The sequence below is a fragment of the Acinonyx jubatus genome, chromosome E4, assembly GCF_027475565.1.
Source record: "Acinonyx jubatus isolate Ajub_Pintada_27869175 chromosome E4, VMU_Ajub_asm_v1.0, whole genome shotgun sequence".
Taxonomy (NCBI): domain Eukaryota; kingdom Metazoa; phylum Chordata; class Mammalia; order Carnivora; family Felidae; genus Acinonyx; species Acinonyx jubatus.
In genome coordinates, this window is record NC_069395.1 from 58,959,448 (window position 1) to 59,452,353 (window position 492,906).

The following is a 492,906-nucleotide window of genomic DNA, read 5'->3' on the forward strand; positions in this document are numbered from 1 at the left end:
TGTGTGGGGAGACTCGATACCCCAGGTTAGCCAGGAAATTTAGGATTTGGACTCTATCTTGTTGGTGTGGTCGAAAGAGGTTCCACATAATAGAAGGTCATCTACGTACTGTAGTAGAGTACAGTGACTGGACAGTGGGGCTTTGAGGAGATCCCTGGCCAAGGCCTGCCCAAAGAGATGGGGACTATCACGAAATCCTTGGGGAAGTACCATCCATGTGAGTTGGCAGGCCAGAGAAGTGACTGGATCTTGCCATGTGAAGGCAAAGAGGAATTGGGACTCAGGATGTAAGGGAATGGTGAAAAAGGCATCTTTGAGATCAAGCACTGTAAAATGGGTCGTGGATGGGGGGATTTGGGAGAGGAGGGTATATGGGTTGGGCACTACTGGATGGATGGGAATTACAGCTTCATTGATTATTCGGAGGTCTTGAACTAGTCTATATGAGCCATTTGGCTTTTTTACAGGCAACATTGGGGTGTTGCAGGGGGAATGACATGGGATTAGGAGGCCCTCCTGGAGTAGGCAATCGATGATGGGCTTCAGGCCTAGTCGGTGGGTGTGGGAGAGTGAGTATTGGGGTCTAGACGGGAATTGTGATGGATTTTTGAGTCTAATGAGGACAGGTTGGTGACGGGTGGCGATTGTTGGGGTGGATGTATCCCATACGATTGGGTCTGTTGGGAGGTCTGGGTGTGGGTTAAGGCTGTGGTCTGTGTCGTCCGTGATAACAGCCAGTAGGAGATGAGTGGGGGAGGGAGAGGAGCAAATAGCTGGTAAATGTATAGAGGCTCCTAATTTACTGAGGATGTCTCGGCCCAACAGGGGGATGGGGCAGGAGGGGATGACTAGGAAGGAGTGGGAGAAGTGGAGGCCATCCAGGCAGCGGGTGAGTACCGGTGTGCATGGGGGAATGGAGGGGGTGCCATTTATGCCCGTGACCGAAACGGAGGATGGCGTAGTGGGGCCGGAATAGCTCGGCAGGACAGAATAGGTAGCCCCTGTGCCCAACAGAAAGGAGATGGACTTACCCGCTACCTGGAGTTTTACCTGGAGTTTTACCCTGGGCTCAGCGTGGGTCACCGGAGTTACTGAGTCTGGGGCTCGTCAGTTGTCATCCTCCATCTCCAGCAGTTGGAAGGCAGAGTCCCATCCGGGTGAAGCCTCGCCACGTGGAGGCGTTGCGAGTCTGTCATCCCTTGGGTTAGGACAAACGGATTTCCAGTGGCCCATTTGCTGCCACAATGGGCATGGACTGGTAGGCTTTTTGGGACGGGGAGACTGACGAGACCAGTGGCCTTCTTGGCCACGTTGAAAACAAAGCCCCGGAGGGGCCGTGGTCCAGACGGCTTTACTGCGGCTGGCCTCAGGGCAGCTACCAAGGCTTGGGTTTGTAATTGTACCTTTTGTTGGAGACGGGCCTGTCACTGTTGTCCTTGAGCTTCCTCTCACCATTAAAAACTTTAAAAGCCATCTTTACCAGGTCGGCCATAGGGGTTTGAGGGCCGTCTTCGGCCCTTTTTAGTTTTTTTCGAATATCGGGGGCTGACTGGGAAATAAAATAGGTGGCCAATACCGTGGCCCTGGCGGGGGTGGTAGGGTCTAATCTGGTATGTTGGGTAAGTGCCTCTGTGAGCCGGCTAAGGAAGGCTGCGGGGTTTTCATGGGGGTCTTGTATTATTTCTTAGAGTTTGTTAAAATTGACTGATTTGTTTGAGGTTGCCCTCATGCCTGCTAGTAGGCATTGGATCATCTGGTCCCGGCGCCAGTGACCATTGCCTGCATGTTGGTAGTTCCAATCGGGATCGGCCGCCGGGACAGCATCGGCTCCTACGGGCATAGTGGGGTCGGTCAAGTGGGTTTGGTCTGCGTGCTCTCTGGCTGCGGCCTGGATGCGCTCCCACCCTCAGGGGTGAGGGTAGAGGTGAGGATCACATGAATGTCATGCCATGTGAGACTGTAGGCTTGGGCGAGGTATTGGAATTCCTTAATGTATTGGGTGGGGTCTGCTGAGAATGACCCTAGTCGCTTTTCGATGGCGGGCAAGTCTTGGAGAGGAAGGGGACGAGAACACGAACCAGGCCTTCAGGCCCTGCCACCTCATGGAGAGGTAAGATGGCCTCTGGGGTCTGTTCGCTGGGAGAGGCCTGAGCGTGAGTTTGGGATGATATGGGAGGCGAGGGTGGGACGGCTGGAAGTTTGGGGTATGGAGGGGGGCGGGGGCCGGTGGGTGGCATGGCCAGATCCTCTAACGGGTCGGAGATCGGGGAAGTTGGTGAGGTGGGGTCGTCGGGGGGGGGGGGGTTGTGGGTGGGCAAGGAGCACACATGCAGAGAGGCAGGAGGAACATAGGTGGGGGCGAGACCTGAGGTCCCAAAAGGCCGTAACATAGGGTATTTCTCCCCATTTTCCCAGCCGATGGCAGAAATTGTCCAGATCGGTTAAGATTTGGTATTGTAAAGACCCCTCAGGTGGCCATTGAGAATCATTATCTAATTTGTACTGAGGCCAGACTACAGTGCAAAGGCGGACAAGTCGGTTACGACGAAGTTCACCTTGTAAGCCTAGGAGCCGGAAGCTTTTTAACAGACATTGGAAGGGGATAAGAGATCGAGGCAGTTTAGACTCGTTACTCACCATTGCCGTGGCAAGGCGAGGAGTCCCTTGCGTTGCGATAAGGGGCCTTTCGGCGTGCGGGCCTTACAGCGTGCGGAGGAGAGGAGACGTTCTCTCGTGGGTGTCAGCCGTAGTTGGAAGGGGGGAAGGAGGGGTCTGTCCTACTTACTGGCTCCTGTAGGCTCTTGAGAGTAGGGTGGTTGGCATCTGGCTTGGTGAGGAGGGGGGAGTTCAGCTGAGAGAGGCAAGCTACCCCCTCCCTCCCGGGTTTCGGCACCAAATGTTAGTGTCAGGCGTTGTGCGGCGTAAAGATAGGAGTTAGAGTCAAAAAGAATTTTTGCAGTTTAAGGCTTTATTGGGAACTAAGGTTCCGGGCGAGGTTCCGTCACTCAAGGAGGGAGTCAGGGAAGTCGCGCCCGGGTATGGTGGGGTAGGGATTTTAAGCTGTAGCAGTTACGGGTTTAGGCTCGGGTGGGTCTTTCTCTCGTGCCATGTCGTGCTGTTGCTCGGTAATTGGTTGACCTTCAGTTCCTTCTGGAGAGCCGCTCGGGGCTCTCCGTTGGGTTGTGCTGGCGCTCGGTGATTGGTTGCCCTTCAGTTTCTTCTGGCGCCCTGGCGATGTTTCTTCCGGCGCGCTGGCCAGAGGGCTGTCCCCTTCCAGGGACATCCTAACAAATACAATTTGAATTCTGGAATTGCCATACATCCCACTTTGATTTTCTCTTTTAAGAGTGCTTTGGCTCTTTGTGGTCTCTTATGGTTCCACAGAAATTTTATGATTGTCTGTTCTAGTTCTGTGAAAAACGGTAGGGATTGCATTAAATATTGCCCTGGGTACTGTAGACCTTTCAAACATATTTGTTCTTCTGATCCATGAGCTCAAATGTCTTTCTATCTCTTTGTGCCATCTTGGAGCACCTGGGTGGCTCAGTTGGTTAAACGTCCAAATTTGGCTCAGGTCATGATCTCACAGTTCCTGGGTTCGAGCCCCGCTTTGGGCTCCGGGCTGATAGCTCAGAGCCAGGAACTTGCTGGGGATTCTGTGTCTCCCTCTCTCTCTGCCCCTCCCCCGGTCATGCTCTATCTTTCTCTGTCTCAAAAATAAATAAAACATTAAAAAATATCTCTTTGTGCCATCTTGAATTTCTTTCATCAGTGTTTTATAGTTTTTAGGGTACGATCTTTCTTCCGTTTGGTTATTTATTCTTGGTATGTTATTATTTTGAGCACAACTGTAAATGGGATTATTTTCTTAATTTCTCTTTCTTTGGCTTCATTACTAGTCTATGAAAATGCAACAAATTTCTGTACTTTGATATTGGATCCTGAGGCTTCACTGAATTCACTTATCAGTCCTAGCCATTTTTATTGTGGAGTCTTTAGGGTTTAGTATATATATTTCCTGTCAATAGTGAGAGATTTACTTCTTCCACACTGATTTGTATTTCTTTTATTTCTTTTTGTTGTCTGATTGCTTTGGCTATGTCTTTCATTAGTATGTTCGGTGAATGTGGTGAGAGTGGACATCCTTGTTTTGTTCCTGACTTATGGGAAAGCCCATAGTATTTTCTTATTGAGGAGGATGCTAGCTATGTTTTTCATAGATGGCCTTTATTATGTTGAGTTATGCTCCCTCTAAACCTACTTTGCTGAATTTTTTTTTTATTTACATGAATTGATGGTGTATATTGCCAAATGCTTTTTCTGCATCTATTGAAATGATCTTATGGTTCTTAAACTTTCTCTTATTGATGCAATGTATCACAATGATTGGCTTGCCCATATTGAACCACACTTGTGACCCAGGAATGAATCCCAGTTGATCCTGATGAATGATATTTTCAATGCATTGTGAATGATGTTTGCTATTCTTGTATTGAGAGTTTTTGCATGTATGTTCATTAGGGATATTGGCCTGCACTTTTCTTTTTAGTGGTGTCTTTACCTGGTTTTGGCATCAGGGTGATGCTGGCCCCATAGAATAAATTCAGGCTTTTCCTTCCTTTTCTATTTTTGGGAATAGTTTAAGAATAGGTATTAAATCTTCTTTAAGGGTTTGGCAGAATCTGCCTGTGAAGCCATCTGGTCCTGCCTGGATACTGCTTATTGGAACTTTATCATTACTGACTTTATTTCCTTACTGGGTATCAGTCTGCTCAAAATTTCTATTTCCCCCTGTTTCAATTTTGGTCTTTTGTATGTTTCTAGGAATTTAATCATTTCTTCTAGGTTGGTAATTTGCTGGCATGTATTTTTTCATAATATTCCCTTATGAGATTGTATTTCTGTAGTGTTGGTTGTTATTTCTCCTTTCTCATTTGTGATTTTATGTATGTTAGTGTTTTCTTTTTTTCCTGTGGTAAGTCTGGCAAGAGGTTTATCAACTTTATTGATTATTTTCAAAGAGCCAGCTTTTCCTTTAATTGATCCCTTCTATTGTTTCCTTCCTTCCTTTCTTTCTTTCTTTCTTTCTTTCTTTCTTTCTTTCTTTCTCTTTCTCTTTCGTAGGTTTTTGTAAGAAACCTGGCTTCTTTGGATGCAAGAGTAGGTTGCTTACTTGATAGTTCACTTGCACCTTGAAGTAGACCTATATTGCTATGATTTCTATCTTAGAATTGGTTTTGCTCCATCCAGCAGTTTTGGACAATTATGCTTTCATTCTAATTTTTGTCCATGCACTTTTAAAAAATTTAAATTCAAGCTAGTTAACATATAGTAAAATAATGATTTCAGGAATAGAATTTAGTGATTCATCACTTACATATAACTCTCAGGGCTTATCCCAACTAGTGTCCCCCCCCTTAATGCCCATCACCCATTTAGCACATCCCGCACCCAAACCCCACTAACAACCCTCAGTTTGTTTTCAGTATTTAAGAGTCTCTTATGGTGTGTCTCCCTCTCTGTTTTTATCTTATTTTTGCTTCCCTTCCCCTAATTTCATCTGTTATGTTTCTTAATTGCCATGAGTGAAACGATGCGATATTTGTCTTTCTATGAATGATTTATTTCATTTAGCATAATACAGTCTAATTCCATCCATGTTGTTGCAAATGGCAAGATTTCATTCTTTTTCATCGCTGAGTAACATTCCATGTTACATACATACCACATCTTCTCTATCCATTCATCAGTCGATGGACATTCGGGTCTTTCCAGATGTTAGCTATTGTCGATGATGTTGCCATAAACGTTGGGGTGCATGTGCCCCTTCAAATCACCACTCCTATATCATTTGGATTAATTACTTGTAGTGCAATTGCTGAGTCATAAGGTGGTTTCATTTATAATTTTTTGCGGAACGTCCATACCATTTTCCAGAGTGGCTGCACCAGTATGCCCTCCTACCAGCAGTGCCAAAGGGTTCCTCTTTCTCTGCATGCTCGCCAACATCTGTGGTTGCCCAAGTTGTTAATTTTAGCCATTCTGACATGGTGGTATGCCATTGAGGTTTTGGTTTGTATTTCCCTGATGACGAGTGACGTAAAGCATCTTTTCCTGTGTCTGTTACCATGTGAATGTCTTTGGAAAACTGGGTATGTGTGTCTTTTGCCCATTTCTTCACTGGATTATTTGTTTTGGGGTGTTGAGTTTGACAAGTTCTTTATAGTTTTAGATCTTTCCATGCAGTTTTAAACTTTCTCCTCTTCCTCCTCCTCCTTCTTCTCCTCCTCCTCCTTCTCCTCCTTCTCCTTTCTCTCCTTCCTCCTCCCCTCCTCATCCCCCTTCCTCCTCCTCCTCTTTCCCCTCCTTCTCCTCCTTCTCCTGGCTGATACATTCATTACATAGTAGCATGGTATTTAACCTCCATGTATCTATGGTCTCTGCAGATGTTTTCTTGTGGTTGACTTTTAGTTTCATGGTGCTGTTGTCAGAAAAGTTGCATGGAATGACTTTAGTGTTTTTGTATTTGTGGAGATCCATTTTGTGACCTAACATGGTATGTGTTCTGAGAATGTCTCATGTGCACTTGTACAGAATGTGTTTTTTGCTGTTTTAGGTTGGAATGATTTCAATATATCTGTTAAGTCCGTCTGGGCCAGTAGGTCGTCCAAAAGCCATGTTTCCTTGTTTATTTTCTGTTTAGATGGTCTGTCCATTGCTGTAAGTGGGGTGTTAAACTCCCCTGCTAGTATTGTATCATTATCAATGAGTTCCTTCATTCGTTATTAAGTGTTTAATGTATTTGGGTGGTCCCAAGTTGGGTCAATATATATTTACAAGTGTTGTATCATCTTGTTGCATAGTCCCCTTTATTATGATATAGTGTCCTTTTTGTCTGTTGTTACAGACTTGGTTTTAAAATCCATTTTGACTGATATAAGATAACTACTCCAGCCTTCTTTGGACAACCATTTTCATGACAAATGCTATTCCATCCTCTCACTTTCAATCTTCAGGTGTCTTTAGGTCTAAAATGGGTCTCTTGTAGGCAGCATGTGGGTGGGTCTTGTCTTGTAATCCATTCTGCCTCCCTATGGTTTTAATGGGATCATTTATCCCACTTACATTCAAAGTAATTATTGGTGGATACCATTTTATTACTTTGTGATTTTTTTTGGAATATTTTTTCTGATCCTTTTCTTCACATTCTCTCTTTCATGTTTTGCTGATTTTCTTTAGTGATATGCTTGGATTCCTTTATCTTAATTCCTTGTGTATTTATTAGTGGTTTTCAATATTTGGTAACCTTTAGGTTTGTATATGACCTCTACTGTATATAGCTGTCTACATTAAGCGGATCATAATTTGATTGAACCCCTTGTTTTCTCCTTTCCTTCACACGTTTGAGGTGTACGGTATTACATTTTATATCCTTTTCTATGAGTTCTTTGACTGGTTTATGTACAGAAAAATTCATTTAACTGCATTGTGTTTTCTATCTCTATACTGACACTTTTCATCTGTCCATTCCACCTAAAGAGTTCCCTTTAATATTTCTTGAAGATCTGGTTTTGTCATCATGAACTATTTAGTTTTTGGTAGTCTGAGAAACTCTCTTCATATTCTGAATGATACCCATGCTAGATAGAGTATTCTTGACTACAGAACCTGACCCTAATGCTGACGCACTAACATTCAGGCTTGGAAAGAGCCAGAGCCATGGCTAAAGTTAGCTTTAGCACCAGGAGATGGTATTGGCCTGTACAGCAATAGTGTGTGGCACTCCTCAATGGTCTGAGAGGAGGGCAAGTGTTAGGGTGAGGTTCAGGTTTATGGGTAATGTTCAGTGCTAGGGTGATGGTGTGGGTTATTGTTAGGTGTTAGTACACAATCCTACATTTGAGCTCTCTCAACTGAGCCTTCCAAGTAGGCCTTTACCATTTTCCATGCACTAACCCTAAGCCAAACCATGGCTCTGACCCTAATAGGGCTTGAATGGTAGTCCTGAGGAAACAATTTGGGGCACATGACTGATGCAAGATGACGCGGCCAGGGACAAAAAAGCTACTGGTGCCATATGCAGTGACCGAGATGCAGCCACAGAGTGGGATTCTGGGTAAAATCCTAAGCCTGGACCACACAATCAACCTAGCCCTTGCACCTGGAACCAAAGCCTGTCACAAATCCTGACTTTTGCCCTCAACTCAGCACTCTGTGAGGGGTTCTACACTGCAGGCAGATGGACCATTACCATCTTCCAGGCGGTATGCCTAGCCCTAAATATGACTGTTCCTGCCAAGGCCCGGATCCCAGGTCTGACCAAACAAGGAATTTGGGAAACGTGACTAACTCAAGATAACTCAGAGAGGAATGGAAAAGGAGGTTCTGCTGTTTGCAATGACTGGGATGGAGCTTGAATGTAGGATTGTGGGCCAACACCTTACACTAACCCACACCATCACACTATGCAACTTCTAGTCACAATGACTAGACCAGAATCCTCAGTTGAAGACCCAGGATATGACTGTAAGACAATCACATGGAGTGGATCCCAGGAAGGACTCAGAGTTAAAATGGAGGAAAGGGGTAAACATGGCTGGAGGGAGGGTCAGAGTTCAGCATCAGGGATAAAGATGTGACATGACTAGCACAGTCTTCGCCAGCTCGTTGATTGACTCAAGAAGGGCAAATACCTGTGGGCTTTGGTAAACAGTGCTGTCCATAAGTTCCACCTGAAAGCCCTGTCAGCAAGAAGCCTGCCCAGATTCTTCTTTCAGAAACATAGGGAAAGACTTGTCTCTGGGTATGTGTCCTGCCCTTGCCATCAGTATATAGGGGCAGCAATGATACAGCTGCAGCAGGGATGTGCTCCTGGCTGTTGGGCAAGTGTTTGGAAGTAGGTCTTGGTGCAGGATTCCAGCCAAATGTACTTTATGTGCTGATCAGATCCTGGAACAACCTCCCTACATGAAAACCTTCCTTTAGTCAACATGAAGGATCTCCATTAGTGAGAGGTGAGAGTCCAACTGGATACCCATGCACATGCATACCCTAGCCAGCTAAGCAACACCATGTGCTCCGGGAAAGAACAGCCAGGTTTCCTCTAGGATATTAAACCCATATACCTTCAATTTCCTCAGGAACTGACTGGGAAACTGGCACCATTCATACAGCCATGGCTCCTGGACATGAATGGAGAGCTAGCTAGAAAAGCAGCAATGTGATGTGCATGAGTACAAGCAGTATTAAAGTGTTGCAACTCCAAAGGGAATGGCATCCATAAGCAAAAAAGATATCTTTCTTAACCAACTCTCAATCCAGAAAGGAAGCCAGCTCCATTCCTAAAACTTCTGGCTTAGCCTACACACAAGCATTCTCCACTGGGCACCTGCAGATGATCTAGGCCTGGTGATGTCCACAAATTCTGAAACCCAAACTTCAGGGCCCCTTTGGCCAAACCTATCGCACACTAACCAGGATTGTACCTGACTCCAGCATAATAGGAAAGAATATGACTTTGAGACAAGGGCTCTAAAACAATTCCAGGGAGAACCTTGTCTCCAAAGAAGAGAAGTTATTTACTCTTACTATAATAGACTACTAAAAAACAAGTGCTCAGTGACATGAGCATCAATTGCCCTGTGGAATGTCAGACACTTGGAACCATGCCTTGGCTCAGGAACTGTCTGGAAACTCACTTCCCATCCTTGTAGCATCTTTGGGTATGGGACAGTCGCATAGACTCAGCGTGTAAATTGTGACCACATTAGAAAATCAAAAATGGAGGGGGAAGGACTACAAGAGGAGTCAAAGTTGTGCCTTCAAATAGGCATGGGGGAAAGCGAGGGAAGATGACCCCACATTCCCTTCCCCATGTCCCACACAGGAGGTGGTATCCACTCCCAAACTCAGGCTTATCCAACCTACAAGCATTCTCCCTGGGTACTTCACACATCCTGAATTTTGGGAGAACCACATCATTCTGAAACCAAATTGAGAAGGGCCCGATATAATACTTCTATCACCATCACAAGCACACCACCAAACCCTAAAGTAAAACAAGAAGATATTACTCTGAGACACTGTCCAGTAATAGTGTCCATGCAAACTGTTCTTCAACAATAGGGCTCAGGGGTGGCAAGAGAGGCACACACTGCCAGAGATCTTCAACACACAGGAGACTTGGAGAAAGTTGAGAATGAAGTACCCAGCACAGTCTCCTATCAACCAAGTTGTATCTGGAATAAGAATGGACTGTGGGCTTAGGCCAAGGGGGCCCTCGGAAGGGCTACAACTGGGATCACTGTCAGCAAGAAGCCTGCCTTCATTCTTTCAGAGTCAGTGATTTCTGGCTTGGTCTATCCCTGCTACGTTTCCCATCAGTTGAGTGAGGCAGTATGTGTTTGAGTTGTAGCTATTAGGTTCTGAGGGCTCTTTTTCAGGAATCTGCAACAAATACTAGGTTCCCTAATTCCAGGAAAGGGCCATTTCAATGCTCACCACCTCCTGGTTCACAGTGCCCATGTACAAACTTCTTCTCAGAATGAAGGTAACTCCATCATCCAGGTCAGTGAGGCAATCTGGCTCTCCTTCACCTTCCATAGCACAGCAGGCCAAGCACCAAGCACCCAGGGACTGAAGGTCTTCTTTCTGTTGGTAGCAGAGTCTGACAGCTCTCACTGAGCACAGGAGCAGAGTGGGAGATTGTGGCCTAGCCAGGGATGCCAGCTGAGTGAGTGATGGCTCCATGTCTCCTGAGGGAGAAAAGAATAAATTGTCAGAAATACAGCAAGGGGAAGGAAATGGGCATCAGGTGGGCCAAAGCTCGACATTTCCAGTGGAATGGATATCCACTTGACAGAAGATGTCTTGCTTCATTTGCCCTCAGCTCAGAAGGAGGCCAGTTCCCTGCCCAAATCTCTGGCCTAGCATACACACCAAACATCCTCTGCTGGGCCCCTTCAAATATCCTGGACATGGAATGGTCACATAGTTCTGAAGCCCATGAATTAATAAAGAAGGAGTCCTGTGGCAAAATCTCTTCCCCAGTCACAAGGGCTGGATCAGACTCACAGGTGGACAGCAGAGGATAGGACTCTTGAGACACGGATTCTGAACGAATTGTGGGGAAAACTTTGTTTCTATAAGAGAGCAAGGATGTGTCAAGGTGGATGAGGAGGGCCTCAACCCTGCAGAACTTGGAAGGGGACATCAGTGGAGAAGGCAGGGCCCAACACAGCTCCTGGAAACCTGACTATAAGAGGATGAAGAAACACCAGAGGGCTTAGGCAAATGTGCCATCTAGTGTCTCCATCTGGGAGCCCTGTCAGCACCAGGCCTACCGTCTTCCTTCAGAAGGACCTAGAGGGCCCTGGGACTTGGTTGGCTTTTGCTGCTTATGCATCATTGAATGGAATGAGCAGTGAGAGTGCTGTAGCTGGGAGGTGCTGCCAGCTGTGGATCCAAAGTATGGAGAGGGGCATTGGTGCCCTCTTTTTGTAAAGGGCTTTTTACATGCTGAACAACTTTTGGAGACTACTGCTCCTGGGTGAACTGTATGATTTTCAAAAGGCAGTCACCTCATTCAGGCCGAGCAAAGAAGTGAGCTGGCTACACTTCCCCCACTGCCTCCTACAAACAGCCAAACACCAAGCTCAGAGATAGGAGGACTATTCTTGGGGTATCTGATGCTCATGGCTATAATGAGCTACGGACACAGTGAGAACCTGACTCCCATCCCTAGGTGCCTGCTGAGGGAGTGCCAGATCCATGGCTCCTAAGGGAGAATGAAGAGGCGTTCAGGAACACAAGAAGTGAGAGGGGATGGCTGCAGCCAGGACCAAAGGGCATTCAATATTTCCATCCAGTGGGAATGCGATCAGTGTGGAATGGAAGTGTTTATCTTCATTTCCCCTAGGGCCAGCAAGGGGGACAGCTCCCCACTAATATGTCTGGCCCCCCCACTCCTCACACCCAGCTCTCAGCTGGACCCCTTCCGATACCCTAGGTCTCTGTATGTCCATGTAGACCTGAAACCAAAAGGCCAAGGCCACTTTAGATCCACCTGTCCCACAGTCACAAGGGCTGGTCCCCATTGGACATCTGCAAGTCAGAGATAGTACTCTGAAAGACTTAATTTGTATGGACCCCAAGACAAACCTTGAGGGATGATAAAGCAATGTCATGAAAGTGGAAACAACGAGGGCCAGAGTTCTTCATGTTTAGAAGAACCTGACTAGCACAATGTGTTCGCAAGCTGACTTGCTCAGGAAACACAAGCTCCTTTTGTGGGGTTTGGCTCCAGGAGCGCTGCAAAGGATGCCCATTGGAGCTCTCTGAGCAAGAGGCCCACATTCTGCCTTAAGAAATAGGGAGAAATAGGGAAAATTTGGCTTCTAGTGCGTTTCTACCCAGCATATCCATTGAGAGGGTCAGCAGCGGCTCTGAGATATGAAGAATGTGCTTGCATGTGATTACCAAAAGGTGGGAATGAAGCCTTGGTGCACTATTTTTTTCAAAGGGCCTTTTGTATGCTGATCAGGTCATGGAGCCTGCTGCATTTGCACAGACTGTTTGTCCTTTTAATGGAGGTAGCCCCATCCATTAGGGATAAGTATCCCTAATGGTATAGCCCTTGACTATACTATAACTTACCCCAAACTAAGGGCTTAGGGACAGGGGGAATAGCTGCCCTCCAACACATCACACTCTGAGAGCCTTGCATTCAGTCAGGAATAGCTTGGAAACTCACCACTAACCAGGGATCTCAATTGCTGTAGGAGATACACAGGGTCTCTGTTTGTGAACGGACCCCAAGTTAGGAAAGCAGCAGTTAGAGAGGAATGACTCCAGGGTGAGTCAAAGCTGTACATTCAAATGGGCATGGAGGAAATCGAGGAAAGAGATCCTGATTTTCCCTTCCCCTTCACCCACATAGGAGGTGGGATCCACCCCCAACTTCAGGCTCAGCCTACCTGTGAGCATTCTCCCTGGGCACCTTCACACACCCTGGGTTAGGGGAGTACCACATCATTATGAAACCAAATTGAGAAGGGCCCAATGCAATACCTGTATTACCCTCAGAAGCTAACCCCCAAGCCCCCATGCTGAAAGAAGAAATTACTCTGAGACACCGTCCCAGAATTATGTCCATGCAAACCCTCTTTCATCAAAGAGCTCAGGAGTGACAATGGAGACACATACTTCCAGAGTTCTTCACCACACATGAGATTTGGAGAAAGTTCAGAATGAAGTACTCAGCGCAGTATCCTATCAAACAGGTTGTATCCACAAAAATAAAGGCCTGCAGGCTTAGGCAAGAGCTCCCTCTGCAGGACTACAACTGGGAGCCCGGTCAGCAAGAAGCCTGACTTACTTCTTTAGGAACCAGTGATTTCTGGCTTGGTCTATCCCTGCCAATTTTCTAATCAGTTGAGGGAGGCAAAAGTATTGGAGCTGTAGCCATTGGGTTCTGAGGGTTTTTGCTCAGAAATATGCAACGAGGACTTAGTTCCCTAATTCCTGGCAAGGGCTCGTCCAATGCTGACCCCTTCCTCATTCATACCGCCCATATGCAAACTGTCTGCTTCTCAGAATGAAGGCAACTCAGTCATCCAGGGCAGTGAGGCAAGCTGGCTCCCCTTCACCCTCCATAGCACAGCAGGCCAAGCACCAAACACCCATGCTCTCAAGGCCTTCTTTCCTTTGGTAAAGTCTGATAGCTCTCACTGAGAACAGGAACAGAGTGAGAGATTGCGGCCTACCCAGTGGCGGGGCGGGGGTGCCAGGTGACTGAGTGATAGCTCCATGGCACCTAAAGGAGAAAAAATACATTGTCAAAAACACAGTAAGCAGAAGGAAATGGATGACAGGTGGGCCAAAGCCCAAAATTTCAAGTGGGAATGGGCATCCACTTGGAAAGATGTTTTGCTTCATTTGCCCTCTGCCCAGAAGGGGGCCAGCTCCCTGCCCATATCTCTGGCCAAGCCTGCAAACCAAACCTCCTCTGCTGTGTCCCTTCAAAGACCCCTTTAAAAGACACATACTTTTAAAACCCAGTGATTTAATGAAGAAGGGGCCCTGTGGCAAAAAATCTCCCACCATCACAAGGACTGGACTAGACTCTCAGGTAGAGGGAGGGTAGAAGATAGGACTTTGGAGACACTGATTCTGAACACATTGTGGGAAGAAATTGTCTTTACAAGAGAGCAATGATACATCAAGATGGATGAGGAGGGCCACAGCTCTTCACTTCTTGGAAGGCGAATTCTATGGAGAAAGCAGCGCCCAGCATCAGCTCCTGGCAACCTGGCTGTAAGAAACACCAGACAGCTTATTATGCAAAAGCACCATCTAGTGTCTCCATCTGGGATCTCCGTCAGCACCATGCCTGCTTTCTTTGTTCAGAAGGACCTAGAGAGCTCTGGGACTTGGTAGGCTTTTGTTGCTTGTTACACCATTGAATGAAATGAGCAGGGATAATGCTGCACGTGGGAGATGCCCCAGCTGTGGCTGCAAAGTGTGGAGAGGGGCATTGGTGCCCTCTTCCTGAAATCGGCTCTTACTGTGCTGCCCAGTTTCTGGAGCCCACTGTTCCTATGTGAACTCTCCACTTTTCAGAAGGAAGGCATATCAATCAGGCAGAGCAAATAGGCGAACTGACTCCACTCCTCCCACCTGTGCTACAAACAGTCGAACAGGAAGCTCAGGGTATGGAGACCTATTCTCCTTTGGGATGGCTCTCCGATGCTTATGCCTATAACAGCACGGAACAGAGTGGGAACCTGATGCCCATCCCTGGGTGCCTGATGACTGAGGCCAACTATATGGCTCCTAAGGGTGAATGAATAGGCATTCAGAAACACAGGAAGGAAGAGGGAATAACAAGGGCTCTTCAAATGCTGACCCCCTCCTTGTTCATAGTGCCCATGTGCAAATGGTCTGCTTCTCAGAATGAAGGCAACTCAATCATCCAGGTCAGTGAAGAAAGCTGGCTTCCCTTCACCCTCCATAGCAGGCCAAGCACCAAGTCCACAGGTACTAAAGCTCTTCTTTCCTTTGACAGAGCAGAGCCTGATAGCTCTGACTGAGCAAAGGAACAAGGGTGAGTTTGCGGCTTACCCAGGGGTGCCAATTGAGTGATTGATGGCTCTAGGACTCCTGAGGGATAAAACAAGTAATTGTCAGAACACAGAAAGGGAAAGGATATTGGCGCCAGGATGGCCAAACTCGACATTTCCAGTGGGAACAGGGATCCACTTGGAAAGATGTCTCCATTTGCCCTTGACCCAGAAGGAGGCCAGTCCACTGCCCAAATCTCTGGCCCAGACTACATACCAAGCATCCTCTGTTGAGCATCTTCAAATGCCCTGGGCCTCTGAATGGCCTCATACTTCTGAAAGCCAGCAAATTAATGAAGAAACAGCCCTGTGGCAAAAATTTTCCCCCAGTCACAAGGACTGGAACAGAGTCCCAGATGGAAGGCCCAGGACAGGACTCTTGAGACACTGACTCTGAACGATCACGGGAAGAACCTTGTTTCTACAAGAGAGCAGAGATATGTGAAGGTGGATAAGGAAGGCTAGAGCCCTGCAGATCTTAGAAGATGATTTCTATGGTGAAGGGAGTACCCAGCACCAGGTTTTGGCAACTGGGCTGGTATGGGAAGAATAAGAAACAACAGATGACTTAAGCAAAAGCGCCCTCTAGAGTCTCCACCTGGGAGTCCTGTCAGCACCAGGCCTGCCTTCTTCCTTCAGAAGGACCTAGAGGGCCCTGGGGCTTGGTCTGTTTTTCTTGCTTTTTCCACCATTGAAGGGAGTGAGCAGTGACAGTGCTGTAGCTGGGAGGTGTCCCCAGCTGTGGCTCCAAGGTGTGGAGAGGGGCATTGGTTCTCTCTTCCTGTAAATGGCTCTTTTCTGCTGACTAGCTTCTGGAGCTTACTGCACCTGTGTGAACTGTCTGCTTTTCAGAAGGAAGGAACCTCAATCAGGCAGAGTAAGGAGGTGAGCTGGCTCCCCTCCCCACCCCTTGCTACAAACAGCCAAACACCAAGTTCAGGGATAGGAGGGATATCTGATGGGATGGCTGTTACTGAGCACCGGACCAAATGGGAACCCGATGCCCATCCCTGGATGCCTGCTGAGTGAGTGCTAATTCCATGCAGATCCAGTGAGAAACAAAGAAAGGGAGAGGAAATGGCTAGAACCAGGACCAAAGGGCGTTCAATATTTTCCTCTAATAGGAATGTGATCAATGTGGAATGGAGAGGTTTATCTTCATTTCCCTGAGCCAAGCAAGGAAGCCAGCTCCCCCTAATACGTCTCGCCAACCTCGCCACAAAGAGCTCTTGTCTGGACCGATTCTGATGCCCTAGGGTTCTGGATGTCCTCGTATTCCTAAAAAGAAAAGGCCAAAGCCACTTTGGTTCCCCCTGTCCTCTTTGAATATCTGCAAGTGGCAGATAGTACTCTGAAAGACTAATTTCATTGGACCCCAAGATGAACCTTGACAGATGATAAAGCAATGTCACGAAACTGGATACATCGAGCACCACAGTTCTTCATAAAGGATGGGAATTGGATCATGTTTAGAAGAACCTGACTAGCTCAATGTGTTCACAAGCTGGCTTGGTGAGGAATCACAAGATCCTTTTGGTGCCTTTGGCTACAGGAGTACTCAATAGGATGCCTGTTGGAGCCCGGTGAACAAGAGGCCCACATTCTCCCTCAAGAAATAGTGGGGCTTGTTGGCTTCTGGTGTGCTTCTGCCTATCGTATCTGTTGAGCGGGGAAGCAGAATCTCCGAGATATGAAGAATGTGCTTCCATGTGACCATCAAGAGATGGGAACGGGGCCTTGGTGCACTATGTATCAGAAAGCATTTGGTGTGCCAGTCAGGTCTTAGAGTGTGCAGCACATGCACAGACTATTCTTTTGACCGAGGGTAGCTCCATCCATGAGGGGTGAGGGTCCATGTGGCTATCCATTCCCATGGTATGGTAGCCTACCCACCACAAAGGGCTCAGGAAGAGGGAGCATAGCTGTCCTCTGGGATATCAGAATCTGAGAGCCCTTTGTTTTCTCAGGAAGTCTTCGAAACTCACCTCCACATGGGGATCTTGTGTGATGTAGGGGACAGACACAGGTTCTACTTCTGTGAACTGAGACCAAGTTAAGAGGAAGAAATGGGAGAGGAAAGACAACAAGGTGAGTCAAAGCTGTGCATGCAAATGGACATGGGGGAAACTGAGGAAGGAGACCACGACCTTCCCTTCCCTTGTCCCACACAGGAGGTGGGATACACCCCCAACTTCTGGTTTAGCCTACCCACAGCATTCTCCCTAAGCACCTGCACACATTCTGGGTTTAGGGAGGACCACATCATTCTGAAACCAAATTCAGAAGGGTCCTATGCAACACCTCGATCACCATCACAAGGACACCACCCAAACCCCAAGCTGAAACAAGAGGATATTACTCTGAGACACAGTCTTGACATAGTTTCCATGCAAACCCTCTTTCATCAAAAGGACTAAAGGGTGACAATGGAGACACACACCGCAGAATTCTTCATCACACATGAGATTTGGAGAAACCTAAGAATGAAGTACCTAGGGCAGTTTCTTATCAACCAGGTTGTATCCAGAATAAGAAAGGCCTGTGGGCTTAGGCCAAGAGAGCCCTCTGAAGGACTGACTACCCCTGGGAGCCCTGTCAGGAAGAAGTCTGCATTCTATCTTGAGGAGCCAGTGATTTCTGGCTTGGTCTATCCTTGCCACTTTTCCCATAAGTTGAGGGAGGCAGCAGTGCTTGAGCTGGACCTATTGGGTTCTGATGGGTCTTGTTCAGGAATCTGCAACAAGGACTTGGTTTCCTAATTCCTGCCAAGGGCTCTTCCAATTCTGGCCCCCTCCTGGCTCATACTGCCCATGTGCAAACTGCTTCTCAGAATGAAGGCACCTCAATCATCCAGGTCAGAGAGGCAAGCTGGCTCCCCTTCACCCTCCATAATACAGCAGGCCAAGAACCAAGCACCCTTCCCTTTTGTAGAGCAGAGACTGATAGCTCTCAGTGAGCACAGGAGCAGAGTGGGAGTTTGTGTCCTCCCCAGGGGTGCCAGCTGAGTGAGTGATGGCTCCATGTTTCCTAAGGGTGAATGAGGAGACAGTCAGAAACACAGAAACGGAGAAGGAAAAGCTGCAGCCAGGATTAAAGTGCATTCAACATTTCCATCTAATGGGAATGTGACCGATGCGGAAAGAGATGTTTAACTTCATTTCTTCTAGGCCCAGCAAAGAGGCCAAATCCCTTCTTATATGTCTGGCCCAGCCTCCACACAAACAGCTCTTGGCTGGAACACTTCCAGTGCCCTAGTGCCCTTCCAGACCCCTTCCAATGTCCCTGTGGTCCTGAAACCAAAATGCCAGGACCCTTTTGGCTTCACCTGTCCCACAGTCACAAGGGCCGGTCCACATTGGGCATTTTCAATCCAGATGTAGTATCCTGGAGGACTGAGTTCCTATGGGCCACATGACCAACCGTGATGGATAATAAAGCAATGTCATGTATCTTGATTCACTGAGGGCCAAAGTCCAACATGAAGGATGAGATTGGATCATGTTTAGAGGAACCTGACTAACACAATGTAGTCACAGGCTGGCTTGCTCACGAATCACAAGAACCTTTTGTGGGCTTTGGCTATAGGAGTGCTCCAAAGGATGCCCTTTGAGGCCCTGTGGAGCAAAAGACCCACATTGTCCCTTAAGAAATAGAGTGGAACTTTGTCTTCTGGTGTGATTCTGCCCATAGTATCAGTAGACAGGGGGCAGCACTGGTTCTGAGATATGAAGAATATGCTTTCATCGTATAATCAAGAGGTGAGAACGAGGTCCAGGTGCACTGTTTATTCAAAAGGCTTCTTGGAGAGTCTAGTCCAGTCCTTGTGATGGTGGGATACACATCTTATATTTTTGTGATTATTTTTGAAAGAGAGAGAGCGGGAGAGAGAGAGAAGGTGCCTGCAAGTTGGGGGAGTTGTGAAAGGGCAAAGACAGGGGGAGAGAGAATCCCAAGCAGGCTCCCCATTGTCAGCGCAGGGTCTGACGCGGGACTCAATCCCACCAACTGATCACGACTTGGTTTCATATCAACAGTCAGATGCCCACCTGACTGAGCCACCCAGGCACCCCAGGAGCACTTTTTACTTAATGCTTACGAAGCTCATGCAAGCGACGTGAAAAACGGTATTGTGTTAGGCACTTCATCCCATGGCCATTGTCGACTGCTAATATATAGTGCTTCAACAAAGTTCCTCTGAGACAAATGTGAAGGCTAGTCAAGAATGTTTGAAGTACAGTGTAGTCGTAGGCACTTGAACAGAAGGCCCTTCCCTACGGCCGATCTAATGCAGTTTGAGAACATTTCCTTTTCTTCAACGAAGGCTCCCCCAAGGCCACTCTCTGCACTTCCTACCTTCTTTGTGGTGGCTTCTTCTCTCCCCGTAGTTGCAGGCTTGGTTCTGTCAGTTGTCAGGTTGCTTAGGGGGCACGTCGAATGATTTGCTAGTTGTCTATCCACGGTCAAGGGACGAGACTACGTTGCTCCCGTACTAGTTCTCCCACCACACACTAGTCGAGACTATTTCAACAAAGTACCTATGAGATGCGTGTGAAGGGCTACGTGAAAAGACACTCGAACAGTGTCATTTCACATAGTGAACCACAAGGTGTGACTGGCACCTGGTGGGCGTTTGGGGAGTACGCGTGCGGTGTGTATGGTCTACGTTTGGAGTGCTTGTGGCCGAGCGCACGTTCCCGTCCTGTGTGTGCGATGTGCAGGTTGCAACGTGGTTTGTGTCTGTGTGTGGCGTTTGTGTGGTGTGCACGGTTTGTGGAAGACATCTGGGTGATGTGTACGCGGTGCATACGTGGTGAATGGCCGATGTGTTTGTGTGGTATTTGTGTGTGAGGTGCGGTATGTGTTTGTACAACGTGTCGCTGTGAGTTCGGTGTAGGTGGGGTGCAGCGGTGTGGTGTATGTGTCGCGTTTGTGTCTATATGTGTCGCCCGTGTGGTATATGTGTCGTTTATGTGCAGAGGAGGTGGCATCTGCCTTGGGTATGTTTGGCGTGTGTGGTGTGTGCGTGGAGTGCGTTTGTGTGGTATGTGAGTGGTGGTTTGTTTGGTAATTGTGTCCTGTACATGTGCGGAGTTTGGTGACACTGCCGGAGGGGGTATAACTGTTGCACGTCTTGTCGGGTATGTTTGTGGCATGGGCGTGGCAGGCGTGTGGTGCATACGTGGTGTGTGTAATGTATGTATGGTGTGCATCGTGTGTGTGTGACACAAGCGCACAGGTAGCATCAACGTAGCTCACGTGGTGCGCGAGGTGCGCGGTACGTGCAGGGCGTACGTACGTGTGTGTTCTGTGCCTTCGGGGCAATGTACGTGTGGCTGTGTGTGGTGTATTTTTCATAAATGTTTTTGTTTGCGTGCCGTGTGTTTGTGTATTGTGGTGCGTGTGATGCATGTGTGGTGCTTGTGTGTAACTTGTGCGTTGCGTGTGTTGCATGTATTGCGTGCATGTGTTATGTCCGTGTTGTGTATGTGGTGTGTATGTGGTGTTTGATGTCTGAGTGTGGTGTATGTTTGGTGTGTGTTGGTGTAGCTGCGGTGAGTGAGCGTGTGGTGTGCTTTTGCCTATGTACGCGTATAGTGAGTGTGTGGGGTTGTGAAAGTGTACTGTGAGCACGGTGGATGTGTGCAGTGGGTGGGTTTACTGTTCGGTGTGTAAGTGTGTGTGGCATGTGTGGTGTGTATTTGGGCATATACGTGGGGGGTGTGTGTGTGTGTGTGTGTGATGTATTCCTTTGGTTTTAGTTGTGGTGTTTGTGGACGTGTTGTATGCTAGGAGTCTGTTGAGTATCTGTTTTGTGTGCATGGGTGGCATATTTGGGGCACACGGTGTGTGCACATGTGTGCTGTATGGGTAGTGTTACCCAGTGTGTGGGTTCAGGTTGTGTGAGTGACACATGTGGTGTGGGCGTCTTAATAGTTCAAAGTGTGTGTGGTCCACACATGTGACACATGTGTCAAAATAGCTCTAAGTGTGTTTGTGTGTGCATGTGCGTGAACATTGTATGTGTAGTTTGTGTCTTTGGTGTGTGTGCTGCATGGGTGCTGTGAGTGTGAGAGACGAATGTGTCTGCTGTGCATGGGTGTGTGTTATGTGTGTGTGGTGTATATTCGGTATGTGTGTTTGCTTGGTATTTTTGCGATGGGTGTGTGTTTCTGTGGTGTGTGGGTGGGGGTGTGTGTGACGTATGTGTATTTTGTGTGTCGTTGGCGCTTGTGTTTGTGTGGGGGTGGCGTGTGTGCTGAGTGCATTATTTCCATGTGCTGTATGGCTTGTGATGTGTGTGTGTGTGCGTGTATGTAATATAGTCGTGGTGCATGTGTTATGTGTGTGATGTGAGCGTGGATTGAGTGCGGTATGTGTGGTATTTGTGAGATATATGTGCGGTTTCCCTGTCACGTATGTGGAGTGTCTGAGTGGCAAATGTGCGTCATGTACTAGGTATATGCGTGTTGTGTGTGTGGCACACGCACGCTTGTGTGTATGGTGTGTGTGTGACGTGTGTGGTCTTTGTGGTGCACACGAGGTGTGTGCATATTATCTGTGTGTGTGCAGTATGTGTTCGGTGAACAACTCGTCCATAATTCATGCGTGGTATACACATGGGTACAGTGTATGTTCCTCGTGTGTCTTCTCTGTGTTGTGTGTGTTATCAGTGTGGGGTGTCTGGTTGTGGTGGACGTACATTTTGTGTGTCGTGTGAGGTGCGTGTGGATAACATATGCCTGGTGTGTGTGTGGTGTCCGTGTGGCATTTGTGTGGCTATGGGTGGTTTGTAGCTGCAAATATGTGAGCGGGGGGGGGGCTGGTGGGATATGTGTGCTGTGTGTGGTGAGTGGTTTGTATGTCATGTGTGTGGTTTATGTGTGGTGAGTGTATGCAGTATGTGTGGTGTGTGTGGTGAAAGGGTTTTGTGTGTGTGTGTGTGTGTGTGTGTGTGTGTGTGGTGTATACTTGGTTTGTGTGTGCATGGTATATTTGGCTTGTGTGTGCACGGTATATTTGTGTTGTGTGTGTCCTATGTGCAGTGTGAGTGTTGAATGTGGTGCAGGTGGGCATGTTATTGATGTGTGGTGTGGGTGCAGTGTGCGTGGAGTATGTGTGTGTTCTATGGGCAGTGCTATCTGCTTCAGGTTGTGTGACTGACACACGTGGTGTGTGCTCCTTAATAGTTCTAGGTGTTGTGTGTAGTTCGTATGTGCGATACGTGTGTTGTCTACGAATAGTGTAGTCGTGTTGGGTTTGAGGCATGTATCATCTGTGTGTTTTGCATATGTGTGGTGTGTGAGTGGTATTTGCGTGGCGTACGTACATGTGTGGAATATGTGTCGTGTGTCTTTGGTGTGTGTGTGGGGACTGTGTTTTGTGGCCGTCTTTGTGTTTGTATAGTATATATGTTGTCTGCGTGTGGTGTATGTGTAGTGTTGTGTGTGGTAAACCTGTGGCCCGTGTGTGACGTGTGTAGTGTATACCTCTTGTGTGTGTGTTATCTATGTGGAGCACATCTGGCCTATATGTGTTCCGTGTAGTGCGTGTGTGCACACTGAGCATGGCGTGTGCATGATCATCGTGGTTGTCTCCATGGTGTGTATTTGATTTGTGTTTTGTGGGGTTCTTTCTGGTCTTTCTGGTTTGTGTCGGGTGTGTGTGTGTGGTGAGTACATACGGTCTGTGGTTTGTGTGTGGTACATGTTGTGTTTGTGACGTGTGTGTAAGTGGTGTGTGTGCGGTGTGTTTGGCGAGTGTGGGTTGTGTTGCGTGTATTGCTATTTTATGTGTGAGGGTTGTGTAGTGCATTGTCATGTATGTGCTTGGTGTGTGTGTGCATGCTAAGTGTGGTCTGTGAAGGGTATATGGGTGGTGTGTGGGGTATACGGGGGGCGTGTGGGGCATATGGGGGTGTGGCAGTGCTCTATGTGTTGTGTGTTGATTTGCATGTGGCAGATGTGTGTGGTACATTTTTCTCATGGAAGCGTGGTACGTGTAGTTGCATGCGGTGCATGTATCGTGTGTGTGCTTTCTGTGTGGTGTGGGAGTGCATTTGCAGGATATGTTTGGGGAGTGTGCTGTGCGTTTGGTGGGTGTGTAAGTATTTGTGGTGTGTGTCTGATGAGAATGTGGTGTGTGTGTCTTTGACTGGAATGAGGGCTTACGTGTGGTATACATGGGATGTAGATGTGCATATGTGGGATGTATGGGGTGTCTGTGGTATGTATACGGGCTGTGTGTGTGTGGAATAGTGTTGGTGTGCTTGTGGTGTATATGTGGAGTGTCTGTGTCCATTGTGTACGTGTGGCAAGTGTAGTGTATGTCTGTGGATTTATATAAATATGTGGTTATTGTGGTGTGTGTGTGTGTGTGTGTGTGTGTGTGTGTGTGAATGTTGTAACTATCTGGTTATCGTGTGGTGAACGTGTGGTGTATTTGTGGTATCTCCATATGGTGTAAGTCCATTGTGCTTGAGCTGTGTTTGTGTGTGTGTTTGCGTGTGGCATATGTGCTGTACATGTGGTGAAGGTCTGATGTGTGCTATGTGTGCGGTGTATGTGTGGTGTGTTGTAGTACGGACGCAATATGTGTATTTGGTCTATTTGTGGTATGTGTTGTGTGAAAGCAGACCGTGTGGGGTGTGTGTGGTATGTGCATGGTGTAAGAGTGCTTTTTGTGTTGTGTGTATGCGGAACGTGTGTGTAAAATACAGGTGTGGTGTATGTGTGATGTGTGCGATGTGTGGAGGTATATGTGTGGCATGTGGTATGGATTTGGTAGAATTATTGTATGGTTTTATTTGTGGAATGAGTGTTCTCTATGTGTGGTTATTGTGTGACTTACGTGTTGTATGTGTGCGTGTCCTCTCTTGTTTGGTATACGTGTGGTGTGTCGGTGTATTGTTATGGGTGTGGTGTGTGTGGGATCTGTTTAAAATTGTTGTGATTTCGGGGCGCCTGGGTGGCACAGTTGGTTAAGCGTCCGACTTCAGCCAGGTCACGATCTCGCAGTCTGTGAGTTCGAGCCCCGCGTCAGGCTCTGGGCTGATGGCTCGGAGCCCGGAGCCTGTTTCCGATTCTGTGTCTCCCTCTCTCTCTGCCCCTCCCCTGTTCATGCTCTGTCTCTCTCTGTCCCAAAAATAAATAAACGTTGAAAAAAAAATGGTTGTGATTTAAGTGTTTTGTATGTTTTGTACGTATGATATTCCTGGCAGATATACAGCATGTGGTGGTTATGGTATTTGAGTGGTGCGTGTGGAGTGTGTGTGGTGTGGCAGTGCTATAGAGGAGGCTGATGTGTGTTTGTGTGTGCCGTATGTATGGCATATGAGTTGTGATGATGGTATATCTCTGGTGTGTTTGTGCTCCGTGTGCAGTGTGTGCTTATGTGGTATTTGTGTGGCACACATGCTATGTGTGGTGTGTGTGTCGTGTGTGTGTGTGTGTCTTATGTATTGTGTGCGGATATGTGTGGTGTTGATGTTTGTTTTGCAGATTTGCTGGTGTGCATTTGGTGTGTGTATTTGTCATTTGTGAGTTATACGACTTGCGAATGGTTGGCATCCATGTGGTACGTGTAACTGTATATGTGCTATATGTACTATAGTTGTCAGGTATACGTGTCGTGACTGGCGAGTTTGTGGTCTTTTGTGGAGTATGTGTGTGGTCTATATTGGTGTGCTTCTGGTATATGTATGGTGTTCCTGTGTGTTCAGTATGTGTGGTGTCTATCGGTGAGAGTGTGTACTATATGTATGGCGTATATGTGATGGAAGTTTGATATGTGAGAAGGGGTGTGTGGCATGTATGTGGTGTGTGTGGGTGTGTGTGCATGCATGTGCATGTGTGTGGTATATATGTGATGTATGTGAGGTATATATATGGCGTGGGTATGGTGTTTGTGTGTTTCTCTGTGGCACGTATGGTTTGGGCAGTGCACGTAGTGTGTGCGTGTGTGTGTGTGCACGCACATGTGGCACATACGGAGCGTCTGTGGCGTGTGTGTTGTGCATGTGGTATATTTGTGGTGCATGTGTACTGTGGTGTGGTGTATATATCGTGTGCACAGAACTTACATGTGTTGTGTTTCTTGTGCATATACTTTGTGTGTCTAGTATGAGTGATATGACATGCTGCGTATGTGTCTTTTATGTGAGATATGAGTGGTGCAGGTGTTGTGTGTCTGTGGTGTGTGTATAGTTTATGTGCAGTGTGTGGTATATGTGCAATCTTTGTGTGGTGTTTGTGTGTTTTGTGATGGGTGTAATATACACTTGTGGTGGAATGCAGTATCTGCGTGGTGGGATGGTGTGGAAGTAGTGTAGGTGTGGGCTGTGAAGTGCCTTGTGGTACGTGTGGTGTGTATTTAGTGTGTTTGTGATGTGTGTGCTGAGTTTCTATGGGTGGTGTGTTTTTGATGTACCTGTGGGCTTTTACTGTATCTGCCGATTTTTTTGATGTGTGGGCCTTGGTGTGTGTCGCCTACATACGATAGTTGTGTGGTGTGTGTCTGGAGTTTACGTGTGAGATATATGTCCTTTGTATGTGTGGATTAGGTGTGACTTTTGTGCAGTGTGTTGTGGTGTGCACTGGTGAGTGTGGTGACATTGCATGAGTGGGTTAAGTGTGTGTGGTGTATCTTTGTCACGTGCATAGTGTATCTGTGTGCCGTGTGTGGTTTATCCATTGCGCATATGCAGTGTAAATCTGTTTCTGTTACACCTGTATTGTTTGTGTGGTGTGTGTTCGGCATGGTGTGGTGTGTTTGTGGTGCCTGTTTAGTGCATGTGGTGTATTTCTGTGGTGTGTCTTATGTTGGGTGATCTGGTTTATATGTGGTGTGTGTGTGGTGCGTGGGGCATATGAGTGTTTGGTATGTGTGTGGTCGGTGGTGTGATACGTGTATTGTGTGTGGTATATGCAATCCTTGTTTGAAGGGACTGAGTGACATGTGCGTGGCAGTCTGTGTGTTGTGTGTGGTATGTGTGTGGTGAGTGTGTAGTTAGGTGTTTTTGTGTGTTGAGGGAGTGCTGCAGGTGCATAATATACACACGTCTTAGGTGTGGTGTACGTGTGATGTATGTGCAGTGTGTGTGGCGTTTGTGTGACCTATGTTTATTTTGTGTGTTCTTGTGCGTTGTGGTGTGTACGGGGTGCGATGTACGTGAACCGTTTGTGATATATCTGGTTTGTGTGCCACATGTGTGGCGCATGCGTGGTTGTTCTCTGTGATGTATGTGTGCATGTGGGCCTGTGTGGTGTGTCTGTGGTAGAGATTATGGATGTGGTGCGTGTTGGTGGGTGTAGGCCGTGTGTGTGGTATTCTTTGTGGCGTATGTGTAATGTATGTGTTGTGTGTGTGTGGTGTGTGTTTGGCCTGGGTGTAAAGGTTTTTCTTTGCGATGTGTGTGAGTGGTATGTGTGTGGCACAGATGTAGACCATGTCTATTTGCATCCGTAAGGATTTTTTGGTGTGTGTTTGTCATATGTGTGATATTTGTGTGTGTGTAATATATCTGTGGTGTGAACGTGGTGTCTGTATAGTGTGTGAGCGTGGGCCATCCTGGTGGTTATCGTATGATGTGTATACTGTTTGTGTGTGTGGCATATGTATTCTGTGTGTCACGTGGTTGTACATGAATGTTATGGGTACGGTGCTGCTGTTTGTGTAATGTGCATGGCATATGCCTACTGTGTGTGTACATTGTTCCGTGTGTCATAATGTTTGGTGTGTGTGTGTGTTTGTGGTGTATGTGGAATGTGTGTGCTGTGACACTGAATAGGTGTTGTGGTGTGTAAGTTGAGTGTCTCGTGTGTGGTGTCTGTGAAATATGAGTGTGGCAGGTGTGGTGCGTGGGAGGCATGTGTAGTGTGTGTGGTGAAATTGTGATGTGCCTGTTGTGTGTGTGGTGTTGATGTGGTGGTGCTGTGGAGTATATGTGGTGTGTATTACCATGAAAGCATAGTGTACCTGTGGGGTGATCGTGGGATGTATGGTGCAGGTGTTTTCTGTGTGTGTTATATTTATGAGAAATCAGTGGAGTCTGGTATACGTGTATGGAATATGTGTTGTGTGTGGTGTGTGTGTGATGAGCACGTGTGAGATATATGTGAGGTGTATCAGTGGTGAAGGTGTGGTGTGGTGTGTGTGTGTGTGTGTGTCTGAAGTATGTGTTCCCGTGAGTGATATTTGAGTGTGTGTGTGTTGAATAAGGCATGGCATGATGGGTGGGTGGGTGTGAAATATGTGTTCCTTTGAGTGGAATTTGTGTGGTGTATTTGACTGTGTGTATGTGTTAAATATGTGCAGTGTGTCTGGAGTGCAGGTGTAGGGTCTGTGCTTTGTGTGTATCTGTGTGTGTGTGTATGTGTGTGTAAAATATCTGTGGTGTGAGTGCACTATATGCATAGACCTTAGTGAGTATTGGTTATGGTGTGGTGTATGTGAACTGTCTGTGTGTGTGGTATATGTGAGTCGTAAACGTGGTTTATATGTACAGTACACACAGAGTAAGGGTGGTCTGTGCAGTGAGTGTAGGTGTGTGTTATTTATGTGGCTGTGATTGACATATGTATGGTATGTGCGTTTAAACACACATGTTTAAGGTGTGGTGATACTATAGTGTCTTTGTGATGTATATGATGTGGAATTGTGTGTGCAAGGTATGTTAGTGAAATGTATGTCTTCTGCATGTGGTACATATGAGTGCGTGGTGTGTGTGTGTGGAGTAAAATTGGGGTGGATGTGTTGTGTGTCGTGCCTATTTAGCATGGGTGTGGTATATATGGAGTGTTTGGGAGGTATAGCTATGGTGTACATGTGGCATGTGTCTGTGTTGTGTGTGTGTTGTTTAGTGTGTGTGTCATATGTATTCTGTGTCCTATGTATTCATCGGTGTCATATGTATTCTGTGTGTGTAATGTGTATGGTGTGTGCATGATGAATGTTTGGCATGCGTGTTGCACATTTGATGTTGGCTTGGGTGCTTTGTTTCCATGTGTGTGGGATCCGTGTTATGTGAGTGGTGTTTCTGCGGTTATTTGCCTATGGGAACGTATGTTGTGTGATGCGGTGTGCTTTTGCTGTGGAGGTTGTACGTGTGGTCTTTGTGTGTGGGGGGGACTTGTGTGGTTATATTGTGGTATACGTGTCACATGTGCGGTATGTGTTTACCATATGTATGGTGTGTGTGTCCCATGTGAAGTATATATGTTGTAGGCAGGCAGCTTCTGCATATGTGTATGTAGTATATGCATAAAAATTATCGGTGTATGTGTCTTTGTGTGTGGTATTGGCAGTGTGCATGGTGTCTGTGGTGTATGTGTTGTGAGTCTGTGCTTTGTATGTCATGTATAATTGTTTAATATATGTTTTGTTTGTGAGGTGTCTCTGTGGTGTAATTGTGGCGTAGGTGTAGTGTGTGTGTCATATATTTGTGGGGCGTGGGGGCATATGTGTCCTGTGTGAGGGGTATGGCATGCTGCATGTGTTGGTATATGTGTGGGGTGCGTGTGTTGTACATGTGGAGTTTTGCGTGTGGTATCTGTGCAGTGTACGTGCGCTATGTGTGTGCTGTAGGTGTAGCATTTCTGTGTATACCTGGATTGTTTGTGTGTCATATGTATGGTGTGTGCGCTGTGTATGTGTAGCATGGGTGTTGCGGGGGTGGTGTGTGCATAAGGTATATGTGTTGTGTTTCTGTGGTGTGCATAGTGTGTGTGCTGTGAATGTCTGGTGTATGTGTGTGAGTGCGGTGTATGTGTGTATGGGAATGGTATTTGTGTACTGTAAGTGAGGCTGTGTGCGATGTCTAGGTTTTGCGTCTGCGGCGTGTGCAGTGTGTATTTGTGAATTCTGTGTGCGGTACGTGTGAATGTGACAGGCGCACTGAAAATGTCATGTATATGTTGTCTGTGGCACTGATTTGGCATGTAATGGACGGTATATATGTGGGGCGTGTGGGGTGTATCTATGCCGTATGGTGGTGTAAGACAGCTTGATTTCTATGTGTTCTTTGTATAGCGTGTGTGAGGTCAGTGTGTGGTGTGGTGGTATAGGTATGGTGAGAGTGATGTAGAAGTGTGGTGTGTGCATGCTATGTGTGTGTTTGGAATAAGTGTGGTTGGTGGTTGTTCTATATGTGATGTATGTGTGATATTTGTGTAGTACGTGAGTGGTGTTTGTGGGATGTCTGGTTTCAACACACTATCGTTTCACAGAGTTGAGTGTATGGCACCTTCCGTGTAGGCCCTGTGTGGTTTTGAAACAATTCTAACTTAGTGAAACAAGATGTTAGTTGAAAGACGGTTTCCACAAAGTGTTTCACAGAGTTGAGTACATGGAATTTCGGTGTCAGCCTTCCATGGGTTTTCAAACCCTTCTAACCTAGTGAAACGAGATGTTACTTGAAAGATGGTTTCCCCAAAGGGTTGTTTCACAGAGTTGAGTATATAGCACTTTCCGTGTGGGCCCGGTGTGGGTTATCACACACTTCTAACTTAGTGAAACCAGATATGCTTTGAGAGATGGTTTCAGCACACTGTTGTTTCACAGAGTTGAGTATATGGCCCTTCCCTCATAGCTCCCCACATAGGTTTTCAAACACTTCTAACTTAGTGAAAGCAGATGTTAGTTGAAAGACGGTTTCCATAATGTGCTGTTTGACAGAGTTGAGTACATGGCACTTTCCCCAAAGGCCCTGCATGGATTTTCAAACACTTCTAACAGTGAAACAGGTTGTTTGTTTGTTTTTTTAAATATGGATTCCCTATAGTGTCGTATCACAGAGGTAAGGATACGGAAGTTTCCGTATAACCCCTGCACGTATTCAGACACTTCTAACTTAGTGAAACCACGTATTAGTTTAAAGATGGTTTCCACACAGTGTTGTTTCGCAGAGTGGAGTATATGGCACTTTCCTTGTAGGCCCCGAATGGGTTTTGAAACACTTCTAACTTAGTGAAACAAGATGTTAGTTGAAAGATGGTTTCCCCACAGTGCTGTATCACAGAGTTGAGTGTATGGCACTTTCCACATAGGCCCCCAAAAAGTTTCAAACACTTTTAAATTAGTGAACCCAGATTTTAGTTGAAAGATGTGTTCCCTACAGTGTTGTTTCACAATTCACTATATGATACTTTCCGTGTAAGCCTTGCATAGGTTTTCAAACACTTCTAATTTTGTGAAACCAGATATTAGTTTAAAGACGGTTTCCCCAGGAGAAGTAGGCAGATCTGTACTTCCCACGTCTCTCAAACAAAGAAGTGCTGAAGCTAAAGGACTTTGAACCCCAAGAGTCTTGGAGGAAGAGACTGAATCTACCAGGAAGAAAATGAGGCTTGAGAAAAGATAGGACTACTTCAAAGAACAAATCAAAGCACACCTTGTGGAGGGTCCAAAACATCACTACGAGTAGAGAAATAGAATAACCAAAGTCATAACAACAGAGAGCAAGTAACACTTTCCAAAAAACACCTCCTGAAGGGCCAGGCCCTGGAGATTGTATGACTCCCCTTTAATAGAGCAGTGCTCACTGGTAGAGAGCACGTAACAAGCTTTTAAAGCTCATAAGGGACAGAAAACTAGCCAAAATGACAAAACGGAAGAATTCTCTTCAAAAGAAATTCCAGGAAGAAGTGACAGGTAAAGAATTGATCAAAACAGATTTAAGCAACATAACTGAACAAGAATTTAGAGTAATAGTCATAAAATTAATCGCTGAGCTTCAAAAAAGCATAGAAGACAGCAGAGAATCTATTGCTACAGAGATCAAAGGACTTAAAAACAGTCATGATGAATTTTAAAATGCTATAAATGAGGTGCAAAATAAAATGGAGGCAGCCACAGCACGGATTGAAGAGGCAGAGGGGAGAATAGTTGAATTAGAAGATAAAATTATGGAAAAAGAGGAAGCTGAGAAAAAAAGAGATTAAAAAAATCCAGGATCAAGAGGGGAGAATTAGAGAACTAAGTGATGCAATCAAACGGAATAATATCCATATCATAGGAATTCCAAAAGAAGAAGAAGAGAGAGAAAGGGGCTGAAGGTGCACTTGAACAAATCATAGCTGACAACTTCCCTGATCTGGGGAAGGAAACAGACATTGAAATCCAAGAGGCACAGAGAACTCCCTTCAGACGTAACTTGACTTGATCTTCTGCATGACATATCATAGTGAAACTGGCAAAATACAAGGATAAAGAGAGAATTCTGAAGGCAGCCAGGGATAAATGGGCCTTAACATACAAAGGAAGAATCATAAGGGTAGTAACATACCTATCCACTGAAATTTGGCACACCAGAAAGGAATGGCAGGAAATCTTCAATGTGATGAACAGAAAAAACATGCAGCCGAGAATCCTTTATCCAGCAAGCCTGTCATTCAGAATAGAAGGAGAGATAAAGGTCTTCCCAAACAAACAAAAACTGAAGGAATTCATCACCACTAAACCAGCACTACAAGAGATCCTAAGGGGGACTCTGTGAGTGAAATGTTGCAAGCACCACAAAGTACCAGAGACATCGCTACAAGCATGAAACCTACAGATAACACAAAGACTCTAAACCCATATCTTTCAATAATAACACTGAATGTAAATGGACTAAATGCTCCCATCAAAATACATACGGTATCAGAATGGATAAAAAACCAAAAATATTTGCTGTCTACAAGAGACCCATTTTAGACCTGAGGACACCTTCAGACTGAAAGTGAGGGGATGGAGAACTATCTATCATGCTACTGGAAGTCAAAAGAAAGGTGGAGTAGCCATACCTACATCAGACAAACTAGACTTTAAATTAAAGGCTGTAACAAGAGATGAAGAAGGACATTATATAATAATTACAGGGTCTATCCATCAGGAAGAGTTAACAATTATAAATGTCTACACACCGAATTCGGAGCACCCAAATATAGAAAACAATCACAAACATAAGCAATCTCATTGATAAGAATGTGGCAACTGCAGGGGACTTTAATACTCTACTTACAATAATGGACAGATCATCTAGGCAGAGAATCAATAAAAACAAAGTGGACCAGAAAGATACATTGGATCACATGGATTTGACAGATATATTTAGAACTTTACATCCCAAAGCAGCAGAGTATACTTTCTTCTTGAGTGCACATGGAGCATTTTCCAAGACCAGTCACATTCTGGGTCACAAAACAGCCCTCAATAAATATAAAAGAATTGAAATCATACCATGCAAACTTTCAGATCACAATGTTATGAAACTTGAAATCAATCACAGGAAAAAGTCTGGAAAACCTCCAAAAGTAGGGAGGGTAAAGAATATCCTACTAAAGAATGAATGCGTCAACCAGACAATTAGAGAAGAAATTTACAAAATATATGGAAACAAATGAAAATGAAAATACAACAATCCAAATGCATTGGGATGCAGGGAAGGCAGTCCTGAGAGGGAAATACATTTCAATCCAGGCCTATCTCAAGACACAAGAAAAATCCCAAATACAAAATCTAACGGCACACCTAAAGGAACTAGAAGCAGAACAGCAAAGATGCCCCAAGGCCAGCAGCAGAAGAGAAATAATAAAGATTAGAGAAGAAAGAAAGAATATGGAATCTAAAAAAAAACCCCAGAAGCACAGATCAATGAAACCAAGAGTTGGTTTTCTGAAGAAAAAAAAAAATTGATAAACGTCTAGCCAGTCTTCTCAAAAAAAAAGAGAGAGGAGGGGCGCCTGGGTGGCTTGGTTGGTTAAGCGTACGACTTCGGCTCAGGTCATGATCTCACGGTCCGTGAGTTCGAGCCCCGCGTCGGGCTCTGTGCTGACAGCTCAGAGCCTGGAGCCTGTTTCAGATTCTGTATCTCCCTCTCTCTCTGCCCCTCCCCTGTTCATGCTCTGTCTCTCTCTGTCTCAAAAATAAATAAACGTTAAAAAAAAATTTAAAAAAACAAAAAAAAAAAAAAAAGAAAAGAGAGAGGACCCAATTAGATAAAATCAGGAATTAAAATGGACTTATTACAACCAATCCCTCAGAAATACAAGCAATTATCAGAGAGTACTATGAAAAACTATATGCCAACAAACTGGACAACCTGGAAGAAATGAACAAATTCCTAAACACCCACACACTACCAAAAACTCAAATGGGAAGAAATAGAAATTTTGAACAGACCCACAACTAGTGAAGAAATTGAATCAGTTATCAAAAATCTCCCAACAAATAACAGTCCTGAACCAGATGGTTTCCCTGGGGATTTCTACCAGACATTTAAAGCAGAGTTAATACCTATCTTTCTCAAGCTGTTCCAAAAAATAGAAGTGGAAGGAAAACTTCTGGACTCATTTTATGAAGCCACCATTACTTTGAATCCCAAACCAGATGGAAACCCAGCAACAAGAGAGGGAGGGAGGGAGGGAGGGAGGGAGCGAGAGAGAGAGAGAGAGAGAACTACAGGCCAATATCCCTAATGAATATGGTTGGAAAAACTCTCAACAAGATACTAGCAAATTGAATTCAACAGCATATAAAAAGAATTATTCGCCATGATCAAGTGGGATTCATTCCTGGGCTGCAGGGCTGGTTCAATATTTGCAAATCAATCAATATGATACATCACATTAAGAAAAGAAAAGATAAAAACCGTATGTTCCTGTCAATAGATGCAGAAAAAGCGTTTGACAAAATACAACATCATTTCGGACAAAGGGCTAGTATCCAAAATGTATAAAGAGCTCACCAAACTCCACACCCAAAAACCAAATAACCCAGTGAAGAAATGGGCAGAAAACATGAATAGACACTTCTCTAAAGAAGACATCCGGATGGCCAGCAGGCACATGAAAAGATGCTCAACGTCGCACCTCATCAGGGAAATACACATCAAAACCACACTCAGATATCAACTCACGCTAGTCAGAGTGGCCAAAATGAGCAAATCAGGAGACTATAGATGCTGGCGAGGATGTGGAGAAACGGGAACCCTCTTGGACTGTTGGTGGGAATGCAAACTGGTGCAGCCACTCTGGAAAACAGTGTGGAGGTTCCTCAGAAAATTAAAAATAGACCTACCCTATGACCCAGCAATAACACTGCTAGGAATTTACCCAAGGGATACAGGAGTACTGATGCATAGGGGCACTTGTACCCCAATGTTTATAGCAGCACTCTCAACAATAGCCAAATTATGGAAAGAGCCTAAATGTCCATCAACTGATGATTGGATAAAGAAATTGTGGTTTATATACACAATGGAGTACTACGTGGCAATGAGAAAGAACGAAATATGGCCCTTTGTAGCAACGTGGATGGAACTGGAGAGTGTGATGCTAAGTGAAATAAGCCATACAGAGAAAGACAGATACTATATGTTTTCACTCTTATGTGGACCCTGAGAAACTTAACAGAAACCCATGGAGGAGGGGAAGGAAAAAAAAAAAAAGAGGTTAGAGTGGAAGAGAGCCAAAGCATAAGAGACTCTTAAAAACTGAGAACAAACTGAGAGTTGATGGAGGGTGGGAGGGAGGGGAGGGTGGGTGATGGGTATTGAGGAGGGCACCTTTTGGGATGAGCACTGGGTGTTGTATGGAAACCAATTTGACAATAAATTTCATATATTGAAAAAAAATAAATGTAAATATATGAAAAAACAAAAACAAAAAATACAACATCATTTCTTGATGAAAAGCCTCAAGAAAGTCGGGATAGAAGAAACATAATTAAATATCATAGAAGCCGTTTATGAAAAGCCCACAGCTAATGTCATCCTCAATGGGGAAAAACTGAAAGCTTTCCCCCTGAGATCAGGAACACGAAAGGGATGTCCACTCTCACCACTGTTGTTTAACATAGTGTTGGAAGTCCTAACATCAGCAATCAGACAACAAAATGAAATACAAGGCATCAAAATTGGCAAAGAAGAAGTCAAACTTTCACTTTTCACAGATGACATGATACTCTACGTGGAAAACCGGACAGACTTCACCAAAACTCTGCTAGAACTGATGCATGAATTCAGCCAAGTCGCAGGGTACAAAATCAATGTACAGAAATCAGTTGCATTTTTACCCACCAATAGTGAAGCAACAGAAGGAGAAATAAAGAAACTGATCCCATTCACAATTGTACCACGAACCATAAGATACGTAGGAATAAACCTAACCAAAGATGTAAAAGATCTGTATGCTGAAAACTATAGAAAGCTTATGAAGGAAATTGAAGACACAAAGAAATGGAAAAACATTCCATACTCATGGATTAGAAGAATAAATATTGTTTAAAAAGTCAATACTACCCAAAGCAATATACACATTCAATGTAATCCCAATCAAAATTGCACCAGCAGTCTTCTCAAAGCTAGAACAAACATTCTAAAATTTGTATGGAACCACTAAAGACCCTGAATAGCCAAAGTAATACTGAAGAAGAAAACCAAAGCGGGAGGCATCACAATCCCAGACTTCAGCCTCTACTGCAAAGCTGTAATCATCAAGACAGTATGGTATTGGCACAAAAACAGATATGTAGACCAATGGAATAGAATAGAGACTCCAGAATTGGACCCACAAATGTATGGCTAACTAATCTTTGACAAAGCAGGAAAGAGTGTCCAATGGAAAAAAAGACAGTCTCTTTAACAAATGGTGCTGTGAAAACTGGATAGCAACATGCATAAGAATGGAACTAGACCACTTTCTTATGCCATACACAAAAGTAAACTCAAAATGGATGCAGGACTTGAATGTGAGGCAGGAAACCATCAAAAGCCTAGAGGAGAAAGCAGAAAAAAACTCCTTCGACTTCAGCTGCATGAATTTCTTACTCGACACATCTCCAAAGGCAAGGGAATTAAAAGCAAAAACTATTGGGACCTCATCAAGATAAAAAGCTTCTGCCCTGCAAAGGAAACAATCAACAAAACTAAAAGGCAACTGACACAAATATTTGCAAATGACATATCAGATATAGGACTAATATCCAAAACCTATAAAGAACTCACCAAACTCCACACCTGAAAAACAAATAATCCAGTGAAGAAATGTGCAGAAGACATGGATAGACATTTTTCCAAAGAAGACATCCAGATGGCCAACAGGCACATGAAAAGATGCTCAACATCACTCTTCATCAGGGAAATACAAATCAAGCCACAATGAGATACCACATCACACCGGTCAGAGTGGCTAAAATGAACAAATCAGGAGACTAGAGATGCTGGCGAGGACGTGGAGAAATGGGAACCCTCTTGCACTGTTGGTGGGAATGCAAACTGGTGCAGCTGCTCTGGAAAACAGTGTGGAGGTTCCTCAAAAAATCAAAAATAGAACTACCCTATTACCCAGCAATAGCACTGCTAGGAATTTACACAAGGGATTCAGGAGTGCTGATGCATAGGGGAACATGTACCCCAATGTTTATAGCAGCACTTTCAACAATAGCCAAGTGATGGAAAGAGCCTAAATGTCCATCAATGGACGAATGGATAAGGAAGATGTGGTTTTATATATACAATGGAATACTACTTGGTAATGAGAAAGAATGAAATCTGGCTGTTTGCAGCAATGTGGATGGAGCTGGAGGGTATTATGCTAAGTGAAATAAGTCAGAGAAAGATAGATATCATATGTTTTCATTCATAGGTAGATCTTGAGAAACTTAACAGAATACCATGGGGAGGGGAAGGGGGGAAAAACTTACAGAGAGGGAGCGAGGCAAACCATAAGAGACTCTTGGATACTGAGAACAGACTGAGGATTGATGAGGGGTCAGGGAGAGAGGAGAGTGGGTGATGGGCAGGGAGGAGGGCACTTGTTGGGATAAGCACTGGGTGTTGTATGGAAACCAATTTGACAATAAATTATATTAAAAATAAATAAGATAAAAGCAGATAAAATGAAAAAAAGACTAACTTATGAGGAATAGAAATATGAACAGAACTATACTGAGTAGGGAGATTAATCAGTAATTTAAAATATCTCAAAAATGAAAGCCCTGGACCTGATGACTTTACTTGTGATTTCTCTTCTTTTTTTAAAATGTTTTTATTTATTTTTGAGAGAGGGAGAGAGACAGAGAGATAGAGTGTGAGTAGGGGAGGGGCAGAGAGAGAGAGGGGGACATAGAATCTGAAGCAGGCTGCAGGCTCTGAGTTGTCAGCACAGAGCCTGACGTGGGACTTGAACCCATGAACCATGAATTTTTGGTGCTGAGTTATATAAGCTCTTTTTATACTTTAGATATTAAGCCATCACCAGATATATCATTCACAAATGGCTTTTCCCACTCAACAGGTTGTTTTTTAATTTTGTTGGTGGCTATCTTCACTGTACAAAAGTTTCCATTTTGATGTAGTCCCAGTAGTTTATTTTTTGTTTTTTATGTTCTTTGTCTTAGGAGACATATGTGGAAAAATTTTGCTACAGCCAATGTCAGAGAAATTACCATGTTCTCGTCTAAGATTTTTTGATGTTTCAGATCTTACATTTGTATCTTTGATCCATTTTGAGTTTTATCAGAGAATTGCAAATGAAAACCACAATGAGATATCCCCTTAAACCTGTCAAAATGGCTAAAATTAAAAGATAAGAAGTGGCAAGTGTTGGGTGAGGATAGGGAGAAGAAGGAATCCTTGTGCACTATTGGTTGGAATGTAAATTGGTACAGCCATTGTGGAAAACAATATGGAGGTTCCTAAAAATTAAAAAAGAAGTAACATGTGGGGGGAGCCTGGGTGGCTCAGTAGGTTATGCATCCAATTCTTGATTTTGGCTCTTGTGGGTTTGAGCCTGCTTGAGATTCTCTCTCTGTCTCCCTCTCTCTCTGCCCTTCGCAGACTCATATTCTCTCTCTCTCTCTCAAAAACAAACAAACAAACTTAAAAAAAAGAAGTATCATATGATCCAATAATTTTACTACTGGGTAATTACCCAAATAAGATGAAAACACTAATTCAAAAAGTTATAGGCAGACCTATGTTTATTGTATCATTATTTACAGTAGCCAGGATATAAAAGCAACCTAGGTGTCCATAATTAGAAGAATGTACAAAGAAAATGTGGTGTGCAGGGATAGGAAGATGGTGGTAGAGTAGAACCCTAGGCTCACCTTGTCCCACAAACACAACTAGATAACTATTACATATTCCTAAATACCCCCAGAAATAGACCTGGGGACTGACAGAAGAAACTCCAAAACTAAAAGGCCACATAGAAGAAGGTAGGACGTGAAGACTCGGGATTGAGGGGAGAAACCGATTGCAGGTGTTGCAGAAGTGAAGGAGCTATGGTTGTGGAGAAAGGCAAGAGAGAGAAGAGCACACAGGGTAATATACAAGGAGAATGTTTACCCAGGCATTGGCTTAGAAACTGAGAGGGGCTGAATATCATGAGTTCTTGTGACAACTGGGCCTTAAAGCCAGGAATTTAAAGGTCAATGGGATTGGCTGGGATAGAGCCAGGAGAGCATTGCCCTGGTCCTGTAGTTAAGGCAAGTTAACAACCTGGGGGAGAGACAGCATGGTAATAGCAATCTGAAAAGCACCTAGGACACACACTTAGGAGATGATTTGCTGTTATCAGAGCATGTCTCTGAGTGTCAGCCTTCACAGAGACAATTTTTTGGGAACAAAGGGCTGGCTGGCAATGTTTTCCTCCCTAGCACCTCAGGGAGTGAGCACGCATAAATACACGCATAAATACAGAGACACCTGTAGGAAGCAGCACAGTGCTGACACTTGTTGCCTAACTTGCATACGCCAAGCCCCACCCCCCTGAACTTTGGTGGGACTGCACTTTTCAATCAAGCTTACCTCAGTCCCAATGCAGTGGGCCTTTCCCCAGGAGAACAGCACAAAACCTTGCCCACATCATGTCACCCAAGCAGAGAGTTCTGCATGGCTTCAGTGAAAGTAGTCACAGGTCTCATTTCACAAAAAGACCAGGACAGACATAGTTAAAACGCACCACATTCATGCCAGGGAGCAAACACTGCCCACAGCGGGCAAGGGGAACCTCTGCAGATGACTGGCCTGAAGGATAAAGCAGCAAAAACACAGCAGAGCTCATGAAGCACATACCAGAGACACTGTCTGAAGCACCAGGCCCTGGGGACCACACAAACTCTTCCTCATTAAGCCATTATTTTAGGAGCAGGAGACATAACTGGCTTTTCTGACACAAAAAGTGAGCAGAGACAAAATGTAAGATGGAGGAATGAAAGAATAGGATAAGGCTACGGTCAGAGATCTAAGTGAAACAGTCATAAAAAATATTCCTGATGAATAATTTAAAGCAATAATTATAAGGATACTCACCGGACTTGAAAAAAGAAGAGAAGACATCAGTAAGACCGTTACCACAGAGATAAAAGAGTTAAAAACAATCAGAAGTGAAGAATGCAATAAACTAGATTGGAAGCAGGCTTGATGCAATGAACAGCAGGTTGGAGGAAGCTAAAGAATCAATTAGTGACCTAGAAGAGAATCTAATGGAAAGAGAGAAAAAAGAATTATGCAACATGAGACTAGAGTTAGGGAACTCAGTGAAGCTATCAAATGTAATATTCATATTATAAAAGTCCCAGAAGAAGAGAGAAATGGGGACAGAAATTTTATTTAAAGAAATAGTAGCTGAAAACTTCCCTAATCTGAGGAAGGAATGAGATATCCATGTTCAGGAGGCACAGAGAACTCCCAACAAAGTCAATAAAAATAGGCCAACACCAAGACATATTGTAAGTAAATTATCAAACTATAGTGATAAAGAACAAAACCTTAAAAGCGCCAAGGCAAATGAAGTCATTAACTTACAAAGGAAAACCCATAAAGCTAGCTAGAGATTTCTCAGCAGAAATTTGGCAATCCAGAAAAGAGTGGCATGATATTCTCAAAGTGCTGAATGGTAAAAATCTGTACTCAAGAATAACTTATGCAGCAAGGCTGTCATTCAGAATACAAGGAGAAATAAAGATTTTCCAGTCAAATGAAAACTAAAAGAGGTTGTGACCACTAAGCCAGCCCGCAAGAAATATTAAGGAGACATCCAAAGAGACAAAGACAAGAAAAGATCAGAGAAAATCTCTAGAAACAACAAAAGTAATAAAACGGCAATTAACACATAAATATTAATAATTATTTGAATGTAAATGGACTAAATCCTCCAATAGAAACACATATGATATCAGAATGCATTAAAAAAAAAACAAATAACAAGACCATGGTGCTTGGCTGGCTCAGTTATTAGAACATGCAGTCTTGGGGTTGTAAGTTTTTTTTTTTTAAATGAGAAATAGTTTTATTTTTTATATATATATATATATTTTTTTTCAACGTTTATTTTATTTTTGGGACAGAGAGAGACAGAGCATGAATGGGGGAGGAGCAGAGAGAGAGGGAGACACAGAATCGGAAACAGGCTCTAGGCTCCGAGCCATCAGCCCAGAGCCTGACGCGGGGCTTGAACTCACGGACCGCGAGATTGTGACCTGGCTGAAGTCGGACGCTTAACTGACTGCACCACCCAGGCGCCCCTTGGGGTTGTAAGTTTGAGCCCTTCATTGGCCGTAGCGATTACTTAAAAATAAAATATTTAAAAGCAACCAAAAAAACCCAAAACAAAATAACAAGACCATCTATATGCCATCTACAAGAGTCTCCTTTTAGACCAAAGGCACCTGCATATTGAAAGTAAGGGGATGAAGAAACATTTATCATGCAAATGGATGTCAAAAGAAAGCCAAAGTAGCAATAGCTCCATCAGACAAACTAGACTTTAAAACAAAGATTGTAACAAGAGACAGAAGAGGGCACTATATAATCATATATAGGGGAACAATTCAAGAAGCTATAAGAGTTGTAAATATTTGTGCACCTAACATTGAAACACCCAAATACATAAAACGGTTACTAACAAACATAAAGGGACTCATTGATAATAACACAATAATAGTAAGGGACTTTAAAAATCCACTCACATCAATGGACAGATCATCTACACAGAAAATAACAAGGAAACAATGGCTTTGAATGACAAACTGGACCGGATGGACTTAACAGATATGTTCAGTATGTTCTATTCTTAAACAGCAAAATACACATTCTTTTTAAGTGCCCATGGTCATTCTCTAGAATAGGTCACATGTTAGGTCACATGTTAAATAGGCTTTAACGAATAAAAAAAGGCTGAAGACATACCATGCATCTTTTCTGACCACAACTGCATGAAACTAGAGGTCAATCATAAGATAAAAATCTGGAAGGACCATAAAAACAGGGAGGTTAAACAGCATGCTACTAAACAATGGATGGATCAACCAGGAAAGCAAAGAATAAATTAAAAAAAAATATGGAAAATTTTTTAAATGAAAATGAAACAATACAAATTATTTGGGATTCAGCAAAAGAAGTCCTAAGAGAGAGCATATAGTAATACAGGCCTACCTCAGAAAGCAAAAAAAGTATCTCAGATAAACAACCTAACCTTATGCCTAAAGGATCTGGAAGAAGAACGTCAATTGAGTCCAAAAACCAGTCGAAGAAGGTAAATAATAAAGATTAGAGAAGAAATAAATGATATACAAACTAAAAAACCAATTAAGCAAATAAATGAAATCAACAGCTGGTTGATTAACTTACCAATGAATAAAATTGATTAACCTGTAACTGGGCTTATCAAAGAGAGAGAGAAAAAGAGAGAGAAATGACTCATAAATAAAATCACCTATAAGAGAGGGGAAATAACAAACAATACCACATAAATACAATCATAAGAGAATATTATGAAAAACTATATGCCAATAAATTAGACAACCTGAAAGAAATGCATAAACTTCTAGAATCATATAAACTACCAAAACTGAAATAAGAAGAAATAGAAAATTTGAACAGACTGATGATAAGCAAAGAAATGGAATCACTAATCAAAAAGCTCCCTAAAACCAAAGTCTAGGACCCATATGGCTTCACAGTTGAATTCTACCAAACAGTTAAAGAAGAGTCAATACCTGTTTTTGTCAAACTGTTCCAAAATATTAAAAAGGAAAGAAACTTCCAAACTCATTCTATGAGGCCAACATTACCTGATACCAAAACGAGATAAAGGCACCACACACAAAAAAGAGAACTATAGGCCAATATTCCTGATGAACATCAGGAATACAATACTAGCAAACCGAAACCAACAATATATTTTAAAAAGTCATGCACCATGATCCAGTGGGATTTATTCCTGGGTTATAAGTCTGATTCAGTATTCACAGATCAACCAACTTGATACATAACAATATAAGAAAGGATAAGAACCATATTATCATTTCAATAGATGCAGAAAAAGTATTTGATAAAGTACAACATCTGTTCATGATAAAAATCTTCAACAAAGTAGATTTAGAGGGAACATACCTCAACATAATAAAGGCCATCTATGAAAAATCCACAGCTAATATCACCCTCAGTGGGGGAAAAATGAGTCTTTTTTCTATGGCCAGGAGAAAGATGAGGGTGTTCATTCTCATCACTTTATTTAAGATAGAATTGGGGGCATCTGGGTGGCTCAGTTGGTTAAACATCTGACTCTTGGTTTTGGCTCGGGTCATGATCTCACAGTTTGTGATGTTCAAGCCCTGCATCAGGCTCTGTGCTGATAGTGCTGAGCCTGCTTGGGGTGCTCTTTCTGTGTTTCTCTCTGTCTCTCAGAGAGAGAGAGGAGAGAGAGAATTTCAAGCAGGCTATGTGCTGTGAGCACACAGGCCAAAGTGGGGTTCCATCTCATGAACCATGAGACCATGACTTGAGCTGACATCAAAAGTCAGACTCTTAATTGACTGAGACACCCAGACGCCTTACTTCAACAAAGATTTTAAGGCTAGCCTTGGCTAGAAGCTAGAATACATCATTTTGATTAGGGTTTTAAGGTTTGGCAAAAGCCAAAAGCAGGGGCCAAACTCACCGTGGTCAACACATTGTGACATTACTCAGGAGCAGTTTTGATAGCTCTCGAACCAGAAATGTATTTCCATTTTTAAGTTAAGATGATACAATCATGCTGCCTGGCAGTGTTACCCCTTCTAGAAAGTGATAGGGTCTTGTGCCAAACAAATGTGCTGTACCCCTGTCTTAATCCCCTACCCCCACATTAGGGAAAGTCAAGAACCAGCAAAGGTATGGACACTCCCTTCAAGAAAGCACCTCCATCTTCAAGCAAGAGCCTGTTCTACAAAGGCTCTTTGGACCCCCAGCTAAATGTAGAGTTCCCCTACCGATACCAAGAATGAACTGTGCTATCAATAGTCTTCATCATAACTCTGCCTCTGCAAACCAGTGAGACAATGGAAACACCACACTTTCAGGCTTCCACACAAATCATAGGTTCTGTGTATTTATTTAAAAAACACAAACATGGGGCGCCTGGGTGGCTCGGTCGGTTAAGCGTCTGGACTTCGGCTCAGGTCATGATCTCACAGTCCGTGAGTTCGAGCCCCGCGTCGGGCTCTGTGCTGACAGCTCAGAGCCTGGAGCCTGTTTCAGATTCTGTGTCTCCCTCTCTCTGACCCTCCCCCGTTCATGCTCTGTCTCTCTCTGTCTCAAAAATAAATAAACGTTAAAAAAAATTTAAAAAAATAAAAAACACAAACACAAAACAAAACAAAAAACTTAAGCATGGTGTTTTTTTGGATTTCATGTGAGCTTTTGGTTGTGGGGAGTAGAAATGAAACTTGGAAATTATGAACAATTGCCAAGTGGCTTCACTCAGTTATAGAATAAGTTGGACACCAGATTTAGAAATCATTATTTCTTCTCTCTGTGCCATATTTCCCAAGGTTAGGGATTGGTGCATCAAAACAAACTTACCCATGTTGCCAAGGATATGTAGTAGGGCTTATAAACCAGGAATTTGGAGGGAAATATCCCAATCTCCTTTCTTGTTAGGCCAAGATGGAGGGACCAAGGTGCTAGGCTAGAATTGGTACTTGCCCTGATCATACAGGGTATGGAGTTCTCTATCAGAGGTAACCTGGAGCAGGAGTAATAAGAGAATAAAGCCAGATCCTGATGTCAAAGATGAACATAACATAGTGGGGGCTGGGGGTAGGGGTGGGTTGGGTAGATAAGCAGCCAAAGTATCACAAGGCAAGTTGCTAGGTGCTATAATAAAAGATCCAAGATGAAGAAGTGACAAAACTGGATAAGATGGAGGTGGGGATGATTTGGGAAGTCTTCAGATAGAAAGTGTTATTAGAACTGATAGGAAATAATGTAGGAAGTGGCCCTGGAGTGTAGAGATAGAGAAGATCCTTTAGGCAAGGTAAATCAGTAGTACATATGAAATCATTAATATCAACATGTACACATTATATTGAGAGCACAGTGCATATTATAGATAGAGAATAGTGTACTTTATATTCAAGGAAAGGCTCATATTTTGGAATGGAGACAGGAGGTTAGTGGTAGGGAGTAGAAAAAGATAAGTGGAGGAAGATAAGATGATAAGAAAGGTAAGATGGAAAAATAGGGGCTCAGTCGGTTGAGCATCTAACTCTTGATTTTGGCTCAGGTCATGATCTCACTGTTCATGGGTTGAATGCCACGTTGAACTCCTCATTGACACTGTGAAGCCTTTTTAGGATTCTCTCTTTTCCTCTCTCTCTCTCTCTCTCTCTGCCCCTCTCCTGCTCAGGTGCTCGCTCTCTCTCTCTCTCTCAAAACAAATAAACTTTAAAAAGTGGAAATATAATCTCTTGTAAAAGCTTTGAATGACATGCTCAGGAAAATGGCCTGGAAAGTATTGAAAGTTTCTAATCTGAGGACATGATTAATACTTCCACAGAAAGTTTCTGCAACTCACATGCCTACAGGCCAGATGCCAAATGTGGATGAAGACGCCGTTTGATGGTGATGGTGATGGTGATGATGGTGATGGTGATAAACTATGCCCATGTAAAAGGGACTATGCTCCATGGGGATTTTTATCATTTAGGATATAGGCCAATATCCTCAGATCTTTAGATTTTTTGTTAAAATGTATTTGGCACATAACATTGTATAAATTCAAGGTAACAATGTATTACTTTGATACATTTATATATTATGATTGCCACTATAGCAATAATTAGTACTGAATCGTGTTACATAATTATTGTTTGTTTTTAGTGGTTGGAATAATTAAGTTCTAGTCTCTTAGCAAGTTTAATGAATACAATTGAATATTATTGTCCATATTCACTATATATTAGATCAGATCTTTAAATTTTTATTTTTTAAAATATTATTTATTGTCAAACTGGCTAACATACAGTGTGTACAGGGTGCTCTTGGTTTTGGGGGTAGATTCCCATGGTTCATCACTTACATACAACATCCAGTGCTCATCCCAACAAGTGCCCTCCTCAATGCCTATCACCCATTTTCCCCTACCCCCTACCCTACCATCAACCCTCAGTTTGTATTTAAGAGTCTCTTATGGTTTGCCTACCTCCCTCTCTGGAACTATTCCCTTCCCTTTCCCCCATGGTATTCTGTTAAGTTACTCAAATTCCACATATGAGTGAAAACATATGATATTTCTCTTTCTCTGACTGACTTATTTCACTTAGCATAATACTTTCCAGTTCCATCCACGTTGCTGCAAATGGCATGATTTAATTCTTTCTCATCCCATTTACAATTGCACCAAGAACCATAAAATACCCAGGAACAATCCTAACCAAAGATGTAAAATATTTGTATGCTGAAAACTATAGAAATATATGAAAGAAATTGAAGAAGACACAAAGAAATGGAAAAACATTCCATACTCATAGATTGGAAGAATACATATTGTCAAAATGTCAATACTACTCTAAGCAATCTACACATTCAATGCAATCCCGATCAAAATTGTGCCAGCATTCTTCTCAAAGCTACAACAAACGATCCTAAAATTTGTATGGAACCACAAAAGACCCTGAATAGCCAAAGTAATATTGAAGAAGAAAACCAAAGTGGGAGGCATCACAATCCCAGAATTTAGCCTCTACTACAAAGCTGTAATCATCAAGACAGTATGGTATTGACACAAATACCGACACATAGACCAATGGAATAGAATAGAGAACCCAGTATTGGACCCACAAATGTATGGCTGACTAATCTTTGACAAAGCAGGAAAGGGTATCCAATGGAAAAAAGACAGTCTCTTTAGCAAATGGTGCTGGGAGAACTGGACAGCAACGTGCAGAAGAATGAAACTAGACCACCTTCTTATACCATACACAAAAATAAACTCAAAATGGATGAAAGACCTAAATGTGAGACAGGAAACCATCAAAACTCCAGAGGAGAAAGCAGGCAACAACCTCTTTGACCCCAGCTGCAACAATTTCTTGCTCAACACATCTCCAAAGGCAAAGGAATTAAAAGCAAAAATGAACTATTGGGACCTCGTCAAGATAAAAAGCATCTGCACTGCAAAAGAAACAAACAACAGATCTTTAAAAATTTAAAAAGAAGTCAGAAAACCAACTACATAAAACTCCTAATTTTGGAACATTGGCAACTAATTTAAAGCCAAAATTGTCAACAGTTTGTTGGCCAAAAAGTTTGTTGGCACTTTTACAAGCCTGATGTGTCTGGATATGAGGGTGTGTAGAAGTTTACTCAACAGCATACAATGCTGCAAAGTACATAAATTGCATGTATGTATCCATTTTCATGGTTTTATCACATTGAATTTTTTTAAGGGAAGAGACTTTTTAAAGTTTATTTATTTATTTTGATAGAGAAAGAGGGAGGGAGGGAGGGAGAGAGAGACAGAGAACAAGCGGTGGAGGGTCAGAGAAAGGGAGAGAGAGAATTCCAAGGAGGCTTTGTGGACTGTCAGTGCAGAGCCTGAGGCAGGGCTTGATCTCATGAACCATAAGATCATGACCTGAGCCAAAATCAAGAGTTGGAAGCTTTACCATCTGAGCCACCAAGAGCCCTTATCACATTGAATTTTTAAACCAGATTCAAAAACCCAAAGTATTTAAAGGGTCAGTTAATGCCAATGCCGCTCAAGAGACAGGCTGCACATAAAGACCTGAGGTTCAAAGTCTGGCCTTATGATTGAAACTGATTTGTTCAGTGACCTTGAATAAGGTCATTACCCAGGAGTTAGCCTTAGCATCTGGGTTTATAACACAAAGATAGCAACTGCTAAGCTACTGTGAAAACATCTAACCAAAGGGATTTAAAACATGTAGCTCCCTCCAAAAAGTGCTTCAAGAATTCACAATGCTGTCTGTAATTTTAGTTTGCCTCATTTGGACAGTTCCTATGAATGTTGCCAAAATTATAAGCATACTGTGAAGCCTAAAAATGCCAACTAAACACTATTGGCTGGATACAAGATTTGCAGCATTGTAAAAAAACAAAAAACAAACAAACAAAAAACCAGACAGTCCTTTTAAAATTTATAACATATATTTTCCAGGAAAGAATCCTTCCATTTCAGTCAATATTTTCTTTTCAATTCCTTAGGATCTGAAACTACCTTATAAAGCACAGTAGAAAAATGAAAATGTATTGAATATTTTAAGCCTTATAAACAAATAAATTGGTGGAAGGTAATATATACTTTGCTTATACACTCATATCTGTATATGAGCCTTGAGTTGAGGCTATGAAAAATGCACATTTACACTATTCCTTATTAGGAGGATATATTTCATTAACCATAATGGTCTCTTTTTTTATTTTGTTGCTAATATATCCCCGTACTGTATTTTATAAATCTGAATGTGTACTGTACTGGTATGCAAAATAATTATAATTTTGGAAGTTCCAACTCAGATAATAAATTATATAGCCTTCAAAATTGTTACATGCTATGTAATACCATATTTTCCCCTATTTATCAGTATAGAAAAGCTTTTCCTTTTGGATATGGGAATTTTAGTAACTGATCATTAGTAACTCCCTCAATCTCCTCCAACCTGTCAATGGTATTAAAAATAAATCCTTATGTTTCTCATTTGCAAACTTTTATACTTTTTCTTCAGCATTATAAATTAGTTGATTGCTCTTCTCAAACTCCTATAACTCCCTTTTCTAAAGAACATACAACACTGATCTTACAAAATCAATGTGCACACTACGTTTTTTGGGCATCCTTAGTATCCTGACATTTTCCCTACCTCATCTGCATTGTTCACCTCTTGCCTACCTCTTCAGCCACAGATCACCTGCTCCAATAATTCCACCTTTCTTTGATACATTCTTATCTGAGCCTTTTTTTCCAGCATCCTGCAGCTTCACACAGACCTGATTCACTTGGCATCTGTGTGCATTTCTGACCCTCCATCCTCCTACATGAAGCTTGCTTGCTACTCTGCCCAAGCCCATCTTCTGACTGCACACTTTGTTTCCATCACCCACTCCCAAACTCCATCCCTTGTTTTTTCCTGAAATTTATGCTCAGAACTGCCTCCCACGAACATTCATAAACCTCCTTCCTATGCTCCCTCAGACCATTTCCCCAGAAGGGCTGTGTAGTCTGCAAGCTTCCCTGCTTTTATGCGATGTCTCACTCCGAGCTGTTCCCGGCCCACTTATAGCAATTTGCTTTTCTCCCCTGAAATATTTTATATGGAGCCTTAGTTTATTCTTGACACTTTCTTTACAGAAATAATAAGAGAAACTGCAACAGTGTATGTTAAATAAAAGTGCATAATATTTATTTTTAAGTGAATTATGTAAACATAGGGCAGCAGTAATACTGGAACAATGATGGCGGAGCAAAATAGTTTCTCACATGCCTGGGACACTTACGTCTTTGCTGTAGCATTTTAATAACCACTACTATTAGGAATTTTGAACTTTTTAATAAAAGTGCTAGGTTGACCTTCTAAAAGTCTTTTTAAAACTGACTTTATTATAGAGGCACCTGGGTGGCTCAGTCAGTTAAGCGTCTGACCTTGATCTTGGCTCAGTTCATGATCGCACAGTTCTTGAGATCAAGCCCTGCCTAGGGCTCTGTGCTGGTATCACAGAGCCTGCTTGGAATTCTGTCTCCCTCTCTCTGCCCCTCCCCCACTCTCTGTCTCTAAAAAAAAACCCTGACTTTATTATAGACATAAGAACACCTGATTAGAATCCTTGAGTAGTTCTATATAGTATACAAGTTTTGAATGAATTTGTATGCATTTAAATATTTTTGAAAGCAAATGCTGTTATATCTTTTCAACTAGAGCAATTACCAAACAAGTTTTTGGAAGAAATACTTGTCATCTATTTGCTGCAATAGAACTTTAGGCAGTTCCAAAAAATTGGAATTCTGTATGTGTAAATAACCTGTGATCAGTTATAAACTAATACAATAATAATAATAATAATAATAATAATAATAATTACAAGCTTTGGACTCATTGCAAACTAAGGTCATAGGTCAGGCTGCCAAACCACCCTTCAGAATGATAACTAGGAAAACTAAGTAGGAAACTTAGTAGGAAACTTTCCTAACTAGGAAAAATAAGTCTAGGAAAAGATTGACACTAAGTAAATAGTTCACTGCTTTGCCCAAAGTCTCAAAAAGTGCCCTTTGTCCTGAATTGTAAAGTGGTGAAAAAAAACTGGAGGTTCAAAGTCTCCATTTGGTCTCCTCCAAACACTCCATCAAGCACGATCAGCCTTCTCTCTAAACTTCTATTGAGTTCATGCCATACTATTTATTCTGACAGTTAACACATGTGGTCTTTTCTTTCCCATGTGTTTGTCTTCCTGCTGAATGTGGGATTGCTAGAGGCAGGGACCATAGAGTATATTGACTTTGCTTGTCACGTCAGCATTGATGCAATCAATGCCAATTGGACGTACATGAGTTCATTTAGCATATATCTCTGCTTATATAGTAGGTACCAGGCCAGTGAGGGGTCCTAGAGATACGATGATATACAAGACAAAGTCCTGCCCCCCAAAGAACTGAAATCTAGTGGGAGCAAAATAGGGAAGTACCATAAAAGGTGCTAAGTGTGGTGACTAAAGCCAGGATTAGGGGTTATGAGACCATATAGAGACCAGGGATTTTATCTGCTTGTAAAGCGTTCAAGACAAGCTCTCAGATGAAGTGATTTCTATCTTGCAACCCGGAGATTACTAGGACTTAGCACAGTAAAGAAGAGTTGGGGGAAGCAGAGTTTTCCAGTTATTTCTAATCTACTTTATTGTCACATTGGCTTACATACAACACCCAGTACTCATCCAAATAAGTGCCCTCCTCGATGCTCATCACCGGTTTTACCCTCTCCCTCCCCCTGATCAACCCTCAGTTTGTTCTCTGTATTTAAGAATCTCTTATGGTTTCCCTCCCTCCCTCTCTGTTTGTAACTATTTTTCCCCTCCCCCTCCCCCACGGTCTTCTGTTAAGTTTCTTGAGATCCACATATGAGTGAAAATGTATGATATCTGTTTCTCTGACTGACTTATTTCACTTAGCATAAAACCCTCCAGTTCCATCCATGTTGCTGCAAATGGCATGGTTTCATTCTTTCTCATTGCCAAGTAGTATTCCATTGTATATATAAACCACATCTTCATTATCCATTCATCGGTTGGTGGACATTTGGGATCTTTACATAATTTGGCTATTGTTAAATAAAGCGCTGCTATAAACATTGGGGTAAATGTGTCCCTATGCATCAGCATTCCTGTACCCCTTGGGTAAATTCCTAGTAGTGCTATTGCTGGATCACAGGGTAGTTCTATTTGTAATTTTTTGAGGAACCTCCACACTGCTTTCCAGGGTTGCTGCACCAGTTTGCATTCCCACCAATGGTGCAAGAGGGTTCCCGTTTCCCCACATTCTCTCCAGCATCTATCGTTTCTTGATTTGTTCATTTTAGCCACTGTGACCGAGGTGAGGTGGTATCTCAGTGTGGCTTTGATTTGTATTTCCTTGATGATGAGTGACATTGAGCATCTTTTCATGTGTCTGTTGGCCATCTGGATGTCTTCTTTGGGAAAGCATCTATCCATGTCTTCTGCCCATTTTGTCATTGGATTATTTGTTTTTCGGGTGTGGAGTTTGGTGAATTCTGTATAGATTTTGGATACTAGCCCTTTACCTGTCTTATCCCATTCTGTCGGTTGCCTTTTAGTTTTGTTGATTGTTTCCTTTGCAGTGCAGGAGCTTTTTATCTTCATGAACTCCCAACAGTTCGTTTCTGCTTTTAATTCCCTTCTTTTGGAGATGTGTTGAGCAAGAAATTGCTGGGGCTGAGGTCAAAGAGGTTGTTGCCTGCTTTCTCCTCTAGGGTTTTGATGGTTTCCTGTCTCACATTTAGGTCTTTCATCCATTTTGAGTTTATTTTTGTGTATGGTATAAGAAGGTGGTCTAGTTTCATTCTTCTGCATGTTGCTGTCCAGTTCTCCCAGCACCACTTGCTAAAGAGACTGTCTTTTTTCCATTGGATACCCTTTCCTGCTTTGTCAAAGATTAGTCGGCCATACATTTGTGGGTCCAATACTGGGTTCTCTATTCTATTCCATTGGTCTATGTGTCGGTATTTGTGTCAATACCATACTGTCTTGATGATTACAGCTTTGTAGTAGAGGCTAAATTCTGGGATTGTGATGCCTCCCACTTTGGTTTTCTTCTTCAATATTACTTTGGCTATTCAGGGTCTTTTGTGTTTCCATACAAATTTTAGGATTGTTTGTTCTAGCTTTGAGAAGAATGCTGGTACAATTTTGATCGGGATTGCATTGAATGTGTAGATTGCTTAGAGTAGTATTGACATTTTGACAATACGTATTCTTCCAATCTATGAGTATGGAATGTTTTTCCATTTCTGTGTCTTTTTCAATTTCTTTCATAAGTTTTCTGTAGTTTTAAGCATACAGATCTTTTACATCTTTGGTTAGGTTTATTCCTAGTTACTTTATGGTTCTTGGTGCAACTGTAAATGAGATCCTTTTTTTTTTTTATTTCTCTTTTTGTTGCATCATTATTGGTGTATAAAAATGAAACCAATTTCTGTACATTGATTTTGTATCTTGCAACTTTGCTGCTTTCATATATTGGTTCTAGCAGTCTTTTGGTACAGTCTTTCAGGTTTTCCATGTAGTGTATCATGTCGTCTGTGAAAAGTGAAAGTTTGACTTCTTCTTTGCCAATTTTGATACCTTTTATTTCATTTTGTTGTCTGATTGCTGATGCTAGGACTTCCAACACTATGTTAAACAACAGTGGTGAGAGTGGACATCCCTATTCATGTTCCTGATCTCACAGGGAAAGCTGTCAGTTTTTCCCCATTGAGGATGATATTAACTCTGGACTTTTCATATATAGCTTTTATGATGTTTAAGTACTTTCCTTCTATCCCAAATTTCTTGAGAGTTTTTATTAAGAAAGGATGCTGTACTTTGTAAAATGCTTTTTCTGCATCTATTGACAGGATCATGTCTTTTGTTATGTCTTTTATTAATGTGATATATCACGTTGATTGATTTGTAAATACTGAACACATCCTGAAGACCAGGACAGAATCCCACTTGATCATGGTGAATAATTCCTTTATATGCTGTAGAATTCGATTTGCTAGTATCTTGTTGAGAATGTTTGCATCCATGTTCATATATTGGCCTATAATTCTCCCTTTTTTGTGGAGTCTCTGTCTGGTTTAGGAATCAAGGTAATGCTGGTTTCATAGAATGATTCCAGAAGTTTCCTCCATTTCTTTTTTTTTTTTTTTTGGAACAGCTTGAGAAGTATAGGTATTAACTCTGCTTTAAATGTCTGGTAAAATTCCCCAAGGAAGCCATCTGGTCCAGGACTCTTATTTCTTGGGAGATTTTTGATAATGATTCAATGTGTTCACTAGTTAAGGGTCTGTTCAAATTTTCTACTTCTTCATGTTTGAGTTTTGGTCATGTGTGGGTGTTTAGGAATTTGTCCATTTCTTCCCAGTTGTATGGTTTGTTGGCATATAATTTTTCATACTATACTCTGATAATTGCTTGTATTTCTGAGGGATTGGTTGTGATAAATTCGCTTTCATTCGTGGTTTTATCTATTTGGGTCCTCTCTCTTTTCTTTTTGAGAAGCCTGGCTAGAGGTTTATCAATTTTGTTTATTTTTTCAAAAAAACAACTCTTAGTTTCATTGATCTGTCTACTGTTTTTTTTTTTTTTTTGGATTCTATATTGTTTAATTTGCTCTGATATTTATTATTTGTCTTCTGCTTGGTTTGGGGTTTCTTTGTGTTCTGCTTCTACTTCCTTTAGATTGGGTTTTTGGTATTTTTCTTGTTTCTTGAGATAGGCCTGGATTGCAATGTATTTTCCTCTTAGGACTGCCTTTGCTGCACCCCACAGGGTTTGGATTGTTGTATTTTCATTTTCATTTGTTTCCATATACTTTTTAATTTCTTCTTTAATTGCCTGGTTGACCCATTCGTTCTTTAGTAGGATGTTCTTTAACCTCCATGCATTTGGAGGTTTTCCCAACCTTTTCCAGTGGTTGATTTCAAGTTTCATAAAATTGTGACCTGAAAATTTGCCTTATATGATCTGAATTCTTTTGTATGTATTGAGGGTTTTTTTTTTTTTGTGACCCAGTATGTGATCTATCTTGGAGAACGTTCCATGTGCACTCGAGAAGAATATATATTCTGCTGCTTTACAATGAAAAGTTTTAAGTTATATCTGTCAAGTCCATATGATCCAGTGTATCATCCAGGGCCATTGTTTCTTTATTGATTTTCTGTCTACATGATCTGTCCATTGTTGTAAATGGAGTATTAAAGTCCCCTGCAATTACTACATTCTTACCAATAAGTATGCTGAGGTGGGGCACCTGGGTGGCTCAGTTGGTTAAGGGTCTGACTGGCTCAGGTCAAGATCTCATGGTTTGTGACTTCCAGCCCTGCATGACACTCTGTGCTGACAGCTCAGAGCCTGGAGCCTGTTCCGGATTCTCCCTTTCTCTCTGCCCTTTCCCCACTCACAGTCTGTCTCTGTCTCTCTCAAAATAAATGAACATTAAAAAAAAAAGAATGCTGAGGCTTGTGATAAATTGTTTTATATATTTGCATGCTCCCGAATTCAGTGCATAGACATTTATAATTGTTAGCTCTCCTTGATGGATAGACCCCATAATTATTATATAATGACCATCTTCTTCTCTTGTTACAGCCTTTGTAATCTAGTTTGTCTGATATAAATATGGCTACCCCAACTTTCCTTTGACTTCCAGTAGCATGATAGATGGTTCTCCATCCCCTCACTTTCAATCTGAAAGTATCGTTAGGTCTCAAATGGGTCTCCTGTACACAGGAAATAGATGGGCATGTTTTTTTTTAATCCATTCTGATACCCTATGTATTTTAATTGGAGCATTTAGTCCATTTACATTTAGGGTTATTATTGAAAAATATGACTTTGGAGTCATTGTGCTATCTGTAGGTTTCAAGCTTGTAGTGATGTCTCTGGTTCTTTGTGGTCTTTGCAACATTTCACTCACAGAGTCCCCTTAGGATCTCTTGTAGGGCTGGTTTAGTGGTGATGAATTCCTTCAGTTTTTGTTTGTTTGGGAAGACCTTTATCTCTCCTTCTATTCTGAATGACAGGCTTGCTGGATAAAGGATTCTTGGCTGTGTATTTTTTCTGTTCATCACATTGAAGATTTCCTGCCATTCCTTTCTTGTCTGCCAACTTTCAGTAGATAGGTCTGCTACTATCCTTATGTCACTTTCACAATTCTGTCTTTATCCTTGTATTTTGCCAGTTTCACTATGATATGTTGTGCAGAAGATTGACTCAAGTTATGCCTCTGTGCCTCCTGGATTTAAATGTCTGTTTCCTTCCCTCGATTGGAGAAGTTCTCAGTTATGATTTTTTCAAGGACACCTTCAGCCCCGTTTTCTCTGTCTTCTTCTTCTGGAGCTCCTATAATACGGATATTGTTCCATTTTATTGAATCACTTAGTTCTCTAATTCTCCCCCTCATGATCCAGAATTTTTTTTACCTTTTTCTCAGCTTCCTCTTCCATAATATTATCTTCTATTTCACCTATCCTTCCCTCTGCCTCTTCAACCCATGCTGTGACCACCTTTATTTTATTTTGCACCTCATTTACAGCATTTTTAAATTCATCATGACTATTTTTTTAAGTTCCTTGATCTCTGTAGCAATAGATTCTCTGCTGTCACTATGCTTTTTTTTTTCAAAACCATCAATTAATATTATGACTATTATTCTAAATTCTTGTTCAGTTATATTGTTTTTATCTGTTTCGAGCAATTCTTTAGCTGTCATTTCTTCCTGGATTTTCTTTTGAGGACAATTCTTCTGTTTCATCATTTTGGTTAATTTTCTTCCCTTACATGTTTTAAAAGCTTGTTATGTGCCCTGCACCTGCAAGCACTACTATGTTAAAGAGGGGTCATACACTGTCCAGGGCCTGGCCCTTCAGGAGGTGTTTTTTGGAGAGTGTTACTCGCTCTCTGTTGTTGTGATTTTGAATACTTTTTCTCCCTAGTTTAGTATGTTTTGATCCCTCCACTATGTGTGCTTTGATTTGTTTATTGAATTATCTCTGGAAGGGAAAACAAACAGACAAACAGAGAAAAAACAAACAGAAAACAAAAACACTCAAACACACAAACAAAAAACCCCAGAAACACCAGTTACAAGTAAACAACAGGGTGGAGGCATTGCTGATGGAAGAGGCCTTATCCCACACGAAGAGAGAAATGACAGGGGTGGTGAAAAGAAAGAATAAACATTGACCAGAGAAACTATACTGTTTAGTCCAGAGAGGGAGAAAGGAAAATAAAGAAGGGGGTGTAGAACATTTATCAAGAGAATGGATTAAACGTCTGGTTAAACAAACCAGCGACTAGAGTAACCAGACTAGAGGAGGGAAGAGATAAGGAGAAAAGGAAGGAAGAATATGTCTGTATAATAATAATTGCCCAAGAATTAAACCAGACAATACAACAGCACTGGTCTGGAGGAGAGACCGTATGATTCTTCAATGTCAATCCTGCTCCAGTAGATACACAGTTACCAGGCACGGAGGGGTGTGTTTGCATGCAGGCAGGTCCCACCTCCATGTGGGCCCTGCTGTCTGATCCCTGAGGCCCCGCCTTGGTGGTGGTGGGGAGAATAGTGGCGACACCCCAGTCTCTCCTTCACGGACCCGGTGTCCCAATCCTTCTGTTCAAGCCATCCTCACTGTGTCGTGGGCACAAATGAGGTGGTTTGTTCCACTCCACCAACTCCTTGTGCTGTCGCTTGGCTGGGATTCAAACTGGCTCCATGTGCCCAGGTACTGGAAGAGTGCTGCCTCGTGCGCCACCCTATATGTGGTCTCTGACTGGTGGATTCAGGCAGGGTTTGTCTTGTCCCACAGCACTCCAGGGAGGGGATTACTTTCTCCTACTCAGACTGTGCCTCTGACCTAGCCACTGAGCCCGGGGCTGTTCCCCTCTTCCGCAGGTGTGTGATCAGGGCAGCTGGCCCCAGTGCAAAGAAAGCCCCTCAGTTAGAGATTGGATCTTTCTCCATCCTGGTCCAAGGTTTGTCTGTTGTCTATATACAGTCCTGTGCTTCCCCAGCCTCTCTTTCTCTTCCCTTTGTCTCTCCACAGAAGGGGATCCCTCTCCCCTGCAGGAGATCTCTCCATCCATTCGTTTTATTTCTCCCAGTTTGCAATCATGCACGTATGGCCCGTCAGATTGTCCTGGTGGGTAGCTGGAAGTAACTCTGCCCCTTTCCCTCCCAGACTTTTGGGGTTCAAAGTCCTTTGGCTTCAACATTTTTTTGTTTGAGAGATAAGGAAACTTTGGATCCCACTACTTCTCTGTCATGTTGGTCCCTCCTCTCTCCAGACTGTTTAAACTGCATCCCCAGAGGTGAGAAAGAGACAACACATTAAAGGAACAATAAATGCTTCAGTATACTTAAATTTTATAGTTGAGGAGGGATATTGGAGGTGGGATAAAATGGGAAAGAAGGTTCGAAGATGAGCAGAGCCAAAGAGACACAAGAACTTTGGTCTTGCATCTTGAGGATAACGGAGGGTAGGTGAAGCTTCTGAGCAGGTGTGTGACATGATCCTGACTAGGCTTTGGAAAGGTCTTTCTGACTGCACTGTGGAGGTGGTCAGTGGAAGGCTTAGTGTCTGTGGCGGTGATCCAGGTGAGAGAAGGAGGGCCTGCCCTAGGAACGGTGAAGACTGGAGAGAAGGGTTTGCACTCGTTTCTTGCTTGGCACAAAGGGTAAATTGACAAGACGTGGTGGATGATTATTGTGAAGGATGTGAGAGAAGGAGGAGAATTAATACGACACCCATGTTCCCAGTTTAGCCCGCTGAAAGTAGGCTAATAATTGTAAAGCAGCACTTCCCAAGGTGTGCACCAGCAAATTCACATCCCCTGAGGACCTACGAAAGCTAGAAATTCTTCAGCCCCACCCTACACAAAGTGAATGAAAAACTTGGGGGATGGAGACTGGTGACCTGTGTTTTAAGAAGACTTCTAGGGGCGCCTGGGTGGCGCAGTCGGTTCAACATCCGACTTCGGCTCAGGTCACGATCTCACGGTCCGTGGGTTCGAGCCCCGCGTCGGGCTCTGGGCTGACGGCTCGGAGCCTGGAGCCTGCTTCCGATTCTGTGTCTCCCTCCCTCTCTGCCCCTCCCCTCCTCGTGCTCTGTCTCTCTCTGTCACAACAATAAATAAAAACATTAAAAAAAAAATTAAAAAAAAAAAAAGAAGACTTCTTTGGTGCCTGCCTAAGTTGGAAAACCAATGTTCTAGCTTGTGGGTCTTCAAACTATTTTGTTCAGTACCCCAAAAAATATTTTAAAAAATATACCATTCACACATTTTAAATTTGCCATCCAAAAGTTTTCTTTACAAGTATAAGCAGTTGCAAAGAATATAATTTGTAACATAATAAAAAAATATTATATATTTTAAATACATTCAATGGAATCAAAATAGTAATTTGGTACCCACCATCACACTTTGAAAAAATGAGCAAGTTCTTTGTTTAACAGGTAGAAATTTTATACTGTATTTTTATTCCTTGAACATTTATGTCTTTTTAATTTCCCTAACTGAATTTTAGACTACATTATATTAGTCAACCTACCAAACTTATCTGCAACAAATAGATGAATGTAATAAAATACTTCCCTAGATTTAGCTATAATTATTTTAGAAAATAATTAATAAAAACAACATAACAGTTTTTGTAATTTTGACAACTACAAAATGTAAAAAGTCATTTTTTTTTAAGTAGGCTTCTCACCTACTGTCAAGCTTAATGCAGGGCTTGAACTTCCAACCCTGAGATCAAGACCTGAGCTGAGATCAAGAGTCAGAGGCTTAACCAGGTGAGCCAGTCAGGCATCCCAGAAAGTAAATATTTTTGATATATATCTCCTAATGAGATAAAAAGGACATTTTAATTTTAGTTTGTGTATCTGAGGATGAACATTACACCATGTTAATTAAATAAGGCAAATTTCAGAATCCATTCTAGTCATATATTTCATTAATATAAATATTAAAAAAAAATTTTTTTTAACGTTTATTTATTTTTTTTGGGACAGAGAGAGAGCATGAACAGGGGAGGGGCAGAGAGAGAGGGAGACACAGAATCAGAAACAGGCTCCAGGCTCTGAGCCATCAGCCCAGAGCCCGACGCGGGGCTCGAACTCACGGACCGCGAGATCGTGACCTGAGCCGAAGTCGGACGCTCAACCGACTGCGCCACCCAGGCGCCCCGATATAAATATTTTTAAAAAACTAAACACCCTGTTCATATAGTAAGTAGAGGGAATGAAAGGAGTTTATTAATTGTTAATCCTCTTTACTCCCTCTAGGATATATGCTAACATATATAGAATCACCTATCATTGAAAAACTTATCTAGATCCTTTTTACCATTCTGTTGAAAGAAAAAAAAAATAAATTGCACACAAAAGTGAATACATAGCCATTTGTTCTCATCTGGATGTTGTCAGAGTTCTCCAGAGAAACAGAACCGATAGGCTATATAGAGATATATAGAAAGAGATTTATTATGAGAGCTTGGCTCATGCAGTGATGGAAACTAAGTCCCACCATCTGCCGCCAGCAAGCTGGAGGCCCAGGAAAGCTGATGGTGTAGTACTAGTTTAAGCCCCAAAGCTGGAGAACCAGGGGAGACAAGGCATGAGTCCGAGTCCACATTCGAAGGCTGAAAACGAGGAGCAAAGAGATCCAAGCACAGACCATAAATGTTCCAGCTCAAAAGACAGTCAATGAAATTGCCCCTCCTCTGCTTTTTTTTTGTCCTATTAAAAGGTTTGCATGATGTACACCTAAATTGTTGAGGGTGATCTTCTTTACTCAGTCTACTAATTTGAATGGTATTCTCTTCCTGGAAAACCCTTACAGACACCAGAAATAATGTTTCCCAGCTATTTGGGCACACCAGAGCCCAGTCAAGTTGACATATTAACCATCACAGATATTCTTTGTTTATTTCCACATTCATTTTCTCAACACCACCACCCATTTTTAGAATTGTTCTTTATTTGACACGCCAGAGGATTTTATACCCTGGGGGCAAAGCAACACATTAAGACTTAGGTCGAGGAAGAGCTACGCTTTCTTTTGTAAACAGCAAAAGTGGCAATTGTGAAAGAAAGGTGGGGAAAAAGGACAATATCTTGACTTTGAAGTATACTCTTAGACAATTTTAGAAAAGAATACACACGGAAGTTTAAGATCAGGAAAAATATTCCTAAAAATGAGCTTTCCCAGGAAAACTGGAAAGCCTTTAAGTATTCCCAGGGATATGCTTCTATGTTTGAAGACCTGGAATAAAGGTGGATGGCTTTCCTTAAATAAGAGGAGAGAAGAATAGAAAAGAATGGGTATCCATGCAAATAAACGTGTTGGCTTCACAGCAATCATGGTCTTTTCTGCTTGATGTATTTTCCCACTATTTGTACTAGTACCTTTCTCGCAGCAGGCTTCTTACATTCACATCTCAGCTTAAAAGTCACCTCTTCAAAGAAGCTTCCCTGACCACCCCCTTTTAGGTAGCTACCTAGTCCAATATCCTATATTCTCAGCAGTGAGTTTTTCTCTGATATTTCTTCTTTCCCCTCCATCTCCATCTTTCTTTTTCTCTCGTTTTATTATTCACAAGTAGAACGTCTGTTTCTTGCAGAAAACCATTTTACCTGCAAACCTAGGACAGTGCTTAGCCCATAGTTTGATACTCAATATGTATTTGCTGAATTAGCTTTAAAAAAAAAAAAAAAAGAATGTCAAGAAGTTGAGGATATTCCTGTCTGGTAGCTTGCAGTTTCTTTTTGAAGTAAGAGGTTATTTATTGAAAATAAAGGTAGAAATGGTGGGGTGGGCAAGTTGCATAGAGTGAACTTGAAAAGGGTGAGAATGGAAGTGAGTGAGGACAAAGAAGAAAATGAATTGTTGAGCAGCATTTAGGCCCTGGGTCACTAAAGACACAAATTATTGAATCAGTGACAAATAAGAGCATTTGTTTGCTGCTGTTTTGAAATAGATTTTTAATAAATTGAGGTAAGTTTAGTCACATAATATTTATGGTAGACAGAATAATGGCCCCTCAATGATACCCTTATCCTAATCCCTAGAACCTGTGAATATGTTCCTTTATATGACAAAAGGGACTTTTGGAGAAGTGATTAAAGTTTAAGGAAATTGATTATCCAGGATTATGTAGTTATGCCCAATATAATTACAAAAGTTCTTATTAGTGAAAAGGGGAGGCAGAGGAATCAGAGTCAGAGAAGGAGATATGAAGACAGTGGTGGTCAGAGTGATGGAGGAAGGGGCCACAGGCCAAGAAGTGATGCTGGCCTCTAGAACCTGGAAAAGTCAAAGAAATGAATTCTTCCCTAGAGCCTGAAGAAAAACACAGCCCTGTGCACACCTTGATTTGGGACTTCTGACCTCCAGAACTGCAAGATAAGACATTTTTGTTGTTTTAGGCACTAAGTTTGTGGTAATTTATTACAGCAGCAATAAGAAATTAATACTCCTTCAGTTCTGTGTAGACAGTGGTTCTCAAACTGTAATGTACAGCCATCTGGGATCTCGTTAAAATTCAGTCTTTGATTCAGAAGGTCTGGGTTGGTGAGATGTGAGATTCTGCATATCAAAAAATTTCCCAGGTGAGGCTGGTGCTACTGGGCCACAGGCCACACTCTGCGTAGGAAAGATCTAGAAGTCAATGTCAAGACAAAAGAGAGAAAGAGTTATTATAGGCATATCACATGTCTCTTTTTTATTTGTATAGTTTTCCCAAATTTATATAATATGACAGCATGTTATAAATACAAAAATGCTATGAGGCAGATGCTGATACCATTTCATTTTATCGACAAGGAAAATAATATTTGAAAAGGGAAAGCAACTAGCCCAGGCTACATAGCTGGTCTAGTGTTACTCAAGGATGAAATGCACAAAGTGTTATTAAAAGTACCAACAGCTGCTATAAACATTGGGGTGCATGTGCCCCTTCAAGACAGCATACGGAAAGAGCCCGAATGTCCATCGATGGATGAATGGATAAAGAAGATGTGGTATGTATATATACACAATGGAGTATTACTCAGCAATCAAGAAGAATGAAATCTTGTCATTTGCAACTACATGATGGAACTAGAGGGTATTATCCTAAAGGAAATTAGTCAGAAAAAGACAAATATCATATGACTTCCCTCATACCGAGGACTCTAAACCACAGGAAAGATAAATACAAGGGAAGGGAAGGAAAAATAACATAAAAATAGGGAGAGGGACAAAACATAAAAGACTCTTAAATATGGAGAACAAACACAGGGTTACTGGAGGGGTGGTGGGAGGGGGGATGGGCTAAATGGGTAAAGGGCATTAAAGAATCTACTCTTGGATTCATTGTTGCACTATATGCTAACTAACGTGGATGTAAATTAAAAAAAAAAGTACCAACAGCAATTCTATGGAATTTAACTAATATAGCGACAAAATGAGCTGGAGCTATTACCTGATTTTTCCACTTTGAGACGACCAAAATACTAATCATGCTGCAGATGATCTTGGTTACAATTGTACTATGAGGGAAATGGTTTTGATAGAACAATCCCCACAAAGAAAAAAAATGTAAATTTGAGGCATTTTGTCACATTCCGCCATCTCTCTCTGAAATCTGTATAGATTCAGCACTTATTGAGCACCTGCTGTGTGCCAAAATCCCATGCCAGACACTAGAGAATCAAATAGAAATAAGAACATTGTCCTTGTGCTCTGGAATTTTACTATATGACACAAAAAGATAAATAAAAAAAGCCTATATTTTGATTTATACAATTCTAGAAGAAGTTTGAAAGAGTAAAGGAAAATTGATTAACTCTAGAAAAGTAGATATAAAATACAATGGGTTTCATGTTGCTTCAGAAGCAACCGTATACATTCAAAAAAGTCTACTGAGGTTTTTAAATATATATATATATATATATACATACATACATACAATTAAAATCACAGATTCAGAACCCTAGTTCTTCCCAAAGTTTTTAAGTCCATATTACAATATTCTTTTTCTATTTTCAGCAATAATTAATTGTCACTTCTAGGGGGCCTGATGCTAAATCCCCATTTTCCTGGAGAGAAATTAAGAGGGCAGAGAAGTAGGGGGACCTTGGGCTTTCCTTGTCTCTCAAACACAGCTGTATTGAGGTAAGATCACTAGGAACATCCAGGAAATCAATCTTCAGAGTTGCAGAAGGATCTCCACAGTTGGAGGGAGAATGTGGCAGGTATGAGACTTACTTCAACAAACAAGTCAAAGCACACCTAGTTAAAGGCCCAAACTGCAAACAAGGAGGAGCTCTGCGGTGGGAAAGAGCAGCCAAAAGGAAAAGACAAGTGCACACAACATACACCAGAAACACTTCCTGAAGTGCCAGGCCCTGGACAGTGTATGACCTCTTTTTAATATAGCAGTACTCTCAGGTGCAGGAAACATAGCAAGCTTTTAAAACATGCAAAATAACAGAAATTCAAGTCCCAGATGCACAGAAATCTCCAAATAAGCAAAAATAAGCAAAAACAGGTTGGCACCATAACATAATGAAACTTGCAAAATATAAGGATAAAGAAAGAATTCTGAAGCAGCTAGGGACAAAAAGGTAATTAACCTACAAGGGTAGCAACAAACCTGTCCATAGAACCTTGGCAGGCCAGAAGGGAGTGGCAAGAAATAATCAATGTGCTGAAAAATATGCAGCCAAGAATTCTTTATCCAGCAAGCTGTCATTCAGAATAGAAGGAGAGATAAAGATTTTCCCAGACAAATAAAAGCTATAGGAGTTTGTGACCACTAAACAGTCCTGCAAGAAATAAGAATGGGGACTCTCTGACTGAAGGAGAAAAAAAAAAGACCAAAGCAACAAAGACCACAAAGGAATAGAGAACATCAACAGAAACACCAACTCTACAGGTAACACAATGTACTAAATTCATATCTTTCACTAATTATTCTCAATGTAAATGGACCAAATGCTCCGATCAAAAGACATAGGGTATCTGGGTGGATTAATAAACAAGATCCATATACATCCTGCTTACAAGTGACTCATTTTAGACCTAAAGACACCTGCAGATTGAAAGTGAAGGGATAAAGAACCATCTATAATGCTAAAGGATATCAAAAGAAAGCCAGAGTAGCCATACTTATATCACATTAACTGTATTTTATTTTTATTTTTATTTATTAAAAAATTTTTTTAAATGTTTATTTATTTTTGAGAGAAAGAAAGAGAGAGAGACAGAACGTGAAGGGGAAGGGGCAGAGAGAGGGAGACACAGAATCCAAAGCAGGCTCCAGGCTCCAGGCTGTCAGCACAGAGCCTGATGCAGGGCTCGAACTCACAAACTGCGAGATCATGACCTGAGCCGAAATCGGACACTTAACTGACTGAGCCACCCAGCCACCTCACATTAACTAGATTTTAATCCAAAGACTAACAAGAGATGAAAAAGGGCATTATTTCATAATTAAGGGGCCTATCCATCAAGAATATCTAACAATTGTGAACATTTATGTCTCCAACCCAAGTTGGAGCACCCAAATAAATAAATCAATTAATCACAAACAAAAAGAAACTCATGGATAATAATACCATAGTAGTAGGGGACTTTAACACCACATGCACAGCAATGGACAGATTAAGCAGAAAATCAACAAGGAAAAATGGCTTTGAATGACAATGAACTAGATGGATTTAACAGATATATTCAGAACATTTCATCATAAAGCAGCAGAATACACATTCTCTTCAAGTGCACATGGAACATTTTTCAGAATAGATTGCATCCTGGGTCACAAATTAGCCAAACAGGTATAAAAAGGTCAAGATCATACCATGCATACTTTCAGATCACTACACTATGAAAGTTGAAATAAACCATAAGAAAAAATTTGGAAAGCCCTCAAATACATGGAGGCTAAAGAACATTCTACTGAAGAATGAATCGGTTAACCAGTAAATTAAAGAAGAAATTTAAAGTATATGGAAACAAATGAAAATGAAAGCACTACAGTCCAAACCCTTTGGATGCAGAACAGGCAGTCCTAAGCAGAAAGTACCTTGCAATTCAGGCCTGTCTCAAGAAGCAAGAGAGGTCCCCAATACACAATATAACCTTACACCCAAAGGAGTTAGAAAAGGAACAGCCAAAAAGCCTTTAGCCAGGAGAAGGGAAATAATAAAGATTACAGTACAAATAAACACTATAGAAACAAACAAACAAACAAAAAAAGTAAACAGGTCAATGCAACTAAGAGATGGTTATTTGAGAGAATAAACAAAATTGATAACCCCCTAGTCAGAGTTATCAAAAAGAAAAGAGAAAGGACCAAAATACAGAAAATAATGAATGAAAGAGGAGAGATCACAACCAACACCACAAAAATACAAAGAATTATAAGAGAATACTATGAGAAATTATATGTCAACAAATTGGGCAATTTGGAAGAAATGGGGAAATTCCTAGGAACTCACACAATAAAAACTGAAACAGGAAGAAGTAGAAAATTGGAACAGACCTATAACCGTTAAAGAAATTGAATAAGTTATCAAAAATCACCCAACAAATAAGAATTCTGGGACATATGACTTCTCAGGGGAATTCTACCAGACATTTAAAGAAGAGTTAATACCTACTCTTCTCACACTGTTCCAAAATAGAAATTGAAGGAAAGCTTCTAAACTCATTCTATGAAGACAACATTACCTTGATTCCAAAATCAGACCAAGACCCCACGTAAAAGGAGAATTATAGGCCCATATCCCTAATGAACCTGGATGCAAAAATTCTCAACAAGACTGGCAAATCAAATTCAACAGTACATCACCATGATCAACTGTGATTTATTCCTGGGATTCAGGGCTGATTTCATATTTGCAACTCAATCAACATGATACAACATATTAATAAAATAAAGGATAAGAACCACATAATATTCTCAATAGATGTAGAAAAAGCATTTAACAAAATACAGCATCCTTTCTTGATTAAAAAAAAAAAAACCTCAAGAAAGTAGGGATAGAAGGGACACACCTCAAGATCATAAAGGCCTATGTGAAAGACCCATAGCTAATATCCTCCTCGATGGGGAGAAACTGAGAGCTTTCCCCCTAAGGTCAGGAACACGACAGGGATGTACACTCTCATCACTGTTGTTCAACATAGTATTGGAAATCCTAGCCTTAGCAATCAGGCAACAAACGGAAATAATAAAAGGCATACAAATTGGCAAGGAAGAAATCAAACTTTCACTCTTCACATGGCATGATATTATATGTGGAAAACCCAAAAGACCCCATAAAAAAATACCATTAGAACTCACACATGAATTCAGCAAAGTCATAGGATATAAAATTAGCATAGAGAAATTGGTTGCGTTTCTATACACCAATAATAAAGCAACAGGAAGAGAAATCAAGAAATGGATCCCATTTACAATTGACCAAAAACCATAAGATACTTAGGAATAGACCTAACCAAAGAGGTAAAAGATCTGTATGCTGAAAGCTATAGAAATCTTATGAAAGAAGTGAAGAAGACACAAAGAAATGGAAAAACATTCCATGCTTATGGATCAGAAGAACAAATATCATTAAAATGTTAATACTACCCAAAGCAAATGACACTTTCAATGCAATCCCAGTCAAAATTGTACCAGCATTCTTCACAGAGCTAGAGCAAACAATTCTAAAATTTGTGTGGAACCAGAAAAGACCTCGAACAGCCAAAGTAATGTTGAAAAAGAAAACCAAAACGAGGCATCATAATTCTGGACTTTAAGCTGTATAACAAAGCTATAGTCATCAAGACAGTATGGTACTGGCACAAAAACAGACACATAGATCAATGGAACAGAATAGAGAACCCAGAAATGGACCCACAAATATATAGCCAATATTCTTTGCAAAGCATGAAAGAATATCCAATAGAAAAAAGACAGTCTTTTCAGCAAATGCTGTTGGGAAAACTGGACAGCAACATGCAGAAGAATGAACATGGACCACTTTCTGACACCATACCCAAAAATAAATTCAAAATGGATGAAAGACCTAAATGTGAGGCAGGAAACCATCAAAATCCTACAGGAGAAACCAGGCAGCAACCTCTTTGACCTTGGCTAGGTGTGATTGTCTCCAGAGGCAAGGGAAACAAAAGCAAACATGCACTATTGGGACCTCGTCAAGATAAAAAGCTTCTGCAAAGGGAAGGAAACAATCAACAAAACTAAAAGGAAACTGAGGGAATGGGAGAAGATATTTGCAAATGACATATTTAATAAAGGGTTAGTACCCAAAATCTATAAAGAACTTATCAAACTCAACACCCAAGAAGCAAATAATCCAGGGACTACATGGGCAGAAGACATGAATAGATAATTTTCTAAAGAAGACATCCAGATGGCTAACAGACACAGGAAAACACTCATCATCAGGGAAATACAAATCCAAACCACAGTGAGATACCACCTCACACCTGTCAGAATGGCTAAAATTAACAACTCAAGAAACAGCAGATGTTGGCAAGGATGTGGAGAAAAGGGAACCCTTTTGCACTGCTGGTGAGAATGCAAACTGTTGCAGCCACTTCAGAAAACAATATGAAGTTTGTTTGCACTACTAAATATTTACCTAAAGGATAAAAAAAATGCTGATTCAAAGGGTACATGCGCCCCAATGTTTATAGCAGCACTATCAACAATAGCCAAATTATGGAAAGAGCCCAAATGTCCATTCACTGATGATGGATATTTTCTTTTAGCAATACCACACTGTCTTAATTCTCTAATTTATAGTAAGTCTTTTGCCTTTCATACAAACTTTAGAGTTAGATTATCAATATCCACAAAATAGCTTGCTGGGATTTTGATTAGAATTGGTTGAATTTATAGACCTAGTTGGGAAGAATTGATACCTTAATAATATTGAGTCTTTCAATCCATGAACAGAGTATCTATTTACATAAACCTCAATTTAAATGCACTAAATAATGAAAGGAGTTTATTTACTCATAAATGAAAATTGCTAAGATGACATAGCCTTCCTGCATAATTTCATGTAGATGTTCATGATATTATCCTTGGACAAACGGATAGCCCTCTGCCCGGAAGAGGCTAGATCTGCCATTAGTGGGTTTTTCCTTATGTGCTGAATTGACCTCTAGCATTCCAGCCCTCCATCCATCTGCTACCCTGCCCAGACCCTTTGTGCAAGAAATTCTAGCCCTAGTCATATATCCATTTTGATTTGAGCCAGAATAGTTTATGTGCACATTCTCGATATACTATCCTTTTTAAAGTATATTTTTAAATTTCATTTATTTATTTATTTATTTATTTGTTTGTTTGTTTATTTATTTATGTATTATTTTTGAGAGAGTGCAAGTGAACTAGGGGCAGAGAGAGAGAGGGAAAGAGAGAGAAGGTGCCAAGAGAGAGGAAGAGAGAGAGGCAGAGAGAGAGTGTGGAGCCAGGAACAAGGCTCAAGCTCACCCAAATTGGGGCTTGAACTCAATGAACTAGGAGATTATGACCAGAGCTGACGTTGGATATTTAATGGACTGAGCCATCCAGGCAGCTCTTTTTTTTTTTTTTTAAGTTTTAAGAAATTTATATATTTTTGAGAAGGGGGGAGGGGCAGAGAGAGAAGGAGAGAGAGAATTCCGAGCAGGCTTCTTGCTTAGTGTGGAGCGTGATGCAGGGCTGGATCTCACAACCACAAGATCACCACCTGAGTGGTTATCAAGCATGGGATGCTTAACTGACTGAGGCACGCAAGCCTCTTGGTACTATTTATGTGTTAACTCACATATTCCACTCCGGATACTAGATATGGGGCAAATCCAGAAGCCCATGGATTTCCACATGGAAACTGGGTGCTATTCTAAGATGCTAGGAAAGCAATTACATATACAACTATAGCATGAAATTGAAGAGGTAGCAACAGATCATTTACGGTGATGTAAAGTAAATGGATGGGTTTTCCATAGGAATGTTAAGTGATTAGATTTGCATGTTGGAATGCATGGTCCACTTGGAATGGATTGAAGTTTGCATGCCTTGAGGTGGATTACTGAGAAAGCTGTGACAGTGGTCCTAGAAAGAGAAGCTCAAGTCTTTGAGTTGATTGTGGTTGTGGCAGGGAAGAGAGCAGATCTGAAGAATGTTTAGGATTTTAAGAGCACCTTCAAAAAGCACTTAGAGGGGCGCCTGGGTGGCTCAGTCGGTTGGGCGTCCGACTTCAGCTCAGGTCACGATCTCACTGTCAGGGAGTTCGAGCCCCGCGTCGGGCTCTGGGCTGATGGCTCAGAGCCTGGAGCCTGCTTCCGATTCTGTGTCTCCCTCTCTCTCTGCCCCTCCCCCGTTCATGCTCTGTCTCTGTCTCAAAAATAAATAAACGTTAAAAAAAAAAAAAAGCACTTAGAGTGACTTTCTGGTTTCTCTAACTGACAATCTCATTGGTCAGGGAACAAATAATGTTAGAGCATGAGGTTGGGGCAGGGTGGGGTACAGCTGGTGAATTATTTGGAAAATTTTGGATGTGGAATGTCTCCGAGTCAGCCTAGCAGAAATATGAAGTAGGCAAGTGGATTCGGGGACATATGACAGTTAGACTGAGGTCAGAGACAGAGCTCTCACCGTATATAGAGGGTTTAAAACCAAAGACAGCAGTATTCCGGTACGCTAAATTTTTAATACAGCATTGGAGGGGCACCTGGGTCGCTCAGTTGTAAGCGGCCGACTTCTGCTTAGGTCATGATCTCCCAGCTCCTGAGTTCGAGCCCCATGTTAGACTCTGTGCTGACAGCTCAGAGCCTGGATGGAGCCTGCTTCAGATTCTGTGTCTCCTTCTCTCTCTGCCCCTCCCCCACTCATGCTCTGTCTGTCTCTGTCAAATATAAATAAACATTAAAAAAAGAAAAAAAAAAAGAACTGGAAGAGAAATTTAAAGCCTGTGTATTATTTATTCCCTAACTTAATTGTTCAGTAAATTGGTTATGGCTGTTACTCTTTAGTGTTGCTAACTTAGTGTCAATCAACCCTTGTTATAATTTTAATGTTCTAAATTGAAGAGCCATTTTAAGTATGATTTTATATAGATGTTTGAAGCAGCTGTGCTCCAAATTAACAGTTGCAGTCAAGATTCTTCTGCCCAGCACAGGAAGGGAAGATTAGTAGCACCTTTTCTAGTAGTTTCTTTAGAAGGCTTTTTCCTGTATTTATAGAAGTAAAATTTGCTAATGAGTAAGACTTGAAGGCTTGATTTTAAATTCTCCTGAGGATAATCCATGAAACACGGAGATACGCTTTTTTAAAAAATATATATATATTTATTTATTATGTTTATTTTTGAGAGGGGGAGAGATAGCATGCAAGTGGAGGAGAAGCAGAGAGAGAGGGAGACACAGAATCTGAACTGGAATCCAGACTCCAAGCTGTCAGCACAGAGCCCAATGCCGGGGCTTGAACTCACAAATCGTGAGATCATGGCTTGAGCTGGAGTTGGATGCTTAACTGACTGAGTCACCCAGGTGCCCCGGAGATTCACTTTTTTTTTTTTAATTTTTTTTTTTCAACGTTTATTTTTGGGACAGAGAGAGACAGAGCAGGAACGGGCAAGGGGCAGAGAGAGAGAGGGAGACACAGAATCGGAAACAGGCTCCAGGCTCTGAGCCATCAGCCCAGGGCCCGACGCGGGGCTCGAACCCACGGACCGCGAGATCGTGACCTGGCTGAAGTCGGACGCTTAACCGACTGCGCCACCCAGGCGCCCCTGGAGATTCACTTTTTAAACACCTCATTAGTTTTCTAATGCTGCTATAACAAATTACCACAAATTTAGTGTCTTAAAATAACAGCAATATATTCACTTACAGTTCTGGAGTTCAGAAGTCCTAAAACCAATGTGTTAGCAGGAATGTTCCTCCTGGAGGCTCTAGGAAAGACTTAGTGTCCTTGCCCTTGCCACCTTCTAGAATCTTCCTGCATTTCTTGACCCAGACTCCTTCTTCATATTACCTTGGATGATGCTTCTGTCTTCACATCTCTTCCTTTAACATTGACTCTCCTGCCCCCCTCTTTCACTTATAATGACCCTTGTGATTGCATTGGGCCCTCCTAGACAATCCAGGATAATCTGCTTATCTCAAGGACAGCTGATTCTATAAGCTTAATTCCATCTACAGCCATAATTCCCCTTCTCCGTGTAACATATTTTAGGGTTCTGGGAGTTAAAACATGGACACCATTGGAGGCCGTCACGCTGCCTACTATAGTGGGCCTATGTAACCATGACAGACCTTGTGACTCATCCCTTCTGGCCTCAGCTGGTTGGATCAGGATAGATACTTGACATTGGTGGAACAGTCTCTAGTTGTGATGAGTCAAACATCGCTTGGTACTTGAACTGTAAGGTTATATGGAACATGGCCTTGCTCAACCATTTTAGGCCACGTGCATGCTGTTTAGTAAGCAGAAACTAAAGGAAATTATAGACATATGGAGAGAGATAAAAGCAAGAAACATTCCAGGAAGACAGACAGATAAAGTAGCTGTGTGATGACTGTTAAATCTCTGTATATGGCTCAGTGTTCTTTGTCTCCAGTCCTTTGAAGTCCATGCCTTATCCTGTCCTTCAAAGAAAATCCTTTTACTTGGACTGTGGGTAGATGTTGTTTCCTTGCATCTACATGTTCCCTAACTGAAATTGTTCATACACAAATGAAGCAACAATAATTAATCATTATTAAATACTGATTTGAGGATTGGAAAATAAAACTTGGGCTTGAGTTTAGTTTTCCATGCTGCCTAGTCTTCTCCTTCTTATGATCAACATCTCAAATCAATGACAAAGGGCGTTAAATTGATTTAAAAGAGTTTCCTTGCTGGGGACTGAGATGTTCGATGGTCTCTGTCACTTCTGCTGCTGATTAATGCATTTTCAGATCATCTTGTAGCTTAGGACTTTAAAATACATTTTATTCAGAGCGCCTGGGAGGCTCAGTCGGTTGACTGTCCGACTCTTGATTTCAACTCAGGTCATGATCCCAGGGTCATGGGATCAAGCCCCATGTTAGGCTCTGTACTGACTGTGAAGCCTGCTTAAGATTCTCTCTGCCCCTCTCCCCTGCCTGTGCTCTCTTTCTTTTTTCTTTCTTTCTTTCTTTCTTTCTTTCTTTCTTTCTTTCTTTCTTTCTAAAAAATAAGAAAATATTTTTAAAAATTTGCTCACTTATTGCTAAAAAGAAACATTACTGTATTTGGGGACTGGGAATATCAAATTCATACTGTGTATCCCAGCTGACCTGTTATGGTCAATAATATACGACAATCCCAGCTAGAGTTCCCTTCTTTACTTAGTTTATCTAGTGAGAGCCACTCTTCAGCTGCCCTGCCCCCATGACTGGAATATTCATCTCTGGAAGTTACCTTGAGTTCCTTTTGGACCTGAGAAGTGAGTCAAATTTGGGCATCCAGGCCAATAACTGCAGAGCAATGGAACTTAGGCCATTTTGTATAAGGAAATCACTGCCTTGAAGCTGAGGCCCAAAGTGAAAAACATTCACTTTTTAAATTAATTCATTTTATTTTATTTTTTATGTTTATTTTATTTATTTTATTTTTTAATGTTTATTTATTTTTGAGAGAGAGAGAGAGAGAGAGAGAGAGCGCAAGCAGGGGAAGGGCAGAGAGAGAGGGAGACACAGAATACAAAGCGGGTTCCAGGCTCCAAGCTATTAGCACAGAGCCTGACACGGGGCTTGAACCCACAAACTGCGAGATCATGACCTGGGCCAAAGTCAGGCGCTTAACTGACTGAGTCACTCAGGGGCCCCTTTAATGTTTATTTTTGAGAGAGAGACACATGCAGAGAGCATGAGCAGGGGAGGCAGAGAGAGGAGACGCAGAATTCAAAGCAGGCTTCAGACTCCGAGCTGTCAGCACAGAGCCCAACGTGGGCTTGAACTCACAAACTGAGATCATGACCTGAGCTGAAGTTAAACACTTAACTGACTTAGCCACCCAGGTGCCCCTAAATTAATGTTTTAATTAATATTTTGTGAAGGTATAATTTACATATGATAAATCCACCTGTTTTAATTCCATGATATTTTAGTATATTTACAGAATTATATAACCGTCACCATGATTACATTTTGGAACATTCCACCCATACCTCCAAATGGAACCCATGTCAATTTGTAGTCACTTCCCATTCCTGCCTCAGCCACAGGCAACTACTTGTCTACTACCTGTCTCTGTAAAATGTCCTTTTCTGTACATTTCTTATAAGTAAAATCATAAAAGATGTGGTCATTTTTAAAATCTGGCTCTTTCACTTAGTGTCATGTTTTTGAGGTTCATCCATATGCTAACGTGTCTGAGCACTTCCTATCTTTTTATTGCTGAGTAGTATTGCACTGCATGGATATATCACATTGTGTTTATCTACATTCAAAAATATTAATTTTTACTATGAGATCATGAAAATGTATTCTAGCTCAGAAAATGTATTGTGAGGAACCTGCCAGATGTATTCAGACCTAGGGTACCAGGATGGGTTCATGTCTGTCTTTCATTACAGTTAGGGATTCTTGGTTTAACATTCTTTCCCTTGAAGTGGGCTCCAAGTTCAGCTCAGTCTAAATCTTCTGGTTGGGAGGCCTGGGGACACTGACTCAGGGCTCAGTTTCTCTGAACTCGCATCTCCACAGCTATGGTAGGTAGAATCTAGCATGTAGGGGTAGGAAAATTCTAGGCCAATAGAAAACAACTCACCCCTTGGCACTCATCTAAGGGGGGTATAAGTGTAGCATCTTTGTTGGTAGGAAAACAACAGTTCAGAACACCTAGCAACATAACTTGAAAATATCTAGCTTTTCATGAATGGCAGGCTTCCTCAGTCTTGGTGAATTAATAATTCTTCCTTTTCGTGTTTCTAGGATTTCTCCTGTAAGAGGTCTGGAATTATTGGGATTACATAATTGGCTCTTATAGCCTTTGTTCAACAATTATTGAGCAACTATTATGTGCTAGGCCATTTGTATAAATGGTCGATTAAATCCTTGCAGTAATCTTTTTTCAAGTTCTATTTTCTTTTTTTAAAAATTATTTTTATCTTTTATTTATTTATTTATTTATTTATTTATTTATTTTTTATTTATTTATCTTGAGAGAGAGAGAGAGAGAGAGAGAGAGAGAAAGGGACAGAAAACCCCAAGCAGGCTTCATGATGATAGCCCTGACACAGGGCTTGAACCCAGAAATGATGAGATCATGATGTGAGCCGAATCAAGAGTTAGACGCTTAACCGACTGAGCCACTCAGGTACCCCGAATCCTTGCAATACTTTTATAAAGGAGCTACTATTATATTTATTTTACAGATGGAGAAATTGAAGCTAAGAGAGATTGATTTATTTGCCCAAATCACCGAAGCCAAGTCAAGATTTGAACCCACTTGATCTAAGACCCATTCTTCCTATACACAAGCTACTACAGGTAACTTTTAAAAATAGAGGTGGAATTTAATTTATTATGGTAGAATGGTGACAGAGGAAGTAGAAGATTATCAAAACATGTCTTTCCCAGTTGTTTTAGGGATAGAAAACAGACAGCATCTTGATAACTATCAGACTCATGGGGGCAGGGTGGAATCAGGGGAAGAGGTGCCCATTTGTTGAGTTTGAGGGTACTCCCAAAGTGATTCTATTAATCTACATTCCCCCAATCCATACCATTACTTTGTTCATAGCTTAGCTACATAAATAATTGTAAGGATCAGCTAGTTCTTAAAAGATAGTAAATAATACTTCATTCTGTTATGATGAAAATAGGTCATAAGTGGAAATATAAAATATTAAGCATTTTCCCAGGAACTTAGATATTATGAAAGTAGGGTCACAGATTCTGAGGCATAGAATTACCTTGCCAGTTGCTTTTACCAGTACACTACTTGGCTTTTTAACGTTGATTCACACTTTTTCCTCTGCCCAAATACTTTTCTCACACATTTTGCTTGTTTGAAACCTTCTCGGCCTCTATTTCTCATCATGGATGTTAGGCCTTTGGAGAAAATTTCCCTGATCACCCAACTTTAAAACAGGTTAGTCCCATTTTTAAAGCGGCTGTTTTTAATCTCCGCATCACGATCACAGTTTGCAGTTGTATGGTTTATTTATTGACTTCCTCACAGTCTGTCCTACCTCATTCCATTATGCTGTAAATTCCCTGAGGGCAGGGAACAGGCCTATTTTAATCACCACTATAGAACCACCTGCTAGTGTAGTGCTGGGCATTTAAAGAATTTCAATGAAAAAAAATTGTAACTAGATGAGGTGATGGATGGTAACTAAACGTATTGTGGTAATCATTTTGCAATATATGCTGTATACACATTTATGTAGCATTGTGTGTCAATTATATCTCAATAAAACTGAGATGAATTTATTATAAATTAATAATATAATTAAATATATGTTACATATATAACATAATTTATATACATAATTTTTATATAATGTAATTAATCATAATAGAAAATAATATAAATTAATAATATAAAATTCATTTATATTAAAAGTAAAACAAAGTGCTATCACTAGTAAAACAAACAGGTCAGGCTTCAAACTATGCTTTTAAAGCCCACTCTCGGGGCGCCTGGGTGGCTCCGTCGGTTGAGCGTCCGACTTCAGCTCAGGTCACGATCTCGCGGTCCGGGAGTTCGAGCCCCGCGTCGGGCTCTGGGCGGACGGCTCGGAGCCCGGAGCCTGCTTCCGATTCTGTGTCTCCCTCTCTCTCTGCCCCTCCCCCGTTCATGCTCTGTCTCTCCCTGTCTCAAAAATAAATAAATGTTAAAAAAAAATTTAAAGCCTACCCTCAAGCTCCTTAAATATTGAAAGGAGTTTCCACGTTGTGGGAGCTAACACATTTTGTAGGCCAGTAGACCACTTCCAGCTGCACTCAGCCACTTCAGTCTGGCAGTCGAAATTGATCCGTTGGAACCTTTCTAAGTTGTCATCATTACTGAGACCCATAAAGCCGTTGTCTTGATGAAGACAAGTTAGCACACCCTGCACTTTTCTCTCTAGGCACCTCAGATCCAACAACTCAGGAAAATCCACAGAAGGGACCTTGCAAATTGTCGAAATTATTCAACTGCTTAGCAGCTATTGTAATTGTTTTTGCCTTTTTTTTTTTTTTTTTTTTTAGATTTTGCACCTGCATCTGCCTTAAATGAAGTCCCGGGAGTTTTAGGAGGACAGGAAGAAATGCCTAGAAAATGTTGACTCAATGAGCCCTAAAGAGCCAAATAGCTCTGGCAGTCTTTCATAGAGTATCATAGGCAAGGAAAGACAGACTTCAAATCAGTTTTCCTTCCCTGCCTCCCTAATCTCTGAGGAAGTATTTAAAGTGTAGTAGTAATACTGATAAATTGATTTCCAGTAAACATTATAATCATCTTGCCTAGACATTCTGATGATAGATGTTTCTATACTGTTACCAGAAAACCTAGTTACATTGTTGAGAGTAAAATTTTCCCATTCTTCGGCCAGCACCCTGAAGTCACGTTTGTACAGCTGAAGCTCCCACACAGGTGAGTGAAATAAAATCTCCCACAGGCCTTTTCCTGCTCTTCTAAGGAAAATGAAGCTGATGCAAAGTTCTACACTGAAACCACTGCTTTGTGCTGTGAAAAGAAAGGAAAAGGAAAACCCAGCAACCAGCCATTTTCTAGTGAAGTTAAAGTACTTGAGGGCAATTCTCTGAAAAGATCTTCAGTAAGAGATGTGAGTTTTGAACTTCTTTTGGATTCCTTGTGATCAGAACAAGTTCCTCTTAATTTCTGGGTGAAAGTGCAAAGGTCTAAGGCGTTTGTTTCATAAAGAGCAAGCAAGCATTGCCCCTAAACTGAAATATTTATTTTTTTCTCCTCTTTGGGTCTTTTTTGCTCTTTTTCCATTGTTAAAAGGAAAACCACAGGATCAAAATGGAGTCACTTATATTAAGGTTCCATGTCAGCCAAACAAAACTTAATACTAAACTTATTTGAGGCTTGGGTGCCTGGGTGGCTTTGTTGGTTGAGCGTTGACCCTTGGTTTCAGCTCAGGTCATGATTTCACAGTTTGTGGGATCCACCCCTGTGTGGGGCTCCACATTGTCAGTGTGGAACCTCCTTGGGATTCTCTCTCCCTCTCTCTCTGCTTCTCCCCTGCTCACTCTCTCTCTAAATAGATAAACTTAAAAAAAAATAAATTGAGGCTTTAGCTTCTTCTGCAATGTAACCTTTAAACAGATAACCTGAAATTTCCTGGTCAGCACTTGGAGGTAATTCACTGATAGATCTCTTCTTTTTTGCTTTAGGTGACCTTGACTAAAACAACACATTCTTTGCTAATAATTTCCTTTTTTTCTTCTGTTCCCTCTCTTCCTTTAAAAACTTTTCCTTTTCTGCAGTTTGATGGAGCTCCTTTCTATTTGCTAGATGAGATGCTGTCTAATTCATGAGTCATTGAATAAAGTCAATTTAATCTTTAAATTTAATTCAATGAATTTTCTTTAATACCATATTGTAATAATTAGACTGGCTCTTAAATTCGAAGAGAAAATGCTGACACTTAGAATTCAATGTAAAAGCATCTTTAATATATATTAAGGAGCAGTGTGATTAAAACCAATATTAAGATCATCTTCTGAAATATGCATGGACAAACTAATGTCTATTAGGACAAACATAGGTATGCATGCTTCTTGGGGTGTCTTTGTTTAATGAAAACCCATACATTTGGCCTAGTTTTTGTGGACAGGTCTCATTTTATTTATTATCAAATTATTTATTACCAAAGCCAGAGTGCTCTGTGGAATATAGTTTTCTCTCTCGTGTCCGTATTTATACTAGAATCTCTCTCTTTTTTATTTTTTTTAAAGCAATCTCTAGGCCCAATATGAGGCTCAAACTTACAACCCCAAGATCAAGGGCTACATACTTTACCAAGTGAGCCAGCCAGATGCCCCACTTAGAATCTCTTCCCATGCTTGTTCCATGGATTTTTTTTTTATTATATACCTACATGTCATTAAAATGACATAAAAATATATAATACTGTTTTAAAGCTCAATAACACAGTTTGGATTAATGTTTGCAGATTCTAAGAGTTGCTCAAAAAGCTCTGAAAAATCTAAGGTTAAAGCTGTGCTCAGAAAAGAGTGACTATTTGCCATGGATGGCTATGAAGCAATTGACATGTGACTAGTCTGAATGAGATGTTGCCGTTAGTAAAATTCATACTGGGTTTCAAAGACTTAGTATGGAAAAAAGAATGTAATCTATCCCCCTAATAATTTTTTATTGACTTCTTGTTGAAATATTTTGGATATTTTTGGTTACATAATTATTCTTCAAATTATTTTCATCTGTTTCTTTTAGCCCTTTTAATGTGGATACTAGAGTATTTATGTTACCATTGAGGCTTGCATTACATTTCTGTTGGACAGCATTTCTCTCCAGGCCAAGGATCGGCTGTCTCAATCTTAATTCCTTATTGGCTCTGTCTTTAGAATGATTTTTGCGACTTCTTGTCACTGAACAAGGTAAATTATGGACTTAAAGTGGGCTTTCTATAGGCAAATTCCGAATAGTTGTAGTGCATTCTGTATTGCTTGGGCAAAGTAATGTTTGACTTGTTCTCAGTTTTGTAAGCACTTAATTTCCAAGTACTGCATTGGTGATAACATGAAAGAGGATGGTAAAAATTGAAAGCTACATAATTCTTGTTTGTGATCCATATAATGATTTCTGTAAAAGAGGTCTGACCCATATAATGATTTCTGTAAAAGAGCTCTGGGGATTCCATCTTGAAATTTTCTGGTAGGAATAAGGGCTTTTTATAATGTCAGCAAGTATGTGAACAATAGGAATATTTATGTAGACACATTATTTCATAGAATGTGAATGTCTCAGGGAAGAGTTAATTCTCCATTTAAGATACTCCATTTAAGATAATTCTCCATTTAAGATACATTTAATTCTCCATTTAAGATATAGTTAACAGTAGTTAAAGTCTTGTTTGTCCTGTTAGGTTCTCTTTTCAAGTTTTTGATTTGCCTTAACTGAGAAATACTTTTCAAAATAATAATAATTTCCATTCTTTTACTCATTCATTCACATTTATTGACTCCAGCAGTGGCGAGAGGCTTCATGATAAAGCAGGTGCTCAACGACAGCATAATTGGCATTTTGGGTTGAAGGGAGGATGCTGTCCTCTGCATTTTGTTTAGCAGCATCATTGGTGCTAGCAGCATCCCGACCATTATGAAAACCCAAAATGTCTCCAGACGGGGCCAAATGTTCCCTGGGGAGCAAAATTGTCTCCCCATTTGAGAAGCATTGATAATAGCAAGAAAGAACAGATGGGAGTTGGAGGTGGGGGTAGGAGAAAGACAAGGGAAATGGCAGTTGGGATCAAACAGATGAGTGGATGTAAGAGACATAAGGAGGAAGAATAGAGAAATCTCTGGGATTGCTAAACTGTGTGGACTAAGGGAGAGACAGGAATTAGCAACAAGCTGGGTTTGGGCAACTGGAGAGATTGTGGTGCTTTTACTGAACAACAACAACAAAAAACCCAAAACAAAAAACAAACAAACAGGGGTGCCTGGGTGGCTCAGTAGGTTGAATGTCCAACTTCGGCTCAGGTCATGATCTCGCAGTTCGTGAGTTCGAGCCTAGCATCGGGCTCTGTGCTAGCAAACAGCTCAGAGCCCGGAGCCTGCTTCAGATTCTGTGTCTCCCTCTCTCTCTCTCTCCCCCTCCCCTGCTCATGCTCTGTCTCTCAAAAAATAAATAAATGTTAAAAAAAATTAAAAAACAAAAAAACCCCCAAAGAGAATGAATATGCAAGAGCACATGAGTCCCATTTCAGATATGGTGGGTTGGACTGGGGGCATGGCAGTACAACTGTTCTCTAGAAAGTGGGTACAGTAGTCTGTAGTATAGGAGTAAAGTCAGGACTGAGAGGTGGATGGAAGAGGCCAAGTCTTAGTAGTTGATATCAGGACAGAGTTGTCTTTCAGGAAAAGGTCACTCACCTGCTGGAGAAAAGAGTGAGTTGGATAATTAGCATCCAATCTGATTGTTTTGCTAGAGAGTCTCAAACATTCATCAAGGTGAAGTCCCTGCTGGAGAAAAGAGTGAGTTGGATAATTAGCATCCAATCTGATTGTTTTGCTAGAGAGTCTCAAACATTCATCAAGGTGAAGCATAGTGAAAACTAAAGACACATACCAAACATTTCATTATGGAGAGATACTGAATTGAGACAGCAATGAAACAGGAGGAGAGCTAAAAGAAAAGAGAAGAAGAAATGACATATAATTCAGACAAACAGGTAAAAGTGAAGAGAGGAGGACTGATTATTCACTTACTGTTAATTGAGTGCCATAAACCTTTATATGATTTTAATTTCAAAAAAGCTGGGAAATACAACATTCTTGTAACTCTCTTATACCACACTTCAAAATTTCAAACATACAGAAGAGTGGAAATAATTTTACAGCAACAGCATATATCCATCACTTAAATTATACAATTAAAATTTAAATATACCTGCTTTATTACGTTATCTGTCCATATCTCCATCCATTAAAGCATCTTAATTTTTTGATGCATTTTTGAGTAAGTTGCAGAGTTTAGTACATTTATCCCACATTCACATATGCATATTATGAACTGGAGTTCAACAGTTGGAAAATGTTATAGCAACATTTTGGAAATGTTGGAAAATGGGTAGCAACTAATTTCATATACATTTTTGGTGACCTGTTTGGGATGCTAATACTAAAGATTTTTTTTTTTACCAACAATTATTCTAGATTAGATTCTTGAATATACAGGCTAGCCACACCTGGTTTTTGTTTTGTTTTGTTTTGTTTTATTTTGTTTTGTTTTCCTGTGCCCTGGTACCTAGTGTTTGGCCAGGCACAAGGTAGGATCTCTATTTGTTAAATGTGTTTTTTGCAACTAGAGATATGATATCATTTCTTCATCAAATGGAGTTAAGCTTAGGCCATGCCCCAGGCATCTTTGGGACCACTAAATACTGTTCGCCTTCATGATGCTCTTACCAGCCCATGAAATAATAAACTGTGTAGTGTTGTTTTTTATAAAGAATTAGGAACCTAAATCTGTAGGTTCAAGTAATGCCTTTGCTGCTATGGGACCTTAGACAAATCTCAGCCTGAACTTATTCATTAAGTTTAAATTGGATTGAGAGTACCTACCTACATTTGGTGCCCACACTTGTGATTTTCCAACAAGCCTTTGCATGTAGTAGAGCTTTGTCACCTGTGACCTGCACACAGCTGTCATATATTGTTTCACATTCAAAGGATGTGAAAACATCAGCAGTCTTTTCTCTCTTCTGCCCTCCCTCCTTGCCTTCTTCTCTCCTTTCTTTTTTTTTTTTTTTTTATTTCTGGAACTTAAATATATCTCAGAAGTAAATAGTAAAGAAAGTAAAAGTAAACAAAGAAAGTAAAAAGAAACGAAAACCAACAAATAAAAAACTCAAAATAGTTTGGAGTCAAAGATGTCTTGTTAAAGAAAGAGCAAAAATCAAAACCCATAGTACCTCAGTGTTCAAAGAGGCAGCAAATTCTATTAGCCTTAGGCAAACTGTGCCCTCTGAGGAGTCTGCATTCTAGAAAAGAGCAGTTTTGTGAAAGGGGAAACAAAGGGTTTTCAAGTACTCCAGAACCTCTCCAAGACAGGGCTGTTACCCTGGCAGAGTTATTATTAAAGGTGATTTCTCCAAACCATTTACTCTAAAAGGCCACCTAAAATGACTGGCTGCCTGACTTTAAATCATCTGTTTTTAAGAATATAATTTGAAAAAGGCTCCTACTTATTGCAATGGAGTACTTTTATATCGAAGACTCATACGACCATTTTTTTAAACATAAAAATGGTTAAAGAGAGAGGTTTAAAATGTAGTTCACAATATTCAAAGGAGCATTTGCTTGCCGAATTTAAATTGCGTCATTATAACATGTACTTTTTCCTCCTTTGGGCTTACTTGGAATACTAACATGTTGGATAGCTACTACTTATTTTCAAAGTGCTTAAGGATGAATTTGTAACTCAAATTATCATAACATTGTAACATTATTGATTAACGCTGCTTTAATCTTAAAGGTGCGTTAGATACCCAGGATGTTGAAAAATGCTTTAATACGGGTAACTAAATTTCCTAAGTAACAGTGACAACGTTTACAACGGAGGAAATTTTTCTATTAATACAGGAGCCAGAATGTTAAGAAATTCTATTAAACTGTTACAAACTTTTATAGTAAAGGCAAGGACAAAGTTTGCCTTAAAGGGTTTGCTTGGGAAGCGGTGGTTTATAGCATAACATCTGAATTCATGTGTCTGTGCCAAGGGTGTTTCCTTTTTTGTCTTTTTCCTTTTTATATGCAACAACAATAGGAGCATGTTTAATATTGATGAGTCTGACCTCCTGGGAGTTATAGTATATGTACCCTTTTGGAATACAAATGCTATTTGATTTATATGGTAAATACATAGAATTTTGGAGATTAGCATTTTAATCAACTCTAATCTCTTAGGATTTTTTTAAATTCACTTTGCTATTTTGTCATAAAAAATTCGAAAAAATGAACTTTTGAAACGGCAGCTAATCTCTCAAGTAAACAGATGCAAGGTCTGCATCAAACATAAAAGCAGCACTATATGTAGCAACCATTCCTAAACCATATGCTCAAGCACATTTACAGTGTTCAAGACTATCAGTTATTAAAGAACAATCCATTCGCTCCACAAATATTTATTGAAGAGCCATGCTTCTTCAGGCACTTGAAGGGGGGAGTGGATAGTGTATGTGGCCTCGATATTATAGAATCTCTCAATTGGAATTTGGCTTCGGTTTTTTCACCGTTTAAAATTCTTTTTAACTTTTTTTTTTTTTCATGGCAGGTCCCGGAGCTTTGACGTTCCATGTGCATCTTCCAGCTGACGAGCTCTTTCCACGGGGACAATGCATTCGATTCGCACAGCGGAGATGAAAGTCTCCGAGATTGAGCAAACAGTTTTCGCGCCCGGCTTCGGGGAGAAGCCGAGCGAGGGCGGAGGGGGGTGCGGCGGCCATTGGGGGGCCAGGCCCCGGCTGCGTTCTGCGCAGCCATTGGCGGACTCAGAGCGCAGCACTGAGCATGTTCTGGGCTGCCGCCCGCTCGCTCTCGGCTGCAGCCGCAGCCACGGCCGCCGCGGGAGCAAGCGCGCATTGTGCGAAGAGGAGGCAGATGCTAGCAGGGCCAGCCCCGCGCGATTTGGCCTCCTCTCCCAGCGGCTCGCCTGGCCGCCTGACTGTCCCGGGAGCCTCCCCCTGTGCGGGCTGGGGGCCAAGGAGGGCCGGCATGGCCTGAATGCCGGAGGCGCCTCGGCTCAGCAGCGGGATCGCAACATGGGGAACCAGGATGGGAAGCTGAAGAGGAGCGCAGGTGATGCCTTGCACGAAGGCGGAAGCAGCGCCGAGGATGCTGTCGGGCCCAGAGATGTGGAAGCCACAAAGAAGGGGAGCGGGGGCAAGAAGGCGCTGGGCAAGCACGGCAAGGGGGGAGGAGGTGGCGGCGGGGGAGAGCCAGGCAAGAAGAAGAGCAAGTCGGAATCCAGAGCCTCAGTGTTTTCCAACCTGCGGATCAGGAAGAACCTGTCCAAGGGGAAAGGCACCAGCGGCTCCCGCGAGGATGTGCTGGACTCCCAGGCCTTGCAGATCGGGGAGCTGGACAGCGCGCACTCCCTGGTCACCAAGACCCCAGATCTCAGCCTCTCTGCAGATGAGACGGGCCTGTCGGATACCGAGTGTGCTGACCCTTTCGAGGTAACCCGTCCAAGTGGCTCTGGACCCACCGATGTTGGGGTTGGGGGCAGGGTGGTCTTGGGGGATTTGGAAGCTGCTGCAGGGGTGCAGGATGGACAAAGAACCAGTTCCGGCTCGGACACGGACATCTATAGCTTTCACTCGGCCACGGAGCAAGAGGATTTGCTCTCAGACATCCAGCAGGCGATTCGCCAGCAGCAGCACCAGCAGCAGCAGCAGCTGCTGCTCCAGGGCCCTGAGAAGCCTGCAGCAGCCCCCACAGCCGCCTCCCCCCAGCCCGGGGCCTTCTTGGGCCTGGACCAGTACCTGCTGGGCACGAGCAGCGCAGCCGGGGAGGCCCCTTGCAGTCCCGACACGGAGCAGGCTCGGTCTACGCTGTCTGACCTGCCTCGGAGCTTGGTCACCGAGCCCCGGGTGCCCGAGCAGCCTCCACCCCCCGGAGCCTTAGCTGTGCCTGGCCTGCCGGTGGGCCAGCCTGCTGATGCAGACTCGCCCTCCTCCCCGGCCTTCCGGTTCCCCGAGTCCTCACCAGCGGAGGAGGGCTCGGCCAGAAGCCCCGGCCCAGGGGTTGGGGACACTGATGAGGAAGGCGAGGAAGACACTTTTGAGGATGCCCCCCGAGACTCTCCAGGGGAGGCGTGGGGCCTGGAGGCGGGAGAGGACCCCCCGAGGCCGGGGGCAGAGCCCGAGGGGGAGCCCGGCAGGCCCGGCGCCCTGGCAGCCGCCTCCCTGCCAGGCAGTCCTGCGCCCAGTCCACGCTGCTTCAAGCCCTACCCGCTCATCACTCCCTGCTACATCAAGACCACCACCCGGCAACTCAGCTCGCCCAATCACTCTCCGTCTCAGTCTCCCAGCCAGAGCCCCAGGATTAAGAGGCGGCTGGAGTCTTCCCTGAGCCGGGGGCCCAGGGCTGCCCTCGTCTCCGCCGCCGCTCCGCCCAAGAAGCACCGGGCCGACGGCGGCCTCACCTGCGGCCTCAGCCGCTCAGCGGACTGGACAGAGGAGCTAGGCAGCCGCGCGCCCCCGGCCGGGGGCTCTGCGCACCTACCGGAACGCGAGGCTGCCTCAGAGGGGGGCGGTGGGGTGCCCCCCGTACTGGCAGCCAAGGTGTCTGGGGCGCCGGCGGCTGCGGATGGCTTCCAGAACGTGTTCACAGGTGAGCGCGCCCTGCTGCTGGGTCACCTGCCAATCAGGGCCTTCCCCGGTCACTTGCTCTCCTCGCTTCGCGAAGCCTAGACTTGCTTCTGGCAAGTCCTGACTCAGGGAATCCTTTCACGTCCTGCCTTCAAGTTTAGTAAAATTTCTGGGTTTTTATTGTTCTTTTTTTTTTTTTAACAAGGTCTTAAAGGGAACAACTTTGTTATGTCTCCTAAGTCATCGCAAGGAAGGGCTGCTCCAACCATTTGTCCAAAACGTGCTATTCTCTGTGTCCAGGGTCCCGCCAGGCAGATCAACTCTTTTTTTTTTTCCACAGCTAACTGAGCCATCATTGTCTTTCCTTCCTCATCCTCACATCATTAAAAATAAGAAAATTGTGAATGATTTTTTGACAAGGGTCAGCGTGGGAGAAACAAATAATTTATTCCAGTACTATCCAGAGGCGATCTCTGACTGCTCTAATATATATGTGTATGCTTATATATGTAATATGTAGTTTCTGTCAGCAATCTGGGTTGACTACTCAGTGAAGTTAAGGGGATGTACTCCAGTTTGCTGATGCAACCACTCTTAGAAAGTTAATAAGTAATGAAGTAGAATATTAGGGATAATTTTCATTTGGCTTTATGTCCAATCGAAACAGGTATAGCTTGGAGTCGCTGAAGGTGAGAAGACCACAAGGACGTGTAATCCAACTGGTGGGCACCATAAAAGCCCAGCTAAAGGGTCCATTTACTGTGGTAATTAGTTTATCCTTTCTTATAGGTGTGTAGGTCCCAAGGCCTTACCTTAGCTACTCATTGTTTCATGTTCTCTTCCTTCTACTCTTTTTTTTTTTTAATGTTTAAAGTTTATTTTGAGAGAGAGAACAAGTGGGGGAGGAACACACACACACACACACACAGAGAGAGAGAGAGAGAGAGAGAGAGAGAGAGAGAGAGAATCCCAAGCAGGTTCTGCACTGTCAGCACAGAGCCCGATGCAGGGCTCACACTCACGAACCGTGAGATCATGACCTGAGCCAAAATCAAAAGTCCAACGCTTAACGGACTGAGCCACCCAGGTGCCCTCTTCCTTCTACTCTTAATTATTAAAGGAAATAATAAGTGCAAGAATTTATAGAATAGGAAAGAATGAAAATTTATGCAATTACTGGTAGGTTATGATAAATATTTGCATGGTAAAAATTTCAAATGTAATTTGAAAAGCTTAAGTCTTCAATTCTGTTACTGTAATAAATAGGTTATCTATAAAACATTTCTTGGGGCTCCTGGGTGGGTCAGTCAGTTAAGTATCTAGCTCTGGGTTTCAGCTCAGCTCATGATCTCACATTTGGTGGGTTTGAGCCCCACGTAGGACTCTGCTCTGGCAGCATGAAGTCTGCTTGGAATTCTCTCTCTTCCTCTCTCTCTGTCCCTTCCCTGCTCTTTCTGTCTCTCAAAATAAATAAACATTAAAAAACACATTTCTTAAGTGACATTTCTCAATGGGCATAGCTACTTAGTTGGCTAAATGCCAACCTGTATTTACCACATTTTTATTTTCACCTGTATTTTACATATGTTTCACCTTTTGTTTTACATTTATAGATTCTTACACTAAGACTAGTCTTTATTCACTTTATTCATTTATTTATTGCTTGCTCTCTTTCTTTTTATTTTTTTTAACTTCTTCTCCCTTCCCTTTATTGTGTAGGTTAAATGAAAGGGATGCTTATAGTCTAATACCCTTTAGATAAGTTGTAAAATATATGAATAAAAAACAAACAAAAAAAGGCCTTGAAAGATCATTTTTGAGGGAAGAAGATAGGAAAAATCTTGAGTTAATTTTTTTAATTTAATTTTGGTGAGAAATCATGTGTTTCATCTTTATCTAGGTAATCATTCATTTATAAATATATATTTTTAAATGAAAATGTCACCACGATTCAGATTATCATCTATTAATATTAATGGTTGCTCATTCTAATAGCATTAGACTTTGGAGATATATATATATATATATATATATATATATATATATATATTCACTTTAATTTAACATATATATATACATATATACGTATATATATGTATATTCTGGGCAGCCACGTTGTATCAGGCAATATGCTAGTGGCAGGACATACAAAGGTCATTAAATCAGGGTTTTGTTTCTCCAGGGCTCCCTGAGTACGCAGGAGCACATGGAAACATGCAGTATAGTGTTCTGGGAGCATCAAGGGTACAGGGACTGATCTCCTTGGCAGGGGTCAGGGAAGAGGAATTCATTCCTAGGAGGATTGATCAGAGTCCTGAAGATCGTAGGTCCTTAAGAGAAAAACATGGTTCATCCTTGTTCCTTGCATTGCACTTTATTTTGCTAAGTATTTCCAAATTTGAAATTTTGGACAATTCAAGGAGTCCTGTTCAGTGAGTACCTGTTTCTATTTCCCTCTCCAGGGAGAATTTTTCACTGTACAAGGGTGAAATTGCAGAGTGAGTTGTTTTAATATGGACATTACTGATTTTGTCTTTGATGGTTGGGTATATAGTTGGTCTGTGATCAGTAGATATTTGTGTAGCAGTTTCCATATATTTATCTCACCCACTCACTTTCTTTTCAAAAAAAGAAAAATTTGTGGGTTGAACCTAATCTTGTAGCTGGTGGGGAAATGCAGGTAGGTAAAGAGATGAAATAATTTTCTCAAGGTCACACTGTGATTCATTCAGAGGCAGAGCCAGAAATAGAAGCTGAGTCTACTGATTTAAGTCTGAATGTCCTTGCTTATTACTTATTTTTGGATATTTGACACTGTAAGGCAACATGGAGTAAAAGCTGTTTATAAAAAATACAGACTTTATAAGATTTTTCAGTTCCTGTTTCTAATAAGGTCCATCCCTTTAATTGTTGGACATCTGGCCTTCCTTTGGCTGGAAGAAGAGTGATTCTTGGTTAGACTGATCCAGATTTTCTCTAGACAGCTCTCAGGGAAACTGTTCTTGTGGTGGAGTGAATCCAGATTGACACAGGCCCCTGTTTCTCAGTTGCTGTCTGTTTTCTTGTCATCTGGCATCACATTTGGTTCTTTACCATCGTCTACAATTTTATGGGTGTCTTGGATATTATCAGAGGCCTAGGGAACAGTAGTATTCTCCTTAGGGAATCTGTTTTGTTTTCTTTTTTCAGCCTTAATTTTGCATGCATGTCTTTGGATCCATTAATTGCCAGCTGCCTTTGAAGCAGGTGATCATTTATCTATAAACTTCCATAAACATCATTTATTTTTAAACCATAGAATGAGGGTTGTCAGCTCTGCGGAAAGGAGCAGATGTTTTTGCTTTTTTACTGCCTTCCAAATGTAGGGAGAAAATTCAAGTGGAAAGAGATCTTCATGGCACATGTTTGTGTTTGTTTGGTAGATATAAACACATTTTTAGTGATGATGGAGACAAAAACTTTATCTTGTGTTAGCTGTTAAAAGCTGATGATGTTTTAGGCCATTGCACTGAAATATTTCCAGTTAATTTGTTTGAAATACAGTTTTTTTCAGTGCTGAGGAGAAAAAAATGGCTTCTGAAATTTGAGAGGTTCTTTTGTACATTAAGTCTAGCAGAAGCTTGTTCATAGATTTTTGCAGTTAATTAAAGTTTAGACAGGTAAAATGTTAAGTTTGTGATGCTAAATCACTTTTGATAGGAAGCTTTCCAAAGTCAATTATGTGCTTATCTGTCTTTTTTTTAAACACATGGAATCAAAGTTTAATCTGTTTTAAATGGCTTAGTGAAGGCAGGCCATTGTTACGTGCTGTGAAAACACTGGGGATGCCCTCCACAGCTATTGCAGTGTGCAGGCTGGCTCTAGTCCTGAGTTTTTGCATCTTTGTTTCTTGACTCTTTCCTTCCTCTCAGCTATTTATTCATAGAGCTGTCTTTGTCTTCTCTCCACCCACCCCTCATACTTCTAATTTGGTCATTCTGATCAATTTGTTATTGGCTGGCAAAGCCTGTAATTATCATGTAAAGTTATATTTATTGCACTTCTACTAAATGCCAGATACTGTGTGGTGCATTACATAAGTGTCTATAATCCTTACAACAGTTTTAAAGTATAGCTGTTTACCCCCATTTTCCCAATGAGCTAAGCAAGGTTCAGACCCGTGAAGTAACTTGCCTAAGGGCATTAAGCTAGTAAATCCCTCCTCTAAGATATGTACTTAGGTAAGCAAATCTTTTGTTAACATGCCTAGGTGTAAAATCAGGTGTATCAGTGAGCTTTTGAGTTGCTAACTAATTGATAATTGGCTTGGGCATTAGCATTTGGATTGTGTGACTTTCATTTTGGCTTTTCTAAAGGTTATCTTGATTTTTACATCTGTAGAGAAGGACCCACTCTAGGAGTACAAGGTTTTCTTATATAGCTGGTTAAAATTATTAAACTTTGATTTGTGAAGGCCAGTTGCAGTCTTATTTCTCGTATTAGCATCTGACAGAGTAAATATATCCTTCATGTCCCAATATGTGAAGGAAAGTCAGAAATCATCCCAGATGTATATAGAAAATGCATCTTTCTTACTCTAACAGGAAAGGGGGTTATATGAATGCTGTCCTTTCCCCTATTTCTTGACTTACTGGGTTCCATATATCAGAATAGATCATGGTAACAAAAGCTGAGACTAGATTAGTTTGGTTGGAAAAATCATTTCTTATGATTTCTTTAAGACTGTGGTTTGGGTTGAAGTCAAGTACCCCAGTGATGGGCTTTAATGATGACTTTATGAGTTGAGGACTGGCCTAGTTTTAAGTGCATTTAGGTATTTAGATATAAACCATGTGTATTTGAAATTGAACAAGTGCTTTTAGAGCCGTATTTCCTTCTGATTCTATTACAATGTGCTGAACATACACAGTTATGTGATAGTTAAGCAGATAAATTTGTATCCTAGCTTTTTAAAGTGACTCTCAAGTAATTTTTCCTCACATATATGAAGCTGGAGGAGTAATTTCAAATTAATAATGTTAAGATTAAGTGAAATAGTATGTATAAAGCCACTACAAATCTGCCTAGCATGTAGGAGGCATACTGTTTGAGTAGGTGCTGTTTGAGTTCCTATCCTGGTTCATCGCCTTAATAAACTTCATTGCTCAAAGTGATCCAAAACCAAGTTGGTTAAAGCAAAACAAAACAAAACAAAACAACTCTGAGATTGTATACAGAAGCTTGGTAGGATATAATCAGGTGCTAGTTGATAATTAATATACCTAGTCCCTAGTTTTTTCCCAATTGTTTGTTCATCATGTTTTTTTTTCTTTTAGCATTTTCTATGATTGTAAGCCTTTTTGTCACTTTATCATAAATTTTGGTTTCCTTCAGGGTTTGGATAAGCAAAGTATATGATGGGGGTTGTGGCTGTGTGATTGGGTGCAGGTGCTAATTTTTTTTTTTAATTTTTTTTAACGTTTTTTATTTATTTTTGAGACAGGGAGAGACAGAGCATGAACAGGGGAGGGTCAGAGAGAGGGAGACACAGAATCTGAAACATGCTCCAGGCTCTGAGCTGTCAGCCCAGAGCCCGACGCGGGGCTCGAACTCACGGACCGTGAGATCATGACCTGAGCCGAAGTCGGCCGCTTAACCGACTGAGCCACCCAGGCGCCCTTGCAGGTGCTAATTTTTAAAGGAGGAGTGGGGAAGAGGAGGCAGCAGGCAGGCACCCTCAGTATTTATGTTGTGCACAGCCTCTGGGTACGGCACCTGCCTTTGCAGCCTAACCTCCCACAACTTCCTTCATAAGCTCTCAACTTTAGACAAGTTAGTCTGGTTACTGTTCTATGAACATGCATTTTATTTTCCTGACTTTGTGCCTTTGTCTTGAAGTTTTTACCCTCTTGGAACATACTATTGTCACTCTTGATTTAGCATCTGAAAGGGCTGATTAAATTCCCATTTCCATTTTTCGTATGTTTACTAGTTTCACCTAACGGGCAGCCATTTATTTCAATGTCATTGCACGTATTATTGTCTGCGTCATATTCTGTACACTTCTTGGATTTAGGGACTCATCTGGTCTTTTTTCTCACCTGTTTCCTCTTTTCTTTCCTCCTTCCCTACTCACCTGATTCTGTCCGTTATCTAATCTTCTATCAACGCATCCACCAATATCTATTCTGTGCCTGCTGTGTGCCAGTGAATATGATGGACAATGAGCATACTGACCCCTTTAGGAATAATTGTATGCCATTTTTTTTTTTTTAAACAGGCAGGTTGGGTATCTAGGCTTCCTATTGGTAACTTCCCATTGAATTCAAGCTGGAAAATTACTAAAATTTTTGATTAGTCAAAATTAGTTATTTTCACTGAGATGTGATTGAATCTAATGAAAGTAGGATGATACTTTGATAGAACTTGTGTTGAGAGAACATCTCTTCCTATATTTGTTGGTTGATTTTAAAATAGCAAAGATTGTGTAGCAACTCAGAGCTTCTAATTATGAATTTTATTGGTAATGAAAGAAGAGGTAAAGGAAATAGAGAAAATTTTATTACTCTGTTTATTCCTGTTTTCATTATAACTAATAACCTGATGTTAATGAAATTTAGCATGAAGGGACACATTAGAGAGAAACAAGCAAGTACTGTCTATGACTTCATAGTTATTGGCTATAATTTTAGTGGCTGAAAACTTTCCAAGGCTCTTTTTATATTAAAAATATAAATACAGGACAAATATGACTTGTAATCAATTTGAAATGCTATTTAGTAAATTATCACACATTAACATTATATGAACAAATAATGATAGTAATTGGATGCTATAAGAGGACTCTAACCATGCTGAAGAATTATTACTCTTTGACATCTGCTCCTCTATAGATGAGAGAAAGAGAAACATGTATGTCTTCCTCCTTTCCAAGGATGTCCTGGGAGGCATTGATTGGATAGGAAAATAGCTCCCACTCTTCTGTGATCTAGTCAGTTTCCACATATCCTGGACCCACTTGAAGCTGTCTTATCTGTTATATCAAAACCACGATGGGCTGAAGATAGCCTTTTTATTTTCATGGGGAATGCAATTATTTCTTTAAAAAAATTATGCCTGTATGGTGTTTTAAAGTGATGCTTAAATACTACCCGGGGGGGGGGGGGGTTGTTTTTGTACTTCTAGCAGAAGGGTTCTTTGTTGTACTCAGGAATATAGTGGACATCTATGGAAATTAATTGTGTCATTTAAATTGTTGGCTTTGCATACGCAGGAGGGGAAAGAATGATGTTTATCAGTAAGTTTGTAGCACTGCTATGGCACATCTATGGCTGAGAATCTTTCAGTCTGTCTCCCTTTTAAAGTATCCCACTGAATTCGTGGGAGACCCGAGGCAATAATTTCTTATCACTTGGTACCCTGGTTTCCTAGGTATAAAAATGAATGCAGTCTTGCTGGGAAGCTGCTTTGTCCAGGTCTCATCCAACCTTATATTCTATAGAAGGGATGGTTCTGGCAGTTACCTTTTTCCTAACAACGAACCTCTGCACGTTTAATTTTTCTTTACTGTTAGAGCTGAAGAAACTCCGTGTACTGGAGGATCCATTTATACAGTGGGATAAAGATACTTTGGGTATCGGTAATAAGTGGTGGTGAGAGCAGTGATGTTTTGATTTTGCTCGTTTGGGCCAATTTTGGTTGATACTAGAGGAGATTCAGATTGGTTGGGCTGTCACTACCTTGAATTTAGGACCTTGTGTTTTTGAACACTAAGGTAGTGACTGTGTGTAGTGTGTGGTTGACCTGTTTTATGAAACAGCTGTGTATGACACAATGTATGACACAAGGATTTAGAGTATCTGGAGTCTTTCTAATATTAACACCAAATATATTGAGCAAGTTCTTTTTAGATTTATTAGCTCCAATATAAGTCATCTCCCATTCTTGGGTGGATTGTTGGCTTTGCACTTTTTTTTTTTTTTTTAGTTTAAATTGCTCAATAAAAGTCGTACTATTTTCTTACTTCATTGTACTTTAACATACAGTTGACCCTTAAACCACAGGGATTAGGGGCACCAACACCGTTCATACGGTCGAAAATCCACGTAAAACTTTTGACACCCCCAAAAACCTAAATATTAATAGCTTACTGTTTGCCATAAGACTTAACAACAATAAAAAGTCTATTAAAACATATTTTATATATGTATTATTTACTGTATTCTTCCAATATGGTAACCTAGGAAAAAGAAAATGTTATTAAGACAATAAGGAAGATAAAATAAATTTACAGTAGTGTATTGTATTTATTGGAAAAAAAATCCTTGTGTAAGTGGACCCAGGCAGTTCGAACCCATGTTGCTCAAGGTTCAACTATATTGGTTTGTGTATGTTTTCAATTTTCCCTGTGCTATCTGCTTACTCAAAATTGTTATGAATCTATGGTATTCCATTTAGAAGTTGTCATTGACATAAAACTTTCTTAGAGACAAAGAGGCCAAAAGCTTTTGAGAACTCCTAGGATTTTTACTTTTGTTTTGTTTTATTGTCCTTAAAGAAGTGCAGCTTGTTTAAGCCCATTAAGAAGCAAATGGACTACAATGGAACCGGTTCAGGGTCACAAATGAATTCATTTGAACACTCTGGAGAAAGTTACGTAAACAATGAATCTCCTCATTGTTAACATACAAGTCTTATATTTTATTTTTTTTTAAATGTTAACTTCTTTATTTTGAGAGAGAACTTGTGCACTTAAGCGGGGGAGGGGCACAAAAGGAGAGGGAATTCCAAGCAGGATCTGGGCTGTCAGAGCAGAACCCAAAGTGGGGCTTGATCTCACAAACCATGTGCTCACGACCTGAGCTGAAGTCAAGAGTCAGACACTTAACTGACTAAGCCACCCAGGTGCCCCCAAGCCTTATCTTTTAAAAGAGTAATGAAAACAATGGGGTAACAATAGAGATAATCTCTTGCAACTCATTTTTTAACCTAGATACTTTTAGATCATTGGCCTCTCTTCCTCAACCCACCCCCTTTTAAATCTATAGACTAATACTTCCCCTTTGGAGACATAAGGTACGCAAATTCTTTATGGGAGGTGTTACATTTTGCAGCTATCCAAGATGTTCTTCGGGATGATTACATCTTATGTCTCTGCAGTGCTATTTTGGTTAAATGGTTCTGAGGGTGTAAAATGTTTGGAGAGTATCCTGGCAGTTTATTTCAGGATATAGGGTTTGATCTGTCACTTCCGATCTTAGAAAAATCCAAACGTGTATTGACTCTGTTAGATCTAGCATATTGTGGGTGGGCATAAAAGGTTGAATAAGAACTTCAGTGATTTCTGTGGAGAGACATTTGTCTGGGATGACATGCGACATAAGTGAAAAAGTCATCTAGAAGTCTTTTATCTTTGATTTGGATTTTTTCTATAAGGAGCCTCATTTGACTCTAAATTCAAAGATTATTTTCGCTACCATCTGCCTTGGGATAATAAAATTCGAGCATGCAGATTTAGGTAGCTTTAGGCTAACCCCTAAGGTTGAACCATCAATTTCCTTCTGTATGTACCCTCTTGGTTTTATTACCAACTAAAGGTACTTGGTTTTATTACCAACTAAAGATTGGTAACTTTAGCTCCTATCTCTCTCCTGAGCATCAGACACATCCCATTTAGATATCAGGGATTAGAGAGTAAACTATTAACAGTATGAAGATCAGGTGGCCAGTGCAGTTTAAAAACATTTCAGTGATTCTCTATTGCCCTGAGGCCAAAGTTTAAAATCTTCACTGTATTTATATATTAATAAATACATAATAATATTTAATGCTCTGCAGTTTTATCCCATCCTTGTTATTCCGTCTCTGTAGTTCTTCAGGTATCTCCTGTTCTCTCTAGTAGTTTTAAGTATTATTGACACTCTATTCCTGATCCTCAGGAAAGAAAGTTCATTTACTCATATCCCTCAGTGCATGACACCCCCATCATTACTCCATGCAAGACTCTTCATTTTTTCCTTGTAGTTATTCCCTGTATAGGTTTCCTTCATTATCCAAAAGTACAGCATTCCTATGAAAACTTTTGTAAGCCGAAATGGTATAAAGCAAAGAAACAATTACCATTAGTTTATGTGGGGAAAATGTTGAGGGTTCTGAGATTTAAAAAACATAACCTCTCTTAGGCTTTTTCTGACACCTTAGGACACATCTTACGAACAGATGCACAAAATAAATCAAGACAAAGTATAGATGGTCACAGACACTGTTCAAAGCTCTGGTGGCATGATGCTGACTTGCGGAGTGTAGTTCCCGGGGAAAGCGCTGGGTGGCACCACTCGCTGCTTGGGGTGGGCGCTGCTTCAGTCAAGTCAGGGTAGAAAAAAGTACTGAACGCTATTTTCGCTTTTTGCCTTTTTTAAAAAAAATGAAAAAGTCCTCTTTAGATTTCTTTTGGTTCGTGAAAACGAGGGATAACATAGATCTTTTGCATAAGCAAATTGGCATTATGTGACTTTTTAAAAAGCAGGGAATAACTGTAGGTTCATTTCCTAGTCTGCCCTCCCAATAGTCATAGGGAACTGCTTTTACATGTTTGATTGATATAGTCTTGAAATTATACCTGTTTTTGTCAAGTATGTAATATTTATATGTTTAATTTTAGTTTATACAAACACTCTGAGTTGGACTTCTTTCTGTTGCTTTAAAAAGAACCCAGCAGTCCTTTGGAAAAAAAATTACAATTTTTTTCTGGGTGAATGTCTATCAGGTTCATTGCTTCTTACTGCATATTCCAAAAAGTGAGGGTTCTGCCAGGCTGCATGCACCAGGTGGCACTGTTCACTTTTTATTGTACGTCACTCATGTTCCCTAGGGTTGTGCAGTGCGGTTGCTCTGGACATTTTTCATATTTTGTTTAAGCATTTGCACAGCGATGAACATCTGGAGTCCTGTTCTTTGCCACCACAGACAGCACTGCTGACTCTTCCAGTATGGGGCCTTGTGTGAGAATTTCTCTGGGGTATTTATTCAAGAGTGAAGTTGTTGGGTTATAAAATATGTACTTAATTTGTCTGGGTACTACCAGATTATTTTCCAGAATGCTTTCCCCAGTTTTTACTTTATTAATGCAGTAAATTAGCATTTATCTAATTTTTGAATTTTACCAATCCAATCTTGGTCTTGTTTATAAGACCAAACAGTGTCTTGCTTTAACTTTTATTTTATATTTATCTGGTGGCTAATGCCTTTGAGAACACTTTTGTTCATTTTTAGCCATTTGGGTAAACCCTTCTATGAATTGCCTGTTCGTATCCTTTTATCCTTTTGTATAGATTTCCTGATTTTCCTTATTTATTCACAAGGGTTCTTTGTATCTTTGTATATGCTCGATACTATTTTATTGAAAAAGTGAAGGATGTGAAGGATTGTCACTGAGCCTCCTGATTTTCTTTCCTTCTATTAGAGGCTAATGTAAACGCGATGTTTCTCAGAGTCCCTCGTGGGTTTCATTTCAGATGTGGCTTAGGTTTGACGAATTTCCACTAGATTTGGAAGACCTAAATGAGGCCTAGTAGGAACTTCTGTTGTTTGTACTTTACGAGCACAGCTGGGTGAACTATTAGATTCTTCTGGGGCAGTGTTGGCAGAAGGGTAGCGTCCAGGTGCTAGTTTCCTGAGGTCTAGGGTGGTGCACGGTGTATCCCTGCTCCTGGTGTGGCCGGTATAACACAATTCAGGGGCTGGCAGCAAAGGTAACACCCATCCGTGAGCCTTCCAGATTCTGGCAGTGGGAGTGTGCTCTTGGAGCCCAGGACTTTAGATCAGAGAAGAGGCTGCCGCTTCTTGGTGGCCTGGTTCTAAGTTGTGTCTTAGCACGTCTAAAAGGATTCTAGAATCTTTTTCTGCAGCCCTTCCAAAATTCTGTACAATAAAAATTTTCTCTAGTAAGTCTCTTACTACTTAAATTCTTTGGAGTGGATTCAGTTATATGTAATCATTGGAATCTTAACATATAGAATCAGTTTTAGATATTCTATGTATCTTCTTTTAATATGTCTTACCTCCTTTACATTTGTTACATCCATGCTGGAACAGAAATACTTAAATTTTGGTATGATCAATTCTACTTTTCACCCATGTTTTGTGCTATTTTCTTCTCATTTAAGAAATTCTGTCTTCCTCCTAGGTTACATTCTCTTCTCCATAGTCTTCTATTAGCTTTATCATTTCACCTTTTACACTTAAGCCTTTGATCTGTCAACATCCTCTTGAGCGCATGATGTAATGTAAGGATTCAGTTTTATTCTTCTCCATGTGGCAAGCCAGTTTTTCAGCATCACCTCCTAAATAGTTTTTACTCATTGATTTTTTTTGTTACACTACCTTTATGTGATTCCCAGATATAGGTAAGTTTGTTTATGACAATCTATTTCATTTATATTTGATTTTCTGTCTTCAGTCAGTGCTATACCCTTCTTAATGTGTGGCTTTGCAATATGTATAATTATCTGGGAGTGTCCCCTTTTTCAAAGTTGACCTAGCTGTTGGTGGACATGTTATCTTCCATATAAGTAGGAAGTTTCTTAAAAAGTCCTGATGGAGTTTGATTGACATTTTATTAAATTTACAGATTAAATTTAGGATTATTGTCACTTCTGTAATGTCATCCATGACTATGAAAGACCTCTTCGTTTATTTAGATCATTTATGTCATTTTAGTAGAGTTTTAGATTTTTCTCCACAGAAGGTTTGTGTTTTCTTTGTTGATCTAGTTTCTGGATGCTTCATATGTTTTATTGCTAATGGAGATGGTATCTTCCTTTTGTATTATTTCTAGTTATTGTTGGAATAAAGAAATGTTCTCAGTGTCCTTATGTTATAAATGAATATTTTTTAAACCTAAAGATTAGTTAGTATACCCAAGTTTATAGTTAAGTTACAGTTAAGATTCTGATACCAACTCTGATGTGTGTTTTTTTTTTTCCCCTACAGCACTAAGCAATTCTTTATGACACCAGCTAGGTGTTTTATAATTCAACTTAATTTTGACATTATTTACCTGGAGTTAGGTAACCATAGGTTAAGGGTTCAGTCCTACCAGACTTCCCCCTCTTTCAGATGCCAGTCAAAAGTCCGGGTTGCCACCTGGGCTTCTGACTGACCAGCCATAAGTTCCAATAGCTCTCTCCTTGGGTTCAATGAATTTGCTAGAGCAGCTCACCAAGCACAGAGATACATTTTACTTACTAGATTACCACAAAAGGATATAAGTTTTATTACAAAAGTTTATTATGAGAGGATATAACTCAGGAATAGTCAGATGAAAGAGATATATAGGGCAAGGAATGGGGAAGAGCGCGGAACTCTCATGCTCTCTTAGCATGCCACTTTCCCCAAATCTCCATGTGTTTATCAACCTAGAAGTGCTTCCAACCCTGTCCTTTTGGTTTTTAAGGAAGCTTCATTGCATAGGGTCAATTGCTTAAATCTTCAGCTTCAGCCCTTCTCCCCTTCTGGAGGTTAAGAGTGGGACTGAAAGTTCCAGCCCTCTAATTACAGGTTGTTTTCCCTGGCAACCTGCCACCATCGTTAGGTACTTTCCAAAAGTCACCTCATTAACATAAATTCAGCTGTGGTTGAAAGGGGTTTGTTATGAATGTCAAGATACCTTGATTGTTGTTATCACTTAGGAAATTCTGAGGGTTTTAGCGCTGTGATAGAAACTGAGTGAAAACCGATTAATGTATTTCTCCTTATAAATCATAATATCACAGTAGTCGGATGTGCTTTATTTTTTTTACAGCAAAATAATTGAAATATAATCCTAGAATATGACATGCATTCTGTAGATTCTTTTGAAATTATTGTGGTTATTGTGGCTTTCTTTTTGTCATTGTGATTAGTTTTTGTGAACCTATGGCTCTCTTTGCAGAGTCATATTCCTAAAGTCCAGAAACATTACTAACATTTTAATTTAGTAGGTAGTGTCTTACATTCACCATTAGCAAAAATCTCTAATATTTAAAGTGCTTCAAAGACATCATTGTAACAACTATATAATATTTTATCCAATCAGAAAAATACCCATCCGATGGCTTCCATTACATACTTCTTTCTTGGTTTGCCCACTACATTTTGGGCTAACTTTCCTCAACTTCATCTGGTCTTCTTCTTCCACCTTAACATCCACCATCAGGAACCCTTTCAATGCATGTCAAGGACTCCAAACTCAAATTTCTGGTTCAGTTCTCTAATGAATTCTGGTGCAAATTTCCTATTGCCTTAAAAATATCTTCATAGGGGTATGGGAGTAGATCCAAACTGAACTTCTCTTTCTTCTAAACCAAACCTGCTCCCTTATTTATTGCCTGCCCTGGTGGATGGTAATAGCATCTGGCACAGCCAAGTTTCTTAAGCCAAATCTGGGAGATGTGCAACGTAGCCAAGTTTCTAACACTTCCTCTTTATTAAATCCAATCAGTAACTAAATCTTGTTAAAATTCATCTAGGAACATTTTTAAAAAAATTTTTATTTATTTATTATGGGGGTGGGATGGGGAGAGAGAATCCCAACAAGGCTCCATTCTGCCAGCACAGAGCCTGATGAGTTCGGTTCCAGGAATCGTGAGATGATGACCTGAACTGAAATCAAGAGTCAGACACTTAACCGACTGAGCCGCGCAGTTACCCCTATCTCAGAACATAGTTTTAAAGATACTCATCCTGTTCTTTCCAGAGGAATGTTTAATGCTCTTCTCACAATTATTTAATGGCTCTCTAGTGACTTCAGGGACAAATTTTAAACTTCAGGTATATATCCAAAGAAAATTGAATGTGTTCAGAATGGAGGAGCTACATTTGCCAGCAGTTGTATGATTTAACATAAAGGAGGTTGTCCCTTATAGAATGTCCAGCCTTGGAATGGATGATCTTGAAAGGAGTGATTTCACTGTTCAGAAACTGGATGAAGATTTATTGGGGAGCTCCTAACTCTGGAGAGGCTGAACTGATAGCCACTAACAGTCCTTCCAATAAGAGAAGACAACGATGTTGATTTCTAAATAAAGTAAGAGCAGCAGCTGTGGTCTGTATGTCTCATTCCTTTGATTTGGGACTGCTTTAAATATGTAAAAAACTTCAGCTAGAGGTATTTTAGAAGCTGCCATTTATTAGATTCACTTTTATGGATTTAACATAATAGATGAAGTTTTTTTTCTTTTAGAGGCTCCTGGGTGGCTCAATCAGTTGGGTGTCCCAATCTTGATTTCAGCTTAGGTCATGATCCCGGTGTTGTGGGATTGAGACCTGTGTTGGGCTCTGTACTGAGTGTGGAGCCTGCTTAGGATTCGCTCGCTCGCTCTCTCTCTCTCTCTCTCTCTCTCTCTCTAAAAACTAGAAGGCTGTATCTCTCTTTCCCTTCATCCATGTTTCCCAATGCCACCTCTTCCCCCTCTTCTGGTAACCATCAGTTCTCTGTATTTATAGGTTTGATTCTGCTTTTTGTTTGTTTATTCATTTTTTTCTTTTTGGATTCTACTTATGAGTAGAATTTTAAGGTATTTGTCTTTCTCTGTCTGACTTACTTCACTTAGTGATAATACTTTTAGGTTCATCCATGTTGTCACGATGGAATGTTGCCATCATTTTTTTGGCTGTGTAATATTTCATTGTATGAAATACCACATTTTCCTATCAACTCATTTATTAATGAGCACTTAGGTTGCTTCCATATCTTGGCTATTGTAAATAATGCTGCAATAAATATACATGTGCATATATCTTTTCATATTACTGTTTTCATTCTCCTTGAGTAAATACCCAATAGTGGAATTACTGGATCATATGGTATTACTATTTTTGATTTTTTGAGGAACCTCCATACTATTTTCTACAGTGTCTGTACCAATTTAGATTCCCACTAACAGTGCAAGAGGATTCCTTTCTCTCTACATCCTTGACAATACTTGTTATTTCTTGTCACTTTGATTTTAACCATTCTAACAGGTGTGAGGTGATATCTCATTGTGGTTTTGATTTGCATTTCCTTGATTATGAGTGATGTTGAGCATGTTTCATGTGTCTGTTGGCCATCTGTATGACTTCTTTGGAAAAATGTCTATTCGGGTCCTCTTCTCTTTTTTTTCTTGAGGAAGAGAAAGAACATGAGTGGGGGTGGGGAGGGAGAGGAAGAGCAACCAAGAGAGAGAATCTTAAGTAGGATCCACGCCCAGTGCAGAGCCTGAGTTGGGACTTGATCTTACAACCATGAGATCATGACCTGAGCAGAAATCAAGGTTGGACGCTTAACTGACTGAGTCATCCAGATGCCCTCTCTTCTCATTTTTTAATCAGATGTGTGTGTGTGTGTGTGTGTGTTAATTTGTGTAAGTTCCTTATATATTTTGAATATTAACCCATTATTGGATAGAGCGTTTGCAAATATCTTCTCCCATTCCGTAGTTGTCTTTTTAGTTTGTTGATGGTTTCCTTTGCTGTACAAAAGTTTGTTTTGTTTTGTTTTGTTTTTTTTTTATTTTTTTGTGGTTTTTTTTTTCTGTAGTCCCAATAATTTATGCTTTTGTTTTCCTTACCCTAGGAGACATACCTAGAAAAATGTTGCTACGGCAGATGGCAGAGGATTTTTATGATTTCAGATCTCACAATTAGGTCTTTAATCCATTTCAAGTTTATTTTTGTGCATGATGTTAGAAAGTAGCCTGGATTCATTTTTTTAATTTTCATTTTTATTATTTTTATTTTTTTAAGTATAATTTATTGTCAAATTGGTTTCCATACAACACCCAGTGCTCATCCCAAGTGCTCTCCTCCCTTGCCCATCACCCACTTTCCCCTCCCCCTACCCCCCATTTACCCTTAGTTTGTTCTCAGTCTGTTATGCTTTGCCTCCCTCCCTCTCTGTAACTTTAGTTTTTCCCCTTCCCCTCCCCCATGGTCTTCTGTTAAGTTCCTTAAGATCCACATATAGTGCAAACATATGGTATCTGTCTTTCTCTGCCTGGCTTATTTCACTTAGCATAATTCCCTCCAGTTCCATCCACATTGCTGCAAAAGGCCAGATTTCATTCTTTCTCATTGCCAAGTAGTATTCCATTGTATATATAAACCACATCTTCTTTATCCACTTATCAGTTGATGGACATTTAGGCTCTTTCCATAATTTCGCTATTGTTGAGAGTGCTGCTGTAAACATTGGGGTACATGTGCCCCTATGCATCAGCACTCCTGTATCCCTTGGGTTAGTTCCTAGCACTGCTATTGCGGGGTCATAGTGTAATTCTATTTTTAATTTTTTTGGAAAACCTCCACACTGTTTTCCAGAGTGGTGGCACCAGTTTGCATTCTCACCAGCAGTGCAAGAGGGTTCCCATTTCGCCACATCCTCCCCAGCATCTATAGCCTTGTTCATTTTAGTAACTCTGACCACCATGAGGTGATATGTCATTGTAGTTTTGATTTGTATTTCCCTGATAATGAGTGACATTGAGCATCTCTTCATGTGTCTGTTTGCGATCTGGATGTCTTCTTTGGAAAAGTGTCTATTCATGTCTTCTGCCCATTTCTTCACTGGATTATTTGTTTTTTGGGGTGTGGAGTTTGGTGAGTTCTTTATAGATTTTGGATACTAGCCCTTTATCTGATATGTCATTTGGAAATGTCTTATCCCATTCTGTCAGTTGCCTTTTAGTTTTGTTGATTGTTTCCTTTGCAGTGCAGAAGCATTTTATCTTGAGGAGGTCCCAAGAGTTCATTTTTGCTTTTAATTCCCTTGCCTTTGGAGATGTGTTGAGTAAGAAATTGCTGTGACTGAGGTCGGAGAGGCTTTTTTCCTGCCTTCTCCTTTAGGGTTTAGATGGTTTCCTGTCTCACATTCAGGTCTTTCATCCATTTTGAGTTTATTTTTGTGTGTGGTGTAAGAAGGTGGTCTGGTTTCATTCTTTTGCACGTTGCTGTCCAGTTCTCCCAGCACCATTTGTTAAAGAGCCTGTCTTTTTTTCCACTGGATAATCTTTCCTGCTTTGTCAAAGATTAGTCAGCCATACATTTGTGGGTCCAATTCTGGAGTCTCTATTCTATGCCATTGGTCTATGTGTCTGTTTTTGTGCCGATACCATACTGTCTTGATGATTAAGCTTTGTAGTAGAGGCTAACGTCTGAGATTGTGATGCCTCCCATTTTGGTTTAGTTTCTTCAATATTACTTAGGCTATTTGGAATATTTTATGGTTCCATACAAATTTTAGGATTGTTCTAGCTTTGAGAAGAATGCTGGTGCAATTTTTATTTAGATTGCATTGAATATGTAGATTGCTTTGGGCAGTATTGACATTTTAAAAATATTTATTCTTCCAATCCATGAGCATGGGATGTTTTTCCATTTCTTTGTATCTTCAATTTCTTTCATGAGCTTTCTATAGTTTTCAGCATACCGATCTTTTACATCTTTGGTAGGTTTATTCCTAGGTATTTATTTTAGGGTTCTTGGTGCATTTGTGAATGGGATCAGTTTCTTTATTTCTGTTTCTGTTGCTTCATATTTGGTGTGTAAAAATGCAACTGATTTCTGTACATTGATTTTGTACCCTGCGACTTTGCTGATTTCATGTATCAGTTCTAGTAGACTTTTGGTGGAGTCTGTTGGGTTTTCCATGTAGAGTATCATGCAGTCTGTGAAAAGTGAAAGTATCTTTGCCAATTTTGATGCCTTTTATTTCATTTTGTTGTCTGATTGCTGATGTTAGGACTTCCAACACGATGTTAAACAACAGCGGTGAGAGTGGACATCCCTGTCGTGTTCCTGATCTCAGGGGGAAAGCTCTCAGTTTCTCCCCATAGAAGATTATATTAGCTGTGGACTTTTCATAAATGGCTTCTGTGATTAAGAATGTTCCTTCTATCCTGACTTTCTTGAGGATTTCATCAAGAAATGATGCTGTATTTTGCAAATGTTTTTCTGCATCTATTGACAGGACCATATGGTTTTTATCTTTTATTAATGTGATGTATCACCTTGATTGATTTGCAAATATTGAACTAGCTCTGCAGCCCAGGAATGAATCCCACTTGATCATGGTGAATAATACTTTTGATATGTTGTTGAATTCGATTTGCTAGTATCTTGTTGAGAATTTTTGCATCCATATTCATCAGGGATATTGGCCTGTAGTTCTCTTTTTTTGCTGGATCTCTGTCTGGTTTGGAAATCAAAGTAATGCTGGTTTTATAGAATGATTCCACATGTTTCCTTCCATTTCTATTTTTTGGAACAGCTTGAGAAGGATAGGTATTAACTCTGCTTTAAATGTCTCGTAGAATTCCCCAGAAAAGCCATTTGGTCCACGACTCTTATTTGTTGGGAGATTTTTGATAACTGATTCAGTTTCTTCAGTAGTTATGGGTCTGTTCAAAATTTCTATTTCTTACAGGTAGAGTTTTGGTAGTGTGAGTGTGAGTGTGTTTAGGAATTTGTCCATTTCTTCCAGGTTGTCCTGTTTGTTGGCATATAGTTTTTCATATTGGCATATAGTTTTTCATAGTATTTTCTGATAATTGCTTTGTATTTCTGAGGGATTGGTTGTAATAAATCCATTTTCATTTATGATTTTATCTATTTTGAGTCTTCTCTCTTTCCTTTTTGAGAAGCCTAGCTAGAGGTTTATCAATGTTGTTTAATTTTTTCAAGAAACCAAGTCTTGGTTTCATTGATCAGTTTTTCTGGTTTTTTGTTTTGTTTTGTTTTTTGTTTTTGATTCTGTATGTTTATTTCTGCTCTGATCTTTATTATTTCTCTTCTTATGCTGGGTTTGGGGTGTCTTTGCTGTTCTGCTTCTAGTTCCTTTAGGTGTGCTGGCTGTTAGATTTTGTATTTGGGATTTTTCTCGTTTCTTGAAATAGGCCTGAATTGCAATGTATTTCCTCTTAAGACTGCCTTTGCTGCATCCCAGAGGGTTTGGATTGTTGTATTTTCATTTTTCATTTGTTTCCATGTATTTTTTAATTTCTTTTCTAATTGTCTGGTTGACCCATTCATTCTTCAGTAGGATGTACTTTAACCTCCATGCTTTTGGAGGTTTTCCAGACTTTTTCTGTGGTTGATTTCAAGGTTCATAGCATTATGATCTGAAAGTGTGCATGGTATGATCTCAATTCTTTTATATTTACTGAGGGCTGATTTGTGACCCAGTATGTGATCTATCTTGGAGAGTGTTCTATGTGCACTGAGAAGAAAGTATATTCTGCTGCTTTGGGATGTAGAGTTCTAAATATATCTGTCAAGTCCATCTGGTCCAATGTATCATTCAGGGCCATTGTTTCTTTACTGATTCTGTGTCTTGATGATCTGTCCAATGTTGTAAGTGGAGTATTAAAGTCCCCTGCAATTACCACATTTTTATCAATAAGATTGCTATGTTTGTGATTAATTGTTTTATATATTTGGGGGCTCATGTATTCTGCTCATAGACATTTATAATTGTTAGCTCTTCCTGATGGATAGACCCTGTAATTATTACATAATGCCCTTCTTCATCTCTTGTTACAGTCTTTAGTTTAAAGTCTAGTTTGTCTGATGTAAGTATGGCTACTCCAGCTTTCTTTTGACTTCCAGTGTTGTGATAGATAGTTCTCCATCCCCTCAATTTCTTAAAAAATTTTTTAAAATGTTTTTATTTATTTTTGAAAGAGAGAGAGAGAGGGACAGAGCATGAGTGGGGGAGGAACAGAGAGAGAGAGGGGGACACAGAATTCAAAGCAGGCTCCAGGCTCTAAGCTGTCAGCACAGAGCCTGATGTGGGGCTCAAACTCATGAACTGTGAGATCATGGTCTGAGCTGAAGCCAGATGCTTAACCGACTGAGCCATCCAGGCGCCCCCATCCCCTCAATTTCAATCTGAAGGTGCCCTAAGGTTTAAAATGGGCCTCTTGTAGACAGCAAATGGATGGGTCTGGTTTTTTTTTTTTTTAATCCATTCTGATACCCCATGTATTTGATTGGAGCATTTAGTCCATTTACATTCAGTGTTATTATTGAAAGATATGGGTGTAGAGTCATTATGTTTTCTGTAGGTTTCATGCTTGTAGTGATGTCTCTGGTACTTTGTGGTCCTTGCAACATTTCACTCACAGAATCCCCCTTAGGATCCCCCTAAGGGATCAGTAGATAGATCTGTTACTACCCTTATGTGTGTCTACCTTTCTATGTTAAAGCCCGTTTATTCCCAGATGCTTTCAGAATTCTCTCTTTATCCTTGTATTTTGCCAGTTTCACTATGATATGTCATGCAGAAGATCAATTCAAGTTACATCTGAAGGGAGTTCTTTGTGCCTCTTGGATTTCAATGTCTGTTTTCTTCCCCAGATTGGAGAAGTTCTCAGCTATGATTTGTTCGAGTGCACCTTCAGCCCCTTTCTCTGTCTCTTCTTCTGGAACTCCTATGATACTGATATTGTTCCGTTTGATTGAGTCACTTAGTTCTCTAATCCCTCTTCTTGATCCTGGATTTTTTAATCTCTCTTTTTCTCACCTTTTCTTTTTCCATATTTTTATCTTCTAATTCACCTCTTCTCCCCTCTGCCTCTTCAATCCACATTGTGACTGCCTGCATTTTATTTTGCACCTCATTTATAGCATCGTTTAATTCATCATGACTATTTTTAAATTTCTTGATCTCTGCAGTGATAGATTCTCTGCTGTCTTCAATGCCTTTTTCAAGTCCAGCATTAATTTTATGATTATTATTCTAAAGTCTTGTTCAGTTATATTGCTTATATATGTTTTGAGTAATTCTTTAGATGTCACCTCTTCCTAGAATTTCTTTTGAGGGGAATTCTTCCGTTTCATCATTTTGGCTAGTTTTCTGACCCTTAGGAATTTTAAAATCTTGTTATGTGCTCTGCACCTGCACGCACTGCTCTATTTAAGGGGGGGGTCATACACTGTCCGGGGCCTGGCCCTTCAGGAGGTCTTTTTTGGAGAGTGTTACTTGCTCTCTGTTGTTGTGACTTTGGTTATTTTATTTCTCTACTCACAGTGATGTTTTGGACCCTCCACAAGTTGTGCTTTGATTTGTTCCTTGAAGTAGCCTTGAGCTATCATTTCTCATGTTTTCCAGTTTTCTTCCTCGTAGATTCAGTTTCCTTTCCTTCCAGATTCTTGGGGTTCAAAGTCCTTTGGTGTCAGCACTTCTTTGTTTGAGAGATGACTTACATAGGGATCCCCCTACTTCTCCACCATGTTGGCCATGGTTTCATTTTTTTTAAGTGTAGCTGTCCAGTTTTTCTTGCAGCATTTATTGAAACGACTTTCTCTTCTCTGTTGTATATTCTTGCCTCTTTTATCATAGATTAATAGACCATATAATCATGGGTTTATTTCTGGGATCTCTATTCAGTTCCATTGATTTATGTATCTGTTTTTGTGCCAATACCATTCTGTTTTGACCTACAGCTTTGGAATATATCTTGAAGTCTGGGATTGTGATACCTCCAGCTTTGTTTTTCTTTCTCAGGATTTCTTTGGTTATTTGGGGTTTATTTGTGGTTCCATATAAATTTTAGGATTATTTGTTCTAGTGTTGTGAAAAGTGCTGCTAGTATTTTGATGAGGATTGCAGTAAATCTGTAGATTGATTTGGGTAACTAGTATGGAAATTTTAACAATATTAATTTTTCCAATCCATTTGTATGGAATATCTTTCCATTTGTTTGTCATCTTCAATTTCTTTCATCAGTGTATTATATTTTTTCAGAGTACAAGCTGTTCACTTCTTTAGTTAAGTTATTCTTAGTTATTTTATTCTTTCTGGTGTAATTGTAAATGAGATAGTTTCCTTAATATCTCTCTCTGCTGCTTCGTTATTAGTGTATAGAAATAGTACTGATTTTTGGGTATTGATTTTGTATCCTGTCAGTTTAGCGAATTCGTTTATTACTTCTAGTAACTTTTTGATGGAGGCTTTAGAAATTTCTGTGTATAGTATCATGTCTTCTGCAAGTCGTGACAGTCTAATTTCTTCTTTACCAATATGGATGCCGCTGCTGCTGCCTCTTCTTCTTCTTCTTCTTCTTCTTCTTCTTCTTCTTCTTCTCCTCCTCCTCCTCCTCCTCCTCCTCCTCCTCCTCCTCCTCCTCTTCCTCCTCCTCCTTCTTTTCTCTCTCTCTCTCTCTCTCTTTTTGTCTGATTGCTGTGGCTAGGACTTCTACTACTATGTTGAATAAAAGTGGTGAGAAGGGACATCCTTGTCTTGTTCCTTCCCGACCTTAGATTTTCACCATTGAATATTATGTTAGTTGTGGGTTTTTCATAAATGGCCTTTATTATGTGAGGTATGTTTCCTCTAACCCTAGTTTGCTGAGAGTTTTATCACAAATGGATGTTGTACTTTGTTAAATGCTTTTTCTACATCAATTGATCGTATGATTTTTGTTTTTCATTTTGTTGATGTGGTATATGACATCAATTGATTCCAAAGTCACTTTTTTAATGCTCTCAGTGTGACGTTTTATTATAATTGATGTCAAATACATTTATTACTACTCTTTTCCATATTATCAGTGTCAGGTAACAAATTGCATCAAAAATGAGTCTAAGTTCACCACACAGAGCAGTCAACTTCTTCAAAACAATTATAAAGGTACATATTATTGAGGTCTCAGAAAACCAGCACATCTGCAGGCCAATCTGCAAGTGTTTTATAAAGTTTAAATATTGACGTGTTTCTTTCTTGCCTGGAATTTTGAGCTGATGATGTGCTCAGAGGAGGGAGCTTCCTTGAAAAGTGTCTAGTCCATGCTGTCTACAGGTGGAGGGGGTTCTGTCCAGGGAGAACAGAGAGCTTCATTCTCGTTCTGTTCATATCCATTCATGAGCTGAGGTTATCTTCTCTGCAGGTAGGGACTGAGCGTTAGTTATCCTCATTGTCCTATGACTTGTTTTTCCTATGATGTGTTCAGTGATTTGACTATAGATTTGTCTTGCCTCAAAACAACCCTAGGCATTTATGCTAAGGAGGTCTTCCTCTTATTGTAAAGCTTGCAGCATTGGTATCTGAAACTAGACCTGTTAGTTTCTATTTGATCATAATTGGACCGTCATACATGCTTTTTCTTATTTCTCCAGCACAGACCATCAGCACATGATGATACACAATATGTGATATCTCTGTATTCACCAGGATACTAAAGTTAAGCAATTATCTTTAATGTCTAACGCTAAATTTGCTTGCCAACAACTCATTTCCTCTCATTATTTCAGTTGATAGATAATATGGGCTATCAGAAGAAGTTTATTAGGTAGATACAGCTGAGCTAGAAGATCAGGAAAAAACCTAACATAATACGACTTCTGCATAATTCTCTTTTTGTGTAAGATATGGAACTTATGTTGACCCCTTTCAAAATATAGCAGTCATATTCTGTTCTTCTTTCAACCATTAAAAATACACAAAAGGAAAAAAATACCAATGATGTGTTTGTAGGCTCTTAGAGTATAAATTTAAAGCAGGTAATTCTTTTCTTTTATGCTTTAATTTAATTTTTTAATTATTTTTCAATATAATTTATTGTCAAATTTGTTTCCATACAACACCCAGTGGTCATCCCAAGTGCCCTCCTCAATGCCCATCACCCACTTTCCCCTCTCCCCCAACCCCCGTCAACCCTTAGTTTGTTCTCAGTCCTTAAGAGTCTCTTAGGGTTTGCATCCCTCCCCCTCTGTAACTTTTTCCCCCCACTCCGCCCCCCCCATGGCCTTCTGTTAAGTTTCTCAAGATACACATATAGTGAAAACATATGGTATCTGTCTTTCTCTGCCTAGCTTATTTCACTTAGCATAATACCCTCCAGTTCCATCCACGTTGCTGCAAACTGCCAGATTTCATTCTTTCTCATTGCCAAATAGTATTCTACTGTATATATAAACCACATCTTCTTTATCCATTCATCAGTTGATGGACATTTAGGTTCTTTCCATAATTTGGCTATTGTTGAAAGTGCTGCTATAAACATTGGGGTACAAGTGCCCCTATGCATCAGCACTCCTGTACCCCTTAGGTAAATTCCTAGCAGTGCTATTGCTGGGTCATAGTGTAGTTCTATTTTTAATTTTTTGAGGAACGTCCACACTGTTTTCCAGATTTGGCGGCACCAGTTTGCATTCTCACCAGCAGTGCAAGAGGGTTCCCATTTTGCCACGTCCTCACCAGCATCTATAGTCTCCTGATTTGTTCATTTTGGCCACTCTGACTGGCGTGAGGTGATACCTGAGTGTGGTTTTGATTTGTATTTCCCTGATAAGGAGCGACGTTGAACATCTTTTCATGTGCCTGTTGGCCATCCGGATGTCTTCTTTAGAGAAGTGTCTATTCATGTTTTCTGCCCATTTCTTCACTGGGTTATTTGTTTTTCGGGTGTGGAGTTTGGTGAGCTCTTTATAGATTTTGGATACTAGCCCTTTGTCTGATATGTCATTTGCAAATATCTTTTCCCATTCCGTTGGTTGCCTTTTAGTTTTGTTGGTTGTTTCCTTTGCTGTGCAGAAGCTTTTTATCTTCATAAGGTCCCAGTAAGTCACTTTTGCTTTTAATTCCCTTGCCTTTGGAGATGTGTCGAGTAAGAGATTGCTACGGCTGAGGTCAGAGAGGTCTTTTCCTGCTTTCTCCTTTAGGGTTTTGATGGTTTCCTGTCTCACATTCAGGTCCTTTATCCATTTTGAGTTTATTTTTGTGAATGGTGTGAGAAAGTGGTCTAGTTTCAACCTTCTGCATGTTGCTGTCCAGTTTTCCCAGCACCATTTGTTAAAGAGACTGTCTTTTTTCCATTGGATGTTCTTTCCTGCTTTGTCAAAGATGAGTTGGCCATACGTTTGTGGGTCTAGTTCTGGGGTTTCTATTCTATTCCATTGGTCTATGTGTCTGTTTTTGTGCCATCTTATTCCATTCTGATGGTTGCGTTTTAGTTTTGTTGGTTGTTTCCTTTGCTGTGCAGAAGCTTTTTATCTCGATGAGGTCCCAATAGTTCATTTTTTGCTTTTAATTCCCTTGCCTTTGGAGATGTGTCGGGTAAGAAATTGCTGCAGCTGAGGTCAAAGAGGTTTTTTCCTAAAGCAGATAATTCTAAATGAAGGATGTTATGGGACATAAAACACCAAATTCACACTTAGCCTTTACCCATGTGTGACCTCGGATTTATCACTCAAATATTTGAGTACATTGTCATAGCGTATTATTATTAGTAAGGGACAGGGAGCATGTTTTCATCATGATTATTTCTTCTGCTGGATCTGTTTGGCAGATGATAGATTGTAAGTGTTTGGTTGTATCTTGTCTTTGCAGCTCTCTTTCTAAACAAAAACACACACATTTCCACTAAGGATGTTTAATTAAGATAGTATGTTCTAAATAGACTAAATTTAAAGTACTGCATCATGAGCCTTAGTCATTGTAAGTACATCCTTAGCCCCAGCAGGATGCAGACCATGTGGTCTATTTCTTTTATATGTTCATAGAGAATATTGGTTAGAAGCTTTGCCCAGAATTGCTGGCTCACTGAGAAATGGGGGCTCCCTAGAATACAAATTAGGAGAGCAGAGTATGAGTGCCACCCTCCATTCTGTAGGCCGATTCTAGAACCTTTTCATTCCTCAATCGCTTTGAAATCATGATGGTAAACCCTTGATTTGCTTCACATGCTGACTTGATGTAGAAGTGCTCTTTATATTGTATCATTCTGTCCCCAAAACAGGTTTTCTCCTTTTTATAGTGTCACTGCATGCTGCCCAACAGAACTCCAGGGAAGGGGCTCATGATTTCACTTCTTCCTCATGTGTGAGGATCACTGCATTTGGCCCTGTTTCCATGTTTGTCCAGCCCCGTGAGTTTTGCTTAGCAAAGCAAGAGGAGTATTTGAGGGTAGTCTAGGACTATAAAGCTGATACCACATGCTAAAGTGAATACTCTTTACTAATTATGGTGTTTAAGTGTATTTTAGAGGAGGGATAGGGGATCAGTTAAAAAATAATTGGAAAACATTAGTGATTAATAAGTTTTCTGTCATTGGATGAATATTATTTAAAAAAAAATTTTTTTTAACGGTTATTTTTATTTTTGAGACAGAGAGAGCCAGAGCATGAATGGGGGAGGGTCAGAGACAGGGAGACACAGAATCTGAAACAGGCTCCAGGCTCTGAGCTGTCAGCACAGAGCCTAATGCGGGACTCGAACTCACGGACCGCGAGATCATGACCTGAGCGGAAGTCGGCCGCTTAACCGACTGAGACACCCAGGTGGCCCGGAGGAATGTTATTTTTGACATGAATATAACAAATACAGTGAAACAAATAATGCAAGTTAGAAGAAAACAAAACTTAGGAATTCTAGAAAGTAGAGTCTAAATATTACCTAGTTGATGTCATTAAAATCCACTGAATGTAAAACAAAAAATAAAAACAAATGAAAACTTGATGGACAAAGATATTTTAATCTATGATCACCATATATCATAATTTTTCTAATGCTTTTAGATTAGAGGTACATTCTTAGGATTCCATTGATTACTTATCATTTCCTTCCTGTCGGTTGAACCAAATTTTTACTTATCCTAGTTAAGAGTACAGAACCTTTGAAATGAATCTTGATTAAAAAAAAAATAATAGGTCATATTTACTGGGCACTGTGTTAAGTCTGTTAAAAAATTATTTGAACTTAATTCTTACACCAATCATATGAGGTAATGAAGATGAGTATTTCTAGTTATAGATGATGAAACTGAGGCTTAAGAGAAATTGAGTAGCTTCTTTGAAGCTATAGTTTGAACAATGGTAGCATCAGGAAGGGCACCAAGACATTTGGCTTCCATAGCTTAAAGTTATGTTGCTGTACCATGCTTTGTCCCCGGGTGTATTTTGTGAACTCTAGAGGTATGTTGCATGTATTTTCAGTGGAAAAGAATGGGCAGAAAATGAAAGAATTGCTTATGGGTGTACTCGTCTAGATTTCTTCAGGCTATATGTTAGATATGTAATTTATATGATCTGTGAGATGAGTCTACCTTAGATGAAGATAGTGTGCACTTGGGTAAAACTCCTAACGTCCCTGGTCCTACCTTTCCTAATTGATGAAATGACAGAGACTGGGTTTGAAAGATAGAAAGACTGTTCCTCTCACTGGGTCTTTCCTTTGGGTCCAGGGCAGGAGGGAGGTAAAAGGGAGAGCCTGAGAAAATTGACCCTTCTCCTGCCCATGCACCTAGAGTCATAAATCCACCGGAGACTACTTATGTACCTACTAATGTATCTGTGCCAGAGAGAATGATTTTATTGGCCTTTGGGAATTTTCTCAAGTTTTAGTGTTGCTGCAGCTACAAGGAGAGTGTTGCTTAGGCAGTGGGGGAACCTGGGTCTTCATTTACCTGTGCTTCCCATTTGCATTTCCTTGATAAGTAGTCCTGGGCTGCATGCACTCCTGAAGGGTCATCCATGGCTGACTATGTGGCCTTGGCCCTGGAGGGTACTGCCTGCTAGGAGGCGACACCCCCACCAGCCCCTGTCATGCTCACCTGCAGTTTTTCATAACTTGTTCATTAAGCAAATAGCTTTTTGGCAAACTGACTTAGAGATGCTTTGCACCTAGTAAGAGCTCAGTAAATATTGTTGATTAAATAATGAATGAAACTATGAAGTAAAATGAAGCTTTGAATAGCTGAACACTTGAGAAAGTTATACTTATTCATCTTCCAGGACCAATTACTTTCATTTTTTGGTGGGACCAACATGTCTTGGTCTAGTATAGAGGTATTGACCAAGGAGGAATGTGAGGGGATCAGGAGTCACAGGGCACCCTGAATTGTGTGTGGTAGTGGGTGCGGAAGGGAGTGCCAGAGGGAACCTGGGACTCTGTGTCCACCTCCTAGCCAGCCAGTTTGCACAGGGAAGAAGTAAGCTTAAGTTCAGAAGGCTTTATGTCAGTTCAGTCTCCCCAATTTAGATTCAGGGCATCTCATGTAGTAGGCTAGTGTGTCCCAATTAAATCCCTAGTCATCAACTGTGAGAAGATAAACAGAAGTCCATGTCTCTGTCTGCTGCCTGTGCCGCGGTCAAATCACATTCCCTGGTTAGGAAGAGGGTTCAGTACAGTGCGGCTAGAGTGCAGGTTCTAGAAAAAGTAAAAACTTTTCATGTTCCTACAACAATCATTTGACGCTTTAATAAACTGAACTCACATCTCCTGTTTTTGTAGAATAATGAAGACACCTTGTTTAGCTTTGCAATCTTAGAGTCGCATGTTATACTGACTGAGCCAGCCAGGTGCCATTTATTTATTTGTTTATTTTGCTTTGTAATCTTGACTGTTTCACATATTTGTGACACATATTCCATGTCATTAATCTTTGTAATGGCGTAATTTAAGATATTTGTTGTGAAGATTTAATCATATATACTGGCAGAGGTATGATGAGCCCACGTACCCATCACCCAACTTCAATAGTTACCAATGCCATGATGGTTTTATCTGCCTCCCTCAGACTCACTTTCTCATGGGAAAATTTGAAACCAATACCAGGCATCATGTTAGTTTAATTTCAAATACTTCAGGATGTGTCTCAAAAAGGGACTTTTTAATATGCTATAATGCCATTATTATACTGAATGCAAATAGAATTTGTTGCCTAATTTTTCTGGTAGCCAGTCCATTTTCAGAACTCTCTGATACCTTAGATTAAAAGTTATGTCCAATATGACACATGATTCAGTCCTCTTCTCTTTTTGTCCCAGGGGTTGGGAATAGCATGTGTGCTAGATGGGCAATACTGTATACTTTCTAAACCCATGTCAGGAGGTTCACTGTGTCTGCCTGCTTTAATTTTATTGAGGCTGTGAATGATTCATGGGTTTGGGGGTGGCAGCTTGATTCCTTCTTTGCAAATTTTTCACTTTGACTTTTTCTCTAATGGGTTTCCCATCCATTTGCTATTCATTAAGTGACCATTGGGGAATGCAAAAGGACTTAATTAGAGATCGCATCATGGTGGTTTTTTAATTTTGTCACTTTTTTGTCCCTTTTGGCTAGAACTTTTCTATATTGAAAACTTTTCTTTGTTCACTAGATGTCATATTACCTTGAAATACAGTTCATACTGGAAATGTTTCTTTTATTTCCCATTAGTTCTCTGTTATCAGTGATGATTGGTGCCCTAGAATTCTCCAGAGATACCTATTTTTATTTTCTTATTCCTTTTCATATACTCAATATGTTTAAATTCATTGAGTTATTATTTTTTCTATAATAGCATGATTTTAATGGCTACGTATTTAGCCATGTACATAAAGCCATCTTTGTTTTAATGCTGTGGTTTTTTTTTGTCGCACATTTTAATTTCTTTCGTTACTTTTTACTATTAATAATCCATTTATTATTGTAGCAGGAGCTGTGCTAAGCACTTTACATGTATTTTGTCATGTAATCTTCACAGTAATCCTGTGATGTAACACTCTTTGGTTATATCTGAATATTTACCTAGGATTGATTCTCTGCAGTTGAATTTTTGGGTCAAGGAGTGAACTTATTTTAAGGTCATGGACACACATTGCAAAATTGCTCTGCAAAACTTCTCCTGTTAATGATGTTGCTGCTTTCTGGGTTTCAGCTTACCTTGAGTCCAGGTTGAGGAACAAAAAAATTGACAAACTCGTTGCCCATGCCCATGCATACCTGCCTCATGAATTTTTTCCAAGTATGATGTCACTCTGCCATACTCAGTTGATGCAGTGACAAAAAATCTGCCCTGGTTTCAAGGAGAGGAGCATGTATTGGCTGGGTGAGATTACACAGAGCAATAAGAATAAGCATGGAATGAGCCAGGACATGTTGAGTAGAGAAAGCAGTAAAGGGGACTTGAGAGACAGTGGCCAGTGAGATCCAGAAAATAAAGTATGGTATCATAGAATGATAGCAAAGAATTCTAAGAAGTAAGAGTGAGTCAACGATGAAAATTTTCTGAGAGATTAAGAAACTGAGTAAGATGAAGATAAATATTATTGATATGGTGTTGGCTACCAGTTTCTATTGTATGGTGGGGATAGAAGTCAAACTGATGTCTCAAATTAGGGTGGGCTGAGCCAGGAGTGAGGGGCTAGAGGTAGTAAGTGTAGGTAATTTTGGTCAGTAGTTTTGATGTGAAGGGAAATCAAGAAATGGGACAGTAGTGGGGGGTAAGGAGTGATGTGGGCTAAGGGAGATTTTCATTTTAAATTAAGTATGTTTGTATGATCTAGAAATGTCCACTAAAGATGGAAATGTTCCTTATTCAGGAGAGAGAAGGAATAGTGAAAGAAGTGAATTCCAGACCATGCCATAAGGAATTCGATCTAGAACACTGAGGGGAAGAACTTGCTTTTGTTTGGAGCAGGGCCTTCTTCCTTTACGAGGAAGGCAGAGAAGGGTATCAGTGTAGGTGTTTTTGCATATTCACAGTTTCTCTTGGTTTCTTCCATTTTCTCAGTGAATTATTTGAGAAGATCATTATCTCATCATTGAAAGGGCTGGGTTGGGGCACTTGTGTGACTTAGTTGGTCACTTGGTTGAACGTCCAACTTCAGCTCAGGTCATGATCTCGCAGTTTGTGGGTTCAGTCCCCACATCAGGCTCTGTGCTGAGAGCTCAGAGCCTTGAGCCTGCTCAGATTCTGTGTCTCCCTCTCTCTCTGCCCTTCCCCAATCATGCTCTGTCTCTCTGTCACTCAAAAATAAATAAACTTTAAGAAAATTAAAAAAAGAAAAGACTGGATTAAGGGGGGAGAAAATGTATGTGATTGTATTGGAGACTATATGCTTAGATGTGAATGCAGAGCAGTGTTGGGCCTAATTGAGGTTTATAGTCATGATAATAAAGTGAAAGCAGACAACGGGTGCATGTCTTTCCTTCACAGTGACCAGTTGCTCTGGTTCAGGCAAAGAAAAGGTGGATGTCTAGAATGGAACAAATTGGGGTTTGGGAATATTACTGGCTACCATGGGGGAGAGGGACAGGGGAGCTGTAGTGTTTGAATGGTACGATTACAGTGGTGGGACATGGAATTTAAGCAGGTGAGGAAGGGAGTGATGGATTGTGTGACAGTGGCAGGGATGATAGACTCAAGATCCCTGTGAAGGACGGGCCCTCAGAAGGGGTTCTAGAATATGAGTTGAAAGGATAGAAGGCAGTGGCCAAGGATTAGATGTTCCTTCCAGACATTTGTACATATATTGATGAATTTATGATCAAAACATTAATTGAGCGACTACATGTCAGGTCTTTCTTGAGATACTGGGTAAGAGGTGGTAACCAAACAATGGAGTCTGCTAAAATGGAGTTTACTTTCCAGGAGGAAGAGACAGATCACAGACTCACAAAAATTCAAGAGCGGAGATCTCTGAAGAATAAAGAGGGATAAGGTGAAAAAGAGTGACTGACAATGCTATTTGAGAAATGGAGGGTCAGGAAGTTATCTCAGTGGAAAAGACAACTGAGCAGAGGCCTGAATAAGATGAAACAGTGAGTCATTCAAGTATGTTGGAAAGAGTGTTCTAGTACAAAAGTCTCTGAGGTAAGCATGAGCTCTGTGTGCTAAAAAGGAGGAGGCCTGTAGGTCAGAGTGCCCTCAGGGAGAGCAGGAAAAGGTGACAGGAGGGGAAGGGCCTCTTGAGTCATGGTGACAGTTGGGTTTTTGTCTGAGGTTGATAGGAAGCCATGGAGGGCTGGAGTAAAGTTTGAAATTGGTCTTCTGAATGGGTTGCCTGTGTGGGGGAAGAGAAAGCACTGACTAGAGGCAAGGATTCAAGATCTCAGATGAGTTTTCTCCCTGGGTGTTGGTTTGATCTCCATGTGGATGTCAGAATCACTGATAAGAGTAGAGGTGGAAAACAGAGCAGTTGAGTCAGGAGGTAAAGTATTCAGTGAATGGCAGGGAGGGGATCAGGAATGACAAGAAGTCAGTGGATGCAAGAAAGGAGAAGGATGACAGCTGGTCTAGCCAGTGACAGGTCTAGCCATGCTGATGGTTTTGGAGAATAAATCACTTGAAATTACTAATGGGGATCAAGGAAGTCACTCACTCACTTCCTACCCCTAATATATGTGCGATTTGATACAAAATGTGTCCATGTGAGAGGGCTGCTGGAGAAGGACTCACGTGGCAGCCAGGTTACTTTCCATGCAATCAGGTGAGGTTCCCTTCAGAGAGGCTGAGGCAGGGATTCTCAAGCTGGGGTGATTTTGCTGGCTGGGGGACATGTGGCAATGTCTGAAGACGCTTGGCGTCTTACAATGGGAGGTGCAATGGTTATGCTGCATCTATTGAGTAATAGTGAGTGATGCTGCCTACATCCTACAATGCACAGGACAGCACAGGACAGAGAATTATCCATCCCAAGGTGTCCGTGGAGTTGTGGTTGAGAAGCCCTGGACGAAGGCTTGAGGGTTGTGTTTGTTCATCATGGAGCTGAAGTTCCAGGGAGGAACTTCCACATTATTCCATACCCTTTTTGATAATTTTTGGCTTGATACACATACACATTTACTCACTCCCACTTAAATACTCTCATATATGGAAGGTCCTATCTCCCTTACTTTCTGTCATACAAAGTTTCTGAGTTACAGGAAAGAACCACTTCATTTTCTGGCTGTTTTCAGTCATAAGATATGTAAAATGGGAATAGGAAAGAGACATCAAAATTGTATGATTAGTCTCCTGACAGACATTTATACATTTGAAATTTAGTTGTTCTAACAAGTACAGACCTGTGCCTGGTTTTGCATAGCCCTAAGCTAAGAATGCTTTTTACATTTTAAAGCTGTTCAAAATGAAAATGAAGAAGAATATGCAGCAGAGACCTTATGTGGCCCTCAAAGCCTAAAATATTTATTGTTTGATCCTTTATAGAAAGAGTTTGCTGGTCTCTGGTATAGAGGTATTTCCTTCCCAGTTCTGACTATGATAGGAACAAGTGTTTGTCACAGAACCATAGCATTGCATTTATTCAGAAATCCTAAAAATACTTATTAATGCTTCTTATGTGTGAGAGGCCATATTTGCAGGATATATGCTGGCTGTCAGGGAGTTTATTTTAGTGAGAGGTGTAGATGTTAAATAAGTACACACATGATTAAAATAATTAATTACACAAAGAACTAAGAAAGGCGCCAAAAGAGTATGGAAGGGGGTCACTGAAGGCTTTTTTGAATAAGCAATTTTAATCTAAATTTGAAGAATGAATCCGCTAATTACAGGCAGGGGCAGGAGCAGGGCAAGAGCTGAGGGAGCAGTTGTAGCCCTGGGAGGGATGCTGGAAATCTTCTGTGTCTATCGTAGTTGACTAATGCAGGAATCAGCTGAATGAATTTCTAAAGGGTAATAAAGTAGAGAGTGAGTGGTATTAGAAAGGATTAGGGACCTCCAGCCATTGTGTTCTCCCAGATGAGTCTGAGGTATAGCTGGGATTGAGAACCATGGCACCAGGAGGAACCCAGCCCTCTTGGTCCTCGGCCAGTGTCCTGTTCTCGTGCCTGTCTTCTCTGGTCTCTTCTAGGGAAATAAAAGCTGAAGTTTGCACCTGCCATAGAGCTATGGTTCTGAGGATCATATGAAAAAAATTTGTCTGACATATTTGCTGGCTCTTTTCTTGGGGGTTGGGGCCTTTCCCTGCCTCCTGTGTCCTCATTCTCTGCCCTTCTCTATTGCCATGCCAGAGACCATGAATGTCAGTCACTGACATTTCTTAGTCCACTTGGTGGTTGCTAACTGCTCCCTCAGGGAGCCATTAGCAGGGTAAATGAAGAGAGGAAGGAGGGTTACCAATGATAATCCCAAAGGCTGGGCACTTCTTTAGGTGGAAATATACTTCTTCAGGTGGGCCATCATGTGGCGTATCCTCTTTTGGGGCAGGAGATATTTTGGGAGGTGGGAGAGCAAACCAGAGCCACCTTCTCCCATGTGGTATCCCAGTCCTCAGACTATGGAGTTTTCTGTGTGTTTGAGAAGCTGCTGTCTGTGCACTTCAGTGGCCTTGGCAACAGTGATGCTCACTGGTTGTGTTTTTCCAGGCTTCACTCCTCTGGGAGGGTTCCGAGCCAGGTGACATGCCAGTGCTCCTGACTGTATTTCATCTGCAGGGCGAACTCTGTTGGAGAAGCTGTTCAGCCAACAAGAGAACGGGCCTCCAGAAGAAGCAGAGAAGTTTTGCTCCCGGATCATTGCCATGGGTCTTCTACTTCCTTTCAGTGACTGCTTCAGGGAACCATGTGATCAGAACGCCCAATCAAGTTCAGCTCCATTTGATGTAAGTAAGAACATTTACTTCTGTCTGCGAGGCAGATTGGAGTTAAAATAGCAGCTGTGATGTGTGTCTGCCCACTCACCCCACACTTTAAATACCAACATGTGATGCAAGTCATCCTTCCCTCAGCCACTCAGCAGCTCAGCATGTCTATTTAATTTCTACACTTTCCTTCCTCACTTAAGTAATCCTAAGTATATTTGTCAAACCTCCTTTTCTTAACAGATGGTCACTCTTGACAGTTTTCTAACCTGCTTTAATCGGTGATGATTTTCAAGTGGCTCTGAGTCAGGACTGCCTACTTGGCTGTCATGGACATTACTTCACAAGCAGTACCAAAGGGCCAGAGCTTTGTTCCCAGGGGGCTGCAGGTTTCCATGGGTGCCTAGAACACTATTTCAGTGTGTTCACAGCTCATCTATTTACTAACCATTGATATGAAGCAGCATTGTCTGCTTTCTCCCCAGCTCCCATTCACCAAGAGCATTCATACTGTGAAACAGTAATCGAAAAGGCATATTCATAATTCCTAATGAATATCAATCAGCACAGCTGGATTATCATTGTCAAGCCAGGTATTGCTAATGTTTCTCAGGTATGTGGTACATGTGTGACATTGGTAGTTGTATTGAGTTGCGTCTAAAACCCAGATATATAAGAATGCTCCTGTGTGATTTTCTGATAAGAAAATTGAAGGTCTGGTTGGCTCACTTGTGCAGAGCCCAGTATTTGTGAGGCAGAGTAATGGGTTCTCGTCCATATGGGTTCGTTACAGTTGTTTCCTTGCTTCCAACTACACCCTTCTTCTGTGCCTTTAGTATACATGCTATTGACCAGTGAATGAAATAATGGTGACTTTTGAAAGGCAATGAAAATGAGCCCTGATCAAGATGTGACAGTAAATAATAAAATGTCTATATGTCTTGCATTTCTTCTTTCTCTTCTTCATACATTATAAACTATGTTCTTCCTTGATCTCCCTTCAGTATTAGGGAAATAAATCACGTAAAGTATCGTGAGATCTTCTTGACACTTTCCATGTGAAAGAAGGCTTCTCAGGATGTGCTGTGACTTGTGAATCTTGCTTCTTAAGATCTTTATATTTAATTATTTTTAAAAATGGCACTAGCTAATTATTTCTAGGTAGATCTTTTTATTCTATGGGAAGAATTGGATAATTTAAAATTTTCCTTCCTTCTTTTTTCTTTCTTTTTTTTTTTTTTTTGATGAGAGAATTGTGTTATGATAGAAACTGAACACCTGGGGACTGTGTAGCTAAAAGTGTGCAGAGAGCTGTGTTCTAGAAAATACATAAATTTGCACGTTGGGATTAAAATAAATGTGGCACAAAGGCAAACCCTGGCCATGTCTAAAGCTTGCCTTTTGATTGGAACTACCCCCAAAATGACTGCATTATCCTCTTAAAGTTTAGAGGTAAACGGTCTTCTCATTCAATAAATGTGGAATTGGAATAAACTGAAAAGAATAGGATTATTCTATACCTCCTTTTTTTCTTTCTTAATCACTGAACTGGCTGCTGCTTTTTTGTAATGTTTATTTATTTTGAGACAGGGGGAGTGTGCAAGCTCTGTGGAGCCCAATGTGGGGCTTGATTCAGGGCTTGATTGCACAAACTGTGAGACAGTGACCTGAGCTGAAATCAAGAGTCGGTCCCTTAACTGACTGAAACACCCAGGTGCCCCTGAACTGGCTGCTTCTCATCTTCCACCTCCCTCCATTCCTGTGTTAGAGTAGTAACCCCTCTCATGATTGTCTGTCTGGAGGACAGCTGGGTATGGCAAAGAGAGGGAAAAGCAAACAAATAAAATCCCTTAATATGGTAGAAAGTAATTTCCTCAGAATAAGAATTTCTTTCCCTCATCTTTCTGTGATTGTATTTTCTCCTTTATTTGTTGGCTCTGTAGAACATCTCTACTCCCCCTGCCAAACTAAACGCAAAACAAATAAGAATTTAAAGTCACTTTAGTGAGAAATGTTATTCCATATACTTAAACAGAAGTTCAGTCACACAACTGTGCATTTCCTGTATGCACAGTCAAGGATTTTCTTCAAAACTCAACAGAGGTAACAATACAGGGAGTTATGTAGACTGAGGTATTAGTGGGGAAATGGAGAGGAAGGCACTTATCTGTGTGCGGAGAAATTTCTGATAATTAGTTTCTTTGATGATTTCCAGAAAATCGCTCTTGGGAGGATTTCTAACCAACAATTCTCTTGGGGGAAAGTAGCCCTTCGAGACTGATCACCATGTGGGAATAAATTCATAACTGGCACTATTCCTAACCCAACTTTGATCCCTTCCCTAAGACCATCCGATTCCCTCCTTTTCCTCCTCTTGCCATTTATACACATAATTAGAGCAGTAAAGAGTTTTGACTTAGGGATCTCACTGATATGGTTTGTGGATTAGCTTTCTTCATTCAACCTTTTTGATTCTAGCCCCATGTTATATTATACATTTTTTAGGGCCTAACATTTTGCTTTAGAAATGCTATAAATAATATGAAAAGACTTCACATAAGTTTCAAGAACACTAAAAGGTAAAGAGCTTTGAGTGATAATGTTAATTCATTCACAGATGCTTACCAAATACATTCTATATGCCAGGGAGTGCTTTAGTCTCCACAGATACGTCACTGAGGAAGAGAAATAGGATTTCTGTTCTCCTGAAATTTATATCCTCTTCATGGTGGGGAGAGACACATAAAAGACAAAACAAAACAACAAGTAAAAGCATAGGTCATGAATTTACATCAGATTCTAGTAAATGCTATAAAGGAAATAAACCCTAGTAACACGATAGGGTGAATGAGGGTGGGGTAGGGTGAGTGTAGGGGAAGCCTCACTAAGGATTCCTGATGGGAGGTCTGAGGGAAGATCATTCCAGGAAGCTCACCTGATAAGTACAGAGGGTCTAGGGAGAGTATAAGCATGACCTAAGCACACAGCCTGAGCACCTGCATGGGTGAAGTTTAATGAGTTGAGGATAGAAAGGACTCAGGGTCAGAATGTGCAGGGTCCTGAAAGCCATGGAGGGAAAATAGATTTTTATTTAAGTAGGAGCTTTGGGAAGGTTTTATGCAGGGCAAGAACATATTTTACATGAATCATTTATCCTAGTCTTTGGATAATGGAGTATTGGAGGCAGAAGTAGAAGTAGGAAATCCAGGTGGGCTTATTGGAATAGTTGAGTGAGGGATGGTGGTGGTAACTTGGGGTAGGATGGTGGTGAGGGAGAGAAGAGTCCTTGGGTGTGAGATGGATTCTGTAGGTGGAGCTGATGGGACTTCTGGTAAGTTAGACGTGGGGGCAATGGAAAAAGAAAGTCAACTATAACTTCTTAGTTTTTTATTTTAAGTAGCTGGGTGGATGCTTGTGCCATTTATTAAGATGGAGAAGCCAGGTCTGTTTTAGGAGGAAAATGTTGTAAGGACAGAACTAGTGCTCGTTATATACTTTTCTTGAATAAAATTCTGTTTATTTAGAAAACTAATACTTAGCATATAAGCTGACCAACATTAGCTTTTGCTTTTCACTGGTGGAATGATGTTGACTTTATTAGCTAATCAAAATTAGGGCCATGATATAAAGATATTTCAACCATCAGGTTTGTAGCCCTTTGCATAGCCATGTATTCACAAAACAGAAAGAAAGATGGAGATCCTTTATAGGCCTGATAGCATTGTGCATTATCTTTTTCCATTTCCATTACTAACCTGGGGACCCAGAAACTATCAACTTACTTCTTATTCTCTGACATATCCTCACATTTGCCTTTTGCTTTTTTTTTTTTTTTTTTTTTTTTGTTACTGTTGTTGGTTTTGTGTATCCGATAGAATTCTAAGCTAGATCATTTCTGAAGCTAACGAGAGAAAACACATGCATATTACTACTGCTTGGTAGATTGTATTCTTTAATTGTAGATCATGGTATTTTTTTTGTGGTGAGGAAAGACTTTTTTCCTTCTGGAGCCTGTTCTAGTCATTTCTCAAGTGTTAGAAAAAAATCTCTCTCCTGAAATGTTTGCCATAAATCCTTAGAAATAGCAAAAACTTCATTATGTCACATCATATATAGTTGACCCTTGAACAATGTGGGGGTTAGGGGCACACCCCCCACACACAGTCAAAACTACACATACAACTTTTGACTTCCCCCAAATTTAACTACTCAGGGCCTACTGTTGATTGGAAGCCTTACTGATAACAAAACTAGTTGATTAACACATGTTTTGTATGTTATATGTATTACATACTGTATTCTTACAAAAAAGTAAGCTAGGGAGAAGAAAATGTTATTAAAATCATAAGGAAGGAAAATACATTTACTGTACTATAAAAAAGTATATAAGTGAACCCACATAGTTCAAACCCGAGTTGTTCAAGAATCAGGTGTAACTTGCAGTTTTGGGCCACTGCCCTGCTCCCTGTGGACAAAGAATGCTAGTCCTCAGCCTATGGCTGACCACGGGCTCTGGCTCATTGCCTGTTAGTTGTAGATGGAGGTCATTTTGCAAGAATAGGTTCAGTATGTGGTCCCTCAAGATCCCTTTTCCTTTGAATGCTTTTATTTATATTAGATTTTTCTGAGTCATATTCATTAGCGACTGTTTTCCAGCAAACCACAGTTATCTCACATAGGTCTTCTAGGATTTCTTTAATCATCACTGTGTCAGATATCATGTTGCCTCTGCATCACAAAAAATAAAGCGAGTTTACTTGGCCCAAAGATTTTGGCAGGAGTAAATGATTATACTTGCTCCTTTAGAACTGATTTTAAATGTCTTCCTAGTAGAATATTTTTGGATCCCTGGCTTTTTTGGGTTTGGCAGGTTTTGCTAATTTTGCTAACTATGTAGTAATCCCATGCTTACCAGATGGGCAAGAGCTCCTTGCTATGTGTGTAAATGGCTATAAGTTTGAATGAGTTATTAGTGAGGCTATAATTAAAGAGAAGGAAGACATGAAAATTTAGGCTAAAAAGGCATAAAGAAAACATGATCCTGAACGTGTCAGAAAAATAATTCATCAATCAAAACCAATAATGGTCTCTGCTGAAAAACTAATGAAATACACTCTGCTCACCATCACCAGTAGCTGGAATGAAGACTTAAGTGAACAAATAGAAATGATCATTTCTATTTGAATCCAATTTTTTTCAGAGTAGGAAGAATACTTGGATACTTTTTAGTCAAAGCCACACAAATCTTTTTCTGAGAAGAAATAAAAGCCATGACACATCTTTCAGTTCTAAGAAAATGCACACACACACACACACACACACACACACACATACATTACTGTACTTTTGTTTTTGAAACACTGTGTATAGGATTAGGTCTCAGGAAGTTTTTAAGTGTGATATTAAAATTATATTTAATTTTCAGACCATCTTTTTAAATTATTTTAGCTGAACATTTCTTTTCCTTGCAGACTTCCCTCTAATCTCAACGTAGGAGTCAGTAGTAAAACAGAAGATTTCATTTAACAAAATTCATTTTGTAGCCATAGTTTTACATCTGTTCCATTACTCAGGTAATCATTGCCTAAACTCATGAGAAGCAGGGTGACAAGAGTAGATTGAAAATATAATCCTTTCCCTCAGTTTTACTTATTTTAGTCTTTGTTTGTTTAATTTTAAGGACTTAAAAGAGGTCTAAGGTACTACATTCACCTGGTTAAAGAAGAGCTCTGCTCCTGGCCCTGGCCTCTCCCACTCTAGTTCTACCCTTGCCTGGCTCTCCTTGTTCTTGTTTTGATGGTTTTAACTTTGATATTTTAAGTTTGCTGATTTGCCTTTGGGCTGTCACAGATTAGGATTTAGGTATTTCCCAACCTTTCCCCTCCCCATTCCTTCCAGTATAGTTAATACTGGTCTTCTAGTTTCCCTTTGATAATTCTGCCTTGAACCTTAAATAATATGGTTCAGATTATTTTGTCGTTTCATTGACTTCGGATGATGTCTCCTGCTGCCCCACCCACCTCACATAATTAGGCTATCTAGTGTCCCTACTTTCTCCTCCACCTGGTCCCAACCTGAGCTTTCTAGCTTCTACCAAGAACACTTTTATCCTTCAGGTATATTTTTAAGGTTAATTGTTTTAAAAAATGTTTATTCATTTATTTTGAAAGGGAGAGAGAGACAGAGAAAGAGAGAGAGAGAGAGAGAGAGAGAGAGAGAGAGAGAGAGAGAATCTCAAGCAGTCTCCACGCTGTGAGTGCAGAGCTGGATATGGGGCTTGACGTGAGATCATGACCTGAGCTAAGTCAAGAGTCCGATGCTTAACAGACTGAGCCACCTAAGCTCCCCTAAGGTTAATTTTTAATTTTATTTTAAAAGTTGAGAAAATGTTTGGACACCCTGTAACTGTTGCCTTGCAGAGGCGATAGTGTGCTCTGATTTCATTTCCTTTTTAATATCCCAAAATCACAGCCCCCAGGCCACTCAGATGAGGATGTTTCTGGGGTTAAGTTCCAATGGATTCTGTTATTTTAATAAACAGTCACTTGCTCAAAAGTATCCCGTATTTAGTTCAGTTACATTTGATTTATCCCTTTCTGATATAGGGAGCCCTCATCTAGCACAACAAAGTTTTTGATTGCCTTTTATTTTGTTTTCTTTTGGGAGAAGAAACCTGTATCTATCTATCTGTCTGTCTGTCTGTCTGTCTATCTATCTATCTATCTATCTATCATCTATTTATCTATCATCTTTCTTTTTCTTTCTCTTTCTTTCTTTTTCTATCTATATTCTCAATATCTTTGAGTTTGTACCCTATTCTTACCATTTAATGGAGTTCTTTCAATTTTTCTTGAAGACTACTGCTGTGGTCTGAATATTTGTATACAAAATTCATACTTTGGAATCCTTATGCCTGGTGTGATGGTGTTTGGAGGTGGGGCCTTTGGGAGGTGACCAGATCAGGAGGATGGAGCCCTCATGAATGGGGTTAGTGCTCTTTTAAAAGAGATCCTGCCCAGAGATATCTCCTTCCACCATGTCAGGATGCAGTGAGAAGGCACCAACTATGAACCAGAAAGAGGGATCTTACTAGATAAGGAACGCTGTTGTTTCCTTGATCTTGGACTTCCAACCTCCATTGTGAGAAATAAATTCTGTTGTTTATAAGCCATCCAAACTATGATATTTGTTATAGCAGCCTGAATGGATTAAGACATCTAATAGCTTCCTCTTTTAATTTAGATCAGGTTCCTGATATATAATTATGACTTCTATTTTTTTTTTTCCAGCTCCTTTTCTCTTGCCCTGCCCCTGGTTATTAGGCGCACAGAAATTAACGACTCTATTCTCAACTGATTTACAGCCACTTTAAAGAGAAAAGATATGTAAAGAAATTATTGGACTTTAGTGGTTGCGGTGGGCTCTGTAGTCTGATTGTCCTGGATTTGAATCCTGGATTTCCCGCTTACTCTGTAAACATAGGTGAATGGCTTAGTTTCTCAGTTTGTTTCTTGTAAAATGAGCAGTGATGTACTGGTTTCTGAGTAAGAGGAAAGCATGAATACAAATAAAGCATTGTGTAGAGTATAGGGCATACAGTAAGTGTTCAATGTATGTTAACTGTCGCCACAGATCATAATTGCATTTAGAGTTCCAGTGGAGGTATGTACAGTGAAGGGAGCAAAGGAGAGGATTAACTGAGTCTCCTTGGTAGCTCAGGAGATAATCCTTAGGGTGAGACTTGAGGCTGAATTGGAGTTTGCTGTAGGGACCAGCCAGATCAGGATAAGTCTATGTATGAAGCATGCAGATGATTTTGAGTATAAATTGAGAGAATGATAGGTAAAAGGAGGCCAGACATGGAAATATTTATGTCACCTTAGAGATGTTTTTAGTATATATGCTGCTGAAGTGAGCACTCCTTGGGGATGTTTGTAAATAATTTTTGAGTAGTTAAGCTATAACAGATTGCCATTTATAAGAAATCATTCTGGTTGCAGAGTAGAGAATGAAGAAGTTTAAAATTGGTGCTGGGATGATCAGTTAAAATGTCTAAACTGAAACAGGCAGTGTGGAAGGAAAGAGACAGCTATGGGGAATGTTTAGGATTTAGAATTGACAGGACTTGTCATTTTAATTAGATATGGGGAAGTGAAGGAGTAGATGGCTTCTTTGGTTTCGGATTTGCAACTCTAGGTGGATGGTGATACTCTATCTACAAAGAGGCAGAATACTAAGGAGGGAACACGTTTCACGGAAGATGATAAAACTCTCATGGACATCTAGAATAGAATGTATGATTGTTTGGGACATAATGGTGGCAATTCCTAGAGGGAGAAGGAGCTGCTGTTACTAGCATTACCATAGTTGCATTAAAAATAAGCAGATCTAATAAATTATGATAGAGAGTAATAAATCAAGATTAAAGTTCTCTTTTAAATAATTTTATTTAATTTATTTTTAAAGTTTACATCTAAGTTAGTTAGCATACAGTGCAACAATGATTTCAGGAGTAGGTTCCTTAATGCCCCTTACACATTTAGCCCATCCTCCCTCCCACAACCCCTCCAGCAACCCTCAGTTTGTTCTGCATATTTATAAGTCTCTTCTGTTTTGTCCGCCTCCCTGTTTTTATATTATTTTTGTTTCCCTTCCCTTATGTTCACCTGTTTTTTTATCTTAAAGTCCTCATATGAGTGAAGTGAATGAGATACCACCTCACACCAGTCAGAATGGCTAACATTAACAACTCAGGCAACAACAGATGTTGGTGAGGATGCGGAGAAAGAGGATCTCTTTTACACTGCTGGTGGGAATGCAAACTGATGCAGACACTCTGGAAAATAGTATAGAAGTTCCTCAAAAAATTAAAAATAGAGCTACCCTATGACCCAGCAATTGCACTACTAGGTATTTATTTGAGGGATACAGGTATGCTGTTTTGAAGGGGCACGTGCACCCCAATGTTTATAGCAGCACTATCAACAGCGGCCAAAGTATGGAAAGAGCCCAAAAGTCCATCAACGGATGAATGGATAAAGAAGATGTGGTATATATATATACACCAATCAAAAAGAATGGAATCTTGCCATTTGCAACCATGTAGTTGGAACTAGAGGGTATTATGCTAAGCGAAATTAGCCAGAGAAAGACAAATATCATAAGATTAAAATTCTTAAGGACAGTGAGAAATAGGTGTAGTGAAAATGGGTTAATGGGAGGCTTTGGCCAGAAGATACTGGTATTCAAGATTTCAGAGATGAAGCTGTTCTACTGATTCCAAAGTCCAGTCTGTGGAGTGGAATGCCCATTGTCTTTGGAATTGAGGCACTGAGGTTGTTGGCTGGGATTTAGTGTCCCACAGGATTGTGGAGGAGTAGGTGTTGAGATGCGGACATGAGACCATGCCAACAGTCCTGGAGGAGTGTAAGGCTGTGTGGAGGTCAGTTAGTTTCTGCAATAAGGAAATCAGATAATGACATTACTGCTTGATATGGGCTTCAAAGGTGCAGAGGATTCTGCACAGGGTGGGCATGGAATATTCTTTAGATGATTATGGAGGGCTAGATTATGAGGCCATGTTATACAAGAGGAATCAGGAACATCTCCTTTTAGTTCAGTCCTTACTTGCTTGATTTATCACATCAGCCTTTTTAATTACCTTCTTGGGTATGCCTGTTACTAGTCACCAGTCCAATCTCCTTGTGCTTTCCTAGGGCTTCTTGGTTTGGGGCCAAGTTCTCTTCCAGATATAGGTGATGATGTATGCCGACATTTTTGGTTGCTACAACTGGGGAGGGCTGCAGCTGGCATCTTCCCTCCCTAACAAAGGACTTTCCAGTACCAAATGGCAATAGTTGAGAAACCCTTTGCTGTACATCCTGCATAAAGCTTTTAGTGGTTTCTCTGTCAACGAAGTACCAGTTCTTTTGACCTCCATGATCTGTCTCCTGCTTGCAACCCTTTCATACATCTCTAGCTCACGACCCACTTCCTTTCTGTTCCTCCAAACTCTGTCCTTCACTATGTTGAAGTGCCATCAGTTTGACAACGATCTATACTTTTTCTCACCTCTGGGGCTCTGTGAGTCCTACTGCTTCTGTTCATAAATTATTATTTCCCAATGAAATTCTACTTTTTTTTTAATAGAATGGGGTTCAGAGTTCCCTATGAGTTATCTTCTTCAACCATCTAAGTCTGAATTTTCTCTCTTAGTAGACCTGACACATGTATTATAATTGTCTATTTACCCTATAAGGCTCCGGTGCAAATTACATTTTACGTGGAGGTGTCTCTGTGATTCATGCAATGCTTTGTCTCTGTGTTTACCATAGAGACACAGAACTCTGGTAAATATGGGCATCAGGTCTCCCCAGAGTGGTTAAGAGCAGACTCTAGTCCTAAACTGGATTACAATCTCATCTACTCCATTTAAGATGTTAGGACATTTACCCAAGGTCACAGATTAAAATTTTTCATGTGTAGTGCTAGTGCCTACCTCTGGAGTTATTTTGAATCTTAAATGAGATCAATAAAGCATTGCACAATTCCTGGCACATAAGTACCCAGTAAATATTAGCAATTACTATTTTTAATTATTACATTTCAAGTTCCTATCGTAGAACCTGTTGTACCCTTTAATAAATGTGCCTTGATTTCATGAAGAAGGCTGTGTAAGGTAGGAACCAGATAATCCAGTAAGTGAATTGTCTTGAATGATCAAGAGTTACCTATATTTAATAATCTTGTAAACACTTGAAGGGAGAGCAGATGGAGGATGGGATGGAATATGGGTTTGCTTAGAAATTAATTGGCTTGAGAATTGACTCTGTTGGATCTCTCCTTCTGGGCTTATTGCCATTCTTCTTTCTTAATACATTTGCTACTTATGATTTTACTGCTGCAATTACCATATTTCCCGCCCAATCCTCCCTGCCCACACCTTTCTGGATGGAGTGGAATGGAGATGGAGGGAGTAGGAGAAGCTGTGTGTGTGTGTGTGTGTGTGTGTGTGTGTGCAAACTGTGAAGAGGAACCATCATGTCCACTTGGTGCTGTGACCACTTCATATTGACTGCATGATGTCCCTGGTTCTGAGAAACATTACACTCAAATCTTGGCAGATAACTTACATATTTGCTGCATTAGCCCTCAGTGTTTATGTGTGTGAATGTCTGGCATGCTTTACAGATAATGTGGCATGAATGAATGGCTTTCTGTAACACCTCCCCAAAGAATAAGGACCTCTGTTTCACTCAGCATTCCTAGGATAGAGGAGCCAAAAAGGGCCAGAGATTGGTTTGCTACACAGTTACATTGCTCCTCTCTTTCAAAGAACTCTACCACATGGAATAAGTTTGATTTTTTGGGTTGGATAATTTATTGAAATATTTGAAGGGAATAATCAATAAATATTAAACAGGAAAAAATTTACTTACTATTGTTAGTTTTCTCCAAAAGGCATTTTTTCATTTAACTTTATTTAAGGTTATAAAATAGATTTATTTCGGGTCACCTGGGTGGCTCAGTCAGTTAAGCGCCTGACTTGGGCTCAGGTTATGATCTCATGGTTGGTGAGTTTGAGCCCTACCCCAGGCTCTGTGCAGGCTCTGTGCTGACAGCTCGGAGCCTGGAGCCTGCTTAAGATTCTGTGTCTCCCTCTCTCTCTGTCCCCCCGCCTGACTTGCACTCTGTTTCTCTCTCTCTTTCTCTCAACAACAACAACAAAAAATTAAAAAATAGATTTATTTCATAAAGAATATAATAAGTAGATATGTATCAAGAAGTTCCTACTTGATTTCTTTCTTTGCAGTCCGTACATTTGTATGGCTTAAAAAATTTTTCTTTGCGTTACTAGCCTTTCTTTACCATAGGATTGATTATGCGTTGGGTCAAATTACATCTGCCATGCTTGTAGCCCTACAGTTTAGTGTGAACTAAAAGGCTTTTAATATATACTTTAAAAAGTTTTATTTCTCTTGGGGCACTTGGGTGGCTCAGTTGGTTAAGCGTCTGACTCTTGGTTGCAGCTCAGGTCATGATCTCATGGTTTCATGAGTTCAAACCCCACATTGGGTTCTGTGCTGGCAGCATGGAGCCTGCTTGGGATTCTCTCTCTCTCTCTCTCTCTCTCTCTCTCTTGAATGATCAAGAGTTACCCCTTTCTCTCTACCCCTTTCCCACTTGTGCTGTCTCTGTCTCTCTCAAATAAATAAATAAACCTTAAAAAATATATTTAAAAAGTGTTATTTCTCTGGACTCCATTATTAAAAAAATATTCTGTCACATTCTTTTTATCCCTACAATTTATAGTGATTTGTCCCTGGTTGCTGCTCAGTGAATGGTTGTATTCCTGGATCCTGTAATAATCGGTATCCAAGTTTTATACATTTGAATTTAAGTATGTATATTTTGAGATTATTTTAATTTTTTTATCTGATATGTGATTTAGCAAATTTCTAACACGTTTCTTTTGTGTATTTTAAGAAGGTAAAACAAGTTTGCTTAAAAAAATAAAAAGGAGTCATGAGTTTGAGCCTCACATTGGGCATAGAGGTTCCTTAAAAAAATAAATACATAAAAATAAAAAAATAAATGCCACAGATTTTGTGGCTTAAACAACAGAAATTGGGATACCTGGCTGGCTCAGGCAATAGAGCATGGGATTCTTACTCTTGATGTGAGTTCGAGCCCCACATTGGGTGTCGAGATTACTTAAAAAAAAAAAGAAGGTTATACAAGTGATTTCTTCTTCCCCCCAATGCTCCCCCCACCCCCCCACACCAATCAGGGGGAATTCAAGAGTATTGTTACAAAAGTAGTAAAGGTACTAATTGTTATTTCCTTGCCACAAAGTTTTCTGAACTTAGAAATGTTACCAGTACTTTTGTGGATTTTAGATCAATCCCCAATCATAAAGTTAATTGGAGTTTAGAAAAATCAGTTTCTAAAAATACATTATTGGCAGTCACACTTTTTAAGTCAGCGACCTACTTTCTTCTTCATGATTTGTTTTTTCCTCATTTAAGAGTATTATGCTATTAGGGATATCTGTTTTGACTTTCACAACTGGTACTTTTTATCACATATTTGGCAAAAAGTGTTGAGTGACTCAGAATTCATTTGGAATATATACGATGGAGTTTTATTAAAATGAGTGACTTAGGCCAACTTTTCTGTCATGATTTTCTTTTCTAATCCTTCTCCTGGATATGCATTGAATATTAACAAGTTCTATTGATGTGACTCACATTTCTCGAGGCCTTTCTTATCTCAAGAGGCAGGAGAAGTATGGAATTATGAATCTATGGTAAACTAAAGGTAACCTGTACTGAGCAAACCTCACCCAACGAGGAATTTAGAGAGTTATTTTTCTCTTGATTTTCACAGGGCTTTGGATACCTGAAAGAAGATTTTTTCCACTTTTATTACCTTTATTGTTTAGCTGAGGGGTTGGCAAAGTTTTTCAAAGTTGGCCACATAGAAGATATTTTAGGCTTTAGTAAATACTTACAGCCTTTGTCACAAGTACTCAGGTCTGCTGTTGTCACGTGAAAGCAGCCATAGACAATTTATAATGAATACGTTTGGCTGTGTTTCCTAAGAAAACTATTTGCAAAAATGGGCATTTGGCCAAATTTGGCCTGTATAGGCTGTGGTTTGCTGACCCCTGGTCTATACTCAGGTAACATATAAAAAGTGAATCTGTTGTGTGACTTTGATTTTTCTATCTCTAACCATGTAAGGTTACTGGCTAGTTACACAATATTTATTGAATTTTTCCACAAAAAAACGCAGATACTCTCTTGTACTTGTTTTCTTACTGTCAAAAAGATGAAAAGACATAGTGACACAGCTGTTTAAAAGGAGAGGTGGTCGTCAAAGAGTTTTGAGATTTAAGTGGTCAGTATGACTGGAGCACAGAGTCCCAGAGTGAGGAGACAGGGGCAGATGAGGCAACTTAAGATGCTGGATAGTATCTGAGTCATTTATGAAAGCTTCTGGAAGGATGCTTAGGAATTGGAAGTCAATCCTGAGAGCAGTAGGGAGCCACTGGAGTGTTTTAGTTGGAGGAATGTGATGTGATCAGATCCATGTTTCAGAAAGAGCATTCTGGGTGTTTGTGGAGTTTGGACTGAGACGTGTTGGACGGGTATGGTTTAGAGGTTGGAAGATTCTGAAGAGATGTTGCAATATAATTGCCCTCAACCATGTAAGTAGTAGTGGGGATGAAAAAAAGGACAATTCTAATGGTTCTTGGTTCTTAAACTCTAGCAAGCATTGGAATTACCTGGAGGATTTGTTAAATCATAAATTGCTGGGCTCCACCTCTAAAGTGTATGATCGCATGAATCTGAGAATGGGGTTGGAGAATTTTCATTTCTAACAAATTCTCAGGTGATGCTGATACTGCTGGTTTGGAGAGCATACTTAGAGAAGCCAAGGTTGAAATGCTTTAGAAAGTCAAAATGACAAGCCTTGAGAATTTGGTTGATTGTATAAAGGTGAGGGACAGGCAGAAACAAGGAGGATGTACCCAGATTTCTGGCTTGAGCAATAGGGTAGAGGGTGATGATATTTACTGAGTAAAAACACAGGATGAGCAGGTTGGGAGAACAATTTAGGTCTTGCAGAACTTGAGGATATCTACCAAAACACATGCAAAAATAATTGTCATTTGTATCTAGTGGTCAGGCGAAAAAGCTTAGGTGGGAGAGAGATTGAGGAATCTTTAGTGTGTAAATGATATTCAAAGACATTATGCATTGAAAAGTGCCTGTAGAGTGAGAAGTGAGAGGGGCCTGATATATAGATGAACATTTATTCAATGAGAAGAGCAAAAAAAGATGCTGCAGAGAGACAGATAAGGAACAGTCAGAGAGGTAGGATAGAAAAAAGATTTTGGAGTATTAAGTGATATAAAATGTTGCCAAGAAGTCAAGTAAGATTAAGACTGAAAAGTAGTTATTGAATTTACCAGAAGTTATTGTTAATAACCTTGTAGAGAGGAATTTGAGTTGAGTGCTGTGGGTGCTGTTTAGATTTCAGGAGGCTGAGATTTGAATGGAAGGGTAAGAGTAGGTGAGAAGGTGGGAGGTGAGATTGATGGAGGTGTGTGGTTAGCTCCAGAGGTTTTGTGTCAGGGAAAAGAAAAATAGAATGGGTTATCAGTTGGTTATCACTGCCCTTTTTCCTTTCCTTTCCTTTCCTTTCCTTTCCTTTCCTTTCCTTTCCTTTCCTTTCCTTTCTCCTTTCCTTTCCTTTTTCCTTTCCTTTCCTTTCCTTTCCTTTTCCCTTCCCTTCCCTTCCCTTCCCTTCCCTTCCCTTCCCTTCCCTTCCCTTCCCTTCCCTTTCCTTTCCTTTCCTTTCCTTTCCTTTCCTTTCCTTTCCTTTCCTTTCCTTTCCTTTCCTTTCCTTTTCAAAAGACATGGAAGGGTTTAGAGCATGTGTACATGCTGATGGAAGGGCCCAGTAGAGAAGGGCCCATTAAAGCTTATTGGGGGATAAAAAATTGATAGCCTGTGTCATGAGAAAGCCACAAGGGATGGGATGCATAGCATAAGTTGGGGGATTGGCCTGGGACAGGAATAGGAATGTCTGTGTGTGAAAGCAGATGAAGAAAGAAGGGTGTGGAAGCAGGTGAGCTGCTGCTGTAGGTTGATGATGGAGAGTTGAGAGAGTCTCACTGGCTTTGGTGTTTTCTGTTAATTGGGAGGCATTGCCCTTGACATTGGGTGAAGAGGGATGTGTGAAGCCAGATGTTTAAAAAAATAATGGAAAAGTTCATTTGGAAACCACAAAAACGGGACTGATAGCTGAACAGAGGGGTACCTGTGAAGGTCCACCCAAGGTGGAAGGTAATGGGTGTGACAAAGTCAAAACATTGGACTGATCTTAGGTTGACATTTTGCCTTTGGATGGATCCACAGATTAGTAAGGATGGGAGTTGAGGATTTGGGCATGGAAGTGGTGGAAATAGTGGTCTACAACATTAGAAGACCAAACCAGGGGGATCGATGGTAGAAGCCGGGGAGTCAAGATTCTCAAGGTCTGGAGGATGAAGAGGTTCAGATAGGATGTCTACATATATTATTTGACAGGAAAATAGTTTTTAAAGAGAAAAGAAAGAAAGAAGTAAATGCAAGCACAACAAGGGCAAGAATACTTCTGCCTCCCAGCCACATCTGGCCATGCCTTTTACCCGTTTCCCACTAAGGAAGGACTAAGATTAAAATAAGATCACCTACATTTTATGTTGTCATTATTGTATATGTAGTTCACTTTTTCTTTTTTCTTTCCAAATGCATATAGTTCTGGGGTGCCTGGGTGGCTCAGTCAGTTGGGTGTCTGACTTCGGCTCAGGTCATCATCTCGTGTCGTAAGTTTGAGCCCCATGTCAGGCTCTGTGCTGACAGCTCAGAGCCTGGAGCCTGCTTTGAATTCTGTATCTCCCCCTCTCTCTGCCCCTCCCCCACTGTCTCTCCCTCTCTCTCTCGCTCGGTCTCTCAAAAATGAATAAACGTTAAAGAAAAACTAAATGCATATAGTTCATGATATATATGAATTATCATTCTAAACTAATCCATTTGTTATCAATTAATGGATCCCTTCTAGAATTGCTTCCAAAATAAAGTCTATCCTTCATCACAGTGTTGGGTGACACCATTTGCCTTGTGAATGACCCACCCTAAATCTTGATTTCACTTTCACCCTACCTCACGCAGCAGTCCACTCACCTGGCCACACCCTCAACCACTTCATCACCTGAAAAATGAGGAAGAGAGAATGTACTTTAAATGCATTGCAATGAGAACTTAAAAAATAGAATTGTCCCATGATACTCTGTGTGAAAATCCTCATGTCACTGGTTCATTTGGGAGCAGTTGCCTGGGAGGAGGATGGTTTTGATCACAGACAGAAGAGGTAGATCTTGTGTGCAGATCAGAAATGTGTGAGTTTCCTGACGTCTTTGAAGTTGGGAGATAGCTATCCTTGAAACCTGTAGATAGGAGGAGGCTGCTGAGTCATCCTCATTGTTTTCCAAGGCTAAGATTCTCAAGGTACCAGTTAGACTGTATCGAAGATCCTATCATGCTTCCTATTAGAAGCATGCAAATAGGGTATCCTTGAAAAAAAGCATCTGATGGAAAGCCAAAATATAAGTTGAAATTAGAGACCAGCATTAATAGAACTATTTTGAATCTGATAATTGGCCTCATATTGTAGTAAATATTGATTGTATATTGTATTTCTACTTACTATAGTGGATGGGGAAGAGGATTTTTGAGCAAGCAGAGAACAACCCTAGGATTACAGGACACTTTGGAGAAAAATATTTATTTTTAGTATTATATTAAAAACGCAACCATTATTTACTACAACGTGAGGTGATTTTCAGATTCAAAATAGATGGCAGCAAAACCCAAGGCAAGGTCTGAGACAAATCTTATGTTATTTACCTTAGAATGCTATAGCTCTCCGCCCAATACCCTGCAACAAGGGGGTGATCAGGAGACGGGTTCTGAGATCATGCAAGAAGTATCAGAGGTCTTTGAGGTGGCATCTCTTGGTGCTTATAATCCTTCTCCTTCCTAGGTGTGAATTATGATATTGAAAGACAATGGTCTAAGTATGCTATTTTTCAAAGTAACTTAAAAAAGTATATACTGAGGAATATAATGTCTGGTTTGCTATCTAACAAGAAAAAAATGTACTCTTAACATAGGTTGTATTGATTAGATATTTAAGACCTTGCCCCTGAATTAGCATACACAATCTTTATATCAGTATTGTGCCATTTCAGTTGAAGACTCCTATAGGGTGCATCCTTTAAAATGGTATCTTGATCGAGCTGGGAATTCCATACTCATTTTGGAGATAGGCAATGAAATTGCCTAATGGTGAGTGATGTTTTCCTCCATGTAAGCAGGAAAATGGGAGAGGAAGTGATTACACCCCAAGATGAATGCAGATTAGTGAATCCACATGTGTCTATTTGGTTTCCCCAGTCCAGATGGTGGGAATGGTGAAGAGAGTCAGAAAGTTGGAACTTATTTCTTCTTTATGCCATGGTGTTCAGTACTCTAGATGGGCTGTGGTTTTGAGGATCATCACAACAAAACTAATCTTTTTTTCCATACGTAAGTGTTTCTCTTTATGTTTTTTTGGGAAAAAATCATCAACAGTAGTTATGGAAAAATGAAAGTGATCTTGGGTCCCCATACGCATTGTCAGAGAGGAAGTTTTTCTTTTTTTCTCCCTTAAAAACATTGCCTTGCTCAGAGTAGGCCTCCTGAAGTACCTTTTTTTAACACAAAAATGATGAAAAGTGACCAGTGAGGACTTACTAAGGACCAACCACTGCGCTAAGTGTTTAACACGGGTTGCTTCAATTGATTAATTTTAAATAAATCATTTATTTATTTAATCCTATTTCCACTTTCTCTGATGTGGAAACTGAGACTTAGGGTAACTTGCCCAGTCACATAGGTTTGTAAGTGGGGAGATGGAATTCAAACCCAAGAAAGCTGACTCTACATCTGTGCCTTTTCTTCACCTTCCACAGCCAATCTATTCCTAAGTCCTGATGATACAAAGGTATGTCTAGAAGTAGATGAAGCTGCAGACCTAGCTACCTCCTGGCTAGGTCTGAGGCTTCATCTACTTCTCCTCTCTCCCACATTACTGTGCTCCCCAGGAAGCTTCCAAAAATGCTAACGTGGGAGTTCTACTTCAGGAAAGTCCAATGGACTAGGTATAAGGATAGACTCTGTACATAAGTGTTTTTTGACCAGCCAGGTTTGGGAGAGCTTTCCTCTAGAAAATGTGTTCTTTCAGTATTCGTTATAGCTTAGATGTGGAAGCTGCTCTCGGTCTTCTGTAAACTCCAAGGAGGGCCTACCTTGAATTCTCCAGTGTTTTAGCTCAGCTGATGAAACCTGCTATACTAGAACTAAGCTTAATAAGGAACATTTTCCCTGGCTGCTCATTAAGGCTTTGCTTCCCTGTCTGTAATTGAGAAGCTGCTCAGGTGAAAGAGAACAAGAGCAAGTTGGTTTCTAGGTGGTTTGCAGACTCTTCAGTAGAACTAAAGCACCTTTAATTTCTTATGAACTTCCTTGGTTAGACTTTCATTGTTCTTCTTATTTTTTGTAAATATTTTATTTATTTATTTTTAAATTTACACCCAATTCAGTTAGCATATAGTGCAACAATGATTTCAGGAGTAGATTCCAGTGATTCATACTCTATGTATAACACCCAGTGCTCATTCCAACAAGTGTCTTCCTTAATGCCCCTTACCCATTTAGCCCATCCCCCCTCCCACAACCCCTTCATCAACCCTCTGTTTGTTCTCTATATTTAAGAGCCTCTTCTGTTTTGTCCCCTTCCCTGTTTTTATATTTTTGCTTCCCTTCCCTTATGTTTATCTGTTTTGTATCTTAAATTCCTCATATGAGTGAAATCATATGATATTTGTCTTTCTCTGACTAATTTTGCTTAGCAGAATATCCTCTAGTTCCATCCAGGTATTTACAAATGGCAAGATTTCATTCTTTTTGATTCCCAAGTAATACTCCATTGTATATATATATACCACAACTTCTTTATCCATTCATCTGTTGATGGACTTTTGGGCTCTTTCCATACATTGGCCATTGTTGATAGTGCTGCTATAAGCATTGGGGTGCATGTGCCCCTTTGAAACAGCATACCTGTATCCCTTGGATAAATACCTAGTGGTACAATTGCTGGGTTGTAGGGTAGTTCTATTTTTAATTTTTTGAGGAACCTCCGTACTGTTTTCCAGAGTGGCTACACCAGTTCACACTCCCACCAGCAGTTCAAAAGAGATCCTCTTTCTCTGCATCCTCACCAACATCTGTTCTTGCCTGAGTTGCTAATTTTAGCCATTTTGACTGGTGTGAGGTGCTATCTCATTGTAGTTTTAATTTGTATTTCCCTATCGATGAGTGATGTTGAGCATTTTTTCATGTGTCTGTTAGCCATTTGGATATCTTCTTTGAAGAAGTGTCTATTCATGTCTTTTGCCCATTTCTTCAATGGATTATTTGTTTTTGGGGTGTTGAGTTGGATAAGTTCTTTACAGATTTTGGATACTAACCCTTTATCTGATATGTCATTTGCAAATATCTTCTCCCATTCCACCGGTTGCCTTTTAGTTTTGCTGATTGTTTCCTTCACTGAGCAGAAGCTTTTTATTTTGATGAGGTCCCAGTAGTTCATTTTTGCTTTTGTTTCCCTTGCCTCCAGAGATGTGTTGAGTAAGAAACTGCTGCAGCTGAGGTCAGAGAGGTTTTTGCCTGCTTTCTCCTTGAGGATTTTGATGGCTTCCTGTCTTACATTTAGGTCTTTCATCCATTTTGAGTTTTTTCTTGTGTATGTTGTAAGAAAGTGGTGCAGGTTCATTCTTCTGCACGTCGCTGTCCAGTTTTCCCAGCACCGCTTGCTGAAAAGACTGTCTTTATTCCATTGGATATTCTTTCCTGCTTTGTCAAAAATTAGTTGTCCATACGTTTGTGGGTCCATTTCTGGGTTCTCTATTCTGTTCCATTGATCTGAGTGTCTATTCTTGTGCCAGTACCATACTGTCTTGATGATGACAGCTTTGTAGTATAGCTTGAAGTCTGGGATTGTGATGCCTCCTGCTTTGGTTTTCATTTTCAAGATTGCTTTGACTATTCAGGGTCTTTTCTGGTTCCATACAAATTTTAGGATTGTTTGTTCTAGTTCTGTGAAGAATGCTGGTGTTATTTCGATAGGGATTGCTTTGAATATGTAGATTCCTTTGGGTAGTATCGACATTTTAACAATATTTGTTCTTCCTATCCAGGAGCATAGAATCTTTTTCCTTTTTTTTGTGTGTGTGTGTCTTCTTCAATTTCTTTCATAAGCTTTCTATAGTTTTCAATGTATAGATTTTTCACCTCTTTAGTTAGATTTATGTCTAGGTATTTTATGGTTTTTGGTGCAATTGTAAATGGGATCGATTCCTTGATTTCTCTTTCTGTCACTTCATTGTTGGTGTGTAGGAATGCGACCAATTTCTGTCCATTGATTTTATAAACTATGACTTTGCTGAATCCATGGATCAGTTCCAGTAGTTTTTTGGTGGAATCTTTTGGGTTTTCCGTATAGAGTATAATGTCGTCTGTGAAGAGTGAAAGTTTGATCTTCTCCTTGCCGATTTGGATGCCTTTTATTCCTTTGTGTTGTCTGACTGCTGAGGCTAAGACTTCCAATACTGTGTTGAATAACAGTGGTGAGAGTGGACATCCCTGTCATGTTCCTGACCTTAGGGGGAAAGCTCTCAGTTTTTCCCCATTGTGGATAATATTAGCGATGGGCCTTTCATATATGACCTTTATGCTCTTAAGGTACTATCCTTCTAACCCTACTTTCTTGAAGGATTTTATCAAGAAAGTTGCTGTATTTTGTCAAATGCTTTCTCTCCATCTATTGAGAGGATTATGTGGTTCTTGTCCCTTCTTTTACTGATGTGATGTATCACATTGTTTTGTGGATATTGTACCACCCCTGCCCCCCAGGTATAAATCCCACTTGGTCGCGTGAATAATTCTTTCAATGTATTGTTGGATCTGGTTGGCTAGTGTCTTGTTGAGGATTTTGGCATCCATGTTCATTAGGGAAATTGTCTGTAGTTCTCCTGTTTAGTGGAGTCTTTGTCTGGTTTTGGAATCAAGGTAATGATGGCTTCATAGAATGAGTTTGGAAGTTTTCCTTCCATTTCTATTTTTTGGAATGGCTTCAAAAGATTAGGTGTTAACTCTTCTTTAAATGTTTGGTAGAATTCCTCTGGAAAGCCATCTGGCCCTGGACTCTTGTTTTTGGGGAGATTTTTTTATTACTAATTTGATTTCTTTACTGGTTATGGGTCTGTTCAACTTTTCTGCATCTTCTTGTTTCAGTTTTGGTAGTTTATATGTTTCTGGGAATTTCTTGTTTCAATTTTGGTAGTTTATATGTTTCTAAGAATGTGTCAATTTCTTCTAGATTGCCCATTTTATTGGCTCATAATAATTCTCTTATGAGTATAATTGCTCATAATATTCTCTTAGTGTTTGCATTTCTGTTGTGTTGGTTGTGATCTCTCCTCTTTCATTCTTGATTTTATTTATTTGGGTGCTTTCCTTTTTCTTTTTAATCAAATTGGCTAGGGGTTTATCAATTTTGTTATTTCTTTCAAAGAACTAGCTCCTGTTTTCAATGATCTGTTTTGTTTTTTGTTTTGTTTTTAGGTTTCGATAGCATTGATTTCTGCTCTAATCTTTACGATTTCTTGTCTTCTGCTGTTTCTGGGTTTTGCTTGCTGTTCTTTTTCCAACTCGTTAAGGTGTAAGGTTAGGTTGTGTATCTGAGACCTTTCTTCCTTTTTTAATGAAGGCCTGGATTGCTATATACTTCCCTCTTATGACTGCCTTTGCTGTGTCCCATAGGTTAGGGCTGTGGTGTTATCATTTTCATGGCTTCCATGTACTTTTTAATTTCCTCTTTAACTTCTTGGTTAGCCCATTCATTCTTTAGTAGGATGGCCTTTAGTCTCCAAGTATTTGTTTTCTTCCAAATTTTTTCTTGTGGTTGATTCCAAATTATATAGTTTTGTGGTCTGAAAGTATGCACAGTATGATCTCGATCTTTTTGTACTTGTTGAGGGCTGATTTATTTCTCAGTATGTGATCTATTCTGGAGAATGTTCCATGTGCACTTGAGAAGAATGTGTATCCCACTGCTTTAGGATGTAATGTTCTGTATATATCTGTTAAGTCCATCTGGTCCAGTGTGTCATTCAAAGCCATTGTTTCCTTGTTGATTTTCTGTTTAGATTATCTTTCCATTGCTGTAAGTGGGGTGTTGAAGTTTCCTACTATCATTGTTATTATCAATAAGCTTCTTTATGTGTGATTAATTGATTTATATATTTGGGTGCTCTCACATTTGGAGCATAAATGTTTACAATTGTTAGATCTTGGTGGATAGACCCTTTGATTATGATATAATGCCCTTCCTCATCTCTTGTTACCATCTTTATTTTAAAATCTAGATGGTCTGATATAAGTATGGCTACTCTGACTTTCTTTTGGAGACTGTTAACATGATAGATGGTTCTCCATCCCTTTACTTTCAATCTGAAGATGTCTTTAGATCTAAAATGGGTCTCTTTTAAACAGCATGTAAATGGCTCTTGTTTTCTTACCCATTCTATTATCCTTTGTCTTTTGATTGGAGCATTTAGTCCACTGATGTTTAGAGTGAGTACTGGAAGATATGAATTAATTGCCATTGTATTTACTGTAGAGTTAGAGCTTTTGGTGGTGTTCTCTGGTCCTTTCTAGTCTTTGTTTCTTTTGGTCTTTTTTTTTTTTTTTTTAATCTTTTCTCCTCTCAGAGAGTCCCTTTTAAAATTTCTTGCAGGGCTGCTTTAGTGGTCACAAACTCCTTTAGTTTTTGTTTGTCTGGAAATCTTTTAATCTCTCCTTCTATTTCAAATGACGGTCTTGCTGGATAATGAATTCTTGGCTGCATAGTTTTCTGATTCTGCATATTGAATATATCCTGCCACTCCTTTCTGTCCTGCCGAGGTTCTGTGGATAGGTCTGCTGTGAACCTGATCTATCTTCCCTTGTAGGTTAAGAACTTTTTTTTCCCTTGCTGCTTTCATGATTCTTTCCTTGCCTGAGTATTTTGTGAATTTGACTATAATATACCTTGTCGATGGTCAGTTTTTGTTGAATCTAATGGGAGTTCTTTGTGCTTCCTGAGTTTTGATAACTGTGTCTTTCCCCAGGTTAGGAACGTTTACTGCTGTTATTTGTTCACATAAACCTTCTACCCCCTTTTCTCTCTCTTCTTCTTCTGGGACCCCTATGATTCAGATGTTATTCCTTTTTATTGAGGAATAACAATATTCCTTAATATTGTTCAAGAATATTCATTCTCTAATTCTTACATTGTGTGCTCTTTTGCCTTAGTCTCCCTCTTCTTCATTATTCTCCATAAGTTCAGTCTCTGTCGCTGATTCACTGTTGTGCTTCATCCATCCTTGCTACTGTGGCAACCGTTCGAGATTGCAGCTCAGTTATAGCATTTTTAATTTCATCCAGACTAGCTTTTACTTCTTTTATCTCTGCAGAAAGTGATTATAATCTATTTTCAAACCCAGCTAGTATTCTTATTATCGTGATTCTAAATTCTGGTTCAGATATCTTGCTTGTATCTGTGTTAAGTCCCTGGGTGTCATTTCTTCTTGTTCTTTCTTTTGGGGTTTACCCTTCGTTTCATCAATTTGAAGGAAGAAAAGGAATTAATAAAGTAAAAAACAATTAAAAAGTTAAAAACAACACAAAAAAAGATCAAATAAAGGATGCTAGCTCCTACATATGTTTTGGTCTGGTTGTTGAAAGAAGCTTGATAGAGAATAAAGGAGGAAAAAAGAAAAGAAAAAAAGAAAAAAGAAAACGTTTGTAAATTTGAAGAAATGAATACAATAATATAGAATAAAATGAAATGATGAAAGTAAAATAGAATTTAAAAAATTTACAAAAAACTGAAAAATATATTAGAAAAAATAAACAAAAATCTTTTATATAAAAACAAAGTAAAAATAATTTTTTTCTCTTTCTGTGTTAAAGAATAAGAATAGAAAAGAAAAAGGAAAACATTGAATAGATGGGCCAGCGAACAGAATGAAATACGATTGAAATTACACCCAGTTTCCCCTAGTTAAACTATGTTAACATAGTTGAATATAGTTAAACTATGAAGAACTTTATAGTCTGCAAACTAAGCAGGCGGAGAGACTTGTGGTGTTCCTCAAGAGTGTGTTTGGCCCAGTTGGGCAGGGCTTAGTGTAATGGCTCCATTCTTCCCTAGATAGCGCTGATTAGCTTGCTGGGCTGGTTTGTTGTGGTGTGTGTAAGCATGTATGTACATGCATGGGGGGGGGGTGAAAGTGGTGCCACCCAGCTACCCAGTCTCTGGTGTCAGAACTCTGTGCTCTCTCCAACCGACAATGAAGCACCCCTCCTTGGTCTCCAGCTTCTGTCTACTCCCTGCTTCTACACTGTCCACGACCAAGCCATCAGCCTGCCAGCCGACACCTCCTTCCTGAGTTTTATCTTAGGTGGGGCTGTGTTTCCCAACCCCTCACTTCTGTGGGATTGCGACCTTGGCCCGCTCAGACCCTCTGGGGGAGGTTCTTGCTGAGCAATGCTCAGGTGCCAGCCCACCCCCAGGAACATTCATGCTACTCTGCTGCTGCCGATGTCCAGAGACTGTGGCTGGGTGCCAACCCGCCCCAGAAAGTTCACACAATCATGTAGCAGTAGTGTTTCAGGAGCTAGGGCAAATCACAACACACATCTGGCACCAGGCTTCCTCTCCCAATATCCTTGTTCTAACACCAGAAAATGTGGCTGATCTCTGGGGTCTGCTTGGATCCTTGCCTGTGGGGAGGTTGCACTGCCTCTACCAAATGTCCTTCCAACAGGGGAACCACCTCTCCCCATGTGGACCTTGCACTCTGCTCCTGGGGATTCACCCTTCCTATCAGAGCACCACCAAGTATCAAGCTGTGGGGTTTCAGACTCTCCATGCCCCCTGTTTATAGAGTCTTAATGGAATTTAAACCATCTCATTTCTCCTTTCTCCCTTTTTAGTTCAGTCCCTTGCAGCTGTTTCTACTCTTTCCCTTTGTCTCCAGCTGATTTCAGGGTTGGGGGTGTTTCCCCCCATACTGTCTCCCTGTCTGTGTCCTCTCTCTGCAAGCAAAAACAGCTCCCTGTCCTCTGCAGCTTCTCTCTCCCAGTTCCATGCCATGTACCTGCCAAGTTCTGTGGTTCAAGTTGTGCAGATTGTTGTGTTAATCCTCAAATCAGTTTTCTTGGTGTACAAGATAGTTTGGTGTTGATCTGGCTGCATTTCAGGGATAAGAGATGCAAAAAAACTTCCATCTTGTTCTGCCAATTTGACCCCCTCTCATTGTTCTTATTAAAAACAAAAACAAAACCAATTTGAGATGTAAAATGCAGACGTTCAGACCTGGAAATGTAACTGAATAAATTCCTATCTTTAACAAAAAGTATATTAAATTTATTGTTATTCAATATTTACTTTGGCCCCAGACCTAACCCCAGATTTTTCTTCCTTTTACTTCTTCCTTTATAGATGTATAAGTATGTTCTTTTGATTTTTACTTTTGAAGTATTAGAAGTTATGGAACACTGAAGTTAAAGAACACTAACATTAAGAATAAAATAAATGCTTATGACTTTATCAAAGTTTCAAATAAAGTTTCATATCCTAGAGAAAAATTTTAAAACTTCTTCAGTAATCTTGTGTGTGGGGATTCTAGAAGGAACTATTATGTAATACATGTACATATAAAATTATCTTTATAGATTAATCTTTATAGATATTTTTATCTCTACCTTTATCACATATACCAAGTATTTCTGATTTGATTTCTAAGCGATTTAATTGTACCACATGTGTATGCATAAAATGAACAAAGGCACTATTAATTTGCATTATTCCATTTTGTTGTTTTGGTTAATTCCAAGCTTTTCTACACAGTTATTTATTTTATTGCAATGTTGATTTTATTTCCCCCATTTGTACCAAAGAGAATATTATTAAGTTGACATTTCTTCTTGGTATGTCTGTAAGTTCAGCAAATATAGCAATGAAGGTGTTAAATTTCAGTAAAAAATAAAACTCTTCAGCCTCTTTTTGGAATTTTTTTTTTCTCAGTCATGCACAGGGATCCAAGTTTTAAATGTTTAGTTCTGCCATCTGCTGGTCATTTCAAATTATAGAGAGGGAATTGGAATTCTCAGAATAGTGTTAATTTCCTTCCAAGTTTACAGAGTGTCTGGAAGACATTTTAAAATTTCAGCACTGCATGACACCTGGGTGGCTCAGTCAGTTAAGTGTCTGACTTCAGCTTAGGTCATGAGCTCATAGATCATGAATTTAAGCCCTGCATCAGGCTCTGTGCTGACAGCTCTGAGCCTGGAGCCTGCCTCGGACTCTGTGTCTCCCTCTCCTCTGCCCCTCCCCTGCTCGTGCTCTGTCTCGCTCTGTCTCTCAAAAATAAAAACATTATATATTTTTAAAATTTCAGCACTGCAAAATATATTCACTAGAAAATTAATTGTAATTTTTTTATTTTTAAAATTTAAAAATTTTGTTCATGTAGTATTGGAGGGAAATAGAAGTTTCTACTTCTTTCTGTTGCTCAAGAAAATAGTATTTGTGGTTTTCTTCAAGTACAGATGAAAACAAATATGCATGTAGTTAAGGTTACAAAAACATTAGAGGAAAAAAAAGTTCAGTGTTTTAAATGCTGATGTTGATAACGTTGAAGGATTTTTTTGTACTTTACTGACACAGCAGTCACCAAAGCTCTTGCTAACTACCTTAAGTTGAGCTTCAGGTTAAAAGAACATACCTTCTTTTTTAGATAGAACAGATTTTTCTTTAAGTTGAATTTGCTTTGCGATTTTTTCCTTTAGCTAAAGGACTAACTCTTATTGAAATATTTTGTCATTTTTAAGGATTTGCACAAAACTTTGTAAAGGAGTTTATTACAGATGATGGAAGTTTACCAATAGGATGGGCTGCAAAGGCAAACTTGACGTCAGCCATCCATGAGATATAGTCAACACCTAGAATGATGAAAACAAGTTAGTCTCTTCTGTACTGAGCAGTAAAGTGACTACTAATTAAACAAGACATCATTCAATCCCATGTTCCCATTAGCTATGGATGAGAAGCAGTGTCTATGAGCATGAAGAAAGTTTCCACAGGGTAAGATTGAGTACTACACAATTAAGGCACATCCTGCTCAGAACCTTATCAGATCATGGCTTTAATTAAGGTCACACTGACATTTAATAATTTGAGACTAAAATCTGGCTAAAGAATACTGAGCTGGGTGATGAGAATCGCTTTGTTTTTGAGCTGTTAGTAATTGTGCGACCTCGCCGGTAAAATGAAGCACAACTCAGTGACCTCTAGTGGTCTTTTCAATGACAATAGTTATCATTTTTTGGTGACCTTACTTTGCTATGGAATTTACACATGTCATTTGATCCTCAGAACACCCCTGAGAGTTATATTATGTCCGTTTTAGTCAGAGGGAGACTGGACATAATTAGCAGAGAAATGGTTCCCATCTAAGTTTGTTGAGCATTAAATGCTTGCTCTAAACCCTGTGCCTATTCTGCAGGGTCTTTGAATCTATTTTAGAATAATCATTACAGGCTGCAAATACAAATGTGTTAACATCTCACAAGTATGTTCGAAGCAAAGGTGAAACTTCTCACTGGAACCTCTTCTTCATCAGTAACTTTAGTTATTAATAAGATTAAGTTAATAAACCATCTTCCCAATGGGATATACATGGATGTATTGATAAATTTGTTAGTTTTTATGTCCCAATTGTTACATCAGTTTAAGTACTTGTTTTTTAAGAAATAGCTTGCTCCAAGTCTCTAGTTTGTTTAGTTATATTTGAGCTCTGGAGATCAAAGCACTACTTGTGAAGGTATGCCTTGGTTTTAAATGGTGATGATAATAAGTCTAGCCATAATGGCAGTGCATTCTACTACTTTTTGAATCATTTTCCCTTCTAAGCACCCTGTAGGCACGCTTGTCTGTAAATAGCAGAGCTTATTACAGATCTTTATCTCACTTCCAGGCTTCTTCCTCTGCTACATATGGTTGATGGCAAATTTTCAGGCTGAGCCTTTTATTTTAGCTTCTCTTTCTGTGAATAGAAGCTCAACAGGCAGCTTTATATGTGCTACTTCTGCTCAGTATGTGTTTTCCTGAAGCAAATTGTTAAACCTCACCTTCAGCTAACACCTTTGAGAAAATGTTAGCAATGCTGTGTGAAGCCTGGATTCTGAGGGAAAGAAGTCTTACAAAATCAGAAATTTAGTTTCTTGTAATACTTGCTTGAGGTTAAGAAAGTTCCAGCATAGGCATTTAGATAGGCCTTAGTTTGAGATTTGTCTGTATTTAATTATAAGACTGGATTGCTAATGAGCATGAATATACCTGTCACTTAACCAAACTGTGTAGTACCATTAGAGCGACTGATGGATTGTGAATAAGTGACTAGCCCTGGGCCTCAGCAGTCTTCTTATTCCCTGTCATAGGTGGTTACTACCATGGACTGTGATGTTTACAATTTATACATCATCTTATTCAGTTCTAATACTCTCTCCTCTCTAGGCCCAATTTGAACCTAAATGCCCTTCTCTGGGCCCTTTTGATACTCTGAGCTCATTTTAAAAAAGAAAGTATTTTTGCCCCTCCCCCCCTCAAAAAAATTCCTTTTACTGCTTCCTTTGAGTCAACATTGGTTTCTTTTTATCAGACCATAATTTTTTGGAACCCACATCTTTGTTGGCTTTCCCTTTGGATCTTCTTGTCTCATAGTGCCAGGAGGTAAGATGTGTGGCTGTGTTTGTTCTTCCTACCACACTCTTCTTTTCCTGGGCCTGTTCCTGTGTCACTGGGAACTTCAGCACAATGACCCTATTGTTTGTGCCCACTTCCCATGTGAGCTGGAGGGTGAGGCGTGTGTCGCATCCCTAGAAACTGAAATCATGGTGGAATACCGATTTAGGAAATTCTCCTTCTGGAACCCTTGCTGCTCTAGTAAGCAGATTCATGCAGAGATAAACTTGCTGCTGAGCATTTCACAGCCTTTGACCTTCTGGAGTTTCTACCTGCCTATCCACCACCTGCTTTCTTGCTCAGAGCTGTCAGCAGTTACTGGAGAAAGTCACAAAACAGTGGCCATAAAGTCGTCTATGCCTTCCAGAGGCCCAGCCTGAGCTGCCTTGTTTACTTTTCACTGCTGAGTAGACATTTCATTTCCATTTGAAACATGCTTTACCTTCTTCTCAATAACCATGTAGTCCACTGACTCTGGGCTGGGCCTCTCTAATTTTACTGGGAAGTTTGCATTTTTATGTGATCTTTCTCTTTTTCTTATATGAAGTAATTCTTCTTGCAACATTTATGGAAAAGTTACTCATGTGGTTTGAAGTGGTGATGTTCTGAGCAGATGGCCAAGAAAGAATTCTTGAGATGTCTTCAGTGCAATGAGCTGGTTTTATTAAAGCACGGGAATAGGACCCATGGGCAGAAAGAGTTGTTCTTTATGAGGGGTAATTGATTATATACTTGGGAATTGAAGGTAAAGACAAGGGGAAATTTCCAAAAGGACTTTCATATGCTAAAGATGACTCACAGGATCCTGAAGGCCTACCTATTGTCAAGCTAGGGTGGTTTTTCCCTCCAGCAAAGCATTAATATTGAGACAGTTGGGAGCTTCTGGTGAAATGTCATAATCTGCCTGTCTCAAGCACTTGTCAATGGGCTTCAGGTTATAAGGAAATTTAATTTTGTCTGTATTTCTTTCTGCCTTAGTTTACCACATCAGTTACTTCTACGTTTTTACCACTATTTTGTCCTTTATTATCCAATCTCCAGTTCCATCAATATACGTAAGATATTTCTGAAAAGATGTCTGTTCCCTTAGTTTCCTTTACTTGTTTATAATAGGATTTCAGGCAATTTACGAGTACTTCCTGAAAACTCCTCTTCACTCAGCTGGCTGCAAAATGCTATTTTTTTCCTACTTCCTGTTGCTAACATGTGGACGTTTCGCAAAGGACAGCCCTCAAATTTCTCTTCCTACCCCCCTTCTTTGTCTTCACACATACATATGTGCATGCATACTAACTTCCATGCAAATCCCAACTCCAGTCACATTTGCAAGCTGTAATTGTGTGCATCTGCTTGTCTGCTGGAAACCTACATGTTGGTGTTCCACTGGTATCTTAGGGTCAACATATCTGAAATCAGACTCCCTTGCAAAGTGTCATCAAGTCGTCCTACTTTAGTATCTCACCTTTTCTCCCAGGTGCAAATCCTTGACTGCCAGTCTGCACTGATGGCACCGTGGCCTCTTGCCTGTGTCCAGTCAAACTGCTAGGAGGGTCTACCTCTTCAGTCTCAGGGCACCATCTCCCCTCTGCTCCAGGACTCTTCCCTAGATCAGTTCCCCTACTTCCAGTCCTGCTACTCATTCTGACTGATTTTTTAGATAACCACATCTGATTTATTTCACTTTAATTCTCAAATATCACCTTGGGCTCATCAGTCCTCCCTGATGTAGACATGCCCCAACTACATTCAAGCTTTCCATGTGAGTTGGACTCACTGTCCCTGGCACACACCACGATTCTGTGTCCCTGATTTGTTGATAGCCCCTTTCCCAAATGCTCTCCAGTCATCATTTTTGATTTTCAGTACTAATTTTCAATTCTTTTATTTTTCAAATACTTTTTTAAAACCTTTTGGAAAGATTTTCCTGGTAACCTTACCCAGAAGGGATCTTACCATATTTTGATTACCTTAACACAGGTACCTTTCCTATGGTACATATTCTTCTTCTGTGTTTTATAGTATATTTGTAACTTTTATAATAGTCTGTGGGATTTTGACTGAAGTGCTTTGAGTTTAGAGGCACTTGGGTTTGAATCCTAGTTTACCCTGCAGCTGTATGATTTGGGGACAAGTTATTTACTTGAGCCTCAGTTTCTTCATCTAGAAAATAAGGAAAGTAGAAGGAATTTTGGTGAGTATCAAATAAAATATTGGACACTTAGGGAAAGTGAAATAGCTTTATTGAGCCTATGGTTGAATGAATTCCCAGCTGTGTTTGACTCTTGGCTTTGCTTCATACTTACCATGTGGCATTGGTCAGCTCATTTGTCCTCTGTGGGCCTCTGTTCCTAGATGGTAGATGGGGAGGGTAATGGCCACATTGGTTGTAATGGGGATAATGCAATGCCCAGCAGAGAATGGGTGCTCAGTAGGTGCCAGAGCCATTTTACATATTGTTATATTCATGTTATATATAACTTTTCCAGGCAATGTTAATAAATCATTATATTTTATCTTGGTTCTCAAAAAGATCCCTCTCTCCCCATGAGCTGGTTGTCCTACTAATTTATAGACAAGGAAGCCCAAGGTTCCATGGCTGTTTTAGAAAAAGGTGGAACTTTGATCTGTAATTTAAACGCAGAAGTTGCCTGGTTGAAATTTCATGTACTTTTGTTAGACCATGATAAGATAATATGTAGTAGAGGATTCAGTAAATGTTAATATTCATATCCACTTAAGAATACATAGTCCCTGTCTTAGAAAAGCTTATTGTCTAATTGGGATTGAGGAACAGATGGAGAAATCAACTTAAACAGAGAAAATCCTACTACAGAATCTATAAAGTGTCGTAGGAATATAGAAGATGATTCTGTTAACACTACCTGGGAAAGGACAGAGGAAGAATGTCCCCACTTGAGAGAGATGACATTTGAATGTCACCTGGAAGTTAAGTAGAAGATTGCCAGATGGAAAAGCCAAGTTGTCCTTGGGAAAAGAACTAAATTCTATCCCAGAGGCAAGGGACTCTGAAAGATCCTGGTACATTGAGGAAATAGTGAGCAGTCCAAGGTGGCAGAAACAAAGGGTGATGGAGAAGGATGGCAGCAGACAGGAATCGGCCATTGGCCATTTATAAGGTTGGCTTCACATGCCAAAGTAGCAATCTGAATTTTGTCTTAATCTGAATTGACAGCAATCTGAATTGGAGATAGGCAAGCTTTTTATTTATTTATTTATTTTTATTTTTTTTCCAGGGCTTTTTTTTTTCCAATATATGAAATTTATTGTCGAATTGGTTTCCATACAACACCCAGTGCTCATCCCAAAAGGTGCCCTCCTCAATACCCAACACCCAACCTCCCCTCCCTCCCACCCCCCATCAACCCTCAGTTTGTTCTCAGTTTTTAAGAGTCTCTTATCCTTTGGCTCTCTCCCACTCTAACCACTGTTTTATTTTCCTTCCCCTCCCCCATGGGTTTTTGTTAAGTTTCTCAGGATCCACATAAGAGTGAAAACATATGGTATCTGTCTTTCTCTGTATGGCTTATTTCACTTAGCATCACACACTCCAGTTCCATCCACGTTGCTACAAAGGGCCATATTTCCTTCTTTCTCATTGCCATGTAGTACTCCCTTGTGTATATCAACCACAATTTCTTTATCCATTCATCAGTTGATGGACATTTAGGCTCTTTCCATAATTTGGCTATTGTTGAGAGTGCTGCTATAAACATTGGGGTACAAGTGCCCCTATGCATCAGTACTCCTGTATCCCTTGGGTAAATTCCTAGCAGTGCTACTGCTGGGTCATAGGGTAGGTCTATTTTTAATTTTTTGAGGAACCTCCACACTGTTTTCCAGAGTGGCTGCACCAGTTTGCATTCCCACCAACAGTGCAAGAGGGTTCCCATTTCTCCACATCCTCTCCAGCATCTCTAGTCTCCTGATTTGTTCATTTGGCCACTCTGACTGGTGTGAGGTGATATCTGAGTGTGGTTTTGATTTGTATTTCCCTGATGAGGAGCGACATTGAGCATCTTTTCATGTGCCTGTTGGACATCTGGATGTCTTCTTTAGAGAAGTGTCTATTCATGTTTTCTGCTCATTTCTTCACTGGGTTATTTGTTTTTTGGGTGTGGAGTTTGGTGAGCTCTTTATAGATTTTGGATACTAGTCCTTTGTCTGATATGTCATTTGCAAATATCTTTTCCCATTCCGTTGGTTGCCTTTTAGTTTTGTTGGTTGTTTCCTTTGCTGTGCAGAAACTTTTTATCTTCATAAGGTCCCAGTAGTTCATTTTTGCTTTTAATTTCCTTGCCTTTGGGGATGTGTCGAGTAAGAAATTGCTACGGCTGAGGTCAGAGAGGTCTTTTCCTGCTTTCTCTTCTAGGGTTTTGATGGTTTCCTGTCTCACATTCAGGTCCTTTATCCATTTTGAGTTTGTTTTTGTGAATGGTGTGAGAAAATGCTCTAGTTTCAATCTTCTGCATGTTGCTGTCCAGTTCTCCCAGCACCATTTGTTAAAGAGACTGTCTTTTTTCCATTGGATGTTCTTTCCTGCTTTGTCAAAGATTAGTTGGCCATACTTTTGTGGGTCTAGTTCTGGGGTTTCTATTCTATTCCATTGGTCTATGTGTCTGTTTTTGTGCCAATACCATGCTGTCTTGATGATTACAGCTTTGTAGTAGAGGCTAACGTCTGGGATTGTGATGCCTCCTAATTTGGTCTTCTTCTTCAAAAGAACTTTGGCTATTCAGGGCCTTTTGTGGTTCCATATGAATTTTAGGATTGCTTGTTCTAGTTTCGAGAAGAATGCTGGTGCAATTTTGATTGAGATTTCATTGAATGTGTAGATAGCTTTGGGTAGTAATGACATTTTGACAATATTTATTCTTCCAATCCATGAGCACGGAATGTTTTTCCATTTCTTTATATCTTCTTCAATTTCCTTCATAAGCTTTCTATAGATTTCAGCATACAGATCTTTTACATCTTTGGTTAGATTTATTCCTAGGTATTTTATGCTTCTTGGTGCAATTGTGAATGGGATCAGTTTCTTTATTTGTCTTTCTGTTGCTTCATTATTAGTGTATAAGAATGCAACTGATTTGTGTACATTGATTTTGTATCCTGCAACTTTGCTAAATTCATGTATCAGTTCTAGCAGACTTCTGGTGGAGTCTATCGGATTTTCCATGTATAATATCATGTCATCTGCAAAAAGTGAAAGCTTAACTTCATCTTTGCCAATTTTGATGCCTTTGATTTCCTTTTGTTGTCTGATTGTTGGTGCTAGCACTTGCAACACTATGTTAAACAACAGCGGTGAGAGTGGACATTCCTGTCGTGTTCCTGATCTCAGGGAAAAAGCTCTCAGTTTTTCCCCATTGAGGATGATGTTAGCTGTGGGCTTTTCATAAATGGCTTTTATGATGTTTAAGTATGTTCCTTCTATCCCGACCTTCTCGAGGGTTTTTATTAAGAAACGTTGCTGAATTTTGTCAAATGCCTTTTCTGCATCGATTGACAGGATCATATGGTTCTTATCTTTTCTTTTATTAATGTGATGTATCACGTTGATTGATTTGTGAATGTTGACCCTGGCCTGCATCCCAGGAATGAATCCCACTTGATCATGGTGAATAATTCTTTTTATATGCTGTGGAATTCAATTTGCTAGTATGTTATTGAGAATTTTTGCATCCATATTCATCAGGGATATTGGCTTGTAGTTCTCTTTTTTTAGTGGGTCTCTGTCTGGTTTAGGAATCAAAGTAATACTGGCTTCATAGAATGAGTCTGGAAGTTTTCCTTCCCTTTCTATTTTTTGGAATAGCTTGAGAAGGATAGGTACTATCTCTGCTTTAAACGTCTGGTAGAACTCCCCTGGGAAGCCATCTGGTCCTGGACTCTTATTTGTTGGGAGATTTTTGATAACCAATTCAATTTCTTCGCTGGTTATGGGTCTGTTCAAGCTTTCTGTTTGCTCCTGATTGAGTTTTGGAAGCGTGTGGGTGTTTAGGAATTTGTCCATTTCTTCCAGGTTGTCCAGTTTGTTGGCATATAATTTTTCATAGTATTCCCTGATAATTGCTTGTATCTCTGAGGGATTGGTTGTCATAATTCCATTTTCATTCATGATTTTATCTATTTGGGTCATCTCCCTTTTCTTTTTGAGAATCCTGGCTAGAGGCTTAACAATTTTGTTTATTTTTTCAAAAAACCAACTCTTGGTTTTGTTGATCTGCTCTACAGTTTTTTTTAAATTCTATATTGTTTATTTCTGCTCTGATCTTTATTATTTCTCTTCCTCTGCTGGGTTTAGGCTGTCTTTGCTGTTTGCTTCTATTTCCTTTAGGTGTGCTGTTAGATTTTGTATTTGGGATTTTTCTTGTTTCTTGAGATAGGCCTGGATTGCAATGTATTTTCCTCTCAGGACTGCCTTTGCTGTATCCCAAATCGTTTGGATTGTTGTATTTTCATTTTCATTTGTTTCCATAACTTTTTTAATTTCTTCTCTAATTGCCTGGTTGACCCACTCATTCTTTAGTAGGGTGTTCTTTAACCTCCATGCTTTTGGAGGTTTTCCAGGCTTTTTCCTGTGGTTGATTTCAAGCCTCATCGCATTGTGGTCTGAAAGTATGCATGGTATGATTTCAATTCTTGTATACTTATGAAGGGCTGTTTTGTGACCCAGTATGTGATCTATCTTGGAGAATGTTCCATGTGCACTGGAGAAGAAAGTATATTCTGTTGCTTTGGGATGCAGAGTTCTAAATATATCTGTCAAGTCCATCTGATCCAATGTATCATTCAGGGCCCTTGTTTCTTTATTGACTGTGTGTCTAGATTGTCTATCTATTTCTGTAAGTGGAGTGTTAAAGTCCCCTGCAATTACCACATTGTGATCAATAAGGTTGCTTATGTTTGTGAGTAATTGTTTTATATATTTGGGGGCTCCTGTATTCGGCGCATAGACATTTATAATTGTTAGCTCTTCCCGATGGATAGACCCTGTAATTATTATATAATGCCCTTCATCATCTCTTGTTACAGCCTTAAATTTAAAGTCTAGTTTGTCTGATATAAGTATGGCTTCTCCAGCTTTCTTTTGACTTCCAGTGGCATGATAAATAGTTCTCCATCCCCTCACTTTCAATATGAAGGTGTCCTCAGGTCTAAAATGGGTCGGTTGTAGACAGCAAATGGATGGGTCTTGTTTTTTTATCCATTCTGATACCCTATGTCTTTTGGTTGGCACATTTAGTCCATTTACATTCAGTGTTATTATAGAAAGATATGGGTTTAGAGTCATTGTGATGTCTGTAGGTTTCATGCTTGTAGTGATGTCTCTGGTACTTTGCCTCACAGGATCCCCCTTAGGATCTCTTGTAGGGCTGGTTTAGTGGTGACGAATTCATTTAGTTTTTGTTTGTTTGGGAAGACCTTTATCTCTCTTTCTATTCTAAATGACAGACTTGCTGGATAAAGATTCTCGGCTGCATATTTTTTCTGTTCATCACATTTAAGATTTCCTGCCCTTCCTTTTGGCCTGCCAAGTTTCAGTAGAGAGATTGGTTATGAGTCTTATTGGTCTCCCTTTATATGTTAGAGCATGTTTATCCCTAGCTGCTTTCATAATTTTCTCTTTATCCTTGTATTTTGCCAGTTTCACTATGATACGTCGTGCAGAAGATTGATTCAAGTTACGTCTGAAAGGAGTTCTCTTGTGCCTCTTGGATTTCAATGCCTTTTTCCTTCCCCAGATCAGGGAAGTTCTCAGCTATTATTTCTTCAAGTACACCTTCAGCACCTCTCTCTTCCTCCTCTGGAATACCAATTATGCGTAGATTATTTCTCTTTAGTGCATCACTTAGTTCTCTAATTTTCCCCTCATACTCCTGGATTTTTTTATCTCTCTTTTTCTCAGCTTCTTCTTTTTCCATAATTTTATCTTCTAGTTCACCTAATCTCTCCTCCGCCTCTTCAATCCGAGCCGTGGTTGTCTCCATTTTATTTTGCAGCTCGTTGATAGCATTTTTTAGCTTCTCCGGACTATTCCTTAGTCCCTTGATCTCTGTAGCAATAGATTCTCTGCTGTCCTTTATACTGTTTTCAAGCCCAGCGGTTAATTTTATGACTATTATTCTCAATTCACTTTCTGTTATATTGTTTAAATCGTTTTTGATCAGTTCGTTAGCTGTTGTTATTTCCTGGACGTTTTTCTGAGGGGAATTCTTCCGTTTCATCATTTTGGATAGTCCCTGGCATGGTGCAGGACTGTGGGGCACTTCCCCTGTGCTGTCTTGAATAACTTGCGTTGGTGGGCGGGGCTGCAGTCAGACCTGATGTCTGCCCCCAGCCCACCCCTGGGGCCACTGTCAGACTGGTGTGTGCCTTCTCTTTCCCTCTCCTAGGGGCGGGATTCACTGTGGGGTGGCGTGGCCTGCCTGGGCTACTTACACACTGCCAGGCTTGTGGTGCTGGGGATCTGGCACGGTAGCTAGGGTGGATTGGCAAGGTGCACGGGGGCGGGAGGGGCAGGCTCAGCTCGCTTTTCCTTTGGAGATCCACTTCGGGAGGGGCCCTGCGGCACCGGAAGGGAGTCCCGCCGGAGGGATGGATCCGCAGAAGCACAGTGTTCGGTGTTTGCGCGGTGCAAGCAAGTTCCCTGGCAGGAACTGGTTCCCTTTGGGATTTTGGCTGGGGGATGGGCGAGGGAGATGGCGCTGGCCAGCGCCTTTGTTCCCCGCCAAGCTGCGCTCTGTCGTCCGGGGCTCAACAACTCTGCCTCCCCTTCTCTTCCAGCCCTCCCGTTCTCCAAGCAGAGCTGTTAGCTTATAACCCTCCAGATGTTAAGTCCTGCTGGCTGTCAGAACACACTCTGTCTGGCCCCTCCGTCCGCTTTTGCCAGCCAGACTAGGGGGCTCTGCTTTGCTGGCGGGCCGCCCCTCTCCCCCTCCCTCCCTCCCGCCAGTCTGTGGAGCGCGCTCCCCCTCGCCGCCCTTCATAACCTCTTCCGTGGGCCTCTCATGTGCACTTGGCTCCGGAGACTCCGTTCTGCTAATCCTCTGGCGGTTTTCTGGGTTATTTAGGCAGGTGTAGGTGGAATCTGAGTGATCAGCAGGACGCGGTGAGCCCAGCGTCCTCCTATGCCGCCATCTTCCCCAGGTCTCCCTAGGCAAGCTTTTTAGCAGCAAGAAATGAACATGTTCATTTTTGCTTTTGATGAAGACTTACTGCATTGTGAGAGGTGAGCTACAGGGATATGGTGGCTGCATATGAGATTGTTGAAATCTTTTAAACTGGGTCTGAGTGGTTGGAATGAGGAAAGGCTAATTCTAGAGACATATCTAAGATGGAGATCATTGGTTTTGCTGATTATTGGATTTAGGAGGTGCAGAGTTGTCAAAGGTGGAGGTTTCTAGTTTGGGAGACTGGATTGGAGATGCTTTATTGTGTAGTGATTTTTAAGAATGCATACGCTTAAATTTTTTGATTAACAACTTGCAATTTGTTATTCCATAGAAGGACTTCTTAGCTATATCATTAAAAAACAAGCTGACCATCTGGATAGTGGCACAGTAAACCTAATTAGATGCCTTTTTTTTTTTTAGAGTGGCTAAAACTTGGGATTTGTATAAATGTTTGTCACTGAACAGAGTCCCAAACAGAGGGCAACAATCAGCTGGGTTTGAGGCAGATCAAACCATTTGTTTAAATTCCAAACCAGTGACTGCTTATGAAATTTTATTTTTGTATACTTAAATAATATTAATTACCTGCTCAAAACCTGTAAGTCTCTGCAGAGGACTTTCTTTTTAATGCATCTATGTTTCCCATGCTTATTTTCAGAGGAAGGGAGGGAGAGAATGCTGAGTCAGGAAATTGATTACTGTATGGCAGCTGTGAGTCTGAGACAAAGACCCTGAAACTTGCTTCGATGGAGGGATATTTTTTTTTCTTTTTAAAATACTTCCAACAGCTAAAGTAGAGCAGGCTAGAGCTGGTGGTCTGGAGATCCTCGTTGGCCCCAGGATGGTAAGACAAAAAATCCACTTTTGTTGTGGAAAGGCTTCATGCAAAATAGAAAAGGTGTGTCCATAGCTGTGTCCAGAAAAGGTAAAGCAAGTGTTTTGACCAAAAAGATGGAATTTGAACATCTGCAGGTTAGTACGAATCACTGAGGAAGTCATATATGTGTTAGATTACTAGAAACAATTGTTAATCATCTGAGTAATAATACACAGGAAAGACAGGAGGCAAGAAGAAAAATAATGTCTAGAAACATACAAAAAATGATATATTTTGCTGCTTGAGAAGGCTTTTAAAAGTTTTAGAGTGGTGCAACAATAGATTTATGCAATTTTAAGTTCATTTACTCTTTTTTTTTAAAGTTTTATTTATTTAAGTTGGGCTCAAACTCACCACCCTGAGATCAAGAGTTGCATAATCTCCCAACTGAGCTAGTCAAATGCTTCTGCTCCTAAGTTCATTTACTCTTAATCATATTTGCTGAAATCTAAAAAAAATGGAAGTTAAAACTTTTTCTTTTGTGATAGCAGACATGTAACTATCAATTCTATAAACTATATATTTACCTAACAGCTTGCATTGTTTACTATAGCAAATTAATTTCCCCTTACAATGCTGTACTATTAGCTAATATTCTATAGGATGACCATCTTCTGAGGTTTTAGAAGTGTAGATAACTTTATAACATTTCCCAGTGTATCTGGTATAAAGTAGTTGCTCACAATTAATTACTCCTGAGAACTGAAGTAATTGTGTGGTAGTGAGAAATGTGTGGGAGTGTGTGGCTTCATTAAAATGGGTCTTTCTTAGTCATTGTTGTATTAAATGTCAGTTACCAAGAGAAATGATAGCTTTTGTTAAGGCTATGCATTGCTGTGTATTGTATGGTTTATTTCTAGTTTTTCCGGAAGTATTACAATAAAAGTCTTCATGACTGCATTATCTGAAAGAAAAGTAGTAAAAGATTATAATATTAACTGTTATTCCATTTGCAATAACGTGGATGGAACTAGAGTGTATTATGCTAACAGAAATACGTCAGTCAGAGAAAGACAAATACCATTTGATTTCACTCATATGTGGAATTTAAGAAATAAAACATGAATATAGGGGAAGGGAGGAAAAAAGAGAGAGGGAAGAAATCATAAGAGACTCTTTAAAAAATTTTTTAATGGTTTTTTTTTTTTTTTTTTTTGAGACAGAGACAGAACATGAGCAGGGGAGGGGCAGAGACATAGGGAGACACAGAATCTGAAGCAGGCTCCAGGCTCTGAGCTATCAGCACAGAGCCCAACGCGGGGCTCGAACTCACAAACCGCAATATCATGATTTGAACTGAAGTCGGATGCTTAACTGACTGAGCCAGGTGCCCCAAAAGACTCTTAAATACAGAGAACAAACTGAGGGTTGATGGAGGGAGATGGTGGGGGATGGACTAAATTGGTGATGGGCATTAAGGAGGGCACTTGTAATGAGCACTGGGTGTTATATGTGAGTGATGAATCACAGATAAATTCTATACCAATTTTACCATATATGTTAATTAGAATTTAAATAAAAATTGATATCAAAATAAAATAAAATATTAAAAAAGGTATTATGAATAATTGGAGTTGGAACTATTGAATACTTATTAGAGCTTGAAGGACTGTGATTTGCAAAAATTATATCATGATTTCTTCATTTTACAGAGGGAATATTGGGGTCAGGAAGATTAACTAACTTGTTCAAAATTAAGAGTAGGAACCAAGGTTTAAATTGATTTTTTTAAACTCTAAAAGTATCCTAATTGCCACAATATCCTACCTCTTCCTCTTGTTTTTTTATTTCTATCAGCTGGATAATGCTAGAAGCGGTGTTAAATACTTAATTCAGCCAGATGCCAAGTTATATTCAGCTTGGATTAAAAAAAAACATCATTTTGCAAGGAATCAGAATAATATCTGTGTATTACAGGAAAGTTTATATGCTTAGTTGGATGTGGGAAATCTTACTTTCTTCTTATGAATTTGGTATGACCTTGGATAAGTTGACTGACCTCTTGGGTGATATTCACAGCATCATTGACGTTATATACTGCATTCTTATCAATGCTGTAAGCAAGGTTGGTTAGACATGTTTCCTTCCTAATGTTTGATAAAGAAAGACACATTTAGACCTGAATTATTATTTTTTTCTTAATGGTCAACCAACAATTCAGATGTCAAGTTGAAGAGAAATTAACTTCTACATATAGGTCAAATGCTATTTTATTTATTTATTTATTTATTTATTTATTTATTTATTTATTTATTTATTTATGTAAATGCTTTTTAAAAATCCAATAACTGTGTCTCCTTCCTCATGTCTAAATTTGATCCACTTACTAAGAGAATCTCTGCAGGTCCTGACCAGCCCTTCTTGTCAGTGCATTACTGACCGGAGCACCTGTTTGGTATCTGTGCCTGGTTAATTATTAGTGAACTTTCTTCTGAGCCCTTAATGCGTCCTCTGTTTTGTCCACATTCTTTTAAAGTCTCTAGAGGAGAAAATGATAAGCTGAATATTGCTAATTTAAATATTTAAATTCAGATGTAATATCTCTTAAGAATTGAGCTAATTAATACCATAAGTTTATAAGTTTAATATTATTCATTGTTTGGAATCTTAATTCTTACTCTTGTCCTTTTGTGTATCCCCCTATGTTCCCCCTTATGTTCGTGGTGCATGGCAAGGAAAACATGTGATATTTCCTTTTCAACTGATATCTTAAATATTTGGATTAACAGTGGTCATAACATGACCAATCACATCCTCTATAAAGATAATCAGAAATAGGAGTTAAACTATTCCCAGTTCCTATCAGTTTCAGTAGTAGGATTTAGTGATTCATCAATTACATATAACACCCAGCACTCATCATAACAGGTGCCTTCCTTAATACCCATTACCCATTTAACCCATCCCCCTGCCCACCTCCCCTCCAGAAACCCTCAGTTTCTCTATAGTTAAGAGTCTGTTATGCTTTGTTTCTTTTCCCCCACGTATATTCATCTGTTTCATTTCTTAAATTCCAATATGAGTGAAATCATATGATATTTGTCTTTCTCTCCTGACTTATTTCACTTCGCATAATACGCTTTAGCTCTATCCATGTCGTTGCAAATGGCAAGATTTCATCCCTTTTTTGGCTGAGTAATACTCCATTTTATATATTTGTACTACAACTTCTTTATTCATCAACTCTGATGACAATACTAAACAACCATTAGAACTAATATATGAATTTAAGAAGTTTATGAAGCAAAGGTGAACATATGAAAATCGATTGCATTTTCATGTCCTAGTGATGAACTATTGGAATATGAAGTTAAAGAAACAATACCACTTAAACTCTCATAACTGGAATTGAAATAAAAATTTGGAGAAAGAAACAAATTGCATGAAGAACATGAAATATATAGGGATAAATTTAACAAAATATAGGCAAGATCTATATGCTGAAAACTACCTAACATTGCCAAAGTTACTTAAAGAACAAAATAAATGGCAAATCTCCCACCATGAATTAGAAAATTAAATATTAAGAGGTCACTTTACTTCCACATTGATCCAGAGATTCAACAAAATCCCAATAGACATCCCAGCAGGCATTATGTAGATATTGACAGTTTATTCTAAAATATATATTGAGGTACAAAGGAACTTCAAAGATAGTTTCAGAAAAGATGAAGTTGGCAGACTAACAAATACTACCTGGTTTCAAGACTGATAATAAAGCTCCATGTATTAGGACAGTGTGGTATGGGCATGAGAATAGGCTTGTAAACATAGAGATCAACAGAACAGAATAGAGTACCTAGAAATTAGACGCACATAGATGTAGTCATTTTATTTTTCAACATATACATCAAGGCAATTCAAATATTTTACAAAGCTTTTATACTGGGAAATACAGCTTGCATAAAAAAACAGAAGTATAGCTCAGTGATTTATCACAGATAGCATCACCTGTGTAACTGCTGCCCTGGTCAACAAATAAAAACATTGACAGGGTCTCAGAAAATTCCTCTCGTTCCCATTCCTTGCTACCAAAGATAATTGATGTCCTGACTTGTAATCACAGCCTACTTTTACTTATGATTTTACTACCCTAACCCTAGTATCAGTCCTAACACACTGTAGTTTAATTTTCCCTGCTTCAGGAACTTTGAATAAATATTCTACAGTGTGCATTTTTCTGTGTCTACTTTCTTTGCCCACAGTAAGTTTGTAATTTGTGCGAAGCTGTAATTTATTTTCCTTTTTGTAGTTTCTCCATTGTATGAGGATTTCATATTGTATCTAGCTGTTCTGCTGTTTATGACCATAGCTGTTTTCTGTTTTGTTTTTGTTAAATATAATTTATTATCAAATTGGTTTCCATACACACCCAGTGCTCATCCCAACAAGTGCCCTCCTCCCTGCCCATCACCCACTTTCCCCTCTCCCCCACACATCAACCCTCAGTTTGTTCTGTATTTAAGAGTCTCTTATGGTTTGCCTCCCTCTCTCTCTATTTGTAACTTTTTTCTCCCTTCCCCTCCCTCATGGTCTTCTGTTAAGTTTCTCAAGATCCTCATATCAGTGGAAGCATATGTTATCTTTCTCTGACTGACTTATTTCACTTAGCATAATGCCATCCACATTGCTGCAAATGGCCAGATTTCATTCTTTCTCATTGACAAGTAGTATTCCATTGTGTCTATAAACCACATCTTCTTTATCCATTCATCAGTTGATGGACATTTGGGCTCTTTCCAAAATATGGCTATTGTTGAAAGTTCTGCTGGAAACATGGGGTACATGTGCCCCTATGCATCAGCACTCCTGTATTCCTTGGGCAGATTCCTAGCAGTGCCATTGCTGGGTCACAGTGTAGTTCTATTTTAATTTTTTGAGGAACCTCCACACTGTTTTCCAGAGTGGCTGCACCAGTTTGCATTCCCACCAACAGTGCCAGAGGGTTCCCATTTTGCCACATCCTCGCGAGCATCTCTAGTCTCCTGATTTTAGCCACTCTGACGGGTGTGAGGTGATATCTCAGTGTGGCTTTGATGCAGATTTCTGATGAAGAGTGACGTTTAGCATCTTTTCATGTGTCTGTTGGCCATCTGGATGTCTTCTTTGGAAAAGTGTCTATTCATGTCTTTGCCCATTTCTTTTTTTTTTTTAATTAAAAAAAATTTTTTTTTTCAATGTTTATTTATTTTTGGGACAGAGAGAGACAGAGCATGAACAGGGGAGGGGCAGAGAGAGAGGGAGACACAGAATCGGAAACAGGCTCCAGGCTCTGAGCCATCAGCCCAGAGCCTGACGCGGGGCTCGAACTCACGGACCGCGAGATTGTGACCTGGCTGAAGTCGGACGCTTAACCGATTGCCCCTTTGCCCATTTCTTTAATGGATTATTTGTTTTTCGGATGTTGAGTTTGGTGAATTCTTTATAGATTTTGGATACTAGCCCTTTAGCCAATATGTCATTTGTAAATATCTTTTCCCATTCTGTCAGTTGCCTTTTAGTTTTGTTGATTGTTTCCTTTGCAGTGCAGAAGGACTTGATGAGGTCCTAATAGTTTATTTATGCTTTTAATTCCCTTGCCTTTGGAGACATGTTGAGCAAGAAATTGATGCGACTGAAGTCAAAGAGGTTGTTGCCTGCTTTCTCCTCTGGGTTTTGATGGTTTTCTGTCTCACATCTAGGTCTTTCATCCATTTTGAGTTTATTTTTGTGTGTATGGTTTAAGAAGGTGGTCTAGTTTCATTCTTCTGCATGTTGGTGTCCAGTTGTCCCAGCACCATTTGCTAAAGAGACTGTCTTTTTTCCATTGGACACTCTTTCCTGCTTTGTCAAAGATTAGCTGGCCGTACATTTGTGTGTCCAATACTGGGTCCTCTATTCTATTCCATTGGTCTATGTGTCTGTTTTTGTGCCAATGCCATACTGTCTTGATGATTACAGCTTTGTAGTAGAGGCTGAGGTCTGGGATTGTGATGCCTCCTAATTTGGTCTTCTTCAAAATTACTTTGGCTATTCAGGGCCTTTTGTGGTTCCATATAAATTTTAGGATTGCTTATTCTAGCTTCGAGAAGAATGCTAGTGCAATTTTGATTGGGATTGCATTGAATGTGTAGATTGCTTTGGGTAGTATTGACATTTTAACAATATTTATTTTTCCAATCCATGAGCATGGAATGTTTTTCCATTTCTTTGTATCTCCTTCAATTTCCTTCATAAGCTTTCTGTAGTTTTCAGCATACAGATCTTTTACATCTTTGCTTAGGTTTATTCCTAGGTATTTTATACTTCTTGGTGCAATTATGAATGGGATCAGTTTCTTTATTTGTCTTTCTGTTGCTTCATTATTAGTATATAAGAATGCAACTGATTTGTGTACATTGATTTTGTATCGTGTGACTTTGCTGAATTCATGTATCAGTTTTAGCAGACTTTTGGTGGAGTCTATCGGGTTTTCCGTGTATAATATCATGTCATCTGCAAAAAGTGAAAGCTTGATTTCATCATTGTCAGTTTGGATGCCTTTGATTTCCTTTTGTTGTCTGATTGCTGATGCTAGCACTTCCAACATTATGTTAAACAACAGCGGTGAGAGTGGACATCCCTGTCATGTTCCTGATCTCAGGGGGAAAGCTCTCGGTTTTTCCCCATTGAGGATAATATTAGCTGTGGGCTTTTCATAAGTGGCTTTTATGATGTTATGTTCCTTCTATCCCGACTTTCTCGAGGGTTTTTATTAAGAAAGGTTGCTGAGTTTTGTCGAATGCTTTTTCTTCATCGATTGACAGGGTCATATGGTTCTTTTCTTTTATTAATGTGATGTATCACATTGATTTGTGAATGTTGAACCTGCCCTGCATCCCAGGAATGAATCCCACTTGATCATGGTGAATAATTCTTTTTATATGCTGTTGGATTCGATTTGCTAGTATCTTATTGAGAATGTTTGCATCCATATTCGTCATGGATATTGGCCTGTAGTTGTCTTTTTTTACTGGGTGTCTGTCTGGTTTGGGAATAAAGTAATGTTGGCTTCATAAAATGAGTCTGGAAGTTTTCCTTCCCTTTCTATTTTTTGGAATAGCTTGAGAAGGATAGGTATTATCTCTGCTTTAAATGTCTGGTAGAATTCCCCTGGGAAGCCATCTGGTCCTGGACTCTTATTTGTTGGGAGATTTTTGGTAACTGATCTAATTTCTTCGCTGGTTATGGGTCTGTTCAAGTTTTCTATTTCTTTCTGTTTGAGTTTTGGATGTGTGGGTGCTTAGGAATTTGTCCATTTCTTCCAGGTTGTCCAGTTTGTTGGCATATAATTTTTCATAGTATTCCCTGATAATTGCTTGTATCTCTGAGGGATTGGTTGTCATAATTCCATTTTCATTCATGATTTTATCTATTTGGGTCATCTCCCTTTTCTTTTTGAGAATCCTGGCTAGAGGCTTAACAATTTTGTTTATTTTTTCAAAAAACCAACTCTTGGTTTCGTTGATCTGCTCTACAGTTTGTTTAGATTCTATATTGTTTATTTCTGCTCTGATCTTTATTATTTCTCTTCCTCTGCTGGGTTTAGGCTGTGTTTGCTGTTCTGCTTCTATTTCCTTTAGGTGTGCTGTTAGATTTTGTATTTGGGATTTTTCTTGTTTCTTGAGATAGGCCTGGATTGCAATGTATTTTCCTCTCAGGACTGCCTTTGCTGCATCCCAAAGCGTTTGTATTGTTGTATTTTCATTTTCATTTGTTTCCATATATTTTTGTTTTAATTTTTTTAACGTTTATTCATTTTAGAGACAGAGAGAGAGACAGAGCATGAATGGGGGAAGGTCAGAGAGAGAGGAAGACACAGAATCTGAAACAGGCTCCAGGCTCTGAGCTGTCAGCACAGAGCCCGACGCGGGGCTTGAACTCACGGACCACGAGATCATACCTGAGCCGAAGTTGGTCGCCCAACCGAGCCACCCAGGCGCCCCCCCCCCATATATTTTTTAATATCTTCTCTAATTGACTGGTTGACCCATTCATTCTTTAGTAGGGTGTTCTTTAACCTCCATGCTTTTGGAGGTGTTCCTGGCTTTTTCCTGTGGTTGATTTCAAGCTTCATAGCATTGTGGTCCGAATGTATGCATGGTATGATCTCAATTCTTGTATATTTATGAAGGGCTGTTTTGTGACCCAGTATGTGATCTATCTTGGAGGATGTTCCATGTGCACTTGAGAAGAAAGTATATTCTGTTGCTTTGGGATGCAGAGTTCTAAATATATCTGTCAAGTCCATCTGATCCAATGTATCATTCAGGGCCCTTGTTTCTTTATTGACCATGTGTCTCAATGATCTATCCATTGTTGTAAGTGGGGTATTAAAGTCCCCTGCAATTACCACATTCTCGTCGATAAGGTTGCTTATGTTTGTGAGTAATTGTTTTATATATTTGGGGCTCCCGTATTCGGTGCATAGACATTTATAATTGTTAGTTCTTCTTGATGGATAGAGCCTGTAATTATTATATAATGCCCTTCTTTATCTCTTGTTACAGCCTTTAATTTAAAGTCTAGTTTGTCTGATATAAGTATGGCTACTCCAGCTCTCTTTTGACTTCCAGTAGCATGATAGATAGTTCTCCATCCCCTCACTTTCAATCTGAAGGTGTCCTCAGGTCTAAAATGAGTCTCTTGTAGACAGCAAATAGATGGGCCTTGTTTTTTTTATCCATTCTGATACCCTATGTCTTTTGGTTGACACATTTAGTCCATTTACATTCAGTGTTATTATAGAAAGATATGGGTTTAGAGTCATTGTGATGTCTGTAGGTTTCATGCTTGTAGTGATGTCTCTGGTACCTTGTCTCACAGGATCCCCCTTAGGATCTCTTGTAGGGCTGGTTTAGTGGTGATGAATTCCTTCAGTTTTTGTTAGTTTGGGAAAACCTTTATCTGTCCTTCTATTCTGAATGACAAGCTTGCTGGATAAACGTTCTTGGCTGCATATTTTTCATGTTCATCACATTGAAGATTTCTTGCCATTCCTTTCTGGCCTGCCAAATTTCAGTAGGTAGATCTGCCACTAGTCTTGTCAGTCTTCCTTTATATGTTAGAGCATGTTTATCCCTAGCTGCTTTGAGAATTTTCTCTCTATCCTTGTATTTTGCCAGTTTCACTATGATATGTTATGCATATTGGGCCCTGTTTAAAAGTCTTTGCCTACTGTGCAAGCAACAATATATCCTCCTATATTATCTTCCAAAAGCTTTGTTGTTTTGTCCTTTCCATTTTGTTCTATAATCACCTTAGGAAGATCTTTTAGGTGTGTAAGTTAGATGTCCTATTTTATTATCTGTGTATATGTGTGAAACACTGGTATGTGGATCTCTATTCTATTCCATTATGTGTTTGCCCATTCTTGTCCAAATATTACAGGTCTTCTCAACTGCTGCATGGTAATAAGTCTTGATGTCTAGAATAGTAGGTCTTTTCTCTTTGAGTCATTTAAAAATTGTTTTAGGCCGTTTCAATATAAATTTTAGAAACAGTCGTATCCATTAAAACACACATGCATACTTAGGATGTTGATTAGAATTGCATTTAATTTAACTATCATTTTGAGAAAAGTGAAATAACTGAGAGAGTTAAATCCACAAATGTGATAAATCCATTCATATATATTGAAGTCATTTTTATTTTCTGTCATTGTAACTTGATATGTTTCTGCTTAAAGGTCAATCACGTTTTTATTCAATGGCTTCTTAGGTATTTGATATTTTGAATGCTACGTTAAAAGTAAAGTTGTATTGTATTTTAGTTCAGTTTTATTTGACATACAACATTGTTTAAGTTTTTGTGTACAACATGTTGGTTTGATATTTATATTGGAATAAAGTTGCCATGGTAGCATTAGTCAACACTTCTATCTTGTCACACAGTTATAATTTCTTCTATTGTTGAGAACAATTAAAATCTAGTCTCTTAGCAATGTTTGCAATATAGTTTTGTTGTCTGTAATCAGACACTGTACTGTATTAGGTCTCCAGAACTTACTTGTCTTCGGTTGGTTGCAAGTATGTACCCTTAAACAACATCTCTGTCATTTCTCCACCTCAGCCCCTGGTAACCACCATTTTATGGTCTGCTTTTACAATTACATTCCTTTTTCGAATGTTTATTTAAATTATAGTTAGTTAACGTATAGTGTAATGTTGGTTTCAGGAGTAGAATTTAGTGACTCATCACTTACATGTAACAGGTGAGCATCATAACAAGTCCCCTCCTTAATGCCCATCACCCATTTAGCCCATCCCCCACCTCCCTCCCTCCATCAACCCTCAGTTTGTTCTCTAACAGTTTCTTATGGTTTATTTCCCTCTCTCATCTGTTTTGTTTCTTAAATTCCACACATGAGTCAAATCATATGGTATTTGTCTTTCTCTGCCTGAGTTTTTCACATAGCATAATACATTCTGGTTCCATCCATGTTGCAAATGACAAAATTTCATTCTTTTGATGGCTGAGTACTATTCCATTATATATATACATTTCTCTATCCATTCATCAGTTGGTAGACACTTGGGCCCTCTCCATAGCTTGGCTATTGTTGATAATGCTGCTATAAACATTGGGGTGCACGCTCTCCTTTGAATCGATATTTTTGCATCATTTGGGTAAATACCTAGTAGTTCAATTGCTGGGATGTAGGGCAGTTCTATTTTTAACTTTTGAGGAACGTCCATATTGTTTTCCAGAGTGGCTGCACTGGTTTGCATTCCCGCCAACATTGGAAGGGTGTTCCCTTTCTCTGTATCCTTGCCAACATCTGTTGTTTTCTGCATTATTGATTTTAGCCATTCTGAGAAGTGTGAGGTGAAATCTCATTATAGTTTTCGTTTGTATGTCCCTGATGATCAGTGATTTTTGAACATCTTTTCATGTGCCTGTTGGCCATCTATCTGCATGTTATCTTTGGAAAAATGTCTATTCATGTCTTCTGTCTATTTTCTAATTGGATATTTATGATTTGGGTGTTGAGTTTTATAATTCTTTATAGATTTTGGATCCTAACTCTATATTGCATATGTCATTTGCAAATAGCTTCTCTGATTCTGTAGGTTTTGTTGATTGTTTCCTTTGCTGTGCAGAAGTTTTCTTTTTTGATGAAGTCCCAATAGTTTATTTTTGGTTTTGTTTTCCTTGCCTCAGGACACATATCTAGAAGGAAATTGTTAAGGCTGATGTTAAAAAGGCCTGTGTTCTCTACGATTTTTGTATTTTCAGGACTTGGATTAAAGACCTAAATCCATTTTGAATTTATTTTTTTGCTTGGTGTAAGAAAGTGGTTCACTTTCATTCTTTTGCGTGTTGTTGTCCAGTTTGACCATCTTTTTACACAGGACATTCTTTCCTGCTTTGTCAAAGATTAATTGAACATATAATTGTGGGTTCTTTTCTGGTTTCCTATTCTGTTCCATTTATCTATTTTTGTCTATTTTTGTGCCAGTTCCATACTGTTTAGAGCACTACTGCTTTGTAATATAACCTGATGTCTGGACTTGTAATGCCTCTAGGTTTGCTTTTCTTTTTCAAGATTGCTTTGGGGGCACCTGGGTGGTTCAGTCAGTCAAGCTTCTGACTCTTGATTTCAGCTCAAGTCATGATCTCACAGTTCACGGGTTTGAGTCCTGGGTCAGGCTCTGCACTGAGAGGGCACTGACAGTGCAGAGCCTGCTTGGAATTCTCATTTCCCTCTCTCTCTCTGCCCCTCCCCTGCGTGCATGCTCTTTATCTCTCACTTTCTCTCTCTCAAAAAAAAAAAAAAAATTTAAAAGACAGATTGCTTTGGTATTTCAGGGTCTTTTTTGGTTCCATACAAATTTTAGAATTTTTTCCTAGTTCTGTGAAAAATGCTGATGTAATTTTGACATTTTGTTTTGGACATCCTATCTTGTTCCTGACCACAGAGGAAAATGTCTTGGTTTTTCTCCACTGGGCAGTATATTAGCTGTGGGTTCTTCATAGATATCCCTTATTATTTTGGGGTATGTTCCCTTTAAACCTACTTTTTGAGGTTTTTTTTTTATCATGAATAGATGTTGTAATTTGTCAAATTGCATCTATTGAAATGATACCGTTCTTCTCCTGCCTTTCATTAATGTGGTGTGTCACATGATTGAGTTGTGAATATTGAACCACCTTTCCAACACAGGAATAAATTCCACTTGATGTTGGTGAGTGATTTCTGTAATGTATTGTTGGATTTGGTTAGCTAGTATTTTATTGTGAATTTTTGCATCTGTGTTCAACAGAGTTGTTGACCCATAGCTCTCTTTTTTTATGGCATCTTTATCTGGTTTTGATATCAGGGTAATGCTGGCTTCATAGAACGAATTTGGAAGATTTCCTTCCTTTTCTATTTTGTGCAATAGTTTGAGGATAGGCATTAACTCCTTAAATATTTGGTGGATTTCTCCCGTGAAGCCTTCTGGCTCTGGACTTTTGTTTGTTGAGAGTTTTTTGATTATTAATTCAATTTTGTTGCTGGTTACAGCAACGGTTTTTGATTTCTTCCTGTTTCAGTTTTGGGAGTTTATATGTTTCTAAGAATTTATCCACATTTCTAGGTTTTTTTCCTCTAGTTTTGCCAATTTGTTGTCATATAAACTTTTTTAACATTCTCTTATAGTTGTATTTCTGTGGTTTTGGTTATTATTTCTCCTCTTTCCTTTGTGATTTTATTTATTTAGGTTCTTTCTCTTTTTGGTAAGTCTGGCTAGAGGTTTACCAATTTTATTAATTTTTCCAAAGGCCCAGTGCCTGATTTCATTTATTTATTCTATTGTTTTTATTTTTTAATTTTTTCGCTTGTGTATCATTTATTTTTGCTCTAATGTTTAATATTTTCTTTCTTCCACTGGCTGTAGGCTTCATTTGGTTTTTTTTTGTTTGTTTGTTTTGTTTTTTGTTTTTAATCTTTTAGATGTAAGGTTAGGTTGTTTTTCTGTGATTTTTCTTGCTTCTTGAGGTAGGCCTATATTGCTTCCTCCCCTATTTGGACCACTTTTGCTTCATCCCAAAGGTTGTGCACCATTGTTTTTTCATTTTCATTATTATGTTATGTAGCTGCCTAGATTGACAGAATTCTATTCCAGGTAGAATTTATGCTTGTTTTTGCCAGGGACCTGGGGCAATAAAATTCCAAGATCACCCTGAAGTACATTCAGGGATTTACCTGTTTGAAGCTGAATTTCAGCCCAAGAAGACCTATCTCCTTGTAGTTTACCTTTATTCCTAGTGTCTTTTGGATCATAGCCCAAAGTGAGGGGTGCTACTAGGGCCAACATCCTTTTGGGAGTACCATCCTCTAGCCTTTTCTCCTGATAAAGTTCACCCAAATTCTTACAGAATCCCTCAGAGGGGTAAAAAAAAGTAACACATTTACCTAGCCTCTGTAGATGTGTGTCCTTTGAATCCTGGCTTGCCAATTCATTTTTAATTTTATACTCCACTCACCTTTGTCTTTAGGCAGATCGTGTGTGTGTGTGTGTGTGTGTGTGTGTGTGTGTGTGTGTATGTGTGTGTGAATATAAATATTCATTCCACGGTGCACAATTTTTAGTCACTTTCACCTGTCATTATGCTATGAACAAAATTTTACAGGGCATTTGACATTATAGGAATTTAATGGCTCTTGGTTACTTGTACATACTATAATTTTTCATTCATTTTGCTTTTTTACAAGACGACAACCACCAAACAATGTGTCAGCTGCTTTTTTAAAAGAAATTATGCCTACCCCCCATTCATTTTTAAAACATACACAACACTGGAATAAATATATTCTAGTATATGAATGTTTTGCATATTATTGATTTATTTTCCCCTTAGAAGTTTTCTAACTTTTATAAGTAGATTGCTGGTGCCAAATGCATTTTTAAAAAATTTTTTTGATACTCAGTTTCCCTCCAGAAAATTTGCACCAATTTGTAATCTCATTGGTAGCAATGTCAGTGCTTCTATTGAACATAGCTAAGAAAATCCCCCCTTAGGGGCGCCTGGGTGGCGCAGTCGGTTAAGCGTCCGACTTCAGCCAGGTCACGATCTCGCGGTCCGTGAGTTCGAGCCCCGCGTCGGGCTCTGGGCTGATGGCTCAGAGCCTGGAGCCTATTTCCGATTCTGTGTCTCCCTCTCTCTCTGCCCCTCCCCCGTTCATGCTCTGTCTCTCTCTGTCCCAAATATAAATAAACGTTGAAAAAAAAAATTAAAAAAAAAAAGAAAAAAAAAAAGAAAATCCCCCCTTATATTATCCCGAAACATTTTCAGTTACCTCAGCTCTTCTTTAGATTTAGTCTGTTTGATGTTACTCTTTTTTAAAAACTTTTTTAAATGTTTATTTTATTTTTGAGAGAGAGACAGAGCACAAGCAGGGGAGGGGCAGAGAAAGAGGAAGACACAGGATCTGAAGCTGACTCCAGGCTCTGAGCTGTCAGCACAGAGCCTGACTCGGGGCTTGAACTCACAAACCATGAGATCATGACTTTAGCTGAAGTCGGTGCTTAACTGACTGAGCCACCCAGGTGCCCTGATATTATTCTTATTATTCTTTTTTATTTGTCATTTTAATATACTCTTCCAGGTTTATAACTTCTTATTTAAATGCCAACCAGGAATGCTTTGAGTTCTCACATTCACATGTTCTGTTTAGAGTTAAGTGGCTGTAGTATAATTGTAATTGTGTTAAGATTGTGGCAGAAATATAAGTTATGAGTATGATGATGATGCAATCATTTAAAAATCTATAATAACATATTTATAAAAGCATGTGCACTGTGATTACAGCTACAAACAACATGAAAAGATTAGACAGTAATGCACCCAGTGCATGGTGTCATATGTGGTACTGATTACTGTTTTTCTTATCTCCTTACCCCAGAGCAATTCTACAGAGTTGTGCTGTTGGGTTTTTGCAATTAAATTGTCAATGCAAACCAAAATATTGCCAGTACAATTCAGTCTACTATCATGGATCTACCTTTTATTGAGCCAGTCATCTTATAAAAAGTTCAAATGAGCTAAAACAGCTAAATAAATGGGTCTTTCATCATTCTTCTATTACTAATTACGTGTTTATTTTCTCCTTACTACAAAAAATACTTACAGTGATTACTAAGAGAAGATACCATAAAATAATAAAAATTAGCTATCAGTGGAAAGAAAAGACAAAGCAAAACTGAGAGGAACATAGAATGGAGCCAGGAATGAGGCTTCTAAAAAACATATTCTGGAACCCCAAAACATGTGGCAGGTGGGCCATATACTTATTTTAAGTTTTCTAATAGCCAAAAAACAAAAAACAAAAAAACATAAAAACAAATTTAGTTGGCACAGTAGCCCATGAGATGGAAAAAAGTACAATTAAACTCAAGATACCATCCAACTATTTACTTTTTTAGTTTAAGCTATGAAGTTCTAAGATCAGAAATAAAGTTACCTTCAAAACTCTCCCATAGAAGATACTGTGTGATGGCATGAAGCTTTCTTTTTCTAATGGACCTGGCAGTCTCTTTTTCTTAGAGATCACACCCAAGCACGGTTCAGTTGAAGTAATTCTTGAGGCCAATATGACCAGGTGTCGGTAAAGGAGCCCTTGGGTGGACCGATACAGATTTTATCTGTGCATTCTATGGATAAATAGAATATATGTGAAGAAATGGATGAGCTACATGGTTTTTGGCATTGTGTTTACAGTTTTCTTTCTCAAACTTAAAAATATTACTTATGGATAGTTGACAAACATTATATTAGTTTCAGATGCACTACATAGTGATTCAATAATGCTATACATTGTTCACAATAAGCATATTCACCATCTGTCACTATACCATTATTACAGTGTTATTGACTATAATTCCCTTTGCTGTACTTTTCCTGACTTTTCTGTTTTATAACTAGAAATTAGTACCTCTCGAATCCCTTTTGCCTATTTCTCCCATTGTTTCCGGCAACTACCAGTTCCCTGTATTTACGAGCAACTACCAGTTCCCTGTATTTATGAGTCTGTTTCTTTCTTTGTTTATTCATTTTTTTTTCAATTCCACATATTAGTGAAATCATATAGTATTTGTCTTTCTCTGATTAATTTCATTTAGTATAATACATCCTCTATGTCATCTCTGTCACAAGTGACAAGATCTCATTCTTTTTTTTTTAATTTTTTTTACATTTATTTATTTTTGAGAGACAGAGTGAGAAAAAGTGAGAGTGGGGGAGGGGCAGAGAGGGAGGGAGACACAGGATCTGAAGCAGGCTCCAGGCTCTAAGCTGTCAGCACAGAGCCTGACTCGGGGCTTGAACCAACAGACCGTGAGATCATGACCTGAGCTGAAGTCGGATGCTTAACCAACTGAGCCACCCAGGCGCCCCGATCTCATTCTTTTTTATGGCCCAGTAATAATCGTTCTTTTTTATGGCCCTGTGTGTGTGTGTGTGTGTGTGTGTGTGTGTGCATGCACACACGCATGTGTGCACGTGCCACATCTTCTTTATCCATTTATCTATCAATGGACACTTAAGCTGCTTCCATATTTTGGCTATGGTAAATAATGCTGCAATGAACATAGGGACAAAAGACCTGAATAGACATTTTCAAAGAAGACAACAGATTTAAGAAAAGATTCTTAATATCACTTATCAGGGAAATGCACATAAAAACCTCAATGAGATAACACCATATCAGTCAGAATGGCTAGGATAAAAAAGACAAGAAATAACAAGAAATAACAAGTGTTGATGAGGATGTGGAGAAAAGGTTACCCTGTACACTGTGGTGGGAATATAAATTGGTGCAACAACTGTTGAAAACAGTATTGAGTTTCCTCCAAATATTAAAATATTTCCTTCCAAATATTAAAAATAGAATTACCATATGATCCAGGAATTCCACCACTGGGTATTAACTCAAAGAAAAGTCAAACACTGATTTGAAAAGATATATTCACCCTCAGTCAAACTTCTGATATTTGATGGGAGATTGTACTTGGAATATCTGAGTTGCAGTTCTATATTTTAGCAGTCAAATATAGATCTATTAGCCTTGATAGACACTTGAGCTTGGGCAGTGCGGAGAGCTTCTGAGGGAGTGAGGAACCCAAAATAAGATTTATTCCCATATATATGGATATCCCATCTCCATTCACGGATGAGTCATCAGAATTGCCAGAAGGGCAATATTTCCTCTCAAAGAGTAGTTTCTGCTTTAACATACAGATTAATGGACAATGAAATTTTCTTGTATAAAGTACTGTCAGAAAAATGTGAATTGGAGATATTTTAAGGTGATAACCAAACCCTTACCTTGGCTTGAAAAATCTCAGTGAAGCACTTTTAGAATGCCTAATTTTGAGCTTTATATTTTCTAGTGGTTTCTCTAAAATAAACTATGGATTATAGTTCTGAGTTATTTTGGGGATTATTATTTACAACTCAGTTAAAAGATAGGTAAACATCTGCTACCAGTAACGTTTTTTTCTTTTTAGAGATAGTGGGCCTATGGTCTATTTATGTCACTTTTAGTATATGATTTTAAATCTTCCGATCTGCCTATGGTAGAAAATTTATTTTTCTTAAACAGAAAGACATGATCCAGTTCAACTAAAATCAAAACAGAGTTCAAGAATTTAAAAGAATATGGTAGTGCTATGGAAAACATATTTCAGTTTTAACCCAGATATAAAATTATGATTTGATTTGTCAAAAAAAGCCCATTTTTATTGCTCCTAACCTTTCTGGTTCCTAAATACTCATTGTATGTCAGCTATATGTACAGAATAATGTCCTGGGGAAAAGGTGGATATAGGTAGGATATGGTAGCTGGAGTAAGGGGCTTATAACCCTACTTGGGAAAGTAACAAATACATTCCTGACATGTTAAATGGAAATAGAAGAAAGTAAAAGACATTCATGGATGGTCGAGGAGAGACCACATTAATTATAATTGAATTCAAAATTCAGGGACATTCAGCACAAATGCCAAGAAAACTCTGTAGACCAAGGTTTGCTGAAACTAGTTTCTCATCCTAAAGCAAAGATTTAGTGTTGGTTCTGTATCTTGATGTATAGATATGATGATGACTTTGAATTCCTCTGAAAAGGACTTTTTTCAATATAAGAAATGATGTATGATTGTTCTAATCAAACATAGATTTAAAACAATCAAAACAAGTGGTATTCATGGTGTGTTATATTTGAATAACATCATGTCATTTTCATAGTTCTTTCCACATTGGCTTTCATAGCTCTTTCTGCTCCTGCTTCATGCCAGCCCCATAAAAAAGACCAGGTGGGTGTTTTGCCTGATTTACTGATAAGAATATCAAGACTTCAGAAGGTTAAAAGATTTGTCTATGGTAGCACTGATTATATCCCAGGAGCATTGGCTACACATATTTTTCTTTTTTAAATTTAGAATGGTTTCCACATTTTTATTTTTTATATATAATTTATTGTCAAGTTAGCTAACATATAGTGTATACCGTGTGCTCTTGGTTTTGGGGTAGATTCCTGTGATTCATCACTTACATACAACACCCAGGGCTCATCCCAGCAAGTGCCCTTCTCAATGCCCATCACCCATTTCCTGCTCTCCCCCATGTCCCCTCTATCAGCCCTCTGTATTTAAGAGTCTGTTATGATTTGCCTCCCCCTCTGTTTGAAACTAATTTTTAACCTTCCCTTCCCCCATGGTCTTCTGTTAAGTTTCTCAAGTTCTACATATGAGTGAAACCATATGATATCTGTCTTTCTCTGACTGACTTATTTCACTTAGCATAATACCCTCCAGTTCCATCCACATTGCTGCAAATGGCAGGATTTCATTCTTTCTCATTGCCAAGTGGTATTCCATTGTATGTGTAAACCACATCTTCTGTATCTATTCATCAGTTGATGGACACTTGGGCATTTTCCATAACTTGACTATTGTTGAAAGTGCTGCTATAAACATTGGGGTACAAGTGCCCCTATGAATCAACACTCCTGTATCCTTTGGATAAATTCCTAGTGGTGCTTTATTGCTGGGTTGTAGGGTAGTTCTATTTTTAATTTTTTAAGAACGTCCACTCTGTTTTCCAGAGCTGTTGCACCAGTTTGCATTCCCACCAACAGTGCAAGAGGGTCCCCGTTTCTCCACATCCTCACCAACATCTATTGTTTCCTCAGTTGTTCATTTTAGCCACTCTGACTGGTGTGAGGCGGTATCTCATCATGGTTTTGATTTGTATTTCCCTGATGGTGACTGATATTGAGCATCTTTTCATGTGTCTGTTGGCCATCTGGATGTCTTCTTTAGAAAAGTGTCTATTCATGTCTTCTGCCCATTTCTTCACTGGATTATTTGTTTTTTGGGTGTTGAGTTTGGTAAGTTGTTTATAAATTTTGAATACAGACTCTTTATCCGATATGTTATTTGCAAGTGTCTTCTCCCATTCTGTCAGTTGCCTTTTAGTTTTGTTGATTGTCTCTTTTGTGGCACAGAAGCTTTTTATCTTGATGAGGTCCCAATAGTTCATTTGGCTTTTAATTCCCTTGCCTTTGGAGATGTGTTGAGCAAGAAATTACTGTGGCTGAGGTCAAAGAGGTTGTTGCCTGCTTTCTCCTCTAGGGTTTTGATGGTTTCTGTCTCACATTTAGGTCTTTTATCCATTTTGAGTTTATTTTTGTGAATGGTGTAAGAAAGTGGTCTAGTTTCATTCTTCTGCATGTTGCTGTCCAGTTGTCCCAGCACCATTTGCTAAAGAGACTGTCTTTTTTTCCATTGGATACTCTTTCCTGCTTTGTCAAAGGTTAGTCGGCCATACATTTGTGTGTCCAATACTGGGTTCTCTATTCTATTCCTTTGGTCTATGTGTCTGTTTTTGTGCCAATACCATATTGTCTTGATGATTTAAGCTTTATGGTAGAGGCTAAAGTCTGGGATTGTGATGCCTCAAGCTTTGGTTTTCTTATTCAGGATTGCTTTGGCTATTCAGGGTCTTTTGTGGTTCCATACAAATTTTAGGATTGTTTGTCCTATCTTTGACTAGAATGCTGGTGCAAGTTTGATTGGTGTTACATTGAATGTGTAGATCGCTTTGGATAGTATTGAAATTTTAACAATATACATTCTTCCAATCCATGAGCATGGAATGTTTTTCCATTTCTTTGTGTCTTCTTCAATTTCTTTCATAAGCTTACTATAGTTTTCAGCATACAGATATTTTACATTTTTGGTTAAGTTTATTCCTAGGTATTTTATGGTTCTTGGTCCAATTGTAAATGAGACTGATTTCTTGATTCCCCTTTCTGCTGCTTCATTATTGGTGTATAGAAATGCAACCCATTTCTGTGCATTGATTTTGTACCCTGCGACTTTGCTGAATTCATGTATCAGTTCTAGCATCTTTTTGGTGGAGTCTATTGAGTTTTCCATGTAGAATATCATTTCATCTGCAAAAAGTGAAAGCTTGACTTATTCTTTGCCAATTTGGATGCCTTTTATTTCATTTTGTTGTCTGATTGCTGAGGCAAGTACTTCCAACACTATGTTAAACAATGGTGAGAGTGGACATCCCCGTCATGTTCCTGATCTCAGGGGGAAAGTTTTTCTCTACTGAGGATGATATTAGTTGTGGGCTTTTCATATATGGCTTTTATGATGTTAAGCTATGTATGTTCCTTCTTTCCCAACTTGAGGGTTTTAATTAAGAAACGATACTGTATTTTCTCAAATGCCTTTTTCTGCGTCTATTGACAGGATCATATGGTTCTTATCCCTTCTTCTATTAATGTGATGTATAGAATTACCAGCCCTGCAGCCAAGGAGTGAATCCCACTTGATCATGGTGAATAATTCTTTTTATATGCTGTTGAATTCGATTTGCTAGTATCTTCTTGAGAATTTTTGCATCCACATGTGATTCTCCTTTTTATTGGGCTCTCTCTCTAGTTTGGGAATCAGCATAATGTTGGCCTCATAGAATGAGTCCGGAAGCTTTCATTTCATTTATATTTTTTGGAATAGCTTGAGAAGTATAGGTATTAACTCCGCCTTAAATGTCTGATAGAATTCCCCTGGGAAGCCATCTGGTCCAGGACTCTTATTTGTTGGGAGATTTTTGACAACTGATTCAATTTATTTGTTGGTTATGGGTCTGTTCAAATTTTCTATTTCTTCCCATTTGAGTTTTGTTAGTGTGAGGGTGTCTAGGAATTTGTCCATTTTTTTCCAGGTTGTCCAGTTTGTTGGCATGTAATTTGTCATAGTATTCTCTGATAATTGTTTGTATTTCTGCGGTGTTGATGTGATCTGTCCTTTTTCATTTGTGATTTAATCTATTTGGGTCCTCTCTTTTCTTTTTTGAGATGTTTGGCTAGGGGTTTATCAATTTTGTTTATTTTTTCAAAAACCCAGTTCTTACATTCATTGATGTATTCTACCTTTTTTAAAAAATTCTATATTGTTTATTTCTGCTCTAATCTTTATTTCTCTTCTTCTGCTGGCCATGGGGTTTCTTTGTTTCTTTGCTGTTCTGCTTCTAATTCCTTTAGATGAGTCATTAGGTTTTGTATTTGGGATTTTTCTTGTTTCTTGAGATAGGCCTGGATTGCAGTGTATTTTCCTGTTAGGACTGCCTTTGCTGCATCCCAAAGAGTTTGGACTGTTGTGTTTTCATTTTCATTTGCTTCCATATGTTTTTTAAATTTCTTTTTTAATGCCTGGCTGACCCATCCATTGTTTAGTAGGTTGCTCTTTAACCTCCATTCCTTTGGGGTTTTCCAATTTTTTTCTTGTGATTGAAATGATTTCAAACTTGATTTCAAGTGTCATAGCATTGTTATTTGCAAATATGCATGGTGTGATCTCAATTCTTTTATTTTTATTGAGGCCTCTCTCATGATCCAGTATGTGATCTATCTGGGAGAATTTTGCATGTGCACTTGAGAAGAATGTGTATACTGCTTCTTTTGGATGAAAAGTTCTACATGTATCTGTCAAGTCCATCTGGTCCAATGGATCCTTCAAGGCCATTGTTTGTTTTTTTTTTTTATTTTGCCTAGAAGATCTGTCCATTCACTAAGTCCCCTGAAATTACCATATTCTTATTAATAAGATTGCTTATGTTTGTGATTAATTATTTTATATATTTGGGTGAATTCAATTGGGGGCATAAGCATTTATAATTGTTAGCTCTTCTTGATGGATAGACCACGTAAATATGATAAAATGCCCCTCTTCATCTCTTCTTACAGACTTTAGTTTAAATCTAGTTTGTGTGATGTAAGTATGGCTACTCCAGCTTTCTTTTGACTTCCATAGCATGATAGATGGTTCTCCATCCCCTCACTTTCAATCTGAAGTTGTCCTTAGGTCTAAAAATGGTTCTCTTGTAGACAGCATATAGATGGATCTTGTTTTTTAAAAAATTTTTTTAATGTTTGTTTATTTTTGAGAGAGACAGAGACGGAGTGTGAGTGGGGGAGGGGCAGAGAGCGAGGGAGACACAGAATCCGAAGCAGGCTCCAGGTTCTGAGCCTGTCAGCATAGAGCCCGACACAGGGCTTGAACTCACAAACCCTGAGGTCATGACCTGAGCTGAGTCAGACACCTAACTGACTGAGCCACCCAGGCGCTCCTGGATCTTGTTTTTTAATCCATTCTGATACCCTCTGTCTTTTAATCGGAGCATTTAGTCCTTTTACATTCAGCATTATTATTGAAAGATATGGATTTAGTGTCCTTGTGTTATTTGTAGGTTTCATGGTTGTGGTGATGTGTCTGGTCTTTTGTAGTCTTTGCAGCATTCCACTCACAGAGTACCCCTTACGATCTCTTGCAGGGCTGGTTTAGGGGTCATGAACTCCCTTGGTTTTTGTCTGTCTGGGAGAGCCTTTATCCTTCCTTCTATTCTGGATGCAGCCTTGCAGGGTAGAGAATTCTTGGCTGCATATTTTTCCTATTCAGCACATTGAATGTTTCCTGCCACTCCCTTCTGGCCTGCTAAGTTTTGGTGGACAGGTCTGCTACTACCTTTATGTGCCTACCCTTGTAGTTTAAGGTCCATTTGTCCCTAGCTGGTTTCAGAATTCCCTCTTTATCTTTGTATTTTGCCAGTTTCACTATGAGATGCCATGGAGAAGACCTATTCCTGTTAAATCTGAAGGGAGTTTTCTTTGCCTCCTTGAGTTGGATATCTTCTTCCTTCCACAGAATAGGAAAGTTCTAATTTATAATTTATTCAAGTAATCTTTCTGCCCCTTTCTCTCTGTCTTTTTCTGGAACTCCTATGATATGGATATTATTAAGTTTCATTGAATCACTTCGTTCTCTTATTCTCCCCTCATGGTCTAATATTTTCTTGTCTCTCTTCTTCTCGGCTTTATCATTTTCCATAATTTTATCTTCTATTTCATTTATTCTCCACTCTGCTTCTTTCATCTTGTTCTTACTGCAATTAGTTTATTTTGCACCTGCTTTATAGCATTTTTAATTCGTCATGACTATTTTTTAGTTCCTTGATCTCTGCAGCAATAGATTCTCTGCTGTCCTCTGTTTTTTTCAAGCCCAGTGATTAATCTTATGCCTATTATTCTAAATTCTTAGCAGATATCTTGTTTATATCTGTTTTGAGCAATTCTCTGGCCGCCATTCTTCCTGGAGTTTCTTTTGAGGTGAATTCTTCCTTTTCATCATATTGGCTAGTATTCCATCCCTTACTTGTTGTAATAGTTTGTTAATGTGTCCTGTACCTGCGAGCACTACTATATTAAAAAGGGGTTATACACTGTCCAGGGCCTGGCCTTTCAGGAGGTGTTTTCCTAATATGTTACATGCTCTCTGTTGTTGTGACTCTGGTTGCTTTGTCTCCCTACTTTTAATAGTGGTTTGGACCTTCCACCATGAAGTAACCCTGGAAAAACAATTTTAAAAAGAGGGTGGTGGTGGAAGAAGCCTTATCCCATACAAAGAGAGAAATGACAGGGGTGGGCATAAAGAAAAAAAAAAAAAAAAAAAAGAAAATTGACCAGACAGAGTAACCATATGACTTAATCCTGAGAGAGAGAGGAAGATAAATAAGAAAGAGATACAGAAGAGGTGTAAAAATAATAGATTCAATATGTCTGCTTAAAGAAACCAACAACCCGAATAACCAGACTAGAGAACAAAGAAACTAGAGGAAGGAAAGGAAGGAAATAAAAAGGAATATATATACAAAATAAGAATTGACCAAGAATCAAATCAGAAAATGCAAAACCGCTGGGTGCCTTGGAGCCAGTGGCTGTGCTGGTCTGGAGGAAGGGGTTGTCTGGTTAGCCAGTGCCAATCAAACACTGGTAAATTCACAGTGACCAGACTTGGAGGGGTGTGGCTTGGTAGCAGGCAGGTCCTGCCTCCACCGTGGGCCCTTTGTTCCCTAGAGCCTCATCTTGTTGGTGATGGGGATAAAAATGGTGACACCCCAGTCTCTCCTCCCCAGACTGGGTGTCCCAAACACTCTGTTTAAGCCATCTGCACAGTGCTGTGCATGTGGGAGCAGGCTGGGTATGTTCTGCTCCACAGTCTCTTGCACCTCCCAGGTGCTCAGCGGGATTAAAACCCCCATGTATTAAAGGGTCCCACTACATGCCCACGGTTTCAGGGAAGTGCCACTCTGCCCAGCCAGATTACAAAGGGCCTCTGGCTCCTCACAGTGCTGCGTGGGCGGGAACAGGGTGGTTTGTCCCATTCCACCATCTCCTGCACCTCCCTGGCACATGGCTGGGATTCAAACCCCATTGTCTTAAAGGATCTCACTCTGCTCACCCCAGTTCCAGAAAAATGCCACCCCACCCCAGTGATAGAGGGCCTCTGGCTTCCCACAGTGCTGAGCTGGTGCAAATGAGGCCGTCTGTCCCGCTCCACAGTCTCCTTTGCTTCCCTGGTGCTTGGTTGGGATTCAAACCATCAGTCTTAAAGGATCCCACCTGTACATCCTGGTTCTAGGGTAGAGCCCCTCAGCCCAGCCAGCCGACAAAGGGCCTCTGACTGGCGGGTGCAGGCAGGGTCTTTTGTCCTTGGAATGGCTATGTGCCTTCTTCACAGAGCACTCAAGGGAGGGGATTGCTTTCTCTCACTGAGGACTGCACCTCTGTGCTAGTTACCAAGACTGGGACTGGCTCCCCTTCTCCCCAGGCACATGAACAGGGCAGCTGGCCCCAGTCCAGAGAAAGCCAGGCACTTAGAAATTAGATCTTTCTCTTTTTTTTCTGTTGCCCGGTCCATGGGTTTTCTCTGGTCCAAATACAATCCTACACTTCAACAGCCTCTCTTTCTCTTCCTTTTGTCTTTCCAAAGAAAGGGATCCCTCCCTTGTCTTCCTATGCCTCCCATTTTATCTCTCCAAGTTTTCAATCGTGCACCTATGGCCCACCAAGTTGTCCCCATGGGCCCCTGGAGATGTCTCTGTCACTCTGCAGCTCATACTCTTGGAATTCCAAGTTCTCTGACCTCAACACTGCTGTGTTTGAGGGATGGGGGAACTTCGGGTCCCCCTACTTTGCTGCCAGGTTGACCCTGTTCCTATTTTTCTTTATATTGTATAATTGCTGATAGGTTTAGATAAAACAGATAATATAATAGATTTGTTTTCCATGTGGCATCCAGAAAGTACCTTTTTGGTATCTTGTTATGTATTGGAAGAAAATGAGCTACTGCTGCTGTTCATACTGACAAACCATCTTTTTACTTCTTTTTTATCTGCCAATTCTGTTAGTTCAGTTAAGTGGCTTTTATGTAGTCATCCTAGCATTGTCAATTGCTAGGGGAGATTTGTAGGACCTGTGTGCATACTTCATGGGCTGAAGGAGTTTTCAGTCAATTTGAGGAAAGATTAGATGCACTCAGTAAGGTGTTATGCCACCATCCTGGATGGCATACCGTTACTTCTCAAAATGAATGGTGGCAGGGTGCTGTATCAGTGTTCTGATGCATGAGTGGTCCATGTGAGGTGGAACTTCAGCGAGACTTTTACTGAGAGATTACATTCCATAATGAGGAGAACTGGGGAGTTATGGTAATGGAGTGAAGTTTGACTTAGGGAACATGGAGGGATGGATTTGGGTGGGTGGATGAGAGTCATATAGAAAAAATTAAATGCTAGGTTGAAGAGGTGGCATTTGTAGGTGTTAAAAAGCCACAAAAGAAATTTGTGTTTTGCTTATTTTCTGCTAGTAGAGCTCTGCTATGAAGGAAGGGTTTTGAGATTACCATCATAGCATTGTGATATATTACAATACTGGAGCGTAGCTAAAAAACCGGACTGAACCGAATTTGTTGTTGTTGCTGTTTGTTTATATGAAGTTTTATAAAGTGCTTTCAATATACTTTGTGTTTTGGTGAACTGTGCAATCCTAAAGTGAAACCGTTTATCCCCTTAGTTGTTGCTGCCTTTTTCATGTGGCACAAAGTCAGAGGCTGAGTGAGTCTGTTATTAGGATGATAAAGCTCTCTAGGCAAGAGTTGCTTTGTCAGGGAACGTATAGCTTGCTGCCTGGGTAGGTGCTTGACTACACTTTCCATGAAAGGTTTAGGTATTGCAGAAACGAAAGAGGCAGGATTCTGTGCCTAACGTTTGGCAGCAGGCAAGGAGACATTTTCCTAAAGCAGTGGCTGGACGCACCGCTGTCAGAGCATCAAGCCTTGACATCATCCCTCACCCAAGTCTTACTCTGTTCTTTTAAGAATGAGGATATTCTCTGATATTTTTGTCAATCCTTGTAGACGGAATTACTTCAGTTTCACTACTGTGATCTCATTTCCAACATCATGTTAATTAAACAAACTACTAATTTCACTGGCGAAAAGCTATTTCTGACACGCAGTAGGCTGAAAAGCAAAGCCTTTGCTGTCGATCAAGAGAGGAATAGTTGAATGGGGCGCTTGGGTGGCTCAGTCGGGTAAGCGTCTAACTTGGACTCAGGTCACGATCTCACGGTTCATGTGTTTGAGTCCCACGTCTGTGCTGACAGCTCGGAGCCTGGAGCCTGCTTTGGATTCTGTGTCTCCCTCTCTCTCTGCCCCTCCCCCACTTGCACTCTGTCTCTCTCTCAAAAATAAATAAACATTCAAAAAATGTGTATGAACAGTTGAAACAGTATGGAAAGCTGAAATGCTTAGCCAGGTCTTCAATGTGACCCTTATGTAATACTAGCCAAATCCAAGAATCTGAATTCTCAAATAGGGCCAGTGTCTGTAAAGTTAAAGCTTAAACTACAGATATATACACTGTGTCTTACTGTCTATGCTGAACAATAATTTGTGAATTTATTAGATTAATTTGTTAAATGCATTATAGAAATGGCAATGCCTGTCCTGGGTTAACTCCATTTGCTTTATAGTCTCAACACAGTGGTTACAGTACGGTTTTTTGTTGTTGTTGTTTGTTTTGTCTTGTTTTTCATTTGCTCTTCACCTCTACAATACTGTTATTCTCTTTGTTTTACTTTAGGTTGACCATAAGCTATAGGCAAATATACCTACAAGTAAGGAAAATATCATGGAGAGAACCTAGGGCATGTATATTTTGAGTGCATGCATCCTAAAATGGTTAAACATGTTATTCCGAAATCCTAATGAGAAGTTTTCCAAGGTGTTTATAGGCCTCAAAGTGGCCTCCTTTGTGAGATTTCCACTTTGCTTCCTGGCATTAGGTGTAGTTATGAGCCTTCTCATTCTGTCCAGATTCTGTTAGTCTTCAGCTGGGAAGCACTTTCTTTGCCAGAAGATCCCTGTCCAATTTTTTTACTCTTGGCAAGTTCATTTACTTTTTCGTGGTTTTTGTCCCAAACATTTTGAAGCCTGGGCCCATGATAAGTTGGTTTCCTAGGCTTTTTGTTGTTGAAGGCAAGGAAGCTATTATTGTTCTGTGGTGCCCAAGTACAGCCTGTCCTTTGACTTTGCCACAAGTGTTTAAACAGATTTTAAAGGGACATCATATTCAAATGTCTTAAAGATTCTAGTTCAGGGAGTTCTCTGAATGTCTGGATTTTCTGGTCTTATATTTCCTTGCACATGAACATGGAATCTCCACCACAAAAAAAAATTATATTTTTCTATAGAAAATAAATTGAGATGTGCCTGGGTGGCTCAGGCAGTTCAGATTACAACTCTTAGTTTCAGTTCAGGTCATGATCTCATGGTTCATGAGATTGAGTTCTGATTCAGGCTCTGTCCTGACAGCGTGGAGTCTGCTTGGGATTCTCTGTGCTAGCCCCTCCCCCAGGTACTCTCTCTCTCTTTGTCTCAAAATAAATATTAAAAAATAAATAAATTGAAAAAGAAAGAAAAAGTTGAGACAAGTATGGTTATGAAATTGAAATAATTGTGTGAATGAATGTTGCCATTATGAATCTACATTGGATAGTAGGCAATGCTGTTTTAATGTTTGATACACACACACACACACACACACACACACACACCCTGCATATGTATGTATAAGATAAAAATGATGTTGTAATGTAACAATTAAAAAAACTTCATTTTTTCATGATTGAATTAAAATAGCTTTACATTTTATTTTTTTTTATTTTTATTTAAAAAATTTTAAATATAGCAAGATCAACTTTACACCTGGGCTGCAGTCAGCCAACCCACTCACTCACTGGATTACACAGAAGGGCAGTTTCCCCGACGAGTCCCACCTGTTCGGCCACCAGCTACACCTCCTGATGAAGAACACAGGTCTAAGGATGTTGAAACAGGTAGGAGCCCAGAATGTTCTAAAAGTGTGTGATGTAAAGTACTGTGCAGTGCTTACTGGGTACTAAGTCTTAAATTTCTCTTCTGTATTTCTTAGATTATGATCTGCAGCTAACTCAAACAAAATCAGTAGGAGTCTTGTTAAATTGAAAATTCTTATGCTCCACTTTCAAGGCTGCTGAGTTAGAATTCTAGGGGATAGGGCACTGGAATTGTCCAGTTATTATCATGTATATAAAAGTTTGTGAATTACTGCTTCAGGTGGCCAGTGGTAGCCACCACCTGAGGTTGAGGCTCCACATCCTGATTGGGCTGAGAATACCAAAAGGAAATTTCTGTCTATTGCCTTCGAAGATGGTGGCCACCTTACCTCTCCACTCTGACTCTCTTCCTTTATTGCCTTCCTTGTGCTTTTCTTGATCCTTTTCTTAACTTCAGAGATAATGGGGACATAGAGATACAAGTTTCACTAAATCTAAATTTTGAGTAATCTTTTAAAAACTGTACAGTGTTCAAATGTATCTCAAGATTTTTCTTTTTGGTTGTTTTTCTCTTTGCATCTTTTGTTGTCTTTTAAAGTATTTTGTATTATTGGCTGGGAAGATAGAAAGATTAATGTCAGCTTTATATGGAGGCTGAAAGTGGGAAAGCACTTTGTATTTGTCTTAAGAATTAAGAATCACATTTGTGCAGCAATGTTTTATGAAATTTGGTTGTTTAATTCCTTTCTAAAAAGTTTTCAGTTTGGTACAATAAATTTCTGACTTCTCAGTAGACTGATCCATAAGTGGAGAGTAAATTGAAGGGCATCATTACTATTCAGATATCTATCTATCACCAAATTTTCCTAAAATAGTAGCATGAGTGTTAGAGTTAAGAATTTTGATTTTCCCCCACATTGACTTATAGAGAAAAAGTCATTAGAAACTCAATTTGGACTTGTAATAACAGAGTATAGCATGAAATATCATTTACCAGCTTTGTAACCTTGGGCAAATTTCTTAATCCCTGTACTCAGTTTCCTCATCTGTCAAATGTCAGTAAGAATAGCATCTACTACATAGGGCTGTTTTGAGAATTATATGACTTAATGCATGTTAAAGCATAGAATTAGCATCCAGAATGTTGCATTGGGCTTGGTATAAGTGTTTGCTATGGTTATTATAATTATTTTCATTATTTCACATCATTATTTATTACTTCCTCATGAGTTCCCTTTAAAACCAACAATAACCCACAGTGTTAAGGATTTTATTCTAGGCTCTTTTCCAAAGGTCTGCAAAGCAAACTCAGTGTTTATAATCCTGTATTTACCCTAGTCTCTGGAGGGATGCACTTATGTCTTTCTTCCTTCTACTGAAGCCCAGAATGGGGGGCCCACACCCAACCCAGAATGACCCTTTTTTAATGTCAGATGCTTTTGAAACACTGCTTAGTGTTCACTCAATGGACTGTACTCCCTAAAATGAGCAACAAATGAAAGATAGGAGGTAGGAAATGTTGTTCCATGTAGGGCTCTGAATTTCTTATAACACAGTACAGTTGATCAAGGGCCAAGGTAGATTCCTTAATGCAAATATCTTCAGAGATGAAGGGTTCTAACATGATGGCACCTGAGAATAAAGCAATTACATAAAAGTGTATTTCGTTTTAAAAAGAAAAACACAGGGGCGCCTGGGGTGGCTCAGTCGGTTGAGCGACTTTGGCTCAGGTCATGATCTCATGGTTCATGAGTTTGAGCCCTGCATCAGGCTCTGTGCTGACAGCTCAGAACCTGGAGCCTGCTTCAAATTTTGTGTCTCCCTCGCTCTCTGCCCCTCCCCCGCTTGCTCTCTCTCTCAAAAATAAACATTGAAAATTAAAAAAAAAAACCACACAACTAAAAGTATTGATCCTGTTAAGTACACTGTATTATTCATGTTAAAAGTTACATTGATTACTTGGCAGGAAATAGCCAGGTATAGATACAGAAGAACTAAATTACAGTTTCATTGAGAGTTCTCTTAATAGTTGTCCATGTCCTGTGTTTTACATCATGATTAGTGTGGTATTTTCATTTTATTCTTCTCTAGTATGTCTTTCTCCACTTTTCTGAAACATTTATATTCTCTTCTAAAATTTTAAGGTACTTTAAAAATGTTATGAAATATTTTATATTATTGATTTTGTATACTGGAGGAGGACTAGATTGAAAGGTAGTGATAATATACATTTTAGTTTGGTAAAAGATAATAGTTGGAATTGATACTAGGAAATTTGTAACTTAGTTTTTTCTTTGTTGTTTGGTGTAGCTTATAAAATGACAGAGAAAGTAATTTTTAATATAATAACTTGTATCCTTTTAAAATATGCATTCTTGAAGAGGATGATGGGGGTAAGTAGAAAATAATTTCATGTGGTGATTTGTTTTTCTCCAGTTGATCTGTTATAAACCTCAATAGCTATATAGCTTTCTTTTGTTCAAATGATATAATGGTACTTTTCTAAACTTTTCCTGCTGTGACTCCATGGGGTATTCTGATTCTGGGGCCATTTATTAACTATTTGCAGTACACTTAATGACAATTGCTATACATTGTTTTGTAGTGACATCATGGTGAAAGTCAGTATTTGCAACATGTGGCCCCTTTCCATTTTAGTTTAAAAGAGTTCAATGACTTTATTTTCTTTCTGAAGAAGAAAGACTTTCAGTTACATTTTAGAAAATCGAAAACTTGTGGGATAACTGGGTAGCTCAATTAGTTGAGCAGCCTACCCTTGACTTGGCTCAGGTCATGATCTGATGGTTCATGAGAATGAGCCCCTATTGGGCTCTGTGCTGACAGTGTGGAGCCTGCTTGGGATTTTTTCTCTCTCTCCTTCTCTTTGTGTTCCTCCCTCACTTGTTTCTCTCTCTCTCAAAATAAATAAGTAAATACACTTAAAAATTTTTGAAACCTTGTTTCTTGCCTTTTTTTTTTTTTTTTTGGTCTTGGGCTCTTTTTAATATGTATTACTAATTCACATCTCCAGCCAATTCAGATTTCTGTTGCTGCCTCTTCTGCTTTTCTCATGCTTCTGACTTAATTTTTTGTAATCCCTTCTGTGAGGGAGGTTTTTGTCCACCTTTCATATATTGATGAAAGAACCAACTCTCCTAATGTGGATTTGAGTTGCAGAGGTCAAGGTAAGGCCTTGATTTCTCTTCCCACCAGTGATATGGAGAAGGGAATCTTTTGCAGTTGGCATTTTTGTCACAGATCAGCATAAGGTGTGAAAATTGACCTTTTGAAGTCTATAGAATGCCTCCTGGAAAGATAAACCTAGCTGGAAAGGAAATTGGGGAGCATTGTTCTGCAAAATTTGGTGGCAGAAACATTGATAAGAAGAAAACCTTTCCATTTATCTTGTTTTCTCTTTCTTCTATCTCTCTTCATTTTCCTTTACTTACATATATAACACCCTCCCCCCCCTCCATGGTTGTTTGTTCTTCTGGAGTCCCACGACATTTTATTCATATCTCTATCATACAAATTACTTATGCATTTTAATTTATCTGTTTATGTATATTTGTCTTTGTTGAAGACTCCCAACATTTCAAGACCTTTGGGCACACAGTATATGTTTAAATGTTTAAGTCAATAAATTAAGATCTTTCGTTGAAAAAGATCTAAATAACTATCTACTTAGCACATAAATGCAAGCATTTGAGAGAGTTTTGTGTGTGTGCTGAAACAGCCCATGGACCGTTTTCTGGGCTCAATACCAAGTTTCAAAAGCTATTCACTGGATTCACAGAAATCAAAGAGATTATTAACTTTAATTTTCAAGTTTATGCATAATAGAGGCACGATGTCTAGATGTGTGTGGGGACTTATTACGTCTTTGAAACACCAAGCCCCGTATCTTTCTTTGAAAATGTGAAAGGCCAAGTAGAGTAGTATTTAGGAAGGCAGTTTGGGGGACAGAAATCCTGGAGGAAAATATGTAGAAGAAAATCTGGTAGAAACATGGTAGGGACTTTTTATATAGAAATCCTAAAAATCATGTTTACATGTTAGCTGAAAGGACTGCAACCCACCTTTGCTCCAGAATAGATTTGAAGGCGTACAAAAGGAAGACAAAAGAAAATAAATTGAACTGAAAGAAATTTAGGATGGAACAATAAGATGAAGCTGAAGTCAGCTAGTATACAAATATACTTCAGAAGGACTTGTAGTTTTCAAAGATAGTTGGAAATTTTTCTTTAGGTTTAAAGTAGAAAGGGAAATGGGGACAATTCCCTAATGATCCTCTGTGTGCATGAGGTTAAAAGCGACAGTGTCTTTTCTGGACTTTTATATAAAGAAATGGTATTTCTGATGGTTCCTAATAAGAGAGATTCTGTGTGCTATAATGCAAACAGTATCATCAACTCATTTCCAGGAGTAGTCTGAATGCTTTAATACACATTCAGTTGGGAGTAATGCAGAAATTCTATAAATGACCCAGGAAGATTTGATAGTGTTCTATTTCTCAGCTTCCCACTTGATCAAGGGATAAAATGTACCAGAAAAGATTGACCATGTCTCCTATAGATAATTCTTCTGTTATGCCCAGAATTCGTGATCCCCAAAGACCACTAGGGAGCCGAGTCCGATGCAAAAGCAAAGAGCCTTTATTCGAGCTAGCTCGAGCTCAATCCCCTACCTGCACCGACGCAGCGGTGAGATACCAGGGAAAGAGAGCGAGTTTCAAAAGGACAAAGGTTTTATTGGGGCCTGGGGGCAGTTGGTGAGGTAATGGCTATGGCCTCAGCCGATTGGCTGGGGAAGGGTCCTGGGGAAGGGTCGAGTCCTGTTAGGCAGGTGAGGGGGGTGGTTACTCAAGGGGAGGAGGTGTGGTCAAGGTGAAGGACACAGAACAGGATGGAGTCGGCTGGTGTAGGCCCGCCCTTTCACTTCATTTTCAAATTTATTTTTTTGTAGTTTTGGCCTGCATTTCTCTCTTATATATGCAAGCTAAATATTGTGTGTCAATGTTCTTTGTGGGCATTGAGGGGACATATCCATACCATGAGATACTCAAATAAGCGGGACATAAGGTTGTTTCTTTTAGGAAAATTACATGTTTAACTCCATCTCCATTTGTGGAAGGACATAGTATACCAGAATTAAAAGCATCTGGCATATATCAGGCAGCTAGTCATAAATTATATTATTTAAGTTTAATAAGTTCTTTCTCAATTAAATTGACTAGACTTGAATCAAATTGATGTATTAAAGAAACAATATTTTAAGAATTTTACATAAGTGCATTTTATGTATTTTATTTAATGCATTTTATGCATTATAATTATGCTATAAAACTCTTTAGAGACTGTTTAATTCCTTTTTAGAAGTCATACTTTATGTTTTAAAGAGGTGATTTAATTTATTTTCCATTCATGGCAGAAAGGCATATCCTACTCATTTTCTTTCTCTCTACAAATGTCAAACTCATCCAAGTATGTTTTGTTATGCAAGTCTTATGCTTATTTTGTGATGATAAAGAGATTGTTTCTGAAACATATTAGGAATTATGGGGAGCCCAGAATTTTAGATTGTTGATTATTTAGAACACTTAAAGTTTTGTCAGGAATGTTCTTTCTCCTACTTTGCTTCACAGTAATAGTTTTTAAACAGTCTAGTTACTGAATTCTTAAGAAGGGTGAGTGAAAGAGTTGGCAGTTTTAAATGTACCTTTCTTTGAGAGAGCTGTTTCTGGGTTACTCTTTAAAAAGAACCGTCTTGGTTGATGAATATGTAATGGGGACTGTCAGCTCCAGATCTAAGTGGAAGGCAATTCCCGAAAGCCCCGGATGCTGGAAGAGGGGAATATTGGTAACAAGTGTCATGGGATTTTGTAACAGAGGTGATCAATCTAAGAATGTTAGAACTAAGTGGATTTCTTAAATCTACCTGCCCAATGACTTTAGCCTTGAGTAGCTACTCAGAAACCAGCTTACTTATCTATCATTTGCAGCAAACATGCCATTTTGTTTTACTCAACACTTAGTGTCATCTCTCATGCTTCTCTTTATTCTCTCCTAACTATGCCTGCTTTTGTTTTTTCTCTTTCTTATTTGTCTTCTCCTTAACTCTTATTTTTCTTTTCTCTTGGCTCTCTTTGATTTTACCTTTGTTTTGCAATGCAGTTATTCTGTACACATCTTTTTCATCTTAAAATCTTGACATTCTAGAATTCCTATGCCTCATTTTATGATTCTGAGGAGAGTGTTTTTTGCCATAACTTTCCCTTAGATGTTGTAACACACTGATTCAAAGAAATAAGAAGTAGAGTGGAAGGGAGGGGGTGGGAGAATGAATTCAGTCCAGGTGTTATTTATTTATTTATTTATTTATTGACTGACAAGCATAGCTTTACTTTTTAAAAAAAATATATAATTTATTGTCAAATTGGCTAACATACAGTGTGTGCAGTGTGCTCTTGACTTGGGGCAGGATTCCCATGGTTCATTGCTTACATACAACACACATCTCGACAGAAGGAAACTGAAAGTTTGGGAGGAGGAGGATTCAGGAAAATGACTGAGTTGTCTTTCTAGTTCATTGTTCTGGTATGCATTCTTTACCACCAGAACCCAGAAATTTGCTTTTTTGGGCAGGTCACCAGGTCTAGAGCTATAGGGAAAAAGGTAGGAAACACTGTATGTGTTTCTAATGCAAAGAACTGTTGGTGTTCCATTGGGTTCTCCCTGCACTATCAAAATAGGAAGAAGAGAAAGAAAAGCATTTTCCATCAAAACAAAGCCCCAGGATTTTATCTAGAGTTTGTTGAGTTTGGGGATTTGTAGGTAACTAAAAACAAAAGTGTTCCAGCATTTGTATTTGCTTTATATTAACTGCTGATTGGCTTTGTTTTTAGGACCCTTATTCAGAATTGGCTAACTCTGGTGTTAAGTTCAGAGTAGAGATTTGTCAGGATAAGAAAGAAGAATCATTTTTTATTACTTGAAAAAAATACAATACTTGTCTGGGAAAATGCTTGCATTTTAAGGCCACTTGTTAATGTTCTATTGCCGCAGTGACATCTGTCGGTGACTACTTCATGCTCTTCTCAATGATTTTTGTTTTGAAAGATGCACCCCTAGCTGAGGTGCAGGAAGTAGCTAAAGGCAAAGTGATATCTATGTTGCCCCTTTTAAGATTCTTACTCCCCTTTTTCCTTTCCCAGGATACCTCCTTTCATGGTTTAATCATTCTTTTGATCACTTCTTCCATTCACTCCTATAATTACTGGGCAAATACTTTAAGCCCCTACCGTGTGCCAGGCAGTATTCTAGATGCCAGGGACAATAGAGGGAAAATGACAAAAATCCCTGCCTTCACAGAGCTTATATTCTAGTGGAGTAAGAGAGATAATAATCAGGAGGCAAACAAGTGAGTTATGTAGTATATTATGTGATGTTCCATGTTAAAGAAAGTAAGAGACAGAATGAAAAGTGCTACAGTGGATCAGATCACCACTAGGTTGATCACCACTAGATTGCTAGGAAGGCTAGGAAGCCCTAGGGAAAGAGCAAGGCAAGGGGGACATACAGATATCCCACTATAGCAGAGACCCTGTGGAGGGAGTATGGCAGCATGTTAAAGAGCAGCAAGAAGACTGCTGTGGCCACAGGAGCAGGTAGGGAAAGGCAGAAGTGGTCAGAGAGGTCAGGGACTGTGGACAAGTGAAAGAAGGCCAAGAGCCTGTACAGATGCTGTGCTTTAATTTCAGGGAAATGGAAACTTTCAATGTAGTTTAACAACATGTTATAGAATTTAATAACAAGCCCTTTTTTTTATCTTTCTAGAGCATTGTCACATGTATCAACTAGAGTGCTGCTAAATTAGGAATGTCTAAACTCTCCTCAAGAGTGACTGCTCTTTCTTGTCAGGAGTCTGATCTGCACGCTAGCTGTGGTTGGGGAGACATATGACAGGAGAGAAACTCTAGTCTTCCAGCTTCCCACCAATTACTTATATTCTGTGTCTCTGATTTTTCAACTGTAAATTGTCGATAATGGACACAATGAGTTGTTTTCAGACTCTACTCCATGGAGCACTGGGGATTTCTGAAGGCCCTTTTGTTTTTATTTTTTGTTTTACAATGTTCATGCGAGGTTCACTTAGAAGAAATTGTCCCTTAGCTTGAAAAGTAAGCCTGGAATTTGTTTTCCCTTAGGTTTTCCAGCATGAATTTACAGTCTCATAGACTCTTAAATGACAAATAAAGGAACAAAATCCTTTCAGAATCCTTTATTACTCGATGGTAGTACTCATTATCTCTTATTGAAATTAGAAGGTAGGGGGCACCTTTGTGGCCCAGTGGGCTTGAGCGTCCAACTCTTAATTTCAGCTCAGGTCAGGTAATGATCCCAGGGTTGTGGGATTGAACTCCATGTCGGGCTTCGTGCTGAACGTGGAGCCTGCTTAGGATTCTCCCCCCCCCCCCACCCCGTCCCTCTCTCGTGTGCTCTCTCTCTCTCTCTCAAATAAGAAAAAAAAAGAAATTAGAAGGAAAGTTGTCAATAGATAAGACAACTGAATCCCATCCTTCAAGATTGATGAGTTCTATCATTGTACAGACTTGCGCTAAGTAAATAATATAAGTGAATGTTTCAACAGGTATTTCCTAGCACAAAATAGACGCTAGCAGTTGAGAAAAATAATTATGATTGGTGTGTTGAAGAAGGGCATGAGGTTATTCTAATTTAAAAAATAATGACATGAGCATTAGTCATTATCTGTGTTATATATGCTGAAAAGTAGTCATGTCTTTATAATACAGAAGTATAATTGGAAGATAAACTGGATGTTTTTGGTACTTCTGGTTAAAGATATGCTTTAGTTAGTTTTGTCTTCTGATTGAGGAATTGGGAAATTTCTTCTTTAAGATACTGACTCTTTTTCTTTTTCAAACCAGAATCTCAGTCTGCTGTTTTGGAAACTCCAAAAAAATGTTCAGATGCTGTTCAGCAGGTAAGAAGATCTTTTTTTTTTTTTTAAATTTATTCATTTAAATTCAAGTTAGTTAACATATAATGTAGTATTGGTTTCAGGGGTAGAAGCCAGTGCTTCATCACTTACATAAAACACCCACTGCTCATACCCAACAAGTGCCCTCCTTACTACCCATCACCCCTTTAACCTATTCCCCTACCCACCTCCTCTCCAACTATCCTCAGTTTGTTATCTATATTTAAGAGTCTCTTATGGCTTGTCTCACTCTCTGTTTTATCTTACTTTTCTTTCCCTTCCCCTATTTATCTGTTTTGTTTCTTAAATTCCACAAGAGTGGAATGATATGGTACTTGTCTTTCTCTGACTTACTTCACTTAGCATAATACCCTCTATTTCCATCCACGCTGTTGCAAATGCAAGATTTCATTCTTTTTGGATCACTGAGTAATAGTCCATTGTGTGTGTGTGTGTTTGTGTGTGAGAGAGTGTGTGCCACATATTCTTTATCCATTCATCAGTCAATGGACATTTGGGCTTTCTCCATAATTTGGCTATTGCTGAAAGAGCTGCCATAAACATTGGCATGCGTGTGTCCCTTTGAATCAGCATTTTTGTGTCCTTTGGATAAATACCTAGTAGTGCAATTGCTGGGTCATAGGGTAGTTCTATTTTTAATTTTTTGAGGAAACTTCATGTTTTCCAGAGTGGCTGCACCAGTTTGCATTCCAACCAACATTGCAAAAGGATTCTCCTTACATCACATCCTCTCTGACATCTGTTGTTACCTGAGTTGTTAATGTTAGCCATTCTGACAGGTGGTATCTCACTGTGGTTTTGATTTGTATTTCCCTGATGATGAGTGATGTTGAGTATCTTTTCTTTTTTTTTAATATATGAAATTTATTGTCAAATTGGTTTCCATACAACACCCAGTGCTCATCCCAAAAGATGCCCTCTTCAATGCCCATCACCTACACTTCCCTCCCTCCCACCCCCCATCAACCCTCAGTTTGTTCTCAGTTTTTAAGAGTCTCTTATGCTTTCGCTCTCTCCCACTCTAACCTCATTTTTTCCCCTTCCCCTCCCCCATGGGTTTCTGTTAAGTTTCTCAGGATCCACATAAGAGTGAAAACATATGGTATCTGTCTTTTTCTGTATGGCTTATTTCACTTAGCATCGCACTCTCCAGTTCCACCCACGTTGCTACAAAGGGCCATATTTCATTCTTTCTCATTGCCGTGTAGTGCTCCATTGTGTATATAAACCACAATTTCTTTATCCATTCATCAGTTGATGGACATTTAGGCTTTTTCCACAATTTGGCTATTGTTGAGAGTACTGCTATAAACATTGGGGTACAAGTGCCCCTGTGCATCGGCACTCCTGTATCCCTTGGGTAAATTCCTAGCAGTGCTACTGCTGGGTCATAGGGTAGATCTGTTTTTAATTTTTGAGGAACCTCCACACTGTTTTCCAGAGTGGCTGCACCAGTTTGCATTCCCACCAACAGTGCAAGAGGGTTCCCATTTCTCCACATCCTCTCCAGCATCTCTAGTCTCCTGATTTGTTCATTTTGGCCACTCTGACTGGCGTGAGGTGATATCTCAGTGTGGTTTTGATTGGTATTTCCCTGATGAGGAGTGATGTTGAGCATCTTTTCATGTGCCTGTTGGCCATCTGGATGTCTTCTTTAGAGAAGTGTCTATTCATGTTTTCTGCTCATTTCTTCACTGGGTTATTTGTTTTTTGGGTGTGGAGTTTGGTGAGCTCTTTATAGATTTTGGATACTAGTCCTTTGTCTGATATGTCATTTGCAAATATCTTTTCCCATTTTGTTGGTTGCCTTTTAGTTTTGTTGATTGTTTCCTTTGCTGTGCAGAAGCTTTTTACCTTCATGAGGTCCCAATAGTTCATTTTTGCTTTTAATTTCCTTGCCTTTGGGGATGTGTTGAGTAAGAAATTGCTGCGGCTGAGGTCAGAGAGGTCTTTTCCTGCTTTCTCCTTTAGGGTTTTGATGGTTTCCTGTCTCACATTCAGGTCCTTTACACATTTTGAGTTTATTTTTGTGAATGGTGTAAGAAAGTGGTCTAGTTTCAATCTTCTGCATGTTGCTGTCCAGTTCTCCCAGCACCATTTGTTAAAGAGACTGTCTTTTTTCCATTGGATGTTCTTTCCTGCTTTGTCAAAGATTAGTTGGCCATACTTTTGTGGGTCTATTTCTGAGGTTTCTATTCTATTCCATTGGTCTATGTGTCTGTTTTTGTGCCAGGACCATGTTGTTTTGATGATTATAGCTTTGTAGTAGAGGCTAAAGTCTGGGATTGTGATGCCTCCTGCTTTGGTCTTCTTCAAAATAACTTTGGCTATTCAGGGCCTTTTGTGGTTCCATACAAATTTTAGGATTGTTTGTTCTAGCTTCGAGTAGAATGCTGGTGCAATTTTGATTGGGATTGCATTGAATGTGTAAATAGCTTTGGGTAGTATTGACATTTTAACAATATTTATTCTTCCAATCCATGAGCATGGAATGTTTTTCCATTTTTGTATCTTCTTCAATTTCCTTCGTAAGCTTTCTATAGTTTTCAGCATACAGATGTTTTACATCTTTGGTTAGATTTATTCCTAGGTATTTTATGCTTCTTGGTGCAATTGTGAATGGGATCAGTTTCTTTATTTGTCTTTCTGTTGCTTCACTATTAGTGTATAAGTATGCACCTGATTTCTGTACATTGATTTTGTATCCTGCGACTTTGCTGAATTCATGTATCAGTTCTAGCAGACTTTTGGTGGAGTCTACCGGATTTTCCATGTATAATATCATGTCATCTGCAAAAAGTGAAAGCTTGACTTCATCTTTGCCAATTTTGATGCCTTTGATTTCCTTTTGTTGTCCGATTGCTGATGTTAGCACTTCCAACACTATGTTAAACAACAGCGGTGAGAGTGGACATCCCTGTTGTGTTCCTGATCTCAGGGAGAAATCTCTCAGTTTTTCCCCATTGAGGATGATATTAGCTGTGGGTTTTTCATAAGTGGCTTTTATGATGTTAAGTTATGTTCCTTCTATCCCGACTTTCTCAAGGGTTTTTATTAAGAAAGGGTACTGAATTTTGTCAAGTGCTTTTTCTGCATTGATTAACAGGATCATGTGGTTCTTTTCTTTTATTAATGTGATGTATCACGTTGATTGATTTGCGAATGGTGAATCCGCCCTGCATCCCAGGAATCAATCCCACTTGATCATGGTGAATAATTCCTTTTATAAGCTGTCGAATTCGATTTGCTAGTATCTTATTGAGAATGTTTGCATCCATATTCATCAGAGATATTGGCCTGTAGTTCTCTTTTTTTGCTGGGTCTCTGTCTGGTTTAGGAATCAAAGTAATGCTGGCTTCATAGAATGAGTCTGGAAGTTTTCCTTCCCGTTCTATTTTTTGGAACAGCTTGAGAAGGAAAAGTATTACCTTTGCTTTATATGTTTGGTAGAATTCCCCAGGGAAGCCATCTGGTCCTGGACTCTTATTTGTTGGGAGATTTTTGATAAGTGATTCAATTTCATCACTAGTTATGGGTCTGTTCAAATTTTCTATTTCTTCCTGTTTGAGTTTTAGAAGTGTGTGGGTGTTTAGGAATTTGTCCATTTCTTCCAGGTTGTCCAGTTTGTTGGCATATAATTTTTCATAGTATTCCCTGATAATTGCTTGTATCTCTGAGGGATTGGTTGTAATAATTCCATTTTCATTCATGATTTTATCTATTTGGGTCATCTCCCTTTTCTCTTTGAGAAGCCTGGCTAGAGGTTTGTCAATTTTGTTTATTTTTTCAAAAAACCAACTCTTGGTTTTGTTGATCTGCTCTACAGTTTTTTAGATTCTATATTGTTTATTTCTGCTCTGATCTTTATTATTTCTCTTCCTCTGCTGGGTTTAGGCTGTCTTTGCTGTTTGCTTCTATTTCCTTTAGGTGTGCTGTTAGATTTTGTATTTGGTATTTTTCTTGTTTCTTGAGATAGGCCTGGATTGCAATGTATTTTCCTCTCAGGACTGCCTTCGCTGCATCCCAAAGTGTTTGGATTGTTGTATTTTCATTTTTGTTTGTTTCCATATATTTTTTAATTTCTTCTCTAATTGCCTGGTTGACCCATTCATTCTTTAGTAGGGTGTTCTTTAACCTCCATGCTTTTGGAGGTTTTCCAGGCTTTTTCCTGTGGTTGATTTCAAACTTCATGGCATTGTGGTCCAAAAGTATGCATGGTATGATCTCAATTCTTATATACTTATGAAGGGCTGTTTTGTGACCCAGTATGTGATCTATCTTGGAGGATGTTCCATGTGCACTTGAGAAGAAAGTATATTCTGTTGCTTTGGGATGCAGATTTCTAAATATATCTGTCAAGTCCATCTGATCCAATGTATCATTCAGGGCCCTTGTTTTTTTATTGACCATGTGTCTCGATGATCTATCCATTATTGTAAGTAGGGTATTAAAGTCCCCTGCAATTACCACATTCTTGTCGATAAGGTTGCTTATGTTTGTGAGTAATTGTTTTATATATTTGGGGGTTCCCGTATTCGGTGCATAGACATTTATAATTGTTAGTTCTTCTTGATAGATAGAGCCTGTAATTATTGTATAATGCCATTCTTTATCTCTTATTACAGCCTTTAAAGTCTAGTTTGTCTGATATAAGTATGGCTACTCCAGCTCTCTTTTGACTTCCAGTAGCATGATAGATAGTTCTCCATCCCCTCACTTTCAATCTGAAGGTGTCCTCAGGTCTAAAATGAGTCTCTTGTAGACAGCAAATAGATGGGCCTTGTTTTTTTATCCATTCTGATACCCTATGTCTTTTGGTTGACACATTTAGTCCATTTACATTCAGTGTTATTATAGAAAGATATGGGTTTAGAGTCATTGTGATGTCTGTAGGTTTCATGCTTGTAACGATGTCTCTGGTACTTTGTCTCACAGGATCCCCCTTTGGATCTCTTGTAGGGCTGGTTTAGTGGTGCTGAATTCCTTCAGTTTTTGTTTGGGAAGACCTTTATTGTTGAGTATCTTTTCATGTGTCTGTTAGCCACTGGATGTCTTCTTTGGAAAAGTGTCTATTCATGTCTTTTTCCCATTTCTTCACTGGAATATTTGTTTTTTGGGGTGTTGAATTTGATAAATTTTTTATACATATTTGATACTAACCCTTTATTCAATATGTTATTTGCAAATATCTTCTCCCATTCTATTGGCTGCCTTTTCGTTTTGTTGATTGTTTCCTTCGCTGTGCAGAAGAAGCTTTTTATCCTGATGTGGTCCCAGTAGTTCATATTTGCTTTTGTTTCCCATACCTCCAGAGTCACGTCTAGTAAGAAGTTACTGCAGCAAGGTCAAAGAGGTTTTGCCTGTTTTCTCCTGTAGGATTTTGATGGTTTCCTGTCTCACATTTAGGTCTTTCATCCATTTTGAGTTTATTTTTGTGTATGGCATAAGAAACTGTCCAGTTTCATTCTTCTGCATGTTGCTGTCCAGTTATCCCAGCACCATTTATTGAAGAGACTGTTTTTTTCCCATTCGATACTCTTTCCTGCTTTGTCAAAGATTAGTCGGCCATACATTTGTGGGTCCATTTCTGGCTTCTCTATTTTGTTCCATTTATTTATATGGAGTAAGAAGATCTTATTAGGATGTTGAATCCTAATCCCTTTCTTTCTTACTTTCTCTCTTACTTGTCTTCAAATTGTGACAGGTTCTGATTTTCTTTTTCATGTGCCAGCTAGCTGAGGCCATCCTTATTTCTCTGTCTTCAGGGAAATATAATCATGTGGAAGGGGATGTTGTCTTCCATTTAGGCTTTGACAAAAAAATCTACCTTGAAGTGGAAGGGAGTACAAGCTTTTTAGAAGCTGCATCATTCTGTATCTAGCCAAAGAGTTGGGCCTGACAGAAGCTGGGTCCAGCAGGACAGTTTCCATTCCAGACGTCACATGGAGATGTGCCTGGCTGAACTAATAGTTACATGGATGCGAGTTTGAAGAACTCGCCAGAGGTTTTCTAAAGTCAAATCATATTTTTAAGTTACTTTGGTGGATGAAACATTAGTTAGTGCCCGTTTAATTCCCACAGAAACCGTTTTTCTTTTACTAAAGAAGCCAAATTTTGTTTTTGTTTTTTGTTTTTTGAAATCAAAACACTGTTAAAGAAAAAAAGACTGCAAGAAAGGAAACATATAGAATAGTAATTGTAGATAGCAATTGCTCTTTTGGATACAAAACCAGTTTTTAAAAATGTATTTATACTTTCTTCCAACTAGTCTTTTGAAAATAACTGAGTTCTAGATATTATCAGTAAGAAGACTCTATCCTCCAGCACAGCCTAGTGGAAGGTGAGAAGATTCTCATCCAGGTTCAAGGCCCAGTTCTGTTTCTGGTTAGTGTGTAACAGCATACTAGGATTTCTGGGACATGGTGTTTTTCTCTGTCAAATTAAAGAATTTGATGATTTTTGAGAGCTTTTCCAAGTTAAAATTGACATCCCTTTTGAAAAGCAGCGTCCTGAATCATACATGAAGGTTGTGCTCCCTCTGGAGGAGCAATGAGAACATAACAGTGTTCAAGAACTACAATTTACTCATGCTTTAAAAAATACAGCTATGAAGTTACTACAATATTATTGAGACCTACAGTGTACTTTTCATTCCTGTGACTTACTTATTATTATTTATTTTATTTTTACCTCTTAATCCCCTTCACCTATCTTACCTATCTGAAACTAATATGTCAACTATACTTCAACTAAACAAATAGTAATAATTAAAAAATGTAGCTACATTGGCCATTGTTGTAAGACTAAAGATACTCTTTTTTTCTTTTTAAGTTTGTAATGTTATTTATGTTTGAAAGAGAGAGACAGAGTATGAGCTGGGGAGGGGCAGAGAGAGAGGGAGACACAGAATCTGAAGCAGGCTCCAGTCTCTGAGCAGTCAGCACAGAGCCTGACATGGGGCTCAAACTCACAGACCATGAGATGAAGACCTGAGCTGAAGTCAGATGCTTAACTGACTGAGCCACCCAGGTGCTCCAAGACTAATGATACTCTTCAGGATAGTGTCACAAAACATGTTTTTTCAGCTTTTTGTCAGAGCAGAGACCTACACAAGGCCAGGGCTTTTGGAGAGGGATGGTGTTCTGAGCTGATGCTTGTTTAATAAATTGTGTAATGATTAGCCAACAGTGATTGAGATGAAGAAAGATAAAAAGAGGCAGAGAAATAAATTCAAAAATAATTAAGAAAAATAGTGCCCTGAAAATATCCTCTCATTTTCTACAGCTTCTTTTATTTTTTATTTTTTATTTTTTTGAGGCATGACTAAGTTGTAATCTGATAATATGTTAGATTTTTCTAAATTATTATTTCCAGGGCATATACTATTGAATTTTTATTACATATGATAATGCCAAAGAAAGCCTCAACAAAACATAATTTATACTATAAAAATGATAAACATGCAACATTGCTGTGTGTGTTAAGATTCAAGTATCAATTCATGTATGTAAAATTATAGTGATTTTTCTATTTTTCTTGAGCTGTGAACCATGGTAAAATATATTGTAAGAAGCAGGAAACCCAATGCACTGGGTGTTTTACAAATGCCTGATGTTACAGCTTTGGAAATTCAGGGGTGAAATAGATTAACTTAAATTTCATATCTGCTTTCCTTATTGCCAGTGAACTCTCTATAAGCCAGAAAATACAATAAATTAATTGAGAGGAAGCAGTATTTGGAGAAACTGAGGTTAATTCCTCAAAAATGATTGTTTACTTTCTTTGTCATAAGTTTACTTATGGACTGGTTCTTTTCTTAGATAATATGTGTGTATTTCATAAGTGCTTAAAGTAAATGGTCGTCAAAATGATAAAAAAAAACTAGAATTAATTACCAATCTACTATGCATATACACTTTTACTGCATGATCTTATGCAATTCTTAAAATAGTCCTTTAAAGTAACTATTTTAATTCATTTAACTGATAGAGAAAAAAGATGTTTATAGGAGTTAACTTACTTAGAGTCACAAATTGATAAAGGTTTAAGAGCCAGGATTTGAATATATAGGTCTGTTTGATTTTATACCTCATATTTGCTGCACCATGATAAAAATTATACTTTTACATGAGCAATTGCCCTATGGCTATTTAATACCATTTGTGCCAAAATCATGACATTGTTAGATAAGTTTATTTTAAGTTATTCTATTATATTTACAATATATCATTTATAAGAGTCAAATATCAAGATATGTTTCAAAGGCACATATAGAGTCTCCTTAGTTTCCCCATACATTTTTAAGTTTTGGTATAACTTTGGTATGTTAAATTGTGCCACTTTTTTTTTTTTTTTTTTTTTGCTAACTTTAGTATTTCACTACTCTTATTTTTTAATTTTTTTAGAATGTTTATTTATTTTGAGAGAAAGAGCGTGAGCAGAGGAGAGGCAGAGAGAGGGAGAGAGAGAATCCCAAGCAGGCCCTGCACTGTCATCACAGAACATGATGCTGGCCTCAATCTCACAAACCATGACATCATGACCTGAGTCTATATCCAGAGTCAGATGCTCAACTGACTGAGCCACCCAGGCACCCCAGCATTTCACAACTCTTAAAACAACAAAAACAACAACAAAACAAAAAACAAACAAAAAACACAAAAGAGCAACAACAACAACAAAAACCTTACAATTTTATTTTCAAGTAAAGCACTTTGCTTTTTTCTACTTAGTCACTAGATGGCAGTTCTGTATCTCTGTATGTTACCCACTGCTGAAGGAAATGAGAGGTTTTAAGTCCATTTGCTCTGTATGAATGATGATCTGAATAGGCTTTCTGGTCCATCCCAGGCTGCCTGCATTATTCTGTGGTTGTAACGCGAGATCACTAGGACTGCTTAGTCAGAGGCGTGGAGCAGGTTTGGAAAGCACCCTGTAAATTTTTCTTCAGATGTGAGTTCAGGCACCTGTTCTCTCAATCTGAGCACACTGGAATTTATTGAATGAATTTTGACTTTTACTCTCTTCCTATAGTTAATAATTCTGAGAGCTCCATATCCCTGGGAAAAAAACCCCCACATAACTCATAAAGCCTTTTCTCAGCTAAAAGGAGGTGAAGGCTGTGGTGTTGCCCAAGAGTTTGATGCTTAAAGCAAATACAGCTGGTACTCATGTAAAAAAAACAAAACAAAACTATAGCTTTCTCCCTGAGTGCTTTTATTGATGGCCCTATGGAATTAGAGAAAGTTTTCAAATAAAACTACATTCTTTAGGACCTCATTTATTGATATTTATTTTTAAGTGATATGCTCTGAAAATCTGTCTAAAGAATTATTTCATAAAGCTGAAATAAGACTGTCTTTCAATTCTGTTTTATATTCTTTAGTATTTGAAATGCTATTTAAACTATAAACTCTTTTATATTCTAAAACAGATAATTATAATCTCTAAAAAATGTTCCTGTATGAAAGATTAATTTATGATAACAAAACTGGTTACCACCCAATTTTTGACTTATTTTTTCCTTCTGAAATTACAGTCAACCCTTGAACTACATGGGTTTGAATTGTGCAGGCTCATTTATATGTAGATTTGGTTCCCATAAATATAGTACTGTAAATGTATTATCTTTTCTTTATAATTTTCCTAGTAATATTTTTTTCTAGCTTACTTTTATTGTAATAATGTAGTCTGCAAAGCATATAACATACAAAATATGTGTTAATTGACTGTTTATGTTATCACTAAGGCTTCCAGTCAACAGGTTTTGGGGGAGTCAAAGTAATACACGGATTTTTACCGTGTGGGGGTTTGGTGCCTCTAACTCTGGTGCTGTTAAAGGGTCAACTGAACATATAAAATTGTGTTTTGAAACATCTTCCTGAAACTCATCACATCTTTCTAATGCAAATGGGCTAGTTTAAAGGTAAATAGAATACAATTTGATCTCTAAAAATTCTAGCTTTGGGTAATAATTGATAATATCAGGCAACTCAAAGTTAAGTCTCTCTACTCATTAAAATTTTTGTTAATAGTGAATACCATGTCTCTTACCAAGTCCTGGAAAATAAAAAGAAATTAAATAGTATCAGCACTCTCTTACCCTTTATGTTGTATGGTTTATATGCAAACAAATAGTCAAAAGTCAGAAAAATGCTCTGACTTGAGAAAACCAGCAAAATCCTATTTCAGTCCATTTTCAATTCCTTTGAAATTGGCTTAAAACTCTTTTCTTAGGTTCCTGCTCTGATCAGTGTTCCTTGGTCCCCTCAATGCCTAATTTGATTGTAAACTTATTTGAGGAATTAAATATTGTTTTCCATTGGTTCTCCTTAAAGTATCTGTTATAGTGCTCTTCTACAATAACGACTCAGTACAATTTATTATTTCAGAAACATCTTTATTTGGGAACAAATCAAGGAAAAAGATGTGAGTAATGTGAGGTAGCCTAGTTGATGGTTCTTGAGGGATTACTCACATGTGTCTTGGCTAGAAACGTTTAGAGAGTAAAAGAAGCATTGGTCAGATCAAAAGAAAGGTGTGGGTGAATGTGATTCTGAAAGGCTAATGATGGAGACATAAAAACAAGAAGCCACTTGAATTTTGTTGGAATGTATTACACATATCAAAGGGCTGGAAAAATTGTTTAATGTAAGTTCCTTCTAAACTCCAAGGCAAAAAGTAATATGAATTTCTATGGTTATTATCAACCCACAAAATCATGATTTAAAAGACAAGTAAATAACTAAAACATAAAGCAGAGTAAGAAAAATAGGGGTTAAAGGAGAGAGAGAAAGAGGCAGAGGGAGATGGTTGAGAGAGAGAGATGGTTGAGGGGAGAAAACATGGGTCATCTAGTTATCTGATGATAATTCTTGGGTGCTTGACACTTTGACCCAGTGGACCAGGGGAGGGGCAAGGTGGAAGGTGGTTGGGACTGACTGGAAGAGATGCAGGACAGCCTGGGGGTGGAGGCACTGACATTGAAAATGGGTAACATTTGGGCAAGATGTTAAGGGGAAGAAAGGATTTTTCTGGAAAATATATTTTCATTTTGTGGAAACTCCCAACTAGCTCAGAGAAAAATTTAGACATTTTGACTTTAGAAATAAAAACAGAAACTGTTCTATTAATTTTAAGAATGACAAGCAGTTAGCATCTGGAAAATGGTTAAAATTTAAGATGAGAATGTGAGGAATGAATTAGATATCACACTTTGTTTTCGCTTTAGGGCTAGGGCAGTAGGGCTCAGAGGTGAAATGAGGTTGTATCTTTGCTTTGTTGAGTGTTAGATGGTATAAAGCTCGTTTGTTGGACAACATGGTTGATATCCTATGGAGAATGGCAAATAGGTCAAGCAGCTCATCTGAAAGAATAGCTGAGCCCATAAAGTTCTTAGCTTATAAAGGTTGCTTATCCTTTATTGGACATCTGTTGAAGTACTGTGTGCAAGGTATTTGTGGTAGATATTGAAGGAAATGTAAACAGTTATAAGGTCCCAGGCTCTTCCATATACATGAAATGATTTGCAAGATGTAATATGATTCTGCCAAGGTGTTTGGTATATATTGTATTACAGAACTAAAACAATAAAAAGGAATATTTTTGAGGAATTATAATTAAGGACAGCTTCTTAGGAAGGGTGAAACTTAGATCAAGTCCTGAAAGTGATAGTTTTTGAACAGATGGAGGGAAGGAGAGTAAGAATTTCAGATGAGAAAAGAGAATAAAGGCACAAAAGTGAAAGTGAATGTGGCATTTTGTCAGGGGATGGGGTTTGTGGGGCAGGATATGACAGGCACCAGGTGACCAGGTGATGTAAGAGGTGACTCAGTGTATTCCTCAAGCAACCAGCTTTGCTTTTCCACCTCCTGGGCCTCTTTGGCCAGGGGCCTAGTCTTATCTGGATTGTTGTGATAGTCCCCAACAGGGTTCTGTACTTCCACTCTTAATCCTTTCCAATCTTTCCTCCACAAGGCCTTGAGTTATCTTTCTCAAATCCACATTTACTTATATCTGATATCTGCTGACACTCATTCAGTGACTGCTCCTAACATTTGAGAAAAAAAAATCAGACCCTCGAGACTGCAGGACAGGCTTTTCCTTACCATTCTCCGTCTTTGGATTTACCACCCACTATTTCCTACATTTTGTTTGTTCCAGCCTTAAAAATATCCTAGTTTTCTGAAAAATAGTCTAGTTTAGGATCCTTCATATCTGTCTTTTTATGTTTCTTTTATATTCCTAACCTCCCCCGCTTTTAAAATCGACTTAATTTCTATTTATTTGTTCATCTAAACTCATGTTAAACTTTACTTCCACTTAGACACTTTCTGAGACTTCAATCTAGAGAGTCATTTTGGCATCCCTACTCTGGGACCCACATACCTGTCTTCTTTTTCCATAATGGTTGACTTATGCGTGTCTCATAGACAGTTGAGCTCCCTAAAGCTAAGACTGTCCTTATTCTTTGTCTTTCCTCTATCAAACATAGCACCCGACATTTTTTAGGAGCTCAGAAAATATTTGATGAATAGCTAAATAGTAGGAGACCACACTGACTAGAGTGGAGGGTGCTTATTGGCAAATGGTAGAAAATTTGCCTCTGTTCGTACATAGTGGTTGAAGACGTGGGCTTTGGGTCAGTTTCCCTGGGCACAAATACCAGTTATTCTTTTAACTTGCAAACCTAAGCAAAGTATTTTGCTGCGCCTTAGTCTCTGTGCCTTAGTCCCCTCATCTTTAAACTTCTATCTCATAGGGGTTTTGTGACATTTAGATGCATTAATTTAAGTGCATTAACTTCAATGCATTAGTTTATGTGCTCCTGGCACTCAAAATATTAGCTGTTATTTTTTTGTCATTATTGTTGTTATATCTGGTTTTGCAAGTTGCTTTCATAATTGAGTTGACTCTCATTATTCATGGCTTCTATATTTGCGGAATATGTATCTGCAATATCTGTGGCCCTAAAATCAATACTCACAGGGCTTTCACGTTCATTTGTAGACATGCATAAAGTGGTGAACAATTTGAGTTACCCTACATGCACTTGCCCCGCTCGGGTGGAATAAGATGACACTCTGCCTTCTTGTTTCAGCTTGTGCTGCAAACAAGTATCCTTTTTGCAATCTATTTAGTGCCATATTTTTTTTTTTGCCTCATTATGCTTTTTGTTGATATCACTGTTTAAAAAGCACCCCCCTCCCTGAGCATAGTGCTGCACCTCTCTCTAGTGTTCCCAAGCACAAGAAGGCTGTGACATGCCTCTCGGAGCCAAGAAGGAGGACCAGTTATTAAACTCTCAATGTATCCGCATTGTCAGGTCAGGAGAATCTGAACTAAGGTACTTATCTGATAAAAGGAAAAGTAGCAGCCAAAGTTGAAATAATGGATTTGGTAACCATAGGTAGGGTAAAAATTGACTATAGTTCTCAAAGTGTGGTCCCTGGACCAGCAGCATCAGCATTACCTGGGAACTGATTAGAAATGCAAATTCCCAGGCCCTGCTCCAGACCTACTGAATTGGAGACTCTGGGGGTGGGTACTAACAATTTGTGTTTTAATAAATCTTCTATGTGATTCTGGTACACATTATGAGCCAATGACTTAGAAAAATGATTGAGAGATACTACTGTGCCTAGATATTTCTTTGGAAAATAAACCCCTTAAATTTAAGGAAAATGTCAGGTGATCACAAAGCAATGCTAGCTAACCAATCACGATACGGAAGTGAAGTATTGTTGGGAGAGAAAAACTTTGCAATAATCAGTATAGAGATGAAGACTAAAGATATAAAACTCTATGTGCTCTCCTCACATATACAGAGAGGATGGTGGGTTAAGAACAAAGTCTTGGGAGTTACTGTCGGTTTGGTACCCTACTCCCCCCCAAAAAAATCCAAAGGGGGGAACAGAGAAAACAAAATGGAAGGGAGAGAGTATAAAATTATAGGCAATAAGAACAGGAGGGGTTACTGGGAGAGCAGTTTTAGGAGAGCAACAGGGTTGAAACGCCGTTCTGCCACTCTGGCTAATCTTCTTAATCCATCCCATTCAATTTCCTCCAAGCTTTGTTTTCTTAGGAAGTCTTTAATGTTAGAGATTAGTTGGGTTAAAGAAGAAGGTGGTGAGGAGGTGGAAAACTGAGTTGCGCTTTATATCCACAGACCATTAATGAAAATGAAACTATAACAAGAGTGTTTTTCTTCCTTGCACTATTTGGAACTATATTAGATTATGGTCCAGAATGTTGCCACAACGGCAGCTCAAATAACTGGAGAGAAAATTCAGAAGTTGTGGGGGAACCAAAAAAAAAGCAGGTTCTCTTTGCTATTTTTTTCCCTCATTTTTCCTGACCCCCTTTATCAACACATTTATTACTTCTACTTTGGTTATCACTAATGATGTTGACTTTAACCTTCTCATCGATCAAATTCTTAACTACTGCAATGAAGAGATGTTAAAAGGAATACAGCCAATTATGAGTTTTAACAAATCCCTCTCCCCTCTAACTCACATTTCTCATCTAAGCAATAAAAGGATTGGAAGAGATTTGTCATATCCATTCCAGTTCAACAATATTATAATTTCAATAGTTCATCTGTTTCATTGTAAGGATTCCAGAGGTGCCATTTTAGCTTTCTGTGTGTGAAGCTCTTCTTTTCCATGATATGTTCTGCTTTAAGAAGACCTAGGTAAGTTATTTTCTACTTATCATATGTTCTGATATTCCCTCCTTTCTTTAAATTCCTTTTCAAACTTGAAATTGATGGTAATTTATTTTTGTGCATTATCTTATCTCTTTAAAATCTGGATTTCTTTTTCTATAGAATCATGTATAGCATGTATTGGCTTATTGTAAAACTGGAATGCCATTGTTCAAAAACCTTAGAATGTTGTTTAGAATTTAGATCATGAAAGAGAATTTATATGCTTTTGTGAAGAGTAGGATTTATAGTTTATAGATGTCTACAGGTGTTGTAACTTGCCAGTAACATAGCCTTAGAATTTAGCAGAACTTGAAAATCTGAATGATAGAAAATAAATTACATATCTCGTATCAACATTTACAAAATAAATTATCACAGTGTTAACTTACCAATATCTATTTTTATATTCTAGGCTCTCAAAGTATCTTGCTTACATTATAAACATCATAAAGTTTCAAAGACGAAGTGAATTAACTTTTCAGCAAAAGCTTTACTTGAGTGTATCTTGGCTTCCTTTTTGACAGTTTTAGCCTTAATGTTACATTAATGTTTCTTTTTCTGGGAATCATAATCTTGTAATCAGAAAAAAAATTTGGTGAACATTTTATTTTTTAATGGAAGCTTGTATTTTGTGATATGCAAGTGTTCAAACAATTTATAAGAACTAACCATCACCACCCACGTATAAGATTGTACAGGAATGGAAGAATTTTGGCTAATGTATTGTATAAAATTGTTCAGCCAAAGTGGATGGCAGACTTTACCACTTATAATGGTTTAAGGGATTGAAGTAATATTTTTTTTTGAAGTAATACTTTAAAATACAAACTATCTCAACATTGGTAATATATAAGGTATATTACATACTGTGTTGAATAACTAAAATAGATTTGTTATCTTTCTTCCATTTATAAGGATGTACCCATTATTTGGATTCTTTAAAAAATTATAAAGATCACTTTTTTCTATTCTCCTTTAAAAAATTGTTTATTTTAATTTTTAATAGAACAATTAACATTGGGTAAAGGGTCACACAATTACTGGAAATGCTGTTTTTTTTGAAAAGTGTAGAAGTCTAAAGATAATAGAAAGTACATTTTACCATTGTCAAATCCTTTGAGGATCTGATAGGCCTCTATCTAGCTGTACCCTGAAGAGACGGAAGATTAAGTACCAGGCACAAGACACGAGGGAACAAGCTTTCAACTTGAGGACGTTCCATGGACCACAGAGTGCCTGGAAGGCTCTTAGAGAGTAAATCTGAGCTTTGTGGGTGGGCTCTGAAAGGACTTTTGCTTAAATAGCCAGAGAATACACAGCATTTTTTTCTTGATGATAACTATTACTTACCATGTGAATTTCTTTATAAATCTTTTTAAAAAATACAAAATATGACCCAAATAGAAACTAACTCTTACTGCTGACAGGCAACACAGCCTTCTCTAAATAGCTCTACAGAGAATTGGTACTCTCTGAGAGCCCACCAGCCCTTGACTGATAGTCCTGGATAAGGAAGGCCAGATAAGATTCTTTGAAGAATCTTAGCTGAATTCAGAACCAAAAATCTTACATACATTTGGCTACTCTGTAAGTATAGATGGCTGGCCTTATTTTACAGGTTAATCAGTTAAGGTTTGAGATGAGCTTAATTGCTGTTTCCTGGAATGGAATAAGAGGATTGTAACATTGATTTGGGCTGGGATTTTGCAGGTTAAAATAGGGTCATAGAGGGGAATCAGGATTTTAGCAACTTGGTTTTTGGTTCTCTCTACATTGGGAATAATGTAAGAAGCAGACAGTGTCTCTCTACAGCTTTTTTTTTTTCCTGTTCTCCATCTGTAATAATTATCTCTACAGAATAGTTCTCTACACAAATGTCAGCCTTTTGTTTTTGCAGTCTGTTTGCTCTCATCTTCATGAATTCTTTGACTTCACCACCTTCTTGGTACCATAAGCCTAGCATTGCCATATTTACTGTAAAGTCAGTTTGGAGTTTTATTTCCTTGTCTATTTCCTCTGCTGTTTCCCCATTCTAATTCATACTGTGTCTCACATTTGAAAACCTGTGAACCTTATGGAGTGTGCCAGTTCCTCAGTTTCTCATCTTTTTATTATCCAGATGCCCTCAACTACCATTTTGTTTAAAGAATAAGTAGATTACACAACAGAACAATGTACTCTAACAAATTGACTACTTATAGAATTAAGTCCAACCCCAAATCTATCCCCATTTAACACAGACTACCTATTATTATCTACCATGCTTTAGTTTGGGCAATGTCATTTTACCAATGATTTGTAGATATTTTAAGCCACATGATGCAAATACAGTATAAGGTGAAATTGTTGCTCTTATAGAATCCTGTGCTCCCTGACTTCAGGGAAGGAGATAGAGAACCTGAATCATATGAAAAGTGATTGATTAATGAGCACCTGACAGAGTTAGTTAATTTGGTAAGGATGACAACTGACATACATGTTTAAAAAGATTATTTTGCATTATAGAGTATTGTCAGAGGCCACTGGGGAAAATGATGAATTTCTCACACACTGTAAAAAATGAAAATCTTTTCATAAAAGATGTCATCTATCATGGCATCATATACTTTAGTCAGAAAGTTTGTATAGTAGAAAATTAACAGTTGAGTAATTTTAATTCTAATAATTTGTTCATGCTTACAGTTAGGCTAAAAAATAGTTTTAGAGGAGTGCCTGGGTGGCTCAGTAGGTTAAGTGTCGGACCCTTGATTTTGGCTTAAGTCATGATCTCATGGTTCATGACTTCAAGCCCCACGTCAGGCTCTACATCAACAGCATGGTGCCTATTTGGGATTCTTTCTCCTTCTCTCTCTGCCCCTCCGCTGCTCACTCACACCCTCTCTCTCTCTCTCTCAAAGTAAATAAATAAACATTTAAAAAATCATTTTAGAAATAAGAATATTGTTGCTTTATTTTTTACTTCATTTTTTTAGGAAGAGAACCTTTTTTCCACAATTAAAAAAACCTTTTTATTTGCATTTATTTTATGCTGAATTTATTCCTAGTCTATACATTTTTATTTCGTCATTTTCTTCTGGGATTTCTTTCTTTCTTTCCTGCGCAATCTCCTCTTCTGGTTTAGAACCATTTGTTCTTTTCCAGTAAGGATCATTTTAATGTGGCATTAGGAGCTCATGTATTGGTTAATCTGACTGTGAGTTATGTAAATCTGGTAGTCTGTGTTTGGGGGCTTTTGATTATATGGATTGCTCAATGACCCAATAATCTACATCTAAACCCTTAAGTTCAGCATCACTGTCTGCATTTTAATCATGTGCAGCAAAAATTCAGCACTCTTTTTGGGCCACTGACCCTGTGTCCAGACCTACTATTTGGCCTGGGCATACCTACCAACTACACCATTGTAACTATGGAATAGCACCCACTGGTTTTGTAAAGTGATGTCTTTCACATATTTAGTGGATTTTTCCATATGCATACCCTTGATGGTCTGTATGGTTTCACTAGTGTTCTTAAAGTGAACATGAAGATTTGAACCTTTTGATTTGCATGATGTTGTTGGGCATTCTGGGACAAGTGAATAGTGAACCATATTTGGAGATCACCTCAGGCTGCTTACTGGAAGAACCTTTTTTTCCCCTCTGTATTTTATCCTGAAGTATTGGTACATGGTTATATCAGTCAGGCTTTACTGAGGAACCAGAAACCATACGAGATATATTAAACAGAAGGGCTTCCTGTACACAGTTAAGTTTTTCATGGAACGATTAGAAAGTTTGAAAGATCTGCTTCTAGGCTGAAATTTTTCAAAGGAGTCATATATAAATGGTATACCAGGGAAGCTAAAACCTTTGAAGCCACCATTGGAAACTGGAAAGTAGACAGTGGAACATTCTTTCAGAGCAGCTTCCAGTTAGCAGATCTTGATCACTAACAGAACAGTTAAGGACACTTGGAGTTGGCTCCTATCATTCTGCTTTCTAAATCTCTGTGTATCTGCATCTAATTGGATGAACCTAACTGCAAAGGAATCTGTAAATGTAGTTTTTCTTCCCACTTCTGCACGTAGAAGGAGAAGGTGCTGGAGCTTGGGAGAGTCAATCCAAGTAACTGCCAAATTGTCTTGATTCCATTTAAGAAGTCTTTTTCTGCTGCCCGTATAAATAATTAGAAAGGATAAAAATCTCAGGAATCCTTACAGCCACGGGTACTATGATCTTCTATGATCATTGTCTTTGAGTGTTGTGTTGGACTAGTTGGCTTGTAAATGTGAGAGCATAAATCTGTGTAGAAAGAAGTGTAATACTTGCTATCGTGCTAGGCTGTTATGATTTAGGATCAGTTTCTCTTCCTTTTCTTCCTCTTATTTCTCTTCCTTCTCCTTCACATCCTTTACTTTTATATCGCTTTCATTATGTTCCTTCCCCAGGTTAGGGAAGTTTTCAGGTATGATTTCTTCAAATTAATTTTCTGCCCCCCTCCCTTTTCTCTCTTCTTTTGGGACTCTTATAATACAAATGTTATCACATTTGATGGAATCACTGAGTTCCCTGAGTCTATTCTTGTATTCCATAAATCTATCTTTCTTTTGTTCAGCCTCTTTATTTTCCATTTATTTTACCTTCTATATCACTTACTCATTCCTGCGCTGCTTCCATCCTTGTGTTTTTACATCCGGTCTGTTTCAAATCTTGGTTATTGCATTTTTTCATTACTGACTTTTTTTTAACTCTTTTATCTCTGTGGTAAGGGGCTCTTTGAAGTCTCCCATTCTTTTCTCAAGCCCACTGAGTATCTGTATGATTGTTCCTTTTTAAATTCTCCATCAGGCTTATTACTTATATCTGTTTCAATTAGATTTCTGACTGTGACCTCCATTTAGGCATTTTGTTTAACTCTGTCTTCTGTGTGTTAAAAAACCCTGTTATGTTTCTGGCTCCTGAGAATAATGGCTTTATGAAGAAGAGGTCATATCGTGCTTTCATTATAATCAAATCTACAATGAAAAAAAGCTGGCCTTGGTAATAACATTTAAGAATTGAATTTAGAAACCTTTTCCAGAATTTACTTCTTGTGTGCCTTTTATCACCTAACCTTTTTATATGGTCATCATAAAAAAATGGGAAAATGAGAACACTACTAAGTTATCAGGATAACTTAAAAAACATTTACTGATGCTTTAAGGTCACTTTTAAGGTTACACTAGAGAAATGAAAATAATCTATACATTTTACTAATCCAGGTAACACTTTCTGAAATGTCTTTGGTAAAATATTAAAATTAAAGTAAACATGATATAAGTGAAATGACACATATGCATATGGATGTGAAAGCTATTTCACATAATTTTATTGGAGATTCTTTCAGTGGGTTACCTTTAAAAAGGTAGCGATGACTTTTAAAACTGAGGATTTAAAATGTCTTTAGGGAACATCTTAATAGCAAATATTATTTGGGAAGGTATAAGAGGAGCCTGTCTAGGAAATAAACTGGTTTTTCACTCAGAATTTTTTTCCCTATTTTCACTGGTCTACTTGTCTTCAATGACCATTTAAAGATTAGACAAACAATGACCTTTGGACTTTATGGTGATATGTGTAAACCACTTTGAAGTCCAAGCGTGAAAAGGACAAGATACATAGAAATACTAATAGTATCTCTCTGTGAAGGGATCCTTCTGGAATTATTACAACAAACAAATATATTTTACAACTTTTAAAAATTATTTTAGTATTTAAATAGTTTTTGGTCCTTATTATATGTGTGTATATATATATATATTTATTTTTGTATATGTATGTATGTATATATATGCATATATATACATACATATATATGTTTATTTTTAAGAGAGTACAAGTGGGGGAGGGGCAGAGAGAGGGGGACGGAAGAACTGAAGCAGGCTCTGCACTGACAGCAGCGAGCTCGACATGGGGCTTGAACTCATGAACCGTGACATCATGACCTGAGCTGAAGTTGGGCGTTTAACTGACTAAGCCACCCAGGTGCCCCAAGTCCTTATTTTCTATTTAACTATGTCTGTCTTTGTTGTCCCTCAGGAAGCTTTTGACATGAAGTCTGAAGGGCAGGCAACTGTAATTCAGCAGCTGGAACAGACCATTGAGGATCTGAGGACCAAAATAGCTGAACTGGAGAAGGGGTATCCTGCCCTGGACGTGGAGATGGCCAGAGGCCGTCATGGGGCTCAGAATGGAAGCGCGCCCTTAGAAGATGTCTGTCTTGAAGCTCTCAGGTTAGGAGAAAAGGATGTACGTCATCAAAGGATTTTACAGGCAAAGTCAATCCAGACATCCCCGACAGAAGAGGGTGGGATACCAATACTGCCTTCTGTGAATACACTGCCAGAGTGTCCTCACCACCCACCTGGGGCTGAAAGTGGAGACTCACCTGTGCCGTCCTCACCTTCCGGACCTCAGACAAAATTCTGTTCGGAGATTTCTTTGATTGTGTCTCCAAGGCGAATATCAGTACAGCTCGACACACATCAGCCCACGTTGCCTCCACCATCTCCATCCCTCCTGAAGTCTGACAGTCAAAGACAGTCCGGGTCACAGCCTTCCCATCCTTCTCTTCATACTGAGTTTGAAACCAGCCATGAACACTCTGTTTTCTCTTCCTTTGAAAACAGCCATAACATCCAACCCTCACCACCTCTGCCTTGCACAGAGTCTTCCAGTTCCATGCCTGGTGTAGGCATGGCAGCTCCCCCACCTCCCCTTCTCCCTGGCACAACCAGACCTGTTGTTCCCAGTATAGCCATCCCTCCACCTCCTCCTCTGCCTGGTACAGAAATGTTACCGCCCCCTCCTCCACCTTTGCCTGATGAGGGAATACCTCTTCCCCCTCCTCTTCCTGTAGTGGAGATACCTCCTCCCCCTCCTCTGCCAGGTGAGGGAATACCTCCTCCCCCTCCTCTGCCAGGTGAGGGAATACCTCCTCCCCCTCCTCTGCCAGGTGAGGGAATACCTCCTCCCCCTCCTCTGCCAGGTGAGGGAATACCTCCTCCCCCTCCTCTGCCAGGTGTGGGAATACCTCCTCCCCCTCCTCTGCCAGGTGTGGGAATACCTCCTCCCCCTCCTCTGCCAGGTGTGGGAATACCTCCTCCCCCTCCTCTTCCCGGTGTGGGAATACCACCTCCCCCCCCTCTTCCCGGAGTGGGAATACCCCCTCCCCCCCCTCTTCCCGGAGTGGGAATACCCCCTCCCCCTCCTCTTCCCGGTGTGGGAATACCCCCTCCCCCTCCTCTTCCCGGAGTGGGAATACCCCCTCCTCCCCCTCTTCCCGGAGTGGGAATACCTCCTCCCCCGCCTCTTCCCGGAGTGGGAATACCTCCTCCTCCCCCTCTTCCCGGAGTGGGAATACCTCCTCCCCCGCCTCTTCCCGGAGTGGGAATACCTCCTCCCCCGCCTCTTCCTGGAGTGGGAATACCTCCTCCCCCTCTCCTGCCAGGTGAAGGAATACCTCCTCCCCCTCCTCTGCCTGGAGTTGGGGTTCCTCCACCTCCTCCTTTGCCAGGTATGGGGATTCCACCTGTTCCAGCTGCCCTGCCAACTTCTGGAACAGGCATTCCCCCACCCCCTCTGCTTCCTGGATCAGGCCCTCCACTCCCCCCTCAAGTTGGAAGTAGCACTTTATCAGCACCACAAGTGTGTGGTTTTCTTCCTCCTCCATTGCCAGCTGGCTTGTTTGGATTAGGGCTGAACCAAGACAGAGGGAGTAGGAAACAGCCAGTAGAGCCTTGTCGGCCCATGAAGCCTCTGTATTGGACGAGAATTCAACTGCATAGTAAAAGGTAACATGAATTGGAGCTCATCTTTGCACAGTTTGTCAACAGGAGGGAGCATTTACCTTTAAAACTCTTGGGGAAATTACAATTTAGTGTATTTTTAAGTACTGCTCTGAAACTTATCTGTAGGTTTTTATGTTAATATTTACTGAAGCAATCTGTTATTTCAAATTTTAGACTTTTCTCAAAAGTATCAAAGGTATAAAACAAATGATATATGTGTATCAATGTATAAGATGTACAGATGTCTATCTGTATAGTTATTGATCAATCTTATAAAGATGGAAAGATATATTTTTCTTAGCATACATGCTCTATTGCCTCGTTCCAGAACCTCACTCTAGCAAATAGCTTATAAATATAAATCAAATCCTTAAAAGACATACTGACTGTTGAGGATATTTTTTGCATTCTTTTGAAGGCACAGTCTTGTGTTACTGTTCCCTTTTGTTTGCAGTAGTCTTTCTCTTCAAAGATGTGCTATGCAAAAATACACATATCCACACCCATGTGTGAAATAATTTAGTTTTGAGAATTTCCTGACATTTATATAGAGAGTTTGTGACACAATGTGGTCATAAAGTCATACTTGGGAATGATATTTATAAAAGAATACTTCCCACCATGTATGCTGTTGGCATATTACTTATCCATGCATAGTCTATAGTTGACGTCCCTTGATCCCTGGGACAGTGCTATGACACATGGGTGAGGAATGTGCTCGCGGGGGACAAACCATACTCTTTAAACTTTACTGGCCTTCCTTTTTTTCTAACTTTCCATGATCCCTTGAATTTTTTTTTTAATTTTTGTATGATGTGGCATGCATTTAGAATAGGATCTTTCCAGGCCTCGTTCTCATTTGTTATACAATTTTCTCATCACTGAATCACATTAGGGGAGAAGAATCTACATAGTTTGACTACTTCTAAATTTGCAGCTCATTCTTTCTGTAATTTCCATGTTACTTATATATGCTGAGGCATCATGTCAAACTGTGACCCAAGCTCATTTTATCCAGATACATTATAAGAAGTTATTTTGTTGTGTTGTTCCTTTGTTTCAAAAAATAGATCTACCCTTTTTAGGTGGTATGACATGAATCTACAGTCACTAAAGTCAGATAACAGTGGGTGATGGAAGTGGGCGGGAGATGGAGGGTACCACCTTGGATCATAAAATAATTTCTTTTTTAACCCGTGCATAGTTCACAAAGCTGATGAGTCAGGTTTGAATTGTGAGATAGCAAATATTTCTTGCCTTCATAGCTTATACTCAGAGGAGTTTTGCTTCTATGTTTTTATACAGTGACTTGATAACTAAGAATTCCTGGAAAGTATTTTTTTCTAGGCAAAGGTTTCATTCTATATTGATGGCATTTTAACTTTCTTATCAAGTTGATAAAACAAATGTTAGTCTTAAAGAAAAAGTATTCTTTCCTATCACCTTCCTCTTGCCCTCGTTTCCATCTCCTCTTCCCTTCCTTCCAGACTTCCTCTCATGTTTTTTTCTCTTCTGCCCTTCTTTCCTTCTCTTCATTTTTGTTTATATTCACGACAATATCTTGTAGTTTGGTTTGATGACTGTTTCATTGGTCTTTTGCTTAACTTTAGAGACTCCAGTGCTTCACTTATTTGGGAAAAAATTGAAGAGCCATCCATAGATTGTCATGAATTTGAGGAATTGTTTTCTAAAACTGCCATGAAGGAGAGGAAGAAACCTATTTCTGACACTATCACAAAGACCAAGGCTAAACAAGTGAGTATTTGTGTGTTTTCTGAGATTGGGCAGTATTTTGGGCATGAGTATGAAATTTCATTAGAAAAAAAAAAAATGAAACTGTTTTCTGGGCTGTATAACCTCCATAGTCCTTAACCAGATAGAAGTTAGAATTTTAGAACATGTAATTAAGTAAAATTATGCCAAACAGAACAGCAAATAATTGTTTCCACCAAGTGACAATGTCCTGACTATTTTAATTTTAGCCTTGTGATACATACTTCCGAAATTTCAGCTATTGATTATTTCCAGAATTAGTTGTCTAGAAATAAGTTGTTAATTGATTGCAATTCATCTGAGCACTAGTATGGATGGAAACAAAAGTAAAAGTGGGCAAAGAAAAACAAGTAAGCAAGAAGTCTAGTCCTTAGTAATCTATATAATGCATTTTGTGGTATTTTGTGGAATTGACACTCTTTAGAATCAAGTTAAACAATCACACTGTACTTGACATATGGAAGGATGCCTTACATATAGTACCAGCATCTCCATTCTTTGTTAGAGCCTTTGATCTATACTGTGATACCTGGATTGGACAAAGAAAGAATAGTACATTTGGAGAAAAACATTTCAAAGAAATATTTCCCAACTGGTCCACCCAGTGGACTTGATCATGAAATTTCTTGTCATTCAGGAAATCATAGTAAAATTCCACAGTAATAAGCCCCATATAGAAGGTATTGCTAGCTGTCCATGTTTCACCCTAAAATGGGGAAATGGCTACATTTCTTAATTTTTCTGGTTGGGGGGTTGAATGCATGGATGCAAGAGAATGGTGAGCAGCTCAGTCCTGGGAGGCAGTGAGAGAGAGGTGAGACCCCAAGCCCCCAGTGTTCTCCTGGACCATTCTCCCCAGATAAGTAGCAACCAATGGGGTGATTCCTTGAATTTTTGCCCCTGACCTGGAAGTCGTAGCTAAAAGTATGACCCAGAGTTGTAGCTAAAAGTATGATCCATTGATACTTATTTCAGATCAAATAACTCCCACCATATGGATACTGCCAAATCCAGCCAGGGGAGGATAGATTTGAATGGCACAGCTTGACCCCCGGGACCTCTAGCTGAGTGATAAGCAGGCTCACTGCAGGCTTTTCTATTATTCTGAAAATGATGCGTACCTAAACATTATGCAGCTGAGGTTTTCAGAATCATTTATTGCAGTACAAATGGCCTCTGGTGACCTTAGGTCAAGGACTATGGTAAATTGGACAATAGCTGGCATATTGTAGGCACTGAATAAATATTTGCTTAAAAGTAAACCAGCTGACCATGGGAGGAGGACTTCATAATCAGAGACTATGCCTAATAATGATTAAAAAACAGAAAATCATTCATCTTATAGTAATCAGTATGGCCAAGGTGACAGTACTAAGGGGAATAAAGCAAATGGAAAACCACATTTTCTCTGACAGAGGTAAATGTTAAGAAAAACTCTTTTCACAGTACATTTGCATATAGCACACTTAGGCTGAATCATACCTCTTCTGTGGATTCTTATGGACTGTGTCAGAGATGGGAAAACTGGGCAAGGAATATGGGTAGAGAGTGTCTGTGTGTGTGTGTGTGTGTGTGTGTGTGTGTGTATGTGTATATATATATATATATATATACACACACACATATATACGTATATATGTATGTATATATATATATATATATATATATATATATATATATACACATACACACACACACACACACACACGTACACATATGTATCAAGGACAATGAGGCAGCCAGGATTGTCATTTGATGGTGGGCAGATGTGACATGGGATGTTTCTTGTCTAGGGAAGGTATACTCAGAAAGGCAAACAATGTCTTCTCTATCTTTCATCACCACTTTTTTTCCACTGAATGAACATAGATAAGGAAGATACTTCATACATTACCAGAGACTTTAGGATTTCATACTTATTTGACGTAATTCTTCAGTTTTTGGCTAACTGAAATAAGATTTATGTGTAAATCATCAAAAATTCACAAATTCAACTAGTTTGCCTGAGATGCACTGTGCACAACACCAGTTCATCTGCATTGAACATCATCTCAGCATGATCACCTTACTCTGTCATTAAGACATTTCATAAACTATGGGTAAGAGACTTTGCCAATGTCATAATTTGCACTTATTGACTGTGATGCTACTGTTGACTTTAACTCCAAACAGGGTTAATGGAAAAGTCTCCATTATGACTCCTGATAACCTTGCTCAGCATCTCCTTGGTCTAGGTCTTGGTATTGAGCTCTGCACTTCAGGTCTGGTTTTGAAGGGATAAGGTTTTTGTTTTTTCCCTCTCCCTCTCCCTCTCCCTCTCCCTCTCCCTCTCCCTCTCCCTCTCCCTCTCCCTCTCCCTCTCCCTGTCCCTCTCCCTGTCCCTCTCCCTTCCCTTCCCTTCCCTTCCCTTCCCTTCCCTTCCCTTCCCTTCCCTTCCCCTCCCTATGTATGTTGGAGAGAGAAAAATCCTCAATGTGATATATTTCTGAAGAAACCTTGTTTTATTTTACTTTGTTGTATTTGGAAGAAAAATAGATTCATTTCATCTCCTTGAGACAATTAAAATTTTGTTTAAGGAAATATATTTTCAGGATGTATGCAAATAGTTCCCCTTTTTATGGGAAATGTATACTGATTGTATGTGCAGACATTTTGGTACCTCATGATTCATGTCCAGTGTAATGAATAGCCTTTAATGCTCTGGCATATGTTTATGGAGGTATTTCAAGCAATTCTTCTTATATACAATGGAAGCTAGAAGTTCTGTTTTTCTTTAAATATTTAAAAATAGCCAAATAATTTTTCTGTGATCTGTCTTCTTCTTGAAAGCAAGACTGTGGTCAAATGCACTGGTATTTAATGAAGTGCCTGTGCTGTTTTTACTCTTTCAGAGAGACATTTTCAGCGTGAGAGTAGAAGATCCCTTAGCTGGGCTCGTTGCTGTTTGGCATGAGGAGAAAGAGGGCTACTTTCTGGACACCTAGTCTAGTAGTAATGATGAATATCTTGCATTTCTAAAACCTTTTTCCTCCCAGGAACCTAAAACAAAACCTTTCTTTTTTTTTTGTGGAATATATATATATATATATATATATATATATATATATTTCTGTGGTGACTTCTTTATTCTTTATTTTGAAGTATTTAAAACATAAGATTAGCTGAGAAGGTATATGTGAGTTTATCAGACCATGATCTGACATTCTTCTTCAGTGAGTGTGACACGTATACATCACAATTAAATCTCAGTCTGCCAACAGAACAGCAATAACCCTGTTTCCTACGGTATCAGGAGGAAAGTAGAAACAAGTTTTCATGAGGCTTGTGTTTAAATGCTGATACGCATACACACTTGCCCATTTTTTAAGGAATGCTCTAGAACTAGCAAACATTTAGCCCAATCTCCTGTGTATTGCTGGGGTAATCCAAGGAATTTTAATGTTGATAATGATCTTAAGACACCTCAGGATCTTCTATGTTCCACTGAAGATTAAGTTTATCCTGAGTTTAGGAGCAGAAAAGTGAGAATTGACAGTAAGAGCTGCTTCAAAAAAGAGGTTTCTAGTTAATCCTGTGTCAAACAAGGTCATAAACAAATACACTTGGTAAACGTGGTAACAATTGGAGCAACAACAGTAGTAATAATCATAGTGGTAGTTAGGACAACAACAAGAATTCTGGAAGCCACAAGGCACACTGTGCTTTATTTATCATGTGCCAGTCATTGTTTTTAGCATTCTCCTTATATTAATTCATTTAATCCTCCTTGTTCTATGAGGTAGACCTCATTATCACCAGTATATGGTACAGAAAACTGAGGTATAGAGGGCCTAAATAATGTTTCCAGGCTAGTAAGGGGCAGAGCTCAGGTTCAAGCTCCATTAATCTGACTCCAGAGCCTGAGAGCTTAATCACTTGGTAATAAGTATGGGTGTGAAGTAGTTTTTGTAAGTTTCAGTATACTTTTATATGGAAACCAGAATAGATATTTTAGAAAATAGTAATTTGAATGTGTATTGATTTTTCTATATGCTCACTATTAAATGACTAGTTGCATTTATGAAATTGTATGTGAAGATACTTTTAAAGCCTTTTACATATGCTAACAGATTTTGACAAGTACATAAACTACAATGCCACTGAACATGACATTTGCCCAATTAAATAAAAGTTTATCTGAGAGACGAAAACTTTAGACATATAAGCTTCTGTAAACAGTAAAAATGAGGGCATTTGCTTGTGCAGCATTTAAGTACTGGTTGGAAGTCTATAGCCACAGTGGTTAAACGTCACCAAATGTCAAGTGATGATACTTCTGATTCACTCCATGACACAAAAAGGAACCATCTCTGTAAAATATGCCTTAAGTCAATGAAGTCTAATCATACTTAAAAAGTCCGTAAAGGAACATGCTATCCATAATGGAAATTTAAACACAGAAGTTAACAAGAGTGAATAAGAAGAATCTGTGTTATTTTTTAAATACATAGCTGACATTTGTTTAATCATTCAATGCAACACAAACAAATGTCTTTCTGGGTTTCTTCTATTTATCAGATTAAAATGCTCTGCTCAGAGAATGGGAGAGAAAAACAAGTCATGATAGTTAAATATTTGTTGGGCTTTAGCCTCTGGAAGTACGATTAGAAAAATAGTTAAATCTGCTACTTATTATAAGGGGAGGTAGTAACAGGATTTGTTAGAATTCCCATTTAATTACAGATATAAATGGTAAAGAGTTAGACATTTGGTATTCTGTTCAATCTTTCCATTGTGTTTGCTGACCTACCCTCTTTTAAGGCTTTATGTATGTGTGTTATAAAAACCCATAATAACAATGGGAAAAGAAGCATTCATTATTCAGATGTTCTTATATGGGAGTGTATGATGTCATGCTGCTAAGCATTCTTACATGAAACAGTAATGGCTGTTATAAGGCTTCTTTCTACCATGTTGAGGCATTGAGGAAAAGTGTATGCTATACTTCAGATATTGTCTGCTGTAGTAATAGTGATCCACATGAAAAGGGAAAAGGGGGTATGTATTTTACTCCTGAATCTCTAATAATTCCAAATAATGTAAATAATCTCTGTTTATTGCAAATGTTTTATCGTTATTATTGGATATTTCAGTGTAGGCTCAGTGATAATCTGAGTAGTAGAAATTTAGTTTTTTGTATTGGTGTGAATTTTTCCTATTATAGCTGGCAAAGGGTGTGTTTTGGTTGATTTGGACAGTTATATTGGTCATCTAGACTGAAGACCTAAAATAATGTCTGAAACACAAAATATCTTACAATAAAACAATTTAGATTTGTTTTGGGGATACATAGTAAACATTTGGTACTTTGTTACTTGTAACATAACATCTGTTTTTAATAGAATACATTCCTATTGCAAGCCTTAAAATGTATTTACATAGAAAACCACATCAAAATACAGAGCTATAATTAGACAAACATAGGTTTTGTGGAATCTGGATTTGTTTTAGATGTTGAAAGATTTATTATTTTTTGAAGATGTTATTCCCATAACTATTTGTAGAGCATACCCAATCAATTCAAAGAATGCAAAAATAATAACCTCTATTTTTAAATTTTCTTTCAGCCAAAAAATTGTTTTTATAGTTCTAAGTAAATGGCAGACACACACACACACACACACACACACACACACGCACGCACGCACACACACACAAAACAAAACAAAACAAAACACAAAACAACCAGTGGCATACTAAAAAGGAAATATAATTAGGCTAATGGTCCCAACTTTGCTAGATTATGTATTAGGAAAATTATGTTTGATTAATAACAAATTGAACTTGTACAAAATCTAATCATCATACTGTAAGTTAATTCTTTTGGACTTTATTTTGATATACTATGATGATAATAAGTTTCTTTGCACTAGATGTAGAAGAAAGGGGTATTGATATTTAATGGCTGAGATGTCCTGTTTATCAAAATCCATAGGCATTGAAGAAGCAGTTGTTTGGAAAATTCATTTGCAACTCATTACCTTATTATGATTATCTATGAAAACTGAAAAGTCATCCTTGCAAAAGTAAGGAAAGCTTTTTGGTCATTTACAGAGTCTAAATTCTATAATTTGGAGCAGGTGATGGGGGAGCATTTCTCAGTACTGCTAATATAGAGTGGAACAACATTGCAGACAGCCAGGGAAAATTTAGAGAGGAAACACCAGTTACTTTCAGTGCTGCACCACTTTCTTGGCCTGAGGAGAGCAGGGTTTATCCGTTTCAGCAGGGAATGCGGTAAAGAAGAGAGGCTCCCAGGCCAGGGAGTTTCTCTGGTGGGCTCATTTATTACTGTCTCCCTGAGGGACAGTATTAAGTAATTCACGTGACTAAATTTGAATCACTCTTCAAGTTTCATACCGTATACTCTAAAATAGTAAGTACTGTAGGTGATCAGGAGGGCTGAACAGAGCATGCTGGCTGGATTTAGTATGAGGCTGTGTGGAAGAGATGAGACTTGAAGTGGCCCTTGAATTTATTTTGTTTAGATATGTAGAGAGAATTAAGGGATGATTTTTGAAAATAACACTGCAAACAAAGATTTCCTTGAACCTTATTTAAAGCCATCAGTCAGGTGTTTTGGCACTCTTCTATGTGTGGGAACTCCTGTCTGACAGTTTCAGGAATGTGGATGCAGGTTATTGATACTTGTTTCCCTTAGCTCAGTATGTTTCCTTCCCATCCTCCTGGCAAAAGTCTTTAGGCTTGTCTTAGACATAAGAGTGACAATGGAATTTCACAAATTAGACCTGACGTTGATTTTTGCTGTTTTGGTGCTACATCGTGGACTGTATGTCTCTTTACCATGGACAGCAACTGTCCATGCACCTGATTTGACTTACACAGTTACAATTACAATAGCTCCTACCTTTTGTCTGTGGGAAGTGTTGCAGGTGACACAAGTCTGTTCACACTGTACTTTTAGTGTGATCTGAGCTGAAAAATGTTTATGATTATCTGAGGACACAAGTATCAGGCTTAAAGGAAAAAATAAAGTTCTTATTCATATCTCTATTTTGTATTCAAAACTTTTTTGTTGTTGTTTCATCTGGAATATAAATTTGTTTCTTTTTCAAAATCATGTTTATAAGGAAGATTTCTAACACTTCTGCTTTTATTTTGTTACGTTAGTATATGAAATTTTAGAAGTACTGAATTATAACTAGAAATTATCTGAAGTATTACTTTGCAAATTTTATTGGAGGTGGGCCTCCTAGATCAACAGAACAGGGAGTTTGGTGAGTCCTCTTTCCAGAAAAACAGCAATTAACTGTGAAAACTACAACAAAAATATTCATTTAAAGTCTCTGGCAGTTGGTCTAAGGGTACAAAGGAAATAGAGAAACAATCATTCAAGAAAATGTACCAAGACTCAAGAATAGTGAGAGTCTGTGGCTTTTGAGCCATGACCCACTCCATCACCAGCCACCCTAACTCTATGTTATGGAATCTTACCCAAGGCCTATAAAGCTGAGAAGACCAAGGTCTCTCTCCCTTAGGTTATGGTTTTACTTTAGGAGAGCCAGGATTCTGGCATTCCTAATTTGCCCAGTCCCCTGTTGCAGAAGCTCTAGTCCAGGCAACTATGGAGAGCAAAGGAAAGAGGAAGCCCAGAAGGGCCCTCTAGGAATCAAAGTTAACTCTGAGTCAGGAAGGCTGTGCACCTGTGCCAGGCTGTATCTGCTCAGGAGGAGTCAAGCAAGATATGGGATACCATGGAAGCATTCTCTAAACCTCATACAGTGTCAACAAAATCAGTCATTCCTGAAAGTCTGGGAGGTGTGTGCATGCCCAAGGCCACACCCTCTCAGAAGCAGTTAGAGAAAATCCAAGTTACTACCTCCTTCGTGGCTGAATGTGAGAAAAGTTGCATAAACTCTGAACTGTATAGTAGCCTCCAGGGCATGCACCCCACTCCCCCACACAATGGTTAAAGGTAAAACTCTTAAGTGGTTAGGGGACTTCAGCGTAATCTTCGGCAATGGCTCAACCCACCCAGGGATGACTCCTAGGTAAGTCAGGGCAAAAGATAAAATAATGGGGGAAGAATGTGTGCAAGAATATCAGATTGCACACTGTTGCAGATGTAATTCATGGAACCAGTCAAGCCAAAATAAACAAATAAGCAAAAAATAAACAAGCCAACAATAAAAACGAATCCTGGAGCAGGGAATGGGAAATCAATATCCAGAGTTGCTACAGTATATTATCTGAAATGTCCAGTTTTCAACAACTGTATGAGAACCACAAAGATGTCACAAAGTATCACCTATATGCAGGAAAACAAACAGGCAGTAGAAACATTATTCAGAGGCCCAGATAGCACATTTAACATTCATAGACTTCAGTTTTTTTTAATGTTTATGTTATTTTTGAGAGAGACAGAGCACGAGCAGGGGAGAGGCAGAGAGAGGGAGACACAGAATCTGAAGCAGGCTGAAGGCTCTGAGGTGTCAGCACAGAGCCTTCCGTGGGGCTTGAACTCATGAACCGTGACCTGAGCTGAAGTCAGACGCCCAACTGACAGCCACCCAGGTGCCCCTTTTATTTAAAAAAATTTTTTTAAACATACATAAACTTCAGATCATTCATGCTAAATATCTTCAAAGAACTAAGGGAAACTGTTTCTAAGAAGTAAAGGAAGGTATGATGACAATGTTTCATCAATTTGAGAATGACAATAGAGAGACATTATTAAAAAAAATTGAAGTTGAAAAGTATAATAATCAAAATGGAAAAAAAAACCACTGTGTAGTTTAACAAGTGATTTGTGGTAGCAGAAAAACAAAACAGAACAATCAGCAACCTTTAAGGTAAATCAATAGAGACTATGTAGTCTGAAGAACAGAGAAAAAAACAAGTGGGGAAAAAAAAGACAGAACCTCAGAATAATGTGGAACACCTTTAAGTGACCAACATCAATGAAATGTACCAAAAGGAGAGGAGAAAGAGAAAGGTATAGAAAAATATTTGAAGGGGCGCCTGGGTGGCGCAGTCGGTTAAGCGTCCGACTTCAGCCAGGTCCCGATCTCGCGGTCCGGGAGTTCGAGCCCCGCGTCAGGCTCTGGGCTGATGGCTCAGAGTCTGGAGCCTGTTTCTGATTCTGTGTCTCCCTCTCTCTCTGCCCCTCCCCCGTTCATGCTCTGTCTCTCTCTGTCCCAAAAATAAATAAACGTTGGAAAAAAAAAATATTTGAAGATGTGTCCAGAAATTTGATGAAAAGCATTAATAAACACATCCAAGTTCGGTGAATGTCAAGTAGTAAACACCAGGTGATCTACACCCTGACACATCTTATTCAAAACATTGAGAGCCAAAGATAAAGAGAAAAATCTTGAAAGCAGTAAGAGAAAAACAACTCCTCACACACAAGGAAATTTCATTAATAACAGCAGATGAATAGAAACAAAGTTGTATTGGAGTAAGGAAATGATACTAGGTGAAGTCAAAGTTACAGAAAGAAATGAACGATGAAGGCTAAATAGGAAGGTTAATTCATAACGAGTATGAATATATACTTCTCTCCTGTCAGCTTCTTTAAAGGTATAAGATTATATATACTAGTAATTTATAACAATTTGTATCATGTATAAAACACATGTGCACACAGTATATATAACAGTGATAGTGTAAAAGGGTGAGAAGTGAATGGAGCTATAAGAGGAGTAAAGTTTCTATGTTTTGGAATTAGGTCAGTATACATCTAAAGTAGATTCTGATAAATTAAGGATATATTGTAAGCCCTAGAGCAACCACTAAGAAAACTGAAATATCAAATAAATTCACAAAAGAAGTTAGATATCCAATTACTCCATGTAATACAAAAGTAGGTAATAAAAAAAGAATAGAGGAACAAAAAGGACAGATATATATTTAAAAAATGAAAAATGGCAGATGTAAATTCAATCATATTGATAATAACATTAAATGTGAATGAATTAAACAATCCATTAAAAAGGCAGATGTCAGATTGCCTAAAAATAATCCAAGTATGTATTGTGTTACTAGAGGAACACTTTAGATTCAAAGATATAAATAAGTCGAAAGCAAAAAAGATAGAACAACCTTAAACAACCATAAAAAAGCTGGAGTAGCCATACCGATATCAGATAAAATAGACTTAAAAAATTACTTGAGATAAAGAAGGACATTCCTTCTAATAAAAGCTTAATCTATCAGGAAGGTACAATAATTATAAACATACATGCACATAATAGTAATATCCCAAAATACATGAGGAACAAACTGACAATTAAAGGAAGAAATAAATATCATTTGGAGATTTCAATAGCCCACTTTTAATGATGGATAGAAGGTAAGGAGTAGATCAGCAAGGATGGAAAAGACTTCAACAACCACATAAACAAACTAGACTTGACATCTGTGGAACATAAACTCAATAGCAGCAGAAAACACATATTTCTCAAAGTATGTATAGAACATTCTCTGGGATGGACCATACACAAAGTCCACAAAACAAGCCTTCATAAATTTGAGATTGAAGCCTTAACAAATTTTAAACTGTTGAAAAAGTATTTTTCTGGTCGCAGTGGAATTAAATTAGCAATAAGTAACAAAGAAATTTGAGGAAATTTGCATGTATGTCTAGGTTAAACAACATGTTCCCAAATAATAAGTGCTTCAAATAAGGAAACACAAGAAAAATTAGAAAATACTTTGAAATGACTATTAGTGAAATCATAACATACTAAAACTTATTGTTTGCAACTAGAGCAGTGCTCAGAGAAATTTATGGCTGTAAATACCTATCTTGAAAAAACCTAAACCCAATCATCTCAACTTTCACCTTAAGAAACAGAAAGAAGGGAGTAATAAACACTAGGGTGGAAATAATGATTAAAAGAATATGAAAAAATAGAGAAAATCAACAAAGCAGAAGCTGGTTCTGTGAGGTTAAGAGAACCAAAACGCCTTTACTTGATTGACCAAGAAGAAAGACCAGGATGTCCCTTCTCCCCACTTCTGCTTCACAATATCCTGAAGGTTCTAGTTTAGGTAATTAGGTAAGAAAAAGAAACAAATGGCGTTCAGATTGGAATGAAAGAGGTAAAATTCTCTTTACAGATAACATCTCTAATATAAAATATCCAAAAGGAATCCACTAAAAAATGATTAGAACTAACGGGAATTCAGTGAGACTGCACAAGATACAAAATCATTAGAGAAAAACCAATTCTATTTCTAGGCACTAGCAATTTACATTGTGAAAATGTAATTAGGAAAACAATTCCCTTTACAATAGCATCAAAAAAGTAAAATGCTTAGTATAAATTTAACAAAAGGAGTGCAAGACTTCTACACTGAAAACTAGAAAACATTGTGGAAGGGAAGTAAAGAAGATCTTAATAAATGTAACAGCATGCCATGTTCATAGATCGGAGGACTCAGTAGTCACCTGTAGATTCAACACAATGTCTAACAATTTTTTGTTTTTTTGTTTTTCGGAAATTGGCAGGCTGATCTTGAAAATTTATTTGCAAACACCAGGGGCCCAAGATAATCAAAATAATCTAAAAAAATAAAGTTGGAGGACTCACAGTTCCTGATTTCAAAGTTATTACAAAGATATTAATTAAGGTGGTGTGGTACTCTCAGATGGATAGACATGTTGGTCAGTGGAATAGAAGTAAGAGTCCAAAAATAAATCCTAGCATTTAGGGTTTGATTTTTGACAGTGTGGTGCCAAAACATTTCAAGGGCAAAGGAAGTATTTTCAACAAATGGTGCTCAGAGAACCAGATATTCACATGAAAAAAAAAATAAAGTTGAACCTTCACCTGATACCATGAGCAAAAATTAACTCAAAATGTATCATAGGCTTGAATGTAAGACCTAAACTATAAAATTCGGAAGAAAACATAGGAGTCCTTATGACTTCTAAAGTACATGTGACAAAAGAAAAAAATAGATAAATTATACAACATGAAGATGAACAATATTCGTGCTGCAAACAATGCTATCAAGAAAATAAAAAAGGCTCACAAATTAGAAAATATTTGCAAATCATATATCTGATAAGCAAATCATATATCTGTATGTATAACGAACTCTTCCAAAGGATGTGAATAGATCTTTCTGCAAAGATATACCACTGGCCAATATGTGTGTGAAAGGCTGCTCAATGTCATTGGCAATAGGGAAGTGAAAAAGCATCGTGTAACACCACTTTACATGTGTAGTAGGACGGCTAAGAAAGACCATAAAATGTGTGATGAGGAGGTGGAGAAATTGGAGCTCTTACACACTACTGGCAGGAATATAAAAGTGGTGTAGCCATTTGGATTTCAATAACAATTCAAGTCTTAATCCACTAATTCATATATTCACCAGCAAAATTCTATTTTCCGTATATTCACCAGTAAATTCTATTTTTCATAAGAGAGTACATATTTTTTCTGGTACCTCTAGTTACCCATTAAATAATAATAATATCAGATTATAATTTTGTGGCTACATAATATTTTATCAAGGTCAGAAAACTTCTAAGGCAAAACTTTTTCCCCCTAAAATATATTGTCAAAAGTGTAAGCTGTTTTTAACTTTAAGAAAATATAGTTTTACTAGGCAAAAATCGATTAACATCTGAAGAGAAATGTATAGATTTTCTCTTTGCTTTTGATGAAGAGGCTAGAGATATATGGACTGTGATTTTCTCTTCAGGAGTATAGGCCCTGGGAATATAATTAAACCAGTTTTGAAACCTACTGTGCTTCAGTGAATGCTCTTGGACAGAATCACCAGACTCCCCCAGGGGATAGATTTTAGTGTTTCTGATGGTGATGTCTGCTGTTAGTTTAACTTTGACTATAGACTGGTTTATTGCTTGTTTCATGAAAACTTTCAATAACTTTTCTTCCCTCAAGTCCTCATGTATGAAAGAAGATTAAATGCAAAATTTAAGAACCTCTGTGTTTTTAACTTACGTTTTCAACAGACATATGCTGCAGCAGAGATTTGCATTATTGAAGCTAAATTTTTTCAATAATTTTTTAAATTAATTTCTTTTTTATTTTTGAGAGAGAGAGAGAGAGAGAGAGAGAGCGAGCGAGCAGGGAAGGGGCAGAGAGAGAGGAGGACACAAAATCCAAAGCAGGCTGCAGACTCCAAACTGCACAGAGCCTGTCACCGGGCTCAAACTCATGAACCGCGAGATCATGACCGGAGCTGAAGGCAGCCACCCAGGTGCCCCTGAAGCTAAATTTATGTGGGTAAATTAAAATTGGCCCATGCTGGCACTCTTCAGCTTGCTCGCGCTCTCTCTCTCTCTCTCTCTCTCTCTCTCTCTCTCTCGCTCTTGCTCTCTCGTCCTCTCTCTCATATGCAGTGACGTGATATTTGAGGCCAACTTGGGATTCGGCATCTCTTACTTACCCTTTACACACAGGTAGAGAGTAAAACCCAAAAACTATTGATTTCTTGGTGACATAGTTAATGATGCCCCCACAGAACATGAAGGACTTAATTTGCTACTAATTATGGTGCCATTGTAATGTTTATTCATGTTTAGCCATAAAGCAAAAAATGACGTTTGGTGTTTTTATTGAATTGTTTTATATGGAGTTGTGCCAGGGTTAAAAGTGAATGAAATGCCTATCCTTTCATAATTGACAAATTTTAACTAGTGTAGGGAAAGTGACTTACAAATATCAAGTTTTAGAAAACAGGAAACTACTCTATTATAAACCTTGCTACCTAAAACTAATTGGAAAATAAAATGAGAGTAGAAGAACTTGAAATGAGAGCAAGAAAGACACAGGAGAAATACCTGAAGTTAGCTAAGGCTTAGCAGAGCATGTAAGTAGTTTCTTCCCTCATTTTTTCTTTATAGTCATAAAAATCATTATTTTCAGATGAATGTTAATCAGGAATGTAGGCAAGGTTTTTCTTTAATTGATCCATATGGCAATCTTTATGTGTGGTTTCGTGTATTTCTCCACATGGATTCTAATGTCATTAAGCCTTTTCACAAACCATAAACAGGTCATTCTTTATAGTTCTTAGCTCTAATATGCTACAAAATAACTTTTTAAAATTTCATACTTTTCTATGTAATCTCAATGTTTTTACTTGTGGCCGCTTTTACCAAGGTTTTGTGCACTTCAATCAATTACTGTTACAAGTAAAACTTTTCATAATTAGGATGGAATTTCTCCCACTTTTCTCTAGTGCCAAAAAATAAAACCAATGTGTCCTTCAAGCAGCACTAGAAGCTAGAAATTGAGTTGAGATCCATTGGAAACTGCATGCCTTTTAAGTTACCAGCCTTTCTTTTATGGCCTCCATAGGCACAGGGCCCCATAAAAATTGGCTTTCAGATTTTCCTCATCCTTTGAACTGGCAAGGAAAGTCAAAATAATATATTTTTTAATATTTTTATTTTAATTCCAGAGTAGTTCACATACAGTGTTATATTAGTTTCAGGTGGACACCATAGCAACTTGACAATTCCATGCTTCACAACAAGTGCCCTCCTCATTGGAGGAGGGCAAATGGGTAAAACCTCATTTGTTTTACCCATCCTCTAGCCCCTGCTCCCCTCTGGCAACCATCGCTTGTTCTCTACAGTTAAGAATCTGTTTCATGGTTTGTCTCCCCCTCTCTTTTTTTCCTTCGTTTGTTTGGTTTGTTTCTAAATTCCACATATGAGTGAAATCATGGTATTTGTCTTTTTCTGCCTTATTTCACTTAGTGTTACACTGTCTAGCTCTACTATCCATGTTGTTGCAAATGGCAAGAATTTCATTCTTTTTCATGGCTAATATTCCATGATGTAATATATTATATGCTATATATTATACACTACACACACACACACACACACACACACACACACACACACACACATCTTCCTTATCCATCCATCTATTGATGGACACTTCAGCTGCTTCCATAGTTTGGCCATTGTAAATAAAGCTACCATAAACATAGAGATGCATGCATCCTGTTGAATTAGTGTCCTTGTATTTTTTGGTAAATACTCAGTAGTGCAATTTCTGGATCATAGGATAGTTCTATTTTTAACTTCTTAAGGAAATTCCACACTCTTTTCCACAGTGGCTGCACCAGTTTGCATTCCCATCAACAGTGCAAGATAGTTCTTTTCCTCCACATTCTCAGCAACACTTGTTGTTTCTTGTGTTTTTTATTTTACCCACTCTGACAGGTGTGAGGTGATGTCTATTATAATTTTGATTCGCATTTCCCTGATGATAAGTAATATTGAACACCTTTTCATGTGTCTGTTGGCCATCTGGATGTCCTCTCTGGAGAAATGTCTGATCGTGTCTTCTGCCCATTTTAAAATTGGGTTATTTGTTTTTTGGGTGTCAAATTGTAGACGTTCTTTATATAATTAGGATACTAACCCTTTATCAAAGGTGTCATTGCAAATATCTTCTCCCATTCAGTAGGTTGCCTTTTAGTTTTGTTGATGGTTTTCTTTGCTATGCAAAGATGTATTTTGATGTAGTCCCGAGAGTTTATTTTTGGTTTTCTTTCCTTTGCCTCGGGACACCTATATAGAAAAATGTTGCTATAGGCAATATCAGAAAAATTCCTGCTTGTGCTCTCTTCCAGGATTTGTATAGTTTCAGGTCTCACATTTAGGTCTTTAATTCATTTTGATTTCATTTTTGTGTATGGTGAAAGTAAGTGGTCAAGTTTCATTCTTTTTTTTTTTCTTTTTAATTTTTTTTTTAATGTTTATTTATTTTTGAGACAGAGACAGACAGAGCATGAACAGGGGAGGGTCAGAGAGAGAGGGAGACACAGAATCCGAAGCAGGCTCCAGGCTCCGAGCTGTCAGCACAGAGCCCGACGCGGGGCTCGAACTCACGGAGTGTGAGATCGTGACCTGAGCCGAAGTCGGCCACTTAACCGACTGAGCCACCCAGGCGCCCCCAAGTTTCATTCTTTTGCATGTAGCTGTCCAGTTTTCCGAACACCATTAGTTAAAGAGACTGTCTGTCTTTTACTCTTTGTATATTCATTCCTATTCTATCGAAGATTAATAACCATAAAACTCCCCGTTTATTTCTGGGTTTTCTGTTCTGTTACATTGAACTGTATGTCTGTTTTTGCAGCATTACTTTACTGTGTTGATTTCTACAGCTTTGTAATATAACTTAAAGTCTAGAATTGTGATACCTCCAGTTTTGTTTTTCTTTTTAAAAAATTACTTTGGCTATTTGAGGTCTTTTGTAGTTTCATACAAATTTCAGGATTGATCTAGTTCTGTGAAAAATGCTGTTGGTATTTTGATGGGAATTGCAATAAATATGTAAATTGCTTTGTGCAGTGTGGATATTTTAGTATTTTTTCATCCAATCCATGAGCATGGAATGTCTTTCCATTTCTTTGCATTTGTTTCCATATAGTTTTTCATAATATTCTCTTACTATTGTATTTTTGAGGTGTTGGCTGTTATTTCTTCTCTTTCATTTGTGATTTTATTTATTTCAGCTCTCCCCCACTCTCTCTTTTGATGGTTTTGGCTAGAAGTTTATCAATCTTGTTTATTTTTTTCAAGGAACCAGCTCCTAGTTTCATTATCTATTCTATTGTTTTTTTAGTTTGTATATCATTTATTTCTGCTCTAATCTTTATTATTTCCTTCCTTCTTCTGGTTTTGGGTTTTATTTGTTCTTTTTCTAGCTCCTTTAGGTATAAGGTTACGTTGTTTATTTGAGATATTTCTTGTTTCTTGAGGTATGCCTATATTGCTATACACTTTCCTATTAGAACCAAAACCAAAAGTTTTGGACTGTGTGTTTTCATTTTCATTTTCATTTGTTTCCATGTATTTTTAATTTATTCTTTGATTTCTTGGTTGACCCACTCATTGTTTAGTTGCCTGTTATCTAACCCTGTGTGTTTGTGGTTTTTTAAGATTTTGTCTTGTGTTTGATTTTAATTTCATAGTGTTATGGTCAGAAAAGATGCATAGTATGACTTTGATGTTTTTAAATTTGTAGAGACTTGTTTTCTGACCTATTATGTGATCTATTTTGGAGAATGTTTCATGGGCACTTGAAAAGAATGTGTATTCTGCTGTTTTAGGATGAGATGTTCTGAATATATCTGTTAAATTCTGCTCAGTGTGTCATTCAGAGCCACCGTTTTCTTGTTGGTTTTCTGTTTGATGATGTGTCTGTTGATGTATGTGTGATGTTAAAGTCCTCTACTGTAATTGTATTACTGTCAGTTAGTTCCTTTATATTTGTTATTAACTGTTTTATGTGTTTGGGAGCTTCCATGATGGGTGCATCAATATTTACAACTGTTATATCTTCTTGTTGGATTATCCCCTTTATTATTTCATAGTGTCCTATTTGTCTCTTTTCACAGTCTTTGTTTTAATGTCTATCTGTTCTTTTTTTCTTTCTTTCTTTCTTTCTTTTTTCTTTCTTAACTTATTTTTTTAATTTACATCCAAATTAGTTAGCATATAGTACAACAATGATTTCAGGAGTAGATTCCTTAATGCCCCTTACCCATTTAGCCCATCCCTCATCTGCAACCCCTCCAGTAACTCTCTGTTTGTTCTCCATATTTAAGAGTCTCTTCTGTTTTGTCCCCCTCCCTGTTTTTATATTACTTTTGTTTCCCTTCCCTTATGTTCATCTGTTTTGTATCATAAAGTCCTCATATGAGTGAAGTCATATGATATTTGTCTTTCTCTGACTAATTTCGCTTAGCAGAATACCCTCTAGTTCCATCCATGTAGTTGCAAATGGCAAGATTTCATTCTTTTTGATTGCCGAGTAATACTGCATTGTGTGTGTGTGTGTGTGTGTGTGTGTGTGTGTGTGTATGCATACATATATACATACACACCACATCTTATTTATCCATTCATCCACCAATGGACATTTGGGCTCTTTCCATACTTTGGCTATTGTTGATAGTGCTGCTATAAACAATGTCTATATTTTCTGATACAAGTATTGCTACACGAGCTTTCTTTGACAACTATTTACATGATAAATGTTTCTCCACCCCTTTACTTTTAATATGCAGGTATCTTTAGGTCTGAAACGAGTCTCTTGCAGGCAGCATATAGATGGGTCTTGTTTTTTTATCCATGCTGTCACCCCATGTCTTTTGATTGGTGCATTTAGTCCACTGACATTCAAAGTAATTCTTGATAGATATGTATTTTTTGCCATTTTGTTTCTTGTTTATGTAGTTTTTCTCTGATATTTTCTTTTCTTGATGTCTTTCATGGTTTTCTGGTTTTCTTTTGTGATATACTTGGGTTCATTCTTTTTATTCTTTCCATATCTGTTAGTGGTTTTGATTTTTGGTTACCATTTATTTCATATATAACCTCTTCTGTATATAGCAATTTATAAGAAGGTGATGGTTGCTTAAGGTTGAACCCATTCTTTATTCCTCTCCCCATCAGATTTTAGGTATATAGTGTCATACTTAATATCCTCTATGATATGAATCCTTTGACTGATTTTTTATGGAAATAGTTATTTTTACTGCTTTTGTGTTTCCTACTTTTTATACTCTCACGGTCTTTCCTTTCCACTCAAAGAGTCCCTTTTAATATTTTGTGTTGGTCTTGTTTAGTGTCATGAACTCCTTTAATTTTTGTTTGGGAAACTCTTTATCTCTTCTTCTATTCTATATGATAGCCTTGCTGGGTAGAATATTCTTATCTGTAGATTTTTCCCTTTCAGCAACAAAGTAACATTTCTTTTGTTTTGAAAGTTAGGTTGCGGTGTTGCCCTGGCAATATCAGACAGACTTGCTGCTTTTTTGTAAGCAAAGACTTCCATATTAGAGTAATGGCAGCTTCCTTTTGAATATTGCCCCATAGAAAGCAGATAGAGAGGATCTCATATTCGAATAATGAAATAAAAACTCTCATTAGACTTTTTGAATTTTATATTAAGTCTCCCTGAAACCAATCCAAAAAAAAATTTCCTCTTTTAAAAAGATTAAAGGGACACCTGGGTGGCTCAGTCGGTTAAGCGACCGACTTCGGCTCAGGTCATGATCTCACGGTTTAAGCCCCGTGTCAGGCTCAGTGCTGACAGTCCAGAGCCTGAAGCCTGCTTCAGATTCTGTGTCTCCCTCTCTCTCTGCCCCTCCCTGCTCACACTCTGTCTCTCTGAAAAATAAACAAACATTAAAAATTTTTTTTAATTGAGAAAAATAAAAGGATCAGAAGTATTTCCTCCTCTTTATACAGAGTATGGATAAAGCTTGGTGTTATTACAAAATCTAATCATTACACAATGCACATGAAGAAAATAATCAAATGGCAAAATGGATTCAGTTTTTTCTGTATGTTTTGCTGATAACAAAAAATTAAACAGGAAGGGAACTAATTTAGTGTAAAATACACAGATGATAGCTACACCATAGTATAACATACCATAAAGGTATCAAATCACTATGTTGTACACCTGAGACTAACGTAACATTGTCAACTCTACTCCAATTAAAAATGCAAATTATGCAATTGGCTAAATTAGAATACTGTATATAACTAGGAGGAAACACAGAACTTCTTAATAGAGATGTGAAGGCATCAAAGCTTGACACCCTGAACTGTAGAATCTAGAGTGGTCTCTGAAGGGCTTGGAGTGGTTACAGGTAGGGCTTGAAATAATAAGTAGGTTTTGAACGGAGTTGATGGCTTGCGTTTTCAATCTTAAGTAATAGTTCATTGAGAGATTTTCTATCTAAACAATATAAAGTTCTATATGAGATAATTCTCTTTGGTGCCATGTTTTTCAACAGGTAGCTTCAGGAACGAGAAATAGTGGTTAGGAATAAGTCTTGCCAAATTTATCAGATCTTTATTATGCTTCTTAGTTTCTCTTTTTTAAAATGCCCCCCTGTTTTCTAAAGCATTTCTAGGTATTTCTTGAACTCATTTATCTTCATGGCTTGGTTTTCTTCTGGGTAACATGTTCCATATGTTTTCTCCATTTTTCCAAGTATTATTAGCTGTATTCTGTATTTACCATGAGTATCCCAATATTTATGTTACTGACTCTTCCATTTGCTCATTCTTTTACCCAATTTGAATTCATGCAACATTATGGAATTAAAGACCTACTTAAAAAAATCTTTTTCATATACTTATAAACTTATTATTAGCCAGGCCACATCAGCTTCTAATGTTTCCAAGAAGAATGAGTATGGCTATCTTAACTACACTTAAAATTTCGTGTGGTTCAAGAGTCTGTCCTCTTGTATATTTCTTGTTGAGATACCATTACTATTTCATGTATTGCAATCAGTATTGCATGCAAAAGTGTAGAAAGGATATTTAACACATGACTGACACTGAACAGTAATTTGTTGTTTGTTTTTAGTTTGCCCTCTTTTTCTTAATCTCACTTAATAAGTTATGTTTGCCATTCTTGAGGTTACTAATATGGTTTCACAGATTTCATTGTTCTGTGTTAATAACCATACCATTCTTCCTTCATAATAGTCTACCAAATTTTTTTCCCCACTGGGCCACCCAGAACTACAATGAATCTGTCACTGTCATCACTCTCTTTCTTACTCATCTTAATGTAGTCTCGCTGTTTGCTCATATACTTATGTTATCTTTTCTATGTGTTCACCAACACCAATATTGTATTTTAAAAATATAATATGGTGTAGATTTTCAGTAGTTTATGTATTGCCTCCATTTTTTTCAATTGATTCAACTTTCACAAGCATTTAATAAAATCAAACTATTAGAAAACTACTGAGTGTGGGTCTGTTTTCTCCTTTTCAGTTGAAGTGTATTTGACATGCATTATTACATTAATTTCAGGTATACAACATGTGATTCAACATTTATATAAGTTAATAAATGGTCATCATGATAAAAGACAGCTGCCATCTGTTACCATACAAATTATTACAATATTATTAACTCCACTCCCTATGTTATACATTGCATAGGAAATGTGTTTTATTTATCATAACTGAAAGTCTGTGACTTTTAATCCTCTTCCCCCATTTTGCTCATCCCCTACCTCCTTCCCTTCTGGCAACTACCAGATTATTTTAGTATGTTTCTGTTTTCTTTTGTTTGCTTTGTTTTTTAGATTCCACATTTAAGTGAAATTATATGGCATTTGTCCTTCTCTGAAGATTTCATTTTTTATGGCTGAGTAGTATTCCGTTATATACACACACGCATATGCACACATGCACCCCATGCCTTCTTTCTCCTGTTTTTTTGGTAATAGCTCTTCTGACAGGTGTAAGTGATATCTCCTTGTGGTTTTGATTTGCGTTTTCCTGACGACTAGTGATGTTGAGTACCTTTTCATGTGTCTTTTGACCGTCTGTATGTCTTCTTCAAAGGAATGTCTATTCAAGCCCTTGCCCATTTTCTGCTTTTTTTTTTTTTAATTTTTTTTCACGTTTATTTATTTTTGAGACAGAGAGAGGCAGAGCATGAACGGGGGAGGGTCAGAGAGAGAGGGAGACACAGTAACTGAAACAAGCTCCAGGCTCTGAGCGATCAGCCCAGAGCCCAACGCGGGGCCCGAACTCACGGACAGCGAGATCATGACCTGAGCCGAAGTCGGATGCTTAACCAACTGAGCCACCCAGGCGCCCCAAGCCCTTGCCCATTTTCTAATTGCACTGTTCATTTGTTTGTTTGTTGTTCTTGAATTGTGTGCATTCTTTATATATTTTGGATATTAACCTGTTCTCAGTATCATTTGTAAATATCTTCTCCCATTCAGCGGGTTGGCATTTTGTTTTGTTTTGTTTTGTTTTGTTTTGGTTTGGTTTCCTTTGCTGTGCAAAAGCTTTTTAGTTTGACGTAGTCCTATATGCTTGTTTTTGCTTTTTCCTGAGGATACAAATACAAGAGACTATTTCTCAGACCAATGACCAACAAGAGTTTACTGCCTGTGTTTTCTTCTAGGAGTTTTATGGTTTCAGGTCTCACGTTTATATCTTTAATCCATTTTGAGTTTATTTTTGTGTGTAGTTTGGAAGGGGTTCAGTTTTGTGTATGGTGTGAGAAAGGGGTTCAGTTTCATTATTTTGTGTGCTGTTGTCCAGTCTGGTTTGCCCAGCACCATTTATTGAAAAGACTGTTTTTCCCCATTGTATACTCTTGTCTCCTGTGTCACACATTAATTGATCATATAAATGTGGGTTTATTTCTAGATCATTCATTCTATTCCATTGATCCATGTGTCTGTTTTTGTGCCAGTACCATACTATTTTTGACTACTTATAGATTTGTTTTATAGTTTCAAATCAGACTGTTATACCTCCAATTTTCTTCTTTCTCAAGATTGCCTTGGCCATTTGGGGTCTTTTGTGGTTCTATAACAGTTTTAGGTTTCTTTGTTTTAGTTCTGTGAAAAATGCTATTGATATTTTGATAGGGATTGCAGTGAATCTGTAGATTGCTTTGGATAATATGGACATTTTAACAATATCATTTTTTCCTTCCCATGAGTGCAGTATATCTTTCCACTTATTTGTGTTGTCTTTAATTTCTTTCATCAGTGTCTTACATAGTACATAACTTTCTTTTCATTGGTTACATTTATTTCTAGGTATTTTATTCTCTTTGATGCAATTATAATTGGGATTGTTAATTTCTCTTTATGATAGTTCATTGTTAGTATATAAAAGTGCAACAGATGTGTGTATATTAAGTTTGAAACTTTACGGATTCATTTGTTAGGTCTAACAGCTTTTTGGTGGAGTCTTTAGGGTTTTCTATATGTAGTATCATGTCATCTGCAAATAGGGAGAGTTTTACTTCTTTTTCAATTTGGATACTTTTTATCTCTCTTTTTTTCTCAACTTGCAGTGGCTTGGACTTCACATAGTATGCTGAAAAATGGCAAAAGTGGGTCTATATTCTTTTTAAGTTTTATTCTCAAAGCATGTGGAACCATCTCTTGCTAAGGTTATTTTATTGATTTTTTTTTAACTACACAGAGGTCATTTGTAGGAATTAGCATAATTCTTTATGAAGACTCATACTAAGGTTCACAGAGAAGTTGACATTTGAAACGATGTTACTTATTCTGAAAAACTCAATACAGTTATGTTGGAGGACATTGGACCCAGATTCCCTTACTAATTGGGGGGTAAAATGAAACTATTAAATTCCTCCTCTTTCTGTATTTTCAAACAAAGAATCAGAAGCAAAGGAAAGATCTCAAACATTGCATATTGATCTTCAACCTACCTTAACAAGCGAAGTGGGCCATTCTAATGATTTGGGAACTTTTGAAACAGGTTCCTGAGACTATTGCAGTACCTACTGGTGACAATATGTATATTTCATAGTTTCTTTAAACTGTGGGTTGTATGTAAGTCTACCTTTCAGAAGGATGAAGGATATGTGGGTAGGAGGAGAATTGCTACAGTGCATGAATTCATTTTTTTCCTAGATCCTTTTAATTGGAAACCTATTTTTAAGTGTTTGATAGCCGAGATAATAAGTTCATTCCTTTTCACCCATTCCAGTAAGCCTGTCCTTTAGCCCACAGTGTCAGCTGGTTTTCTGTGGGGACAAAGCAAAAAAAAAAAAAAAGGCAGAAAAAATTCGAACAAACTATTGAATTTTTTTTGCATTAACAACCTCCTCAGGTGACACTCATCCCCCCTACCCTCGCCATGATTCTTACCCTGAAAAGAGGAGAAAAAGGTGAGGAGGGCCAAAGAAATTTTTCACACTGGGCAGAACTTCTGTCGGAGAAGATATCAAGGGTATAGAGAACTTCCAGAAAAGGGAAAACCCATTGTAGAAGAAAGGGAAAGAGGCCTTGGAAGGGTGAGTGCACATGAGCATTATATGTGAAGATGCCAATTTGTGTCTCTTTAAGCCCAAATCCAGTCTGGGTTTGCATGTCTGTTTCTTTTCTACCACAGAGACCTATATCACACTTTTCAAAATTGTATGTTGGAGAATAATCACATGACTTCTGCTTTACGAGATGTGTAAGAACTTTCTGCCGTTACCAAAAAGATATGTGTGTATTGATCTCTCCACAGATTAGGTATAATTAGAAAATCATGTTGAATCAGATGAGAATAATTCTTGTATTTCCTTTTATATTTCTGAGGAAGTAAGATGTTATTCTGCTCTTTACTGGGCAGCTTCCTGACTTTATGTTTATCAACATCAGGCATGTTTTATTAATTTTTTTCCTTTTCTTTCTTTCTTTCTTTCTTTCTTTCTTTCTTTCTTTCTTTCTTTCCTTCCTTCCTTCCTTCCTTCCTTCCTTCCTTCCTTCCTTCCTTCTTTCTTTCTTTCTTTCTTTCTCTCGAGAGTGTACATGTATGTGTGCATAAGCAGGATAGGGGCAGAGAGACAGAATACCAAGTAAGCTCCGTGCTGTCAGCACGGAGCCTGATGAGGAGCTTGATCTCATGAACTGTGAGATAATGGCCTGAGCTGAAATCAAGAGTTGGATGCTTAACTAACTGAGCCACCCAGGCATCCCTGCTTTTCTTTTAAAAGCATCTTTTTATTTAGATCAGTTATTCATTTGTTAAATACCTAGTCTTGCATCAGTGAACCTCAAGATTTTCCTGTGTTCAGGTGGTAGAAGTTACCTGATACCTCTGAGAATAAGAGCCCCTTTCTATTCTCATCCCCTACCCCAATGTCCAATGTGGGATGTCAGAAAGTATACCACTCAGGAAGTTTGGCAACTTACTCATTGGTCACTCCTGATTATTCATATATCTGTTTTTTTTTTAAAAAAAGGTTTATAATTTTTAATACTGTAGGCTATTCATATCTACTATGTTATGTGAGAGATCCCTCTGTTTCCCTTAATGGGCTAGACATAAAGGATGTGGGTTTATGATTCATGCTCCAGAAAATTTGGTCCATGAGTGATCTACTGTGAAAGTTCGACACAAGATTATGTTGAGTGTTACCGGTTTTGTTTTGTTTCGTTTTGTTTTGCATGGCTTCTGTTCTTTCATTCACTTAGTTCCATTGGTAGATGAACAGTTTCCTTTCAGGTGACTACCTACAAATGGATTTTTCTATCCCCTCACTAGCAACATCCATTCTCTTTAGAGAATGCCTTTAACTGCATACAATAAGATTCTCCATGGTATGGGTCCCATTACCAGTCTTACCCATGATATGTTTCCTAATCCTAGACTTTTTGACCAAAGATCACATATAAATTAAATTGCGTTTGGGGTTTCTTTCAGGGGCTTCATTTTCCTCTTGTTTGCCATCTTGGGCTTAGGTTTTCATGGAAGTGCCTTAAGAAAGTTCAAAGACATGAAAGTCCTTACCATGTCTTCAGCAAATTCAGTATTGCCTTCACTATAAGTAGCTATGTATACTCTTTCAGACAAATTGGACCAATCATGGAAGAGGCTAGGATTTGGATCTTGGGTTCTCCAGTTATATTTCTACCTCTTGCCTCCTAAAACAAAACAAAACAAAACAAAACAAAACAAAACAAAACAAAATGGTTTGAAGGCTGTAGTAACAATTTTGTTGTTATAAGAGTTAATTCATTTAGTTGACTTCTGATGGTCTCTATTGAGATTCTTGAACAGATAATTAACAGGTATAGTCAGTTGAGTTGCCACCAACTTAGAAAATGTTCAGAGATTTTTATAAGAGCCCTACTCCCTGTTGTTTAGGTCAGTCTTGGCTTAGCTATGGATATTACCTGCTGGTGTCTCACCTTACTCTTTTGTACAGACCATGTGTTTTGATGCATGTGGATCTTTTCCCCATTATCAGTCTCCTGCCTTGGGGAATTGTATGTTTATTGCTGTGCATTTTCAGTATCTTTCCCTTCCTTGGATTTTTAGAAGTAGAATAAAGGCCAGGGGATGGAGTCACTTCCAGACTAGGACAGAGACTGAGTCATTGTGTAGTGATAAAAGGGAATCTCATAGGAGCAGTCAGGTATCCAGAGATTCCATGTGACAATAAGTCACTCCATGCTTAATTTAGACAATGCTCTAAGCACTGAGCTTAGCACTTCAGCTTTGCAAGGTAGAACAAGGAGTGCAGAATAAGACTGAGTTTTGAGAGAGGGACAGAGTTCAGTTATATGTATGGAAATCTCTATGTACATACTTGAGTCTGTTTGCCTTCTTGCTGCCCAAAACTCAAGAGAATAATGCTGAGCTGAGAGAAACAAACTCATAACCCAAATAACCTCTGATTCTGATATTGCTTTTATTTGACTTCTGAATGAATCTTTTTTAAAAAAGATGATTTGCTTCCTTTTTCTTTTGATTTGACTTAGTTTCTTAGTTGTGATTAATTTGATTTGACTTCTTGTCTTCTATGAAAATGTTACCCACAGATTCTAGGATGGAAGCACTATGAGCTGGCTGGAAAAATCCAATACAGAAATAAACATTTGCCAGTCGTACTTTCCAAGAATGCTTGCATACTTACTGATCATTCAAAATTACTTTTTAAAAATATAATTTATTGTCAAATTGGTTTCCATACAAACATCTTTATGTAGCTGATTATAGTGTTGAATTTATTTTATGGTTGTATTTATGGACATTTGAAATACATCTAACACTGTATTTTTATATCTACTGCTTCTAAATGTTCAGCAATAGTCATGGGTAAAGGAATTAAAACTTATTTGGTGTATATATAAATTAGTGTATCTGTTCTTTTTTTTTTTTTTTAATTTTTTTTAACGTTTATTTATTTTTGAGACAGAGAGAGACAGGGCATGAACGGGGAAGGGTCAGAGAGAGGGAGACACAGAACCCGAAACAGGCTCCAGGCTCCGAGCTGTCAGCACAGAGCCCGACGCGGGGCCTGAACTCAGGGACTGTGAGATCATGACCTGAGCCGAAGTCGGCCGCTCAACCGACTGAGCCACCCAGGCGCCCCTTAGTGTATCTGTTCTTAATGTATGCATTTCTGTAGATGTGGTGTTGGACTCATTGACATGTGTAACAGCTTTCCAAAACACTTAACTGATTGATAGGCTCCTGAGTGGCTTAATTAATCTTGTGATAAAATAAGTTTCATTCTGAGATATTTAAAAAAATTTTTTTAATGTTTATTTGTTTTTGACAGAGGGAGAGAAAGAGCGAGAGAGAGAGTGAGCATGATTGGGGGAGGGGCAGAGAGAGGGAGACAGAATCTGAAAGAGTCTCCAGGCTCTGAGGTGTAATCACAGAGCCCGATGCAGAGCTTGAACCCATGGACAGGGAGATCATGTCCGGACGCTCAACCGACTGAGCCACCCAGGTGCCCCTCATTCTGAGATATTTAATAATTTTATCACAACTGTGTAAAGAAAATTACTGAAAAGAATGAAGTTTTGGTTTTTCATTTTATTAGTCGACTGAACTTTGAAGAAAGTACAACCGCTCTGGAAAACTAATTGTAGTAAACACTAAAACTCAATCTGTATACACTGTGACCCAGTAGTCTTGCTTCTGTGGGTATATATCCAAGAGAAATCAGTTCATATGTCCATAAAAATGCATGTAATTTGTAATAGCTCTAAACTGAAAACTTTTCATATATGTATCAATATTAGAATGGAAGAATAAATTCTGGTTTAACTACACACAAGAATAGTATTAAACAATGAAAAATAACAGTCTTTCATTATGCTTAGCAACATTGATGGATTTCATAGACAAAGCCAATATAAGCGGTATGTTTCCATTTATATGATGTTCAAGAACAGACAACAATACTCTATGGCTATAGAAGTCAGAATGGGATTTTGGAAGAAGGATTGATAGGAAAGAGGTATGAATGGAGTCTTCAGGAATACTGATACTTTTCTAGATAGTGGTCTGAAGGATGATTACAAGAGTATATTCATGTGCAAAAATTGATTAAAGTATCACATTTATTATTGTTCACTTTACTATTGTTATAACTTAATAGCAATATGAAATTTTGTTTAAATGGTAGCCACCTTAGAAGACTCTTTCTTGAACAACAAAGCACTAACTTGAGACTTAGGGGACAAGAGAGTTGGAAGATGTCTCCAGGGAAATGAATAATAAATTTGACTATTGTTCTGTGAGAATGTGACAATTATTTAGTATAGTATAGGTTTCTTTAAATGGAATTGTTGAAGAAAGGGAGAATGGTAGCATGCAGTCCCTCAAAATGGTGCCATCAGAAAGAAGACCATTGGTCTGTAAAGGCTTAAAATCACATATTGAAACTTTTATTCTCTAAAAATGAACATCATAAATTAGCTCAGTGACAAGTCAATGTTTATCGCTCTTTTACTTCCAAACTCTGGGAGGTCTTTGGAAAATTAGCCAGTTGCTTACTCAGTATGTCATTTCCAAAAATAAAGATTGTACACTTGTAAGAAAGCTGGAAATGTGTTCCTCCATGGGGTAGGGCTCCAGTGCAGTTTTCACTCTTACACGTTTTCACACTGCTAAAAGCACCATGATACTCAGTGGATAGAGCCAGAAATCAAGTTTTGTCTTTCTGTCAGGGCCAGAAAGTAATGTCATTGCCAATGGCTAAAAGATAGGAAGAAAAGCAGGATGCCTAAATAGGTCAGAAACTGAATAACATTCATTGAAAAATTAAAAGTTTATTATGTGATTGTACTCAATAAGCTTAGGCTCGGTGGTCATTAATCTCCTGAATATTTAACTTCTTCCTTAGAACACTTTTAATCTAAATTTATCTCTGGCATATTGTTGTTATAGTACTAAGGAAGTGAGCTATTTTGGCTATTGTTTGTTTTTCATGTTTTGCCTGAAATTGAGTAATACATAGAATATTCAGACAGGGTTTTGGTCTAAGCTTTGATTTTTAGCTAATAATTAGAAAAATAAATTTATCCCCGTTATGTGTTATCTGTCCTTAATTGTATATGCTAACACAGGATATTGACAAAGTCGTGGGAAGATGAGGCACAGTGTGTGAAATTCCTTGGCAGAAAGTGTGCTCTCCATATGGAAGGTTCCAGGTGGGAGAATGACTCAGAGGGCAGACTTGAGCCTGACCACCTGAGTGCACATGCTGCTACATGCGTGTGTTACCAGTTGTGAAATGTGGACATTAGTAGTGACTGCCTCACTGGGTTTTTGCAGTGATTATAAGAGTCAACAGCATAAAGCCCTTTATTATTATATGCCAAGTAGTGTTCTCTCAATATCGTTGCTATAATATAATAATAAATGTGAAAATGGTTTCAATAAGTCTTTTATTCATTTAGGTTTATTATTAGCATTATTTCACTTGTGCTGTATTTTTCATTTGTGATAACTAACATCACCCGTTGATAATACTAAAATCTGAAATGAGATGTTGATGTCCATATTCTGCAGACCCATTCAATATCCAAATATTTTTAGTAATACTAGGAAACATTTAGAGGTACTCACAATTTATTTATTCATTTTTGATATTTTAATTCTAAGCCTAGCCTGTAAGGGTTCCCAGTAAATTTTAAATGCTAAAAACATAGTATTCGAGTCATTAACATTTAAAGATCTAAAACCAGATATTTAGAAGGAATTTTGGAGAGAAAAATACAATTCCACAGGACTTGCATCCTATCAGAGAGATGAAACATTGTTTTTTTGGTCACCAAGATATTTGAAATGGCGAAGGGATAAATTATATCTTTCATATAGTCTACATGACAAAACAAGCTACAATGGCAAAAGGCTGTGTCCAAAGAATATCCAAGAGAAGATTGTGTGTGTGTGTGCGCGTGTGTTTTAATCGAAGGACTTTAAACATCTCTGTATGTCTTCTCTGTGTTTAAGAAAGAGGAGAGAGATGGGGATTTATAGTAGTTGGTTTTAATTAGAAAAGTACTTTATTTGAAGAGCATAATGTTATTTATTTCAACATTTTATTCCGTGTTACTATAGTATTTTTTAAATGACATGTGAAATTTGGAAATATAACCCTTTTAGAATAAACATTTTATTAAAATTTAACCTTATGCCATTTTTCCCATTAATTTGTTTAGGATCACTTTAGACTGTTTTTGTTGTTGTTGTTTGTCTGTTTTATTGTTTTGCTAGTCAACATGATCGTAAATGCTTTAGTGTAATCTAAGAAAGAAGTTGAGATAATAAGTAAGGAATTGAATTTCTCATTCATTTATGTATTTATTTATTTTTCAAAAAATTTTAACATTTATTTTTGAGCAACAGAGCCAGACAGAACATGAGCAGGGGAGGAACGGAGAGAGGGAGACATAGAATCCAAAGCAAGCTTCAGGCTCTGAGTTTTCAGAACAGAGCCCGACGCGGGGCTCGAACTCACAAACTGCGAGATCATGACCTGAGCTGAAGTTGGAGGCTTAACCGACTGAGCCACCCAGGCGCCCTTATTTATTTATTTTTATTTTTTTATTAAAAACATTTTTTAGTGTTTATTTTTCAGAGAGAGAGAGAGAGAGAGAGAGAGAGAGAGAATATGAGTGGGGTAGGTACAGAGAGAGAGGGAGACACAGAACCCAGAGCAGGCTCCAGGCTCTGAACTGTCAGCACAGAGCCTGATGTGGGGCTTAAACTCACAAACCATGAGATCATGCCCTGAGTTGAAGTCACCCACTTAATGGACTGAGCCACCCAGTTGCCCCTATTTATTTTTATTGTTTTTAAGTTTATTTATTTTGAGAGAAAGAGAGCAAGAGAGAGAGAGCACATATGTACGGGGGTGGGGGGTGGGGCTTGGGGCGGCAGGCAGAGAGAAAATCCCAAGCAGTCTCTGAGCTGTCAGTGCAAAGCCCCACACAGAGCTTGCTCTCACGAACCATGAGATTATGACCTGAACCGAAATCAAGAGTCAGACGCTTAACTGACTGAGCTACCCAGGCATCTCTAATTCTTTTAAATTTATCCCTTTAACAAAAAATAAAAAGCCCCAAATTTTCCTTTGTTTTATTGTTAGTGGATTCTTGTACTGTGATGCTTTGCTATCAGGGGTGCTGTAAAGTGTGTGTGTGTGTGTGTGTGTCTGAAGGGGCTGAGAGCAGGGGCAACGAGTGTGCTTTGGAGTCAGGCGGAGCTGAATGGAAATTCCAGCCTGTCCCATGTTGTTGTGGATTTTTTGGCAACATATGAACATTGCTTTCTTCTTCTGTGGGTCAATACATGATAGTTATTATTTTGGCAGATGTGATGTGCATACACCAAGCTTTTGGAATGTTTAATTACTTCATTCAACTTGAATTTAGTTAGCACAGGTCTGTGGCTCTGTTCCTCTTCTTTACCTGCCTGCATTCTAAGGTGCAGGAGAGAAGAGTCAACCTGAGTGGGTAAATGTGACTGATCTTGTAGGTTAGGTAGCTACCACTGTTTGAGAACACCTTTGTCAAAACAAGGAATGACACATATTTCTTAGAGTTTATCAAATTACTTTTATGTAACACACATTTGCTGTTTTTAATGATATATTTTGTGTTTGACTTGATTTCTGATATTATGCCTTATACCGGTGTACAAATGGCAAAAGATAGCAGAGTGAGATATCATTATTGAGAAACCGTGGAGATCCAGGTAGAGAGTAGTTTTCATTTGGTGAGATGTCCCACATACTCATAGTTGGGACAGCCTAGGATATGGGACCCGGAGACTGGTGTTAGGATCTTGGACTAAATGAGAATAAAAGCAGAAACCAGGAAGCTGGTGCCAGGAGAGGTTGAAACAGTTAACCCATTTAGTTGAGGAACAGCATTCAGGTTATATTAGAACCAGGAAACACAGCTTTTTAAACTCAAGTCTAAAATGTGTATGAAGACAATCAAGTGAGAGATGTTGACAGACTGGGATAGCACACATAGGTTCCTACTGGTAACGTTACCAAATTGTACAGCTATCAGTCTCCTTCTGAGGTTGACTCAGACCCACAAGCAGGTCTGGCAAAGCAGGTAGCTCTCACCTAAACTGTAGTGTGGCACCTAGGCCAAGAGACTCATTCAGGACTAAGTTAAGAAGCAGGTAAACACTGTCAGAGTAGACTATGCTTTATTTTCAAGGTTGACTTCTAGATTCTTGATCAGTGAGGGATTCAGATATCTCCCCAATTAGCAAACTGTACCTGCTTTCTTTCCCAGACTGTGCTGAAGCTGCCCAAGTAGACAGGATTGTCTGGTGCCAACCAGATAGTCTGGAGATATCACTCCTGGGCATGGTCAGTGTCAATACCTCCCTCTGGGCTGCAGTGCCTTGGAATGCTGTTGGATGTCTGTGAGGCTGGCCACCCCGCCCTGAGGCTTAACAGTAATCAGAATAGGAGAAGGTGGTAGTGTAAATAAGACCACAGTCCCCCTTGCTTGTGTACGTGGGCTAAAAAATCCCTGATAACCTCTTGCTCTGCAAAATCCCACATGAGCATTCTTTACTTTTGAGTGCAGACTAGTTAAGATTTAAGATGTTTGCTGTTTTCATCAAATAGTATCAGACAGTACAGAGAAGTCTCTTGGTTCCTGATTCTCATTGCATCAAAAATCTAGAGATGACCATATCTTTCCAAAGTAAGAAAACTGAATTCATATCAAAGTTATGAGATGACCAACAGTATACCTAAGGAATTGTTAGTGAAACAACACTTTGTAAATTTGCTAGGGGGTGGGGATTAGCCAATGCGTGGATTGTTCTCTTTTAATTCTAGAGTTTACCAAACTTTATTTGGTTTATTCCTTATGACTTACTACTATTGCTTGTTTTTTTCTCTTGGAATAAGCTCAAGTGCTTTTTATAGCATTATAAAATATAATTGCTACTTATTGAATTATTTAATTAACACCAATACCTTGTATTTTCTACATGTTTTATACTTTAAAGTATTTCCTGTTGTGTATTTGATTGCCATAAATTATTGGAATATTGCATATGGATTATTAACTATATTCTACAGATAGGGAAATTGAGATCCTTTGGATAAAGAAATTGTTCAAAGTTATATAGCTGCTAATTTAAGCAGAGGCATGGACTGAAATACAGATTTCTTACCTCCACACATTTCAAATTGTTAGAAATCCTGAGCCTGGGAATTATACTCTCTCAGAATCTCCTTCTATTCTTAAGCTTTTTGTGCAGTTTTTACTGTTTTACTGTTTTCTTCTATTGTCTTGTTACTTTCTCATCATAGCATTCTTGGATATTTTTTGTATCTGTTCTTGAGTGGGTTGCTTACCACTTGATATACTGACTTGTGCTCTAATATCTGTGTGAGAAACAGCGATTTTTACATTCTATAATTCTGCTTTGGAATTTACCTCTACCTAATCTCTGCAGTTGACTCTTCTTATCTTACCCTACTCAGAGAAGGATTTGCCTTATTGGATCTGGCCATTTATCCCTCTAATCTAATATCAGTTTCCAGCAAGATCCTGAGAAACCATTTCAGAGGAAAGTAATGCACTCTCCCTGACTAGGAATTAGGAAACAAAACCCTTGCTGTGACTCTGCATTTAGACTGTGAGCAAGTTATTTAGTTTCTTTCTTTTCGTGTGTGATTTCAATAGATTATTAGAAACTGCAACTTCAGGTTGTCTATTTGTTGGATATTTAATGTTTAGACCTTTGATACATCAGCTTCATTATTTATGCCACATGGAATACTAGGTAAAATACTTTTCTAAAAGTTCTGAATTCACAACAAAAAACGCTGTGGACTGATTAAATAATCATTTAAATATGGTTTGTGTTACATAATATATATACTTCACATTGGCTTTCTACTGTGTCTTAACATGACTCTGAATCAAATTATATGAATTCTTATCTTTCAGTCCTGGACTTGAGTTTCATTGCAGAATCACAACTAAATCAGCAAGTATTTGAATACTTCTCTAGAGTTGCATCACCATTAGCTGTGGAGTTTTTAAGAGAATGTATATTCCAGGGCTTTATTCTAGAGAAAAATGACTTTTCAAAATGGAAAGTAGGAACCTTTATTTAAGAAACTACCTAGGTCATTCTGATGTCTAGCTAAGGGTGGAAACTATTTTTTTAAGTTTATTTGTTTATTTTGAGAGAGAGCATATGCATGTGTATGAGCGTAGGAGGCAGACAGAAAGAGGGAGAGAGAGAATCCCAAACAATCTCCATGCTGTCAGCACAGAGCCCAATGTGAGGCTTGAACTCATGAGCCATGAGATCATGACCTGAGCCAAAATCCATAGTCGGATGCTTAACTGAGCCACCCAGGTGCCACTGGTAACTGTTTTTCAAGATTAGGGTGTGGGGGTGCTTCAGAAGTAAGCAAAGTGTTTTAGACAAGGCTCACTTATTCAACAGACATGCCCTGCCCTGCATGAATGCCCTCAGCGTATCCATCATTGTTGGGACTGAAGCATACAATTGGACAGCTTCTGTCTGGAGATGCTTGCATTGTAGTGAGAATTACCTCAACAACTACTTTGTGGTGTGTAAATTACAGTAGGGAAACATACAGTCTTATGATACGAAAGAAGAGGGTCCTAATTCAGCCCTGGTAAGACTTGTATGAGAGATGGGAGGAGGTTTAGAAAGGTGGCCTTGAGGAATGATACTTGAACATTCTGCCCAGGGAGTAGTCTGAGTCTGTCATTTTGACAATGAAAAATAGAGCAGAGAAATAAGGGTAAGAGGATGGTGTGGCGAAAGCAGCCTTTATGGGGTGGTGGTCTAAAGCAGGACAAAGGACTTGGAAGCAGGAAGCTCCCATACTGTGTGAGGAGGTAAAAAGAACTTGCCCCAGGGTGATGGTAGATGAAGAGAGGAAGGTAAGATAAGGAAACATCAGTGGACTTTGATGTATGACCGGATATGGAAATGCAGAGGAGAAATGAGTCAAAGGTCTCCGTACTGATGTCAGGCTGGTGGTACCCCTGACTGAATACAAGGGTTGTAGAATAGAGCTAGTTGAACAGAGGATGATTAATTCCTTCATCTCCTTGGTCTGTGCATTTGCCCTGATGTTTAGTAGAATGCCTATACTCAGTGGATGCCTTAGTTAAAATATTGGTTTGGCAAAAAAATAAAATTAAGAATAAAAAAATATATATTGGTTTGGCTGCATCTACTGTGACCTATAAAAGATGGAAAGTTCATTTCCCTCTATACAGAAATGTCTGGGCAGGTAGAGTCACTTGATTCCACTAGGTTGTCCAGAGATCGATTTCCAAGCTCCTTTGTTGCTTCACTTCCCCTAGGGTATATTATGGTTGAAGATGGCTTATTTCCATAATTCTGCCTTAAAACAGAATTCAAGAAGAAAATAGGAAGTAGAGAGCAAAGAGATTCCTTTTTAAAAAATATTTATTTTTGAGAGAGAGAGAAAGAGATAGAGCATGAGTGGGGGAGGGGCAGAGAAAGAAGGAGACACAGAATCTGAAGCAGTCTCCAGCTCTGAGCTGTCAGCACAGAGCTCAACACAGGGCTTGAACTCACAAGCCAGGATATCATGCCCTGAGCAGAAGTCAGATGCTTTACTGACTGAGCCACCCAAGAGCCCCACGAGATTCCTTTTTAAGGCAGTGCCCTATTGTTCTCTGCATTGCCTTGGTCACATGGCTATACCTAGGTATAAAGTAGGCTGTGAAAAATGCTGTGTTAGCTGGCCAGCCATGTAATCACTAAAACTCAGAAGTTCTATTGCTAAATAATCAAGAGGATTTTGTGGCATAAGTTCTTAAACATGGGACTTGCTGCAGAGGTCCTTAGTTTTGTTGAATCAATGTGCTTAGAATTTGGTCGTGCTGAGTTGTAGGAGGGCAGGCCTCCAAGTGGAAGTGAACAGGAGGTAATTGAAGACATAGACTAGTAGTCAGAACTGTGTGCTATCCGTGCAATATAAATATGTGAGGCCCTTCCAAGGACCATGGTTGTACTTGTTAGACAAGAGAGGAAAGCAAAACAAAACAAAGCAAAACAAACAAACAAATTAACAAGTAAAAAGAAGACAATAGGGAGGATTTGCAGTGCGGGCAGGTTTGGTGGTAGGAAGTGGACAAAGAATCCAGGCAAATAATTGGAGAAATAACCATCCAAATACACTGCAAAATATTGTTTCCTGAGGCAGGAAGAGAAACATGACATATTCCGGAAATGATAAAAAATTAAGGAAGACAAAAATAAAAGATGTTGGGACCCAGCCAAGAGTATGAGGGGAGAGAGCTGACTATTGAACAGAACAAAAATTTCAGCTAAGATGTGTAGCTTGCCAACATTAGGCTCCATTTAGAGCCTCAGATAAGATGGGCTGGTCTACAAAAGGAATCTGGTCTGTTGCAGAAGGACATTGTTTAGAACACATTTCGTAAAGGAAAGGTTCTGTTGAAAGTATGGAAGTATGTTCAAGAAACTGCCTGGTTGTGTGTGAGGGAAGATACTTTGCTGGCCTATTTACTAACTACTATTTCAATGGGGAAATTGACACTTGAAAACAGATCAGACAAGTTCTGTAAGCACTAAAAAAAAAACAACACAAAAAACAAACAAAAAACCCCAAAACACCAAAACTTTAATTTCTATAAATAGCTTCATCTAGGTTAGATTTTTTAATAATCAACCAGTAGTGTACACTACAATTGGAAGGTTCATATCCATTCTAAAAGGAAAGGATTTTGAATATGCGGTGTTTCAATTTTCTGGAGTGTTGTGTGGTGGAAAGAAGAATCTTGCTAAACTCATTCAGGGGCCTCATATTCTGGCATCTGGGTCATGTCATTCCCTCAAAGTATACTTTTGACCTGTTTTGCTTACACTATCTAATAGGGAACAAATCTGGCATGTGGTGTTTTGTTTTTGTTTCTGTTTTTGTTTTAACTGACCTGGAAGTGAGGCTTATTCAATAGCCAAGGAACCTTTGACACAGATGTTATCTTTAGCTCCCTTTATTTTTGAACTTGATAAAAAAGAAATCTAGGTCCAAGCTAAATGGGTTTAGTAATTTGTCTGAATTTGTTAGATCTTATTGATCAGTGCTGCCCAATAGAAATATAATGCAAGGCACGTATACAATTTTCAATTTTCTAGTAGCCATATTAAAAAAAAAAACATAGAGAGAGGTGGCTCAGTCATTAAGCATCAGACTCTTGGTCCGGGCTCAGTTCTTGATCTCAGGGTCATGAGTTTAAGTCCTGCGTTGGGCTCCACACTGGGCCTCCTTAAAAAAAAAAAGTGTAGAGAGATAGGCAAAATGGAAATTAAAACAAACAAACAAACTTTCAAGTACCCAACTAGCTATAAGAGCTAGTTCAATAATTCAGTATTGGATAGCATGGTTCTGGAGAATTCATCAATCATTTTTGTTCTCTGCTTATTCTAATGTTGACATGAATGTGTTGATTGCAAGTCTATCATTAAGGGGTTCATTAAGGATTTGTCCTTAATTTTAAGTGTGGGAGTTATACTGGGCACTAATGCTAATAATAATGTTTAGTGAATTAATATTCCATTGCTTTACTTTTTGACTTGGATGTCTTTTTTTAAGTTTATTTATTTATTTTGGGAGTGAAAAAGTGAGAAGGGGAGGGGTGGAGAAAGAAAGGGAGAGAGAGAGAATCCCAAGCAGGCTCTGTGCTATCAGCACGTGGGGCTCCATCCCATGAACCATGAGGTCATGACCTTAGCCAAAATCAAGAGTCAGATGCTTAACCAACTGAGCCACCAAGGTGCCCCTCACCTTGGATGTCTTAAAAGTAAAACAGCTATTACTTTACCAGCAACATGGGTTTTTCAACTGTGCCCAGGATGATGTGGGCAGAGGCAGAAAAATAAAATGATCTTCATCTGGGGACCACTGAGATCCTACAGTCTCACTGATAGTTATGCTTCTGTCTTTACCCTGAAGTTTCAGGGGAAAATATGGGGAATTATGAGTAGATTTTGGGTCAAAGTCTTATCATTCTGGTCTTACTTTCCCAGTGCTTTAGTCCAGTCAGGCTGCTGTAACAGAATATCATAGACTTGTGGCTAATGAGCAACAGAGATTTATTTCTCACAGTTCTGCAGTCTGGGAAGTCCAAGATCAAGGCACTGGCAGATTCATTATTTGGGGTGGAGCCCTCTTCCTGACAGCCATCTTTCTGCTGCGACTCTACTAGGCAGAAGGGATGAAGGGTCTCTTTGAGTCCTCTTTTATAAGGGCATGAATCCCATTTATGAGAGTTCTACTCTTATGACCTAATCACCACCCTCAGGCTCCACATCCAAATACTATCACATTGATCCTCAGGCTTCCACATATGTTTTGGGGTACACAAACAGTCTGTAGCACCTAAGTACTGTCCTTTGTCCTGGGGCAGGGCTTTGCCCAAGCATACTTACTTCAAGCTGTCCTAGTGAAGGACCAGTTTTTAAATCCCCAAACCATTATGTTTTGATACTTTTGTAAAATACATTATATATGAATTACTACAGAAATGAAATTAGAAAAGCCCAAAGAGTTTGGTGAGTTCTTTATAGATTTTGGATACTAGCTAGCCCTTTGTCCAATATGTCATTTGCAAATATCTTTTCCCATTCCGTTGGTTGCCTTTTAGTTTTGTTGATTGTTTCCTTTGCAGTGCAGAAGCTTTTTATCTTATGAGGTCCCAATAGTTCATTTTTGCTTTTAATTCCCTTGCCTTTGGAGATGTGTCGAGTAAGAAATTGCTGCGACTGAGGTTGGAGAGGTTTTTTTCCTGCTTTCTCCTTTAGGGTTTTGATGGTTTCCTGTCTCACATTCAGGTCCTGCATCCATTTTGAGTTTATTTTTGTGAATGGTGTAAGAAAGTGGTCTAGTTTCAATCTTCTGCATGTTGCTGTCCAATTTTCCCAGCACCATTTGTTAACAAGACTGTCTTTTTTTCATTGGATATTCTTTCCTGCTTTGTCAAAGATTAGTTGGCCATACTTTTGTGGGTCTAGTTCTGGGGTTTCTATTCTATTCCATTGGTCTATGTGTCTGTTTTTGTGCCAATACCATGCTGTCTTGATGATTACAGCTTTGTAATAGAGGCTAAAGTCTGGGACTGTGATGCCTCCTGCTTTGGTTTTTTTCTTCAATATTACTTTGGCTACTCGGGGTCTTTGTGGTTCCATACAATTTTTAGGATTGCTTGTTCTAGCTTTGAGAAGAATGCTGGTGCAATTTTGATTGGGATTCTAAAGAAGACATTCAGATGGCCAACAGGCACATGAAAAGATGCTCAATGTCACTCCTCATCAGGGAAATACAAGTCAAAACCACACTCAGATACCAGTCTCATGCCAGTCAGAGTGGCTAAAATGAACAAATCAGGAGACTATGGATGCTGGAGAGGATGTGGAGAAATGGGAACCCTCTTGCACTGTTGGTGGGAATGCAAACTGGTGCAGCCACTCTGGAAAACAGTGTGGAGGTTCCTCAAAAAATTAAAAATAGATCTACCCTATGACCCAGCAGTAGCACTGCTAGGAATTTACCCAAGGGATACAGGAGTGCTGATGCATAGGGGCACTTGTACCCCAATGTTTATAGCAGCACTCTCAACAATAGCCAAATTATGGAAAGAGCCTAAATGTCCATCAACTGATGAATGGATAAAGAAATTGTGGTTTATGTACACAATGGAATACTACGTGGCAGTGAGAAAGAACGAAATATGGCCAAAACTTAATTAATAATTTAAAACACATTTCTAGTTATGCAGCCTAGTTATATTAACTATACTAGGATTCTGAAAGTTTGACTGGGGCTTTGTTCTCTTCCCATGACCCAATATTGCACCTGGTCAGAGCAGACGTGCCATTGGTCATTTAGAATGCTAAGGAAGAGGATTAATGGAGAGGTCTTTTGATGCCCCTGGAAAACTACTCTGAACTAATAAAGGTCTGGATTTCCTAGGAAATTACATGAAAGGAAGAGATTTTTAATTCTCCTATGGACTTAAACTGAGTAATGAAAAGTTGACAGATATTGTATTTTTGAGAAACTATTTATTTATTAAATTTATTTATTTTGAGAGAGAGAGAGAGAGAGAGAGTGAACAGTGGAGGGGCAGAGAGAGGGAGAGAGAGAATCCAAGCAGGCTCTGCACTGTCAGCACAGAGCCCAATGAGGGGCTCGGACTCACAAACCAAGAGATCATGACCTGAGCTGAAACCAAGAGTCAGACACTTAACTGACTGAGTCACCCAGGTGGCCTGAGAAACCATTTAAAATGCTTTCCTAAGTAGGCTCCTGGGTGGCTCAGTCAGTTGAAGTCTGATTCTTGGTTTCAGCTCATGTCATGATCTCACAGTTTCATGTGTTCAAGTCCCGTGTCAGGCTCTGTGCAGGCAGTGCAAAGCCTGCTTGGGATTCTCTGTCTCCCTCTCTCTCTGCTCCTCCCCCGCTCACCCTCTCTCTCTCAAAATAAGTAAATAAACTTAAAAAAATTATAAAATAAAATGCTTTCCTAAGTATTTAAACTTCTTATAGCTATTACTATTGTAGTGACTACACTATTTGCTAGGTTTATTCCTAAGAGTGTCAAGTACATTATGCTGAATACTCACTGCAGCTTTTTGAAATTGATGGTGCTGTTATTTTTTTAGATGAGGGAACTGAAATGTTACAATGTTGGAGTAGCTTTTTCAGAAAGCCCTTCCTAGAACTAATCTGCATGAGAATCAGAATAGGCATTTTAAAAAATATTTTAGGTAATTAATGTGCATATCAAAGTTTGAGAAATACCACATTATTTTCCAGAGTCCCATGTTCATAGCCTCTACACAGTCCTGCCTCCCAGGGTAATCTAAGATAAAAACTTTTTTAAAGAATATTAGCTGTGGGTTGCCTGGGTGGTTCAGTCAGTTGAGTGTCCATCTCTTGGTTTTGGCTCAGGTCATGATCCCAGGGTTGTGGGATTGAACCTGTTTTGGGCTCCATGCCAAGCATAGAGTCTGCTTAAGTTTCTTTCTCTCTCCCCCCCACTCTTCTCCCCTGCTCATGTGCACTCTCTCTCTCAAAAAAAAAATATTAACTGATTCTGATGTGAATTTAGATAGACTCAAAATAATCCTTCTCTGGCTATATGTTCTAACTTTGTAGGTCTAAATCTATTAATTCTGCATCTTCCATTTTTCAGCTACGTTTTCTGAGACCATCTTCTAAGAGTTCACTATCTTCTCCATTGCACCTGTGGTCACTGGATTCTAAGAACATTCTAGTTTGATAGTTTCAGGTTCTTGTTATCCAGATGGCTTTAAAAAAAAAAGATACATAAAGACTATGGTTTGTAATAAAAAGGTTGAGTCACCCTAGGGAACTGTAGAACCGATCCTTTTGGACATCTGTTCTCTCCTGTGTGTATGCCTTCTAGAATATGATGGATAATTATTATTCCTACCTGTAATCTTAGGCATTTAAATGTAAAATACAGCTTGTAGTAAGTTTGTTTGAATTATAACAAAAAGCAAGTGCACAGTCTATGTGATATTTTATTTTGTTTTTTAATTGAAGTATAGTTGACACATAGTGTTACATTAATTTCAGGTGTACAACATAGTGACTCAACATCTTTATATGTTATACTATGCTCACCACAAGCATAGCTACCATCTGTCTCTATACATCACTGTTATAGTATCATTGACTATATTCTTTATTCTATACCTTTTATTCTCATGATTTATTCATTCCGTAACAAGAAGCCTGTATCTCCCACTTCTCTTCTGTATCCCAATCTTCCACCTTCTTTCTCTCTGAGAATCAATAGTTTGTTCTCTGTGTTTATGAGTCTATTTCTATATTTGTTTGTTCACTTGTTTTCTTTTTTAGATTCCATATATAAGTGAGATTATATGGTATTTTTCTTTCTCTTAGTTCACCTAGAATAATCCCCTATAGGTCCATCCATGTTGTCAAAAATGGCAAGATCTCATTCTTTTTAATGGCTGAGTAATATTCCATTAAATGTATACACAACATCTTCTTTATCCATTCATCTATCAGTAGACACTTGGATTGCTTCCTTATCTTGGCTATTGTAAGCAATGCTGCAATAAACATTGGGGTGCATATGTCTCTTCAAATTGGTGTTTTCATCTCCTTTGGGTAAATACCTAGTAGTTGAATTACTAGATCATGTGGTATTCCTATTTTTAATTTTTTAAGTAAGCTCAATACTGTTTTCCACAGTGGCTGCACCAATTTACATTCTCACCAACAGTGCATATGAGTTCTGTTTTCTTCATATCCTCACCAGCACTTGTTATTTCTTGTCTTTTGTATACTAGCCATTCTGACAGGTGTGAGGTGATATCTCATTGTGGTTTTGATTTGCATTTTTTTGATTATTAGTGATGTTGAACATCTTTTCATGTATCTCTTGACCATCTGGATGTCCTCTCTGGAAAAAATATCTATTTAGGTTTCCTGCCCATTTCTTTTTTTATTTTTATTTTTTAACGTTTATTAAGACAGAGACAGAGACAGAGCATGAGTGGGGAAGGGACGGAGAGAGGGAAAAAGAGAATCCGAAACAGGCTCCAGGCTCTGAGCTATCAGCACTGAGACAAATGCAGGGCTCAAACTCACGAACCATGAGATCATGAACTGGGCCGAAGTTGGACGCTTAACAGACTGAGCCACCCAGGTGCCCCCCTGGACACCCCCCAACATTTCTTAATCAGATGATGATGATGATGATGATGATGGGTGTTGAGTTATATAAGTTCTTTATATATTTTGGATATTAGCCCCTTATTGGATATGCCATTTGCCCATATCTTCTACAATTCAGTACATTGTCTTTTCATTTTATCGATGATTTCCTTTTTATGCAAAAGCTTTTTATTTTGGTGCAGTTCCAATAGTTTATTTTTGCTTTTGTTTCCCTTGCCAGAGAAGACATTTCTAGAAAAATGTTGCTAGGGCCCATGTGAAAGAGATTACTGCCTATGTTGGTTTTCTAGGAGCTTTATGGTTTCAGGTTTCACATGTAGGTGTTTAATACACTTTGAGCTTATTTTTGTCTATGGTGTAAGAAAGTTGTCCAGCTTCATTCCTTTGCATGTAGCTGTCCAGTTTTCCTGGCGCCATTTATTGAAGGGACTATCTTTCCCCATTGTCTATGCTTGCCTCCTTTATTATAGATTAATTGACCATACAATTTTGGGTTTATTTCTAGGTTTTCTATTTTGTTCCACTGATCTTTGTGTCTGTTTTAGTGCCAGTACCATACTGTTTTGATTATTATAGCTTTGTAGTGTGTCTTGAAACCTGGAGATTGTGATATCTCCAGTTTTGTTTTTCTTTTTCAAGATTGGTTTGGCTACTCAGGGTCTTTTGTGATTCCATGCTAATTTTAGGATTACTTGTTCTGGTTCTGTGAGAAATTCTATTGGTATTTTGATAGGGATTGCATTGAATCTGTAGATTGCTTTAGGTTATGGGCATTTTAACAATATTAATTCTTCCAGTCTATATTCTGAAAACGACAAAAAAATTAGTGAAAGAAATTGAAGATGACACAAACAAATAGAGGATATTCTTTGCTCATGGACTGAAAGTCTATATGACCTTTCAAAAGACTAACCTGTAGGGACACCTGGCTGGCTCAGTCAGTTAAGCCTCTGACTTCGGCTCAGGTCATGGTCTTACAGTCCATGACTTCCACCCTGTGTCGGGCTCTGTGCTGACAGCTCAGAGCCTGGAGCCTCTTTCAGATTCTCTCTCTCTCTCTCTCTCTCTCTCTCTCTCTCTCTCTCTCTCTCTCCAACTGCCCCACTCACACACACTCTCTCTGTCTCTCTGTCTCTCTCTGTATCTCAAGAATAAATAAACATTAAAAAATTAAAAAAAAAAAGACTAACCTGTAAACATGAGCCACTCAGGTTTAAAAAGCAAGGGAATGACATGCAAATATCAGCATTCTTAGAGATGGTACTTGGAAATCAGTTTGAAGAATGGACAGGAAGCAGTGAGAGTCATCAGTGATTCTAGAATCACTTAAAAGGTTTTTTGAAGTACATGTTTATGAAAATCTGATGCCCAGATTTTCAGGTGTGCAACGTAGTGATTGTTGTGATGAGCATGCCTGCTGGTCCAGGGAACACACTTTGAGAACTATCGTACTAGATTTGGGAGACTACTTCAAAAATTTTTGCACTGATCTATGTGAGATATAACATAGATATAAATGATGACAATAGAGTTGACGAGGAAGGGTTGGTTCCAAAGATATGAAAGGAGTTATGATTGACAGGACTTGTTAAGAGACCAGAGTATACAGATGAAGTAGAGGTAAGTGTCTAGATTGATTTCTAGATTTCTAACTTTAGTAGGTAGATGGAAAATGGTGGTACCTTTATCGCAACATATGGAATAAAAGAGGAGAAGATAGAATGGTTTGGGGGTGGAACTGATGATGAGTTTGGTTTTAAACACATCCAATGGAAATTTATGTGCAGAGATCTGTTAGGAAAGTGGAATAGTGTAAAGTTGGGGATACAGTTACAAGAATGAAGTTATAAGTGCGGGCAGGTACATCTCTAGAAGAGAAATCATAGGTATAAAGTGAACAGAATAAAGTGCTAAGAACAGAACTGTGAAGTATGCCAGTATTTATGGTGAAATCAGAATAATTCACCTTGAAAAGGTCTGAGAAGGGCTGGCAGGAGCCATGGAGTATTTCCTATGAGGTTGTGATCAGGCTGTCAGCACGGCAGTGAGGTCAACTGACATATGGATTCAAATGCACTTAATTTCGTCAGAGTATCACGGATGGGACCCAGATTGCATTTATCTGAAGTTAGAAAGTGTTTTTGAGGACAGAATACATGCCTTTTGTTTTTCTGATATTATGTTTCTGTTCACTTCTGAAGAAGATTACACTATTGATGGAAATACTTGGGGGTGTGAGTGGATTCACACTCAAGTTCTAAGCTAATACTTTAGCTGAAAATTAATAAAATGTTTAGAGAAGAAATTGAGAATCAAAATCAGGTCATGATCTTACGGTTCGTGACTTCGAGCCCTGCATCAGGCTCTGGGCTGACAGCTCGGAGCCTGGTGCCTGCTTCAGATCCTGTGTCTCCTTCTCTCTCTGATCTTCTCCCACTCTCACTCTGTCTCTATCTCTCAAAAATAAATAAATATTAAAAAGAGAATAATATATGTGTGTGTACATATGTACATAGACATACATATATATTCTTTTGAGGAAGCACTGTCTCTTGTGGGGTATTATTCCTTTCTACAGAAAGCTTTCAGAAGTGAGGGTTTTGTGGTTGGTCCTTCTGAAAGTGTTTTGTTTTATTCCTCACCCCCATCCCTGCTGGGGAACCAAGAATGCTATTATTGCTATTAAGAATATTGTTTTACTTTGTGACTCTGTGTGACAGCTGGTCATGATTATGTTATTAGTTTACTGATTGGCCCAACTTAAACCAGAAAGAAAGACAAGGTCAGCAAATGTGATAGCTGTTAGGGCAGCTGTCACTTCTGGTAATCTGACCATAACCTTTTTTCCCCTTTTCCTCCAGTGTTTTTCTAAGCAGATTTATAACAAAACCAAGAGAGTAAATAGAAATTGTTGCCCTCCACAAGATCAGGGCCTGGGATAATGGTTTCATAATCAGGATTTATCAGTGGTGGCTGGAAAACATATTTTAAATGTGTGTGTCCAATAACAATGTGCCCACCTTTATTTTGGGAAGACTTCTTGTGAGGTGTGCACATTGACTGACTCTTTAGGACTCCCTAGAAAGCCAGATTAGAGACTGAGCAGACATAGCCCTTTGGATTTGCTTCTTGTATTCCTCTATTAATTAGTTGGAAAGTTCTCCACAAAATGTGGGCCAAATGCAGAACATGAGGGACTGCCAGTAAAGCAGTGAGCTTTCTAAAAGACGAGAATCAAAGCACAGTTTCTACTTTGGCCTCAAATGGGTCCGATCAAATGGATTTTCTGTGTATAGATTTTATCTTTCACTTGTTGACCAGTGTTTCAAGGGCCGGCAGTACAAAAGGAACTCTTCAAATCTCAGGCTGCAAATTATCAAATGTGTAATTGTTTTTTCACAGAGATGAAACTAATCTTCTAAACTATTAGAAATTTTACTTGTTGACAGATCCCATTCTTAAAAGACTAGTAAACAGCATGCTATTGAGGCTTATGGGTGAATATGGTGGATTTGAAGGTATAAGTCATAAAACACAAAAGTTCAAATCAGTTTTGAATACTTTAGTAATGTAGTAAAGTAATGACTTTAAGTTATGTGTTTTTCACTTAGGATTAAAAATAACATGTAGTAAAGCATATCCTTGGAGTTCAAATTAACATTTCCCTCTTTTCCTTTCTTTGAGCAGGTGGTCAAGTTATTAAGCAACAAAAGGTCACAAGCAGTTGGAATATTAATGTCTAGCCTTCACTTAGATATGAAAGATATACAACATGGTAAGTATACAAATAAAGATCCAGCTTTTGAATACCCGATTTTGGGCAGAAGGATGTGATATTTGGTGGTAAAGTTATTTAGAGTATTTAGAGTTATATTGAGATTAGTATGAATGCTACCGATCTTTCTTCCATGATCGTTTCTGGAAGGGCTACTCGTACCTTGGCTTTTGTGTTGTTTCTGTATCTTGCTAAAAGCCTAATTCTCATGTGACATATTTAGTATGCATTAATAAAATTTGATTTTTGATTCATCATAAATACTGGTCTCACTGTGCCCTGTAACTAATTAGACTTTATCTGAGGTGTTTACTTCTGGATGCCATTCTCAAAGAGTGACTGATAAACAGGATAATAATGAGGTAGGTCTCAGCCATTGAAAATAGCTAGAGATAGTGTATTGGAGAGAGAAATATATTGGGACTTGAATCTCAAGTGTTTGATGAGCTAACATAAATTTTCTAAAAGGTTGGCTTCAACCAGTGTAGGAGTTACATGGATGCTTGTTTTGATTGTTGTTGTTTTAAGAATGTTTTTAGGATTAGAGATGTCAAACAGTAGACTGGATTGCCATGTATAGTAATTAAAACTGAAAAGTGTTCAAGAGGTTGAATGATCATTTGTCACAGATGTCTATAAATCATTGGATGGACAAGGGGGCATGTTCTCTTAGTCTTCCTCTGAGATACGATGAGTTGGTGAAAGAATTGCTAAAGGAAATTTATTATTTATAACTTTTTAGGGTGGAAAGCTGCCCCTCTTCTTTCAATTATTTGGGATGACTGTATGTAAACCCGTGGGCTTTTCTATGCATGGCTATTTTTCTAATAACCATCAAAGATGGTTTCAAATGATTCTTGCCCACTTATATTATTGTTAGTGATCCATATACATGGAAGCAGTAATATCATGACCTTTTGTTATGTCTTTTATGTTGTTTTAATTTATATCTTTACCCAGGCTTATAAAATATTTTCTGTGTTTGGAGTCAGGGTGATTTTAACATTTTCTAAGTGGCTTAATATTTTAAATATTTGAATCCTAGCCTATAATTAACAGCCATTCCTATTCCATATCTTCCTATCACATTTATGCTAAGAGATGTGGCCCAAGGTGAATAAAGGAATTAAATTTATATTCAGAACGATCCATAAGCTGCCCAGAGCCTTAGAATAGATTTAAAGCAGATTGACTCATCCAATGGCATGCCAGTTTACCTAGTAAAGAAATATGGCTTCAAGTAGAACACAGACTCTATAAATCATGGAAACATTCAACTGGCTTTCTAGCTTACCCTTTATGAATGCGGATTCTATTTGTTAGCTTTAAAATATTTTGTGGAATCATTCATAAATAGCACAAGCCTGGTATGCCCTGTCAATTGATGAGTAACTCTTAATCATAATTTAAGTTTTTATTAAACTGTTTTGATGGTGAGGAGGCTTCCTCAAACTGAAGCATTGGGGGTAGTAGTCATAGAACAGGACACCAAGGCTGGCGCCAAAAGTACTTGGCGTTTCTCAAGCTGGCAGATGTAGCCCAGTTAAGTCATAGAATGAAATCTGAAAATAATGATATGGTCCTTTCCTTCAGTCAAATATTCAATCCGGGCTGAGTTAATAATGAGAACCTTATGAACAAAGGAGTCCGCCTAACATCTGCGTCTGTGGTAACGCCAGTGAGAGTTCATTGAAAATTTGCTAGCTTAACATGCAACGCTAACAATAACATGGCATGAACGTCAGTAGTTGAAGGGTCACACAGAATTATGCATAAACTTTATCCTATTAGGATGTGAAGTGATTGCTTGAATCACTTTGAAACCCTGCACATGGTTTTCTAAAAAAAAAAAAACAGCCGCCTTAGAATTTAAGTCTGAAGAAGCAAGTGGTGTGCCTTTCAGTGAATAAAGTCCTGTTCTGTCTCAGTATGGTGTCTGGGACCATGATTTACATGTGTGAATCACTTGTGGCCTCTAGAATAAACTTGACTTCTATCAGGATATGCCTCCACTGAGAAATCCACAGAAGCATAAACATCATTGATTTTGGTTGTAGAAGCAGCCACAGAATTTATCCAGACCTCCAGTGTCATCTTATAGAAGAGCAAACTAAGATCGTTTGGTGGTCAGGTTTCTTTTTCGATGTCACAAAGCATGTTAATGGGACAGGCTGAACTTGTACCCAGCCTTCTTCACTTGCTGGTCCTGTTCTTTTCATTCATATGAGCTGCTCCTTCAAGATTGTCCTTTTTCTACAAACAGCATCGGTATCTTGAAAACAAAGTATATGTAATATTGTAAAAAGCAGCAGGAATTGTTTTCTCTCTTTCCCTTCTCCCTCACCAAAACTCTAGGAAAGGTTAGAGTTGAGCTTACTTTGTAATGCTTCTATTTTTAAAGTGCTGTGTAAGAGTAATTAATGTGGAAGGTTTAGATTAGGGGTGCCAAAAATCTAATCGTGGTCTTGCCTCTACATCCACTAAGCACCACATCCTGCTCAGACTCAAAGGGAGGTAAAGGTAGGTTTTTTTCTACAATGGCACATATAGAGTCCTCAGTGTTAAATAGAGTCAAAGGGCAGAGAGGAGAGAAGGGATCTGTTTCTTGACTAAGTTTACTAATATGGCAGTACAAGTGAGACAGTCCCAAATGATTAACTGTGTGTGTGTATGTGTGTGTGTGTGTGTGTGTGTGTGTGTGTGTGTGCGTGCATGCACATGTGCACACAAATGTTGCAGTGAAGACCTGAGTTCTAATGCAGTTGTAAATGTGTCTGGTAACTTCTAAGCTATCCTGTAAATTACAACAGTTTTACAGTGGAAAGGGTGAAACTGTGGTGTGCCACCTCTGAAGAAAAAAAAAAAAAGACCACTCCAATGGTTTAGAATAATTTAAAGTCTAGGATGAATGTACTTTTCAGAACGGATTTTCCTTTCTTTTCTAGGGCCTTAGGGTCACTATGGGTTTAGGATTTCCTTAAATCAAGCTCAAGGGATCCCCTGAGGCAATGCTAACTGCTTATCCACTGCATAGTTGGTTTCCTTTGGAGTCCCAGTTTATTGTCAGATGGGTCTAGAATCTGTACTTTGGGTGGACCCTGAGCTTTGATATTTGGCTTTTGGCTCCATTAGGCTGTCAACAGAAAGTGCAGATTTGTTGGGATAGGGCTAAAGCACTTTATGAACTGGCTCATTTTCTTATATACTCTTGTTTAGCATGATAATTCCTATCTTGACTGATTTTTGATGCTTTTAAACAATTTTATAAATATATTTTATCCAGCATTTTAAATTGTTCTCATGGGAGGATTGATTCAAATCATCTAGCCCATTATTTTCAGAAGTTGGTATTATGAGAGTATCCTCCAGCTCTGTAGTTGAGTTTGTTAAAAGAGACTGAAGTTTCTATACAGCATTCCATCCATATTTTGGGCGTCAGTGTGGTATTCACAGCTCCAGGTCCATTTTAGTGGGAAACAGTAGCTGCAGGGCAATTTCAAATTTCATAAGGCTCAGTTTTACCCCACCCCGTCTCACTATGAGGCAGAATATCCACATAATTTACCATCCAAACCTGGATACCTTTGAGAGTGCAAGGGGGTGCTATGACTAATACTGCCTGTGCAGCAGGTACAAATGGGAAATTTTTCAGGAACATCAGGAGTAGGGCAACTCTACTATCAGATCACATGGAAGTGAATTTCTGATCTAATTCTCCTTCATATACATGTATTTGTCAAACAACTATTTATTGGCTAGGGAACTTCAGTTCACAGTGTGGAAAGCCTGTTTTGTAAACCTGAGATTGTCTAGCTGTCTGTCCTTTTGGTACTCTCATCAATATCTTGTCTGAAAGGTTTGCTCCAGATTGATGCAAACACCTCCCAGAGGCAGGAATCTGTTAGCCTTATATTCTGTACCTGGCAACTAGAAATCTAACTCAGCCAATGTCTGGACCCAAGACCATTTAGAGACTAAGCTTCAGGCAGCGTCCTTAAAGATCTGGGCTATAGACTTACTCCACTAAGTTTTCATGCTCTGTCTGTGGGCAGGGTGGAGTAGAGCATGTCTAAGAGATTTTAGCTAACCTGCATGTCTTATATTCTTTTAGTTTCACCAGTGAAGTCCCGTTTCAGATATTAGAATGTTAACTAGCAAAGTCTCAGTTACTGATCTACATAGGGATAGATGAGGAGCTTGTGATAACTGACTCTGAAGTATGGCCTTTCTTACGTAGTGCTGGCCTACCATCCCTGAGGTATGGGTGTTAAAGACAAGTGACTGCTCCTTAAGTTGAAGCTTTAACTGGCTCATATATACCATTACATCACCTTAGTATATATGTTTTAAAATAGATTAAAGATGGGGCATCTGGGTGGCTCACTCAGTTAAGCTTCTTCAGCTCAGGTCATGATCTTGCGGTTTGTGAATTTGAGCCCCAGTTCAGACTCTGTTCTGACAGCTTGGAACCTGGAGCCTGCTTCAGATTCTGTGTCTTCCTCTCTCTTTGTCAAAAATAAACCTTAAAAAACCCTGCCTATTTAAAAAATAGATTAAAGATACTGTAGCAAGGGATACCTAAGATGTATTTAATCATCCCACCCCTAGAAAATAAGTTTTGCTAATCTTTCAGGATTGGGCAGCCCAAAGTATTAATTAATAGCCCTCGTTCCTTTCTTTTAACGTCTGTGCTATCTAAAGCCAACTAGTATTATGAGCCCATGGGCAACAAATACTAAATTATGTCCTTGTTGAAATGTCTATCCTCTTTAAATCTGGTTTATCAAAATCATGTGTCTTGATATTAAATAAGATAACTATGCAAACCACCTGGCAAATAAAATCATGTTTATTTTTATTCTTCGGTCTCTAAGCCTAAAGGTTGCTTTTTCAAACACTTAAAAATGCAGTTAAGGATACCTTACAAGGACGATAACATGCTTTTAGCTTTAAATTCCAGTGAAGTCTATCTGTTAATTTCTGATTTCTTATTGGAACCTGCTTCATGTTGCTGTTCTTTTGATCTTCTGTCATTGTCCTCCTTCAAAGGAGATCAGAGTTGTTAGAAGCCTTATCCTGATAACTGTTGTAAGGCAAATATCGAAATAAGCTATATCAAATGAGTGTTTTGGTTTCCAGTGCAAATAAAGTTTATGTTTATACTATATTGTGTAGTCTAGTAAGTACACAGTAGTATTTTATTTTTAAAAATCATGTATACATCTTAATTAAAAAATACTTTATGCTGAAAAATACTAACCCATCATCTGAGTTTTCAGTGGGTTATAATCACTGAGCACAGATCACCATAATAAATATAATAATAATGCAAAATTTGAAATATTGTGAGAATTATCAAAATGTGACACAGTGACACAAAGCGAGCAAATGCTGTTGGAAAAATGGCACCAATGTACTTGCTCCTAGCAGCATTTCCACAAACCTTCAACTTTTAAAAAAAACGCAGTATCTGCCAAGTCAATAAAGCTAAGTACAATAAAATGAGGTAAGCCTGTAGCTGTGTAAAGTGGTCCAGAAAAGGGAGTTATAACTGTTCATTATACAATGGAGGGAATAGAGACTTCTAGATTAAGCTTGCCTGGGGCTTCACCTTAATAGGATCCGAATGGGTGTCCAGTTCCTTCGGCTCCTACTTCACTGCCCTCTGCAGTGTATTAGCTTGTTTCAGAACGAGGACCTGTGTTACCTAATAAAATGAGAATATGCACCATATGCGAAAAGGGAACTGGCCAAAGCACTTTGGGCCCTCAGTTGTTTTTCAGTTACTAAAGTTCTAGAAAATATATTTAGCAAATTTTTGTTTATTCCTTTAAGTGTCATTTCGTACATATTCCTCAGTTTGTTTATTGGGTCTCTTCCTTAGAGAATGAAGCAGATTTTTTTTTTTTTTCACAGCTATGAATTAATGGAGGAAAAATACTTTAGAGGGAATTATTAATGGAGTTGCTTGTTCATGATTGAACCAAGCAAAGATAAACAAATTTGCTCTAGAAAAACAACCTGGGCTGAACTTATTGATGAATGAAAGCAGGTTGTGATTGCTTGTAAAAAAGCTTGTGACACATAGAGCATGGAACTTTCCAGTTTACTGATGCTCAGAGAGTATATAGGGAAATACGCTCTATCTCCCTAGTTCAGTCCTTGCTTTCATTTTGTACTCACACTCTAAGCATATTTCTTTATTCCTTGTGTCTGTATTTCCCTGCGTTTTTCCCTTTACTTTCACGTGTAGACTAGCATTGATTAAGAGCATGATTCCAGGGCCGAGCTGCTTGGATTTTATTTGGGACAGAATGTATTTCTCCCCCCAGCCCCCAATTCATATGTTCAAAGCCCTAATCCCCAGTGTGATTGTACTGACAGTGGGGCCTTTGGGAGATTATCAGGTTAGGTGAGCTCATGAGGGTGGCTCCCATGATGGGATTAACATCCTTTAAGAAGAACTGAGGCCACAGTCTCTGCAAACTAGGAAGAGGGTCCTTACCAGTTCAAGCCTCCAGAACTGGGAGAACTTAATTCCTTTTTAAACCACTCAATCTGTGATATTTGTTAGCGGCACCACCTGACAGACTTGATAAAGATTCTGGGTAAGACAGATTTGAATCCCAGTGCTGCCACTGGTTAGCTGAGTAAACCAGGGTGATTTTCCTCATATCTCTGTACCTCAGTCTCCTCATTTTAGAAAGGGCGACTAAATGAATTATTTCCTGTAAACACACACACATTAAATGGTCAATATTCTGTCCTCACCTTTCTGCATTTCTTAGAAAAGGAGTTCGTTTATAGGCTTTGGAGATGTTTGAACTCAGAATCTGGCCAACCAGTGAGGAGGGAGAACTTAGAGATTTTATTCCTTCTCCTGTTATTGAGAACATGTTCTGCTACAAGCCTTTACCATGAGACAACAGAGGTAGTGGAATACAGAAGCTGCACCTGATGACCTCTGAGAGCAAGATGAGAGAGGAGGAGTGGGAGTCTAAGTTCAAGGGGTGCATAACTAACGCAGACTTGATTCTTCTGGAGCTTGGGTTTTCCATCAGTATTACTAAAATATTGAATGTTAGTACTGAGCTGTGTCCATTTCTGTTTTCTGGATGGAGATAAATATGAGAATTATTTATATTAGCAGCTCCTAGAAGGTGAGCATGGACACATCCTTGGACTGTACTTTGTCTGCAAGGAGAGCAATTTGTTTTGGAAATTTAAAAGGCTGGGGTCTCCCCTAGCTGTGTGATTTCTAAATCATTGTCTCTGTGCAGCGTGTCAACCATATTCCTCATGGACCACTGTTGGCTGTGGGTGGCTTGTGAGGGTAGCAGGGGAAGGCAGTTTGACTTGGTTGCTACAGTGAGTTTTGGTAAGAAGCAGGAGTAGAATCTTAAGTGGAGACACAGACAGATGCTTCTGTTTCTTGCTTTGACATATTATTCAACTGACGGCTACGCTGGTTTCTAGCTATGAATGTAAAGTATAAAAACACTTCTTTAAAACCTAGAGATACCCTTTCTTAACTCTGAGAACTTATGGTAACTCTTCCCGTGTATTTTGATAGCCTACACACATAGCAGCTTTTTCACCCTTTCGGGCTGCCACCGAATAGCGTTTTTTTCATGAAATTTTCTACCAAATGAGTTGTAGATTACAAACTCCTGGTCTCTTTAGTAGAGTTTCTGATTTCATTCTTTGAGACACAAGCTTTTTCACTTGTCTATTAATTACCAGAGGAAAGTTTATCCATAATCATTTATTTATTTTTGTAATATTCTCAAAACCTGGGTTCAGTATGGGCAATGTTGTTTCTCTTTCTGGCCTGGCAGGTTTTCCAGTGTCTGGCTTCTTTGTGAAACTCAAGTTTACAAGGCTCACTTAGAAATTGCTTCATGCCCCCTTTTTTACCTTTATTTTAAGTGTTTTCCTCACCTAGGACATAGAGTTTTAAGTCCTGTTTATTATACTTATTGGGACATTAAAAATCTAGTAAATGCTACTGGGAAGTTTAGTGAATGGTTTTCATTGAAATGTAAAGTCAATTAGAATTAGAAATTTGAGAAGAAAGCGGGCTCCATCCAGTGAGCTGTGTAACCTTTTCATCAATTGTAGCCTTGTCGCAGAGAAAAATACATGCGAGATAGGTCCACTTTCATTAAAACCTACTTTTAGAAATTTAATATAAGAATATGTCTTAAAAATTCATTACCTAGAGTTTGTTGTAAAAAGAAAGACCTCCTACATCATTTTAAGTCACACATAGATTATTAAATCAAGGGAAAATGGATTATAAGTTTTTATTACAGCCTCAGAAAAAACCTGGGTTGTACTTAGCTTATATTTTTTATGACATTGTTCCACAATTGGGCTTTTTGATTACGCTTTTATGGGAAGGAGAAACACAATACTTGAGGCTGTTCTGAAACTGTGAGCTTTGATGTGGGTATTCTTTTCCTTCATTGCACTTAGTATTTGATTATGTATTGGTGTTTGTGTGTTTGTTTTTTCTGCCCCCCTCCACCACCTCCCAACCCTCCCTCCCACATAAGCTCCATGAAGCCTGCAGATATAGCCCACTGCAGCTCAGCTCAGGATGTTTGCCCATGTAATGCTCCATCTGCTCTTCACAATCGTCGGGTGATTGTTAAAGGAATTGCCCAGGACCAAATGGGGGGTGCGTGGAGGTGGAGCCCAAATTTGAGCACAGACACTGAGTGCATAATTAATCACACCAACTTTGACCCTTGGCCCACTGTGTGTTAAAGGTGCAGTTTTTGCAAAATATTCCGTTTGCACCGTCCTTGAGAGGGGTGGGGATTTGGACTATTATTTGGGGAAAGGGAAACCCCCTTTTGATAACTGGAATCCCGTGTGTACTTTAAAATTGACTTATTTAAAATTCTATGTGTTTTGACACGTGCTTTTTCAGTAACCCAAAGCGGCCGTCCTTAAGATGCTTTCTGGCCTTTATCCTCTCAGATGAACTGAGCATCTTGAGAGTACTAGAGATGAGGAAAGTAAAGAGTGATTGGCACTTTCCACAGTTCCCTTAGGAGCTACCTGTGTCCTATTCCTACTAGGTACATTCTAGCAATAATCTCATGGCTATTCCCCATAAGCGCTGTGTGCTGAGACATTGGGTAAAACGGTTTACAAAGTTATGTGATGCGCTGTTGTCTTTGAGCATGACTACAGTAATGGTATTTCATGCTGATGACTATCTTACCTCCCTCCTCACAATCAAACATGAATACAAGAATACTACTTCCCTGGAAGCAGTTTTCATCCAAACACTTCTGAATATGCTATAAAATTTATTAAACAGTTCCAAACAGTTATTATTTACGTGCGATCAAGAAATCAAATAGTACAGGAGGGCTTGCAATGGAAAACAACTCGGAATTCCCCATGTGGACTTTGTCACTTCCATGATAGATTGTAAGGCCATGATTTCTCCTTGCTTGAGCCGCTGCGGAATAATCCCAGCCTCCTTCAAGTAAATGGTGGAATTTAGGAGGATGCTTGCCTGTTGTTGTTACTGAACAGTATGAAGTCCTTATGAATTAAATTGTTGTGAAGAGAATTCTAAATTGAACATGATGTTTAAATAGATTATCTGCCAATTTTCTTTTAATTCTAAAATTTGTGATTCTAAGTTTTGGGATGTACAATTGCTGATAATAATAATAATAGCCAGCATGCAAAGTCGTTGCTGTAGGGTTTGCAATGACTCTGTGAGGTAGGTGGTGTTACTATCCCCATCTCAGGGCCAAAAAACTGAGGCAGAGAGGCAAAAGAAAGTTAAGCAGCAGGTGTGTGTGTGTGTGGGGGGGGGCTGTGGTTTAATCATAGGTGGTCTGGTTGCAAAGTCTGTGCTCTGAAGCCCTGTGCCGTACTTCCTAAGAAGTCTCAAGTGTTAGGAATTGTATCGGTGACTTAAGCTGGAGGAAATGGCACATGATTTTTTTTTTTCCCTCCATGGTTCATAACTACAAAACCAGTCTACTGGCTAGCAACTATCATTGCTATTTACAGCACTCTAATGTAGTGTCATACAGCTAGAGCACACATTCTTATCGCGTGTGTTTGTAGGGGGGAGTGGAGGGAGGGAAGGTAGAATCAAGGAACATAGAAAAAGGCTGTCATGAAGGATGCAAAGAAGTTACTTAACGGATCCTGTAGGATTTGCTTTAAAATTCCTTCCGTTATCACTTCCTGTCCGGTCTTCTGTTCTGTGCTTTAGGTGATACTCAGATGTGCTTTGCTAGAGAAAGCTGCAGAGTGGAGCGTGTGTCTATATGCCCAATTCCTGTACCAATTAAAGGGATAAAGAGAAGAATGCATTCGGAGGCTATAATCACCTTAGCAACATATTTTCATATAAGTGCTAAGTGTATTAGAGTGGCCAATTATGCTGTTATAACCATTGGTTCTTACCATAAAGATCTCAGCATCGACAGTTATATCAGGGGGATCTTGATTCATTCATTCCTACTATTTCTGTTTGCCTTCCTTTCCTTATTTCTTCCCATATTTAATCATTCACTTACTCAGATATTTACTGAGTATTTAGTTTGTGCCAAGCTCCATTCCTGGCACTGGGATACAAAAATGAGAACAAAAAAGCCAAAACAACAAATGGCTGTGTGGAACTTGAATTCCAGTAGGGAAGAAAACAATTTATAAATATATAAAGCAAAATGTATGATATGTCAAATGGTGATACGTGCCATTGAGGAAATAAACAAAAGCAGGGAACGGAAAGAGCACAGAGTAGAAGGCAAGGGAGAAGTCAGGGAGAGCCTCAGTGAGGACTTGAAATCTGAAGGGTGCAAGAAAAAGAACCCCATACAAATCATAGGGAAGAGCTTGTTGCAAGGAGAAGCAGTCAAGTGTGACAGTCTTGTGGTGCTAATAACCTGGAACACTAAAGGATCAGCAAGTTGCTGGGTGATCCTAGGGAGAGTGATCAAGGGGGAGAGAAGTTTGAGATGTCCTTGGTAAATAATGGGGGGGCACAAGGCAGGGAGAAGTCAAGGGGGTTTGGCAGGAGGACCAGAAGAAAGCTATAATAGTAATTCAGATGCAAGACAATGGTGACTCGTTCCCGAGTAATGACAGTAGAGGTGTGAGATGTAGTCAGATTCAGAATATTTTTTGAAGGTAGAGGTAACAGGATTTGCTTATGGATTAGATGTAGACTCTGAGAAAGAGTGAGGACTCTAGGATTTTTGGCCTTAGTTAATACAAGGATTTATTTGCTGTTTTCTGAGATGAGGAAAATTGCAGAAAGGGTAGTTTGAGAAGGGAAGATCAGGAGTTCCACTTGAGACATGCCATGTTTAAGATTCCTCTTAGACATGTGAGTAGAGGTGTTGTACATTTGGCATCATAAGTTCAGATTTAGAGAATTTTGGACTGGCGACACAGCATGGGATTCATTAGCATCTTAATGATGGATGTAAGTGTAGATGGCGTAGAATGGAAATCCAAGTATGAGCCTTGGAGTTCAGCAGTAAGAGGATGCAGAGAGAGGAGGAGGAACCAACAAATACTGAGAAGAAATTGCCAGTTGAGGTAGACGGAAGACCAAGAGAGTGTTTTGTCTTGAAACCAAGCAAAGGAAACGAGAACTCTGTCAGATGTTGCTGATAGACCAAATTAAGTAGTGGTTGTTGGGGATCCTGACAACAGGTGGGCAAAGTGGTGGAGGCCAGAGCCTTCCTTTTATGAGAGGATGGAAAGAGAGCGATTTGGAGAAGGCTTGTATTAGAGTCTTTGATGACTTGAGAGAAAGTATAACATGTTTGTTAGTCATGTGAATGGTCCTTTAGGAATGGAAGAAATGAATGTATAGGAGACAGTGGTCACTGCTAGACTGATGCCCCTGAGGAGGGGGAGGAAGGCAACCAGTGCCAAGTACAAGGGTTGACTTTAGTTGGACACTGACAGATCATCCATAGGAAGACTAGAAGGGGAAGAGTACCCAGCACAGATTCATTGAGGCTCATAGTTTTGGGACTTCTGGGAGTTCTTTCTTAACTGTTTTTATTTGCTCAGAGAAGAGCAAGGTCATCAACTGAGAACCAGAAGGTTGAAGGTGGTGTTGGAGGTTTGAGGAGAATGGAGAGGGTTCTTTACCAGAGTGGCAGAGTAGGAAATTATAGTATGACCACAAGATAAGAGTACAGGACCCATTTGAGGTTAGTGGCCCTAAATTTAAGGATGGTTCATGTTTCTGGCAGTCATATTCATCTGTGAGGCATGCTCATGTACAGTGTGTTAAGAGTGGTTTTAACAAATGTTGAGGTTTTGCCATTTTACTGAGACACCTCGGGGGAGGCAGGAGTTAAAGGGCATATGCATGTAGGGTGGGTATAAATAATGGTCTATGGTTTAAAGTGTGTGTTAGGACATAAAGGAGGCATGTAAGGGACAAAATAATGGGAGGGGACTCAATGGATCATGGGTCCTGGTGAGACTGACAAGAGAAAACTTTGAACTCACCTTGGGTGTTATATAAACTTGTACTTCAGGTAACTTAACTGAAATCATTAACACCTAGTTTCACCTCAGCAAAAGGAAAATGAGCAATTAGCATTGTTGATGGAAGATGCAAGAATTTTCTGAGGCAGGCATCAGTGTTTATGTTGCTTCTCCAAACTAGACATCATTTGCCATCATGGTCCTCAAGGCATAGGCTATACTGAGCCACTCAGTTTACTGAAAATAAGTGAGTTTTCACAAACCTTCAGGATTATATCCTACTTGAATCTAATGTGACATTGCTTAGAGTATTGTAGATGGGCTAGGAATCAGATCAAGTGGAGAATGAAGAGCAAAGAGAAATATATTTATGTTTAGCATATTATATATTTTTATTGGTTCTGTCTGGAAATGGGGCAGAATGCCCAAGCTCTCTTTATTTTCCCTCATTTGTGCATCAAATTTTGTTCACCAAGAAAATGGACTTATGCAGTAGACAAAATATTAGTCATTAAATACAAACAAATTTGATTACTCTTTAGTGGACTATTGGATAACGTTGAAAATTTGTGATAACAGCCATTTAAGGGAATACGAATTGAGTAATTTATGATCTCCATGTTGATATTAATTATTTCCTTTGGAAAGAAATTTCATTCTTAGCATTTTTCATTTGAAAATTCAAAATTTTGTAATCAATCTGTTTTAGACCTATTAGCTTCCATGCTTTTAGACTGCTATATTTTGATGCATTTATGTCATGTATTTCTTCCTTTAAAAAGTTTTAATTAATGGAGAATGGAAATGTGTTTCATAAATATTATGCCTCAATAAAAATTGTTTTACACTTTTGAAAATCTCTTCATGGTCCAGTTTGATAGACAGCCAGATTCTCCTATCTGCTTTTGCATTTTATTCAGTTGCTATATGTTGTTTTGCTTGAAATGTGTGAAGAAAATCTGTCTTCACACAGATAATGCAGCTGGAAAGAGGTATTAGTCTTTCAGATTATGGTGGCTATTATTCTTTTGTTTTAAAGTTTACTTATTATTGAGAGAGAGAGAGAGAATGAATGCATGTGAGTGGGGGAGGGTCAGAGAGCTTGAGGAAGAGAGAGAGAATCCCAAGCAGCCTTCGTGCTAACTGCACAGAGCCCAATGCAAGGCTCAAACTCAGGAACTGTGAGATTATGACCCGAGCCAAAATCAAGAGTCCAATGTTTAATGGGCTGAGCCACCCAGGTGCCCCTGGTGGACATTATTCTTAATACTACACCAAAACTAGGGGCACCTGGGTGGCTCAGTCGATTAAGCGTCCAACTTCGGCTCAGGCCATGATCTCACAGTTCGTGGGTTCGAGCCCCGCATTGGGCTCTGTGCTGACAGCTCACAGCCTGGACCCTGCTTCAGATCCTGTGTCTCCCTCTCTCTCTGCGCCCCGCCCCCCCCCCGCCCCGATCACACTCTGTCTCTCTGTCTCTCAAACATAAATAAACATTAAAAAAATATGACTTCACTCATATGAGGACTTTAAGAGACGAAACAGATGAACATAAGGGAAGGGAAACAAAAATAATATAAAAACAGGGAGGCGGACAAAACAGAAGAGACTTATAAATATGGAGAACAAACTGAGGGTTACTGGAGGGGTTGAGGGAGGGGGGATGGGCTAAATGGGTCAGGGGCATTAAGGAATCTACTCCTGAAATCATTGCTTCACTATATGCTAATTTGGATGTAAATTTTAAACAATAAAAAATATTCAACAAATAGTAGTTTCCTTATAGTTATTTGCAGTTTGGAATTTCAAAGCCGTATCAATAAACTTTTCACACATTAAAAAAAAAAAGATTAGGGGCACCTGGGTGGCTCAGTCGGTTAAGCATCCGACTTCGGCTCAGGTCACGATCTCACGGTCTGTGAGTTCGAGCCCTGAGTTGGGCTCTGGGCTGATGGCTCAGTGCCTGTAGCCTGCTTCCGATTCTGTGTCTCCTTCTCTCTCTGCCCCTCCCCCATTCATGCTCTGTCTCTCTCTGTCTCAAAAATAAATAAAAACGTTAAAAAAAAATTAAAAAAAAGAAGATTACATTTCACTCAACATTAAGTACATGGACCTGCTAACATTACCTTATTTAACTGAGTTAAGGCATTTGGATGACTTAGATGTTTGGCAGAAAACACAAATTTAGGAGTATGGGTTCACTTAAATGAAACCCAAATATTCATTTAAATTCTAACAGGCTCTGCTATGTTTTGAAGTGAATTCCAGTTACAATATGTGTGTGCTCATGTTGGTTGTTCAGTGCCCTGTTTTAAGCGTAACTTGCAACTATGCAGAGAGACGTTTGGGGGTCCTGGAGTCACTGCAGCGGAAGAGTGGAAACTAGCATCAGAGGGTCAGTCGACCTTATCTCAGCCATAATCTCTGGAATGAAATCTTCCCGTCATCAGCTGCACGTAGCAAAAGGTCTGGGTGTCACAAGGAAATGACATCAGTTTTCTAGCATCTGTGATATGCCCTCGAGTAGTAATTTCAGAATACTTAGTAAAAGGCTTAAATTGTTGAAATATGATGTAGTCTGGGGAGTTAACTTTCAGTCTCAATCTCTAACTCTTTTATTCTGTGCCAGAAAGGAATCCTGCAAGATAGGATGAGTTTTCCTTTGTGGCAGCCTGGCTAGTGAGGATGAATACACCTACTCTCCAATTTCCTCACTTAGAAGAGAGGAGGAGGTGTGATATTCTCCGGGAATTCGAGGAATAGGAAATTGTTTTTCTTGAACAAGAAGGTTCATGATTTCAGCTGAGAGTATGTTCAAGTATTTTGGCAAAGTGTTTTAGCCACCAGCAACCATTTCCCCTACGCAGATACGTTCAGATGGGCTCTATACACCTTGAACGCAAGGAACAGACAAAAATACAAAAGAAGCTTTGTGTGTGGGAATTGTGAAATTTGAAGTCTGCATTGTTTTAATGGTTGAAGGTTTTATGGGATTATTTATGTATAGGAATACTTAAGGAAAATATATTAGCAAATTTTTGTGATGGTGGAAAAATGTTCTCTTGGTCAGTCAAAGCCAGTGGACTCCATTGAAAGCTGTTCTAAATAGTAACGCTCACCCTCTGTTTTACTATTTGTGCATACTGCCAGTCATCAAGCGATGTCAGGAAGCTCTGGTCATAAAAATAGCCTTCTTTAATTAAATAATTTCTTAGTAAACGATGAGAAGAAAAGGATACATGCATCTTACTCAAATCCACATTTGGGAGGCATCCTAGTTGCAGAAGTGCTAGAAGTCACTGGATATTTAAAATAATGAAGCATAAATTATATTAAAAAATAAATAAAATAATGAAGGAGAGGCGTCTGGGTGGCTCCAACTTCGGTTCAGGTCACGATCTCGCGGTTCGTGAGTTCGAGCCCTGCATTGGGCTCTGCGCTGACAGCTCAGAGCCTGGAGCCTGCTTTGGATTCTGTCTCCCTCTCTCTCTGCCCCTCCCCTGCTCACCCTCTGTGTCTCTCTGTCTCAAAGGTGAATAAACATTAAAAACAAATTAAAAAAATAATGAAGGCGGTTGATGGGGAATGGGGGATGGGGGAGAGGGGGAGAATGGGTGATCGGCACTGAGGAGGGCACTTGTTGGGATGAGCACTGGGTGGTGTATGTAAGCCAATTTGACAGTAAATTATATTTAAACAAAAAAAGAAAACATGAAAACTGAAAAAATAAAACAATGAAGAAGAAGCGGGGACAAATAGTCCCCTTTGTCAAGGCAGGATGCTGAGCATCTGGTGGTCACTTCTGAACCCTAGGGAGTGGGCAGTATGATGACAGAATAGCAGATAGAAGGAGCAAAATTCCTCCAACAGTGGCCTTTCCATTCACCAGACAACTACTAAAGTTTAATTAAGGCTCAAAAGTCTAAGGGGATGAATTAGAACGGAGGTGGTTGCGTTTGAAAGGTTTCTGTTTTACTTAGAAGCGACTTTTATTCATTAAAAGCACATCAGAGTAATCAGCATATTTGGAACTCCTCCCCATATTTAACTGATCTCTCATTCCCAGCAATGAAAGATTACACTAATCCACACACACACACACACACACACACACACACACACACACACACATTAAGAGAGAAGAAAGAAGAACTTTCATTAACTGAACAAATGGCAGAAATGACTGAACACACACATAAACTAGTGCATTACATTTTTGCACGTATTAACTGCATGTTGAACGAAGTAAACCACAAAATGATTCTTAAGGGAACTTAAGTATCATGTGTATTCTTTAGATGTTTTTTTCTCAAGTTTTTTGGCAAAACAGTCATGAGACAAGTTGTTAGTCAAAGTCATCTCTGTGGTACAATGAAAGGAATTACCATAACGTGTCATGTCTTGGTATGCAAGCTCTCATATTCTCAGTCGTATATGTTCACAACTAAGTTTTCTTTATTTTTTGATAGATCTTTAATTTTCAGTGGCTAAACTTCTTGGTTTCTTTTCCTTCCTCAACATGTCTGCCAATATATAAATGTTAATATTTACTGAGGAAGCTATGTAAGTGCATGTTTAAGTAAATTTCTTTAAAAATGATTTTTAAACCACAATTATAATCTTTATGTTTGTAAGTTCAGGCTTTCTCTTCGGGGTTCCTTTTGAAATCAGACATGTTTGTGAAGAATTACCCCGAAAAAAGTATGACTGTTATCTGTGTGAAAGTTATTTTGGCACAAGGCATTTTAAATTTCTGATAGATTGTGTACTTTTGGAGCAATGTATATGCATGCATTCAAAATAAAACTTAGCAGTGTTCCCCCTTTACAGTATGTGTTAGGAAACAGTGGCAAAATGTGGACAGAGTTAGGGTCCTATTTCCAGGGAGACTCACTAAGCTCTATTTTACAAGAGCATAAATGTTTACCTAAGCAAGAAGGTGAAGTCCGTTATGCCCAATAAAGGACATTTTGCAGTGCTGGTTTACGGAAAACATTCAACAGACAGTGGATCTTTTACACAAAGTACAGTGCGTTGTTTGAAACTATGTATGCTCATCTATACACTGTGCTTAAAATAAACACTATCTGGGAACATGCTAGTCTTTCTTTCTTTCTTTCTTTTTTATTCCACACCCTAGATTTTGTCACCTGCCAAAGTCAAATAAATCTTATCTAAACAGTTGAGATAAGCCTTGAGTTGTACCCAGTATGGTCAAATCAACAAACCTCTTCAAAAACAGAAATGAAATACAATATCACTAGATTAAACAGTCTACCATGGCAATCATGTTTGCATTTAAAGATTTTATTCCAAAAGGATTACAGTGTTGGTATCCGTTTTTCCCCCTGCCTAGACAAGAAGGCGACATACTGAGTCAAACAAAATGCATTTGCTCTCTAACAATTTAACTTGTGTGGCTCTTATAAACAAGGCCCATAGGTGTATGAAGCCTACTGACTTAATCAGTAACTCATGTCATTAACTTTGTATAAGCAAGTATGCTTGAGAGGTACCAGTGGTGGATTGGGTATCAGATTTGTTTTTTGTTTTTTTGTTTTTTTTTTTCCAGCAGGAAAGCCTTTCTTTATGTAGCCTAAGTACAAAAATCTGTAGAATTCTGACATTTTATTGTCTGTACCTTACAACAAATCCCTACCAGGTTAAACTGCCTGAAAAGAGAAGGTAGTATAAATGGCTATGTATTCTAAATTAATAGGATATTATAAAAATGCTATTTTCTTCCCTTCTAAGGCACATATCAATTTAATTGCTAATGCACACCCTACAAGGGCAGGAAGTGTGTCTGAGGTTTACCACCACCAGGTCCCCAGGGCTGAGAAGGCTACCTGTCCTGGAGTTAGAACACTATGGATATTTATTCCATAAATGAATAAATGATGTTTTCAGGAAGATGCTATTTACTTTGCAGATAAATACAAATATTTTATAATGATTTAATCAGTTGCTGATATCTGAAAGTATGTTTGTGAAGTGAATATATTTTTATTTATAGTTAAATGGTTCCCTTTCAATGTCACACTGTTTAATTGGCAATTTATTTATAAGTGACAAGCAGTAAACATGTCATGATGTCACTCAATGTCATTTTTAAAACTACCTCACAGATAGTATTAACTTCTGTGCATTTCTTGACCATAGAGTATTTTATACACTGCCTGCTGGTTTGGAAATAACCTGTGTCCCCACTGGTCTTTAAGTACATCTTCACATACTCGCACTCAGCCTCTCGCACATCTGAGAGTGAGCCCAACTGGATGTACAGTTGGGGTTCTGATGTGATGCCTTTCTTTTATTTTTAAGGTCCAAACAATAATATAAAATACATATCTTCATTTTCTAATTTATATTCTTGTATAAGAGCAATTGTATGTATAAAGGTATATATGATATTCAGACATTTAGAGAGAGCTAAGAGTCTTCCATTTTTGGGTGCCCACTATGGCAAGGACTGTGATCCACCTCTTATCTTGACAATAACCATTTGAGGGAGGTGTTAACATCATTATATACCCATTTCACATATGAATAAACTGAGACTCAACTTATCAAGGATCTCCCAAGGGACACACACTACCTAGTCACAGATCCGTGTTTTTTTTAAAAATTTTTTTTATGTTTATTTTTGAGAGAGAGAGAGAGAGAGACAAAGTGCACGCGGGAGAGGGGCAGAGAGACAGGGAGACACAAAATCCGAAGCAGGCTCCAGGCTTTGAGCTGTCAGCACAGAGGCTGACACGGGGCTCGAGCTCATGAACTGTGAGAGTCAGACACTTAACCAACTGAGCCACCCAGGCGCCCCCACATATCCATGTTTTTAATCCGGGTTTGTGTGAATCCAAAGCACTGAGGTTTAAGGTTTCAAGAAATTTTAGAAAAAAATCAAGAGTAATTATTTGGGTAAATTAGAACTTCTCAATAAATATGTTAATATATTAACCAGGGATTTGAATGGAAGGGGCCATAGCAAAATTTAGAAGTCTTACAAATGGAAAAGGAATGGAGTGTCACTGTTTTAATTTGGAATCTTTAAAAGAATGCTATTGATGTATTTGTTGTTAAATTTATTATGGTCCTTAGATAATCCAGAATTCCTTGAAATATTATTCAAGAATTTGTGTGTTTCGGGGCGCTTGTGTGGCTCAGTCGGTTGAGCGGCCGACTTCGACTCAGGTCACGATCTCGCGGTCCGTGAGCTCGAGCCCCGCGTCGGGCTCTGGGCTGATGGCTCAGGGCCTGGAGCCTGTTTCCGATTCTGTGTCTCCCTCTCTCTGCCCCTCCCCCGTTCATGCTCTGTCTCTCTCTGTCCCAAAAAATAAATAAACGTTAAAAAAAAATTAAAAAAAAATTAAAAAAAAAAAAGAATTTGTGTGTTTCATGTGTATGTTAAAAATTTGTGGCAACATGTCTTCTGGCAAGTTCCCCACAGTGTGGGAATGTCCGTGTGGGACAAGCCCACGTGCTCAAACATGTATGATGGTTGGATGTGTGAACAATGGAAATGCTACATTATCATTTCATATTCTTATCAAGTGTGAAGTTTAGGTGAATATGGTGCCAAATATCTTGCTCTATGAAAAAATGTTAGTTTTTAAAAAAATTTTGGTTATGTTTGATTTTAACTAAGCCAAGCAAAACCAAAAAAAAAAAAATCTTTAAAATTGCTTCACTGCGTCATTAGGAATTTTTTTGCTAAGTAATACATTTTAACAGTGTTTTAAGTAACTCCCCAGATGTGAGGATTTTTAGTTGGGAGTTACCGCATCAGTATTTCCTTATGGAGGATTCTTGCTCCATTGTCGTCAGAGTGCACAGCGATAACTTACCAAAGGTTTCTATGCTTTAGTGAATTTCAAATAAAAACGTGAGGTTAATAATTCTAGGCATTGCTGCCAAAATGTTTTTTTTTTTCCCTTTTGTTTTCCTTTTTATATCTTCCTGGCAGGACAAATAGAGCAGTGTTAGAAATTACTGAATGAGTAAAAACTGACCATTTGCATCCCCCACAGACTGTAGATATGAAGGAGGGAGAGGAAGCTGCTTCCTCTTCAAATATCTTTCTTTTCCTTTTTATGTCTCAGTTTCTTCCTTCATTGTCATGCAGATGGCTTTGCTTACATTGTTTGCAACAGATCCCACTGCCTCTGCCAGTATTTGGCTTTTGCTTTCTCAAGTGTTGCTCCCTTCATGGATTGATGGGACCGATAACACAGATACGTGGTTGATAGTGTCTCTTTCTTAAGGTCAGCTAGTATGGCTTCTTTCTGAAGGTTCCGTAATGATTTTGTTTTTCACATTATACGCTTTTTTAGTTTTCTACTGTTTGTGGAACACTCTGGCATGAGTGTATGATGTATTTAAGGCAAGATCCTATCAGGCTATTTAAAATCTCCTTGGAGGGACAGAGCACAAAATTCTGTACAAAAGGAGCATCTGAAATATATCAGGTGATTTGTATTTATGTTAAAGGGCTCAATCAAGAGGTCAGAGATGTGAGATGTCGTTATGAGCCATGGTACCTAGGGTGTGTTTCAGAGATTACTTAGGCTGCAGCTTGAAATTGCTATTTTGTTAGAGATAGTGGTTTATCCACACTGTCCACACTTTTCAGCTTCCCCTCTGTTCTAGGTAACCATTGGAAACAATTCTGGCCAGTGAGACAGAAGTAGAAATTTGCTAAGGATTCACACTTAACAGGCATCGCACATACTTTCTTGCCGCTTACGTTTTTCCTCCATTTTGCCTGGAATGTGAAAGTGATAGATGGAGTTATGGCAGCTGTTTTTCCACATAAGGAATAGGTATTTAAAGACCATAAAAAACTTTTTATTGTCTGTAAGCTTTTTAAAAACTTTCTGAGTCAATGCCAACCTATCTCCACTTTGTTTAAGTCCTTATTTACTCAGATATTCTTTTTACGGTTGAAAAGTTTTTAATGAGTGCAAATGTATTTAGCACTTTTGCCATATTATCAAATGGCAGATTGTCAAGAATATATTCATATTTCAGACGTCTTTGTTATACTCTAACTAAATGGCTGACATTACTGCCTAGAATAGTATAAAATGAGCCAAACTTTGAAGCAGGGGGCGAGGAGGACTAAGTTATAAACCAACACGATGAATGACGTTTTTTCCTCTCATTTAGGCCCCGTGTCTTTCATTTTCATTCCTAAGACAGCAAAGGGTTTGGAATTCAGCTATTATTCCTCTTTAATTCTACCAGGATTCAGATACTCTTTTTAGAAATATCTTTCCCTTTACCAACTGTACTCAGTTTGTGTTAATCACTCTTGTACTTCTTCACCCACCTATAGAAGTATTCCTCAAAATAGTTACCTAAAAACCTTAAGTTTAGTTGCGTAAGAAAAGGGAAATGTTTCTGTTATTAGGTAAAGACTTAAAAGAGAAAATAAGCTGAGAAAGTTTCCAAGTTATGGTCTGTCTTCTAGTTTCAGAGTCCCTGAAGTTAAAAATGCTTTTGGTGGAGCAGGCGATCTCATGAATGCATTTTGTGAACACAGGGATCACCCAGGGCAGGACTTCTGGCTGTGTTAGCATATGAGCCAGGTGCTGTATATGGTCAGAAGGGAGTATGTGGGATCTAGTCTTGGGAACTGGTCAAAACTGATTATTTTCTCTAAAACTCCTATTATTGGGATGTTGGCCATCCTGAATTGGTCTGATGTTCTTAATGTTTTCTCCTCTTTTTGATATACTTTTGGGAAATACTCTCTCATTTATTTCCCATACCTTCTATTGAATGTTTCTATGATGTTACCATGTTTTTATGTTTGGAGAACCACTTTATGTTTCCAGTTTGGAGGGTGTGGCAGTAATCCAGGCAGTAGTTGGGAGTGTCTGGGAACAGGGTGGTAGCAATGACAATGATGAAATGAAATCATATCTGCATGTATTTGGAATGTAAAACCATGAGGATTTATGATGTACTGGCTGTGGAATGTGAGCAAAAGGAGTTAAGGATAGCCCGACCAGCAGATGGGTCTCCATCATGTGAGAGAGGGGAGAGTGTGGGCACAGTAGGTCTACCTTTAGAGTTCCAGGCGAGCATGCTGAGTAGACTGTTGTTTCTACAAGGGGAAGGTTCAAGAAGGAGGTTGGAGGCTAGAGAGGAAAATGTTTCAAATCCACCATGAGACTATAAGAGATCACCAAGAATAGGAATGTAGATGGTTAGGAAGAGGTAAAAGGGTCAAGCCCTAGGATCCTTCAATAATAAAAGGCTGGAGAGAGAAGGAGCCAGCTAAGGAGAATGAAGAGTGGGGAGCATTATGAGTAGGAGGAAGAAGAGAGTGGCATTCTGGAAGCCAGATTAAGCATGTGTATCTGGAGAAAGGAATTATTCACTGTGTCAAATGCTGCTGAGATTGAGGAATGTGCATTTGGATTTCACAGGATTGAAATTACTGACGACTCAATAATCAGAGCAAAAGCTTGAGGGGGTGGGATTAAGAAGCTAGGGTAGAGAAGAATGTGAGGACAGTGGGTATTGGAATACCTTAGGAAGATATGGAGGAGTCTTCTGTGTGTATGTGTGTGTGTGTGTGTGTTTCCCTCCCCTGTTTGGTCTCTACTTCCTCCCAAAGGTGAAATTTTTTATTTCACTGAAATGTACAGAGAGGTAGAAATGTGTCTTCACATGTGTCCTTTTTCCTGATATTAAAGTGTAATGACTAGTTACTTGCAATTCCTTAAAGAGATCTCAGAAAATTTTGCTTCCCAGTGGCTAGGACATGATGACAGCTTGGAACCATTTTAAATGAGAGATGCTTCTGATCTCTTATTTCAGATGAGTTTCTACTTGAACAGAGGTCTTTGCTTTGCTTCTCAGCAATTTGCAAGGCTAACTTCATCTTAGCTTTTCCTGTGGCTTCTCAATTCCAAATGGGGTAAAAAGATGGTTTCTCTAAGCCCTTATACTCTTTCTTACTATGTCAGTGAGAAGAGGGCATGAACTGTAAATACAGGCTGATTTGCACTTATTGTGTGTTTAAGCTTCCTGCTGACTCTGCTCCCTTCCCATATACCTTAACCAAAATCAGTGTTGATGGTTTCCCTGTGGGTGAGACGTGTTTAGTCTCCTGTATTACTATCTGTACAAGTGGAACTATGATTTTTTTCCTTTTGCTGAGAATGTTTTCAACCTACTTTCTCTAAAATCTCTCAATCAAAATACTGATTTGGAAAGATGTTAGTAAAATAGTTTTCTTGTAGGAACGTTAAAGGGTCCATAATAACAATAAACACAACCAACATTTTCTGAGTGTTTGCTACAGGCATGGCACTGCCTCTGAGTGATTTATTTGAATAATCTCCTGCAAGAATCCTATAGGGTGGGTGCTTTCATTAGGTCTATTTTGCCGATTCGAAGCAAATTGAGATACCGTATGTTACACAGATAGTAATAAGTGGTGTATTCCACTGCCTTCCACTGACATTTGTCAAATAATGATATGACATCCCATATTATTATTTTATCTTTTTGCAGTATGAAGTCATCTAGAGTGAAGTTATTTGTTTACAAAAGGGCAATCAGGGTGAGCTCAAGGAATATTCAGTTTGTCCGGTCAAGTTAAAGGTAGAGTTAAGTTTCAGGAATTACTAACCTCAACCTATTTCAACCTTTTGACATTCAAAGAAGATTTTTTCCCAAGCCTCGTATGTATTAGGTTCTTCTATATTTTGTGAAGTTCACAATAAATTAGGCGTGATCATCTATGGTACAGGGAAATGCCTGTCAACATTATCTCATGTTTCTGTATGTCTGTATATCATGCCTCATATAAACATTATCAATGAGACTAGGAGGCTTAGCTGATTTGATAGATTATGCCTGTATGAGAAGTCAGCTTTCTTCTAGTGCATTTCTTTTTTCTGGTGAATCATGATGGCTCCGCATGTCCTGTGTGTTCTTAGAAAGCCTAATAGAAAAACAAAAACACTGTTATAATTAATACATGGTGGAGAATAATAGAGAACCGTAAGCTGACATCTGAAATCCAAGGAAAAAAGAACTAGAGTTAGCAACCTGGTATGGTGGGCAGCCTATCAGATGGCCTCCAAAGATCTCCATCTCCTGGTATTCATGCACTTGTATAATCTTGATCCCTTGTGTGGGGGCTGGACCTAGAGACTCCTAATGAATGGAATGTAATGGAGATGGCGGGATGTTACTTCTAAGATTGGGTTGCAAAGAGAAGGTGGCCTTATCTTGCGTGCCCCCTCTAGATCACTCTGAAGGAAGTGAACTTCCTTCACCCTGTTGTCTTATTGCGAGCTTACCTATAGAGAGAGACATCTGGCCAGAAACTGAGGCCCACAGCCACAGTTTCAGCCAATAACCAGTGAGGAGCTGAAGCCCTCAGTCTGAGGAACTGAATCCTGCAAACGACCACATGATCTTGGGAATGGATCCCCCTACAGAGTCTTCATAGAAGATCTCAGCCCCAGCCAACACCATGACTGAAGTCTTGGGAGAAATCTCGAGGCAAAGGTACCCAGCTAAAACTGTACCTGAATTTCTGAGGCACAGATAATATGTTAGTTGATAATATGATAATATGTTTTAAGCCCCGACTAAGCTTTAGTGTAATTTGCTGTGCAGAAATGGATGACTAATAAAGCCTCTTGATAATAAACACCATGAGGTTTTCTACTTTTGGGGGCTTCCACCCCTAGTTTAGCAGGTCATGTGAGAGGGAGGGATTAAGGCAGGAAACCACAGTGACTGGAGTTCAGGGCTGGTGGAGGGAAGGGGCCACCAAAAGCAGTCCTGAGGCTGCTCTAGTCCTATCCCATTGGGGAGATCCCAGCTTAAAATACAGACTGGAGTAAAGCAGGTACTAACAGTGTTCCATGGCTTAAAATATTGCATTCAGTAGGAGTAATTGCATCATATAGAATTTCACCAAGAAGTGAACTACTTTATCTGGCTGCTCAAAATATATGACACATTTACAAATTTGGCTAATAATTAATGTTTTGTGAACTTTTGTTTTACATGAGTTTCTTTTAACAGAAACTCTTAAAATATAGTCCTTTCCCTTTTGTGTACTTTTTTTTTTTTTTTTGGTTAGAAGCACAGAGACTGGGTTCTTGTTATTATGCAAAAATTCAGACATACATGTTTTATTTCACTGTAGTCCGAGTGATTTAACATCATAGTAAGTTAGAATAAGCAACATGTACCACATTTCTGGTGTTGAAGAAGGCAAATAGGTGTTAATAGCAGTGTCTAGGGAATGTGATATGGGCCTATGACTGTCACCTGTTTGTGTGTATGTGTGTACAATGTCATGTGCCCAGCATACAGCCATTTCCCATGATAGGTCTAGAATTCTTTTTATGTAATGCAGTATCTTAGAAACAAAAGGAAATAGATTTTTTGTTAGCATAGTTTATTTTGATACATTTTTAATGTTTATGTATTTATTTTGAGAGAGAGGGAGAGGAGGAGGGACAAAGAAGGAGGGGGAGAGATAAAATATAAAGCAGTCTCCCCAATGTCAGCTTAGAGCTTGATGTAGGGCTTGAACTCATGAACTGTGAGATCAAAACCTGCGCCAAAATCAAGAGTCAGGTGCTTAACCAACTGAGCCACCCAGGTGCCCCTTTTGATACATTTTTAATACCTTACGTTAAATTGACTGAGATCTAAAATAGGCTATTTCACTCTTTGTTTTGTAACAGCATGTTTTAATGCGAAGTGCATTGGATCTCAGTGTATACTCACTCAGTGAGTGTATACCAGTGGAGTTCATTAAGGAAAGAGCTATGGTCTCCGCTTCTGATTATTGAAAGCAAAAGTTTAATCCTGAACCTAATTTTAATCTAACACATTCCCAGCTCAATCTCCAGTTTCTAACCAATGTGTTGACAGATAATACATTTTAAAATTAATTACATAAATTATTCCATGGCTTCTTGGATTAGCCTTCTTACTATAAAATTGCTTATATTCTCCACATAATAAATATATTCTACAGACACAAGTTATTATCCCACTTGATAAAATCTCAGAGAAGCTTAGTGTCTTGATCAATGATACACAGCCCGTTGATAGAAAAGCCAGAAAGAGTACCAAGTTCTTCTACTTCATTATCATATCTTGGACATTTTATAAAAGTTTAGGCTTAAAAATTAAAATGCTATCCATTTTGGTCTGGAGTGATTATTAACACATGACCATTTATAGGTTTTTTAAAGAGAGTGTTAAAAACCTCCATATGTTCTAATCCTGGAAAGTCAGCGTGTTTTACAAATAAGTTGATAATCTTGTAATATGCAAAAAAGGCCAGAATATCCTCTCAACACCGTCTTAGCCCTTGTATCTTTCTACATAGAAACAAAACAGATGCTTCTTGGCCAAATTCAAAGTAACATTTATCTATATATATTGTGTGGGAAAGCAATTAAAACTGCTTGGTAGACCTACGGGGGAATGGCTGGGTGGGAAAGGGGATGAGTCCCAGACAATGATGGCTGCTCCTGGAAGTCTTAGAGCAAAGAGTAGGGAATGAGTGTGAAATATTTGGCTTCTAATCTTAAGCCAAATATTAGCACCTAATAGAATATTAGAGAATAAAGTAATCTGAATTAAAGATTTATCACTGAATATCCTTCCAAATTTGGGGTTTATTTATGCTGTGAAATCTTAGTCTCATGCCTAATAATTTAAATGTCAAGTAAAAAAGACAGCATGATGAACGATACCCAATAGCTGTAAGCCAGGCTGTCATGTAGTTGTAATAATTCATCATTCATATGAGAGTGGAACCCTTAATAGATGCAGGTGGAATTTTTATTTTTGGCACATGAGGGCACAAAACACAAGTAGGAAAAAAAGAAAGTTGTTTACCTTTGGGTTAGATAATAAAGCTTATTAAAGCCAGAAGAGTGGAACTTTGGTGAGAACTTGAAGAGGGAAATAACGTTAACCAACAACATGCCAGATTCTTTTACTTGTTCCTGCCTTTGGTCCCCATGAGACCCCAAATCTTGCTAATATTTTCTATTATTTTCTTTTACCCTTATCCCTGTCCTCCATAAAGAAACTAAAACTCGTCAAGTAACTTACTTGAAATAATGTAGCAGTGAAGAAAAATTTAAATTGAAACCCAGTTAAGTTCTATGTTCCGTGTTCCTTCCACATCCATAAACCATCCCATAAAAATAGCTTTCCCTTTTGGGGGAATAGAGGAACTATCACCTAGACACAATCTCAAAAAAGGTGTTTTCCTCTCAAAGAAGGCTGAAATTTTGCACATGGAGTCAGGGGATTTGCGAGGCGCTTTTTCTTGAATGTTTTGCCACCTTAAAACCTGTATTTCTAATTCCATTTCTATTTATTTCCATTTCCATTTCTATTTCTATCTTTCCTATTTCTATTTCAAAATTCCTTAGCATGTCCATACCTAGAAATCTGATTGCAGTGTTCTCTGCACAAAACCAGTTTTCTGCAGCCTTTCGAGGCCGAGTAATCAAGCACGTCCAAATAGCTCCAATTTCAAATCATTGTTACCGAAGTAACTGTTAACCAGTGTAATAAGGTATTATGGTCCCTGAATGATAAGGACACTACATTTATTGGCTACATGAGTAAATGCTTTGTTTCATTTCCTTGTTTTTAGAATTTTATCAGTTGAAAATACACAACGTACCTAATCACAGATTTTAAGATTTCGCTCTAGCGCTAGATGACAGCACTAAATACTTAGAAAGATATGATTTTAGTCTGATTCTTGATTTCTGAAATGTTAAAATTTGCTTTTTAGATTGAGTAAATATAGCACCTCCAGTACTCTTAACCTTTCCCAAATTACATCTTTTGCCTTTATTTCCCTTCTAGAACGCCAGTCAGAATCCATTCATCTGCCTGTATCGAATCTCTAATATCCAACCACACAAGCATGACTATATTGTTCCCTCAAAACTGCAATTCCCATCAGATTGTGTTAGCGTCTCTCAAGTGTAAAGCCAACTAAGTGAAAATTGTGTGGAAAAATAGTAACAGTGTTTTCTTCCACGGAAATTTCCTTGAGGATGACTAAAAAGTGAAGTTTCATGGGTTAGGAACTTTTGAGGACTTGCTTAGGACCATATACTTATGGTTAGGTCCACATGGTATTTATTAAGATATTCTTCAGTACCTGACATTGCGTGAGGTAAACAGATGAGAAACTTCAGTGTATATATCTAAGCAAAATTTCATGTGGGGAACACGTATAGGAACAACATGTTTTAAAACCAGCATGAACTCAGAGGACAATTGTATCTTTTATGAATTTTGACTTGAGTATCAATGATTTTATTGTGTCTTTACATTATTCTGAGAATGAAATCTTATACTAAGTTGACCAACAGCATTTCTTTCATTGTTTTCCTATCAATCTTTTGCTGTATCACCAGAGGAATGTTGAAATACTGGATTATTATCTAATGAATTCCAAAGTCAGAGACCTTTGGATTCACTGTAAGACTTTCTTTAAGGGCTAGACTGCACAAATCCAAAGGGGGGTAATTCCATACATGAATTTGCTATCTTTATTTGGATTTTATGTATTTTGTTACATTATAGCCATATTACCTCCAGTAAAAATCATTTGTTAATCCCTTTTAATTAACTTCTGAAATAGAGTCAAAGTTAGCTGGCTATGTTTTTACTACTTTGAGTCATTAAACAGATTGTGATATGTTTGTCTTATGTGGTCTAAGGAGTGAAAAGATTTGTCTGAGAATTTTAATCAAATTCTTCGATAGATATTTGAGACATAATTTTTTGGAAATGGAGATAGTGGAATATTATTAGGATGGAAGTATCATATTCTACTTACTGTGATCTCTGTTGGCAAATCTGGGCTCTGTTCCCAGCTCCAAATAGAAATGCTAAATTGTCTTGGTTAGATTTCTCATCCATCATATGCTTCAATTTCCCACTTGTCTTTTTAAATTCTTTCTTGGGATTTTGCCAGAATCCACTAGAAAATGTCTCATATACTTTAGGCTTTGAGAGAAAAGACACTGTAAAATGCCTCAATTATCAAAATAAATCTAACCAATTTGTGATTATCCACTTTGTGATTTTTCTCCCAGAAACCTTTAACCCCAGAGGAGCTTCATTGGCTACTTGGCATAGATCTGATCAGGGGAAATTCACATCATTTCTAGCTAATATATATATGTAGGTAATACAGAATGCTTTTGATTAATCTGAATTTGCCCAAACTGAATTATAAAACATACCGACTCCATAATCCAGCATGCTTCTCAGACCAAAAGAAATGCATTTAGGAACATATTCCCCGTTTCCTATTATCAATTCCCCTTCTTCCTTGTATAAACATGGGTAGTTTGCACATTAAGAATTGATTTTTAAGGGTGCATTTGTGCTAACATAAATACCATAATCAAAGAATTATCCTTTTATTATAACAATTTAAAGAATTATAATGAGAAATGCATCCATCATTTTTATATTAAGTCCTTCAGTTCAGTGATTTGATTTAACTTTTGTCATAAGTCTAGGTAAATTGGCAGATATGAGCATTTATCTCACAAAATAGGATGTGGCAGTAACAGGTGTGATTTGCCTGTTTTTCTAGTATTAAGCAAAGTTTTCAAATTCATGCAGTTGGGCCTTGAGAGACAGACTGCGTGTCATATTCATGGGATTTTGTATTTGAAAGACAAATGAAAGCCTTAACACTTTACCCCTGCACCCATTGAAATTCCTTGGGCACAGTCTTAGTAGTGGGTAAGTGGGTGCACTGAAGTTAGACCACTGTTCTGGAGGTGGTCAGTGTTGTCCAAGATGATCAGATATCTTTTCACAGCTGGCTTATGGCAATTTATGTTCTTTTGTCTTTTTTCCCCCCCCACAGCTGTTGTGAACTTGGACAATTCTGTGGTTGATCTGGAGACCCTTCAAGCTCTCTATGAGAATGTGAGTAAATAGAAGGAATTTTATGTGTGAGTATATAATACATACACAATACTTGCCAATATGCACATCTAGACTCATTGCTTTAATGTCCTTTAAGAAAATTTTATCTGGGTGCACTGAATTTACTAAAGTATCAGTTTGCTAAAATACTTTCTAGGAAACTTACTGGACAAATGTATGGCCTCATAATTTCACGGATTGTGGTTCAAAGCATGTTGCGTGTGAGGCCATTCACATTCCCTCTTTTGAAATATAATAGTCAGTACTTACATAGAGGTTAATTTGAGCTGAGCATTGCTGTGCACTAATTTAGTTAATCTTCACATGAAAACTCTGGGTAGGTATTATTATTATCCCCACTTTACATATAAGGAAATTTAGGTATAGCTGGTCAAATGACTTGTTCAAAATCCCATAGCTAATGTGGTATAGCTGGGGTATAATTCATTTGAGTCTGTTTCTCCTAACTGCGTGGTTTGATTCACCAAGTGGCGGAACATTCAAGCTTTCTTCCAGGAGCACTTTTTGTTATGTTGGCAGGAAAAAACAGTAAGGAATCAGAGAAGTAGGACTATAGCGTGATACAGTCTGTGCCTTTGGGAAGTGCAGTCTAGGTGGTGAAACATGAAATGGCTTTAGCTGGGGCATGACATTAAATAACACTGATTCACATAGTAAGAAAGTGCTTTTCTTATCAGGGCCTTTACAGTGCTTCTGAGGAGCTATATGTATGTATTATAAATATACTACTATAGAAATATATAGTTCTAGAACTATATATATTTAGGAGAAAGTCTCAGTGTGGCCCTATTTTATACCTGGTATCTTTGGGCTCTTTTTATTCATTTTGTTCTTTCTCTTGCCTATGATGTGCCTGGTATTTCAGCCTCTGTTCTCTTTAGGGGCATGACCTTAGTTGGTCCTTGACTTCTCAGCCCCAAGTCAAAGAATTCCTGGCTCTGAAAGATATACATAGTGAACAGGATGCAGACTTCTTCCCTGACCACCCCCCTTGGGAACAGTGTTTTCGATCTGTGTTTTAAACATATTTATATGTGGTTTCCCCTATAAAATTTAGACCTTTGTAAGAGAAAATATTTCTTATGGTCCATTGCATAGAATCTATTGATCAAGTGTAGAGTTGGTACCTGGTCAGCACAATGATCATAGGTGCTCAGTTAGAATGAGTCATTAATGAAGACTGAGAGGGGAAGTTGGAATAGTTGATTATATGGGGTGCCTGGGTGACTTATTTGGTTAAGCATCCAACTCTTGACTTCAGCTCAGGTCATGATTTTGTGGTTGTGGGATCAAGCACCATATTGAGCTCAGTGCTGAGCTGAGTGTGGAGCCTGCTTGGGATTCTCTCTCTCTCTCTCTCTCTCTCTCTCTCTCTCTCTCTCTCTTTCCGCCCTTCTCCTCCATTTGTGCACATGCTCTCTCTCTAAATTTTTTTTTAAATATTTTAAAAAATTGGTTGATTATGTAGTTGTCTCTATGTGATGGAAAACTGGAAAAAATTAATCATGTATTTAGTATATTAGTGTCCCAGTGAAATGGGTACGTAAAACATATCATTTAAATTTTTTTTTAATGTTTATTTATTTTTGAGACAGAGAGAGACAGAGCATGAACGGGGGAGGGTCAGAGAGAGAGGGAGACACAGAATCTGAAGCAGGCTCCAGGCTCTGAGCTGTCAGCGCAGAGCCCGACGCGGGGGCTCGAACTCACGGACCGTGAGATCATGACCTGAGCCGCAGTCGGACGCTTAACCGACTGAGCCACCCAGGCGCCCCAAAACATATCCATTTAGAGGTACGGAGTTTTCATTTCTCTTGAATCTTTGATGCCAACTCTTTCCCAACCAGGAGAGCCATATGGAAGAAATGTGGGAATACCAGAGAAAGTAATTTCTTCAGCAGATCCTAATGGTGCATGATGTTCATATATATTTAACTGTTTTTCTTATACATACATTGCATATGTGTATATATAAGTGCTTACATATATACATAATATATATGTATGTATATGTATGTGTTGTGTATATTATATTAAGACACACGAATGTCTTAACCTGGTGTATCCATGATGCAGAAATATATACAGAAAAATACAGAAATTGGGAACAACTATATTTATGAGGGAAGTTTAATTTGCAGTGATTTGGAGTATTTTATTTGAGTTTTTAGCCTTTCAGAGCAAATTAATTTCATGAAATAGAAATTTCTGACTCTGAACAAACTAGATAGCCATTCAGAATTTGTGTCTAATTTCTCATTATCATACTTCCTGAAAGTTGAAGGAATACTAGCTAGAATTGGTTAAATTTGTGGTTTTCTCTTTGTTGTTGTTGTCAAACAATGGTTTAGGCTTCCAGTACGTCAGGAAAACGCAGTGGTGGGGATGGTTCACAGTAATACCAGTTCAAGTAGTAAAAGGCTAGATTTCTTTGCTAGCCATCTATGGTAAGGAGCTTAAAGAATCCATTATAAATAATAGATATTCATGCTAATAATAGAACTCATACTAAGTCCTGGTTAACTTCCACTAAAGTACAAAGAGGGAGAAATATTTGTTTTATCTATGGCAATATCCCCAGCATCTAGAGTTAAGGAATACTGGGCACATAGAAAGTATTTAGTAAATGTTGCATAAAGTTTATATGAATTAATGAATGGAAAAACCTCTTTTGGGCTATCATATGGTTTTCAGATCCAGTTTTCGTGTTCAAACGGATTGATACCCACTGGAAAAAACGATCTGTATTGAACATCCATTTGTGTTATATTCATTTCTTTAGTAACCTAAGAGGATCATGTGCAAAATAATTAGTTGTTCTTTCCAGTGGGGTCCAGTAGCCCAGTCATAATTTACTGTAACCTGCTAGATATAAAAAGTATGGTTGACAATTTGAAAAGGGTAAAGGAAGATTTAAAATGTTTCTAGTTTAAGAATTCTGGGTCATTAAAGAAAGACTACTAGAGACCTATTTATATATAAGTGTTTTCAGTTTTCTAGGGATAAATGCTGAGGCAAAAATATGTGCTCTTTTTTAAAATTTTTTAATGTTTATTTATTTTTGAGAGAGAGAGAGAGAGACAGGGCATGAGTGGGGGAGGAGCGGAGAGAGAGGGAGATTCTGTAATCCAAAGCAGGCTCCAGGCTCTGAGCTGTCAGCACAGGGCCCGACATGGGGCTCGAACCCACGAACCGTGAGATCATGACCTGAGCCAAAGTCGGACACTTAACCAACTGAGCCACCCAGGTGCCCCCAAAATCTGTGCTCTTTTGAGTAATACATAGCAGTATTGAAGTCCTCCACATTTAGTGAATGAATATGCCTATAACAGCAAGGAACTGCCCCTAATTTGAGATATAATACATATTCCCTATTCATGCAAAATGTATTTGTTCAAATCCCTTCTGTTCAGTTGTTTAGGCTCCTAAAATTCCCTGAATTTTTAGAAATAGTAATAGTTTAATGTCTATTATGCACCAACCATTGTTTCAAGTCCCTTACATATATTAATTCATTAAATCCTCTAAATGCCTTACCTGTGACTTATGAGGAAGAAATACTATTGTTATCTAACCCTTTCTAGGAAATTGAAACACAGCAAGGTTCTCACAACTCAGAGCTCAGTTGACACTTGCTCACCTCTCCTAAGGAATGTGCTCTAAGCACAGAATTTCCTGACTCATGGTGATCACTGAACAGAGCCTTCAGGAAGACCAGAGACAGCACTGGGTGGTGGAAAAGATGGGATAAAAAAAACTCAGAGGAATTCTGTTCAGGTTGCAGCACCACAATTACACAGATCTATGCCTTTGTTCTTCAGTTTCCATACTCTCATTTCTAAATGGGGTTCCTAACAATTCGTAATAACAATATCAACTTTTGACACCATCAAATGAATGTAGAAGAGTTTTCTAGACCACTCAATATTATTACGCTTAATTTTTCTTAAAAATAAAAGTAAGTGTAGGCATAGAACTATGAATGTCAAATTGCAGAAGATTGCCTCTGAGGCTGGTAAGATTGAGGGCAACAAAGTTGTGTGCCTTGTAAATTAGAGTAAAACTGGACCTTTTTAGTCAAGGGTGTCAAGATTTTGCCAAGTGAAGAAGAATAAATACCTGTATGTGTACAGGCAACATGAATTAATAGAGAATAGTGTTTAAATTAAAAGTTATAATTTTCAGAATTATACTACTTTACTCTCAATCATTTTAAAATTTGTTTTAGCTTTTAAAACAATCTCAAAGATACAATAAAGTTGCCAATGTGGTGCAGCAAACTTTTTTTCTTTTGCATTGTTTGCAAATAAATTGCCAATATTAGGCCCTATTATTCCTGAACTTTGGTGCATATTACCTACAAATAAACATACCTTGAAACATTAGGCAACCATCAACATTAGGAAATTAATGCTGGAATATTACTATCATCTAATCCTCAGATCGCAGTAAAATTTTGTCAGTTATTCCAATAATTTCCTTTATATTTGGGACATCTTTCTTTGAAATCTTGTAGTGCTTTTTGTCTTCCTTCCCTTGGGCACTTACCTCTTGTTTTTTTTTTTTTTTTTTTTTGCTTTGTATTACCATTATATGTGCGTGTGACCTTTCAACTGACCTATAAATTATTTAGTAGGATTTTTATACTCCATCTTTAGCTTAATGGTTTATATATAATATTCATAATAACTACTAATTAATTAAAGAATGGCCTCTTTTTGTTCTTAGTATGGTCTTATAATTGAAGGAGGTGAAAATGGTTTATGTCATTGTATTTCAAATGCTGTGCTTTTTAGGTAGCTTTCTTAAAAATATGATTTCAGAAATATTTCTTCAAAGATTCAGAATTACTGCATGGATAAGGTTAACCATTACTATACCAGAAATATTTCATTAGGTTGTGTGTAATTTTTCAATAACTGAATTAAAATAGTGACATTCTGTTGTGGGGAAAACGGAGCATGTTTGTTTCTTGGCATAATTTTAGAGATTATGGCCTCAAGAATCCCTTGAATTCCCTTGGAATTGCTAGAGAAACTCTTCCCTTGAGACTTTTGAGTGTCCAGTAGACTAACAAGAAGCTTGGGCTTTCTTTTGCCAGTTGATACTAAATAATACGTACTTCAGTGAAGCCAAGATGAACCCAAGACCATAGAACCAGCTACAGTTTGTTTTTTTATAACCTTTTTAAAGTTTATTTATTTGTTTGAGAAATACAGAGACCGCACGAGTGGGGGGAAGGCAGGGAGAGAGGGTGAGAGAGATTCCCAAGTAAGCTCCATGCTGCCAGCACAGAACCTGACATGGAGCTTGAACTCACAATACCACAAGATCATGACCTGAGCCAAAACCAAGTCGGATGCTCAACTGACGGAGCCACCCAGGAGCCCCTATAGTTTATTTTTTAGTGCACAGTGCAGAACAATTTTTTCAGTTGCTAGTAGCCAATATGTTTACAGGTGACTGATAAAAATAAGACAGCATAATGAACATCTCTAGTGTACCTTGTTGGGAGTCCTTCCTACTTCCTACAGACTCTCCTCAAAGTTTTCAACTGTGTCATAGCTAGATTAAAATATGCTACAGTTTTATTAAGCATGACATGATATGAATGTGCATTAATATTCTGTCCCTCCTCTCCTATCCTAAATCACACAAGGGCATCCCCAGAAGTTGTACTTCCAACTACATGAAACCAATGAAATTACTATTCCCAAGGTGCCTAGAATTCTACCTATTTTTATCTATGCTATATCAGATGAGGACAGCCCAGTAACCCCATGTAACTAGAGTAGAAATTGTATATCTTCTCTATGTTCTTTAATGGTGTGGAATGAATGATGAGTGAGTGAGTTCTTTGAAAGAGTACAGTAAATTATTCAGGCTGTTTGTGACTCCAGCTCCTTTCCCCTGCACACTCCCATCTTCCTAACTCACACACATATATACATATATATATATATATATATATATATATATATATATATATATATGGAGATTAAGCCATCTGATTCATATGCAGCAATCTTTCTTCGTCACTATCACTTTATGCAAAAAATTCTGTGACTATCTTTGTATCATCCTATGTTCCAGCCAGTGAGCTGTTCTCATTCTGTGCTTGCTTCTTTCCCCAGCTCTCCTTTGTCAAAGCATGCTCAGTTTGTCCCTCAAATTTAAAAGAAAGACAGAGAACCTTTTGGGATGAGCACTGGGTGTTGTATGGAGACCAAGGTGACAATAAATTTCATACTTAAAAAATGAATAGATAAAATAAAACATAAAAAAAGTCAAATAAATAAAAGGCAGAGAAATAAATAACACATTCCCTTTCCTTCATTATTTATTTGATGAAAAAATATTTACAGAATGCTAACTAAATGTCAGGCACTGTACTACAATCAGTGCTCAGCAGGAGTGGCTTCTGTGCTCTGACTACTCCAGTTTTAATGAATGATGTCTCCCTCTTGCTCATGTACACACATAACACATAACCAGAGAGGGAGAAGGAAAGCCAGGGAAGTACAACTACACATGGTCTCTGAAAGCATAGTAGCAGCAGGGAAATCATCTCTGAGGAAGGGACATTTGGAATGCAAGTAGGAGTCATCCAAAAAGGATATGAGAGTGTTCTCTCTTGTCTTAAAAAAATCGTATTTGTTTGTTTGCTTATTTAATTCAAGTTAGTTATCATACAGCGTAGTCTTGGCTTCAGGAATAGAACCCAGTGATTCACCTCTTCCACATGACACCCCGTGCTCATCCCAACAAGTGCCCTGAAAGTGTTCTAGGTAGAGACAACAGTGTGTGCCAAGGTCGGGAAGCACGAAAGAGGAGTCAGCCAACGGGAGAAGAAAGTACCTGTGAGTAAAGAATTTTGGAAGGAATGGGCAGGAAGAGAACTGTGGGAGCAGGCAGCGGCCAAGGTTAGCCAGGGACTTGAGGACATTTCAAGAGAATTGTGGAATTTTTAATTTTTCCTTTTAATTCTGTCAATTTTTGTATCCTGTATTTGGAGGCTTTCTCATCAGACCCAAACACATTTAGAACTGTATCTTTCTGTCGCATTTATCATTATGAAATTCTTCACTCTGGTAATACTCTTTGTCTTGAAGGGTTTTTTTGGTTTCGTTTTTTTTTTTTTTTAATTTTTTTTTTTTAACGTTTATTTATTTTTTGGGGGACAGAGACAGAGCATGAACGGGGGAGGGGCAGAGAGAAGGGAGACACAGAATCGGAAACAGGCTCCAGGCTCCAGGCTCCGAGCCGTCAGCCCAGAGCCCGACGCGGGGCTCGAACTCACGGACCGTGAGATCGTGAGCTGCGCCCCTGGTTTTGTTTTTTAATGGATACTTAAATAGCCGTTCTACTATTCTGATACTTACTGTTTACATGTTTTTTCTTAATCTATCCATGTACTTCCAACCTACCTGTGTCTTTATGTTACAGTTGCTTATGTTAGAATGTCTTATAGGTAGTAAGATTTTGATCCTGTTTTTTTATCCGCTCTGATACTCTTTCCTTCTCGGAACATTTGAACTGTTAACATTTAGTATAATTATTGTCACGGTTGGATTTAGTTCTATAATTTTTTGTTTGTCTCTTCACTTGTCACTCTGGTTTCCCCTTTCTACCTTATTTAAGATTAAATACATGTTTTTTCCTTTGTTTCTCATTTTATTTCTGTCGGTTTTTTAGCTATACTTTGTTGTGTTACGTATTTTTTACTTGTTGCTCTAGCAATTCTAAACTTTGACACTCTGATTACCTGGAGTTAATATTATAAAATGTAGAAGCCTTGATGACACCATATAGGGCTTTTTACTGTCTCTCCTGCATATTTAATGCTTTCGTTGTAAAATGAGTAAAATTTATGAGATAATATGCAACTCCATGAAACATTGGTGTAATTTTTGGTTCAAATAGTTATATATATTTAAGGAACTCCAATATAGTCTTTTATACTTACTAACATTTTTTGCATTTCTGAAACTTTCCCTTTGTTCCTCTTTTTTTTTTCAATTGTGATAAGAACATTTAACATGAGTCCTAACCAGGTTTTTAGGTGTACAATATAATATGATTATTTGTAGAAAAAATATTGTACAGCACATTTCTAGAATTTTTTCATCTTGCGTACATGAAATTTTACATATATTGCTTAGCAACTCCCCATTTTCCACTGCCCTCAGCCCCTGGCAACAACCATTCCATCATTTCTTCTTCGGTATCTCCAATAATTGCTGTCCTACAGTATTTATTCTTCTATGACAGCCTTATTTAACTAAGCATTTAACTAAGCCTTATTTAACTATCCTCAAGGTCCATCCAACCTCAAGGTTACTGTAGGATTTCCTTCTTTCTTAAAGACTGAATATTTTCCACTGTATGAATATACCATACTTTTAATTCTTCCATCTATTCTTCCATCGATGGACATTCAAGTTGTTTTCATATCTTGGCTGTTGTGAATAGTGCTGCAGTGAATACAGGAATACACCATCTCTTTTGAGAACTGAATTTCAATTCTTTTAAATTCCTGGGTTATATGGTAGTTCTATTTTTATTTTTTTGAGGGCCCACCAAACTGTTTTCCCTAGCAGCTGCACCATTTTGCATTCCAACCAATAGTATACAAAGGTTCCAGTTTCTCCATATCCTCATCAACACTTACTGCCCTTGTGTTTTGTTTTTTGTTTGTTTTCTTTTTAGTTTGATAATAACCATCCTAACAGGTGTGAGATAATATCTCATTGTGGTTTTGATTTGCATTTTCTGATGACTGGTGATATTGTGCATCTGCTCATATACCTGTTGGTTGATTATATGTCTAATTAGGGGGAAATGTCCATTCAAGTCTTTAGTATATTTTGTAACCATTTTATTAGGTTTCTCTCTCTCTCTCTTTGTTCTTGAGTTATGGGAGTTCCTTATGCATTTTGAAAATTAATCCTATAACAGTTACATGGTTTGCAAATATTGTAGTCCCACTTGTCTATTTTTGCTCTTGTTGCCATATCTTCAATATCCTTGCCATGACCAATGTCATGAATCATTTCCCTATGTGTTCCTGTGTTCTAGGAGTTTTATAGTTTCTGGTCTTATACTTACGTCTCTGGTTCATTTTGAGTTAATTTTTGTGTATGGTGTAAGATATGAGTCCAATTTCATATTTTTGCATGTGGATATCCCATTTTCCAACGCCATTTGTTGAAGAGGCTTTCTCTATTATGTATTGTTGGCACCATGGTTGAAGATCAATTGATTATATATGTTTGGATTTATTTCTGTGCTCTCTATTCTGTTCCATTGCTCTATATATCTGTCTTTTTTTTTCAACGTTTATTTATTTTTGAGACAGAGAGAGACAGAGCATGAACGGGGGAGGGGCAGAGAGAGAGGGAGACACAGAATCGGAAACAGGCTCCAGGCTCTGATCCATCAGCCCAGAGCCTGACGCGGGGCTCGAACTCACAGACCGTGAGATCGTGACCTGGCTGAAGTCGGACGCTTAACCGACTGCGCCACCCAGGCGCCCCTATATATCTGTCTTTATGCCAATCCTATACTGTTTTCATTACTGTAGCCTTGTAATATAATTTGAAATAAGGAAGTGTTTTGCCTCCAGATTGGTTCTTCATTTTCAAGGTTGTTTTATCTCTGGGGTCTTTTAGAGTTCCAGTTGAATTTTAAATTTGTTTTTCCTATTTTAAAAATAAGCGAGTTGCGGGGGTGCCTGGGTGGCTCAGTCAATTAAGTGTCTGACTTTGGCTCAGGTCATGATCTTGCCGTTCGTGAGTTCAAGCCATGCATCGGGCTTTGTGGTGACAGCTCAGAGCCTCCAGCCTGCTTCAAGTTCTGTCTTCCTCTTTCTCTGGCCCTCCCCCACTTGCACTCTGTCTCTCTTTCAAAAATAAACATTAAAATAAAATTTTTAAAAAGTCAGTTGGGATTTTGCATTGAATCTGTAGATGGTTTTGGGCAGTATCAACATCTCAACAATATTTAGTCTTCTAATTCGTGAACATAGAATGTCTTTCTATTTGTGTCATTTTAATCTCTTTCATCAATATTTTATAGTTTATGGTGTACAAGTCTTTTACTTCCTTAATTAAGTTTATGCCTAAATATTTTATTCTTTTTGGTATTATTATAGATAGGATTTTTTTCTTAATTTCCTCTTCAAATAGTTCATCATTAGTGTATAGAAGCACAACTGACGTTTTTGTTGATTTTGTGTCCTGAAACCTCATGGATTTCATTTATTAGTTCTAGCAGGTGTTTTGTGGAATCTTTAGGGTTTTCTCTATATAAGATCATATCATCTTAAAAAAAAAACAATTTTACTTCTTCCTTCCCAATTTGGATGCCCTTTCTTCCTTCCTTCCTTTTCTCTCTTTTCCTTCCTTCCTTCCCTTCCTCCCTCTTTCCTTCCTTCTTTCCTTCCTTCCCTCCTTCCTTCCTTCCCCCCTTCCTTCCTTCCTTCTTCCTTCCTTTCCTCTCTCCTTCCTTCCCACTCACACAGAATCCAAAGCAGGCTTCAAGATCCCTGCTGTCAGCACAGAGCCCAATGTGGGGCTCGAACCCACAAACTGTGAAATCATGACCTGAGTTGAAGTTGGACACCTAACCAACTGAGCCACCCAGGTGCTCCAATTTTTTTTAATTGTTTTAACATTTATTATTTTTGAGAGCTCGCACGTGAGAGAGAGAGACAGAGCATGACAAGGGGAGGGGCAGGGGGGAGGGGGACATAGAATCTGAAGCAGGCTCCCGGCTCTGAGCTGTTAGCACAGAGCCCAATGTGGGGCTTCAACTCACGAGCCATGAGATAATGACCTGAGCCAAAGTCGATGCTCAACCGACTGAGCCACCCAGGTGCCCCTAGACTTTATCTTTTTGATGCAGTGTTAGTATGTATGTTCCTAGGAAGTTACTATTTTTTTTTTCTAGGTTATCCATTTTGTTGGCTTACAATTTTTCCTAGTTGTCTCATGATCCTTTTTGTGGTATCAGTTGTGATATCTTCTTTTTCACTTATGATTGTATTTATTTGAGTCTTCTCTTTTTTTCTTAGTTATTCTACCTAAAGCTTTGTTAATTTGGTTATCTTTTAAAAAATCTCTTAGTTTCATTGATTTTTTTCTATTGATTTTCCATTCTTTATTTTATTTCTGCTGTAATTTTTATTATCTCTCTTTTTCTACTAACTTTGGATGTAGTTTGTTCTTTTGTAGCTTATTCCTTGATGTGTGAAGTTAGGTTGTTTATTTCTTCTTTTTTAATATAGGTGTTTATTGCTATAAACTTCCATTTCACTACTGCCTTTGCTGCATTCCATAACTTTTGATATGTTGTATTTTCATTTTCATTTGTCTCAAGACATTTTCTAATTTCCCCTTTGATTTCTTATTTGAACCATTTGTTGGTCAAAAGTGTCTGGTTTAATTTACACCTTTCATGAATGTCCTAGTTTTCCTTCGGCTACTGATTTCTAGTTTCATTCCATTGTGATCAGAAAAGATACTTGGTATGAATTCAGTCTTCTTATGTCTCTAAACATTTGTTTTGTGAACTCTACATGTGATCTGTCCTGGAGAATGTTGTGTGTGTGCTTGACATCTCGATGTATAGTCCATTTTTGTTGGGTTAAAAATTTTATATGTGTTTGTTTGGTCCATTTGGTCAGAGGTGTTAATCATGTCCAGTGTTTGTTTATTGATTTTCTGTCTATCTATCCATCATTGATAGTGGGATATTGAAGTTTCCTTCTCTTAATTGTATTGCTATTTATTTCTCTCTTCAGATCTGTCAATGTCTGCTTTGTATATTTAGGTGCTCTGATATTGGGGGCATATATATTTATAATGTTATCCTTTTATCATTACATAATGACCTTCTTTGTCTCTTATAATAGTTTTTGACTTAAAGACTATTTTGTCTGATGTAACTATACCCTCCTTCGCTGGTTTGCAAATGCATGGAATATCTTTTTCCATCCACTTAACTTTCAGCCTGTGTGTTTCCCTAAATCTAAAGGTGAGTCTGTTATAGATGCCACATATTTACATCTTGTTTTCTAAGCCATTCAGCCGCTCTATGTTTTTCATTGGTAAGTTTAAACCATTTACATTTGAAGTAATTATAGGTAAGGAGGTATTTGTTACCCATTTGGTCAGTTGTTTTCTGTTTGCTTTGTAGTTCTTTTGTCAGTCTTTTCTCTTTCTCTTTTCCTTAGTGTTTCATTGTTGTTTTTTGTTTGTTTCTTATTCATATGCTATAATTGTTTTCTCTGCTTCTTTTGTGCAACTTCTGTAAGTACCTTCTTTGTGGTTACATGAGGTTACATAAAATATCCTATAGTTATTACAGTTGATTTTATGCTGATAGCAATTTAACTTTACTTGTGTATAAAAACCCTACACTTTTACATCCCTGCCTCCCATGTTGTATGTTATTGATTTCTCAATTTATGTAAATTTCTATTGTCTATTTACTATATTTTTATTTATAGTTACTTTTAATACATTTGTCTTTCAACTTTTGTACTAGAAACAAAAGTGATTTTTCACCACCATTTGAGTAATATAGATGATCTATGTTTACCTTTACTAATGAGTTTTATACTTCCATATACAATATGTTGTTTAGTGCCTTTTCATTTGAAGTTGAAGAACTCCTTTTAGCATTTCTTGTAAGACCTGTTACTGGCACTAAACTCCCTCAGCTTTTGTTTGTCTGGGAAAGTTTTTATCTTTCCTTTACGTTTGAAGGACAGCTTTGTTGAGTACAGTATGCTTGACTGACAATTTTTTTTCTTTCAGCACTTTGAATATATCATCTCACTCTCTTGGTTTACAGTATGTCTGCTCAGAAATTTGCTGATTCCCTTAAGGGAATCTTTCTTATTCATGACAATTCACTTTTTTCTCACTGCTTCAGAATTCTCTTTTTGTATTTGACTTTTGACACTTTGATTATAATGTGTCTTGGGGTAAACTTCTTTGTATTGATCTTGTGGGGGATTCTTTGAGCCTCATGAAACTGGATATCTATATCTTTTCTAGGATTTTGGAAGTTTTCAGTCATTATTTCTTTAAATAAGCTTTCTGCCCCCTTTTCTTTCTTGTCTAACTATTGGCATTCCCATAATGTGTATACCAGTCTGCTTACATTGTCTCATAAGTCCCTTAAATTATCCTCATTCTTTTTTATTTTTTTTTTTCTTTTTGCTTCTTTCTCCTACTGGATTAATTCCAATGACCTGTTTTTGAATATACTGATACCTTCTTCTGCTTAATCTAGTGTGATATTAATCCCTTTTCTGAATTTTTCAGTTCAGTTATTGTATTATTTAGCTCTATGATTTGTGTTTGGTCCTTTTTAATAGTTGCTGTCTCTTTGTTGGAATTCTCACTTTGTTCATGTATTGCTATCCTGACCTCGGTGAACATCTTTAAGACAGTCATTTTGAATTCTCTATCAGGTAAATCATATATGTCCATCTCATTAGAGTTATTTTCTGGACATTTATTCTTTTATTTGGAACTTATTTCCCTATGTCTTCCTTTTCCTTGACTCTGTGAGTTAGGGTTTTTGCATTAGACAAAACAGCCTGGCCTTGTACAGAAGACCCTTACCAATCACCTGTCCAAGGATTATGAGTGCCTCTTAAATATTCATGGTAGTCCAAACTGCTATTTTTGTAGAGGCCTCTAGGTATCTAGAATATGCCAGGACCCGTTAGTCCTCTGAGACAGGCAAGATGGAAACCAATGTATTGAGAAGCTGCTCCAAAAGTTAGGATGCTGTATGTATATTCCAACTCCTTCACCCCTCAAAGACATGCTGGGAGGTAGAGTTTATTGCCTGCTTGTTCTGTTCTGAACTACAGGAAGTAGCTGTGTGGCAAGTGTACGCATGCTTTTCAAACTGTTACATGTTCCCTGGACCCCCCACAGGACTGTCAGAGACAGGTGAGTTAGAGGTCAATCTCTTTGGCAATAGCCAGAGAAGTTGTAATGCTAGGTGTCTAGTCCAACTCCCTTACTTCTTAGGGAGAAGCTGGGAGCTGGAATTTGCTCCTCACTGTGCACTGGAGGACAGGTGGCAGAAGGAGGACATGTGGCAAGTGCCTATACTCTCATTCAAACTGCAACTCTGTTCTTTGTAGACCCTGTGGGACCAGTGAATGCTGGGCTCTCTCAGTTCTCAGAGACAAGTGAGTTAGAAGCCAGACCCTTTGATAGTAGTGAGAAAAATTGGAGTACTATCTGTGCAGTCCCAAATCTTTACTCCTTAGGGAGAAGATAGATACTGGGAGTTGTCTCCCAATTGTATGGTACTATGCCAGTGGTGGAGATTATCATGAGAGTGTGTCTCAACTTTTCCTATCAGTTTCAATATGGCTTGCTTCACACATGCCCATGGTAAAGGAGCTTCTCATCTAGTTTCTGGATTTCTCACAAAGTGAACTGATAAATGTGTTGTTGTTGTTGATGTTGTTGTTGTTGTTGAATCTGTGTGTCCATATGGGGAAGAAGAGTCCACAGCCTCTTAGCATCTTGCTAACATTACTTTTTCCTTTTTTCTTGAAGATTAGGTTTCCCTCTAGTATAATTTCTTTTCACTATGAGTAGGTATTCTTTGGATGCAGATCTTTCCATAGTGAGTTCTCCTTATTTTCTTTTATCTTAGAATGTTTTTCTTTTACTTTCATTCCTGAATGAGCTTTTCTTTGGATATAGAAATCTGAGTTGACAATTACTTGGTACATATGAGACATTCCATTTGACCCTGGCCTCCACTGTTTCTTATAGTAACATTAAAACAGGTTTAGGTGTTGTTTTCTTTGTATTTACTCTGATTGATTTTGATGCACATCTTGATTCTGTATATTTATTTTTCATCACATTTGGAAATTTTTCAACCTTCCATCATTCAATTTTCAAATATTCTTTCCATCCTATTCTCTCAATCCTCTCTTTTTGAGTTTCCATTATACATATGTTAGACCTTTTGATATTTTCACAGTCATCCCTGCAACTCTGTTCATCTGTTTTTCAATATTTTCTTCTCTCTGTTCATTATATTGAATACTTTCACTGGCTTTCCTCTGTCATCTTTACTTCAACCCATTTAGTAAAAACGTTTTATTTTCAATATTGAAATTTTCTATTTTAGAATTTTCATTTTCTTATTTCTTTAATAAAGTTCTATTTTTGTGGTTATGTTTGAGATTCCTTATCTTTTTACTCATTTTTAATATATTTTTTAATATCATAGAGCATACTTATGGCAGTTGTTTTAAAATCCTTGTCTGATAACTTGAACACATGAGTCATTTCTGTTGGCATCTGCAGATTTTCTTCTTTTTGAGGTGGTCACATTTTCCTGATTTTTTGTATATAGGATAATTTTGTATTGTATCTTGTACAACACAGTGTACTATTTATTTGTGTAATTGTATTAAACTATTTTCTGAACAAAATTTAACATTTAAATGAATTTTAGTACTCTCTCTACTGTACTAAGAGATATACAATTTGGTTTTAGTTGGAGAAGAAATTTATTCATTTTTGGAAGCATGTGTTCCCCAGTATTGCAGTTTCTAAACTAGATTCACTGAAACACTATTGTTCTTCTAGGTTGTAATGGAAAATGTGTTGCATAATAAAATAAGTTGAGGGAATCATTAACTTAATGTTAAAAATAAAACTTTAATATACCTGTATATTATATTATATTATATTATATTATATTATATTATATAAATAATTATTATATAAATAATACTATTTTATATAATTAATTTTATTATTTTACAATTAACTATATTATGTAATATTAATATATTTAATTAGGCATAGTCATAATATATGCCTAATTAAATGGTAATCTTCAGATGGGTGAGTATTTTTTTTTTCCAATATATGAAATTTATTGTCAAATTGGTTTCCATACAACACCCAGTGCTTGGGTGGGTATTTTTAATTGAATCCTTCCTTCAATCAAATTATTAATGTAGAGAGAACAATTTCATATTTTATAGTTTAGGAAATATTAACATAAAGCAGTTGAAACAAACCCAGACCTTCAGAAATATGCCTATTATATAATGCCAAGGAAGTATCTATTATATCATTGTAACTTAATATTGTTATTATCTTATTTACCTTCTTACATTTATTCAAATAATTGAGTATCTAGCCCTTTTATGTGTTTTTTCTACTTACAGTTCTCACTGTAAGGATTATTGCATGAAAATATCAATTTAGTATTTTAGGATACTTATAATAATAATGGATATAAATAGTCATTATAAGAAGTCAGTGTAATTATTTTAAGACCTCAAATGTGGAGTTTTCTAGAATAGATACATGTACAGCATTTGATCTATTTTGTGCTATGGAGGAAAAAAATCATTTTGAGGAGAGTGGAGATTGCTCAGAATGCTGGGTACAATTTAAAATATTGTTGTTATTTAAAGATAAAATTTTAAGTAGGAATTGCAGGAGATGAGGAGGAGAAACCATGGGGATGTCCCAGGGATGGTATCTGCCTAACATATGAGCAAGTCTGATGTATTCAAGTAACAGTGGGAAGGCCCACATGAAATGGTGCCAGTGATGGGAGTATAATTAGAGATAATCAAAGATGTATTGAGCGGACCAGCTTCTCTAGGGCCCTGTAGGCCTTTGTAAGATTTTGACTTAACTCTTAGTAAAATGGGAATTTAATACACATAGAGTTTTATTTAGAAGAGTCACATTTTAGAAGGAAACCTTTGACTACTGAAGAATAGATATGGGGAGCCAAGACGAAATGCCAGAGACTGTTAGGAGGGAGGTAAGAGAAGATAATGACTTGGACCATAGAAGAAGCAGTGGAGCTGGTGAAGAGTGGTCAGATTCTGGAAATATTTTGAAGAATAAGTCAATAGAATTTGCTGATGGATTATTGGATACAAACTATGAGAAAGAGGAATCAATGGTGTACTCAAGAAATTTGGCCCAAGCAATAAAAACAATAGGGTTGCCATTAATTGATATGTGGAAATTCTTTGGTAAAGGATAGGGAAATGAGAATGCTGTTTTGGTCCTCTTAGGTTTGAGTTGTCTATTCATTTATACAAGTGAACATGTGGATATCCTGTCTAGTAGTCTCAAGCCAGAAAGTACGTGTGGGATGGGTCTGGGTCCAATCAAGGAATAGGAACCATGGAGAGTAATGAATATTGAAGTTTATTGTAATGAATGATCCACCTGTGATAGGAGAGCACAAGGATGTAAAGATAACTCTAAGTGGTACCCCAGGGCTGAGAGAGAGTACCCAAGGAAGGGTAAACTTGAAAGGAGAGCTCTCTCACTAAAGCTGGGGTACAGCTCTCCCTGGAGAAGGTGTGGCTGCAACCCGCTGGTTTGCCTGGGTCATTGTTGGTCCCAGTCTCTGAGCTAGCAGGAAACACACTTCTGGGTGGTGTGTGAGCCACCCCTGGTGAGCAGACGTGCAGGAGTCAGGATGCTGCACAGAGAATGAAGCCCAGAGTATACAGTGTCCGTGTTTAGAGTCCAGGAAAGAACCTCAGGTCACAGATAAGCCATGGCTGGTGCATATGCAATAGTGCATAGTATCCACATCAGATGTGAAAAAGACACCAGATTGCCATGAGGGTCGCACTCTCGATGTGCTGCTGCTACTTGGGCAGAGGACACCCAGATGTCCTCACACACCCATACTGCTGATTATCTGTGCAGCAGGAGGAAGGAAAGGCAAAGGCCTGCATGCCAGAATCAGGAAGATGAGCCCCTTCTTCCTGCAGAGTCTCTCCAGTGCTTCCTACTGGTAAAGGTTAACATTGTGTTCACTGTAAAGAAGGAAATTTTAAAAGCTCTGTCTTATCTGAGGGTGGGTTCAGTGGGGGCAAATTGAAGGCTGAGAAGTAATAATTGGAATGGATGATAGGGAGGGTTGAGGCTTGGGGAAGTTTGCTATCTTATTATGACATGAGTCTTGCTCCTATCAAGGTGTCTCCTGAAGGAAAATGTAGTATGGTTGAACTTATACTTGCCTTGAGTTCTCCCTGGAAATCTTTCAGACTTTATTGTGTAAATAACTCTAATTATTAATTTTAGATCCGAAGCAGTGTTTGAAAGTTACCGGATACAGTTTTAATTTTGCTTTAATAGCTTTATAATATTTGAAGGGACATTTAAATTTTATCTCTAAGAAATAGAGTAATGTTTAAACTCATTTTTGTTATTAAATATGAAAAGTAATGTTATTTCCCATTCCACTACTTATCCTTGAGGAAAAAGAACATAACTAACCTGAATCCTTTCCCATAAATACATGCTTTCTTTTTACCAGATGCTTAAATGTCATTGGACTGTCTTAAAGTAGTTCTATTTGATCTCTGTGAAACAGATGGAAGTATTTGTTATACAAACCTTATTTAGAATGTAATCTTTTTTTTCTCCCCTCATTGCATATGTTTGGCAGTCAGCTTTCTCTTCTAGATTTGAATGAATTTTGGGCAGTCTCCAAATCTAAACACACCCTAATTTCAAAAACCACAATCCTGAGGGCCCAATTCCTGTTTACTGAGGAATTAAAACCTAGTGAAACCACATAGTTACTAAATACAGTGCATCCTACTGAGTTTTTTTAAAACAAAATTCTTTATAGTTTATTTAGGGTTAGTGAGTACCATAGAGTTCAGGGAGTAAAGTCTCTTCATAAGCAGTATATGATATTTACAATTGGTTAAAAATACCTTTTGCTCCCGATTCTTAATACATCTTCCCTATGTAGCCGGGTGAGTTTGCAAGTAGGTAGGGAGTGATGGACTGTGGAGAGGTGATGGAGGAATAATTGATGTGGGGTCCTTATTTTTTTCTTTAGTGTTTTGAGTGATTAACGTCAAGTGAAAAAGGTGTCTGTAAAAATGTCCACGTGTAACTATCAGTTGCATTGTTTGTTTTCCCAGATAATGGTTCAAGTTTTCCTTTATTTTATATTCAAGAGATAATACTGTTAACTATTCAAACTAAACCCAACCCTGAAGTGAATCCTATTAGAAGTTCAGGTGAAGAAAAAATATATAAAATATAGGAAGAAAAAACAATCCCACACCCCTTTGTAATTAAACAGTTCTAATCCAATTAGAAGGAGGGAAAAAAAAAGTAAGGTAGAAAGAATTAGACGTTTAACTTTAACTTCTCAGGATTGGATTTCACAGGCATGCTTTATAGTTTTAGTAATCTTTACTTAGGGTGGTAGTTGACATGCCATAAACTTTAATCTGGAAGAAGGATGTAGCACATGTCACATGATATAGCATCCTCCAAAGTATATACCGTCTTACATTAATGAAAATGAATTGGATTAACCATCTGTGTTCCCATAACTTCCTAGAGGTATTTAATTGATTCATGTTTTAAGCAACATTTAATCATTAGTTTCTTCAAACAAATGTGACAGGAGTATTTGCTTTTTCCATGTAGCTGTTTTAAAACCATACTCTCATATTTCATTGTTTTATTGAGTTGGTTCATGGAATCCCTGCAAGTATGCTCATTTTCAACTAAAAATGTGCTTAAGGTGAATTTCGGAATTAAAAAAGAAAATCTTTAGATCTTGAATCACTTACAGATTGACTCTGTAGACTTAATAAAAACCAGAAATCGCATTTCTTTTTTTGTTCATCTAAGATGTGATAATGCCTGCCAAATCATATTATTGACTGAATTTTTGATAGCTATGTTTCTTTTAGATGAAGTAACTATCTCAGTGAATTCCTTGGAAAATGAGAGTCAAAATGATTAACACTGCTACATTGGAAAGAAATGGCGTAGGATTGTTCATGTACATTTTCACCTTATTTTAATATGATGTTAATTTGGTGGTATCTAAAATGTTGACGTATTGGAGAACACTTAATGTTTTCATATTCCCTATTGGCCTGCAGAGCTTATGACTACTCACTATTGCAGGTAAGTTCTTGGAACACTCCTCTTCTCTCTCACCTTCTTTGCAGCATGTGCCCAGCTGTTTGCCCTTCAGCCACCCGGCCTCTCTATTTCTCAGAAACTCCTGGTCCCTCCACTAGAACAGCATGAACAAAACTGATCTTTCAGACAGAAAATTCCTACTACCATCTCCTCCTAGTGAATGTTTTTGAATCTCCAATTCGTACTCCTTCCTTCCTTAAGCATTCTTCCCTGTCACACATCCTCCTATTGCAGTCTTATAGCAACACATTCCTCCTCTGTGGAGCACTTGGTTTAGATATTCTACAACTATACGTTGATTATCTTTGCTCTCATCCTGAAAGTTCTTGGTCTGTTTTTCCCCCTTAATATTATATTTCCTTGACACACAGTTAGTACTACAAAGAAACTATTTTTTGTAAATAAATCCAAGTGAAAATTATAACACTAACCCTGACAAGTTTTCTTAAGATTTTTTTTTTGAATATTTGTTTATTTTTGAGAGAGAGAGCACAAGCAGGGAAGGGGCGGAGAGAGAGAGGGAGACACAGAGTCTGCAGCAGGCTGTAGGCTCTGAGCTGTCAGCACAGAGCCCGACACGGGACTTGAACTCACAAACTATGAGATCATGACCTCAGCCAAAGTCGGACACTTAACTGACTGGGCCACCCAGGTGCCCTGAAAAGTTTTCTTTATAAATAAGTAAAGTTGACTAGAACAACATGTGTTTGAACTGTATGGGTCCAATTGTATGTAGAATTTTTTTCAATAAGTACATTGGAAAAGTGTTTTGGAGACTTGCAACAATTTGAAAAAACCTGCAGATGAACTGTGTAGCCTTGAAATATTGAAAAAAAAATAAGAAAAAGTGAGATATTATTAAAATAATGTATATATAATACATATAACATACAAAATATGTGTTAATTGACTTTTTGTCAGGGTTAAGGCTTCCAGTCAACTGTAGGCTATTCGTAGTTGGGTTTTGATGAGTTAAAGGTGAGTTTTTGACTGTGTGGGAAATTAGCCCCCCAAGTCCCCTGTTGTTCGGGGGTCAACTGTATCTTTAAAAATGTTGAGGTTTTAATCATTATTTTAATGATGGCCTATATATTAAGGAGGAAAGAGTAACTGTGATCAGATATTCTACAAAGTTAATTTGAGGAACAGTGTTTACCTTTACAGAGGAAATACTCTTGCTTTCTTGTCACTGTGACAGAAAGCCAAATCTCTAACAGTGTGTTACAGAATCTGTTACCCCAAGTAAAATGTAGTTGTTGACTGCTTGGATTGATGTTTCCCAGTGCTAACCTATTTTCACATCAAGATTATTGTTTTCCTTACATGCCAATAAAGGATGAAAGAGATATTATAATCAGAACTCTATGGTACTTCTTTCTGCTCCTGACCTTCTTCCCCCACGCCCCCATCTTCCCATTCAACTTGTTTTAAGTTACTAGACTCAGTGCAGAAGCTAGTCCCTTGAAATTTACTATGTCACTTCACAATTCAGTATGTGCTCTCTAGGTTACCCTTTCCTTTTTGAGTCTCCTCCCTAACTGAGCTGCCTACAGAAGGATGAGTCATCCTGAATGGGCACCTATTAGACTAGGCTACTAATTCTCCATCCTATCCATCCAATGCTTCTTTTTAAAAAATATTTATTTGACTTTGAGAGAGAGAGAGAAAGAAAGAGAGCGAGCACGCATGCATGACTGGGGTAGGGTGCAGAGAAAGACGGAGACACAGAATCCAAAGCATGCTCCAGGCTCTGAGCTGTCAGCACAGAGCTCGATGCGGGGCTCGAACTCACAAACCGTGAGATCATGACCTGAGCCGAAGTCAGATATTTAACCAACTGAGCCACCCAGGTGGTTCCCAGGTGGTCCCATCCAGTGCTTCCTTATTCTAACAAATATTTATAAGTTTCTTTTACCAACCTGAAAAGAAATTGATGGATAATACAACCTATTTACATGTATAACTTAAATCATGTAATGTCTGTACTATAATCTAAAATAGAAGTAACAAAGTAACCCACAATATTATATGATCCATTTAATTAGATAAATGCTTGAAAATTATTGAACCAGAAGATATTATGACATAGACAGATATTTGTCCTTTTATTTATAATTACCTTAGACGGAGCAGCTAAAAATGGCTTTATCACTCCTTATAGAATTTGATAAAACGGCAAACGGTTGGTAAAGTTGAAGTATGTTTTTTCTTAGATATGTCTGGTGGCTCCATTTCTGGAAAATTCCTTATATAATTATGTGTATGAAGGTATAGTCTTGAATATTTAAATATTTAAAATAATTTATATAAAAGTAATAATGTTTAATACTTTGAAAAACACTTTATGCTTACATATTTTGTTTTGAACCTCTGTTTTTGTATATGGTATGCTTCTAGAAAATACACTGGGTACCTATTACCCCTTCTGCCAGTGGAGTATTCTTTTGTGGGGCAGATAAATATGCATAAAAATTTAACTATCACATATGAATTCTAGTGCTAACATTCAATGCAATAATAGCTCAACACAAAATACAGTGCACTTTAAGTCCCTCCTCCTAAAAAGGGAGGTAGGTCATAAAGGCTGTGGTATTTTGGGGAGGGGAGATGTAGTGTCCGTGTGTGGTTAGGAGCACAAACAAACCTTAAGTGGAAAAAATAGAGGAAGGATTGTTGTATTCTATATGCCAGATTTCACAGTTCCCTGAGAAATTCTGGTTCAGCTACTGACCTGTTATAAATCATAAGCTTATCTTCAATAGGTACTGACCTGAAACTACAAGATGTCCAAGTTTTCTACTACCTGCAAAGAGAAGAGGGGAGATAAAAAAGATCTGCTGTCCTCAAATTCTTTATAAAAGTAGACAGAGAGGGGTGCCTGGGTGGCTCAGTTTGTTAAGCATCTGATTTTGGCTCCGGTCATGATCTCATGGCTCATGAGTTTGAGCCCCATGTCAGGCTCTGTGCTGGCAGTTCAGAGCCTGGAGCCTGCTTTAGATTCTGTGTCTCCATCTCTCTCTGCCCCTCCCCTGCTAGGACTGTCTGTCCGTCCGTCCGTCTGTCTGTCTGTCTGTCTTTCTCTCCCAAAAATAAATAAACATGTAAAAAATCTTAAAGAAAAGTAGACAGGGAATAAATCCTTAGTAAATAAATAAAAATTTTTGCAATCACTTGTATGTTGGCTTAACGCTAGCTTTGATCCATGTTGCTTTTATTTCTTATGTTTTATCCTAAATGCAAACCTTTTATGATAATGGAAACACTTGTTTGCTTTGCTGCCCCTTTAGTGCAACTTCTTTTGGTCCCTTAGGAAGTTTTCCCTCAGAACATGGATTGTCTCTCCTTGTGTGTGGTGTCAAATTGTTTATAAGCACCTTGTCTATCCATCAGCCATTGCTTTTTGTATAAATTCTATTCTTTTGTGATCTGCCTCTCCTTTCTCTCTTTGAGGTATTAACAAACCTTTTAGCTTAGTAAGGTACAGAAAGTAGTTTTGCACATTCACTTTCTAATGACTACTCCGCTTTCCTGAGGGGACAGTCTCTTCTGACACGCATATACTAAACATTTTCCATGGTGGCAGGCGGGCATGAGAAAAATAGTGCAGTTGGCTAGCCACATTTTTCCAGACTAATGCCCTAAGTGTTCATATTCCTTCTTTGAATCCCTTTATTCTGCTGATGTTAAAGGAATGTACTTATGAGTGGGAATATGATGGTTTATGTAGAAGACTTTCAGGTTTGGCCTGTGTATGGTCATATAAGGTAGAAAACTTTCAGTGGTAGCAAACGTTGAATGTTTTAAGTATCTGCTAAGAGCCTTGGTTAGCTAAAGCTAAAGCTAACCAAGCTGTGACTTGAAATTATGCATGACAGGAATAACATTTGATGGTTTTGACATATTAGCCTGAGAGGGTCATCAGCCTTCCCTCCTTATTGTACATGAGTACAACAACTAAAACTTAACTGGGCAATAAATTTAGTAAGGGAATAAATAGGCAACTCTCATAATAAAACTCCTATCATGTTTTCCTTCATAAACTTATTTAGGAAGTTGAATGATTCCAGATGGCATTTCATGTGTATTTGGCTCTGAATTTCTTGTTTACTCTCACATATATGCCAATATATGGTTAAGTGTTTAAGGTTTTCATGTCTCTGAGGAGCCATTCAGCCTTTAGACATACAACTTTAGATTGCTATGTGTATATGGCAACCGTTTTTGCAAATTGCCCTCAGCCTGTGGTATTTAAAGATATCCCAGTTGTTTATTGTACCTGAGGAAGAAAGTCCTGTGGGCCTGAAGTTTTGTCTGTTGACTCTAGAAAGTATATCTCTTAAGAAGCTAGTGTTCAAGATTAGAGAAAATATGAGTCAACAAACGGTATATAGACCACCCATAAACTCTTGAATGTGTAATGTGCAAAAGTATATTTTAAGTGGTCCTTTAATAATGTAGAAGCATTTCCCTTCATAATTGTTGAGAAGTCCTCAGTCCTGTGCAGAAAGATTATTTCTTCCACAATGTCCATAACATATAGACTTTTAAAATTGAAGTAAACTGAAAAAACTGTAGTCTTAGCACTCCTGTGTGTGAATGTGTGTGTGTGTGTGTGTGCGTGTGTGTGTGTGTGCACGTGAATGTAGCTAGACATAGCCCTATGCAGTCTTATCACACATTGATCCACGTAAACATCACTATAATCAAGACGTAGAATTATTCAACCTCTACAAAGATCCCTGAAGCTATCCTTTTATAATTATACCAACCAACTTCCCTTTCCCTTTCCTAACCTTGGCAGTCATTAATCTGTTTTCCATCTCTGTAGTTTCATAATTTTGAGAACACTATATAAATGGAATCATATGATATGCAAAAATCAGCTTTTTTTACTCGTAATTCCCTTCAGATCCATCCAAGTGTTGAGTATATTAAAAGCTCATTTCTTTTCATTGCTGAGTAGTATTCCATTGTATGAATGTACCAATATGTGTTTCATACACTGAAGGACATTTAGGTTGTTTTGAGGTTTTCGCTATTACAGATAAAACTGTTATGAACATTCATGTACATTAACTTCTTTTGTGTGTAGATTTAAGTTTCTTTTCTTTGTAATTAATGCCCAGAAACGTGATTACTGTTTTGTAGGTTAAGTGTAAGTTTAGTGTTTTTTTAAATGTTTTTAAATGTTTTATTTATTTTGGAAAGAGAGAGAGACAGAGAGACAGAGAGAGAGAGAGAGACAGAATCTGAAGCAGGCTCCAGGCCCCGAGCTGTCAGCACAGAGCCCGACGCAAGGTTGAATCCACAACCTGTGAGATCATGACATGAATCGAAGTTGGACGCTTAACTGACTGAGCCACCCGGTCACCCCTGTTTCGTTTTTATGAAACTGCTGAACTGTTTTCCAGAATGGCTGCTCCATTTTCTATTGTCAACAGCAATATATGAAAGATCCAATTTTGCTGCATCCTTGCTTGGTACAGTCCCTATTTGTTCACATCCACAGCATATATGAAAGAGGAATGGTGGTCTATTTGAGGAACTGAAGGAAAGCCATGGAGAACAGAATGTATGCAGCATGTGGGAACATGGCATGAGATGGGATGCAGAGGGAGGTGACGTGTGTGTGGAGGTGAACCACGAGGCTTTGTAGGTACTTTAAGGTCTGTGGAATTATTCTAAGAATAACAGTTAACCTTTAAAGAGTTTTAAGTAGCATATTTAAAAAACTGGATGCTGTGTAGAACATATGTTAGAGTGAGAGATGATTATGGAGAGACCAGGCAGAGTATCAAGGTAGCTGAGTGGAGAGGTGGTGGTAGTCTAGAAAAGGATGAGAGCATTGGAAATGGAGACAGGACTTGGTGATTCACAGGATGTAGAAGTGAATTACAGACAGACATCCAGCATGACACCCAGCTTTCTGACCGGTGACTAGTTTTCCAAGCTTACTGGAATCAGGATTACTGAATGTCTGGGGGAAGGATACATGAGTTTATTTTTAGACTGTGTTTTTTGTTTTGTTTTGTTTTGTTTGTTTGTTTGCCGTCTGAGATGCTTCTGAGATATCCAGGTTACAATGTTGGGAAAGTAATTGCCTGTCTGGATATAAGGGAAAACATGAGCTAAAGATAGTTGCCATATAGTGGTTGGATAGTGGATGCAGGCCTGAAAGTGGAGACTGAGAAGGTTAAGCAGAGGGATAGGAAGATGTCTAGGAAAAGACGATGTGATATAATTAAAGGGAATAATATTAGGAGGCAAAGTCACCTAGTAGACATAAAAGTGACAGGGGTGATGATGTTTGAGGAAAAAAAGTAAAGATTTAAAGATTAGCTTTAGTTTTATTATGAATATTGGAAGAAACTGAATAAAGGAACTACTAGTTTGGTCAGGAACAGTGTTTCTACTTTCTATCCTTTAGAACACTGGCTCTTTGGGAGTGTTACTGTCATTTCCTCTGTCTGTCTCTCTCTCACACACGCACATGTGCACGAGTTTTGTGATCAATTAAGTGTGAGGATCACTGTTGAAATAGTTTTTAGTATGTGAGTCTTAAAAATGGACACAGTGTACAACAATCCCTAATGAATCTCAGGAATCTCAGTTTGTGTCCTCTGGACCACTGTTTGGGAAACATCTGCTTAACACCATTAATAGACTCGGACAGTGGAAATGCATACCAGTTGATCTCATTGTTCTTCCCTCCCTCTCCACCACTTGCTCCTCAATCTCTTCCTCTCTGTAGAAGCTGGAATAGCAAGGTTCAGTTTAAGGGAGTGTCTGGGTCAGGGGTAGTGGAGGTAAATATCTATGGTGAAATCAGTGATGACAGCCTGTAATCTGGGTTCGTTTTGGCCAGTGGTTGGGTGAAGAGTGTTCCTGGGTTTTAAGTGTCATGGATCTTTGGTAACTGGTAAAACATCCAGCTTGGCAGCAACTGAGGTCCACTTCAATATTGGCAAACACAGTAAATGTTGAGAAAAGGATATTCTGGTACAAATCTGCAGATAATTGGGTGGGTGTGGGAAGTGGTGTGCAAAGAAAGAGACTGAAACAATTTGATTCTGGAAGTGAGTGGGACTGGAAGAGGGAAGGTTTGTGATTTGAATGTTAGGAGCTTGGAAATTCCTTCATGTTATTAACTGATGTGTAAGTGTTTGTCTGTGTTGCCCATGTCTTTGGCCATAATGAAGAATGAACATATTTCAACAAATCACCATTGGTATGGTAGTGGGATCATCAGCATTCTCTTCATATATGGTGAGTCATATATAGTTTTACAAAGCAGTGGAAGGAGATCACTATAGAAGGGTTAAGCAAATAAAAGTGGTGTTATGAGCAACTTGGTACATTATGTTACATGATTTTGCTTGAATCTGAAGCCTAACATAGATACCTTTTCATTCACTGTGCCTGGAATAATGCTGGTAAAAACTAGGCCTTAAATGAATGGGTGAATGAATCCCTAAAATTCATTTTTTTTAAGTTTGACCTTGATTATTACCTCATACTAGTGGACCAGAGAAGAACACTTGACACTAAATTTAATTTGAAGGCCAAAGCCTAAAGTGTCCAGATGACCTGTGGATTAATCTGGTACAAATTTATAACCACTAGTTTGACATAAGTTGTGTGGTTGCTGTTAAGAACAATAATTTGGGGCTTTAGCAGAGAGAAAATAATAGACTTTTGCTCGATCTCTCATGTTTTGCAAGAACAAGCCAAGATGATAGGCAGGAAACAGTTGGTTATGATATATTAATGAATAGCAGAATCTTGCTGAGTTGATTAACGTTGCTTAAAAACCTATTATGTGTTAGTTCTGCTTCTTGTACCTTTACACACTTAAGTATTTCTGCTTATAGGTACACAAGAGAATCGTGTTGAGTGAATGTATAAATGAGTGAATTCATACGTACTTTTGCCAAGCCTAGCATTATTTTTACTTACCTATTTGTGCACTAGCATTTGAAATGACTAATTCTGTTTCATGCATGCACAGTATCTATTTTGGAGTTCAAATGACCTCATAGGAACCCTCATTATACTCTTACGATGATGATAAACAGCTGGCATTATCTGCATATCATTATGTCCTCAATACTTCTTATATTGTTCTTTCATTATCCCCTCTCTTTTTCCTGTCTCTTCTCCATGACTCAGAGGCCTTCTTTGGTTATGTTTAATTACTGACATAATTTTTCAGTGTTTAGAAAAGTATTATTGACTGTTAACTATATACCATAAACCATGCTAGTTACTAGGACCATAGAGATACCTAAGACATGGCCCTTCTCATCAAAAAGCTCCAGTCAATAGAAGGTGTAGGCATATATTTATATCACCAATAAGATCGTGTGATAAGCATAGCGTAACAGAAAGCAAATAGAAGCTTCTGTGTTATCATTTGGGAAAGAGAATAATTGTAATGGAGATCAAGGTGATTGAGGCAGGCTTTCCAGAGGAGGTCATTTCTAACCAAGCTGAGAGCAGCAAGCCAAAGTGAATGATGCATATTCCAGGTAGAAGATCTGGTGTGATGGTGTAAGTTATTGGCTAGATGCCTGTGCCTTCAACAGTGACTGGGAGTATAAGAAGCAGAGCAAATTTAGAGGCAAATCAATGACATTAACTCTCCATCTATCTAGAGCCCACATATTCTTCAAAACATAGGTCTTACCTCCTCTTTTTTCTGAAGTTCATGCTACCCTAGCCCAAAATATATTTTGCCCCATAGGATGACAAAATTGTGATTTCAAGCTACAAAATCTTAGGATAGTTTATTGTATACAGAAAAAAATACAAATGTGTTGTTATGCTTCAGTCCAAAATAATGAATTCATAAATACAGAATAAGAGAAACAGAGAGCCTATAAACATGAAAAAATATTAGACTACTGGTAACTTAAAGGATATAGGGCTCTTCCAAATATTGTTCTTAATCTCAAGCTCCACTAACAGCAGCAGGCTTTCTGGAATGATGGACTTGAGAATCAGACTGTACAGTGGGAGAGTGACATGATGCTCCATTGTGTGTGCCTCATTTGTAAGTCATCAGAAACATACTCAAACAGCAACTATGATCATGATAGGCTCACATTTATGTCAGATAAATTGTGAAGAACCAAAGTACTTAGCACAGACGGCAAAGGAGGAAAAATTTAGCTTTCCCAAATATTTGAAAGAAATTTGCACTTGACCCCAGAGAGTAGAGCAAGAACCAATGTCTGAAAGCGGAGGAAATATTTTTGTTTAACATAAAGGAGCTGTGTTTTCGTTGTGTCTTGTTTTTGGACAGTGTTTTTTAAAGATGTAATGGTCAATTTAGAGTGACAATGAACTTTTTGTTCCTGGAGGTGTATGAGTCTTGTGAATGCCAAAGATAATTTAGTCATCAGTTTGATAGGAAAGTTTTACCAAATGTCAGTTCCCAAGGTCTGCTCCATGGGTGCCCAGGGTTTCTGCATTTTTTCAAAAGGGGTCTGCAAGATAAAAATGACTTGCATAATAACACTAAGATGTTATTTGTTTTTCTGACAGTGTAAATGTTGGTACTGATGGTTCAAAAGTAGTGAAAGGTAAACATTCTGACATCTCCACCTGAATCAAGGCAGTGGCACTACACTTAGACGTCATTGTAATTCTTCACTGCCATGCACTTGCATGGGGGAAAAAAGCCAATGTCCTTAATGAACAGTGAAAATTTATGAAAACTCAACTCTTGAGTATCTGTGTTTTTAATAACTCTGTGTGACAAAATGGAAAGTACACACAGAGTGTTTCTCCTGGGCAGCAAAGTACAACAGTTCCTGTGATAAAAGTACTTATTGTAAATTAAGGTAGTCCTTTTTCATTGGACACCATCTCTGTTTGAAAATCCAACCAGCAAACTGTGATTATTAATACATTGACATTTGGTAGACATTTTCTTGAAAATGAACAAAGTTAAGTGATTACTTTAAGGATACCAGCTGGTGTTTGTTGCCAATGATAAAATTCAAGCTCTGAAGTAACATTGGAATTTTGGAAATTTTATGTCTGCCTCCATAAGTTTGATAGCTTTGCTATAGTTAAGACTTTTGTGATAAGATGGGCAGTGATTTTTTAAAAAATTGATTTTATTTTTAATGCCATAAAGTAACATGTGCCTGTATTTGGAAGTTCTGTGATACTTAGCATGGGAAGAAGAAGGGAGTTTTTGGGTCATGGATATGAGACAAAACAGAGACTGTACTCAGGTCCCCTCAACCCTGACTGTGCAATCCAGTGTTCCTTGGCTGCCTCCATAAGAAAAAAAAGGCTGAGACTTTATGTCTCTTGTGTAGCAGCACATCTTGCAGGAATGTGGAGGAAGGATACTTACCACCAGACCAAAGCAGTATATGCCAGGATAGACCCCGGCCTTGACTTTTCACCAACTTTTCCCTTCATTATAATACTAAAAAATCATGTCCAGGGGTGGAGATTTAACATGGTAATTAGATATACAATGCATGAAGAAGCATGACCTTTAAATGCACAGGTGCTAATAAATTCCCACCTCTACATGTTTAGATGTCACCCTTTTCCTGCTTAAGTTTCTTTTTTTTTTTAATATGAAATTTATTGTCAAATTGGTTTCCATACAACACCCAGTGCTCATCTCAACAGGTGCCCTCCTCAATCCCCATCACCCACTTTCCCCTCCCTCCCACCCATATCAACCCTCACTTTATTCTGTTTTTTTTAATGTATGAAATTTATTGTCAATTTGGTTTCCATACAACACCCAGTGCTCATCCCAAAAGATGCCCTCCTCAATACCCATCACCTACCCTCTCCTCCCTCCCACCCCCCATCAACCCTCAGTTTGTTCTCAGTTTTTAAGAGTCTCTTATCCTTTGGCTCTCTCCCACTCTAACCTCTTTTTTTTTTTTCTTCCCCTCCCCCATGGTCTTCTGTCAAATTTCTCAGGATCCACATAAGAGTGAAACATATGGTATCTGTCTTTCTCTGTATGACTTATTTCACTTAGCATAGCACTCTCCAGTTCCATCCACGTTGCTACAAAAGGCCATATTTCATTCTTTCTCATTGCCAAGTAGTACACCATTGTGTATATAAACCACAACTTCTTTATCCATTCGTCAGTTGATGGACATTTAGGCTCCTTCCATAATTTGGCTATTGTTGAAAGTGCTGCCATAAACATTGGGTACAAGTGCCCCTATGCATCAGCACTCCTGTATCCCTTGGGTCAATTCCTAGCAGTGCTACTGCTGGGTCATAGGGTAGATCTATTTTTAATTTTTTGAGGAACCTCCACACTGTTTTCCAGAGTGGCTGCACCAGTTTGCATTCCCACCAACAGTGCAAGAGGGTTCCCGTTTCTCCACATCCTCTCCAGCATCCATAGTCTCCTGATTTGTTCATTTTAGCCACTCTGACTGGCATGAGACTGGTATCTGAGTGTGGTTTTGACTTGTATTTCCCTGATGAGGAGTGACATTGAGCATTTTTTCATGTGCCTGTTGGCCATCTGAATGTCTTCTTTATTTATTTATTTATTTATTTATTTATTTTTTTTAACGTTTATTTATTTTTGAGACAGAGAGAGACAGAGCATGAACGGGGGAGGGGCAGAGAGAGGGAGACACAGAATCTGAAACAGGCTCCAGGCTCTGAGCTATCAGCACAGAGCCCAACGCGGGGCTTGAACTCACAGACCGCGAGATCATGACCTGAGCCGAAGTCGGCCGCTTAACCGACTGAGCCACCCAGGCGCCCCTGGATGTCTTCTTTAGAGAAGTGTCTATTCATGTCTTCTGCCCAGTTCTTCCCCGGATTATTTGTTTTTCGGGTGTGGAGTTTGGTGAGTTGTTTATAGATTTTGGACACTAGCCCTTTGTCTGATATGTCATTTGCAAATATCTTTTCCCATTCCATCGGTTGCCTTTTAGTTTTGTTGATAGTTTCCTTTGCAGTGCAGAAGTTTTTTGCCTTCATGAGATCCCAATAGTTTGTTTTTGCTTTTAATTCCCTTGCCTTTGGGTGTCGAGTAAGAAATTGCTGCAGTTGAGGTCAGAGAGGTTTCTCATTCTTTCTCCTCTAGGGTTTTGATAGTTTCCTGTCTCACATTCAGGTCCTTTATCCATTTTGAGTTTGTTTTTGTGAATGGTGTAAGAAAGTGGTCTAGTTTCAACCTTCTGCATGTTGCTGTCCAGTTCTCCCAGCACCATTTGTTAAAGAGACTGTCTTTTTTCCATTGGATATTCTTTCCTGTTTTGTCAAAGATTATTGGCCATATTTTTGTGGGTCCAATTCTGGAGTCTCTATTCTATTCCATTGGTCTATTGTTTAACATAGTGTTGAAAGTGCTAGCATCAGCAGTCAGACAACAAAAGGAAATCAAAGGCATCAAAATTGGCAAAAAGGAAGTCAAGCTTTCACTTTTTGCAGATGACATGATACTATACATGGAGAACCCAATAGACTCCATCAAAATTTTGCTCGAACTTGTACATAAATTCAGCAAAGTCGCAGCATACAAAATTAATGTACAGAAATAAGTTGCATTCTTATACACTACTAATGAAGCAACAGAAAGACAAATAAAGAAACTGATCCCATTCACACTTGCACCAAGAAGCATAAAATACCTAGGAATAAACCTAACCAAAGATGTAAAAGATCTGTGCTGAAAACTATAGAAAACTTATGAAGGAAATTGAAGAAGATACAAAGAAATGGAAAAACATTCCATGCTTATGGATTGGAAGAATAAATACTGTTAAAATGTCAATACTACCCAAAGCAATCTACACACTCAATGCAATCCCAATCAAAATTGCACAAGCATTCTTCTTGAAGCTAGAACAAGCAATCCTAAAATTTGTATGGAACCACAAAAGACCCCGAATAGCCAAAGTAATATTGAAGAAGAAGACCAAAGCGGGAGGCATCACAATCCCGGACTTCAGCCTCTACTACAAAGCTGTAATCACCAAGACAGCATGGTTTTGGCACAAAAACAGACACATAGTCCTGCCTAAGTTTATTCAAAACACTCTCCCTGACCTCTCCTCCAGGAGTCAGCCTGAGGACACTTTTCTTTTGTGCTGTCTTCTTTGTTCTCTGCCGTAAGCCCCAATAAAGCCTTGCCTGAAACTCCTGTTTGGCCTCTGATTAATTTCTATTGTTTAGAGAGCCCAGGGGCCAGGTATGGTATGGAATGGAGTGGCATTTACTTCCTTATCATCCAGAAAGCAGCACTGTCAACCCTGGGCAACTTTTCTTTCTGAAGTCAGCAGAAATGGTGTGATAGAGCATAAGTGTAAAGGACTATGCAATTTGTAATTCATGTACACTGAATAATTTGGGGAATAACTCTACAGTTTTGCCAGAAAGTCACTTTATTCTCAAGCCATTGGGGCATTTTATCTTTCTCTCCTATATTTGATTATTATTACGATTTACCTTGACCATCTTTTTTTCTCTCATAGTTTTTTGTTCAGATTTTATGTGTTTTTATTTAAGAGCCAGAGAAATTTACTGAGTCCATGGAGTCAGCTTCTGCTCACTCACCTGCTCATACCAGCACTCAACTAGGTTGAGTCTATGTCAGGTTATCTAAGGTTCTAAAAACAAAAATTAAACCAACAAACTTAATTACTTCATCAGATTGTAGCAAGGTGGATTTTTTTTCTCCCTGTCAACGTTTGGGTATTGAATGTGATTGAGTTTGAAGACAGCAGACTAATTTTCTGCTCTGCTAAGCGAAATAAGTCAATCAGAAAGAGACAAATATCATATGATTTCATTCATATGTGGAATGAAAGAAACAAAACAGATGAACATATGGGCAGGGGGGAAAAAGAAGAGAGAGAAACAAACCACAAGAGATTCCTAATGATAGAGAACAAACAGGGTTGACAGAGGGAGGTGGGTGGGAGATGGGCTAGATGGGTGATGGGCATTAAGAAGGGTACTTGTGATGAACACTGCGTGTTGTATGTAAGATATGAATCACTGAATTCTACTCCTGAAACCAATATTGCAATGTGTGTTAACTAACTAAAAGTTAAATTAAAAAAAGAATAGAGAGGTTATATGGACTGGAACCCTTTATATGCTGTATTTTGGTGCAGACCTCCATGTCTTAAAATAACCCTTGTCTTATCAATATTCTTAATTTTAATATTCTTTTATAATATTGCCCTGGGCACTCATTTGCCAGAAAGATGAGCATTGTCTTTATTAAAAGCCATCTCGTTACTTGGTTTTAAGTGGTATAATGATGGGATCTGTGGGCCTGACTCTTATGGACAGTAACTATGATAAGTGGTGTCTACTTCCCTAAAATTCTTGGGCCAGGTCACAATAAACTGGTGGGAAAAAGCAAGATTACTATACAGTTGAAATTCTAGAAGCAGGTTCTAAAACTTTGGAGTAGCTTGGGATATTTCCATTAAATTCATGCTTTTTAATTCTTTGGATCTTTTGTTGCATTGTATTTCAAAAGCAAATTTTATTTTCAATACAAACCCTCAGAAGATCTACTGATCTGTCTTCAAACCCTCTTCCGCTGTTAAAAGAAGCTTCATTTGAGGGTTCATGGCTGGCTCAGTCAGTAGAGCATGCGACTCTTGATCTCGGGATTGTGAGTTCAAGCCCCACAATGGGCATAGAGCTTACTTAAAAATAAATGAATAAAATAAAAAGTGAGCAGTTTTAAAAAATAAAAAAAAAAATGAAACTTCATTTGAAGAACTAGTCTTTGCTAGTAAATACTATCACCTGAAACCTGCATTTCAAAAGAATCAGTGAATGCAAAACAGAACATAGCTGTTTTTCAGATGAAATCTTTAGTTTCTATAAACCTATTAGAGTGTATCTCATACAGTAGTTCTTGGCTAAACTGCTTTAATGTTTAAACAAAAAATAATAATAATTAAAATAATAATTTTAAATTCTGAAAATTAGACTCAAATTCAAAATATGGTTGTCTACTCACACTTCTCAATGCATTGAAGTACTGTATTTGGCTGTTTTGAAACATCTTTATGAGTTATAAAATAAAGACTGCAAATATAAAGCATCCAAATTTTTCATAAAGAAGAATAGATGCGTGTTTCTCCGTGTCTGTAAAATCTTCCACCATATATTAAAAATGCAGAAGAAACTTTCCTACAAAGAAACAAATTCAGGACGACAGACTTTTAGCTTGTAATTATAAATGGTAAAAGAAGATATTTTGGAAGAAAAGAAGCCTAAAACCATTTTTGTGTCAAAAAGAAAATTCGGCAGAAAAATCAACCTTTTATTTTTGTTCCAGGACTTAATAATTCAATTGTATTTTTCCCCTGAAAAAAGCCATAAACAATGATTGCAATGGTTAAATAAGTACTTTTTTCCTTTAAAAGTCTTATAACATTATGACCAAATTACTTCCAAATTTATCTTGATTGATTTCTAAATAAGACATACCACTTTAAAGTGAAATTCTTGTATTACAAACAGCCAAAAAACAAGAGAGGAAAACTGTATTATTTTAAAGCATGCTTAAATAAATAAATGTTTTGCAGATCACTAATAGCCAATAACATTGTTTGGAAGGTTTGGAGGTGATCTGGTTTGCATTAAACATATTTACACTTTAAAATGCCTTCGTGAATTAAGTCAAGCTTTACTGCAAACAGATGCTAAGAAATATGAAAATATATAGAGTTTGCTGTATTAAGATTATCATAATCTAAGGGACTCATTTCATAAGATTTTCAATAACTGTTTGGCATTATATTTTCCAGAGAGCACAATCAGATGAACTGGAAAAAATTGAAAAGCATGGCCGGTCCTCCAAAGACAAAGAAAATGCCAAGTCTCTGGACAAACCTGAACAGTAAGAACAGGACCTTGTTGAGGGCAGCCTCTTTCCACTTGGAAAACGTAGCATCTTCCGTGCATAATTGTTATGAATATGAGGATAAACACCTGTTTATGTGAATTATATTCTTCTTCACTTGGCTTTATTTCCTTAGGTTCCTTTATGAACTGTCACTCATCCCCAACTTTTCAGAACGAGTCTTCTGTATCCTCTTCCAGTCCACATTTTCAGAAAGCATTTGCTCAATTCGTCGCAAACTAGAATTGCTACAGAAATCGTGTGAGGTGAGTTCCAGTCCATAGACAGCTGACGATTGAGTTCTGATATTTAATTGCGTTCAGTCATGTCCACATTTCAAAATCGTTTTCTTTTATTTACTCTACAAATAAATTTGGAGAATAGCAGTTCCACAAAAGAGAACATACGATGACTAGTTTCAAGATCAAAGAAAAACTTGGAGAGTTGCGCGCCGTGGGGCTGGTTGCTGCAGCGTGCTCGTTATGCTCCCACGTCCGGGGATTTCTGCCCCTTCTGCTTTTGCCAAAACAAAATTTTCACTTTCCTTGGCCCTTTCTTACATCAGACTTCAGATTAAATGTGATTTGAAGGCATTTTATTTATTTGCCTTCAGTTTTGGAAGGGGCCTTCAACAAATTGTTAATGATTCCATCCAAATGATTTAGGAACAGCTGTACGACTCAACAGAAGATGAATATTCTCCAGAAAACAAAGAATAAATGCTTGGCATGAATTACCAATATTACCATTTAAAACAATTTGTCAAAAATCAATAGTACCATTCGTTCTGGTTGTGGTAAATTATTTTGAAAAGTAGTAAGATGTTATTAAAGACACATTTTCAGAGGAAAGAATACTTGCAAATTCCAGCTAAGCTTCATGTTTTGGAAGAAGTGAGTGTGAACTTTTCAGGGATAAGTCTAAATTTGGAATTAATCGTTAAAACTGTGCTTTGGTTTCCTACAATTTATGCCAAAAATTTGTATCGTAGGTACAATTAGGGTGACGGCAGCGACATTCTTTTCTAGTAGTTCTCATATTACAACCTTATTTGTTTTCCATGCAGTTGCATCAGAAATGCCTTAGAATGGTGTCTGTCACTTTACAAATGTGTACCTGAATTCTTGTAGGTGGTACAACTTCCTAAAGCTAACTTTGGGTAAACTAAAAATAAAACTATCCTATAATCCAGCATTTTCACCGTTAGGTATTTACCCAAAAATACAGATTTGAAGGGGTACATGTACCCCGATATTTATAGCAGCATTATCAATAATAGCCAAACTATGGAGAGAGCACAAATGTCTGTTGACTGATGGACTGATGAATAGATAAAGAAGATAACTTATATACATGTATACATATGTATATACATATGTATGTGTACATATATATGTATAATGTACATATATATGTGTACATATATATGTATATATATGATGGAATATATCATCAAAAAGAATGAAATCTTACCATCTGTAATGAAGTGGATGGAGCTAGAATGTATTATGCTAAGTGAGATAAGTCAATCAGAGAAAGACAGATACCATATGATTTCACTCATATGTGGAATTTAAGAAACAAAATGGATGTGAACCTATGGGAAGGAGTGTGGGAAAGAGAAGAGAGAGAAACAAACCACAAGAGACTCTCAATGTTAGAGAACAAACTATGGGTTGACAGAGGGAGGTGGGTGGGAGATGGGCTAGATAGGTGATGGGTACTGAGGAGGACACTTGTGATAAGCAGTGGGTGTTGTATGTAAGTGATGAATCACTGAATTCTACTCCTGAAATTAATATTGCACTGTATGTTAACTAAAATTTAATAAAAAAATAAAGTTAACTTTGGAGACACTACTCTTAAAATATCCTAATAATATACAATGATACAGTTTGGATGTGACCCAAAATTATTAGTATGATATGAATATCTGCCACTGACTTAAGAGAATTCAAAGAAAACTTTGTCTAAGAGATAAAATGTTCTTTACTCTATCTTACAGACATTAAAAAATGGCCCAGGGGTTATGCAAATTCTGGGTTTGGTTCTTGCTTTTGGCAACTACATGAATGGTGGAAATAAGACTCGAGGACAGGCAGATGGCTTTGGGTTAGACATTCTTCCGAAGCTGAAAGATGTTAAAAGCAGTGTAAGTATTTTGTGTGAATGAATGTAGGCAAATTGAGAATTAGAAGGTTTGTTTAGTAATGAGTTTGACTGTAAACATGTTGTAATAAATGTTTATGTTCCAAGGTAAAAAATGTCTTTATGTTCTGAGCTAGGTAAAAGTATATGGCCTTCGTATGTTTATGATTTTGTGAATGTTTCCCAAAGTGAATAATTATTAATACTACGTTTAATGAATAATTGAGTAGAGAATAAAAATAATTATTTTTTCAGTCTATCATTACCATGTCTGCTAAAATTTATCCTTTTGGAGTCTGAGGACTAATTAATTTTCATAAATTAGACAGTATTATTCTTCTCTTCTGTGTTAAGTAATGGAGGCCAATAGGCTTGTGTTTTAAAAACAAAACGAAGATGGGTGAAAGTAGATTATAAATAAAATGTAAAAAATTATCTTATTTTTCTACATATCATATTCCCCCTGACACTGGTATATGTGGGAATGCCCAAGCCCTTTTGCAGGACTAATTAATTTTTGATCCTACTTCTATACTGGTATTTGTTTAAAGTTAACATCTAAGAGATTATGAGAGTGCCAGTAAAAATATAAGATTAGGGAACAACCATGATGGTTAGAATTAATGTCTGAGAATATAAACTTAGAAGATAATAGGATTCTATTTCTCTGTTGGAATCTCTACACAGAACTGTATGATAAAGGAAATTATGGACATGTTTTTAAAACATTAAGTTTAAGGGGTGCCTAGGTGGCTTAATCAGTTGAGCATCCGACTTCAGCTCAAATCATGTTTCGAAGTTTGTGAGTTCAAGTCCCACATTGGGCTCTGTGCTGACAGCTCAGAGCCTGGAGCCTGCTTCAGATTCTGTGTGTGTGTGTGTGTGTGTGTGTGTGTGCCCCTCCCCTACTCACACTCTGTCTCTTTCTCTCTCAAAAATAAACATTTAAAAATATTTTAAAATATTAAGTTTAAGTAAGTAGTTGGCTCATAGAAATGGAAATAGTAGAATTGTTCTTCCTAGATAAAGAATATAGTTGAACCTTGAATGATGTGGGGCTTAGGGCACTGACCTCCCGCTCAGTCAAAAAGCCACGCATAACGTTTGACTCCCAAGACTTAAGTACTAACAGCCCACTGTTGACAAGAAGTCTAACCAATAACGTTAATCTATTGACACCTATTTCATATGTTATATGTAACATATATACTGTATTCTTACAATAAAGTAAGCTAGAGAAAATATTATTAAGAAAATCATAAGGAAGAGAAATTACATTTCCAGTATTATACTGTATTTGTTGACAAAAATCTATGTGTAAGTGGACCCACGCAGTTCAAACCCATGTTGTTCAAGGCTCACTTTATGTCTCCCTCATAAGAAACAGACACTTTTTTTGTTGTTGTTTCTGGTGGTCAACAACTCATTTGTTCATTCATTCATACATACACTCATATATTCATTTAACATTCTTTCATTGAGTTCAGTGAAATACCAGTTACTACTTTTCCAGAATTGAATAAAGCATAATCCTTTCTTGGAATACCAGCAGCATGTAATTTTTGTGATTTTTTATGGGTATATTTGTTCAGATGCTAGTATATTTGTATGACACAAATTTTCATAGGAACCTCCAATATGTCAACCTGATAAATCACATTTGTTCAAAAGCAAAAGCTCTCTTGGAAGCATTGAATAGTTCTTAACAACTGATTGTTGAATTGAAACAAGTAACTTTTTCAAATAATACTGGAACGTAAATATCATTGACATAATTTTTAACATAAAAATGGATCTGAGATAGATGCTGATAATCATAATTACATATGAATAAAGGATTATTTGGGTTTTTTTATTGGTTAGTATATCTTATTCAATCTCCAAGTAAGTTAAATTTTATTAATTTAAATAATTAAGGAGTATCGTAGATAAAAATTACATAATAAAATCAAGAAGCAAGATTTTTTGTTTTTAATAATTTCATTTGCATTCGCATAAGAGTTATACTAGTCTTCCTGATTTGATTCTTGCTCTATAAAATGAATATAACTGTGTCTACTTCTTAGTACTGTTTGTGGACCTGCATGGACGGAGCTGTTACTCAGATCACTCAGAATTTTCACTCAGCATGCCTATCAGCAGGCAGTTAATAAATGTTTTGTTAATTCATTCAAGTACTGCTAACTGTACTGCATATTTCTTTGAATTATATTAGGAAAGAGAACGGAAAGTTGGTTAAATTACATGCAAGCAAATGATGTTCCTGAAAAATATATTAATTTTACTATTTTAAGATATTACTGCATAATATCTTATTATATTATTACTATACATTACAATGAAGAAGGTCTCTAAAAGCTGTATTATCATATGTCAAACTAAATTATGAAAGGATATTGCTTTTTATAAATAGAAGGAAAATAATCATTAGATTGAACATTTCAGGGAATGTAGTTTGTGTCATATGGTTTTTAAATATGTGTGTGTGTGTGTGTGTGTGTGTGTGTGTGTGTGTGTGTGTGTATTTGTCCTCCCACATTCAGAGTATCTAGTTCTAATTTTGAATGATGAAAACTTAATACCTTTTAAAGGTGCCAGAAAGGAGGTAAAAACCTATTCTTTGAAGCCTGTTAGAATAGAAACAATTCTACATTTTTTTCCATAGAAATACACACTGCATTGTTTATAGCTACCTGGATATTAATTCCACAATCTCAGATGCTGACATAGCAATTTATAATATAGACTCGCATTTTTAAAGCTCCTGCTGACTTGAAATTGTACTTAACTTTGTTTTCTTTATCTACTAACAAGCCTCAATCAAACTTACTGTTGCAGATTGATACCTGCTGGTCCAGAAGTGGTATAGAAATGCTGGCAATGTTAAATCATTTCAGTTAAGATAGTAGTTATACTTTTAAACATAAAGCATGATAATTAGTGAACTAATTTTCTGATCAAAGAGGGTAAAACAGGAAAGTATTCACAGTTGAGACTCCACCCTTGAACAGCTGGGTTTCCACTTGGGGCTTAGATGAAAACACTGGGGAAAAACAGGATCTTCTGTGCCGGTGAAATCCTTAGATGTAGTGGCTGTAGTGCTTTGAAATATCGAATTTCACATTTTATTCTAAATGTTCTCATCTGTGTGTTGATTTACTGGAATTTATTTTATTTGACGCTGTAATATTTAAAAAATATATTTTTACTTACTTTGGTCTTTCTGCCTAGGACAATAGCAGAAGCCTTTTGTCATACATTGTCTCCTACTATCTTCGAAATTTTGATGAGGTAAGGCAATTTTTACAGTGATATTTTGTTATTGCTTATTGTTGAGTGATTTGGCAGTGTTTGCTATTTTGCCATTGCCATTGTTGTATCATTTTTATTTACATTGATGCTGATTTGTTTTAAAATTATGTGTTTTTGCTAATTAGGATGCTGGAAAAGAACAGTGTGTTTTTCCACTGCCAGAACCTCAGGACCTTTTTCAGGCTTCACAGATGAAGTTTGAAGATTTTCAAAAAGATCTCAGAAAACTAAAGAAAGACTTGAAAGGTAACTTATAATCTTAAAGAGTCATGTTTGTATTATTTATGCTTTGTTAATGAGAAAAACCTGACTTTTCAATGTTTTTTAAGACAGCAAATCTTTAACAGCTTTGTAAAACTAGATTTTTTTTAGTGTGGCAAAAGAAAAATTTTGCCAATAGACTAGTTTTTTTGTTGTTCAAAAAGTTACGTGTATTAGACATTTAGATATTGAATAGCATATTTAGATATTGAATAGCATATTACTTGAATAGCAATCCCCTTGATCAGAAACAAATTTGATCATCTTGTTTCCACTTTATAGCCAAGAACATTTGTCCATTTATCATGATATTGTTAAAAGATAAATAGTTCCTCCCTATTGGGTATACTTGCACAAGATGTTGTGGTTTGTGAACTTTCCTGGGAACAAAAATCTTCTCTCACATGTTTGGTCAAAAAACACATGTATGTATAACATCTTTATTAATAGTCACAAAGCCTTGTATCAAATCATTTTGAAGAGAGTCTAAAATTCTTCAGATTTCTAGAAAAGACCCTGGAGAGCCAAAGCAATCTTGAAAAAGAAAACCAAAGAAGGAGGCATCACAATCCTGGACTTCAAGCTATACTACAAAGCTGTAATCATCAAGACAGCATGGTACTGGCACAAGAACAGACACTCAGATCAGTGGAACAGAATAGAGAACCCAGAAATGGATCCACAAACGTATGGCCAACTAATCTTTGACAAATCAGGAAAGAACATTCAATGGAATAAAGACAGTCTCTTCAGCAAGTGGTGCTGGGAAAACTGAACAGAGACATGCAGAAGAAGGAACCTGGACCTTTCTTATACACGAAAATAAACTCAAAATGGATGAAAGACCTAAATGTAAGATAGAAAGCCATCAAAATCTTTGAGGAGAAACTAACATTTTAAAATAAAAAATATCAAATTGGAAAAGAAGAAGTAAAACTGTCATTATTTGCTGAGGACATTTTATATACAAAAAATCCTAAAGACTCCACCAAAAACTAGGAGACTAATAAACTAAGTTGCAGGGTACATAATAAATATACAAAAGTATATTACATTTTTATATAGCAACAAAGGACTATCCAAAAGAGAAATAAAAGAAACAATCTCATTACAACTGCATCAAAAAGAATAAAATACCCAGGGATAAATTCGACCCAGAATGTGCAAGATCTGTACACTAACACCTATAAGACATTGATGAAAGAAATTAAAGAATATACAAATAGAAAGCTATTCTGTATTCATTGTTTGGAAGACTTAATATTGTTAAAAATGTCCACATTACCCAAAGCAATCTACAGATTCAATGCAATCCCTATCAAAATTCCAATGGCCTTTTTCATAGAATTAGAACAAATGATCCTTAAATTTGTATAGAACCACAAAAGATCCACAATAGCCAAAGCAATTTTGAGAAAGAATAAAGCTGGAAACTTAATACATACCTCCTGATTTCAAGGTATATTACAAAGCTAGAGTAATCAGAACAGTATAGTATTTGCATAGATCAACTGAACAGAATAGGAAGCCCAGAAATAAGCCCATATATATATGGTCAATTAATTTATGACAAAGGAGGCAAGAACATACAATGGGGAAAGGATGGTCTCTTCAATAAGTTGAGGCTGGGAAGACTGGACATCCAAATGCAAAAAAAAAAAAAAAAAAAAAAAAAAAAAAGAAAAGAAAAAGAAACTGGATAGTATCTTACACCATACCCCAAAATTAACTCAACATAAGTTAAGGACCTGAATGTAAGACCAGAAACCATAAAACTCATAGAAGAAAACATAGGCAGTAAGCTGCTTGATATCAGTGTGGGTGATATTTTTTTGGATCTGACTCCAAAGGCAGTGGCAACAAAGGCAAAATAAACAAATGGGATGGAATCATTCTAAAAAGCTTCTACACAGAGAAGGAAACAATCAATGAAAGGACAAGGCAACTTACTAAATGGGAGAAGATATTTGCAAATGATAAATCCAATAAGAGGTTAATATCGAACCTATGTAAAGAACTCAAACAACAACAAATACATAAACAATCCAATTACAAATGGGCAGAAGATTTGAATAGACATTTTTCCAAAGAAGACATGCAGATGGCCAAGAGGCACATGAAAGATGATCAACATCACTAATCATAAGGGAAATCCAAATTAAAGCCACAGTGAGATCTTACTTCATGCCTGTCAGAATGGCTAGGATCAAAAGGACAAGAAACAAGCATTGGTGAGGATGTGAAAAACAAGGACTCTGCCTGCACTGTTGTAGTGTAAATTGGTGTTGCTACTGTGGAAAACAGTATGGAGTTTCCTAAAAAAATTTAAAATACAACTGTCATGGAATATAGCAATTCTACTTCTGGGTATTTATCTAAGGAAAATGAAAATACTAATTTGAAAAGCTCTGCGTGCCCCTGTATTCATTGCGGCATTATTGACAATAGCCAAGATATGCAGGTAACCTAAGTGTCCATCAATAGATGAATGGATAAAGATGTGGTATGTATATATATGTATATACAAACACACAGAGGAATATTACTGAACCATAAAAAAGAAGGAAATCGTATCATTTGAAATAACATGGATAGATCCTGAGTGCCTTTTGTTGAATGAAATAATTCTGACAGAAAAAGACAAATACTGTATGATTTCACTTGTATGTAGAATCTAAAAAGAACAAAGTAAAACAAAACAAATTTCATAGATACAGAGAATGGATGGGTAGTTGTTGTAGGGGAGGGGTTTGGGTGGTAGAAAAAAATGGGTGAAGGGGATCAAGATGTACAAACTTCCAATTATGAAATAAATAGGTCACGGAAATGTAATATACAGCAGGATGACTTTAGTCAGTAATATTGTATTAAAAATTTGAAAGGTGCTATTAAAGGAAATCTTAAGAGTTCCCATCACAAGGGAAAAAAATGTTTGTTGATAGATGTTAACTATTGGGGTATCCATTTCATAATGTATACACATATTGAATCAGTACATCATTTACCTAAAACTAGTATCATCTTATATGTCATTTATACTTCAATGATAATTTTTAAGATAAAGAGATTTTATGTGAGAAAAAGTAATGTTTATACAGATAGTTTATATATATATATATATTATTTTATTTTATTTATTTTTTTTTTGTAAAATGTCTTTGTGATCATGAGGGTTGTTGCACAGTTGAGAACACCTCAGTTGTGTGTGTAAGCCTCCTGCTAAATCTGTTAAGCACCGACAGGGAATAAATAAGTTTATGTGAGATTTTCATTTGATGTTGCATTACTAGATAAAAAGAAGAGACTTGATTACCTCTGTCCATAAATCAAATGTGATATCACTTTTTAAGAGATTGTATCCCAATTTTGAAATATTTATCCAAAGATTTTGATCTAGAATCAAATTTATGAAGTTGATATTTTCATCACAGATGCTTTTACATGGATTTAAATCCACAGAGCAACATCATATACTTACATTTTCTAAACACTCAATAGCATTCGTTTATAGTCCTGGTGCATGTTAGGCATTTGCTAGTTTGCCACGGATACCAAAAGATATAAGTATCACTGCCAAGGAGGGGTGAAATTCTGTCACTTAGATGTTCTCCCTTAGAGCCTCAAATATGGGTGCTCACTGATTGAGCCCAAGAATGACTGCCTCATTTAAAAAAGATACATAAAACTATGTTACATTTGTAGAATACTATATTATTATGTATTTAAGAATGATTTCTTGGGGCGCCTGGGTGGCTCAGTCGGTTAAGCGGCCGACTTCGGCTCAGGTCACGATCTCGCAGTCCGTGAGTTCGAGCCCCGCGTCAGGCTCTGTGCTGACAGCTCAGAGCCTGGAGCCTGTTTCAGATTCTGTGTCTCCCTCTCTCTCTGCCCCTCCCCCGTTCATGCTCTGTCTCTCTCTGTCTCAAAACTAAATAAACGTTAAAAAAATTTTTAAAGAATGATTTCTTAAAACAATAAGAAACCCAAACCATTCATGTGTAGTATGTATTATACTTAAAATTTTGCCAGGTATCTTGGTTTGCTTATGAAATTCTGTTTCCTTTTTCTCTCTCTCTTTTCTCTCTCTCTCTCTCTCTCTCTCTGTCTCTTTGATTGGGTGCTAGGGGCATTTCTGGAATCTGGAAAATATTTCACACTTTGATCAACAATTCAGTCTTGCAAAGTAGGATTTTGTACTTTACCAGTGACTTAATAAATGAGTGGAATGGTAATCTTATTACCAGGGAATTTTCTGTTTGGTTCGGTTGGCTTATCACTTTGGAATGTTACCTCATTTATTTTTCCTATCTACATAGTTTCTTACTACAATTATTAAATGTACATGTAGCCATGAAAATGCAAGTTCTCACAAGTCTTAGAGCTAAAACAAAGGAACTAGCACCCACCAGATAGTGGTGTTGAAAGGAAGTGTAACCATCGCCACTGAGTACTGTTTCTTCTTGCTCATCTGTCTTCTTAAGTAATGTGGTTCACTACTCGGATTGGGCACTGCAGGAGTGTTTTAGCAATTTTTAGCACTTTAGAGGGTTGAGAAGGTGGTGATTTTAAGCCCCACAGTTTATACTTTCTATTGGGTGAAGACAAAGTTCTCTAAAAAACTATCAACTATCACCGATAGCATTTGTTAGAACAGTACTTTCTCATTTGTCTATGAATTGTTGCAATTTGCTGCTCTAGCAATGGGAAGTTTCATGACCAAATGAATGAATATAAGAAGTGCTGGGTAAGATGAAGAGAATTTAAGGAGTTCTCTGAAAGAAGGGTTGGCAGCAGTTTCCTAATTTATTTGACCACAAAGTCCTTTTTTTCAGAGTATCTGGTAGCTTCTCTAGTCAGTGGAACACATTTTAAGAAATACAAACCTGGTACCAAGTTAGTAACAGACGCATGGCATTTTCCAATGAGGAGCTTACAGTGAAAGTGGAGAATGAAAGTGTAGTTTATGAACTAATGCTCATTTGTGTTCTAGTAAAATGAGATTAGTTGAAGAGCTATTTTTTTTAAATTTTTTTTTAACATTTATTTATTTTTGAGACAGACAGAGAGAGAGAGCATGAACAGGGGAAGGTCATAGGAAGAGGGAGACATAGAATCTGAAACAGGATCCAGGCTCTGAGCTGTCAGCACAGAGCCCGACGCGGGGCTCGAACTCACGGACCGCGAGATCGTGACCTGAGCCGAAGTCAGCCGCTTAAGTGACTGAGCCACCCAGGCGCCCCTAGTTGAAGAGCTATTTAACACGCTGTCAAACTGTGAGGTAGCCTTTGAATACTGACAAAAATCATAATTTAATCATTCCTTTAATGTTTTGCTTTTCCAAAATTTGACTTTTCCCACTGGGGAAAAAAGATATTTTGTGACACAAGGAAGGAAATCATAAGAGCTGAAATTTAAATTCATTTTCTGGGAAAGTTTTAGCATGAATGCAGCATTTCATATAAACAAGTCATAAAATAAAATTGCCTTGTGTTCCTTTCTGGAATGAAATGGGTATAAATAGATATGTACATTGATTTGACTAAATGGGTGTCAAATGGGAGACTATTGGATTATGTTATTTTTAATATTATTTAAAATAATGTCTACTTTGACAAATAGCCTATTAAAAATGATTCCTTCTAAGTGATCAAATTAGGTAATTCATTTAGGAAAATTCAAAAATTCAAATAACCTGTTCACTTTTTTCTTTTTTTTTTTTTCAAGAAGAAAGTTGTGTTTAGAAGGTTTAGAAACTGAGCTGATGTGTATACAGAACTTATCCAAATACTTTCCATATAATAAATATTGGCTATTCACAAGGAAAAATAGAATAAATTATGTGATTAATTTGATAAAAAAGAAACTATAACCATTAAATTACTCATCTTCTGCCTCTGTCACTTGTTTTATTTCTGCTTACAGACGCTTTCTATGTCTCAGGAAGACTGGGAAATAATATGTTTATGGCTCAGGCATTTTAAGAAAACAGCTGAATCTCATTTTAACGTTTTGTAAGAGCATCCACCATGCTTGGTGTCTATACGTGTTCCCGAGATTTCCACAGCTCCTCAGGGTACTCCTCTGGATTTCTGAGCTCAGTGACATGTAGTTTGTTGAGCAACCTGATCTGCTTTTGATCTCTTTTGGCTGTCAGCAGCTTTTCTTGATGCAGCCATGCCAAATGATGACTTCTGTTCCAGTGCCTTTCTTAGTTAGAAGTTGTAGCACTTGCCACATGACTTAAATCAACTCAACATGGACAAGTCATTGAGTAATTAAGTTACCGGAACTGGGCAAGAATGTTCTCAGGCAAATTATTTCGCTTTTCTCTCCCCCTCCCCCCACTTCAATACCAGACTTGAAAATGTTTAAAATTCATGAGCTGTATCTTCAAATTGAAGTCATATCTGTGTTCAGACATATACAGGAAAACCCAGTCTTTAAAATTGTTTGTATTGATTTACATTTGTTTGTAACTATTTTATTTACAATTGTAAATTTCTGATTTTTTTGTTTAAGGAAAGAATGATGTTATAAACTCAACTCAAATGCAACCAATAGCTTTTTAAAAAATAACGTTTTATTATGATTTTAAAATGAGTATCAGTGCAGCATAGGAACAACAGACAATATTGAAAAATGCAGAAGAGAAAGTAAGTTCATCTGTGGTTCTACAGTCTAATGGTAAATAATGTTAATATTAGGCATATTTTTAAAAAAAATTTTTTTTCAACGTTTATTTATTTTTGGGACAGAGAGAGACAGAGCATGAACGGGGGAGGGGCAGAGAGAGAGGGAGACACAGAATCCGAAACAGGCTCCAGGCTCTGAGCCATCAGCCCAGAGCCTGACGCGGGGCTCGAACTCACGGACCGCGAGATCGTGACCTGGCTGAAGTCGGACGCTTAACTGACTGCACCACCCAGGCGCGCCAATATTAGGCATATTTTTATCTGGTGTTACTGCATGCATATGCACGAATTATACCAGTGGAGCCATGACATATGTAATTTTTGGCCACTGTTATTTACCCTGCTTTATATTTGGGTCATTTAATTAATTCCCATTTACATTTTCTTCTTCTGGTTTTCTATTGTTTTCACTAATTAATTTTTCAGTGTTCTCTCTCTGAATCTTCTAATACATTTTGGAAACCGTAGATAATATTTCTATTAATTTCTGTAAATTAATTATTGAACTTAAATGTTTAATATATTTTTTAAATTTATATATCTTTTTAGCATACTGTAAATTGTATTTATCTTTCCAAATAAGATGAGAGTTTTGGAACATTCTATCTAATAATTAAACTCCCATCTTTCTTCTAGTGTTATTTTTTGGACTTCTAGTCCCAATATTTTTCTTCTAAAAATTACTAATGTCTTATAATCCTTAATAATAATACTTATCGATATTAAATCAATCACTATGCTACCATTTTTAGTTCCATTTTCCCCCATCTCATTTGGGTCTTCTCTTAGTGAGGGTTGGTGGGTCTGAAATTCTTAGTCCAAAAAATGACTGAAAAAAAATCCTCCTCATTTTTGAATTCTTATTTTTTTGAATATCGAATCCTAGATTGACTTGTTTTTCGTCAGTATTTTGAAGATACTTTTTCTTCTGCTTTTGGGGTGACTTAGAATTCATTCATTCATTCATTATCTTGCTCTGTACTTAGTGAGAACTTTCAGCTTGAAAACTGTTGTTTTCTTTAATGTCTACAGAATTCTCAGCAATTATCTGTTCAGTGTTCATTACTTTTCTTCCCTTTACCTGAATCTCTTTTTAGATGTATATTAGAGCCACTTAGTCTAACTTTCTATATCTCCCAATTTCTCTTTCATATTTAAAAAATCTACCCCATGTTTTTTGCTATAGTCTTCATGCATTCCTTAACATTGTCTTCTAGTTCATGAAGTCTCTCTTCAACTCTGTCCAATGTGATGTTCGTAATATCAGTGCAACTAATAATGATATATTTGTTTCCAAGATTTCTAATATGATTTTTTATTATATCTATTTTTACCTTTAAAGTAATTCCATGTTCTTATTTTGGATATTATCATTCCTTTATCTCTTTGATGCTTAAAAAATATATTGAAGACCTTTTTGGAATTTCTATAGTTTTTGTTTCATCCTTCATTTGCCAATAGTTTTAAGCTATTTTTCTACACATTAGTTTCATTTTGGTATTGGAATGTTGACTTAGAACAAATGTCAGAAAATTGCAGCCTGTGGGCTAATTGAGCCCTCTTTTTGTAAATAGAGTTCAGTTGGGACATAGCCATACACACCCAATTATGTACGTATTGTTTATGATTGCTTTTGTGTTACAAGTTGAGGATTTGACTGTAACCATCTATCAATCAATCTGTCTCTTGCTCTCTCCCTTCTCCTGACCCCCTGGATCCTGCATTCTCTCAGTTTTTTCAATTGCTTTGGCCTGACCTGTTTTTGGCTCCCTGGCCAGAACCAAAGCTTGTGTTAGCAGCCTGGGGCCCCTGCCCTTTGCCCACATGTACATGCACATAAGGCTTACATGCATATTAGGCTTATTGCAGGTTCAATATCAAGCTAGTTAATGACTTAGCCGAGGTCTTGCCTGGAAAGCTATGCCTGCCTATGCTTGCTTCCCCAGGCACACAGCTGCATGTGGACTGTAGTTTGTTTTCATCCTCCTTTCATGATTTGGGGAACTCAGTCACAGCTCCGGGCTTTCAGTTGTGAGACTGGTTCCATTTCTGGCTGGGTGAATTCTCCCTTCACCAGTCTCTACATAAACCAAGATCTCTACCTTCTTCTCTGCAGGCACATTCCAGTGACCTCTCACTTCAGCACTGCTTATTAACTTGGGAGACTTTAATATTTCTGGCCCAAGGAGATATTAACATTTTTTACATCATAATGTGTTGTTTGGTGTTCTCTTTTTATGTTTTTATTTATTGCTATGTGTCTTCAGCAGAAGAAAGCCTCAGCCTATGAATTCCTCATTATATTGACTAGACATCTGTATTCACTTTTATAACTTACATGTTTTTTCCCACTGAAAATTATAACATGAGCATTTTCCCATGCCATTTAATACAATTCAAAAACCATTTCAGATGATTTCACAATAATCCTTCTTATGAGTGTGCCATAATTTAGTGAGTAATTTGATTCTTGTAAGAAATTAGACTTTTCCCAGTTTTCCCTACTCTTAAGAAATATGTTGAACATCTTTATTCATAGTGCTTTTACTATGTCTCTGATTATTTCCTTAATATAGATTCTTAGATTCATAATTACTAGATCAAAAGCACTGAACTTACTTTTTTAGATTCTTGATGACTTATTAGATTTAGAGTGTAAGGAATCTTAGAGAAATTATAGTCTAATACCTTAATTTTCATTCAACAAATTTTCATTAAATTAATAGAAAGTACAAATAAAAAATAGACCCTTCCTTCATAGTTCATAGCCTAATAAGAGGGCCAATGATTATATGAATAACCACTATGAGGTATAATAAATGTATTTTGGTGATATAAATAAAATACTACAGAAACACAGAAAAGGTCATGATTAAATATATTTGAAAAATTATATTTAAATTGGACTTTGAAAGATCAGTAAAATTTCCTCCAGGAGAAAGAAAAATAAAATTTCAAGCATTGGAAAGAGCATGAACAAAGTCACCAGTCTTGTGACTATTTCAGTTTTGATTGTCTATTGATCTGTGAGGCCAGGAATTTTTTAATTTATACCAAGTTTATATCTGAGGGTAAAAAACATTCACACCTGAGTTGGCTCATTACAGAATTCATAAGTAGGGTCAAAACTGTGCATATATATGGTTTGAAAAGGCCCAAAGCCAGTAATTTTGATATGCCTTTCAAGGTAGTTTGCTGTGCCTACTCCATGCCTTGACTCAATTTAATCTATGTGATGTTGATATTATCATTAATCCTCTCGTTAGTGATTAGGTAACTACAAGTTATAGATATTAAATACCCTGCAAATGAGGGCTGGATTTCAACCTGAGGAGCCCAATCCAGAGCTCATCCTCTTAACATCAACACTAATATTGCCCCCTGTTTAGGTTTACTGAATGGAACCCTTCAGGGAAGATTTGACATTGACCGTCTTAGTTCTTACAACATACCTGACATGATCTGGACTTAGTGAGTGAGTGAACCAATAAAGTAAAGAAATGGATGGTGAAATCTGCTAAAACTAGAGCATAAGGTGCTCAGGGGTGTGTAACTGGAGGATGTCTAGGCATACTTGGGAAGGGTTTTAAGGATTGGCTGAGAAGTTTGGATTTGATTGTGCAATCATTGCTTAGACATGAGAATGCTTTTAGGCAAGAAAGCAACACTCTCAGACATGCATTTCTGAAAGCCAATTTTGAGGATTTTGTGAATGATGGTTTAGAGGGGAGACTAGAAGCAGGAGACCTAGCTAGTTATAGATGTTGAGTGCATAAGCTAAGTTCCTTATGGCTGCAGTGAAGAGTAGGATAGGTTATAGGAGTTTTACAAGGTTTTGGAACAGGAATCTGTAATTGCACTGACATATACAAGACAAAGAAGAAAGAGGTACAAGAGGGCTTTAAATTTCTAGCTTGTACACCTGGATGGATGCAAACCTATTACAGAAGGAAACACAGGAGCAGTGTTCCATAGGGATGGAAAGTAGTCTATGACTTATTTTATACATATTAAGGTCCTTCAGAACTTGAAGAAGTTCTGTCAAGAATGAAGTAAAAAAAAATATGCAAGCAGCATGAGAAGCCCACAGTCTGTTGTCATTTGGCTAAGATCAGAGTTCCAAGCTGAGTCAGCATCAGACACCCAATTTCACACATTCCTTTCAGCATGCTTTCCACTGCCCACCTAGATTTTGGTCCAGTATACCTCCCCACATACAGTGTGTTCTATAACCCATTTCTTATTACATCTAGAATTGTTATCCGTACTAAAAATCAAGAGCACTTAGTGTTAGAATGATACAATTAAAAAATACCTATACTAAGGTATAATTTAGTTAGAAATAGGTGAGAACCTGAATCTTTCAGATTATAGTGTGCTTTAGCATGGCATATTGAAGAGTGGGAGGGATACTAATAGAATCACACATGAGTTGTTGAGCTCTATTTTCTTTTTATAAGGCATTTCTGTATGTCCTTGTTTTTCTGTTGCATCATGTGTACCTGTCTCATGTAATACAAATCTTTTACAAGTGATCTATCAAATTTTCATTTTCCTTATTCTTCTCTGAAATTGTGGAATTGTATTTTTACTGCACGTAATTTTCCTTGTTGGAATTTAGTATGTATCAGACATGTCTATAAAGTACTAAGCCTGGTCTGTTTAAGTCAACATAGTTTATTCAAATATGTGTTCGCCTCAGAGGCAGCTGAACTCAGAGTTGGCATTTATTGAGCACCTTTTATTGAAGATACTTTGCTCAATTCCTAGAAGGAAAAGATGAAAAATAAATTGATCATTACACTTCAAGAATGTATCATGTAGGGAATTACAGACAGGTAATTACACCATAGTATAGTAATGATGTTAACAGAAAGAAGAGTGGAAGGTGAGCCTGAAGCCGACTAGTTGGCTAAGGAAGACTTGAGTTAGGAATTGCTGTTAGAATGGAGTCATGACTTATGAATACTTTATAGGTGAAAAACTTATGGAGGGAAATTTGGACAGGCAGATCACCAAGTTCCATGGCATGAGAGGAGTATGTTCTTGGAATTGTGAATAATCCGACATGACTCAATTAGAGGCTGAGTGCAGGGAAGTAGAAAGTGATAAAACCATAGAGATATGTAGCAACTAGATCACAAAAGCCAGCATATGCACGCTGGACAGGAAGACTAGAAATGGGTAAGGAGTGTGTGTGGACCTAGAATAGGTGGGAAGGAGAATGAAGAGGGGCAGAGGAGGATTTCAGGCAGAGGAAAGGTCCAAAATCCCCTGCATTCTTGGAACACAGTGAGTATGACATGAGAGAGAAACTTTTCTTATCATGTAGAGTGTACAAGTTTATATGCTTTATAGCTTTACATTTTATCCTGAACATAGTATCCAGCCCCTTGAAGATTCTGCGTACGGAAGTGGAGTGACATGACTTATGTTGCGGAAATATTGCTCTAGCGGGCATAGAACTGGGGAGACCAGCTATGAAGGAAGTCAAATAAAAGATGGTAGTGGTTTTGACCAAGGATGACACCGAGACGATCGAAAGAAACTAACAAATCTTTCTAATTTTTAGGGGCAGTAAGAGTGATGTAAAGCAATCGTACCACTTTATAATCTCCTTCCTGTCAACGCTATGCAGGTTGTCATAATGTTTTGCTGTTTGAGATGTTTGCATTTATTCACAAAAGACTTGAAAGAAATGTTTTAATTTCTGATATTTTTTTCCAAAGCTAGTAAGGTTCAAATGTCGTTTTCTCTCTTCTCGTACCCCCTTTCTTCCTCCATACTAATATGCACATGCACTTAATTCAAGTAAACATTGTTCAAGATTCTTAGACTTTTCCTGCTGGAAATCTCTTGAATCTATCTCCATTACTTTCAGTGGTAATTTTGCTAGTGGAAGGGAGAGTTAATGAGAAGAAAATCAAGTTGTCAGTCATTCAAGTCTAAGATTTGATGCCATTTATTCATGTTAGAAAAAACTAATAAAGTTGTACTTTCTCACTTAAACTAATCACTTATTTTTCTGACAAGACTGCCTTGAGAAGGCCACGGCTAATTGAAGGTGATTAGTTCTCTGACATTTTGAGTTAAGATACATTTAATTTCATAAATCATTCATGATTGTGTTACAAAGTCTACTTTACAAAAATGTTTTTCTTTTCTTTTTCTTTTTTTGAATTAATCTTTTCTAGATTAATTCAAAGATGTAAGGTGCCCTTTTGCACAGGGACACAGTATAAGCAAATTATCACAGGAAAGCATAGTCTTCCCATATGTAGTATGTGGTCACTACGGGCTTAAAGTCATTTACAACAATCTCGATGCAAACGTTTCATTCTCTGCGACTGAGGTTCTGCAGTTATTTCTTTCTTCATTTAAAATTGGCAAACTCTGGGGCGCCTGGGTGGCTCGGTTGGTTGGGCGGCCGACTTCGGCTCAGGTCACGATCTCGCGGTCCGTGGGTTCGAGCCCCGCGTCGGGCTCTGGGCTGATGGCTCAGAGCCTGGAGCCTGCTTTGAATTCTGTGTCTCCTCCTCTCTCTGCTCCTCCCCTGCTCATGCTCACTCTCTCTCTCAAAATATATAAACATTTAAAAAAAATCTTTAAAAATTTTAGGAAGAGAACGTGAAATATTGGCAAAGATGTGGATTAGTGAGAACTCCTTTACACTGATGATAGCAATATAAATTGCTGTGCTTTATTTTGAAACCTTGAAGGTAGTGTTGTCTCTCGGCCCAAGGACATGATGTAGGGAGCACATAGGACTTTTCCAAAGTATTCGTCAAGTTCTCTTTCTTAAGTTGGAAACTGGGTATATGTTATGTACATGCTTTATATGCTTCTCTGTAGTATGATGTCTTTAATAATTTTATTTAAGAGGAAATAAAAATAGGGAACCACCCAGGAATCTGTTCAAATGAGAGTTGAAATTTAATCATCTGGGCCATATGAATTTAAAATATGTGATTACTCAGACTTTTTTATTCTTTCGGAAGAAATTATATAGCTTAGCAAATTCAAGAGTAAAAGCAATTAAAGAACAGGTGAAATTTAATGAAAAGAACAAGCTGTGTTTTAAATGAGCTGTGTTTTAAATGACTTTAAACATATGTTTGTCTATGAATTGTACTAATATAAAATCCTTTATATACATTGTGCTAATGTAAAACCTTTTTTGGGGAAATATTAATCGGGAAAACTGGCATATCTTCTGGTGAGCCATTCAACCAGACTGTCTATACAAGCAATTAATAGAAATTAAATTAAGTACTAGTGACAAACAGCTGCTGAGTACTTAGGAAAAGATAATCCATTCGTTTTGATTTACTGCTTCTAGTGAAGTCAGAAAAGCAGAAATCACACTTATTATTTTAATAGAACTAACATAGAGAATTAGGTTAACACATTTCGGAGGACAGAAAAACCAAAAAGGGAATGCTCAGGTAAATATTGGAAGCAGCTATCATGCCTAGGGCTAGGGCAGCCCAGTGAAGAGTTTGGGGGTTATCAAAGAACCTAGAAATGCCAGGAGAGCTTTCTGCAGGGCTGTAGAGTCCTCTGTGGAGAGGGTATGGCCTGAGAAAAGAGTACCTGAGCCCCTTGAATGGAGGCCCCGTAGAAGTGGGATTGAGGACGCAGAGGAGGAATCCCGCAGAGCTGGATGGAAGAAGGCAGGGAGAAAGACCCCTTGGAGCTGAAATTAGGGAGCTCGGTGGTTCCTGCAGAGCCCGAACTGAGGAGTTTGGGGAGAAGGGGATTCGCACAGTTGGGATTGGGGAGATGAGACGTGAGGGTCCACACAGCTGAGACTGGGGAGCTTAGAGGAGGGAGTCCTGCCTGGCTGCACTGTACTTTTATAGGATACAAAGGTGCTGGATTGGGGCCTGTGAAATAAGTCAGGAGCTGGAACCACCTACTGGTGTGGGGGGAGGAGAAGGGTCTGCGGGTGGGGCTCAAGGAAGCAGCACACGTCCATCAGCTGCTCTCCTCCCCTCCTCCAGGCCCCCTCTTCCTTCTTGAGGAAACCAGTCAGGAAGCCCGCTGGCAAAGGAAGAAGGTAGTTCGCTGAGTCCCACTGTTCCAGACCTCAGTATACATGTGCAGTTTGGGGGCTAAGGGACAACAACTTAGTAACAGACATCCTGTTGACGGATTTTATTATTTAACTTTAATTTATTTATTTATGCTATTCCAAGGGGGTCCTACATGTTTCTCTTATGGCTCTCAAAGCTAAAAATAACTAGAAGGGATTTACAGTTTTTGGAGAACCTTAAGCCATACTGTTCCCTTCTCTTCTCCAGCTAACCATCCTTTATGCTATCTTCCCACTTTGCAAAGCATTGGCTGCTTTGTAGACACTCTCACAGGTGATTATATTCATTTCAAAAACTGAGAGAAGAAAGAATTAGAACAGAGGATGGATGGGCGATTCTGACTGATAGCTTGTGCCATCGGTGCCTGTTTGAGTAGCACACTTCAGTTAATAATACCCCACGTCTTGTTTGGTTATGATAATAGTTGACTTGTCAACTCAGTTATCCCTACGATTTGTGGGTCATTCTCCACACACCTCTGCCACCTGTTTGTGCTACATATGTACGCTCTTTGATTCTGTGTCACAAAGTGTGACTTTGTACACGCGTCTTTTGAAACTCATGGCCCCTGATAAGCCCCATAATTTACTAAGAACATCCGAAATTCTGGTCCGGTGTTCTGACTTGGAACTTCACAGAAGTTTCTAATTAATTTTCTAATTAATAAAAGCAAAAACAGAATAATAAGTTAATATAAATTGCAACACTGCTGTAGCTGCTGTGCACCTCACATACGTTAACCCTTGCACTAAACTGCCTCATGTGATGGCTTCCATTTCCATGTGGCAGATGAGAAAACTAAGGTTAGCAAGATTCAGGAATTTGTCTGAGGTCTCTCAGGTAATGGGTAGTAAAAGAACAGTTAGAATCTACTCCTACTTCTGAAGCCTGAGTTCATGTTCTTGTGTGTTGCTTGTCTGTTTTATAAAAATACTTTTCAATTTCTCCATTTACATTACTAGAACATTAAAGGATATCTGGAGACACTGGCTTTCAATCCATAAGTTTGGTAAGAGTCCTAAGTGTAATTTTCCAGAAAATTTCTCTCTTAATCACCGGGAAATGTTAGAGATGATCAACACTGTATTGATAAATTGTTTTGAGTTCCTAAAATAGTTTAAAACACTTAAGATGGAATTAGTGCTCTCTCTCCATCTCTCTCTCTCTCTCTCTCTTTGTGTTTAGATATGTTTAGTAGACTTTAACATTTCCCCAAACTTAAAACCTATAAATTCCCTAATAAGTCATTGATTTCATTCCATTTCTTTCTAATACTTACTGTTCCTTTGAATGAGAGACTAGCTTCTGCATGCTTAAGTATTTTAATAACTCACTCTACATTTCGAATACTTCATAATTTTCTCAGGGTTTCTTCTGACTTCTCCTCTCCCACTGCTTATATATTTCTCTTCTTTTTTTATGGTTATTTACATACCTCTTCTTCCTTTCATTCTGTGAATTTAGGAAACTCAAACTGACAAAACACTGGAGCCCCAACACTTTACTTTGCTTTAAATATCTTTTGCTAATTCTATGTTCATAGGCCTAAGCTAGAAAACATTTCTGCTTGCAGATGGTCTGTCTTGAATTTTGGCTTCTTAAGCACTAGAAAAAATTGCTTATATCTTGAAAACGGACACACCTGTTAAGAGTTTTACTCCTTGGAGACAGTATGCTTTATCTTTATTTTTAAAATTATACACTACTTCTGTACTACAATGGAGCCCACAAGGAAGACACCATTCCTGTGGCAAAAAAACTACCCTAATGGCATCTGTTTCAGTTGATGGATGTTCCTCATTGTAGCTTGACTGCAGGGGACATTTACTAAACTCCTTTATGTCAGTGAACATCTGCCATATCAGTTACCCACTCCAGTTCCAGAATCAGCGCACATCACAATTGGAAAATTTTGGCAACCATAGTGACAGAACTACTCCTGAGCCTCTCAAGGAGACTGAGATTTCTAGGCCAGTCATAGATGCCTGAAATTATACCTCAAGTCATCTAATAATGAGGGGGGGGCAGCCAGTATGAAGCTGGGCACCTGGCCAGTAATGTCAAGATCATGTATAAGCTTCTATGATAGTCACTTACGCCCTCAACAGACATTGTCACCTAGTTCTATGGTTTTACTGCATCCTTAGAAAATGTCAGAGGCTTCGCTTAGAATAAGTTCATATATGCAGTATATTAGAATACATTGTCTAATACATTCAGTTTTATGTAAATCACTTTTATACTCAAGACATAACGTTTTATTTGTAGTATTCAATGTTAAAGAATTCATTTGAAAAATTCCAAAATATTTGAGCAACTTGCTAATTCTTGACAACATTATGGTTAAAGATGTACATGTTTGAAGATTTCTGGAACCATGTGTCAAATATTATAAGCAGGTTAGTTTGTGGTAAGGGTGCTTTTATTATTTTATTGTAAGTTGCTGCATCTGTCATCTTAAATATGGTTTAAAACTATGAATTAATAACCTTTTACAACCATCTTAGGAAAGTTGCATATTTTTACTTATTTGGAAGAGTAGAGCTTGTAAGTCATCTTTAAAAATCTGCCTGGTAACCATTACCAGCGTGTTGCAGTCACCCTGAAGTGCCAGTCAAACCATCAGCTAAAGAGACACTTGTGTCTGCAGCTGTAGAGCCTTCAGACTCTTAAACTAAAGCCAGATGTGTAAGAAAACCAAGTTTTACACTATCTGTGAAGCATACTTGACTGTTCTTAACGTTCTAAACAAGAAATTGTATTGGAGCCCCCTAGCCCCAGGTCCTTTGGTTAGAAGTCTTAAAAGTCCACGTTAGGTAAACTGGGACGTGTTATTCTTTTTTGTTGTTTGTTTATAAGTTTTATTTGATATCAATCAAACTTGCAGACAAGTCACACGCTAGTATGTGGAATTCCTGTATATTCTTTCCTTAGACCGTCAGTTGTTTATTTCTTGTCCCATTTGCTTTATCATTCCCTCCCTCCTGTCCCCCACATATAGACATGTATATATGCATGCTTGTATATACATATGTGGGTGTGCATGGTTTTATTTTTCTGGACCATACACCAGCAAGTAATGCTCCTCTACCGGTCAATATTTTAGGGTATGTAACCTAAGAACCCGAGCGTCCTTTTATGTATACACAGTATAATTGTCAAATTCAGGAAGTTTAACATTGATAAATACTGTTATGATAATAATCTACAGACCATATTCAGAAGTATTTTTCATAGCTATTTTGCCCAATCCCTACTTCACAAACTTCATTTAATTTTAATGTCTCCTTAGGCTTCTTTTTTTTTAATTAAAAAAATTAAACATTTTTATTTATTTTTGAGAGACAGAGCATGAGTGGGAGAGGGGCAGAGAGAGAGGGAGACACAGAATCTGAAGCAGGCTCCAGGCTCTGAGCTGACAGCATGGAGCCTGATGTGGGGCTCGAACTCACCAACTGTGAGACCATGACCTGAGCCAAAGTCAGATGCCTAACACACTGAGCCACTCAGGTGCCCCTACTTAGACTTCTTTAATTGAGTGCAGTTCCTTTGTCTTTCTTGACCTTACCATATTTAAAGATTGCTTATTTTGTAGATGTCTCCTCCATTGGCTTTGTCTGCAGAAGTGATATGTGCCATTTCTGCAGGCCCATGATGTCAGCTTATCTCATTACTGCTAATGATGATGGGTCACCTTGGCCATTCCTGTCATTGTGTTTAGGTGGCATCTACCGGTTCCTCCTATGAAGTTATTTGAGTTTTTTTCTTCCTTTTTGGTTTTCACGTTGTTTGGTTGTTTGGTTTTTTTAATTTTTTTTTTTTAACGTTTATTTATTTTTGAGACAGAGAGAGACAGAGCATGAACGGGGGAGGGGCAGAGAGAGAGGGAGACACAGAATCCAAAACAGGCTCCAGGCTCTGAGCCGTCAGCCCAGAGCCCGATGCAGGGCTCGAACTCACGGACCGCGAGATCGTGACCTGAGCTGCAGTCGGACGCTTAACCGACTGAGCCACCCAGGCGCCCCACGTTGTTTGTTTTTTAATAATTACTAAATTATTCGTGAGGTGACTCTTTGAGACTATGTAAATATCTTCTCAGCAGACTTTCATCCATGAATGCTAGTGTCTGTTAGGGTTTCTGGCCTCATTATTTCAATATTTATGAGTTAAAGCTTGCCATTCTTGTGTATACATATCTTTCAGCCAAATTTTGGTATATCTTTAATTCCATTTTAAGTAAACTTGCTCTTTAACATTTTATGAGAGATTTATCAGTATGAACTGAGGAGAGGTTACAGGAGAACTTGGTATGCTTGTTCCTGTAGAGTCTCAGTGTTATCTTCAGAATTCCTGAACATTTCTATAATTTGCTTCATTTTTCTGTGACAAGTTCTGAGCAAGTAGTAATGTTCATTCTCAGAAATCAAAAATTGTCCCTATGAAATATGATATGATTTGGAAAAGAGAATAGCTAGAAATAGTCAAGTTTATTTTTCTTTAGTAGAAAGTAGTCTTCAGTAATGTCATTATGACATTATGTCATCATTTATCATTAATATATTCCAAAAGAAGTTTGATTTTAAAAGGTTATGCTTGATTTATGATTGGATTTATTTATGGAGCTTTATTGTTGAATATTAAAATTCTATAAGACGTTTCCTTTGGTGAGTTTGCTGGTGGTTCAGGAATTCAGAAGAGGCACAGTGATCTGGTAATAAACAGATCATTCTTCACTACATAGATACCTTTTCACTTTTTTTCTCATACTATAAGTAGCGCATGATCTGTTTTAATGGAAGAAGTGTGCGAAGGTCTTGTGTATTTAATCATTAAAGGAAAAACTCTGGAAAATGTATTTTTATTTTATTTTTTTTATTTTATTTTTTTACACGGGAAGCCATTTTACTTTATTTTATTATTTTAAATTTTATTGCTTTATTTATTTTGACACGTTTAATATTTATTGTACATTTTTAAATATGAAATTTATTGTCAAATTGGTTTCCATACAACACCCAGTGCTCATCCCAACAGGTGCCCTCCTCAATTTCAACATCCTTTAACAAATGTTTTTTACTATTTGGATTTAACTGTAATGCAGATTTTCCAGGAACTCTATTGTGTTTTTAATAATGTTTTTAAATGACTCCTCAAGTCTGTAAGATTATAGCACTTTTTTTTTAAGTTTACATAGTCACATACCAATTTTGAAGATGATAAGCCAGGATATATTATGTTATACATATATATATATATATATATATATATATATATATATATATATATATATGTATTATACATGTTATACCATGATGCCGTACAGTTAAAAGAATGAGATCCAGTCTTATAAAGATATTTCCTTATTCTTTGTCACACTGAACATATTCATATATGTTATTGAATATATTAGATGTATATAAGATACCTATAAACTCTAGAACTTGACATTTTATTTTTATAGTTATCCAAAAGTCTCTTCCTTCTTAATATGAATAAGTAAAGTACCAACCACCCACAAATAATTGTATAGGTTGTGTATCACAATAAAGAACTTTGGAACTTTGGATTTGGGTTTTTGTACACTTTGCATAAGACTTGTGGTGTTACAAATGAGCCACCGGTGGAGGCTTAATATCCAGGTTAAGGAAAGTCATGATTATCAACATAGTTAAAAGTGCTTTTTTCACCAAGTTTTTAGTGCTTCCTCAGTATTTCAGACACTAGGCACACAGAGTTGAATAAGATAGTCCTTGACTTCAGTGAATTTAAAATAAAAGTAAATCAGAGACAAAGATGTATAACCAAATAAATGCAATGAAATAATACCATTACTAGCTATGGTTTTTGAAAGCGTCCCAACAGCTCAGTGCTTAGCACTCAAGTTCACTATCTTCATCATCCCGATTTCTAGTTGAGGCAGTTGAGGCTCAGATAATTTAAGGAGCCAGGTGAAGATCAAATAGCTACTAGGAGAACTACACTTGAATCCAGATCTCTTATCCAAAGTTTTGCTTTTATCTTCTATCATTCACACATATATAGAGAAAGGAGATACAAAGTTCAGGGGAGATGATCCTCTTCTCTTGGGGTGATAGTTGAAATTTGGGATGGATAAGGAGAGGTTCAACAATTGGTTCTGAGAGTTAAGGGTATATGTGGAGAAATTTGAAGAGATACGACGCTTTAAAAATTACAAAAAAGTTCATTGTTCCAGGAGGGTCTGATTCATTTATCCATTCATTCCCCAGAAAATTGTTGGATGTGTATTGCCTTCTAGGGAATGTTAATGAGTAAATGCAGGATGGTAGAAGATGAGGGTCCTCCTCTGTCCTCAAAGACAGTGGAGATTTTCTGTTACTCACTAAAGACAGACTATCTATGATGGACTTCTTTTAACTGATTTTTTAACTATATAAGTAATTATGTGAATATATCTGGAGTATTTTAAAGCAAGCTCCAGATATATCATTCCACAGGGAGTATACTGTACAGAGAGATTTCTGCGCAATATCTGGCTGAAAATTCTAATAATTAGAATAAATCTGCAGGGAAAAAGCTGCCTGGTAGGGAAATGAATGGATATCACTGGAAACACTGAGATACTTGACAAGCATTTATCATGGCTGCCTGGAAGGAGGACTGGAAATGAGACAGGGTTGCCTGTAAACGACCCTATGGAGCTTCTAGATCTAAAATTCTACTTAGTTCTTACTGTGTACAAGAAAATCTATAGGTGAAGGGGAAAAGAGAAGAAATAGAAAAATAGGTTTTGCTTACATTTATATTCATAATATTAAGTTCATATGAATGTGCCAAGGGCACTTATAAAATTAAGTGGAAATTAAAATATAACTTTAACCTTCTTTTTTAAATATATTTTAAGTATTTCATGTATTTCTTATCTGTTGTATATTCTGTTGTTTTAAAGTTACTAAGTAAAAATGAAGACCTAGAGAAATTTTGGCATATTTTAGAAGGCTTTGCTATGGTCAGTCTTTGATTTAACTCTGCTTTCCTAACTAGGGAAATTGTCACCCGATCCATCAGATTAACTTCTGCGAGTTCCTAGTGTTGGGGTGTTTGTATAATTCCCTGGACCTCTACACATAGTATAGTATCATGAAGAAAAAGACAGTTATTGCTTTCATCTTCTAGTAAAAAAATGGCAAATGAAACAATTGTGACATTAATAGTAAAAATATTAATCTTTCTTGCCTCAGACTTTGAACTTTTGAAAATCAGACCAAGTGTGAGACTGGATCCTTTTCTCATTTTGGCCTAATCTATTAGACCCTAGGCTATTAGTATTATACTTTTCTTGTTGGAATTGAAAAACAATTAGTTAAAGACTATATAGTATAGTGGAAGTCAAGCCATCTGAGGACAGGGGTGTTTGTCCTGGCATTTTCCTGTCAGTCAATGTCTGTGTCATGTGTGAGTAGGTTGATTAGCAATTGCAAATTGATGAAGACCATTCAGAACATCTCTTCGTGTCATTTTGCCGGGAATAATTCACTGCCTGATAGGAAAGGCTGATAAATTTCTACTTCATACCTTTGAAATAATGCAACTTGTTACTTTTAGAGAATACTTGAAATTATGACATTATGTCTTTATTATGCATGTAGAGACACACAAAATTTCTGGCTTCATGGGGCTGTCATGAGTGATACATTCCAAAGGAAGCTGGCTGCATATGTCTTCTCCTTAGACTCATCCCCTTTACTACCTTTCTGACAGGTAGCCCACTATTTTCTGAAGAGTAAACAGTGCCAGTGATGAAGTGCTCATCTCCTCAGACAGCTGGTTACTTCACTGAGATTTCCCTAAACATTAGCCACCCTTTTACTTGGAACCAGAATCTCTCTCTCCCCTTCCCTCAACTTCTGCTGGTTTAGCTTCCTTCTTCCTTAGAATCAACGTAGAAGTTTATACCCTTTTGTTCCTGAGACCATACTTTAAAAGCAGCTATGATAATTTTCTTAGGTTTCTCCAAGCTAAGGCTCACTCAGTGAATGAGTGAACTAGAATTTAAACCCTGTCTCCCATCTGCTAGATTCCAACATCTGGACTACCATTTCTGTAACAGGAGCTATTTATCCAGCCATTAACCCACCCAACTATGATTTGTTGCTTGTATCAGGCACTAGGAATACAAATGAGAATTAGATTTCCTATCTTTAAGATTTCCTATCTTCAAGATTCCTATCTTTAAGATTTCCTATCTTTAAAATTCCCATCTTTAAGATTTCCTATCTTTAGACCACTTAGCTTGGTCTAGTGGAGCACAAGAGATGTGATTACAAATAACATGAATATGGAATGGTAGCTGATATTGAGCCCTACCTTCTCAACATATGAACTGTGAAAATTTGGACAGTCTCTTTGTATTTCATTTCTCTGACATAAAGCAAGCGTATCACTCTTCTGTTTGAAAGGGCTCCTTGAGGATTGAATGGGAGAACAAATGTAAAGTGTGGCACATAAAAAGTATTCAGTAAGTAACAGCTTCAATTCTGTCTGCACGAGGTGCTGTGGGGTCACAGAGGATAGACACCCAGTTCTTCCTGGAGGTGGGACAGTGAGTGGAGGAGAGCAGGGGATGTAGTGAACTGAGGAAAGTGGAAAGAGGAAATACTTTTCAGGGGCAGCTACATCAAGGTTAAGTCATGAAGTAATATTGGGAATAGGTGAGATGAATGAGATAAGAGGATAAAGGGGGTAAAGGAGAAAAGCATTCTAACTAGAGTAACCAACTTGAGCAAGGGTATAGAGATGAGAATTTGCACTGAGTCTGCAAAAGATATCAGGAGTAGAGGTGGATTAGTAGAAAGCTGGGCAAATTGCTCTACTTCATATTGTAGGATGTAAAATCATTCCTTTACTTAAGATGTAATTATGAAGTTAGAGGTCATTGAACAGTTTCAGGTAATTGGTCAGGTTTCTTCTGGGTGATATATTTTATTTTATTTTTTTTTGTTTATTGCTGAAGTATAGTTGATATGCAATGTTATATTAGTTTCAAGTGGACAGCATAGTGATTTAACAATTCTATACATTACTCAGTGCTCACCACAGAAATGTTATCTGTGTTATCACCACAGAAATACCAACTGTCACCACACAATGTTATGACAATATTAGTGACTATATTTCCAATGCTGTTCACTATATCCCTTTGCCTTACTTATTTTATGACTGGAAGATTGTACCTCTTAATCCCCTTCACCTATTGCCCCACCCACCTTTCCTCTGGTAACCATCTGTTTGTTCTCTGTATTTAAGAGTCTTTTTGTTGTTGTTCATTTTTTTTTTTTTTAATTCCATGTGTAAGTAAAATCATATGGTATTTGTCTTCGTATTCTTTCACTTAGCATAATACCGTCTAGGCCAACCCATGTTTTCACAAATGGCAAGATTTCATTCTTTTGATGGCTGAGTCATATTCCACTGCCTCTTCTTTATCCATTCTTCTTAAGCTATGAGAAGGAGCATGGATCTGTGAAAGATTGGTGGTGGGAAGCCCAGTTAAGAGGCTTCCTAGTAGCTCAGTGAAGAATGATGAAGGCTTTTGTACCAGCATAAAGCAGGAATGGAGAGGATAGGCAGACATAAGAAGTATCTAGGAGGTAAACAGATAGAATGTGGAGACAAGGAGAGTGAGTCAAGGATAACTCTCCTGCTTTGGTATGAGTTATTTAGGTCAGATGGTGGTACCATCAACAGGAGAATAAAATAAGGGAGGTAGCAAGTCTAGAGAAGGCTGTGATGAGTTCTATTTGAAAACACTGATATGTGTGGAAGCTTAATGTACAAATCTGAAGGTACAAGATACGGGGCTAGAGATGTAGATTGGACAGGCACGAGCTTACAAGAGCCTGCTCCCACAGAGAGTGAGGAGTCCTGGGGAAGGTGGGCAGAGAGAACCCAGCGTATGTCTAACTGGTCTTAAATGCTACTAGATATAATTGTCTTTTACGCTTGAGGGGGAGAAGTGGGGCTAACAATATAGCCCCCCTGTATTCTGCTTAGATAAACTAATAACCTGGAGGGGAAAGGAAACAATGTTTTAATAAGAGAAAAATATTTTAAAGAGTGAAATTTCAAAGTCTCCCTGAGAAATTTATTGGCAATCTTACCTTAAGAATTGTAGTGAGAAGTATGTTTTCCTGATTCAGACATTTGTATGTCCTAAGTTTTGTCTTTCAAATATGTGCTTTTTGATTTTGAATTTATTCTCACTATCACCAAAATGGCAGGAATTTCTTCAGAAAATGTCTTAGAAGTAATTCTTAATTAACCCTTGTGGGATCTGTAGCCTACTAAGGCATTTATGATGGCATGGGCATACAAAGAAAAGAAACTCTTGAGTCAGATCAGGGTTTCATTTATGGACCTGCTGCTTATTTCCCGTGGGCCTTTCAACAAATAAGTGCCATCTTTGAGCCTAACTTTCCTCAGCTACAAAATGGGGTAAATTCCACTTTTATTAATTTATTTTTTTTTAATTTTTTTTTCAACGTTTATTTATTTTTGGGGACAGAGAGAGACAGAGCATGAACGGGGGAGGGGCAGAGAGAGAGGGAGACACAGAATCGGAAACAGGCTCCAGGCTCCGAGCCATCAGCCCAGAGCCTGACGCGGGGTTCGAACTCACGGACCGCGAGAACGTGACCTGGGCTGAAGTTGGACGCTTAACCGACTGCGCCACCCAGGCGCCCCCACTTTTATTAATTTATTCTAGAGATTAAATTAAATGATAGGTAATAAGTATCTGCCACGTAATAGATGCTCTTTAATTATTGATTTCCATGCTAACATGAGCACCAAAATTGCCATCTGTCATTTTTCAGAAATATGGATTTCAGTTTGGGAGAAACTTGTATGAGAAGTCAGTTGCTAATATTGAGCATGGTGGCAAATACGGACATACTGCTTTATGGTCTGCCAGACACTATTTGAACACTTCATATCTGTTAACTGATTTGGTCCTCATGACAGCCCTGAGAGAGAGAGGCCAGTGCTATCACCATTCTACAAACGACATTGAGGCTTGGAGCTTAAAGGAGCTTCCTACGTTTGCACCGTTTGGCAGTGACCAAACTTGGATTCTTAAGAACCTCTTTGTACAACAACCCAAAGTGAAGCTGAGATCATAGGCTTCTTATGTCAGTATTTGGATGTTTCCAAAATATGTGTAGAACATGTATCAATGAGTGGGGTTATCAGAGGTTTTTAACATCAGCTAATATGTTTTAAAAGTTGATGGAGCACCTGGGTGGATCGCTTGGTTAAGAGTCTGACTCTCGATTTCAGCTCAGGTCATGGTTTCTTGGTTGTGAGATCGAGCCCCGTGTCAGACTGTGTCCTGGGCATGGGACCTGCTTAAGATTTTCTCCCTTTACTACTTGTGCTCTCTCTCTGTCTCTCTCTAAAAAAAAAAAAAAAAAAAAAAAAAATATATATATATATATATATATATTACTGTTCCATCAACACTGTGACATTCTAAACAATGTCTCTCTCTAATTTCAGCCTGTGAAGTTGAGGCGGGGAAAGTATACCAGGTATCCTCAAAAGAGCACATCCAGCCTTTCAAAGAAAACATGGAACAATTTATTATTCAAGGTAAATTCTAAAGACACATGTTGCATTTCCCTCCTTTTTCAGCAGAAAGGTAGGTAGATGGCATTTAAAAAAAATATGCATTGGTTTAAAGGGGATTATTTTGACATCACAGAAAAATTATGTTTAATCATGAGTCACACAGCTCTGACAGATTAGTAATTTGGTAAACATACTATTATGGATAATGCTCATTATTTTTGTTTTTTAATGACAGTAAATATCCGATGTTAAAATAGTAACTATTTATCAAGATAATAAAATTTTATGCCCTTTGTGATAGAAAATGAGATATTCTTCTAAGTTTTAACCATGCTTGTGACTTCAGCTCAACTTTGTATTTATTTAGTTTTTGAAAATACTGAAAAAAACCCAAAGTATATTGATGTTTTCCAGATCTTCAAAACATTATATTCTACTTTTATAGGATATATAAATACCTCTAGATATTTAACACCTTTTTCCCAGAAAGCTTAAAATATAATAAATATTATCTTTTGACTCTTCCTGTGACATAAACAAGGACAGAAAATTTCAGAAGATATTAAAGAAACAAAAAAAAATTAAGAAAAAACTATTTAAAAAGTCTTACCATTTTAAATTATTGGAATTTACAATTATAGCAAAGCATTTGCTACTCAAAACACTTCTGCTTTGGAATGTGAAGATCAGATTTGTGTCATGCCATGCTCTGGGAAAGTTCTTACTGTCAGGAATTCTCCTAGAGGCTGACATGGCTTGAGACTGAGGCTAAGTACCACTCTGAAGACTGGCTCCATCCTCTGTTTATTAGGCTATAGTTTTTATAGGTTGTTCAAGTGTCATTAATGATGATTTACAATGAATGAGTCACATTGGAATTTGATTAAATGTTAAACACAGCTTTTATTTTTTAGATGGGAAAGTACTATTTAATCACTCAAGATCATCATGAAGATTGAAACAGAACTTTGGTCAGATTCATAAATCAAAGTGATTGTCATTTCTAAATTCTCAGGTCCTCATGTCTTAGGGTGGAAAATCTCAATAATCCTAAATAGTCCTTGGGACAAAATCAGAGTCCTGTAGTTACATATTAGAGGACGCTGTAAGCTCAGTACTTTCTTAATGATGAATAAAAATGAGTCTTCTTTTCTTCATTAGGCGGGGTATTTCGATCAAGAACATGTCATTTGGGAGAAATATAAGGGTAAAGGATGAGGTATTCTTTTTGCTTATATGAAGAAATGAGTCCTGAATTCATTAACTCAGTAAAGAAAGAATGAGTCTTTCTTCATGGCTCTTCTTCCATCTACTTTCAGTTACCTTTTAATTTCATCTCTGGTCCTGTTCAAATGCTGTATGATTACATGTCATTGAAAAAATTTTTGAGTACCTCCATCCACCTAGACATTTAATAGCAGTGAATAAGAAAATGTATATGTCTTAGTAGATCTTACATTATACATTATCCAGAAGACAGTTAATGACAATAGCAAATTCTTTGGAACATCTTATGTAGATCAAATATGTCAAAACGTGGGAGAAAAAAGTTCAGCTTTAAACATGAGTGCCTAAGAGACTCCAAAAAACTGAGAACAAACTGAGGGTTTATGGGGGGTGGGAGGGAGGGGTGGGTGGGTGATGGGTATTGAGGGCACCTGTTGGGATGACCACTGGGTGTTGTATGGAAACCAATTTGACAATAAATTTCATAATAAAAAATAAAAATAAAAAGAATAAACATGAGTGACTGTTAGCCTATATTCAATGACATATAATGAAAACAATGGATTCAAAATGTTTCCCTTAAGATAATTTTTTTAGAATGTAGCTATTTTTTTGTCCCATATTCCCTCTTGTTATCATGACAAAATTCTGTAATTAAGCTTATACAGTGAAAAATGCATTTCACCTTGGTATAAAAATATATGCAAACATTTGCTTATAATTAGGCTGTCCTCAATAATAAAATAGTTTTCTTACATTTACCTCTGTGCTCATATTAAGTTACATAGGTATTTTAATCTTTTTATATATCCTATCAAAGTCTTTTTTTAAAATCCTGTCAAGGTCTTTTTATTAAAAAAAATTTTTTTTAATGTTTATTTATTTTTGAGACAGAGAGAGACAGAGCATGAACGGGGGAGGGTCAGAGAGAGAGGGAGACACAGAATCTGAAGCAGGCTCCAGGCTCTGAGCTGTCAGCACAGAGCCCGACGCGGGGCTCGAACTCACAGACCGTGAGATCATGACCTGAGCTGAAGTTGGATGCCCAACCGACTGAGCCACCCAGGCGCCCCTGTCAAGGTCTTTTTAAATGTGCCACATTTCAAAGCCTAAAATCTCTCTCCGAAAAGTTCAAGAGACTATGCCCAATACTGGTCAAACATTTTTATTGCATTAGCTCCCACAACGTAATAGAAACATCTCTTATCCTCATAATTCAGCTATTGTGTGGTCTACTGAACACACACTAACAGTCTTTGGATTTTAACTAGCCCTATGTTCCACTGATTCACCCTCTTTGTTACTCCCTATCTTCCTAATTTTTCTCAAGCCAATATTTTATGGACTCTGCTTAAACACCTTCTTTGGGAATGTCCTCACCCCTGCTTTAAAAGAGGCAGATTTAAAGAATTGAGTCCTGCCTCTGCAAGGCATTCATTGTTTGTAATGGTGCCAGCAAAGTACCATATTTTGGAGAGTTGAGGCTCTCAATTAATAATGTTAACACTAATTAAATAATGTTCTCAAACAATGTTCTGAACTCCACCCAACATTATATTGTTTGTAATACTTACTGCTTTCTGCAGTTGTATTTTGTATTTGTCCCTCAACAAAGTAAGCTCCATTAAGAAAGCAGCAGTCTTGTTTGGCTTCTTGCTATTGCTATATCTAGAACAGTCCCTACCTGTTGTACCCACTGTCTTGCTCACCTGACAAAACCCAACAACCCTCATCAACCCCATCTCTTTTCAGTCTCCATATTTGCACTAGAGTAGCTCAACGTTTTGTTTTTGTTTTTGTTTTTGTTTTTGTTTGAGGGTGGGAGGGTACTTACAACAGCACCAACTGGTATCATCTAAAATCATGACCGCAGACCTGCTGTTGGAACTCATTTCTGTTGAGCACTTCTATAAGATTTTCCTTGCAAACTTCGTTTTCTCAGTTTCTGAGTTTTGCTCCTCTGTTCTCTCAAGCCTCCACAGTCTTTCTGTTTTGCTTCCTCATGACTCTGATGATAACCTCATCTTATCCTGTGGTGAGAAAACAGATGCTTTTATACAGAAGCTCCCACACCTTCCCACTACCACATCTACAAACCTGGCTGAGGAACGTGGGCTTCATCCTGAATCCTTGGGGAGCAGAGGTTTAAAGACTTAAAAAAGTTTATACTGGCAGAATCTGGGAAGGACTCAAGGCAGACAGACCAGACTTTAAGAAGGAAATTGCTTGTAAAATTGTTATGGCAAATTGTTAGAGAAATGAGGCCCTGTTCTAAGGACATAATAATGGTCCTGAAGAGAGGACATATTTAAGGGATAACAATAACATAGATGAGAAATTACTTGGTGACCAAATAAATATGGAGTGATGCATAGGGTCCAGATTTCAGGTTTGTGTGGTGGGGAGTGGTGGTGTTAATCAGGATAGAGAATAGAAATATGGGAAAAGCTTTGGATGGATAGCATGACCTAAGTGGGCACACAGGTGAATGTTCCCATTAAGCTGGTGGATATCTACCTTGGACATGGCGGAGAGCACAGATGGAGGATTGGACATCATAAACAGGGTGATTATTTGGTGGATGTGATCACCTAGAAAGATAAAAAAATAGACTCAGGGATAGAATTCTTTAGGAGGGTGCGTTTATAGGATGGACAGAGGAAGCCCCAACAGTTAGTGGTGAGTTAGGTAGAAAGAAAATGAAGAGAGGCTGTTGTGATGGAAGCCAGAGTTAGGAAGAGTTTCAGAAAGGAGGGAGTGATGGAACATTTTTCTTGGATCGGCATAGAAGAAGCCAGTTTTCTGAGCTTTTAACATTCAAGAGAAGTGAGGAAGTAGAAGGACACAACTCTGCAACAATTTTTAAAGTTATGTTGGATACTGTAACTGGCATGTGTTAGACAACTGTTTAATCAAAGTTACTGAAATTTAGCTTATCTTTAATTTATCTCAACATATGTGATGATTTTATTTTCTGGATGTATTATGAAGAAAACTAATTAGTAATCACCAGACACTTATCTAGCATTTATCTGTAGTTTTTGTTTAATTTTCTTTTGTGCCTCTTCTTTTTTAAGTAGCAGAAAGCAAGAGGAAAGAAAGAAGAGATAAATAAGATCACTAGGGAAGCTCATACTAAGCTAATATTTCTCTCAGCACTCAGTACACTTCTTCCTTTTTATTTTTCTTCTTTCTGTTTGAATCCAAGTTGTGTTATGGACTAAGTGTGCATATGAAAACCATATGCATAGGTATAGAGGATTGCCTTTATAGGTATCTGTACATGGGGAGGTTGCTGGGAAAGAAATAGGAGCCTAGTTCTATGTTGTTGGCCTTCACAGCCTTTTTACTCATTTGGCACATTTTGATAAATGTTAATTTTCAAACCCAAGCTCAACTGTTTTTATGGGGGGTGAATGGCAAATTAAAGGTCATTTCTCTCCATGCTATTATATGAAGTAAAGTCCTTATTTTGATTTTATAAATCAGAAATGGCTGATGAGATTTTTATTAGCCTAACTCTCCATACCTCCACCCCCTCTCTTCCCAAACATTTCTTCCTTAAATGAAGAAATGTGTTTTATAAGTGGAATTGTAAGTTGAGGCTGAAATGGAGGAATAGAACGAAGGTGAAGGTGCATAAATTTGTAATTACATATATTTACAAGGGTGTTGAAGCTTCTACTCTCAATATACAGTCTTTAGCTTTGGCAATTCTATGATTGAGAATGAAGAAATGGTGAAAGCAGTTGCATTAACTGTCCCAAAGACTGGGAAGTCTGCCAGAAGTATCTTCTACTGGAAATGGTACCCATGGTGCCCTATAAGCAGCGTTCCATATTCCGGGCGAGTATGTTTGGTGGTGTTTTTATTTCTTTTTCCAAAAATATACTGAGAATTTTTTTTAGTGATGATAAAAGTGTAAAATATATCTAATGTCCGAAGTCTTTCATTGACCATTTACAATTGAAAAACAAACTATTGTCTTTTAAGCACACAATGTTACTTATTACTCATATAATAATAGTAATATTAAGCATTAATACCAATTTTGTTGTGCTAAAGAACTGACTGAAGCCCTTTTATTCTCTATGTGATTTAGTTTCATGATTCTTTAGGACAGTCTGAGAAGCCACTATTATCCCCATTTTCTGATCAGAAAACAAAGGCTCAGAGGACTCAGTACTTGACTAAAGTCACACAACAGATGGCAAAGTCATGTTAGAACCAATACCTTCCCTAAGAAGCTTTAGCTATATTTTATTTTAATTTAAAAATTATTAAAAATATCATTAGGGGTTCCAAGAGGTAGTGGATAAATGAGTTGTGTAATGTCAGGTGGTGGAAACCATATGCAGAAGAAATCCTATGTAGGATATGCAGTTAAACTCAAAAGTCACAGTATCAGAACTGGAAAGTGAGAATACTTCTGCATTCATGCCATATGCATGCAGTGCTTTGTACCAGATAGACAAAGCTCCTTCCCCTGTTGATCAATGATTATTCCTTGTACCCCTCCTGTCACTCTTAACATGGAAGAAGCATGAATTTGAAATGATTCTCTGTAAAGGAGAATAGTCTATATCACCTCTTCTTTCTGAGGGTTAGATTTCCACCGGCCGCAGTCATCCATTCTGTTGCTGTGGAGAAATGATCAAAGAGCCGCTGAGGAGTGGTGGGAATTGATTCCATCTGAGATTTGCTAACAACTGCCTCCTGCGTATTTCTAGTTGGATGCTCCCACTGATGCCTCATGTAAACATCTCCATATTGTGTTCCATGTTGTATCCTCTGCACTCAGTACATAGCAGACTTCAAATAAATGTTTATTTCATACATGAATGAATAAAGGGATGACTTTCTCAATTCAGTCAAGTTCCTCAGCTCCTCTGCCCCTCCCGTATTCCCTGTCATTGTCATGGGACGTTGGCTTCATTGTTCATTTTTTAGTGAATAAGTAGAAGAAGCAATTTGTAATATTGCATGTATGTATTATAAGATGTAGGTATATAATGAAATGTCAGTCTTCTTACTATTACTTTCCTCTATTTTGACCAATGTTGTGTTTCATTTCTGTCCTTTCAGAGGTAATTTGTACATACATATGTGTATGTATGTACATAAATAAGCACATAAGCTTGTATATTACATATAATTAGTGGTTACAACCTCTACATGTTGCTTTTGTCCCTTGCTTGTTCATTTTTATTATAAAATATTTTATACTTATGTATATTTTATACTTATTTTATATATAATAAACATATATACATGCATACGTATAAATTATAATTTTGTATGTGTTTTATATTCATTTTTATATAACACAAAAATACATTTTATTATTATTTTCTATTAAGTATGTTCTATAAAGTTGCCATCAACACTGAATTAATTAACACTGAACCGTTGCTCCTAAAAGCAAATACAAGGTTCAGTTGCATCAAGGCTCTGGTTACATTGGTCTCGTTTTCATCAATCAGTCAATATACAACCTTGTTTGTGTGTGTTCATGGTTTTTTTTTTTTTTTTAATGGGCTTTATTTTTAATAAGTTTATGTGTTTTCATGTTTGAAGACACCTTATTTAATATACATTGTTGAGTCATTAATACTGAACCAACAGCCAGCAGCACCATGAATTGTGCCTGAACCAAGCGTATCTAACACAAGTACTTTCTCTAAGGGATATCACAGCCTCTTTGTGCTTAGGGGCGAGCAGTAGACAGCACCGCAGCACTATATTTGATGGCCATTTAAAAAAGATAAATTGCCTCCAAAAAAACCCCACAAAAATGCAAAAAAATGTGTCATGATAGACTAAGAAAAGGACACATATTTGTAATATGAGAGCTGAAATAAGCCAGAGCCTGGCCTTGTTCCACCTTTGCTGGGAATGTGTGTGTCAGGTGACTCAAACTGTTCACTGTTATGCATATGTCCTTAGATAACTATCGAAGTACTACAAATGTTGATTTAGGAATTAAAATCAATTTTAGTGAGCAGGCAAATTCACAAATACAGAATTCATGAATAATGAGGATCAACTGTGTATGTGGAAGGCATTTATGTGTTATATACATATGACACAAATAAGAATATGATTTTATGAATATGTATGTATATATTATAACCTAAATGAGTCTAAAGAATTATAATGGAATGATTAGCCAGGTATACCCCCTCAAGGAATGTGACATGATGAATACGTTCAGCTCTTCTGTTTGTCCTCCCTCAATCTTATATGCCTCTGTTCTCTTCAGCCATGACCACCATGTTGAATTTTCCATTATCATTTGCACACTTTCTATTTATACTTTTGCGAAGAATACAAATTGTAACTAATTTATTATTTAGTTGTGCAAACTTATGAACCGTGTAAGTGGAATTGTAAGCATTTTCTTCTATAACTTATTTTATTCTCCACTGAACACTGTTCTTGAGATCTTCCATGCTTATGCATATGGCTATATTTCATTAACATTGACTCCATTGTAGGACTACTATATTTCTCCTATTCTTTCCCTTTTTTAGCCAGTACAAAAAATGCTTATACGAATATCTATTTTCCAGACTCATGGTGTGTGTAAATACCCTTTTTTTATGGTACAGACCCAAGGGAACAAAGATTCGCTTGGTCATTGGGAAACGAATCTTCAGTCTAGATAAAGCTAAATTGTTTTAAAATGTGATTAGTTCCAATCTACACTCCTATTGGCAGAGTTCTTGTATCAAATCCTGTGAGCACGTGGTCCTTACATTGGACAAGTCTATTATTTAAGGTGATACCGCATTGTGGTTTTAATTTGTATTTTATTTTTTATGAGGAGTTAGTATATTTTCATGTTGCTTCTTCTATGAAATGCATTTTGAGTCTTTTGGCTGTTTTTCTGTAAATTATTTCTCTGTCTCTTACTTATTGAATTATTAGTGATTCTTTATATTTTTAGGGTATTAAGGTGTTGCAAACTTTGGAGCTTCTCTTTTCACTTTTCTTTACTGACTTGATAAACAGAAGGTCTTTATTTCTATGTCATGATATTTCTCAACCTGTTCCTTGATGAAATATGATTTTTGCCTTAAGAAATCTTTCCATGTTACAAGTTTATACAAAGACTGTTTTAGATTGTCCTATAAAAATGTTTTAGTTTTACTTTGAAATTTCACCCTTAATATATCTGATTTTTATGTATGTATAGAATTGATTTTTATGTATGGCCTTTAAAAGTCAAATTTAATTTTTTACATAGATAATATTATGTTGTTTTAGTCATTTAGTACCATGTAATGAATATACCATCCCCTCTTTTCTAAAATACAGTACCATTGTATCATGTACAAGTTTTCCATATATATATATATTCCACATATATATATATTCCACATATATATATATATACACACATACATATATATATTTATATTCCATATATATTTTCCCATATATATATATATATATATATGTGTGTGTGTGTGTGTGTGTGTGTGTGTGTGTGTGTGTTGTTTTCCTGGGTTTTCTCTATATGATTGCATTAACCTATTTCCAATATTATTCTTCATAACAAAACCTGTTACTATCTTATTTACTGTAGCTTTCTAATACTACTTAAAATGTGGTCACATTAAATTCCCATTTTCTTTAGTAGACTTATGCCTCTTCTTGTTAATTTATTCAATATAATTTTGGAATCAAGTTGTCAAGTTCCACCAAAAAAATCTATTAGGATTTTGACATGATTACGTAGGCTATACATCAGTTTCGGGAGAACCCACATCTTACTATATTGAATCTATGAACACGATAAAGACTGGCGTCTATTTATGCCTCCTTTAAAGTTGGTATAAAAATTTCTATAATTTTCCTTAAGGTCTTTATATAGGTTTTTTTTTTAATATTCCTATTACAAAAATTTTAGTATATTCCTAAAGACCTTATTTTTTACTATAATACATTTTGTGAATCACATTTATTATTATTATCTGAGGATAAATAAAATTCAAATAACTACTGTATAAAGCTGTCACATCCTAGAAACTTGCTAAACTCAATAATTAGTAATTTGTGAATTTTACAATTTTTTCATAGAGATCACTGCAAATAATCACCATTTTATTTCTTAGTTTCTTTTTTCTGACTGTGTTCACTGGCTTGTCCCTTCAGTGTTATATGGACAGAAAGCATGGAAATGTCCTATTACAAAGACATATGGTTAGAGGAATGGAAAGACTGACTTTGTAAATACATTACCACCAACTGATTGATGGTTTTCTTTTCATTCAACATTTCCTCTCTACTACCTTGCAAATTGTATTTTGTGCCTTCATTCTTTTAATATATACCTTGGATATTTCAACAGGGTTCTTTAACAAAATCTAAGATTTAAAATAATACAGTCCCTAGAGTTAAACTCTAACCTCACCCATTTATACTTACATGCCATTCTTTTCCAATGTTTTTGTATCATCTTATGTTTTTTATAACCAATACCATTTTCTTTGCTCGCCATACCCTCATGCTTCCTTCTAAACCTTCCTTCTAGATGATTTTTCTTCTCTTTGAAGTATACTCTTTGAAAGTTCCTTTGTGGGGGAAGAGCACCTGAGTGACTCAGTTGGTAGTGTGTCCAACTCTTGGATTCACCTCAGATCATGATCTCATGGTTTGTGGGTTCAGAACCCATGTCAGGCTCTGTGCTGACAGTGTAGAGCCTGCTTGAGATGCTCCGTCTCCCTCTCTCTCTGGCTCTCTCCTGCTTGCTTGCTCACTCTCTCTAAAAATAAATAAACTTAAAAAAATTTTTTTAAGTTACTTTGGTATGAGACTGGGTTGTAGACTCTTTTCTGGTCTGTGTAGAAGTGTACATCACACTTACTTTGGAGAGACATGTCTGCTAATCATAAAAAATCTGGGCTGAAAATAAATTCCTCTCAGGAGTCTGGGTGCCTTAGACTCTTCCCTAAACGGGTTGGCAACTCTGCTTTGGTCCAATTTTTGTGTCTTTGTTTCTAATCTAACTTTTCTCTCAGGCTCTTATATGTTTCCTATTTCTCTTTATGTTTGTTTTGGCTAATCATCAAGGGACACTACCAACCAAGAACTATTTTAAAATAAATTTTTGCCGTGCATTTTAGAATCACATACGGTGGATTGAGACCCAATGCAGAGTGATTGCCCATTTGGGATTATGGATTCTTATGTGAGAGGGCTTTCCCTCCCATCCGGAGCCAAAGAGAGATGGACATCTTTACTTCAATGTCTACGTTAGTGATGTGTAATGCTTTTCAGTTTCCTCCTCACTGAGGGAGTGTCTCTTTAGACTCCTTGAAGAATTCTAGTCCTGTTCAATATTTCCCTGTATGGCCTTTCAAACTACAGCTCTAAGTTGCTGGGTTTAGCAAAAGTTGATGTTCCTAATGCAGGAGCTGTTTATACCCCTTTGGAACCTTGCTCCTGTTTGTTTTTATGGCCTCAGAGAATTTTCCTTATTTTCTAGCCAATTCAGCCATGCATTCAAGTTTACTTTCATTGGGTATCTTTGTGCTTTGTTGTGCAACTTTGTGGTATCTGGTCCTTAGTATGGTTGAAAATAGAGGTCTATCTTGAATTTTTTCTTTTTCTTTTTTTTTTAATGAAATTTATTCTCAAATTGGTTTCCATACAACACCCAGTGCTCATCCCAAAAGCTGCCCTCCTCAATACCCATCACCAACCCTTCCCTCCCTCCCACCCTCCATCAACCCTCAGTTTGTTCTCAGTTTTTAAGAGTCTCTTATGCTTTGGCTCTCTCCCTCTCTAACCTCTTTTTTTTCTTCCCCTCCCCCATGGACTTCTGTTAAGTTTCTCAGGATCCACATAAGAGTGAAACCATATGGCATCTGTCTTTCTCTGTATGACTTATTTCACTTAGCATAACACTCTCCAGTTCCATCCACGTTGCTACAAAAGACCATATTTCATTCTTTCTCATTGCCACGTAGTACTCCATTGTGTATATAAACCACAATTTCTTTATCCATTCATCAGTTGATGGACATTTAGGCTCTTTCCATAATTTGGCTGTTGTTGAAAGTGCTGCTATAAACATGGGGATACAAGTGCCCCTATGCATCAGCACTCCTGTATCCCTTGGGTAAATTCCTAGCAGTGCTACTGCTGGGTCATAGGGTAGTCTATTTTTAATTTTTTGAGGAACCTCCACACTGTTTTCCAGAGCGGCTGCACCAGTTTGCATTCCCACCAACAGTGCAAGAGGGTTCCCATTTCTCCACATCCTCTCCAGCATCTGTAGTCTCCTGATTTGTTCATTTTGGCCACTCTGACTGGCGTGAGGTGATACCTGAGTGTGGTTTTGATTTGCATTTCCCTGATAAGGAGTGACGTTGAGTATCTTTTCATGTGCCTGTTGGCATTCTGGATGTCTTCTTTAGAGAACTGTCTATTCATGTCTTCTGCCCATTTCTTCACTGGATTATTTGTTTTTCAGGTGTGGAGTTTGGTGAGCTCTTTATAGATTTTGGATACTAGCCCTTTATCTGATATGTCATTTGCAAATATCTTTTCCCATTCTGTTGGTTGCCTTTTAGTTTTGTTGATTGTTTCCTTTGCTGTGCAGAAGCTTTTACCTTCATGAGGTCCCAACAGTTCATTTTTGCTTTTAATTTCCTTGCCTTTGGGGATGTGTCAAGTAAGAAATTGTTGCAGCTGAAGTCAGAGAGGTCTTTTCCTGCTTTCTTCTCTAGGGTTTTGATGGTTTCCTGTCTCACATTCAGGTCCTTTATCCATTTTGAGTTTGTTTTTGTGAATGGTGTAAGAAAGTGGTCTAGTTTCATCCTGCCTGTTGCTGTCCAGTTCTCCCAGCACCATTTGTTAAAAAGACTGTCTTTTTTTCCAATGGATATACTTTCCTGCTTTGTCAAAGATTAGTTGGCCATATTTTTGTGGGTCTAGTTCTGGGATTTCTATTCTATTCCATTGGTCTATGTGTCTGTTTTTGTGCCAATACCATGTTGTCTTGATGATTACAGCTTTGTAGTAGAGGCTAAAGTCTGGGATTGTGATGCCTCCTGCTTTGGTCTTCTTCAAAATTACTTGGGCTATTCAGTGTCTTTTGTGGTTCCATATGAATTTTAGGATTGCTTGTTCTAGCTTCGAGAAGAATGCTAGTGCAATGTTGATTGGGATTGCATTGAATGTGTAAATAGCTTTGGGTAGTATAGACATTTTAACAATATTTATTCTTCCAGTCCATGAGCATGGAATGTTTTTCCATTTCTTTATATCTTCTTCAGTTTCCTTCATAAGCTTTCTATAGTTTTCCACATACAGATCTTTTACATCTTTGGTTAGGTTTATTCCTAGTTATTTTATACTTCATGGTGCAATTGTGAATGGGATCAGTTTCTTTATTTGTCTTTCTGTCGCTTCATTATTAGTGTATAAGAATGCAACTGATTTCTGTACATTGATTTTGTATCCTGCGACTTTGCTGAATTCATGTATCAGTTCTAGCAGACTTTTGGTGGAGTCTGTCGGGTTTTCCATGTATAATATCATGTCATCTGCAAAAAGTGAAAGCTTAACTTCATCTTTGCCAATTTTGATGCCTTTGATTTCCTTTTGTTGTCTGATTGCTGATGCTAGCACTTCCAACACTATGTTAAACAACAGCGGTGAGAGTGGACATCCCTGTTGTGTTCCTGATCTCAGGGAGAAAGCTTTCAGTTTTTCCCCGTTGAGGGTGGTATTAGCTGTGGGTTTTTCATAAATGGCTTTTATGATGTTAAGTTATGTTCCTTCTATCCCGACTTTCTCGAGGGTTTTTATTAAGAAAGGATGCTGATTTTTGTCAAGTGCTTTTTCTGCATCGATTGACAGGATCATATCTTATCTTTTCTCTTATTAATGTGATGTATCACATTGATTGATTTGCGAATGTTGAACCAGCCCTGCATCCCAGGAATGAATCCCACTTGATCATGGTGAATAATTATTTTTATATGCTGTTGAATTCGATTTGCTAGTATCTTATTAAGAATTTTTGCATCCATATTCATCAGGGATATTGGCCTGTAGTTCTCTTTTTTTGCTGGGTCTCTGTCTGGTTTAGGAATCAAAGTAATGCTGGCTTCATAGAATGAGTCTGGAAGTTTTGCTTTCCTTTCTATTTTTTGGAACAGCTTGAGAATTGAAGGTATTATCTTTGCTTTCTATGTTTGGTAGAATTCCCCAGGGAAGCCATCTGGTCCTGGACTCTTATTTGTTGGGAGATTTTTGATAACCGATTCAATTTCATGACTAGTTATGGGTCTGTTCAAAGTTTCTATTTCTTCCTGTTTGAATTTTAGAAGTGTGTGGGTGTTTGGGAACTTGTCCATTTCTTCCAGGTTGTCCAGTTTGTTGGCATATAATTTTTTATAGTATTCCCTGATAATTGCTTGTATTTCTGACGGATTGGTTGTAATAATTCCATTTTCATTCATGATTTTATCTATTTGGGTCATCTCCCTTTTCTTCTTGAGAAGCCTGGCTAGAGGTTTATCAATTTTGTTTATTTTTTCAAAAAACCAATTCTTGGTTTCATTGATCTGCTCTACAGTTTTTTTAGATTCTATATTGTTTATTTCTGCTCTTATCTTCATTATTTCTCTTCTTCTGCTGGGTTTGGGGTGTCTTTGCTGTTCTGCTTCTATTTCCTTTAGGTGTGCTGTTAGATTTTGTATTTGGGATTTTTCTTGTTTCTTGAGATAGGCCTGGATTGCAATGTATTTTCCTCTCAGGACTGCCTTCGCTGCATCCCAAAGCATTTGGATAGTTGTATTTTCATTTTCATTTGTTTCCATATCTTTCTTAATTTCTTCTCTAATTTCCTGGTTGACCCATTCATTATTTAGTAGGGTGTTCTTTAACTTCCATGCTTTTGGAGGTTTTCCAGACTTTTTCCTGTGGTTGACTTGAAGCTTCATAGCATTGTGGTCTGAAAGTATGCATGGTATGATCTCAATTCTTGTATACTTACGAAGGGCTGTTTTGTGACCCAGTACGCGATCTATCTTGGAGAATGTTCCATGTGCACTCGAGAAGAAAGTATATTCTGTTGCTTTGGGATGCCGAGTTCTAAGTATATCTGTCAAGTCCATTTTATCCAATGTATCATTCAGGGCCCTTGTTTCTTTATTGACCGTGTGTCTAGATGATCTATCCATTGTTGTAAGTGGAGTATTAAAGTCCCCTGCAATTACCACATTCTTATCAATAAGTTTGCTTGTGTTTGTGAGTAATTGTTTTATATATTTGGGGGCTCCTGTGTTCGGCGCATAGACATTTATAATTGTTAGCTCTTCCTGATGGATAGACCCTGTAATTATTATATAATTCCCTTCTTCATCTTTTGTTACAGCCTTTAATTTAAATTTAGTTTGTCTGATATAAGTATGGTTATTCCAGCTTTCTTTTGACTTCCAGTAGCATGATAAATAGTTCTCCATCCCCTCACTCTCAATCTGAAGGTGTTCTCAGGTCTAAAATGAGTCTGTTGTAGACAGCAAATGGATGGGTCTTGTTTTTTTATCCATTCTGATACCCTGTGTCTTTTGGTTGGAGCATTTAGTCCATTTACATTCAGTGTTATAGAAAGATATGGGTTTAGAGTTATTGTGATGTCTCTAGGTTTCATGCTTATAGTGATGTCTCTGGTACTTTGTCTCACAGAATCCCCCTTAGGATCTCTTGTAGGGCTGGTTTAGTGGTGATGAATTCCTTCAGTTTTTGTTTGTTTGGGAAGACCTTTATCTCTCCTTCTATTCTACATGACAGACTTGGTGGATAAAGGATTCTCAGCTGCATATTTTTTTCTGTTCATCACATTTAAGATTTCCTGCCATTCCTTTCTGGCCTGTCAAGTGTCAGTAGATAGATCCGTCACTAGTCTTATCGGTCTCCCTTTATATGTTAGAGCATGTTTATCCCTAGCTTGTTTCAGAATTTTCTCTTTATCCTTGTATTTGCCAGTTTCACTATGATCCGTTGTGCGGAAGTCCGATTCAAGTTACGTCTGAAGGGAGTTCTCTGTGCCTCTTGGATTTCAATGCCTTTTTCCTTCCCCAGATCAGGGAAGTTCTCAGCTATGATTTCTTCAAGTACACCTTCAGCACCTTTCCCTCTCTCTTCCTCCTCTGGAATCCCAATTATGCATGTATTATTGTGTTTAATTGTGTCACTTAGTTCTCTAAGTCTCCCCGCATACTCCTGGATTTTTGTTATCTCTCTTTTTCTCAGCTTCCTCTTTTTCCATAATTTTATCTTCTAATTCACCTATTCTCTCCTCTGCCTCTTCAATCTGAGCTGTGGTTACCTCCATTTTATTTTTGCAGCTCATTTATAGCATTTTTTAGCTCCTCCTGTTTCTTAGTCTCTTGATCTCTGTAGCAGTAGATTCTCTGCTCTCCTCCATTCTTCTTTCAAGCCCAGCGATTAATTTTATGACTATTATTTTAAATTCATTTTCTGTTATATTGCTTAAATCGTTTTTGATCAGTTTGTTAGCTTTCGCTACTTCATGGAGTTTCTTTTGAGGAGAATTCTTCCGTTTTGTAATTTTGGATAGTCCCTGGAGTGGTGCAGAGCTACAGGGCTCTTCCTCTGTGCTGTCTGGAATAACTTGTGTTGGTGGGGGGGCTGCAGTCAGACCTGATGTCTGCCCCCAGCCCACTGCTGGGGCCACAGTCAGGCTGGTGTGTACCTTATCTTCCCCTCTCCCAGAGGCAGGACTCACTGTGGAGTGGTGTGGTCCCTGTCTGGGCTACTTGCACACAGCTTATGGTGCTGCTTCGATGGGATCTGGCGTATTAGCTGGGGTGGATCCTCTTCCGTGGGCCTCTTGCCTACGCTTGGCTCCAGAGAGTCCATTTTGCTAGTCTTCTGGTGGTTTTCTGGGTTATTTAGGCAGATGTGGGTGGAGTAAGTGAAGAGCAGGACGCGGTGAGCCCAGTGTCCTCCTACACGGCCATCTTCCCCCTCGATGTTATCTTGAATTTTTTCAATTAAACTATCTTTGAGATAATTTTCTATCAGTACATTCTTAATGAGTTTATGGTATTCCATTGGAAAAACACACCGCTGACTTTCTCATTTCTTTATTCACAAACCTTCTTTCCGATAACATTTCTTTTAAAGGAGAAAAATTATAGAGAATTAATGTGTACATTTCTCATACTGCTTATGTGTACAGTATATTCCTAAATGTTGAACTTCTGGGACAAAAGCAATATTGGCCTTATTGTATTGTTTTTAATAGACTACTTAAAAAAAGTTTTTTCATGTTTATTTATTTTGAGAGAGGGAGGGAGAGACACAGAGAGAGAGAGAGAACATGCTCATGGACACATGCATGCAGGAGGGGCAGAGAGAGGGGGAGAGAGAGAATTCCAAGCAGGCACCGTGCCAGCAGCACAGAGCTGGCACATGCTATCAGCATGAACCATGAGATCATGACCTGAGCCAAAACCAAGAGTTGGATGCTTTACCAACTGAGCCACCCAGGTGCCCCTGGTCTTTTCCTAGATGCCTCCTTTTCCCATTGTTCCTCCCAACCTTGCTTCTCTTTTCTAAGCATGACTAAGTCCTGTGGATTTTCTCAACATGTCAGCTTCCTTGCTTTAACCCTATCCTAGCTCAAAATAATTTCTTGCTTCTGTTTTGCTATGCCCTTCCTAAGAGGTCCATTTTTCCCTGTTACTTTCATTCTATTGTAGTATAATCACCAAGGAAACTCATAATAACCTAGAGTCTTCTGGAAAAGATTGATTTATGCTTAGTATCATGATTAAAAGGTATATGAATGCTCATTACAATTTAAATATATTTAAATTATATCTAATATATTTTAAAATATGTCAAATATCTGAACTATTTTGTTAAAATATTCCCTGTTTGCCCTCAATATTATGTCATAAACTATTAACTGCATATTTTTCATGATTAAACCTCAGCTTTCCTTCCTTAGGTCCTGGGTACTTGGATAGGATCCACTGTGAGAATCCTAAACAATTGTTATGTTCTTACAGCAGAACCCCAAATGCATTCCTTAATGGATGATACAACACTTTCTAGTTTTTTGGGGTTTTCTTGAAGAAAAGTCAACTAGATTTTGAATTTATGACTACAACTTTTAAAATTGTAAACTTTTTTTTGTTAGAGCAATTCTGGTATAATAAAACCAAAGGATCTTTTTCTGTAATTACTTAGGAAATAACAACATGTTGATTCCAAGGGAAATACCCCTAACTTAATCAATTTAACCATTAAGAATTGCAAAGCTTTCTGGTTAATGTTTAAAATCTGTCAGTCTGTTAATTTTCTGCTTGACAGATCTTTTTTATATTATTTGGGAATTAGGACTGTTAGGGGCATTAGAATTAAGGGATGTCTCTGATCATCTACATCTACTCTGAAGATGAGTAACACTTGTGAGGCATAGATCCATGATACATAGGAGAGAGAAATCATCTAACTCAGATGGCAAATGGTTTCACCTCATGTGCCAAATCTAGTAGGGTGGTAATGACTTCTTGGAGTCTTGTCTGAGGCATAATTCTTGGGTCTTTAACTGAACTCTTTAATTTTAATTTTTTCAAAAATATTTATTTATTTTTGAGAGAGAGACAGAGACAGAGTGTGAGTGGGGGAGGGGCAAAGAGAGAGGGAGACACAGAATCTGAAGCAGGCTCCAGGCTCCGAGCTGTCAGCACAGAGCCCGACATGGGGCTCAAACTCACAGACTGCGAGATCACGACCTGAGCCGAAGTCAGACATTTACCTGGCTGAGCCACCCAGGCACCCCTGGATTCTTTAATTTTAAAGAGTAGCTTGATTAATTAGCTTTATTGTGATTAGTGCTTATGTGATGCACCTTTTTATATTTCTTCTTTTTACTTTTAACTAAAGTGTATATTAATATTTTAGGTGGGATTTTTTTTTAAATTTTTTTTTCAACGTTTTTTATTTATTTTTGGGACAGTGAGAGACAGAGCATGAACGGGGGAGGGGCAGAGAGAGAGGGAGACACAGAATCGGAAACAGGCTCCAGGCTCCGAGCCATCAGCCCAGAGCCCGACGCGGGGCTCGAACTCACGGACCGTGAGATCGTGACCTGGCTGAAGTCGGACGCTCAACCGACTGCGCCACCCAGGCGCCCCTTAGGTGGGATTTTTTGAGAGTGCATGTAGCTAAAAGTTTTCTAGTCAATTTGAAAACCCTCACATTTTAATCAGGTATTTAAGCCACTTACATTTAATATAACAATCTATATGGTTGCATTTCATTCACTGTCTTTATATTTGTCTTTTGTCTGTCATGTTGTTTTCCTTTTTATCTCTTTCCCTGCCTTCTTAAGGATTAGTTGGATATTTCATTTTATTTCTATCATTGGCTTATTAGCTTTATCTTTTTGTTTTCTCTTTTTACTGTTTTTTCTAGGGTTTACATTATATCTTTTTAATTTATCAGTGTACCTTCATATAATTTTATTCAATTTGAAATGTAATCTGAGAGCTTTAAGCAGTATATTTCCAGTGTCCCTCCTGTTCTTTGTGTTGTTGTTGCCATATTTTTCCTTTCATATCAATCATAACTGAAACAATATATTGTTTGTACTTTTACTTTTAACAGTCAATTGTCTTTCAAAGAAATGTATAAAGGAAAAAATATCTCATATTCTTCCCCATATTTAGCATTTCTAGTTCTTTTCAGTCATTTGTATACATCAAAATTTCCATCTGGTGTCATTTTCCTTCTAACTGAATAACTTCCTTTAACATTTCTTATTCTGTAGGTCTGCCAGTGCCAAACCTTTTAGCATTTGATTGCTTGACAATTTTTGTATTTGTTTGTTTATTTTATTTATTTATTTGTTTATTTTTCCCCATATTTGATAAATATTTTCAGTGGATATAGAATTGTAAATTAATAGGATTTTTTGTTTTTGTTTTTGTTTTTGTTTGTTTCTTGCCACACATCAGGATATTTTTCTCTTGTTTTCTGCTTGCATAATTTCTGATGAGAAATTTATATTAGTTTCCTATAGTTGCTATAAAAAATTACCACAACTTTGTTGACTTAAAACAACACAAATTTATGTTTCTGGAGATCATAAATCCAAACAGATCTTTTGGGTTAAAATTATGGTGTCAGCAGAACTTTGTTCCTTCTGGAGACTCTAAGGTAGAATCTCGTTCCTTGTCTTTTTCAAAATATATTTTTTTAATTTTTTAATTTTTATTTATTTTTGAGAGAATGACAGAGTGAAAGCAGGGGAGGAACAGAGAGAGAAGGGGACACAGAATCCGAAGCAGGCTCCAGGCTCCAGGCTGTCAGCACAGAGCCCGACGTGGGGCTCAAACTCATAAACCGTGAGATCATGACCTGAGCTGAATTTGGCCACTTAACCGACTGAGCCACCCGGGCGCCCCTTCCTTGTGTTTTTAAAATTCTGGTGGTTTCCCCTATTCCTTGACTCTGGCTTTCCTTGCATCTTTAAAGTCAGGAATGTCTGGTAAAATTTTTTCATGCTGTATCGCTTTGACACTGACTTTCTTCCCTCTCTCTTTCATTTCTAAGTGCTTTGTGGTTACTTTGGGCCAATCTAGATAATACAGGATGACTTTTCTCATTATTGACATTAATTCCATCTACAACTGCAATTCCCCCTTGACATGTAACATAACATATTCATAGACTGTGAAGATTAAAATGTAAACATCTTTGGAAAGCCATTATTCTGCCTCGCATAAAGTCTTTAATAATTTTAATTTTTGTTCCTTGATATACAATGTATTTTCTCCCACTTGTGGCTGTTTTAACCTTCTGTGTTTATTGTTGATTTTTAGGATTTAGATATTAATGTGCATTTTTGTATATGTATATTTTTATTGCTTGTAGTCAACTGACCTCTTACATCTGGAAATTTATAGTTTTTATCAGATTTGTAAAACATTTGGCCATTACACATTTAGTTACTTTTCTGCCCTGGCTCTCTCCTTTTCTTCCATTATCCCCATTTCACATATGCTATACTATCTACTATTGTCCCAAGGTTCTTAAGTCTTGGTTAGTTTTTTCAATCTTTTCTTCTATATGCTTCAGTTGGAATAGATCCTGTTGTTATGATTTCAAGTTCATTGTTCTTCACTTCTGAAATATCTGATCTCATGTCATTTTCATTTTAAGTGAATTTTCATTTTTAATTCAATTGAATTTTTCATTTCAGATACTGTTATTTTTTCTCTCTACAAGTTCCACTTGGTTCTTTCTTTTGTATCTTTAATTATTATATACTAGATATTTGTGTCCTCCAAAATTCATATATTGGAACTCAATGTGTTGGTATTAAGAGGTGGGGTTTTAAGAGGTGATTATGTTCATGAAGGTAGAGTCCTCATAAATAGGACTAATGCCCTTATAGGAAAAGACATGAGAGAGTTTGCTTCTTTCTCTGTTCTGCACCATGTGAAACTGCACCAAGAAGTTGTTTGTCTGTAAACCAGTAATAAGGCTCTCACTGGAAACCTATTGTGTTGGCACTCTGGTCTCAGACTTCCAGCCTCCAGAACTGTGACAAATGAATGTTGTTTAAGCTTCCAGTCTGTTACAGCAGTCTGAACAGACTGACACATCCATTTGAGCATAGTTATAATAGCTACTTTAATTTTAATGCTTTAGTTTTATTTGCTAGTTCTCTTGACATTCCTGGTTCTGTTTCTATTGACTGATTTATCTTCTGGTAATTGATCATATTTTCTGATACTTGGTCTAGTAATTTTTTATTATATCCTAGGCATTGTTATGGTCATTGACTGTCTGGATTTTGTGTATTATTTTAAGGAACATCTGGCTTTGTGTGGACAGTTTAAATTACTTGTGTCTCAGTTTGGCCCTTTAAGGCATGTTTTTATGCTTTGCTGAGGCTAGTCTAGAGTATCCTTCACACCAGTGATAATTCAATCCTACTACAAGGTGTGACCCTGTCCTACCTCCCCTGCACACACATGGGGGTCTCCAATAGCTGTCCTGACCCAGGTGGTCAACAACAGTTCCCCACTGTAACTCCAGATTTCGAACACCTCTAGGTCCTGTATGAGCTCTGGGAATTATTCAGTTTATAGCTCCTGAATTCTTTCTTTGACATATAGAGCTTCACTCTATACATGTGCCACCTGATACTCAGCAAAAAGCCAAAGAGATTCAGTACAGTTTTGTGGCCTTCTTTTCTGTAAGGCTGTTTCCTCTCTGACTCTCAGCCCCTTAACTTTTACCTACTTCAGACTCCCCAAACTCCTAACTGTACTTCCTCAACTTAGGGAGACTGACTGGCTTATTTGGGTTCTCCTTCCAGGGCCCACAGTCTGGAAATTGCCTTTAGACAGAAATCCAGGAAGATTTTAGGGTTCAGCTAGTTTGTCTACCTTCTTTCATAGATGAGAGCTTTGTGCTGCCAGTTGTCAAATATATGAAGACTATTGTTTCATATATTTTATCCAGTTTTCTGGTTGATTACAGTAGGAGGTAAGTTGGGTTCTTGTTAAGTCCAGAGGTAGACATCTCTTTCCATTGATTTAAAGTGAATAAGGTTAAAGCCTCCTTTGCCTCATTTGTTATGATATCACAGCATAAGAGGCTGAACTTGCTTCTATCTACAGCTTTTTGGACAATTATTTTTCATTATATTTCCCATCTTTTCTATGTTATATCCTTCCTTCCTTGACATCCTGGACTATGAGGCATTTATGTCTTTGCACCTTTTTGCTTGATGTTTGTTGTTTAAGTGTCCTCTTTAGTTCTCTACTTTTTCATTTGACTGATGTTTGTTCATCAGTCATTTGTCACAGTTCAGCATTTTGCCTCTCTGTTTTCCTTATTAACATCTCTCTCAATAGGTAAATGTTTCACTTAATTTTGCTCATGACTGAATTGACAGTGTGGCTCTGGGATCAGACCGTGTGCATTTGAATCCTGTCTCTTTCTCTTAGTATTTCTTATATGTTGTACAAGTTATTTAACCACTAATTTCCTTCTTGCAAAATGGGAATAATTGTAGGGCTTTTCTTATAGGGCTTTATTATTGTAGGTTATTATATGCAAAGAATTAGAGGTGCTCCATCGATTAAGCATCCAACTCTTGATTTTGACTTAGGTCATGATCTCACTTCATGGATTCAAGCCCCCTGTCAGTGTGGAGCCTGCTTGAGATTCTGTCTCTTCCTCTCTCTACCCCTCTGTCTCTACCTCTGTCTCCCCCACTCACGTGCACTCTCTCTCAAATAAATAAACTTTAAAAAAATACTTAGAATAGTAATGCCATTATCTGTATTAACATTCCCATTGAACTATCTCTGTAATGTTTATATGCATGATTATTAATGGGTCTCTCTGCTCGTCTAACATTTTCTTAATAGTTGTCCACCTATTAGCCCCTAACAAAGTACCCAAAATGTATCTGTTGCTCAAAGTTTGGTTGAAATATTGTAACATTAAATCATGTGACTTTTGTTTCTAAGATTGGAATGCCCTAGCCTTCCTATGGTAATTCATAATTTGTGCATTGTGTTGGCAAGTAAAGTTCGGAGGAAGAGAAAATACATAAAGAAAGATTTTCTGGTTTTCACCTTTTTAGTTTAAGTGGTTTTGTGTCTTGTATTTTGAATGTACAAATTAGAATTAATTGGTATTGCAGTTAATATGGAAAGCTCAGTCTTGAGACATGCATTTGCATATTTTTAGTTAAAGGCTCATAGAAATTTTTGTGTTATCTGAAGGATCCTAATTTAAGTTCAGCTTGTAATTAGTAAAAAGGTATGCCTGATTCATCCTCTTCAAGGTATTTGCTACTTGAAAAAGAAAAAAAAGAGAATTTGCGCCAGATGTGTCTTTTTTTAATGCTGATTACTGAAAGCTTATGAGAGATTTACTTAGAATATAGGTAGAATGCTATGTTGGCTTTGTCTATAATTTTATTTTTAAAATTGGGTGCTATAAGCAATGTTTCCGTTGGAAGTCAATAACTCTTTTTCTACTGTATTGTTCACAGAATGTGAAACTCATACATGAACATTATGCTTTCCCATGTCGTTTTCACTTTGGGTTTAAGAAGAAGATTTAGAAAGGAATTTCACTAAGGACCACTTCAATAACTACATGAGACTGGGTGATAATAGCACACGGCTTTCTTATATTTTAGGTTTGGCCAGAAGCCACATATATCAAATTTTTGAACTATACATCATTTACTATAGTGTGTTTGTTTCTTGAATTTTTACAGCAATCACCTATTCATTATGTTTATACACTCATATTTCTAGGGACACAAATGGTATGTACTTTTATGCACAAAGTAGGAATAACCCTCAGTATTAACTCAAAGTTGGCTGTGAATTATTGCAAAGGCCAAGTTGTAAACTTTATACTCTGTAGATAATTTGCTTTCTTCCTCTCAGGAGTATTCCGCAGCATTTGTTTTATTATCCTAAGAACAATTTGCAACATCAAGGAAGGAAGGCATTGAGCGTTCGTTATTTCCTTTGCTATCTGAGGAAAGAAGTTCTGATATTCATTCACTGTCTGACCTATATAAGCTGCCTAAATTTACTTGACTTTCAGCTCATTGTCAAAAGGATCAGTGTCTCAAAAATCTCAAAACCAAAGTAATATATCGACAATTAAATGACAACTTTAAATGACTCAAAAGAAAGGCACTGCATCTGTCTAAAAAATAACCCATACTGGCTGCACTTAAAAGCAACTGAAATGCACATTCATAGCTAATTATAAACAAAAACTAGTTAACACTTTAAATAAAAGGAAAAATAGCAAAAAGATTTAGAGCCTAGACAAGCAGATGAAAGCGTTCTAAGTTGCCTTCCATCTGATATTACTCAAATGCAACTCTGTCTCCAATTACCTGGGAATATGTGGTATTCCCTCACCAAAGCTCCAGATCAGAAAGGGCGTCCGTTCCGTGCCTCTGCTTACTCAGAGTCATTTGGAACAAGTTCAGCAGAAATATTTAACATTGCAAAAGAGTCTGGAGCCAGACAAGTGACTACAGACACTAATCACTGGGTCAAAATAGTAACTTAGTAGGACAACAAACACCAGAAAATATTTGTGGAAGCAGAGATTTGGGGGAGGAAGTATTAATGCTGTTGGAGAAGAGATCACTGAATGCCAAAGTGCTCAAACAGAGTCACTGAAACATTTTTTTTAAGTAGTTTCGTGTTTAGGGACATAGGAATGTCAATGCCAATGGTCTCTGGCAGAATTGGACCTGAAAGGTAATCTTATGCCCTAGCCTTAAAATAAATAAGTAGGGGGGAGGTGAAACTAACCAACTAAATAAATAAAGACTGCCTCCTAAAAAGTTCAGTGTTTCTTTTATTACATGGTTTTAACCACAAGCTTTGTCTGCCTCAAATTACAAATTTCTAGCTTTTGAGATTTGGGGGGCAAGGGGAAACCATCCCTACAAGAGTTGCAATAGTTTTATGAATATCTAATACCCAGTTTGCCCCTGAAGTGCACAGTTGATTGATCAGCTCACATAAGGTCCATTCGTTTCTACATGTTTCGATTTTAGGTCTGTGAGTTACTAATATTCTCTGGAGATTGTGTCAGTACAAACCACTTTTTATTTTGCCTTCCTTCTTAAACTACATTGTACATTTTCTTCCTTCTAGTATCAGTACAGGATTGATTGTTTTATTTCACCATTCTGATTTTCTTCTCCCCACTTTAAACTCTGTTCCCAGTACATCCAGTCTCAGAACATTTTCTTGGCTGTGGAACCCAGACATCAAGATAGGAATGGTTACCCGTAGTATATTAGAGTAAAACATGCATGCTTTAGAGGAATATTGCAAACTTTGAAAATATCTTATCTTTTGAATTTCTGTAGTTTTTCCCTAAATTTACAAAAGGTACTGTTTTCCCCCATACAGCGATTTTATTTACTACCATACCTCCACAAAAAGGACTGAGAAACTGTTAGCCTCTGCTTATACTCTAAGTATTAGGAGCCTGTGAAAACAACAACACATACAAATTAAGTAGAAATAAAAAACAAGAAAAGATATTAAATATAGAGTTATTTTTTGTTTTTTGTAAAAGTGTTTGAGCCTCCTGTGATAGGTCTTGGCCCATAACTTCTTTATATTGTTATAAGGAGGCACTCTTATTTTAGCAATATATAAACCTCATTCTGAATCTGGGTTCTATGTAGAAGGATTAAGAAGATATTTGGTGCTCCTCCAATGGAGAAATTTTTACATTTTGAAAGTAACGTATCCAAGTCCTTTTTTTTTTATATAGTCACGGTAATGTGGAGAGGAAAAGAAAGACAGAAAAATTATTACCTATGCAGCAGGTGGTTTACACATTATTTTATGCATAATAAGGAAATTATTACCCTGTTATAATGATAAAGAAAAGTTACTAAACCCATGTGATTAGTAAGGTTATTAAAATCTAACACAACTTAGTGACTGGTATAGAATTTATGCATAGGTCTGCCTGATTCTGAATGTCATGTCCTAAACCGAAACACTGACCCTGATGAGATATGAAAATGAGTTTGAGTAGTAAGAACCTTGCCAAGGAACTGTAACTCTTTCATGCACCATGTGGGAGAGGGCATGTCCTAGGGATCTGAGGCCAAGGGTGCCCTGGGTTGGTGGTGTCCATTAGGAGTCACGCCAATTCCTCCATCAAAGGTGGTCAAGGCTTCCTGGCAATAGAGGTACAGGGAGCCTCAGGTGATTGGGTGACAATATGAAGGTCACTCTAAACCAAGCCATGGACCTGTTTGCCTATTTTAATGCTTTTTTAAAACTTTTCTGTAGTTACCATTATCATGAATGACTAGAAGGCCACCATTCTCATTTGACATATGAAAAAAAGAAATAAGCTATGTGCTATAAAGAATGGGAAAATTTGGGGTCCCTGAGTGGCTCAGTCGGTTGAGCATCTGACTTCGGCTCAGGTCATGATCTCACAGTTCATGAATTTGAGCCCCGCGTCGGGCTCTGTGCTGACAGCTCAGAACCCGGAGACTGCTTCGAATTCTGTGTCTCCCTTTCTGTCTGCCCCTCCCAGATCATGCACTCTCTCTTTCACTCTCAAAACCAATTGTTTTTTAAAGTTAAAAACAAAGAATTGGAAACTCAGTCATCCTTTAAATAGAAAATTGGAGCCTTTTATAACTCTTATCAAGAAAAATTTGCATACTTAATTGATAAAGGTATATTGACAGTATGTTGTAAATATATAGGAAACTGGTGCTAAAAGTAACATTGGCATTCAAAACTAGTCACAAAGCCATCTGTGCCATTAGAAATGAACTAAAAACAGTATTTGTATTTTTGAAAATATAGCTCAGGGAATGAAATAATTAGCAATAAGATGTTGAAATGGTTTATAGAAAATAATCTTATTTCTATGTCACCTTCAGCTTTTACTATAAAAGTTATTTATATAACACAGATGGCCACTGCCTGTCAGAAGCTTCTACTCAGATGGAAAAACACAGTCTTTAAGATTTCGGTCCCTGGATGGGACTAGCTTGAATACCTCCTACATGAATGGCAGTGTTATTCTTATTTTGTTGCTAAAAGATATCCTAATTTTCTCTAACTTCATTACATTTTATTTTACTTTGGTAGATTTCATACTCATTAACTAAAGAAACAGAATGCTGCGTGTGTCACTAAGTTAACATCGTAAGTGTGTTTCAAAGAATCACAACAGCAAAATGTTGATGGAGTGTTTATACAAGCAGCTTGTTGGAAAATGGTGTTTCACTGTTCCCAGAAAACTGAATTACACCCCAACTTTTCAGAAAGTTTTTGTGTCTAAGATTGCCATACAAAGGAAAATCTGTCTAGTTCACTGAATTGTTGACTCTACATCAAGAGTTGAAATGTGTACTCTAATGCACTTGCTTTGATCTCTCATTTGACTGTTTATCAAAGCTGATTACACTCTGAATACACAAATCCTCTTAGCTTCAAAATCATGTAAAGATAATGGATTATAGAGCATTTTTAAGTATTCTCCGCTCTTCCAATTTGGTTTTATGATTGTAATACAGCTATTAGGTTTGGGAGGAGGGTCTGTTTTTATGTTTAGTTCCCTTGGTAAGATGCAATCTTTTGCCACATTGAATTAGAGTGTGTTTTTTTTTTTAAGCCAAACTCGCTCATGCAGTGAAGCAAGAACTGTTTTAGTACACATCAAAAGGAATCATTATGAACATATGAAACTCACTTCACTCTACTCACCACAATTTAGGGGCTTATACTTTTTGAAAAGCTGTAACTATGTGCTTTCTTTATCTCCATATAAGTTGAAACCTAATAAAATAGCTTCTGATGTATTCAATTAAAGATAATTATATATCACCTGACAAATTTCAAGAGCTTAAAATCCAACATTTTCAAAGAACATTTATTTAGTCCCTGCTAATTATTGGAGGCACTATGTTAAATATTTTATATATGTCAACAGATTAATCTATTTGCCTAAGATTACATAGCTAATTTTAATGGTAGAATCAGGAATAGAACACAGATCTCTCGCACTCATTCCAGCATGTTTTAAATTTCATAAGAAGTTTACTTGATTCTTCTAACATAATCCAGAAATTTTCTTCCAACCTCACTCTCAATCTCTGTATTTTTTAAAAAAGGAAAAAAATATATATATACATATGAGGGCAATTGGAAGAATGTCCTTTCTGAAAATGGCACGCATTGTGCTACTTTTTTGTTTTCCCTTATACTCTATATTATTCTAGAATTGCTTCTTGAAGCACACCGTTTTTAAGCTAGGCAGCCCAGAGCAGATTTTATAAGACAATGTATTCATGTTGGAACCTTTTCAAAGTAAAATCATGGAGCATTTATTCTATTTTTTAATATGGCTAACAATTGACCTGTAAGTTCATGTAAACAATCTAAAGTATAAAAATGTAAAGGAGAAAACAATGCTCTCTGCTGCCAGGTCAAATGATCCCTGCTAAATTCGACAATCTTGGCCAAGAGTGGCAGCATGCCCCTGAATTATGGCTTTAAAGATACTGTACAGACCTTTGAACAAACACTATCTTGAGGTTGTAAAACATTAACCAGCCCAAGCTGGATTATTGTGTTTTAAGTAGTGATAGAGACACTTTGACAATTCTCAAGTGACCATGGGTTTGATTTCATGCACAGTTCCAATTTTTTATAATCAACTCGCCCTCCTCCACTTTTCTCCTCATTTCTCCAGATGGTCACAAGTGTGACCCAAAAGACAACTTCTTTCACTAGTTCTAGGGGTTTTTCTTTTAACTGATTTTTTTAACTTTTTGTCCTGTTGCTTAGTGATTTTCAAAGTGTGTGTGACAACCATTAGTGATGCATGAAATCAACTTAGGGGTGACAACTACACTTTGAAACTACACTACACTACACTAAACTGCACTATTCTAGTAGAATAGTCTAAAAATATTAGCATCACATGAAGAGTATTTTTTAAACTTTAGGTTCAGCGTGTGTGCACGTGCGTGTATGTAGAGTAATACATCATGCTTGCTGGTCGAAAAATGTAAAAGTCACTGCCACACATGTTTTATGTAATGAAGTTCCTATGTTTTTTCAAATAATTTCAAATAATGATATAATCACCTTCTCAAATTTGATCTTTGGGTTTGTCAGTCTACCATTTGTGTTTAGACAAAAATGCTAGCAAATAAGTGAGTACACTATTGCCTCCCTACTTTCATTCGTAGAAAATATTAGTATCTCATCCTGTACTTCTGTAGAAATAATCTGTGTATCTGTTCATTTGTGGTCTGGTATGGAGAGCACTAGTCAAGAAGGTCACAACCATTTCTATTTAGTTTCTTGACTTGGTTTTTCTACCTTTGCTTGAGAGAATTATTTTCAAGTAATTATTGGCATTAAAATCCTAATTTAAACAAATTAATGTGACAAACACATTTAATGTGATTATGAAATTAGCCACTGTTTTGTTTTCTCAGGTTAATGTGACTGACTTAAAGAAATTAACTTAGAAAAAAGGGAATTACTTAGAATTTAAAAATTTTAATTTACATATATTTATGTGTTGATACATAGGTAAAGAAAATTAAATGTAATCTACTTAATCATATTAATCGATTTAAAATAAACTTTCAGGAATATATTAGAATTAACAATTAGTAATGAATTAAAATATATTTCATATTTTTTGGATCGTATTTTGCTTAAGATAGCGTAACTATCATTTATCTCTTTCCTTTTTCTATTTTTGCATTTGCAGCTAAAATTGACCAAGAGGCAGAGGAGAATTCACTGACAGAGACTCATAAATGGTGAGAAATTACTTCCTTTGATATAAAAATTTCTTTTCAGAATAAGTTTATTAAATACTTAGTATGTTTTTATCTCAAGGAACCAATTATTAGCTCAGTTTTTATTTTCAAGCATAAGAGAAAAAGAAAGTAATAGTTTACCTGAATATGATTGAATTTCAGAATTTTATTTTTTGTACTCTAGTTTCTGTATGAATCTGTTAAGTATCAAATTATTGTGAATAGCTTAGCACTTTCTTTGAATGAGATTTAGGACTGTGGAAGTACAAGAGAAAGGAAGATAGCAGGAACCTGTTTCAAGAAAGAAGGTAAGAGTTCATTATAGAAAACTATTGAGTTTCCACGTTAAAATGTAGAGCCTAAGTAGGAAGTTGGGAACTTCCTGTGCATAAACTTTTACTTTCAGAATGGAGATTTCAGAATCATGAGTGAGTAAGCATAGAAAAGTAGCTCACAAATATCTTGGCTTCTGTGCCTCAATTTTCCCCTTTTCTCTTTTCTCTCTGTATTAGTCAGTGTTTTCCAGAAAACAGACAGGGGTGTGTGTGTGTGTGTGTGTGTGTGTGTGTGTGTGTGTGCGTGTGTGCGCAATGTGTGTGCAGGGAGAGAGAGAGAGAGAGAGATTAAGGAATTGGCCCATAACAGAGTGGTAATTACTGGTAGTAGTTAATGTTATAACCTTGAGTCTGAGAGCATTTTGGAGACAGAATTCCAGAATGTCTTCGTACTAGGGTAGCCACTTTTCTTAAGACCTTCGACTGATTGAATTAGGCCCATCCACATTATGGAGGATAACCTGCTTTCTCCAAGTCTACTGATTTAAATGTTAATCACATCCTTTTTTTTATTTTTTAGTGTTTGTTTATTTTTGAGGGAGAGAGAGAGCGAGCGCAGGAGAGGGGCAGAGAGAGAGAGGGAGACAGAATCTGGAGCAGACTCTGAGCTGTCAGCACAGAGCCCAATGTGGGCCTTGAACTCACAAACCATGAGATCATGACCTGAGACAAAATCAGATGCTTAACCAACTGAGCCACCCAGGTGCTGCTAAATGTTATTCACATCTTAAAAGTACAGTAAAACCTTTGTTTGTGAACATAATTCATTCCAGAAACATGCTTGTAATCCAAAGCACTTGTATATCAAAACAAATTTCCCCATAAGAAATAATGGAAACTCAGATGATTCATTCTACAACCCAAAAATATTCATATAAAAATTAATAAATCTACCAATGACTACTTTGAAATTATCTGTCAATAATTACTTTGAATATAAAAGGACTAAACACTCTAATCAAAAGACATAGGGTGACAGAATGGTTAAAAAAGCAAGACCCATTTCAGACCTAAAGACAAATTGAAAATGAAGGGGTAAAAAAGTACTTATCATGCAATAGAAGTGAAAAGAAAGCCAGGGTAGCAATACTTCTACTGGACAAAATAGACTTTAAAACAAAGACTGTAACAGGAGAGAAAAGAAGGACAATATGTAATAATAAAGGGGGAAATACAACAAGAAAATAATAATTGTAAATATGTATGCACCCAACATGATAGCACCCAAATAACATAAAGCAACCAATGACAAACATAAAGGAAGTAATTGATAGTAGTTCAATAATAGTAGAGGACATTAACGCCCCAGTTACGACAATGGACAGATCACTCAAACAAAATCAATAAGGAAACAGTGGCTTTGAAAGACATCTTGCACCAACTGGATCTAACAGATATATTCAGAATATTCCATCCTAAAACTGCAGAATATACATTCTTTCCAAGTGCACATGGAACATTCTCCAGAATAGATCACATATTAGGTCACAAAACAAGTCTCCACAAATTCAAAAACATTGAAGTCATAAATTGCGTATTTTCTGACCGTAACAATATGAAAGTAGAAATGAACCACAAGAAAAAATCTGGAAAAACCACAAATACATGGAGGTTAAATAACATGCTACTAAACAATGAAAGGGTCATCCAGGAAATAAAAGAAAAAAATTAAAAAGTACATGAAAACAAATGAAAATGAATACACAATGGGGCAAAAGCTGGTCTAAGAGGTAAGTTTAGAGCAATACATGCCCACTTCAAGAAGCAAGAAAAATATCAACCAACCTAATCTTACATCTAAAGGAGCTAAAAAAGAGCAAACAAAACCCAAACCAGTAGAAAGAAGGAAATAGTGGTGATTAGAGTAGAAATAAATTAAATAGAAAGTAAAACAACAACAACAACAATAGAACAGCTCAATGAAAGCAGGAGCTTGTTCTTTGAAAAGATAAAATTTATAAACCTTTAGCAGACTCATCAACAGAAACAGAAAGGGGGGGATTTGAAACAACAAAATCAGAAATTAAAGGAGAAATAATAACTGATACCATAGAAATACAAAGAATTGTAAGAGAGTATTACTGAAAATTATATGCCAACAAATTGGACAAACTAGAATAAATGGATAAATTCCAGAACCATATAAACTACCAAAACTGAAGCAGGAAGAAGTAGAAAATTTGAACAGACTAATTACCAGCAACAAAATTGAATCAATAATCAAAAAACTTTCAATGAACAAAAGTTCAGGACCGGATGGCTTCACAGGTGAATTCTACCAAACATCAACCAAACATTTAAAGGAGAGTTAATACCTATTCTTCTCAAACCGTTTCAAAAATTGAAGAGGAAGGAAAGCATCCAAGTTGATTCTATGAGGCCAGCATTACCCTTATGCCAATACTAGATAAAGACACAAGAAAAGAGAATTAGAGACCCATATGTCTGATGAACCTAGATGCAAAAATCCTCAATAAAATTTTAACAAAAATAAAAGGACTGTTGAATCACCATAGTGTACAGAGAAACTAACATAACATTGTATACCAACTATACTGGAATTAAAAAAAAAAGTCAAGTCCTTAAATTATGACAAACAGAAATTTCAGTTAGATGCACGGAAGAAAAACTGCCTAATGACCAAATTGTTAGTCAAAGAGCCATCTTTTATAATTAAACAATTCTGAAATTCGAAAATAAAAATAATCATATGAAACATTTCTCAAAGAAATAAATAAAGATTTTTGTAGCAGTCTTACGTGACCAGGTCAGCAATTAATAGTAATTCTATTCAGGAAGGCAGTGTAACCCGGGCCTGATGACCTTGGAGACCAAATCCTGCCTTTCATGTGTTAGCTCTGTGATTTCAGGCCAATACTATAACCCCAGGATAACAGTACCCACTCTGTAGGTGAGAATTTAGTTAATATTTGCCAGATGCCAAGATTTTAGCCAATGATCAGATGTCAATTGCTATATTGTATTCACGTTATTATCTTAATTAGAGATTAGAAAAAGTTTAGTGGTAGTAATAGAAACAGACAGATTTCAGACTTAGGCCATATATTTATTTGTTTGATTCACTGTCTCCATTGGATCAGACACTGGGCAGCTTCGCATGGTCATGGAACAAGATTTTGGTATCACGTGTATCCGCACTTGCTCCATCCTTCTGGCACTGTGACTTCAAGGATTTACCATAACTTTACATCTTTGTCCTTACCTGAAATAAGAGAAATAATATGTAGATAAGTGGGTAAGTGGGTGGAGATATTTCAAAATAATTAAATGAGTTATGTATAGAGCCCCTGCCTCATATAGATTTTTTTTTTAATTTTTTTAATGTTTATTTATTTTTGAGAGAGGGAGAGACAGAGCGTGAACAGGAGAGGAGTAGAGAGATAGGGAGACCGAATCAGAAGCAGGCCCCAGGCTTCGAGCTCTCAGCACAGAGCCCGACACGGGGCTTGAACTCACAAGCCATGAGATCATGAACTGAGCCAAAGTCGGACGCTTAACCGACTGAGCCACCCAGGTGCCCCTGATATAGATTTTTTAAATCCTCTTGTATTTAACAAAATTCTTGAGCTTAGGAGACTGACTTCTAGAATGAACTCTCTTCCCAACAAACAAACATTTAGCTGGAGAAAATTATGTAAAACAATCATTTGGCGTTATTAGGAAATGTTCTAAGGGCACCCAGCAAATGGAGCATCATTCATTCGAAACAGTCTACTAGATCTGTGACATTTGAGCCACACATCAATTATATCTTATGGAAACTACTCTCGAAGCTCTAACCCAGGCAGGTGCCCTCGTCTCGCTCCCACTCTGTTTGTTATTTCACCCTTTATCAGCAGACTGCCAGCACTACTCATCCCACCAGCTGCAGCTTACTACAGAAGTTCTATTCTAGACTATGGTGTCAAGACAAGGGGGCTCCCGTCCTCAACCCAGGCCCCTTTTGCAGGGTATAAGCTCTCCCCCAGAAGTGGCAGATTAAGAATATTTGGCCCCCAATTTTTTGTCCCAGCTTATTATTAGGGTAAGGGTTCTACATACACCAAGAAGTGCAAGCCAAGGAGACTAGGGGCCATCCAGTTCCTGCTTGTAGAGCAAAAGTCTCACTTTGGGACAAGTGGGCCACTGCCACACCTCTAGTTTTAGCTCTTGTGCAGAGACACGGACATCCTACCCAGAGGTCTGCAGGTCTGTCTGAGAGGACTTACCTTTTTTTGGAACAGAGGAGAATTCCATGCCTAAATGTTTGTTGAAAACAATGGAGGTCTTAGTGTAAAGCAGTTAAGAGGGCAGTCACAGCTCCAGGATTCAAGGAGCAAAATGGTCAAGCAATCAGAAGTTTCACAGAAAGAACCAGAGAAGAAGTATTCTTCCGGGATCACAGTCTACCCTAGGGTTTGGAAAGGCTGTGCATAAGTTTACTAGGCTGCACTTACTCATGAGCCATCAGACCAGGATGTGGAGCAGACTTGGAAACATTCCCCAGGATGCATACAGATCCATCAGCAAATGATATAAGCCTGCCTGGCACTAAGAGCTTCAGCACAATCTCTGACCAGTCATTTGCTGAACAATAGCTATTCTAACCCAGGGGCAGCTTTTAGGATGCTATGTTTAAAATAAAATCACACATATGCCTGGCAATCTGGAAGAACACCAGCCTCAGCTGAGTTCACTGCTTTTCCTAGAACTGTGTATGTGAGTAGGCAGAAGCATTTCTTCCTGATGTGATGAAGGGGTTTCAATTAAGCCAAGCTGGCTGGCTCCTCTCCCACAGCTGAGGGAATGGTGGATTTGACCCAGATTCTAGAGTCTTGGGTCTCCTTCCCAGCTATGAGGCTTTGACCATTTTGTAAACCACCCCATTCCCACCTCTGGCAGTAATCACCAAATGCTCTTTCTACCAGTGTAAACTTCTTGGGAACCCAAGGCCTCAGGTGTTTACAGTTTCTCTTTGTGCTTGAGTTGGCCAGAAACCCCTCCATCTAACCCACCCCCACTTCACACACACACACACACACACACACATACACACTTTAAGGTGAAATGCCAACTCTTCTCACTCTCTGATCTCTGTGAGTTGCCTCAGCAAGGCCCCTAGAGGAGAGCCACAAATGTGTATTTGGACAGATAGCTTCTCAGTCTCCCATTTCTCCCATTACCCCTTTATTTTCTGTTTATTATACGTTATTATTATGTTCTATGTGTCATATTATTAAGCCGGATGTAATCCATTTTGGAGCTAAGATGATATATGAACACACTGATCCTACTTGGTCTACCTATTTAAATCCCAGCAAAGCTGAACTTCTTCATTTTCCTGAACTCGAGGCAGCAAAGACACGGGTTGTACGAATATGTTGAACGCATCTTAATCAAAGGAATTTTCTTGTGAGGGTCCTGTTTTTATCTCAGTGTTGCTGTAACAACTCAAGACGTTTGAGTTTTACTTTGTACCCTATCATAAGCGGCCCAGTGACAAATGTATGTGCTTTCCTTTTCAGAACTAGTTGAGAGTCATTTACAGGTAATTGTGACAGCTGGGTCACACTATAAATGTGTCACAGAACATAGCGTGATGGAACCCTTCTGTTTCGCAAAGTTTTTGAGGTAATTTAGCATTCCATGCTCTCCCCCCAGTTGCTATGAAAGAAGGCAAGCCAGTTCGGTGGGCAGGGCCCAGACAGCTCTACCTTAGAATTGCAATTGGAAAAACCACAGAGTGGTTGGGGCTTAGCTTCCTTGTTTGTAAAAGGCATATAACCTCATCCTTTCTCCTATCTTCCAAGGCTGTAGGAACAGAATACCTTGCTTGTGTTTTGCAGTCTAAAAAATTTCCTCAAATGAGGCGAGTAAGAGGCCTTTACTAGAAAAGTATATTCATGAAAATGTTTTGTAAATTGCACAAACTCAAGTTATCAGCATGCTTTGAAAGGAATTATATACGAATTCATCTCTATATTTGGGTGCTTACAAAGAAAAAAAAGTCTTGGCTTTTAGTTTAAAATGGATAAGTGAACTTTTATCAAGATACTAATTAGAACTTTTTTCTATAGTGGAATATTATGGATTTTTTAGGTCATTTTATGATTTCCTAACTAAATAAAAATATTCAAAAGAAGCAATGGTTATATATTTTTGAAGAAAATCAGATTTTTTTTCATGTTCCATTTGCTAGCGTGACAGTTTTATATGCTAATTTTGTCTGTTTGCCACACATTTTTACTATTAATCTGAGAAGTAGGACTTTATGTTACTATTTCACATGAACACAAATGTATAGTTTTTGGATAGTGAATAGTTTAACTGAACTCTTCAGTTCTCCCAGAAAGTGAGACAACTGAGCAGATGATCTTGAACCTTACCCAAAACCCAAATACAAATCGGATGAACATATTCTCATCTTCAGATGATTTCCCTGGGCAAGCCAAGCTATCATATTGTCTTGCAAGATGGATTTCAGCAGACTCTTGTTAAGGTTGCTTGCATACACACAGTATGTGTTTATTTCAGCTTCTGCTTTTATTTTATTTTTAATTAACATAAGTGGCTTTCTTTAATTGTGGAAAAAATATCACCAGACCAAATATGTTGTTTTTATTTTCCCACAGAATTACTCAGTGTCTGTCTCAGCTCATTAGCAGGGAATGTAGAGATTCTGAATTTGCCTAATAAGTGGCCATATTTCTATTTAAAGAATAATGAGAGTTGGAATTATAAAATTGGCTTCTGATACTCAGAGATACTTATTTTTAAATTGTGGCTAACTTCAAATTTTTCTTAGATTTCTTCTATTAATTCCACTGGTAAAATACGTATTTTGTGGTGAAACTGGCTTTTGAAATAGAAAAAGAGCAGATTTTTGAAGCAGTTTGTTTCATCTATCAGTTCCTTTAGTTTCACTAAATTTATTATTCTGGCATCAATAAGCAGATGGAAATGACTAAAAGTAAAATTTGAATTATAACTATTACATTAGATAATGAATCTTTGTCAGTTAATTCACATGATGTTCTAGATAAAGGAAATCAAGCTGAGAAAGGTATAATTAACTTGTGGCACCTTTTATGAATAATGGAAAACTAAGTAATTTGTTTGCACCATTTCTTCATTTTAAAAGAACTATTTCATTATTCCAGGAAGTTTGTGATTTTTCTTACATTCATTTCAAGATGTTTGTCTTTTCCAACAGGACATATATCCTACTGAAATTTTTTGTAAAGCTCTGCTTTCAAAATTGTTTCAGAATGAAAGTCTCCCTCCCTACCCCCATGAGCTAAAGACAAGAGAAAGAGTAGAATGTAGCTAATCTTATCATAAGTGAGACAACAGTAAGTTTGTGAAGTAGAGAAGCAATGATTACAATCATACTTACAGAATTAGTAAATTAATGTGCTTTATTTGGTATTATGATGTGACGAAGAATGATTGTATAGTTTTAACACACACTTAATGTACCTCATACTACCAATCTTTTTTTTTTTTAACTTCTAAATAGAATACACTAGTGCTCCTCCATCCCCCATTATATATAAACAAAAACAAAGGAAATTGCAAACAACCAGTGATAAAAGGTGAGAAACAGTAGGGGAAGAAAGCACATTTGTGAAAGAATTTAAAATCACATGTTTAAAAAAATAAATACTATTTCTGCGGGTAATATTGCTTGAGTGGTATTTTACCAAAGCCAAGATTGCATAACAAATGAGTTGAAATGGAAAATTAATCTTTCGTGCAAAATAAAGACAAAATGAAGGAAAGAAAGAAAAGGAATGTTGGTTCCAATTGCTTCATATAGCATGTAACTGTTCATTTGTCATGGGAGAGAAAATATTTAATCAGTCCTGAAATGATGCACACACACTTTATCATGTTTAGTGACTTTTAGAGTGTCAGTTTGTAAAGTGTTTATCCAAGGAATGGACTTCTGGCACATGGATAAAATGAAAAGTGAAATGTTTAGTTCATAATAGGCATATTTTCCAGAATCTTTCTGAGTAACTATCCGGAGATGAATAGAAAGACTACAGGTCTGTGTTTATCTGGCTTATGCTGGCAGACCAGGCAGGCTCCAGCCTGGTGTTAAAACTGAAGTGACACGGAATGTCTTTTGCAAAAACCCCCAAACAATTACATCATTCTCTTGACAATATTGATAAAGTAAAACAAAGTTGGAGTTTGTTATTTTCCGATTTGAATTTCTCAGTTAACTGCTTCAAATCCTGCCAGAAAGTTTACCATTTGGAGGCCCCTAGGAGGAAGATTCCTAGGATCAGTGGTAAGAAGCTGTGTTCCATACCTTTCCCTTTCAGGCCAGGCGGCAAAGTTTAGGTATGGCACTTTTCCTTGTACAAAGGGATTTTCTTCTGTGGCTGCATTATTTAAATGTCTATAAAATCCACTGATTTTCAATAATGCGGGAGCCTGTGACACCTGGTACAGATTTGCTGACCTTTGTCACTTATAAAAAATACTCTGAGGTATTGGTCTCTCCTGAAGGTTTTTGTGAGCTTTTGTGTGTTCTGAATAGAAGGATTTTAGGAACTTCTCCCTCAGAGTTTGTTATGTTTCTTCTCAACTTTGGTTGCTAATTGTGAAGGGAAAAAAATACGTCACAGAATTACTGCCCTTTTGTAGAGTTTTGTTTTCAAAATAGAAACTCTTCCGTGTTGTGTAGCGTTGAAAAGATCTTCTCTATTCCAATGTTCAAAAATATGTTTGGGCCTTGTATAGACTAAAGTTTTTCCAGGAGCTACATTCTCTAACTTGATAGAAGTTAAAACTCCCAAAGTTTTATCCTCTCTCACCAAGAAGAAGACTAATGAAACCACCACAGTATCATTGGGGATTGGGATGGCTATGTTCTTACAGGAGGTGGGAAGGGCGAAGACAATTCAAGAAGGACAGGATATGCTATTTTGACAACTGTTTTACATTTATATTTTAGAAAATTAAAATTAGAAATGGTAGCAGTTAATTTAAGTTAGCAGGTGTATTTAACAGTAGTATCGTGACGAAAATCCACTGGGGTTGAGAAACTATGTTTCTACAACAGCAGCTTCTAGAAAAAACAGTCGACAAAAATGAATCTAAAATCACTTTCAGGGAGAGGAACCAATTTTCTGAGTAGAACGAACCAAGAAAAAATGGAAGCATTCTAGGTGACTTCATACATATACACATTTCATAAGGCAACTTAAATCTGCTTTAAAAGATAGTCATTAGAGGGCTCACTTCATTACCTGATAGAGAACTACCTTAAATTGTTAACACCGCCAAAGGGATATCCCTAAGAGGCCTGGAGTCCAAGGTAAAGGTAAGCAACCTCAGAAAGGGTGGGAATGAGACAGGTATAAGTGCGGGTTCCCATCCCTGGCCATGTGTGTAGTAGAGAAGTTAATAAATCCAGGTTTACTCCCACCTCCCCCCCCCCCTTTTTAAAGTTGTCTAATTTAGGCAAACTTATTAAAACTTTCTGTAGCTCTGTTTCCTCATTTCTAAAATGAGAATAATAGAACAGTGCCTAGCACGGAATAAGCATGAGATAATTACTTGATGTTATTGTTACTTCACGACGTTTATCTTAGTGACCTGTTAATAGTGGCTCAAGTTTGAATTTTCTCTACAGTGATTATTGCAAATTCTCAAAAGGGTGAACCTGATTGACTCCTAGACAGGTTGGCATTGGGGGGCCCCAGCATGGCTATGGATGAAGCAAGTTTTCTAAAGTCAATAACCAGCAATATATGGGGGTACCTGGGTGGCTCAGTCGGTTAAGCATGTGACTTAGGCTCGGGTCATGGTTTCGCAGTTCATGGGCTCAAGCCCCGTGTCGGGGTCTGTGCTGACTGCTCAGAACGTGGAACCTGCTTCAGATTTTGTGTCTCCCCCTTGCCCCTCCCCCACTCACACTCTGTCTCTCTCTCTCTCTCTCTCTCAAGAATAAATAAATATTAAAATTAAAAAATAACCAGCAATATATGAAAATGAAGGTTGAAAAGAGATAATTTGGTGAATAGTGAATGAGCTTTTATAAATTGATTTTTTTTATGTGTGTGAGAACTTCTACATTATAAAACATATCATCTTATTTTTTATTGCCTACTGTTGCTTGTATTGTTTACTGTTGCAAACATATATGTTTGCAGAGAGTGTCAAGGAGGAAGAAACAACTACCTCTAGGCCCATGGCAAGCTCATTAGTATTTCTGATCTTGGTTTTCTTCATTTATTATGATAAGTAATTGTGATCCTATAAATATTGTATTTAACACGGTAGCTAAACATGCAGTATGTGTACAATAAACACAGCCTTTTCCCAGAGTATATGCATTTTTCTACTTTTCAAACAGCAGTTTCTTTTAATGGTTCACAGTTTTCCACAGTTCCTTCCTTCCCCAAATAATATCAACTCATCTGGGTGAGACCACAAGGTCACACTCCTACTCCTGGTCACACAGTCTCCTAAACAGAAACATTAGCATATTTGCAATGAAAATATATTTTAATCCCTCTGGTAATACTGTGGTATGGAAATTAGCATCTATACCCATTTCTGAAAGAGTAAGATTATTATTGGCACATAAAACCCTAGATTAGCATGAACAGATGTAGGTTTTGCATTCTACTTCTGGAAAGTTGCCAACCCTGACTGTATATTATTTAGCCCACTAAAACAGTTCCCAAAGTAACTGGGGATTATTTTTAAATGTTATGAAAATATATCCTTACAAAATAATTCATAAAGTCTTTTTTATTTGTTTTTGTTTGTAGTTTTTACATTGTTTAGCAATAACATCATGAGTCTTTCTGGGAAGAAATTCATGAATTGATCAAAATTCTTTGATTTGAGGATATTGAAATCAAGTTAAAGAAAATGAGAATAAGTGACATGGTTTTCAAGATTAATTTTAAACATGCATGAGAAACTAGACCAGAAGATTCTTGACTTTGAGTTAGTCACAGTAAAGAATCCACCAGGAAGAGCATGTAGGATGAAAAAGGTGATAAATGATCAGAAAATAATTTTAATAAATAGAAAAAAGGAGAAAACCAGAAGCTGGAGATGGTAAAGACATTGCAAACACTATTATTGCATTTTTAAATTTTATTCTAGGGTGTTGTGAGTATCTAATAGAGTATCATAACCATATTACTTTTTTTTTATGACCTGAAATATAGACGTCACTCTTTTAAAGTTGATTTTAATTTCAAGCACTCAATGACAGTTGAAAGCATGGCTCCATATTGGTAATAGAGATACTTTGTAGTCGGTTATTTAGAGAACGTAAAATATTGGCCCATTAAAAATAAGAACCAGAAAATCATTGTTTCTAACATTTCAACTGTGAATCACATTTCTGGTTTAAACAAAAGAAAAAAAGATCAAAACCCCTTTGTACCTTCAAGTCCACACTCTAAAACTGGGCTGCTTTTGCTTCTGAAATCTCTCAGATCCTCCAGTCATGTCTCTGGGGAAACAGAACCTTGTAGGTTGACATATTTTCAAAATCTGTGTTAGGTACCTTTTAATTTTCTATTCTTACTTACAAACATATAATGTAGATTTCATTTTTTTTTCAAAACTCATGCAGCTTATCTTTCTTTTTCCGTTTAGTTATATCCCATATGTTCCTGATTAGATAGGAATAAATTAAGATAATATTCCAAACTTCTCAACTGTATGTGAAATATGTGTGTTGTCACCTCTGCTATTTTAAGTGGCTAAGTCATGTTCTCAGATATGGGCTTACAACATTTCAACCTCATTTTAAAAGCAACCTCTATAGTTTGGATATATATTTGCATGGGGCATTTTACATTTCCATACTGATGAAAGGCTTTTCATACACAGGGACTATAGGAAATGTGAGGTTCTGTTTTAATGGGTTATGAGACTTAAATTCCTAATATAAATACTTGCAGGCAGGGGAGCATCCCTTCCCTGTCCTTCCCAGTAACTTGTACAAACACAGTTATTCAGCATTGTAATAGCTGTGTAAACCCCATAAATTATCTTGCATTATAGGATTTAATAAAAAGTGCCCAGACAATAAGGAAGACAAGTAGCAAGAGGCTAAATAGTGATAAATGTCTTTATTGGTTTGCTAAACCTGCAGTTGTTAAATATTATATTGATTTAAGACACTTGCATCCGCCCCCCCCCCCCATAATCTGGTATGTAGTTCAAGGTCAGAATGTACTAGCAGTATGCAGAAATGCATACCTAAGTAATTTTTATGCTAATTTTTAAAGGAGTAACTACCTACTCTATTACTATTTTGACCACAAATTTTAAAAAACTAATTTTTAAGAAAGCTAAAGGTCAGAACTCAGAACCTTATAGTTTATTTCAAGTATAATGTTTAGCATTTGATGCAGAATAAATTTAGTGATATTAATTATAATATTTAAAAGACAGTGAGTGAAGGATGAGATATCCTGCCTCCCCAGTAATGGCATATAATTTAGGGAAAAAAGAGAAAGTCTGCAGCTAGCTGATATGCAATATATAAGATACTGACATTTAGAAAATAATTATTTCTCAATTCCATTCTTAAAAAGATATTCTTAGGTCCCAGCTTAGAAGCAAAATACTACCGTCAACGTTTTTTTGTTTGCAATTTTTTACTGGGTAAATTTAACAACCTGAAAAATTGACAGTCAATGACAGAGCAGCAAAATGAAGACATTATGAAATAATGAAACAAGGTCTTAGAATTCAGATGGGAAATTAACCTTAGGATAATAAGGTCTTGCTGGAAGTAGATACAGATTTCTAAAATTCTGCCTCAGGTCACCCACCAAATAAACTGCAAAAGGATTAAGTAAATAAACACTAAAACTGAAACTTTAATGAGAAGAAAATATTTGGAAATATTTATAGGGTTTAGAATGGGGAAAAGTTTGTAAGCATCATACCCTCAGAATATCAATGTTTATTTTTGTTACTTATTTCTAAGTGAATCATTGTTTGTTGGTGTTCTACTAAGTAACAAATTACAGAGGATACATAGTAGTCAAGTTAGTTTAGGAAAGTGTTTCCAGCTTATTGTTGTCCTCCTATTTTTCCAAGAATATACTTCCTCTCTAGTTCATTTCACTTTTTTGTTAACTTTTATTTCTTTTTGTTATAAGTGTAGACATAGTTGAAAAAGTCAATTAGTACCACAAGGCTTATAACAAAAAACAGCAGCCTCTACCCTGCCCTCCCCTATTCCCTCTTACACTTCTCTTAGCTGTTTCCTCTGATATTTTCTGCCATATTTCTCAATCATATCCTGTATTGCTATGTCATTTTTCATTAAGTTAGCCATTATCTACTAACTTACAATAATGGTAGATGAGCTTTTAGTTCACTCTTATCCCCATCCCATTTTTTTTATTCATCTAACCTGCATATTGCAAATTTTAGTTGAATGTTAGTGTTTGCTTAATATCACTATTTCAGTATTATTTATTGCACTATCAGATTGTGTGGTATGGTTGTTTCTTAAATGGTTTTAATTTTTTTTCTTGAAGCTTAGAATTTTTTTCATTTGCTTAGTTTTCTCTGAGCTTATTTTTAATTATTCTCAAATACTCAACCATATGTCCAAAGCCCCTCCCAACACTATTTTCCACATGGTCAAACATGTCTAACAATCCATGTCATTTATTTTTATTTTCCTCCTTGAGCTCTTCATCCTCTTGATGCACCCTGTGTGGGTTTCTTTGAGGCTGTTGCTCAGATATCATCCTGAGTTGGCCGTCAGCTACTCTCCTTTGTGGGATAGCTCTCTCTTAGACTTTGTGTTTTTCTTTCTTTTGGGTACCCACCTCCCTTTTTGGAAGAGGGAGTACATCCTACAGTACATACTTTTAGAACAGTTGTCTACAGGATGATGTTTTCAGACATGCAATTTCTCAAAAATGTATTCTTTCCTCACTCTTAATTGATACTTTATCTAGGCGTAGAATCCTAACTTGAAAATCATTTTCTCTTAGAAACTCAAAGTCATAATTTCTTTCTCTTCTACATTTCAGAAGTCTTATATATATTCTTATCTGCAGGCAATCCTTTTGTGTTTGATCTGTTGTTTTTCTCACAGGAACACTTAGGGTTCTCTCTGTTGTGGTGTGAAAGTACACATCTTGGGCCCTTGCATGTGCCTTTTTTACTCTGCTGGAAAGTTGGTGAGTTTTTTTTCTATTTGTTGTGTCATCTGCTGTTCTGGGGTTGGTCTAGAAGGATCCTCACATTTCTGATGGGGGGGACTAAACTGAGATGGGGATAGAATGAAAAGCTTGAGGTGTGTATAAGTCAACCAGTAGAAATGACAAGCATGTGGTTCAGTGTTTGGGTCTGAAGCTCAGCACGGCTGGAGGGTGTACTTTATATGTCATCAGTGTGGCATACACTAGAAGAGGAAACCATGAGAGTATGTAAGATCACCGAGAGACGGTGCCCCCAAAGATCAGTGGCCTGAGACCAAAGCCACAGAAAAATACTACATCTGCAGTGCTACTAGAGGAAAGGGAGCACATGATGGAAAGAGGTCAACTCAGAGCAGTAAGAAAAAGATAGGAGAGCGTTATGTTACAGAGGTCTTGGTAAGACAAAGGTGGCAGGAAAGCCCAGCAAAAATTATGAGGTATGGCTAAAGACAAAATATCTGTTCATTTTAGTGATGGGAAAACAATTTGTACTCTTATCAAAAATAGTTTTATTTGAGTTTTGACCCAATTTAGTAATTGGGTCAGAAGCTGTATTGCAGTGGGCTAAAGAGAATAAGAAAGTTGAAACTGAGGCTAGGGTGCTTTTATCAGAAGTTTGCAAAAGGACAGAAAGAGAGAGACTATCTGGAATATAGATGGGAGTATGTGGCCAATTTTTCAAGTAACTTTTGATTGCTGTGCCTGAAGATACAGATATATCTCCATAACTGGAGAGAGAGTCTACATTTTAGGGTAGACAATTATTACAATAGCAACAAAACAGAAGAAAGCTATGATCTAATTGCTGGCAGGTGTGAGGGAGTTGGAATCATGGAAGGAGTTGAGTAACTATGAGTGATGTCATGAACTTCAAAAAAGGTGTGGCTCAGGATGGGAACGAGTGGTTGGAAAGGGCACTACAGGACAAGAAATAAGGAGACTCCCCCTCTCGACTTCCTGAATTTGGAAGGGTTTGGAGACAGGGAAATGTGAGGATTCCACCAAAGAACATTATGGGTGACATAGTATCATCTAGTGAAAGCTGTACTTTTATTAAGAAAAAGACAGCAACTAAACATATTGGAGAAAGAAAGTGTGGGACTATAAATATGACTCCCCACCCCCAAATAAGCAGGAATCCAGAGGGCTTGAGAATAGAGCGGGTAGAGCCAGTCAGTGGTGAGTGTTGTGGAACTCTAATCCATGGGGACATAGGTACAAGAAGACGAAAGGGAGTTGAGGTTTGAGGGGCTTATACTGAGGAAGACAGTCTTGTCTGTCAGTGATGAAGAGTGAACTGGAGGTTCATAATAGCAGCACAAGAACTGAGAGCTTCCTTGGCCAAATTGTTTTAATGGTGAGTGCTAATAGGATGGCCATGGTTCATCATGGAATATGGTACCTCATCCTCTGCAACTTGACCTCTTGAATTTGTTGGGCTAAAGATGGGCCTAGAAATGGCCAAGAGAAGTGGGTCCTGACTGGTATTATTGGAAGAAAAAGGGCAGGTTTCCTCTGGATGAGAAAGAACGGGAGAACAAGTAGGTAAAGAAGTTATCTTCAGGCTGGACAACACAACAGAGGAAGGCTGTCAGAGTTACCCAGTGCTTCTGTTAACCTTACAACGAAGGCATTTTTTTTTCTGAATGTTCAGAAATCATAGGAGATAGGCCACATAAAAATGGGCCAAAAATGATATAATATTTCTTTCTGTTAAAACTGCATGAGTGTCTTCGGAAATGTCAGGAGACCAAAGAATCTATTCAGCTCACAAATATTTCTATGATAGTGCTTATTTGCCACCTCAGCAACTGCCATGAGGCTTCTTTCTCACTCTTATAAAAAAGGCGTTCCAGGGGCACCTGGGTGGCTCGGTCGGTTAAACGTCCGACTTCAGCTCAGGTCATGATCTCGCAGTTCATGCGTTCGAGCCCCGCATCGGGCTCTGTGCTGATGGCTCAGAACCTGAAGCCTGCTTTGGATTCTGTGTCTCCCTCTCTCTCTGTTCCTCCTCCACTCGTACTCTGTCTACTTTCTCTCTCAATAAATAAATAAATAAATAAATAAATAAATAAATAAATAAATAAATAAATAAAGTTAAAAAGAAAAAAAGGCATTCCACTCAGTGTGACAATGCTGTGCAACATTATTGGGCTAGCTCAGAGATGTATCTGAGCACCGAAAGCACATTTTTCAAATACCACATAGTGTTTATTATTATTTTCTTTCTCCAGCCTCAGATTTCTCAATTTAACTCAGTGAAATTTAGGTTTCCAAGGACCTGCTTGTGAAAGGAACTTTGTAACATGTCTGATTACTGTTGTCACAGAAATGAAAGTTATAGCTTCTCTACTAAGACCAGGGATGGGAGGGCTTGGGGACTTTAGCCCACCGCTTCTCACACTATTCTGGTGAGAAAAGGTTAGGGGGATTACTAGTGCCCTTTTTGCAGGCGAGGAAACGGAGAGAATTTTATTTCTGTTAAATTACTTCCCCTGTATCAAGGAGAGAACTAACACAAAGCCAAGAATGGAATTGAAGCCACTTTAAAGGTTAGCCATTAAGTGTTGAAAGTAATCTGTTACATTTGGGGCACCTGGGTGGCTCATTTGGTCGGGCATCCAACTTCGGCCTAGCTCATGATCTCTCTGGTCCTGAGTTCTGGCCCTGCGTCAGGCTCTGTGCTGACAGCTTGGAGCATGGAACCTGTTTTGGATTCTGTGTCTCCTTCTTTCTGCTCCTCCCCCACGCATACTCTGTCTCCGTCTCTCTCAAACATAAATAAACATTTAAAAAAAGTAATCTGTTATGCAATTGCAGCATTGAGTTATGACAGTTTAAAGCCAAAATGAACTGGTGTTTGTGGGCATTTTTGCTGCTACTTAATTTTGCCAAATAATAGCCTATATTTCTTGTTATGTTCCTGACTTGCCGATTGATAGCAATATATATTAAAATGCTTTGTGAATTGTATGGTGAAATATAAGTCTGAGATATTTACGCTGATATTATTTGCAAGTGTATGTGCTGTTGTTACCTTTAATTATGTCAGTGAGAATTCAAACAGACGAAATAACTAAACAGCACTTGTAATGCTCATGTGAGTCGATTATTTTGACTGTGTCAAGAGGACCTTGCTTCTAAAAGTGGAGCCCACCTAATGTAGTGCAGATGTTGAAGACTGATGGGAAATCTGTTACATTTCAGAAGAACTTGCTTGTCTCTATGTATTCTATATGTCTACTGAAAATTGCGTCTCAGAACCAATATCTGGAATTAGAAATGTCACCCTTGTTCTGAGAAATAGCATCAGCGTTGATATAGCATAGTAAGATTTTTGTCCTGTTGACCACAAAGCACTCTGTTCTGAGAAACAGCTGGAAAAAGAAAAGTTTAATGCCGAAGTTTTCACCTGACCTGGGAAAAATCCATCTGATGTGTGTTAATGATTCCTATCATATTGATTCCACACCGTATCTCCGCTATCTGCATGAAATTGAAAGTGTCAGTGTTTTAGATACCTTAGCTTCCCAATGGACAGGTATGTGTGATATACCTAGCAGACGGGGTGATGAGCATTTCATGCGAAGTAGACTTGAAGTCTGCAGTGTGGTGCAGTCCGTACTTACGGAGTGGGTAATGCAAGTGAGTTCTGGGAGAACTATAAGAACTGTGAAGTGCATTAAGGTACGTGCCTGCCCTCAACACCAGCATGAGATTGTCCGACGCAAGAAATGCTTCCCCCCAACACCCTTGGTCCGTGGCTTCTCCAGCCTCCTGAAATTTCTGTTCTCCCTTTTTGCTGCTCTGCCCCAGTTTTTCTGCCCGCTCTCAGGTTCATAGAGTATATCCCCTCGACCGGAACCCTTTCTTCTTTCTGTTACAGGGAGCTGCTTCTTGTATGCCTGTCTTCCCCTTTTCTTCTACTTAGAGGAAATGTCTTTTCCCATCAGACAGCTCCTCTGGATCCTTTTACTGCCTGGTTTCACCTGCTCCCTTACAGCCATTCATGTTCCCACTTCATTATTATCATAAAATATCTGCTTAAAAACACAGGAACGAAAAGTGGTCTCTTGCCTCTACATCTCTCTATCACCATCTGTCTCCATATTTGTGTTCCTTTTATAACAAATGTTACTTGGGTTGTGCCGTCTTTTACAATTTCATGGCCAGTCCCTTAGGGAGGTTGTCTACTTTATCATGCTTTCAAAAGAACTAGGTATTTTGGTTTATTGAGTATCTCTTTTCCTGCCCTTTTAGTGGGGGTGGTGGTGTTGGTTGGTTTACTTTCTACTTCACCCATTTCTACTCCTTAATTATCCCTTCTTCCTACAATCTATGTGTTTTTCTGGATTTATCATTGAATGAATAATTCATTTATTTTAAATTTTCCTTCTTTTTAAACCATATATTTACAGCTACAGCTTTGTGTTTAAGCTCTACTTTAACTACATCCCATTAGTTTTCAAATAAAATAGTTTTTATTGCTGGTAAGTTATAAGATGTTTATTATTTCCTCTTCAAGCAATGAGTTTTTATGTGTGTGCTCATTATATTTGTCTCAAATATATGGGTTTCATTTGTTTTGCTTGCAGTAATTTTCTATTGATTTCCAGTTAATTGCAATGCAGTCGGAATCTAGTCTGTATAATGGTCTTTAAAACTCCAAAGAAGTCCAAAGACTTCCTTTTTTTATGTAGTGTGTATCTGTTTTTAGTAGATACTCATATATTCTTATACAGAATCAAACATGTTGTGTGTGTGAATCTATAATTTGCCACTTCTCAAATTCACATTGTTTCACATTTTATATCCTGAAACCAGGAATACGTCTCACAGTTGGCTGCGTTTTATGATTGGTGTGGGCCTGTCAGCTTCTTCCAGAGGGCATTTGCATTTGTTTTCACCAGTCAACTGAGGGCACTGTCAACCCCAAACCACTTTAAATTAAATTCTCCGCTTTTGTTTGAGGTTGTTTATTTGTTTTATGAGACGTGGTAGTGTGAATTCACATAGAAACCTTGCATAATTTCTGTCTGGCTTATAATTCCAATTTTCAAAGGAGTTTTGTGTTTTGTTTTGTTTTGTTTTGTTTTGTTTTATTTCATCTGTTTACCTAGTGCTTGAGTTGAGACAGTAAATTTCCTTACTGTCTCTTTCTGCATTGGGGGTTCTTTCTCATTCTCTTCTCCATGAGCAATTTGGTATCTTGATTTATGATGCGTAGGGACAGTGGAGAGGGACTCTTCTTTTAAGACTCCTCATATTGGTCCATTTTTCTTTATTGGTGCTACATAAAATAATGTTACTTTTTTTTCAAATTTGTGGTATGTTAAACTCGTGAAATGTAGCATATTTTTTAAATAAAAATTGATTATATTTATTAAATCTACATCATTACTAACTTTTAGAAGGCTGCTTTATAATCTCCCATTATAATTGTGGATTTTCCAGTTTTATCTTTTAATTCTATAATGTTTTTAAACTATATATTTTGAAACTGTGTGATTTTTATCCTCTTGGTGGAATGTTTGGATTTTTTTTTAAGTTTATTCTGAGAGATAGAGAGCACTTGAGCGTGTATGTGTGTGCTCATATGAGCAGAGGAGGGCAGAGAGAAAGGGAGAGGGAGAGAGAGAACCCCAGGCAAGTTCCCCATTATCAGTGCAGAGCCCAACACAGGGCTCAAAGCCACAAACCGCGAGACCATGACTTGAGCCAAAATCTAGAGACATATGCTTAACTGACTAAGCCACCCAGGTGCCCCCTTTCTCTCTCTCTCTCTCTCTCTCTCTCTCCTTTTTAAAACAATTTTTCTGAGATAGTTTGGTTTAGACATGTCTTTTGTAAACATTTATCTAAAATTTTATTTTAATAGCCATTCTGAAAGACTTTCTTCAATGGGTAATTTAAATTCTTTTATATGTTACGATTATTGATATATTTTGATTTCTTACTACCAATTTAGTAGTTTTCGGGCTTTTTGCCTTTTTTTCTTTTCTCCTATCTCCCACTAGATGGAAAAGTTTTCTTTATTCTACCTTTTGATCCTTCGCTAGATTAGAATTTATAGATTTTATTTCTAGTATTTTGGTGGTTACCTTTAAAATATGTTTTCTACAGGGACTGAAGTCTTTTATTTCTGTGCCCAACAATTCAAGGAATAGTTTGCTCTTATTTTCTTGTTGTCTTAAATTTTAGTGACCAATTTTTAAGCACAAAAATCAGTGATCATTTAAGAATTACTATTTTATTAAACAAATAATTTTATCTACTGAATCTTTCTTCTTACAACTGTTTCCCCTCTTCTGGGTTAACTTTTCTTCTTCCTGAAGAATGTAGTTCTTCCAGTGAAGGTATCATGAGGACTTCTTTGTCCCAGGAGGTGCAGAGAAGTATGTTTTTAAATTTCCAAATGTAAGGGATTTTTGAAGTTGTCTTTTTTTTTCCTGCCATAATTACATAAAGATTACATAAAAGAAGACTGCCTCCTTGAGAGTAAATCTTTGAATTTTTTGAGACTAGCTTTATGGCCCAGAGGATCAATATGTACAAAACTACCAGCTGAATTTGAACGTGGTATTTTAGGATTAAACACAGTACTCCATATTCGCTTATCATTTTAAACTGAGTCAAAAATTGTTTAAACATTCAATTATTTTACTAGATTTTGTTTCTGTTTCAGTTACTGACAATGGGTAGTAAAGACTTTCATGGTAGATATATCCATTTCTTCTTATAGCTCTGATATGCTTGCTGGGTGTATTATTTTGCATGTGTTTTTGTTTTCTACATACACATTTGAAGTTGCTTTTTATTATTCCGATAAATTAAATCTTGTTTTCAATGCTATGGTTTTTTTCTGGTAATGTTTTTTTTTGCCTAAATTTGTATTTTGTCTGACCTTAATATAAGTATACATCAGCTCTGTTGGTTAGCATTTATTTGTGATGATACTTCCACAGTTCACTTTCAACCTTTCTATATCCTCATGGACAAAGAATCCAATTTACGTATTATTTCTACTGCCCTAGTGTAGTCATCCCATTTGTGTGCTCAGGGAGAGTGGGTGATTGAACTTTATACTTTAGCCAGGATTCTATTATTACCTGGCCCTGTGAGCTCCTGCACTGGTGGAGGTGGCCATGGTGAAGCTGTGGGTGTCTGCTCAGATCCTGTGTCTCATAATCTTCAAAATGTTTGCGTATTTCCCTTTACCCAATGTACAGCCAGCTGAGTGATGGCTGCAGGTTCCTTTGGGGAAGGACTAAGGGAATCATTACAGTATATACTTGCCACAGTGTTTCAGGGTTCTTCCTCACAGGGTTCATTCATCCCTTTGGGCTCTGGATCCAAAATTGGGTCACTTCTAGCAACTGAGCAAGGGATCTTGACTTTTTATTGCAGCCACTACCCCTCTCCTCCTAGTCCTCTTTTCCTGTCCTTTTCTTTGTTGTAGATGTCAAGCGGTGCCCTTGTTTTCCCCCTGAGGATTCCATGATCTATTAACCATCTCCACCCTCCATGCAGGTCAAGATTCCTTATCTGCATCTTGCCTTGCCTGTTACCATGGTAATTATGGTCCCCAGGCTTCTGGACATTGAGCCTGACCATTTGGCCTCTGTTCCTTCAGGGGTCTATTATCTCCATGAATTTTAATGGGTTCAAGGTGTGACCCCATTCTCCTGTCTTTCCCAACCTACAAGAGAAGAGCCCCATCTGAACTGTTCAGTGATGCCAGTGCGCCTGTTACTAGTGCCTTGTCCTCCCATGGAAAAATCCTTTGCTCACTTTTTTTGACACATGCAGTATATATGGACATGCTCTCTGCTCTCAGCCTCTTTATTCTCTTCTCTGCCTTTTGCCAGGGCAGCTCACCATGTCTGCTTTTCTCTGCATTGGCCATCACTCACCCTAGGCCTAGAAGAACCACTGCCTGATTCCTGCCACTGCATGAAAGCTTTCTTACAGCTTCTTGATTGTATAATCTCTTTTTTCTCTTCTCAGGTCTATCACTTCTCTAGCTGGGTTGTGCTGGGATGTCACCTTAATTATTATACTAGCAGCCAAGGGAGGAGCCAAGGCAGCTTCTGAGGGCACCATTTTATTTTATTTTATTATTTTATTTTATTTTATTTTATTTATTTTTTGCTTTTGCAGTGTCTTCTAGCATAGGGAAGTGCTGGGAAGAGTGGGATACTTCTTCAAACTTTAAAGAGTTTTAAGGATCTGTAGAGGTAACCATCAGATGTCTCCATCCCTTGTTTTAGGATGCAGGTTTTCCCAGCCAGGGCTCTGACTTTAGCTTAGCAGACCTGGTTTCTCTGAGTACTGAACTGTCTCTGGAGCTCTGCAACTCTAATTCTTAGGTCTTCTTTCAGTTGCTTGGCTGTGTCTATCATTTCATTGCAGGAGAAAATGGCCTCTTTCTAAGCTACCCAGCAGGCTGTCTAGCAGTCTTTAACTGCTTATTAATGCCCTCTTTCTTTCCTTATCCCTCCGTAGGGTGTCCATCCAACTTTTTTTTTTTTTAATTCAAGTTAGTTGACGTACAGTGTAGTCATGCTTCAGGAGTAGCACCCAGTGATTCATCTCTTACATATGACACCTAGTACTCATCCCAGAAAGTGCCCTCCTTACTGCCCATCACCTATTTAACCCATCCTTCCACCCACCTCCCCTACAGCAACCCTGTGTTTGTTCTCTGTATTTGAGTCTCTTATCATTTGCCTCCCTCTCTGTTTTTATCTCACTTAACAGTAGTCAGCCACCTTCTGTGTGCTATTGTTCTCACCATATAATCATCGTATAATCAATAGCTTGAATCATCACACCTGTGAAGACACTCCCACACCAGGGCATTTTCTTAGGCTAACTGTGGCGATAATCTTTGCAACTCATGGCCTTCACTGCATCAGGATCTGTCTGTGCCCCACATACCACTCAGGACAGTGGCATGGTGAGTGAACCTATCCCAGAACCTCATCTCACTGCTTGTTTTCTCAGGCAATTTGTAGCCCTACTTATGTTATTTCAGGTTCTCTAATAACCTGAATCAGGTACTAAGACTAGATTTATTGGGAAAACTAGGAAGGGAGCCAGAAGAAGCTGGGACAGCTGTTAGACACGGATGTAGGTCCAACCCTCATGGAGGAGAGGGAAGGAAGAAAACATGGATCAGGAAAGTCCGAGGCTGCAGTGCAGTTACAAGAAAGTTTTGGCAAAGCCAATAGAGTTCTTCAGCCAGTTGCCCTTTAGAGGAGTCTTGTATCCTAGGATTGCACCTGCATCAATATCTCTGTCCTGCCTACTCACTAGCTGGGGGCAACTGTTGGACCTCTCTGCAAGTAAAGTGATTGCCTTGAGAGCATGCATCTGAGGGCCCTTGGTCATTTTCATTCTCTGTAGTTGGATATCAGGGAGATTTGAAAAATGTATACTTAGGGCAGCCATAGAAACAATACATTTTATTTCTCTTATTTTTAATGATTTCCTTTAAATTAAAAAATATTAATTTGTTTAATATTGTTACTTCTTTTCAAAATAGCATAACAACCTTCAAATTATTTCTTTTCTTACCACCATCTCACAAGTTGTTGATCAATTATTTTAGGTCTTTTGTGTGTGTGTGTGCGTGTGTGTGTGTATACGATGTGACATCTGTGCTAAGGTTCTTTGTTTTTTGGATCTTTTGGTCATATATATGTTCAATTGTTCCTGCACCATTTGTTAAAAAGACTAGATTTTCTCCACTGAGTTGACTTTGTTTCTCTGTAAAAAATCTGTCGACTATATTTATGTGAGTCTACTTCTGGGTGCTTTGTTCTATTTCATTGATATATGTGCCCACTCTTTGACTGATACCAGGCTGTCTTGGTTACAGTAGCTTTATAGTAAGTTCCTGAAATTGGAGAGTATGGGGGTCTTCAACTTTTTTTCCTTCAAAATATAATATATATATTATACATACATAATATATATATATTTAATTCAAAGTTTAATTGTTTAGTGCTGTTGGCATTGGAAATAATAGGAAAGCAATTGAGTTTTGCATATATTGACCTATATCCTTCAACTGTGCTATACTTGTTTATTTCATGAAGTTATTTTGTAGATTCTTTGGCATTTTCTATATAGATATATTCATCTGGAAATAAAGAGAGTTTTATATCTTCTTCCACTATCTGTATACCTTTTATTTCCTTTTCTTGTCTTATTGCATTAGCTAGGACTTCCAGTACAATGTTAAATAGGAGTGATAGGACATCCTTGCTCTATTCCCAAACTTAATAAGGGATTAGTCTTTGGTATCTGGGTGGCTCAGTCATTAAGCATCTGACTTTGGCTCATGTCGTGATCTCATGGTATCATTATTACTACATCAGGTGAGTTTGAGCCCCATTTTGGGTGAACATGAGCCCCACTTCAGGTGAGTCCCACTTCTCTCTCTCTCTCTCTCTCTCTCTCTCTCTCTCTCTCTCTTTCTGCCCCTCACTCACTTGTGCCCTCTCTCAGAAAAAAAAAAGGCATTAGTCTTTTCACATTAAGTATGATGTTAGCTGTAGAGTGTGTTTGTAGATGTTCCATATCAATTTGAGGAAGTTCTTTATTCCTAGTTTTCTGAGAATTTTATTACAAATGATGTTAGATATTTTTCAAATGCTTTCTCTACATCATGTTATATCATAGATTTTTTTAAACTTGTTGATGTGATAGATTACATGATTTGATTTGAATCTTGAACACACTTTGCATAATTGGAATAAATTTTACTTGGTCATGGTGTATACTTCTTCTTATTCATGTTGAACTCTATTTGATAATATTGTATTGAGGACTTTTGCCTCTGTTCAAGAGATATTGGCCTATAGTTTTGTTTCTTGTGATGGCTCCTTCTTGTTTTTGGTATTAGATTAATGCTGGCTTCATAGAATGAGTTAGCAATTGGTTCTTCTGCTTCTACTTTCTGGAAGATACTGCAGAAAATTGCTATCATTTTTTTTTTCTTTAAATGTTTGATAGAATTTACCAGGGAAGCCACCTGGACCTGGTGGTTCCTTTTTTAAAAGGTTATTAAATATTGATTTAATTTCTTTAGTAGATATATATGCCTTCAGATTATCTATTTCTCCTTATGAGAGTTTTGGTAGTTGTGTCTTTCAAAGAACTGATCCATTTTATTTAAGGTATCAAATTTGTGGGCATAGAATTGCTCATAATATTCCTTTAAATGTACATAAGATTGGTAGTGATAACTCCTTTTTCATAGTTTTTATTTACTAATTTGTGTCTTTTCCTTTGCCTGGGTAGAAGTTAATCAATTTCATTGATCTTTTTTAAAAAAAGAAAGGAAATTTAAAACAACAACTTTTGGATTTATTTTCTTTATTGTTTTCTTGATTTCAAGTTCATTGATTTCTGTTCTAATTTTTATTATTTCTTTTCTTTTGCTTGCTTTGGGCTTAAATTACACTTTCTCCTGTAGTTTTCTAAGGTGGAATCTTATGTCATCGATCTTCGAACTTTCTTTTTTTCTTTTTTTTTTAAACCAATAGTCAGATGCTTTAAAAAATTTTTTTTAATGTTTATTTTTGAGAGACAGAGATAGAGCACGAGTGGAGGAGGGGCAGAGAGAGAGAGAGAGAGAGAGAGAGGAAGACATAGAATCTGAAGCAGGCTCCAGGCTCTGAGCTGTCTGCACAGAGATCGACGCAGGGCTCCAACCCAGAAACCGTAAGATCATGACCTGACCCGAAGTTGGACTCTTAACCATCTGAGCCACCCAGGCACCCCAAACTTTCTTCTTTTCTAATACGAACATGTAGTGCTATAAATTTTCATTTTACTTTCTATTTTAACTGCATCCCATAAATTTTGGTATGTTGTATTATCAGTTCAAAACATTTTCCAATTTCCCTTGAAACATTCTCTTTAATCTATGAATTATTTAGAAGTAATCTGAAGATTTCCCTGTTATCATTCAGTTACTGACTTCTAATTTAATTTCCTTGTGGTCAGAGCACATACTTGGTATGATTTCAATTTCTGTTTCTCCTTTTTTTAACGGTCAATAATTATGAGACAACATAGGAGTTTTATGTAAATTAAAACTGACGTCGGTATATCAATATCCTGATGACAGGAGGCTAATGCCAGAGTGGGGTAACCACCTTTACCTGTCCCTCTTTACTCATCTATGCAGTTTATCTCCCTTCATTCAAAAGAAACTTTGCAGTAGCTCCTGCCAAGAGAATTCCTCTCACTTTTATGGTACTAATGTTAACTTCTTAGCTTTGACAAATGTATTGTGATTGTATAAGAAGTTACTAATGTTAACTTCTTAGCTTTGACAAATGTATTGTGATTGTATAAGAAGTTAATTTTAGAAGAGGCTGGGGAAAGGCTATATGGGGAGTCTGTATATTATCTTTTCAACTTTCTATAAATCTAAAGTTAATCTAAAGTAAGGTGACGAATGAAATAGGTGATCCAAAGCTCCCATAATTGAGTTTCATGAAGGCAAAATGGAAATATTCTATTTTATTCCATTTGCATAGGTCACTGTAAGGAGTAAAAGAAAGGCTCTGTTAACAACTTCTCAGTTTCAAATGAAAGTAAGCAAGATAGTAGTGGATATTTAAGGACATGATGATAAAAATGGCTAAAAGTCATAGGTTTTTATTGGGGACCACTGAGAGGAGAAAGATGGAAGGGCAGTCTCTGAAACCTGATTTCAAAATGAGTGAGGACACAGAATTAAATTATAAAGCAACTATGCATAAGTAATGGTGTCTCTCAAGGAGTCTGCGTGGCTAAGAGGAATATTTTTGAATGGAAAAATCTGTATGTACTTTCAGAATCAGGAGAAAAAGCTGATCATAATAAGAGAGATATTAAATGCTGGAAATAGGAAACAATGGAGTGGATACCTTCCTAGAGGTAATAGTTGTAGGTAGGATAAAAACCATGCAGGTAAAGAACTTTGTCTTTTTAAAAAATGTTTATTCATTTTGGGGCGCCTGGGTGGCGCAGTCGGTTAAGCGTCCGACTTCAGCCAGGTCACGATCTCGCGGTCCGTGAGTTCGAGCCCCGCGTCAGGCTCTGGGCTGATGGCTCAGAGCCTGGAGCCTGTTTCCGATTCTGTGTCTCCCTCTCTCTCTGCCCCTCCCCCGTTCATGCTGTCTCTCTCTGTCCCAAAAATAAATAAATGTTGAAAAAAAAATTAAAAAAAAATGTTTATTCATTTCTAAGAGAGAGAGGGAGAGACATAGAGACAGAGAAAGAGATAGAGTGCAAGTGGGGAAGGGGTAGAGAGAGAGACACACACACAGAATCTGAAGCAGGCTCCAGGCTCTGAGGTGTCAACACAGATCCTGATGCGGGGCTCTAACCCACGCACCGTAAGATCAGGATCTGGGCCAAAGTCTGGAGCTTCACCAACTGAGCCACCCAGGCACCCCAAGAACTTAGTCTTGATTGAGAGGTGCTGAAGCCTACCCACCTCCAAGTTTTAGAAATGAAAATGCAATGATATATATAGAGAGAAATTTAGAGTGGTGAAAATGTATGTGAATTAGTAAGGTGAGATTTTCATGAAAGCTAGAATTCAGGACATAGTAAGAATAAGGATAAATTTAGGAAGAAATCTACAGTGTGTGTATAAGCTACAGGAGGTAAGAGAAAAAGAATTTCCCTCACATTGTTGATCATAGTTATTATCTGGTTCCTAGTTTTAAAGACTCCCTGGTTGCTTGATCTTTGGGATCAGAGTGACTTTGGGACTTAACATCGTCCTCTCAGTGCCAATCAGTGCCTGAAAATGTGTCACTTGGATTTTTAATCTTTTCTTCCATGTTTTGTATGAGCTTATACTTGTTCTTGTGTTGAATTACCTTTTTTTCTAGAGCAGTTGGCTGTTTTGAGAACACAATTACCCTGAAGGTGGAAATACCACAGTTGTTCATTTTAAGAGAAAAGAAATACCAGTTTGTCCTCTTACCATTCCGAATTCCTCTGACTTTCTATTGCCTGGAGCCAAATCATTGGCCTGAGAGTATTCTTTGTGCTTTTTAGAAGGGATGGAAGACCCCTCAAAGGCCTTTTAATGATGAAGGAAGGGAATTTATTCTTCCTTATTGGGGTAATAAAATTTGTTACACTTCATGTAAGTTCCTATGGGGGTGGAGGAAGGAGGTGGAAGTGAAGAGGACAATTTGGATTCCAAAAACTGCAGTTACTTGTGGAAGGTTTTAACTGAAAATAGATCTTTCTCTTGAGATTTTAGTTTGTTCTGGAGAATAATGTTACAAAATCCAACATTGCACAATAAAAAGGCAAAAGCAAGAGAAGATTTATGATGATGATCCTTGGCAGTTCATTTAAACTGGTATGCTCTCTTGGCCTCGTATTTAACACTGAGATGCTTTATGTTCTTGATTCTGCCTATATGAACTAAATTAAGTCATAAATGTGCAATTCTTATTCTGTGTATAAAGTGTCGTTTCGCATGTGACCTTTTAGCTATGCTCCAAAAGGACAATGGTATTGAGAGAAGAAAGAAGGGATGGCCACAGAGGAAACAGAGAGGAAGGCACCCCAGGACCACTCAGATGGGGCCAGAACTAAATTGCTGACTCACTGAAAAGGCTGCTCTGATCATAGAGTGTGCAAAAGAAACGACCTCATCGGACCCTTCACTTCCACCCACAAATACAAACATAGAGATATCTCAAAATAGCCTGAACTGCCACGTTGGCAATTGAGCCAGGGAGGGAGGACTTTGGTCCCAAAGCTTCTTGGCATTAACATTAGAGAGAGAGGAAATTAATAAATGACCTGTTCCTTTCTGCACAGAGCTTAGAGATGCAACAGAACATAAGAACAACAAGTCAGACCTGAGTTGTGGTATTAGCTTGACTGATAACTACAGCTATATTGGGTGGTAGGAAGAAGAGGAAGTTGAATTAAATGGGTTTGCTACTTTCAGCAGACCTATCTTCTTAGCTGTGGACTGTGATATGTCTGTTAACTAGGTGCCAAGAAGATGTGTGCCTGTGTGCATGCATCTGTGTGTGTGTGTGTGTGTGTGTGTGTATACATGTACATGAAATATATGTCATGAAATATGAAACGGTCACATGAAATAGACTCAAGAATAAAGGGCAAAATCCCTTATTGTTCATCTCTTATATGGTGCCAGGGTAAAAGGATATGTTTTTCTTTCCACATAAATGAAGTGAGAGGAATTCTCTTGGCAGGAGTTACTGCAAACTTTTCCTAAGCCAAATGAGATAAATTGCGTAGATGAGTAGGGAAGAATGGGTAACGTGGCCACCCCACTGAGCACTGGCCTGTTGTCCCGTAGGAGACTGACATAATGACATTAGTCTTAATTTATAAATTGGTCCTGTGCTGTCTCATAATTATGTGAGAGTATAGGAAAGAAAGGAATTGTTCACCTTGACTTTTCTGTATGAGGAACAAGTGCCAGGTCTTTTTATACTTTGTGAACATACCAGGGAGGCTAAAGAAGAAGCTTGACCAGTGATAATAGAACCATTACTTATAGATCTTACTGTGCTCCTGGTAACTCCATAGGCATGTTGCCTACTTGATCTCATTCATCCTCATAAGGATCTGATTAGGTAAGAAGCACTGCCATTCATTCTCATATTACAAACGAGGTGGCAGAGCTTAGAGGGGTTAATTAAGTCAGCAAAGGTCCAAGTTGGGTGGAGCCAGAACTAAATCTTGGTCCTTCCAATTCAAAGCCTTTGTTTTTTAATGTCAGGCTATAAAAGGCCTAACAGATTTTTGTCTACTACTAAGTTTCTAAAAATCGGAGGGTTTTGTTGTTGTTGTTGTTGTTTTACCTAGAACTGTCTAGCCCAGTTAGCAGAGAATCATTCTTTAAGCAAATATTGACCAAACAATTGCTGTGTGCTAGACACTGTTCAGATACTAGGAATAAAGCAATGAACATAAAAGATAAAAATGTCCCTCATAGAAGATAAATTCTAGAGGAGGAAGACCACTGATGGCAGGGAGTGCCATAGAAAAAGATAAAGCAAAAAAAAAAAAAAAAAAAGGGGGGCGCCTGGGTGGCTCAGTAGGTTAAGCGTCCGACTTCGGCTCAGGTCACGATCTCACAGTCTGTGAGTTCGAGCCCCGTGTCGGGCTCTGGGCTGACGGCTCTGAGCCTAGAGCCTGCTTCGGATTCTGTGTCTCCCCCTCTCTCTGACCCTCCCCCGTTCATGCTCTGTCTCTCTCTGTCTCAAAAATAAATAAACATTAAAAAAAAAAAAGAAAAAGATAAAGTAGATATGTTAAGGGAGTCCAGTGTTCCTATTTTTCTTTGGTGAAATGTACAGTCTCATTTGAGGAGGTAAGGTTTGAGCAAAGATCTTAAAGAGATGAGAGGCAGCCATGTGGATATTGATTAAAGAGCATTACAAGCAGATGAGAAAGTGCAGAATTTGAATGCCACAGTCTATGAGGCCAGGTTGATGGGAGCAAGCAGCCAGTGGACACAAATGGTGCAGTATTATTATGTTAATTGGAGTGGAAAGTCTCTCTGACATCAGTCAGTAAGAATACTGATGACTCTGAAAATCAACCTATCTTTAGATTACTCATCCTGGACTGCTCTTGTGGATGCGTCTTTTTTTCTGCAACTGGGATCATTTCTGAAACACCCAGCCACATACCAAAAAGTCCTGTCTTCTCTTGTTTTAGACATGCTTTCAGGTTGTTGAAGAATAAATATTTGAACATTTCCTAAACATTATCACAGAAGAGTTTATCCTTCTTGAAGCATGTATTTGATAGAGCGGCTGTTCAGAGTGATTGAATTCTGAGAGCATCAGTAAATGTCCAGGAGCCTATAAACCTGAGGCATAACATAGCGAATTGCTTTGTTCAGTACTTTGACTTGTTTATTTGTTAACCCAACAGAAATATTCCTCAGGGGAGGAATTGAATAGAGATTGCATTTTGCTTTAATATCTTTGCTCTGCCATTTGTGGTATCTGGCACAAAGTTACTACCTGTTCACTGATGAATTAAAGGAAAGCAATAGTGCCCTTTTCTAGGACTTCAACAGAGTAGGTGCCACTAAAATTGTTGGGCTTAAATTCAAGGTTTTATATAGTGCTTGAGTTGCAATTTCAAGAATTCGCTTGAGTAAATTCTGTTCAGAGATGGGAAATAACTGATAGCAATAACAGACTATATTATCTTTAAATATTTCATTTGCACAAAACATGCATCTCCATATAGATCATAACTTGTGGCAAGAAAATGCTATTTTAGGATAATTACTAGCACCTCTTTTGGTTGTAATAAAAACCAAGTTTTGAGACATTCTTTATGTGCACAGTTCCCAAATGGACAACAGATCCTTAAAAACAGATGAGAAGTTTGAAAGAATATAATTCTTATTTGGTGGCGTGGCCCATTTTCAAATAAGGAAATCAAAGCTGTTTTATCTGTGGAACATAACTCATAGTCAAAAACAATATCCACTTGAGGTCTTTCAAGCAGTGTTCTAGTCTTTTAAAAATATTTCTAGAATGCCATTTTAGAAGGTGATTCTAGCCATTAATTCTTTCTATTAGCCCTGTGTGTGCATTTGTAATTTTTTAAAATTCTCATTATTGAAAATTTAAAACGTGCAAAAGTAATGAATGTACACTGACCCACCGTGTAGTTATCACCCAACTACAGCAATTACCAATTTGGTTTCATCTAGACCCCTGTACCAACTTGCCCCTCCCATAGTATTTCTGAAGCAAATCCTCAACAGATGTAATGTTATCTGTGAACACTTGAGTAGGTATCTCTAAAAGATCCACTTTAAAACACACAATTACTGTTACCCCTAAAAATAATAACAAGAAGAATTCCTAATGTCACAAAATACTCCGTCTCTTTTCAAAAGTCTAGTGAGTTCATATGTATTATAAATGTTTGTAATTTGTTACAGTTTGTTTGAAACAGGGTATAAAGAAGTTTAAACCATTATAATTAGACAATACCTTTTAAGTATTTATAATACACTTTTTCCCCTTGAAATTTATTTATTGAGGAAACTAGATCATCTTTTCTTATCTTAATTCTAGCTATAACAGCAAAATACCATATAGTGGATGGCTTAAACAATAAACATTTATTTCTCACAGTTCTGGAAGCTGTAATGTCCAAGATCAAGGTGACAGCAGACTTGGTGTCTGGTGAGGGCCCTCTTCCTGGCTTGTAGACAGCTGTCACCTTGTTGTGTCCTCACATGGCAGAGACTGGGGGTGGGATTAGCTGTGCTCTGGCTTCTTCTTCTTATAAGAGCACTAATCTCATCATAGGGGCTATACTCTCAATACCTCATCTAAACCTAATTATCTCCAAAAGTTTCCATCTCCAAATACCATTACATTGAGAATTTGGTCTTTAGCATATGAAAATTTTGGACACATTCAGTCCATAGAAGTTCTATAGTGTTTCTCCAAATTAACTGATTTTATCCTACTAATGCAGGTAATCAAGATCCTCTGCCCCATATTTCTTGCAGATTAGTAAATAGCTCTAGACACTTGGTCACTTTTAGGTCTGAATATTTTGGCAGAACTGTTTTTCAAGTTGTGGTGTGTTCTACCAAATGGAAGTACTTGATTGTCTTTTCTTGTGATATACCAACCTTTGATAATCAATGTCTTGGTGCATTAATTTATAAGGAACTGTAAAATTGTGACATGTTGTCATTTTTCTCAGTTATAAAAGAAAATGTTTCCCTCATTTGGCATAGAGCTATTCAGTGGTATGGTTCATTGAGGAAATGTGTTATATTTCCTTACTTTCCAGTTTTCAAAATAATAACTGGTTCTCTAGCATCTTCTAACAGTAAGCAAATATATTTTGAAAGTATTAAGCATTATGGTGAATTCATTGAATCAAATGCATTTTTGGTATTTCAGTCCTTTGCAGTTATTATTCTTACTAATATACAAAATGTTCCATCTTTAAGTTCACTTCTGAGTTATTTTGGTATGAGCTTTCTTACTGTCTTCTTTGATAGGACATTCCAGGTTCATTTTGTACATTTTCCCCAGTGCTGGACTGAGCTATTTCTTCAAGCAGAACTGGGTCCGTTATTTAGAATGGTCTTTGGAGATCACAGATCTGGGTGCTAGTATAGTTGGTATTGAATTAGTACTGTGACTAGACCTGTTAGTAGGCAGAGCTGGAATTAGAGTACATTGTTAGTTCATACCAACACTTCCAGTTCAAGTTCAGGGCAGTGTTCTTAACTGTAAGATTTAACATCGTGTGTCTTTTTCCATGTTGAGAAACCTGATCTGCCAATCCTTACATCAGTGTCTCTTCTGTATCTTGACTTCCTGAATCTCATTTTCTAGTAGATTCTTCGATAATTTGTCATTAGAACAATTTTTCTTCCATTTGTTCAAACTGAAAATAGTCCTCCTGCACCCTTTGTAAACAAAAGTTAGTTTGGTTGGGTATAAAATATTTGGTTCACTCTTTTTGTCTTTAGTATCTTAAATATTATTCCACTGTCTCTGACATAGGATATTGTCTAAATATATGGTGATAGTTAAGTTTTTTTTCCTTTGTTAGGGACTTGTTTTGTTGTTGTTGTTGTTGTTGTTGTTTTTGTTTTGGTTTTTTTTTTGCATGATGACCAAAGGATTATTTTTATTTTTTCTTATTTTTTAAATATAATACTTTTATTACTAGAATATGTCTGAGTTGACTATTGGCATGCCCTTTTAACATGTAGCACCAAATACTTTTATTTATTCCTAAAAAGTGTTCTTGAGTCATATTTTTAAGTATGTATTCCATGCCATTGCTTTGGTTATCTTTTGTAGAGGCTTTTATAATACACTTATGGGGCTGTCTTGTCTTTTATATTTGTAACTTTCTCTTTTTTTTCTTCATTTCTCTTTGTTCCTAAATTTTTATTTCTTTTTAAAAACACTTTTATGTTTTATTTTTATATTTGAGAGAGAGAGACAGAGAATGAGCAGGGGAGGTGCAAAGAGAGAGAGAGAGAGACAGAATCCTAAGCAGGCTCCAGACTCCGAGCTGTTAGCACAGAGCCCAACGTGGGACTCGAACTCATGAGCAGTGAGATCATGACCTGAGCTGAAGTCAGATGCCAAACTGACTGAGCCACCCAAGCACCCCCATATTTCTTTCATTTTATCTTTATTTCTATTAACAAATGATGTATTGATCTTATTAACTCTTGTTACTTCTGGTCCAGTCTTCATGTGTGAAATATTTAAAACTTCATGGTTCTTTACTAAATCCTACCATCTCATTTCTGAGTCTTTCTACTTTGAATTATGTTTATTATAGCTTCTATCATTTTATTAATTTCATTTAGCATATCTTGAAATATTAGCCAATAATTTTCATCTGTTTATAAGCCTGTCTCTGGCATGTTCCCACTGGTCTGCAGAGCCATTATTTTATCCCTGGTTTGTTTTTTTCTTTTAATAGCTATTAAATAGGGGCACCTGGGTGGTGCAGTCAGTTAAGCATCTACTCTTGATCTCGGCTTGGTTTGTGAGTTTGAGCCCTACATCAGGTTCTGCACTAATGGTGTGGAGCCTGCTTGGGATTCTGTCTCTCCTTCTCTCTGTCCCTCCCCTGTTCTCATTTTTTCTCTCTCTCTCTTCCTCAAAATAAGTAAATAAACTTAAAATAAAAAAAAACTACTAAACATAGACTTAATCACAGTCTCCTTTCAGTTCCTTCTTTCCCACTCTCCTTCTTTCTCTCTTTTTTTTGTTTTTCTAACTTGCTTTCTTTGTTAATTGAGGCATAATTTATACAATAAAACAAGTTCAATGAGTAATTACCATTCAAACATGATTTAAAACAGCTCTGTTGCCTCAATCTGTTTACCTCACACCTCTGTGAAGAGACAATCATTATTTTTACTTCTATCAACATAGATTAATTTTGTATATACATAGATTTCATTTAAATGGAATCATATAGGGGCGCCTGAGCGTCTCAGTCGGTTAGGCATCCGACTTCAGCTCAGGTCACGATCTCACAGTCCGTGAGTTCGAGCCCCGCGTCAGGCTCTGGGCTGATGGCTCAGATTCTGTGTCTCCCTCTCTCTCTGCCCCTCCCCCGTTCATGCTCTGTCTCTCTCTGTCCCAAAAATAAATAAACGTTAAAAAAAAATTAACAAAAAATAAAAAAAATAAATGGAATCATATAGCATATATAATTTTGAGTATGATGTCAGCTAGACGCTTTTCACAGATGTCATTTATCTAATTGTGTAAGCCTTACTTCTTATCTTGCAGAGAATTTTTCCTCTTTTGTAAAAATGAATTAGTTGAGTTTTTTCAGATTCTTTTTCTTCATTTATTGAAATAATCATTTGGCTTTTCTTCTTTACTCTGCTAATGTGACAGGTTACAGTGATTGCTTAATATGTTTTTGGTTTTTGGTATTAACATCAGAGTAATGGTGGCTTCATAAAATGAGTTGACAAGTGTGCCCTCATTCTCTGTTTTCTGAAAGAGTTAGTGTTAAATTGGCATTATTTCTTCATTAAATGTTTGTTAATGCACCTGTGAAACAATTTGGACTGCAAGTATTTGGAAAGGGGTATTTTCTATTACGAGTTTATAAAAAATTATTTATTAAAACTTCATTAAAATTGAAAGTAATTTCAATTTTTAATAGATTTTGGCATAAAATTATTGATAATATCTCATATTATGCTTTTAGGGCCTGTATGGTCTATGATGATAACACCACTTGCATCTATGGGACTGGTGATTTGTGTTTTCTGTTTTTCTTTATCAACTTTGGTAGGGGGTTATCAATTTTGTTAAACTTTTCAGTAATTCAGCTCATGGTCTTGTTAATTTTCTGTAATGTTTCTTTTCTATTTCTTTATTTTGTGTTCTTATTATTTCCATTCTTCTGTCTAGTCAAGTTTAATTTGATTCTCTTTAACCTCTTGAGGTAGATGCCTACATTATTCATTTTATACCTTTATTTTTCTAATTATAAGTACTTTTTCTAATTATAGATATTTTAAACTTCCAAATTTCTAAGCACTGCTTTATCTGCTCCCAAATATATATTTGATATCTATGTTTACAATTTTAGTCAATTTGAAATGTTTTCTAATTTCTTTTGTGATTGTGTATGTGTGTGTGTGTGTCTGTATGTGTGATTACTTTTTTGACCCATGGGTTATTTATAGCAGTTTAGTTAATTTCCAGAATGAAGATTTCCTAGATATACCATTTTTAAAAAAATTTTTTTAACGTTTTTAAATTTTATTTTTGAGACAGAGAGAGAGCATGAACGGGGGAGGGTCAGAGAGAGGGAGACAGAATCTGAAACAGGCTCCAGGCTCTGAGCTGTCAGCACAGAGCCCGACGCAGGGCTCGAACTCACAGACCGCGAGATCATGACCTGAGCCGAAGTCGGATGCTTAACCAACCGAGCCACCCAGGCGCCCCTAGATATACCATTTTAAATTTTTCATAATTTAAAGCCACTATGGTCAGAGAACATATTCTGGATAATTTCAGTCCTTTGAAATTTATTGAGACTTCTTTTATGATCCAGTATCTGATCTGTGTTGGTGAAGGTTTTCATATGCTCTCATATATTCTAATTGTTGATTACAGTGTTCTGTAAAAGTGAATTAGGTCAATTTGTGGATAATATTCACAACTTTTATAACCTTTAGTGATTTTTTTTCTAGTTCTGTCCATTACTGAGAAAAGATGTTAAACAATTATGATGGTTTTACCTCTTTTCCCTTTTTGTTTTGTGGGTTTTCCTTCATGTATTTTGAAACTCTTCTTAGATGCATACATATTTTGGATTGTTATGTCTTTCTGAAAATGGGATGTTTTTATCATTATGAAATCATGCTGTAATAATATTGTCTTGAAATCTGTTTCTCTGATAATAAAACCACATCAACATGGCTATGCTTAGTGTTTGAGTGGCATACTTTTTTCTGCCCCAATATTTTTCTCCTCATTTTTATATGAAATTATTTTTACTGAACTTTTAGGATGAAGAGATGAATGAGGATAGCTTTAGTAGTTTCACTGTTCTAGAGATTTCTCTTTTGTTGCTTGTGCACAATGGCAAAAAAGAATAAAACAAAAATACTGCCTGCAAAATTTCCCCTCTAATGTATCTGCATTTTCTATTTTCTTTGTCCCTGTGTTTATCCTGCACAATTTGCATCTACTCCCAGCATTTTCTATCAATGCAGAGCTTTGCCATAAGAGGGAGTTTCTCTTGGTTAGTACTAAGACTTCTTGTATTGCAGACTGTTCCCATCCTTTTCAGTACTTACTCTAGATCTTTTCTCCTCTTCCATGAGTTAAAATGCATAAAACCCCTTCCAATTTCAGCTGCAATCCTCAGATTGGCCCTTAACACTTTTTAAGAGTGCCTGTTTGTGATTCAGGGGTTCTTCTGTTTTTAGGGGTCCCTCTATTATTTTCCTCTGCCTCCTCCTATATAGATGATGTTATGAATTGGGTTTTGTGTTGTCAGTGGTTTGTCCCACCTGTTTGCATTTAATTTTTTTTAATGTTTATTTATTTTTGAGAGAGAGAGACAGAGACAGAGAGAGCTGGGGAGGGGCAGAGAAAGAGAGAGACACAGAATCTGAAGCAGGCTCCAGACTCTGAGCTGTCAGTACAGAGCCCTACGCTGGGCTCAAACCCACGAACCACGAGATCATGGCCTGAGCTGAAGTCGGAGGTGTAATCAACTGAACCACCCAGATGCCCCCCACCTGTTTGCATTTTGAAGTTTGTGGTGATATTGGACACAGTGTTTTTGCAGATATTTTCCTATTAGCTTTGATTTTTAACATCTCAGTTGCTTTCTCTGTTTTTATGTGAGGATTCAGAGAAATTTCAAAACAATTCTGCTGGAGCTATGTTTTCAGAACTCTGTGGCTACCTCAATTGTATTGCAGAGCAGTATATTTGTACCATGTTTGTAGTAAAAGAAGTGTAGTACTGATCTTTTCCAGAAAGGGCTATTTAAGAATCCTGATTACAGGGCTCTTGATTTTTGGTGACCTCTGAAGTCGTCTTTTACTATGATTGCTATATTCTCTTAGTGTGATAACTACAGTTCTGTTCACTACTGGCTCCTAGCGTGTCACAGTTATTTCGAGAGAGCCTCACAGAGCAGCCAGTAGTGATGAAGGTCCCAGATAAAATGCCCACATTCTTTTGTGTTCCTGTATTACTGTATGGTGGATGGGACCCTCCTGGATTCAGATTTAGGGGGAAAAAAAAAGGATAATTTAGAAAGAATACAATCTATCCCTTCGACCCATCAACCAAATGGGTATCTTTCATGTTATTTAAGTTTGGATTAGCTGAATGCCACCTAATATAGACAGGATTATATAACCAAAAATACCTCTGGTATACTCTGATCACTTGTAGAAATTTTTGCCTATCATCTGTTTGGTTGGTTTTGAAAAGTGCTTATGCTTTATTCTAGGATGTGGGGTTGTTGAATAGAGTTGGGACAGCATTTGTGGTCCTGAGGTAATTCTTTACTCTCTGTGTCATACTTAGGTGACACTTGTCTTTCACTGTGGCCACTTCCAAAGAAATGACTAAGTACATAGGTTGTCATCATTGGGAATCATTCTGTTCAGCAATTTCACACTGGACTTTAATTCAATAGTAAGATACTAATATGTCCCACAAATTTATTAAGTTTTGTGTATAGAATGTTTTTAGTGAAAAATGCTTGCTCCTTATAAAGTTAATACATATATTTCTATTTTAGTTTATAACTTGCAAGTACTTTTCATTTAATCTTTATGATATATAGAAAAGCAGACATACCCTCCACTTTACAGATGAAGAAACTAAAAGCTCAAAACTGAAATTCAAAAATGGTTATCTTCTTAAAGCTATGTAGGCAATTTAGGACAAAGCCAAGGGAAAATTATTCAATGATTAGAGTAATTATTACTAGTATCGCAAACCTCTCTGCATGCCAATAATTCAAAAATAGCAGGGAACATGATCACATAAGATTTTATTAATAAATCAACCTGAACTCAATTAATACAGTTTAGAGAAAATATTTGGTAAATATATATTTATATTTCTTAATATTTAATATAGAATATATGTAATGTAAAATAATATGCAATACAAAATAAGTTTCTTCTGTGTTAAAACATTTAACAAACACTTTGGAAATTAATGTTCTTTGGAATTAAATTGCTTATGACATTCACTATTTTATAGGTGAAAAAGCTGAGTCAGATGATGTGAAATGGTTTGCTCGTATAGATAGTCAAGATTCAATATCCTATGTCTTCCTATTCTTAATCCTATATTCTTTCCTTTATACCATGCTGCCTCATGATAGAACTTTCAAAATGTTGTAAGTGGCTGAACAGATGAACCAACGATTAAAACTTAGATATGTCTGCCCAAGTAGACTGGCTTGGTCTGTAATAAATTTTACAAAGCATAAATACTGAGAAATGATGGAAAAGAATAAGTGGATAGTCAAGGATTTGAGACCTGATTTCTGCCATTTAGGTCATAAATAGTCTTTAGGCATATAAGGAGAATTACCACTTTTCCCGGGAGGGAAGTATGTATATATGTTATCAGTTTTAATAAAATATGACCCAGAAATGTCTTAGACTGCTCTTGCTCCCTGCTGTCACTCTTCTTGCAGTCTTCATGCCATCAATACCTCCTGTGGAGGTATCCTGATGTCATTACCATAGCTCACAGCAGCCAGATTCTCAGATACAATATCCCCTTCACAGCCTGACTCTTTCTCAGAATTGACTTTCTTTCCTGTGTCATTTTTCCTACTAGGCTAACTAGGAAGAAATATATGATTCCCAGGAGTTACACATTTGATCAAAAAATTGCTCACATCTCTAAATGTAAATGCAAATCTAAATCTGAATCTAAATCTGCATCTAAATTCTGTCATCCCAGAATCTAAACGCTGGTGTCCCTGGGAATCTTGCTGCTCAGAGACCACTATAAGGCGAGTTTAAAAACAATACAGACTAGCCCTCTGGTAACTCTTAAGGTGGCTGAGAATTCTTGATTTTGTGTGTGATGCTCAGTCTCCTTTGTCTTCTGAGCAGATTCACCTTGCGCATCTCATTTTATTAATGCTCATCTCAATGAGATATTTTTCGTATTTTTTTTTCAGGATAGGGATTTGAAATCAGCTATATGACAAACTGAATACATACCCAGATGTGTGTTAATGTATATATGTGTGTACACATATTCTTAAACAATACAATATGGTAAACTCAAGTTGCCTTAGAAAATTTTACTTCATAGTAAATCAAACTTGGTCTTCGTGTATCAGCATTAATGCTTGCCCACTACCAAAGTGGGGGAAGAAAGGGAAGAGGGGCAAAGGTTATTGGAATGTCACTTCTTTTTTCAGCAACTCTGGCCATACTCTGACCAGCTGCCCACGTCTCTTCTCTATGACATTATCAGTTTTATTGGCCTAGGTCCTTTTCAGGGCATTTTTTTATAGGAACAGAAGACTTTGGGGAGTTCTAAATCTACCGTTTATTAGTTGTATGTTCTCTGTCAATCAGGCCTTTTGAAACTCTTCTGAGCTTCATGTAGCTATAGTTTTAAGCACCACCTTCTGAAGAGTGGCACTGTCAGTCTACTGTCACAGTACTGGCTGCCATATTGGTATCCACTCAGTGAGATTGCCATGATCTGATGGGACACTTGTCACCATTTTCTGGAACTCACTTTCTTCTTTCCCTGGCAGTGTAGGAAGCCAAAATGTATGTAGTGATATTAAATACATATAGAATACATATTAGTTTGGGGACAAATGGCTGATATTTCATTTTTTTAGAGTGTTGGAAAAAATTATAGACCCACTATTTTCAGTAGGTCCCAGCTCGAGTACAGGGTTTATTTCTGAAATATGTCAGGCACTTGGTGATTAACTTTGAAAATGGAATTGGACCAGGCATAGTTATCAGTATAGGGAGGATTCTTATCAGCTGCTACCGTCTGTATCCAAAACTCTAACATGAAACCATAGGAGACTACTGTTGATGCTTCCAAATTTTGAGTTCTCATGGTAATAATAACTGCACATGAATGAAATCAACATTTGGATGGAGAAAGAATATCCCATATTGGAAAGTAATCATAGCTTTTATGCTTGTGTGTGTGTGCGCTCTGACAGCTTTTTGGAGACTACAGCCTATTTCTTCATGAAACCAAAAATTGGAGAGAAGGAAGTGTCCCCAAATGTTTTCTTCAGTATCTGGCATGAATTCAGCTCTGACTTTAAAGACTTTTGGAAGAAAGAGAACAAACTCATTCTACAAGAAAGGTAGGTTTTTTTCATTTGCACAATGGCATTTTAAAACTGGTATTTTATTAGGTGTGACACCACTGGGGTTGCCAAGTTTTATAGCCTGAATGAAAAATTAGATGGCCTTCAACCTGGAATATCAAGTCTAACAGGGTGCTGAGATTTGGCAAAATTTGGAGTTTGAGTAAGAAGGGTTGGCGTAGAGGCTATGATGCTACAGAGAATAGCTGAGGAGATGGTTTGCCAGGACCACTGTCTGGTAAAACAACTTCTCTGATGAGGAAACCACACACAAGCAGATCATGTAAGTGGAGTGGAACAACCTTGCTGAGATGATAAACCTACTCACCTCAAAAGGCCAATAGCAAAGACTACAAAGGTAAGATGACTCATTTTTCTTTTGTTTTTGCTCAATTCATGACATATTGTTGAAATTTCACCATTTGTATTAAAATTTCTGCCCAATGTCACCAAGAAACAGATGATCAATATTTTTAAAACATCTTTCAAGATTCTTGTAGAATTATACTACATTTCCTAAAGTAAATTTTTTCAGGGATGAAGGGAAATTTCTTAAGTACATAAAATAAAGTCTCTGTCACTAATTATGATATTCCATAGAGGCATATTGAATATTAATTCAGGAGGAAAGCTAGCCCTCCCAGGACAGCAGCCCTAAATAGCTGGGTCTAGTGGGAGAATGGAAAAGAAACATAATCAGCCCTGTAAACCAAATCCTAATACTGAATTAGTATATTTTCCAATATCCTTGCACTAACAATGACTTTGCTTTAGATCTTCAGGAAACTTATATCCTAAGGGACTTTGTTCATCATACCACAAAATTCCACAATTTCTGCTTCCTGTCCTCCTTACATACAAAACCATGATTATCTACCTAGTTTTCATATATAAGTAGATTCTGATATATCCTTAAGTCAGTTGAAATTAATTGCTGGCATTTATTGAGCACATAGACTATGCTATGAATGCCAACTCATATGCATCACTTAGATGCCATAGCCTTATCATAGAAGAAAGTATACCTCAGTGAATAGTAGATGGAAAAAGAGAGTGGTTTGAACAGAAGTAAAACACTTTAAACATCCACTCTAAAGATAATGAGAGTATTCTACTTCAAAGTCCATCATTATGGGTTAACATAAAAGATGCAATTTAGTCAAAAGTCCATACAGGTGAGATAGATAGGAGAGGTAATTCCTAAACTACAAGCCCATTTAAACCATCATTCATTCCCTTCAGACTTAGTTATATGTTATCTTTACAGAAAAAAAATTACTAAGCAAAGCCTGTCAGTTTGGAAAATTGTAAAGAGGAATCTTCTTTTGACCTCGGCACATTACCTACAACTCCCCTCCAGGTCCCTCACTGGTTCGCCACAGGCCTCTTTTCATCTCTAATGTCAACTTGTTCCCCTGGAAAAGGGCCGACACCTCAGTCACATGAGTGTACAAATCAAACAGATGAGTATTTCGCCGTGTATAGCCATTTGTTTGATGGCTGGGGCTGGACTCCTTAATGAGGGTGGAAATGATGAGAGGTAGGTGTCAATGAGACAGGATGGATGGAGCTATAGTTTTGGAGTAGGTGTTCTGATGGTATATCAAAGAAATAAGTAAATCTCAGAAGGCTGGCAGGGTCCTATGGTGCTACTTTTAGGGATCCTGAGACAAGAAGGTAGGTACCCACTCTCATTGTAGCTTGCCTTTACTCTGCATGCCTCTACAGGAGCTGGTGAGATGCCGTCTCCGAGGAACTGTTGAGACTGACTAATTCAGTTGCACAATTTCCCAGTGATACTCGGTCTCATCTAGCCTGTGCTCTATGAGGTAGAGCTGTGTCGCTAGGGATCACTGTTGATACCAATCCACTGTTCTGTGATATTGTGTGCATTTAACATGACCCAAACTAGCTTTTCTTCGCTAGGTATCTCATAAATGAACCAGATGCTTCTTTTGTCCTTCATCCTGTGCTTGTCATGCCCTAGGACTCTACTGTGGCCTTTTTTTTTTTTTTTTTTTTTTTACTCTTCATTTATTTACAGAGAGACAGAGAGAAAGGGAGAGAATGTGCTCCAATGAGTAGGGGAGGGGCAGAGAGAGAGGGAGAGAGAGCAAGCTCCATACTATCAGCACAGAGCTGGACATAGGGCTCAATCTCATGAACTGTGAGATCCTTGACCTGAGCTGAAACCAAGAGTCAGACGCTCAACTGACTGAGCCACCCAGGTGCCCCTATACCATGGCTTTTTTACCCACCCCTTGATGATTTTGCTTTCTGATGCAACATTTGGTGACTTTGCTCACCACTTGATGACAGTGTTGTGAATTGGCAGATTATAACTGCTCTTCACTGCAGACTTCTCATTTTTTCAAAATAACTTGCTTTTAATAGAAGGTTAAGGAATATGAGGCTAGTGAGTGAGTGCTTCTTTGCCCTTTAACTTCCGAAATATATTATCCTACCCAGCAAATGCTGTTGTTTTGATAAGGAAGACCATTGGTCTGACTCACTTGTAGAAAATGTGTCTCTTTCATTAGTATAGGACCAGTGACACAATTTCCAGGAAACAGTACAAAATGAAAATGTGGGGCCCCTTGTTATAAAAGTTATTTAAAAATTTCAAGACAGCAAAGCATTGAACCAAGCACAGAGCACTTCCAAAAGTGCACAAACAACACCCATGAAGCCAGCCTTGTCCTGGGGTAAGCCTTGTATCATATTTTCTGTAGATAAATAGAAGGATATTTTAGGAATGCTTCATACCCTCAGACATTGATAGGAAACGGGATGTGGTCAGTTAAGGGTGTTACACTGCTGGTTCAGTCTGTGTCATTCAGAGTAGAACTTCACATAGCACGACAGAGGCTTAAAATGGAGTGTTGTTTTCTAACCTGATTGTTCCTCCTTGGTACCCTGTATTTATTACCTGCATATTTTATTCAGTCAATTTCATACATTGATAATGCCTAATGGTGTGTCTGTTTTTATTTTATACCGTAACTATTGTGGTATTTGCATTTTAGTCTTTATTTACCAAAGAGATGTTTTGTGTCTTCATTTTTGATGTAGCTCTCACTGTCACTAAGCCACAATGCCTTTTCCCACTTATGGTCTCCATAAATATTTGCCGATTTGACTTGTTGCATCATTGTATTTGACACAGACACAGGAATAGGAATTTGCTTATGAAGTAATGAACATGCTTTCTTACATAGCGTAAGTTTATCATTATAAGTAGAAAAAAATCTCAAAAACCCTTAAACAAAAGGAGAAACTTTGTTTAGACAGTCAAACCACAGAAGGGCAGGGATGGAACTTGTGTGTAGATTTCTGAATACAGAAATTTTAACTGCAGTCTGGGGGGGTTAGCCAGGTATGTCTGTGTTTGTCACTCACTATCTGTCTTCTTAAATATCCTCTTTCCTCTTCTTCCTCCTCCTCCTTCCTTATCCTCTCTCTGTTTCTCTCTTACTCTCATGCTCTCCCCTTCTCATTCCCCTGCCACCACTCTCTGTGGTTTAGTCTAGTTTCCAAGCAAGGCTGTTTATTTAAGGGTGGTCCCATGACCATAGGTCATAGGCATGACTCACATTCTCACAACCCAGTAGGTGAGAGCACTCTCCAGCATCTAGAATAATTCCAAGGAAGAACTCCAGATGAGCTGTGCCCAACTCTGGATCAGGCGTGGGGTACCATAGTTAGTAAAATAGTTCACAGACCCGGTTGTACAGGCAGAGAGGAGGGGTGCCATGATTGACAATTTCCTTCACCGCAGTCACTGGAGTTAGAGAAGAACAGTTTCCAAAAAATTAAATATACTACCCCAAATTTATTAAGCCTTTAAAAACAATCTGTATAATTAGCAGAATGTCTTAGCATGGTAGAAAAAATCTGAACAATGGTTTCATAATGTGATTGAATGTTTGCTTTCTGATCCAGTTTTCCTTCATCTAATTTGGAATTCATAGATGGAATAATATCTTTAAGGTTGTTAGGCCTGTAAAAATATTTCTTATCCCATCATTTCTATTTGGTTCTGAGTATAGAGTGGTAGTAACTTTGTATTTTCTGGCTCTGTCCTGACGACTCATATGCGTAAGTAAATATATTTCTAGAAATGGTGAATTTCTACACATCTGTGAAAGGTCTCAAAAAGGTCTGCTCTCTTTCTAATTGATGGGGTTTGGAACACATGAGGATTTTTGAGTTAGCTCTTTCACTTAACAGCCTAGTCATAGAAAGTCATAGTTTCCAAAACTGCAAAATGGAGTTAACAATACCTTATTGTTTCGCACTGTTCTTGTGTAGACTAAATGAGATAATATATTTAGAGTATATAGCACAGTGTCTATATGCCAAATGGTCAATGGATGTTTCTCCATCATTTAATATAAATGATATCCTGATGATGACTATCTATAAGGTGCTTGTAACATATTGATAAGGCATGTTAAGCGTCTCAAGAACATATTCATTAAATACAAGGCATTTTTGTGACTCAGTTTTTGGTTAGGTAAAACATCTTGATTCTGAGTCGAAGGGTGAACTTTTGCTTGAGAATGTTCACACAGTCTATCCCTCCTATTTTCACCATGATACACAAAGGAATTCCTGTTTTGATGCTTTTAGACAACTGACCTGTTAGTTTTGTCATGATTTAGAAAAAGTGTTTTTTTATATATATACTTGGAAGTAGGCATATACAATTGTCAGTAAGAAATCTAGACTTGTTATCACGGAGCAGCACAAAATATGTGAAAAATAATTGAAAAAATTGATCTTGGATGTCTCCAGAAGATGGGGGAATAAACCAGTATTTACTTTGCCAAGCATCTCCCTAAAGGCCTCACAGAGCATATTGCTAATATGTCAGGAAATGGACAGTCCTTATCTCTTATTTTCAGGAAGACAGTAGCATCAGTGTTACCTTGCCATCAATGAGGCCCTGTGGAGCTTGGACAACAAGAGCTATATTAGTTAGAGGAAAGAAGCACAGATTGATTGGGAATACATGTGCTTTTTGACCCTGATGGGACTGTGGTCCTGGGAGAAGACAATGGGGCCCAAAACAACTTCACTTCTCACTTTGCTCTGTTGTAAGCGGAATTCAGTTTTTAGGCAGGCTTCAGCTGTATAACTGTGTGAAGCTATTTGTGAGTATCCTGTCCTTCCATATGGAGTTCTTACTATGCACGGGAGACATTCATGTCCATGTGGTGAAGGTCCTGTCTTCGTTGACCTAAAGCCTAGCATGGGTGTGGTGGTATATGTGGTAGAGAAACTGGGGGCAGGGGTGAAGGGTTCATTCTGTCCAGAGGACTTTTAACAGGGAGTTTGGAGGTAGGGTTGGATTTTCACAGGCAGTCCATGGAAGTAAGGTCATTCTAGGCAACTGGGCCTCCAACACCATAGTGTGCAGTGTGGCCTATCATAATCTTATTTTTAGTTGGCTTAAGACATTTTAATTTAATAAATCGGTTGTGGCATTAGTAAGGGTTGTGTTTAAAATGTTGTCTAACTTAATTTACTGGTTTATTTTATTTTGAGACAGGTAGTCTTTGATGAACCAGGAGAAAGGATAACTACTCCTCTAATTGCACAAGCATGTGGCAATCAAGTCTGGTTTCTGCCCAGCTGAAATTTGTAATTAGAGGAAAAGGATTTGAATGCTTGGCTTTAGAAGGTTATGCATTAAATTGGAGAGCACTTCATGCCATGTTAACATTCCTGTTTCCATGATTTATATTTAAGTGAGCTATATGTTCAGATTTAAGTACGAGGTTATTAGGGTAGAAGAAAGTGACCATTTTCAAAGTATTTGAAAAATATACCTGAAGAATAGAGTTAAGGAAAGAAGGTTTGTTGTTATGTATTGTATTTGTTGGATACCTAAGTGAAATTGCCTCTTTTACTGCATTTGCAGTGCAGCATTAAAGAAATTTGGCCAACCATTTTCTCCTTTAACTCCGGCATCAATGTCTAGAGAAACAACACATAAGGAACTTCTCTTCCTACTTCTGACTTTCTATAGCAGAAGCTTTAGTACAACAATTGACAAGAGTCAGAATTGTGGCTAATGGAGCCTGAGAATGTATAGGGAAGGTGATCTATATTCGCCAAAGGAGAAATTAGTATGCATTAAGACATAATAGATGATTCATTTATTTATTAGTTATTCAAAATTATTTATGTCCTGTGTGCTGTGCAATTTTGCTGGCTGTATGGATCTTACACTTTAGTAGAGAAGCAGACAATAAAAAAGCAAACACAGTTTTAAATTACAGGTTGAAATAAGTAACATGAGGAAAGTAATGAACCATTTTTGAAGATGTGTCTTAAAATGTGGTAAGAGGAAGCCTTTTCGAAGAGGCAACATTTATATTGATACCTAAAGAATTTGAGGTAGTCAGCTATGTGAAAGGGCAGGGTGGTAAGGGGCAACATTGTGTGTGACCCTGCCAGGCAGAGATGTAGGAAGTTCCAGACAACATGGCAAAAAAGATTGGGTGCACTCCAAGAAAGATGAAGGTCATTAGATGAATTTGATGGATAGGCAGGGGCCTGATCATTTAGTCTCTTGGAGATCATGGTAAGAGATTGACTCTTACTGTGCGCGCAATAGAAAGTCATCAAAAAGGGTTTTTAAAAAAAGAATAACCTGATGTGATTCATGTAATAAGAACTTGCTATTTGCATGTTGCAGCCTGTACCAGCTATAGAGGGTCAGAAAATTGTAAGTCTAAGCTCATATAAGTTAGCTCATATAAGACAAGTTGGTGTTAGCCAGGATGTTAGAGATCAAGAATGCAAATTTTCCCTTTCTATCTTAAAATGATTTCCAAAGACAAGGTTGGGGAAAAAGATGTGACCCCCTGGATATCAGAAATATACTTTCTAAAACTTTGCTCTCCAAGAATGATTTAAAATCATAAGGTAAACATTATGAAAAAGATCTTCACATTTCTTGTCCTTGCCATGTTCCAAGAGATGTTTTTTAAATCTTGGAAAAACCTTTCTCAAAAGCCTCATGTTAAAAAACGGAAGAAACTCACCCTTAGAGTTTCTGGTTCCAGCTCCCCATCAGAGAATCAGCACCAAGCCAAGAAAGTAGCTTGTCCAAAGATATTTTTGCTTTAAAAAGGATTTAAATAAACATTGTTGTACCTTCCAGTAAGTTTGTAAAGGCTTGTGAAGTTAACTGAGCAATTATTAATTTTTCTTCAGCATTTGCTAAAAATATTTTTTGATGTCCTAGCAAAGTTTGTAGTGAAACCATTTTGGATCAAAATTACATCATGGAGTAGATATTTTAAATTGCCCATGAAAAAATAACATCATGTAGCTTATATGGGCTGAAAACAATTCTTACACAAGCTGTTCCTTTATAAGCAAGATGGTATTTTTAAGGGGTCACTTTAAGTTTCATTAGGATATTCTCAAACAAAGTCACGATTATAATCTAGTGGATGAGGAGGTCTAGATATGTTAGATTTGTACAATATCAAATTAACAAATTCTTAGGTTTGTGTGGGCTTCTACGAGAGCCTGGATTTTTAAGATAGTGAAAAATGTAAGAAGCAAGAGGCTCCCGCAGTTCATTCCCACTATGATATTCTCCATGCTGACTCTGACCTCTTCAAACAAAGAATTCCACCTGCTTTGCTTCAGGATTCCACTCTGACACCACCTCTGTTCCCAGTAGTGCGAATGAGGTTTTAGAGAAATGGAAAGTGCTTCTTAAAAGTTTGGAATTCTAAAGTAAATAATGGATAATCAGAGACTAGTCATGAGAGGTAAAGATGGAAGAGATTGTCTCCGCAGTGTTTTAGGTATTGGTCTCTACAAAAGATTTGAAGCAAAGGTTAGACCAAGACATGCTGGTAGTTATTTTGTTTGACAAATAGCAATTAACTTAGTTGGTTTTGCTGCTGAAGTCTGGTTAAGATTTAGAAGCAACCGTGATAAAGCACCAAATCCAATTTTAAAAGGAATCAGTTGTGAAAGCATGTGCTGAGTGCGTGTATGTGTGTGTATATGTGTGTGTGTGTGTGTGTGTGTGTGTGTGTGTGTGTGTAATGGAGGGGTAAGAGGTATGTGTGGAGGGAACCAAGAATGGAGATCAGTATTGAAGGAATTTAAGAATATATATTTTTATATAGGACATACAAAAAAATTAGGTACTATTCAGTGTCTTTGTAGGGAGCAGATGGAGAATGGTCTTCAGAAAGTAAGTATAATGGCCAATAAACATATGAAAAGGTGCCCTGTATCATTAGCCATCACGGAAATGTAAATTAAAACCACAGAGACATGCCCACTAGGACGGCGAGAAAAAGGTGGACAATAACAAGTGTTGGGGGAGATGAGGAGTACCTGTGAGAGTCTCACGTTGCTGACAGCAATGTAGAATACTGCAGCCACTTTGGAAAACAGTCAAGCATCCCCTCAGAAGTTTAAACGCAGAGTTACCACGGGACCCAGCAACTCCCTCCTATGTTTATACCGAAGAGAAGTAGAAGCACACGTCCACACAAACACTTTTGCACATGTGGTCATGGCAGCATTATTCATAATATCCAAAAGATGGAAACAACTCAAATGTCCATCAACTGATGAGTAGATAAATAAAATGTGAATATTACAATGGAATATTATTTGGCAATGAAAAGAAATGAAGCACTGATAAATGCTGTACTGTGGGTGAACCTTGAAAATATTAGGCTAAGTGAAAGAAGACAGTCACAAAAGACTATATATTGTATGATTTGACTTATATGAAATGTCCAGAATTGGCAAATATATAGGATCTGCAAGTAGATTAGCTGTGTTGGGGGTTGAGGGGAGAGTGGTGTGTGGAGGGACGGCAAGTGACGTTTCTTTTGGGAGTATGGAATGTTCTAAAATTAGATGGCTGCACAACCCTGAGAATATACTAAAAGAAACATTGAATTGTCCACTTTAAGTGGCCAAGTTTTATAGTATGCTAATGATATCTCAGTAAAGCTTTTTTAAAAATGTTTATATTTGAGAGAGAAAGTGTGTGTGTGTTTGTTGTGTGTGTGTGTGTATACACATGCGAGCACATATGAGTGGTAGAGGGGCAGAGAGAGATGGGAAAAGGATCTGAAGAAGGCTCCAGGTTCTGTGTTGTCAGCATGGAGCCCTACAGGAGGCTGGAGCTCACAAGCTGTGAGATTGTGACCTGAGCCAAAGTCAGAAGCTTAACCAACTGAGCCAATCAGGCACCCCAGTAAAGCTGTTGTTTTTTTTAAGATAAGTAGAATTCTCACATTAGAGTTCTAAGCATAAAAACAGACCACAATTGGATGTGCTCACCACCTTCAGTGATCTGTTTAAGTTGCTGATTGCTTTGAAGTCCTAACAAAAAAGTTCCTTTGTCTTCCTTCTTGGTACACTCTTGGGCTATCTATCCCCTATGCCCTTAGAGTTCAGTATGTATTCATGGAAAACAAATCTTTTAACTATGAACATGAATATTACATAAATCAAAATTTGAGAGATAAATTTGCTGGTAAAAACTGTGAAAAAAAAAAAGAAATTGCATAGCTCATTCCAAAATCAAAAAGATCCCCATTAATTCAGATGATGAGTTTATAATAGCTTGACTCTATAATGATGAAATGGGCCAGTGCTTTTCCCGTGTAAACCCATTTCAGGAAATCATAAGCCATGTTAAAAATACACACAACATGGGGTGTCTGGCTGGCTCAGTCAGTAGAGCATGCAGCTCTTGATCTCTTGAGTTCAAGCCCCACTTTGGGCGTGGAACATACTTAAAATAAAAAAATTTAAAAAATACACACAATGTATTAAATATTATGTATGTATATGTGTGTATGTATTTTGAAGTTATTATCTATTGTAAATAAACATTTTCAAATCTTATGTATATAGGAGTCATATTGTCAAGTTTTCTCAGCCTGTATTTCTGATAAAGAAGTGATAAATACTCACAAAAAATAGGGGATATATAATAAATGGTTAAAATAAATGAAAATAAAAGGGAAAGAAATTTGTCTGTGTTTACTGTGGGGTAAAGCCTCATTTCTAATTAAACCTTCACCCTCTCACTGTAATGGCCCTAGTGCTTCTCTTGCCTTTTGGGGCACTCATTCAGGACCCCACTCCACAGGCCTTCTGGCCAACGTGCTGCTCAGGGTGTTTGTTTCTGCTTGTCATAAACAGTTGGCGCTTTGCAGTTTGAACCATGAGCAACTACTAGTTCATGAATGGAATCTGAGCCCAGGGAAAGAAGGCACCTTTTTGATGAAGAAATAATAGGGTACTTCCTGATCGGTGGGCACTCAGTGAAGACTAACCATGTTGATGCCAAAGAACTAGCTGTAGAATTATAATGTCTTGGATATTGGCATTTCCAGTCAATTTAAGTATCTATTGATTGAACAATCATCATGGCAAGTTGGTATAATAAGCTTGGGTTCTTTGGTTTATATAGAAAGCTGTTGGTGGGGGTGCTGGGCGGCTCAGTCGCTTAAGCATCCGACTTCAGCTCAGGTCATGATCTCACGAGCCCCACGTCGGGCTCCGTGCTGACGTTCAGAGCCTGGAGCCTGCTTCGGATTCTGTGTCTCCCTCTCTCTCTGCCCCTCCCCAGCTTACACTCTGTCTCTCAAAAATAGATAAACGTTAAAAAAATTGTAAAAAAAAAAAAAAAAAGAAAAGAAAGCTGTTGTTTACAATTTATTCCTCCTTAAAAGGACCTTTAAATCATAAATCATCATAATCATCATTTAGACTATTGTATATACATAATATTTTATGTACATTATAATTTCATATCCAATTCTAATGCTCTTGGAGTTTTAGGAGCTATGATTTTGCAATTCTTTAAAGTTTATTTGTTTTTGAGAAAGAGTGAGCAGAGGGACAGACAGAGAGGGAGAGAATCCTAAGTAGGCTCTTCATCGGCAGCGTGGAGTCAGACATGGGGCCTGAACCCACAAACTGCCAGATCATGACCTGAACCGAAACCCAGAGTCAAGCACTTAACTCACTAAGCCACCCAGGTGCCCCTATGGTTTTGCAATTTTTAAGAGTAGTAATATTACTGGACCAAAAAAAAAAAAAGAAATTGCATTATACCTAAATATAACTCCAGAAATGGTATTCTTTTTTGCAATTTAGGTTTTCTAATTATAACTATAATATTATCAGTATATAGATACACAAAGTTTTGTGTGCTCACTCTTTCTGAACGTTGTCTTACATGAAACCTATGAGCATTTTTATTTTATTTCATCCCATTTGGATTTAGTTTGCTTTTGTCTCCTGGGTAAGATCTATAATAAAATATTTAGGATCCTTGATGCCTTGGATGTCTTTCTAAGCTTGAAAACTTTATTTAATCAAGTTCATCTGTCATTGTATCGTGTTGAATAATGTTAAACATGCTCTAAATAATCCATCAGCTTTCTCTCCATCCTCTCCCATGCAGCCCTGGCCATGTTCCACCTCCAATTGATTATAAAGACTGCTCTTTCCTTTAGGAATAACAGTTAGGCTGGTACCCGTGTGTCACACTCTAAATCTAGATGAAAGAAAGTATTCCTGGCCAACATGTCTCCACAGTTCATTGATCTCTCTCTGGAGAAAGGCTGGTATGTGTCCTTACAGATTCCTTCCTTGAATGATTTAAAACTTGATGCTGAGCTATATAAAGTCCTGTTTGAATAGCTGTGCCTTACATAGGTCATGCCACTTCTGCATTTACAGAAAGGGCACACAGTCCTCTCCAACCCTGAGCTGCGTCCCCTACTGCATTGTATGGAATTCACTGATGGTTATACTTGGCAAAGTAAAGACTAAGGCTCAGAGGAGAATGGAGGTATCCTGTGCAGTCAGGAAGTAGGCCTGCCCTGTCCTTTGGATACTTAGGCAGATTCAAGCTTTCTGGCTTTTTATAATGAAGTAATGATTTTCAGAAAGTCTCCATGAGGACAGAATTCTAGGTGTGTGAGTGGAGGCCATAGCTGTTTTGCGGCAAGCCGAGTGGACCCGCAGTCATGAGGTCACTACCACCTCTTCCTGGGTTTCACGATGTTACTCTCCCTTGGGGTGCTTCTGGAGAGTTGTTGGGAGATGAGATGATGGGAGAGTGCCCTGGAGGTAAAGGTGGCTGTCATATTAGAGAGGGCCTGATCTCCTGAGTTCCATTAACCCAAAGATGACCCTCATCTCCACCAACTTAGAAGAGAACTGGGGCAGTAGCATCCTTGACTTAGTATTCCATCGGGGTGATCTTGTGTCATAATCATGTGTAGCAGAACCCAGTAATTAGACATGATATAAATGCAACATTTTTAGGTTTGGGTTTTTTTTTTTAATAAACAGAGTACTCTACAGTCCTATTAATGAATTAGTACTTTATTCCATATATTTAAGCCCTATTAATATTTCTCTATTGTTTTATAATATGGACATTTAAGGTTGGGCTGCATTTACCATCACTTTGAAAAATAACAAAACATAAAATTAAGTTACATCATGTAGACATTCACTCTTTTTCAAAAGAATATGTTGAATATCCATGTCTTATAGGCATTGCAATATTGTGGTTTGTAATAAGAAATACATATTTGGTCTTCAGCCAAGTTTTTGACACAGAGTTTGTAAAACTCTTGGGATTTCCTAAGTGATGAGAGTTATGAAGATGTCTTCTGTTATGTGATAGGGTGACTTTTGGAAAGCCCCTAGGTCACCTAAAGATGGCCAGGGAACCAATCCTGTGATTAGAGTGTTGGAACTTTCCATCCCATCCCCTGACCTCTGACAAGAGAAGAGGAACTGCATCAATCACCAATGGCCAATTATTTAATCAACCATGCCTATGTAATAAAGCCTTCCTAAAATCCCACAGGACCCACCTACTTTGCCTTATGCATCTTTTCCATCAGGCTCTCCTGAACTATTTCCTTTTATAATAAACTGGTGATCTAGTAAGTAAATATTTCTTTGAGCTACATGAGCTGTTCTAGCAAATTAATTGAACCCAAGGAGGGGGTTGTTGGAACCTTCCATCTGTAGCTCATGGGTCAGAAACACAGGTGGTAACCAGCTCTTGCTATAGACATCTGAAGTGAGGCAGGGATGGGGGTGGGGGGCATGCAGTCTTATGGGGCTGAGCCTTAACCTGTGGGATCGGATGCTATCTATGTGTCAGAATTGAATAAATTGCTTGGTGGTGTGGGAGAAAACCACAGATCAGAATTGTTATCAGAATCAGAGACCTTTATTTAGAATTTAAAATAGCCAGAAATAGAAGTTTGCATGTGAGAATCTCTAGTCCTCTAAACTTTAATTTGTCACAAAAGTGTGTAGAGATCAACCTCTAAAATTTGTTGGGTACAGAAAAGGAAAGGAATAGCAGTACTAAGTCTTTAATCTTTAAAATATTATAATTATCAGGGTGCCTGGGTGGCTCAATCGGTTAAGTGTCTGACTCTTAACTTCAGCTCAGGTCATGATCTCATGTTTCGTGAGATTGAGTCCTGTATCAGGCTCCATGCTGACAGTATGGAGCCTGCTTAGGATTCTCTCTCTCTCTCTCTCTTTCTCTCTCTCTCTCGCCTCCCCCACTTGCACATGTTCTTTCTCAAAATAAATAAGTAAACTTAAAAAAATAATAAATAAAATTTAAAAAATCTAATTATCATTATACATTTAGGCAATACATATTTTGCAAGGATAAAACATCAGAAATAAAAGCATATCCATAGTTGATCTTAACTTTATGAGATAAAAGTATTTTTAAAAATTAACCTCTTTGGTTTGAATTCCTATGGCCTAGAGGTAAACTTTTTAGGAAAGTTTAACAAAATTCTATTTGGCCACATTAAAGTTTTCCAAATGTATGGAGGAGGTAAATAAGTTGAAGAATAGTTGGAAAAAGCGTATTTTAGCAGTTAAGAGAATTTCAGATGCTCACAGATAACTTAAAAGCTTTCATTTAAAAAGTTATTCTAGTTGTGGATATTAATGTATTCTTAAATCCATGTGTTGTTTTTAGGGCAGAAGCCCTTTTAATTCCATATTGAGTTGGTACATGGGTTTATTTCCTATAGCCTTTGATTATTTTTTAATGTTTTCATTTTACAAAGGTGAAATAAAAGAACCATTGTACAGAGTACTAAAGTAAGAACTTAAAGATAGGTAATGATGACATTACGGACTAATTAGAGAATAAGACAGAAAGGTAATTGTTATTTTAATATCATGGATAAATGGCTGGATGGCTGAACAGATGGATGGGCAGGCAAGCAGATAGATGGATGGGGCATTATTGGAAGTCACACATAACCATTCAGGAAAAAATACAAATCCAAGTAAGTGAAAATGATGTTATTACGAAGAAAGCTTAAATTGGCTCCTATGTTTTAAAGCTCCCTACTTCATCTATTGTTAATGAAGAAAAAGACAAAGGACTCACAGAATACTTTACCACTGGTTATGGTCTCTTATTGTGTCTCAAACATTCACCTGAGATTCAAGGACCATGCACAACCTCGTAGCTTAAGAAAGGTGAGAACATGACCATCAGAAAGCTGGTGGACCATGTAAAAAAGAAAAAAAAATATGCTGACTCCCATAAAGTATATATTTTACCATTTGTGAGTAGTTATTAAAAACAAATTTCCTAATGATGCTGATCAAATAAAAGTTAAGAATTAAGTGTTCACATCCAAATTCTTAATTATTAATGGCCATTTCCTATTTTCCACCTGAGGGTTTAAAGAATTTCCTAATAGGAATAATGGAGTTCATAAACATTGAGAACAAGTATTATAACAGATACAGTTTTTATTTATAATTTTATAGTCCAGAGCTATAATCCCTTTTCTACAATTTGGAGATCCAAAACACCTCTGAAACCAAACATTTTTTTTCATAAGTTTGTGACTAACTCAACTTACATGAGACTATTTATATATAGTCTTTATTCATCCCATTTAGTATGAATGTTCATATGTTTACTCAGAAATATCAACATGTTTGATTACTCCATGCTATATCTGACCCAACTGGATAGTGTTATATACTATATTTCTGTCTGAAATTAGAAAGGTTCTGAATTCTGTAATCCATCTAGCCTGAGGGGGATGGGGTAAAGGATTACAAAATGAACAGATATCTGGCTGACTGGCTGTACTCACTGGCCCTAATTCTACTCTTTCTAGAACCACACAAATAAATCCAATCCCTTGTCTACGTAATTATCTTCAAATATTTAAGATTTCTAGGAAGATGCTGACACAATTAATATTCCTGGTTCTTTTAACTGTTCTAGACTCATCCATCCATCCATCCATCCATCCATGCATTCATATAGCTTCCCATCCAGCCTAGGCCACATCATCTGTTATTCCATCTGTGCCCTTACTGGCACCATGATTTACACAACTGATTTAACTTCTTAATACTTCCAGTATTAGCAAGGCCATACCCTTCACCTTTTGTGCTCTAGAATAAATTTCCTAGTTGGACTACTTAAAACTCAGTTTTCTCCAACCTAAGGTAGACTCTCTAGGGAATGGAGATTCTGAGATAAATCCTGGGAAACATGAAGGAGATGAGAAGTCAAGAATGCTTTTATCTAACTTAAAAAAAAATATTTACTTTGAGAAAGAGAGAAAGCATAGGTGAAGGAGAGGCAAGGAGAGAGGGAGAGAGAGAATCCCAAGCAGGCTCTGCGCTGTCAGCACAGAGCCCAATGCGGGGCTTGAACTCACAAACCGTGAGATCATGACCTGTCCCAAAATCAGGAGTTGGCCACCCAACCAAATGAGCCACCCAGGCACCCCTCAACTTTTAATTTGCCTTTATAATTGTTCCCTGGGGTGCCACCTTCTACTTTCTCCCATCTCTGAACACTGGTTTTGCATTCTTCACTGTGAACTTATGACTTGTCCACATACCTTACTGAGGTCATCCAACAAGTATTTATTAAGTGACTACTATTATGCCAGGCACTGGAGTTGTAAATAAAACCAAATCCTGGCCTTCTGAAGCTAAATTAATACACAACAGGACTGGTACAGGCTCAGATGAAAAATAAAGTAGGGCAAAGCAAAAAGCAAGTTGTAGGAGGTGGTTGTCTGACTATAAGCAGGGACTTGAGAGGGAAGTGAGGGAAATCTGGAGACAGAACATTCCAGACAAGAGGAACGGTAAGTACAGAGCCTCAGGAATGAACATGTTTAGGGAGTAGGCTGAAGTTGCTGAAACAGAGTAAGCAAGGAGAGATAGGTGAAAGGTGGGTGCAGAGAGAGAGTGCCTCACAGACAGAGTACAGAAGGGGCTTCAAGAAGGAGAGCTTATGAGAAGAACCATGTAAAATGCTACTGGTGTTCACTTGAGGGAGGTGAGAACAAAGAAGTGACCTTGGAATTGGAATTGAAAGGAAATAATAGCATCCACAAGAGCTGTCTCTTGCCAGTAGCCGGGGACAGACGTCTGAAGAGATGGGAGCAGAAAGAGTGGAAATGGGGTCCACAGGAGTTTGCATAGAAAGAATCAAAAAGGAAAGAAGATCCAGCTGGAGAGGAAGGTGAATTATGGGTTTTTTCTTTTTTGTTTTGTTTTATGATGATGGTATAAACAGCCTGTTTCTAGCCAGATAGGAATAATCCAGGAGAGGAAATATCATGACCCTTATTCTCCTTTATTATGTATGTTTCCTTGATCCCATTCCTGCCTTGTATCTCCCACATCTTTCCTTTAATTAAGCTGAGCTTCCTCTTGCATAATCCTAAAGCATCATGATATAAATAGCTTTGTTGTACTCTTTTATGAGTTTTACAGGGAGGAAATGTGATAAATTCTCTATAAACTAATTTCCATGTCTAATAGCCCTTGAATTCCTCCCTGCAACCCCCCAAAAAAGTCTTTAAAAAATAGGATCCAAGTTATTCATACATGTCATCTTTTGCTAGAGAAGTGTCAAAACAAAAGCCATAGTGTACGTACCAACAGCTTAAGTTTATCTCTCACTAGCTATAATCAAAAATGTTTCTGAACCACATGCAAAAAAAAAATCACTGACATTAAGAAAATATCTTAGCATGTGGAAACAGTAAAATGATATTCACGTGAAAAATGTCAAATGTAGTAAACAACATTTTCTCCTGTAATAAAAGATTAATTTTGCTGTCACATGTGATTTTGTAACAGTTTTGGCCATCATGTATGACAGAATTTTGTTTTATTTGCTACCGTAAATTTGTAGAACAAGGGATTGTCATTTGACCATTTCATTGAGGAGATTAAAAATCTTCAATATATACAAAAAGAAGATGGTCCTTCTTATGGGACTTAGATAAAGGGCACATCAGCTGAACTACTTCTGTAAATTCCATGTGAGTCTACCTCTAATACAGAATTAAAATAGCCTCTACTTCATGATCCATGAGAAAAACAAACCTCTTTTTTTTCCCCTAGGTCAGAGATTTTAAATTAGTGATGAAAAATATGTGATCAGGAGTTTAAAAATCCTGTATTTTAAAAAGTTCTAAATAGTGACTTCCACATTTCTCACATTTTTTTCTGATACCATGTTAAATTCCTTGTGGCATAACATGAAAAAAGGATACTCTTGGTTTGACAGAATGTCATTTGAGTCACTTCATTTACACAGTTGGAATGTGACTCTTGCTGTTGATGCCATGAGGTAACTGTAGTCTCCTTCAGCAGCACAGAACGTTAGCATTTCCGATGCTTACCCAAGACTCTAGCCACCTATTGGTATTCAGTTCCAGACCACTTCAATATGCTATAATTAAGAAAACAGGCTGGCTGTCCTGAATTTTACAGACCTGTATCTCTGTATCAGATGAGATCACCAACGAGCACCAGGACGTTCTTGAAGTGTGTGTTGACTTCCCTGTCCTTGGAGATGCCTTCGCTGGGTTACAGTTTAAAATTTAATCTCCAATTATTTTGAGGATTTGTATTTTAAACAAACATTGGAAAAGTTTCTCTTTCTTCTGTATTTTTAGATTTGTACTGATTACAATTCACATATCTTATTCAGAGAACCACATAAAAAATTCTCCAAAAAATTAGGATCAAGAAAATGTGGTGGTAGTTTTGCTTTATCCAGACAATCTTACATGCTTTCCTTTTTCAAAGATGAACGCTTATAGCCCATTGTGTTTCCATTAATACTTTTCCTTGAATAAAGTTCAAAACTTGTCCATTTGTAGTACTTCTCCCAAGTATCTGGTAAAACACATGTCCATTTTTGTAAATAGTTCCTCTTCTCAAAAATCACTTTAAACTGCCACATTTTATATGTTCAGAGTTTTAAAAGATTCAGTCTGAAGGATCAAATACTTCTAAATAAATAAAAATTAAATAATACAAATTAATATAGTGAATGGAAATATATATAAATATGTGATAAATATATAAGTGGAAATAAATAGAAAGGGGAAGGTATAAATGGTTGTATATTTCATCTTCCCCATGTGTCTGTGTAGCGAAAGACAATGTAGTTCAGTGGCTACAACTAGAACTCTGGAGGTGGATTTTTGTGTTTGTCTAGATTTGAACCACAGATCTGCCACAACTTGGTGTATGACCCCGAGCAAATAATTTGACCACTTTAAGTTTCAGTTTCCTCATTGTAGAAGTTGAGTAACTATAGTATCTACCCATGGGATTATATTACAAGATTTAGAAGAGATAATATCTCCTTAGCCCATTGCCTGGCATCTAACAAGTCCTTAGTAAGTGTTAGATGCTACAGTGATGAGCCAGGTGCTGTGCTGGGCATGGGATAATGGGAGTGGAAAGACGTTCTGTTCTCTGCCTTCAAAGAGCTTATATCATAGTGTCTTTTAAGATGCTTGTTCTGTGGAAGCTCTCTAAAGGGAAAAAGGTATTGAACTTAGGAAATAAAATGAAGATCATCTATCCCAATTCACTTCCCATTATAGGAATACCATTTTTACAGTACTAATAAGTAGACATTAAGCTCATGATTTTGTACCCTTTCTAGGGAGAATGATATGGAAAGAGTACAGACTCTGAAGTTGACCAGATCACTCATTCCATTATTATATGACCTCAAGAACCTCTCTGAATCCCACACTCCTCCTTTCTAGAATAGCATGATGACATTTCTCATGCTTGGTTGCCGGATGGTTGGATGAGGTGGTCACATGGAGCACTCACTGTGTCTGAAACATTACTGGCTTACTGTTCACTTTCCTCAAATAAAAAAAACATCTCCATTATTTTTTGGCATCTGTGATTGTTAGGACAGTTTTCTCCATTCTCAGATTAACCTGTCTCATATAAATTTTGCCAGTTAATTGTGCTCGATCCTCTTCAATGGGATGCTTTTTAAAGCAAGAACGTAACCAGATGTAGTGACACCCTGTTATGTGTTTTTAGTATGTTTGACCATCATAAACTCATCTAAGTGTCCTCTCACCTATCATTTCACTTTCCAGTCTGCACACATCCCATTAGAGATTCTTCAAATGCTTTGTTGAAAAGAAGATGTATTACATCTATGTCATTTATCTTTTCCACTAACCTAGGAGCTAATAAGAGTTAGTGAGAGTAGTTTGACATGACTTCATGTTAAATCCTACAGGCTTCTAATGATTCATATAGTGTATATAAACTTAATTTTTCTATAAGATAGAAGAAAGTGAATATGATATACTAAATTTTCATAAATTGTATGTGTACTCACAACTAAATTGTTATTTATGGTTGGAATTATAGTAGTAAATCAGTAAACTCAAAGATCAAGTCAGATAGAACCCTGCATAGTTTGCTCAGTATGTGAATTGGACATCCAGACTCATTGCTTAAGAGTTCACTGGAAGAAGAAGGCAAAAAAAGATATTTGAATCAAAGTTCCAGTTATTGGTCAGACTTTATCCCCGTGCATTTTTTAGCTTACTCTTAGTTTCTCTGTTCATCATCATTTATTCAGTTATTTTTCAAATGTCCAGTGAATACTCACCTGTGTGAGCTTTATTATTATTCCTGGGAATGTAAAAATGAATGTGCATGATCCCCTATCTCAAGGAACTTAGTATTCAACAAGGCAAAAGACAGATACATAAATGTAGCTGTAAGTCTTTAAAATACGCCTTCCTGGAGGGTCCTATATACGTTCTATAGGATGGTATTTTTGAGCTTAACTTGAGGGACCCTTGGAAGGAAAAGAAAGAGAATGGGTGGTCCCATAGAAACTGATCTAGCAAAGATCTCCTACAGGGATGATTAGTGGTTATGCATAGTTGGAGCCCAGGGAACATTGTGGAGACTAAGGAGAAATTAGGTTACTTGTAAATGGCCTTGAGTACCTCACTAGGAAACTTAGTATTTTCTTGGCAAATGAATAAGTGGCTCAGATGTGATTCCCATGTTTGGGGAATTTGTGAAAGATGGATTAGAACAGTGTAAAAGCCATTCTGGAGGGTGTGGCAGTGGTCCAGTGGCATTAAGGAGGAGCCTTGAAAACAATCAGGAATAGTGGAATTTAGGTTGGGACAGATTTAAACATCATTACTAAGGAATCATTGATGACGGAACTTGTTACCATTTACAGATGCATGGAGGGTTGGTGAAGAGGGAAAGAAAGAATTCAGTGGATGAATGGTTATGGATGGTTATGTTCTTTTTTTTTTTTATTTAATTTTAATCCAAGTAATAAAACATTAATTTTTTAATGTTTGTTTATTTGTTGGGGCAGAGGGGTAGAGAGAAAGAAAATCTCAACCAGGCTCCGCACTGTCAGTGCAGAGCCCTAAACAGGGCTCAAACTCATGAACTGTGAGATCATGACCTGAGCTAAAATCAAGAATCGGACGATAAACTGATCTACTATCCAGATAGGTGCCCTGGATGGTTATGTCCTTAACCAAGGCCTGGGTGGGAAGGGAAAGAAGAATGTCCACTGGGATCTGGAGCTCAGGGGAAAGATCGGAACTAGAGGTGTGGATCTGAAAGTCTTCAGCATAGTTGGAATTATCACGTAGGGATTGCCTGTAGACACCACAGGGTCAAGATTAGACCCTGGATGGTGGGGGGTGGGGGGAGGGAGTTTAATAAATAAGCAGTAGAAGAGACTGAGCAAGCATGTCCAGAAAAACAGTTGGAAACCATTTGAGGTGCAAATGTAATGTTTCTCTGAGAAGCTGGATACTGTCAGTGATGAAATTCAGAAATTCACATGTTCTTGAGAAAACTGAAGTCCTTTTTACTTGAGGGTAATACGTGACATTGTTGGTTGATTGTTCCCATTGTGTCCCTAGGGGTTTTGTGATGTTTTTGTGTGTGTGTTTTACATCGTTAAGGTCAAAGGGAAGGAAGACAGAGCCAGGAGTAACCTCCCCCCAGATCACCTTTAATTCCACAAGACGTCTAACACCTACTTCCATCTTTACCTGGAGAGAGACAGCCATAACTTTAAAGCCAGCTCTCCTAACCAGCCTTTGTCTAGAATCTCTCACAGCCCCTCTTCTCTGTGTGTTTATATGTGGGTCTTTTTTTCCTTTTTCTCTTAGAAAATTGAAAATTTTGTAGTCAGGCACAATGGTGTCGCGTTTCAGTGAAGTACATTGTGAACTGGTAATAACGATAATGATGTCTACTCTTAGCTGCTGCTTCTCTGTATCGGGATCTCCAGCGTGTGACATGCCGGTGCTGGGCTACACTTAAATCTCTCACAGCCTGTAGAGTCCAGCAAGGAATCCGGCTGCTCACAGCAAGCCTCATTGGAGCCAGCAGGAAGTGAATCTGTCTGCCACGGATACTTCTTTAAACCAAATTATTAATGTTTAGTGGCGGAAAAGTGACTCCCTTTCTCCTTCCCCTGAATGATGAGAGCATATCTGTTTTCTTGATAAGATTGTGGCCAGCGTGGCCTTTGCTCTAGAAGGTAGATAAAATGATTCTGCCTGCAGGCTACAGGGATGTCTGGTTTCTTTTCTCTGTTTCTGTGCCGAGTGTATCTCCCTTATTCATCTCCCAAACTGTCTTTAAACTTAATCACACTGAACTTTTTGTATATGTTTGCCTCACAATAAATGAGTCTGGGGCTGGGAAGAGTGGGGGAAGTGCAGATAAAAATACGTCTTTATTAGGAGAGAAATAAGAAACCACTCTCTCTGTTTAGAAAAACCCTTAGGTTAAATGTGCCCAGTTATACTAAGGGAAAGATTTGAGAAAGTTTCCGTTTGTTCTGAAAAATACCAAAATAAAAATAATTGGAATGCAAATTAGTTTCAGCAAATTCCGTGTGATAAAAAGTATTTTTCATATTTTCATTCTCCTGGGCTCAATTTGTCTGTGCTTCATAATTTCTGAATCCATAACCGCTTCAAACCAAATGAAGTTGTTACAACTTAGGATATTTGCATATAAGAAATTCGAAAAAACCTATAGATGTACTAAAGTCTATTATTTTTTAGGTTACATTTGCAGCTTTATTTTTTAGAAAATAAATGTAATATAAAAGTTTTTTAAAACAAATTTAAATTTAAGCTTTAATACTTGAAAGTGTTTTGTTTTTCTCTGGTCACTTTGCCCTGGACTGCAAAAACAGTCTCATCTGAGAGATAATCTCACAGTCCTATTCCTCACAAAATGATTCCCTCCCTACCCTGAGGTAGGCCTACAAAATCTGTCCTTACCAATTAATGGTGTCACCCATCTTTACCTTGATAAGCTTGAATTTCAGGCTTTATATTCATTCCAAATTGCTTTCCATCTTTGAGGACAACCTGCTGAGTAAGCATGCTGGGTGGTACAATATGACGAGGCGTGCAGTGTCTTGGAATCTCAGAGTCTTAGACCTTTAGAGCCCTAAAGCCCTGCCTGTCTGGAAGTCCGACTTCTGGCCTTGCCAGCCTTCCAGACACAGCTGGGAGCCCTGAAGTATGTGGGAGGTGGGGAGAAGGCCTGTGGCGGCTACGATTACTGCCTCCAGGTCCGGGAACTCCCTTCGTTTAGCTAGCATTGAACTCGGTGTTCTAATTTGAAGCCCATTTAAAGTAGCTTGGTGATCTGGTTTTCCCGTGTGGAGAAGATAGAAATTATTGAAGAAGATAGAGTCTCTACTCGAGCAGGCGTGCTGGTGCCAGTGAGAAGTGCTCACAACCTGCTATCTTAGAAAGAGAAAGCTTAACGTGGACACAAAGTAAATACAGCAAAGTACAAGTGTTAGGTCCATGCAGGGGTGAGCTGCCACATGGGTATATATTTTAGGAGGCCTTGAGGGTGGCCCTGTATCAGCACATTACAACAGTGATGAAGGCAGTGATGAACATGGGCCATCAAGTAAAAGTTAGATTGTGCCTCCGTTTATTGAAGAGAAAAGTTTGATTTTTTTCAGAAAGGCTGTATTCAAAATTGGTTATACAAAGTTGGCCCTTGAAGGGAGCAAGTCTCCATCTTTTGGGAATCACATATTGATTCCTGTCACTCTTTCTAATTGTTGCCTGAACGAAACTTTGCTTAGAACAAAAATTATTTTGTTCAAATTGGTCACCTACTCTATTTGCCAAACCTGATTCCATATATGCCATTTGGTTATTTCCTATAATTAAATTCTCCCTTTAAACAAATGCCTCATGTTATGATTACTTTTGACCTTTCATTTAAGGGGTAAATATGTACTTTCAATATTTATTCAGCCTAGTTTTGTTTCTTAAGTTCTGCAGACAATAAAGGCTATTAACAGCGAAATATGAGCACAAACGTCAAATTCTACAGCCATTATATACCACTCAGTATCCTTCTCTTCGGTCTAAAAGGCAATGCTACATTTCCTGTTTTCTGGTCTCTGCTTTCTGTGTTGTTTTTCCAAGATCACTAGAGGTGATGAGTGGAAGAGTTTTCATTATCATATGATTTGTTTTTGCTCATATTTTCTTTCTGTAATCTAGATTGCAGATTAGAAGTTGCAACTGTTAAATGAGCCTATCAAAGATGTCATCTGAAATTTTTTACTTCCCTTTTTAGTTCTCTAATAGGGTGAAATCTTGATTAACAAATGCCCTGGCAGTCCCCTTTGTGTGACTGCAACCAGATTCAAAAGAACATGTCTTCATGAATCATGCAAGGTCGGTACACCATCCCAGTCCTCATCCTAATCAGAGTTTAAACTCAAGTGCAGGCAACATTTGAAAGCTACGGGCTATCTTCTTTGGCCTACCCATGGTTTCCTCTCTCTCCTTTCTCTTTTTATAAATGAAGAATCGTCCCTGTTTTTACTCCCCATCTCCTTTCCAAACAGGACGTAGTGGTCGTCTTTATTTATTGTTTGAAATGTTATCACCGCCATGCTTTTTCACTTAAAGCCTGTGATGTCTAGTTGTGAGATAAACATCTTTTTCCTTCTCCATTTAAGAAATTTTCGGCATGATTGAATGAGGGGTGAGGCAGGAGGGAAAGAGGGTGGAACATGTACAAGTAGTTACTCAATAGGCCTAACTTGGATGAGCCAGCCGACGAGCCCGCCACACTCGCCCAGATGGAGAGCAAACGGGAGACGCTCATAAGGACAGCTGCCTCAGCCCTCTCTCTCCTTCCCGGCTTCTCCCTTGTTATGCTTCTTATTTCTGCCAACTCTGGCAGTGTATCTCACCTCCAGGGACACATTCTTTTTTCCTGCCTAAAGTGTGGAAAAAATGTCTTGTTGTCAGAGTTTTGTTGAAATAAAATTGGCATTTGGAAGAAGCCACATTTGCTGGGAAGCTTAGGAGGGGTGCAACTCCACAAAGTACTGAAGCGAGCAAGTTCTCGGGGTACGGGCTGGGACCCAGTGTGCACCGGGAAGAGAGAGGGGTGAGGAAGCACAGTGGCTAGGGGCTCAGGGCGGCTGCCCAGTCCAGGTTTCAGGGGAATACCTTGGTGCCAGGGTGCAGTTTCTCAGTGTTGCCCACTGGCCGTGTTCATCACATTCTGGGGTGCTGCTTAGATTCCCACCCATTACAGGGCTTGCACCAGAGTGAGGCGGGCCGAGAGAACGGGATTTTAACATCTGTTCCATGCTTGTGCCCTTAAATCTGAATAGCAACTACTTAAGGTTCTGGTGCTTAGGGTCTCAGGTCCCCAAATCGTTTATTTGTGCCTATCTAGAGGTGCCTAGGATGCAGTGACTGACTCACCTGAGCCATGCACGTCAGAAACTGGAACATAAGGCGGACGCCAGTTCAATCATTGGCTTCTAAGGGTGTAGGGATCCCATGGCAGCACAGGAGGGAAGTGTGTATGTTCTCTAATCTCACTGTGGTATTCCTTGTCTCACTCGGTCTTTACACATATTATTCTTTCATCTTCTGTCCCATTTCCCCTTCTGGAAAAAGTAAGAGCAGTTAAGATTTCTCTTTGAATCAAGGCTCAGCTGTCAACCTGTTCCAGAAAGATTCCCACAATCCCTACCCTCCTCCTGGACATGGCTGAACCTCTACAATCCTAGGTGGTGGTGCTTAATGCACACACGTAATTTACTTACGTGGGTAGCTCTCCAATTAGACAGTGAATGTAATTGTCCTTATAAAACTGAGCCAAGCCTAGTGCGTGGCCTGGAGTCACTGCTCCATAAATGATCGTCAAATGAAGGAGCGAGCTAGATCTTGTGAGGGTTCCTTGACGCACATTGTAATTTTCGTCATCTCTGCTGTAAGGAATGGCTGAATTTGTTTTTGAGTAAAATTAAATATGTTTGTATTAGATTTGTCTCCCCATGATCCTTAGAAAAATGTGTGGTAAAAGCAAAATAGGGACACTGGGGTGGTTCAGTCCAACTTCGGCTCAGGTCACGATCTCACAGTTCCTGAGTTTAAGCCCCACATCGGGCTCTGTGCTGACAGCTTAGAGCCTAGAGCGGGCTTCAGATTCTGTGTCTCCCTCTCTTGCTGCCCCTCCCCTGTTCATACTCTGTCTCTCTATCTCTCTCAAAAATAAAGAAACATTAAAAAAATTTTAAAGCAAAATAAATATGACAGTGAGAACATAAAAATGCTTTGGTGATCTAAGTTTTTGTGAAGTACTTTATTTTTTTTTTAAATAAATGTCACGAAATAGTTTAAAGAGCTCCAAGTAACTTTAAGAGGGGATCCACTGGATTTTGGCTTAGTGCTTACAAAAAAAGGTTTTTTTAATTCCCCGTCCAAATAGTTACACTTAAATTTACTGGTAGCTATTTCAGAGGAAGATGGGAACTCCTGCAATCCTTTGTTATAAAGAAAATGTTTTTGTCTTCAAATGTTTGGAGGAAGGATTAAAGGCAATTTATGGCTCGGACAAAAAGTAATAAAAAGGAGTTGCAATGGAGCATATTCTAAATTGTCGTCATTTTCTGGAATTACTAATAAGATCAACTCAGGCATTTTATGTCCAAAAGGAATTACTTTCATTCGTCACGCTTTAATGTAAACTCTAGTACCAATCTTAGAGCTACTATGCTGGATCATTTGCTTCCTTCACTGTTTCAAAACAGGTATTCATTCAGTTATGTGATAGAGGAATTCTGCCATTAAATCTTTTACCACAGGGCTCAAGAAATATATTTGTAATTCATTTCTTTCAGGAAATAAGCTCAAAGATCTGAATTTAAAAAATCTTTTATTAAGATAAGTCACAGCCTTTTAAGTTTTTCCAGAAATGCTCCACTTTTAATCTCCAAGGGTATTATGATAATAAAAAAAATAAATTAACCTGCTAGGCTACTTTTCCTACTTATGGAATCCCTTTTTATTAGTATAATCCCAGTTTAAAAATTTCTTACTACTTGTTTAATTAAAACAATCACATATACTCTTTATAGCATTTTACAGTTTATAAGGAACATTTTAAATAAAATATTTTTGATCTTTGTAACAACTCTGTAGTAATAATAGTAATACTATTAAATAGTATTAAGCCTTTTTACTATTTGAGGGAATACAAGAGTTGATGGTATAAGGACATTACCCAGTATCAAAGAGCAGATCCACACCTTAATGGAGAACTTACCTCTGAATAACATCCTTTCTTAACTATACCTCTAGTAAATTTGGTGCTGTTTTCCTTGGAGCGTGTTTTTAAAAATAACTCCTAGAAGTGTCAAAATATTATTATTGTGCACTCTATTTTCTGTTTTCAAATAAATGGTTGGTTCTGTGGCTTGATGAAGTATTCACTGCAAATGACTTTCAGACATGGGTAAGTGTGATGTGGAAATTGAGTCTAAAATAATTTTAAATAGGCATATGAGTTTTTATATGATATTGTTGATTGATTGATTTTAATGCTTTAGATTTATGTAATAGAGTCAATCTCAGTACCCTTAGCTGAAAATGAGGGACATTTCCTTAATTTATTCTAGAAAAGACTCCTTTAATATAGGATGAAATGTAGATATAAAAATTTTCATGTGTTTGTATATCATTCCATTTGACCCCCTTTGATTCCAGGGTGAGAACCCGTGAATGAGTTAGCCTCTAGTTCAATGTTTTTGAATCAAAGGTCAGATAATGTTCTTGGGTATGTGATATTTTCTCCAATGATTCAAATCCTTAATGAGTTGCTACTTGCTCACCTACCATAAGGTGAATTCCAGTGATGTATGTAGGACTCTGTTTAAATACATGTGTTTTCTCTCCACCCAGAGTAAAAGAAGCCGAAGAGGTGTGTAGGCAGAAAAAGGGAAAATCACTTTATAAAATAAAACCAAGACATGACTCTGGAATTGTAAGTATTTAACTCTCCCCTTTTTTAACTTGTGATTTTCTTTGGCTTTTAAACATAATTTCCGCAACATATTCAAACTCACATAATGACACTTTAATTATTTTCCTCTTAACTATGAGTGGATGCTATGCTCTGACTTAAAGAATCTCCTTTTCTGTATGCTTTTGATCAGGCTCAAAGGCTAAGAGAATCTCAGTATCGACATTCAGAGCTTAAGATTTAAGACAAATCTCCTAAAGGAACGCATCTACCTGCGTGTGTGTGTGTTGGTGAGGTTTGGGGAGCAATTTTTCACTTTCTCCATTACACATATATCACCAGTACGGGGCCGTATTTGAACCCAGAGTGGCTGTTATAATTGGAATTGGCACCATTGGGATCTAAAACACGATGGGAAATGCTGAGCACTAGTAGCATTGCCCTTTGCTCAGACCAGGGGGCTCAGACCCGGCTTGTACTCACAAATGGCTCTATAGAGTTGGCTGTGTATCAGCTGTAAACTAACAGCCTGACCTCAACAAGCTTATTTAGCGTTCGTACTTACCCACTTTCTTTAAAACACCACTTTCACACCCTGGGAGGCAGGGCTTGGTAAAAATGATGAGTTTTCTGGGGTGCCCTGGAGGCTCAGTAGGTTAAGCGTCTGACTTTGGCTCAAGTTATGATCTCACAATTCGTGAGTTCAAGCCCCACATTGGGCTCTCTGCTGTCAGCACAGAGCCCGCTTCAGATCCTCAGTCTCCCTCTCTCTGCCCTCCTCTGCTTACACTCTCAAAAGGAAAAAAAAAAAAAAAAAGACAAGTTTCCTTTATGACACACTGTCAGTATTTTTTTTTTAATTTTTTTTTCAACGTTTTTTATTTATTTTTGGGACAGGGAGAGACAGAGCATGAACGGGGGAGGGGCAGAGAGAGAGGGAGACACAGAATCGGAAACAGGCTCCAGGCTCCGAGCCATCAGCCCAGAGCCTGACGCGGGGCTCGAACTCACGGACCGCGAGATCGTGACCTGGCTGAAGTCGGACACTTAACCGACTGCGCCACCCAGGCGCCCCAGTATTTTTTTTTTTTTTTTTAATGTTTTGAGGTTTTATCACTTGGTACCACAAGAGTAAGTAAATGATGCTGTTTTAAGTGAAAAGTTGTTTTAGGCCTTAAAATAGGAAAACTTTGAATTGGATTAGACTAACATAGTGTAAGTGGAAAAGATAACGGGGTGCCTGGGTGGCTCAGTCAGTTGAGCATCCCAACTTTGGTTTAAGTCATGATCTCGGGGTTCATGAGTTCAAGCCTTATGTTGGGCTCTGCTGTTAGTGGGGAGCCCACTTGGGATCCTCTGTCCCTCTCTGTGCCTCCTTCACTCACACACACTCTCTCTCTCTTAAAAATAAATAACATTTAAAAAATGGAAAAGATATCAAAATAACCCAAATTGGAATATGATTAAACCCTACTTAGAAAAAGTTAGGAATTACATCTCCACTTAAAATATATTTTCCCTTTAGTTTCTCTATATCAAAATTAATATTATCTAATGACAAGTATTACCTTATGGTTTAGGTTATTTTCTGCCTTTTTGATTTGAATATAACCTTAAAGGTGCACTGAATGAGAAGGGAAAATCATTAATCAACCTAATCATGCTATTGTAAGGATATAAGAGAATGAACACCCGGTTCAGTCTTTATGTATTTGTGCATAGGATGGAGAATGAGAAAGGTGAGCTGGTACTTTTTCACACTGGTGAGAAGCTGAATTTTTAAAGCCCTTTTTTTTTTTTTTTTTTTTTTTTGTCTCAAAAATAATTGGTGATTTGGCTGGGGAAAATTCTTACAGATAAAACAGATTTTGCTTATATATTCTTCCTTTCTGGGCTGGTGGATCTTCAACCTTTTCCTAGAGAATTTAATCCAAATGAAAAGATCTTGTTTGGGCTATTATATACTTCGTGCATTTTTGAAAGTTCTTACTTCTAACTGTAACTTTTCTCTGGTGCATTTATTTTCAGAAAGCAAAGATAAGCATGAAAACCTGAGCAATGAAAAGCAAAATGAACATGAGTCATTGCAACCACTTCCACAACATTCAGCTGACCTGAGGGTGGGAAGGAAACTATACCATTTTGTTCATTTTTCCTCTTGACCTCTAGCATAATCTTTGTGTTTTCTAGACAGTTCACCAATTGTTGAATTTTACTGTACATTCATAAAAATGCAAAAGCAGTAGACCGGTGGAGAATTTGACACCTTTTCTTTTTGTAAAGTTTATGGTATAATATTGATAGACCAAAACAGCATGTATAAGAGGCAATATTTGCATTAATGCTGAACATGCTAAATGTTAACTTACAATTTACTTTTGTGAGAATATTCCTTATCCCAGCAAAACACTTTCCTTTCTACTGACAACCAGTACTCCATTTCACTGCATTTAGATTTATGGCTAAAATGTTATTTCTAGTGAATTGTTTGTATCAGTTTCATGTCTACATATAAATTTTCTATTTTAAAACTTAAGTACCATTTATATATCATAATCAAGGCTTCCCCAACTCTTGGGTTGCTCTCCATAACTATATATTTGTGAAAGAAGATTATCATTTTTTTACTCAAGTAAAAAATATAGCAAAAGGAAAGCCCTTTCCTATAAGTCATTTAATATAGGCAGAAATCAGAGTATTAAGTTTAATGAGGGCTTTTATCAGCCTGTGTTCTTTGAGACCGTACATAAAACTAATCTTCAGCTAAAGTAAATTAAAGTTGTGCCTCTCTATAATGTTACCATTGGCCTTCACAAAGAAAATATGACTCAATATTTTGAAGGAATTTAAATAAATGATGTTCATAAAATTGCCAAACATGACTAATTGTTGGCAAAAAAAAGTAAGTTTTCAGGTGGATTGGCGTCTGTTAATTCACGTACCTGCCTGAGTGTTTTTACATGATTAGAATCATCTCTATGTGTTACAGCAGGTGATTAAAAGCTATAAAATGAGTATGTAATGATTTGTTACCTGAAGGAGCCTAGGAAAGGATTTTATTTTATTTCAAGGGGGAAGAAGAGTAAATCTCCCACTCTTTGTGAGAGTATTTTAAAGTCAGCTCAAGATACATTGTGATGGCTTTGTCTAATATTAATAGGTGGTTTTTTTTTTCTAATTCTTTTAATGATATTTGTTGGGGCTTATCGATGTTGATAAAGGGGAGAATTTCTTGCTATCAGAAACTAATTATGGAAAGACTTAAAAAAGAAAATGTCCTGAATCACAACTATGTTTGCATTTATGTAAAGTATGGTCTTTTACCTTTTAGTTTATAGTTTAAGTGCAAAGAAACAGTAGTGGACTTGGTTTGTTTTCTAGTCTTCCTGTCTCCTTCAGTCCCTCCAATGTGTACATTACCATTCTTCACTGTAATAATAGGGCATTTAACAAAGATCGCTATGTGCAATACTGTATTTAGTGTTTCTATTTCAATTTTTCTAGGATGTTAATTTATATGAAAATAAAATGAATAATAAAAGCGTTCTGTGCCTATTGTGTGTATATTGCCTAAGGATGCTTCCAAAATACCGTCATCATGTTCAACATTGGGAGAAAATAAGTTACACTCTGAAGATTTTTTAAAAGTTCTGATTTCAGGTTTAACAATTGTTAGTAGGTAAGTGTTAAAAAAAATTGAATGCTTCTTATACAATCTTAAGGACAAAGTATTTTCCACTTATGAATTGAAAGATGTTAATATTTGAGGAATCCTTTTTCCAAAAGTTAAAAGTTAGATGCAAAAATTCACTTGATACAGATTAAGTGGTGAAGGACTATTGGAAGATGATAGGTCAAGGGGAAAATGATGGTATAGATGGGATGGATATAGATGAGGAAATGAAAGGAATAAAAACTAAGCACTCTGCTAACAGAGAAGCATGAAAAGAGTTTCCTTTTCTTTATGAGTAAGTTTTGCGTTTAGATTGATAATTTTTCAATTTAAACTCTTTTATCACCTGTACATTGACTTACCTACTTTGTGGCAAGGCTTGGTGCTAATAACTGAACGTCTCAAAGATCAAGGAACAATTTTATGAACATCATTTGTTTACATTCCTTAATCAAGTTGGGGGGAAATAAAGCAGCAATGACAGTTACACTACTGTCCAATTTAGAGAGCACAAAAAGCTGGGGTGCCTGGCTCAGTTGGTAGATCATGCGACCCTTGATCTCAGGGTTGTGAGCTCAAGCCCCACATTGGTAGTGGGGCCTACTTTTAGAAAAATATGGGGGCGCCTGGGTGGCTCAGTCGGTTAAGCGTCCGACTTCAACTCAGGTCACGATCTCGCAATCCGTGAGTTCGGGCACGGGCCCTGCGTCGGGCTCTGGGCTGATGGCTCAGAGCCTGGAGCCTGCTTCCGATTCTGTGTCTCCCTCTCTCTCTGCCCCTCCCCCGTTCATGCTGTCTCTCTCTGTCTCAAAAATAAATAAACGTTAAAAAAAATTAAAAAAAAAAAGAAAGAAAAATATGGACAGAGAGCACAAAAAGTTAAATCTCAAGGGATGGGTGGGTATTAGGCAAGTGAAAGGGGAGAAGAGAATTCTACAAATGGAAAGACAGTGCTCAAAGGCATATGGAAGCCATCATTTCTTTTGGTTTGGGATCAAGACAATCTTAAAGTCATCTATGCCCTTGCTACTCACAGTAAGGCAGTGGATTAGTGGCACTATCACCTAAAAGCTTGTTTGAAATGCAGTTTTAAAAGTTTTCCAAGTGGTTGGTGAGGAGGGGATGATGCTGCACTTCTAATACAGGTAGCAAGCTGAGAAGAAAAAAAAAGCATGGAAAACGGATGCAAAATAGTCTGCCACACCTGTAGAAGAATAAGAAATGGGGTATAAGGCAGGGTAAGTGATAAGGACAAACACATAGGATCAGGGGTAGAGCATGAAAGTCTTTAATACAAAGAAACAGTATGAAGTACGTTGTGGAGCCAGTAAGTTATTTTGAAGTGGTAACATTAACTGTTTTTGGTTTAATAAAGCCCACTCTGGTACCAGCGTGGAGGAGAGAGTGGAAAAGTATAAGCCTGGAGGCCAGAACACCTTTAAAGAAACTATTACAATTCAAAGGAAGAGATAGGACTTAATAGTTGTAGAGATGGAAACTTGGAGCTGAAAAAAGATTTGTTAGGGAGTTAAAGTACATATGAGAATTTAAAGTTTTAGATGTGAAAAACAAGAAAGCAGATTGAATTTAAGCTGACAGTCTGATTCTTGAGTGGGTTATTTGGCAAAGTGTGGCTCTGTATCAACAAAGGTGGTGGGGAAATGCTTTAGTCAAATTTCTTCATAAATATCACTGCCTCAGAGAAACCTCTGGTAAGCCTTTCAAGAAAAGCAACTTTATCTCCAAGTCTTTATCCTTAAATCTACTTCTATATAGTTATTAGTACACAGCCTGTCGCTCTCTCAAGTTTAAATCCAGAAGGACAGGGGGGCGCCTGGGTGGCGCAGTCGGTTAAGCGTCCGACTTCAGCCAGGTCACGATCTCGCGGTCCGTGAGTTCGAGCCCCGCGTCAGGCTCTGGGCTGATGGCTCGGAGCCTGGAGCCTGTTTCCGATTCTGTGTCTCCCTCTCTCTCTGCCCCTCTCCCATTCATGCTCTCTCTCTGTCCCAAAAATAAATAAACGTTGAAAAAAAATTAAAAAAAAAATAAATAAATCCAGAAGGACAGGGACACCTGGGTAGCTCATTCAGTTAAGCGTCTGACTCTTGATTTCAGCTCAGTCATGATCTCACAGTTGTGAGACTGAACCCTACTTCAGGCTCTGTGCTTGGCATGGAGCCTGCCTGGGATTCTCTGTCTCTTTCCCTCTCTCTCTTCCCCTGTCCCCAACTCACATGCTCCCCCTCTCTAAAAATTCTAAAAAGTACAGTTTTAAGAAAAAATAAGAAATTTAAGTCCTGAAGGACAGAGACTGTTTTCCCTCAGGACTAAATCTATAACATTAAAAGCAATATGTGACACTCAAATAAAGATGTATTGATTTCATGAGGAAATAAATGAGAGGAAGAAAAGGAAAAAGTTAAGGGCTGAAAGGGAATGGAGAATCCACAACATGTGCTCAACATGCAGTTGGGATTTCTGGTAGATGGAAGATATTGAGGAACTCGAGAGATGTAATTGTGGAGATTTTGAGGTAAAAGCCTTCTACATTGAAGTGATAGCTGAAATCAGATGGATTGTTGGCATTACCTGGGGAAATCTGGAACAGAGGTTAAAAAAAAATCACATAGGGTTGAGACTAGTGTTTAAAAGAGAAACAATAGGTCACAGAAGGAACCTCGAGAAGATTAATCGGGGAATTAAAAATGGAGAACCAGGAAGAAGTAGTTGTGCAGAAGTCAAAGTAAACAGCGCCTCAAAAAGAAACCCTCTCTCCACTGACATCATCCTTTTGCCCTTCAAACATGCTACTATTGTAAATAACAAATGTAATAAAATATATATGATGAATTGACTTGTTCAATATTCTGTTTAAGCTATTTTAGGGAAGCAGTGTAGAAAAGAGATTTAAAACAGCTCTGGAGTTCTATTATGGGTATGACTAAGCTTCTAAGAGACAATCCTCCCCAGATAGTAACTGTAAACTCCGAACAAAATATAAAAGCAGCCACTTGGAGGCCCTGGATAATGAACAAAGGAGGCAGGTTCTGGGGGCACAGTGGGGGTGGAACTTACAAGAATGGCCCAGGGCCTGAGGGCAGGAATAGTATTGCATCCAGCAGCTAAAAACTCCTAAACCAGCAGTCTTTTTGGCTAGATGATATCATCTTTAAAGTCCCCAGGAGGAGGAGAAACCCTGTCAACCAGAATTCTATATCCCGTGAGAATATACTTCAAGACTGAAAGTGTATATACTTCAAGACTGAAAGATACTTGCATTTATAAGAAAGCTGTTCATATTTGTTACTAGTAGACCTATACTACAAGAACACTAAAGAAAGTTCAAGTTGAAGAGAAATGATACCCAAAGAAAATGTGTATCTTGAAGAAGTAACAGCAAGCACTGGAAATGGTAAATACCTAGGAAAATATAAAAGACCAGTTCTTGGGACATCTGGGTGGCCCAGTCAGTTGAGTGTCCAACTTTGGTTGATTCTGTTTCTCTCTCAAAAATAAAACATTAAAAACATTTTAAAAAACTACTTCTTTTGCTTTTAACTTATTTTAAGCAGTGATGGTTTATTTTATTATTTTTTAAGAGAGAGCATGTGCACGTGAGTGAAGGAGGAACAGAGAGAGGGAGAAAAATAATCTTAAGCAGGCTACACACTCAGTGCTGAGCCCAACACAGGGCTTGATCCCAAAGACACCAAGATCATGACATGAGCCAAAATCAAGAGTCAGACGCTCAACTGACTGAGCCACCCAGGTGCTCCAACACTGACAGTTTAAAGCAAAAAAAAATTAACATTTCTTTGAAGAGTTCACAATGCATGTAAATGTAATGCATAAGGCAATTTCAAAGGATGGCACAGGAAGAGAGAATAAATTGCAAGATTTCTATATTTTACATGAAGTAGTACAATATTAATTCCAAATAGACTGAAAAGTTAAGGATGTATACCCTCAAAATTCATAGTATAACCTTTAGTGCAGCCACTAAAAAGTAAGGGAACAAGTATATCTAAGGAGTCAATAGACACATTAAAATGGAACTCAGAATCTATTTGAATACTTGACGACATGAAAGTTTGGAGACAACAGAATTAAAAAGGATAGAGGATAACCAGCAAGATGACAGCCTTAAACACAACCTTATCAATTACCTTACATGTTAATGGCCTGAACACTGTAAAAGGCAGAGATTATCACACTGTACTTTTGTTGAGAGGCAAGATTATTCTGCCTACAAAATACGAATTAGAAAGATACAAATAGATATAATCATAAATATAGGTAGGTATTGATACCAGCTTTAGAATAAACGAAGTAAATATTGACAGACTTAAGGAAGAAACAATTCCATAATAATGGTTGGAGGTTTTCACACTCCTTTCCTACTAACTGATAAAACTAGAGAACCAATCAGTAAGGGAAGGGGAGGGTGGGCTGTAAAGAGGGAAGGAAGAAGAAAGGGAAGTTAGGGAGTGCAGGTTGAGTGAGAGAGGAATCTTTACAGGGTAATGGGAGCTAATCATGCCCCATTTATGGAGGGAAACCAAATCAGGCTTACCACCAGAGATGTGGGACTAGAATGGAGGTTACCCACCAGTGAAAGTCAATCAAAAATAACTCCAGTGGATGCTACACAATATGGCAAATAAAGCAGCCGATGCGTCATAGCGGGAGAAAGTCCTGCAGAGCAAACAGGGCCAGCGAACTTGTTGGCCCATGCCTATCCCTGCAATGTCTCCAGTATCACTGCTCCCCAGGAACCAAGTGCTCCCCAATAAAAATTTAATTCTAACTGGGGATTGATGGAAATGACAGAAAATGACTAGATATAGAGAGCTAAGGGGAGAAAAAGCATGAATACTTCCTCAAGATAAGTATGCAAAACACACTTCCCAAAGCACTAGAGGAAAATGTCAGTAAGAAAGAATAAATCAACGCAATAAAAACGAATTAAAAAATGCAAACAATAGAGAAAAATGGACATGAGTTAATAAATAACCTTAAAATTTTTAAATATATAATCATCGAAATAAAAGCATACATATAAACATAATTCTAGATGGACACAAAGTAAGAGATCATTAGCGATTTGGAAGATAGTGCCAAGGAATTCACTGAAATCATATCACACAGAGATAAAACATTTTTAAATATGTGAGAGAAGTTAGATACAAGATACACTGAGATGCCAATCTGAGAGACATCCTATAAGGAGAAACTAACAGAGATGGTAGAGAAACCAGATAATGGCAAGAGGAATGGCTGAGGATATGGAGAACTAAAGAAAGACACGAATTCTCTGCTTGAAAATGCATAACATATTCTAGGCAGGATAAATACTGATAAAGTTACACCTAGAAAAGTCAAAGTGAATCTCCAGCTACATAAAGACAAAATTTCAAGACTCACAGAGAGAAAGTATACAATGGAATGATAATTATACTGAAAGCAGATTTGTCTTCAGCAGCAATATATATTGACAAAGGTAAATAGTTCCTTTGATTTGTGTAATGAAAACAATGAATCAAGACCATTATACCTAGTTTAAGTATCATATTCACATGGAAGAGGGGATAGATATTTTCAGACACATGAAAACTAAGACTTTACTACTCAAAAACCTGGCTGAAAGATCTGCTAAAGGGTATACTTCAGCAAGGAAAAAAAGATGAAGATGAAATGAAGAGTCAGGATACAAGAAATCACAGAAATTAGTGAAATAAATAAACTCTAGATTGTAAACAGTAATAACTATAATGAGTGTGTTTATAAAGGGGACTAGAATTTTGAGTAATAAGATGAATAAGAGAAATTGAAATAATTCAAGCATGTGAAGGGTCTTGCCTTGTCTATTCATTCATTTCATTCAGAAAATGTTTATAAAGTGGACAATACATGCCAGAAACTGTTGTTAGTTTTGGGAGTAAAGGACCAACAGTAAAATGTCCTATGCTCATGGAACTTACATTCTAGTAGGGGAAACCACAAAATCACGAAAAATAATGTCAGGTGCTATGATAGTTTAAGTGGGGTGATCAATAATTTGTTCTTAGAACCAGAATACCTTTGAAGGTGCAAGCAGTACTCTTATGCCAGGGAAACCTCTATAAACTAACACCATTCCATACAAACTCTGGCCATTCTGTGTGTATGTGTTATCTAAGCTTTAAGTGCTATGATGAAAAGGAAAAGCATAAGATAGTGACATTGGATATGTTTAGACATTGTTACAAAAATATGAAATTAACTATAAGTGAAAATTTTAGGATTTTCTATAAAATAATAGAAATAACTGAAAGCAAAGAGGGAATTACAACTATTCAACGAAAGGTCAGAAAAGCAAGAAAAAGCAAAGCAAAACAGAATATGGTAAGAGACTGATTGGATGCTAGGTGGGAGGACTAAGGAAGAAAAGGAATTATCAGGACCAGGGTGCTCTGGAATCCTGTGCACCCTTCCATGTGTTACACCCATCAGCCATGATCATTTTCACTTCTTAGCCAATCAATGAACTCAGACCTTGCGAGGCTGTATTTTTAAATTTTTGTTTCCCATGAAGTGCATCTTCAATTATGCAATCAAAAGCAATAGAAAGAGGTTTAAGTTTTAAAATGGTGTGATAAAGGGAATATTTACCCTTTGTCTTCTCAGAAATCATCACAAAGTAATAAGGAGCAAAAGCACAAACTTCATCTTTGATTAAAATTAGAGGTATTGCAAACCCAAACCACAAATTATATGGAAGATCTTCCAAATGTGTGGGTATGGAAAGAGGCAGAGAAAGGATGCTCACAGAGGCAGATTACAGAAAAGGCCAGGAAAGATTTCTCTAAGATGAGGTCACATCTTTAGGTGCTAACTCAGAATCCTGTGTTTGCTATAATGTACTTTGGCCCACCAATTGGTATTAGAAGCTTCCTGTATGTGGTTTATTATTTTTTTTTTAAGCAGGGAGGAAGCCTAAATGAACAATGGGACAGACAAGTCAGATTTGCAGGAAGATGTCTATCAATACAATAAGGGTGAGAAAATTACTATGAATTGGAGTAATAAGTTTAAGAATAAGTCATGCTCTCTACATTACTTTGTAATGAAATATTTGCTAGCTTGAAACAGCCCAGTCTGCTCCCCAACACACCTCCCACCAATAGCCGGTGAGCCTCACCTACCCCTCCTAAAAATTATTTTTAAAAAAGAGAATACTATAGGACACATTTATGAATAGTACTTCAAAAATGCCAAGAATATATTAGCCAACATAAGGACCATGAAGAAGTTGGGATGCCAGGAAGATCATGTTTATAGCTTTACATGGTATATATGTGTATTTTAAAATAATATTTCTATGTGATGAAAAATTATGTGAGTTCCTCCAACTGCTAAAAAAATCATTTATGCAATTCAACATAATTCTTTATGAAAAAAGTCAGAATGATGTAAGCATGTCCTTAAAAGATCAAATACCTCAAGGCAAAGTCAGCTTTGACCATAATTTAAGCATTAGAAATGTTCTCATTAAGAATCAGCAGCAAGACCAGATGTGTACTTTCACCATTTATCACTCTTCTGATGAAAAAAAAAATCTTTTAATTAAAGGATAAAAGTGAAAGAGAGGAGGTAACATAATTTTTATTTGCTGTTTATTAGCTTATTTACTCAGAAAACAAAATAATCAGCCAAAAATTTATTAGAAACAATAACAGAATGTGGTAAATTGACTAAGTAAAATTTAATATACAGAAATCAAGAACTTTCACGTGTATTGGAGATATAACTGGGAAAATTTCTCACTTAAAATAGCAAACAAAAAAGGTGAATAGCATGGAATGAATTTAACGAATAATGTATCAGATCTATATGAAAACAACTTGAGAGACAACATGAAATAGAAAGGCATATAATCAGCAATGTCAGTATTCCCTAAATGAATCTTTAAATTTAATGCAATCCAAATAAAAATGTCAAGAGTATTGAGGGGGGTGATAAGGACTGAAGAAGTTGACTTTAAAATTCATGGGGCGCCTGGGTGACTCGGTTAAACGTCCAACTTCCACTCAGGTCATAATCTTCCGGTTCGTGGGTTCGAACCCTGCATCAAGCTTTGTGCGGACAGCTGGGAGCCTGGAGCCTACTTCAGATTCTGTGTCTCCCTCTTTCTCCACCTCTCCCCTGGTCACACTCTGTCTTTCCTCTCTCTCAAAAATAAACATTAAAATAATTTTTAAAATTCATATATAAAAACAAAAATAGTCATTAAATTTTGGGGGGGGGGGTGGAAAGGAGCAGTAGAAGGAGGAGTTGGCCCAACTATTAAACATATTAGAAAGTGACAATAAGTATTTGTAAAAGCAAAATAGTGGAAATTTCTAAATAAGGAGATAATATGCAGGCTTTAAAAAAGAAAGAATGTGGGACACTTTATGTACTGATATAAAAGATGTACAACATTTTGTTAAAAGAATCCATGAATAAAAGCTAATGTCTTTGTCATTTTTGTGTGAAAAAAAAAAAGAAGCAGAACTCTGTATACTGCACTCCCCTTTATGTAAAAATGGGGGCAATGTGATTACTGAATTCAGAAACTAACATACATAGACGATCTCTCTGGAGGCATTCCGAAGATATTGCTAATATGAGTTGCTTCTGGAGAAAGAAACTGGTGGCCTATGGGATAGGTAAGAGAAAGATCTCTTCACTGTTACATCCTTTGGTTCTTCTGCATTTTGTAGAATTTTGAAAAATAAGTCAATATAGAAATATTTTATAATTTTTGGAATGTGTCCCATTTCAATTAGCAAATGCCACCTATCTGGTCACTTCTGTTGAATCAAGAAGACAATATGCTTTGGGTAATTTATGATGCCTGTACATCACTATAGCAGCTCTATCAGATATCCTCCAAAGCGAAGATCAGGAAAATTCTCACATTAGACCATTATGGGTATTTGCAAGGGTTGGAAGCCAACTTTGCTTGTCTGTTGCAGGAATGAAAAAAGAAAAACTCAGGAAAAAAAATCAGGGTGGTCGGTAGGCCACTGGACACATTTTCTCCTATGGTGGTCTGGTGTTCTGATTGTTACAGTAACATTGGGCTTTTTATTTCACAATGGCCCATTTTGGTAATTTTTATGCAAAACCCCATTCACTTCAATTTTGGAGTTAACTTCATACAGTTCTCATTGTCTTTATGTAAATGTTTCTAATTTATGGCTATAATCCTACCATACACTGTAAATTTTCCAGAGATTAACAACACTTTCTGATCCATGCAATGGATCACAGGACCAACCCTCTCCTTACAATGTAATCAACAATGAGATTTTTCTGTTGGTTTGAGGCTTTTGGAGTTAGAAACTGGCAATATGCTTAAGCCATGTTATAGCAAGCCATATACAGCTCCATAATGTTATTTTCTATCCATATATTTCACTTGGTAAATGCTATCTGTCACTTAGCATAGCAAAGGGTGAGAATCAAGAATTTTAATATTTAGTTTACAGACTTCCAGGACAAATCCAGAAATAGACCCCAGCACTAGAGTGCCTTCTAGCTAGCACACGGAAAAACAGACGTGTGGTGCCTATGGTAACACCAGTTGTATATTGTTTGGCTCCTCAAATAAAACAAAAATTAGAAAAAAACATATACTACCACAAAATAAAAACAGAAAGCAAAAAACTATAAGATGTAAATATTTGGATAACTCTCAAACCTTTTTGCTGAACTTTCAAACATAAAATTTAAACTTTCCAGCCTTGATTAGACACCCAATTCATAATCTGTATCCAGTACCTACTCCCCAGACATTAGCAATCGCATCTTTCTCATGGCTACACTTTTGTTAGATGAAGAATGTCCTGGCAACAGATTTTACGGATGGAAGTAGTGGTTAGGAACCCTTTATGCGTGCCAGGTTTTTAAACACACTTCTTTCCTTCAGGATTGGAGTTGGGGCTCAAGCCAACAGTGCTTCATCAGGAAGGTTTGGCATTGCTCAGCAGAGAGATGCATGAGACAAATGATAGATAGAAGCATTGTGCAGAACAAGAGGGGTTCAGTGAAATGACAGTAGGGCCCCACTTTCTATATCAGGTAGTGAACAGACACTGCCTGGGGACTGTCACTCATTTCCTTTATTCCTATTCTTTTTAAGGAGTACAGTTGACCCTTGAGCACAAACAAGGGGGTTAGGGGTGTCAACCCTTGCAGTCAAAAATTCACATATAACAACTTTTTAACTTCCCCAAAAGTTAAGTTTTAGTAATCTGCTGTATTGGAAGCTTTTTTGATAACACAAACAGTTGATTGGCACATATTTTCAATTTTGATTTAATTTAATTTATTTTTTATTTTAGTACAGGTAACATACAGTGTTATATTAGTTTCAGGTGTACAATATTGTGATTCAACAATTTCACATCACCCAGTGCTCGTCACAACAAGTGCATTCCTTAATCCCCATCACCCATTTCACCCATCTCCCCCATCCACCCCCCCCCCCGCCCGGTAATCATTAATTTAATCTATAAAGTTAAGAATCTGTTTCTTGGTTTGCCTTTCTCTCTCTCTCTCTCTCTCTTTTCTTTTGCTCATTTGTTTTGTTTCTAAATTCCACATATGAGTGAAATCATATGGTATTCGTCCTTCTCTGAGTGGCTTATTTCACTTAGCATTATACTCTAGCTCCATCTATGTCATTGCAAATGGCAAGATTTCATTATTTTTATGGTTGAATAATATTACATTATATATGCATCCATATATACATACATACACACATATGTACATATACATACATACACATGGCCCATTATGTTTATGTATATGTATATATATGTATGTATGTAATTATGTATGTGTACGTGTGTGCGTGTATGTACATATGTATGTATATACCACATCTTCAGTCATTCAGTTTTGGATGGACACTTGGGCTTCCATAATCTGGCTATTGTAAATAATGCTATAATAAGCACAGGAGTGCATGTATCTCTTTGAATTAGTGGTTTTTGTATTTGGGGGATAAATACACAGTAGTGTGATTACTGGATCATAGGGTAGCTCTATCTTTAATTTTCTGAGGAATCTTCATATTGTTTTCCAGAGTGGCTGTACCAGTTTGCACTCCCACCACCAGTGCAAGAGGGTTATTTTTTCTCCACATCCTCTCTAACACCTGTTATTTGTGTTTTTCATGTTAGCCATTCTGACAGATGTGAGGTGATAATCTCATTGTAGTTTTGATTTGTATTTCCCTGGTAATACATGATTTTTTTCATGCGTCTGTTGGCCATCTGGAGGTTGCTTTTTTTTTTTATTGTTACTTTGCTGTGCCAAATCTTTTTTTTTATGTAGTCCCAATAGTTTATTGGACTATTATTATCCTCCCTTGCATTAGGAGACATATTAGAAAAATGTTGCTATGGTAGATGTCAGAGACATTACTGCCTGAGCACTCTTCTAGGATTTTTCTGGTTTCAGAACTCACATTTAGGTCCTTAATTCATTTTGAATTTATTTTTGTGTATGGCATAAGAAAATGGTCCAGTTTCATTCTTTTGCATGTAGCTGTACAGTTTTCCCAACACAATTTGTTGAAGAGACTTTTTTTTCCCATTGGATATTCTTTCCTGCTTTTTGAAAGATTACTTGACCATATAATTGTGGGTTTATTTTCAGGTTCTCTATTCTGTCCCTTTGATCTATTTTTGTGCCAGTACCATACTGTTTTGATTACTACAGCTTTGTAACATAACTTGAAGCGTGGAAATGTGATGCCTCCAGCTTTGCTTTTCTTTTTCAAAATCTCTTTCATTATCTTGGGTAACTTGTGGTTCCATATAAATCTTGGGACTGTGATGGAGGAGCCAAGATGGCTGAACAGCCTGGAAGTTTTTTGCGTCTTGCATCCATGAAATATAGCCAGATCAACACTAAACCATCCTACACACCTAGAAAACTGACTTAAGGATTAACACAATGATCTTCACAACCTGCACCACAGAACTCAGCAGGTATGCGGTGAGGAGAGGAGAACTGGGGGAGAGAGAAGATGCAGAGGGCAGGGAGCTGTTTTTGCTGGTAGAGAGAGGGTGGAGATGGGGAGGGGAGAGTATGGTAAAAGCACCCCTCCCCCCAAAGCAGCTGGAGACAAAGTGGAAAAGCGGAAACAGCCTCATGGACTGAACTAAAAGAAAAAGGAGAGAGGAGAGGGTTTAAATTCCATTAAGATTCTATAAACAGAGGGAGCGCAGAGTCTAAAACTCTGCAGCTTAATACCTGATAGTGCTCTGGTGGGAAGGGAAACTCCCCAGGAGCAGAGTGAAGTTCGTGGGGTCTTCAGGCCACATGGAGAGAGGTGCTTCCCCTGCTGGGAGGACATTTGGTAGAGGTGGTGAGGTTTCTCCATGGGCAAAGGTCCCAGCATACCTTGGAGAATGGCCATATCCACTGGTGTTGGAGCAAGGATGTTAAAGGTGAAGGCTGGCACCAGATGTGTGCTGTGATTTTCCATAATCCCTGAAATGCTGTTGCCACACAATCATGTGAACTTTTTCTGGGATGGGCTGGCACCCAACCACAGTCTCTGGGCATCAGCAGCAGCATGGTCCCTCAAACGTTCCTGGGTGCAGCTGGCACGTGGCCATTGCTCAATGAGACCCTACCACAGAGGGTCAGAATGGGTCAAAACCACAGTCCTTCAGAAGTGAGGGGTTGGGAAACACAGCAACATCTGAGATAAAACTCAGGAGGGAGGAGCCGCCTGGCATCCTGATGGCTTGATCACAGACGGTGTAAAAGTGGAGAGTAGATGGAAGCCAGAGACAAAGGACAGGCTTGTGATTGCTGATGGGGGAAAACAGAGTTTCGATACTAGAGACTGGATAGCTGGGTGACACCATTTTCACCGCTCCCGTGCATGCACATACACACAAGTGCCACAACAGTCCACCCCAGTAAGCTAAGCAGCGCCATCTAGTGGAGAACGGAGTTGTTACATGAAGACTCGCCCAACTGGACCAACCTTGCTCTTCAGGAACACCACAAGTTTCTCTGCCTGATTAGTTTATGGACTATAAAGTGCTTCATAGTTTAACTTCTAGGGGAAATGATGTAATTTCAATCATATTTCAGTCTGTTCACTGGTCAATCTATTCAATTTTATTTTTTGTTCTTTTTTGTTTCTTTTCTTTCTTGAATACAAAAAGAAAAAAATTATTTTTATTTTCAATTTTTATTAAAAATATTTTCTTTTTTTCTACTGTATTTTTTACTTTTTTGTAATTTTTTCAAATTCTATTTTACTTCCATCATTTCATTTTACTCTGTTTCATTATATTCATTTTTTCAAATTTTCAAACACTTTTCTTTCTTTTCTCTTTTTTCTTTTCTTTTTTTCTTTTTTCCCATTTTTTTCTCTAATCTATCAAGCTCCGTTCAACACCCAGACCAAAACAGACCTAGGATCTAGCATTATTTATTTGATTTCTGTGTATGTGTGTGTTGTTTTTAATTTTTTAATTTTATTTTTTTACCTAATTAATTCCTTTTCTTCCTTCAAAGTGATGAAATGAAGGCATTCACCCCAAAAGAAAGAGCAGGAATAAATGACAGTCAGGGACTTAATCAACTCAGATACAAGCAAGATGTCTGAACCAGAATTTAGAATCACATTAATAAGAATACTAGCTAGGGTTGAAAATAGATTAGAATTCCTTTCCACGGAGATAAAAGAAGTAAAAGGTAGTCAGGAGGAAATAAAAAATGTTGTCACTGAGCTGCGTTCTCGAATAGATGCCATGGTGGCAAGGATGGATGTGGCAGAAGAGAATCAGTGATATAGAGGACAAACTTATGGAGAATAATGAAGCAGAAAAAAAAAGAGAGACTAAGGCAAAAGAGCACGATTTAAGAATTAGAGAAATCAGTGACTCTTTAAAAAGGAATGACATCAGAATCATAGGGGTCCCAGAAGATGAAGAGAGAGAAAAAGGGATAGAAGGGTTATGTGACCAAATCATAGCACAAAACTTTCCTAATGTGGGGAAAGATACTGACATCAAAATCCAGGAAGCACAGGAGACCCCCATTAGATTCAACAAAAACCGACCTTCAACAAGGTATATCATAGTCAAATTCACAAAATACTCAGGCAAGGAAAGAATCATGAAAGGAGCAAGGGGAAAAAATGTCCTTAACCTACAAGGGAAGACAGATCAGGTTTGCGGCAGACCTATCCGCAGAAACTTGGCAGGCCAGAAGGGAGTGGTGGGATATATTCAATATGCTGAATGAAAAATATGCAGCCAAGAATTCTTTATTCAGAAAGATTGTCATTGAAAATAGAAGGAGAGATTAAAAGTTTCCCAGGCAAACAAAAATTAAAGGAGTTCATGACCATGAAACCAGCCCTGCAAGAAATTATAAGGAGGATTCTCTGAGGGGAGAAAAGACAAAAAAAAAAAAAAAAAAAAAAAAAAAAAAGATCAAGGGCAACAAAGACTAGAAAGGACCAGAGAATACTACCAGAAACTCCAACTCTACAAGGAACATAATGGTAATAAGTTCATATCTTTCAGTACTCACTCTAAATGTCAATGGACTAAATGCTCCAATCAAAAGACATAGGGTAACAGAATGGATAAGAAAACAAGATCCATCTATATGCTATTTATAGGAGACTCACTTTAGATCTAAACACACATTCAGATTGAAAAGGGATGGAGAACCATCTATCATGCTAATGGTTGACAAAAGAAAGCCGGAATAGCCATACTTATATCAGACAATCTAGACTTTAAAATAAAGACTGTGACAAGAGATGAAGAAGGGCATTATATCATAATTAAGGGGTTTTTCCATCAAGAAGACCTAACAATTGTAAACATTTATGCTTCAAATGTGAAGCACCCAAATACATAAATCAATTAATAACAAACATAAAGAAACTTATTGATAATAATACCATCATAGTAGGGGACTTCAACACCCCACTTACAGCAATGGGCAGATCATCTAAACAGAAAATCAATAAGGAAATAATGGCTTTGAATGACACACTGGCCAGATGGGCTTAACAGATATATTCAGAACATTTCATCCTGAAGCAGAGGAATATACATTCTTCTCCAGTGCACATGGAATGTTCTCCAGAATAGATCACATACTGGGACACAAATCAGCCCTCAACACGTACAAAAAAATTGAGATCATACTGTGCATATTTGCAGACCACAATGCTATAAAACTCAAAATCAACCACAAGAAAAAACTTGGAAAGGTAACAAATACTTGGAGACTGAAGGACATCCTACTAAAGAATGAATGGGCTAACCAAGAAGTTAAAGAGGAAATTAAAAAGTATATGGAAGTCAACGAAAATGATAACACCACAGCCCAAAACCTCTGGGACGCAGCAAAAGTGGTCATAAGAGGGAAGTATATAGTAATACAGTCCTTCCTAAAGAAGGAAGAAAGGTCTCAGATACACAATCTAACCTTATGCCTTAAAGAGCTGGAAAAAGAGCAGCAAATAAAACCCAAAACCAGCAGAAGACAGGAAATAATAAATATTAGAGCAGAAATCAATGCTATCAAAACCACGAAAACAGTAGAACAGATCAATGAAACTAGAAGCTGGTTCTTGAAAGAATTAACAAAATTGATAAACCACTAGCCAGTTTGATCAAAAAGAAAAAGGAAAGGACCCAAATAAATAAAATCAAGAATGAAAGAAGAGAGATCACAACCAACACAGCAGAAATAAAAACAATAATAAGAGAATATTTTAAGCAATTATATGCCAATAAAATGGGCAATCTGGAAGAAATGGACAAATTCTTAGAAACATATAAACAACCAAAACTGAAACAGGAAGAAATAGAAAATTTGAACAGGCCCATAACCAGTAAAGAAATTGAATTAGTAATCAAAAATCTCCCTCAAAACAAGAGTCAGGGCCAGATGGCTTTCCAGGGGAATTCTACCAAACCTTTAAGGAAGAGTTAACACCTATTCTCTTGAAGCCGTTCCAAATAATAGAAATGTAAGGAAAACTTCCAAACTCTTCCTATGATGTCAGCATTACCTTGATCCCCACATCGACAAAGACCCCACTAAAAAGAAGAACTATAGACCAATTTCCCTGATGAACATGGATGCAAAAATCCTCAACAAGATATTAACCAATATGATCCAACAATACATTAAAAGAATTATTCACACGACCAAGTGGGATTTATACCTGGGGGGGCAGAGCTGGTTCAATATCTGCAAAGCAATCAATGTGATTATTCACATCACTAAAAGAAAGGACAAGAACCACACGTTCCTCTCAATAGGTGCAGAGAAAGCACTTGACAAAGTACAGCATCCTTTCTTGATAAAAACCCTCAAGAAAGTAGGGATAGAAGGATCATGCCTCGATATCATAAAAGCCATATATGAAAGACCCAATGCTAATATCATCCTCAATGGGGAAAAACTGAGAGCTTTCCCCCTAAGGACAGGAACAAGACAGGTATGTCTACTCTCACCCCTGTTATTCAACATAGTATTGGAAGTCTTAGCCTCAGCAATCAGAAAACACAAAGAAATAAAAGGCATCCAGATCGACCAGGAGGAGGTCAAAATTTCACTCTTCACAGGTGACATGATACTCTATATGGAAAACCCAACAGATTCCACCAAAAAACTGCTAGCTCTGATCCATGAATTCAGCAAAGTTGCAGGATATAAAATCATTACACAGAAATTGGTTGCATTCCTATACACTAACAATGAAGCAACAGAAAGAGAAATCAAGGAATTGATCCCATTTACAGTCTCACCAAAACCCATAAAATACCTAGGAATAAATCTAACCAAAGAGGTGAAAAATCTATACACTGAAAACTATAGAAAGCTTATGAAAGAAATTGAAGAAGACACAAAAAAATGGAAAAAGATTCCATGATTCTGGATATGAAGAACAAATGTTGTTAAAATGCCAATACTATCCAAAGCAATCTACATATTAAATGCAATATCTATCAAAATAACACCAGCATTCTTCACAGAGCTGGAACAAACAATTCTAAAATTTGTATGGAACAAGAAAAGACCCCGAATGGCCAAAGCAATCTTGAAAAAGAAAATCAAAGCAGGAGGCATCACAATCCCAGACTTCAAGCTATACTACAAAGCTGTAATCATCAAGACAGTATGGTACTGAAACAAAAACAGACACTCAGATCAATGGAACAGAATAGAGAACCCAAAATGGACCCACAAACATATGGCCAACTAATCTTTGACAAAGCAGGAAAGAATATCGAATGGAATAAAGACAGTCTCTTCAGCAAATGGTGCTGGGAAAACTGGACAACGACATGCAGAAAAATTAACCTGGACCACTTTCTTACACCATACACAAAAAAATAAACTCAAAATGGATGAAAGACCTAAACATAAGACAGGAAACCATCAAAATCCTCAAGGAGAAAGCAGGCAAAAACCTTTTTGACCTTGGCCACAGCAAATTTTTACTCAACACGTGCTGGAGGCAAGGAAACAAAAGCAAAAATGAACCACTGGGACCTCATCAAAATAAAAAACTTCTACACAGTGAAGGAAACCATCAGCAAAACTAAAAGGTAACTGATGGAATGCGAGAAGATATTTGCAAATGACATATCAGATAAAGGGTTAGAATCCAAAATCTGTAAAGAACTTATCAAACTTAACACCCCCCCCCAAAAAAAACAAATAATCCAGTGAAGAAATGGACAAAAGACATGAATACATACTTCTCCAAAGAAGACATCCAGATGGTCAAACAACACATGAAAAAATGCTCAACATCCTCATCATCAAGGAAATACAAGTCAAACCCACAATGAGATGCAACCTCACACCTGTCAGAATGGCTAACATTAACAACTCAGGCAACAACAGATGTTGGTGAGGATGCAGAGAAAGAGGATCTCTTTTGCATTGCCGGTGGGAATGCAAATTGATGCAGCCACACTGGAAAACAGTATGGAGGTTCCTCAAAAAATTAAAAATAGAACTATCTTATGACCCAGCAGTTGCACTACTAGGTACTTATCCAAGGGATACAGGTGTGCTGTTTCAAAGGGGCACATGCACCCCCATGTTTATAGCAGCACTATCAACAATAGCCAAAGTATGCAAGAGCCCAAATGTCCATTGATGGATGAATGGATAAAGAAGATGTGGTATATATATATATATATATATATATATATATATATATATACACACACACACACACACAATGGAGTATTAATTGGCAATCAAAAAGAATGAAATCTTGCCATTTGCAACTATGTGGATGGAACTAGAGGGTATTATGCTAAGTGAAATTAAGTCAGTCAGAGGAAGACAAATACCTTATGACTTCACTCATATGAGGACTTTAAGATACAAAACAGATGAACATTAGGGAAGGGAAGCAAAAATAATGTAAAAACAGGGAGGGGGACAAAACATAAGAGAATTTTTTTTAATTTTTTTTAATGTTTATTTATTTTTGAGACAGAGAGAGAGACAGAGCATGAACGGGGGAGGAGCAGAGAGAGAAGGAGACACAGAATCGGAGGCAGGCTCCAGGCTCTGAGCCATCAGCCCAGAGCCTGACGTGGGGCTCGAACTCACAGACCATGAGATCGCGAGATCGCGAGATCGTGACCTGAGCTGAAGTCGGATGCTCAACCCACTGAGCCACCCAGGCGCCCCAACATAAGAGACTTAAATAGGGAGAACAAACAGAGTTACTTGAGGGGTTGTGGGAGGGGGAATGGGCTAAATGGGTAAGGGACATTAAGGAATCTACTCCTGAAATCATGGTTGCACTATATGCTAACTAACTTGGATATAAATTTAAAAAATAAAATTAAAAAATAAATAAGTAAATAAAAATAAATAAATAAATAAATAAATAAAACATTAAATAAAAAACAAAGATAATGGGAAAACATAAATAAACAAAGATAAAAAATAAATTTTGAGATTGTTTGGTCTAGTTCTTAAAAAAAAATGCTGTTATTTTCATAGGGATTGTATTAAATGCACAGAGTGCTTTGAGTAGTATAGACATTTTAAGAATAATTATTCTTTCCATCCATGGACATGGCATGTCTTTCCATTTCTTTGCATCATCTTCAATTTATTTCATCAATGCTTTATAGTTTTGAGTGTACAGGTCTTTCACCTCTTTGGTTAGGTTTATTTCTAGCTTTCTTACTATTTTGGGTGCAATTGTAAATGAGATTGATTTCTTAATTTCTCTTTCTACTGCTTCATTACTGATGTATAGAAATGCAACAGATTTCTGCACATTGATTTTGAAACCTGCATCTGCACTGAATTCATTTATCAGTTCTAGCAGGTTTTTTTTTTTTTTTAAGTTTATTTATTTTGAGAGAGAGACAGAGAGAAAGAGAGAAGAGCAGAGAGAGAGGGAGAGGGAGAAAAAAATCCCAAGCAAGCTCTGCACTGTCAGCTCAGAGCCTGATGCCGGGCTCAAACTCACGAATCACAAGATCATGACCTGACCAAAACCAAAAGTTGGATGCTTAACCAACTGAGCCACCCAGGCGTCCCAGTTCTAGCATTTTTTTTGGTGGAGTTTTTAGAGTTTTCTATATATAGTATCATGTCACCTGCAAATAGTGTAAGTTTTACTTCTTCCTCACCAATTTGATGCCTTTTATTTCTTCTTCTTGTTTGATTGTTGTGGCTAGGAATTCCAGAACTATTTTTTTAAGTTTATTTATTTATTTTTAGAGAGAGAGAGGCAGAGAGAGAGGTAGAGTTAAACCCAAGCAGGCCCTGTGCTGTCAGGGCAGAGCCGGATGCAGGGCTCAATCTCACAAACTGAGATCATAACCTGAGACAAAATCAAGAGTTCAATGTTGAACCGACTGAACCATTCAGGCACCCCAAGGACTTCCAATACTATGTTGAATAAAAGTAGTGAGAGTGGACAATCTTTATCTTGTTCCTAACCTTAGGGAGAAAGCTCTGTTTTCCCCCGTTGAGTATGATGTTTGCTGTGTGTTTTCAATATGTCACCTTTATTATTTGAGGTATGTTCCTTTGAAACCTTCTTTGTTGAGGGCTTTTATCATGAGTGGATGTTGTACTTTGTCAAATGCTTTTTCTGTATTTATTGAAAGGATCATATGGTTTTATCCTTTCTCTTATTGTGTGACGTATCACATTGATTGACTTGTAAATATTGAATTAACTTTACATCCCAGGAATAAATCCTACTTGATCATGGTGAATGGTTTTATTAATGTCTTGTTGGATTTGGTTTGCTTGTATTTTGTTGAGTTTTGCATGTATGTTCATTAGAGATATTGACCTGTAGTTATCTTTTTTTTATAGTGTCTTTGACTGGTTTTGATATCAGGGTGATACTGGCCTCATAGAATGAATTTGTATGTTTTCTTTCTTTTCCTATTTTTTGGAATAGTTTGGGTAGAAAAGGTATTAACTCTTCTTTAAATTTTTGGTAGAATTTTCCTGTGAAGCTATCTGGTCCTGGACTTCTGTTTGTTGGTGACAAAAAATTGGTTGATTACTGAATCAATCTCCTTCCTGGTAATTGGTCTGTTCAAATTTTCTATTTCTTTCTGTTTCAGTTTTGGTAGTTTATTTGTTTCTAGGAATTCATTTCTTCTAGATTGTCTAATTTGTTGTCATGTGGCTTTTCATAATATTCTCTTACAATTGTTTGTATTTCTGTGGTGTTGGATGTTATTTCTCCTATTTCATTTGTGATTTTGTTTCAGTTCTCTCTCTTTTTCTCTCTCGTTTTGATGATGATTTTGGCTAGAGGCTTATCATTTTTTTTGATCTTTTCAAAGAACCAGCCCCTAGTTTCATTGATCTCTTCTTCCTTTTTTTTCCTTTCATTTCTATATCATTTGTTTCTGCTCTAAGCTTTATTATTTCCTTCCTTCTGCTGATTTTGGGTTTTGTTTGTTATTATTTTTCTAGCTCCTTTAGGTGTAAAGTTAGGTTGTTTATTTGAAATTTTTCTTGCACTTGAGGTAGGCCTGTGTTGCAATAAACTTCCTTCCTATTACAACTTTGGCAGCATCCCAAAGGTTTTGGACTATTGTGTTTTCATTTTTATTTATTTCCATGTACTTTTTGGTTATTCTTTGATTTCTTGGTTGACCCATTCATTATTTAGTAGCATGTTATTTAACCTCCCTGTATTTTGTGGTCTTTCCATATTTTGTCTTGTGGTTGATTTCTAGTTTCACAGAATTGTAATAAAAAAAGATGCATCAATATTTTTGAGTTGTTGAGACTTGTTTTGTGGCCCAATATGTGATCTATTCTGGAGAATGTTCCATGTGCACTTGAAAAGAATGTATATTCTGCTGTTTTAGGATTGAATGTTCTGAATATATCTGTTAAATTCACCTGCCCAGTGTGTCATTCAAAGCCACTGTTTCCTTGTTGATTTTCTGTTTAGATCATCTATCAATGTAAATGGGTTGTTAAAGTCCCCTATGATTATTGTATTACTGTTGATTAGTTCCTTTATGTTTTTTATTAACTGTTTTCTATATTTGGGTGCTTTCATGTTGGGTACATATATTTATAATTATTACATCTTCTTGTTGGATTGTCCCATTTATGATTATATAGTGCCCCTCTTTGTCTTTTTTATAGACTTTGTTTTTATTGGGCTGTTGTCTAGTATAAATGTTGCTATTCTGGCTTTCTTTTGATATCCATTTGCATGATAAATGTTTCTCCATTTCATCACTTTCAATCTGCAGGTGTCTTTAGATCTAAAAAGAGCTTCTTGTAGGCAGCATAGAGATAGGTCTTGTTTGTTTTTTTAATCCACTCTGCCACAGCTGAGAGTCTTACAGAGTTTCCTTTGTATATAAGCATCTTCTTTTCTCTTGCAACCTTTAAACTTCTTTCCTTCACTATTTTTTTTTTTTTTTGCAATTTTAATTACTATATGTCTTGATGTGGACCTCCTTGGGTTGCATTTGTTGGGGGCTCTCTGTGCCTCCTGAATCTGGATTCTGTTTCCCTTCTTAGTTTTGGGAAGCTATTATTTGCTCAGCTACATTTTCTGCACTCCTTTCTCTCTTCTTTTTTTTCTTAGATCCCTGTAATGGGAATGTTATCATGCTTGATGGAGTCACTGAGCTCTCTAAATCTATTCTCATGATGTAATGTTTGTTTCTCACCTGTTCAGCTTGACTCTTACTCTATTCTCCAGGTCACTGATACATTCCTGTAGCCTACTATTTATTCCATCTATCATATTTTTAATTTCATTTACTGAGCTTTTTTCTTAAATCTCTGATATGTTTTTTTGAATCTCTTTGCCAAGTATCTCACTGGTGTCCTCTACCCTTTTCTTGACTCCAGTAAGTGTCTTTAAAATAATTACTTTAAATTCTCTATCAGACATGTTACTTATTTCTGTTTTTTTAGATCTTCTACTGTGATATTTCCTGTTCTTTTAATTGGGACATATTTATCTCCTCACATTGTCTACCTCTCTGTGTCTGTTTCTCTGTGTTAGGAAAGTCAGGTACATCTTCTGCTCTTAAAAGTAGGGGCTTTTTAAAGAAGCCCTGTAGTGCCCTGCGGTGGAGTGTCCCCTGTTCACCAGGACCTGACCCTTCAGGGGAATCTCCTATGTGTGTTGCTTACGTCCTGCTATTTTGTCTGGGTTGCTTTTTCCTTTCAATCCAGATCTGCACTGACTCTCTGCCTATTGTGGACTGTGCTTGCTCTCTGTGATGTTATTGAAACCCAGGCCAACCAGCACTGAGACGGTGTGAGGCAGCAATATTAGAAAAAAAACTTAAAGTTTTTATTTAAATTTCATTTAGTTAACATACAGTGTAAGATTAGTTTCAGGTGCACAATATAGTGATTCAGCACTTCCATACCACACCCGGTGCTCATCACAAGTGCTATCCTTAATCCCCATCACCTATTTTATCCATCTTTCCCACCAACCTCTCCTCTGGTAACCATCAAGTATTAGAAAATTTGCACTGAGCAACTAATCCTGGGTCATATCCTCTACTGCCTGGTGGGCACATGACAGTGGTGGTGATGGCTGGGGGCACTCAGTGTCTGTGTGTGGGGTACCTGGGCAGGGCAAATTTGCACTGAGCCATTAGTCCTAGCATAGATACCACAAAGCATGGTGCCTGCAAAGGCATGGTGTGTGGAGGTGGTAGCTGGGTAGGGTGCCACACAACATTAACAAAATTTACACCGAATCCAGGGCTGAGGCCAACAGGCTTGGAATGGGCAAGTCCTCATCGTGCACCTAGGGTGCACTTTTAGCTGTTAGGTAGCAAGCGTTTTTGCAACACCACTTCCTGCAGATGGCTTTGTGTTTATGCTAGGGGGCAGGGGAGGAA

The 492,906-nt window shown here is 38.1% G+C and overlaps 1 protein-coding gene and 1 long non-coding RNA gene across 3 annotated transcripts; both read left to right on the top strand.

Moving 5' to 3' along the window:
• The first annotated feature begins 76,204 nt into the window (after nt 1-76,204).
• FMN2 (formin 2) lies at nt 76,205-469,333 on the top strand. Of its 2 annotated transcripts, XM_027046367.2 has the most exons (19): nt 76,205-76,255; nt 82,649-84,708; nt 119,821-119,987; nt 188,150-188,297; nt 197,224-197,279; nt 218,067-219,820; nt 221,428-221,572; nt 267,882-267,969; nt 298,385-298,446; nt 334,268-334,359; nt 334,499-334,628; nt 336,368-336,514; nt 339,742-339,801; nt 339,948-340,068; nt 366,407-366,499; nt 396,050-396,101; nt 437,917-438,066; nt 465,729-465,810; nt 467,818-469,333. In XM_027046367.2, exons 2-19 carry the CDS (start codon nt 82,710-82,712, stop codon nt 467,842-467,844), a joined length of 5,373 nt encoding a protein of 1,790 aa, XP_026902168.2. In that variant the 5' UTR covers nt 76,205-76,255; nt 82,649-82,709; the 3' UTR covers nt 467,845-469,333. The 2 variants fall into 2 exon arrangements, with proteins under 2 accessions (XP_026902168.2, XP_053065708.1); XM_053209733.1 differs by lacking the exons at nt 366,407-366,499; nt 396,050-396,101; nt 437,917-438,066; nt 465,729-465,810; nt 467,818-469,333 and adding an exon at nt 365,131-365,339.
• On the top strand, nt 416,763-423,885 carry LOC128313112 (uncharacterized). The gene is made up of 2 exons (XR_008293350.1): nt 416,763-422,922; nt 422,976-423,885. It is a non-coding gene; the product is annotated as an uncharacterized LOC128313112 (long non-coding RNA).
• Nucleotides 469,334-492,906: the final 23,573 nt, after the last annotated feature.

Bases quoted from the DNA above. Each gene is read 5' to 3' on its own strand.
- FMN2 (XM_027046367.2), top strand. From the start codon at position 82,710: ATGCATTCGATTCGCACAGCGGAGATGAAAGTCTCCGAGATTGAGCAA. The intron at 84,709-119,820 runs GTGAGCGCGCCC...TTTCATCTGCAG, and splicing joins CTTCCAGAACGTGTTCACAG to GGCGAACTCTGTTGGAGAAG. The intron at 219,821-221,427 runs GTAACATGAATT...GCTTAACTTTAG, and splicing joins ATTCAACTGCATAGTAAAAG to AGACTCCAGTGCTTCACTTA.